This window comes from Oryctolagus cuniculus, chromosome 8 (assembly GCF_051225735.1).
Source record: "Oryctolagus cuniculus isolate XC-2025 breed Fujian yellow rabbit chromosome 8, ASM5122573v1, whole genome shotgun sequence".
Taxonomy (NCBI): Eukaryota; Metazoa; Chordata; class Mammalia; order Lagomorpha; family Leporidae; genus Oryctolagus; species Oryctolagus cuniculus.
In genome coordinates this window covers 72,082,440-72,651,760 of record NC_142874.1, presented here as the reverse complement: position 1 = coordinate 72,651,760, position 569,321 = coordinate 72,082,440, and the positions used below count along the sequence as shown (strand labels likewise).

The 569,321-nt window shown below is 43.0% G+C and overlaps 2 protein-coding genes, 2 long non-coding RNA genes and 1 other non-coding gene across 28 annotated transcripts; 3 read left to right on the top strand and 2 right to left on the bottom strand.

Moving 5' to 3' along the window:
- Positions 1 to 34,593: 34,593 nt before the first annotated feature.
- On the top strand, positions 34,594 to 44,692 carry LOC103350841 (uncharacterized). The gene is made up of 3 exons (XR_016212017.1): positions 34,594 to 34,780; positions 37,160 to 37,252; positions 44,541 to 44,692. It is a non-coding gene; the product is annotated as an uncharacterized LOC103350841 (transcript).
- A 158,657-nt stretch (positions 44,693 to 203,349) lies between these two features.
- Positions 203,350 to 239,375, bottom strand: LOC149125051 (uncharacterized). Of its 9 annotated transcripts, XR_016212003.1 has the most exons (4): positions 238,829 to 239,375; positions 237,245 to 237,311; positions 230,557 to 230,611; positions 224,713 to 225,816 (listed from the first exon to the last, which is right to left on the bottom strand). It is a non-coding gene; the product is annotated as an uncharacterized LOC149125051 (long non-coding RNA). The 9 variants fall into 9 exon arrangements; XR_016212001.1 differs by lacking the exons at positions 224,713 to 225,816; positions 230,557 to 230,611 and adding an exon at positions 203,350 to 203,577 and having other exon boundaries at positions 238,829 to 239,369; XR_016212008.1 differs by lacking the exons at positions 224,713 to 225,816; positions 230,557 to 230,611 and adding an exon at positions 203,802 to 203,916 and having other exon boundaries at positions 238,829 to 239,374.
- Positions 239,376 to 268,331: 28,956 nt separating this feature from the next.
- Positions 268,332 to 284,355, top strand: LOC149125050 (uncharacterized). 3 transcript variants are annotated; one of them, XM_089302542.1, is made up of 6 exons: positions 268,333 to 268,500; positions 268,610 to 269,933; positions 270,813 to 271,552; positions 273,851 to 273,959; positions 282,352 to 282,536; positions 283,268 to 284,355. In XM_089302542.1, the coding sequence occupies exons 3-5, from the start codon at positions 271,342 to 271,344 to the stop codon at positions 282,446 to 282,448; spliced, it is 417 nt and encodes a 138-aa protein (XP_089158668.1). In that variant the 5' UTR covers positions 268,333 to 268,500; positions 268,610 to 269,933; positions 270,813 to 271,341; the 3' UTR covers positions 282,449 to 282,536; positions 283,268 to 284,355. The 3 variants fall into 3 exon arrangements, 1 of the variants encoding a protein (XP_089158668.1); XR_016212000.1 differs by lacking the exon at positions 270,813 to 271,552 and having other exon boundaries at positions 268,332 to 268,500; XR_016211999.1 differs by lacking the exons at positions 270,813 to 271,552; positions 282,352 to 282,536; positions 283,268 to 284,355 and having other exon boundaries at positions 273,851 to 273,990.
- Positions 284,356 to 287,658: 3,303 nt separating this feature from the next.
- TRPC3 (transient receptor potential cation channel subfamily C member 3) lies at positions 287,659 to 462,950 on the bottom strand. Of its 11 annotated transcripts, none has more exons than XR_016212012.1 (13): positions 377,429 to 378,186; positions 352,694 to 353,465; positions 345,568 to 345,756; positions 330,946 to 331,110; positions 325,401 to 325,617; positions 322,915 to 323,148; positions 318,823 to 319,087; positions 315,535 to 315,730; positions 313,465 to 313,674; positions 310,190 to 310,273; positions 299,072 to 299,282; positions 292,449 to 292,524; positions 287,659 to 289,305 (listed from the first exon to the last, which is right to left on the bottom strand). XR_016212012.1 is itself a non-coding variant. In XM_089302565.1 (13 exons), coding segments are annotated over exons 1-13 (2,601 nt in total). In that variant the 5' UTR covers positions 462,826 to 462,950; the 3' UTR covers positions 287,659 to 289,162. The 11 variants fall into 11 exon arrangements, 9 of the variants coding, with proteins under 9 accessions (XP_089158691.1, XP_017203043.1, XP_089158688.1 ...); XM_089302565.1 differs by lacking the exons at positions 299,072 to 299,282; positions 377,429 to 378,186 and adding exons at positions 312,090 to 312,137; positions 462,824 to 462,950; XM_017347554.4 differs by lacking the exon at positions 299,072 to 299,282 and adding an exon at positions 312,090 to 312,137.
- LOC149125049 (uncharacterized) lies at positions 402,390 to 519,797 on the top strand. Of its 4 annotated transcripts, XR_016212014.1 has the most exons (6): positions 402,390 to 402,499; positions 404,794 to 404,834; positions 416,462 to 416,575; positions 420,019 to 420,091; positions 518,747 to 518,969; positions 519,570 to 519,797. It is a non-coding gene; the product is annotated as an uncharacterized LOC149125049 (long non-coding RNA). The 4 variants fall into 4 exon arrangements; XR_016212015.1 differs by lacking the exons at positions 518,747 to 518,969; positions 519,570 to 519,797 and adding an exon at positions 454,559 to 454,791; XR_016212016.1 differs by lacking the exons at positions 518,747 to 518,969; positions 519,570 to 519,797 and adding an exon at positions 426,926 to 426,992.
- Positions 519,798 to 569,321: the final 49,524 nt, after the last annotated feature.

Here is a 569,321-nt window from a genome sequence, read left to right as displayed (position 1 = left end):
CAGGAGCCCGGAACTCCATTAGGGTCTCTCACGTGGGTGACAGGGCGTCAAGCACTTCATCCATCTTCCACTGCTTTCCCAAGCCTGTTAGCAGGGAGCTGAATCAGAAGTGGAGTAGCTGGCATGCTAGTGCTCATTCGGGATGCTGGCTTCAGAAGCGATGCCTTAACTTGCTGGACCACAATGCCTGCCCCTCAGGACTCATTTTTAACTGCAAGCACAAACTCAGCTTGCCCAGAATTGAAGCCTGGCCTCTTACTACCTGAGTGACCTTGGCTAGTCAACTACCTCCTGAGCCATAGGGTTTTTTTTGTTTGTTGGTTGGTTGGTTTTTGGTGAAATAGGAGTAATAAGAGTACCTACTCAGAGTTGTGAAAATTGAAAGAATAAATGGCATCTGGCATGATGTGTGTTATATATACCTCATGATCTCATTTTTTTTAAGATTTTATTTGTTTATTTGAGAGATAGAGTTACAGTTTGAGGGAAAGAGAAAGAGAAGGGTCTTCCATCCACTGTTCACTCCCCAAACGACTGCAATGGCTGGAGCAGGGTCGATCTGAAACCAGGAGCCAGGAGCTTCTTCCTGGTCTCCCACACGGGTGCAGGGGCCCAAACACTTAGGCCATCTTCTACTGCTTTCCCACGTCGTAGCAGGGAGCTGCATTGGAAGAGAAGTAGCCAGGACTAGAACCAGCGCCCATATGGGATGCCAGTGCTGCAGGTGGAGGATTAGCCTACTGTGCTGTAGCACTGGCCCCCTGATCTGGTTTTGAAAGACAATTTTAAAAGAGGTGTTCTAAAAAATTTCTTGAGTAATGGTGGCAATATTTTTAAAAATTAATTTCCAGGGAGCATATGCCATAATACATTTTTGAAAATATGAGTTAATGTATGTTTCTTTACAGATTGGTGGCACTTTGGCCTCTGGCATAGCAGTTAAGACTCTACCTGGGACATCTGCATCATACATCAGTGTGCTTGATTTGGAATCCCAGCTTCCCTTCTGATTCCAGCTTTCTCCTAATGTGCACCCTGACAGGCAGCTATGATGACTCAAGTAGTGGAGTCCCTGTCAGCCAGGTAGGGGATCTGGATGGAGTTCTGAGAAGCTGACTTCAGCCCGACCCAGCCCTGTCTGTTGTGGACATCTGAAAATTTGTGGGCATCTGTGTATCTGCGTTTCAAAGAAAAATAAATACCCAAAAATCAGTTGGACCTCTTACCTGCTAATTATTTGAGTAGTAAACTGGTTTAAACTATTCAGCAATGATGGTAATGGACATTTGTTTACACAAATCTTTACTGCTATTGAACATTTTATATGACAAGCACCATGTTAGAGCTTAGATCCTAGCAGAAATCAAAGATTAAATAATTCAGTTTTTCTTTATGGAGGTATATTGTGTAAGGAAATTTTTTTTTTTCCTGGTAAGGTACTATTTCAGTTAATTGACTGTGGTCTTTCATTCCAGTACTTCACCTACAGCTGCTGCAAGATGATGGTTGGGCTGGGTGTCTGCAAGCTACATACATTTCACACCTTTCCCTGACAGATGACTTCCAGTAAGATTGTGCCTACAGGAGGAACAGGGAGGAAATCAGAAGGTGGAACAATGGAAAGTATTGTTTTTCTTTACTTTTACTTTGCTTCTGGCATCCAAGGGAATGGCTATGTCCTGTACAAAGCCCACAGTCAGTTAAAGCTGTTGCTCCTTTCCTCAAACCCCCAATGTGGCATCGTAGTAGTGGCCTTGCTTTTGAGCTGACAATACAACCTTCTCTCTTATGTATACCAGCTTTAAGACTGGTAGCCACTTGCAGTTAGGAGTTTCTATTTTAATTTCACTTTCCCCTTTTGCTCTTCTACCCCCATTATCTGTGTAACCATTTCTCTGTAGTAACTGGTGTCTGGTTAAAATACTTTGAATGATTTCTGTTTTCCCACATGGGAATCTGACTGATTAAAGATGCAGATGTGTACTACCTTACAGTATTTACAAAGCCACTGGAATCCTTCAGAAAGTTTTTGCAGTTTTTACAAAAATGGGAATATAATTCTAAAACCTATCTCTCCACCAGTGAGATTTTAAAACACCAGAGCACAGTAGAGTAGTATATGTGCCTACAACTAATGTGTTTTCATCATGGCAACATCAGAGCCACCAGAGAGTCTGTGTCATAGTAGGAGGAAAGAGAATAAATTGAGGAAGTTCCTACATGATTCTTCTTTGAAGAAGCAGTTTAACTTACATGCACTTATATTAGAAAGGTAAAAAGAGATCCACATTACAATGGATACATTTCTCCCTAGCTCCTTGACAATGACTCCTCTGAACGTATATGTCCAACTGCATTTTATGAGAATGACCTCCACAATCTCTGCTATGGTTGGAATGTTTTTGTCCTCTACAAAAAGTAATGTTCAAAGTTTATCCTCAATCCTTCCTGAATGAGGTTAGGTGCCCTTGTTACAGGGCTTGGTGAGGGCAAGGATTGGGGCACAGCTGGCTAAGCAACTTGTTATGATGCTGGAATCCCCTAACAGAGTGCTGACTGGAGTCCTGCCTGCTATGCTTCAGATTCAGCTCTCTGAATATTTCCCAATAAGAGCCCTCACAGCAGCCCTATGAAGCTGCCTTCCAAGACCCCCACCAAGGTGGTGCCCCGGCCTGGGGCCTCCCTGGCCGCCAAGGAGCCCAAAGCCTGACAAGGGCAAGGGCCCGCCTTGGACAGACTGCAAGCGGTGGCAGCGGCGGTGGCACAGCCCCGGCATCAGACTCCGCTGACCCCGGCCAGGGCCCGAGGTGCCGGCCCCACACTCGGCCATTGAGGAGAAGGTGATGAAAGGTATCGAGGAGAACGTGTTACAGCTCCAGGGCCAAGACCGGGCCCCGGGCCCTGAGGTCAAGCATCACAACACCAGCAGCATCTCCAGCTGGTTCGGCCTGAAGAAGAGCAAACTGCCGGCCCTGAACCGCCGCACAGAGGCCCCCAAGGGCAAGGAGGGGGCCGGCGGGTCTCCCCGTTCCGCAAGGAGGTTAAGATGGAAGTGCGGGAGCTGGAAGCCGAGAGTCTCAACATCCCCACCCTGGTAGCCAAGGCCGAAGACCTGCGGCGGGCGCTGGAGGAGGAGAAAGTCTACCTGAGTAGCAGGGCCCACCCGCGGCCCTGGGGCCCAGCCTGGGGCCCCACGCCGGGCCGCCAAAGAGCTGGCAGGACCCCAGGCCTGAGTACAATTTCCAGCCCTGGTGACCTCCAACCCCAAGAACCCCTGGCTGGCCTGCAGGCCCCGCAATGGCCTTGTGGGCCCACTCCAGGGCTGCGGGAAACCTCCCGGGAAGCCAAGCAGCGAGCCGGGGCGGCCGGGAGACCCCCTAGCAGGACAGCCTGGCCGAGGCAGTGCCCGCCTCACACTTCACAGCCTGTGGTTCCTTGACCGGAACCTTGGCCAGTGGCATCGGCACCTTCCCACCCCCAGACCATGGCAGCTGCGGGACGCCCAGCAAGAATCTTCCCAAGACCAAGCCTCCACGGCTGGAGCTGGAGCTCCCTCCCGGGGTGCCCCCAGCCCGGCCCCCGCCCTCACCAGAGTCCCGCGCCCTGCCCACACCCTGGAGCGGGAGGTGCCGGCCTAGAGGAGCTCCTGGTGAGTGGGCGGCACCCCAGCTTGCCTGCCTTCCCGGCGCTGCTCCTGGCCGCCCCGAGCCACCGTGGCCATCTGAAGGGTCCCGAGGATCCCTGTGAAGACCCAGGCCCAACACCCCCCCCCCCCCCCCCCCCCGTGCAGCTGGCCAAGAACTGGACTTTCCCCAACACCAAGGCAGCGGGCAGCTCTGCCGACCCTTTCCTGTGCTCGCCTCGACAGCTGGAGGGGCTGCCCAGGACCCCCCTGGCCCTGCCCGTGGAACCCCCTGGTCCTGCCCGTGGACTGGAAGCGGAGCCTGGAGCCCAGCCGCCGGTCCCCCAGCCTTCGGGGCAGCCGCACCCCTAGCACGTCTGCGTGGTCAAGGAAGGCAGGGCGGCCAGTGGGGGCCTTCCGGCTTGGAGGCCTCGGAGTGTCTCAGTGACTCACTGTATGATTCACTCTCCTCCCGCGGGAGTCAGGGCTGAGAGCCGGCCCCCTGCGCTCTCCGTGCTGCCCAGAGACGCCGCAAGGCGGCAGGTGCATCAGAAGAAGCTGGCGGGGTCCCCGGCACAGCCCACCGCCCAGGCTCAGCTCAGGGAGAGACCCCCCCCCCACCAGCCGCGGCCCCTTCTCACCCAGAGTAAGGCTCTTTCTGCAGCGTCCAGGGGCTCCCACGGCCGCCATGGTCCAGTCCCCAGCCCCCAGCCCCCACATCGGGCTGAGCCATCTTGTGGTGCTGGGCTTCCGGCCCACCAGCTGTGCCATCTCTGCCCAACCTGGCTGCTCCCTGCCCTGAAGGCCCCGTGGGGTCGTCCCAGGACCCCGCACTGGTGGGGTGTGGGGTGCGGGGGACAAGTTGCCTTCTGCCTCGCCCTGGCCCTCCCTGCTGTCTGGATGGTGCTGCCCCCACCGCCACACACACACTGCCCCATGTCCTTGGGGTTGATTTGTCTGTCTGGTGTGTGTGTATATATATATATATGCACCTGGCTCGGTCCCCCCCCCTCCCCCAGCACCGCACTGCAGTTAATTTATCTGTCGTTACAAAACGTGGCTGCTCTGCTTCCAGCCTCATTGCATTTTGTAAGCAGAACTTTTCAGGAAGGCAGATACGATAATATTAGTGTCTGAATCTGCTGGTTGTTTCTGCTTTCTCCCTATACTTTGTAAAGAACTGACACTCAGTAGATCTGGAGGACGACCCTGTTGATTTGAGTACTACTCTCTACCGAGTTTTGTTGGAAAAAATGCTTCCTATTTTTTTTATATTCAGATTTACTTTTTTGAAAGGCAGAGTTACAGAGGGAGCTGGTCCAGGCCAAAGCCAAGAGCCCAGAATTCCATGTGAGAGGCATGGGCCGTTTTCTGCTGCCTTCCAGGGTACGTTAGCAGAGAGTTGGACTGGAAGTGGAGCCGCCAGGACTGGAATTTGCACTCTGATTATCAGATGCCTGTGTGGCAGGCAGCAGTTTCACCTGAAAGTCCTTAAAACACTAATCCTGCAACCATCTCAAAAATCTGTGGGATTTGGCCGGCGCCGCTGCTCACTAGGCTAATCCTCCGCCTAGCGGCGCCGGCACACCGGGTTCTAGTCCTGGTTGGGGCGCCGGATTCTGTCCCGGTTGCCCCTCTTCCAGGCCAGCTCTCTGCTGTGGCCAGGGAGTGCAGTGGAGGATGGCCCAGCTGCTTGGGCCCTGCACCCCATGGGAGACCAGGAAAAGCACCTGGCTCCTGGCTCCTGCCATCGGATCAGCGCGGTGCGCTGGCTGCAGCATGCTGGCCTCGGCGGCCATTGGAGGGTGAACCAATGGCAAAAGGAAGACCTTTCTCTCTGTCTCTCTCTCTCACTGTCCACTCTGTCTGTTAAAAAAAAAAAATCTGTGGGATTCAAGAGTTAATGTGATGAAACATTCCTTTAGAATAAAAATAATTTAGGGGCCAGTGCCGTGGCTCATTTGGCTAATCCTCCGCCCGTGGCACCGGCATCCCATATGGGTGCTGGGTTTTAGTCCCGGTTGCTCTTCTTCCAGTCCAGCTCTCTGCTGTAGCCTGGGAGGGCAGTGGAAGATGGCGCAAGTGCTTGGGTCCCTGCACCTGCATGGGAGACCAGGAAGAAGCACCTGGCTCCTGGCTTCGGATTGGCGTAGCTCCGGCTGTAGCGGCCATTTGGGGGGTGAACCAACAGAAGCAAGACCTTTCTCTCTGTCTCTCCCTCTCACTGTCTGTAACTCTACCTGTCAAATAAATAAAATTTAAAGAAAAACCAATTTATTCCTAATTTATCTGCTTTGTAAGTTGTTTCCTCCCTGTATGCTGTAGTTGTATGTGTCCCACAAAAACCATGTGTTGGCAATTGCATCCATTAACACAACAGTGTTGGGATGAGGGGCCTAATGCATGCTGATTAGGCCATGAATTCTAGAGTGGATTATCAAAGTAGTGGGGTTGTGACTGTGGAAACCTAAAGGATGTGGTGGTCTCTTTCTTTCTTGCTCTCATTCCCAATCTCTCACCTGCTCTTACCCCCCCCCCCCACTTTCTGGCATGGGAAGATGCAGAAAGAAGGCCATTTGCAAATGGCAGCCCCTTGTCTTGATCTTCTGCTGGCCAGCCTCCAGAACCTGTGCCAATAAATTATGTTCATGACAAATTACCCAGTCGCAGTAGTCTGTTAAAACAATAGGGAGTAAACATTCTGTACATATACCTCTGCATGACAGAAAAATATTGAGTTAAAAACGTGTCACAATAGTGGAGATATCGACTGGCGCCATGGCTCACTTGGCTAATCCTCCGCCTGCAGCGCTGGCACCCCAGGTTCTAGTCCCGGTTGGGGCACCAGATTCTGTCCCTGCTGCTCCTCTTCCAGTCCAGCTCTCTGCTGTGGCCCGGGAGTGCAGTGGAAGATGGCCCAAGTGCTTGGGCCCTGCACCCACATGGGAGACCAGGCAGAAGCACCTGGCTCCTGGCTTCGGATTTGTGGGGAGCAACTCGGACTAGACTAAGTTACTGGAATTAAGACTTATTCTATGCATCTGCTCTCCCACAATATGGCGCTGAGAGAAAGAGACCAAACAACTTCTACGCAGCTGCCTCTCGCCAACTTGACTGGTAAGCTGCAGGAGCTGATCCTGCTCCTGATTGGAGGAGAGCAGCGTGCTCGGCGTGTGGGTGGCAGAGTTGGGATCGGTGGAAGAGGACTATAAAGGAGGAGAGAGACAACATGCACCAGGGACATCCGGATAACATCTGAGCAGCCCCCAAGAGAGCTGGCCGGCGGTGTGCCACTCCTCCGCAGAAGTGGGGAAAGTGGCAGGGGGAGCCGCCCCTCCACGGAGGTGGAGGGGTCGGCAGCCAACCCGGGAAGGACTAGCAGCAAACCCAGGAAGGGACGAGCAGACGAAAGAACAGCGCAGGGTCCTGTGTCGTTCCTCCGCGAATGGGGGAGCGACAGGATTGGCGCAGCGCGCTGGCTGCAGCATGCAGGCCGTATTGGCCATTAGGGGGGTGAACCAACGGAAAGGAAGACCTTTCTCTCTGTCTCTCTCTCTCTCACTGTCTCTGCCTGTCAAAAAAAAAATAGTGGAGATATCTGTATGTATCTCTTGCATGTAGCAAGTCCTCTGAGAAATGAAATTGTTTATGAAACAAAAGCTTCTTGGGGTTTACTCTGTGGTGTTTCAAGAACAGGAAATTCTGTGCTGTAGTTATTCAAACTAATAAATTTTACACCTCAACATGGTTTTAAATTTTGTTTTTACACGTTAATTCTTTAAAGCTGAGTATCCAAGTTGGGTCCAAAGTGCCGACTGCGCTCCTGTAAAGTCAGGGTCTCTACCCAGTAACAGGATCAGAGACCTACCTCAAAAGCAAAGGAGCTGGGGGCAGGCATTGTTGAAAGGCTAAAGAAAGGGGAAATGCAGTAAGGAAGAGAGGTCAGCCCCAGGTCAAGCTTCGTGCCCAGGCCTGGGGTCCCGGGATCCTCCTCCTACCTGGTGGCTCTTGTGACAAAGTAGGAGGAGATCAAGTCCCAGTGATCCTCTGTCCAGACATGCGGTCGCCCGGAGCTGCCACAGGCCCATCCCAGGGTCCCCACCATGGCTCGCTGGCCAGGGTCTCCCAGGCCGGCTAGGGTCCCTCAGTCTGAGGTGCAGCTCCCTTCCGTGAGACCCTCCCTCTTCACCTTCAGCGAAGCTGCTTGGGCACTGGCTCCAAGGGCTGATGGGACAGGCGGGTGCTGCCGTCCATGCTCTCCCCGGGGGTCTTGCAGATTCCGGTGCTGTGGGTCCCAGGCGGCCACGAAGGTGACCCACAAGCTCTGCGGAAGCCAAGTGGCCACAACTAGAAGGAAGGCAGGTGGCTGCTGCGGTGCGCTGTGTGCCGGGCTGTGGGTGTGTTCGCGTATCCTCCTCCCGGGAGGGGAGAGATGACCCGGTCCCAAGCCCAGAAGGCAGCAGTTAGGGGTAGATTTCCCCAAAGGGGAGAGACCGTGCTACCCTGGGCACTTTCCCTGGGGCCTGGGAATACAAGCAGGGTCCCAATTTACTTTTCTCCAGCTTGGATTGGTTGTCAAAGTTGGTTGCAGGGCAAGGGGGCGTCCTGTCAACCTCCAGCCTGTCAGTGATTGCCCCGCCAACAGATCCTCCCTTTTCTGGGATGAACTAGACTCATTCTGTGCTTTGTGGCCCAGCCCTTGCCATGGCTGATTTGTCCTTGCTTGACATTGGACCCACACTCCACCCAATGGGATTAACTCCATCGATTCTGAATGGGGACGAGGAGACCTAGAGCAGAAGCCTGGAGGCTGGGTCTGATGACACGGCTGGGGTGCAGGTCTTTAGAGAAGCATGCGCCTTTCCCTTCCACGGGCTCCTGTTGTGTAATTTTTCATCACAACCCTCCCTTTTAGCAGCCTTTTCTTGTAAGGTCCTTAAATGTGGTTCCTGTGGCTACTGAAAGTGGTCTGTGGCCTGGCTGCGTGTCTCCATCCCCAAGCCAGCCCTAGATGGCCTCTCCAGCCAAGGACCTGGCTACTATGGTCCTGGCACTGCCTGCATTCCTCCATCGCCCTGAAGGGGCAGATGGTGAGAGGCCTGGCCAAGTGCTTGTGTGACCTCAGCCAGGGCAGTGGACTCCCTGCCTCCCTCCAAGGGCCCTTCTGCTAAGCTCAGCTTTCAGAAAGGGGCAGCAGGAATCAGAGAAGGGCAGGGGCTGGCATCCATCCTCTCTGCTTCACTGTCACCAGCCTGCTCAGGACACATGTGCATCCCTTTGTAGAGGACAAGGGAGGCTCACCGTCAGGGAAGGACTCATTGGAGGCAATCCTGGAGCCAGGACTGGACTCTGTGCATCTTCATCTCACTGCCAAAGCCATGGGTCACATGCCTGAGTCTGCTGCCATCTCCATAGGTAGGGTCCAACGACCCCTCCCTTCTCCAAATCTCAAGTGGAGTCTGGGGCTCATAGTCAGTGTGGGGACTCAGAGCTCCTGTCTCTAGGAGCCAAACACAACCATTATTCAGAAATGGCAGGGTAACCCATGCTCAAAGCAGCAGCAGCAGCCAATGGACAACAGTGCAGTCTGGAGAAGCCCCATGGCCTTCCCCTAAGCTCTAAGTGTCCTCCTGGGGTGACTATGGCTGGGCACTTGGGCTCAGGGAGCTTGGACCTGCGCGGAGTACTCCTGCCAAGGGAACAGCCCTGCAGTCTTCTGAAAATTGTCCGATTGGATTGATTTTGGTCAATGCATCGCTTTCAGCGGGGCCCTGGCTGAACCCTGGAGTTTCCTCCCCAGGCTCGGGTTCTGGTTGATAACGGTAAGGGCCGACTTTCCCAGTGCTGAGCCTTCCACACACACGTTTCACAGCCGTGGTCCTGGAGTAGATATCTGTTGCATGTAACCCAAGAATCCAAGTAGATGATTGAAATAAATATTTAAGATATTAAATTGTTGTCCGTGAGGATTTTGTATTTGTGTAAGCATACTTCATACAGACCTAGGGAGATCCTGCCATCTTTTTATTGTAAAATCCATGCTACTGGTTTGACAGCTGACTGGAAGGAGTCAGGAATTCTTTAAGATGAGCGCCGAGGGCGGGGCTAGCCGCAGCGGCGGGTAAGATGGCAGTTGGGCTGCCGGCCTCCCGCGTCTGCGCCCAGCCTCCCAGGGCCTCCCTCCAGCTGCGGGTCCCCTTCTGACTCCAGCGTCCTGCTCCTGCTCACCCTGGGAAGCAGCAGGTGACAGCCAGCAGTGACGCGGATAAAAACCCGAGTAAGGAGACGCCCATAAAAACCCGAGTAAGGAGACACCCTTGCGCCCCGTGAAGGGCCGCACCCTCTGCTGTTCCATGGGGCCCCACAGGCACTGGCCTTTCACGTTTCTCCCTTCAGGCTCTGGTAGTCACCTTAGGCGGCCTGCAGCTTTGCAGTGGAAAGAGTAGGGGTTTCTTGTGATGTCTAAGCGGTGAGTCATTCAGGTTAACTCGGCCGCTTGAAGTAGGTCTGCAATGTCCTCGCGAATGTCCATCGTTTCTTTCAGCGAACTGAAAACAGTTTGAGGTGCTGGGAATTCCAAGCACCCCTTTGACTCCTGCTCGGACCACATAGGTTGTGGTATTTAGCCCCCGTTCGCTTTCCCCGCTGCTTCCTACGTCACCACAGGTGCCCTTCAAATATACCATGCACTTCCTTATCCCTGTGCCTTTCATGATGCTGTGCAAACTCAATCTGATCCACTTCCCCCGCTAAATCTCTTTGCAAAGAAATCTCATATTCACCCCTTCAAGGCCTTCCGTGAATATCCTCACCCATGGGAAATTATCTCCATGCATCTTGTGTTCATATCTCTGAGCAAACTCATCTTTATTTCCAATTTAGTTTTCATCATATGCCTTAGTAAATACTTCTGGTAGCTGACGTTATCCATGAGTCCCTCTAGGCAAAGACCCTTTCTTGTTCATAATTGTGTCTTCCTGGGGCCGGTGCGATGGTGCAGTAGGTTAATCCTCCACCTGCTGCACCAGCATCTGATATGGGCACCGGTTCTAGTCTCGGCTGCTCCCCTTCCCGTCCAGCTCTCTGCTGTGGCCTGGTATAGCAGTGGAGGATGGTCCAGGTCCCTGGGCCCCTGCACTTGCATGGGAGACCAGGAGGAAGCTCCTGGCTCCTGGCTTCAGAGCAACACAGCTCCATTGTGGCCATTTGGAGAGTGAACCAATGGAAGGAAGATCTTTCTCTCTGCTTCTCTCTCTCTCACTGCCTGTAATTCCACCTGTCAAATAAATAAATAAAATCTTAAAAAAGATTGCTTCTTCCTGGCACATTAGACAGTTCTTTATTGATCAGTGACATTCAGGAAACATTTGTGACTGTAAACAAGAAATTTTAGTGCAGAAAATGTGAGTTGCTCCTAGAGTAAGAATTTTTGAGAATTATCAAAACATTTGTTAGCTGCACAATTGGGATCTTCTTGGGTTAGAGATATGCATATTTTTCAAAGGGCAGATTTCCTGGAATTTGCTATGACATTTTCAAAGTGGTTGCATCAGTTTCTACTGCTAGTGGCGGTGTTATGAGACTTGCAGTTGCTCCATATTGCTGCTAACACTCAGTATATTCGCACTAACATGTCTAAATGCATATAGCTTGACTTGGTGTGTGGGTGATGTTTCTAAGTGTCAACTGATTTCTGTCCTTCATTGGAGCATTTCATCCATTTTAATTTCTTTGTGAGGAAAGAGATCTTTCACTCCCTAAATGACCTCAACAGCCAGGGCTGGGCCAGGCAGAAACCAGGATCCCAGAACTCCATCTGGGTCTCCCAAAAAGGTGGAAAGGGCCCAAGGACTTGAGCCATCATCCACTGCCCTTGCCCTGCCCCCAGGATGTATTAGCAGGAAGCTGGATCAGAGGCAGAGTAGCATGGATTTCAGTAGGCACTCAGACATGGGATGTGTCTGTCTCAAGTGGTTACTTAACCTGCTGTGGCACCACCCCACTGCTCTGCTCTACTAATACTCATATTTGCACAGTATATATAAAAATATTCCAAAGATTACTCTAGTACTACCTTAGCACCATGGCACAAGTGTTGAAATGTGGAATTTTCATCACTGTTCATTTGTATTCTGACTTGTATTAAGTGTTCCCATATAACTTGAGAATCATTTCAAAGTATGGTCTTTAAGTTCTAATATGTAGACTTTGGGAGATGATTTTATTGCCTCTGCTCAGAGAATGACCTTTGCATCATATTCATTACCTTTCCATTGTTGAGCACTGCTTTAAGGACAGATACAGGTACCTCTGAAGTGAATGTGCTCTCTCTTTGTTGGCTCCTGTATGTGCCCATGAGAGCAGGCTTACTAATTGATTAAATTCATTTATTTTTTTATTTGCTTAGTCTATAAATATCCAAGAAAGGCATATTAAAATCCCTCTGTATAATTGAGAATGGATCCATTTCCTGGTTTTCTACCATTTTTCTTTTTTTTTAACTTTTATTTAATTAATATAAATTTCCAAAGTACAGAATATGGATTACAATGGCTTCCCCCCCATAAAGTCCCTCCCACCCGCAACCCTCCCCTTTCCCACTCCCTCTCCCCTTCCATTCACATCAAGATTCATTTTCGTTTCTCTTTATATACAGAAGATCAGTTTAGCATACATTAAGTAAAGATTTCAACAGTTTGCTCCCACACAGAAACATAAAGTGAAAAATACTGTTTGAGTACTAGTTATAGCATTAAATCTCAATGTACAGCACACTAAGGACAAAGATCCTACATGAGGAGTAAGTGCACAGTGACTCCTGTTGTTGACTTAACAAATTGACACTCTTGTTTATGGCATCAGTAATCACCCTAGACTCTTGTCATGAGCTGTCAAGGCTATGGAAGCCCCCTGAGTTCACTGACTCTGATAATTTTTAGACAAGGCCATGGTCAAAATGGAAGTTCTTTCCTCCCTTCAGAGAAAGGTACCTCCTTCTTTGATGACCCCTTCTACCATTTTTCTTTTAAGTGTCACAGCTATATTTCAAATTGATACAGGTTCAATACTGGATATATGTACATATATGTGTATATATATTATAATTAGAAATGGGCCCAGATTTATTATTAGTTGACAGACATTTTATGTTTATGGCATACAAGATAATATTTTGGTGTGTATTTTGTGACTGCACATATTTTTTTCTTTTTTTGTAGTAAAACACTGAAACTCTACTCTTGCAGTATCAAAGCATACAATATATTGTTATTCACTATCGTTACATGCATTCCATACAATGAATGTCTTGACTTTAGTCTTCTTGTCTCATTGAAATTTTGGACACTTTGAGTGACATTTCTCTAATTCCTCTACTCCACAGCCTCAGATAGCCTCCATTTTATTTTACTCTTTTTCTATGAGTTTAATTTTTAAGGTCCCACATCTAAGTGAGATCATGGAGTATTGCTTTTTCTGCACCTGTGTTATTTCACTTAACTTCTCCAGGTTTATCCATGTTGTTGCAGATTAGAGTATTTCCTTCTTTAATAATCCTGAACAGGATTCCAGCATGTACAGTATATACACTCTTTTTTCATCCACTAAGCAATTGATAGATACTCAATTTGACTCAATCTTGCATATTGTAAATCATGCTGCAATGAACATGGCAGTGCAGACATCTTTGATCCACAGATTTCATTTCCTTTAGATAGAGTTCTGGTAGTTGTATTGCTTGATCATATGGTATTTCTATTTTGAATATTTTGAGGGGCAGCCATCCTGTCTTGTATAATGGTGGCATTAATTTACATTCTAACCTACAATGTGTTAGTGTTTCAACTCAGGGGAAGCATTTAGTGCAGGAGGTAAGATGTCACTTGGCATGCACACATCTCAGGATTAGTTGGGTTGAAATCCCAGCTGTTTTCCAATTCAAGCTTCCTGCTCCTGTGTATTCTGGGAGGATGGCTCAAGTGTTTGGGTCCTGCCATCCCTGTGTGAGACTCAGATTGAGTTCTGGGCACCTAGCTTTTCCCAGAACTTCTTAAAGAGGGCATTTGCAGATTGAACCAGGCCATGAGAATCTCTTCTGTCTCTCTGTTTTTCAAATAACTAATAAATCAATGAATACAGAAGGGTCTCATTTCTCTACATCCTCACTAACACTTGATTATCTTTCTTCTATTTGAGAATAGCTATCCTGGGGTAGATGTTTGGCTCAGCCTTGAAGATGCGTCTTGGGATGCCCACATCCAATATTGCAGTCCTAGGGTTTGAGTCCCAAGTCTGCCTTGGATCCAGCCTCCTGCAGATGTGCATCCTGGGAGACAACAGGTAATGACAAGTAGTTGTGTGCTGCCACCTACATGGAAGACCCACATTGAGTTCCAGGTTCCTGGCCATAGCCCAGCCCTACTGGTCATCAGCATTTAGAGAGTGCAACAGCAGATGGAACACCTCTCTCTCTCTCCCTCTCTCCCCCCTTCTCTCTCTCTCTCTCACACACACACACACACACACACACACACATTTGTCTCTGTTTTTCTGTCTTTCCAATACAGTAAAACCAAACAAAAATGTAAAGATAATAGCTATTTTAGCAGTTGTGAGGTGATTTTTTTTAAAAAAATATTTATTTATTTAAAAGGCAGAGTTGCAGAGAGACGGGGGGGGGGGAGAGTGAGAAGGAAGGAGGGAGGGAGGAAGGAGGGAGAAGGGAGAGGGAGGTCTTCCATCCACTGCTTCACTCCCCAGATGGCTGCAACCGGCTGGAGTGGTGCTGATCTGAAGCCAGAACCCAGGGGCTTCCTCTGGGTCTCTCTTGCAGGTGCTTTTCCAAGCTATAGCAGAGAGCAGGATCAGAAGTGGAGCAGTAGGGACTCAAACTGCAGATGGCAGATTTACCTGCCATTCCACAGTTCCAGTCTTGAGAGGTGATTTTAATTGTAGTGTTAATGTGACTTTATCTCATGATTAGAGATGTTAAGCAACCTTTCATATATACCTGATTTCCATTTGTGTATCTTTTGAGAAATATTGGTTCAAGTTATTTACCTTTTTTATCTGATTGTTTTCTCACTATTGAGTTGTTTCAGTTTCTTATATATTTTATATATTCGTTTCTTATCATTTATATGGTTTTAAAATATTTTCTCCATTCCATAGGTTGCCTCTTCTGTGAATTGTTTCCTTTCCTGTCCAGAAGCTTTTTAGTTTGACATAAACACAGTGTCTGTTTTTGCTTACCTTTGGGGTCATAGCCAAGAAATCATTGCCCAGACCAATGTGATGGAGCTTGGAGCTTTTTCTGCTTTCTTCTAGTACTTTGGCTGTTTCAGGTACTATGTTTTAGTCTTCAGGGTATTTTGAATTGATTTTTGCATGTGCTAGGAAATGCAAATCCAAATTTACTCTTCTGCATGTGGATATCCAGTTTTTCCAACATCACTTATAGAATAAACTTGCTATCCACATTGAATGGTCTTGGAACCTCTGTCAGCAATCAATTTATGATAAATACATGACACTGAACTTGCTTATTTACACAAATTCTGATACTAACACACCCACCTAAGTTCATGTGTCACTGGCAACAGCTTAACATCTAGTTTTTCACATTACTTGTACTTGTTGGTGCCCTCATGTGTTAGGCATCTCCTTTGTGAACAGAGCTATGGCTAGAGTCTTCACATTCATTTGGAAAGGCTTTGGTAGTCTCTTTTAACGTGAGACATATTTTATTTATATTAATTAAAAATTGTCATAATTTGTTTCCACCTTTTGTTGGATAATTTATATGTATGATGGCTTTTGCTTCTTTTTTACTAGCCCACCATAACATTGTATTAGATTGGGCAATTTTTATTGATTTCCTTTTATCTCTTTCTTCTTTAAAATATATATTTCTTTTTTCTATGGTTGAGTTTTGTGGAGATTGGTTATTACTACAAACCACAATATCCAAACTATATATAAATTAATTCAGGCTGCATCCCAAGTGGCAGTCATTTCCATTGAACTCATTATAGGAGCCATGATAAACCAATAGAAATCTCTGGCAGAGGTGATTTAATGAGTAGAGCTGCAGGTATTATTGAGTTCAAGGTTCTACTTTTGTTCATGGCTTTGTTTTGTTTTGATTTTACTTGGTGCACAGCCAACACAGGTTCATCATGGATTTCAAAAAAGATTGAAAATTGTTGTAATGGCTGAACATTTGACAAGTAATGTCATTGATAGAGATCAGAGAATTTGTGTTTCTTTCTTTCTTTCTTTTTTTTTTTTTTTTTGATGTATCTAAATCTCATTGGAGGCCGGCACCGCAGCTCAATAGGCTAATCCTCTGCCTGCGGCACCAGCACCATGAGTTCTAGTCCTGGTTGGGGCACTGGATTCTGTCCTGGTTGCTCCTCTTCCAGTCCAGCTCTCTGCTGTGGCCAGGGAGTGCAGTGGAGGATGGCCCAAGTGCTTGGGCCTTGCACCTGCATGGGAGACCAGGAGGAAGTACCTGGCTCCTGGCTTCAGATTGCCACAATGCACCGGCCATGGTGGCTACTTGGGGGGTGAACCAATGGAAAAAGGAAGACCTTTCTCTCTCTCTCTCTCACTAACTCTGTCTGTCAAAAATAAATAAATAAAAAAATAGATCTCATTGGAAAGAAGAGCTTTTTCAATTGTTAACTGCTATGAATCTGTATTTCTGTATATCCCTTTGACCTGCTACAAATTATATTTGACAGCATATGGAAGCTCTTGCATATTTGCAGTTGGAAAATGTCCTTATCTCTCATTGTGAATTTATAATATTTTCTTTATATTCTTGGGTATGTAATTAAGTTTTGTAGATTAATAATTATCAGGTATTTTAAAATTGAGGTCAATTATGTTTGGTTGACGGGAAACAAGAAGTGACCACAAAAACAAAAAACTCTGGGAATGGATTAACCAGTCTCCATCACTCCTTTAGAATTTTTTTTCTCATTCTATGCAGCCATTGGGACAAGTTGAAGTTCTACATAATGATAATGACATTTAAGAACATATGAATGATATATTCCTATGTATTGTGCTTATTTTCTGTGATTAAAACTGAAGTAATTAGATTCAGATCAGGAAAATAAAATTAGGTTTAACCAGGAAACTAAACTTCAAAGAAGGAAAACAAATCATCACTAAACAACAGAAAAGCCATTGTAGTTTTTTGTTTGTAAGCTGGGTCCCTTTTTGTTTTTGAAATCCTTCTTGTGATTCAGCTCGCCTTTTCTTTTTTTATTTTAAGTGTTTTATTTTATTTTTAGTTAGTCTTAACAGATTCAATATAAATACAATTCTTGGGAATAATAGAGGAAGGAGGAGAAAGGATGGGAGAGTGGATGGGAAGAAGGGTAGGGTGGGAAGTATCACTATGTTCCTAAATCTGTACAAGTGAAATACATGAATTCTATTTACCTTAAATAAAATCTAGTAAAAATGTTTAGTGAACATGTGTCATGTATTTAATATATATGCAGACTTAGGAGCATAGTAATATTTCTTCCTGGTCTCCCACATGGGCATAGGGGCCAAAAAACCTGGGCCATTCTCTTGCTTTCCAAAGCACATTAGGAAGGTGCTGGATCAGAAGTGGAACAACTGCTACTCGAACCAGTACTCATATGGGATGCCAGTGCTGCAAGTGGCAGCTTAACTCCATATACCACAAAGCCAGGCCCAGTTCCCCTTTCATAACAGCTGTCACAATTATAATTTTACATTTTTAGTAGGGTGATTGCATGAATGACCATCTCCTGTGCTCTTCTCTAGCATCAGGGTGTTCATAATGCACTCTATCCAGTATTTTGTATGGTATGAATACTCTGAATTTTTTAGAAAGATTGTATTTAATGAATACAAATTTCATAGGTACAGCTCCAGGAAAATAGCAGTTCTTCTCCCCATACCCACCCCCCAACCCCCAATCTCATCCCACCTCCTGCTCCCTCTCCCATGCCATTCTTCATTAATATCCATTTTTACTTATCTTTAAATACAGAAGACCAACTCTATATTAAGTAAAGATTTCAACAGTTTATACCCACTCACACACACAAAGTAAAAAGTACTGTTTGAAGACAAGTTTTACAGTTAATTCTCATAGTACAACTCATTAAAAACAGAGGTCCTACATGAAGAGTAAGTGCACAGTGAATCCTCTAATGTTGATTTAACAATTGGCACTCTTATTTATGATGTCAGTGATCACCCAAGGCTCTTGACATGAGCCGCCAAGGCTATGGAAGCATTTTGAGTCCATGAACTCTGTCAGTATTTAGACAAGGTCATAATCAAGGCAGAAGTTCTCTCCTCCCTTCAAAGAAAAGCACATCCTTCTTTGATAGCCTCTTCTTTACCCTAGAATCTCATTCACAGACATCCTTCACATAGATAATTATTTTTGCCACAGTGTCTTGGCTTTCCATGCCTGAAATTCTCTCATGGGCCTTTCAGCCAGGTCCAGAAACCTTAAGGGCTGATTCTAGGGCAGAGCACTGTTTAGGGCATTTGTCATTATATGAGTCTGCTATGTGGACTGCTTCCCACATTGTATCTTTCTCTCCTTTTTAATTCTTTCTATTATTAGCAGACATTTGGTCTTATTTATGTGATTCCTTTGACAATCTTATCTATATGATCAGTTACACACTTAATATGATCACTTTGACTAGTAAGATGGCATTAGTGGCCGGCACCGTGGCTCAATAGGCTAATCCTCTGCCTGCAGCGCTGGCACACCGGGTTCTAGTCCTGGTCAGGGTGCCGGATTCTGTCCCAGTTGTCCCTCTTCCAGGCAGCTCTCTGCTGTGGCCCGGGAGTGCAGTGGAGGATGGCCCAAGTGCTTGGGCCCTGCATCCACATGGGAGACCAGGAGACCAGGAGAAGCACCTGGCTCCTGGCTTCGGATCAGTGCAGTGCGCTGGCTGCAGCGTGCTGGCCACAGCAGCCATTGGAGGGTGAACCAACAGTTAAAGAAAGACCTTTCTCTCTGTCTCTCTCACAGTCCACTCTGCCTGAAAAAAAAAAAAGATGGCATTAGTACCACCCAGCTTAATGTGATTTGGAGTCCCATGGCAAGTTTTTAGTTTTATCCTTTGGGGGTAAATCCATGGGAACTTTTTGCTGAACTGTACATCTCTTCCCTTTCTTATTTTTTTTTACTGGGATCTATATTCAAATGGATTTAAACATCTATGACTAATTCTATGTTAAGTAAAGAGCTCAACCAATGGTATTAAGTAGAAAAAGAAAATAGTAAAAACAATAAGATCATAAACTGTTTCTCGAAAGTCAAGACAAGGGCTATTCAAGTCATTGCTCCTCTTTGTGTCAATTTCACTTCCAGAGGTTTCCTTTTAGGTGTTCTTTTAGTTATGACAGATCAGGGAGAATGAGATATTTGTCCCTTTTGGACTAGCTTATTTCACTAAGTATGATGCTTTCTAGATTCATTCATTTGGTTGCAAATGATAGTTTTTTTTTTTTTTTACCACAATGTAGTATTCCATAGAGTACACATCCCATAATTTCTTTATACAGTCTTCCATTGATTGGCATTTAGATTGATTCCATGTCTTAGCTATTCTGAACTGAGCTGCAATAAACATGGAGATACAGGTAGCTCTTTTATTTGATGATTTCATTTCCCTTGGGTAACTTCCGAGGAGTGGGATGGCTGGGTCATATGGTAGGAATATATTCAGATTCCTGAGGTATCTCCAAATTGTCTTCCATAGTAGTTTTACCAGTTTGCATTGTCACCAACAGTGGATTAGGGTACCTTTCCCCCCACATCCTCACCAGCATTTGTTGTTTGCTGATTTCTGTATGAAAGCCATTCTAACTGGGGCGAGGTGAAACCTCATTGTGGTTTTGATTTGCAGTTCCCTGATGGCTAGTGATCCTGAAAATCTTTTCATGTGTCTGTTGGCCATTTGGATTGCTTCTTTTGAAAAATGTCTAAGTCCTTGGCCTGTTTCTTAACTGTTGTGTGTGTGTGTGTGTGTGTGTGTGTGTGTGGAGTTCCTTGATCTCTGTAGATTCTGGTTGTTAATCCTTTATTAGATGTATTGTTTGCAAATAATTTCTCGCATTCTTATGGTTGCCTCTACACTTTCCTGACTATTTCTTTTGCAGTGCAGAAACTTCTCAAATTGAAGTAATCTCATTTTTAATTTTGGCTTTGCCTTCCTGTGCATATGGGGTCTTTTCCAAGAACTCTTTGCCTGTGCTAATGTCTTGCAGGGTTTTTCAATGTTCTCTAATAATTTGATGGCATTGGGTCATAGATTTAGGTCTCTAATCCATGTTGAGTGGATTTTTGTGTAAGGGGGTAAGATGGGGTCTTGCTTCATACTTCTGCATGTGAAAATCCAGTTTTCCCAGCACCATTTCAGGAAGAAACTGTCCTTGCATCAGGGATTGGCTTTAGCTCCTTGATCAAATATAAGTTGGCCCTAGATATTTGGATTGATTACTGGTATTTCTAATCTGTTCCATTGTTCTATCCATCTGTTTTTGTACCAGTACCAGACTGTTTTGATTATAACTGCGTTGTAGTATGTCTCGAAAACTGGTATTGTGATGCCTCTGGCTTTATTTTTGTTGTATAAGATGACTTGAGCTATTTGAGGTCTCCTGTGCCTTCATATGAATTTCAGCATCATTTTTTCTAGATCTGAGAAGAATGTCTATGGTGTTTTGATCAGTATTGCATTGAATCTGTAAATTGATTTCAGTAGAATGGATATTTTGATGATTTTGACTCTTCCAATCCATGAGCATGGAAGGTTTTCCCATTTTTTGGTATCTTCTTCTATTTATTTCTGTAATGTTTTGTTATTATCATTGTAGAGATCTTTGATATCCTTGATTAAATTTGTTCCAAAGTATTTGACTTTTTGTAGCTATTGTGAATGGGTTCATTCTGAGATGTTCTTTCTCAGCTGGCATTGTCTGTGTATACAAAGGCTGTTGAATTTTGTGTGTTGAATTTATATCCTGCTACTTTACCAAATTCTCCTCTAAGTTCCAATAGAGTCTTAGTGGCATTTTTTGGATCCCCTATATATAGAATCATGTCATCTGTAGCTAGGGAATTTTGACTTCCTCTTTCCTAATTGGTATCCCTTTAATTTCTTTTTCTTGCCTAAAGCTCTGGCTGAAACTTCCAGGACTATATTGAGAAGCAGTGGTGAGAGTGGCCATCCCTGTCTGTTACTGGATCTCAGTGGGAATGCTTCCAAGTTTTCCCCAATTCACTTAGAGTTTTCATCATGAAAGGCTGCTGTATTTTATCAAATGCTTGCTCTGCATTTATCTATTGAGATAATCATATGGTTTTTGTCAGCATTTTACTAATGTGATGTATTGCATGGTTTGATTTGTGAATGTTGAGCCATCCCTGAATACCAGGGATAAATCCCAGTTGGCCTGGGTGAGTGATCTTTCTGATGTGCTGTTGGATTCAATTGGCTAGAATTTGTTGAGGATTTTTGCATGTTTGTTCTTCAGGGAAATTGGTCTGTAATTCTCTTCCTCTGTTGCATTTTTTCAGGTTTAAGTGTTAAGGTGGTAATGGCTTTGTAGAATGAATTTGACAGGATTCCCTCTCAATTGTTTTGAATAGCTTAAGAAGAATTGGAGTTAGTTCTTTAAATGTCTGGTAGAATTCAGCAGTAAAGCCATCCAGTCCTGGGCTTTTCTTTGTGGGGAGGGCCTTTATTAATGATTCAATTTCTGTCTTGGTTATGGGTCTGTTTAAGTTTTCTATGTCTTCATGCCTCAATTTAGGTAGCTTATATGTGTCTAGGAATTTCTTCTACATTTTCCAGTTTGTTGGTATAGAGCTCTTTATAGTCATTTCTGATGATTTTTTTTTATTTTGTGGTATGTGTTGTATATTTCCTTTTTCATCTCTAATTTTATTGAATTGGGTCTTCTCTTTCCATTTTTTTGGGTTAGTTGGGCAATGGTGTATTAATTTTGTTTATTTTTTCAAAAAACTAGCTCTTCATTTTGCTAATCTTTTGTATTATTTTATTCAATTTTGTTGATTTCTCCTCTAATTTTTTCTTTTCTCCTACTAGTTTTGGGTTTGGTTTACTGTTGTTTTTTCCAGATCCTTGAGATACACATAGCTCATTTATTTGATGCTTTTCCAGTTTTGTGATGTAGGCAGCTATTGCTATATACTTTATTTTTAACACTGCTTTTGCTATATCCCATAAGTTTTGATATGTTATGTTGTTGTCTTCATTTGTTTCCAGAAATTTTTTGATTTCTTCTTTGACCCACTGTTCATTCAGGAAGATGTTGTTCAGTCTCCATGTTTGCATATGCTCTAGAGATTCTTGAGTTGCTGATTTCCAGCTTCATTCCATTGTGGTCTGAGAAGATGCATGGTATGATTTTGATTTTTTTGAATTTGCTAAAACTTCATTTATGGCCTCATATGTGGTCAATCCTAGAGAAAGTTCCATGCACCGCTGATAAATATGTATTCTGTGAATGTAGGGTGAAAAATTTTATAGATCTCTGTTAGGTCCATTTGGTCTATAGCGTCGATTAAATCTGCTGTTTCCTTGTTGATTTTCTTTCTGGTTGATCTGTCCATTGCTAAAAGTGGAGTACTTAAGCTTCCCATTACTATTGCATTGGAGTCTAAGTTTCCCTTTAAAGCCTTTAACATTTTTTTAAATAGCCTGTTGCCCTGTATTTAGGTGCATATATGTTTATAGTAGTTACATGATCCTGTTTAATTGATCCCTTAATCATTACATAGTGCCCTTCTTTGTCTCTCTCTCTTTTAAAGATTTATTTATTTGATAAAAGAGCGGTCTGTACTCAATGTTTATTTTTAAAAAAAGATAAAAAAAAAGATTGATTTGAAAGTCAGAGTTACACAGAGAGAGGAGAGGGGAAGAGAGGAGAGGAGAGGAGGGAAGAGGAGAGGAGAGAAAGGTCTTCCATCTGCTGGTTCACTCCCCAATTGGCTGCAATGGCTGGAGCTGCACTGATCTGAAGCTAGGAGCCAGGAGCTTCCTCCAGGTCTCCCACAAAGGTGCATGGGCCCAAGGACTTGGGCCATCTTTCTACTGCTTTCTCAGGCTATAGCAGAGAGCTGTATTGAAAGTGGAGCAGCAAGGTCTCAAACCGGTGCCTATATGGGATGCTGGCACTTCAGGCCAGGGTGTTAACCTGCTCTGCCACAGCACCAGCCCCCTTCTTTGTCTCTTTTAACAGTTTTGTGTTAAAGTCTATTTTGTCTGATATTGGGATGGCTACAACAACTACTTTTGGTTTCTGTTGGCATGGCATATCTTTTTCTACCTTTATACTTTCAGTTTGCATGCATCTTTCTTGATGAGATGTGATTCTTGTGGACAGCAAATAGATTTTTTTAATCCATTCAGCCAGTCTGTGTCTTTTAATGGGAGAGTTGAGGCCATTTACATTCAAGGTGACTATTGATATGTAATGACTTTTTCCTGCCATTTTTCCAAAAATATTCCCATTTTTTACTTCGAATTTTCTTTGAACTTTTACTGATCCATTTTATTCCTTCACCTTTCATAGTGATGACAGTGTTTCTGTGTTTCTATGTGCAACTCATCCTTAAGGATTTTTTGTAGGGGTGGACAGGTGGCAACAGATTGTTTTAATTTCTCTTTGTTATGGAAGGTCATTATTTCACCTTCATTCATAAATGAGAGCTTTGCAGGGTATAATATTCTGGGATGACAGTTTTTTTCTCTTAAGACTTGGACTATATCTCACCATTCTGTCCTAGCCTACAAGGTTCTGATGAGATATCTGCTGTGAGTCTAATTGGAGATTCTCTGAAAGAAATCTGGCATTTCTCTCAAGCACATTTTAGAATCTTCTCTTTATGTTTTACTGTGGTGATTTTGATTACAATGTGTCATGGTGAGGATATTTTCTGGTGATGTCTATTAGGTTTTCTGTATGTTCCCTGTACTTGGATGTCTTTTTATTTCTCCAAACTAGGGAGGTTTTCTGTTGTTATTTCACTAAAAAGGCTTTCTAATCCTCTCTCTCTCCATGCCTTCAGGAACTCCTAGAACCCAAATGTTGAATTTTTTTTTTTAGTATCCTGTAGATTTCCAACAGTGTTTTTTAGGTTTGTAATTTCCTCTTGCCTTTGGTTTGACTTTATACTTTCCCGTGCTTTGTCTTCTAAGTCTTATATTCTTTCTTCTGCTTCACCGATTCTGTTGATAAGGCTCTCTGCTGCATTTTTGAATTTGTTCTATTGAATTCTTAATTTCATTTTGATTTCTTTTTAAGATCTCAATTTCATAGGAGAAATTTCCTTTCATATCCTGTACAGATTTCAGTAGTTTGTGCATTTGATTCTGATTATTTCTATATAATCTTTTTTTTTTTTGACAGACAGAGTGGACCATGAGAGAGAGAGAGAGAGAGACAGAGAGAAAGGTCTTCCTTTGCCATTGGTTCACCCCCCAATGGCTGCTGCGGCTGGCATGCTGCAGCCAGCGCACAAAAGCAGGAGCTGATCCAAAAGCAGGAGCCATGTGCTTCTCCTGGTCTTCCATGGGGTGCAGGGCCTAAGGACTTGGGCCATCCTCCACTGCATTCTTGGACCATAGCAGAGAGCTGGCCTGGAAGAGGGGCAACCGAGTCAGAATCCGGCGCCCCGACCGGAACTAGAACCTGGGGTGCCGGCGCTGCTAGGTGGAGGATTACCTGTTGAGCCACGGCACCGGCCCCTATGTAATCTTATGATCAATTTTTTGAGCTTGATTTCTCACATTTCTTCCATCTCATCATCTTCACAATCTAGTATGGAAGTGTTGTGTTCTTTTAGGGACTTCATGTTGTGTTCCTCATTCTTGTTTCTTGAATTGCTGCATTTGTTGTTTGGCATTTGTGGAGCTACTCATTTCTTTTTCTTTTTTTTTCTTTCTTTTTTCTTTTCTTTTTTTTTTTGCTCTGGTGGCTTTTATATTTGTACTACGACTCTGTAGATAAGTGCAATGTTGCTTTTGAATCTCTAGAGGCTTGTAGTGGGTGTGGTCAGAGAACTCTGTTCAGCTCTCCAGGGTTAAGGGCTTGCCTATGTTGACACACCCAGGTTTGGCATGATAAATCTCTCTCTTTTTATCATAAGGAAAATTTATTCTGCTCAGCAGAACTCCTCTCCTCAATGGAGACCAGTGCCTGAGAGCTAGCCCCGGTGACTATAATATCCATCCACTCTGTCCCAAGGAGCACACAAAGGATCTATGCAGTCCTCAGTGTAAGTTCAGATTCCCCAGCAATGACTCTCACCAGGTAACCAGGCAGCCCTGAGCATGTAGTCTCCCACTGTGAGTGCCCAAAGTCCCAGCCACACTCCCTTCCACACAGTTTTTTTCACAGTCCCAGTACAGAAGCCTCACATAGTCACAAGCTCCTATCCCCCTGTTAGTTCTCCCCACCAGTCAGGGTCTCCATTTGGCTGGTTGCTGGCCACAGACATGAGCTGGCACAGCTGTTACATATGTTTAAAATGGTCTCTGCTCTATCAGCTTGTTACAGGATGCCATTGTAAAGTGATTGTCCTTTTTTTATTTCCCTCCTCTAGTTTGGCTGGTACACTATCCCCCATGGGGTTCCAAGCTGGGTTCCCTCTAGGCTCTTCTTGCAACTGTTTTTGCTAGTGGCTTGGGCTTCTGCAGTCTGGTTTCACTCCCCTTTCCAATGTTGGTGTGTAGGTTCTTCTGCTGGAGTCCTGAGCCCTGGGCACCCACACCCTCTATGTAGGTCCACCATGTCCCTTTAATTTTGATAGAGTTTGCTGCTTTCTCTCTAACTCTTCTCTGAGACTACACTCTCTCCACTTTTTAAAAACTATCTTCTTCTGGGCAAGAGCAATAGGCTCCCTCCCTACTCCACCATCTTGGAACCCAAGACCAAATACTGTGAATTTAAAAACCAGAGTTTGACCATGTATGGGGCAAGTTTTCTTGCCTTTGAAAGGAGATGCAATATAACAGTGGTGGAAATGTGTTAATGGTAGAATGTGGGACATGAGAAGAGTGTTGCTTTGAAATAAAGAGCTCCACAAAAGGTGTTTTGGGGCAGGCATTTGGTGCAGCTGCCTTTTGGAAGCCTGCATCCCATAGCAGAGTACCTGTGTTCAGTCCTGCCTCTGCCTCCACTTCTAACCCAGTTTGCTGCTAATGCACATTCTAAGAGGCATCCATTGTTGATTCAAATACTTGGACTCTGCCACCCTCCTGGGAGACTTGGCTGGAGATCCAGGCTTCTGAACTTGGCCAAGTGTAGCCACAGCTGCTGTGGGCATTTGGAGAATAATCCTTCAGATGGAAAACCACTTTCTTTCCCTATAGATTTCAAAAAAGTAGAGATAATTGAACAATGTAAAGTAATATCTTGCTGTGTGTTACAGATTGCTTATCAAAGTGGCTCAGGAACTAGTGGCAGTCACCTCATATATTAAAAGTGGTTGGGGTCCTTGAAAGATGGCACTTTGATATTGAGTGTGACAAGACTATGATGATGACAGGTTTAGCAGGAATAAGATTATCTTACTTTGGTAATTTCTCCCTAAATTTCCTTTTATTACCACACAAGTCCTAATTAGTTGGAATTAGATTCATATGAAGTGCCATTTGTTTCTCAGGTATGTTTTACAAGATACGTTCAGTCTCCTATGGAAAAGAATTGTCCTCTCCTTGCTCAAATTTTTAAAACAAATTCTGAAATGATTTGATTCACATAGCTCATTTCTATCCCTTATGCTTTATATATCTAAAGAGGTAAAAAATATTGGCATCTATTTGTTTAGCACTATGAGATGAAAGAATGCAAGAAATTTCCCTCTATTCTCAAAAAGTATACAATTGGATCAGAACTATCATCTTGGTGAGATGCATAATTACAAACAAAACCAAAGTATGCATAATTAAATGAACCAGTTTGTTTACCTCATGATCCTCTGTCATGTATGTTCCTCTTTTCAGATTTCAAGCTCCAGAGAGGCTAGGACCTTGTTGCAGTCATTCTGGCACTTGGCACACAGTATTCTGCACATTTAGAGATGCTCAACAAGTGATTTTTGATGATTCTCAATAAGTAAATTTTGATTAGTGCAAGCAGGCTAGCCAGAAATATGCATCTTGATAATCCTTATACTATATGTTTGAAAATGGAACAAATTTGTCTCAAGCAAATACTCTTTTCTCCAAGGTCTTCCCCAGCCTTCCCTCCCTCCCCAGTTCTTGTGATTTCTGGCTATAGGCACTCTCCCCTCTAGCCTGGCTTGGCCATCTACCCTGTAAGTGTAGTCAACTTCATTTCCTTTCAGCAGATTTCATCACCAGTTTTTATCAGTATTACTCATGTGCTCACCAATCAAAATGACACTGTGGTAGAGATCTGAAAGGTAAGTGTGGTGCAGGTGAGCATTCAGGACTCTTCTTTGTAATTTGCAGCAAATTACTCAAATATTCCACTCTTTTGTTCATCTGTGAATATTTGAGAAATGAATTTTCTTCTGTAAACATTCTTTGTCTCCTTTAGACTGGCAGAGGACAGTGGAGCAGCCAACACACAAAACTACAATTTGCACATGGCTAAAGTCCGTGGTTATCTTACAGCATCCTGGGCACTTGATATCCATGAAGTAGGAATTGGGTCTCTGCAGCAGGTGCTTCTTCTTGCATTTGCTGTTCATTTCTGTAGAGAGATGGAGAAGCTCCTTTGCTTGAGGTGAGTTCACATGGAGAGGTCATCATGGCTGGAAAGGCTAGTTAGTCTGTCATTTATTTATATAGATAGGATACTTTTAACATAATTGATTTTAGTCTATATCATTGGATTTTGAACTTAAATATTCATAGTGGTACATATGAAACTACTCATGGTATACTAGATGGCCCATTTAATCAATTGTTTAGACACATTTTTAACTATAAAGGATGATTCCAGATGCTTTCCTAGATTGACATGTATCATGATACTCATACTTCATTTAAATGTATGAAATTCCCAATATACTGTGTAAACTTCTGAAGGTCTCAGTCTCCCTAGGCGGAAAATGCTTATGGTTCTATGAGCATTATACTGTTGAGAATCATTCTAGACATACTTTCCTATGAAATCAGAGCATTTCTCTTAATTACTTTGGGAGTCTTTGAATAACTCCGAAGATACTTTCAATTGATTAGGTAAGTGTTAATTTACATCCCCCTTCCTCTCCTAACAATAGTCTTAAAGTATGCATTATTTTGAAATAAAAAATATTATTTGGGTTTTGTTTAGGTTAGCAAATGTTGGATTGCAGTACCATTATATACCATGCTTAATGCATTGCCTTCATCAATAGTGTCATAAGGTGTATTCTTTCTGTTATCACCTATTTTTTCCAAGGTCACTTTAAAATATATTTTAGAATGTTTATTCTAATCTCTACTCTAAATCTTATCTATTTTATAGTATTTCACTATATTAATATCTTAATAATAGATGTTGTCCTAAGCTCTTCCTATATGTAACTCATTTAATCTTCACCTTTATTAAGCAAATGCACATAGTCTTCAGCCATTCATCAAAAATTACTTATTGGGCATCTGTGAATGTGCAGATTACTGTGTGCCAAGTGCCAGGATGAATTCAGCAAGGTCCTGGCCTCTCTGGAGCTTGAGATCTGAAAAGTGGAAAATATGTGACTGAGGATCATGCAGAAAGGAAACTGGTTCATTTAATTATGCATATTTTTTCTGTTTGTAATTATGCATCTCACCAAGGTTATGATTCTGATCCAATTGTGTGCCTTTTAAGAATAGGGGGAAATCTTTTGCATTCTTTCATCTCATAGTGCTAAACAAGTAGATATCTGTTGCTGTGGATTCATTTCTGAGAGGAAGAGCATGGTGGAAGAGTGGGGCAGGTGTGGCTGGGGCCCCTTCTCTGGAGAGGCTTCCCTGGTGCAGTCTGGGATGTGAAGGTCACTAACTTAGTCTTCACTCCGGCCATGCCACATGGCTGCTTAGGGAGTTGTGGGTCCTAGAACCAGAAAGCCTGTGCAGCCTTCCCAGCGCCTGACTCTGTTGGCAACAGGGTGTGACCTTTTCTATAGTGGATTTGGCAGCTGGTGTCAATGTGATTTTTGAAGAAGGGCTGTTCCCCTTAGTAATTTGTATAGCAGTCTAATCTCTGCAGGTTTTAGGGAAAGGAAAGGCTTCAGCCAATTGATTTGGCCACGTAGTTGCTGAAGTTCATTAAATGAGTATTTATGCTTGACTTTTGGGTTTGGGCCCATTGGAGATATATAGGAGGAGATTTGATAACCCAAGAATTGAAAGGGAGGAAAATGTTGTACCTTTTCTGTGGCAATAGACAAACCCAGGAATTGTAAATTTCTTACTGTCTCACTTAGACAGGCCTTCAGAGTTGCTGCATTCTCGTGAGCAAGTAAGATATCATCCACATAATGTATGACCAAGCACTGATCTTTAAGTGTGCTGGTCGCATGAGAAACGTATCTTTGGCAAATGGCAGGGCTATTTTTCATGCCTTGTGCGAGTACTGTCCACTGAAGTCTTTTTGTGGGGAGCTGGAAATTGGGCTCCCATACTGTAAAGGCAAAGTAGGCCTTATCCTGATCTGCAATGGGAATGGAAAAGAAGCAATCTTTGATATCAATGGTAACTATGTGGTATCCGTTAGGAATGGCCCCTGGATAGGGAATGCCAGCCTGGAATGTTCCCATCTTTTTTATGATTTTGTTGATGGCTCTCAAATCTTGTAGAGGCCTATATTTTCCCTGTTTCTTTGGTATCACAAATATGGGTGTGTTGTGAGGGCTAGTGGAGGGTTCTATATGTGCCTTTTCCAACTGTTCCTGTGCAAATTCTCTAAGGATGCCAAGTTTGGGTTGTAACATTGGCCACTGCTCTACCCAGATGTTTCCTGTTTTTTCCCATTCAATGGGGATTGGGTCTGGCTTTTGTATGAGGTGAGCAGTGGCCCCTAGAATTGGGGGTGAATCTTACTTGTAGGCTCTCCATTAAAGCTGTTGGCTTGTGGAGATTTGTGATCCATAGTAAGGACCACTTGCATTTGTGAGAGCACATCTCTCCCCCATAAGGTCATGGAAACCTCAGCAATTAGTGGAAAGATGGTTCCTGTGTCTCCATTGTCATCTCACCACGTTACAGGTGTGATGACCTGATCAGCCAATTTTAATCCTCCAACAGTTTGGAGGTTGGACCCAGGCGCTGTCTTCCAATGTTGCATTTTTCTTGTGTCCCTAGATTTTAAGACAGTGGCATCTGGTCCCATATCAATTAAACCTACAAAGGAAATGTCATCTAAATATAGGGTCAATTTTGGCCTCAGATTGAAGATAGGCATCGACCAGTTAATAGTGGTGGGATTCCCTCTTACTGGGCTGAGGGCCACCCTGCTGGGAGTTTAAAGGCTTGGTCTTGCAATCTCTTGCCCAATGAAAACCTTTTTTTACATCTGGGACACAGCCTTTTGGGCTTGCCCCATCTGTCAGCATTTGGGCAGTTTCGCCGTAGGTGTCCCATTTCCTGACATCCCCAACAGACTGGATGGTCATTAGGCTTCCTTGTGTTCAGTTTGTTAATGGCTGCAGTTAGAGCTTGTATGGGTGTATCAGCAGGGTTTACCTCCTTTGTAGCTACTATCCATTTAGAAATGTCTTCATTATGGTCTGGGGTGATTGCAGCTTTTGCCTCTTTGGTAGCACCTTCCCAAGCTAATTGTTTGACCAAATTGTCTTGATCGGGGCCAGGCAGTAATCTTTTCTCTACTGCCTCCAAGACTCTGGCAAGGAAATAGGAGAACCATTCACCTTGGCCTTGAACTAGGTTTCTAAAGAGCTGACTATAATTAGGAGGATTTATATTTTTTAAGGCTCTAAGTGCTAAATCTCTGACCTGATCAAAATAGGCAACTACTCCAATGCGGGCCTGTTCACAAGGATGTATGTAGGTGCTGCAGCTTGTAAGCATATCGAAGGTTACTGCAATTCCATAGGCAGCATTATTCCTCACCATGGTTTCAGCCTCTTCTTCATAGGAGGCTTTCCACTGTAAGAACTGTGGTCTTGACAAACATGCTTTGAGCAGTGTAACCCAGTCAAAAAGAGTTTGAAGGTTCACTGCCCATTGTATGAGCACCTGTTCAAAGCAGGGAGAGTTGGGGCCTGACTCTTGAGAAGCCTTTTTTAGCATAGTAAGGTCATTTATGGGTGTTGGAATCCAGGGCCTGAATTCTGCATCAGCTCCTACATTAATGGCAAACATACTGGTGGGATGGGGTCTAGTGGCTGCCCTAAGAGCCTGAGGTACCCAAGGACTGCCACAAATGTGGGGATCCTCACTGGGTGCAGATGGGATGACCTCACATGGGTTATTGCCTCGAGGTCATCTAAGTTCATCACATGAGTATTTAGGGGGTGGCTGACCAGGCATTGCCACATTGTCTGCTGTCATGTCATTTTCACTGTCAGAGCTCTCTCTCCCTAAGTCATCAACTGTTGTCTATGAGGCAGGGACCTGGAGTGTCAGGCTCTTAACACTCACAGATTCATTATGTTTGGTAATCTGCACGGGATTCTGAGAGGGGGGGTATCTTTCTCATGTTTGAGTGCTTAAGAGCGGCATGCTATGCCAACTCTAGCCAAAGGAAAGACACATACAGCACTGCTGCCATAACAAAGCAAATTCCTAGCACCTCAGCAGCTGATGGCATTATGCAGGGGGTTCCCTATGTTAGATGAACAGATAGTGGTGGTCAGATCATATGTATGTCCTGTGCTTAGTGGGGGACTTCCTTGATTTGTTAGGTCAAGGCTATATGCCCACATGGTGTCTCCAGAGCATCACCTCTCTCAAGTGAGGGAAGACGATTTGGTTCTGAATTCTGGAATGATCAGTCCCTTATGTGAATTTGCCAGGCAAACTGAAAGTAAAAGGAGGAGCCGAGAAATGGTGTTACACTTCTGGATGGTGTGTGCCTAACCTGGGGTCACTTAGACCGAGGACAAGGATAAGGAAAGGGGCTTAGGAGGGGGGTTCTGTGCTCACCCTCACAGAACCAAACAGCACACAAAACACCGAGGGGCACTTGCCGAAATCCAGGGGGGACCTTGCCGAGTCTGACACACTGTTTCTCTCTCAGTCATGTTGGTGCACCACATGTTGCTGTTGATTTCTTCTGAGAGGAAGAGCGTGGTGGGGGAAGAGGCGTGGAGTCAGCACACAGACCCTGGGAGTCAGGTGAAAGCAGGCCTGAGGCAAGCAGCCTGCAGACTCATTTATTTCAGTTGCTACAGCAGCTTATATAGCCAAGGTAGCCAATCCGGTCAAGGGGCGGTCTATGCCCTAACCAATCACACCCTGTTGCCAGGCAGTTTCAGAAGCCATACAATCACAGCCTGTTTCCAGGCAGTTTCTGTTGCTAGTGACCATCTTGGCATGACCTTCTCATTCCACCACAGATATCAATATTTAATGATGGTTACAGGAATGCTTTTATGAAACACCATAAACTGAGAGTTGTTGGAATTACCTAATGGGATTTCAGGGGGCTAGAAAAGATCACCCAACAAATGGATTTTGATAATAAGGAAAGTAATCATGCACAATGGAAATAGTGTTGATTAGGTGCACTCAGACATCTAGGTTTCCAAATAGCCTCAGTGATCCCTGTTAAGACTCAAACATTCAGTTGAACTCTAGGGCTATTCAGTACCTCTAACACTTGAAATATGGATTCACCATCAAGGTGGCCTGTACCAATGCCATCTCACTAGTCCAAGTGATCAATTTCAGTTCATAATTGATCATAATGAAAGGACTAAGAGTCAAAGGGAGTACATAAACAAGTCTAGTACTAACCGATAGAATAAATAAAGGGGAGAGTGATCCAACATGGGAAGTGAGATACTCAGCAGACTCATAGAATGGTGGATGTCCTAAACAGCACTCTGGCCTCAGAATCAGCCCTAAAAGCATTCCAATCTGGCTGAAAAGTCCATGAGAGTATTTCAGGCATGGAAAGCCAAGACACTCTGGCAAAAACAAAACAAAACAAAACAAAAACAAAAACAAAAAAAACCAAACAAAACCACACCTAAATGAAAGATCTCCGCGAGTGAGATCCCAGTGTAAAGAACAGGTCTTCAAAGAAGGAGGTACCTTTCTCTGAAGGGAGGAGAGAACCTCCACTTTGACTATGACCTTGTCTAAACAAGATAAGAGTCAGAGAACTCAAGGGGCTTCCATAGCCTTGGAAACTCATGACTGGTGCATAGGGAGATTACTGATGCCATAAACAGGAGTGTCAATTTGTAAAGTCAACAACAGGAGTCACTGTGCACTTACTCCTCATGTAGGATCTCTGTCCTTAATGTGCTGTACATTGAGACTTAATGCTATAACGAGTACTCAAACAGTATATTTCACTTTGTGTTTCTACGGGGGTGCAAACTGTTGAAATCTTTACTTAATGTATACTAAACTGATCTTCTGTAAAAAAAAAAAAAAAGAAGAAATTATCAATTCCCAACTTGACTCTCACTGGGATTAAACATGACAATAGGTCTGACCTGATTTCATCATTTAAAAAATAAAAAAAAAAGAAATATGGATTCAAAAGGAAAGCAGGAATAGCGTTTTAGTAAAACATGGAGATAATAATTCTGGTAGTCTTTTAATGAAATATGTTAAAAATTCTTATAGAAAGCAGAGACTGCTTGCAACATTATATGTCAATTTGGTAAACAATGGCAATAATGAAATTTTCCCCAAAACACTCCATGATACTTTAATGTCAGTCTTTCTATATTTGGCAAACAAATGATCTTATAGTGCATCTAGGAGTGAAGTCCAGAAAGTAAGGCCCTAGAATGAAATGTTGGTCTCAGTAGTAGGAGATACCAACCAGTCTATTGCTTACAGCTCCCTCTATAGCACCAGTTTTGCTTTAGCTGGGGCCTTTAACCTTTAAAACAGCCCAAACTGGGTTCAGAAAGGTAGCAAAGGGAATGATAGGAAAGGCTGAAAACCTGAGAGCAAGGGCAGCTTCTGGGTTCTCATTGCAAATGTGTAGACCCTGAAAATCTTTATGAAGTAAGGGAGATATTGGCATTAGTGAGCTTGATCATTTCAGGAAAAGTGGCAATGAAAGCTCTGTTTGCATTTTCACATATGAGATGTATGACTAGGCATTCTGTGAAATGACATTTCTAAAGGTTGGTGTGACATGCATTTTGTTCATTCCCTGTCAGCTAGGATTTTTAGCACAAATTCTTAGATCTTTATATCATCTATGTGTTGCTGTTCACTCTTGTGGGGTTTTTAATGTCCTATTTTATTTATTTAGTTGAAATTTAGAGTGATTAAAGACAGAGGGAGAGAGAGGGATGGAGAGATAGAAAGAGAGAGAGAGAGAGAGAGAGAGAGAGAGATATGTATACCTCAAAACCAGTGGTTCACTACCCAAATATCTATAATAGACAGTACTGGACCAGGTCAGATCAAGATCCTAGAACTACAGCTGGGCCTCCCACATAAGTAGCAAGGTGCCCAAATCCTTGTTCCAAAATCCATTGCTTTTCTAGGTTCTCTCTAGTAAGGAGCCAGATAGAAGGGCAGCTGGATCTCAAATCAGCATTCCAGTATGGAGTATGGCATCACAAGTGGTGGTGGACTAATCCACTGCAACATCAAGCAAACCTGTCTCAACATCCTATGCTGGGAGGCTTACCTTATGTAGAAGACATTTAAACCAACAGCTGAGGAGTCACGACTGACTTCCACACATTGCTCTACACAGAAAATGCAGCATTCTAAGTGTGATGGGTCACTGCTCTGGATTAGCTATCACTCAGTTTTTCTTGTCATAGGTAGAGGAATGAAAACCTGTTGCAGTTGAGCCCTTCACAGTCAGAAGTTGAGACTTAAAACACATCTGAACTTTGAGTGAGATCCTTTTCCTAGTGTTGTCAATCTGAGAAGCCAGCCTCTATGGGAAAGCTTAAGCAGAGTATACTCACCCATGAAATTTGGATTTTGCTGCATTCAGAGAATATCAACAGTAAGTATTTTTTGTTCTATTTACTTTTTGAAAGTATGAGTGATGCACATACACATACATATACATATATATATATATGCACACACATATGCACACACACAGTGGGAATAGAGAAAGAGAGGTAGATAGATAGATAGGTAGATAGATAGATAGATAGATCAAAATCTGTTCACTCCTCCAAATGCCTGCAACAGCTAGGTCTGGGCCAGGCTGAAAAAAGGATCATGGATCTACGTCTGTGTCTCCCACATGGGTAGCAATGAGCCCAAGTGCTTGAGGCATGATGTGCCAGTCTTACAGGTAAGTTTGCAGGGAGCTGGATTGGAAGCAGAGCAGCTGGGACTTGTACCACCATTTTGACTTGGGCATCACAAGTGGTGGCTTAACCCACTGTGAAACCAGGCTGGCTCAATCAGTGTTTTGTTTCTCATGCAAATCTATAGATAGCTAGAGTGGGTCTGTTTCACAGGTCTCATTCTGACATTCTGACATTGGCTAGTGGCTAATCTTGATCCTTAAGATTAACTCAGAATCATTCACACTGCCTTTTGCCAACATTTCAACATTTGCCATGTCTCATTGCCAAGCCAGAGAGTACAGTTGTCTCTCTGGTCTTTGAGGATCAGTTCCACTCACCTGTGGATACTAAATTTTTTTTTTTGACAGGCAGAGTGGACAGTGAGAGAGAGAGAGAGAGAGAGAGACAGAGAGAAAGGTCTTCCTTTTCTGTTGGTTCACCCCACAGTGGCCACTGTGGCCGGCACACCACACTGATCCAAAGCCAGAAGCCAGGTGCTTCTCCTGGTCTCCCATGCAGGTGTGAGGCCCAAGGACTTGGGCCATCCTCCACTGCCTTCCCAGGCCACAGCAGAGAGCTGGACTGGAAGAGGAGCAACTGGGACAGAATCCAGTGCCCTGACTGGGACTAGAACCTGGTGTGCCGGCGCCACAGGTGGAGGATTAGCCTATTGAGCCGTGGAGCCGGCCAGATACTAAATTCTAAAGATACTCATATTCCTTGCATATAGTGGTATATTACTTCCATTTCATCTGCTCATATATTCCTGCATACTCTAAACCAACTCTGGATAACATTATAATATCTAGAACAGTGTAAATAGTTATACTACTTTGGGGGGAGGACTGAAAGGAAAAAGAATCTTTACATGTTCAGTTGTCTTTCACTTTACTTGAGTAGCCTGAAACTTTACATTGTAGCCTGAAACTGTCAGAGACAATATTGTGTGAGTGAATGACCATGGGTAACATTAAGTATTTGACCTGTTTTTGACTCAGTAGTTGTCATTTGCCAGCCTTGTAACAGATCACAATTTACTTTTGGGCACTACTATTCAAAACTCCCCTAGCTCAGAGAGCTGTTGATTTCTTTCAAGTTTAAGCTCTCTTGAACAACATCATTATTTGTTTTCATCCATACTACCTCAAATTGGAGATTCCTCCAAATTTATGTCAATTCCATATTCTTCTAAACCACAGCTTGCCATTTCTTTGAGGTATTATCTGGGAGAATTTTGATGTGAAAACTCGGGCAGGAAGGTTTTTAAAAATTGTTATTTTGCTTAGAGTATATAAAAAGTCTCATAGTAGAACAAGGGTTCCATGCCTGTCTTGTTAATCATTTTCTCCCTATACAACATGCATGCTGAACAGAAGCTGCCTTTATAATTAGAATGTAATGAAGCTTCTTATGTTCATTATCACCCCTGCTTTAAAATATAGGCTCAGAGACCATTAGCATCATAGGATACATATACCCACAGAGACATTTTTCACTTCCTGCTTTCATTTGATATTTCATTTCAATTCTAGTGTTTAATATTTTTCCCATGTATTGCTTATGAAAAATCAGAATGGTGGTAGAATGCTACACTGTAACTCCTAAACTCCCAACAAGACGTCACTAATGCTGTCAGGTTTAAATTAAGAGGAATTTCTTTAAGCTCATTAAGAGTGTGATATTCAGCTTTTCTAGTAGGAAGCTAACATGGGGGATTTCTCAATTCAAGAATATTAACACACTGAGTAAAAAGACACATGCTTTGTTGTTTCTAGGTTCTTTATTTGAGTAATTTCATTTAATCTCATGCATTACTGAGGAAGCTGAACTGTGGGCTCGATGGGTATCCCAGTTGTGCTGTTGTTTGACATTTACATGGTCCCTTCCTTCATTCCCCAGCCAAGGAAGTTCATCCTGTGGCTTCCCAATAAGCACATCCAATAAAGTGTTTCTGAAATATTTTCTTTTCACCTTTTGCATCCTTTTAGCAATTGAGTATCCAGGACACAGGGGATTTCCTTCACATGCTTTCAAAATTTACCCATGTCTGATTGTGTGATTTCTATTTACACTTTTCTCAGGTATTCCACTATTAGATGATTGACTAAAGAATGGAAGGAAACAGAAGACAGAAGCCTTTATCTTAATCTTTCTTTGCTTAAAGAATCCATCAGGTAAGATCTTTGACTGGTGTGAGACTTAGTTTTCTATCTACTCAGAAAAGTATTCAAATGAACATCAGATCCAGAGAGTCCTTGAGGAATTCTGTTTTGTATTACTTGTAAATAATCTTATTCTTGTTTGTGAAATATGTGAAATTTATTTCAAGTAATTTTGTTCATTATCACCATAATAAATGTTTATGTTGGAATAACTGTAGAATGGATACTCTCCTCTCTCTTTCAAATTTTTTATTTATATTTTATAACATTAGAACAGTAGGGATCCTTCCATTCTACATGATTGTATCTTTGAAAGCCAGCAGTATTTGCTGGTGCCTATTTATAAAGTATACATAGAAAAGCTACCTTATATCTATTAGTGTTGAAAATTGTGTTCCAATCTGGCCAAAACCTTGTGACCCAGCAATAAGACCATTATACAACATCTAGATAGAAAATGAGTTGACCTTCTGATAACCCAAGTCAACTTACGTTACCATGTTACCTATTTTTATCCTCTATCATTGGATCTATTTTTTATATAAGAGAAACACAATGTATTTTCAGTTATTTGTATGAAATACATTTTCATCTGTTTATTTGTGTCCTTTGCTATGCAACTTGTTTCCACAAAGGGACTTACATCAGATCAAAATCTTTTTTTTCAATTGTCATTCATCTTCTGTGTTTGAAAGACAGAGAGGGTAAAAATAGAGTTCTTCCATTTGCTGGTTCTTTTCTCAAATTCCTGGAGTAGTGAGGGGGTAGATCAGGCTGATGCCAGGTTTAAAGAACTCAGCTGAGGTCTCCCACATTGGTGGCAGGGATCCAGGCACTTGAGCCAGCAGTCCTGCCTCCTAGAAGGAGTATATGTAGTAATGTGGAATTGGCAGTTGTTGATCTGGGACTTGATACTGGCACTGTAGTAAAAGATGTTGGCATCTTAACTGCTGAGCCAAATATCCATTCTGAATCTATGTTGTCTTGGAATATTATCTGTGCACCCAAAACCCTCCAAGTATAAACTGGATAACTCCTAATCTAAGTCCATGCAAGAATACTATCTCAAACACCCTTGAAAACTGTCCACATATGGATATTCCTGCTGGAAGCCAAGAGGTACCTGTGTATTTCTTTGTGATAGAGCAGCTCTTCTGATACCCAGCGAGCCCCAGATGGGGAACCATCCAGCAGAGCAACAGAGAAACCCTATCTAGACACTGAGAGAATACTTCCAGGGTTTCTGGAGTGCTATTTGTGGGTCAGGCAGGCATCAGGGATTGAATTATCTTATTCCATGCTTTATCTCACACTTCATCACAACACTTTGAAAGTTTTTATCTTCTTTTTACAGATATAAGAGCTGAGATGCAGAAATATTAAATAGTTTGCCAAAACTCAAACATCCATAATCTATCTCCAGTCCCAATTCCAAAGACCCTATTATTTTACCACCTGCCCTTACCTCTAAGAGGTGAGGTGAAAGGAGAGGGTCCCCTGCTCCAGCACACAAGCTTAGCTGCAAGAATAGAATGCTATGTACATCTCATTCCAAGTTGGAGAAGTGAAGACCAGGGAATTACAATATTTGAGTATCCAATTGCCAGTCTACTCTATGAAGACATAAGGAATGGAATAACTAACACCCTGCTCCCACAGCACTGTTTCAATAGGCAGTGTTCTAAAAAAATCCTTTTTATAAGAAGTTGCCTTGAGTAGCTTATTAGCCTAGGGTATTATAGTCATAGCATCATTACATTTCTTCCATCATGATTTTCTTCTCTCATTCCTTTATGCACTTTTGTAGCCAAATTGTGTGTTTAATTTGTGTTTACCATATTATCCTATCCCCCTCTACTGTTTCAATCAACTTGAGAAATAGACATGGGAAATAGGAGATCTGACTTAATGTGTATATTATCATCAACATTATTAGTTTCTTTAGGAAGGTTGAGTAGGCCATGTTTTTATCGCTTTATCCTCCATTTTGTGATTTCTTTTTCTCATTTCTATAAACTATGGGAATGATTATTAATATTGCGAGCCTGATTTTCCACTGTGATGTTGAAACTCTGCCTTGAATGAAAAGATAGATGACAGATGCAGCTATAGGCAGCATTTCAGGGTGCACTTAGATATTTTACAATGGCTTTGATTTGTTCAAAAATGTTCTCAAATATTGTTCATTTTATGTACTTAGTTTTTGTGATAGCACTTCCAATCTGGCGTTCCAGAATTCACTCGAAGTACCTGCCTTGTGCCAAGGTCCTGAGAAGTAAAATATGACTTCCAATTCCTGCCAGTAGAGGGCAGCAAAGAACACTGGAGCAGGTGCTTGATATCAGCTACTGAGGATGTTTCCCTTGGTGGAGGCAAAGATGAGGGTGTTCAGAGGACCAACATGAGAAAGGATAATTACATGGATCCAGGAGGGAGACCAGAACATATGGGGAGTGTGAGGGTTCTCCCAAGGGCTCATAACTGCCAGCACAAGTAGACATCTGGAGAGTCATTGATTATAACCTTTTCTTGGTATTGACTGCTATTTCCAGCTTGTCTGATGCCAAGGTCTGGCTGCCTAAGGTAACAGGCAACTAAAAGAATATCTGGGCACTAATACAAACTGGCTGGCTGAGAGTTATCAACAAGCTTCCCACAGAGGCTGGGGGGTCCAGAAGCAGCCCTGTGAGGGAGAAGAATGAATGGGTGTGAGGGCTCACCAAATCCAGCTGCAGATGATACTGAGGCCCCCAGTACATGCCAGGAAGATGATTCTGATATATATATATATATATATATATATATATATATATATATATATATATCACACACACACACACACCCCAAGGATATTTTCCCCTTGTCTGGGGGGGGGGTGCTGCTTAGCTATGGAAACACTGTGTGCTTTAGGACTTAGAGAGTTCTCACTTTACCAACTGTTATATATCTGGCCCCCAGTCACACAACTTCACTGAGCTTCAGTTTCTCCACCTGTAAAAATGGAATTAATAATTCTTATCTCAGAAGCTGATGTTGAGGCAAGGAGATGCTATATATAGACTACCTTGCAAGAAGCTTGATGTTTTGTAGCTGCTCAATGGATTTGATTGTGTGGCATATTCTCCCTCTTTCTCTGTGGCCATGGACAAACATCCATGATACTGTTCACTATTTTGGAAAATAATGTCTCCCTGTCTTTTCTAAGCATCCTTGGTATTAAGCAAGAATTACTATATTGGTTAGCTTGCTAAATTTTCTATACTGTTATCCCATTTTATAGTTGTCACAATCCTTTGAGGTGCACTATCACCTCTGTTGTGCAGTTCGAGACACTGAGACTCTTCTAGAATAACTCTTTTTTTTTCATTTTCAATTATCTTTATATACAGAAGATTGATTTAGTATATATTAAGTAAAGATTTCATCAGCTTACACCCACACAGAACATAAAGTGTAAAATACTGTTTAAGTACTGGTTATAACATTAATTCACATTGGACAACACATTAAGGACAGAGATCCCACATGTGGAGTAAGTACACAGTGACTCCTGTTGTTGACTTAACAATTTGACACTCTTGTTTATGGCGTCAGTGATTTCCCTAGGCTCTAGTCATGAGTTGCCAAAGCTGTGGAGCCTTTTGAGTTTGCTGACTTTGATCTTATTTAGACAAGGTCATAGACAAAGTGGAAGTTCTCTCCTCCCTTCAGAGAAAGGTACCTCCTTCTTTGATGGCCCATTCTTTCTACTGGGATCTCACTCACAGAGATCTTTCATTTAGGTCCTCTTTTTTTATTTGCCAGAGTGTCTCAACTTTCCCTGCCTAAAATACTCTCATAGGCTCTCAGCCAGACCTGAATGCCTTAAAGGCTGATTCTGAGGCCAGAGTTCTGTTTAGAACATCTGCCATAGAATAACTCCTTTTACAAGCACTCTATACATGGCGAATGCTGAAGGGGGGTTCAAAAACTACATAGTTTGGTTGTAGCCCTCCTGCCAATGTTACTACAAAACCTTCTTTCCTATGTAGATAGTTCATAACCCATTTACTTTTTTTGAGGTTTAATTTATATATATATATGTATGTATATATATTTGAGAAAATTAACTTTGAAGAACCCAAGAATAGTGCATCCTTTGTGAGCACTTTGACATTACTATAGCTTATGAGACATAGATAATATCCTCCACTTAATACATTAAAATGAAGTAAATCTTTGCAAACAAGTTTTATTATGAACTCTCATAATCCAACAATTTGAGGACAGAGGTCCTGCATAGGAAGTTAATGCACAGTGACTCCTGTTGTTAATTTAACAATTAACACCCTTATGTGTGATGTCAGAGAACACATGAGGCTCTTGACAAGAGCTGCCATCACCCATTTAAACACTTAAGGGGGAAAATTGAATAAAAGAATTTTGTGTTGTGATATGTTAAAATAACATTTTAATTGACACAGCATCACATTGATACTATCTCTTCATTTGGTATTTAGGGCTGAAAGGTCAGTGTTCAATGACAGAAATGAAAATAGACTGCAATGGTCAGAGTTCTCCCCCCCCCACCCAATTCTCCTGTTGAAGCCCTTACCTCTTTCTCTTTCTGTGCCATGCAAGGACACAGTGTGAAGATGGCTGTCTATAAGCCAGGAAAAGAGGCTGAGTGAATGGGGTCCCATGCTCTTGGACTTTCAACCTCCAAAACTGTTAGACAAGTAAACTTTCTTTGACACATTACCTAGCCTAAGGGGTTCTGCTACAAGAACAGAAAATGGGTGAAACATGTATTTATTTTAATGTTGTACATACTATTTTTGTATAAAATATTATATAATTATACTAAAATATGAAAAGAAAAATATTACACTATAGCTCTGAAATATATTGCCGCTTGGGCAAACTGGAGGAAAGATTGCTGAAATCTCTCTGTGTTTCTTACAACTGCATGCAAATGAACCATCATCTCAGTTTAATTTTGAAGAATTGAATGATGGTGCCAAAATCTAGAAAACCAATATATCAGTTAGAGAGTTTGTCAGTTATGGCATGAGCCTTAGAACCTTGACATCAGAATGCTGGGTGATCTTGACTACTACGGAACACACAGTCTTCAGGGACTTGTTCATAGTCTCTGTTGAAGAGTATAGACAGAGCCAAATATTTTGAAAAATGGGAGAAATAGAATTGTTTTCAGGATATGATAATGATGTCAGACCTTCTGGAAGTCATCTGCCAGTCCCCAGTGCAAGGTAGCCTTTTCCTATACTACTTGTGATCATTTAAACAGACTGGTAGCCCCAGGAAGAGTTCTGTCCTGTTTTCCCTAAAACAGAGGAAGTAATTCCTGCCTTTGGTGCTGGTTTCATGAGAATCTACTTTTGTTCTTTGATTTAGTGCTACTGAGCACAAAGAGCAGGATTTGTACTGTCAGGGGAGACATTTCCTTGGCTTCATGGCAAATAGTTTTCTCTGGAAAGATCTCGAAGAGGCTGTCCTGTTTATGAAAGAGTTTTATGTTCTGCTCAGTCTAACTGATTTTACCTACTATGGCCACAGAGTCCCATTGGTACATGGTCCTAACTCAACAAGTTATATCTAAGCTTTTCTGATGTTAAGAAATGTTTGTGGATGTTTCCAGTATTATTTCATGTTGTTTAACACTTCTCTCCCCTCGCCTCCCAATTTGAACACTAATTTAGATAAGATGGGAAGCATTTTACTAAGTGGGAATCAATGTATCCCTATTATGTAAATTATCATGCTAAAAAGGGACCATGTTACAATGACTTCTTTACCAATTGCTTTATCATTTTGTTTTACATGTGATAGGCTAAAAATATGCCTTTTATTCTCTCTTCTGAAACCATATTTTAAGAGCTTGGTGAGTGACAGCTGTGGTGTCCATCTTAGTGTTCCTTACAGAGGGCAGTGTGGTAGTTGAATGGAAATACTCTCTTTAGGGATGTAAACTGCTTTAGGATATCAGGGGTATGTGATTTAATTTTCCTTTGAAAAGGCAGAAGACACTTTTCTCAGAGGTCATGCCTGTTGCTTTTACTTAGAATGAATTAGCAGCAAATATGTATGGAGAACTTCACAGTTGAAGATTGCTTTTGATATTTTACTTTAACTTGCACTAAAACCAGGCAGATTGATATTACTTTTCCAGATTACATGTTCTCTTTTATGATATATGCTCCCTTTCATACACAGCCAGTTAGAAACAAACTCTGAAATTTTCAATAATCTTCAGTACTTTCTTTTTTATTCTTAAAATTTATTTATTAAGAAATACAAATTTTCAGAAATGCAACTTTAGGAATATAGTTATTCTTCTCACTATATCAGCCCTCCCATACACACTCCCATGCCTCCTCTCCTCCCTCCTCTAAGCCTGGTCCAGGTGTTGGAAGATAGCTCTGTGCTAGGATCTGCTTCTGAGCTAATTCAGAACATTGGCTGAATTCCCTTACTTGTATTTGAAGTACATTCCTCCTCCAGCTGTCACCTGGGGGCTGGTGTTTGCTCCTGGGAGCTGACTATTCTCATGTTTCTATGTAGCTCCTGCCCATATTATAGATTCGTTCTCCCTTGCCCTTCAACTCTCTCTGGCTTCCCCTTCCCCTTCCCCCATGTCCTGAGTCAATGTAGATGATATTCTCTGATTTGGGGACCTCTTGGGGGTTAGTTTAAGCCTCCTAAACTAGGGAATGCAATCTCCCTATTTGAAGGTTCATCACATTCATTCTGTCTTCACAGTCTCTTTTTGCAAATAGCACAGTCATAGGTTGCAATCATTAGGGTGTGAGTCTTTTGAGTGGGTTGCTTTAGAACCCTCTGTGTACCACAGACTTCCTGGAAAGCATCCCTTCCATCATTCCACCAGCAACTGTCCAGGGTTACCAAGACCTCCATGTTAGTAAGTCAAATGATCAGTCCTCAGTAATCACCTGCCTTACCTTCCATAGCATTTGATGTGAATGACGGCTCCCTTCTTGTTATCCTCTCAGTTCTCCACTTACCTGACACCTCTTGGTTGGAGTTGCTGTCTTCTTTTCCATGCCTGTAAGATGCTACTTGCCCCAGGTTCTCCCTTGCATGTGTCCCCTGTCCAACTCTCTAAGTGCCATCTGCTCTTTGAGACCTGTAAAACCTGAAACCCCATTGGCATCCATAGTTGGAGATCCTTGTCTGAGGAATTGAGATGACAGTTTTATCATGTGTCACTCCTAATGACTGGCATCAAACTATTCTGCAACCATTGACTAGCTACTCTTTGGTGTTTGATGTTGAGCAGGGACGGTGATGTTCAGGAGGCCATCATCTCAGGAGATGAAAATACTTCCCAGGAACATGCCGAAAAGCCACTCCTGGTGCACGGTCCGATAAAGTTAAGAACGGGTAATAAGAAGACAAAGCATCAGGCTTTCTTATATGAGGATGAATTGAAAATCTCTAACATTGGGTAGGTACATACGCTGCATGCTATCCTGATCATCGTGAAATATATTGTCTCTTACAAACTTCATTTTCATGCACTCTTTCTCAGTAAGTAGCATGTTTTTACTTTGTTTTTGCCAATGGTTTGATTCTTCACTTATTAAACAAGTATTCGTGGAAGTATTATTCTGTATTGTGCCCCTGTAGACAATGCAATCAAGAATGGGAGAGGCAGGGTTCTTCTCTCTCTCTCTCTCTCTTTTTTTTTTTTTGTATTTTTTTTAACTTTTATTTAATGAATATAAATTTCCAAAGTACGACTTATGGATTACAATGGCTTCCCCCCCATACCGTCCCTCCCACCCACAACCCTCCCCTTTCCCACTCCCTCTCCCCTTCCATTCACATCAAGATTCATTTTTGATTATCTTAATATACAGAAGATCAGCTTAGTGTACATTAAGTAAGGATTTCAACAGTTTGCTCCCACACAGAAACATAAAGTGAAAAATAATAGATGATTTTTTTAAATGATGATGAAATCAGATCAGACCTATTGTCATGTTTAATCCCAGTGTCTCTCTCTCTCTTTTTGAACATTTATTTATTTATTTGAAAGGAAGAGTTAGAGAGAGGCAGAGGAAGTGAGAGAAAGAGAAGGAAGAGGGGGAGGAGAGAGAGAGACAGACAGACAGAGAGAGAGAGAGAGAGAGAGAAAGAGAGACAAAGACAGAGACAGAGAAAGTCTTCCATCCACTGGTTCACTGTCCAGATGGCAGCAACTGCCAAAGTTGTGCCAATTTGAAGCCAGGATCCAGGATCCAGGAACTTCTTCTAGATCTCCCACATGGGTACAGGGGCCCAAGGACCTGGGTCATCTTCTAATGCTTTCCCAGGCCATACCAGAGAGCTGTATTGGATGTTGAACAGCCAGGACTTGAACTGGCACCCACATGGCATGCTGGCACTGCAGGCAGTGGCTCTACCTGCTACATCCCAGCACTGGTCCCAGGGTTCCTCTTTCTTGAGACTTTCCTAGAGATGATAAAAATAAGAAAGATATAATTGAAGACTGTAATAATATGCATCTGATAAAGGAAATAAATAGTGCCATGTGGAGAGTGTCAGAGAAGAGTCCCACTTGGATGCCTATGTGAGATGCAACATTGAAACCATACCTCTGGTGTAAGAAGCAGCCACCTGTTCTAGACTGGATGCCCCAACTTGCCTGGCTGAGGGGACTGCAGGCCCTAGTGTATGCAGCTTGACCCTTTGGGAGCAGAGCTTTAGCAAGGCTGATGTTTCTGGAGCTCACTGTAATTGACCAGGTCAGAGATGAGACTGAATAAGTGCTCAGGGTTCTGGTCACACAGGATCTTGGCAGATCCCAGTAAGGGGTTAAGGAATTCCTTTGAAGGGGTTTCCTTATGGAAATGACCATATCAGGTAAATATTGTAGTATATCACTGTGACTGCTGGGAGATAATGGATTGGAGGGCTGGCAACAATATAGGAGGGAGACTATGTATTGGAGGTGATAACCCAGATCACTGATACCAAGGACCCCAACTTGGGAGGGACAGTAAAAGCAAAAGATACAGGCAGAAGATTTGGCATGCCAGTTTGCGATAGACACAACTGGCTACTCCTACTGTCAGCCTTGAACACAAATGCAACCAATACATAGCCTGGAAAATGGCAACTGCTTAATACATGTGTGCAGGGAAAGAGTAGGAAGGAATAGACTGATCTGGACATCTGCTTATCTGCTCCATCTGTGTTTTCATGATTTACAAAATATTATATAAGACAAAGAATAGTTCAGGCCGGAGCCGCGGCTCAATAGGCTAATCCTCCATCTGTGGCACCGGCACCCTGGGTTCTAGTCCTGGTTGGGGTGCCAGATTCTGTCCTGGTCACCCCTCTTCCAGGCCAGCTCTCTGCTGTGGCCCGGGAGTGTAGTGGAGGATGGCCCAAGTGCTTGGGCCCTGCACCCCATGGGAGACCAGGATAAGCACCTGGCTCCTGGCTTTGGATCAGCGTGGTGTGCTGGCCGAAGTGTGCCGGCCATGGCGGCCATTGGAGGGTGAACCAATGGCAAAGGAAGACCTTTCTCTCTGTCTCTCTCTCTCACTGTCCACTCTGCCTGTCAAAAAAAAAAAAAAAAAGAATAGTTCAACAAACAAAATCTTACCAAGAAACTTTGCAGTGAGTAAAGAGAAATAAAAGTTGCCAGTGCTGCCCTCCCCTTGGTTTCCAGTCCTGCCCTCTCCTAGAGAAGATAAACAAGACTCAGGCCCAGTTTTATAAAATGTAGTCTCATCTTAGTGAAAATAATATGAGGTGTGTTGGGTCGGGGGTGCGTTAAGTGCAATATGGTATGTTAAGGATATCTTGTACCTCTTCTTGCCTAATCCTTGCCTTCATTATCTGAGATGGTCCTCCATTCTGGTTTTCCAACAGGCTCTGATGCTAAGAGAGCCCCAGTAGCTGCCTCAAGGTCACCACAGTAGTAGTGGGTCCATTTTTAAAATATTTATTTTATTTATGTGAAAGAGTTACAGAGAGAGGTAGAGACAGAGAGAGGTCTTCCTTCCATTGGTTCACTCCCCAGATGGCTGCAACAGCCAGAGCTGTGCCAATCCAAAGCCAGGAGCCAGGAGCTTCTTCTGGGTCTCCCACACAGGTTCAGGGGCCCAAGGACTTGGGCCATCCTCTACTGCTTTCCCAGGCCATAGCAGAGAGTTGGATGGGAAGAGGAGCAGCCGGGAGAACTGGCACCCATATGGGATGCCAGTGCTTCAGGCCAGGGCTTTAACCCACTGCACCACAGTGCTTGAGTCCTTGTTTAAAACTAGGTCTTTATTATTGTACAGGCTCTCACCCAGCTGCCACAACACTTTCTATTCTTTTGGATCCCATGGCAGATTTTATGACAATTTCATTTCTCCCTCACCATGTGATTCATATTCCTTGTTGTGAGCAAAGGAGACAGCATCCTGTGTGCTGAATATCTGATAAAAGTGGAGCACAACACACAGTGAACACAGAGTAAATGAGGAGTCCAGATGTCATGACACATAAAAAATGATTTACTGATTGAGTTCAAAGGCAGAGTGAGCTATAGGAACACACATACACACACACACACACACACAGAGAGAGAGAGAGAGAGAGAGAGAGAGAGAGAAAATCATTCATCCTCTAGTTCATTCCCAAAATGGTTACAACAGCCATATCTGGGCCATGCTGAAGCCAAGAGTCAGGATCTCCAGCCTGAAGTACAAGTATAAGTACACGTGCTTATCTGCTGCAGAGGGAGCTTGACCAGAAGTGGAGTAGCCAGGACTTTAAGCGCCACTTTGGATTGGGATGTGAGCTTCACGCACAGCTGCTTAACCCACTGTGCCAGGACTCCTGCCCCAGAATGTTAGCTTCAACCATCCCACAGATGAATGGAGTCAGGAACATTTCCACATGAGGCCTTTTGTGCTCTTGTGAATAGTGTTGTACCCATCAATAGCTTTAAATCATAGGGAGTCCTGTGCCCAAATCCCTGAACATCCTCCTTAAGGGTTATAGCTCTTCACATCTACCACTCACCTGAGAGTTAGATTTGTAAATGAACAAAGCAACATGCCAGAGGGTGAAAGTGAGTTGGACCGAACCAGTACTGAGCAATATCACTGCTGAAGCTGTGATATTGTCATCTTGTGACCCTCTGCAGAAAAAAATGGGAGGTATTTTCTTCCCTTATGCATAAGACATTGAGCATTTGGACTAAGGTACATTTTCTTTTGTGCTTTTAATTTGGCTGCAGTCTATAGGCCACAATATTTTTTTTTTTTTTTTGACAGGCAGAGTGGACAGTGAGAGAGAGACAGAGAGAGAAAGGTCTTCCTTTGCCGTTGGTTCACCCTCCAATGGCCGCCGCTGCAGCCGGCGCACCGCGCTGATCCTGGCAGGAGCCAGGAGCCAGGTGCTTTTTCCTGGTCTCCCATGGGGTGCAGGGCCCAAGCACCTGGGCCATCCTCCACTGCACTCCCTGGCCATAGCAGAGAGCTGGCCTGGAAGAGGGGCAACCGGGACAGAATCCGGCGCCCCAACCGGGACTAGAACCCAGTGTGCCGGCGCCGCAAGGTGGAGGATTAGCCTATTGAGCCACGGCGCCGGCTCGGCCACAATATTTTTTAAGCCAGAATCTGTGGAGCAAATGATCTGAACCAAATCTTAAGAAGGGAAATTTGAAATAAGCTGTCTTTAGAGAAGGAGTGGAGAATTTTTTCTGCCAAGGTCAAAATAAATATTTATAGCATCTTTCACAGGCTGGAGAAAATCCTCAACTTAAAAATTTAGCCTGCTATGGATTTATTGAATTTTGAATCCAGCTTGCAGTTAGTTGCCTTGGCAGTGCCAGCCTAAATGACTTCACAGGCTTTGTACAGTCCAGGGACCAGACATTCACCATCCCAGCTTTCGAGATGCAAAATTTGTATAAGAATTAAGATTCAAATGTATTTGTAATATCTCCAAACTAAGGTTATTCTGAGATTATATATGTTTAGTCTGTCTCTGTTAAGAAGAAAATTTTATAAATAATTCATCCATGATTTAAACTTTGTTGAACCCCTCACTCTTTTGAAGTCAATCAGATGTACATAAGCAGGGAATGAGTGATTCTCTTAAAATATAACACCTTTAAAATATAGAGTATGGTCTCAACCCCATAGTCAGCATTCAGAAAGAGACCAGTCCATCTGTCATCACTGGCTGCCATTAATCCTGTGTGTTTGGGCCCCTCATGGGCCAGCCTTCACTGAGCACATGCTTTGTCAAGGTCCACCTGACTCTTGCCTGTGCTGTGCACTGAGAGGGAATAGATGGAAGTGAGGTGTTCTTGGTTATGGAACATGGAGAACTGGGGTTTGCTCAGGAGAAGATGTGCTCCCATTACATTTAAGAAAAAAAAATCTCACTTGATGATATTTTTAGGTACAGCAAAAATATTTACTCCAAATATGTAATCCCTGTCAATGAAATATGGATTTACAAGTGCACCGTTCGGGAAGGTGATACCAGTGCCTCCAGGTGTCTGCATCTTGGCTGGCCAATGATGAATTTCAGGGCCAAGTTCTTGTAAGTATCACTGCTGAGTCTTGTAATTTTACTTTGATATGGAAGGTTACAACCCTTATTGCCTTTTCTAACAAAGATAGAGAAATGCAACTTTTTAATTTTCCTCCCAAACTTGTTTTTTTTTTTTTTTGAGAAAATGGTAAGCATTTTAATTTGACCCTGTAATAATCCACTGCCTCACACTTTGACTTCCAGCCATGGCACTTGTATGACTTATATTTTCCCCAAGAGGTTTTGATGTGCCAATATGTGTGGAGAGAATGCAATAATGGGAACTGTTGGAATTATTTGCTTTGGTTTGGAGCAATGATTTTCCAAGGGCTCCATGAGCTACTTGAGGAGTGGGTATTTTGGGTTAATAAAAACAGATTTGAGAGAGCAAGGCTCTGGGGCCCCTCTCCAATAACCTCCAGCATCTCAGTCTAGGCTTTTGTGTGTTTCAACTAGTAGAGTAGATCAATTCAGCTTGAAAAAGTCCTTTTATTCTCCCAAAGTAACACTCTAAAGAAATACTTGACTATACAAATTAAATTATATCCTGGGTTGCTAGAATTGCTATTTGGGGTCTTCAGTGATATGGCCATCTGAAACAAAGATTTGATTCTTGGGGTGTGGGTGAGTTTTCCAAAGCCCATTTTGAGGCTGGTATGAGGGAAGGAAATGGGGCTACATTTCTTGGACATCTTGTGTCTATGTTCTTGTGTACACAGGTACCTTGTAACCCATACCTGCTGCTCTGAACAGGCACATACGATATGTCCTGTGTGTTTTACACATAGACAGTTGATCACAGGCATTTAATGCCTTTTTTTCCTCTCCTCTCATCACTCCCTCAGAGTAAGATCATATTGAAGTTGATACAATGTTGATATATCCAAACTGTTAATTAACTCAGTTCTGTGATGGAGCTGCTTGCAAATATTACTGAGAAGAAAGACATGCTTGTACCATTGTCTGCATGTCTTCTTTTTTGCGAAAAATATTCTCCCTAGGTTCTCAGATTCTATTGCTTAATGTCATCTTAATCTTGCAGGTGAAAGGAAGCTACGTATTTGGCAATATGTGGTACCTTTGATGAGGAGTTTCACTAGAGAGTTTTTTGAATGGGGGTTGGCATGAGGTGGACATATGCTATATTGGCTATGAAGCTGTGTGAACACATCCAACACATTTACAACGATGCCCAATACCCAGTACATTTGCTGTTGGCTATTATCACTCTTATGCAAATTGGCATGAGTAACCAGAAGTGGTGTTCATGTCCATATGAAGGTTGAAAGCCAAGGAAGTGTCCACTTTGCTGTTGAACCATGTCCTGAGAAGGCATAGAAATGCAGAGTGGAGGAGCTCTTGCTGGTAGAAATAGGAAATGTGGCAGCCCTGCAGAAAAACCTGTTGCTTCCATGAGTTCAATGTAGGACGACCACAGGACTGAGCAACTCCACTCTGGAATATAGGTCCAAGAAAAGTGTAAACATACATACACTCTATGTTCCTAACTCTGACTTTTGGGCACAAATGTTCCTAGCAGCATTGTTCATTAGAGCCAGAAGTTAGCAACAAATCACATGTTCATGGCCTGATGAATGGATAGTTATGATGTGGTGTAGGATCTGGGGGTGGTGGAGAATAGGGTGTGGCTGTTTACTGAGTGCAGAGTTTGCTCTTGGGATAATGAAAATATTCATGAACAAGGTATTACAGATGCTGGCACAGGACTCAGTCATATAAATGGTCAGTTTTATTTTCCATGTAGTTAATCACTCCCCAACTGTTTTGAATACTAGTAAATTATAATCCCATGTATGTTTGAGACTTAAAATCTTTTTCACTTTAGATTTTAAATACATTAATAATGTAGCAGAAAGGATATAAAACATTAGTCACCAAACAGTAGGTGCTTTGACATCCTTTAGCACATCATAGCACTGAAATTATTTTCTAGGTGTTTATTTGACATCTGACAACTCTGCAGCCTCTGTGAAGTACAGTGGTACAGATTTCCCCCCTAAAATGATGCTCTTGTTTCTGAGCCCAGAGCATTCCATTCACATGCCCGATCTTTTCAGTATGACCTAATCTGATCATAATACTTTTTACATTGGAATAGCACTTCAAGCTACAAGAGTACTCTGAGGTTTAATGACCTCCACTTTCAATGGTGGATACTGAGACTTATGTCAGTTCAGTGACTCCTGTGATCACTGAGCTAGCATCCCATAGTTGCAATCCAGGGTTTCATTTCAAATCAGCTTCTCCTTCCCTTTAAGAACTCTTTCCCATCACTGTAATGTTGCTGTACAAGAGCAGACTCCACCCAGAGCCCTTGTATGAGGGGGGGCACTACTTACACCTGAGCTCCCATCACCCACAATTGCCTGCTGGTGTGTTTATCTGCAATGGTAGTCTTAATCAGATGGAAGTAGTCTTTTATGTAGCTTACTATTTTCTCTGACTTCTCTGCTTGCAGCTCCAGTACATTTATGAGAAAATGGGAACATTTGCTGGACAGGTATTTCTCTAGCATACACATTTTGAATCTTTAGTTTGTGATAGGAGGCATAAATCTCTGCAAGCAGTGCCCCTACACGATTCCCACTTAAAAATGCTCTTCCCACTTAAAAACACTGTTAGATGATCTTGCAATCATTGGTTCCTCTACATGTGCTGTAAGTCATATTCCCTCATTCACATGAATGTTCTATTCATTGTTGAAGAAGTTCAAGATGTATCTTTCATCTTTCCCTCCATACAACCTATGGATCAGAGCTAACAATATTCCCAATATGCATTAAATGTCCATAAATGTAGGTTACTCTACTGAGTGAGTCTGAAAGCACCTGTTGCTTCCTACACTTTAAGCCATGAAGGTGGTGTCAGGTCCTCCAGTCCAGATAGGAAAACTTTGAGGAGTGGATCTGCTGCCCAAACCACACATCAAGGCACTCCCTGTTATTTTCCAGGCCATGCTGTCTTTCCCAGAATTATTTTCCTACTCATCTGGTTTTGTTGTTGTTCTTATTTTGGCTTTGTAAAGATCTATTTATTTATCTGTTTGAGAGGTAGAGTTACAGAAAGAAGGAAAGGTGGAGGGTAAGCTCTTCCATCCACTGGTTCACTCTGCAGGTGGCCACAATGGCTGGAGCTGGGCTGATCTGAAGCTAGGAGCCAGGAGCTTTTCCTGGTCTACCATGGAGCTACAGGGGCCCAGGCCTTGGGCCATCTTCTACTGCTTTCCAAGGCCATAGCCAAGAGCTGGATTGGAAGAGGAGCAGCTAGGAGTGGAACTGGTGCCCATATGGGATGCCAGCACCACAGGCAGTGATGTTACCTTGTATGTCACAGCGATGCCTCTCCTCATCCTTTGACCTTGCTGAGAAGTTCTACAAATATAAATATAAATAATATAAAAGTTATAGATAAATATAAATATTTATATCCTATAATTATGCTATAGATCTCTGTGCACAGAAATACATATGTATGCCTCTGTATCAGTATATGTATTAGCTAACTCAAACAAGAGTTTGAGTTATGAGAAATATAAGTTTTGAGTTATGAGAAATATATAGAAAATTTTTGCAACATGAATTGATTTGAAGAGAAACATTAGCTAATTCACTAATTTTGGTTTCTTAATGACTTTGATTAGGTGTATAACTCAGTCAAAAGAGAAAGATGAAAAGCAGACCTTACTTCTCCAAGTAGATTCAGAAACCGTTAACAACATTACTTATGTAAGTGTGTTTTGGATTCAACATTTTAAACTCCAATTTCCTGACTTTGACTGGAAGAGAGATATAGACAATGGGGATAGAGGTTTTAGGTAGAGAAACAGATAGAGATCAAGAAGTATGGGAAGAGGAACAATATAATGGAACAGAGGAGAGGAGAGAGGAGGGGATCAGAAGAAGAGGGAGGAGAGAGTGATATTGAGTGACAGAGAGAGATGGGAGAGTGAGAGTATTCAGAAGGGAACATGTAGAACTGTATCTTCACCTATGCATGCAATTTTTTGTGTACATAAAAAGTAAATGTTAGGTTATATGAAGCATTAGGAATCCATGACAACTCAACGCTTATGCTTAGAAAGAATATTTCCTGTTAAATATCCACAAAGTTTCATGTTTTCATAAAGTGTTTTTCCCAAGCCAGTGTTCTGGGAATGAGAAACAGTGACTTGATCAGCGCTTGTCCTGAATGTTGATGAGCAACTTAATACTTTATCCCTTTTAGTACTTTTTTTGTTCTACTTAATACTATTTGTTGAACTCTGTAATTAACACACAATTATTCTTAGGTGTTTAAATTTAACTGAAAAGTGATCTCTGTTAAATATAAGAGTGGGAATAAGAGAGTGAGGAGATGTACAATTTGGGACATGCTCAATCTGACTTGCCCCAAATGGTAGCGTTAGAAACGTGCCAGGGGATTCCAATTCAATCCCATCAAGGTGGCATGTACCAATGCCATCTCACTAGTCAAAGTGATCAGTTTCAGTTCATAATTCATCATAATGATAGGACTAAGAGTCAAAGGTATCACATAAACAAGACTAGTGTCTGCAAATACTAACTGATAGAATTAAAAAGGAGAAAACAATCCAATATGGGAAGTGGGATACACAGTAGACTCACAGAATGGCAGATGTCCTAAACAGCACTCTGGCCTCAGAATCAGCCCTTAAGGCATTTGGATATGGCTGAAGAGCCCATGAGAGTATTTCAGGCATGGAAAGCCAAGACACTCTGGAAAAAAAATGACCTAAATGAAAGATCTCTGTGAGTGAGATCCCAGTGGAAAGAACGGGCCATCAAAGAAGGAGGTACTTTTCTCTGAAGGGAGGAGAGAACTTCCACTTTGACTATTGTCTAAATAAGATCAGAGTTGGTGAACTCAAAAGGCTTCCATAGCCTTGGCAACTCATGACAAGAGCCTAGGGTGATTACTGGTGCCATAAACAAGAGTGTCAATTGGTTAAGTCAACAACAGGAGTCACTGTGCACTTACTCCTCATGTAGGATCTCTGTCCTTAATGTGTTGTCCAATGTGAATTAATGCTATAACTAGTACTCAGACAGTACTTTACACTTTGTGTTTCTGTGTGGGTGGAAATTGTTGATATTTTTACTTAGTATATACTAAATTGATCTTCTGTATATAAAGAGAATTGAAAATGAATCTTGGTGTGAATGGAATGGGAGAGGAAGCAGGAGAGGGGAGGGTTGCAGGTGGGAGGGAAGTTATGGGGGGAAAAAGCCATTGTAATCCATAAGCTGTAGTTTGGAAATTTATATTTATTAAATAAAAGCAAAAAAAAAATAAAAAAAAATTTCTCTTCATTTGTCACTCCTTTCAAACAGTGGTTTTGTTTGTTTCCAGTTTTTCAATATTTATTTCATGTTAAAATATTTTTATTTATTTGGAAGGAATTTTAAAACCCTGAAATGTATGAAAGGGTGATAGGAATATCACATCCAAATGTGCTGATTTGATAACATCTTGCCTTATTTGTTCCATAATTTATTTTCCCTGTCTCTCTCTTGATATGTGTCTGGATATGCTTCTTTCTGAAGGCAGTTACATATACTGCATCCCTTTATCTTTGAATACCTGTGTATTCTCAAGATCAAGATATATTCTTAGATAAATACCATAAAGTCCTCACCTGGAAATTGGACATTGGTATAAATAATATTGTCACCTATTGTTCATTTCATGTTCCAATTGATTGTTTGCTCTATAATGCTCTCTTTATGGGACAGAATCCACTCTTTGAGTAAGGTATTGCATTGAGCTGGTTACGATCCAATACCTAAGTCTGTCAGGATTGGCTTAAACTTGAATTCGTGAACCTTTTGATAGATCGGTGTGTGACTTCCTCATTTTTGTATGCTGTTGGGAAGAATAGCTTCAGTTGGATCACATTTGATTTCTAAAATTATGACACACTAGCCAAGATCTTCATAGTGGTGACCATGATAACATTGATACACTATGTGACTTTTTTCTTTACAGCAGCTTCAGATCACAAAACATGATATTCGCATGGAAAAAGCCTAGTCCAACAAAGCTATTTCCAAGCAGCTATTCAGAGCCAGGGTCTTTTATGAGCTGTTTTCCATAACCAGAGGAATTGCTTGAAGAAGTTGAGAATGGAGTTCTCCTGTAGGGAGGAGCACTCTTGTCTTAACCTGCTTTGGTTTTAGTTGTGGCAAATCCTGGAATTTTTCAAAATCAATTTTATTCATGTATGGCTTTTGCAAAATAACCATACCTAATGCTATTCATTCATACTTGAAAATCTGAGTTTTTCTCTAATGCTCTTTGATTTTATCTTACAGAATCTTGCCATTTCCTGTAGTAAAGCTCTGGTGCCAACCAATTTTCTAATTTTCTTTCATCTGAAAATGTGTAGATATCAGCTTCATTCTTATTTTTAAAAAAGATTTATTTATTTATTTGAAAATCAGACTTACACAAAGAGAGGAGAGGCAGAGAGAGAGAGAGAGGTCTTCCATCTGGTGGTTCACTCTCCAATTAGCTACAATGGCCAGAGCTACACTGATCCAAAGCCAGAAGTCAGCAACTATTTCCAGGTCTCCCACATTGATGCAGGGCCCTAAGGACTTGGGCCATCCCACTGCTTTCCCAGCCACAGCAGAGAGCTGGACTGCAAGTGGAGCAGCCAGGTCTTGAACCAGCACTTATATGGGATGCCAGCACTTCAGGCCAGGGCGTTCACCCACTGCACCACAGTGCCAGCCCCTCAGCTTCACTCTTGAAAGGTACTTTTGCTGAACCTGGAAAGAATGTCCTAGTTAATATTTCCCTTTCTACGTCTTGCATATATTCCACTGTGTTCTGATCAAGATGCTTTCTGATAGCTTGAGTGATCCATGTTGACTGTCTTATGTGCCTATTTTTGTTTCCCTGCTTTCAGGATCTATGCTCCCTCTCTGACCACAATGTGTCAAAATATGGTTTTCTTTGAATCTATTTGTTTGATATTTTCTGAGTTCCTTTAATTTGTAACATTTTCAAAAAGATTTATTTATTTACTTGAAAGTCAGAGTTACACAGAGAGAGAAGGAGAGGCAGAGAGAGAGAGAGAGAGAGAGAGAGAGAGGTCTTCCATCCACTAGTTCACTCCCAGATGGCCGCAATGGCTGGAGGCACTCTGATTCGAGGTCAGGAGCCAGGAGCCAGGAGCTTCCTCTGGGTCTCCCACGTGGGTCCAGGGGCCCAAGGACTTGGGCCATCTTCTACTGTTTTCCCAGGCCACAGCAGAGAGCTGGATAGGAAGTGGAGCAGCTGGGACTTGAACTGGCACCCATATGGGATGCTGGCATGCAGGCAGCAGCCTTACCTGCTATGCCACAGCACTAGCCCCTAATTTGTAACTTTTTATTTTTGCCGAATTTGGGGAAATTACACTGTGACTGCAAACATTTTTTCCTCTTGTAGGCAGCAAATAGATGGGTTTTGTTTTTAATCCATTCAGCCAGTCTGTGCCTTTTAACTGGGGATTTGAGGGCATTTACATTCAAGGTGACTATTAATAAGTGACTACTTTGTCCTGTCATTTTCCCAAAAATATTCCTATTTTTTACATTGAATTTCCATTGAACTTTTACTGAGAGATTTTCTTCCTTTTCCTTCTTTTGTAGTGATGACCATGTTTCTGTGTGCAACACATCCTTAAGCATCTTTTGTAGAGCTGGATGGGTGGTGATAAATTCTTTGAATTTGTTTGTTATGGAAGGTCCTTGTTTCACCTTCATTCATAAATGAGAGCTTTGCAGGTATAATACTGTTGGATGACATTTTTTTTTCTTTTGAGCCTTGGACTATATCTTGCCATTCTCTCCTAGCTTGTAGGGTTTCTGATGAGAAGTCTGCTGTGAGTATAATTGGAGATCCTCTAAAAGTACTGTGGCATTTCTCACATGCACATTTTAGAATCTTCTCTTTATGTTTTAGTGTGGTGAGTTTGATTATAATGTGTCATGGTGAGGATATTTGTTGGTTATGTCTATTAGGAGGAGTTTTGTGTGCTTCCTGTACTTGGATGTTGCTTTCTTTCTCCAAATTAGGGAAGTTTTAGGTTATTATTTCATTAACAAGGCCTTCTAATCTTTTCTCTCTTTCCATGCCTTCAGGAACTTCTAGAACCTGTATTTTGGGTCATTTTATAGTGTCTTTTAGATTTCCAACAGTGTTTTTTAGGTTTCTAATTTCCTCTTTTTGTCTTTAGTTTGACTGTATACTTTCCTGTGCTTTGTCTTCTAAGTCTTATATTCTTTCTTCTTCTTCACTGATTCTGTTAAGGCTCCCCACTGCATTTTTAATTCATTTTATTGAATTCTTCATTTCATTTTGATTTCTCCTTAAGATCTCAATTTCATGGAGGAAATTTTATTTCATGCCCTGTACAGATTTCAGTAGTTTGTGCATTTGCTTCTGATTACTTCTATGTAATCTTGTGATCAATTTTTAAAATTCCATTTCTTGCATTTCTTCTGCCTCAATGTATTCACAATCTAGTATTGAAAGGTTTTGCTATTTTCAGGGTGTCATGTTGTGTTCCTTATTCTTGTTTCTTGAATTGGTGGATTTGTTGTTTGGCATTTGTGGAGATACTCATTGGTTTCTTCCTTTTTTTCTCCTTTTTTTTTTTTTTGGTCTAGTGGATTTTATCTTTGTACTGTGGCTCTGTAGAAAAGTGGAATGTCTACTTTCAGTGAATATCTAACTTGTAGTGGGTGTGGTCAGGGAGCTCTGTTCAGTTCTCCAGGGTTAAGGGCATGTCTGAGGTGATACACCCAGGTTTGGCACAGTAAATCTTCTCTCTCTTTTTAATCAGAAGAGAAATTTATTCTCCTCAGCTGAGCTCCTCTCCTCAAAGGAGACCAGTGCCTGAGCACTAGCCCCAGTGGGTATAATATTCATCTACTCTGTCCCAAGGAGCACACAAAGGATCTGTGCAGTCTTCAGTGTAAGTTCAGATTCCCCAGCGATGTCTCTCACCAGGTAACCAGGAAGCCCTGAGCATGTGGAGTCTTCCACTGTGAGTGCCCAAAGTCCCAGCCTCACTGTGGATCCTGCCTCACACCCTCAGTTCTTTTCAGTTCCAGTACAGAAGCCTTACACAGTCACAAGCTCCTATCCCCCTGTTAGTTCTTCCCACCAGTCAGGAGTATCCACTCAACTAGTTGCTGGGCATGGACACGAGCTGGCACAGCTGTTACATATGTCCAAAATGGCACCTGCTCTATTGGCTTGTTACAGGATGACATTGTAAAGTGATTGAGGAGAGAGAAATTGTGTCCATACTTTTTTTTTCTCTTCTAGTTTGGAAGGTACACATTCCCCAGTGGGGCTCCAAGCCACATTTCCTCTAGGCTCTCCTTGCAGCTTAATCACCAGTGCCTTGGACTACTGCAGTCTGGTCTCACCTCACTTTCCAATGCCAGTGCATAGGCTCTTGGCTGCTGGGCAGGTTCTCGGCTACTGGAGTCCCAAGTTGTGGGCGTCCATGCCATCCATGGAAGGTCTACCATGTCCCTCTAATTTTGGTAGGGTTTCCTCTGGCATTTTCTCCCTAACTCTTCTCTGAGACTACACTCTCTCCACTTTTTAAAAACTATCTTCTCCTGGACTAGAGCAGTAAGCTCTAATTTTTTCAATCATACCTTTCTTCCTTTTTCAGACTGGCTGTTTCCAATTCATGTATTTTCAAATTCGGTGTCTTCCATTTGTCGTCTCCCTTTTGCTTTTTAGTCCAACCACTGTGTTGTTTTTTCAGATATTTTTCACAGCTAAAGTTTCCATTTTTAAATATCTTTTGTTTTTGTGCTGGGCCAGCCTATACTTTTTTTCATTTTCAGCACATTTGTTTTAATGTCTTGGAGCACATAGCTGCTTTTGTTTCATAATTTTAATATGAAATTCTTAGAGATCTGGTCACATTTCCCTGGGCCACTATATATCAAGTAACGTCTCATGTGGAAAAGAAATGAAACTCATTTCCATATTTTCTAGTTATTGAATAGTTTATTTAAGTTACATGCTTACAAACAGCTCCATTTACTGGAATTTATTTTGTTCATAGAGAGAACAAGATCAGAAAAAAAGGCACATATCCTTGTACTGATTATTTTGAATTTAATGATTTCCATATACCACAAAAATCCATTATGTTACAAACCAGATAAATTGGAAAAAGATGAGTAATCCTTCAAAAGAGTTTTTTCCCTTAAGAAAACTCTGTAAAAGGGTTCATGTAGAGTTTTTAAATTCTATGGGTATCTCAGAAATGAACTCAAATGTCTAAAATTTTCAGTCTCAAATTCTGGGTTCATGGTCTCAGTACATTTTGACAATGAAAATCTAAAAAGGGTATTCTGACTAGGAGAAGGTATTCCCTACATAGTGGTTTATGAAGCAAGAATGCCTGTGAGAGCCAGTTCTTACTCTCATTTGACTAGGACTGAACATATGGTATGCAAAGAAATCTGAACAGAAAAACACAACTCATCAAGAGAAGGAGAGAGACCAACTCCTTGTGAACTATTCCCTGCATGATGGAAAAGAGTCTTTGGGTGCTGGGCTGTTTCTGAATTGAGGTTCTTTCTCTTTGGGCCCAAGCAGTTATATTTTTAATATTACAACTCCTCTATTAGAAATATGTATTTAATTGAAATTCTTTCTTCTGGCTTTGTGTTATGTAAAGTAATAAAAATCAGTTATCATTAAGGTTTAGTGCTTTATATGTATTTTGCTTTGGCATTACTCAAACTTCACCCTGAAAATCTGGCCAAGAGTTTCATAATTATGTAATCATATACTTTAACATTCTTCTGTATCAGCAGTTTTTTTTCTTTCCCTTTCACAGTCTGGAATTATAACAGTTACCAATTTAGACACAGTGAATGACGTTATCCATATGGCACTACCAGTGCTAGGATTAAGTGTAAGTAATCCAAAAGATACTTTTAGTTAAATAACAACTTTGGTTTTTGAGGTGAGTATATTTTCCCCTTGAGACAGATACATGCACACATGCTTACAGTGTATATTTGTAAAATACAGTTCCATGCAAAGATACCAATTGTATACAGCAATATATTTTGTTTCCAGAACCATGTGCACATGTGGGAATGGAAAACATCAGATATATCTGTCTATGTATGGGTATTACTTTTCTGTTCTGATTTTAAATTTAATATGAACTGAAAGCCATAACTTAATGAAATTGGGGTATAATTTCAGATTGCTATTGTCATGTATTTTAATTTCATACACACACACACACACACACACACAAATATCTTACATGCTTCCTAATACAGAGGTTATAACCTTGTCTTTTGCATTGCTATTTCTGTATATTCTGGTTTCTCTAATCCCACACCTGTCAGCTTAGTGTACATAAACCTAATAGACATGTCTAGTGGAATTTTTTTTTTAATTTTTGAGAGGCAAAGAGGACAGAGATAGCAAGAGAAACAAAGACAGAGAGACACACAGAGAGAAAGACACAGAGAGAAATATATAGAGAGGGTGCTCCCCTCTGTTGATTCAATCTCTAGATGCCCACAGTGCCCAAGGGTGGTCTGAAGCTAAGGTCTGGATCTAGGAGTATAATTCAGGTAGCCCACCTGCATGGCAGGAACCCAATTACTTGAGAATTCATAGCTGCTTCCCAGAATGAATATTAGCAGGACCTAACTTGGATTGGAACCCAGTGATTGTGATGTGAGTCTCAGGCATTTTAAACCCACCATGCTAAAACCCCACCCCTTGTAAGTTTTGACATGAAGAACACCTGCATAAAAGCCTTATTCCTTAGATGGTGATTCAGGGAATGATGGATCTGGTGCCTCTAATAAATTATTAAAGAGCAAGATAAGATTTGAATAAAAGCTTGCTGTTTGGGGAATGTGTGTGCACACCACATACATGTCTTTTTTAAAAACTTCTTTTATTTGAGAGACATAGACACACAGCAGAGTTTATGTCTATGTTTTCACTCCACAAGTGCCTACAGCAGTGATAGAACTGATGACTGGAGCTGAGAACTTAATCCATGTCTCTTGTGTAGATGATAGAAAGCTAGCTAAATCCAGTAAAGCACAGCATTCTTTTTTTTTTTTTTTTGACAGGCAGAGTTAGACAGTGAGAGAGAGACAGACAGAGAGAAAGGTCTTCCTTCCATTGGTTCACCCCCCAAGTGGCTGCTATGGCCAGCGTGCAGTGCCGATCTGAAGCCAGGCGCCAGGTGCTTCCTCCTGGTCTCCCATGCGGGTGTATGGCCCAAGCACTTGGGCCATCCTCCACTGCCTTCCCAGGCCACAGCAGAGAGCTGGAGTGGAAGAGGAACAATCAGGACAGAATCCGGCACCCCTTAGGGTGCCGGCACTGCAGGCATAGGATTAGCCTAGTGAGCCATGGTGCCAGCCTAAAGTGCAGCATTCTTCAAAGTGACTGGAGATAGCTGAGAGTGGAATGATCAGGATCAGACTTATCTTCACTAGTGAAGTGGCATAAATATGTTTCCTTATTCCTTAGGTCACTTGGGATAATAGCATTGTGATACTATGGATCCATGACTTGTCAAAAGTCACATGGCATGAATCTGGGGTGTAGTCTTAGAGGCTCAGAGAGGGACAGAAGTTATTTTGGTTAGTCCTGTTAACTCGAATAGCATTGGCACTGGTCCCAATTATTTTATTCTTTGGAAATGTAGAAATGCTGAAGAAAAATATCCTTGATCTGACTAAAAAGCCCATCAGAGTTTTTCAGGCATGGAAAGCCAAGACACTGTGGCAAAAAAATGATGTAAATCAAAGATCTCTGTGAGTTCCCAGTGGAAAAAAATGGGCCATCAAAGAAGGAGGTACCTTTCTCTGAAGAAAGGAGAGAACTTCCACTTTGACTAGGGCCTTGTCTAAATAAGGCCAGAGTTTGTGAACTCAAGAGGCTTCCATAGCCTTGGCAGCTCATGACAAGAGCCTCGGGTGATTACTGACATCATAAATAAGAGTGTCAATTGTTAAATCAACAACAGGAGTCACTGTGCACTTACTCCTCATGTAGGATCTCTATCCTTAATGTGTTGTACTATGCAAATTAATGGTAAGACTAATCTTCAAACAGTACTTTATGTTTTGTGTTTCTGTGTGGGTACAAAGTGTTGAAATCTTTACTTAGTATATACTAAGTTGATCTTCTGTATATAAAGATAATTAAAAATGAATCTTAATGAAGAGAGGGGTGGGAGAGGGAGTAGGAGATGGGATGGTTTGTGGGTGTGAGGGTGGTTATGGGGGGGGGACCGCTATAATCCAAAAGATGTACTTTCAAAATTTATATTTATTAAATAAAAGTTTTCTAAAAAAAGAAATACATCCTTGAAGTATGCCCTGACAAAGACTTGTGATGCTTAGTTCTTTTTGTCTCTAAGGGCTCATATATGGACTACCAGGCGTGGGTCTATACAAACCAGAAAAAAGCCTCTTGCCCACTCATTGGTAAGTGTCCAGCAAAATAAAAAAAATGAAATTTATTGCTTCAAAATGGTAACTATTAATTTCCAGACTCTTCATTGTTTGTTCTTAAGCTTAAATATCTTTACATGGAAGGAAACAACCTCATGTAGTCAACACTCATTTATAAAAGGAATTCCCAAGTGTGTACTCTACCCCAGGTGCCTGACAACATACCTTCATACAGCAATTTAAGTTGTAATTGTAGAAGAAACTGCAGTTTTATTCTCTGCTTTTCCATGTGGATAATACAACTTTCTTGGAATAGTCCTTTTTTTATAATGAAATGAAAATGGAGTCAAATTTCATCTCTCCAAACATTTGATTGATGCCCATACACTGGTTTGTATTCCCCTTTTCCATTTCTTGTCTCATAGGTAACCTCTATTTTTAAGTCTTCCAAAATCTGTCATGTCTGTGTCCAAGTATACCACTCTCCCTCCTCCTTCCTTTCTTATTCTTTCTTTTAAGTTTTATAATAACATACTTTCAGTTTACTTTAAAACTATATGCTTAACCCTCCACTAAGTAAAAATTTTACCAATAGTAAGAAAAAAAACAACACTGTTCTAAATAATAGAAGAACAGATTATTATTTACAGACAAGGGCTCTAAACAATAATCACATCTCAAAGTGTGAATTTTACTCATATACATTACATTTTTTGTACTCTATTTGGAACCACAGATCAAGGAAAGCATATGATATTTGTCTTTTTGGGACTGGCTTATTTAACTAAATATAATGGCTTTCAGATGCATCCATTTTATTGCAAAAGACAGAATGTTGTCCTTTTTTGTGGTTGAATAGTATTCCATAGTATGTATATAGCACATTTTCTTTATCCAGTCATTGGTTGATGGACAGTTGGGTTGATTATATATCCTAGCTATTGTGAATTGATGCTTCCAGTTTTGTTTTTGTTGTTAAACATTGTTTGAGTGTGTTGGACTCTCTTGTGTTTCTATATGAATTTTAGCATCATATTCTCTCAATCTGAGGAGAATGCCTTTGGTATTTTCATTGGATCACATTGAATCTGTAAATTTTTTCAATCATATGGACATTATGATGACAATGTCTTCTGATCCATGAACATGGAAGATTTTTCCATTTTTCTCTGTCTTCTATTTCTTTCTTTAATGTTCAATAATTTTCATTGTAGAGATCTTTCACCTTCTTGGTTCAATTTATTTCAAGGTGTTGACATTTATGTAGCTATTGTGAATGAGACTGATCTTACAAGTTCTTTGTCAGGCATGGCATTGTCTGGGTACACAAAGTCTAATACTTTTTTGCATTGATTTTATATCCTGCAACTTTACCAAGCTCTCTTATGAGTTCCAGTAGTCTTTTAGTGGAGTTTTTGGTTCCCCTGTGTTTATGAATGTGTGCGTATATGTGTGTGTGTGTGTGTGTGTGTGTGTGTGTGTGTATGCATGCATGCCATCTGCAAACACATATACATTTATTGTGAAATTAAGCCAAGAAGTTATTTGAGCATGATTAAAAATTAAGATAATTACATTCAACCTCCTAAAAGGTTTTCTGATTAACAAACATGTACAGTTCAACCATTCTTTTTGTTGAAATTTTTAGCACTTGATCTTGAGGTTGTTGATAAAAACATTATACCTCTCCTAAAATAGTTGTTGAATTAACCTATATAAAGAAGAAACTATTCATGAATCATCATATGTTTCAATGTCTTTCACAGAAACAAGCTCTGGAAAGGAAAGGAGGCATACCATTTGTCATAGACTTTGTAATATAATGCTGGTGATTTCTGTGAAAATCATACAGTATTACTTACCTGGGCAATCTTCTTTCAACAGTCATGTAAAGAAATTAATGTGTAATGTATAATGTTTTCAAGTCACAAAATTTAAAAAAAAATACAGTTTCTGCTTTTTTGGAATGTACTTTGTCAGTCTCAAAATTCAGGAATCTCTAAATACATCTGAGGACAAAAACCAACCAGCTGTTTTATGATGTTTCACCTTAATTTTGACATCTTTGTAAAAAGATAGCAATAGAGTTAGTGTGAAAATCAAATACTATAAATGAATTTATTGAATAGATGACATTTGTTTATATAAAATTTTTTTCTGGAGGATGACTTGGACCCAACAAATATCATACATGGTGACTGTCTCTAAGAAATCCTAAGAGTGTATCTGTTGTTGGTGACCCTTTAGCAGCCATTATGGATGTGTTTTTTAATATGCTCTCAATTCCTGATCATCTTTTCTGTCCTGGTTATGCCGATGGTTTGGTTTTATTAATGTTGCAGTGATAGAAGCTTCTTTTACCATGAAAGAGACAAGTTGCTATAATTCTTGCTGTGAACAGAGTATTACTGCCCCATGAAATGGAAAATTTAACTGATATGTCAGAAATTGAAGAAAGGGAGCTTTCACTTTGTTGTTGAAAAGAAAATCCATCTGAAAGCAGATAATCGTGAAAACATGTTCTAAGTTTAGTTTTTGAGAGGCAAAAATAGAAACAGAATGTTAAACTGCTAGTTCTATCCTTAAAGGTCCACAAAGATTGGAGGTGTTCTAGGGCAAGGGCCAGGAGCGAGGAGCCAGGAGCCAGAAGCCAGGTCATCAATCCAGTCTGCCACATGAGTGGCAGGAACATCAGTATTCAAAACAACAGCTCTGCATCTTAGGGTCTGATCTGCATTTGCAGAGAGCTTCAATCAGGATCCATGATCAAGGACCAAACCAGGCGGTCCAATGTGGGATGCAGGTGTCTTCATGGACATCTAAATTGCTAATACCCACCAGTAGCAGAGGATCTTTGAGAATTTCTTGGGTTACCAGCAATTTAAAAATGAGAGAGGAAAGCAATGACTTTACATGTACTCTGTGAACATCAGTTGGTAGGATGGCTCTGGGTCTCCAACACTCCACAGCACTCCCTCAGCTAGTTAGCTGTGAGGGGCTCCTGAGAGGGCCAAAGTAGGAGGGAAGTGTAACAGCAGACCATGGCCTAGTGCTCTTGAGACTCACTGGCTATGAAACTGACAGAGAAATGAAGTCTCTTTTCAAGATCTAACATTGTGGGAGAGAGATTCTAGATAATAGCAACTCATGACATATATGACCCAATCATTTAAAAAATGCAGACCACTGATGTTTACTCATATGGGAAGGTAAGTATGGAAAGGGATGAAATCTAGTTGAAAGTGATTACCTCTTTTTTTGTGAGGTGTAAAAATCTAGTTGGAGTCAATGCAGATTTTAGGAGGCCTTATACTTTACAGTGGATATAACAGAAGTCATCAGTGTGCAGTGCACTGAGAGGTCTTTGTTTTCTAAGCTAGGCAATGGGTTACTATTTCTGTTTGTGTTGGAAAGGTCCTCTGCCTGGATACCTGCTTTATGCAGTGCCTCTCCAGAGAGAGCACACCTGATGCTCACTCCCAAGACACAGATATCTTCCTTGCAGAAGCCCCAGGAGAACTTGAGCTGCCCCCAGTGCAGTACCCACACTGACAACAAGGTATGTTTGATCATACCTGTTACCATCAGCCTGCTGTATATTAACATTTTTCTCTGCCTAGGGCATGAATGTCCATATTCTATTCAAGCAAGCTACCATCGAGCTGCCCTTCTTAATCATGAACCAGGGAAGTCCACCTCTGCTCTGAGAATGGAGGATCCCATTCTGGAGGTCTTGTCTGATATAGGACTAAAATTCATTCTGAAGCCCAGGCACAAGTTTAGAAACCAGCGCAGATGTGGTAAGTCCTTTCATTTCTAGCAGGGTTCTGCTCTCTGCTCATCCATGCGTTCCTGAAAAAAAATTCATGACAGAGAGCTGTTCTCTATGAGGGAGGAGGTGTGAATAGATACAGGGACCCAATAAACTGTTTAAAGTCAAAACCCATCTCACTTCCAGGAGGATTATGGTTATTCTTCTACATTAGAACTTTTGTTTCCCATGGATACCCTGAGCATTTGCTTCATAAAATAATGCATGCACAAACCTATATGTCTCTAGAGAAGGGTTTCTGAGGGCCTGGCATCATGGTACGGTGGATTAAGCTGCATCCTGAAATCCACATCAGAGCAGGTTTGAGTCCTAGCTATCCCAGTTCTGATAAAGTTCCCTGGCAATGTGCCCAGGAAGGCAACAGAAAATGGCCCAAATACCTGGGTCCTTTGTCTCCCATGTGGAGATCTGTCGCTCCCCGTCTTCGTGGAGGAATGACACAGGACCCTGCGCTGTTCTTTTGTCTGCTCGGCCCTCCCCGGGTTTGCTGCTGGTTCTTCCCGGGTTGGCTACCGACCCTTCCACCTCCGTGGAAGGGCGGTTCCCCTAGCCACTTTCCCCACTTCCATGGGGGAGCGGCACACTGCCGGCTGGCTCTCTCGGGGGCTGCTCAGATGTTCCTGGTGCATGTTGTCTCTCTCCTCCTTTATAGTCCTCTTCCACCAATCCCAACTCTGCTACTCACACGCCGAGTATGCTGCTCTCCTCCAATCAGGAGCAGGTCCTGCTGTTTATTGGTTGAACTGGAGGCAGCTGTGTAGAAGCTGTTTCCTCCTCTCCCAGTGCCATATTGTGGGAGAGCAGATGCATAGAATAAGTCTTAATTCCAGTAACTTAGTCTAGTCCAAGTTGCTCCCCACAGAGATCCAGATGGAGTTCTAATCTCCAGCCCTATCCCTGGATGTTGTGGCCATTTGGGAAGAGAATAAACTGATGAAAGATGTCTTTGCGTGTTATTCTGCATTACAAATAACTCTTTACAATGAAGAGCATCATGTCTGAAGGCCTGGAAATGAAGACTAATCATTCTAGAGGTTAACTCTGAATCTGGAGTGAGAGCAGGAAGTAATCAACTTACTGCATGCCTTAGATTTACCTTATATGGAAGATCTCCAGGATGGTGAGAAACTGTGGCATTGAATTTGGATCTCTTCTGGCTTGGGATGAAGTGGCTGGGGGGTTACTTCCTGAATTGATTTCTTCATTATGTCCATGGCATGCTGACTTTCTCCATGTTTCAGATGCATATCTAGACCAGACATGGACTGAACATTTACGATCAGGGATGTTTCAGCTTCTTGCTTTCCATCCTCTCCCTACTTTCAGTATTCTTTTGAGAGACTTTTCTCTGAAGAACAGTTTTTAGTAAGGTGGGGAATATTGTGGCAAGAATATAATAATTTCCACTGTGAATGATTTTCACACTATTTTTGTTGTGAGGATTGTGGGGAGCAACTCGGACTAGACTAAGTTACTGGAATTAAGACTTATTCTATGCATCTGCTCTCCCACAATATGGCGCTGGGAGAGGAGGAAACAGCTTCTACCCAGCTGCCTCTCACCAACTTGACAAGCTGCAGGAGCTGCTCCTGATTGGAGGAGAGCAGTGTACTCGGCGTGTGGGCAGCCGAGTTGGGATTGGTGGATGAGGACTATAAAGGAGGAGAGAGACAACATGCACCAGGAACATCTAAGGGGAAGATCTATCTGAAGGAACACCTGTGCAGCCCCCGAGAGAGCCAGCTGGCAGTGTGCCGCTCCCCCACGGAAGTGGGGAAAAGTGGCAGGGGGCACTGCCCTTCCACGGAGGTGGAAGTGTCAGTAGCCAACCCGGGAAGAACCAGCAGCAAACCCGGGAAGGGCCGAGCAGATAAAAGAACAGCGCAGGGTCCTGTGTCATTCCTCCACGAAGACGGGGAGCGACATAATGGTGCCGTGACTCGGATATGAAGCCTAGGCAGGGTTTAGTGTCATTCCTCCATGAAGAGGGGGAGCGACATAATGGTGCCGTGACTCAGATAGGAAACCTAGAAGGGAAGAAACGGGAAGAAGTGGGAAAATACCAGAGAGAGAGACTAGCAAAGAGCCTAGGGAAAAGCTGGACGGAAAAGGTGCCGGAAGAAGCTATTGAAAGCCTAGGCATAGACTCGGATATGGACTGTGGGAAAGAAGTTAGGATTGAAAGCGAAAGTGAAAGCTTTCATAGACTTGGATGCGGACTATGGCGGGGAAGCTAGGAGATTGAAAGCGAAAGTGAAACCTGGAGGAGGCTTGGACTCGGATGCGGACTGTGGGGAGAAACCGGGAGAAATGAGAGGGGAATATTGTTGTTGGAAGAAAAGTTAGGGAAACATACTGGGTAGAGAAAAATGTTAGGGAAATTGAAGCCGCTGGGGCAGGCCGAGGCGGAGACGTAAGCCAGCTTGGAATTCTTCAAGTCAGCCCGGGGAGCAAAAGGCGAAAATCTGGAACCAGAGGCAGAGACGTGGGCCGCCAGGTTGGAATTCGCCAGGTTAGCCCGGGGAACTTGGACTGAATGCTGGTGGCGGAAACGTGAGCTATGCTGTGTGACTCGCGAAGGCCGCCACATGCAGAGAGAGCACGGGGCGCAAATAGATAGGGAACATGGGGCTGGCGCGGAGGCCGTGGTGTGGGTGTGAAGGGGTGCAGAGCCGGGAACCCGTCGCGGGGCGGGCGCCGGGAAGCCGCGCAGATGAGAGAAGCGCGGGCTGAAGCGGCGCAAAGCCAGGAAGCCGACGCGGGGCGGCGAGGCGCCGAGAAGCAGCCTCGGGGCGGGCGCCGGGATGCCACAGGGATAAGAGAAACAGAAGTTTAGAAGTAAAATGAGAGAAATAGGAATGCTGGCAGATAGAAGTAAAATAGGAGAGATAGGAATGCCCGGAGGTAGGGAAACAGAGAAAAATAAGGCCTCCCCTCAACATGGCAATGAGAAGGCTTGGATTCGGTCTGCCTGATTAGTAAGGTGATAAGCACCAGCAGGCAGCTCGACCAGAGTATGAGCTGCAGGTCACCGAAGATAGGCACGAATCAACACCAATAAGTCTCCCCACAATACGGCAATGAGAAGGCTTGGATTCGGTTTGCCTGATAGGGCTTGTAAGCACCTGCAGGCAGTTCTAGCAGAGCAGAGCATGCGCTGCAGGGCACCGAACTCAGGCACGCATCAGCGCCTAAAAACCTCCTCACAACATGGCGAAGAGAGGACCCGGATTCGGTTTGCCTGATTGGTAGGGCTTGTAAGCACCTGTGGGCAACTCTAGCAAGCAGAGCAGAGTGTGTGCCATGGGGCACCAAAGACAGGCGCGTATCAACGCCAAAAATAAAAAGAAAGGTGGATCTGTGGGGAGCAACTCGGACTAGACTAAGTTACTGGAATTAAGACTTATTCTATGCATCTGCTCTCCCACAATATGGCGCTGGGAGAGGAGGAAACAGCTTCTACCCAGCTGCCTCTCACCAACTTGACAAGCTGCAGGAGCTGCTCCTGATTGGAGGAGAGCAGCGTACTCAGCATGTGGGCAGCCGAGTTGGGATTGGTGGATGAGGACTATAAAGGAGGAGAGAGACAACATGCACCAGGAACATCTAAGGGGAAGATCTATCTGAAGGAACACCTGTGCAGCCCCCAAGAGAGCCGGCCGGCGGTGTGCTGCTCCCCCGCGGAAGTGGGGAAAAGTGGCAGGGGGCACTGCCCTTCCACGGAGGTGGAAGTGTCAGTAGCCAACCCGGGAAGAACCAGCAGCAAACCCGGGAAGGGCCGAGCAGATAAAAGAACAGCGCAGGGTCCTGTGTCGTTCCTCCACGAAGATGGGGAGCGACATAATGGTGCCGTGACTCGGATATGAAGCCTAGGCAGGGTTTAGTGTCGTTCCTCCATGAAGAGGGGGAGCGACAAGGATATTCTATGGGTTATATAACGTATAAATATGTTTTGTTGTTATTTGTGAGAATATAGCAATATTCTATAAATGTTGCTCCTATACAACATTTTAAATCTTAACTTTTTAAACATCCACAACCCTCATTTGGGCAAGGTAATACCTCCACTAGAAGTATTGTCAGGACTGTCAGGGAGGCTCAGTCTTTTTGAAGTGAGCTTGTTGAATTATGCAACATTTCTCATGGAAAATGGGTGCTTTTTCTATTGGTCACAGAAGGAACATGCACTCTCACTAAATATTCTACCTTATGAAAGCCTCAGCTAAGCACTGAAAGTATTTTTGTTTGAGAAAGCACAGATTGTAATGGTACTCATCTCTCTTTGTTCCCATTTGTTCTGGATATATAGATTCATATCAAGGCATAGAACATGATGCTTAATTGCTTACCTATATGACAACTAAGCAATAGATCATGTCCCAATAGTTTTTTGAATAATGAAATTGGGTGAGTCTTAGGTGCACCAAGTTGCACACAAGTTAAACCATGTAGTCTTGCCTGTTTTAAACAAAAAGTTTGACATGGTAGCATGTGGGAGCAGGCTCCTGCATTTGAGATGGCATTTGCTTTTTTCTTGTTTCCTTTTAAGGTGGTGGAATTATGGATGCTTGGTGTTGGATTTCTTTGTGACCGCATGCTATCTGGAGAGTACTAAACCAGAAAGAGAATGGAGATAGAGTTTACTTTAGGGTGAGGAAACTGATGTGTAGGATCCCTTATACCACTTGATTATAGAAGAAAATAATTTTCTTCAGGGTTGTGATGACTTGTGTGTTATGCTGAGTAATACATTATATTAGTATGATGAGGTGTAGACAGTATCATTCTTATACAAGTTGAGTCAAAGGAAAGTCCAAAGAATTGAGTAACTGGGCTGGCTGATGAAGTGGCACAACTTGGAGCCTATCCTGGCTTCCTCAATGACACAGCACCGTGAGGATTGCCCTCCTGTGTTTGTCTGATGGTGATGCATTCAGTGGCCCAGAAATGCTAAGAAGATGGCTGATGAAAGATATTTGGGGAGGGGACTGGTGCTGTGGCACAGCGGGTTAAAGCCCTGGCCTGAAGTGTAGGCATCCCATATGGGTGGTGGTTCTAGTCCCAGCTGCTCTTCTTCTGATCCAGCTCTCTGCTAGGACCTGGGAAAGCAGTAGAAGATGACCCAAGTCCTTGGGCCCCTGCATCCATGTGGGAGATCCAGAAAAAGTTCCTGGCTCCTGGCTTCAGTTTGCGCAGCTCCAGCCATTGAGGCCATCTAGGGAGTGGACCAGTGGATGGAAGACCTCTCTCTCTGTCTCTACCTCTCTCTGTAACTGTCTTTCAAATAAATAAAATAAATCTTAAAAGAACCAGATATTTGGGGAAATGTCATCCATCTGTCCATCACACTGCACCTTGACTCCTCTGGTGCCTTTTATGATATTCAGCATAATTGGGTCATTTAAGAAAAAAAGTTTAGGTGCCATCTTAAGAAAACATGCACAGCTGAGCAGTAGATATTCCAAACTCATGTTTTCCTTGGTGATCCTCTTGTCTGGAAAATTCTTCTTCAGCATTCACCTGGCAGAGCTTGATGGGTAGCTAAAATCTAGTCTGTATAACTTGGCAGGGTGGCACAAGGAACAAGGCCTCATGGGATCTTGCCACTCATCTGGGAACCAAGTGAAGAAGGTGGAATCAGATCACCTGGGGAACAGGCTAAGCTTTGTAACCCTGAAGAGTGATGGAGGCAGAGGCCAATTGAGTGAGATCAGGGAGCTTATGTCATGAAGTGTAGATCTCTTTGATGGGAGTGAGTTGCTGGTGGTTGGGCATTCAGATTAAGACTACCAAACAGGAAATCTCATAAGGAAAGGTGACTTAGCATGAAGTAGATTATGCGACTCCACTTGGTTTGAATGTCAACTGTTTTTATAGCTTTTCAAATGAGTTCTGACACCTGAATCCACTGGTCAAACTTAAGAGGATGTGTATAACTCAATGTGAGGTATCTCATAATGAAAAAAAAAAAAGCAAAGCAAAAATATAGGTAGCACTGCCAGAATTCAACCTAAGCAGCCTCCTCAAGTCTCTATATTTCATTTCTGGTTGATTAACTGTTTATTTGATTTGAGAGACCATCACACACATGAAGGGGGCAGTGTTTCCTATCCTCTGATTCACTCCCTAAATGTCAGCAGTGGCCATGGGCCAGGGACAGAACTGGAATCTGGTATTTATATCATGTCTCCCTTATGAGAGGCAGGGCTAGAGCTGGATGGGAACTTATTCCATGTTGTGCTTGTTAGAGGTAGGAACCCAAATTTGTTAGCCATGCATACTGCCTCAGAGGGCCTGCATTTGCAAGAAGCTGGAATTGAGAGCCAAAGATGGACATCAGGCCCAGATACTCTGATATGAGCCTTGGGCATCTTAACAATTAGGCTAACTACCTGATTCTAACTATCAGCTTATAGGAAATTGGGAAGAAAAGTTCATGAATGTCACATGGATGGAACTAGCCAATTTCAGATCGTAAGCTCCTGTACACCACAAATGGATCAGTTTCTCTCCTTTCTAAGGGTGGAAACAATCATCTGTCAAATGGAAAGGGTGGAAACAGAATCTGTCATTGATCCTCTACATCTAATGGTCTCATTTTCTCCTCAGGCTTTCCCACAAACTGGCTTTCTTGCTGGGGCATTACCAGAAGCCATAACAACCTGCTCCAGGACTCCTCTCCTGCTATTTCAGTAACAACACTCCTGAGTGTGTCTGGAGTTGAGGACCTGACCGTACCACTTTTGGTAGGTATCATTTTGATCTTCTGAAGCCCTCCTAAGGACTGAGCATTCTGAGGGGTTGATGTCATCATCCAAATGTGTTTCAAATGAGGCCATCATTTGTCAGTCCCTGGCTTTGGCTGACATGCCTTCTTAATGTGACTTCAAAGAAGAACAGTCAGATTAGTTATTGTGGTCCTACTTCAAACACAACAGGAAAAGCAACCATTCTGTTTATTGTGCTGGTTTCAGTGATGTTACGCAGTCACCTGCTCACACACAGCAGAAAGGAATGTTTCTGAATCTCCGAGTTGACATCCCCCCATGTTCCCCATTTTAGCCTCTTCCTTGAAGTGTTCCTTCATTTTCTTTTTGTCTAGATGACTCAAACTTATAGCTCAATGTCCCTCATGTGGGTGTGGTTTGTATTTCAGATGATTAGATGGATCATCTGCCATTTATTTATCCTTCTATCATAAAAGAATGTGTCAGAGGAAAGCCACAGAATGTGGCCTATGTTATTTCCCGGGAGGACATTTAAGAGTTGGCACACTGATGGTCCAGCAAATCTACACACACTATACTAGATGTAGGGAATTTTATGCTAGGTGGGGAGGAATTTATCAAGGAATTTATCAAGTTAGTTCCATGCTAGATGGTGCCACAGAACTTGCAGCATTCACAAGTTGAAGGAGTTGCTAGGATCCTCATCATTGTGGCATCATTAATGAATAAAAGGAAAGCATGAGTAAGGTAATGTACTATGCCTAAGGTCTCATGTAAAGTAAGGGACCTAATAGATGACAAATTCCTTGAGATACTGGACTATGGCACTCCTATTCCCCTCTTGACATGAAGATGGGGCAGAAGGACATGAAAGTCGGGTGGGAAGGGCATGCAATTAAAGAAGGCATCCTGGAGTACCTGGACTTTGACCTTGATTTTAAATGAGTATAGGGACCCACAAGAAATTGGAATGCAGTCCCATGGTCATTTACAGCAGGATGGGATGATGGCAACAAGTGTGGCAATGAGATTTTCCTAGTTGGGAAAGATCATCAGTACTAGGAAATAATGACAACAGCATTAAAACAGGAGAGAGTGATTCACTAAAAGCTTGAAGCAGAGAAGTTTGGTTTAAAAGTTTCACTCCCTGAAAAGGAAAATAGGTTAAAGCCAGCATTCAAAACAATTTAGTGGGTGGATACAGATCAGATGGATGGGTCAAAAATATATTTAGAGACAGTGAAACAAATTTTCTTCCCCCACTTCAGCTCCTGCTGTATTAGTTCACATACTCTTCTCAACAGGGGCTAGCTTTTGTTCTGGGCTTGTGGATATGAAATGTCCTTTAATTAGCTTTCCTTTTTTTTCCCACAGGAAATGATTCACATTATCAAACAGAAAGGTCCAAAGACTGAGGGAATTTTTCAAAAAGTTGGTGACATAAAGTCATTTATAGCCCTAAAGGAAAAATTTAAGGCAGGAGATACAGTCGACTGGGGCAACGAATCCCCTCTTGTGTTAGCAACTCTTTTAAAGGTAGGGGGATTCTGGCATCATCTATGCACAATATGAAGCTGTGTGATGGGTTTCATTCCTCATGACATCTCAAGAAGAGTAATAGGTCTAATCAGTTAAGCATCTGAGAAACTGAAAAACACATCAGAAACTCCAGGTTGTAGGCAGCTACTCCCTTCATTGGACAGGCTCTGCTTGTTAGATAGCTTTCCCCAGTGTTCAGACTCCACGATTGCTCTTCTCATCTGAATACTCCATGCAGAATTGCATTATCATAGTTCATAATAATTGCCCAAGCATCTTCCAAATAAACCCTGATTATTCATATAGAATTTTAACCAATGCAAATCTCTTGAATTTGCCAAATTTGACAGTGTCTGATTTGAAACTTTTGAAAACCATTCTAAGGGCTGGCCCTGTGGCACAGTAGGTTAATCCTCTGTGTGCAGTGCTGGCATCCCATATGGGTGCCAGTGCTAGTCCCGGCTGCTCCTCTTCTGATCCAGCTCTCTGCTGTGGCCTGGGAAAGCAATAGAAGATGGCCCAAGACCTTGGGCCCCTGCACTCACATAGGAGACCAGGAAGAAGCACCTGGCTCCTGGCTTCAGATCAGTGCAGCTCTGGCCATTGTGGCCATTGGGGAGTGAACCAACAGACAGAGGACCTTTCTCTGTTTCTCCCTCTCACTGTCTGTAACTCTACCTCTCAAATAAATAAATAAAAATATTTGCAAAAAAAGAAAAGAAAACCATTCTAGGTGTTGTCCACAATAAGCAATATTGATATGAAAACAAATTAAAAATACATGTAGATGCCAAGAAAATTCCATTCATTTCATTGTCATTCTTTCCCCTGTCTCTTAAGCCTTTGCTTCAAAAGTGGTGTCAGGGCTCTGCTATTTAGAGCTGCTTTCATTTTGACTACTGTTGGCATTTTATGTTCATTTTGATTGTACTTAAGCCAATATTCATAGTTATATTTACATAGTTACAAGCCCCAGCACAAAGCTCAGCTTGTAAATCTGACTTTGAAAGTGTTGCAGCAGGCAAAGCTAGGTTAGAATTTTTAAAATGTTGGGCCTGTGTTGTGGCATAGCAGGGTATGCTGGGGATTTGATTGCTGGCATCATATATCAGTGCACCAATTCAAGTCCTGGCTGCTGTGCTGCGGATCCAGCATCCTGTTAATGCATCTGGGAAGGCAGTGGAAAATGGCCAAGGTACTGAGGTTCTTTGTACTTGAGGTAAGGATGGTGCTCTTGGCTTCAACCAGGGCCTGAACTGTATTTTGCAGCAATTTGTTTGTGTAGGATCTCTCTGTGTCTCTTTCTCATTTATGTTCTCTCTTTGTGTGTGTGTGTGTTTGTGTGTGTGTCTCCCTCTCTGTGCCTCTGCCCATTGAGCAAAGAATTCTAAAAACCCAAGTGATGCAAAATACACATATATTTAAAAATTATATGGTAAAATCACAAGTATCCAGGTACATTTCTACAAGGGAAATTGAATTGTTGGTATTTTTAACAGCTGTGAAGCAAAAATCTGGTAATGCCATAATCACTACCAGAAAAATCCTTACATTCTTTGAAACTCTCATTACACTTGCTCTTTCCTTACCCTCCATTAATGCTTGGCCATGTGTTAAATGGTAACACTTATGTAATGGCTTATAGGCCATACATACATCACTCACATCATAAAAATATACACTAGGTTAGACATTCACACGTTTGTGTTGTTTATGTTGCCCTCTGTAAGGAAAGTACATGAAATTGATGTCATTTTTCAACAAGATGTAGGGTTTACCCATCTGAGAAATTTGGAGTGTGATTCTTGATAAATACCATGTGAATCACCTGGAGAGTTGGTCTAGGCTAAAAATAAATACACGCATCAAGTTGAATTTGCCATTGAGCTACCTAGAAGCAGAAGTACACAGCAAATCTTCTTTGCATATTCTCCTTGGCTCACAGTGTGGCTTCCACAACATGCCCTGTCTATTAGTCCTGCAGCACAGGGAAAGCCAAGAAAGGACACATGCCCCACATGTATGGAAGTAAGTACTCAACAGACAAAGCTACTCCTGAAGCATCCCAGACTTCCACATCGTTCAGAGCTCCACACATATTGGACACACTCCTTGGGAAACAGTCAATGGCTTTAACTACAATGGGGGAGTATTGGACACCAATGACATAGTCAAGTTGTAAGAGGACTTGGATTTTGTCCAGTTTCTTCACTGTTCTATTCCCAGTAGTCCAAACTAGATATGACATAAATGACCACTCAAGAAATACTAGAATGAGTGAACAATGTCTGGATTATGAACACAACACTTATACTCATTGCTACTAAAAAGTATCATGGGCCGTATAGTGAGACCAGTAGAAAGAAAGCTAGCAAGTTGATAGGAACTGGACATATAAATACCACCATCTTCTGGTTATATTTGAAAAGAGTTGATTAATGAGATAGTGAAAAGGGAAGTGGAATGAAGCTATTAGGAGAATGTTTTGCCCCAAGGAACATAAATAGTCAAAATGTCCAGTCCTTATTTCCTATTTTATGTGAGTATATATGTGTATGTTTAGTTCATTTGGTTCAAAGCCTTTGCTGCTAAGACTTAAAAGGATTAGGGCTGAAATCAACATGTGAAGTATGTATGTTTACATGTTCTCAGTGCATAATACGATTTAGGATGACCCATAAGGAAATCTGTCAATTTGTACTATTAGGCTAAACTATAGGCAAAGAAGACTATATATGTTTAGATTTGTTTTATATATTTGAAAGGCAGAGTAATAGAAGGGGACACATATGGGGCTGGCAATGTAGTGTAGTGCATTAACCTGCTGCCTGCAACATAGGCAACCCATATGTGTACTTATTTGAGTCCTAGCTGCTTGCTTCTGGTTCAACTTGCCACTTATGGACATTGGAAGACAGCAAAAGATGGCCCAAATACTCTGGTCCCTGTCATTCACATAGCAGAGCTGGAATGGAGTTCCTGGCTTCTGGCTTTAATGTGGACATTTGCAGAGTAAATCCATATATGGAAGATTTCTCTCTGTCTCTGTCTTTCTCAGTCTGTCAACTCCATCTTTCACATAAAAAACTTACAAGAACACAAACACACACACATGCTCACAGAGAGATCAGTTTTCTATGTGTTGGTTCACTCCCTATTTTTCTGCAATGGCCTCTGTTGGGCTGGGCCAACCTGAAGCCAGGAACCCAACTCCTTTCAGGTCTCTGAAGTAGGGCAGAGCCACGAGTACTTGGGCAATTACCCACTGCTTTCTCAGGCACTTTGGCAGGGTGCTGGATCAGAAGTAGAATTCTCAGGAATTGAAGTGACCCTCTGATATGGGTCACTTCATTTGATATGATATTCAATTGATATTCAAATGATATGCCTTAATGGCATCCTTGGCAGCAGATTAATCCACTATACCACAATAACTACCCCAAAGAAGACAATTGAGACAATAAGATGAGGTTTTTCTTCCATCCCAAAATTGCTCAGACTGTTTATATACCTCTAGTTTTAGTCAGAAGAAATTGAAGCACTTGTTTCTGCATGTACACGATGGTGGGAATTAGAGGCCAAACTCTATGGACGTCAGTTTGAATCTAGAGAAAAAGCAGAGATTAAATGAAATATTGCAATTAAATGTTTTCTTTGTAATGTCTCCAATCTATATTTGCCATCAAATTGATATGACTTCTTTTTTGATCTCTATAAGGATTGCCTTCGCACTGTTCCAGGAACAGTATTTTCAGCCGACCTCTATGATCAGTGGCTCACTGTTCTTGATAAGGGGAATGACGAGGAGGCCAGAGACATCCAGAGGTGATTCTATAATTGATACTCTACTCTAGACATGCCTCAAAAAGCAACCAACATAGTCTGAGAAAAATACTCTCTCTGTTACAGAGCATTAACCACTAGAAGAATGCACATTGTGAAGAGGGTTCTTGTAGTCACACACATCACGGCCAGAACAGAAGACATGTAGACTTTACCATTGTCATTGAGTTCTTATTTCTCCCCAAATAGTGTCATTATGGAGTTGTTGACTATTGTACACATTCTGAATGTATGACATTGGTGGGGAGGAAGCCCACTGGTGTCAGAGACATGCTACAAGAACAGTTGACCACTGGTCTGACCGTCATATTGTCAGAGGCAACTAAGTGGAGATCTCTATGTGTGCTTACAAAATTGAAGTCAATCAAGCACTTTTGTATGCATTCATGCCTGGGATGTGTTTGTTCTGTCACTATTTTAGACTCTTGGCTTGAGGCAGCATTTCTGTACTATTACCTTTCAAAGAAGGGCAGTGCTTTCAATTAATTGCTGTTGAATTTCCTCAGTAAGCTCTCACCTCAGCACATTTTGGAACACAACATCTCTTTTTAATATACTTGTGTTCAATTAGATATTTACAAAGCCATCCCAAGTGAAAATGCATTGTGACTTCAGCAAAAAAAAAAAAAATCATAGGAAGTATTTTTAAGACTGATAGTTCTTTTTTTCTCTATTTTCATTGGATTATGTCAATGGCTATAAAAATACTCTATTCCCTTTTTCTCTATCTACAACTTGCTGAGGAAAATGACTTGTGATAAGACTGCATTTTTTTGTGTTTAGGCTCTTAGACCATCTGCCCAGAGCGAATATAGTTGTCATAAGACACCTGTTTGCCTCATTACATGAAATATCGTATTGTTCCACATTAAACAAAATGACGTCATCAAAGTTAGCCTTGAGCATCACCCCAAGCCTTCTATTTGTCTGGCGATCTACTTCAAAAAGCCTGGAACTCGAAGGTGAATTGAGGAAAAAGGTAATGAGGTACCCCATTTGTATGTGCTGATGAGCATAGACCCCTTGGGAAAGTGAAAGTCAGGATGTGCATTCTGATGAGCCATTTTTTACCATGAAGACTTCTATTATATGCCCTCTGCAGTGTCGAGATCACTTATTCTATATTGGGAGCTGTGGAAGGGTGGGTGTGGGGAGCAACTCGGACTAGACTAAGTTACTGGAATTAAGACTTATTCTATGCATCTGCTCTCCCACAATATGGCGCTGGGAGAGGAGTAAACAGCTTTTACACAGCTGCCTCCAGTTCAACCAATAAACTCTAAGACCTGCTCCTGATTGGAGGAGAGCAGCGTACTCGGTGTGTGGGTAGCAGAGCTGGGATTGGTGGAAGAGGACTATAAAGGAGGAGAGAGACAACATGCACCAGGAACATCTATCTGAAGGAACACCTGAGCAGCCCCCGAGAGAGCCGGCCGGCAGTGTGCCGCTCCCCCGCGGAAGTGGGGAAAGTGGCAGGGGGAACCGCCCTTCCACGGAGGTGGAAGGGACGGTAGCCAACCTGGGAAGAACCAGCAGCAAACCCGGGGAGGGCCGAGCAGACAAAAGAACAGCGCAGGGTCCTGTGTCGTTCCTCCACAAAGAGGGGGAGTGACATAATGGTGCCGTGACTCGAATATGAAGCTTAGGAGGCATAATGGTGCCGTGACTCGGATATGAAGCCTAGGCAGGGTTTAGTGTCGTTCCTCCGTGATGAGGGGGAGCGACAGGTGGGGTGTTAAGCAGGAAATTGATACCAGTGAGTTGCTTCTTTCCTATGTAGGAAACAAAAGAATGATATCACTTAAACATGGAGAGAAAAGAAACTCATGTAACATGATAGAAGGAAACCAAGTTTTGGTAGTTGGAAAATCTAAGGTGCACCTCTGTCTTTGTCACTGAAAGCCATGCAAACTTGAATCAAGTTTCTTCATCATGGCTTCCTGAGCCGAGCAATGGCAGTGGTGGTACTAGTCAACTCTTTTGGTCAATAGTGACACTGCCTTGTTTGCTTGGGCAAGATGAGCACACTTATTCTCCCATGCAGTGACCTTCATCTACCTGCTGTGGCTCATTTAGAGAAATGTTTGTCTATAATTTCACCTCAGCTACTGGAATGTGAAGATGAATCAAGGTTTCCAGAGTATTCTAATTGACCCATAACATCTCCAATATAATCACAGCTCTTCTCAAGTTCATGCAGAATGTAATGCTGGGTTGAGGCAGAGCAGTGCTGGTGGAGAGACTTTCTTTAACCAAGCAGTTTTTTTGCACTGACTCCTTTCACGTCAAAGGATCCACAAAGAAACTCTGCTTCTCAAGCTTAAGATAATTCACTTGAGAAGCACATTGCACATGGTTTCTTCTATTGAATACTTTACATATTTTAGTGTGGAACTATTACATCTTCACTTCAAACATCCTGCATAGGTTAATTGACAATTATCCTATTTTTGCCAAAGAAGCTAGTGATAGCAAAATATTAGCCATTCAACTAGGCCACAAAATATGTTGGTCTTTTGATGAGAAGTGTTTTAGGACAAGTTACATAGTATTCTTGAAAGTGTAACTGTCAGTTATGAGATAAAACTGATTCATATGTGTTAATGTCAAGTGCAAATTTTTGTTAGAATCCAGAATTTCACATTTTTGTGATGTTCAAGGTTCACATACAACTTGTGACTCCTAAATATGCCAAGTGGAAAAGAGCACCCCATGTTCATCCTTTTGTGTCGCAGATTTCGCTGGTGGAGTTCCTTATTGACCATTACCCCAGAATATTTGGAGATGACCAGACATCTATGGAGAGCTGTATAAATTCTAACAGAAACTTTGGAGACAGTACCATCATGGGGCAGAGTGCTGCCACCCCAGGTGAGAGCTTCCTGAGGTGGGATCACAGGGCAAGCATGTCAGGTTCTCTGCTTTTCTAAGAAACAGACCACAAGCCTGCCACGTGTCATGGGAGAAGCTCGAGTAATGTCTTGTAGCTTAGGGCTAAACCCAAGAATAATGCTGCCCCTCCCATGACTCCACTTGCTCTGTCTTCACAAGGGAAGCACAGAACAGGAGGTTTCACAGTGTCCTGAGACCAAAGGACAGATAAGGTGATGTACTTGACTTACAACGCCACTCTTGCAAATTATGTCTGCATCAGAGATATCATGTGTTGATATAGTCTAAGGAACCATTTTCTAACCAAATTTAAGTGTAACCCTTACAAATGAGAGTGCCTCATGTGCTGAGGAAACGTGGAATTAAAGTAGTATGTGACTTTGCTGCTAAACATACTCAGATGAATGCACACTTTTTTTCATAATAGGTATTTTTTTTTTGACAGAGTGGACAGTGAGAGAGAGAGACAGAGAGAAAGGTCTTCCTTTGCCGTTGATTCACCCTCAAATGGCCGCCGTGGCCGGTGCACCACGCTGATCCGATGGCAGGAGCCAGGTGCTTATCCTGGTCTCCCATGGGGTGCAGGGCCCAAGAACTTGGGCCATCCTCCACTGCACTCCCTGGCCAGAGCAGAGAGCTGGCCTGGAAGAGGGGCAACCGGGACAGAATCCGGCGCCCCGACCGGGACTAGAACCCGGTGTGCCGGTGCCGCAAGGCAGAGGATTAGCCTAGTGAGCTGAGGCGCTGGCCCATAATAGGTATTTATGATACAACTAGAAACAGTGTGTGCACAGGCAAGTTCATTCTTTGGAATTCATTTCGACATACACTGTCCTTGGATATCATTTTGAAGTGTAAGCTTCCTTCCAGAAAATATAAGCATAAGAAAAATAAAGGGGGGGGGTGCTGTGCAGCAATGGGTAAAACTACCACCTGTGGTGCCAGCATCCCATATAGGTGCCAGTTCGAGTCCTGGCTGCTCTACTTATGACCCAGCTCTCTATGGCTATGGCCTGGGAAAGCAGTAGAAGAAAAATAAAGGGAAAGGATCTGGTAACTTGGAAACTGCATACTCAGTGTTCCTGTGGAAGCCAAGTCAAGAAAAATATAAAGTCAAAACCATTGCCTTAGTTTAGTGGTCACACTGGTAATTCTCTAGCAAGAGAGTTATTAATGGAGGAGTTCAATTACAGTTAGGAAAATTATATGTTTTGGCAAGTTGGTTTGTAGCAGAAGGTTCAAGGCAGTGCAAGGAAGATTCAGTACATGCTTAGGAATCATGCCAGCTGTTCTCTTCAGTAACTCAGAAGACAAGGTTCAGAAGACATGGATAGGCCTAGCCTCTTTGCCAAGTGGAGGATTTTGTTCAGTCACACTCTTTGGCATTGGGTCAGATTCCCAGGTTGGTTTTATTGATTCCACTGCAGAAAAATCTAAAGCTGTTTTAGAACGTGTTCAGAAAACAGACTCATCTCAGTATAAGATAGAAATAAAATCAACTCTGAAACCTCAGCTTCATGTACTCATAAAGGGGGTTTTCCTAAGGTTTCTGAGACCTCATGAAGAAAAGAAAAGAAAACACAGTAGGGGCAGCCAAAATAGCTCAATTGGGAGAGTTAGACTGGAGAAAAGGAAAATATATGCCGAGAACCCAATGCACAAATTGAATCCTTTTTTAGAATTATTATTAATATAAAGAGAACAGATTTCATGTATTTCACAGGTACAATTCTAAGAAGGGAATCATAATTCCCCTCTCCCCCTCTCACTCTCTCAACCCCCCTTTTCTTCCTTACTTTAACTTTTACAAAGCTTTCAATCCACTCGATAATCACAGGCTTAATTTATCACTAACCATATATTCAACAAGTAAAAAAGTAGAAAGACCACAGTTTCACAGGCGTATAAACAAGACCTAAAAAGAACAATCATATCACAAAGTATCTGCTTTATTCCTAAGTATTGTTTGTATTCTATATCACCTGCCACATATCAGAGAAAATATATTTGTCTTTTAGGGACTGGCTTGTATCATTAGGCTTAATGGTTCACACTTGCATCCATTTTTGTGCGAAAGACAGGATTTCATTTTTTTCTTTTTATGGCTGAGTATTCCATAGTGTGTATATACTACATTTTCTTAATTCCATTATCAGTTGATGGATATCTGGGTTGACTGCATATCTTAGCTGTTGTGAATTCAGCTGCATTAAACATGGGGGTACCGATGACTCTTTATATGCTCATTTCATTTTGGGTTAATTCCCAGGAGTGGAATGGCTCAGTCATATGGTAGCTCTATTTTCAGATTTCTGAGGAATCTCCACACTGTCTTCCATAACAGTTCTACTAGCTTACAGTCCCACAAGCAGTGGGTTAGGGTACCTTTTCCCCCACATCATCACCAGCATTTACTGATTTTTGATTTTTGGATGATAGCCATTCTAACTGAGGTGAAGTGAAAAATCACTGTGGTTTTGATTTGCATTTCCCTGCAGGCTAGTGATTCTGAGCATTTGTGCTCCTGTATATTGGTCATTTGAATATTTTGAGCAACAAAATTCCTTTCTAAATTCATTTCAGGTGTGTTATTTTTATTCAAATTCCACTTATGTACAAAACATTAGAATTACCTTAAGAGGTACAAAAAGGATAAGGACAGAGATACTGAAAATCTATCTTGAAAACCAATGACTGAATTTTGCAACTATGAGACAATTATAGAATAACTGAATTCAAAATGTTTGTCTTAGGGTAGGTGCTCTATGGGCAATTTTCTACCAAGGAATTCTATCCTTCCAGGAAAGAAACTGAAGATTTCAAGCAAATTGATAACAGTGGTGCAAACCTTTTATAAACTATCCTTTAGTGTTAGGTGAAAGAAATTTTAGGGAACAGAAAGGAAATTTAAAGGAAGCATGCTATTGGTACTCTTCAGTAACTCAGATTGCAAGGACAGAAGACACAGGTGGTCCCTTTACAAGCTCAGGCTTAACTTCTTTTTCCACTGGAAAGTTTTGGCCAGACACCATACCTTTAATTGGTTCAGACTCCGATGACAGTGTTATATTTTCTGTTGAAGAGAAAACAAAAGTAGTGATAGTATATTTTCAGTCACTTTTCAATATCTGATTGCAGAAGAATTTGTTTGAAATGTAAATATCATTTGCTTCTAATCTGGGTTTCATAAGTTCTGAGACATCATAAAACTAAGTATATTGAAGCATGTCTCTGAGAAAATGGTGCACAGGTTGAATAATTATTGATTATTTGATTTATTTTTAATCCTTGATTAATCATATTAATTAATTAATCATATTAACAATGGGAAAATGAAAGATCTTGTACTTTGGAAAGTACCCATCAGTTTTCCACAGGGAGCCAAGGATAGAATAGCATCATTGACTCATAACAGAGATTGTCATGCAGTTTCTGAGACATCATGAAGACCAGTTTATGAAAGAACGATTAATGAAAAAATGATTTATAGATTTAATACTTTCTTGAGCAAAACCAATCCCTATCCTATATTCATTCTGAGGTTTTTATTTTTATCTTTGAATACTATTTATATACACAACATACAAAGATTACATGTTGGTACATGAAGACACAGAATTTGGAACACTGGGAAGAAGCCTGTATGGCATGAAGTCTTTTTTGTTCACCCCTAACACTGTTCCCTTTCAAAGAGTTTCAAAGAGCACTGGGACTTGGAATTGTGAGCTACCACAGAGTACCAAGGGAAGAGAAAGACAACTGGTAATGTTGCTAGCCTCACTAGAATTTAGAATGGGAATCTTTTTTCGTAAGCAAAAGTAAGTTCACATACCATTTTCCCATAATGCATGCTTGCATGTATCTACTTCCATGTGCTTGTATCATATTTGGATTCAGAATAACTTCATTACCAGCTGTCTGATATTGAAAAGGGTCTGCTGTTGGAAAATATACTCAGATATGTTTTGTTTTTCCTTCAACACAAAATTTCATACTTCAATTGGAGTGTGGCACAGTGTAAGATATGGTGACTGAACAAAATCTTCCACTGGCAAATAATGGCAAGCCTGAGCTGGCCAGGGCCCACATCTGTCTTTTGATCTCTGCATTCTGAATATTGGATGTGTTCATTTAGTAAAATTACTTAGGATTTCATTTTATGCTCTCTACCAATCTTTTAATGTAACATTAAGAGCTTCTTTTTCACAAATGTTTGAAGTGTGTTTCCTAACTAGCTTGACATCTTCAGTTTCTGCCTTGGAAGGGTAGATTCCCTTGAAAGAAAATTGCTAATGAGGCACAAACACTGAGATGACCATTTGCTTCTGCTGGCATTGTGACTCCTTCACAGTCATACACCAAATCAGCACTTTCCAATTTGCCAAGATTCTCATTTTCTGTATTCTCACTCTTGCTACCTCAAATGGTAACTCCAATGTTTTGTAGAATAGTGCTACTCAAATAAAAATAATATATCTGCAATGAATTTAGAAAATCTCTTGTTTGGCTCAAAAAGAATTCCATCTTTGCATCTTGTACTCATGATATATATTTCCCTTTCCTTTTCTTCATGAGGTTTCAGAAACCTCAAGAAAATCTCCATTATGATTGCCTAATGCTGGGATGTCAAATCATTGACTTGACCTCTGATAAGGTCTGTTTTCCAAACCTATCCTAAGACAACTATAGCTTTTTCTTCAATGGAAGAAATAAAATCTACCTGGGAATTGGACCCACTGTCAGGGAGTGTGACTGGCACAAATACTTCACTGGGCAAGGATGCCAAGACTAAGCATGGAATGAGTCCACCCATGTCTTTTATTTTTTTTTTTTTGACAGGCAGAGTGGACAGTGAGAGAGAGAGAGACAGAGAGAAAGGTCTTCCTTTTGCCATTGGTTCACCCTCAAATGGCTGCCATGGCCAGCACGCTGCGGCTGGCACACTGCACTGATCTGAAGGCAGGAGCCAGGTGCTTATCCTGGTCTCCCATGGGGTGCAGGGCCCAAGGCACTTGGGCCATCCTCCACTGCACTCCCCGGCCACAGCAGAGAGCTGCCCTGGAAGAGGGGCAACCAGGACAGAATCCGGTGCCCCGACCGGGACTAGAACCCAGTGTGATGGTGCCGCAAGGCAGAGGATTAGCCTATTGAGCCACAGTGCCGGCTGTCTTTTGTTTTTAACTTTTATTTAGTGAATATAAATTACCAAGGTACAGTTTATGGGTTACAATGGCTTTTTCTTCCCCCATAACTTCCCTCCCACCTGCAACCCTCCCCTTTCCCACTCCCTCCCCCCTTCCATTCACATCAAGATTCATTTTCAATTCCCTTTATATACAGAAGATCAATTTAGTATATATTAAGTAAAGATTTCAACAGTTTGCACCCACACAGAAACACAAAGTGAAAAATACTGTTTGAGTACTAGTTATAGCATTAAATCACAATGTACAGCACATTAAGGACAGAGATCCTACATGAGGAGTAAGTGCACAGTGACTCCTGTTGTTGACTTAACAAATTGACACTCTTGTTTATGGCCCCTAGGCTCTTGTCATGAGTTGCCAAGGCTATGGAGGCCTTTTGAGTTTGCTGAATCTGATCATATTTAGACAAGGTCATAGTCAAAGTGGAAGTTCTCTCCTCCCTTCAGAGAAAGGCACCTCCTTCTTTGAAGACCTGTTCTTTCCACTGGGATCTCACAGAGATCTTTCATTTAGGTCATTTTTTTTTTTTTTTGCCAGAGTGTCTTGGCTTTCCATGCCTGAAATACTCTCATGGGCTTTTTAGCCAGATCCACATGCCTTTAGGGCTGATTCTGAGGCCAGAGTGCTGTTTAAGACATCCGCCATTCTATGAGTCGGCTGTGTATCCCACTTCCCATGTTGGATCTTTCTCTCCCTTTTTTTATTCTATCAGTTAGTATTTTCAGACAGAAATCTTGTTTATGTTATCCCTTTGGCTCTTAGTCCTATCATTATGATCAATTGTAAACAGAAATTGATCACTTGGACTAGTGAGATGGCATTGGTACATGCTACCTTGTTGGGATTGAATTGGAATCCCCTGGTATGTTTCTAACTCTACCATTTGGGGCAAGTCCAATTGAGCATGTCCCAAATTGTACATCTCTTCCCTCTCTTATTCCCACTCTTATATTTAACAGGGATCACTTTCCAGTTAAGTTTCAACACTTAAGAATAACTGTGTATTAATTACAGAATTCATCCAACAGTATTAAGTAGAACAACCAAAAAAATACTAAAAGGGATAAAGTATTAAGTTGTTCATCAACAGTCAGGGCAAGGGTTGATCAAGTCACCATTTCTCGTAGTGTCCATTTCATTTTAACAGGTTTCCTTTTTGGTGCTCAGTTAGTTGTCACCAATCAGGGAGAATATATGATATTTGTCCCTTTGGGATTGATTTATTTCACTCAGCATCATGTGTTCCATATTCCTCCATTTTGTTGCAAATGACTGGATGTCATTGTTTTTAATGCTGTATAGTACTCTATAGAGTACATATCACAAAATTTCTTTATCCAGTCTACTGTTGATGGGTGTTTAGGTTTTTCCAGGTCTTAGCTATTGTGAATTGAGCTGCAATAAACATTAAGGTGCAGACTGCTTTTTTGTTTGCCATTTTAATTTCCTTTGGGTAAATCCAAGGAGTGGGATGGCTGGGTTGTATGGTAGGGTTATCTTCAGGTTTCTGAGGAATCTCCAGACTCACTTCCATAGTGGCTTGACCAGTTTGCATTCCCACCAACAGTGGGTTAGTGTCCCCTTTCCAGCACATCCTCTCCAGCATCTGTTGTAGGTAGATTTCTGTATGTGAGCCATTCTAACCAGGGTGAGGTGAAACCTCATTGTTCCACCCATGTCTTTTGCCCTCTCTGGCTTCTGAGTCAGTGAAAATAACAGTTGTCAGGGTTCTTTAGGATTTTATCCCATCTTCCCTAAAATTTCTTGAAACCTCCACCAAGAACTAACTTGCCAAAATGGTTGAGCAGCTTTCCTAACTTGGATTGAAGTAATCCATTGTTGTCCTGGAGGAATAAAATTCCTTGATAGTGATTAACCCTTGTTGTCTCTATGCCAAGATGTGGATTAGCATCGTATCACTTTTTCCTTGGCTCTCACTGGAAAACTGGTCACTTCCCTAATTACTGGATCTTTTCATTTCATCTATGTCTATCTTATTTTTGTAAAAGGGGAAGGGCAATTCTTAGCACAGAAATGACTTGATGAAGAGCCCTTCTGTATCACAAAGTTATAGAGTCACAGAAATTGGTTCCATAATCACTGGGATCATCAAGGCTTGCCAGTAGGTCAAGAGGAAGGCCAACTTTGTCTCTCTCAGCACCAAGATCAAGGTCCTGGCTGTCACACTCTCTGGGGAGATTGAAACTGAACTCTTGGTGCAGCAAAGATATACAACCAAAGAAACCCATATTCAGCTCAAGCCCAACTTCCATCCTTATGAACTGCAGCAGACTATACTCTGTGACACTTCTAGACACAGTTAACATTGATGAACACAAAAGAAATCACTAAGAGACTAGACTCCTAGAGTAGCTTAATTCTAACACAAAGCAAAAATTCAAGTGATAATGCTGCATTTGGCTAAACCATGAACTCTTTTCAACAAAAAGTGATTCATAAAGAAGAGAAATGAAGAAACATTTCTATGCCCAGACATGCTTTCTGTCCTCTTTCTATTGAAATACTGAATTAAAGAGATGGCATGGTTGTTTTGTATTTTAACCTTTCGTCCCTAAATGCTTGGAGCCATCTGCCATATACTGAATTTACTAAATATGTGAGGGCAAGGCTAATGTCAATTGAAGTTTTCAGTTGCTATGCAGGAAGGAAAATTTAATTCAACATGACCCCTACTAAGAGAGTGAATTAGGCATTACATTGTACTTTCTTGGCTCCCTAGCACAACAAATAGACAAATGACAACAGAAACTTTTGTCCCACTGCACCTGATGGCCCAGTGTGCAAAGGTTAGGGGATGCCTGGCCTGAGTTTGGCCTGGGCCCAGACAGGCCTTCTGAACTGTGTCCTCTGAGCTACCAAGAAGTGTAGTGGCATGCTGCTCTAGAAGTCCTCTTTCTTTACCCCGTGTTGCCCTTCACCTTACACCCAGAGCCAACATGCACCCATGTTTGCATGAGGGTCTCCACCTCATGCAAATCCATGTGACCTTGTGTGAGAAGGATGGGATTCCTTGGTGGGAAATAACTGGGATGGCCAATGGATCAACAAAGCCACTTTGGCTGCCCGTAACTGTAGCCATTGCTGCCTGAGGAACCTCCATTACATCACCTCTACCCCACCATGTCCCTTTCTTGCATCTTTCTGTTGGCCTCGGCTTTCTGGAAGGGTCACAGTGATTCAGTGGACACTAAGCATACCCATGGATAGAAAGGAAACACTGAAGAAAGGATGAAACCCAGGGAATGGCTTTGATCCTGGTCAGTGACATCAATATGCCATTTTCTCTTAGTAGGTGTTGACTTGTACTGCAGGATGAGTCTGAGAAGTCAGGAAAATGCAGCATGTGAGTGCCTGTGTGGTCCTTGGGCTTCAGGACATTGCTTTGGCTTCTTTGTGATGTGGCATTGGGGTGTTGTGGGAACATCCTTTGAGACAGGTTGTGTTTTCTCTTCATAGCCCTACTGACTCTTCCATGGGATTGCAATCTCAAGGAAGGTATGCTGACTGACTGACCCAAATGGGGCCCATTGCTGCTAAGCCTGAGCTGGCCATGGGCCCAGCTTCATTCTCGCCTCTGCACTCTGGCACTTGATGTGTTCTCATATCACCCTTGCAGAACCGTGTCTTGGTTGGTCTTCTTCACCAGTGTTTGAGCCACCTGGAGCACTGCTTTTTCAAGGGCTTCTACCTTTGGGTTCCTGAACCTGGCTCAAGACTTTGTTTTTTGTCCTGGCTGGGTAGAGTTTCTCAGTGCCATGGTTTCCACTGTGACAGCCATTTTCTTGACAGGGCTCCTTCATGATCAGATGGCAGTGCACTCAAAGGGCCCTTTCCCGGGAGCCAAGGTTTCCGGTTTCACTCTCCTTTCCAGTGGATAGTGTGGTCATTCCAATGCTTTGTCCACAAGGGCTGACCCCAAACTTGCAGCGCCTCTGAAGGGAACTTGGACAGAAGCATGGTTGGCTCTGCAAGGATCTTCCCTTTGCATGTTGTTCTCCTGAGACATACTTTCCTTTTTTTGGCTTTGGCTGGTCTCAGAACTCCTGGGAAAGTATCCATGAAGCAAGGCTGTTCCCTGAAGTCAAGTCATCGATTTGACCTCTGATGCTGGCATGAGTATGTTCTCGAACTGTGACCTAAGATACCTGGAGATTTGTCTGCCAGTATTCTGTCAAACCAACGTGAGAATCTGACCCAATATTTTGAGTGGGTCAGGCCCCAATCCTCCACTTGTGGACAAGACCAGACCTGAGCTGGTGTGTGTTGCTGTCTATCCTCTGTCATCTGAGTGAGCAAACATGAGAGATGGCGTGGTTGCTTTTGATTTTCTCCCACCTTCCCCACATGCCGGGAGCATCCACCAGACACTGACTTGACTAAGCATGTGCTAACATGGTTCTCAGTTGCTTTCCTGGAGGGGCTAGAGAATTCCTAGAGGTGTACCCAGGTGGCCCATCACCTGAAGCAGTAGGCTCGGTGAAGTTAGGTTCTTTCTGGGCTCCCACTGAGACATGGAGATGTCAGATGCCTAGTTCCTAGATCCTTTCACTTCTCCTGCCTCGTCACCTTCCCTTGAGGAAGGGAAGAGCTGATCTCAAACAGTGAGCCATAGACAAGGAAGGGAACCCACTTGTAAGAGTGGGGTAAAGGCTGGCACCATGGCTCAATAGGCTAATCCTCCACCTGTGTCACCGGCACACCAGGTTCTAGTCTCGGTCAGGGTGCCAGATTCTGTCCTGGTTGCTCCTCTTCCTGTCCAGCTCTCTGCTGTGGCCCGGGAGTGCAGGGGAAGATGGCCCAAGTGCTTGGGCCCTGCACCTACAAGGGAGACCAGGAGAAGCACCTGGCTCATGACTTTGGATCGGCGCAGTGTGCTGGCCGCAGTGGCCATTGGGAGTGAAAAAACAGAAAAGGAAGACATTTCTCTCTCTCTCTCTCTCTCCCATTGTACACTCTGCCAGTGGGGGGAAAAAAAAGAGTGGGGTGAAACCAAGAAATTTGTGGCCTAACAGGAGGACTGCCAACCCCAAGCGTGGTACCACCCCCAACCATGCCAGGTTTCCTTCCTCGGGATTTTATTTCGTAGAAAACCCCCACAATGTCTCTGAACTGACATAAGCACCCACAATAGGAGTTTGTAATGAGGGAGTGGGAGAACATTTCTCTGCTTGGTTTCAGAGGCAGAGACAGTCTGTCATCTGAAAAGAGACTCAGACCAAATGTGTTTCTTCTTCTTCCATAGGCACTAGCACCCAAGAGTCTCAGGTGTGCTCTCCTATGCTGGATGTGCCAGACCAACCGGCGACTGATGAATCTGAGACTGACCATGGTAGGGGCCCTGTGTCTTGTGTCCTATGGCCTGGGTGACCCCTGGGTTGACAGAGCTCATTTTCTGAGACCAGGCTTCATGTTCCCTGTGGGACTGGGAAGCTGCTGCAAAGGGATTCCTTGTCCCAAAAAATGTGCCTGTGCTCTTGAGCTGTGGTGGAATCCTCAGCTATCTGCCCAGAAAGGATGTACTTCCTGGGTAGAGAAGTGTCAGAGTGCGAGTCAGGTTCACCAAGACACCGCATGTCCTCCAGGATTCTCTCATTGGCTGCACACTGCCTGGGCCTTTCTGCAAGTTCTCAGAGTCTTCTCGTTGTGTCTCCTTACTCGTTGGTGAGGGGGTTATGGATCCTGGTACCCATGTCTGCTACTGCCATGAATCCATCTGGTGCCAAAGCTGCCAAGCTAACATGCATTGCTTCTTCAACAGACGGTGCACGTGCAGAGCCCTGATTGGCCTCAGTGTTGAGTGTCCTAGCTGCACCACATGGCCCAGTGTGTGGAGGTTCGGGGATGCCTGGCCTGAGCTCGGCCTGGGCCCAGACGTGAATTCTGAACTGTGCTCCCTGAGCTCCTGAGAAATGCAGTGGCATGCTGCTCCAGGAATCCTCCTTCTTTCCCCTGTGTTCTCGTTCACCTTACACCCAGAGCCAATAGGCACCAATGCTTGCATGAGGGATAAACTTGGCTTAAAGCTTTAGAACCCATGGGGCAAGATGGACTCTTGGTGGGAAATGGCTGGGGAGTCCTAGGACTAACACAGCCACTTTGGCTGCCATGACAGTATCCATGGCTGCCCAAGTGACACCCATTGCATCACCTCTACCCCACCATGTCCCTTGCTTGCATCTTCCTGTTGGTCTTGGCTTTCTTAAGGGTCATGGCAATTCAGTGGACACTAAGCATACCCATGGATAGAAAGGAAACATCTAAGAAAGGATGAAACACAAGGGATCATTTTTTTCCCACTCAGTGACATCCATGCACCATTTTCTCTTAGTAGGTGTGGCTCATTAACCAGGATGTTAACACGAAGTAAGGAATATCCAGCATGTGCGTGCATGTGGTCTTTTGGCTTCAGAATGTTGCTCTTCCTTAACTGGGATGTGGTGTTGGGGTGTTGTGGGAACATCCTTTGAGACATGTTGTGTTTTCCTTTCATTGGAGTCCGATCTCGAGGAAGGTATGCTGCATGACTAAAATGGGTCCCATTGCTGCCAGGCCTGAGCTAACCGTGGGCCCTGCTGATAACATTATCTGCAAACTAACCCTTGATGTGTACTTGTAACAAAATTACAGACACATGTCTTTGTTGGTCTCCAGCAATGTTTGAGACAACTGGAGCACTGCTTTTTCAAGTGCTTCTGCCTTCAGGTTTCATAACCTTGCTTGAAGGATTTTTTTGTCCCAGATGTTGAGAGTTTCTTGGTGAAACAGTGTCCAGAGTGACAGCCACTTTCTTGCCGGGTTTCTACCAACCTGAGGGCAGCACACTAGTGGGTATTTTCTAAGGTGCCAAAGTTTCTAGTTTCACTCAGCTTTCCACCAGGTATGTGGTCACTTCAATACATGGCCCAAAGAGCTGGCCCTGAACTCGCAGTGTCGCTGATGGGGAAACAGTAAAAAAATTGCTTGCCTACAGAAGATCTTCTCTTTGCCAGTTCTCCAGAGACATAACCTTCCATTGTTTGACTTTGGCTGATTCAGAACACCAGGGAGTGTGCCTCAAGCATGGCTATTGCCCAAGGTCAAGTCATCGATTTGACCTCTGATGCTGGCACGAGTGTGTTCTCCAAACCTGCCCTAAGGCACCTTGAGATTTGTCTGCCGTGGAGTCTGTGCACTCTACATGAGAATCTGACCCAGTGTCCTGGAGTGGGGCAGGCCACGATCCTGTGCTGGGGGGGAAGAGCAGACCCGAGCTGGTACGTGGCCACGCTTGCCGTCTGTTCGCTGTGCGCTTTCCTCTGTTCACTGTCCTCTGAATGAGCACACATGAGAGATGTCGTGGTGGCTTCAAATTTTCTCCCAACTCCCCCATGTGCCAGGAGCTGTCCACTGGGGACTGACTCGACAAAGCATGTGCAGGACATGAGCTGGCTCATGGGAATTGAGGCTCTCAGTTGCTGTGCTGCTGGACAGGGAATTCCTAGAGCTGTACCCACCTGACCCCCCACGGACATTAGGCTCATTCTGGTCTCCCACTGGAACACGGAGTGAGCACTTACCCTCGTTCCCAGATCCTTTCCCTTCACATGCCTCGTCGCCTCTCCCTGTGGAAGGGAAGGGCTGATCTTAACACTTGAGCGGCAGACAGGGATGGAAACCTACTTTCCAGAGTGTGGTTAAACCAAGAAATTGTGTGGCCCAACATTTGAGGACTGTCCCCCTGACACCCAGCCCAGGCCCCAACCAACCCAGTTTCTCTCCCTCTGGAGTGTTTTCATAGACACGACCCCATGAGGCCTCCGAACTGAAATAAGCACCCACAATAGGAGTTTGTGATGTGGGGGTGGGAGAACATTTCTCTGCCTGGTTTCAGAGGCGGAGGCAGTCTGTCATCAGAAACGAGACTCAGACCAAATTTGTTTCTTCTTCTTCCAAAGGCACTAGCACACAAGAGAATCGAGTGTGCTCTCCTAAGCTGGACTTGCCAGACCAACCGGTGACTGATGAATCTGAGACTGACCATGGTAGGGGCCTTGTGTCTTGTGTCCTATGCCCCTGGGTGACCACTGGGTTGACAGAGCTCATTTTCTGAGAACCGGCTTCATGTTCCCTATGGGACTGGGAAGCTGTCGCAAAGTGATTCCTTGTCCCAAAAAATGTGCCTGTGCTCTTGAGCTGTGGTGGAATCCTCAGCTATCTGCCCAGAAAGGATGTACTTCCTGGGTAGAGAAGTGTCAGGGTGCGAGTCATGTTCACCGAGACCGCCGCATGTCCTCCAGGATTCTCTCATTGGCTGCACACTGCCTGGGCCTTTCTGCAAGTTCTCAGAGTCTTCTCGTTGTGTCTCCTTACTCGTTGGTGAGGGGGTTATGGATCCTGGTACCCATGTCTGCTACTGCCATGAAGCCATCTGGTGCAAAACCTGCCAAGCTAGCACGCGTTGATTCTTCAACAGACGGTGCACATGCAGAGCCCTGATTGGCCTCAGCATCGAGTGTCCTAGCTGCACCTCGTGGCCCAGTGTGCGGAGGTTCGGGGATGCCTGGCCTGAGCCCAGCCTGGGCCCAGACGTGAATTTTGAACTGTGCACGCTGGGCTCCCGGGAAATGCAGTGGCATGCTGCCCCAGGAGTCCTCCTTCTTTCCCCTGTGTTCCCCTTCTGCTTACACCCAGAGCCAACATGCACCCAAGCTTACATGAAGATCCCTTTGCCTTTAGACTCTGTCTGGGCAGCATGGGACTCCTTGATGGGCAATGGCCAGGGTGGGCCCTGGACTAACACAGCCACTTTGGCTGCCCGTGACAGTATCCGTGGCTGCCCAAGGGACACCCATTGCACCATCTCTACCCCACCATGTCCCTTGCCTTCATCTTTCTGTTGGCCTCAGCTTTCTGGAAGGGTCACGGCAATTCAGTGGACACTAAGCTTACCCACGGATGGAAAGGAAACATCTAAGAAAGGATGGAAAACAGGGGATCGTTTTGTTCCCGCTCAGTTATGTCCATGCGCCATTTTCTCTGAGTAGGAGTTGACTCGTTCTGCAGGATGAGACCTCAAAGTCAGCACAATCCAGCGTATGCGTGCGTGCGGTCCTTGGGCTTCAGAACGTTGCTCCTCCTCCTTTGGGACGTGGTGTTGGGGTGTTGTGGGGACATCCTTTGAGACAGGCTGTGTTTTCTCTTCACAGACCTCCCGGTGCTCCCTCGGGAGGCTGACCTTGACGAAGGTATGTTGACTGACCGACTCCAACTCCAATGGGGCCCGTTGCTGCCAGGCCTGAGCTGGCTGTAGGCCCAGCTCCATGCAAGCCTCTGCACCCTGGCACTTGGTGTGTTCTCCTAACACATGTGCAGACACGCGCCTTTGAAGGCGTCCACAAATATCGGAACCACCTGGAGCGCTGCTTGTTCAAGTGCCTCTGCCTTTGGGGTTCCTAACCTTGCTTGAAGGCTGCGTGTTTTGTCCCGGATGGGGAGAGTTTCTCGGTGCCACAGTGTCCACTGCGACAGCCATTTTCTTGCGGGGTTCAACCATGATCTGACGGCAGCACGCTCCATGGGCACTTTCCCAGAAGCCAAGGTTTCCAGCCTGACTCTGTTTTCCGCCGGGTGCTGTGGTCACTCCAATGCTTGGCTCAGGAGTGCCAACTCGCAGCGCCTCTGAGGGAACTTAGGAAGGAAAACCTTTGGCCCCGGCAGGATCTTCTCTTTGCCTGCTGTTCTCCTGAAACTTCACTTTCCTTGTTTGGCTTTGGCTGGTTCCGAACCTCCGGGAAAGCGTGCCTGAAGCATGGCTGTTGCCCGAGGTCAAGTCATCGATTTGACCTCTGATGCTGGCACGAGTGTGTTCTCCAAACCTGCCCTAAGGCACCTTGAGATTTGTCTGCCATGGAGTCTGTGCACTCTACATGAGAATCTGACCCAGTGTCCTGGAGTGGGGCAGGCCACGATCCTGCGCTGGGGGAGAAGAGCAGACCCAAGCTGGTGCATGGCCACGCTTGCCTTCTATCCGCTGTCCTCTGTCCTCTGTCCTCTGTCCTCTGAGGGAGCACACATGAGAAATGTCCTGGCGGCTTTGTATTTTCTCCCAACTCCCCCACGTGCCGGGAGCTGTCCACCGGGGACTGACTCGACCAAGCATGTGCAGGACATGAGCTAGCTCATGTGAATTGAGGCTCTCAGTTGCTGTGCTGCTGGACAGGGAATTCCTAGAGCTGTACCCACCTGACCCCTCACGGACATTAGGCTCATTCTGGTCTCCCACTGGAACACGGAGTGAGCACTTGCCCTAGTTCCTGGATCCTTTCACTTCACATGCCTCGTCACCTTCCCTTGTGGAAGGGAAGAGCCACAGACAAGGAGGGGAACCCACTTGTAAGAGTGGGGTGAAACCAAGAGATTGTGTGGCCCGACTGGAGGACTGCCCGCCCCCAGGCCTGGCCCCACCCCCAACCATTCCAGGTTCCCTTCCTCAGGTTTTTATTTCCTAGAAAACCCCCACAATGTCTCTGAACTGACATAAGCACCCACAATAGGAGTTTGTGATGAGGCGGTGGGAGAACATTTCTCGTCCTGGCTTCAGAGGCGGAGGCGGTCTGTCATCTGAAAAGAGTCTCAGACCAAATTTGTTTCTTCTTCCTCCACAGACACTAGCACCCGAGAGTCTCGGGTGTGCTCTCCTGAGCGGGACTTGCCGGACCAAATGACGACTGATGAATCCGAGACTGACCATGGTAGGGGCCCTGTGTCTTGTGTCCTATGCCCCTGGGTGACCACTGGGTTGACAGAGCTCATTTTCTGAGAACCGGCTTCATGTTCCCTATGGGACTGGGAAGCTGTCGCAAAGTGATTCCTTGTCCCAAAACATGTGCCTGTGCTCTTGAGCTGTGGTGGAATCCTCAGCTATCTGCCCAGAAAGGATGTACTTCCTGGGTAGAGAAGTGTCAGGGTGCGAGTCATGTTCACCGAGACCGCCGCATGTCCTCCAGGATTCTCTCATTGGCTGCACACTGCCTGGGCCTTTCTGCAAGTTCTCAGAGTCTTCTCGTTGTGTCTCCTTACTCGTTGGTGAGGGGGTTATGGATCCTGGTACCCATGTCTGCTACTGCCATGAAGCCGTCTGGTGCAAAACCTGCCAAGCTAGCACGCGTTGATTCTTCAACAGACGGTGCACATGCAGAGCCCTGATTGGCCTCAGCATCGAGTGTCCTAGCTGCACCTCGTGGCCCAGTGTGCAGAGGTTCGGGGATGCCTGGCCTGAGCCCAGCCTGGGCCCAGACGTGAATTTTGAACTGTGCACGCTGGGCTCCCGAGAAATGCAGTGGCATGCTGCCCCAGGAGTCCTCCTTCTTTCCCCTGTGTTCCCCTTCTGCTTACACCCAGAGCCAACATGCACCCAAGCTTACATGAAGATCCCTTTGCCTTGGACCCTTTAGACTCTGTCTGGGCAGCATGGGACTCCTTGATGGGCAATGGCCAGGGTGGGCCCTGGACTAACACAGCCACTTTGGCTGCCCGTGACAGTATCCGTGGCTGCCCAAGGGACACCCATTGCACCATCTCTACCCCACCATGTCCCTTGCCTTCATCTTTCTGTTGGCCTCGGCTTTCTGGAAGGGTCACGGCAATTCAGTGGACACTAAGCTTACCCACGGATGGAAAGGAAACATCTAAGAAAGGATGGAAAACAGGGGATCGTTTTGTTCCCGCTCAGTTATGTCCATGCGCCATTTTCTCTGAGTAGGAGTTGACTCGTTCTGCAGGATGAGACCTCAAAGTCAGCACAATCCAGCGTATGCGTGCGTGCGGTCCTTGGGCTTCAGAACGTTGCTCCTCCTCCTTTGGGACGTGGTGTTGGGGTGTTGTGGGGACATCCTTTGAGACAGGCTGTGTTTTCTCTTCACAGACCTCCCGGTGCTCCCTCGGGAGGCTGACCTTGACGAAGGTATGTTGACTGACCGACTCCAACTCCAATGGGGCCCGTTGCTGCCAGGCCTGAGCTGGCTGTAGGCCCAGCTCCATGCAAGCCTCTGCACCCTGGCACTTGGTGTGTTCTCCTAACACATGTGCAGACACGCGCCTTTGAAGGCGTCCACAAATATCGGAGCCACCTGGAGCGCTGCTTGTTCAAGTGCCTCTGCCTTTGGGGTTCCTAACCTTGCTTGAAGGCTGCGTGTTTTGTCCCGGATGGGGAGAGTTTCTCGGTGCCACAGTGTCCACTGCGACAGCCATTTTCTTGCGGGGTTCAACCATGATCTGACGGCAGCACGCTCCATGGGCACTTTCCCAGAAGCCAAGGTTTCCAGCCTGACTCTGTTTTCCGCCGGGTGCTGTGGTCACTCCAATGCTTGGCTCAGGAGTGCCAACTCGCAGCGCCTCTGAGGGAACTTAAGAAGGAAAACCTTTGGCCCCGGCAGGATCTTCTCTTTGCTTGCTGTTCTCCTGAAACTTCACTTTCCTTGTTTGGCTTTGGCTGGTTCCGAACCTCCGGGAAAGCGTGCCTGAAGCATGGCTGTTGCCCGAGGTCAAGTCATCGATTTGACCTCTGATGCTGGCACGAGTGTGTTCTCCAAACCTGCCCTAAGGCACCTTGAGATTTGTCTGCCGTGGAGTCTGTGCACTCTACATGAGAATCTGACCCAGTGTCCTGGAGTGGGGCAGGCCACGATCCTGCGCTGGGGGAGAAGAGCAGACCCAAGCTGGTGCATGGCCACGCTTGCCTTCTGTCCGCTGTGCGCTGTCCTCTGTCCTCTGAGGGAGCGCACGTGAGAGATGTCGTGGCGGCTTTGTATTTTCTCCCAACTCCCCCACGTGCCGGGAGCTGTCCACCGGGGACTGACTCGACCAAGCATGTGCAGGACATGAGCTAGCTCATGTGAATTGAGGCTCTCAGTTGCTGTGCTGCTGGACAGGGAATTCCTAGAGCTGTACCCACCTGACCCCTCACGGACATTAGGCTCATTCTGGTCTCCCACTGGAACACGGAGTGAGCACTTGCCCTAGTTCCCGGATCCTTTCACTTCACATGCCTCGTCACCTTCCCTTGTGGAAGGGAAGAGCCACAGACAAGGAGGGGAACCCACTTGTAAGAGTGGGGTGAAACCAAGAGATTGTGTGGCCCGACTGGAGGACTGCCCGCCCCCAGGCCTGGCCCCACCCCCAACCATTCCAGGTTCCCTTCCTCAGGTTTTTATTTCCTAGAAAACCCCCACAATGTCTCTGAACTGACATAAGCACCCACAATAGGAGTTTGTGATGAGGCGGTGGGAGAACATTTCTCGTCCTGGCTTCAGAGGCGGAGGCGGTCTGTCATCTGAAAAGAGTCTCAGACCAAATTTGTTTCTTCTTCCTCCACAGACACTAGCACCCGAGAGTCTCGGGTGTGCTCTCCTGAGCGGGACTTGCCGGACCAAATGACGACTGATGAATCCGAGACTGACCATGGTAGGGGCCCTGTGTCTTGTGTCCTATGCCCCTGGGTGACCACTGGGTTGACAGAGCTCATTTTCTGAGAACCGGCTTCATGTTCCCTATGGGACTGGGAAGCTGTCGCAAAGTGATTCCTTGTCCCAAAAAATGTGCCTGTGCTCTTGAGCTGTGGTGGAATCCTCAGCTATCTGCCCAGAAAGGATGTACTTCCTGGGTAGAGAAGTGTCAGGGTGCGAGTCATGTTCACCGAGACCGCCGCATGTCCTCCAGGATTCTCTCATTGGCTGCACACTGCCTGGGCCTTTCTGCAAGTTCTCAGAGTCTTCTCGTTGTGTCTCCTTACTCGTTGGTGAGGGGGTTATGGATCCTGGTACCCATGTCTGCTACTGCCATGAAGCCGTCTGGTGCAAAACCTGCCAAGCTAGCACGCGTTGATTCTTCAACAGACGGTGCACATGCAGAGCCCTGATTGGCCTCAGCATCGAGTGTCCTAGCTGCACCTCGTGGCCCAGTGTGCGGAGGTTCGGGGATGCCTGGCCTGAGCCCAGCCTGGGCCCAGACGTGAATTTTGAACTGTGCACGCTGGGCTCCCGAGAAATGCAGTGGCATGCTGCCCCAGGAGTCCTCCTTCTTTCCCCTGTGTTCCCCTTCTGCTTACACCCAGAGCCAACATGCACCCAAGCTTACATGAAGATCCCTTTGCCTTGGACCCTTTAGACTCTGTCTGGGCAGCATGGGACTCCTTGATGGGCAATGGCCAGGGTGGGCCCTGGACTAACACAGCCACTTTGGCTGCCCGTGACAGTATCCGTGGCTGCCCAAGGGACACCCATTGCACCATCTCTACCCCACCATGTCCCTTGCCTTCATCTTTCTGTTGGCCTCGGCTTTCTGGAAGGGTCACGGCAATTCAGTGGACACTAAGCTTACCCACGGATGGAAAGGAAACATCTAAGAAAGGATGGAAAACAGGGGATCGTTTTGTTCCCGCTCAGTTATGTCCATGCGCCATTTTCTCTGAGTAGGAGTTGACTCGTTCTGCAGGATGAGACCTCAAAGTCAGCACAATCCAGCGTATGCGTGCGTGCGGTCCTTGGGCTTCAGAACGTTGCTCCTCCTCCTTTGGGACGTGGTGTTGGGGTGTTGTGGGGACATCCTTTGAGACAGGCTGTGTTTTCTCTTCACAGACCTCCCGGTGCTCCCTCGGGAGGCTGACCTTGACGAAGGTATGTTGACTGACCGACTCCAACTCCAATGGGGCCCGTTGCTGCCAGGCCTGAGCTGGCTGTAGGCCCAGCTCCATGCAAGCCTCTGCACCCTGGCACTTGGTGTGTTCTCCTAACACATGTGCAGACACGCGCCTTTGAAGGCGTCCACAAATATCGGAGCCACCTGGAGCGCTGCTTGTTCAAGTGCCTCTGCCTTTGGGGTTCCTAACCTTGCTTGAAGGCTGCGTGTTTTGTCCCGGATGGGGAGAGTTTCTCGGTGCCACAGTGTCCACTGCGACAGCCATTTTCTTGCGGGGTTCAACCATGATCTGACGGCAGCACGCTCCATGGGCACTTTCCCAGAAGCCAAGGTTTCCAGCCTGACTCTGTTTTCCGCCGGGTGCTGTGGTCACTCCAATGCTTGGCTCAGGAGTGCCAACTCGCAGCGCCTCTGAGGGAACTTAAGAAGGAAAACCTTTGGCCCCGGCAGGATCTTCTCTTTGCTTGCTGTTCTCCTGAAACTTCACTTTCCTTGTTTGGCTTTGGCTGGTTCCGAACCTCCGGGAAAGCGTGCCTGAAGCATGGCTGTTGCCCGAGGTCAAGTCATCGATTTGACCTCTGATGCTGGCACGAGTGTGTTCTCCAAACCTGCCCTAAGGCACCTTGAGATTTGTCTGCCGTGGAGTCTGTGCACTCTACATGAGAATCTGACCCAGTGTCCTGGAGTGGGGCAGGCCACGATCCTGCGCTGGGGGAGAAGAGCAGACCCAAGCTGGTGCATGGCCACGCTTGCCTTCTGTCCGCTGTGCGCTGTCCTCTGTCCTCTGAGGGAGCGCACGTGAGAGATGTCGTGGCGGCTTTGTATTTTCTCCCAACTCCCCCACGTGCCGGGAGCTGTCCACCGGGGACTGACTCGACCAAGCATGTGCAGGACATGAGCTAGCTCATGTGAATTGAGGCTCTCAGTTGCTGTGCTGCTGGACAGGGAATTCCTAGAGCTGTACCCACCTGACCCCTCACGGACATTAGGCTCATTCTGGTCTCCCACTGGAACACGGAGTGAGCACTTGCCCTAGTTCCCGGATCCTTTCACTTCACATGCCTCGTCACCTTCCCTTGTGGAAGGGAAGAGCCACAGACAAGGAGGGGAACCCACTTGTAAGAGTGGGGTGAAACCAAGAGATTGTGTGGCCCGACTGGAGGACTGCCCGCCCCCAGGCCTGGCCCCACCCCCAACCATTCCAGGTTCCCTTCCTCAGGTTTTTATTTCCTAGAAAACCCCCACAATGTCTCTGAACTGACATAAGCACCCACAATAGGAGTTTGTGATGAGGCGGTGGGAGAACATTTCTCGTCCTGGCTTCAGAGGCGGAGGCGGTCTGTCATCTGAAAAGAGTCTCAGACCAAATTTGTTTCTTCTTCCTCCACAGACACTAGCACCCGAGAGTCTCGGGTGTGCTCTCCTGAGCGGGACTTGCCGGACCAAATGACGACTGATGAATCCGAGACTGACCATGGTAGGGGCCCTGTGTCTTGTGTCCTATGCCCCTGGGTGACCACTGGGTTGACAGAGCTCATTTTCTGAGAACCGGCTTCATGTTCCCTATGGGACTGGGAAGCTGTCGCAAAGTGATTCCTTGTCCCAAAAAATGTGCCTGTGCTCTTGAGCTGTGGTGGAATCCTCAGCTATCTGCCCAGAAAGGATGTACTTCCTGGGTAGAGAAGTGTCAGGGTGCGAGTCATGTTCACCGAGACCGCCGCATGTCCTCCAGGATTCTCTCATTGGCTGCACACTGCCTGGGCCTTTCTGCAAGTTCTCAGAGTCTTCTCGTTGTGTCTCCTTACTCGTTGGTGAGGGGGTTATGGATCCTGGTACCCATGTCTGCTACTGCCATGAAGCCGTCTGGTGCAAAACCTGCCAAGCTAGCACGCGTTGATTCTTCAACAGACGGTGCACATGCAGAGCCCTGATTGGCCTCAGCATCGAGTGTCCTAGCTGCACCTCGTGGCCCAGTGTGCGGAGGTTCGGGGATGCCTGGCCTGAGCCCAGCCTGGGCCCAGACGTGAATTTTGAACTGTGCACGCTGGGCTCCCGAGAAATGCAGTGGCATGCTGCCCCAGGAGTCCTCCTTCTTTCCCCTGTGTTCCCCTTCTGCTTACACCCAGAGCCAACATGCACCCAAGCTTACATGAAGATCCCTTTGCCTTGGACCCTTTAGACTCTGTCTGGGCAGCATGGGACTCCTTGATGGGCAATGGCCAGGGTGGGCCCTGGACTAACACAGCCACTTTGGCTGCCCGTGACAGTATCCGTGGCTGCCCAAGGGACACCCATTGCACCATCTCTACCCCACCATGTCCCTTGCCTTCATCTTTCTGTTGGCCTCGGCTTTCTGGAAGGGTCACGGCAATTCAGTGGACACTAAGCTTACCCACGGATGGAAAGGAAACATCTAAGAAAGGATGGAAAACAGGGGATCGTTTTGTTCCCGCTCAGTTATGTCCATGCGCCATTTTCTCTGAGTAGGAGTTGACTCGTTCTGCAGGATGAGACCTCAAAGTCAGCACAATCCAGCGTATGCGTGCGTGCGGTCCTTGGGCTTCAGAACGTTGCTCCTCCTCCTTTGGGACGTGGTGTTGGGGTGTTGTGGGGACATCCTTTGAGACAGGCTGTGTTTTCTCTTCACAGACCTCCCGGTGCTCCCTCGGGAGGCTGACCTTGACGAAGGTATGTTGACTGACCGACTCCAACTCCAATGGGGCCCGTTGCTGCCAGGCCTGAGCTGGCTGTAGGCCCAGCTCCATGCAAGCCTCTGCACCCTGGCACTTGGTGTGTTCTCCTAACACATGTGCAGACACGCGCCTTTGAAGGCGTCCACAAATATCGGAGCCACCTGGAGCGCTGCTTGTTCAAGTGCCTCTGCCTTTGGGGTTCCTAACCTTGCTTGAAGGCTGCGTGTTTTGTCCCGGATGGGGAGAGTTTCTCGGTGCCACAGTGTCCACTGCGACAGCCATTTTCTTGCGGGGTTCAACCATGATCTGACGGCAGCACGCTCCATGGGCACTTTCCCAGAAGCCAAGGTTTCCAGCCTGACTCTGTTTTCCGCCGGGTGCTGTGGTCACTCCAATGCTTGGCTCAGGAGTGCCAACTCGCAGCGCCTCTGAGGGAACTTAAGAAGGAAAACCTTTGGCCCCGGCAGGATCTTCTCTTTGCCTGCTGTTCTCCTGAAACTTCACTTTCCTTGTTTGGCTTTGGCTGGTTCCGAACCTCCGGGAAAGCGTGCCTGAAGCATGGCTGTTGCCCGAGGTCAAGTCATCGATTTGACCTCTGATGCTGGCACGAGTGTGTTCTCCAAACCTGCCCTAAGGCACCTTGAGATTTGTCTGCCGTGGAGTCTGTGCACTCTACATGAGAATCTGACCCAGTGTCCTGGAGTGGGGCAGGCCACGATCCTGCGCTGGGGGAGAAGAGCAGACCCAAGCTGGTGCATGGCCACGCTTGCCTTCTGTCCGCTGTGCGCTGTCCTCTGTCCTCTGAGGGAGCGCACGTGAGAGATGTCGTGGCGGCTTTGTATTTTCTCCCAACTCCCCCACGTGCCGGGAGCTGTCCACCGGGGACTGACTCGACCAAGCATGTGCAGGACATGAGCTAGCTCATGTGAATTGAGGCTCTCAGTTGCTGTGCTGCTGGACAGGGAATTCCTAGAGCTGTACCCACCTGACCCCTCACGGACATTAGGCTCATTCTGGTCTCCCACTGGAACACGGAGTGAGCACTTGCCCTAGTTCCCGGATCCTTTCACTTCACATGCCTCGTCACCTTCCCTTGTGGAAGGGAAGAGCCACAGACAAGGAGGGGAACCCACTTGTAAGAGTGGGGTGAAACCAAGAGATTGTGTGGCCCGACTGGAGGACTGCCCGCCCCCAGGCCTGGCCCCACCCCCAACCATTCCAGGTTCCCTTCCTCAGGTTTTTATTTCCTAGAAAACCCCCACAATGTCTCTGAACTGACATAAGCACCCACAATAGGAGTTTGTGATGAGGCGGTGGGAGAACATTTCTCTGCCTGGCTTCAGAGGCGGAGGCGGTCTGTCATCTGAAAAGAGTCTCAGACCAAATTTGTTTCTTCTTCCTCCACAGACACTAGCACCCGAGAGTCTCGGGTGTGCTCTCCTGAGCGGGACTTGCCGGACCAAATGACGACTGATGAATCCGAGACTGACCATGGTAGGGGCTCTGTGTCTTGTGTCCTATGCCCCTGGGTGACCACTGGGTTGACAGAGCTCATTTTCTGAGAACCGGCTTCATGTTCCCTATGGGACTGGGAAGCTGTCGCAAAGTGATTCCTTGTCCCAAAAAATGTGCCTGTGCTCTTGAGCTGTGGTGGAATCCTCAGCTATCTGCCCAGAAAGGATGTACTTCCTGGGTAGAGAAGTGTCAGGGTGCGAGTCATGTTCACCGAGACCGCCGCATGTCCTCCAGGATTCTCTCATTGGCTGCACACTGCCTGGGCCTTTCTGCAAGTTCTCAGAGTCTTCTCGTTGTGTCTCCTTACTCGTTGGTGAGGGGGTTATGGATCCTGGTACCCATGTCTGCTACTGCCATGAAGCCGTCTGGTGCAAAACCTGCCAAGCTAGCACGCGTTGATTCTTCAACAGACGGTGCACATGCAGAGCCCTGATTGGCCTCAGCATCGAGTGTCCTAGCTGCACCTCGTGGCCCAGTGTGCGGAGGTTCGGGGATGCCTGGCCTGAGCCCAGCCTGGGCCCAGACGTGAATTTTGAACTGTGCACGCTGGGCTCCCGAGAAATGCAGTGGCATGCTGCCCCAGGAGTCCTCCTTCTTTCCCCTGTGTTCCCCTTCTGCTTACACCCAGAGCCAACATGCACCCAAGCTTACATGAAGATCCCTTTGCCTTGGACCCTTTAGACTCTGTCTGGGCAGCATGGGACTCCTTGATGGGCAATGGCCAGGGTGGGCCCTGGACTAACACAGCCACTTTGGCTGCCCGTGACAGTATCCGTGGCTGCCCAAGGGACACCCATTGCACCATCTCTACCCCACCATGTCCCTTGCCTTCATCTTTCTGTTGGCCTCGGCTTTCTGGAAGGGTCACGGCAATTCAGTGGACACTAAGCTTACCCACGGATGGAAAGGAAACATCTAAGAAAGGATGGAAAACAGGGGATCGTTTTGTTCCCGCTCAGTTATGTCCATGCGCCATTTTCTCTGAGTAGGAGTTGACTCGTTCTGCAGGATGAGACCTCAAAGTCAGCACAATCCAGCGTATGCGTGCGTGCGGTCCTTGGGCTTCAGAACGTTGCTCCTCCTCCTTTGGGACGTGGTGTTGGGGTGTTGTGGGGACATCCTTTGAGACAGGCTGTGTTTTCTCTTCACAGACCTCCCGGTGCTCCCTCGGGAGGCTGACCTTGACGAAGGTATGTTGACTGACCGACTCCAACTCCAATGGGGCCCGTTGCTGCCAGGCCTGAGCTGGCTGTAGGCCCAGCTCCATGCAAGCCTCTGCACCCTGGCACTTGGTGTGTTCTCCTAACACATGTGCAGACACGCGCCTTTGAAGGCGTCCACAAATATCGGAGCCACCTGGAGCGCTGCTTGTTCAAGTGCCTCTGCCTTTGGGGTTCCTAACCTTGCTTGAAGGCTGCGTGTTTTGTCCCGGATGGGGAGAGTTTCTCGGTGCCACAGTGTCCACTGCGACAGCCATTTTCTTGCGGGGTTCAACCATGATCTGACGGCAGCACGCTCCATGGGCACTTTCCCAGAAGCCAAGGTTTCCAGCCTGACTCTGTTTTCCGCCGGGTGCTGTGGTCACTCCAATGCTTGGCTCAGGAGTGCCAACTCGCAGCGCCTCTGAGGGAACTTAGGAAGGAAAACCTTTGGCCCCGGCAGGATCTTCTCTTTGCCTGCTGTTCTCCTGAAACTTCACTTTCCTTGTTTGGCTTTGGCTGGTTCCGAACCTCCGGGAAAGCGTGCCTGAAGCATGGCTGTTGCCCGAGGTCAAGTCATCGATTTGACCTCTGATGCTGGCACGAGTGTGTTCTCCAAACCTGCCCTAAGGCACCTTGAGATTTGTCTGCCGTGGAGTCTGTGCACTCTACATGAGAATCTGACCCAGTGTCCTGGAGTGGGGCAGGCCACGATCCTGCGCTGGGGGAGAAGAGCAGACCCAAGCTGGTGCATGGCCACGCTTGCCTTCTGTCCGCTGTCCGCTGTCCTCTGTCCTCTGAGGGAGCGCACATGAGAGATGTTGTGGCGGCTTTGGATTTTCTCCCAACTCCCCCACGTGCCGGGAGCTGTCCACCGGGGACTGACTCGACCAAGCATGTGCAGGACATGAGCTAGCTCATGTGAATTGAGGCTCTCAGTTGCTGTGCTGCTGGACAGGGAATTCCTAGAGCTGTACCCACCTGACCCCTCACGGACATTAGGCTCATTCTGGTCTCCCACTGGAACACGGAGTGAGCACTTGCCCTAGTTCCCGGATCCTTTCACTTCACATGCCTCGTCACCTTCCCTTGTGGAAGGGAAGAGCCACAGACAAGGAGGGGAACCCACTTGTAAGAGTGGGGTGAAACCAAGAGATTGTGTGGCCCGACTGGAGGACTGCCCGCCCCCAGGCCTGGCCCCACCCCCAACCATTCCAGGTTCCCTTCCTCAGGTTTTTATTTCCTAGAAAACCCCCACAATGTCTCTGAACTGACATAAGCACCCACAATAGGAGTTTGTGATGAGGCGGTGGGAGAACATTTCTCGTCCTGGCTTCAGAGGCGGAGGCGGTCTGTCATCTGAAAAGAGTCTCAGACCAAATTTGTTTCTTCTTCCTCCACAGACACTAGCACCCGAGAGTCTCGGGTGTGCTCTCCTGAGCGGGACTTGCCGGACCAAATGACGACTGATGAATCCGAGACTGACCATGGTAGGGGCCCTGTGTCTTGTGTCCTATGCCCCTGGGTGACCACTGGGTTGACAGAGCTCATTTTCTGAGAACCGGCTTCATGTTCCCTATGGGACTGGGAAGCTGTCGCAAAGTGATTCCTTGTCCCAAAAAATGTGCCTGTGCTCTTGAGCTGTGGTGGAATCCTCAGCTATCTGCCCAGAAAGGATGTACTTCCTGGGTAGAGAAGTGTCAGGGTGCGAGTCATGTTCACCGAGACCGCCGCATGTCCTCCAGGATTCTCTCATTGGCTGCACACTGCCTGGGCCTTTCTGCAAGTTCTCAGAGTCTTCTCGTTGTGTCTCCTTACTCGTTGGTGAGGGGGTTATGGATCCTGGTACCCATGTCTGCTACTGCCATGAAGCCGTCTGGTGCAAAACCTGCCAAGCTAGCACGCGTTGATTCTTCAACAGACGGTGCACATGCAGAGCCCTGATTGGCCTCAGCATCGAGTGTCCTAGCTGCACCTCGTGGCCCAGTGTGCGGAGGTTCGGGGATGCCTGGCCTGAGCCCAGCCTGGGCCCAGACGTGAATTTTGAACTGTGCACGCTGGGCTCCCGAGAAATGCAGTGGCATGCTGCCCCAGGAGTCCTCCTTCTTTCCCCTGTGTTCCCCTTCTGCTTACACCCAGAGCCAACATGCACCCAAGCTTACATGAAGATCCCTTTGCCTTGGACCCTTTAGACTCTGTCTGGGCAGCATGGGACTCCTTGATGGGCAATGGCCAGGGTGGGCCCTGGACTAACACAGCCACTTTGGCTGCCCGTGACAGTATCCGTGGCTGCCCAAGGGACACCCATTGCACCATCTCTACCCCACCATGTCCCTTGCCTTCATCTTTCTGTTGGCCTCGGCTTTCTGGAAGGGTCACGGCAATTCAGTGGACACTAAGCTTACCCACGGATGGAAAGGAAACATCTAAGAAAGGATGGAAAACAGGGGATCCTTTTGTTCCCACTCAGTTATGTCCATGCGCCATTTTCTCTGAGTAGGAGTTGACTCGTTCTGCAGGATGAGACCTCAAAGTCAGCACAATCCAGCGTATGCGTGCGTGCGGTCCTTGGGCTTCAGAACGTTGCTCCTCCTCCTTTGGGACGTGGTGTTGGGGTGTTGTGGGGACATCCTTTGAGACAGGCTGTGTTTTCTCTTCACAGACCTCCCGGTGCTCCCTCGGGAGGCTGACCTTGACGAAGGTATGTTGACTGACCGACTCCAACTCCAATGGGGCCCGTTGCTGCCAGGCCTGAGCTGGCTGTAGGCCCAGCTCCATGCAAGCCTCTGCACCCTGGCACTTGGTGTGTTCTCCTAACACATGTGCAGACACGCGCCTTTGAAGGTGTCCACAAATATCGGAGCCACCTGGAGCGCTGCTTGTTCAAGTGCCTCTGCCTTTGGGGTTCCTAACCTTGCTTGAAGGCTGCGTGTTTTGTCCCGGATGGGGAGAGTTTCTCGGTGCCACAGTGTCCACTGCGACAGCCATTTTCTTGCGGGGTTCAACCATGATCTGACGGCAGCACGCTCCATGGCACTTTCCCAGAAGCCAAGGTTTCCAGCCTGACTCTGTTTTCCGCCGGGTGCTGTGGTCACTCCAATGCTTGGCTCATGAGTGCCAACTCGCAGCGCCTCTGAGGGAACTTAGGAAGGAAAACCTTTGGCCCCAGCAGGATCTTCTCTTTGCCTGCTGTTCTCCTGAAACTTCACTTTCCTTGTTTGGCTTTGGCTGGTTCCGAACCTCCGGGAAAGCGTGCCTGAAGCATGGCTGTTGCCCGAGGTCAAGTCATCGATTTGACCTCTGATGCTGGCACGAGTGTGTTCTCCAAACCTGCCCTAAGGCACCTTGAGATTTGTCTGCCGTGGAGTCTGTGCACTCTACATGAGAATCTGACCCAGTGTCCTGGAGTGGGGCAGGCCACGATCCTGCGCTGGGGGAGAAGAGCAGACCCAAGCTGGTGCATGGCCACGCTTGCCTTCTGTCCGCTGTCCGCTGTCCTCTGTCCTCTGAGGGAGCGCACGTGAGAGATGTTGTGGCGGCTTTGGATTTTCTCCCAACTCCCCCACGTGCCGGGAGCTGTCCACCGGGGACTGACTCGACCAAGCATGTGCAGGACATGAGCTAGCTCATGTGAATTGAGGCTCTCAGTTGCTGTGCTGCTGGACAGGGAATTCCTAGAGCTGTACCCACCTGACCCCTCACGGACATTAGGCTCATTCTGGTCTCCCACTGGAACACGGAGTGAGCACTTGCCCTAGTTCCCGGATCCTTTCACTTCACATGCCTCGTCACCTTCCCTTGTGGAAGGGAAGAGCCACAGACAAGGAGGGGAACCCACTTGTAAGAGTGGGGTGAAACCAAGAGATTGTGTGGCCCGACTGGAGGACTGCCCGCCCCCAGGCCTGGCCCCACCCCCAACCATTCCAGGTTCCCTTCCTCAGGTTTTTATTTCCTAGAAAACCCCCACAATGTCTCTGAACTGACATAAGCACCCACAATAGGAGTTTGTGATGAGGCGGTGGGAGAACATTTCTCGTCCTGGCTTCAGAGGCGGAGGCGGTCTGTCATCTGAAAAGAGTCTCAGACCAAATTTGTTTCTTCTTCCTCCACAGACACTAGCACCCCCGAGTCTCGGGTGTGCTCTCCTGAGCGGGACTTGCCGGACCAAATGACGACTGATGAATCCGAGACTGACCATGGTAGGGGCCCTGTGTCTTGTGTCCTATGCCCCTGGGTGACCACTGGGTTGACAGAGCTCATTTTCTGAGAACCGGCTTCATGTTCCCTATGGGACTGGGAAGCTGTCGCAAAGTGATTCCTTGTCCCAAAAAATGTGCCTGTGCTCTTGAGCTGTGGTGGAATCCTCAGCTATCTGCCCAGAAAGGATGTACTTCCTGGGTAGAGAAGTGTCAGGGTGCGAGTCATGTTCACCGAGACCGCCGCATGTCCTCCAGGATTCTCTCATTGGCTGCACACTGCCTGGGCCTTTCTGCAAGTTCTCAGAGTCTTCTCGTTGTGTCTCCTTACTCGTTGGTGAGGGGGTTATGGATCCTGGTACCCATGTCTGCTACTGCCATGAAGCCGTCTGGTGCAAAACCTGCCAAGCTAGCACGCGTTGATTCTTCAACAGACGGTGCACATGCAGAGCCCTGATTGGCCTCAGCATCGAGTGTCCTAGCTGCACCTCGTGGCCCAGTGTGCGGAGGTTCGGGGATGCCTGGCCTGAGCCCAGCCTGGGCCCAGACGTGAATTTTGAACTGTGCACGCTGGGCTCCCGAGAAATGCAGTGGCATGCTGCCCCAGGAGTCCTCCTTCTTTCCCCTGTGTTCCCCTTCTGCTTACACCCAGAGCCAACATGCACCCAAGCTTACATGAAGATCCCTTTGCCTTGGACCCTTTAGACTCTGTCTGGGCAGCATGGGACTCCTTGATGGGCAATGGCCAGGGTGGGCCCTGGACTAACACAGCCACTTTGGCTGCCCGTGACAGTATCCGTGGCTGCCCAAGGGACACCCATTGCACCATCTCTACCCCACCATGTCCCTTGCCTTCATCTTTCTGTTGGCCTCGGCTTTCTGGAAGGGTCACGGCAATTCAGTGGACACTAAGCTTACCCACGGATGGAAAGGAAACATCTAAGAAAGGATGGAAAACAGGGGATCCTTTTGTTCCCACTCAGTTATGTCCATGCGCCATTTTCTCTGAGTAGGAGTTGACTCGTTCTGCAGGATGAGACCTCAAAGTCAGCACAATCCAGCGTATGCGTGCGTGCGGTCCTTGGGCTTCAGAACGTTGCTCCTCCTCCTTTGGGACGTGGTGTTGGGGTGTTGTGGGGACATCCTTTGAGACAGGCTGTGTTTTCTCTTCACAGACCTCCCGGTGCTCCCTCGGGAGGCTGACCTTGACGAAGGTATGTTGACTGACCGACTCCAACTCCAATGGGGCCCGTTGCTGCCAGGCCTGAGCTGGCTGTAGGCCCAGCTCCATGCAAGCCTCTGCACCCTGGCACTTGGTGTGTTCTCCTAACACATGTGCAGACACGCGCCTTTGAAGGCGTCCACAAATATCGGAGCCACCTGGAGCGCTGCTTGTTCAAGTGCCTCTGCCTTTGGGGTTCCTAACCTTGCTTGAAGGCTGCGTGTTTTGTCCCGGATGGGGAGAGTTTCTCGGTGCCACAGTGTCCACTGCGACAGCCATTTTCTTGCGGGGTTCAACCATGATCTGACGGCAGCACGCTCCATGGCACTTTCCCAGAAGCCAAGGTTTCCAGCCTGACTCTGTTTTCCGCCGGGTGCTGTGGTCACTCCAATGCTTGGCTCATGAGTGCCAACTCGCAGCGCCTCTGAGGGAACTTAGGAAGGAAAACCTTTGGCCCCAGCAGGATCTTCTCTTTGCCTGCTGTTCTCCTGAAACTTCACTTTCCTTGTTTGGCTTTGGCTGGTTCCGAACCTCCGGGAAAGCGTGCCTGAAGCATGGCTGTTGCCCGAGGTCAAGTCATCGATTTGACCTCTGATGCTGGCACGAGTGTGTTCTCCAAACCTGCCCTAAGGCACCTTGAGATTTGTCTGCCGTGGAGTCTGTGCACTCTACATGAGAATCTGACCCAGTGTCCTGGAGTGGGGCAGGCCACGATCCTGCGCTGGGGGAGAAGAGCAGACCCAAGCTGGTGCATGGCCACGCTTGCCTTCTGTCCGCTGTCCGCTGTCCTCTGTCCTCTGAGGGAGCGCACATGAGAGATGTTGTGGCGGCTTTGGATTTTCTCCCAACTCCCCCACGTGCCGGGAGCTGTCCACCGGGGACTGACTCGACCAAGCATGTGCAGGACATGAGCTAGCTCATGTGAATTGAGGCTCTCAGTTGCTGTGCTGCTGGACAGGGAATTCCTAGAGCTGTACCCACCTGACCCCTCACGGACATTAGGCTCATTCTGGTCTCCCACTGGAACACGGAGTGAGCACTTGCCCTAGTTCCCGGATCCTTTCACTTCACATGCCTCGTCACCTTCCCTTGTGGAAGGGAAGAGCCACAGACAAGGAGGGGAACCCACTTGTAAGAGTGGGGTGAAACCAAGAGATTGTGTGGCCCGACTGGAGGACTGCCCGCCCCCAGGCCTGGCCCCACCCCCAACCATTCCAGGTTCCCTTCCTCAGGTTTTTATTTCCTAGAAAACCCCCACAATGTCTCTGAACTGACATAAGCACCCACAATAGGAGTTTGTGATGAGGCGGTGGGAGAACATTTCTCGTCCTGGCTTCAGAGGCGGAGGCGGTCTGTCATCTGAAAAGAGTCTCAGACCAAATTTGTTTCTTCTTCCTCCACAGACACTAGCACCCCCGAGTCTCGGGTGTGCTCTCCTGAGCGGGACTTGCCGGACCAAATGACGACTGATGAATCCGAGACTGACCATGGTAGGGGCCCTGTGTCTTGTGTCCTATGCCCCTGGGTGACCACTGGGTTGACAGAGCTCATTTTCTGAGAACCGGCTTCATGTTCCCTATGGGACTGGGAAGCTGTCGCAAAGTGATTCCTTGTCCCAAAACATGTGCCTGTGCTCTTGAGCTGTGGTGGAATCCTCAGCTATCTGCCCAGAAAGGATGTACTTCCTGGGTAGAGAAGTGTCAGGGTGCGAGTCATGTTCACCGAGACCGCCGCATGTCCTCCAGGATTCTCTCATTGGCTGCACACTGCCTGGGCCTTTCTGCAAGTTCTCAGAGTCTTCTCGTTGTGTCTCCTTACTCGTTGGTGAGGGGGTTATGGATCCTGGTACCCATGTCTGCTACTGCCATGAAGCCGTCTGGTGCAAAACCTGCCAAGCTAGCACGCGTTGATTCTTCAACAGACGGTGCACATGCAGAGCCCTGATTGGCCTCAGCATCGAGTGTCCTAGCTGCACCTTGTGGCCCAGTGTGCAGAGGTTCGGGGATGCCTGGCCTGAGCCCAGCCTGGGCCCAGACGTGAATTTTGAACTGTGCACGCTGGGCTCCCGAGAAATGCAGTGGCATGCTGCCCCAGGAGTCCTCCTTCTTTCCCCTGTGTTCCCCTTCTGCTTACACCCAGAGCCAACATGCACCCAAGCTTACATGAAGATCCCTTTGCCTTGGACCCTTTAGACTCTGTCTGGGCAGCATGGGACTCCTTGATGGGCAATGGCCAGGGTGGGCCCTGGACTAACACAGCCACTTTGGCTGCCCGTGACAGTATCCGTGGCTGCCCAAGGGACACCCATTGCACCATCTCTACCCCACCATGTCCCTTGCCTTCATCTTTCTGTTGGCCTCGGCTTTCTGGAAGGGTCACGGCAATTCAGTGGACACTAAGCTTACCCACGGATGGAAAGGAAACATCTAAGAAAGGATGGAAAACAGGGGATCCTTTTGTTCCCACTCAGTTATGTCCATGCGCCATTTTCTCTGAGTAGGAGTTGACTCGTTCTGCAGGATGAGACCTCAAAGTCAGCACAATCCAGCGTATGCGTGCGTGCGGTCCTTGGGCTTCAGAACGTTGCTCCTCCTCCTTTGGGACGTGGTGTTGGGGTGTTGTGGGGACATCCTTTGAGACAGGCTGTGTTTTCTCTTCACAGACCTCCCGGTGCTCCCTCGGGAGGCTGACCTTGACGAAGGTATGTTGACTGACCGACTCCAACTCCAATGGGGCCCGTTGCTGCCAGGCCTGAGCTGGCTGTAGGCCCAGCTCCATGCAAGCCTCTGCACCCTGGCACTTGGTGTGTTCTCCTAACACATGTGCAGACACGCGCCTTTGAAGGCGTCCACAAATATCGGAGCCACCTGGAGCGCTGCTTGTTCAAGTGCCTCTGCCTTTGGGGTTCCTAACCTTGCTTGAAGGCTGCGTGTTTTGTCCCGGATGGGGAGAGTTTCTCGGTGCCACAGTGTCCACTGCGACAGCCATTTTCTTGCGGGGTTCAACCATGATCTGACGGCAGCACGCTCCATGGGCACTTTCCCAGAAGCCAAGGTTTCCAGCCTGACTCTGTTTTCCGCCGGGTGCTGTGGTCACTCCAATGCTTGGCTCAGGAGTGCCAACTCGCAGCGCCTCTGAGGGAACTTAGGAAGGAAAACCTTTGGCCCCGGCAGGATCTTCTCTTTGCCTGCTGTTCTCCTGAAACTTCACTTTCCTTGTTTGGCTTTGGCTGGTTCCGAACCTCCGGGAAAGCGTGCCTGAAGCATGGCTGTTGCCCGAGGTCAAGTCATCGATTTGACCTCTGATGCTGGCACGAGTGTGTTCTCCAAACCTGCCCTAAGGCACCTTGAGATTTGTCTGCCGTGGAGTCTGTGCACTCTACATGAGAATCTGACCCAGTGTCCTGGAGTGGGGCAGGCCACGATCCTGCGCTGGGGGAGAAGAGCAGACCCAAGCTGGTGCATGGCCACGCTTGCCTTCTGTCCGCTGTCCGCTGTCCTCTGTCCTCTGAGGGAGCGCACATGAGAGATGTTGTGGCGGCTTTGGATTTTCTCCCAACTCCCCCACGTGCCGGGAGCTGTCCACCGGGGACTGACTCGACCAAGCATGTGCAGGACATGAGCTAGCTCATGTGAATTGAGGCTCTCAGTTGCTGTGCTGCTGGACAGGGAATTCCTAGAGCTGTACCCACCTGACCCCTCACGGACATTAGGCTCATTCTGGTCTCCCACTGGAACACGGAGTGAGCACTTGCCCTAGTTCCCGGATCCTTTCACTTCACATGCCTCGTCACCTTCCCTTGTGGAAGGGAAGAGCCACAGACAAGGAGGGGAACCCACTTGTAAGAGTGGGGTGAAACCAAGAGATTGTGTGGCCCGACTGGAGGACTGCCCGCCCCCAGGCCTGGCCCCACCCCCAACCATTCCAGGTTCCCTTCCTCAGGTTTTTATTTCCTAGAAAACCCCCACAATGTCTCTGAACTGACATAAGCACCCACAATAGGAGTTTGTGATGAGGCGGTGGGAGAACATTTCTCGTCCTGGCTTCAGAGGCGGAGGCGGTCTGTCATCTGAAAAGAGTCTCAGACCAAATTTGTTTCTTCTTCCTCCACAGACACTAGCACCCCCGAGTCTCGGGTGTGCTCTCCTGAGCGGGACTTGCCGGACCAAATGACGACTGATGAATCCGAGACTGACCATGGTAGGGGCCCTGTGTCTTGTGTCCTATGCCCCTGGGTGACCACTGGGTTGACAGAGCTCATTTTCTGAGAACCGGCTTCATGTTCCCTATGGGACTGGGAAGCTGTCGCAAAGTGATTCCTTGTCCCAAAACATGTGCCTGTGCTCTTGAGCTGTGGTGGAATCCTCAGCTATCTGCCCAGAAAGGATGTACTTCCTGGGTAGAGAAGTGTCAGGGTGCGAGTCATGTTCACCGAGACCGCCGCATGTCCTCCAGGATTCTCTCATTGGCTGCACACTGCCTGGGCCTTTCTGCAAGTTCTCAGAGTCTTCTCGTTGTGTCTCCTTACTCGTTGGTGAGGGGGTTATGGATCCTGGTACCCATGTCTGCTACTGCCATGAAGCCGTCTGGTGCAAAACCTGCCAAGCTAGCACGCGTTGATTCTTCAACAGACGGTGCACATGCAGAGCCCTGATTGGCCTCAGCATCGAGTGTCCTAGCTGCACCTTGTGGCCCAGTGTGCAGAGGTTCGGGGATGCCTGGCCTGAGCCCAGCCTGGGCCCAGACGTGAATTTTGAACTGTGCACGCTGGGCTCCCGAGAAATGCAGTGGCATGCTGCCCCAGGAGTCCTCCTTCTTTCCCCTGTGTTCCCCTTCTGCTTACACCCAGAGCCAACATGCACCCAAGCTTACATGAAGATCCCTTTGCCTTGGACCCTTTAGACTCTGTCTGGGCAGCATGGGACTCCTTGATGGGCAATGGCCAGGGTGGGCCCTGGACTAACACAGCCACTTTGGCTGCCCGTGACAGTATCCGTGGCTGCCCAAGGGACACCCATTGCACCATCTCTACCCCACCATGTCCCTTGCCTTCATCTTTCTGTTGGCCTCGGCTTTCTGGAAGGGTCACGGCAATTCAGTGGACACTAAGCTTACCCACGGATGGAAAGGAAACATCTAAGAAAGGATGGAAAACAGGGGATCCTTTTGTTCCCACTCAGTTATGTCCATGCGCCATTTTCTCTGAGTAGGAGTTGACTCGTTCTGCAGGATGAGACCTCAAAGTCAGCACAATCCAGCGTATGCGTGCGTGCGGTCCTTGGGCTTCAGAACGTTGCTCCTCCTCCTTTGGGACGTGGTGTTGGGGTGTTGTGGGGACATCCTTTGAGACAGGCTGTGTTTTCTCTTCACAGACCTCCCGGTGCTCCCTCGGGAGGCTGACCTTGACGAAGGTATGTTGACTGACCGACTCCAACTCCAATGGGGCCCGTTGCTGCCAGGCCTGAGCTGGCTGTAGGCCCAGCTCCATGCAAGCCTCTGCACCCTGGCACTTGGTGTGTTCTCCTAACACATGTGCAGACACGCGCCTTTGAAGGCGTCCACAAATATCGGAGCCACCTGGAGCGCTGCTTGTTCAAGTGCCTCTGCCTTTGGGGTTCCTAACCTTGCTTGAAGGCTGCGTGTTTTGTCCCGGATGGGGAGAGTTTCTCGGTGCCACAGTGTCCACTGCGACAGCCATTTTCTTGCGGGGTTCAACCATGATCTGACGGCAGCACGCTCCATGGGCACTTTCCCAGAAGCCAAGGTTTCCAGCCTGACTCTGTTTTCCGCCGGGTGCTGTGGTCACTCCAATGCTTGGCTCAGGAGTGCCAACTCGCAGCGCCTCTGAGGGAACTTAGGAAGGAAAACCTTTGGCCCCGGCAGGATCTTCTCTTTGCCTGCTGTTCTCCTGAAACTTCACTTTCCTTGTTTGGCTTTGGCTGGTTCCGAACCTCCGGGAAAGCGTGCCTGAAGCATGGCTGTTGCCCGAGGTCAAGTCATCGATTTGACCTCTGATGCTGGCACGAGTGTGTTCTCCAAACCTGCCCTAAGGCACCTTGAGATTTGTCTGCCGTGGAGTCTGTGCACTCTACATGAGAATCTGACCCAGTGTCCTGGAGTGGGGCAGGCCACGATCCTGCGCTGGGGGAGAAGAGCAGACCCAAGCTGGTGCATGGCCACGCTTGCCTTCTGTCCGCTGTCCGCTGTCCTCTGTCCTCTGAGGGAGCGCACATGAGAGATGTTGTGGCGGCTTTGGATTTTCTCCCAACTCCCCCACGTGCCGGGAGCTGTCCACCGGGGACTGACTCGACCAAGCATGTGCAGGACATGAGCTAGCTCATGTGAATTGAGGCTCTCAGTTGCTGTGCTGCTGGACAGGGAATTCCTAGAGCTGTACCCACCTGACCCCTCACGGACATTAGGCTCATTCTGGTCTCCCACTGGAACACGGAGTGAGCACTTGCCCTAGTTCCCGGATCCTTTCACTTCACATGCCTCGTCACCTTCCCTTGTGGAAGGGAAGAGCCACAGACAAGGAGGGGAACCCACTTGTAAGAGTGGGGTGAAACCAAGAGATTGTGTGGCCCGACTGGAGGACTGCCCGCCCCCAGGCCTGGCCCCACCCCCAACCATTCCAGGTTCCCTTCCTCAGGTTTTTATTTCCTAGAAAACCCCCACAATGTCTCTGAACTGACATAAGCACCCACAATAGGAGTTTGTGATGAGGCGGTGGGAGAACATTTCTCGTCCTGGCTTCAGAGGCGGAGGCGGTCTGTCATCTGAAAAGAGTCTCAGACCAAATTTGTTTCTTCTTCCTCCACAGACACTAGCACCCGAGAGTCTCGGGTGTGCTCTCCTGAGCGGGACTTGCCGGACCAAATGACGACTGATGAATCCGAGACTGACCATGGTAGGGGCCCTGTGTCTTGTGTCCTATGCCCCTGGGTGACCACTGGGTTGACAGAGCTCATTTTCTGAGAACCGGCTTCATGTTCCCTATGGGACTGGGAAGCTGTCGCAAAGTGATTCCTTGTCCCAAAACATGTGCCTGTGCTCTTGAGCTGTGGTGGAATCCTCAGCTATCTGCCCAGAAAGGATGTACTTCCTGGGTAGAGAAGTGTCAGGGTGCGAGTCATGTTCACCGAGACCGCCGCATGTCCTCCAGGATTCTCTCATTGGCTGCACACTGCCTGGGCCTTTCTGCAAGTTCTCAGAGTCTTCTCGTTGTGTCTCCTTACTCGTTGGTGAGGGGGTTTTGGATCCTGGTACCCATGTCTGCTACTGCCATGAAGCCGTCTGGTGCAAAACCTGCCAAGCTAGCACGCGTTGATTCTTCAACAGACAGTGCACATGAAGAGCCCTGATTGGCCTCAGCATCGAGTGTCCTAGCTGCACCTCGTGGCCCAGTGTGCAGAGGTTCGGGGATGCCTGGCCTGAGCCCAGCCTGGGCCCAGACGTGAATTTTGAACTGTGCACGCTGGGCTCCCGAGAAATGCAGTGGCATGCTGCCCCAGGAGTCCTCCTTCTTTCCCCTGTGTTCCCCTTCTGCTTACACCCAGAGCCAACATGCACCCAAGCTTACATGAAGATCCCTTTGCCTTTAGACTCTGTCTGGGCAGCATGGGACTCCTTGATGGGCAATGGCCAGGGTGGGCCCTGGACTAACACAGCCACTTTGGCTGCCCGTGACAGTATCCGTGGCTGCCCAAGGGACACCCATTGCACCATCTCTACCCCACCATGTCCCTTGCCTTCATCTTTCTGTTGGCCTCGGCTTTCTGGAAGGGTCACGGCAATTCAGTGGACACTAAGCTTACCCACGGATGGAAAGGAAACATCTAAGAAAGGATGGAAAACAGGGGATCCTTTTGTTCCCACTCAGTTATGTCCATGCGCCATTTTCTCTGAGTAGGAGTTGACTCGTTCTGCAGGATGAGACCTCAAAGTCAGCACAATCCAGCGTATGCGTGCGTGCGGTCCTTGGGCTTCAGAACGTTGCTCCTCCTCCTTTGGGACGTGGTGTTGGGGTGTTGTGGGGACATCCTTTGAGACAGGCTGTGTTTTCTCTTCACAGACCTCCCGGTGCTCCCTCGGGAGGCTGACCTTGACGAAGGTATGTTGACTGACCGACTCCAACTCCAATGGGGCCCGTTGCTGCCAGGCCTGAGCTGGCTGTAGGCCCAGCTCCATGCAAGCCTCTGCACCCTGGCACTTGGTGTGTTCTCCTAACACATGTGCAGACACGCGCCTTTGAAGGCGTCCACAAATATCGGAGCCACCTGGAGCGCTGCTTGTTCAAGTGCCTCTGCCTTTGGGGTTCCCAACCTTGCTTGAAGGCTGCGTGTTTTGTCCCGGATGGGGAGAGTTTCTCGGTGCCACAGTGTCCACTGCGACAGCCATTTTCTTGCGGGGTTCAACCATGATCTGACGGCAGCACGCTCCATGGGCACTTTCCCAGAAGCCAAGGTTTCCAGCCTGACTCTGTTTTCCGCCGGGTGCTGTGGTCACTCCAATGCTTGGCTCAGGAGTGCCAACTCGCAGCGCCTCTGAGGGAACTTAGGAAGGAAAACCTTTGGCCCCGGCAGGATCTTCTCTTTGCCTGCTGTTCTCCTGAAACTTCACTTTCCTTGTTTGGCTTTGGCTGGTTCCGAACCTCCGGGAAAGCGTGCCTGAAGCATGGCTGTTGCCCGAGGTCAAGTCATCGATTTGACCTCTGATGCTGGCACGAGTGTGTTCTCCAAACCTGCCCTAAGGCACCTTGAGATTTGTCTGCCGTGGAGTCTGTGCACTCTACATGAGAATCTGACCCAGTGTCCTGGAGTGGGGCAGGCCACGATCCTGCGCTGGGGGAGAAGAGCAGACCCAAGCTGGTGCATGGCCACGCTTGCCTTCTGTCCGCTGTCCGCTGTCCGCTGTCCTCTGTCCTCTGAGGGAGCGCACATGAGAGATGTCGTGGCGGCTTTGTATTTTCTCCCAACTCCCCCACGTGCCGGGAGCTGTCCACCGGGGACTGACTCGACCAAGCATGTGCAGGACATGAGCTAGCTCATGTGAATTGAGGCTCTCAGTTGCTGTGCTGCTGGACAGGGAATTCCTAGAGCTGTACCCACCTGACCCCTCACGGACATTAGGCTCATTCTGGTCTCCCACTGGAACACGGAGTGAGCACTTGCCCTAGTTCCCGGATCCTTTCACTTCACATGCCTCGTCACCTTCCCTTGTGGAAGGGAAGAGCCACAGACAAGGAGGGGAACCCACTTGTAAGAGTGGGGTGAAACCAAGAGATTGTGTGGCCCGACTGGAGGACTGCCCGCCCCCAGGCCTGGCCCCACCCCCAACCATTCCAGGTTCCCTTCCTCAGGTTTTTATTTCCTAGAAAACCCCCACAATGTCTCTGAACTGACATAAGCACCCACAATAGGAGTTTGTGATGAGGCGGTGGGAGAACATTTCTCTGCCTGGCTTCAGAGGCGGAGGCGGTCTGTCATCTGAAAAGAGTCTCAGACCAAATTTGTTTCTTCTTCCTCCACAGACACTAGCACCCCCGAGTCTCGGGTGTGCTCTCCTGAGCGGGACTTGCCGGACCAAATGACGACTGATGAATCCGAGACTGACCATGGTAGGGGCCCTGTGTCTTGTGTCCTATGCCCCTGGGTGACCACTGGGTTGACAGAGCTCATTTTCTGAGAACCGGCTTCATGTTCCCTATGGGACTGGGACTGGGAAGCTGTCGCAAAGTGATTCCTTGTCCCAAAAAATGTGCCTGTGCTCTTGAGCTGTGGTGGAATCCTCAGCTATCTGCCCAGAAAGGATGTACTTCCTGGGTAGAGAAGTGTCAGGGTGCGAGTCATGTTCACCGAGACCGCCGCATGTCCTCCAGGATTCTCTCATTGGCTGCACACTGCCTGGGCCTTTCTGCAAGTTCTCAGAGTCTTCTCGTTGTGTCTCCTTACTCGTTGGTGAGGGGGTTATGGATCCTGGTACCCATGTCTGCTACTGCCATGAATCCGTCTGGTGCAAAACCTGCCAAGCTAGCACGCGTTGATTCTTCAACAGACTGTGCACATGCAGAGCCCTGATTGGCCTCAGCATTGAGTGTCCTAGCTGCACCTCGTGGCCCAGTGTGCGGAGGTTCGGGGATGCCTGGCCTGAGCCCAGCCTGGGCCCAGACGTGAATTTTGAACTGTGCACGCTGGGCTCCCGAGAAATGCAGTGGCATGCTGCCCCAGGAGTCCTCCTTCTTTCCCCTGTGTTCCCCTTCTGCTTACACCCAGAGCCAACATGCACCCAAGCTTACATGAAGATCCCTTTGCCTTGGACCCTTTAGACTCTGTCTGGGCAGCATGGGACTCCTTGATGGGCAATGGCCAGGGTGGGCCCTGGACTAACACAGCCACTTTGGCTGCCCGTGACAGTATCCGTGGCTGCCCAAGGGACACCCATTGCACCATCTCTACCCCACCATGTCCCTTGCCTTCATCTTTCTGTTGGCCTCGGCTTTCTGGAAGGGTCACGGCAATTCAGTGGACACTAAGCTTACCCACGGATGGAAAGGAAACATCTAAGAAAGGATGGAAAACAGGGGATCGTTTTGTTCCCGCTCAGTTATGTCCATGCGCCATTTTCTCTGAGTAGGAGTTGACTCGTTCTGCAGGATGAGACCTCAAAGTCAGCACAATCCAGCGTATGCGTGCGTGCGGTCCTTGGGCTTCAGAACGTTGCTCCTCCTCCTTTGGGACGTGGTGTTGAGGTGTTGTGGGGACATCCTTTGAGACAGGCTGTGTTTTCTCTTCACAGACCTCCCGGTGCTCCCTCAGGAGGCTGACCTTGACGAAGGTATGTTGACTGACCGACTCCAACTCCAATGGGGCCCGTTGCTGCCAGGCCTGAGCTGGCTGTAGGCCCAGCTCCATGCAAGCCTCTGCACCCTGGCACTTGGTGTGTTCTCCTAACACATGTGCAGACACGCGCCTTTGAAGGTGTCCACAAATATCGGAGCCACCTGGAGCGCTGCTTGTTCAAGTGCCTCTGCCTTTGGGGTTCCTAACCTTGCTTGAAGGCTGCGTGTTTTGTCCCGGATGGGGAGAGTTTCTCGGTGCCACAGTGTCCACTGCGACAGCCATTTTCTTGCGGGGTTCAACCATGATCTGACGGCAGCACGCTCCATGGCACTTTCCCAGAAGCCAAGGTTTCCAGCCTGACTCTGTTTTCCGCCGGGTGCTGTGGTCACTCCAATGCTTGGCTCATGAGTGCCAACTCGCAGCGCCTCTGAGGGAACTTAGGAAGGAAAACCTTTGGCCCCAGCAGGATCTTCTCTTTGCCTGCTGTTCTCCTGAAACTTCACTTTCCTTGTTTGGCTTTGGCTGGTTCCGAACCTCCGGGAAAGCGTGCCTGAAGCATGGCTGTTGCCCGAGGTCAAGTCATCGATTTGACCTCTGATGCTGGCACGAGTGTGTTCTCCAAACCTGCCCTAAGGCACCTTGAGATTTGTCTGCCGTGGAGTCTGTGCACTCTACATGAGAATCTGACCCAGTGTCCTGGAGTGGGGCAGGCCACGATCCTGCGCTGGGGGAGAAGAGCAGACCCAAGCTGGTGCATGGCCACGCTTGCCTTCTGTCCGCTGTCCGCTGTCCGCTGTCCTCTGTCCTCTGAGGGAGCGCACATGAGAGATGTCGTGGCGGCTTTGGATTTTCTCCCAACTGCCCCACGTGCCGGGAGCTGTCCACCGGGGACTGACTCGACCAAGCATGTGCAGGACATGAGCTAGCTCATGTGAATTGAGGCTCTCAGTTGCTGTGCTGCTGGACAGGGAATTCCTAGAGCTGTACCCACCTGACCCCTCACGGACATTAGGCTCATTCTGGTCTCCCACTGGAACACGGAGTGAGCACTTGCCCTAGTTCCCGGATCCTTTCACTTCACATGCCTCGTCACCTTCCCTTGTGGAAGGGAAGAGCCACAGACAAGGAGGGGAACCCACTTGTAAGAGTGGGGTGAAACCAAGAGATTGTGTGGCCCGACTGGAGGACTGCCCGCCCCCAGGCCTGGCCCCACCCCCAACCATTCCAGGTTCCCTTCCTCAGGTTTTTATTTCCTAGAAAACCCCCACAATGTCTCTGAACTGACATAAGCACCCACAATAGGAGTTTGTGATGAGGGGGTGGGAGAACATTTCTCTGCCTGGCTTCAGAGGCGGAGGCGGTCTGTCATCTGAAAAGAGTCTCAGACCAAATTTGTTTCTTCTTCCTCCACAGACACTAGCACCCCCGAGTCTCGGGTGTGCTCTCCTGAGCGGGACTTGCCGGACCAAATGACGACTGATGAATCCGAGACTGACCATGGTAGGGGCCCTGTGTCTTGTGTCCTATGCCCCTGGGTGACCACTGGGTTGACAGAGCTCATTTTCTGAGAACCGGCTTCATGTTCCCTATGGGACTGGGAAGCTGTCGCAAAGTGATTCCTTGTCCCAAAACATGTGCCTGTGCTCTTGAGCTGTGGTGGAATCCTCAGCTATCTGCCCAGAAAGGATGTACTTCCTGGGTAGAGAAGTGTCAGGGTGCGAGTCATGTTCACCGAGACCGCCGCATGTCCTCCAGGATTCTCTCATTGGCTGCACACTGCCTGGGCCTTTCTGCAAGTTCTCAGAGTCTTCTCGTTGTGTCTCCTTACTCGTTGGTGAGGGGGTTATGGATCCTGGTACCCATGTCTGCTACTGCCATGAAGCCGTCTGGTGCAAAACCTGCCAAGCTAGCACGCGTTGATTCTTCAACAGACGGTGCACATGCAGAGCCCTGATTGGCCTCAGCATCGAGTGTCCTAGCTGCACCTCGTGGCCCAGTGTGCAGAGGTTCGGGGATGCCTGGCCTGAGCCCAGCCTGGGCCCAGACGTGAATTTTGAACTGTGCACGCTGGGCTCCCGGGAAATTCAGTGGCATGCTGCCCCAGGAGTCCTCCTTCTTTCCCCTGTGTTCCCCTTCTGCTTACACCCAGAGCCAACATGCACCCAAGCTTACATGAAGATCCCTTTGCCTTGGACCCTTTAGACTCTGTCTGGGCAGCATGGGACTCCTTGATGGGCAATGGCCAGGGTGGGCCCTGGACTAACACAGCCACTTTGGCTGCCCGTGACAGTATCCGTGGCTGCCCAAGGGACACCCATTGCACCATCTCTACCCCACCATGTCCCTTGCCTTCATCTTTCTGTTGGCCTCGGCTTTCTGGAAGGGTCACGGCAATTCAGTGGACACTAAGCTTACCCACGGATGGAAAGGAAACATCTAAGAAAGGATGGAAAACAGGGGATCGTTTTGTTCCCGCTCAGTTATGTCCATGCGCCATTTTCTCTGAGTAGGAGTTGACTCGTTCTGCAGGATGAGACCTCAAAGTCAGCACAATCCAGCGTATGCGTGCGTGCGGTCCTTGGGCTTCAGAACGTTGCTCCTCCTCCTTTGGGACGTGGTGTTGAGGTGTTGTGGGGACATCCTTTGAGACAGGCTGTGTTTTCTCTTCACAGACCTCCCGGTGCTCCCTCGGGAGGCTGACCTTGACGAAGGTATGTTGACTGACCGACTCCAACTCCAATGGGGCCCGTTGCTGCCAGGCCTGAGCTGGCTGTAGGCCCAGCTCCATGCAAGCCTCTGCACCCTGGCACTTGGTGTGTTCTCCTAACACATGTGCAGACACGCGCCTTTGAAGGTGTCCACAAATATCGGAGCCACCTGGAGCGCTGCTTGTTCAAGTGCCTCTGCCTTTGGGGTTCCTAACCTTGCTTGAAGGCTGCGTGTTTTGTCCCGGATGGGGAGAGTTTCTCGGTGCCACAGTGTCCACTGCGACAGCCATTTTCTTGCGGGGTTCAACCATGATCTGACGGCAGCACGCTCCATGGCACTTTCCCAGAAGCCAAGGTTTCCAGCCTGACTCTGTTTTCCGCCGGGTGCTGTGGTCACTCCAATGCTTGGCTCATGAGTGCCAACTCGCAGCGCCTCTGAGGGAACTTAGGAAGGAAAACCTTTGGCCCCAGCAGGATCTTCTCTTTGCCTGCTGTTCTCCTGAAACTTCACTTTCCTTGTTTGGCTTTGGCTGGTTCCGAACCTCCGGGAAAGCGTGCCTGAAGCATGGCTGTTGCCCGAGGTCAAGTCATCGATTTGACCTCTGATGCTGGCACGAGTGTGTTCTCCAAACCTGCCCTAAGGCACCTTGAGATTTGTCTGCCGTGGAGTCTGTGCACTCTACATGAGAATCTGACCCAGTGTCCTGGAGTGGGGCAGGCCACGATCCTGCGCTGGGGGAGAAGAGCAGACCCAAGCTGGTGCATGGCCACGCTTGCCTTCTGTCCGCTGTCCGCTGTCCGCTGTCCTCTGTCCTCTGAGGGAGCGCACATGAGAGATGTCGTGGCGGCTTTGGATTTTCTCCCAACTGCCCCACGTGCCGGGAGCTGTCCACCGGGGACTGACTCGACCAAGCATGTGCAGGACATGAGCTAGCTCATGTGAATTGAGGCTCTCAGTTGCTGTGCTGCTGGACAGGGAATTCCTAGAGCTGTACCCACCTGACCCCTCACGGACATTAGGCTCATTCTGGTCTCCCACTGGAACACGGAGTGAGCACTTGCCCTAGTTCCCGGATCCTTTCACTTCACATGCCTCGTCACCTTCCCTTGTGGAAGGGAAGAGCCACAGACAAGGAGGGGAACCCACTTGTAAGAGTGGGGTGAAACCAAGAGATTGTGTGGCCCGACTGGAGGACTGCCCGCCCCCAGGCCTGGCCCCACCCCCAACCATTCCAGGTTCCCTTCCTCAGGTTTTTATTTCCTAGAAAACCCCCACAATGTCTCTGAACTGACATAAGCACCCACAATAGGAGTTTGTGATGAGGGGGTGGGAGAACATTTCTCTGCCTGGCTTCAGAGGCGGAGGCGGTCTGTCATCTGAAAAGAGTCTCAGACCAAATTTGTTTCTTCTTCCTCCACAGACACTAGCACCCCCGAGTCTCGGGTGTGCTCTCCTGAGCGGGACTTGCCGGACCAAATGACGACTGATGAATCCGAGACTGACCATGGTAGGGGCCCTGTGTCTTGTGTCCTATGCCCCTGGGTGACCACTGGGTTGACAGAGCTCATTTTCTGAGAACCGGCTTCATGTTCCCTATGGGACTGGGAAGCTGTCGCAAAGTGATTCCTTGTCCCAAAACATGTGCCTGTGCTCTTGAGCTGTGGTGGAATCCTCAGCTATCTGCCCAGAAAGGATGTACTTCCTGGGTAGAGAAGTGTCAGGGTGCGAGTCATGTTCACCGAGACCGCCGCATGTCCTCCAGGATTCTCTCATTGGCTGCACACTGCCTGGGCCTTTCTGCAAGTTCTCAGAGTCTTCTCGTTGTGTCTCCTTACTCGTTGGTGAGGGGGTTATGGATCCTGGTACCCATGTCTGCTACTGCCATGAAGCCGTCTGGTGCAAAACCTGCCAAGCTAGCACGCGTTGATTCTTCAACAGACGGTGCACATGCAGAGCCCTGATTGGCCTCAGCATCGAGTGTCCTAGCTGCACCTCGTGGCCCAGTGTGCAGAGGTTCGGGGATGCCTGGCCTGAGCCCAGCCTGGGCCCAGACGTGAATTTTGAACTGTGCACGCTGGGCTCCCGGGAAATTCAGTGGCATGCTGCCCCAGGAGTCCTCCTTCTTTCCCCTGTGTTCCCCTTCTGCTTACACCCAGAGCCAACATGCACCCAAGCTTACATGAAGATCCCTTTGCCTTGGACCCTTTAGACTCTGTCTGGGCAGCATGGGACTCCTTGATGGGCAATGGCCAGGGTGGGCCCTGGACTAACACAGCCACTTTGGCTGCCCGTGACAGTATCCGTGGCTGCCCAAGGGACACCCATTGCACCATCTCTACCCCACCATGTCCCTTGCCTTCATCTTTCTGTTGGCCTCGGCTTTCTGGAAGGGTCACGGCAATTCAGTGGACACTAAGCTTACCCACGGATGGAAAGGAAACATCTAAGAAAGGATGGAAAACAGGGGATCGTTTTGTTCCCGCTCAGTTATGTCCATGCGCCATTTTCTCTGAGTAGGAGTTGACTCGTTCTGCAGGATGAGACCTCAAAGTCAGCACAATCCAGCGTATGCGTGCGTGCGGTCCTTGGGCTTCAGAACGTTGCTCCTCCTCCTTTGGGACGTGGTGTTGGGGTGCTGTGGGGACATCCTTTGAGACAGGCTGTGTTTTCTCTTCACAGACCTCCCGGTGCTCCCTCGGGAGGCTGACCTTGACGAAGGTATGTTGACTGACCGACTCCAACTCCAATGGGGCCCGTTGCTGCCAGGCCTGAGCTGGCTGTAGGCCCAGCTCCATGCAAGCCTCTGCACCCTGGCACTTGGTGTGTTCTCCTAACACATGTGCAGACACGCACCTTTGAAGGCGTCCACAAATATCGGAGCCACCTGGAGCGCTGCTTGTTCAAGTGCCTCTGCCTTTGGGGTTCCTAACCTTGCTTGAAGGCTGCGTGTTTTGTCCCGGATGGGGAGAGTTTCTCGGTGCCACAGTGTCCACTGCGACAGCCATTTTCTTGCGGGGTTCAACCATGATCTGACGGCAGCACGCTCCATGGGCACTTTCCCAGAAGCCAAGGTTTCCAGCCTGACTCTGTTTTCCGCCGGGTGCTGTGGTCACTCCAATGCTTGGCTCAGGAGTGCCAACTCGCAGCGCCTCTGAGGGAACTTAGGAAGGAAAACCTTTGGCCCCGGCAGGATCTTCTCTTTGCCTGCTGTTCTCCTGAAACTTCACTTTCCTTGTTTGGCTTTGGCTGGTTCCGAACCTCCGGGAAAGCGTGCCTGAAGCATGGCTGTTGCCCGAGGTCAAGTCATCGATTTGACCTCTGATGCTGGCACGAGTGTGTTCTCCAAACCTGCCCTAAGGCACCTTGAGATTTGTCTGCCGTGGAGTCTGTGCACTCTACATGAGAATCTGACCCAGTGTCCTGGAGTGGGGCAGGCCACGATCCTGCGCTGGGGGAGAAGAGCAGACCCAAGCTGGTGCATGGCCACGCTTGCCTTCTGTCCGCTGTCCGTTGTCCGCTGTCCTCTGTCCTCTGAGGGAGCGCACATGAGAAATGTCGTGGCGGCTTTGTATTTTCTCCCAACTCCCCCACGTGCCGGGAGCTGTCCACCGGGGACTGACTCGACCAAGCATGTGCAGGACATGAGCTAGCTCATGTGAATTGAGGCTCTCAGTTGCTGTGCTGCTGGACAGGGAATTCCTAGAGCTGTACCCACCTGACCCCTCACGGACATTAGGCTCATTCTGGTCTCCCACTGGAACACGGAGTGAGCACTTGCCCTAGTTCCCGGATCCTTTCACTTCACATGCCTCGTCACCTTCCCTTGTGGAAGGGAAGAGCCACAGACAAGGAGGGGAACCCACTTGTAAGAGTGGGGTGAAACCAAGAGATTGTGTGGCCCGACTGGAGGACTGCCCGCCCCCAGGCCTGGCCCCACCCCCAACCATTCCAGGTTCCCTTCCTCAGGTTTTTATTTCCTAGAAAACCCCCACAATGTCTCTGAACTGACATAAGCACCCACAATAGGAGTTTGTGATGAGGCGGTGGGAGAACATTACTCTGCCTGGCTTCAGAGGCGGAGGCGGTCTGTCATCTGAAAAGAGTCTCAGACCAAATTTGTTTCTTCTTCCTCCACAGACACTAGCACCCCCGAGTCTCGGGTGTGCTCTCCTAAGCGGGACTTGCCGGACCAAATGACGACTGATGAATCCGAGACTGACCATGGTAGGGGCCCTGTGTCTTGTGTCCTATGCCCCTGGGTGACCACTGGGTTGACAGAGCTCATTTTCTGAGAACCGGCTTCATGTTCCCTATGGGACTGGGAAGCTGTCGCAAAGTGATTCCTTGTCCCAAAACATGTGCCTGTGCTCTTGAGCTGTGGTGGAATCCTCAGCTATCTGCCCAGAAAGGATGTACTTCCTGGGTAGAGAAGTGTCAGGGTGCGAGTCATGTTCACCGAGACCGCCGCATGTCCTCCAGGATTCTCTCATTGGCTGCACACTGCCTGGGCCTTTCTGCAAGTTCTCAGAGTCTTCTCGTTGTGTCTCCTTACTCGTTGGTGAGGGGGTTATGGATCCTGGTACCCATGTCTGCTACTGCCATGAAGCCGTCTGGTGCAAAACCTGCCAAGCTAGCACGCGTTGATTCTTCAACAGACGGTGCACATGCAGAGCCCTGATTGGCCTCAGCATCGAGTGTCCTAGCTGCACCTCGTGGCCCAGTGTGCAGAGGTTCGGGGATGCCTGGCCTGAGCCCAGCCTGGGCCCAGACGTGAATTTTGAACTGTGCACGCTGGGCTCCCGAGAAATGCAGTGGCATGCTGCCCCAGGAGTCCTCCTTCTTTCCCCTGTGTTCCCCTTCTGCTTACACCCAGAGCCAACATGCACCCAAGCTTACATGAAGATCCCTTTGCCTTGGACCCTTTAGACTCTGTCTGGGCAGCATGGGACTCCTTGATGGGCAATGGCCAGGGTGGGCCCTGGACTAACACAGCCACTTTGGCTGCCCGTGACAGTATCCGTGGCTGCCCAAGGGACACCCATTGCACCATCTCTACCCCACCATGTCCCTTGCCTTCATCTTTCTGTTGGCCTCGGCTTTCTGGAAGGGTCACGGCAATTCAGTGGACACTAAGCTTACCCACGGATGGAAAGGAAACATCTAAGAAAGGATGGAAAACAGGGGATCGTTTTGTTCCCGCTCAGTTATGTCCATGCGCCATTTTCTCTGAGTAGGAGTTGACTCGTTCTGCAGGATGAGACCTCAAAGTCAGCACAATCCAGCGTATGCGTGCGTGCGGTCCTTGGGCTTCAGAACGTTGCTCCTCCTCCTTTGGGACGTGGTGTTGGGGTGTTGTGGGGACATCCTTTGAGACAGGCTGTGTTTTCTCTTCACAGACCTCCCGGTGCTCCCTCGGGAGGCTGACCTTGACGAAGGTATGTTGACTGACCGACTCCAACTCCAATGGGGCCCGTTGCTGCCAGGCCTGAGCTGGCTGTAGGCCCAGCTCCATGCAAGCCTCTGCACCCTGGCACTTGGTGTGTTCTCCTAACACATGTGCAGACACGCGCCTTTGAAGGCGTCCACAAATATTGGAACCACCTGGAGCGCTGCTTGTTCAAGTGCCTCTGCCTTTGGGGTTCCTAACCTTGCTTGAAGGCTGCGTGTTTTGTCCCGGATGGGGAGAGTTTCTCGGTGCCACAGTGTCCACTGTGACAGCCATTTTCTTGCGGGGTTCAACCATGATCTGACGGCAGCACGCTCCATGGCACTTTCCCAGAAGCCAAGGTTTCCAGCCTGACTCTGTTTTCCGCCGGGTGCTGTGGTCACTCCAATGCTTGGCTCAGGAGTGCCAACTCGCAGCGCCTCTGAGGGAACTTAGGAAGGAAAACCTTTGGCCCCGGCAGGATCTTCTCTTTGCCTGCTGTTCTCCTGAAACTTCACTTTCCTTGTTTGGCTTTGGCTGGTTCCGAACCTCCGGGAAAGCGTGCCTGAAGCATGGCTGTTGCCCGAGGTCAAGTCATCGATTTGACCTCTGATGCTGGCACGAGTGTGTTCTCCAAACCTGCCCTAAGGCACCTTGAGATTTGTCTGCCGTGGAGTCTGTGCACTCTACATGAGAATCTGACCTAGTGTCCTGTAGTGGGGCAGGCCACGATCCTGCGCTGGGGGAGAAGAGCAGACCCAAGCTGGTGCATGGCCACGCTTGCCTTCTGTCCGCTGTCCGCTGTCCTCTGTCCTCTGAGGGAGCGCACATGAGAGATGTCGTGGCGGCTTTGGATTTTCTCCCAACTCCCCCACGTGCCGGGAGCTGTCCACCGGGGACTGACTCGACCAAGCATGTGCAGGACATGAGCTAGCTCATGTGAATTGAGGCTCTCAGTTGCTGTGCTGCTGGACAGGGAATTCCTAGAGCTGTACCCACCTGACCCCTCACGGACATTAGGCTCATTCTGGTCTCCCACTGGAACACGGAGTGAGCACTTGCCCTAGTTCCCGGATCCTTTCACTTCACATGCCTCGTCACCTTCCCTTGTGGAAGGGAAGAGCCACAGACAAGGAGGGGAACCCACTTGTAAGAGTGGGGTGAAACCAAGAGATTGTGTGGCCCGACTGGAGGACTGCCCGCCCCCAGGCCTGGCCTCACCCCCAACCATTCCAGGTTCCCTTCCTCAGGTTTTTATTTCCTAGAAAACCCCCACAATGTCTCTGAACTGACATAAGCACCCACAATAGGAGTTTGTGATGAGGCGGTGGGAGAACATTTCTCTGCCTGGCTTCAGAGGCGGAGGCGGTCTGTCATCTGAAAAGAGTCTCAGACCAAATTTGTTTCTTCTTCCTCCACAGACACTAGCACCCCCGAGTCTCGGGTGTGCTCTCCTAAGCGGGACTTGCCGGACCAAATGACGACTGATGAATCCGAGACTGACCACGGTAGGGGCCCTGTGTCTTGTGTCCTATGCCCCTGGGTGACCACTGGGTTGACAGAGCTCATTTTCTGAGAACCGGCTTCATGTTCCCTATGGGACTGGGAAGCTGTCGCAAAGTGATTCCTTGTCCCAAAACATGTGCCTGTGCTCTTGAGCTGTGGTGGAATCCTCAGCTATCTGCCCAGAAAGGATGTACTTCCTGGGTAGAGAAGTGTCAGGGTGCGAGTCATGTTCACCGAGACCGCCGCATGTCCTCCAGGATTCTCTCATTGGCTGCACACTGCCTGGGCCTTTCTGCAAGTTCTCAGAGTCTTCTCGTTGTGTCTCCTTACTCGTTGGTGAGGGGGTTATGGATCCTGGTACCCATGTCTGCTACTGCCATGAAGCCGTCTGGTGCAAAACCTGCCAAGCTAGCACGCGTTGATTCTTCAACAGACGGTGCACATGCAGAGCCCTGATTGGCCTCAGCATCGAGTGTCCTAGCTGCACCTCGTGGCCCAGTGTGCAGAGGTTCGGGGATGCCTGGCCTGAGCCCAGCCTGGGCCCAGACGTGAATTTTGAACTGTGCACGCTGGGCTCCCGGGAAATTCAGTGGCATGCTGCCCCAGGAGTCCTCCTTCTTTCCCCTGTGTTCCCCTTCTGCTTACACCCAGAGCCAACATGCACCCAAGCTTACATGAAGATCCCTTTGCCTTGGACCCTTTAGACTCTGTCTGGGCAGCATGGGACTCCTTGATGGGCAATGGCCAGGGTGGGCCCTGGACTAACACAGCCACTTTGGCTGCCCGTGACAGTATCCGTGGCTGCCCAAGGGACACCCATTGCACCATCTCTACCCCACCATGTCCCTTGCCTTCATCTTTCTGTTGGCCTCGGCTTTCTGGAAGGGTCACGGCAATTCAGTGGACACTAAGCTTACCCACGGATGGAAAGGAAACATCTAAGAAAGGATGGAAAACAGGGGATCGTTTTGTTCCCGCTCAGTTATGTCCATGCGCCATTTTCTCTGAGTAGGAGTTGACTCGTTCTGCAGGATGAGACCTCAAAGTCAGCACAATCCAGCGTATGCGTGCGTGCGGTCCTTGGGCTTCAGAACGTTGCTCCTCCTCCTTTGGGACGTGGTGTTGAGGTGTTGTGGGGACATCCTTTGAGACAGGCTGTGTTTTCTCTTCACAGACCTCCCGGTGCTCCCTCGGGAGGCTGACCTTGACGAAGGTATGTTGACTGACCGACTCCAACTCCAATGGGGCCCGTTGCTGCCAGGCCTGAGCTGGCTGTAGGCCCAGCTCCATGCAAGCCTCTGCACCCTGGCACTTGGTGTGTTCTCCTAACACATGTGCAGACACGCGCCTTTGAAGGTGTCCACAAATATCGGAGCCACCTGGAGCGCTGCTTGTTCAAGTGCCTCTGCCTTTGGGGTTCCTAACCTTGCTTGAAGGCTGCGTGTTTTGTCCCGGATGGGGAGAGTTTCTCGGTGCCACAGTGTCCACTGCGACAGCCATTTTCTTGCGGGGTTCAACCATGATCTGACGGCAGCACGCTCCATGGCACTTTCCCAGAAGCCAAGGTTTCCAGCCTGACTCTGTTTTCCGCCGGGTGCTGTGGTCACTCCAATGCTTGGCTCATGAGTGCCAACTCGCAGCGCCTCTGAGGGAACTTAGGAAGGAAAACCTTTGGCCCCAGCAGGATCTTCTCTTTGCCTGCTGTTCTCCTGAAACTTCACTTTCCTTGTTTGGCTTTGGCTGGTTCCGAACCTCCGGGAAAGCGTGCCTGAAGCATGGCTGTTGCCCGAGGTCAAGTCATCGATTTGACCTCTGATGCTGGCACGAGTGTGTTCTCCAAACCTGCCCTAAGGCACCTTGAGATTTGTCTGCCGTGGAGTCTGTGCACTCTACATGAGAATCTGACCCAGTGTCCTGGAGTGGGGCAGGCCACGATCCTGCGCTGGGGGAGAAGAGCAGACCCAAGCTGGTGCATGGCCACGCTTGCCTTCTGTCCGCTGTCCGCTGTCCTCTGTCCTCTGAGGGAGCACACATGAGAAATGTCCTGGCGGCTTTGGATTTTCTCCCAACTCCCCCACGTGCCGGGAGCTGTCCACCGGGGACTGACTCGACCAAGCATGTGCAGGACATGAGCTAGCTCATGTGAATTGAGGCTCTCAGTTGCTGTGCTGCTGGACAGGGAATTCCTAGAGCTGTACCCACCTGACCCCTCACGGACATTAGGCTCATTCTGGTCTCCCACTGGAACACGGAGTGAGCACTTGCCCTAGTTCCCGGATCCTTTCACTTCACATGCCTCGTCACCTTCCCTTGTGGAAGGGAAGAGCCACAGACAAGGAGGGGAATCCACTTGTAAGAGTGGGGTGAAACCAAGAGATTGTGTGGCCCGACTGGAGGACTGCCCGCCCCCAGGCCTGGCCCCACCCCCAACCATTCCAGGTTCCCTTCCTCAGGTTTTTATTTCCTAGAAAACCCCCACAATGTCTCTGAACTGACATAAGCACCCACAATAGGAGTTTGTGATGAGGGGGTGGGAGAACATTTCTCTGCCTGGCTTCAGAGGCGGAGGCGGTCTGTCATCTGAAAAGAGTCTCAGACCAAATTTGTTTCTTCTTCCTCCACAGACACTAGCACCCCCGAGTCTCGGGTGTGCTCTCCTAAGCGGGACTTGCCGGACCAAATGACGACTGATGAATCCGAGACTGACCATGGTAGGGGCCCTGTGTCTTGTGTCCTATGCCCCTGGGTGACCACTGGGTTGACAGAGCTCATTTTCTGAGAACCGGCTTCATGTTCCCTATGGGACTGGGAAGCTGTCGCAAAGTGATTCCTTGTCCCAAAACATGTGCCTGTGCTCTTGAGCTGTGGTGGAATCCTCAGCTATCTGCCCAGAAAGGATGTACTTCCTGGGTAGAGAAGTGTCAGGGTGCGAGTCATGTTCACCGAGACCGCCGCATGTCCTCCAGGATTCTCTCATTGGCTGCACACTGCCTGGGCCTTTCTGCAAGTTCTCAGAGTCTTCTCGTTGTGTCTCCTTACTCGTTGGTGAGGGGGTTATGGATCCTGGTACCCATGTCTGCTACTGCCATGAAGCCGTCTGGTGCAAAACCTGCCAAGCTAGCACGCGTTGATTCTTCAACAGACGGTGCACATGCAGAGCCCTGATTGGCCTCAGCATCGAGTGTCCTAGCTGCACCTCGTGGCCCAGTGTGCAGAGGTTCGGGGATGCCTGGCCTGAGCCCAGCCTGGGCCCAGACGTGAATTTTGAACTGTGCACGCTGGGCTCCCGGGAAATGCAGTGGCATGCTGCCCCAGGAGTCCTCCTTCTTTCCCCTGTGTTCCCCTTCTGCTTACACCCAGAGCCAACATGCACCCAAGCTTACATGAAGATCCCTTTGCCTTGGACCCTTTAGACTCTGTCTGGGCAGCATGGGACTCCTTGATGGGCAATGGCCAGGGTGGGCCCTGGACTAACACAGCCACTTTGGCTGCCCATGACAGTATCCGTGGCTGCCCAAGGGCCACCCATTGCACCATCTCTAACCCACCATGTCCCTTGCCTTCATCTTTCTGTTGGCCTCGGCTTTCTGGAAGGGTCACGGCAATTCAGTGGACACTAAGCATACCCATGGATGGAAAGGAAACACTGAAGATTGGATTAAACCCAGGGAATGGCTTTGTTCCTGGTCAGTGACATCAATATGCCATTTTCTCTTAGTAGGTGTTGACTTGTACTGCAGGATGATTCTGAGAAGTCAGGAAAATGCAGCATGTGAGTGCCTGTGTGGTCCTTGGGCTTCAGGACATTGCTTTGGCTTCTTTGTGATGTGGCATTGGGGTGTTGTGGGAACATCCTTAGAGATAGGTTGTGTTTTCTCTTCATGGCCCTACTGACTCTTCCATGGGATTGCAATCTCAAGGAAGTTATGCTGACTGACTGACCCAAATGGGGCCCATTGCTGCTAAGCCTGAGCTGGCCATGGGCCCAGCTCCATTCTCGCCTCTGCACTCTGGCACTTGATGTGTTCTCATATCACCCTTGCAGAACCGTGTCTTGGTTGGTCTTCTTCACCAGTATTTGAGCCACCTGGAGCACTGCTTTTTCAAGGGCTTCTACCTTTGGGTTCCTGAACCTGGCTCAAGACTTTGTTTTTTGTCCTGGCTGGGTAGAGTTTCTCAGTGCCATGGTTTCCACTGTGACAGCCATTTTCTTGACAGGGCTCCTTCATGATCAGATGGCAGTGCACTCAAAGGGCCCTTTCCCGGGAGCCAAGGTTTCCGGTTTCACTCTCCTTTCCAGTGGATAGTGTGGTCATTCCAATGCTTTGTCCACAAGGGCTGACCCCAAACTTGCAGCGCCTCTGAAGGGAACTTGGACAGAAGCATGGTTGGCTCTGCAAGGATCTTCCCTTTGCATGTTGTTCTCCTGAGACATACTTTCCTTTCTTTGGCTTCGGCTGGTCTCAGAACTCCTGGGAAAGTATCCATGAAGCAAGGCTGTTCCCTGAAGTCAAGTCATCGATTTGACCTCTGATGCTGGCATGAGTATGTTCTCGAACTGTGACCTAAGATACCTGGAGATTTGTCTGCCAGTATTCTGTCAAACCAACGTGAGAATCTGACCCAATATTTTGAGTGGGTCAGGCCCCAATCCTCCACTTGTGGACAAGACCAGACCTGAGCTGGTGTGTGTTGCTGTCTATCCTCTGTCATCTGAGTGAGCAAACATGAGAGATGGCGTGGTTCCTTTTGATTTTCTCCCACCTTCCCCACATGCCAGGAGCATCCACCAGACACTGACTTGACTAAGCATGTGCTAACATGGTTCTCAGTTGCTTTCCTGGAGGGGCTAGAGAATTCCTAGAGGTGTACCCAGGTGGCCCATCAACTGAAGCAGTAGGCTCGGTGAAGTTAGGTTCTTTCTGGGCTCCCACTGAGACACGGAGATGTCAGATGCCTAGTTCCTAGATCCTTTCACTTCTCCTGCCTCGTCACCTTCCCTTGAGGAAGGGAAGAGCTGATCTCAAACAGTGAGCCATAGACAAGGAAGGGAACCCACTTGTAAGAGTGGGGTAAAGGCTGGCACCATGGCTCAATAGACTAATCCTCCGCCTGCGTCACCGGCACACCAGGTTCTAGTCTTGGACAGGGTGCCAAATTCTGTCCTGGTTGCTCCTCTTCCTGTCCAGCTCTCTGCTGTGGCCCGGGAGTGCAGGGGAAGATGGCCCAAGTACTTGGGCCCTGCACCTACAAGAGAGACCAGGAGAAGCACCTGGCTCATTACTTTGGATCGGCGCAGTGTGCTGGCTGCAGTGGCCATTGGGGGTGAAAAACAGGAAAGGAAGACATTTCTCTCTCTCTCTCTCTCTCCCATTGTACACTCTGCCAGTGGGGAGAAATAAAAGAGTGGGGTGAAACCAAGAAATTTGTGGCCTAACAGAAAGACTGCCAACCCCAAGTGTGGTACCACTCCCAACCATTCCAGGTTTCCTTCCTGGGGATTTTATTTCGTAGAAAACCCCCACAATGTCTCTGAACTGACATAAGCACCCACAATAGGAGTTTGTAATGAGGGAGTGGGAGAAAATTTCTCTGCTTGGTTTCAGAGGCAGAGGCAGTCTTTCATCAGAAAAGAGACTCAGACCAAATGTGTTTCTTCTTCTTCCATAGGCACTAGCACCCAAGAGTCTCAGGTGTGCTCTCCTATGCTGGATGTGCCAGACCAACCGGCGACTGATGAATCCGAGACTGACCATGGTAGGGGCCCTGTGTCTTGTGTCCTATGCCCCTGGGTGACCACTGGGTTGACAGAGCTCATTTTCTGAGACCTGGCTTCATGTTCCCTGTGGGACTGGGAAGCTGTTGCAAAGTGATTCCTTGTCCCCACAAAAGTGCCTGTGCCCTTGAGCTGTGGTGGAATCCTCAGCTATCTGCCCAGAAAGGATGTACTTCCTGGGTACAGAAGTGTCAGAGTACGAGTCAGGTTCGCCGAGACGCCGCATGTCCTCCAGGATTCTCTCATTGGCTGCACACTGCCTGGGCCTTTCTGCAAGTTCTCAGAGTCTTCTCATTGTTGTCTCCTTACTTGGTGAGGGAATTATGGATCCTGGTACCCATGCCTGCTACTGCCATGAATCCGTCTCGGGCAAAAGCTGCCAAGCTAGCATGCATTGCTTCTTCAACAGATGGTGCACATGCAGAGCCCTGATTGGCCTCAGCGTCGAGTGTCCTAGCTGCACCTCATGGCCCAGTGTGCGGGGGCTCAGGGATGCCTGGCCTGAGCCCAGCCTGGGCCCAGACATGAATTTTGAACTGTGCGCCCTGAGCTCCCGAGAAATGCAGTGGCATGCTGCCCCAGGAGTCCTCCTTCTTTCCCCTGTGTTCCCCTTCTGCTTACACCCAGAGCCAACATGCACCCAAGCTTACATGAAGATCCCTTTGCCTTGGACCCTTTAGACTCTGTCTGGGCAGCATGGGACTCCTTGATGGGCAATGGCCAGGGTGGGCCCTGGACTAACACAGCCACTTTGGCTGCCCGTGACAGTATCCGTGGCTGCCCAAGGGACACCCATTGCACCACCTCTACCCCGCCATGTCCCTTGCCTGCATCTTTTTGTTGGCCTCGGCTTTCTGGAAGGGTCACGGCAATTCAGAGGACACCAAGCATACCCACGGATGGAAAGGAAACATCTAAGAAAGGAGGACACACAGGGGATCGCTGTGTTACCCCTCAGTGATCTTTGTGCCATTTTTCTTAGGAACTGTTGACTCGTGCTACCCGATGAGCATCCAACCTTCTTGAGCAATGTGCACTTTCTATTTTCCCAAGATATTTTATTTTCTCTCCTGATACTTTTTCCACTGGGTAGAGTCACTGCAATAATTCCCACGCCATGATAGCCCAGCTGTAATGACACCTATGAAAGGAAAGTAGAAATCTATTTGCTTGTCTCCAGAGCATCCCATCTTTGCAGCTTGTTCTCCCTATACCTAATATCCCTTCTTTTACTTCAGATGGTCCCAGAACCCTCCATAAAGTGTCCAGGATGTCTTCCTGTCACTGGCCTATCATGTCATCAGTTTGGCTTCTGATGCTGGCAGGAGTGTGTTCTACAAGCCTAGCCTAAGATACTTTGGTTTTTGCTTGCAATGGAGTCAGTGAATCCAAGATGAGTCTCTGACCCAGTGTTGGAGTGTGACTTGACCCATTCCTCCACTGGGGGAGAAGGCCATGGCTGAGCTGGACTGTGCCCATGCTTTCCATCTGTTCCCATTCTACTGAGTTACTGTAGGCAAGAGATGGAATGGTTGCTTTGGATTTTCTCCCATCTTCCCTACACACCTGGAGAAGTCCATGTGGGGCTGACTTGACTAAATATTTGTAGCACTTTTCTAAGCTGAATGGAGGTCTTCATTTGCTGTCTGGGAGGGACCAGGTTCCCATGCAGAGAAGTATCCACATGGTGTAAAAGCATAGATAATGGGTTGGCCATCGTATTGTTCTTTCTTGGCTCCCATTGGCATAATGAGTGGGCACTTGCCGAGTTATCAGATCTGCTGCACTTCAAATGCCTTATTGCCTTATCTTCTCAGAGGACATTGGTAGATGTTAACATGTAAGCCATAGACAAGGCTGGAAACCCATTCCAAGGAATGGGTTTAAACAAAGAATATGTGTAGCTCCAAACATGAGGACACCCTGCTACCCCAACACCACCCATTTCTCATTCTTGGTAGTTTCATAGACATATTCTTGTGATGTTTCAGAATGCCATGAGGAGTCTATGATGTGTGGGTGGGAGGACATTTCTCTTCATGCTTTCAGATATGGACTTGGGTCTGTTGTCTGCACTTAGATGAATCTTGTTTTTTCTCCCACAGCAACCATCAAATTCTCATTGGAGCCCGAGCCATTTAAACGTAGGATCACCATATTAAACCTCACCCTGAACAACGAGAACAAGCCTGAGCATGGTAGGGGTCCATTTTTCTTGAGTCCTGGGCCGTGTGAGTGACCTCAGTGTTGACATAGTTCAAAATCTGAGAACTGGCTTTTAAGTTCCCTACCATTCTACGATGCGGTTATCGCTAAGGGCTACCTTATTGAGAAAGTGTGCCTGCACTCTGTGTGTTTTTGAATCCTTGTCTTTCTACACAGGAAGGATGGTTTTCCCAGGTAGAGAACTGCTTGAGTGTCACGTCCACCGAGACCACCATTCGGCCTCACGTATTATTTTATTGGCTGAAAGCTTGCACACTGAATGGGTGCTTTGCAAGTTACCAGGGCCCTTCAGTTTTTCTCTCCTTACACTTTTGTTAAAAAGTTCTTTCTGCTATCTCTGTCTCATACCAGAGTAATCTGTCTTCTGGAAATCCTCTAAGCCAGCACACCTTGTTTCTTCAATAGATGAAACAACAGCAGAAGCTAGCTCGGACACAGGGTCAGGTGTTCTAGCTGAAACTAATGATCCATTGTGCTAAGCTGTGGTGATGCCATGCCTGAATCCAGCATTGGTCCATGCATGGCTTCTGACCCATGTCCTCTGTTCCCAAGAACTCAATGGCATTCTCATCTATGAGTTTCCCTTCTATTCCTTGCATTTTCTTTCATCTTACACTCAGAGCTAACTTGCCCCAGTGACTGAGGTTCCCAGCTTGGCTTGGACTCTTTAGATTCTGTGTGGGAAGGATAGGAATCTGTGGTGAGAAATTGCTAGGGAGGCCCCTAAACTAGTAAACACATTTGGCTTCCCATAACTGTATCCATGCTGCCAGAGGGACAGCAGTTACACAATTTCTATGTTACTAGACCCTTTCATTGTATGTCTCTCTGAGCTTTGGCTTTTGGGAATGGTCATTGATATCAGCAGAAACAAGGACTAACGCTGAACAGAAAAAAAATAGCTAAGAAAGGTTGGGACACTGGGAATGGTTTTGTTCCAGCTTGTTGAAATCCAGGCACCATTTTCCCTTAGTGCTTTTTTGCATTTACTGGGGGATGAGTCAGTATGTCATGAAAATCAGTTGCATGGGTGGACTTCGGGTTTCAGAAACATTTCATCACTGGCCATCTGGTGTGGATTTGGGTGTGTTGTTGGAAAATCTACTAGGACACATTGTAGTTTTCTTAAAAGAAAAACTGATGCTTCCATGGGTGTCCAACCATGAGGAAAGTATGCTGACTGACCCAACTCAAATTGTGTCCACAGCTGCCAGAACTGAGTTGGCTGTGGGCACACCTTTGTTCTAACCTCTACACTCTGGGCACTTGATGTGTTCATGTTGCAGAATCACAAGTTGCTTTGATGTTCTCTACCCATCCTGTACCTCCCTGGGAGAGCTACTTCTTTAAGAATGTTTGCCTCTTGTTCCCTAAAGTTGCTTGAAGCCCTTGTTTTGGCCTTGGAAGGATAGAGTTTCCTAGTATAACAATGCCCCAGGACACATACACTGAGAGAGCCATTTTGCTTTCTGTGGCTCCAGGATGATTTCATAGTTGCATGCTAAATGGACACTTTCTGAGATGCCAAGATTTTCACTTTCTCTCTTATTCCCCTTTTGCCACTGGGTGTGGTCACTCTGAAGATTTGTACACCAACACAAACAACATCTCTGAAAGGAACATAGAATGTAATTTGCTTGGCTTCAGAAGGATTCTATCTTTTCATCTTGTCCTCCTGATAATTAGTTCCCTTTTTTGGGGGAGGAGGAGGTGGTCTCAGAACCTTCCAGAAAGTGTCCATGATGCATGGCTGCTATTGGAATCAAGCCATCAATTTGCCCTCTAATGCTGACATGAAAATGTTCTCTAACACACATTTAGATTTGTCTTCAATTGAGCTAATCCAACCAACATGAGAATCTTACGCAGTGTCCTGGGCAGTGTTTGGTTCCAAACCTCCTCTGAGAGAAAAGGGTAGACCTAAGCTCGTCTGTGTCCATGATTGCCACATATCCTCTCTCTGAAGAGTTACTTCAGACAGAGATTGCATGGTTGCTTCAGATTATCTTGCATTGTCCCTACATGCTGAGAGCCATACACTAGGGTCTGACTTGACTAACAATGTGCGGGACTTGACTAATGTTAATTTAGGTCTCAGTTGCTGTCCAGGAGGGACCAGCTAACTTCCTAGATGTGTGCCCCTGTTGCCCTTCACCCAAGACAATGGACAGGGTGATGTAAGCTACTTTCTTGGCCCCCACAGGAACACTGAGTAGGCACTTGTCTGTTTGCAGGATCCTTTCACTTCACGTTTTGTCCCCTTACTGTGTGGAAGGGAACAGTTGATCTTAACATGCAAGCAATAGATAAGGATGGAAACCCATTTCTAAGAGTGGGTTGCCAGGGGATTCCAATTGAATCCCATCAAGGTGGCATGTACCAATGCCATCTCACTAGTCCCAGTGATCCATTTCTGTTCACAATTAATCATAATGATAGGACTAAGAGCCAAAGGGATTACATAAACAAGACTAGTGTCTGCAAATACTAACTGATAGAATAAAAAAGGGAGAGAACGATCCAACATGGGAAACAGGATACACAGCAGACTCATAGAATGGCAGATGTCCTAAACAGCACTCTGGCCTCAGAATCAGCCCTAAAGGCATTCCGATCTGGCTGAAAAGCCCATGAGAGTATTTCAAGCATGGAAAGCCAAGACACTCTGGCAAAAAAAAAAAAAAAAAAAAAAAAAAAAAAAAAACACCTAAATGAAAGATCTCTGTGAGTGAGATCCCAGTGGAAAGAACAGGTCTTCAAAGAAGGAGGTACCTTTCTCTGAAGGGAGGAGAGAACTTCCATTCTGACTATGACCTTGTCTAAATGTGATCAGAGTTGGTGAACTCAAAAGGCTTCCATAGCCTTGGCAACTCATGACTAGAGCCTAGGGTGATTACTGATGCCATAAACAAGAGTGTCAATTTGTTAAGTCAACAACAGGAGTCACCGTGCACTTACTCCTCATGTAGGATCTTTGTCCTTAATGTGCTGTACATTGAGATTTAATGCTATAACTAGTACTCAAACAGTAAATTTCACTTTGTGTTTCTGTGTGGGTGCAAACTGTTGAAATTTTTACTTAATATGTACTAAATTGGTCTTCTATATATAAAGAGAATTGAAAATGAATCTTGATGTGAATGGAAGGGGAGAGAGAGTGGGAAAGGGGAGGGTTGTGGGTGGGAGGGAAGTCATTGGGTGGGGGGAAGCCATTGTAATCCATAAGCTGTACTTTGGAAATTTATATTCATTAAAGAAAAGTTTTAAAAAAAGGGGGAAAAAGACAAAAAAATAAGATTGAGTTGCAACCATGCTTTTCTGTGATCAAACACATGAGGACACCCCACCTCCCAACACTGACCCTGCACCAGACAAAACCAGTTTCCATACCTTGGGATTTTTTGCATGGACTAAATGCCACAGTGTCTGAGAAATGACAAAGCAGCCACATTATGACTTAGGGATGTGTGAATACAACATTCCTCCACACGGTTTCAGATATGAAGGCAGGTTTGTTGTCTGAAAATAAAATCAAAGTTTATTTTTCTTCCACAGAAAATATGCTGTTACCAATGGATCCTCTGCCTGAGATAAATATCATGACTAACCTGAACTGTACCATGGCCAATGATAACAAGCCTGATCCTGGTAGGGACCTATTTGTCTTGTATCCTCTGCCCATGGCTAACCACAGGGTAGCCATAGCTCATTTTCTTAGAACTAGCTTTCTTATTCTCCAATGTTCTACAATGTTATTTCACTAAGTGTTTCCTTATTTGAAATATGTGCCTTCGCTCTCAACCTGCTTTTGAATCTTTTTACTTGTGCCCAGAAAGGATGTGATCCTGGGCAAAGAAGTGCCAGTGTGATTTGTCCACCCAAAATGCTCAAGGGGCACTTTCGGTGATCCCAAGATTTTTTACTTTCTTGCCTTACACTTTTAACATTGGGTAGAGTCACTGCAATGATTTCCAAACCATGCTCTAATGACACCTATGAAAGGAAAGTAGAAATCTATTTGCTTGTCTCCAGAGCATCCCATCTTTGCAGCTTGTTCTCCCTATACCTAATATCCCTTCTTTTACTTCAGATGGTCCCAGAACCCTCCATAAAGTGTCCAGGATGTCTTCCTGTCACTGGCCTATCATGTCATCAGTTTGGCTTCTGATGCTGGCAGGAGTGTGTTCTACAAGCCTAGCCTAAGATACTTTGGTTTTTGCTTGCAATGGAGTCAGTGAATCCAAGATGAGTCTCTGACCCAGTGTTGGAGTGTGACTTGACCCATTCCTCCACTGGGGGAGAAGGCCATGGCTGAGCTGGACTGTGCCCATGCTTTCCATCTGTTCCCATTCTACTGAGTTACTGTAGGCAAGAGATGGAATGGTTGCTTTGGATTTTCTCCCATCTTCCCTACACACCTGGAGAAGTCCATGTGGGGCTGACTTGACTAAATATTTGTAGCACTTTTCTAAGCTGAATGGAGGTCTTCATTTGCTGTCTGGGAGGGACCAGGTTCCCATGCAGAGAAGTATCCACATGGTGTAAAAGCATAGATAATGGGTTGGCCATCGTATTGTTCTTTCTTGGCTCCCATTGGCATAATGAGTGGGCACTTGCCGAGTTATCAGATCTGCTGCACTTCAAATGCCTTATTGCCTTATCTTCTCAGAGGACATTGGTAGATGTTAACATGTAAGCCATAGACAAGGCTGGAAACCCATTCCAAGGAATGGGTTTAAACAAAGAATATGTGTAGCTCCAAACATGAGGACACCCTGCTACCCCAACACCACCCATTTCTCATTCTTGGTAGTTTCATAGACATATTCTTGTGATGTTTCAGAATGCCATGAGGAGTCTATGATGTGTGGGTGGGAGGACATTTCTCTTCATGCTTTCAGATATGGACTTGGGTCTGTTGTCTGCACTTAGATGAATCTTGTTTTTTTCTCCCACAGCAACCATCAAATTCTCATTGGAGCCCGAGCCATTTAAACGTAGGATCACCATATTAAACCTCACCCTGAACAACGAGAACAAGCCTGAGCATGGTAGGGGTCCATTTTTCTTGAGTCCTGGGCCGTGTGAGTGACCTCAGTGTTGACATAGTTCAAAATCTGAGAACTGGCTTTTAAGTTCCCTACCATTCTACGATGCGGTTATCGCTAAGGGCTACCTTATTGAGAAAGTGTGCCTGCACTCTGTGTGTTTTTGAATCCTTGTCTTTCTACACAGGAAGGATGGTTTTCCCAGGTAGAGAACTGCTTGAGTGTCACGTCCACCGAGACCACCATTCGGCCTCACGTATTATTTTATTGGCTGAAAGCTTGCACACTGAATGGGTGCTTTGCAAGTTACCAGGGCCCTTCAGTTTTTCTCTCCTTACACTTTTGTTAAAAAGTTCTTTCTGCTATCTCTGTCTCATACCAGAGTAATCTGTCTTCTGGAAATCCTCTAAGCCAGCACACCTTGTTTCTTCAATAGATGAAACAACAGCAGAAGCTAGCTCGGACACAGGGTCAGGTGTTCTAGCTGAAACTAATGATCCATTGTGCTAAGCTGTGGTGATGCCATGCCTGAATCCAGCATTGGTCCATGCATGGCTTCTGACCCATGTCCTCTGTTCCCAAGAACTCAATGGCATTCTCATCTATGAGTTTCCCTTCTATTCCTTGCATTTTCTTTCATCTTACACTCAGAGCTAACTTGCCCCAGTGACTGAGGTTCCCAGCTTGGCTTGGACTCTTTAGATTCTGTGTGGGAAGGATAGGAATCTGTGGTGAGAAATTGCTAGGGAGGCCCCTAAACTAGTAAACACATTTGGCTTCCCATAACTGTATCCATGCTGCCAGAGGGACAGCAGTTACACAATTTCTATGTTACTAGACCCTTTCATTGTATGTCTCTCTGAGCTTTGGCTTTTGGGAATGGTCATTGATATCAGCAGAAACAAGGACTAACGCTGAACAGAAAAAAAATAGCTAAGAAAGGTTGGGACACTGGGAATGGTTTTGTTCCAGCTTGTTGAAATCCAGGCACCATTTTCCCTTAGTGCTTTTTTGCATTTACTGGGGGATGAGTCAGTATGTCATGAAAATCAGTTGCATGGGTGGACTTCGGGTTTCAGAAACATTTCATCACTGGCCATCTGGTGTGGATTTGGGTGTGTTGTTGGAAAATCTACTAGGACACATTGTAGTTTTCTTAAAAGAAAAACTGATGCTTCCATGGGTGTCCAACCATGAGGAAAGTATGCTGACTGACCCAACTCAAATTGTGTCCACAGCTGCCAGAACTGAGTTGGCTGTGGGCACACCTTTGTTCTAACCTCTACACTCTGGGCACTTGATGTGTTCATGTTGCAGAATCACAAGTTGCTTTGATGTTCTCTACCCATCCTGTACCTCCCTGGGAGAGCTACTTCTTTAAGAATGTTTGCCTCTTGTTCCCTAAAGTTGCTTGAAGCCCTTGTTTTGGCCTTGGAAGGATAGAGTTTCCTAGTATAACAATGCCCCAGGACACATACACTGAGAGAGCCATTTTGCTTTCTGTGGCTCCAGGATGATTTCATAGTTGCATGCTAAATGGACACTTTCTGAGATACCAAGATTTTCACTCTCTCATTCCCCTTTTGCCACTGGGTGTGGTCACTTTGAAGATTTGTACACCAACACAAACAACATCTCTGAAAGGAACATAGAATGTAATTTGCTTGGCTTCAGAAGGATTCTATCTTTTCATCTTGTCCTCCTGATAATTAGTTCCCTTTTTTGGGGGAGGAGGAGGTGGTCTCAGAACCTTCCAGAAAGTGTCCATGATGCATGGCCCCTGGACTACCACAGCCACTTTGGCTGCCTGGGACTGTATCCATGGGTGCCAGCGGGATAACCATTGCACAAACTCTACCTCCCCATGTCCCTTCATATCAGCTGTTTGCCTTTTCCTTTTTGAAGGTTCATGGCACAGCAGTGGACATCAGAGATATTCATGGATAGACAGGAACTGTCTAGGGGCTGGCATTGTGGTGTAGCAGGTAAAGCTGCCACTTGCAGTGCCGGCATCCCATATGGGCACGGGTTCTAGTCCTGGCAGTTCCACTTCCAATCCAGCTCTCTGATATGGCTGGGGCAAGCAGAAGAGGATGGCCCAAATGCTGGGCCCCTACTCCTGCCTGGGAGATCTGGAAGAAGCTCCTGGCTCCTGGCTTTGTATCGGCCAAGGTTCGGCTGTTCCAGTCATTTTGGGGAGTGAACCAGCAGATGGAAGACCTTTCAGAGTAACTCTGACCTCCAAATAAATACATACACCTTTAAACAAAAGAGAAAAAAGAAAGGAAACATCCAAGAAAGGATGAAACACTGGGAACTGTTTGCTCCCATGCTCAGCGACATCCATACACCATTTGCTCGTTTGGCACATGTCCATTGTTGTTTCAAAAAATATTGTTTTGCTCCTTTCCACCCTGTCTTTATGGGTTTTGGTATTCTATTATTAGGTGCTTCCTTATCCCCAAAAGTTGCCTGCACCCTCAACATGTTGTGGAATTCTTTTTCTTCTCCTTAGGATGAATGTGTTTTCCTTTGCTAAAGTCCTCTTGTGGGTATCATATCCCTCTAGACTGCTGTTTTTCCTCACAAATTCTATCATTGCCTCCACAGAGGTATACACTGATTGGTCATTTTTGAATGTTTTCTGAGCCTTTCAGTTTTTCCTCCTTACCCTTTGGTTTCGAAGTTAATTTTGTTACTCTATTTGATGTTGAATGGAGTCTGTCTTCTCTTAATCACTCAAGTCAGCATGCCTTGATTCTTTAATGAATGAAATTATAGCAGAACTGTAATCAGACTTAGTGTCAAGTGTTCTCACTAAACTAAATACTCCAGTGTCTAGAGTAGCCAACTTGTTCAGGTATTTACATGTTGTTCCATTTTTGTTTTTTCCTTAGAACATTTGGAGGTACAGTAGAAAATTTGTTCAAAAATTGCCTGAGGAGCTGCCAAACTAACATACAGGCTTTGACAGTGACTTTGTCTCCCAGTGAGACACCATTTGTGAAATTTGTACATTACCAGATCTTTCCTTACATTTTTCTCTATTCTTTGGCTGTCTGGAATTGTCTTTGCCATTAGGAGTATCAATATATGTCCCAGGCCAGAAAGGAAACCTTTAAGAATTAGTGGAACACAGGAATTGATTTCGCTCCAGCTCTGTGAAATCCAGGAGCCATTTCCCATAATGCATGTTTGCATGTACTGGAGCAGGAGTCAGAATTGTCAGGAGCATCCACTCTGAGCCTGTATGGTCTTTGGGTTTCAGAAATAGTGATTTTATTCCTCTCTGATGTGGAGATGAGTGTGCTGTCTGAAAATCAACTAAGAATTACTTTGTTTCTCTTACCCAAAGACCTGATATTTACACAGGAATCTGATACTGAGAATGACTGATGTTGAGGTGACTGATCAAACTCAAACTGTGTCCAATGATGCTAGGGCCAATCTTCCTTTGGGTGCACCTTTGTTCTAACCTCTGTCCTCTTGAGCACTTGATGTGCTCACATATCATAATTCCTTATAAGTCCCTTTGGTATTCTCTGCTGATCCTTTCTCTGAACATGAGGAGTTGCTTTTTCAAGTTTTTGCTTTGTGTTTCTTATGTTGCTTGAAACCTTTGCTTTTCTGTCCTGGAAGGATAGAGTTCTAATTTATAACATTGCCCCTGGGACACTTTCACTGAGACAGCCAGTTTGCTTCCTGCGGCACTCCCAGGTGCACACTCAGTGGGCACTTCCCAAGTTACCAGACCTTTGATTTTATCATTTTCCTTTTGTATTCTGAAAGGGTAACTGCAATTGTTAAGATACAAATAATACTCAAGGATAAAGGGAAAAGCAACTAAGAATGAATTTAAACAAGAATTTTGTTTTGCTCTAAAATTATTAAACATGAACATTTTTGTTATCTATATTTTAAGATACTGATTTTAATGATGTATGTGGAAACTCATGAAAATCCACAATAGGAGCCAATTTGCTTGGATTTCAGATTTCTTTTGCTGCCATCAGATGTTGAGATGGGTCTGTTGCCTGAAATATCCTGACAACTTTTGTTTGTCCTTCTACAGGTCATCTGATGCTACCACTACTGTTGACACAATCCCAGGTAGGGTGAATGACCAAAATCTCAAAATGGCAAAGGATGCCATGCCTCAGCCTATATGGGTCCACCTATGTTTTCTGTTCTCTGCATTTCTTTTCTCTACACTTTATTGAACATGAGACTAAGGACTACTTTTTCAAAAAATTTTTAACTTTGCTTGAAATATCTTCAGTTTCTTCCCCTGGTGTGTGAAATTCCTTGGTAGAGAATTGCCCACGTGGCCCATAAACTAAGACTATCTATTCTTCATGTTTTTCTAGCACTTGTTTGCAGTAGAACAGTGAATTCACATTGTCCAAGCTATAGGTTTGTTTTATTTTTTTCTTTTCCTTCACTGAAAGTAATTTTAATGCTGAGACACAACTTGGTATTCAAAGACAAAAACTACAATATAAGAATCAAGGTACAATAGGAAGTTGTTTTGGTCCAACAAAGCATTTAATCTAAGTATCATTTGCTCATCAATTGTATTTTTTTTATAAGATTATCTGTAAGCTGTCTCAGAAACTTCATGAAATCCACACCATGAGTGTATTATGCTTTGATCTAAAATTTCTTTTCCTGCTCCTGGTGTTTCTTCAGCAGAACAAGTTACCCCAGCACTGCACACCAGACCAGTTGTCCATTATAATGACTGAGCAAATTTTCCAGCAGGAGAGGATGCCAAACCTAAGTTTGGTATGGACCCACCCAGTCTACTGTTCTCTGTCTTCTGAATTACTGAAGAGCACAGTTGATGTGATTCCTTAGGATTTTTTTTCCCATGCACTTCATTTAATCACACAATAAAAACTGCTTTTTCTAGAATGCTTGCACAAGTTTTCTAATTTTGCTGGACATGTTCAGTTTCTGTCCATGAAGATTGGATGGAATTCCTGGGTGGAGAATTGCCCAAGAGGCACCTACACCAAGACAACCATTTTGCATCAAGTGATTCCATGTTTGTTTCACAGTTAAACACTGAATGGTCACTTTCCAAGTTTCCAGATCCTTTCAGTTTATCTACCCTTATTTTTTTGCTATATCATAGGCAATGCTTTGTGCACAAAGAATATTCAAAGATAAAAGTAAATCTAAAAATGAAGTGTGAGTAGGAATGTGTTGAGTTCAGAAAGTATAAAATCTATTGTTTTTTTCATAATACATATTTTCCTTAAATTTTCTGCAAGAAGTCTCGGAAACCTCATGAAAATCCTCCTTATAAATGAATAATACATGGATTTAAAATAATTTTTTGCCACTCTTTGATACCGAGTCTATTTTATGAAAATGTCCTAGGAAAACTTAGGTTTTATCTTCAGTGAAATAAATAATACCACTCCTGGAATCTGACCCGGTGTCAATATGGTGACTGACCAGAATCCTACACTGGAAGAGGATTCCAAGACTCAGCTGTGTCATCTCCTCTGTCCTCTCTGTTACTCAAGAGTTCCATTGCTATGATTCCCTAGAGCTTTCTCTTAATTTCTCCACACTAGTACCAGCAAGCACTCTTTAAACCTAGGTTATTATTGGCAACAGGCAATTTTTTAACAGGGTGGAGTTTAGGTTCATAACCCGGAGACATGGGGCATCAGTCCCTTCTCATGTGTCTCTTTTTTGGTTTAATGGCATTCACCTCATTTCTAAGGGGAAATCTTTAGGGGCAGTCCTTAAATCAGGAATTGGGATGTTTCCAGAATCTGAGAATATTATTTAATTTTTTTCTTCAACAGGGACAATGGAACCATCTCATCATATCTGGTGCTTTAGAATCACAGTAACTGACCCTGTGGAGCAAAACTGCAAATCTCACATCCAGTATGGGGCCACCCAGCTCTCCTATATTTATTATGTTGTGTCATTCAGTGTGAGCACACTCAGTAGTACATGACTAATTTTCCTACACTCTAACATTAGGCTTAGAGTGCTTGAAAAAAATTTCCAAATGTTCCTTTCTGTCCAGAAATAAAATTTATTCATAACTGACTTCATTGGAGTCATGTTAACCAACTGTGTGCAAATCATGTTATACACTTCAGATTTCACAAACTTATTAAAATGGAACATATAATGATCTGCTTCCAAAATATCAGCTCAACCTATTTCATTCTTTAATTTCTAATTTCATTGTTCAAGGGGACATCCAACAGTTACTATAAAATCAGTATTTAAAGATACAATGAAATGTATCAAAATAGAATTTAAAATATGAGCTGATTTTGGCACAAAAATTTAAATCTGCATATAGCTTCCTTCATGGCAGCATTTTAATAAACTTTTTCATCATGAAGTCACAGAAAGTTCATGAAAACTCTTTATTCTAAGATGTCATAAAAATTTGATGAAGATACATACCATAAAAGCCTTGGAATGGGTTTAAAATTGTGTCCATACCAAATCATATTTTTATTCTATCTCTTTTTTTTAAGTTTTATGTTCTCATTTTTTGTTTTGAGGAGAGTTTGTTCTTTTTTATCTCTTTATTTTTTGTTTTCTTATTTTTAATTTGTTTTTCCTATTTTGACTTTTATGTTTTTATACCATTTATGCACTGGTTGATGTTCCCTGGACAAATGACTGTTTTAAATATTCTGGAAACTCTGAATATGATGTTAATTATACCATATATTACTTTTATGAGAATCTTTGGAAAATCATATGCTGCCAATAATTAAATATTATAACTTGAAGCCATAAAGAAAATGAGTGACTCCCAATTCCCATCCACTTTTAAAAAAACAAGCTCAGAGCCGGCGCCGTGGCTCAATAGGCTAATCCTCCACCTTGCGGCGCCGGCACACCGGGTTCTAGTCCCGGTTGGGGCGCCGGATTCTGTCCCGGTTGCCCCTCTTCCAGGCCAGCTCTCTGCTATGGCCAGGGAGTGCAGTGGAGGATGGCCCAGGTGCTTGGGCCCTGCACCCCATGGGAGACCAGGAAAAGCACCTGGCTCCTGGCTCCTGCCAGGATCAGCGCGGTGCGCCGGCTGCAGCGGCGGCCATTGGAGGGTGAACCAACGGCAAAGGAAGACCTTTCTCTCTGTCTCTCTCTCACTATCCACTCTGCCTGTCTGTCAAAAAAAAAAAAAAAAAAAAAAAAAAAACAAGCTCAGTTATTTGAGTGACTGTACAGTGACATGATAAAACTTCACTAATTTGTTTATGTAGGAAAATTTAGCATTATATTGTGTCCAGAGCAAAAAGTCAACCATAGCATCTTTCCATATGTGTCTTCTAGATTTTAATTCCTATCTTATTTTCATCAATGAGAAGTCATTTAGGAAAAAGATCAGTAATGCAGTCCTTTGAATTATGTCCATAAACATTCAATATGCAAATCACATTCCAAAACTCAACAGAGATTTTCAAAACATCTGAACTACATCAACGATTTCACAAGTGAAATCATTTTAAAATATTTTTAAATCACCATAAATTCTCTCTTGTGATTGTAAATGCAACAACAAAGTCACCATTCTATACACTTACAGGTTTCAAACAGCTGAATAATGCAGCAATGGTACCGTATTTATTGAAATAGGGTACTCTTCACTTACACCTATTTTGACCTAATTAGATAAAGGATTTAAGAGCAAACATAACAACTATACAACTGAATTACAGTTCATCTTAAAACCTTCGTATATCTCACTCCAGTATTATGAATTACAAAAATAATCTCAACATGAAACAGATCTTTAGTAGAGGAAGGCAGATTTTAGCAGAAGTGCCATTTCATGTATCCTACAGCTACTTTAAATATCCAGCATATTTATGCAACAGACAACTTTTGTAAATCTCTATTTTTAGAATCATTTTACTGATGACCCATATCAGTGAATCTGTAAATCCAGGGAGTGATGTGAAAACTTTTTCTCATAGAGTACATTACTTTCCTTAGTATATCAAAGACATGCCCAGTGATCCATCCACTTCTATCTGTATTCACATAAAAAAATTACTCAATGACTTATTGGATTCAATAGTCATTTCCTTTGTGCATGATTATGGTTTTTCTGGAGGCCCAGCTCAGTTGGGTAGTTCTTCTGGTCTCACTGGGTCACTCAGGGGCCAGAAGACAACTGTGTACTTCTCAACTTCCTTTGATCCCTACATAGCCATATATCAGGGAGGAGGTTGGAATTTTTTTCTCACACAAATTTCATCAAGTTTTCCTAACTATGGCAGCTCCAACTGATTATTCTTTATTAAACACTTGGACCCGCTAGACTTGGCTCTTATACTTTTTCCACAACCAGGAATTATACTGGTACTTTCAGTATTGTCTGGAAAATTTAAAATTCTGTGGCAAATGATCATGTTTTGTGGTAGTCATGAAGTGCAGTCAGCTCTTCATATCCTGTGGTTTCAACCAACTCCAGAAAGAGAACATAAGATGCGAATTTTCTCATTATCATTATTCTCTGAAGTATAAGTTACATTCCTTACAGAGCATTTCATTTGTAGGAGGTAGTATAGGAGATGAAGAGGTCACTTAAAGGGATATGAGAGATTTCTTTTTGGCCTTTTGGCTAAGATCAGGTGTAAAAGGATATGTGAGGATGGCATAAGTTATATGCAAATACATTTCTACTTGATATTGGGGTAGGAGTATCTACAGATTTTGTTATCTTTTGGGTTCATGGGATCAATTCCCCACAGATACTGAGGGACAACTATCTATGTGGGAATGAAGATGTACATATTTCTTGAAATAGAAGGATTTCATATGTCTTTACATTTGAAAATTGGAGAGGTAGAAGGACACATATGGAATTTCAGAGGGCAGCAGTAAGACATCAACTTGATTAGTGATGTTTTAGATGACTTGCAGCATTATTTTGAAGTTCTGAAAAATATGAACCATTTTCATTCATTATGCTAAAAAGGAGGATACAAATGGGATGTCCTCTCATTAGAGATAACTGCATGTTTGTGTGAAAAATCTTTTAGACATCAACAATTGCAGGATCAAAGAGACAAAAATATATGCCTTCACAATGCATCTGAGTTTTTGAATAAAGAAAGAAGTACCTTAAAGTCAATCCTTCCAGTTGCAAACAAAGAGACAGAAAAGAAGGTAAAGAAAATCTGAGATTCAAAGAGTTTGTCAATTGCAACTCATGGGCAAGATTCTTGCCATAGGGAAATAGTTAATAGTTTTCTCTCAGAACACTCACACAGCAGCAACTTGGAAAAAGTAACTTACATCTTCATTTTAATGAAAGATCCTAGGGCCTGATCAACTATAAAAGGGCACACCTCTTGAACTGACTTATAATGACGAGAAGGCAATGAGACTTTCAGATTATCAGCTTTAGGGTAGCTGTGAGAAAGATAGTATAATCATCAGTCTATACTTAGTGATGTTAAAAGATTAAACATTTCCATCAACAAAATAAAGGTCCTTGGGTGAATTACGTTATTCCAGAAAAAAAAAAAAACACATCCATGCTACCCAGTACCAAAATTATGAGTCCATGTATACAAGGTTTACTAATGAACATGTGTCTTTTAAAAAAACTGTGCATGGATTTCAACATTACTTGCCCCAAGGCAAATGTATCTTTTAATTCATTCCCATGAGCTTTTTGAAGTACTCTTGTATTTACACATACACATTCATTCACTTTTTACTCCACAAAAGCAACATGTTAGAATTTGGGGAATGGATGATATATTAATGAAAAAAACAACTTCTTTACAAAGCAGTGAGCGATGTCTTGGATATTTTTCTGCAATTCCTTCCATGCTAGGCAAATAAGCCAGTATTCTGAAGATCTGTAGTAGATAGTGACCCTCTTTTCTATTTTTTTGTTTTGTGTTTTATTTGTCTGCAGCCCAAGTGATGGTAGGAAGAAACTGATTTTGTTTGGCTCTAGGCCATGGTGTCAATTCTTAGTTTGGCTGGCTTAGGCCTTTGAAAGAATGAAAACATTCCTTGTACACTACTAGAAAACTGCAAGATTTGTAATTTTCATCATGGAAAATGAGATTATGAATATCTTGCACAAATAGTAAAAGTATAAAGCTAGTTGAGAGAAAAATAGCAATGACTTTGGATAATAGTTGCTTCTGTGGAGGGAAGAAAGGGAATGGAATACAGTAATATTGAAATCTCAGGCATATGCACACTATTTAAAGGTAAATTTTAAAATATTAACATTATGCTATATGCATCATTTATTTTTATCAAATAAAATATTGTAGGTAATGAAATAAATACCCACAAATTCTTTTGCATGTATTTAAGTGTATATGTGACATGGAGATAATGCATGTATATATGTACACATGCATGTATACCAAAAAATGCATGGGAGGGCCCAGCATTGTGCTGCAGCAGGTTAGGCTGTCATCTGTGAAGCTGGCATCCATACGGGCACAGATTCCTATCCAGGCTGCTCCAGTTCTGATCCAGCTCCCTGCTGCTGCACCTGGGAAAGCAGCAGCAGGTGACCAATCTACCTGGCCCCTGCCACATGAGTGGGAGACACGGATGAAGCTCCTAGCTTTGGCCCCGCCCACTCCTGGCTGTTGCTGCCATTTAGGGAGTGAACCAGAAGATGGACGATCTCTCTGACTCTCCCTCTCTCTGATTTTCAAATAAGGAAATAAATCTTTTGAACATGCATAGAAAATGGAATTATAAGAAAAATTTATTAGATCCAGCATTGTGGCTCAGTGGGTTAAGCTGCCACCTGAGATGCCAGCATATAATATGGCAGCACACGTTTGAATCCCAGATGCTCTGCTTCTGGTCCAGCTCCTTCCTATATACCTGGAAAAACAGCAGAAGATGACTCAAGTATTCGGGACCTTGTAACCCACTGTGGGGGAACTGGAAGGAGTTTCAGGGTCTTGGCTTTGGCCTTATCCAGCTCTAACCATAGTGGCCATTTAAGGAGCGCTTCAGCAGGTAGAAGATCTCTTTTCCTGTCTCTTCTTCCATTATTGTGCCTTTCAAGCAAATAAAATAAATCTTTAAAAAATGATATTTATTTTGGTAGACACTTTTTGAAAATCCATCAAGGTCTTTCATCATACGTGATTCCCATGTACTGATTGAAGACTTCCTGAATCAATGTATAAAATATTATTCATTACTTACTGAACAAATAGAGGAATTCCAATCATTCAGCAATGTTGGCATTTTCTATGACATATATTTATGTGAGTTCTCCATATTGACATGTGATCTTGGTGAACTCAGTGGTTTTGATATATAGCAGTGTTCCATGCTATGAGTAGTTCATTATTCTCACATCTACCTATCCATCTAAGCCAAAATTCCTAGAAGCTTTAGGTTTCAAAGGAACGGTTTATTAGCTTCCATGGGAATGGACTTTTCAGAATCAACTCCATTCATTTTTTTTGTATGGCTTATTTGAATTCCATTTTTATAGTTTTTGCATTAACATTTTAAAAATATATTTATTTTACTTGAAAGTTACAGTTACACAGAGACAGAAGGAGAAGCAGAGAGAGAGCAAGAGACAGAGAGAGTGAGAGTGTGTGTGTGTGTGTGTGTGAGAGAGAGAGAGAGAGAGAGGTCCTCCATCCACTGGTTTACTCCCCAAATGGCCAGAACTGCAGGAGCTGAGCTGATCTGAATCCAGGCACCACGATCCTCCTCCAATCTCCCATGAGGGTGCAGGGGCCCAAGGACTTGGGCCATCTTCCACTGCCTTCCCAGGCCATAGCAGAGAACTGGATTGGAAATGGAGCAGCCAGGACACAAACCGGCACCCCCATGGTATGCCAGCACAGCACCAGCCCCTGCTTTAACATTTTAATGTCCACTTGAGTTCAGCTTCCAGTACTAAGTGGTTAACACATCAACATTTTTTAAAGATTTATTTATTTGAAAGTCAGAGCTTCAGAGGTGAGGTGCGGAGAGATATTTTCTATCTACTGGTCTCTCCCCAGATGGCTGCAATAGCCAGGGTTGGGCCAGGCAGGAGCCAAGAGCCAGAAGCTTCATTTGGGTCTCCTGTGTGGGCAATAGGGACCTAAGCACTTGGGCCATCTTCTGCTGCTTTCCCAGGCTATTTATAAGGAGCTAGGTCAGAAGTGGAGCAGCCAGGACTCACACTGGCACCCAAATGGGATACCCGCCTTGCAGACAGTGACTTTACCTAGTATGCCATACCATCAGCCTCATTTATGTTTGATGTGTATATTTAGAATGAGAAATTTCAGGTACTTTAGCTGCATCTCACACATTTTAGTATTTTAGTATTTTGACAGTCACCTATTACATGTGATTAGCATTCTGTCATTTCAGGCTCTTCTGAAGAGGGAACTTTTTCAAAGTCTCTTCCCTCTGTGTATTTAACCTTTAGGGTTTGTGGTTTTCAACTGCTTTTATTTAGTGTCTCAGGCTACCACAATAAAGCAATGAGTTCAGATAGGTAGGGAAGAGCTTCATTCTGCATGAAGAATGAGATACCCCAGTGTCACTGACAGCACTTTAAGACCAAGGTCCCTCCCTGCCTTGTCATTCACTCCCCTAGCAATCTGTTGGCTTTTGGGCTTCTTCCCTGCTTGCTTATAGCATCTAAGGATTTCTGCACTACAAATCCTGGAGCACAGCTCTATGCCAGGAGGTCACAGCTTGTGAGTGACACACAGGCATCATTAGGGGACCATGTCAACTGTGTCTATCTTCTGTATTATGCTGCATGAGCTACCTGGGGCCTTGCTGAGCTGGGAGGGCCTCCCTCTCCCATGCTTACCCAATTCCTAGATATAATATGCAAATTTCTCAGGAGCACACCTTTTGAATGCAAAACAACCAACCAGCTCCCACAGCCCCAGTCACCATTTTAACCTCAGGCATTCCCACTTCAGGTCACTGTCTCCCTTGCCTAATCACCCCCCAGAAAGATTACTAGGCAGCTAAGGACAGGCCCTATGCCCAATGGGTCTGCTGCAATTATTCAGACTTCCTAATCCTACCCAAGTCTCCCCACTCCTTCTCCCTCCAGGCTATTCCTGGCTACTCAGTGATTTGCCTGCATCTTTCTTCCAGGGGTTCATGAATCTAGCATACTTCTTCCTGACAGTCCCCTCCTAGTCTGCCTGAGCAAAACAAACCCCAGGCAGCCTTAGAATGGTGTCATACTACTTGAATAACAGCACAATGTAGGGACTTAGAGCAGTGGAAATGTGTCTGTGTACTTGCTTAACTTCAGTCCACTAATGTCATCATAGTTAAAATAGTTGGCCTTTTGAGAAGAGGTGATTTTTTATGATATTAGGAACCCAATGGTTGGAGTCAATATTGGATTATTGCTTGGTTAATGGAATTACATTAACCATGCCTGGTTTAAATATTATATCCATAGGCGATATCACAAGGGACTTTTCTGATTACGGGAAGAAAAGGAGAGTATTGAGCATATAGCTGAGCCATGCAAATACCCGATCCCACATTGAAGTACCTAGGTGTGATTCCTTGATCCCTCCCCTGACTCCAGCTTCTCACCAGTGTACACCAAGGGAGGCACGGGGATGGCTCTATGATTGGATTCCTGTCACTCATGTGGGAGACCTGTTTTGTTCATGTTTCCCAGCCATGGTCAAGCCATGGAAATTGCTGGCACTTGTGGTGTGAAGCCAGTAGATGAGCTCTCTCACGCCCGTCCTCCCCTCCCTCCCTCTCAAGTAGTGAAATTCCAAAAAATATTCCCCTCCCTCCCTCTCAAGTAGTGAAATTCCAAAAAATAAGATTTTAAAACAAAAAAAGAAATTGCTCTCTCCCTCTCTCCTTCCTATATCAAAACACACTTCCTCATTTTAGATTTAACCATGAATGCTGAATAAGTCAAGGGTAGTTCTAAGGCTGTGTGGACAAAGATGATCACCACAGGCATGCATCCTGCCAATAGCAATGTTTCTCAGTCCATCCAAATCTTATCTCAGCACCTCACATGCTAGGCTCATCATTGGGAATACAAGGATGAATAAAAGGAGAAAGGAAGGGGGCGCTCAGCCCTCTGCCTCTCTGCTGAGCTGCCTACCTGGCCTGGTCAGGTGTAATCTCTCTACTCAACCATGTAACCTCGCTCCTTGCCCCCTGCCCCAGTCTCTCAGGCTCTGTCTGGAGAGGTGCCCATCCATCCTTACGGATTTCCCTTCCCTAATAAACCTTGCTATTTTACCTCCCACTACTCTGTCTCACGCCTGAATTCTTTCTTGCACGAAGACAAGAACCCTGCAATTTCTCCGGTAACATTTTTGGTGACCATGAAGGGACTTTGAGAAGACATCGGAGGTCAGTATTCCTTCCCTCAAGTGGGACCAGATCTGTGGAAGTGACCATTGAATGTCCGGCACCCCACAGCTCTCCGAGAACATGGAGTCCCCCAGGCCACGGCTTAGTTACAGCCAAAACTCCAGAGGGATTGTAAGGAATGGGAGGGAAATTAGGAAGGGCAGTTGGCTGAGAGCCTGGAGACCCCCTGAGCTTGCTTTGCCTTCCTGGCAGCTGGACTGCGACCCAAGGACCAGGTCTCTCTCTTGGAGGGACGCCTGGTCACACTGCCTACTGCTACGTGAGCAGGGCTTAGCTCCAGTCAAGGCTAATATTGGCCCTCCAGGTAAACTCAGACAACTAGGTAGTGGGCAATCTTGAATGATAGGAGATTTCAAACCCCACTCAGCCCCCCGGCATCAGGGCCTTTCCCTATGCTCTCCTCCAACTGAGATTCGTAGGGGAAGGTGAGGGCAGTCGCTCATGTCTTGTCCTCTGTAGCTTTCCACCTTCTTCCTCCTCCCAGGGCTCCCTCCCCCACTCTTTTGCTCTCCTCCTCTCCATTCCTATACTGCTGGCTTGGAGAAAGGGAGAGGGAAATTCCACAGGTCTCTCCACCTAAAGGAAAAAGCTATTACCAGTTAACCCTTTCCAACCTGGTAGAAGGTTTTCTGTCTTTGCAACTTATGGTAGCCCTGGTGCGTCTTGAAGTTTTTGTGCGCTGTCACTATTGCTAAGCTTTGATTGTCTGAGGATTGAATCTGGAAAGGAGCTAAAGTTAACTATCTGTTTTAATTGACTGAGTGATTGTAGTAGTCCTGATTAGATCTGATTTTGGTTGAAGTATTCGAGCAATGTGGATTAAGATCTCACCTTGATGGCTGTTTTGATTATTCTAGATAGTTTGAACTTCTTTGTTGCATTATAAGGTTTTGCTAGCTTATATTGTGCCTACCAAGGGTCTGGTTCCTTATGTGCTGTTAATGGGATGCAGCTTCAGAGTTGACCTCATTGCCTCGTGGGTTTTTGTGTCAGGTCTGGCTTGCTCTGTGTGTTGAATTGTGTGACAGCAAGGGCAGTGGGAAGCGTGTGCCCTTCCTCCTTCTGGTGTCTGACCAGGGCCCAGTTGGCACCAGGACAGGGAGCTGGCTACCTCTTCCTGCTTTACTTCTGTCTTTACTCTCGGCCCTCCCCTGTTCCCCCTAGGCATAGGTCTGGAGAGGGAGCCATCTGATAGACTTTGCTATCGGGCCGCACCCTTCCAAGTAAAAAGAGCACTTTAGTATAGTCCAAGCAGTTTTGCAGGCCCGGATTCTGTTGTTTCAGAAGAGGGGCTGACTGGCTTAGCCAAAGTAACATTAAAAATAGCCAGAGGCCATCAGGCCAAGTCTGACTAAGGGATAGTACTGAGAACAGGATCCCAGAAGGGAGAGATTTAGAGACGTTTTGAGGTGGTTATGTGGCAGATACCAGATTACTGGGTTCCAGGAACCCCAAGAGTATTGCAGGTTACACGGTAATACTAGTTAAGCCTGGCAACCCAGGCCCATAACCCACTGGCTACATAGCAAGCCAAGGAGTGATTTGGAGGTTTGTGGGGATGCCTGCTCCCTCCCTAGCACAGCAGATACCTCTGCCATGATTTCTCCTCTATTCTCTTTCAGATGGGAAACTAGCTCTCCTTACCACCATGTGACTCACCACTAGGATGCATTCTCAGGAATTGGTCTTGGTTCGACCCAAGGGTCTTAAAGAAGAAATTGCTAGTTTCTCTCTGTAACAACATGTGGCCACAATACAAACTAAATGATCAGAGAGTGGCCAAGAAACGGGACTTTAGATTCTAATACCATTTCTTGTTTATACCTATACTGCCGTGAGCACGGTAAATGGACAGAAATCCCTTATGAATAGGTCTTTATGGCACTCAGGAAAGATCAGGAGCTCTGTCAAAGTTGCAGACTGGACTCAGCAATGTTAACTTCATTTGAGTTATTATCAGGAGTCCACTGTAAAGCTAAGCCAAAGGAGCCACCATCTAGTGCTCCCCTTGATGCCCCAGAGCCATCATGCCCTCAGCCTCCTGTGGAGCCAACAGCCCCACCTTGCCTAGAGGTTCCTGGGAGTCCTAGTCTGAGGCCGAGGCCTAGCTGGCACCCCAGTCTGAGACCAAGCCCAAGGCCAAGCCAGAGCCCTAGCCCAAGGCTGAGCATAAGTGGGAGCCTGAGCACAGGCGTGAGCTCGGGCGCTAGGGCAGAGGGTGCAGGAAAGTTTCCCTTACGGGAAGTGATAGGACCCAATGGCCCCACCAAAATATGGGTCCCCTTTAAAATGCAGGATTTAAATGAGATGAAAGCAGAAATGGGAAGCTTCACTGAGGACCCCAACAGGTGGCTAGAGGGATGGTATAAGATTACCGGCATGTTTGAGCTTACTTGGCAGCATGTAGTATTCCTTCTAAACACTACCCTAACTCATGGGGAAAAGCAAATGGTGTCCCAGCATGCCAATGATTATGCAAATGCCTTGCATAGGCAGGATGAGGGACACCCAATCACAGAGGCAGCGATACCAATTAAGGAACCTTCATGGAACTATAATACTCCTGAGGGAAGAAAAAGCAAGGACCATATGCTGGCTTGTCTTTTAGCAGGTCTAAGGGCAGCCAATAAGGCAAGACCAAAGAACTTTTTTTTTAACTTTTATTTAATGAATATAGATTTCCATAGTACAGCTTATGGATTACAATGGCTTCCCCCCACCCAATGACTTCCCTCCCACCCACAACCTTCCCCTTTCCTGCTATCTCTCCCCTTCCATTCTTATCAAGATTCATTTTCAATTTTCTTTATATACAGAAGATCAGTTTAGTATACATTAAGTAAAGATTTCAACAGTTTGCACACACATAGAAACACAAAGTGAAATATACTGTTTGAGTACTCATTATAGCATTAAGCCTCAGTGTACAGCACATTAAGGACAGAGATCCTACATGAGGAGTAAATGCACAGTGATTCCTGTTGTTCACTTTAAAAATTGACACTCCTGTTTATGGCATCAGTAATCTCCCTATGCTCCAGTCATGAGTTGCCAAGGCTATGGAATCCTTTTGAGTTCTCCAACTCTTATCTTGTTTAGACAAGGTCATAGTCAAAGTGGAAGTTCTCTCCACCCTTCAGAGAAAGGTACCTCCTTCTTTGAAGACCTGTTCTTTCCACTGGGATCTCACTCACAGAAATCTTTAATTTAGGTTTTTTTTTTTTTATTTGCCAGAGTGTCTTGGCTTTCCATGCTTGAAATACTCTCATGGGCTTTTCAGCCAGATCCGAATGCCTTTAGGGCTGATTCTGAGGCCAGAGTGCTGTTTAGGACATCTGCCATTCTATGAGTCTGCTGTGTATCTCGCTTCCCATGTTGGATCACTCTCCCCTTTATTTATTCTATCGGTTAGTGTTAGCAGGTACTAGACTTGTTTATGTGCTCCCTTTGACTCTTAGTCCTTTCATTATGATCAATTGTGAACAGAAATTGAACACTTGGAATAGTGAGATGGCATTGGCACATGCCACCTTGATGGGATTGAATTGGAATCCCCTGGTATGTTTCTAACTCTACCATTTGGGGCAAGTCAGCTTGAGCATGTCCCAAATTATACATCTCTTCCCTCTCTTATTCCCACTCTTATATTTAACAGGGATCACATTTCAGTTAAATTTCAACACTTAAGAATAACTGTGTATTAATTACAGAATTAAACCAGTCATATTAAGTAGAACAAACAAAAAAAATACTAAGAGGGATAATGTATTAAGTTGTCCATTAGCAGTCAGGGCTATGCTGATCAAGTCACCATTTCTCATAGTGTCCATTTCACTTCAGGAGGTTTCCTTTTTGGTGTTCAGTCAGTTGTCACCGATCAGGGAGAACATATGGTATTTGTCCCTCTGGGACTGGCTTATTTCACTCAGCATGATGTGTTCCAGATTCTTCCATTTTGTTGCAAATGACCAGATTTCATTGTTTTTTTACTGCGGTATAGTATTCTAAAGAGTACATATCCCATAATTTCTTTATCCAGTCTATCGTTGATGGGCATTTAGGTTGGTTCCAGGTCTTAGCTATTGTGAATTGAGCTGCAATAAACATTAGGGTGCAGACCGCTTTTTTGTTTGCCAATTTAAATTCCTTTGGGTAAATTCCAAGCAGTGGGATGGCTGGGTCGAACGGTAGGGTTATCTTCAGGTTTCTGAGGAATCTCCAGACTGACTTCCATAGTGGCTTGACCAGTTTGCATTCCCACCAACAGTGGGTTAGTGTCCCTTTTTCCCCACATCCTCGCCAGCATCTGTTGTTGGTAGATTTCTGAATGTGAGCCATTCTAACCGGGGTGAGGTGGAACCTCATTGTGGTTTTGATTTGCATTTCCCTAATTGCTAGTGATCTTGAACATTTTTTCATGTGCCTGTTGGCCCTTTGGATTTCCTCTTTTGAAAAATGTCTATTGAAGTCCTTGGCCCATCTCTTAAGTGGGTTGTTTGTTTTGTTTTTGTGGAGTTTCTTGATTTCTTTGTAGATTCTGGTTATTAACCCTTTATCTGTTGCATAGCTTGCAAATATTTTTTCCCATTCTGTCGGTTCTCTCTTCACTTTCCTGACTGTTTCTTTTGCAGTACAGAAACTTCTCAATTTGATGCAATCCCAATAGTTGATTTTGGCTTTGACTGCCTGTGCCTCCCGGGTCTTTTCCAGAAACTCTTTGCCTGTGCCAATATCTTGAAGGAAGACCAAAGAACTTTAATAAGCTATCAATGATAGAACAGGGACCACAGGAAAATCCAGCTGCCTTTCTAGAAAGGCTCAAAGAGGGTCTTGATAAGTATACTGATTTAGATCCTGACTCTGCTATAGGAAATGCCATATTAGGGGATAGGTTCCTAACTCAAGCCGCCCCCTGATATTAGAAGAAAGCTTCAGAAATCAGGGTTGGGTTGAGCACCCCCTTGACTGACATCATAGAGGCTGCCTCCTTGCTCTACTTTATTATTAGTGACCAGGAGAATGAGGAGCAAGCTAGCAGCAGAGGATAGGCAACAGGCCAATCAATGGCTGCTTTACACGGTGATCTGCCATCAGGGAGACCCAGCAAGGCCAGTGCACCCCAAACCTGCTGATATAAGGAGCCAGGGCATTGGGCAAGCAGCTGTCATGACAGTAACTGCCTTCTGTCAGCTCTGCCAAGAGCAAGGCCACTGGACACGGAACTGCCCTGGGTGTCAAAGGACTCCTAGTTCAGAACTGCAGACCTTGTGGCCCTGAGCCTTTGGCTCTGCCCAGCCTCTCCCCAGCTTCCAGCTCCAGCCACTGCTATTGAGGGGACGGCCTAGGGTCAGTGAAAGGCAAGTTGCGTATTTCTATCAGCCTCCTATTCAGCTCTCCTCCTAGTCCAGCCATGTAATGCAGTCAACACGGTGCCTCCCTTAAAGGAGATTTGCATCTCTTTCAATTCTCTTCCAGCACCCCATGGATAGGTCTGGGCCTCACACACCCAGCCAGGCCTTAAAAGTCTATCCAATAGTATTAAGCTTAGAAAGCCCTCCCTGCAAGTTCCTAAAAACAGGGCTTTTAGTAACAGCTAACTCAGATAGTCCTGCACCTATTTGGACAGGTCCTCACTGAGGACTTAAATGGCCTATCTCTTGAGGGGGGTGCACAATAATCCATAATGTAGATGGTTAAATGTGAATGATTTGTTAGTCTGTCTCCTTTCCTAGCCTGAGACTCTAGTCTTGTAGATTGGCTTAACTTCCTAGCAATACTAGCTACTGGGTATCCAGAGGAAAACAAAGCATTGCTAGTCCATTCGACTGTTGATTATTTAATCCTTACCCTCAACCCTGGGGAGAGAAAACTTGCCCCAGAGAGGATATGGGCCATGCAGCAGATTCCTACTTCTGCAAACTTCAGGCCATCCCAGTTTTCTCTATCAGGTTCCTAGAAACAGGGAAATAGTACAGTTCCTAAACCAGGCTCTCAACAGGCAGCCAAAGCAGAGCCCCTTCCTTTGGGGGAAAGAGCAAACCACAGCCTTTGCTCAGCTAAAGGATGCTATGACTAAAGCCCCTGTGCTAGGACTGCCACACCCAGAGAGATCCTCCCAGCTGTACTTCACTGGGAGGCAAGGAGTCACCTTAGGAGTGTCAACTCAGGATGTGGGACCTGTTAAGCAACCTGTGGGCTACTTTTCTAAAACCTTAGACATGGTTGCACAAGGATGGCCTCACTGCCTAAGGATGATAGCAGCAGCTGCCTTGCTGACAGAGGAGGTATCTAAAATTACATTGGGGCAAAATATCACCCTTTATACCTCACATCAAATAAATTCTCTATTAGAGCAAAAGGGCTCTCACTGGCTCACAGATAGTAGAATACTAAAATATCAGGTCCTCCTTCTAGAAAACCCTCAGGTAAAAATAAGACATTGCTCTACTGTAAACCCAGCTACTTTAATGCCAGTTCCAGGGGAAAGTGGTCCCCTCCACTCCTGTACTGAGACTATAGACTTGATCTATGCCAGCAGAAGGGACCTAAAAGACAGCCCCCTGACTAACGCAGGTGAGGTTTGGTTCACAGACAGAAACAGTTTTGTCAGACAAGCAGAGTCTTAGCTATGCTTTTGTAAAAAACAAAATGATGGGCAAAATCGTGGATAAAAAATCTTGAATAAAGGTTTGACAAATACACTCCTTGGTTCCTAATATCAATACTTTTATGCACTTCTTCATGAGGTAATATCAGATCTTTCACTAGGGTTGGGGAAAAAACCCAGTAAGGTGACTCACAAAAATTTTTAAAAGATGGATTATTTCAAGCCAGTAGTGGGGAATTCACTTAACAGTAAACATTTAAGTTGTGTTCAAGATTTCTTCAGGGCACAGTATACTGTGGGCAGGATTCATCCCCCAATGAGGAAACCCAGTCATGACAGAAAGTGAAATAGTAGCTTCTTTGTGGGCTTCCTTCTCATTGTTTCAGTTAGTGGCATAGTGATGCCCACTCTGTCCTGTCAATACAGCTCCCACCAACTCTCCACTTGAACATACCAACTTCCTCATTTCTCTCAATGTATCCAAATGCATGATTTTAGCCGGCGGTTTATTTTATCAAGGGGAGACTTCGTCACTATAAGTTGTCCTTTCCTGTTACCCAGATTTTTGTAAAATAAAGGAAAACTTTTAAGCTTCCCGGGTCTTTTCCAGAAACTCTTTGCCTGTGCCATTATCTTGAAGGGTTTCTCCAAGGTTCTCTGATAACTTGATGGTGTCAGGTCATAGATTTAGGTCTTTAATCCATGTTGAGTGGATTTTTGTGTAAGGTGTAAGGTAGGGGTCTTGCTTCATGCTTCTGCACATGGAAATCCAGTTTTCCCAGCACCATTTATTAAATAGACTGTCCTTGCTCCAGGAATTGGATTTAGATCCTTGATCAAATCTAAGTTGGCTGTAGATGTTTGGGTTGATTTCTGGTGTTTCAGTTCTGTTCCATTGGTCTATCCATCTGATTCTGTGCCAGTACCATGCTGTTTTGATTACAACTGCCCTGTAGTATGTCCTGAAATCTGGTATTGTGATGCCTCCGGCTTTGTTTTTGTTGTACAAGATTGCTTTAGCTATTCGAGGTCTCTTGTGCCTCCATATGAATTTCAGCATCATTTCTTCTAGATCTGAGAAGAATGTCTTTGGTATCTTGATTGGGATTGTATTGAATCTATAAATTGCTTTTGGGAGAATGGACATTTTGATGATGTTGATTCTTCCAATCCATGAGCATGGAAGATTTTTCCATTTTTTGGTATCCTCTTCTATTTCTTTCTTTAAGATTTTGTAATTCTCATCGTAGAGATCTTTAACGTCCTTGGTTAAGTTTATTCCAAGGTATTTGATTGTTTTTGTAGCTATTGTGAATGGGATTGATCTTAGCAGTTCTTCCTCAGCCATGGCATTGCTTGTGTATACAAAGGCTGTTGATTTTTGTGCATTGATTTTATATCCTGCCACTTTGCCAAACTCCTCTATGAGTTCCAATAGTCTCTTAGTAGAGTTCTTTGGATCCTCTAAGTACAGAATCATATCGTCTGCAAAGAGGGATAGTTTGACTTCTTCCTTCTCGATTTGTATTCCTTTGATTTCTTTTTCTTGTCTGATGGCTCTGGCTAAAACTTCCAGAACTATGTTAAATAGCAGTGGTGAGAGTGGACATCCCTGCCTGGTGCCAGATTTCAGTGGAAATGCTTCCAACTTTTCCCCATTCAATAGGATGCTGGCCATGGGTTTTTCATAAATTGCTTTGATTATATTGAGGAATGTTCCTTCTATACCCAATTTGCTTAGAGTTTTCATCATGAAAGGGTGTTGAATTTTATCAAATGCTTTCTCTGCATCAATTGAGATAATCATATGGTTTTTCTTTTGCAGTCTGTTAATGTGGTGAATCACATTGATTGATTTGCAAATGTGGAACCATCCCTGCATACCAGGGATGAATCCCACTTGGTCTGGGTGGATGATTTTCCTGATGTGTAGTTGTACTCTATTGGCCAGAATTTTATTGAGGATTTTTGCGTCTATGTTCATCAGGGATATTGGTCTGTAATTTTCTTTCAGTGCTGCATCTTTCTCTGGCTTAGGGATTAAGGTGATGCTGGCTTCATAGAAAGAATTTGGGAGGATTCCCTCTTTTTCGATTGTTCTGAATAGTTTGAGAAGAATTGGAATTAGTTCTTCTTAAATGTCTGGTAGAATTTAGCAGTGAATCCATCTGGTCCTGGGCTTTTCTTTGTTGGGAGGGCCTTTATTACTGTTTTAATTTCTGTTTCAGTTATGGGTCTATTTAGGTTTTCTATGTCTTCATGGTTCAATTTTGGTAGATTGCATGTGTCGAGGAACCTATCCATTTCTGATAGGTTTTCCTATTTGCTGGCATACAAGTCCTTGTAGTAATTTCTGATGATTCTTTTTATTTCTGTGGTGTCTGTTGTTACGTTTCCTTTTTCATCTCTGATTTTATTGATTTGGGTCTTTTCTCTTCCTTTTTTAGTTAGTTGGGCCAATGGGGTGTCAATTTTGTTTATTTTTTCAAAAAACCATTTCTTCGCTTGGCTGATTTTTTGTAGTGTTTTTCTTGATTCAATCCTGTTGATTTCTTCTCTGATTTTAATTATTTCTCTTCTCCTACTAGATTTGGGTCTGGTTTTCTGCTGTTTTTCTAGGTCCTTGAGATGCGCTGAAAGCTCATTTATTTGGTGCCTTTCCAATTTCTTGATATAGGCCCCTATTGCTATAAACTTGCCTCTCAATACTGCTTTTGCCGTATCCCATAAGTTTTGATATGTTGTGTTGTTATCCTCATTTACTTCCAGAAAGTTTCTGATTTCTCTTTTGATTTCTTGAATGACCCAGTGTTCATTCAGGAGCATGTTGTTCAGTCTCCATGTGTTTGCATACTTTCTGGGGTTTCCTGAGTTGCTAATTTCCAGCTTCATTCCGCTGTGGTCTGAGAAGCTGCATGGTATGATTCTAATTTTTTTAAATTTGCTGAGACTTGCTTTATGACCTAGTATGTGATCAATCCTAGAGAAGGTTCCATGCACTGTTGAGAAGAATGTGAAGTCTTTAGATGTAGGATTGAAAGTTCTGTAGATATCTGTTAGATCCATTTGGGCAATAGTGTCGATTAAATCTGCTGTTTCCTTGTTGATCTTCTGTCTGGATGATCTGTCTATTTCTGAGAGTGGAGTATTGAAGTCCCCCAGTACTATTGTATTGGAATCTAAGTCTCCCTTTAAATTCCTTAACATATCTTTTAAATAGACCGGTGCCCTGTAATTAGGTGCATATACATTTATAATAGTTACATCTTCCTGTTGAATTGAACCCTTAATCATTATATAGTGCCCCTCTTTGTCTCTCTTAACAGTTTTTGTATTAAAGTTTAATTTGTCTGATATTAATATGGCTACACCTGCTTTTTTTGGTTTTTGTTGGCATGGAATATCTTTTTCCAACCTTTCACTTTCAGTCTGCATGCATCTTTGTTAGAGAGATGTGTTTCTTGTAGGCAACAAATAGTTGGGGTTTGTTCCTTGAGCCAATCAGCCAATGGGTGTCTTTTAACTGAAGAGTTAAGTCCATTAACGTTTAATGTGACTATTGATACATAGTGACTTTGCCCTACCATTTTCCCGGAGATACTTTCTAGTATATGCTTTGAGCTTCTCATGCTCTTTTACTGGTAGGTGTTCTTCCTTTACCTTCTTTCATATTGATGGCCATGTTTCTGTGTTTCTGAGTGTAGCACATCTTTAAGTATCTTTTGCAGGACCAGACGAGTGGCCACAAAGTCTTTCAATTTCTGTTTGCTATGAAAGGTCTTTATTTCACCTTCATTCACAAATGAGAGCTTAGCAGGACATAATATTCTGGGCTGGCAATTTTTCTCTCTTAGCACCTGTGCTATGTCTCGCCTTTCCCTCCTAGCCTGTAGTGTTTCTGATGAGAAGTCTGCTATGAGTCTAACTGGAGATCCTCTGAGAGTAATATGATGTTTCTCTCTTGCACATTTTAGGATCTTTTCTTTATGTTTCACTGTGGTGAGTTTAATTACCACGTGTCGTGGTGAGGATCTCTTTTGGTCATGTTTACTGGGGGTTCTATGAGCTTCCTGTACTAGGATGTCTCTGTCCTTCTCCAAACCTGGAAAGTTCTCTGCTAGTATCTCACTAAAAAGGCCTTCTAATCCCTTCTCTCTCTCCATGCCTTCAGGAACTCCTAGAACCCTAATGTTGGTTTTTTTTTTAATAGTATCCTGTAGATTCCCAACAATATTTTTTAGATTTCTAATTTCCTCTTCTTTTCTTTGGTTTGACTGTATGTTTTCCTGTGCTCTATCTTCTAAGTCCGATATTCTCTCTTCTGCTTCACGCATTCTGTTTTTAAGGCTTTCTAGTGTGTTTGCCATTCGATCTATTGAGCTCTTCATTTCATTTTGATTTCTCTTCACTATCACACTTTCCTGTTCTACTAGTTTCTGCGTTTCATTTTGATTCTTCCTTAAAATTTCATTTTCACGAGAGAGATTTTCAATCCTGTCCACTAAGGATTTCTGTAGTTCAAGGATTTGCTTTTGAAAACTTCTAATGATCTTATCATAAATTTTTTGAAATCCGTATCTTGCATTTCTTCTATCTCATCATCTTCATAATCTTGGCTTGGGGTGTTTTGTTTATTTGGAGGCGTCGTAGTGTCAGGGTTGATCTTGTTCCCTCGATTTCCATGTTTATTATTTGGCATGGTTAATTCTGTTTCCCTCACTGTGAGATTTTTTTTTTATTTTATACTATGTCCGTGTTAAGTGGACTGCCTGCTGTTGGAGGAGCCTTGGAGGCTTGAGATGGGTGTGGCCTGAGAGCTCTGCTTGGTTCTTCTGGGTTACGGGTGTGCAAAGATGACACCCTCAGGTTATGAGTGGTAAATCTCTCTTTTTATTTATTTATTTATTTGTTTGTTTGTTTGTTTATTCAGGAGGTAAGTAATACCACACTGCACGGCTGTGCAGAATTGATGGTATTTAGCTTCCTATCTCTGGCTTCTACCCAAAGAGTCTGTGCAGGCTCTGTTTCTCCTCTGGACTCCCACTGGGTTGCCTAGGCTACTGAATTGTAGTGACTCAGTTCCTTAGCTCTCCCCTGTTGTTATGTTTATCTAGAGTGCGGCCTGCTCTTTGTCTCTCGCTGGCCTTTGCAAGGTTGGCGGAAAGAGAAACTAGAGAGAAACTCGTCTGTACCAGTACCCCCCCCCACCTTTTTTTCCTTCTCTCCTGTAGTCAGTCTGGTGAACTTTCCTGCTCCCCTCTAGATTCTGACCACCGTTTCCCCGCCAATGTCTCAGGTTACTGAGCTCACCTCCCCTTCCAGTACCGATGTGTGGACTCGGAGCCCTGGGCGCCCCTGCTCTCCCCGCTGGTGTCTGTGTGACATCCACTCCCCTTCCTGCTCTGGCGCGCAGACCCTGCGGCTCCCACGGCTTGCTTCCGCGCAGTGGGTGACCTTGTTCTCCCAGTAGGTCCTCCAAATCACAGCCACTAGATCCGGAAGTGTTTCCTCTGCAATTTTTTCCTGATCCTTTTTCTGAGGCTACCGTAACTCCACTTTTATTAAACTAAATTTTCTCGGACTATCGGTGCATGCCCTCACTATTCCGCCATCTTGGCTCCGCCTCTCGAGTTTCTTGATTTCTTTGTAGATTCTGTTATTAATCCTTTATCAGTTGCATAGTTTGCAAATAATTTCTCCCATTCTGATGGTTGCCTCTTCACTTTCCTAATTGTCTATTTTGCAGTACAGAAATTTCTCAATTTGATGTAATCCCATTTGTTAATTTTTGCCTTGACTGTCTATACCTCTGGGTTTTTTTTTTTCCAAGAAGTCTTTGCCTATGCCAATTTCTTGCAGAGTTTTCCCCCAATGATCTCTAATAATATGATGGATACATTTAGATTTTTTTTAAAAGAATTCATTTATTTATTTCAGAGGTAGAGTTACAGACAATGATAGGGAGAGAGAGGAAAAAAAATCTTCCATCCACTGCTTCTCTCCCAGATGGCTGCAATGGTCAGAGCTAAGTTGATCTGAAGACAGAAGCCAGACACTTCCTCCGGGTCTCCCATGCAGGTGCAGGGGCCCAAGTGCTTGGGCCATCTTTAACTGCTTTTCCAGGCCACAGCAGAGTTGGATCAGAAGTAGACCAGCTGGGACTAGAACCAGCACCCATATGGGATGCCAGTGATGCACGTAGAGGATTAACCTACTGTGCCACAGCAATGGCCCGGAGAATTAGATCTTTAATCTTTTTTGAGTGGATTTCTGTGTAAGGTATAGCTTATGGGTCTTGGTTCATACTTCTGCATGTGGAAATCCAGTTCTGCCATCACCATTTTTTTAAAGAGATCTACCTTGCTCCAGGGATTGGTGTTAGCTCCTTGGTCAAATATAACTTGGTTGTAGATGCTTGGATTGGTTTCTGGTGATTCTATTCTATTTCATTGGTCTACCCATCTGTTTTTGTACCAGTACTAGGATGTTTTGATTATAACTGACTTGTAGTATAAAGTGATTTAATTAAGACTTTTCTCCTGATTTCTGGGTTTCTTTTCTTCCTCAAGCTATCCTTTTATGGTGCTAGTGTTGTGGCTCTGCAGGCTAAACCGCTGCCTGGATCCAATAGGTGTGCTAGTTTAGTCCCAGCTGCTCCACTTCTGATCCAGCTTCCTGCTAATGCATCTGGGAAAGCAGAATATGGTCAAAATATTTGGGCCTTTGTACCAATGTGGGAGGCCAGGATAAAGCTTCTGGATTCAGCCTAGCCCAGCCCTGCTCATTGCACCCATTTGGGCAGTGAACCAACAGATGGAAGTTTTCTCTACCTCTTCTCTCTCTGTATCTCTGCCTTCGGAATAAATCAATCTTAAAAAAATCCTCTAAGGATAAAATAATATGTTCCTATTATTTCAATCCAGTAGATTTTCAATGTACTTTCCTTATTTCTCTCTCTGACTCACTCATCATGCACTCTCTAATATTTAGGTGTCTAGATTTCATTTCTGTTTCTGTTGTGTATTCTCTATTTGTCCCAGTTTTCTTTAAACCTAATTGGCTCAATGCATTGCATCCATAGAAAATTTCATGAAAAATAATTTTTCTGATGATTATCTCAGGACAAAGTTCCAGGAAGATTGATAACCTGCCCTTCTTTACAGCCTTCTTTCCTGGCTTCCCCATCATGTGCATCAGTCACCCTGTCTCCTCTAGTTCTCCTCTGTTCTCTGAATCTCAGGGTGAGCTTAGTCAATTGATATATTTCCTTTCATTATTCTTTCTTCTAGAGCAGGGGTCTGCAATTTTTTTCTGTAAAAGACCAGCAAGTAAATAGATTAGACTCAGTAACTACTCCATTGTGCTGCTGTAGCATGAAAACAGCCATAGATAATTACTTGAGAAAGAGTATGGCTTTGTTCCAATAAAGCTTTATTTCTGTACAGTGAAATTTGATTTTATTTTTCTCATGTCCCAAATTATGATCAGGCTTTGATTTTCTTTTCTCAACTATTCATAAACCAGAAGAATCGCTCTTGGCTAATACATCATGTAAAAATAGGTAGCGCCTGTGATTTGGGACTGCCAGTCATAGTTGCTGACATCAAGAATCAAGGGCTGCTTTCCTCCCTCCTGAGATCTTCCTTTAAAAAGGAGCCATTGTTCTCAGGCACAAAAACCTGAGCAGGTCCCTTCTCTGAACTGCTATTAGTGTATCAAATTAATACATCTCAAACAACAAATTTTAGTTACTCAACTAACCTACCCCTCAAGTTCTGGGAATTACTTGCAGCGTCTGCATGAATTTTGTATTTAGTTTTCTGTGAGTGTTAAGAAGCTTCCTTAATTTAGCCTGTTATATTAATATCTTATTTTATATTCCTTTGGGAAAGAATATCTTTTCCACTAGGCATAATCTTTAAGACATGTCCATTTTGTCATAGGTGTATAAGCTATTACTGTAAGATCATTGAATTTAAAAAATATTTTTCTAGTGACATCAATGTTTTCTTGGTAAAATGTTTTTTTGATATGCAATTAAAATTCCATTCCTATGCAATCAAAAAGCTACTTTTAGTTTTTTGTACAATCTCCACAATTTACAGGAAATGTCAGAGGAAGCACTGAAAAACTATTGAGCAAATTAACATTTAAAATAAATTGGGGCTGATGCCACGGCTCAATAGGCTAATCCTCCACCTGTGGCACCAGCACACCAGGCTCTAGTCCCAGTCGGGGCACCAGATTCTGTCTCGGTTACCCCTCTTCCAGTCCAGCTCTCTGCTATGGCCCAGGAGTGCAGTGGAGGATGGCCCTAGTGCTTGGGCCTTGCGCCCACATGGGAGACCAGGAAGAAGCACCTGGCTCCCAGCTTCAGATCAGCCTGGTGCACCGCCCACAGTGGCCATTGGACAGTGAACCAATGGAAAAGGAAGACCTCTCTCTCTGTCTCTCTCTCTCATTGTCCACTCTGCCTGTCAAAAAGTAAATAAATAAAAATAAATAAATTGGACTTCCAGCAAAAGGATTTGCATGAGGACATAAATTTTTTCCAGAAAAAAGTCCATCAGAATCAATTTGAGTTCTAGATGTAGTTTAGATTTTGAAGTAATTTATCAGATGTTTAATGTTGTTGTAGGCCATGACAGAGTTCTACTAATGGTTGGATTGCAGATAGATTCTTGCCTAAATCAGAATATCACACAGAAGTCCTGATTCAGAGCAATGGCTGTGGCCATTGTGTCAATATATTACACAGCCCTGGTAGAGGGCTGATGTCCCTCTACCAGTGTGATGTCACTGAAGCTAATGCTCAAATCACTGTACGGGACTCTCACCAGACATGATGGATGAAGTAAGAGCATGAGTCTGTTAATAGTGAGGGAAAGAGAAAATGATGAGTTTTGAGCATTTTCTTTAATGTTCATCTAATTTACATGGCTTTTAATATATAGAACTTAATTTTTAACATGGCTGTGCTTAATGAGTAAGTTACTAATGTCCTAATTGTGAAACACCCTGTTTTGGGAAACCAACACAAGTGGAGTCCCACACAGTATCTTGAAGTAAGATTGGCCACTGTTGATGTTGTGATTTCAAACTAGAAGGTTAAGTATGGGGTTGTTCATTATGTTTGTGCCAGGAAGCACTGACCTCAGCCACAGAGGGCTCCTGCCCCTGGCTGAAGAGTGGCCCCTGCAGCCCCTAGCATGGTCTGCCTCATAGCAGTGTCTCTGCTCACTCGGTGCAGTGGGACTGGACAGTCTGACAACACTGTTCATGATGGGGGCTTTGGGCCACACAGTGCCCCTCTAGCCTGGGAGAACCAGAGATGAGAAGCAAAAACAGGAGTAGGATTCACCACTTGGGCTTCAGACTGTGCCCAGGACTCCCCCAGTACTGTCTTTATAATTTTAAAATTTCTATAATACAAAGTTTTTTTGTCTTAGCTTTTCTATCTTTATTTTCATTTTATTTGAAAGAGAGAAACAGAAAGACCGAGACCAACATCCCCTGGTTCACTCAACACCCACAGCAGCCTTCACCTTCTATCTCCCAGGGTGCACATGAGCAGGAATCTGGAATCAGAAGCAGCGCTGGGACTGAAACCCAAGCACTCCCATATGAGATGCTGGCATCCCAAACAGCATCGTCACAGCCATGCCAAACACCCTTGAGCTAGCTACCCTAAAGAAGAAAAGGAGCCACAGGCACTCCCAAAGCTGTAAGACCAAACCCTCCTCTTTTTCCCTATTTCAAGTCTCTAGGAGAGACTATAAACAAGCAACCCCCACCAAAATAAACAAATAAATAGCAACACCTCCAACCCCTAGAGCTGCTGGGTTCTGATATCAGCAGCACATGTGTGACAGAGCTTATAAACAATGAAGCGGGGCACTAACAGAGCTTTAGAAAAGAGAGCATGAATTATGAGGAAAGTCAAAAAGTCTGCTCACTGGGGGTAAATTATTTTTATAGCCATCAATATTTAATATTTTATGTCCTGTGCTGTACAGTAATACTCTGTATTCAAGTGTTTAATGCTGCACTTATTTCTTTTATTGAACTATCAGATGATTCTGTTAAAGGGAGTTCCTTCCTCACAGCAGGTCACTCTGCCCCATCCCCATCTGTTAGCATATTCAGCTATGTAATTTCTGGACCCAATGAGAAATTAAAGTGAACAGCTCCTTGTCCCCAAATTATCAAGAATATCCAGAGGATGATAGCAAAGTATAAACCATAAAAGGTGTCCTTCCCAGCATTGGGCTCCTCTATGCACAGGGCCCTTTGTGAGAGCATAGGTAGTGTGTCCTATGCTGCAACCTCTCCAGCTGGTTGTGCACTCTTGGGAATCAGTGCTCTTGGCACAGCCAGAATGAATGGGCTCAAGGTACAAGGGATCCAGAAAAATATCTGCCATCAGTCAATGTCTTTCACCCCCTTTTATGAAGGAAACTGGAGAATTGACCATGTTAGGTTTTCATGGCCAAGAAACAGAGATTGTACCTGGAGCTAAGCTGTTGCCTGTTAGAAATAATAAAGATAATTGAAAATGAATCGTGATGAAGAATGGGATGGGAGAGAGAGTGGGAGATGGGATGGTTGCGGGTGGGAGAGAGGTTATGGGGGGAAAAGCCGCTATAATTCAAAAGTTGTACTTTGGAAATTTATATTGATTAAATAAGTTGAAAAAAAATAAAAAAGAAATAATGAGCTTGCATCTTTTCTCACTGAGATATGAGGCCTTCTTTCTTGTCCTGTTGTTCCATTTGTGAGCTAACATAAAGGGACAAAAGTGAGTCTTCTCAGACCCCTTGATAGCTTGCAAACAAAAAGAAACATCTTCTGGCTTTTGTTGCAGGCCATGTTACTGAAAATGAAGTAGCCAGTGTAGTGTTGTCACAGTCATGGTGGAGTTGATGGCACTGAGATGCTTCAAAGACTTTGCTCATTCAATCTTGGCTAAAGCTGAAGGCTGTGGCCTTTCCAGTTACACATAAGACAGAGTGCAAACAGGTTCTTGCCTCACAGTGTGTGCTGCATCCTCTGTCTCTTTCATTTCCCTTTGCACTGCAATGGCATTCTTTCTGGGTGATGTAGTCCAAAAGATTAGAATAGCACTTTATCTACCTGACCACCTGTTTCCAGACAATGAGCATCATACCTGCTTAAGAAGCAGACTTTTCCGGTAATGCTGTCACTGCTGAACAACTTGGATTTACTGGAGCAATCAGATGTTAATTTTTCTCTTTATACTTGGTCCATTTACCAAGTTGTACTTGATAAGTTACCAAGAGGTGGTTTCTGGAGTGACAGTGGTGGCAAACCCTGGGCATGCCATAAATGTGCTTGTTTGCAACATCCATAAAAAATGTGACCAATCAACTATGATAGCCTCACATGTGCACTCTAAGTTATTTATTTATTTTTAGAGACAGAGATATCTCTTCTATTGATTGGTTCACTCCCCTAAATGGTAATGATGGCCACACCTAGGCCAGGCCAAAGCCAGGAGCTCCATGTTGTTCTCCCACATAGGTAGCAGGGACCCAAGTACTTGGGCCAACCTTCTTGGCCTTCCCAGGCACATCAACAGGGAACTGGATCAGAAGCAGAGCAGCTGTGACTTGAACCAGTGCTCAGCTAAGGGATGATAGTATTGAAAGTGACGGCTTAACCTGTTGTGCTACAACACCAGCCCCTGAAACTTAATCTTTGCTCCGTCTGTAGTAACATGAAGGTAGGAGAGAGTGAAATCTCCCTGTAGTTCTCTCTGGAGGCAACTAGGAATGTTACAGGCATGATAAAATGTTAGAGGGACTCTCCTTGCTGTAAGAGAAGACCCAGTAATTCCAATCAATTCTTCTTCCAAAACAACAACAGGGATACAGCAGTTAAGAAAGCACTTAGCATGCCCACATCTTTCACCAGTCTGGCTTTGAGTCTGCACTTTGCTTCTGATGCAGCTTCCAGCCAATGTGCATCCTGGGAGGCAACAGGTGATGGCTCAAGTACCCAAAGCCCATGCCATCAGTGTGTGAGTTCCACATGGAATTCCTGGCTCCTGGCTTTAGCACGTCCAGGCCCATCTGAAGCAGCAATTTGGGGAATGAGCCAGAGATAGAGGTTCTCCTCTCTCTGCTTCCCAAAGAAAATTAAATTTAATAAAGCCACATTTGTCTCATTAACTGATTTTTTTTAGTTTTGTAAATATTTATCTTTTTTTTTGGACAGGCAGAGTTAGACAGTGAGAGAGAGAGAGACAAACAGAGAGAAAGGTCTTCTTTTTTTCCGTTGGTTCACCCCTCAAGTGGCTGCTACAACGTGCCGGCGCACTGCACCAATCCGAAGCCAGGAGCCAGGTGCTTCCTCCTGGTCTCCCATGTGGGTGCAGGGCCCAAGGACCTGGGCCATCCTCCACTGCCCTCCTGGGCCACAGCAGAGAGCTGGACTGGAAGAGGAACAACCGGGACAGAATCTGGCACCCCAACTGGGACTAGAACCCCGGGATGCCAGCGCCGCAGGTGGAGGATTAGCCTAGTGAGCCACAACACCGGCAAATATTTATTGTTATGTAAGTCCTACAGATTTCATAAATTTCAGAGACAGAGTGGAGCTTGCCCTCCCTCCTGCCCACATTCTCACCTCCCCCCCCCCAACCTTGGATTCCCATTCTTAATTTTTACAGTGATCTATTACCAGATTCGTTAGTGATCTTATAGCTAGCAATACTCTAATTAGAAGAGCTGAACAAATAGTATGAAGATAAAGAAAAAAAATAACAAATAACAAAATAAAACTAAAGATTGTTCCTCAGTGGACGTGACAAGGGCTATCAACAATCATCCATTATCCAAAAGACTATTTCACTCGATTACATTACATTTCAGGTATTAGTTGCATTGGATCAGGGAAAACATGATATTTTCCTTTTGGGGACTGGTTTATTTTACTAAGTATAATGGATTCCAGGTATGACCATCTTGCTGCAAAATAAAGGATTTGGGTTTTGTTTTGTTTACACATGAGTAGTACTCCATAGTGTATATATCCCAAAATTTCTTTTATCTAGTACTAGTTGATAGACAGCTGGGTTATTTCACATCTTTTCTATTGTGAATTGTGCTGTAATGATCATGGGGGTACAGATACCTCTTTCATGTACTGTTCTCTTTTGGTTTGGGTATATTCCCAGGAGTGGGAAAACTGGATCATGTAGTAGATCTATATTCAGGTTTCTCAGGTATCTCCATACTGTCTCCCACAGTGGTTGTACCAGTTTACATTACCACCAGTAGTGGACCAGAGCACCTTTTTCCCCACATTCTTGCCACCATTTGTTGTTTGCTGATTTCTGTATGAAGGTCATTCTAAATGCAGAGAGGTGGAACCTTTTTGTGGTTTGATTTTCATATCCCTGATTGCTAGGAATCCTGAGCATTTTCACAAGTATCTGTTGGCCATTTGAATTTCCTCTCTTAAAAAAATGTCTGTTTAAGTTCTTCCTCATGTCTTTACTGGATTGTTTGTTGTTGAAATTCATGAGCTCTCTATAGATCCTAGATGTTAACCCTTTATCAGTTCTGTAGTTTGCAAATAGTTTCTCACATTCTGTCAGTTGCCTTTTTGTTTTTCTGAGTTTTTCTTTTGCAGTGCAGAAGCATCTCAGCTTGTTGTACTCCCATTTATCAATTTTGGCTTTGATTGCCTGTTCTTCTGGGCTCTATTCCAAGATGTCTTTGTCTATGCCAATGTCTTGAAGAGTTTCCCCCATGTTCTCTAATAATTTGATGGTGTCGGGTTGTAGATTTATGTCTTTGATGCATTTTGAGTGGATTGTTGTGCAGGCTGTAAGGAAGGAGTCTAATTTCATACTTCTGCATGTGGAGATCCAGTTTTTCCAGCACCATTTGTTAGACACTGTCTCTGCTCCATGGATTAATTTCCTCCCCTTTATAAAATATAAGTTGATTGTAGATGCATGGATTGGTTTCTGGAGATTCTATTCTATTCCATTGGCCTATAAGTCTAGTTTTGTGTCAGTACCAGGCTGTTTTGATTATAACTGCCCTGTAGTATTGTCTTGAAATCAGGTATTGAATGCCTCCAGCTTTGTTTTATTTTTAAACTTTTCTTTAATGAATATAAATTTCCAAAGTACAGCTTATGGATTACAATGGCTTCCCCCCCCCATAACTTCCCTCCCACCCGCCACCCTCCCCTTTCCCACTCCCTCTCCCCTTCCATTCACATCGAGATTCATTTTCGATTCTCTTTATATACAGAAGATCAGTTTAGCATACATTAAGTAAAGATTTCAACAGTTTTCTCCCACACAGAAACACAAAGTGAAAAATACTGTTTGATTACTAGTTATAACATTAAATCAATGTATAGCACACTAAGGACAAAGATCCTACATGAGGAGTAAGTGCACAGTGACTCCTGTTGTTGACTTAACAAATTGACACTCTTGTTTATGGCATCAGTAATCACCCTAGGCTCTTGTCATGAGCTGCCTTTGTTTTTGTAGAATAATATTGCTTTAGCTATTTGGGAACTCCTGTGTTTCCATTTGAATTTCAGCATAGTTTTCACTAGATCTGCCAAGAAGGTCATTGTTATTTTGATTGGGATCACACTGAATCTGTAAATTTCTTTTGGTAGTATGGATGTTGATGATGTTGATTCTTCCAATCCATGAACATGGAAAATTATAGAGATCTTTGACATCCTTGGTTAAATTTATTCCAAGGTATCTGATTCTTTTTGGAGCTGCTGTGAATGGTACTGATCTCACAAGTTCTTTCCTGGCCATGGCACTGTCTGTGTATATAAAGGCTATTGACTTTTCTAGTTTAATTGTATATTCTGCCATTTTATAAAACCCTTTTATGAGTTCCAGTAGTCTCTCAGTGGAGTGTTTGGGATCTTGCATATATATGATCATGCCATCTGCAGATAAGGATAGTTTGAGTTCCTCATTTCTAATTTGTACCCCTTTGATTTCTTTTTCTTGCCTAATGGCTCTAGCTAAAACTTCCAGGACTGTATTAAATAGCAATGATGATACTGGGCATCCTTGTCTGGTTCTGGATCTTAGGAAGTATGATGCCAGCTTTTCTCTATTTAATAGGATGTTTTCTGTGAGCTTGTCATATATTGCCTTGGTTTTGTTGAGGAATGTTCCTTCTATACCCAGTTTCCTTAAGGTTTTCTTCATGAAAGAATGTTATATTGTATCAAATGCTTTCTCTGCATCTATTGAGATAATAATATGATTTTTTTCTTAGTTTGTTAAGGTGGTATATCACATATCACAGGATTTGTGAATCCTGAAGCATTCTTGCATTCTGGTGATAAATCCGACTTGGTCAGGGTAGATGATCTTTCTGATGTGCTGTTGCATTCTATTAGCTAATATTTTGTTGAGGATTTTTACATCTGTGTTCATCAGGAATATTGGTCTATGGTATTCTTTCTCTGTTGCATCTTTTCCAGGTTTGGATATTAAAGTGATGCAGGCCTCACAGAAAGAGTTTGGGAGGATTCCCTCCTTTTCAGTTGTTTTCAATTGCTTGAGAAGAATTGGAATTATTCTTTAAATGTCTGGTAGAATTCAGTAGTAAAGCCATCCATTCCTGGGGTTTTCTTTGTGGGAGGGTCTTTATTACTGATTCAATCTCATCTTGGTTATTGGTCCATTTAGGTTTTCTATATCTTAATGAATTAATTTTGGCAGATTCAATCTTTCTAGAATCTATCCAGTTCTTCTAGGTATCCTAGTTTGTTGGCATACAACTGTTTGTAAAAATTTCTGATGATTGTTTTTATTTCTGTGGTATATGTTACATTTCCTTTTTCATCCCTGTTTTTATTAATTTGTGTCTTTTTTTCTGGCTTAGGTGCACCAATGCTGTATCAGTTTTGTTTATTTTTTCAAAATCTAGCTTTTCATTATATTGATATATTGTACTTTTTTGTTTCAATTTTGATGATTTTTTCTCTAATATTATTTCTTTCCTCCTACTAGTTTTGGGTTTGGTTTGTTGTTGATATTCTAGGTCCTTGAGATGCATTAATAGCTCTTTATTTAGTACCTTTCCAGCTTCTTCATGTAGGCATCAATTGCTACAAACTTTTTCTTAACTCTGCTTTTGCTGTATCCCATAGGTTTTGTTTTTTTTTTCCTTTTATTGTGCTTTATTTGTTATACGTTATAGATCTTTATGTACTTCATAGGTCTTTTTTTTGTATCAAAAGCTAGTATTTATTAATAACAAACACTTTATTTATTCTCATAACATTGAAAGCTAACACCTATTGAATAGGTTTCCTTACAAAACCTTTGCATGCCTGGCTTTTTTTTTTATCTTTTATTTAATGAATATAAATTTCCAAAGTACGACTCATGGGTTACAATGGCTTCCCCCCCCATACCGTCCCTCCCACCCACAACCCTCCCCTTTCCCACTCCCTCTCCCCTTCCATTCACATCAAGATTCATTTTCGATTATCTTAATATACAGAAGATCAGCTTAGTATAACTTAAGTAAGGATTTCAACAGTTTGCTCCCACACAGAAACATAAAGTGAAAAATAATAGATGATTTTTTTAAATGATGATGAAATCAGATCAGACCTATTGTCATGTTTAATCCCAGTGAGAGTCAAGTTGGGAATTGATAATTTTTTTTTTTTTACAGAAGATCAGTTTAGTGTACATTAAGTAAAGATTTCAATTGTTTGCACCCCCATAGAAACACAAAGTGAAATATACTGTTTGAGTACTCATTATAGCATTAAGCCTCAGTGTACAGCACATTAAGGACAGAGATCCTACATGAGGAGTAAGTGCACAGTGACTCCTGTTGTTGACTTTACAAATTGACACTCCTGTTTATGGCATCAGTAATCTCCCTATGCTCCAGTCATGAGTTTCCAAGGCTATGGAAGCCCCTTGAGTTCTCCGACTCTTATCTTGTTTAGACACGGTCATAGTCAAAGTGGAGGTTCTCTCCTCCCTTCAGAGAAAGGCACCTCCCTCTTTGAAGACCTGTTCTTTCCACTGGGATCTCACTCACAGAGATCTTTTTGCCAGAGTGTCTTGGCTTTCCATGCCTGAAATGCTCTCATGGGCTTTTCAGCCAGATCCGAGTGCCTTTAGGGCTGATTCTGAGGCCAGAGTGCTATTTAGGACATCCGCCATTCTATGAGTCTGCTGAGTATCTCACTTCCCATGTTGGATCACTCTCCCCTTTATTTATTCTATCGGTTAGTGTTAGCAGATACTAGACTTGTTTATGTGCTCCCTTTGATTCTTAGTCCTTTCATTATGATCAATTGTGAACAGAAATTGATCACTTGGAATAGTGAGATGGCATTGGCACATGCCACCTTGATGGGATTGAATTGGAATCCCCTGGTATGTTTCCAACTCTACCAATTGGGGCAAGTCAGCCCGAGCATGCCCCAAATTATACATCTCTTCCCTCTCTTATTCCCACTCTTATGTTTAACAGGGATCACATTTCAGTTAATTTTCAACACTTAAGAATAACTGTGTATTAATTACAGAATTAAACCAGTCATATTAAGTAGAACAGACAAAAAAAAAAAATACTAAGAGGGATAATGTATTAAGTTGTCCATTAGCAGTCAGGGCTATGCTGATCAAGTCACCATTTCTCATAGTGTCCATTTCACTTCAGGAGGTTTCCTTTTTGGTGTTCAGTCAGTTGTCACCGATCAGGGAGAACATATGGTATTTGTCCCTTTGGGACTGGCTTACTTCACTCAGCATGATGTGTTCCAGATTCCTCCATTTTGTTGCAAATGACTGGATTTCGTTGTTTCTTACTGCGGTATAGTATTCTAAAGAATACATATCCCATAATTTCTTTATCCAGTCTACCATTGATGGGCATTTAGGTTGGTTCCAGGTCTTGGCTATTGTGAATTGTGCTGCAATAAACATTAGGGTGCAGACCGCTTTTTTGTTTATCAATTTAAACTCCTTTGGGTAAATTCCAAGGAGTGGGATGGCTGGGTTGAATGGTAGGGTTATCTTCAGGTTTCTGAGGAATCTCCAGACTGACTTCCATAGTGGCTTGACCAGTTTGCATTCCCACCAACAGTGGGTTAGTGTCCCTTTTTCCCCACATCCTCGCCAGCATCTGTTGTTGGTAGATTTCTGTATGTGAGCCATTCTAACCAGGGTGAGGTGAAACCTCATTGTGGTTTTGATTTGCATTTCCCTAATTGCTAGTGACCTTGAACTTTTTTTCATGTGCCTGTTGGCCCTTTGGATTTCCTCTTTTGAAAAATGTCTATTGAAGTCCTTGGCCCATCTCTTAAGTGGGTTATTGGTTTTGTTTTTGTGGAGTTTCTTGAGCTCTTTGTAGATTCTGGTTATTAACCCTTTATCTGTTGCATAGTTTGCAAATATTTTTTCAGGTAGCGCATCAGTCCCATAGGTTTTGATATGATGGACTGCCATCTTCATTTGTTTCCAGAAATTTTTGATGAACTGTGGTGTTCCCTTGCTGATCTTCTGTCTGGATGATGTGTCTATTGCTGAAAATGGGGTATTGAAATTCCCCATTACTATTGTCTCCATTCAGGTCCATCAGTATTTTTAAGTAGCCAGGTACCCAATAATTGAGTATATCTACTTTTACTATACCCACATCTTCCTGTTGGATTGATCCCTTAAGCATTACATAGTGCTCTTCTTTGTCTCTTTTAACAGTTGTTATATTAAAGGCTATTTTTTCTTGTATTAGAATGGCAATACCTAGGATTGAATCTGGCTGTTCAATGACATTTATTCCTATCATTGGAAAATGAGTATATGCTAATTAATTGAGTTATCATTCATTAAAGTATTTAAAAATATTTACTATTGCTAATGGTAAAAGGTGAATTGCTGGCCAGTGCTGTGGCTCACTTGGCTAATCCTCCACCTGCAGCACTGGCACCCTGGGTTCTAGTATCGGTTGGGGCGCCGGATTCTGTCCTGGTTGATCCTCTTCCAGTCCAGCTCTCTGCTTGGCTTGGGAAGGCAGTGGAGGATGGCCCAAGTGCTTGGGCCCTGCACCCACATGGGAGACCAGGAGGAAGCACCTGGCTCCTGGCTTCAGATCAACACAGCACACTGGCCGTAGCAGCCATCTGGGGGGTGAACCAAAGGAAAGAAGACCTTTCTCTCTGTCTCTCTGTCTCACTGTCTAACTCTGCCTGACATAAATAAATAAATAAATAAATGTGAATTGCCATCTTATTTCTCTCATTTCTTTTAAAATAATTTTAATCTCCTGTATCTTCATTGAAGTTCTCTCCATGTTGTGTAGGAGAAATTCTGTCACCATGATTAAATGAGCAAATTGTATGCTGCCTTACCCACCTCACCTATTTGTACTTGTTATTACTGCAGATGTAGAACATACACATCTTTGAGATGTTTTGGAATGTTTGGATTCAGATGCATTATTTCTGCCTTAAAATATCATTTAGTAATCATAAAAGTAACATTAATCTATGACTCCTATACAGTTTTGGTTAAAGTATATTATAATTTTTTGACTTACAGTTATTATAAATTTGCCTTTAAGAGAGATCACTCTTTTTTCCTCACATACTCACCTCCTCCTTTTTGGAAAAGAATGGTCTTCAGTTAAGTTAGTATCCTGAAAAGCTCAGGAAATAGAAATGACCTCATAGCATTGCAAATGTGTGACAATACAGATCATAACAAAAATAATTTGGGGCCAACCAATTGGCATAGCCAGTAGAGAAACTGCCTGCAGTGCCAGGATCACATATGGATGCCAGCACGTGTTCTGGCTTCTCCACTTCTTTTTTTTATAGAAATATTTTGTTTAAGAAATATAAATTTCATAGGTACAACTTCTGAATTATAGCTGTTCTTCCTCCTATACCTGCCCTCCCACCCCCAAAACATTTCACCACCTACTCCCTCTCCCATCCCATTCTTATTAAGATTCATTTTTAATTATTTTCATATACAGAAAGTCAACTCTATACTTAGTAAATATTTCAACAGTTTACAGCCACACAGACACACAAAAAATAAAGTAGTGTTTGAAGACTAATTTTAGCGTTAATTCTTTTTTTAAAAAATGATTCTTTTTATTTATTTGACAGGTAGACAGTAAGAGAGAGACAGAAAGAAAGGACTTCCTTCTGTTGGTTCACCCCGCAAAGGGCCGCTACAGCTGGAGCTATGCCGATCCAAAGCCAGGAGCCAGGTGCTTCCTCCTCATCTCCCATGCGGGTGCAGGAGCCCAGGCACTTGGGCCATCCTCCACTGCCCTCCCGGGCCACAGCAGAGAGCTGCACTGGAACAGGAACTTGAACCCAGCGCCCATATGGGATGCCAGCACCATAGGCAAAGGATTAACCAAGTGAGCCATGGCACTGGCACCAGCATTAATTCTCATGGTACAACTCATTAAGGACAGAAGTGCTACATGGGGAGCAAGTGCACAGTGACTCCTATTATTGATTTAACAATTGACACTCTTATTAATGATATCAGTAATCACCCGAGGCTCTTGTCATGAGCTGCCAAGGCTATGGAAGCCTCTTGACTCCACAAACTCCAACATTATTTAGACAAGACCATACTCAAAGTGGAAGATCTCTCCTCCCTTCAGAGAAAGGTACCTCCTTCTCTGATGGCCCCTTCTTTCCACTGGGATCTCACTCACAGAGATCTTTCATTTAGGTCATTTTTTGCCACAGTGTCTTGGCTTTCCATGCCTGAGATACTCTCATGGGCTTTTTAGCCAGATCTGTATGCCTTAAGGGCTGGTTCTGAGGCCAGAGTGCTGTTTAGGGCATTTGTCATTCTATGAGTCTGCTGTGTGGCCTGTTTATAATGTTGGATTGTTCTCTCCTTTTAATTCTATTATTATTAACAGACACTTTTCTTATTTATATGATCCCTTTGAGACTTATTCATATTTTTATGATCCATTATGAACTTAAATAGGTCACCTTAACAAGTAAGATGACATTGGTACCTGCCAACATAATGGGATTTGGAATCCCATGCATGTTTTTAGCTTTACTGTTAGGGGTAAGTCCAAGGGAACATGTGCCAAACTGTACATCTCCTCTCTCTTATATTCACACTCTTTTTTTTTTTGGACAGGCAGAGTGGACAGTGAGAGAGAGAGAGAGAGAAAGGTCTTCATTTTTCCGTAGGTTCACCCCCCAATGACTGCTGTGGCCAACACACTGTGGCCGGCGCACCATGCTGATCCAAAGCCAGGAGCCAGGTGCTTCCTCCTGGTCTCCCATGTGGGTGCAGGGCCCAAGCACTTGGGCCATTCTCCACTTCTTTCCTGGGCCACAGCAGAGAGCTGGACTGGAAGAGGATCAACCAGGACAGAATCCGGCACCCAGACCAAAACTAGAACCCAGGGTGCCAGTGCTCCAGGTTGAGGATTAGCCTATTGAACCACGGCGTTGGCCTTTCCCACTCTTATTTTTAACAGAGATCAATTTTCAATTGGATTTAAACATCTAAGGATAATTCCGTATTAAGTAAAGAGTTCAACCATTGGTATTAAGTAGAAAAAGAAAATACTAAAATAGATAAGATAGTAAGCTCTTCCTCAACAGGCAGGACCAAGGCTGATCAAGTTAGTGCTTCTCATAGTGTCAGCTTAACTTCTACAGGTTTCCTTTTAGGTGCTCAGTTAGTTGTCAAAGATCAGGGAGAACATATGCTATTTGACCCTTTGGACTGGCTTATTTCACTCAGCATGATGTGTTCCAAATTCTTCCATTTTGTTGCAAATGACTGGATTTCATTTTTTCACCACTGAGTAGATTTCCATAGAGTACATTCCCCATAATTTTTTTATCCAGTCTTCTGTTGATGGGCATTTAGGTTGATTCCTTGTCTTAGCTATTGTGAATCGAGCTGCAATAAACATGGAGGTGCAGATAGCTCTTTTATTTGCCGATTTCATTTCCTTTGCTTGAATTCCAAGGGGAAGGGTGGCCGAGTCCTGTGGTAGGGCTGTATTCAGATTTCCTACAATCTGTCTTCCGGAGTGGCTTTACCAGTTTGTATTCCTGCTAACAGTACCTTATTGTGCCTTTTCCCCAAAAATCCTTGTTAGCATTTGTTGTTTGTTAATTTCTGTATGAAAGCCATTCTAACTGGGGTAAGGTGAAACCTCACTGTGGTTTGATTTGTATTTCCCTGATGGCTAGTGATACTGCATGTTTTTTTCATGTATCTGTTGGCCATTTGGATTTCCTCTTTTGCCTATCTTTTAAGTGGGTTTTTTGTCTAGTTTCTGTGGAGTTTTTTGATCTCTCTGTAGATTCTGGTTATTAATCCTTCATCAGTTGCATAATTTGCACATAATTTCTCCTAATCTGTTGCCTCTTCACTTTCCTGATTGTTTTGTATTACAGAATCTTCCCAATTTGATGTAATCCCAGTTGTTAATTTTGCCTTTGGCAGTCTGTGCCTCTGGGGTCTTGTCCAGGAAGCCTTTGCCTTTGCCTGTGCCAGTGTCTTGCAGGGTTTCTCCAATATTCTCTAACAAATTGATGGTGTCAGTTCATAGATTTAGATCTTAAATCCATGTTGGGTGGATTTTTGTGTAAGGTGTAAGATAGGGGTCTTGCTTCACACTTCTGCATGTGGAAATCCAGCTTTCCCAGCACCGTTTTTGTTGAACAGACTGTCCTTTCTCCAGGAATTGGTTTTAGCTCCTTGATCAAATATAAGTTGGTTGTAGATGTGTAGATTGATTTCTGGTGTTTCTAGTTTGTTTCATTCATCTATCCATCAGTTTGTGTACCAGTACCGGGCTGTTTATTTATTTATTTTTTTTTGACAGGCAGAGTGGACAGTGAGAGAGAGAGAGAAAGAGAGAAAGGTCTTCCTTTGCCATTGGTTCACCCTCCAATGGCCACCGTTGCCGGCGCGCTGCAGCCGGCGCACTACGCTGATCCGATGGCAGGAGCCAGGAGCCAGGTGCTTTTCCTGGTCTCCCATGGGGTGCAGGGCCCAAGCACCCGGGCCATCCTCCACTGCACTCCCTGGCCACAGCAGAGAGCTGGCCTGGAAGAGGGGCAACCGGGACAGAATCCGGCGCCCCAACCGGGACTAGAACCCGGTGTGCCGGCGCCGCTAGGCGGAGGATTAGCCTAGTGAGCCGCGGCGCTGGCCCCGGGCTGTTTTGATTATAACTGCCTTGTAGTATGTCTTGAAATCTGGTATTGTGATCCTCTCACTTTGATTTTGTTGTATAAGGTTGCTTTAGCTATTTGAGGTCTCCTGTGCCTCCATATGAATTTCAGCATCATTTTTACCTTATCTGAGAAGAATGTCTTTGGTATTTTGATTGGTATCACATTGAATCTGTAAATAGCTTTTGGAAGAAATTATTTCGATGATACTGATTCTTCCAAATCCATGAACATGGAATATTTTTCCATTTTTTGTATCTTCTACTTCTTTCTTTAATGTTTTGTAATTCTAATTGCAGAGATCTTTGAAATCTTTGGTTGAGTTTATTCAAATGTATTTGATTTTTTGTTGTTGTTGCTATTGTGAATGGGATTGACCTTAAAAGTGCTGTCTCAGTCTGTGGGATTGTCTGTGTATACAAAGGCTTTTGATTTTTCTGTATTCATTTTTTTTCTTTTCAAATTCTATTTAATAAATATAAATTTCCAAAGTACAACTTTTGAATTATAGCACCTTTTCCCCCCATAACCTCCTTCCCACCTACAGCCATCCCATATCCCACTCCCTCTCCCATCCCATTTTTCATCATGATTCATTTTCTTTTTTTTCTTTTTTTTTAACTTATATTTAATGAATATAGATTTCCAAAGTACAGCTTATGGATTACATTGGCTTCTCCCAACCCCCCATGACTTCCCTCCAACCCGCAACCCTCCCCTTTCCCGCTCTCTCTCCCCTTCCATTCATATCAAGATTCATTTTCAGTTTTCTATATATACAGAAGATCAGTTTAGTATACATTAAGTAAAGATTTCAACAGTTTGCACACACATAGAAACACAAAGTGAAATTTACTGTTTGAGTACTCGTTATAGCATTAAATCTCAATGTACAGCACACTAAGGACAGAGATCCTACATGAGGAGTAAGTGCACAGTGACTCCTGTTGTTGACTTTAAAAATTGACACTCCTGTTTATGGCATCAGTAATCTCCCTATGCTCCAGTCATGAGTTTCCAAGGCTATGGAATCCTTTTGAGTTCACTGACTCTTATCTTATTTAGACAAGGCCATGGTCAAAGTGGAAGTTCTCTCCTCCCTTCAGAGAAAGGTACCTCCTTCTTTGAAGACCTATTCTTTCCACTGGGATCTCACTCACAGAGATCTTTCATTTAGGGTTTTTTTTTTTTTTGCCAGAGTGTCTTGGCTTTCCATGCCTGAAATACTCTCATGGGCTTTTCAGCCAGATCCAAATGTCTTTAGGGCTGATTCTGAGGCCAGAGTGCTGTTTAGGACATCTGCCGTTCTATGAGTCTGCTGTGTATCTCGCTTCCAATGTTGGATCGCTCTCCCCTTTATTTATTCTATCAGTTAGTATTTGCAGGTACTAGACTTGTTTATGTGCTCCCTTTGATTCTTAGTCCTTTCATTATGATCAATTGTAAACTGAAATTGATCACTGGGACTAGTGAGATGGCACTGGTATATGCCACCTTGATGGGATTGAATTGGAATCCTCTGGTATGTTTCCAACTCTACCATTTGGGGCAAGTCAGCTTGAGCATGTCCCAAATTGTACATCTCTTCCCTCTCTTATTCCCACTCTTATGTTTAACAGGAATCACATTTCAGTTAAATTTCAACACTTAAGAATAACTGTGTATTAATTACAGAATTAAACCAGTCATATTAAGTAGAACAAACAAAAAAAATACTAAGAGGGATAATGTATTAAGTTGTCCATTAGCAGTCAGGGCTATGCTGATCAAGTCACCATTTCTCATAGTGTCCATTTCACTTCAACAGGTTTCCTTTTTGGTGTTCAGTCAATTGTCACCGATCAGGGAGAACATAGGATATTTGTCCCTTTGGGACTGGCTTATTTCACTCAGCATGATGTGTTCCAGATTCCTCATTTTGTTGCAAATGACCAGATTTCATTGTTTCTTACTGTGGTATAGTATTCTAAAGAGTACATATCCCATGATTTCTTTATCAAGTCTACCGTTGATGGGCATTTAGGTTGGTTCCAGGTCTTAGCTATTGTGAATTGAGCTGCAATAAATGTTAGCGTGCAGACCGCTTTTTTGTTTGCCAATTTAAATTCCTTTGGGTAAATTCCAAGCAGTGGGATGGCTGGGTTGAATGGTAGGGTTATCTTCAGGTTTCTGAGGAATCTCCAGACTGACTTCCATAGTGGCTTGACCAGTTTGCATTCCCACCAACAGTGGGTTAGTGTCCCTTTTTCCCCACATCCTCGCCAGCATCTGTTGTTGGTAGATTTCTGTATGTGAGCCATTCTAACCAGGGTGAGGTGAAACCTCATTGTGGTTTTGATTTGCATTTCCCTAATTGCTAGTGATCTTGAACATTTTTTCATGTGCCTGTTGGCCCTTTGGATTTCCTCTTTTGAAAAATGTCTATTGAGGTCCTTGGCCCATCTCTTAAGTGGGTTGTTGGTTTTGTTTTTGTGGAGTTTCTTGATCTCTTTGTAGATTCTGGTTATTAACCCTTTATCTGTTGCATAGTGTGGAAATATTTTTTCCCATTCTGTTGGTTCTCCCTTCACTTTCCTGACTGTTTCTTTTGCAGTACAGAAACTTCTCAATTTGATGCAATTCAAATGTTAATTTTGGCTTTGACTCCCTGTGCTTCTGGGGTATTTTCCAAGAAGTCATTGCCGGTACCTATATCTTGCAGGGTTTTTCCAATGCTCTCTAATAATTTCATGGTGTCAGGTCATAGATTTAAGTCTTTGATCCATGTTGAGTGAATTTTTATGTAAGGTGAAAGGTAGTGGTCTTGCTTCATGCTTCTGCATGTGGAAATCCAGTTTTCCCAGCACCATTTATTGAATAGACTGTCCTTGCTCCAGGAATTGGTTTTAGATCCTTATCAAATATAAGTTGGCTGTAGATGTTTGGGTTGATTTCTGGTGTTTCAGTTCTGTTCCATTGGTCTATCCATCTGTTTCTGTACCAGTACCATGCTGTTTTGATTACAACTGCCCTGTAGTATGTCCTGAAATCTGGTATTGTGATGCCTCCGGCTTTGTTTTTGTTGTACAAGATTGCTTTAGCTATTCGAGGTCTCTTGTGCCTCCATATGAATTTCAGCATCATTTCTTCTAGATCTGAGAAGAATGTCTTTGGTATCTTGATTGGGATTGTATTGAATCTATAAATTGCTTTTGGGAGAATGGACATTTTGATGATGTTGATTCTTCCAATCCATGAGCATGGAAGATTTTTCCATTTTTTGGTATCCTCTTCTATTTCTTTCTTTAAGATTTTGTAATTCTCATCGTAGAGATCTTTAACGTCCTTGGTTAAGTTTATTCCAAGGTATTTGATTGTTTTTGTAGCTATTGTGAATGGGATTGATCTTAGCAGTTCTTCCTCAGCCATGGCATTGCTTGTGTATACAAAGGCTGTTGATTTTTGTGCATTGATTTTATATCCTGCCACTTTGCCAAACTCCTCTATGAGTTCCAATAGTCTCTTAGTAGAGTTCTTTGGATCCTCTAAGTACAGAATCATATCGTCTGCAAAGAGGGATAGTTTGACTTCTTCCTTCTCGATTTGTATTCCTTTGATTTCTTTTTCTTGTCTGATGGCTCTGGCTAAAACTTCCAGAACTATGTTAAATAGCAGTGGTGAGAGTTGGCATCCCTGCCTGGTGCCAGATTTCAGTGGAAATGCTTCCAACTTTTCCCCATTCAATAGGATGCTGGCTGTGGTTTTTTTATAAATTGCTTTGATTATATTGAGGAATGTTCCTTCTATACCCAATTTGCTTAGAGTTTTCATCATGAAGGGGTGTTGAATTTTATCAAATGCTTTCTCTGCATCAATTGAGATAATCATATGGTTTTTCTTTTACAGTCTGTTAATGTGGTGAATCACATTGATTGATTTGCAAATGTGGAACCATCCCTGCATACCAGGGATGAATCCCACTTGGTCTGGGTGGATGATTTTCCTGATGTGTAGTTGTACTCTATTGGCCAGAATTTTATTGAGGATTTTTGCGTCTATGTTCATCAGGGATATTGGTCTGTAATTTTCTTTCAGTGCTGCATCTTTCTCTGGCTTAGGGATTAAGGTGATGCTGGCTTCATAGAAAGAATTTGGGAGGATTCCCTCTTTTTCGATTGTTCTGAATAGTTTGAGAAGAAATGGGATTAGTTCTTCTTTAAATGTCTGGTAGAATTCAGCAGTGAATCCATCTGGTCCTGGGCTTTTCTTTGTTGGGAGGGCCTTAATTACTGTTTCAATTTCTGTTTCAGTTATGGGTCTATTTAGGTTTTCTATGTCTTCATGGTTCAATTTTGGTAGATTGCATGTGTCCAGGAATCTATCCATTTCTGATAGGTTTTCCTGTTTGCTGGCATACAGGTCCTTGTAGTATTTTCTGATGATTCTTTTTATTTCTGTGGTGTCTGTTGTTACATTTCCTTTTTCATCTCTGATTTTATTGATTTGGGTCTTTTCTCTTCCTTTTTTAGTTAGTTGGGCCAATGGGGTGTCAATTTTGTTTATTTTTTCAAAAAACCAGCTCTTCACTTGGCTGATTTTTTGTAATTTTTTTTTGATTCAATCCTGTTGATTTCTTCTCTGATTTTAATTATTTCTCTTCTCCTACTAGATTTGGGTCTGGTTTGCTGCAGTTTTTCTAGGTCCTTGAAATGTGCTGAAAGCTCATTTATTTGGTACCTTTCCAATTTCTTGATATAGGCCCCTATTGCTATAAACTTGCCTCTCAATACTGCTTTTGCCGTATCCCATAAGTTTTGATATGTTGTGTTGTTATCCTCATTTACTTCCAGAAAGTTTCTGATTTCTCTTTTGATTTCTTGAATGACACAGTGTTCATTCAGGAGCATGTTGTTCAGTCTCCATGTGTTTGCATACTTTCTGGGGTTTCCTGAGTTGCTAATTTCCAGCTTCATTCCGCTGTGGTCTGAGAAGCTGCATGGTATGATTCTAATTCTTTTAAATTTGCTGAGACTTGCTTTATGGCCTAGCATGTGATCATTCCTAGAGAAGGTTCCATGCACTGCATGTGTTTCTTGTAGGCAACAAATAGTTGGGGTTTGTTCCTTGAGCCAATCAGCCAATTGGTGTCTTTTATCTGAAGAGTTAAGTCCATTAATGTTTAATGTGACTATTCATACATAGTGACTTTGGCCTGCCATTTTCCTGGAGATATTTTCTAGTATATGCTTTGAACTTCCCATGCTCTTTTACTGGTAGGTGTTCTTCCTTTACCTTCTTTCATATTGATGGCCATGTTTCTGTGTTTCTGAGTGTAGCACATCTTTAAGTATCTTTTGCAGGGCCGGATGAGTGGCCGCAAAGTCTTTCATTTCTGTTTGCTAGGAAAGGTTTTTATTTCACCTTCATTCACAAATGAGAGCTTATCAGGATATAATATTCTGGGCTGGCAATTTTCTCTCTTAGCACCTGTGCTATGTCTCACCATTCCCTTTTAGCCTGTAGTGTTTCTGATGAGAAGTCTGCTGTGAGTCTAATTGGAGATCCTCTGAGAGTAATCTGACATTACTCTCTTGCACATTTTAGGATCTTTTCTTTATGTTTCACTGTGGAGAGTTTAATTACAACGTGTCATGGTGAGGATCTCTTTTGGTCATGTTTACTGGGGGTTCTATGAGCTTCCTGTACTAGGATTTCTCTGTCCTTCTCCAAACCCGGAAAGTTCTCTGCTAGTATCTCACTAAAAAGGCCTTCTAGTCCTTTCTCTCTCTCCATGCCTTCAGGAACTCCTAGAACCCAAATGTTGGGTTTTTTAATAGTATCCTGAAGATTCCCAACAATATTTTTTAGATTTCTAATTTCCTCTTCTTTTCTTTGGTTTGACTGTATGTTTTCCTGTGTTCTATCTTCTAAGTCCGATATTCTCTCTTCTGCTTCACCCATTCTGTTTTTAAGGCTCTCTAATGTGTTTGTCATTTGATCTATTGAGCTCTTCATTTCATTTTGATTTCTCTTCACTATCACACTTTCCTGTTCTACTAGTTTCTATGTTTCATTTTGATTCTTCCTTAAAATTTCATTTTCACGAGAGAGATTTTCAATCCTGTCCAATAAGGATTTCTGTAGTTCAAGAATTTGCTTTTGAAAACCTCTAAATGTTCTTATCATAAATTTTTTGAAATCTGTATCTTGCATTTCTTCTATCTCATCATCTTCATAATCTTGGCTTGGGGTGTTTTGTTTATTTGGAGTTGTCATAGAGTCAGCGTTGATCTTGTTCCCTTGATTTTTGTGTTTGTTGCTTGGCATAGTTAATTCTTCTTCCTGCACTGTGAGTTTTTTTGTTTTTTTTTGTTTTGTTTTGTTTTTTTTTATACTATGTCCGTGTTAAGTGGACTGCCTGCTGTTGGAGGAGCCTTGGAGGCTTGAGATGGGTGTGGCCTGAGAGCTCTGCTTGGTTCTTTGGGGTTACGGGTGCGCAAAGGTGACACCCTCAGGTTATAAGTGGTAAATCTCTATTTATTTATTTTATTTTATTTTATTTTATTTTATTTTTTATTCAGGAGGTAAGTAATACTGCACAGCTGAGCAGAATTGATGGTATTTAGCTTCTGATCTCTGGCTTCCACCCAAAGAGTCTGTGCAGGCTCCGTTTCTCCTGCAGACTCCCACTGAGTTGCCTAGGCTACTGAATTATAGCCTTAGCTCTCCCCTTTTATTATGTATATCCCAAGTGGGGCTTGCTCTTTGTCTCTTGCTCGCCTTTGCAAGGTTGGCAGAGAGAGAAACTTGTCTGTACCAGTACCCCCCCACCTTTTTTTTTTTTTCCTTCTCTCCCTAGTCAGTCTGGTGAACTTGCCTGCTTCAAAACCCGCTTCCCTCTAAATTCTGTCTGCCGTTTCCCTGACAATGTCTCCAGTTACTGAGCTCACCTCCCCTTCCAGCGCCGATGTGTGTACTTGGAGGCCTGGGCAACCCTCCTCTCCCCTCTGGTGTCTGTGTCACATCCACTCCCCTTCCCGCACTGGCATGCCCATCATGATTCATTTTCAATTATCTTTATATACAGAAGATCAACTTAGTATATACTAAGAAAACATTTCAACAGACTGCACCTACAAAGACACACAAAGTATAGAATACTGTTTGAATATTGGTTTTACCATTAATTCTCATAGTACAACGCATTAAGGGCAGAGGCCCTATATGGAGTGCAGGTGCACAGTGATTCCCATGGTTGATTTAACAGTTGACATTCTTATTTATGGTGTCAGTAATCACCCGAGGCTCTTGTCATGAGCTGCTAAAGCTATGGAAGCCTCTTGAGTTCGCCAACTCTGATCTTATTTAGACAAGACCATATTCAAAGCTGAAGTTCTCTCATCCCTTAAGAGAAAGGTACCTCCTTCTTTGATGGCCCGTTATTTCCACTGGGATCTCACTCACAGAGATCTTTCATTTAGGTCATATTTTTTTTTTTTTTTTTGCCACAGTGTCTTGGCTTTCCATGCCTGCAAAACTCTCATGGGTTTTTAGCCAGATCCGAATGCCTTAAGGGCTGATTCTGAGGCCAGAGTGCTGTTTACAGCTTTTGCCATTTTATGAGTCTGCTGTGTATCCTGCTTCCCATGTAGGATCATTCTCTCCTTTTTAATTCTAGCAATTATTTGCAGACACTGGTCTTATTTATGTAATCCCTTTGACACTTAATCCTTTCATTATGATCAATTATGAACGTAAACTGATCACTTTAACAAGTAAGAGAGCATTGGTATGTGCCACCTTGATGGGATTGAATTGGAACCCCTTGGCACGTATCTCGCTCTACCAGTAGGGGTAAGTCCGGGTAAGCATGTGCCGAACTGTTTGTGTGTTGATTTTATATCCTGCTACTTTACCCAACTCTTTTATGAGATCCAATAGTCTCTCAGTGGAGTTTTGGATCCCCTATATAAAGAATCATGTAGTCTGCAAATAAGGATAGTTTAACTTCTGCCTTCTCAATTTATATCCCTTTGATTTTTTTTTCTTGCCTAATGGTTCTGGCTAAAACTTCCAGTACCATATTGAATAGCATTGGTGAGAGTAGGCATCTCTGGCTGGTACCAAATATGAGTAGGAATGCTTCCAACTTTTCCCCATTCAATATGATGCTGGCCATGGGTTTGTCATAAATTGCCTTGACTGTGTTGAAGAATGTTCATACCTATATTCATACCTATACCCAATTTGCTTTGAGTTTTCATCATATAATGTGTGTAGTATTTTATCAAATGCTTTCTTTGAGATAATCTATTGATTGAGATAACCTATTGAGATAATCATATGATTTTTGTTCAGAAGTCTGTCAATGTGGTGTATCACATTGATTTCCGAATGTAGAACCACTCCTGCATAACACGGATAAATCTCACTTTGTCTGAGTGGATGATCTGTTATTACGCGTTGTTGGATTCTACCAGCTATGATTTTGTTGATGATTTTTGTGTCTATGTTCATCAGGGAAATTGGTATGTAATTCTTTTTCTCTGCTGCACCTTTTTCAGATTTAGGAATTAAGGTGATGCTGGCTTTGTAGAAAGTATTTGGGAGGATTCTGTCTCTTTCACTTGTTTTGAATAGCTTGAGAAGAATTAGAGTTTTTCTTCTTTAAAAGCCTGATAGAATTCAGGAGTGAATCCATTCAGTCTTGGGCTTTTCTTTCTGGGGAAGGCCTTTATTAATGATTGAATTTCTGTCCTGGTTATGGGTCTGTTTAGGTTTTCTATGTCTTCATGGCTCAATTTAGGTAGGTTGTATATGTTCAGGAATCTATACATTTCTGCTAGATTCCCCAGTTTACTGGCATACAATTCTTTATGGTAATTTCTGATGATTCTTTTGATTTCTGTAGTGTCTGATGTTACATTTCCTGTTTCATCTCTAATTTTATTGATTTTGGTCACCTCTCTCCTTTTTTCATTAGTTCGGCCATTAGTTGCATTAGTTGTGGCAATTTTTTTTTTTTCAAAAAACCAGCTCTTCTTTTGCTGATCTTTTATAATTTTTTGGACTCAGTTTTGTTGATTTATTCTCCAATTTTAATTATTTCTTTTCTCCTATTAGTTTTTGGTTTGGTTTGCTCTAGTTTTTCTAGATCCTTGAGATGCATTAATAGCTCCTTATTAGGTACTTTTCTAATTTCTTGATGTAGGCACCTATTGCTATAAACTTTCCTCTTACCGCTGCTTTTGATGTTTTCATATGTTGTGTTTTAACTTCACTTGGTTCCAGAAATTTTTTGATTTCTCTTTTGATTTCTTCTATGACCCAATGTTCATTCAGGAGCATGTTGTTCAGTTTCCATGTATTTGCATATGCTCTAGAGAATCCTGAGTTACTGATTTCTGGCTTCATTCCATTGTGGTTTGAGAATATGCATGGTATGATTTTGATTTCTTTTCTTTTCTTTTTTTTTTTTTTTTTTGGACAGGTAGAGTTAGTGAGAGAGAGAGACAGACAGAGAGAAAAGTCTTCCTTCCATTGGTTCACCCCTCAAATGGCCACTATGGCCGGTGCACTGCGCTGATCCAAAGCCAGGAGCCAGGTTCTTCCTCCTGGTCTCCCATGCAGTGCAGGGCCCAAGCACTTGGGCCATCCTCCACTACCTTCCTGGGCCACAGCAGAGAGCTGGACTGGAAGAGGAGCAACCAGGACAGAATCCAGCGCCCCAGCCAGGACTAGAACCTGGGGTGCTGGTGCCACAGGCAGAGGATTAGCCAAGTGAGCCATGGTGCCGGCCATGATTTTGATTTCTTTGAATCCACTGAGACTTGCTTTATGGCCTAGTATGTGGTCAATCCTAGAGAAAGTTCCATGCACTGCAGAGAAGAATGTGTATTCTGCAATTGTAGGATGACAAGTTCTGTAGATATTTGTTAGATCCATTTGGAATATAATGTTGATTTAATCTGCTGTTCCCTTTTTGATTTCCTGCTGGGTTGATTTGTCCACTGATGAAAGTGGAGTATTGAAGTTGCCCAATACTACTGTATTGGAGTCTAAGTCTCCCTTTAAGTTCCTTAACATTTCTTTTAAATAGCCAGGTGCCCTGTAATTAAATGCATATACATTGATAATTGATACATCCTCCTTTTGAATTGATCTTGTTCATACCATAGTGCCCTTCTTTGTCTCTTTTAACAGTTTTTGTGTTAAGGTCTACTTTGTCTGACATTAAGATGGCTAAGCCAGCTCTTTTTTGGTTTCTGTTGACCTTTTCTTTCCATCCTTTCACTTTCAGTCTGTGTGCATCTTTGTTGGTGAGATGTGTTTCTTGTAGGCAGCAAATAGATAGGTTTTTTTTTATCCATTCAGCCAGTCTGCCTTTTAACTGGAGAGTTGAGGCCATTTACATTCAATGTAACTATTGATAAGTAATCATTTTGCCCTGCCATCTTTCCAAAGATATTCCTAATTTATATTTTGAACTTTCTGTGATCTTTTACTGAGAGATTTTCTCCCTTTACTTTCTTTCATATTGATGACCGTGTTTCTGTGTTTCTGTGTGTAACAAATCTTTAAGTATCTTTTGCAGGGCTGGACGAGTGGTGACAAATTCTTTCCATTTCTGTTTGCTATGAAAGGTCTTTATTTCACCTTCATTCACAAATGAGAGCTTTGCAGGGTATAATATTAAGGGATGAGTTTTTTTCTCTTAGTACTTGGGCTATATCTCACCATTCCCTCCTACTCTGCATGGTTTCTGTTGAGAAGTCTGCTGTGAGTCCAATTGGAGATCCTCTGAAAGTAATCTGGCATTTCTCTCTTGCACATTTTAGTATCTTCTCTTTATGCTTCTCTGTGGTGAGTTTGATTACAATGTGTCATGGCAAGGATCTTTTCTGGTCATGTCTATTGGCAGCTCTGTGTGCTTCCTGTACTTGGACACTCCTATCTTTCTCCAAACCCAGGAAGTTTCCTACTAGTTTTTCACAAAATAGGCACTCTGATCCTTTCTCTCTCTCCATGCCTTCAGGAACTCCTAGAACCCGAACATTGTTTTTTTATATATATATATATATATTTTATCCTCTAGATTTCCAACAGTCGTTTTCAGTTTTCTAATTTCTTCTTCTTGCCTTTGATTTCACTGTATACTTTCCTGTGATTTGTCTTCTAAGACCGATATTCTCTCTTCTGTCTCTGCATTTTAATTTGTTCTATCGAATTCTTCATTTCATTTTGATTCCTCTTTAGGTTCTGAATTTCATGGTACAGATTTTCTTTCATGTCCTACATGGATTTCAGTAGTTCTTGCATTCACTTTTGATTACTTTTATGTAATCTTGGGATCTGTTTTTTGAGTTCCTTGAATTTCTTGCATTTCTTCTATCTCTTCATCTTCATAATCTAGTATTGAATTGTCATGTTCTTTTGGGAGCATCATGTTGTCTTCCTTATTCTCATTTCTTGGATTGTTGCATTTGTTCAGCATTTGTGGAGATACCTATTGGTTTCTTCTTCTTCTTCTTTTTCCCCACTGTGGCAACTTTTATCATAGATAAGTGGAATGTCTGTTTTCAGTGAATCTCTAGAGGCTTCTAGTAGTTGTGGCCAGAGATCTCTGTTCATTTTTCCAGGGTTAAGGGTTTGCCTAAGGTGACACACTCAGGTTTGGTCTGGTAAATCTCTTTTTCCTTTAATCAGAAGGGAAGTATATTCTGCTCAGCTGAGCTCTTCTCAATGGAAACCAGTGCCTGAGCATGAGCTCCAGTGGGTATAAAATCTTCTTCTCTGTCCCAAGGACCACTAAAGGATCTGTGCAGTGTAAGTTCAGATTCCACAGCAGTGTTTCTCACCAGTTAACCAGGAACCCCTGAGCTTTTGGTGTGTATCACTGAGACTGCTCAAAGTCCCAGCCACGGCATTATTCCTCCCCCACACCTCAGGTTTTTTTCACAGTCCCGGTTCATTAGCACAACAAAGTTTGTGTCAAATTCATTAAAAGTTATCCTACCACTTGCTTTAACAGTGACAATGATATAGTATTTAATAAAAATGCAAATTACCACAAAAAGTCTCAATCCCATTATATCTCTTGATACAAGACATATTGATATTTACATGAGGTATATTTGTACACATATACAGCTGTATGCATATATGTATGTATAATATGTATTGTATATCACATTGTTTATATGCATCTGTGTATCAGGGTCTTTAAATTGTTCATTGAAAGTGCAATATGAAAAATCTATGTATGATTTTCTTGGATTATGCAAACTGCTACTTTGGTTCTGCAATTAGTTTTCATGTTAGATTTCAAATATTTCTTTTGAAGATATTTTCATGTAAGAGAACAAATTTCATGTATTAAATTCAGCTCTAAGATGATAACCATATTACCCCTCCATCTCTCTCTCCCTCAATCCCTCACCTTCAAGCTTTTGAAAAAATATAATTTCAATCCACTCTATTATCTTAATGCACCATGAACCATAATATTCAACAAGTAAAACTAACTTCATATTAGCGCAGTTCTGGCCATTGCAGCAATTTGGGGAGTGAACCGACATATGGAAGTCCTCTCCTCTAGGTCTCACTTTCTGCCACTCTGTAAATCTGCCTTTCAAATAAATTTTTTAAAAAAAAGAAACCTTACCTATTAAAGGAGGACAGGACACTTTGGCATCATATTTTTCAATTTTTTAAAAGATTTATTTATTTGAAAGAGTTACACAAGGGAGAGGGAGAGGGAGAGGGAGAGAGAGAGGGAGGTCTTCAATCTACTGCTTCACTCACTAATTGGCTGAAATGCCCAGAGCTGCACCAATTTGAAGCCAAGAGCTTCTTCCAGATCTTCCCACGTGGGTGCAGGGGTCCAAGGTACATCCAATGCCATCTCACTAGTCCAAGTGATCAAGGCTTTCCCAGGCCATAGCAGAGAGCTGGATGGGAAGAGAAGCAGTTGGGACTAGAACCAGCGCCCATATGGAATGCCGGCACCACAGGAGAAGGATTAACCTACTGCACCATGGTGCTGGCTCCAAATCTATGTATTTAAAAAAATTGTACACCAAAATAAAAATATCTTTTAAGATTTATTTATTTGAGAGGTAGAGTTATAGACAGACAGAAAGACAGATATCTTTCATCCACTTGTTCACTCGCAGAATGGGCACCATGGCTGGACCTGAGCTGATCCAAAGCCAGGAGTCTCTTCTGGGTCTCCCACATGGGTGCAGGGGCTGAAGCAATTGGGCTATCATCCACTGTGTTTCCAGGTCCTAAGCAGAGATCTCAATTGAAAAAGCAGCCAGGACATGAACCGGTGCCCCTATGGGATGCCAGCGCCTCAGTAAGAGGCTTAACATACTTTGCCACACAGTGCTGGCCACAATAAAATTATCATTAATTACATTTTCCCAAGAAAGACTATACAGTCTTCTAAATATGCATCAGAAAATATGCCATGGTTGCTGTTTATTTTACACAGTAATCACAATCTGTATTCAATGATAAATTTCAGATGTTAGGCATTATAAATATATCTGTAATTTACTCATCTTTTAAACATGCCTAACTGGCAGAATGTGTTTTTAGCTGGTAAACATGATAGTGATTTGATTGTTGAGTAAAGCACACTATTAAAGAAACCCTGTTAATTTTGTTAAGCTCAGTTTTTATACTATTCCAAATTTTAGCATACCTGTCAAGATATGTCATGTATTCTAAGGTCATGTCTCAGTGTGTGTGTGTATACTTACATGTTTGGAGGTAGAAGAAACAAATGGATTGGCATCCCAAATCCATTGTTTCTATGGTAAAATAACCTAGAGACAAAAATTGCCTAAGACTTATTTATTTGAAAGTGTTACAGAGAGTTCTTTGATCCTCTGTTTCAATCCCCAAATAGCCACAATAGTCAGACTGAGCCAGGCCGAAGCCAGGATCTTCTTCTGGGCCTTCCACCTCGCTGTGGGACCCCAAGCACTTGAACAATCCTCTGTACTTTCCCACACACACTAGCAGAAAGATGGACCAGAACTGGAGCCGTCAGCAGTTGAACCTGCACCCATATGGGATGCTAGCACCACAGGCAGCATCTTGACCCACTATGCCACAGTGCAAGCCCCTGTAATTTCTCTGTAAATCTTTAACAAAAGCCAAAAAATAACATCTTAGGACCTCTGAAATACTGAATTTGTATTCTTACCGACACATTTCCATATTTGCTTTTATCAGCAAAATAACACATTTCTGCATATTAGAAAGAGATAATGTACGCCAGACTTTAAGCCAGAGCACTTCATATTCCGAGCATGCACCCCTTGCTCCTCCTAATGATAACCTGAGAGTGCTGCTCTGATGGTTGGATAAGGTAACTGTGTCAGAGTGACTTGCAGACAGTAAAGTATTGGGTTACTAAGTCATCCTTTTGCTAACAGACTTCTATTTTAAGATTTATTTACTTTTTTGAAAAGCAGATTTAGAGAGGGAGAAATGGAGATTTTACATCTGCTGGCTCATTCCCCAAATGCTTGCAATGTTAGTGCTGAAAACAGGGGCCAGAAACTCCATCCAGGTCTCTGATGTGGGAGACAGTGACCCCAGATTTTAGGGCATCTTCAGCTTTCCCTGGTACATTAGCAGGGAGCTGCATCAGAAGCAAAGCAGCCAATGCTTGAAACAATGTTTCTATAGAATGCCAGCAGTATAGGCAGTGGCTTAACCCACTATTGTACAACACTGGCCCCTAGACTTCCGTTTTCTTGAAAAGATCCCTGAGAGTCATAAGACATACGCCATTTATCCAAACTTATGTTTCATTGAGGGTACTTTGAATCACTTTGGATGGAAAGAATTATTTAAAAGTAGATTTAAAAGCAAAGTTTAGTGGTTAGTGCTGCGGTGCAGTGGGTTAAGCCACTCTGCAGTGCCTGCATCCCATCTGGGTGCCAGCTGAAGTAGTGCCAGATGCTCCACTTCTGATCCAGCTCCCTGCTTATGTGCCTGGGAAAGCAGCAGAGGATGGACCATTCACTTGGGCCTCTGCACCTATTTGGGAGTCCCTAAAGTTCCTGGCTGCTGGCTTTGGCCTGGCCCATCCTTAGCCCCTAGCCATTGAATCCATTTGGAAGTGAACCAGTGGATGAACAATACTCCTGTCTCTCCCCACATCACCTCTAACTCTGCCTTTCAAATAAATAAATCTCTTACAAAGACAAAGTATATTATGTCATGTGTCTTCCTGGAAGCTCTTTATGGCGTTGCCTGGAAATTAATTATTCATTGAGTTAATCAGTTTTAAATTCAGACCTATTTTATCCATAAAAGAACAAAAATGAGACATGTACCCCAGGTTCTATAATTCATGACTGCCTAAGGAAGAATAATGAATTGGCCTGATTGTTGATTGTTCTTTAAGCAAAATAGCTTTATTTGTCTTCCTATTTCAATCTATTTTCATTTGCAGTTAAAAAGTTGATTTGCCAGTTATTACTTTTGTATAGTACCCATATTTGTACATTTTATGAATCATATTTATACTTCTAAATTATCTATATTTTATAAGCTTTTAGAATAATATTTATATTAGATTTTATTGAAGGTATAAAAATTGTGTGTATTTCATGTATACAGACACAGGAACAGAGTGATACTTTTCCCTCCCTACTGCACATGCTTCAACCCTTCTTCCTCCTCCATCTCCTCTTCCCATTCTTTTTTTTTTTTAACAAAGATTTATTTTTAGTTAACTTTATACTCATAACATTAACTCTACTTCTTCCTTTTGAGAAGTAATTTATTTAAAACGCAGGGCAGGGGGAGACAGAGGTACAGAGGATATGTGCCCATCTGCTGGTTCACTTTCCAAATGCCTGCAATGGCTGGGGTTCTGTGGGCCAAAAGCTGGGAGCTGATAACTCCACCTAGGTCTTCTATGTGGGTGGCAGAAGCCCCATTACTTGAGTTATCACCTTCTGTCATAGAGGAAGCTGGAGTCAGGAACCACAATTGGTATCAAACCCAGGAACACTGATACGGGGTTTGGATATCTTAGCTGGCATAACTGATAGTACAAATGACCCTCGCTGTCTTGCTTTTTAAATGTAGATGACCAGTATTGCCCAGACTAAGGGATCAAAGTGATGGAAAAGTTCCAAAAACTATGAATGAAATATTCTTATGTCTTCAGAATGAATGCAATAACCTCAGGCCATTGAGCACAGGTATAATATCCTCTGGGGATTTTCAAATGAGACGGACCACAGGAGCCTCCATATGGAGAGTGTGCCTCTGGATAGCTCACAGCCAGCACTTTTCATTAGAGGGTACCAGCAAGTCTACAAGCTGGTAAGCATGTAGGCACAGTTGTACATTACTTTATGGTGGGAATGTGGCAAAGGAATCCCGTATGGTGATCCATGACAGGGACAGAATGGTGGCATATATCTTTACAGATAGATCCATTCAAAAGCTAACAAAAGTACACAAGTTTCCAAAAACACCAGGCATCAATTAAAGCCCTTTAGCCCCTGCTGCCTCTGTGGCGCATTCCTTTGTAGTAGGTGTGCCTATCCCTGGCCTGCTGGTGCCAAAGACAGGACTGCCACAATACCTCTTAATTTCAGGGGAGTGTGCTCCCCTGAGAAGCGCTTAGGCAGTGTCCTCTACAATATGTGTTCAATAGAAGACCTGGAAAGGTGGCCTGAATGTGGTGCTATTTGTTTTGCCTTTTTTTTTTTTAAGTGTATTTGATGAGTTTGTGTCTCCTCCTTAATTTGGAGGTGGTCAGTGACCTTCCAGGTGGGTAAAGTTGCCATGAGGGTCTCTTGGAACTGTATTCCAGGGCACAGTGGTGTACTGACTGATAATGGCTGGGCTGAGCTGAATACAGCTCAACAGCTGGGATTAAGTAGGCCCCATTGACATGAGGGTGGTATATACATTATATACTGAAGTGTTTTATTCTGTGATCCCTAAATAAAATCTCTACAATATAAAAACCATATTCTCTATAATCTCCTTGCCTGTCTGCATCTGTACCCACCTACATATCTATGGGAATACAGTAAAAAATGGTAATTTCTATGAAAATGAATAACCAGCTCTTGTTATTTATCACTTTGCACTTTCCCAACACCATCATCCTTCTTCTTGAGTAACTTTGGTTGAAGCCAGTGTGACTTCTACACCCTTTTGTGTTTAAGACTTTGAGTGCTTGATTTCATTCTGACATATCACTGCTGTTTGATTCTAGTTTTAACATCACTGTATCTAAAATTGTAGAGAATGCAGTGTCCAAGAGTTTGGTAGTGCATTATTCCCATTTGCTAAAGTGATGACTGTCACTTTTCTCATGAGATAACCCTTAGAAATTACTTACTTAAAAATCCATCATACTTGGAGCAGTATGTTACTTGTCACATACATGATGCATTCAGAATAGGAACTTGAGCAAATGGTGCTTCTGCATTACAAATCTGAAGCCCAAGAATACCCATTCTTTTTTGCTTGCCATATTTCCATGTCACTGAAGGTTTTTCTCTCATCTGTGAAAAATTGCTAAAATTAGCTCATTTCAGATTCAGATAGAGCTAACTGTAAACACTTCTGAAAGATTCAAAAATACCTTCATTCAAGCTAAGCAAGTTTTCTTACTTTTTTATTTATACAAAGTGAACAAATCACATGTATTTCATATAAACAGATTTAGGAGCATAGTGATGCTTCCCACTCTACCCTTCTTTCGTTTCAATCTTTACATACTGTGTTTATTTTGTAATCATAGGATTAACCCTCCCTTAAGTAAAGAATTCAACATGCAGTAAGCATTAAATAAAACTGTTCCTCAACAATAGAGACAAGGGCTATAACAATAATTCTCGAATGTCAATTTTGCTCATAAACAGTACAGTTTTTGTACTCAAATAGTTACCACAGACCAGAGAAAACATAAATGTCTTTTGGAGATGAGGTTATTTCACTAAGTATACTGGTTTCCAGTTGTATCCATTTTGCTGTCAAAGACAGAATTCCATTCTTTTTACAGCTGAGTAGTATTCCATAGTGTCGCTCCCCCTCTTCGTGGCGGAGCGACACTGAACCCTGCCTAGGCTTCATATCCGAGTCACGGCACCATTATGTCGCTCCCCGTCTTCGTGGAGGAACGACACAGAACCCTGCGTTGTTCTTTTGTCTGCTCGGCCCTCCCCGGGTTTGCTGCTGGTTCTTCCCGGGTTGGCTACCGACCCTTCCACCTCCGTGGAAGGGCGGTTCCCCCTAGCCACTTTCCCCACTTCCGCGGGGGAGCGGCACACCACCGGCCGGCTCTCTCGGGGGCTGCACAGGTGTTCCTTCAGATAGATGTTTCCCTTAGATGTTCCTGGTGCATATTGTCTCTCTCCTCCTTTATAGTCCTCTTCCACCAATCCCAACTCTGCTACCCACATGCCGAGTACGCTGCTCTCCTCCAATCAGGAGCAAGATCAGCTCCTGCAGCTCAGTCAATCAAATTGGCGAGAGGCAGCTGCGTAGAAGTTGTTTCTCCCTTCTCAGCGCCATATTGTGGGAGAGCAGATGCATAGAATAAGTCTTAATTCCAGTAACTTAGTCTAGTCCGGGTTGCTCCCCACACATAGTATATATAAACTACATTTTCTTTACTAGTCATCAGAAGGACATACAGGTAGATTCCATATCTTAGCTATTGTAAAATGAGCTGCAATACTCATGGCGTATAAATAACACTTTGATATGCTGGTTCATTTCCTTTGGATAAATTACCAGGAGGGGGAATGGGTGGGGTATATGGTATCTATTTTCAGCTTTCTGCAGGATTTCCATATGGTTTTCCACAATGCTTATACTAGTTTGCCTTCCACCAACAGTGGATTAGGGACCCTTTTCCCTCACATCCTTGCCAGCATTTGTTGTTTGATGATTTCTGAATGAGAGCCACTCAAACTGGGGTGAGGTGAAACCTCATTGTGGTTTTGATTTGTCATGCAGAAGCTTCTCAGCTTGATGTAATCCCATTTGTCAACTTTTACTTTGCTTGCCTGTGCTTCTGGGCTCTTGTCCAAGAATTCCTTGCCTATTCCAATGTCTTGCAGAATTTCCTCAATGTTGTGCTGTAGTAATTTGATGGTAACAGGTCATAGAATTAGGTTCTTGATCCACGTGGTGTTGATTTTTGTATAAATGTGTAAGATGGGGTTTTGTTTCATACCTCTGCATGCAGAGATCCAATTTTCCCAGTGTCATTTGTTGAAGACACTGACCTTTTTCTAGTTACTGATGTTTCTTCTACATACATCTTGAACTGTATGCTGTCTGGGAAGGATTAACATCATCACTCTGTGCCAGCAAGCAGAAGCCCAAATAATTACATTGCAAACAGATAATGACCACATTCCATTCACAGAGTAAGTTTCTTTTTCTTGACCTTAGTCAAGTACCAGTATCAAGACCAGTACCAGGCTGTCTTGATTATAACTGCCCTTATAGTATATCTTGAAATCTGGTATTGCAATACTTCCGGCCTTGTTTTTGTTAAGATGGCTTTAGGTATTCAGGGTCTCTAATGTTTCCATATGAATTTTAGCATCATTTCGTCTAGATCTTAGAAGAATGTCATGGTGTTTTGATTGAGATCACATTGAATCTGTAAATTGCTTTTGGTAGTACAAACATTTTGATGATACTAATTCTTCCACTCCACAAACATGGAGGATTCTTCTCTGTTTTGTGTCTTCTATTTCTTTCTTTAATGTTTGTAATTTTCATCAGATATCTTTGACATCCTTGTTTATGTTTCTTCCAAGGTATTTGCTTATTTTTTTTTTGGTAGCTATTACGAGTGGACTGACCTCAGATGTTCTTTCTGAGTCTGCTGTGTCTTGTGTGTTTTTGTATCCTGAAACTTTACCAAACTCTCAAATGAGGTCTAATAGTCTCTTAGTGAGTCTTTTGGTAGCCCTTACATATAGAATCATGTCATCTGCAACTGGGGCTAATTTGACTTCCTCCTTTCCAATTTCTATGCCCTTGATTTCCTTTTCTTACCTAGTGGCTCTGGCAAAAATTTCCAGGAATATATTGAATAGCCATGGTGAAAGTGGGCATCCTTGTATGTTCCAGATTCTACTGAAAATGCATCCAAATTTTCTCCATCCAGTAAGATCTTGGCTAAGGATTTTCTGTATATTGCCTCGACTGTATTGGCGAATGCTCCTTCTATACTCAATTTGCTGAAGGTTTTTATCATGACAGGATGTTGTGTTTTATGAAAAGCTTTCTCTGCATCTATTGAGATAATCAGATGGATTTTATTCCTCTATTTGTTAATGTGATATATCACATTTATTGATTTGCTTGTGATGAACCATCCCTGCCTATCAGGGATAAATCCCACTTGGTCTAGATGAATGATCTGTCTGATGTGTTGTTGGATTTGATTAGCTGGTATTTTGTTGAGGATTTTTGCATCTATGTTCATAAGGGACACTGGTCTGTAATTCTCTTTGATGTATCTTTTTCTGGTTTGGGAGTTAAGGTATTGGTGGCATACTAGGAGTTTGGGAGTATTCCCTTCCTTTCAATTGTTTTGAATCATTAAAGAATAATTGGAATTGGTTCTTCTGTAGTCTGGTAAAATTCAGCAATGAAGCCATCTGGTCCTTGGGAAGCCATTATTACTGGTTGTTTCTCTCTTGGTTATTGGACTATTTTGGTTGTCTCTATCTTCATGACTCAATTTTCATAGACTGTATATGTTCAGAACATTTTTTCTAGATTTTCCGATTAATTGGCATAGTAATTCCTGGTGATTTTTTTTTTGCACTATGCATTTTAACATCTCCTTTTTCATCTCTGATTTTATTAATTTGGATTTCCCCCCATTTTGTTAGTTGGGCCTGTTTTGTATGCTTTATATTTTGAAAAAAAAAACTAGCTCTTTATTACACTCATTTTTATATCTTCCTTGGTTTCAATTTTCTTGATTTCTTATTTTAATTATTTCTTTCCTCTTCTAATTTGTGATTTGGTTTGTTCACTTTTTAAGATTCATCTATTTTATTTGAAAGGCAGAGTTACAGAGAGGAAGAGGCAGGGAGAGGAGAGAGTGTCTTCCATCTACTGGTTCACTCCCAAAACGGCCCCCATGGCTGAAGCTGAGCCAATCTGAAGCCAGCAGTATGCAGGGCTACAAGGACTTGGGCCATCTTCTGCTGCTTTTCCCAGGCCATTAGCAGGGAATTGGTTCAGAAGTGGCACAGCTTAGACTCAAATCAGGATCTATATGGAATGCCAGAATTGCAGGCAATGGCTTTACCCAATGCACCACAACACTGTCCCCAGCCTTTCCAACTTCTTTCTGTAGGCATTAATTGTTATAAATTTTCCTCTGAACACTGCTGTTCCTCTGCCCTGTAAGTTGATATGTTGTATTTGCATCTTCATTCATTTCTAGGAGTTTATTTCCCTTTTGATTTCTTCTATGATCCACTGTTCATTCAGGAATGTGTTGTTCCATCTCCATGTTTTTGTATGTCTTCTAGAGATTACTGAATTGTTAATTTCCAATTCCATTCCATTGCAGTCAGAGAAAATACATGGTATGATTTAACTATTTTGGAATTTGTTGAGACTTGCTTTTTGGCCTAGCATTTGGTCTAACCTAGACAAAGCCCCATGCACAGATGAAAAGAATTTGTATTCTGTAGCTATGTGATTAAATACTTGTAGATATCAATTAGGTCCATTTGTTCTATGCTGTACATGTCCTGTTAGTTTTTGTCTAGTTTATCTGTGCATTGTTGAAAGTGAGGTGTTCAAAAAGGAAACCTGTTAAAGTGAAATGAGCACTATGAGAAATGGTGACTTGATCAGCCCTTGCCCTGACTGTTGATGAACAACATAATACATTATCCCTCTTAGTATTTTTTGTTTGTTTCTTCTACTTAATACTATTGGTTGAATACTGTAACCAATACAAAGTTATTCTTAAGTGTTGAAACTTAACTGAAAAGTGATTGCTGTTAAATATAAGAGTGGGAATAAGAGAGGGAGAAGATATACAATTTGGGACATACTCAAGCTGACTTGCCCCAAGCGGTAGAGTTAGAAACAAAGCAGGGGATTCCAATTCAATCCCATCAAGGTGGCATATACCAATGCCATCTCACTAGTCCCAGTGATCAATTTCTGTTCACAATTGATCATAATGATAGGACTAAGAGCCAAAGGGAGCACATAAACAAGACTAGTGTCTGCAAATACTAATTGATAGCATAAAAAAGGGAGAGAATGATCCAACATGGGAAGTGAGATACACAGCAGACTCATAGAATGGCAGATGTCCTAAACAGCACTCTGGCCTCAGAATCAGCCCTTAAGGCATGTGGATCCAGCTGAAAAGCCCATGAGAGCATTTCAGGCATGGAAAGCCAAAACACTGTGGCAAAAAAAAAAAAAAAGACCTAAATGAAGGATCTCCATGGTGAGATCCCAGTGGAAAGAACAGGTCATCAGAGAAGGAGGTACCTTTCTCTGAAGGGAGGAGAGAAATTCCACTCTGACTACAACCTTGTCTAAATATGATCAGAGTCGGTGAACTCAAAAGGTCTCCATAGCCTTGGCAACTCATGACAAGAGCCTAGGGTGATTACTGATGCCATAAACAAGAGTGTCAATTTGTTGGGTCAACAACAGGAGTCACTGTGCACTTACTCCTCATGTAGGATCTCTGTCCTTAATGTGCTGTACAATGTGATTTAATGCTATAACTAGGACTCAAACAGTATATTTCACTTTGTGTTTCTGTGTGGGTACAAACTGTTGAAATCTTTACTTAATATATGCTAAACTGATCTTCTGTATACAGAGAGAATTGAAAATGAATCTTGATGTGAATGGAAGGGGAGAGGGAGCAGGAAAGGGGAGGGTTGTGGGTGGGAGGGACGTTATGGTGGGGGGGAAGCCATTGTAATCCATAAGCTGTACTTTGGATATTTATATTCATTAAATAAAAGTTAAAAAAAATAAAGTGAGGTGTTGACATCCTCCCCAATATTATGGTACTAGAGCCTGTCTCATTGATCCATTAACACTTGTTTTGAATGGACTGGCCCCATGAATTCGGTCCAAGTATATTTCTTTTTTTATTTTTTATTTTTATTTATTTATTTATTTGGACAGGCAGAGTGGACAGTGAGAGAAAGAGACAGAGAGAAAGGTCTTCCTTTTGCCGTTGGTTCACCCTCCAATGGCCACTGCGGCTGGCGCACCATGCTGATCCGAAGCCAGGAGCCAGGTGCTTATCCTGGTCTCCCATGGGGTGCAGGGCCCAAGCACTTGGGCCATCCTCCACTGCACTCCCTGGCCACAGCAGAGAGCTGGCCTGGAAGAGGGGCAACCGGGACAGAATCTGGCGCCCCAACTGGGACTAGAACCTGGTGTGCCGGTGCTGCTAGGTGGAGGATTAGCCTGTTGAGCCACAGCGCCGGCCCCAAATATATTTCTTACAGTTTCAACTTCCTGTTGAATTGATCCCTTAATCATCACATAATGCCATTCTTCATCTCTTTAAGAGTTTGTGTGTTAAAGTCTATTTTGTCTTACCTTAGGATGCCTACTCCTGCTCATTTTCGCTTTCTGTTAGGATGGAAAATGGTAGTCCATGCTATCATTTTGAGTCTGTGTCTTTGGGGTGAAGTGTGTCTTGCAGGCAGCAAATAAATGGGTCTTGTTTATATCTTGTTTACATATAGCCTGTCTATATCATTTAATTGGAAAATTTAAGGCATCAACCTTCAAGGTTACTATTGATAAGTAGATTTGGTCAAGCCATTTTTCCATATGCAGTCCTTGTTTATATTTTGGATTTCCTTTGTGCTTTTACTAGATTTTTTGCCTTCCCATTCTTTCATGATGGAGACTGTCTCCATTTCTGTGGGTAACTCATTCTTAAGCATCCTTTGTAAGGCTGCATGAGTGGTAACAAATTCTTTGAATTTGTTTTGGAAGGTCTTTATATCACCTTCATTTATAAATGAGAGCTTTGCTGGATACAGTATTGCATGTTGACAGTTTTGTTCTTTTAGGACTATTTCTCTCCATTCTCTTCTAGTCCATAGGGTTTCTAATGAGATGTCAGCTGTCAGTCTAATTGGAGATCCTCTGAAGGTAATCTGGCATTGTCTCCTGCATATTTTAGCATCTTTCATGTTTTACTCTTGGAAGTTTGACTACAATATGTCCTAGTAAAGACATTTGCTAATCATGTCAATGAGGAGTTCTATATGCTTTCTGTGCTTGTATATCCCTGTCTTTGTCCAAATTAGGGAAGACATCTGCTAGTATTTGACTAAATGGGTGTTATAATGTATTTCATACCTTCAGGAACTCCTAAGACCGGTATGTTTCACTGTTCAATAGCATCCAATAAATCTCAAACACTTCGATTTTACTAACTTTTTGCTTTTGTCTGAGATATTTGCAAGATTTGCCTGCTCGCTCAGATACTATTTTGTCTGCCTAAGTAATGGACATCTTGAATTGAGAAGGGAACTCTCAGGAACACACTTCAATCTGAGCTATTCTAATCTCGCATGACAGGGTTCTGGATATATGTCTGAAATCTTATGAAAGATAACAGATTTTATATAGTATAAACAATGGTGACCTTTTCTAGCATTTTGGAAGTGGAAGTGTGGCATCCTCAGAGACAGAAAAATACTCATGGGCTAACTGAGAGGGCCAATCATTAAACAATAACAAAATGATGGGTAGATAGAACTAAAGCCAATCACCTACATAGAAATAACACGAAATAGCACAAAATAAATTTTTTAATTTTATTTTCTCCCCAAAGAAACCATTTATTTAAGGAATGCAGACTTCATGCATTTCATAAGTGCAACATTAGGAATATAGTGATTCTTCTTATGCTACCAACTTTCCTTTTCCTCCTCCCTCTCCCATTCTCAATCGCATTCTCCACTAACATCCATTTTCGATTAACATGACCAACTGAATACTAAGTAAAGAGTTCAACAATTTGCATGGGAAACAAAACAAAACAAAACAAAACAAAAAAATCATGTTCCTCAACAGTCAAAGACTTTTCAATGTCATTCCATTATGAACTTAAAGAAAAACCCAAAAATGATAAATCTTTTGTGAGCACTATGACATAATAATAATACAATTCTGAGGACAGAGGACCTGCATGTGAAGTTACTACACAGTGATTCCTGTTGTTAGTTTAACAGTTAACACTCTTATGAATGATGTCAGTGATCACCTGAAGTTCTTGACATAAGCTGCCAAGGCTAGGGCAGCCTTTTGAATCTGCAATCTCCATCAGTATTTAGGTAAGGCTTTAAGCAAAGTGGAAGTTCTTTCCTCCTTCAGAAAAAAAGTACCTCTTTCTTTGATGACCTCTTCTTTCCACGGGGTCTCACCCATGGAGGTCCTTCATGTAGGACATTTTTTTGCCACATTGGCTTGGCTTTCCATGCCTGAAATACTTTCATTGGCTCATCAGCCACATCCAAATGCTTTAAAGGCTGATTCTGAAGTCAGAGTGCTACTTAAAGCAATTGTCATTCTATGTCTGCTGGGTGTACTGCTTCTCATGTTGGAGCATTCACTCCCTCTTAATTCTATTATTATTATTACCAGACACCTAATCCTATCCATAGGATCACTTAAACACTGAAGACAGTATGTTTACCACTCGGCTTAAGAGGATTTGAGGTCCCATGGTAACTTTAACTGTACCCTTAGAAGTCCATAGGGATATATGCAGAATTATACAGCTTTACAAACTTCATAATTACAACTTTAGGAATATGGTGATTCTCCCCACTGTGCCCAGTCTCTCACTTACACTCCCAACTGCTCTTCCTCATCCCTCTCTTATTCCCACTCTTATTTTTCACTGAGATCTATTAACATAGTTAACCGTATGTGCATAGAGTTCAACAAATGTTTCTCAACAGTCAAGACAAAGGTTGTTCAAGTCATTGCTTCTCAAAGTGTCAATTTCACTTCTACAAATTGCCTTTTAGGTGCTGTATTAGTTATCATGGGTCAGAGAGAATGAGTGGTATTTGTCCCTTTGGGACTGCCTTATTTCATTAAGTATTATGTTTTCCAGATTCAACCATTTTTTTGTAAATGATTTTTTTTTACCACTGTGTAGTATTCCATAGTGAACATATCCCATAATTTCTTTATCCAGTCTTCAGTTGACAGGAATTTGGGTTGATTCTGTGTTTTAGCTATTGGGAATTGAGTTGCACATGAGGGTGCAGATAAATATTTCATATGCTGATTTCATTTCCTTTGGGTAAATTCCCAGGAATAGGAAGGCTGGGTCATATGGTAGGTCTACATTTAGAGTTCTGAGGTATCTCCATACTGTCTTCCATAGTGGCTTTACCAGTTTACATGCCCACTAACAGTGGATTAGGGTACATTTTCCCCGACATCCTCATCACCATTTGTTGTTTGTTGATTTCTGTATGAAAGCCATTCTAACCAGTGTGAGGTGAAACTTCATTGTGGTTTTGATTTGAATTTCTCTGACAGCTAGTTATCCTGAGCAGTTTTTTATAGGTCTGTTGGCCATTTGATTTTCTCTTTGGAAAATATCCATTTACGTCCTTTGCCCCTTTCTTCACTGAGTTGTTTGTTGTTGTTGAGTTTCTTGATTTCTTTATACATTTTGGTTGTTAATTGCTATCTGTTGAATAGTTTGCAAATAATTTCCCCCATTCTGTCAGTTGCCTCTTCACTCTCCTACTTTCTTTTGCAGTACAGAAGCTTCTAAATTTGATATAATCCTATTTGTGAATATTGGCTTTGAATACTCGTGCCTCTGGGGTTTTTTTCCAAGAAGTCTTTGCTTATGCCAATGTCTTGCAGAGTTTCCCTACTTTTCTCTAACAATTTGATGGTATTGGGTCAGAGAGTAAAGTCTTTAATCCATTTTGAGTGGATTTTTGTGTACTATGTAAGGTAGGGGTCTTGCTTCATACTTCTACATACTGAAATCCAGTTTTCCCAGCACCATTCCTTGAAGAGACAGTCCTTGCTCTAGGGATTGATTTTAGCTCCTTTGTCAAATATAAGTTACCTGTATATGCTAGGATTGATTTCTCATGTTTCTATTCTGTTCTATTGGTTTGTGCATCTGTTTTGGTACCTATACCTGTACCAGGCTGTTATAATTATAAATTCCTTGTAGGACTTCTTGAAATCTGGTATTGTGATGCCTCTGGATTTGCTTTTGTTGTATAAGATTTTTTAGCTATCTGGTGTCTCCTGTGTTTCCATATGAACTTTCAACATAATTTTTCTTTATCTAAGAATATCCGAAAGTCAGATTATCTGGGGCAGGCAAGATGGTGGAATAGGAAGGGAGCACACTGATAGTCCGGGGAGAGACAGTTTAATAAAAGTGGAGATACTGCAGGTTCAAGGAAGAGTAGGGGAGGAAACATCAGAAAAAACTCTTCTGGAATGAGTGATTCACAGTGGACCTGCGTGGAGAGCATGGGAGCCCACAGTTCGGGACACTAGCGGCAGACTCAACACACCAGCGCTGGAACGTGAGGTGAGCCGAACCTCAATAGCCCGAGAGACACCGGTAGGCAAGCGGAAAGAGGAGACTAGAGGGAACGACCCCGGGGGGAAAAGTTCACCAGGCTAACTAGAAGAGAGAGAGAAGAAAAAAAAAAAGTGACCGATACGGACATGGGTTTCTCTCTCTCCGCTCACCTCTCAAAGGCTAGCAAGACAAAGAGCAGGCGCCATCTTGGACATATGTCATAAGCAGAGTGACCTCAGGTCTGCACGGGCCCTGAGCCTAGCAGAAAAACCTGACTCTGGGCGGGGCAAATTAACAGGAGATTAGGACCTAGTGAATTTGTGGTGCTACTGAACTGAGACTATGAAAAAAGAGACAGTGGGGGATAGAACTCACAGAATTCACGTGAGTGCTCTCCAGAGACACTACAATTCTGTAACTTTGGCAACCCAGTGGGAGACTGAAGGAGAATTTGAGCCCACTCTGAGGGCAGAACAGATTCCCTGTGTGGTCCTTGGGAAAGAGCTTCCAATCTCTGGCTCCTGTGGGTATATCATTTGCCTGCTAACTACCTCCAACTTCATTCAGCTGTGTGGAATTACTTCCCGTTTGAATCAAAAAAAGAAAGAAAGAGAGAGAGAGAGAGATCTACCACGCCTAACCTGGGAGTGCCACTTTTAGCACACTAAACAGAGCTCTCAGGCCACACCCATCTCAAGCCTCTAAGGCTCCATAAAAGACAGACAGCCCACTTAATCTAGAGTCATAGTATAACAAGAAAAAGCACCACAGTGAAGAAACCAAATATCTCCAATATGCCAAATAACAAATGCAAAAACTGAGGTAATAAAAACAAGAAAGTCACTATGATGCCCCAAATGAAAAAGATACCCCAATTCAAGATTATGAAGATGATGAGATAGAAGAAATGCAAGAAGCATATCTCAAAAAATTGATAAGAACATTAAGAAGTTCTTAAAAACAAATTCTTGAACTACAGAAATCCTTAATGGACAAGATAGAAAATCTCTCTCGTGAAAATGAAATATTAAGGAGGAATCAAAATGAAATGAAACAACTAGTACAACAGGAAACTGTGATAGTGACGAGAAATCATAATGAAGTGAAGAATTCAATAGATCAAATGAAAAATACAATAGAGAGCCTTACAAACAGAATGGGTGAAGCAGAAGAGAGAATCTCAGACTTAGAAGGCAGAGAACAGGAAAGGATACAGTCAGACCAAAGAAAAGAAGAGGAAATTAGAAATCTAAAACATATTGTCGGGAATCTTCAGGATACTATTAAAAAACCCAACATTCGGGTTCTAGGAGTTCCTGAAGGCATGGAGAGGGAGAAAGGATTAGAAGGCCTTTTTAGTGAGATATTAGCAGAAAATTTCCCAGGTTTGGAGAAGGACAGAGAAATCCTAGTACAGGAAGCTCACAGAACCCCTAATAAACACGACCAAAAGAGATCCTCACCATGGCACGTTGTAATTAAACTCTCCACAGTGAAACATAAAGAAAAGATCCTAAAATGTGCAAGAGAGAAACGTCAGATTACTCTCAGAGGATCTCCAATCAGACTCACAGCTGACTTCTCATCAGAAACCCTACAAGCTAGGAGGGAATGGCGAGATACAGCACAGGTACTAAGAGAGAAAAACTGCCAGCCCAGAATATTATATCCTGCAAAGCTATCATTTGTGAATGAAAGTGAAATAAAGGCTTTTCATAGCAAACAGAAATTGAAAGAATTTGTTGCCACTCATCCAGCCCTGCAAAAGATGCTTAAAGATGTGTTGCACACATATTCGGGACATGCTCAAGCTGACTTACCTCAAACGGTAGATTTAGAAACATACCAGGGGATTCCAATTCAATCCCATCAAGGTGGGCTTCCATAGCCTTGGCAGCTCATGACAAGAGCCTAGGTTGATTACTGATGACATAAACAAGAGTGTCAATTTGTTTTTTTTTTTATTTTTAAACTTTTATTTAATGAATATAAATTTCCAAAGTACAGCTTATGGATTACAATGGCTTCCCCCCCATAACGTCCCTCCCACTCGCAACCCTCCCCTTTCCCACTCCCTCTCCCCTTCCATTCACATCTAGATTCATTTTTGATTCTCTTGACACTCTTGTTTATGGCATCAGTAATCACCCTAGGCTCTTGTCATGAGCTGCCAAGGTTATTTCAAATAAATATTAGTTCTAAATGCTTTAAAATAGTTTTTTTTAAATCTTTTTATGTCTGTGGCATTACTTACATTATATTGTTCTTTACTGCTTTTTATTGTTGCTAAACTCATGATTGTAACGTTACTAAAGCTTTTTTTTTAAACTTTTATTTCTGGCATGGAAAGCGAAGACACTCTGGGAAAAAAAAAAAAAAAGAAAACCTAAATGAAAGATCTCCGCGTGTGAGATCCCAGTGGAAAGAATGGGCCAAAGAAGGAGGTACCTTTCTCTGAAGGGAGGAGAGAACTTCCACTTTGACCATGGCCTTGTCTAAATATGATCAGAGTCAGTGAACTCAGGGGGCTTCCATAGCCTTGGCAGCTCATGACAAGAGCCTAGGGTGATTGCTGATGCCACAAACAAGAGTGTCAATTTGTTAAGTCAACAACAGGAGTCACTGTGCACTTCCTCCTCATGTAGGATCTCTGTCCTTAATGTGCTGTACATTGAGATTTAATGCTATAACTAGTACTCAAACAGTATTTTTCACTTTATGTTTCTGTGTGGGAGCAAACTGTTGAAATCTTTACTTAATGTATGCTAAACTGATCTTCTGTATATAATCGAAAATGAATCTTGATGTGAATGGAAGGGGAGAGGGAGTGGGAAAAGGGAGGGTTGCAGGTGGGAGGGACGTTATGGGGGGAAGCCATTGTAATCCATAAGCTGTACTTTGGAAATTTATATTCATTAAATAAAAGTTAAAAAATTTTAAAAAAGAATATCCTTGGTATTCTCATTGGTACTGCATTGATTCTGTAAATTTCTTCGGGCAATATGGATATTTTGATGATATTTATTTTTCCTATTCAGATTCATGGAAGATTTTTCCTTTTTTTTTGTATCTTCCTCTATTTCTTTAATGTTTTGTAATTCTCATCATAGAGATCTTTGACATACTTCCTTCATTAAATTTATTCTTAGGTATTTGATATATTTTGTAGCTATTGTGAATGGGATTTTTTAACTTTTAATTAATGAATATAAATTTCTGAGGTACAGCTTATGGATTACAATGGCTTTTCCCTCCCCATATTCCTTCCCAACTGTAACCCTCCCCTCTCCCACTCCCTCTTCCCCTTCCATTCACATCAAGATTCATTTTCAATTCTCTCTGTATACAGAAGATCAGTTTAGCATATATTAAGTAAAGATTTCAACAGTTTGCTCCCACACAGAAACACAAAGTGAACAATACTGTTTGAGTACTAGTTATAGCATTAAATCACAATGTACAGCACATTAAGGACAGAGATCCTACATGAGGAGGAAGTGCACAGTGACTCCTGTTGTTGACCCAACAAATTGACACTCTTGTTTATGGCATCCGTAATCACCCTAGCTCTTTTCATGAGTTGCCAAGGCTATGGAAGCCTTTTGAGTTCACTGACTCTGATCATATTTAGACAAGGCCATAGTCAGAGTGGAAGTTCTCTCCTCCCTTCAGAGAAAGGTACCTCCTTCTCTGATGACCTGTTCTTTCCACTGGGATCACAATTGCAGAGATCTTTCATATTTTTTTTTTTTTTGCCAGAGTGTCTTGGCTTTCCATGCCTAAGATACTCTCATGGGCACTTCAGCAAGATCCAAATGCCTTAAGGGCTGATTCTGAGGCCAGAGTGCTGTTTAGGACATCTGCCATTCTATGAGTCTGCTGTGTATCTCACTTCCCATGTTGGATCGTTCTCTCCCTTTTTAATTCTATCAATTAGTATTTGCAGACACTAGTCTTGTTTGTGTGATTCCTTTGGCTCTTAGTCCTATCATTATGATTAGTTGTGAAGAGAAATTGTTCACTGGGACTAGTGAGATGGCATTGGTACATGCCACCTTGATGGGATTGAATTGGAAACCTCTGGTATGTTTCTAACTCTACCATTTGGGGCAAGTCTGACTGAGCATGTCCCAAATTGTACATCTTCTCCCTCTCTTATTCCTCACTGTTATATTTAACAGGGATCACTTTTCAGTTAAATTTAAACACCTAAGAATAATTGTGTGTTTATTACAAGTTCAACCAATAGTATTTAGTAGAACAAAAGAAAAATACCACAAGGGATATAAAGTATTAAGTTGTTCATCAACAGTCAAGGCAAGGGCTGATCAAGGAACTGTTTCTCGAAGTGTCCATTTCACTTCAACAGGTTTCCTTTTCGGTGCTCGGTTAGTTGTCACTTATCAGGGAGAACATATGAACATATGTCCCTTGAATGGGATTGATCTTAGAAGATCTTTCTCAGCTATGGCATTGTTTCTGTATAAAAAGGCTGTTGATTTTTGGAAATTGATTCTGTATCTGACGACTTTATCAAGCTCTTCTGTGAGTTCCAGTAGTCCCTTGGTGGAGGATTTTAGATCCTCTATATATAGAATCCTGTCATCTGCAAATAGGGATAGTTTGACTTCCTCCTTCCCAATTTGTATCACTTTGATTTCTTTTTCTTTCCTAAAGACTCTGGCTAACATTTCCAGGACTATATTGAATAGCAATGGTGGGAGTGGGCATCCTTGTGTGGTTCTCAAACTCAGTGGAAATGCTTTTAATTTTCCCCATTCAGCAGGACACTGACCACTGGTTGGAAATAAATTGCCTTGATTGTATAGGGCAATGTTCCCTCTAAACCCAATTTGTTTAGAATTTTCTTCATGAAAGGCTGTTGTATTTTTGTCAAACACTTTCTCTGCATCTGCCTACGTGTCAGCAGGTTCCAACCCACTAAATAACTTGGGTCCTTACCCAGTTGGGAGACCCAGATGGAGTTCTAAGATCCTGGCTTTGGGTTGGTCTAGCCCTGGATGTGGTAAGCATTTGAGAAGTATGCCAGTGGAAGGGAGAGATAATCATTCTCTCTTTCAGATAAATCAAAATCTTAACCTGTATTTGGGGAAATTACAGTGAGCCTACCTTGACTAGTGAAATGATTCCAGATTCTTAACCTAGGTCAACATTTTCTTACTAATTTTCATACAGATTAGTCATATTATCTGTTCATCTATTCAAAATTTATCTTGGGAGCATGTTTCTATAAATGAATATAAAGAATTCTAAAAACTTGTTTTTCTAATGGGTTCTTCTATGTATGTGGGCTGTCTGGAGATGCTTTTTTCTAGGGTGATTTTTTTTTTACTTTTTTCATTTTATTTCAAAGGGAAAAACACAAACATCAGTCTTCCTGCTGCTAGCTGACTCCTCAAATCCCTACAGTGGTTGGGGCTGCACCAGGCTGAAGCCAGGAGCTCACTGGGGTCTCCAGCATGGGTGACATGGATATAATTACTAGAGCACTCACCTCTACCTCCCAGGGTATGCACCAACAGGAAGCTGAAATTGGAAGCAGGGCCAGGACCCAGCCCAGCCACTCTGATAGCAGGTGCTGTTCTAAGTGGCATCCCAATCACTACACCAAATGCCTAGCTCGTGTGGTCTCTTACATATTTTAGGCAATTTCACAATTTGGTTTATGATCTTAGCTAGCAAAATGAAAGTTTCAAAACTGAATCTCTAGGTGAATTATCACAATCATGTCTACTTTGATAAAAGAGCATCTTTTGACTTTTCAGTAGTCCACTTATCATTAAGCCTAGTTTGGTGCCTCAGAGAAACATAATCCCAGAGCCACATAGCCCCACTTTGTCTTATGATTTTAGATTCCATACCTGAATTCAGGAGGTATCTCCACATGTTTGTAACAAAAAACTTACCTCCAGAGGGAAAAGCACCATATGATGATGCTCAACTAACATCATTTGCACATAAGACTAGATTGTCTATTCTCTGAGGTATCAAAAAGTAGAAGTCGGTTAAGCATCAAATTAAGATTTTGCCTTCAGTTAATCAAGAAAGCAATGTTTCTGGAATTTTAAAGGAAGTTTTATCCCTTTCAAACAGGATATGCAGAATGGCTACAGAGTCTTTATGCAACAGACTAAGACAAAAGTTTCCATTCCAGAAACAGCCAGACCTAAAATCAGAATTATTTCTAATTTGCAATCATTAACTTGAAATCAAGAATATGAAGTTAGTGCATATACACATTTTAAGCATATGCAAATATCATTTTGTACATGACAGTGTATTCTAATGAGAAAATTATGATTTAAATTGTTATATTATCTCCATAATATTAAGAACTGTCTAAAGAAATTAATTGCAATATAATTATACTAATATATGCAGTTTCTAACTACAGTGGATTTACACATAAACAGGAGTTGAATGCAAAGGATTTTTGACAAAAGGTTTATCCACTTATTTTTATTGTATTTGAAAAGCAAAGTGACAGAGAGAAAGGAGCATTCTATCAGTAGCTCACTCCCCCAAATGCCTATAATGGCCAGAGCTGGGCCAGTCTGAAGCCAAGAGTTTTGAATTCAAGCCACATTTATAATGGGAGTGGCAGGGACCCAAGTAATTGAGCCATCACTTGCTGCCTCCCATCCTAAACATTTAGCGTGAAGCTGGAATCAGAAGCACTGCCTGAACTCAAACCAGGCACCCTGGATGTGCGCTACATACATCCCAGTGTCTTAACCCCTATGCCAGAAGCCTTCCTTGGCCATGATTTCCTGAGCTGAACCATATCCAAAGGAATCTGGAATTTCAACACAATACTTTTATTTTTAAGTTTTTGAGTTTAGAAATGAGCATTTTAGTTTAGACTTCCATTTTGGCTCATTAAAAAACCTTGGAGGTGGCATTGTGGCATAGCAGTTAAGCCAACAGTGATGCCAGCATCCCATATGGATGTCAGTTCAAGTCCTGGCAGTCCCACTTCTGATCCAACGCCCTGCTGAGGCCCTGAGAAAAGTACTTGACCATCTCCTTCTAACATGGGAGACCCAGATGAAGCTCTTGGCTTTGGCTGGCCCAGCCCTGGATGTTGCAGCCATCTGGGGAGTAAAAGGTTCAAATTTAATGATAGGCAATCTTCTTAGAACATATCATTTAACATTTTTTCTCACTTTTAAAGAAGAGTCTTGCTCTTATTCTATAAGATTTATTTGAAAGCAGTTACAGGGAGGGAGGGAGGGAGGGAGGGGGAGAGATGGAGAGGATGGAGAGGAGGAAGAGGAGGAGGAGGTCTTCCATCTGCTGGTTCACTCCCCAGAGGGCCACAACAGCTGGAGCCAGGAGCTTCTTCGAGGTCTCCCACATGGGTTCAGGGGCCCAGGGACTTGGGCCATCTTCAACTGCTTTCTCAGGCCATAGCAGAGAGCTGGATCAGAAGTGGAGCAGCCAGGTCTCAAACTGGTGTCCATATGCGATGCAGGTGCTGCAAGTGGCCACCTTACTTGATAGGCCACAGCACCGGCCCCTAGGATTCTTTCCACTGAAACTGAAAGGAAAGTATTCAGAGAACAGGGTAAAATCTAAAAACAGGTTTGTTTTTTTTTTTGGTTTTTTTTTTTTTTTTTGACAGGCAGAGTTAGACAGTAGAGAGAGAGAGACAGACAGAGCAAAAGGTCTTCCTTTTTTCATTGGTTCACCTCCCAAATGGCAAATAGAGCCAAACAGAGCAGGCACCATTTTGGATATATGTAACAGCTAACAGCTGCACCAGCTTGGGGCTGTGCCCGCCCTCAACAAAACAGAAAAACCCGACTCTGGTGGGGAGAAATAACAGGAGTGTGGGAGAATTCACGGTGTGGCGGAGATGGGAGTAGTCTCATTGTGAGACAGCACAAACTCCGTAGCCTTGGCTACCCAGTGAGAGACATCACTGGGGAATCTGAGCTTACACTGAGGACTGAACAGATCCTTTGTGTGGTCCTTGGGACAGAGCAAATGAATACTATACCCACTGGGGATAGCGCTCAGTCACTGATTGCCAGCAAGGAGAAGAGCTCAGCTGAGCGTAATTACTTCCCTTCTGAAAAAAAAAAAAAAAAAAAGAGGGAGAGAAGATTTACCATGCCAAACCTGGGTGTGTCATCTTAACCCTGAAAAACTGAGCAGAGCTCTCTGGCCACACCCACCACAGGCCTCTAGAGATTCACCAAAAGCAGACCGTCCACTTAACCTAGAGTCATAGTATAATGAGAAAAGCCACCACAGCAAAAAAGAAAGAAGAAGAAACTTAAGAATATCTCCACAATGCCAAACCACAAAGGAAAAACCAAGGAAAACATCATGATGCTCCCAAATGAACATGACACTCCAATACAAGATATGAAGATGATGAGATAGAAGAAATGCAAGCTACGGAGTTCAAAATATTTATGACAAAAACATTAAGAAGTTGTCAAAAACAAATGCATGAAATACAGAAATCCATATAGAACAGGACAGAAAATCTCTCTCATGAAAATGAAATCTTAAGGAAGAATCAAAATGAAATGAAGAATTTAGTAGAACATGAAATTGAGACATTGAAGAAAAACCAAAATGAAATGAAGACTTCAATTGGGAAGGAAGAAGTCAAACAACCGCAAAGTAGCAGGATATAAAATCAATGCACAAAAATCAACAGCCTTTGTATACACAAGCAATGCCATGGCTGAGAAAGAACTGCTAAGATCAATCCCATTCACAATAGCTACAAAAACATTCAAATACCTTGGAGTAAATTTAACCAAGGATGTCAAAGATCTCTACGATGAGAATTACAAAACCTTAAAGAAATAAATAGAAGAGGATACCAAAAAATGGAAAAATCTTCCATGCTCATGGATTGGAAGAATTAACATCATCAAAATGTCCATTCTCCCAAACACAATTTATAGATTCAATGCAATACCAATCAAAATACCAGAGACATTCTTCTCAGATCTGCAAAAATTGATGCTGAAATTCATATGGAGACACAGGAGACCTCGAATAGCTAAAGCAATCTTGTACAACAAAAACAAAGATGGAGGCATTACAATACAACATTTCAGGACATACTACAGGGCAGTTGTAATCAAAACAGCATGGTACTGGTACAGAAACAGATGGATAGACCAATGGAACAGAATTGAAACACCAGAAATCAGTTCCAACATCTACAGCCAATTTATATTCAATCAAGGATCTAAAACCAATTACTGGAGCAAGGACAGTCTATTCAATAAATGGTACTGGGAAAACTGGATTTCCATGTGCAGAAGCATGAAGCAAGACCCCTACCTTTCACCTTACACAAAAATCCACTCAACATGGATTAAAGATCTAAAACTATGACTCGACACCACCAAATTATTAGAGAACATTGGAGAAACCCTGCAAGATATAGGCACAGGCAAAGACTTCCTGGAAAAGACCCCAGCGGCACAGGCAAAGTCAAAATTAACATTTGGGATTGCATCAAATTGAGAAGTTTCTGTACTGCAAAAGAAACAGTCAGGAAAGGGAAGAGGCAACCAACAGAAAGGGAAAAATATTTGCAAACTACCCAACAGATAAAGGATTAATAACCAGAATCTACAAAGAGATCAAGAAACTCCACAAAAACAAAACCAACAACCCACTTAAGAGATGGGCCAAGGACCTCAATAGACATTTTTTAAAAGAGGAAATCCAAATGGCCAACAGGCACATGAAAAAATGTTCAAGGTCATTAGCAATCAGGGAAATGCAAATCAAAACCACAATGAGGTTTCACCTCACCCCAGTTAGAATGGCTCACATACAGAAATCTACCTACAACAGATGCTGGAGAGGATGTGGGGGAAAAGGGACACTAACCCACTGTAGTTGGGAATGCAAACTGGTCAAGCCACTATGGAAGTCAGTCTGGAGATTCCTCAGAAACCTGAATATAACCCTACCATTCAACCCAGCCATCCCACTGCTTGGAATTTACCCAAAGGAAATTAAATTGGCAAATAAAAGAGCAGTCTGCACCTCAATGTTTATTGCAGCTCAATTCACAATAGCTAAGACCTGGAATCAACCTAAATGCCCATCAATGGTAGACTGGATAAAGTAATTATGGGATGTGTACTCTATAGAATACTATACAGCAGTAAAAAAAAATGAAATCCGGTCATTTGCAACAAAATGGAGGAATCTGGAAAACATCATGCTGAGTGAAATAAGCCAGTCCCAAAGGGACAAATATCCTATGTTCTCCCTGATACGTGACAACTAACCGAGCACCAAAAAGGAAACCTGTTGAAGTGAAATGGATTCTTTCTGAAACAGTTACTTGATCAGCCCATGCCTTGACTGTTGATGAACAACTTAATACTTTATCCCTTGTAGTATTTTTCTTTTGTTCTACTAAATACTATTGGTTGAACTCTGTAATCAACACACAATTATTCTTAGGTGTTTAAATTTAACTGAAAAGTGTTCCCTGTTAAATATGAGTGGGAATAAGGGAGGAGATGTACAGTTTGGCACATGCTCAGTCGGACTTGCCCCAAATGGTAGAGTTAGAAACATACCAGGGGATTCCAATTCAATCCCATCAAGGTGGCATGTACCAATGCCATCTCAGTAATCCAAGTGATCAATTTCTGTTCATAATTGATCATAATGATAGGACTAAGAGTCAAAGGGATCACATAAACAAGACTAGTGTCTGCTAATACTATCTGATAGAATTAAAAAGGAGAGAACTATCCAACATGGGAAACAGGATACACAGCAGACTCATAGAATGGCAGATGTCCTAAATAGCACTCTAGCCTCAAAATCAGCCCTTAAGGCATTCAGATTTGCCTGAAGAGCCCATGAGAGCATTTCAGGCATGGAAAGCCAAGACACTCTGGAAAAAAAAACCTAAATCAAAGATCTCTGCAAGTGTGATCCCAGTGGAAAGAACGGGTCATCAAAGAAGGAGGTGCTTTTCTCTGAAGGGAGGAGAGAACGTCCACTTTGACTATGACCTTGTCTAAACAAGATTGGAGTTGGCGAACTCAAAAGGCTTCCATAGCCTTGGCAACTCATGACAAGAGCTAGGGTGATTGCTGATGCCATAAACAAGAGTGTCAATTGTTAAGTCAACAACAGGAGTCACTGTGCACTTACTCCTCATGTAGAATCTCTGCCCTTAATATGTTGTACAATGTGAATTAATGCTATAACTAGTACTCAAACAGTATTGTTCACATTGTGTTTCTGTGTGGGTGCAAACTGTTGAAATCTTTACTTAATATGTACAGAAGATCAATTTAGCATATAAAGATAATTGAAAATGAATCTTGATGTGAATGGAATGGGGGAGGGAGCAGGAGATGGGAGGGTTGCGGGGGTGGGGGAAGTTATAGGGTTGGGGGGAAAGCCATGGTATTCCTAAAGCTGTACTTTGGAAATTTATATTTATTAAATAAAAGTTGAAAAGTTTAAAAAAAATTCAAAGAGTGAATAGGAAAGAAGGAGGAGGGTGGATGTGGAAGCCAGAGTGGAAGGGAGGGTAGGGTGAGAAGCACTGTTTGCTCCTAAATCTGTATGAAGTACATGGAATTTGTTCACCTTGAGAAAATAAATAAAAATAGAGGCAAGCTCTGTAGCATAGCAGGCTAAGTCTCCGCCTGCAGCACCAGCATCCCATATGGGCACCAGTTTGTCCTGACTGCCCCTCTTCTATCCAGATCTCTGCTTACAGCCTGGGAAAGGAGTGGAAGATGGTCCAAGTGCTTGGACCTGCATGGAGACCCAAAAGATGCTCCTGGCTCCTGTCTTCAGATCAGCCCAGCTCAAGCTGTTGCAGCTATTTGGGGAGTAAACCAGAGGGTGAAAGATGTTTCTGTTTCTGCCTCTGTCTGCAACTTTGTCTCAAAAATTATGCAAAATATTTAAGAATAAAGGTAAAAATAATTTTAAAAACTTCCAGATGCCTAACATACATAGCAATGCTGAGGCACACTGTCAGGCTTGCTACCTAAATGCCTGGGAAACTGGTAGTGTATCTGTAGTGTCTAGCAGGTAAATTTAGGGGATACAGTTTGCTAGTGACATATAATAGTTTACAGTAGCTTTCATTGCCACTGATGATTCCTTAAGTCTTTATTGCTTGGTCTCCTTTCCTACCTTTGCTGCTTTACTAATAACTGACTTCTCTCAGCAGATAAGCAACTAGGTAAAAGAGAAAAGTCACTTTGTATACCTTGAAGTCCACAGTAAAAGAATTCATAATGAAGAAACTTACATTGTTCACCAAAGCTCAACATCTTGGACACTTGCTGCCTCATTCTGTTTGTGTCCTAAAAGACAATTACAGAAGGTGCTTCACTCAGCTATCTTGCATCAGCTGGTTCACTCTCCAAATATCCACAATTCCTTGGGCAGGACCAAGGAAAAGCCAGGAGCCTGGAACCTAATCCAAATCTCACACGAAGGGGCAGAGAACCAAGCACTTAGGCCACCATCTACTGCTTTGCATGGTGTACATTAGCAGGAGGCTTTATTAGAAGGCAAGGGGTCAGTACTCAAACCCAGGCTCTGATGTTGGATGCAGGCATCCCAAATGACATTCCAACTGCCTCACCAAATCCCTGCCCCATTGCCTTTAAAAAAAATCGTAATTGATATTACTCAGTTACATAGAAATTAGAAGCACAGCAGTTTATTATGACCCCAAGAGGCTACTTGTACCTAAACATTCTTCAAATGAGCTAAAGAATCTAACACTGCAGATTTTATAGCTTCCTCTTAAATAATTTCCAGCTCTGGGAAGATCAAAACTATTAGGTTAAGAGAGAGAAGAGTGTAACTCGATAATTGGTTCCTTAATAACTTACAGTAAGAAGACCTAAGAAATAAGGATACTCCTTCAAGAGGCAATTTGTCTTCAGTTTGTTCAACAACGGGACATTTTGCCAGCAGTAAGTACTGGATCACCTAACTGGTTCATCCAAATGGCTGTGCTCATTGGGAGTTACTAGGATTTAACTCGCATGCTAGGAGGTACTAGGATGTCACATTCGTAGTGTTTTACCTCACAAGAGAAATGCCTGCTTTCTCATTTTAAAAAGTGTTTTTTAATTTGTCTTCCTTCTGCCAACTGTTTGATTATTCCTTACCTTATGTAACAGAAAATCTACACATTATTATCCCCTTTCTTGATACACTTTGTAATCTGTTATGCAAAAATGGTGCAGCAAAGGAAAAAACATAATAGGAAGAAATGTAGGCTTTCTGTGATAAATGCACACCAGCAAGTTAATTTAAAGGTTTTTCTTAAACAAGAGAATGGAGTGCAAAATCTTGAAAAAAGCTATTGTTAACAATGATTTCCACCCCAAACTGAGAAGATGTCACAAAAATCCATCCCCAGGGGCTGTACCACTCACATTATAAATGAGAGGTACTTCTGCTTGCCTATATTAACTTGTACCTTGTATACAATCATTTGCCTAGACTCAGAGGCATACAGGAATCTCTCAAGTTCTCTAGAGTGACTTTTTCTCTAAACTATGCAAGTAGATGAAATAGCTGTGCTAAAAATAGTTAACACACAATGTATGGGAGCCAGGTCTAATGGTCCCATTTTATACCCCAGTAAATCAACCTAAATCTCACTGTTTTCAGGAGATCTTTCCTATCTACAACACCCTTCTCCATAACAGATGTCTTTTTTTTCCAGCTGGGGTACCACTACGTGTAGACCAAGTCTCAGCCTACCTTTATCTACCCATAAATTCTTGCAAAGTCAAAAGCCAAGAGACTATGAAAGTCAGCTTTTTATTCCTTGTTGTTACATTTTAAAAATTTCACAATTAATACAAAGATAACAGGATGCATGTCGTTCATACATACAATTCTAAGAAGGACACTGCCATTCCCTACTCCTCTTTCTTAATTTTTGTGACAGTTTTAATTTACTTTATAGTCATGGGCTTAATGCTCTACTAAATAAATAGCTCAACAAGTAAAAAGTAGAAACATCATTCATAAAGCCAGACTTTCCTCTACTATGAATTTTAAGAGAATTATACATTTGTCTTTTTCCACCCATAGAAGAGAAAAATATCCATACTGTTTACAAAGTGAAAACTGTTTACAAAGTGTAAAGTTATACTATTGTTCTAAGCGGTACTTGTCACACCTGTAAATTCCTGCAATTAAAAAAAATCATCCATCCTCATTGATATGAAGCACCACCAGTGCAGATACCAAGTTGGCCTTGAACATCAGCACTTTCCTAGTATCTATATTAAAGTATTGGGCATATGGTAGGTTCTTCAGATCAATGGGAAAATTGACAAATGTGCTACAAGATCATTATTGTATATCACTCCTTTTCTGGTGATATGAAGCTAGTATCTCTGAAAGTCATTCTTGGAAATGGCCTGCCCAAGATTGTATGACAAGTGAATGACAAAGCCAGGATCAGAATATTGGATTCTTTAGTTTCATTTCTATTCTCTGTCCATTACACAACAGAGGGTCTTACATCAGGTACCCTGGACAGCAACATGACTCCTAAGTGTGATACAGCAAGCTTTGTTGTTTAAACTCCATTTGGTTTGGTGCCTGGTTCCCAGCATTCTGTATCCGTTGTAACAAAAACTCTTCCGGAAATATGCCTGGTTTATGCATACTTAATGTAGGACTGCAAGAACAGAAGCCAAAACAGAATTCTACAGCCATAGCAGAGTGTCATTTTACTGTTTCATGTGAGAGTCAATTTTTTACATAAGCCAAACCACCAATGCCAATGCAATTTCCATGGGGCAGCTACTGCTAAACCAAGTATTCTGCTATACAGCACTTCTATTTTTATGGGTTTCCTGAAAGCAGATTCATTTTAAAGTAGACCTTTTCCTGGGCACATTAAAAAAATAAAGTGTGAATTATGAGGGGTGACACAGATGATTCAAAACTAGGTTGTGGTGACAGTTGCCCAACTATAGGTTTATGTAAAATGGGTTAATATTTAAAAACATATTCCAAAAAAGCTGCTAAAACCTGCTAAAAGTCTGAAAATCAGGTGAATATTTGAACTACTTCTTTTGTAAACATCTCCTACAAAAACTGTAAAGGTATTCTTTACTATCCCCATGCTACTTCAATCATGGTTTACTTAAAAGGTCACACAATTTCCCACACAGGGGCCAGCTCTGTGGTGCAGCAGGTTAACATCCTGGGCTGCAGCACCAGCATCCCATACGGATACTGGTTTGAGTCTCGGTTGCTCTACTTCCAATCCAGCTCTCTGCCATGGCCCGGGAAAGCAGTAGAGGATGGTACAAGTGCTTGGGCCCCCTGCATCCATCTGGGAGACCCAGAGGATGCTCCTGGCTCAGCTCTGGCCATTGTAGCCATCTGGGGAGTGAACCAGCAGGTGGAAGGTATCTCTACCTCTCTACCTACCTCTCTATGTGACACTGTCTGTCAAATAAATAAAATCAACTCTTAAAATTTCCCATGCAATTTCAGTAAAGATCATTTAGAGGCTAACCAAAATATCTATAAAGAACCAAATTTCTTCTCGGTATCGAAGGAGTGACAGAGTCTATACCCACATTTTCCATGACCAGTCCTGGGACTTGGATTGAAGGGGTTGAAAAAAATAAAAAAGAGAAAAAGAACCAAATTTAACTGAGATAGAAGTAAGAGATATTGACATGTATGATTATCTGCACAAATGAGCTACAGATTTTAATTTTACTAGGCATAGTGTTTTAGTTCAAAACCTGCCACTAATTGGCAACCACTGGATTTTGAACAAGTTCTAGAACACACCCCCCCCCAGTTTCCCCATCTATACTATTTGTCTATGTGAACCAGATTTGAATGAAATAGCACACAGATCAATTGTTATCTGATGAATAGCCACTAACATGCTAGAATGTCTTAGTAATGATCATCCTATTAGCCATTTTTGCAGATAAAACTGGAACATAGTGAAATTCAGTAGTTCAACCAAGATGGCACACAGTTAGTGGCAGATACAGAAATCCAATCTAGAATTACCCAGCTCCAAAAACCTAGATGCTCACCCTATATTCTCCATCAGGCTTTGGGCTTTTGCGTTTGTTACATACGGGTATGAATCCTGACCTTGTCTTTAGTATCTCTTCCTCTGATGACAGACTTCCTCATCTGTGAAATATCGCCCGTTCCTCACCCTCTGGGAGGTTGGGAAGATTAGAGAGTGTAACTCCTATAATCAGAATCTATTCACTAAGTTGTCTTTCTCATCCCTCTGCAGCACAGCTCCCTTCCTATGTAGATTTTTATTAAGTCTGTTATTTCCTGATAGTTTACCTGGATGAACTTCATTGGAACCAACTTCTATCCAAATCAATTATAATGAATGAAAGCAAAACAGCGCTATTTCTTCAGACTCCGGCTCTGTGGTGAAGACTGTGAACAAGAGTGTCAACTTCAAGGGGTGCTCATGTGCCCACCTGAACTGAGCTAAGGTCACAGACCTGTCTCTGCCCTACAGACGTCTAAATGACAACTCTTGGTCACTACAAACCAGAGTTGCAGCCAAACCAGGTGGGAAGTGTTTATCTCCTTTCTATTCCTCTTAGCCAGCTATTCATTCTCTAATACCTCATTGACCATAATGCAAAATAACAGATTTTCCCCAGGATACTAATTTCAATGCAATGCCTTTATTTTCATGATGTCTGATAATTCTAGAGGCCAAAGGAAATGTTTCTGTAATAGAGGTTTGTCAGCAAAAAACCTGTTTGATTCTGTGTCATGGAATAACACACCTTCCAAATGTTACCTCCCAAGTTACCAGATAAGCCCTAATGCAATGTGACACTTTAGTTGTGGCAAGGAAATAGAGCAGGTGCTAGTGAAAGCCAACACAAAAAGCCAAGAAAACCATCACTCAAGTTAACATGAGATGAAAAATAGTCCAAAACAGTCTAAGATAGTGTAAAGTCTAAATGTAACAGTTTTCTTCCACATTACAAGTTAGACTTCAGTAAGTAGTCTAACAAACATTATGCAACAGCTATGTCTTTTCAGAGCATTATTCTACTTTATACCAAATTCACTTAGAATCATAGTAATTAAACACTAGCTACTTTTCACAAAGCTAGCAGAAGTACTGTATTCAAAAATACTGAACTCTAAATTTGTGTGATTAGTGAAGTTCTCTACCAACTGTCCTGGGAATTTAATTAGTCCCTACAGGCTGATGAGGCTTCGTGCACCAGTAAAGTATCTTCCTTGATCATCTACTTCTTTCACAATTTATAAGCAACTAAGAAAGAAACCTACAATGTCATATGCTCACTCTGTTTTCTATTGTCTGATGTGTAGGTCTTCTGCGTCAAAAACTTCATTTAAAAAGTCCAATTCTGGCCTGCGCCGCAGCTCACTAGGCTAATCCTCCGCCTGCAGCGCCAGCACCCCAGGGTTCTAGTCCCTGTTGGGGCACCAGATTCTGTCCCGGTTGCTCCTCTTCCAGTCCAGCTCTCTGCTGTGGCCCAGGAAGACAGTGGAGGATGGCCCAATTCCTTGGGCCCTGCACCTATATGGGAGACCAGGAGGAAGCACCTGGGTCCTGGCTTTGGATTGGCTCAGCGCGCCGGCCATAGTGGCCATTTGAGGGGTGAACCAACGGAAGGAAGACCTTTCTCTCTGTCTCTCTCTCACTGTCCAATTCTGCCGGTCAAAAAAAAGTCGAATTCCATTGTGACTAAAACTGATGTAAAATAGCAAAAAATTATGATGTACAACACGGGGTTGTCAATTAAAATTCCTAAACCTTGTGCTTGGTATAGCTATGTCTAAACAAGTTAAGAAATAAGACAACTGCAAAACATGAAAAAACACGTAAACTAGCCTTTCCAGGCCCAGCCACGCATGGCTTAATGACGGGAATATATTCTGAGAATTTTGTTAAGCATTGTTGGGAGAACTTCAAAGTATGCTTACACAAGCAAGGATGGCTACAACGTCACTAGGAAATATCTTACTGTTCCATGGAATATGTGGTCTGTCATTTACTAAAGCAACATCATATAATTTGTGACTATATGAATAGCTATTATGTTCTTGAACATTAAAGAAACACTTTGTGTCTAATAAAACTAAATTGTTCATAAATGTACTACAATGCTTGTCTGAAATGAACATCCCAAGACATCCTGTGAGAGATTTGAAGGATTTTATCAATTGACCCCAATGGCCAGATTCCAAGGTTTTATCCTTATAGCCATATTCCAATGTACCATTGACAGATAACCACCAAGCCTCAGAGGTCTCTGAACAAAGATTTCATGGGTTTTATTTATTGATGCATGTCTTCTTTCTCTTATGCTGTCACTAACATAGTTCCCCAAAGTGGCACAGAAAAAAATGGTCAACACACAACATTTTCTGAGAAGCCACTGTGCTGCAATGATTAATAAGGAGAAGCTCCCAATTAAATCTTTTTCCTTTTAGTCCTTACCTTTAATTGTAGGATAGAAAATCTTTTTGCTGGAATAGAAAATGTGCCCCAAAAAAGTGGTTTCCTAACACACTCAAATGCCCATCAGAACAGAAAAGAAACCCACACCTAATGTACAACATTAGCCACCAAAGCATGCAGGTCCTTTTTACTGCAGACATTAAAATAAGTTAGCAAAAATCAATGAATACATTTTAATTTATGATCAAATGGCTTTATATACATCATCTTGACTATGTTTTTCCTGTTGGTAATTTGTCTCCTTTGCTTTACCGTAACAATCTTAGCACATTATTAAAATAACATTTGAGGCTCTATTTGTCATCCTTTTGTCTGAGACATGTTGATTTTATTAAAGTTCAGTCTGCATTCTTTCTTTACTTTTGTTACAGCTAGACCTGATGGACACAGACCTTTGTTATAAAATGCTCTGCTATAGAGAAAACCTTATTAAGTAAGATCCATTTACCTGCTGGGCAGTTGCATTCTGAAGGTGCTTTTCTCGCAATTCCTTTAGCCATATGTCCGTAGGATTTCTGTAGGAACAGAAATATTACGAATCATTTGACAGAATTAGGTACTCTCTGGTCACATGTCCAATTTACCAACATTTCATAGCCTGGACAACATTTACATGTGCACTTGGACTTGGGTCAAAAGCTAACAGCACCCAGGATCTCAAAAAAGAAAACAGCCATTGACATGGTGTCAGGATTGCTGGATATTTCTAACATTTTCCCCTATTCTTCAACCATTAACACCCTCTCCCTTGTCTCAAGCATACATACTCATTGCACAAACCTGGCACTAACACACTGCAGCTCCAGGTAAGCTGTAGCTTATCAGGAACAGCCAGTACTTTAAACATGAAGGTTAACTGTATTAGGATATGCAGCAACCACTGCCAAAAATCTACCTCTAAAGCCATCCTTAATCACAACATAGGTTCCTTTCAACTCTCAACTGCAATGATTCTGAACTCATGAGTACCTCTGGCTATGCATCCTTCACCAAAAAATGAAGCTAAAAAAAGTTTAAGCCCTTATTACGAAAAAGTTCAATGGCAAAATTGTTCTAATCACTAACACCTAGAATCTTAAACTTGTTAACACGTGAAGGCTATCACAGATGTTATCTAGACAAGGAATAGTCTTTGTACAATTTGTAACGAATCACATTAGACTACAAAACTAGAACCTGTTGCCTCTTTTAGACCTCCACAAATGTTTAGCAAACACTAAGGCAGAGTGAGTGAAGATGACACAGAGGCTGTCTTATCAAGGGATGTGCAAACACAAGCTCCAATGAGCGCAGATGGACACCTAACCCTGCGCACACAGCCAAGCACACAGCGAGGGTAGCGCCTGGTCGCGCACAGAATGACGCCTTTGCAAGATCATACTCACGTTCAAAAAACCTCTGCCTCTGACATCTGAGCCAGAAGGCGCTCCACTTTCTATGGCACCTTTCTTGAACTAATCCTGGTCCCTTTGGCGGATTCCGGTGCAGCGATGCGAGCCTGGAAGTTCTTAGTTTGCACCCGAGGTGCAGACAAGGCAGGACGGCCACCACTGACTGGAGGGCCGCCAGGGACCTGCACTGGGGTACCGGCCCAGCGCAGCGCTGCCCGGAGAGGCTCCTGGCCTCCTCCTTCAGTGTGTGCTTCTTTCCCTCATTGTGCGGGGCCGGCTGCCTCGGTTTCACCTTCCCCCCTCGACTTCCTCCAATCATCGCAAAAGGAAAAAGACGGGCCGAGTCCTCCACAGTTCAGTATAGGTGGCCTCGCAACTAACTGGCGGCGCGGAGGCAGGCGCGAAGAGGGACCTGGGCGTGCCTTAGCGTCCAAAGGGACGGGCGAGGAGCATCCTCCACCTTCCTTCCCCATCCCAGAAAGGCGTGAAAAGCACCCTGCGTCGGGGGACTGGGTGGCCACAGCGTGAAAGCCGAAAGGAAATCCACCGGGCCCCTCCTCCGAGGTCCCCGGGAGCGGCAGCTCGGGGTCCGAGGGACAGCCGGTGAGGGTCTGCCGCTCGCCCCGCCGCGGAGCGCGGACCTGTTGCATCCTCGCCACTTGGCCTTTTTTCCACGTTGATTCGTTGTCTTCCTGCACGCTGGCTTGCTTCCCACCTGGACTCCTCTGGAGGCAGGCAGGCCAACAGACCAGGAGAGCGCGGCACCAGGGGACCACAAGATCGAAAAGGCCGAGCCGCAGCTATCTGAAGCTTCTCCGCGGCCCCGTGCCTGCAAGCCTTAAGTAGCCTTCGGACTGGCCACGTGTGAGTGCGAGCACCGGTTGGACTCCGCCCGCCCAGCCGCTCTGGCTGCGGAGGGAGCGCCCCTTGCTGGAGACCGGCTTATTACCATAATCACTTTCACCAGGTCTGCAGCGCAGCCCAAAATAGGAGCATAATGTGTGCAAATAGCGAGAGCGGCCACCGAGATTGGATGAGAGCCTGGGGACCCCACCCCCTCCACAAAGTAACCTCAGTATCCCCGACAACAGTTCGGGGACCCACGTTTGGTCAGTCCAGGGCCCCGGGCTCAAGTGAAGTCGGAGGTGCAGAGGCTCCCACCACTCAGCCCTGCGCACCACCTTTATCCCGCTGAGAAATGGAGAAATGGCCTCTGGGAGGGGCGCCGTGAAACGGAACGTACCAGCCCGCCTGCCCTACCGCCTGCACTCAGGCACTGCATTTCCTGTCCTCCCTCACCTCCCCGCACGCCCCGAGGCAAAGCTCTGTCTTCATCTGGAGGGTCCACGTCCCCACTTCTCTTCTCCCCCCACGGCTCTGCCGTGCACCCCAACCCCTGCCTGTGTCCAGGGGGCTGAGTCTGCCCCAGCCCTGCGTTCCCGCTCAGTACTTGGGTGCTGATGGGTTTTCCTGAGGCTGTTTTGTGGGACTGAAAAAAGGAAATGTTCAGGCACCCACGTTTGTCAAGATTTATGCAGGGACTGAAACACGAGGTCAGTTTTTCCTCTTTGATTCTTATGCAGTTCACCTTACTCAAATTACAAGGTCGATAATGGGACCTTGGTTGCAAGCAACATTTTACTTTGAATTGACTTTCAGGGCAAGTAGGAGCGCGGAATCGCTCCTATTACCCCAAAGAGCTCTCCCTCAGCTCCTTTCCCCGGAGAAATAACACACTGTTGCTCTCTAAGCAGGCTGCCCTCAGGCGGTTGCTCACTGCTGCACTAAGTGGATTCTTCACAAGGGTCAAAGGATGACTGCAGGTAAGCAGCAGGGTGACAGCATCATTAGAGGACGAGACACACATCACATTGAAGGGAAGCAGGGACTTTTGCTTTCAAGTCAAAACAGAAATTCTGTACATTTGTGTTACCTAGTTGTGCTCACAGGTAACATCAGCATCACCTGAGACACAAAAATCCAAATGCCAGGATCCCAGCACAGATCTTCTAAATCAGAAACTACAATAACGAAGTAGAACCAAAAAAAAAAAAAAAAGGCAAAACAAAACAAAACTTGTGTTGACATGCCCTTCAAATGATTCCATGTACGTTAAAGTTTGAGAACCACTGGTGGCAGACTTCACAAAATGGCAAACAGATTTTTTTTTTCATTTGAATATCAGAACCCTGTGTTGCTATGGTCCCGATTTTATATGACAAGAAACAACATTCAAGGCACCTTTAACTGTGATTAAACAGGTTTCCAAAACCAGGATCCAAGCCATAGCTACAGATAAATTTTTTTGAGATTTATTTATCTGAAGGCAGAGTTAGGGGGAGAGAATGAGAATGAATATTTTAGATCCACTGGTTCACTCCCCAAGTGGCTGCAACAGCCAGAGCTGGGCCAATCCAAAGCTGGGAGCTAGGAGCTTCTTGTGGGTGTCCCACATAGGTGCAGGGAACCAAGGACTTTAACCATTTTCTACTGCTTTCACGGGCACATTAGCAGGGAGCTGGATCAGAAGTGGAGCAGCCAGGACTCCAACAGGTGCCCATATGGGATGCCAGCACTGCAGGAGGCAATTTTACCCTCTATGCCACAGTGCCAACCCCTACAGATTATTTTTGTTGGTGGTGTCACCTTTTTCTGATTTTCCAGTCACCTCTTTAATTATTTTTTAGTCTCCCTTGCAAGCTTTTCCTTTGCCTGTGCTCCTTGCGTCTCTGTCTTATGTGGCCTTCTCTTTGAACTCTGTATACTCTGACCAGTGGAGTTGACAACTACCACACTTAAACTTATGGGACAACAATCCATATAGCAAGACAAACCTCAGTTCCCTCTTTGCCATCTCCAGTTGGATATTCTGCTAGTAATTTTTTTTCCAACTTCATCTGCATCTCCCCTCCATGCTACGCTTGTTCTGGTTTCCCATCTCAGTAACTGAAGCTACCATTCATCCAATGTCCCCAAGCCAAAATACCCAGCAATAAACTCTTACTTTTCTCTTGCTCGCTTGTCCCTGAATTCTCTCTGAATCCTTTCAAGTTCTTTCCCACTGTGCTTAGTCTTATGTTGTACAAATCTCCATTTGCCATCTCACCAGCGCATTCTTCTCACACTCTCAACACTGGTTCCTATAAAGTATGGTGACAAGGCACCACTCAGTAGAAATGCCATTCTCTGCCTTGACTGAATCTGGCAGTCAGTTACACATTCAGTGTGAATGATGCAGTGTTCTTATATCATGCTTTGTGTAAATTGGAACATCAACAACTCTTGCAACTCTCAGAACCACCAGATCTTACTAGGGAGATTAGGGATTTTGTGGATTTGGAGCCTCTATTCAGAAGATTATATTTACCGTATGTCTTTGGAGGGCACAATACCTCAGAAATGTACCAGCTGTTACTACTAAGATGTCAAAACTCATTGTATTCTCTGAATCAAGCACAAAGAATGCATGGACCAACAAAGCCCAAAGTGTTTGAAACCGTGTTGTTCTACAGATTCATCAGTACACAGTTGTTATTTGGGTTCCTATGGGGAGAAGGATTCAAAAAAAGTAAAAATAGCACTCAAATTGCTATAGTCCAGCTGACACCAGTTTGCCTAAAACTGATACCGATAGAAGTAAAAGACAGCAGTTGGTCATAGAATAGTTTTGTGGGAAGAAAAATGGGCACCGGAAGATGTGCACATTCTAATCTCTAAAACCCATGCATATGCTATATTCCATGACAAGACAGATTGGCAAATGTAATTATCTTGAGATGGGGAGATTTTCTTCAATTATGTGAGAGTGATCAATTCTGTCAGCCAGCTTTCTATCACTATAACAAAACCTGAGCAGGCTAACTTTACAAAGAGGTTTATTTTGGCTCATGGTTCTGGAGGTTCAAAGTCAAAGACCAAGAAGAGCCTGCACTGGTTCGGCCTCTGGCCATGGCCTCCTTCTGACGGAGACATGAGATGACACAGGGCAGCACATGGCAAGAAACAGGGAGCATGTGTGTCCATATCTGTCTCTTTATCCTTAAAAAGCCACCAGGAGTCAATCATGGGGGCTCCACCCTAACAGCCTAATGACCCAACATCCTTACTTTTCAACCTCTCAGCCCCATAATTAGATTGAGCTTCTTCCTTCTTAGTGTCATAAACATAAGACTTAGGGTTATATAAGTTCAGGGGCCAAATCATGTTCAAACCACAGCACCAATGTAAGCACAATGGTCTTTATATGGAAGGCACAACCTCAAAGTGAAAGGAGATGTGACCACAGAAGCAGAAGTCAAAGAGATGTGAACTCTGGCTTTGATGATGGCAGCGAGCCTGAAACCAAGGAATACAGGCAGCCTCTAGAAGTTGGAAATCATGAAGAATGAATCCTCCACTGAAACTTCCAGAAGGAAAGAAGCCCTGACCACATCTTGATTTTAGGACTTTTGAATATCAGACCTGTAATTAATAAGTTTGTATTATTTTAAGCCACTAAGTTTGTGGGCATTCATTATAATAGCCAAAGGAAAATTAATACAATCACTGTCATAAGAAAACAGTGTTCACCTTTTAGAGCATTGTAAATGGTATTGAAACCACTATAATGCCCCTAAAGCCCCACAAAGCCCTATACTAAGTCCTATGTCTCAAATGTTTAGAGATTTCTATTTCAGTGACATATGCAGTGTGAAATAATTTGGGAGACATGTTTTCTTCCTTGTCATCTAAAAGTAGGATGCCCTCTACAGAGGCATGATAAGCCAAATAAAATGTATTCTACTTCTTCCCTGCCTCCACCTGGTACAACTCAAAAGCAATAAAACAGGCAAGCGGCACATCCACCCTCACATCTCCTCCTTCTAGAGCAAGCCTAGCCAAGACCCCTACTGAGCACTTAGTCTAATGACTAGTACTTCTGGTACCAACCACTAGATCACTGAGAAAACTAAGCAAAGACTTCTGACAGAGAGATAAGGCTGGAAGTTAAAACGAGAAAGAAGGTGCTTGGGAGAAAAGCAAAAAGAAGAAAGATAAACAAAAATGAGATGCTAGAGGAAACAAGATTTTTAAATGAGAAGAGTTAAATTTTTTAAAAGGCATAATTTCTAAAAGCACAGAGGGGATCAACTGAAAACCTATTTGGAATTTTGATGTTTTACATGCATTTAGAAAGACTGACCAAAGGAAGTGGCTGGAAGAATCATGCTGTATTCACACTTAACTACAGAAAAATACTCCAACCCACATAGAAAATATCTTTTAGCATCATTAATTTTTTTTTGACAGGCAGAGTGGACAGTGAGAGAGAGAGACAGAGAAGAAGGTCTTCCTTTTTTCCGTTGGTTCACCCTCCAATGGCCGCTACGGCCGGAGCACTGTGCTGATCCGAAGGCAGGAGCCAGGTGCTTATCTTAGTCTCCCATGGGGTGCAGGGCCCAAGCACTTGGGCCATCCTCCACTGCACTCCCGGGCCACAGCAGAGAGCTGGCCTGGAAGAGGGGCAACTGGGACAGAATCTGGCGCCCCAACCGGGACTAGAACCCAGTGTGCCAGCGCTGCTAGGCAGAGGATTAGCCTATTGAGCCACGGCGCCAGCCTAGCATCATTAATTTTTGAGGCTAATTGATTTCCTAACACCACAATTTTAACCAAAATTCACCAAGAAAATTACCAAAGAGCAGCAGATGTATGAGGAGACTTGTGGCCATCTTTGTAATGCACAACCACCTGTGGATTGTGTTCACTAAGTACCTTAATAAAGAAAATGGGGCAGGTGGTATTTAGCATAGCAGTAAAGATATCTGTTAGGATACTCATGTTGCACATCACTGTGCCTGGGTTTAATACTTGGCTTATACTTCTGATTCTAGATTCCTGCTAAGGCAGACTGTGGGATACAGCAGTGATGACTCAAGTAATTGGGTCTCTGCCACCCAAGTAGGAGATCTGAATTGAGTCCCTGGCCCCTGCTTTCAGCCTTGCCCAACCACAGCAAATGAGAGTGCTCTGGGAGTGAATCAGTAGATGGGAACTTTTTCTATCTGTGTCACTTTGCCTCTGGAATAAATAATTTTTAGTAGCCTAATAAATTGTGTATGGTATTAAGCATGCCACTTGACAAATTTCAATGAATGAAATTTCACAGAAACCTCTCTTAAGAGGACAATTTCCCAGAGTATGAAATGGGCAAAAAAGAGTTAAGTGAACTGAAGTTTTAAGATGCTCACAGGCCAGCGCCATGACTCAATAGGCTAATCCTCCACCTGTGGCGCCGGCACACTGGGTTCTAGTCCTGGTCAGGGCACCAGATTCTGTCCCAGTTGCCCCTCTTCCAGTCCAGCTCTCTGCTATGGCCTGGGAAGGCAGTGGAGGACGGCCCAAGTCCTTGGGCCCTGCACTTGCATGGGAGACTAGGAGAAGCACCTGGCTCCTGGCTTCGGATCAGCGCTGTGCACCAGCCGCAGTGCACCAGCCACAGTGGCCATTGGAGGGTGAACCAATGGTAAAAGAAAACCTTTCTCTCTGTCTCTCTCTCTCTCTCAATGTCCACTCTGCCTGTAAGAAAAAAAAAAAAAAAGATGCTCACAGTCAGGCTTCAATGAATCTGAAACAAATTATAAGTCTCTTTCAGAGTAGAAGAGCAGAAAAGAAGGATTTGACTCTTAGTGACAAGATGAAAAATTCTCTCTGAGTTCAAAAAATTGATCCCACTTACTCAAGTTTGATTAAGCAGGGGTCTTAGGGGCTTAGAACTGTATGAATCTGGCCGGCGCCAGGGCTCACTAGGCTAATCCTCCACCTTGCGGCGCCGGCACACTGGGTTCTAGTCCTGGTCGGGGCACCAGATTCTGTCCTGGTTGCCCCTCTTCCAGGCCAGCTCTCTGCTGTGTCCGGGAGTGCAGTGGAGGATGGCCCAAGTCCTTGGGCCCTGCACCCCATGGGAGACCAGGAGAAGTACCTGGCTCCTGCCATCCGATCAGCGTGGTGCGCCAGCCGCAGCGCGCAGGCCGCGGCGGCCATTGGAGGGTGAACCAACAGCAAAAGGAAGACCTTTCTCTCTGTCTCTCTCTCTCACTGTCCACTCTGCCTGTCAAAAAAAAATTTTTTTAAAAAAAGAACTGTATGAATCTAAGAATCTGGATAATAGGAGCCCTCCAAAATTTGGAGAGAAGTGGTGAATTTTTCCCCTCAAATCTTAAATAACAAGGTAATAAGCCCACCTAACAGGATTTCTTTCCCAAACTTTCCAGTTATATTGCTAATTCAAACAAGTGGTAATTGTTCTTTGAACTTCTAAATCAGTTTTTCATGTAATGCTAAGGAGAGAGAGCATGCTTGTATCACTAGGTCAGCTCATGGTGAAGAACGGACAGGAATCAGGCTGAGGAAGCCATGGAGCTACAGCACAGGAGATGTTTTATAGAAAGGAAGAACTCAGAGCACAGAAAAGAACAAGCAAACAAAAAGATCAGAGAACAGAGCCAAGAGCCACCAAAAATAATTCCCAGGAAGGAGTAAGCCTTAATCCTATTCAAAGAACTTCCAACACTGGCCCAGCTGAATTTCAGAAGTTCTATGGACTAGGTGAATACTGTATTCTTTTCCCCCAACTTTTAAGCAGCAACAACTATAACAATTATCCTACATTTGTCGAAAAATGTATGCTGGGAAAATGTTAAGCAGATAACTTATCTCTTTAGTTCCACAAGTCTTCAGGTGGAGAGCAACAGTTCTCAAGAAGAGGAAGTTGAGGTTCCTAATCAAGGAACCATAGGTGAAGAGCCTCATTCACAGCTGGATCTGATTAAAGGATGAATTATTTGACTTCATAGTGTGCTCTAAGAGACCTATCGTGGTTATAAGATTAGTGACATCAATAAGGCCTACTCACAATGAGGCCTACTCACAGGGCTGACACTACATGTCACCTAGCACATGATGCAAACTGACTTGGGGATTTCCAACCATGATCCAGAGATTTCAGGGGTTAAGGACAGGGAAGCTAAATAAAAAATAGACATGAGAAGAATGGAATAATTAGCTGTGTGGACACTGAAATCAGGGAAAACATGAAAGTAATAGTAATAAAATGGTAAGTACCAAACTAAAAGACCCAAGGAATGAGGATGAGTAACTCCAGGATTCCAGGCTGTTTAAGAGTGATAGTATCACTAGGAGGAAATGTAGATATATAGCAGAGCAGTGTATTTGTGGGAAAATTTTTCAACATTTTGGAAGAAACAACTTAAGATGTGATAGCAAGGAAAACTGGATCTCCTCATGCAAAAGCATAAATTTATATCCTAATTTATACCATATAAAAATCAACCCCAAATAATCAAAGACCTAAATGTAAAAGCTAAGATTATAAAGCCCTTAGGAAAAAATAGTGGTAAATATACATGTATTTGTTTATGATTGGCAATGATTTCTTAGATGCAACACCAATAGCATAAGAAACAAAATATATATGAATCAAGCTTTTTCCAAATTAAAAATAATTTTCATGTCTCAAAGATCACCATCAAGGATGTGAAAAGATAACGCAAAATGGGAGAATCTTTTGTAGCTTAAATACATGATAAGGAACTTACAGCTAGAAAACAGACTTTTACACCTCAATAATAAAAAGACAACAATTTAAAAATAAGCAAAGGATATGAATACACGTTTTCACTAAAGAAGTTATACCATTGGGCAAAAAGTTCATGAACAAACATCAGTAACTGTCAGAGAAATGTAAATCAAGACTTCAACATACCTCTTTGTACCCTCTAAGATGGCAAGATGGCTGTGATATGGGGCCAGCAATGCGGCATAGTAGGTTAAGCCTATGCCTGTGATGCAGGCATCCCATATGGGTGCAAGTTCATGTTCTGGATGCTCCTCTTCTGATCTAGTTCTCAGCTAGCGTGCCTGGGAAAGCAGTGGAAGATGACCCTAGTGTTTGCTCCCCTGAACCCAAGTAGGATACCCAGAGCAGGCTCCTGGCTCTTGCCTTCAGATCGGCCCAGCTCTAGCCACTGTGAACATTTGGGGAGTGAACCAGTGGATGGAAAACTTCTCTGTCTCTCCCTCTCTCTGTCTGTAACTCTACCTCTCAAATTAATAAAAAAAATTAAGTTGATAAATGTTATCAATTTTCTTTCTTTTTTTTTTTTTTTTTTTTTTTTTTTTTGACAGGCAGAGTTAGACAGTGAGAGAGACAGAAAGGTCTTCCTTTTTCCATTGGTTCACCCCCCACATGGCCACTACGGCTGGCATGCTGCACTGATGCGAAGCCAGGACCCAGGTGCTTCCTCCTGGTCTCCCATGTGGTGTAAGGCCCAGGCACTTGGGCCATCCTCCACTACCTTCCTGGGCCACAGCAGAGAGCTGGACTGGAAGAGGAGTAACTGGAACAGAATCCAGTGCCCCAACCGGGACTAGAACCCGGGGTGCCAACGCCGCAGGTGGAGGATTAGCCAAGTGAGCCACAGCGCCGGCCATGTTATCAATTTTCTTAGTGTGCTTGTGCCTCTATAACAATATACCATGGTTTGAGTGGTTTATAAACAAAAGTTCCTCAAGATGGCCATCTTCTACTGTAACTTTATGGGGCAGAAGGGATGAGGGCTCTGTTTGAGGTCTCTTTTATAAGGACACCAGTCCAATCATGAGGTTCTATTCTCAGGATATAATTATCTCCTCCAAAGCCCACCTCCTAACACAATCACCTTGAGCAATTCTTCAAAAGATTAAGCCTGGAGTTATTATATGACCCAGCAATTCCCTTCCTGTGTATATGTCCAAGAGAATCATTGCACAAAAAGTTGCATACATGTGTTTATTCCAGCAGTATTCACAATAAGCATTAAGCATAAATAGCCAAAATGGTCATCAAGTTAAGAATGGAAAAGCTGGGGCGGCACTGTGGCATAGTGGATAAAGCCACCTGCAGTGCCGGCATCCCACACAGGCACTGGTTCGAGTCCCGGCTGCTCCACCTCTGATCCAGCTCTCTGCTATAGGCTGGGAAAGCAGTAGAAGATGGTCCAAGTCCTTGGGCCCCTGCACCCACATGGGAGACCTGGAAAAAGCTCCTGTTTCTTGGCTTCGGATCAGTGCAGCTGCAGCCGTTGCTGCCAACTGGGGAGTGAACAAGCATCTAGAAGACTCTCTCTCTCTCTCTCTCTCTCTGCCTCTCCTTTTCTCTCTTTGTAACTCTGACTTTCAAAAAATAAATAAATCTTTTAAAAATGGAAAAGTAGGAAAGGGTAAATACATTCAAGGAAATGTTGAGCCATAAAAAGGAGTGAAGTATTTCACACATGCTTCAGCATGGATGTACCTGAAAACACTATGCTAATTAAAGCAAGCCATTCACAAAAAATACACATGTCATGTTATTTTATTTATATTAAATACCCCCAAATAAGCAAATCTGTACATACAGAAAGTAGATTAGTGGTTGTGTAGACTTGGAGATGAGTGGGACAGGAAGTGGCCATTGAAGAGTACAGCATTTTTTCTGAGGATAAAATCATTCCAAATTGATTGTATTGGTTGTGACACTTTGTGAATATAGTAGAAATAAATTAATAGTTCACTGTCAAGTGGTGAATATTATGGCATTTGAATTATATTACAATAGAAACCATTACAAGATAAGACACAGTATGTTGTTTAAAACTCAAAGATAATCAGAGTATACAAAAAGTCAGTTTTATATTGTGGCAGTTGCACAAAAAGTTAAATGGAGAATTATTGTTGGGGCCAGAGCTGTGGCATAGCGAGTAAAGCTGCCAGCTGCAGTGCTGGCATCCCATATGGGCACCAGTTTGAGTCCCGGCTGCTCCACTTCCTATCCAGCTCCCTGCTAAAGAATGTGGGAAGCGAGCAGATGATGGCCAAAGTGCTTAGGACCCTGCCATCCATGTGGGTGAGATAGATTGAGTTCCTGACTCCTGGCTTCAGCCTGGTCCAGGCCCAGCTGTTTCAACCATTTGGGGTGTGAATCAGCAGATGAAAAATACATCTCAAAGTCTCTCCCTCTCACTATGCTACTTTACCTTTTTATAAATAAATGAATCTTTAAAAAAAAAAAAAGATAATATGTCCACATACAAATTTGCACACAAGTGTTCACTGCAGCATTATTTATATTAGCTAAAGAGGAAAACAATCCAAGTGCCCATCAATTGAGAACTAGGTAAACAAATTGTAATGATACATAAAATGGAGCATAATTCAGCCAAAAAATGAACTTAGGTGAAGGATTCCAAGATGGTAGATTAGGGAACAACATCCTGTTCTAGGCTAGGGATAAACAGTCAAGAAAAGGGTGTGGGAAGTGCACTCTCGGGGGTGAATTGGAGAGAAAACTGCACAGGAAATCCTACAAGAGGAGGAGAAATGCTGTGTACCCATGTGGAGGGTGTACACTTGCAGCACGAACAGTAACACAACTTACAATTGCAGCAGCCAAGAGCCAGAACGGTTGGCAGCTTGGAGATGGAGGTGAGACTAGACTGCAGCAACCCATGGTGAGAGCATGGCATCAGTCCAGACTGGAGCTCTACTGGCTAGCAGTTGCCCGCAGACTGAGTGGAAATGGAGGGGCAGGGTTATCTCTCCCCAACTGTCCCATAACAGCACTCACTGCCCAGCTGAGAAAGGGCAGGTGTCATTTTCAGTTTGGGTGGGAGCTGTGGAAAACTGTGTACACACAGTAATTGGCTGAGATGGGATGCCATCTTCTTGGCAGTACTGGTGGCAGTGGCAGGGAGAGAGCAACATTCAGCCAGTGGTTCTCATGTATGCAAGTGATCCAGAGATTCTAGCAGAGGGAAAATCCACAGTCCTCACTGACTTTGAGCCTGGCTGGGAGGTGGCTGAGCAACCATGTAAAACAGTGAGGTGCCCACAGCCTCCCAAGATCAAGACACCTATGCAGAACTGTCTTGGGAAATATCTGCCTCTCAGGCTGGCAGAACACAGAGAAACCTCTGCACCCAGCAACTATGGGAGACTTGTGTGCTGAGACCATGGAGAATTAGTGGTTATGTGAGAAGGTGCAGGGTGTAGCCGGGTCTTTGGGAAATCACTGGGCGTGACTTCCTATGCTCATAGATCCTTGGCTGCCTAGAGCAGGTCATTGTAGCAGGAACTGTGCTCACAGTGAGGAAGGTGCAGATCATTTGTGCAGCTCATATGGTGGCACAGAACACACTAGGGGCAAAACTGGGGTGCTACCCTGGATACTTGTCCCACCTTGGAGCACTGAACAGAGCTCTCTGGCCACACCCACCACGCACCCTCTTGGTAGTCAGTGAAAGTGAAAACATTCCATTAAGCCAAAGAGGCATACCTCAAAGATAAAAGCCATCAAAGGAAAGAAACAATAATCAACTCCACAAAGGCCTAAAAACAAATGCAGAAATTCAAGAAACAAGAATAAGGAAGACACCATAACACCCCCAAAAGGAACAAAACAATATTTCAATATGAGAATGAGAAGATGAAGAGATTGAGGAAATGCTATAAATGGAAATGAAAATGTTAATCATAGGATAACTAAAAATCAATAAGAATAAAATCCACAAGCTAAAGAAAATCATACATGACATGAATTAAAATTTGTATCATGAAATTAAGATTGTAAGGATAAATCAAAATTAAATATTAGAAATGAAGAATTCAATAGATCAAATAAAAGATGCAGTAAAACGCCTTAACACCAGACCTGCTGAGGCAGAAGAAAGAATATATGAACTAGAAAACAAATCTTTGGAAATATTACAGTCAGACCAAAAAAAAAAAAAAAAAGAGGAGCAGGAGAAGAAGAAAGAAGAAAAAAGAATAAAGAAGAAGAAATTAGAAAACTTAAAAACATTGTTGGAGCCAGCGCCGCGGCTCACTAGGCTAATCCTCCGCCTTGCGGCGCCGGCACACCGGGTTCTAGTCCCGGTCAGAGCGCCGGATTCTGTCCCGGTTGCCCCTCTTCCAGGCCAGCTCTCTGCTGTGGCCAGGGAGTGCAGTGGAGGATGGCCCAAGTGCTTGGGTCCTGCACCCCATGGGAGACCAGGAGAAGTACCTGGCTCCTGCCATCGGATCAGCGCGGTGCGCCAGCCGCAGTGCGCTGGCCGCGGCGGCCATTGGAGGGTGAACCAACGGCAAAGGAAGACCTTTCTCTCTGTCTCTCTGTCTCTCTCTCTCTCTCTCTCTCACTATCCACTCTGCCTGCCAAAAAAAAAAAAAAAATTGTTGGAGATTTGTGGAATACTATCAAATGACCCAACATATGGATCTTAGGAGTTCCTGAAGTGTAAAAACAGAGGGTGGATTAGAAGGCCTACTTAGTGAAATAATTACAGAAAAATTCCCTAATTTGTAGAAAGAAAGGGATGTCCAAGTACAGGAAGCACACAGAACTCCTAAAAGGCATGATCAGAAAAGATCTTCATGATACACTCTAGTCAAACTTTGCACAGTAAAACATAAAGATTCTAAAATGTGCATGAAAGAAATTCAAGATTACTTACAGAGGATTTCCAATTAAACTCACACGTGAATTCTCATGAGAAATCCTGCGGGATAGAAGGGAATGGCAAGATGTAGTCCAAGTCCAAAAAGAAGAAACTGTCAACCCAGAATACTGTTTCTGCTAAACTCTCATTTGTGAATGAAGGTGAAATAAAGACCTTCCATAACAAATAGGATTGCATCAAGCTGACAAGCTTATGCACTGCAAAAGAAACACTTAGCAAAGTGAAGAGGCAATGAGAAAATATTTGCAAACTACACAATGGATAAAGGGTTAACATACAGATTCTATAAAGAGCACAAGAAATTCAACAACAACAAAATAAACAGGTAACTTTTCAAGAGGGGAAATTCAAATAAAGAACAGACACATGAGAAAACGTTCAGGATCACTAGCCATCAGGGAAATACAAAATGGGCAGGTATCACCTCAGTCCACTTAGAAAGTCTCTTATACAGAAATCAACAAATGACAAATGCTGGTGAGGATGTGGGGGAAAACATACCCTCATCCACTGCCCCTGGGAATGTAAACTATAGTGATGCACCCACTATAGAAGAGGAGATTTTTTAAAAAGTCTCTTCCCTCTCTTTATTTAACCTTGTGGCTTCATGGTTTTCAGCTGCTTTTATTTAGTGCCTCAGGCTTCTACAACAAAGCAATGAGTTCAGACTGGTAGGGGAGAGCTTCATTCTGCATGAAGAATGGGATACCACAGTGTCACTGCCAGCACCTCAAGGCCAAGGTCCCTCCCTGCCTTGTCATTCATCCGCCTAGCAGCATGTTGCCTTTTGGGCCTCTTCCCTGCTTGTGTATGGCATCTGCGGATTTCTGCACTACAAAGCCTGGAGCACACCTCTATGCCAGGAGGTCACAGTTCCTGAGTGACACATACACATCATTAGGAATTGTGTCAACCATGTCCAGCTTCTATATTATGCTGCATGAGCTACCTGGGGCCTTGTTGAGTTGGGAGGGCCTGCTTCTCCCAGGCTTACCCAGTTCCTAGATACAATATGCAACTGTCTCAGGAGCACTCCTTTCAAATGCAAAACAACCAACCAGCTTCCACAGCCTCAGCCACCTCATTAACCTCAGGCATTCCCACTTTAGGTCACTATCTCCCTGGCCTAATAACCCTTAGATAGATCACTAGTCAGCTGAGGACAGGCCCTTTGCTCAGGGGTCTGCTGCAATTATTCAAACTACCTAATTCTACTCCTTTCCCCACTCCTCCTGCTTCCACACCACTACTAGAACTTCCTCTCATATCCCCCCTCACACACACACACACACACACACACACACACACACACACATTCTGCCTACCTCCTGCTTCCAGGGATTGGTGAATCTAACACACTTCATCCTGTCACTTCCCAGTCTGCCTGAGCAAAACAAACCCCAGGCATTAGAACGGTGTCATACTATTTGAATGACAGGAAAATGAAGTACTGGTAGCAGTGGAAATGTGTCTCTTTACTTGCTTACTTTACTTGCTTAGTAGTTCACTTAGTCCATTAACATCATCACAGCTAAAATCACTGAGAAGAGGTGATTTTATGATATTAGGAACCCAATGGTCAGAGTCAACATTGGATTATTTCTTGGTTTATGTAATTTCATTAACAATTAATGGTTTGAATGTGATATCCATAGGAGAAGATATCACAGGGGACTTTTCTGACTACAGAAAGAAAAGGGGAGGAGTGGGCATGTAGCTGAACCATTTAAATCCGTGATCCCGCATCAGAGTACCTAGGTTTGATTCCTTGCTCCTTCCTCTGACTCCCACTTCCCACCATTGTACACCAAGAAAGGCATGGGGATGGCTGTGGTCACTGGATTCCTGCCACTCATATGAGAGACTTATTTTGCTCATACATCCAAGCCCTGGAAATTGCTGACACCTGTGCAGTGAACAGCAATGAGATCTCTCCTTTCCTTGTCTTCTTCCTTCCCAAACAAGGAGATTCCAAAAAGTAAGCTTTTAAAACATAGAAAAGAAGTTTGTATCTCCGTCTCTTCTTCCAATCGCAAGCCAAACTTCCTAATTTTATATTTCAGCATGAGTGCCCAATTTGCCAAGGACAGTTCTAAATTCTGAGTGGACAATGATGATCAACACCAGCATGTGTCTTGTCAACAATGCTTCTCAGTCCATCCAAATCTATCTAACTCCTCACAAACTAGGCTCTTCATTCTACACTGGCCAGTTTCCCCAAATCAGTTTCAGTCATTCCTGCACTAGCCCTTCTGCTTGTACAATTGCCATTGCAGATGACTCCCTCCTGTCCCTCCCTATCTAATTCATCCTACAGGGTATCATCATCTCAGACATATGGCTAAATTTCTTGAGCCACCTGGCTTTCTTCCTTCTGCATCTCTATGACCTTGTAATTGTTTTCATTTAATTGTTGTAAAGTTTTAAGAAATTATTTTAAACGATGTTATTCACCTTAAAGTTTCTGAAATTCAAGACTCTCTCTTCCTCTCTCTCGGTCTTCACACACACGGTTGTTTTTATGGGAAAACATACTCATCCTTGGATTCCTGAGGAAGAAATGCTTTCTTGGAATCCTTCCTGTGTCACCTAAGCTCCTCCTGTTCAAACTGTGCTTGTAGTAGCAGTACAGGCTTCTGAGACGCAGCTGGAAATAAGGAATCTCGGGCCCACCCCAGACCACCTGGTTCTTACCCCAGTTGGTTTCAATGGATGGGAAAGAGAAAGCAGCAGTGAGCTGGACCAGAGCTACTCCCAACAGCACAGCTGCAACAGCAGCACCAGAGAGCTCTTTGGGAGTGAGAAGCACAATGTGGGGAAAGACTGCCACCCAGAGGATCTGAAGGGCTCTCATATCTCCATGACAATATACAAATTCTTCTGGTGTGCAAAGATGCAAACACAGGCTTCACTATGGATGTGCCAAATGGCAAGTGAGTGCAAGGAGAGATGCTGGGCCTACTCATGGTTCAGAGAAATGTCTCTGAGATTGTACTCCCTGTCAGAGTGGATACAACAGAAAATCTGGACAAATCCCCAGTGAGGCTAGCAGGAATTGGAGGTAACTACTCTTACACATTGCTGGGAGGAATGCGAGATAATACAGCTATTTTGGAAAGCAGTGTGTCACTTAATCTTAAAAATGCACTTAATTTGTGGTCCAGCAACTTCACTGCTCACTGTTCTTTAAAATTTATTTTAAAGAAAGAGAGGCAGAGAGAAAAACACAGAAAGCGGGGTTCCACCTAGTAGTTCACTCCTCAAATGCATGCAGCAGATGGGACTGGGCCAGGCCAAAGCTGTGAACCAAGGACTCAAACCAGGTCTCACACATGAGTGGCGGAAATCCAATTATGTGAGCCATTACCACTGCCTCCCCTTGTCTGAATCAGCAGGGATTTGGAGTCCGGAGCCAGAGCTGGGTATAGATGACTGGCAGTTTGACATGGGACATGGGATTCTAAACCGGCACCTTCTCCATTAGGCCAAGCTCACACCACGAAGCCTCAGAATTGACATAAGTGAAATAAAAATTTATGTTCAGACAGGTGTACATAAATGGTGGTGGCAGCTTAATTTATCACCTACAAAACCTCAAAACCTAAATGCCTTGAACCGGTGAATGAATAATCCTTCTCCGTGTCATTCCACACAGTAGAAACCTCCTTTACAGTACAAAGGGATGGAATATGCATGTTGTGGGAACACAGAGAAACTGTGATGTATTCTGCTAAGTCTAAGAAGCCAAACTCCAAAGGTTACCTACTGAGCAATCCCATTTATAGGACACTAGAAAGGGCCAAGCCTCAGAGGGATGGAGAAGAGGTCCAGGGATTCCACAGCCTAGTGGTCTGGGGAAAAATGAACTGCAAAGGATCATGGGAGACATGAGTGGTACTGGAAGTGTTCTCCATCCTGCATGTGGTTATGGAGCCGTTCCATGCCTCTGCATCTGTGCACCACAAAGGGTGAATTTTAATTCATGTCATTTAGCCTTCATAGGAGAAAGGGAAAGGTTTTATGACGTGAAGTCCAAAATATATACTGTATTTCACACATTCCAAGATATCGAGGTTTTCACATTGGAACAACTGTGAATCATCTTGTCCTCAAGGGCATCTAAGATCATGTTGTGTTCACAATGGGCAGTGTTTCCTCACAGGGTACCTCACAGTCACGATGTCATAGGCTTGAAGACCTACAGTGTGCACAGACACACTTTCTACTTAAGGAACACAAGCTTAAGTTAAAAACCTGCAGAATCCAATTGTCAAAGAGGAAAAAATAGCCACTAATTCTAGACATTCAAGTTGTACTGATTTTACACCACTGTATTTTATTGTCTCTCAACTCTACAGGTGCAACTATGCTTGTAATGTAAAACATTTGCACATTTTTAAAGCTACCTGGCTTTGAATGCCACTGCTACCACAGAGTTACTGAGGACACACTGGGGCCCCTCCCTTACCTCTCTAGCTGCCTCAGTTTACTCAGATGACACCTGGATTGGCCTTCCTGGCCACTATTCTCCATATCTCCAAGTTTGCTTACTTGGGCCCTAATTGCTTTTAAAACAATATACTTCCTCACAGGTTTCTTAGTGAATTTCAAATGTTCCATCCTAACTTGGGTGCAGTTTCTCCAGTATGGAGAAGAAAACAATGACTTACCTTTTTAAATGTGTCCACTGGAAATTTAACATCAGAAATATGTGAAGCTGCAATTTAAAAATACACAATCAGTTGTTAATTATGAAAAGTGATATATTTACATGACCATGCACTGCCATCCCACAGAATTAATTTTTATACTTGAAAACCTTCTATTCCCACCTATGCCTCTTTTGCCATATGCCAAATGAGTAAATGTATTAAAGCTTCCAGTGAGTTGTTATTCATAACTATTATTAGCCCATAAATCACAAGAGCATGTAGTTTAAGCTTTTCGGTACTCACTAAGTTTAGAAGTACAGACAGGATTCAGCAGGCATTTGCGAGGCAGCCTGAGGGCACGACCATTGGAGCAGCCCCTGCCCAACGTGGTTCCCAGATGGCGCAGAACCAAAGTCCGGCAATCTCAGGGACTCCAGGAAGTACAAAAAGGGCTTGAGGCAGGCAAGGTTCCTCCAGTAGAGAGCAGCCGCTCCCTGGCGACTCCCTGGTGCCACTGGCGGCGCCCACCTAGGACACAGCGGCACAGACCACTTGTTCTTGTCTTCAGCGGCAGGGCAAGCAGACCGCGCAGGGCAAAGCAGCTCCCTCCGGTCCCTCCAACCAGCGCAGGCCCGTGGACGTCGGCTGCTTGGAGCGTCCTGTCCCCTCGTCATGTGTCCCAGGTGCCATCCCCTCTTGCGCAGGAGCAGCTGTTAACTTGGGCTAGAGACCGTGGCCACAGCAGCCCACGGAGTCTGGCCGCAGCACTGTTGTCCCATCACCCTGCATCGCCTGCCGTCAGAGGAGCACGAGATGGTAGGAACCTGGAGCTAGGAGCGCAGGGCTCTGGGTGAGCTGGGGGGTACCCAACAGGCGCGCCATCCCGGCGCTCCCAGCACCCTGGTACTTTCCCAGGGACTCTCAGATTGCAACGGATCCAGAGCCCGCCATGGAGATGCGCATGGAGGGAGGGGCCCACCACACTCGCCCGCCTGTCCTTCTGTCTTTGGAGGGTACACTGTCTCGGGGTGGGGTCAAAGGGAAGACAGGGCTGCAGCCACCAGAGGAAATGTCTGACTCTCACAGCCAGCCCCAGGTCCCTGCCAACCCTCCACCCCCACACCACCTCACACCTCCCTGGACCGCCTCCGCCAAACCCCAGCGAGGACATTGAGGGGCCAATGAGGATGTATGGCTCCCACTATCCTAGTCTCTTTCCTTTCTCCTCCCCACTTGGCTGTGGGGACCCAGGTGTGGCCAGGCTGCACAGACCTCTGCAAGCGCCACTCAGGAGGTGTGGAGGGCACCATTCCTGGTCTGAGGCACACCTGATGCACGGCATATTGGCCACTCACCGGCCCAGACCTCGGTCTCACCAACATGGCCAGGAATTCCAGGTGGCTTGGACATCGCTGTTCCACGCCAAGGGCAGTCTCCGGGGAGCAACATGCGGGCGTCACCAGCTGATGCACCGCGGGACGTGGGTCACCGGAGACACACAGGTGGGCCACGGAACACGGAGGAACTCAGTGCCAGCAGAGGGCTTTTTCCCTAGTTCCGGTGTAAGCTGGCAATGGGGCTGCTATAGAGACGGGAGAGATGCGAGAGGACAAAGCAGCGCTGAGTCAATGAAATGCTGATAAGGGAGGCTGGGTTTGGAGAGCTACATCTCTCTTCTGTGCCCAGAACAAAAGGTTTGTACAGCTTCTCAGACGCTGCAGTGTCAACTTAATGAAAACTGAGTGTCATTGTTGTTTTGCTGTGTGTGTGTGTGTGTGTGTATGTATGTTAGTGTGTAGGAATTTTCCGATATACCAAGACTGCTGACAAATACACCCATGAGTACTCACACAGTGTTGAGGCCAAAAGACTCATTTATTTGTAAGTTTGGTTGGATGTTCACGTTAGAAATGGCCTCAGCATCCACAAAATGACTTCAAAGTCACACCACCAGTTTGAAACCTCACCCAAGCCAGGAAATCCCAACATGCTTGTCACCAGGACAGGTTGGGAAATGATCAGGAAAAGTGTCTCTGTGAAAGGCTTTGGATGCTTCACTGTGGGGATCAACAAGGACAGTGACACTAACACATCACTGTCCTCTTCCTCACTCTTGTCCTACACCACACAACAGACACACACATTCACGCCCAATGTCCAGTAGGAACCAGATCTCTACAGTCCTTCAGGTCTCTGGATGGAGACCCCTGCGCCTACACTTGTCAAGATTTGAGCATGCATACTCACAGACACACAAGCTGACTCCTGAACAGTCATTCAGCAAACAGTCTAACAGACTCCAGCATTCCAGGATTAACCATTTTCTAAAGACCCTGCTAGAACCCAAGCTCAACTGTCTCCCAAGAAACACGCTCAACTACACCCATTATGACAAAGTCCCTGCTCTGGAAATCTATTTCAAAATTGTTAGTTAATGATGTTTCCATCTTTTGCATCTTAGAGATGTTAAACATAGTTTTATTGAAGCAGTGTCTTCAGTCCCTCTTTAGTGTACTTGCATAAAACTGATAAAAATAAGCAGAGCTGTCTTCTGGCAAATGGATACTCGAAACATAAAATATAAGCCCATTTAAATGATGTAATTTATTTAAGTGAAAGAGAAACAAATTCCACTTGAGTTAGTTGTTTTGACCTCTTCCACCTACAACATCATCTTTTAGAGAACTGCTGAAAATAGTAAAGAAAGACTTGGGGTGCAGAACCCTTAATTGCACCTGATCTGGCAGTAGAATTGGTTAAAATCATTCTAATATTCAGTGGCAGGAAATCAAAGGAACAAAAGAAAAACAATGATAAAATAACAACTCCACAGGCTGTATCACCAATCCACAAATGACTACAAATTAGTTATGCATGAGTGAATTTTTCTTTCTCCAATTATCAGGTAGAGAAAAGTGGCTTTATAAAATAATGTGAAATGTGATTGAATGGCATTGCTCTCAAAACTCTTAAGTCTTCTTTATTCCTTGTTTCAGTAATTAGAATTTCAGCACTTTAATATAAACAAATTACTTTAATATGATAAAAGCATAATAAAATAAAATAAAATTCATAATACATGTTTTGAGAGAACAACCTATCATCTACAAAACAATTCAAATATGTGCTCTTTTCCTTTTTTGACCTACATTTAATTCCATTAACATTGAAGTGGTCAACAAGTAATTTCTGAGTACATATTATATGCCAGCTATTTACATTTTCACAATGCCAGATGCTATATCTAATTCCCTTTTCAAAGAAAGATTATGAAATATATGGGGATTAATAGAGAGAGTCAAGGATTTCCTGTAGAAACAAAACAGAGAGAGAATTCAGAGATCTAGCAAGGACCCAAGGCGTGGTGGTAAATGGTCATCAAGTGGTTTTCCAGATCAAAAAGTTCTGACTCATGGCATTTGCCAGTTTACTTAGCATGAATAGGAACACTGGGTGTGATTTGAAGCCACCAACTGGACGCTACTGAATGTGGAGTTGCCAACCACCAATTCTCCTGAGTCATTATGAGCCTCTAGCATGTCAGTTAAGTCCCCACCAAACAATGACTTTCTAGTGAGTGAGAATGCTCTCTAGATCAGCTAAGACCAAAAACAGCAAGCATAAAGTGCACTAATCAATGGTTGAAAACCTTAACCAAAACCCCAAGGGAAACAACCATTATATATAACAGTTATATTTATTATTATTATTATTATTATATATAACTGTTTGACTGTTATACCACTAAATTAGGGTAGGTAAATGTCATGCCAGCTACTATGTTCATGTGATTAACCCAAATGTAATGCATGTTTTAGATAATACAAAAATAAACTTTAAGCTGTAAAAAGCAATAGTTCAAATAAAAGTGAACTCTAAAAGTGATTTTAGTGAATTTTGAACACACAACAGCTAAGACACAAACTGGGATTAGATATCCCACTGTACTTATCCATAAACCCAAACACAGAATTAACAAAATTATTCACAAAGTACCATCAACAAGAGCCTAAAACTCAAAGGACTTGATGATGCTTTTTATTCCTCTAGAAGCCCCTACTCTATGATCAATAAGTGTGGGGAGCAACCCGGACTGGACTGAGTTACTGGAATTAAGACTTATTCTATGCATCTGCTCTCCCACAATATGGCGCTGGGAGAGGAGGCAACAGCTTCTACCCAGCTGCCTCTCACCAACTTGACAAGCTGCAGGACCTGCTCCTGATTGGAGGAGAGCAGCGTACTCGGCGTGTGGGCAGCCGAGTTAGGATTGGTGGAAGAGGACTATAAAGGAGGAGAGAGACGGCATGCATGAGGAACATCTAAGGGGAACACCTGTGCAGCCCCCGAGAGAGCCGGCCGGCGGTATGCCGCTCCCCCGCGGAAGTGGGTGAAAGTGGCTAGGGGGAACTGCCCTTCCACGGAGGTGGAAGGGTCGGTAGCCAACCCGGGAAGAACCAGCAGCAAACCCGGGAAGGGCCGAGCAGACGAAAGAACAGCGCAGGGTCCTGTGTCGTTCCTCCACGAAGACGGGGAGCGACATAATGGTGCCGTGACTCGGATATGAAGCCTAGGCAGGACTTAGTGTCGTTCCTCCATGAAGAGGGGGAGCGACAAATAAGCCCCTGAGAAATCTCATCATCTCTTGCCAAATCAGCCAATAGGCCATAATCTTCAGCAAACCTTAAAAAACATTTAAAGTGTTCCAACAACATTTAACATATTAAATCTTTTTTTTTTTTAAACAAGCAGAGTGGACAGTGAGAGAGAGAGACAGAGAGAAAGGTCTTCCTTTGCCGTTGGTTCACCCTCCAATTGCCGCCGTGGCCGGCGCGCTGCGGCCAGCGCACCGTGCTGATCTGAAGGCAGGAGCCAGGTGCTTATCCTGGTCTCCCATGGGGTGCAGGGCCCAAGGACTTGGGCCATCCTCCACTGCCTTCCCAGGCCACAGCAGAGAGCTGGCCTGGAAGAGGGGCAACCGGGACAGGATCCGGTGCCCCAACTGGGACTAGAACCCAGCGTGCCAGTGCTGCTAGGCAGAGGATTAGCCTATTGAGCCGCGGAGCTGGCTTAACATATTAAATCTTAAAATCGCATATAAGAGAAGATAAGCGATAAGGTAAGTCTACTGGAAACAATGCTTGGATAAATCAAAGTGTAGCTTAATCATAAAGTATCTGGGGCTTATACCCACAAGATTTCATATAAATGGCCACTTTGAGCTAACACTAGCCCTCATCACCTCACATCAAAATTATAAACTAATTCATATATAATCTAATTGTATAGAGATAGATATTATTTATTTGGTGATGTAGAAATAGTACATTAAGGGAAAGGTGAAAGAACTGATTACAATGTTAAAAGCAAATTTTAACACTTACACTTTTCTTTTAAAAGATTATTTATTTGAAAGGCAGAGTTTAGAAAGGCAGAGGCAGAGAGAGAGAGAGCAAGAGAGAGAGAGAGAGAGAGAGGTGTCTTCCATTCACTGGTCCACTCCCAAGATGGCTGCAATGGCCAGAGCTGTGCTATTCCAAAGGCAGGAGCCAGAAGCTTCTTCCGGGTCTCCCATGTGGGTGAAAGAGCCCAAGGACTTGGGCCATCTTCTACTGTTTTCCTGGGCACACTAGCAGAGAGCTGCATCATAAGTGGAGCAGCCAGGACTCGAACCGGCGCCCATATGGGATGCCAACACTACAGGTGGAGGAGGTTTTTTTTTTTTTTTTTTTTTTTTTTTTACCAGCTATGCTACAGGGGTGAACCAATGGAAAAGGAAGACAAAGGAAGACCTTTCTCTCTGTCTCTCTCACTGTCCACTCTGCCTGTCAAAAAAAAAAAATCAAGCTCAATAATAAATATAACCTAATCAAAGGCACAACAATAAACTCCTAACCCCTGCTGAAGTGTTTACAAATATAAGTATCAAGAATCCTATGCTTTTTGCGTTAGTCTATATCAGACCAAATATTCACTGATCATTAATGAAGTTAATAAGCAAATAATGAAATAAATTAAAAATTATTAACCCAACACAAGTATGCAACTAAGGAAAACATCTTAAAAGTAAAAGGAACTTGACAAACACAAACTCCTCCTATTTACCAAAAGCCTCATCTCTAACATATCTAGTATTTGAGACACTGCCTGCCCAGTGACATATATAATGTACGCAGTGTCCTAACTGTGCAAAAGCAGCACAATCAGTTGTTCCTTACATGGAATTCATACAAACAATCACATGAGGAATTAACTGTCCCTTACTTCCACTCGGTTAAGGTGAGAATACTCTACAGTGCTTAAATTTACTTACCCACAAAAATTTATCTAAAATTCTACAGAGAAATAACAATGTAACTACTATATTACAAATTTGGTTGGGTTTGTACTCAGAGTACAAAATAACTTCTAAATGAATTTAACCTAAATTCAATCAAAGTACTTTAGTCATCAGCTAACCCAATAATTTGATCAATCGAACAGAACAGGTTACCCTAGGGATAACCACAATCTTATTTTACAGTCTTATTTTACAGTCCATATTGACATTAGAGTTTATTTCCTTGATGTTGGATCAGGGCATCCAATGGTGTAACTATTAATGATTATTATTAAAGTTCTGTGTGATCTGAGTTTGGACCAGAGTTATTGAGATCAGTTTCTATTTGTATTTGCCCAAGAAGGGACAAGAGAAATAGTATACTGAACTAGTGCTGTCAGTATAATAGATAAGATTATCTCATTCTAGTATATGGGCCTATGCCCTGTCCAAGAATAGGGCTTGTTAAGGTGCCAGAGCCTGGTAATTGAAAAAAAAAAAAAAAAAAAAAAAAAAAAAACAAACAAACCCACAACTTAAGACCTTACACTCAGAGGTTCAAATTCTCTTCTCATCAACATGTGTCTAGTTAATCTCCTGTTACTTATTCTCCCAGTCCCTTAGCTACAGCATTCCTAACCTTAGCTCATGAGTGAGGAATGTTTGGCCCAAAGGCAATATAAGGTCTGTGAAATCATTTGATCTGGCCCTGCCAAGGCAACTGTGGGGAGCAACCCGGACTAGACTGTTACTGGAATTAAGACTTATTCTATGCATCTGCTCCCCCACAATATGGCGCTGGGAGAGGAGAAAAACAGCTTCTACACAGCTGCCTCCAGTTCAACCAATAAACTGTAGGACTTGCTCCTGATTGGAGGAGAGCAGCATACTCGGCGTGTGGGTAGCAGAGTTGGGATTGGCGGAGGAGGACTATAAAGGAGGAGAGAGACGGCATGCACCAGGAACATCTAAGGGGAACATCTGAGGGAACACCTGTGCAGCCCCCGAGAGAGCCGGCCGGCGGTGTGCCACTCCCCTGCGGAAGTGGGGAATGTGGCCAGGGGGAACCGCCCTTCCACGGAGGTAGAAGGGACAGTAGCCAACCCGGGAAGAACCAGCAGTAAACCCGGGGAGGGCCGAGCAGACGATAGAACAGCGCAGGGTCCTGTGTTGCTCCTCCACGAAGAGGGGGAGCGACAGCAACCTCAGTTGGAAATCAAATTTCCATAAATCGATAACAGTCTAATTTTTAACTTGTCAATTTTGTATGTCCTGCAAATGACATTATAAATAGCTAAATGGCCCTTGACTGAAAAAATGTTCTCCTACCCTGCCCTACCTGAATGAACAATCTTAGCTTCTACAAAACTCTGAAAAGAACATTACATTTTAGGAGCTGGCACTGTGGCATAGTGGGTAAAGCCACCTGCAGTGCCAGCATCCCATATGGGTGCCGATTTGATTCCTGGCTGCTCCTCATATGATCCAGCTCTCTGCTATGGCCTGAGAAAGCAGTAGAAGATGACCCAAGTCCTTGGGCTCCTGCATGCATGTGGGAGATCTGGAAGAAGCTCCTGGCTTCAGATCAGCTCAGCTCTGGCCATTTGGCCATTTGGGGCATGAACAAGCTCTGGCCATTTGGCCATTTGGGGAGTGAACCAGCAGATGGAAGAACTCTCTCTCTCTCTCTGCCTCTCCTCTCTCAGTGTAACTCTGACTTTCAAATAAATAAATAAATCTTAAAAAAATTTTAAAAACAATGTAAATTTTTAAAGCGTTATTTATTTATTTGAAAGGCAGTTACAGAGAAAGGGTCAGAGAGAGAGAGAGAGAGAGAGAGAGTCTTCTAACTATTGGTTCAGTCCCCAAATGACTGTAACAGCAAGAGCAGGGGGGTCAGGCTGAAGCCAGGAACCAGGAGCTTCATCTGGGTCTCCCAAATGGGTACAGGAGCCCAAGCACCTGGGCCATCTTCTGCTGCTTTCCCAGTAGGGAACTGTATCAGAAGTGGAGCAGCTAGGAAGCAAACGGGCACCCATATGGGATGCCAGCATCACAGGAGGTGGCTTAACCCAATACACCATAATGTGAGCCCCAGTACTATGTAGACTTTTTTTAATAACTTATTACAGAGCTCAGCCATTATCAAACTCTTGATCCAATAGCCTTTAAGGATTAGCACGCATAATACCATTCATAGTAAAACATACCCTTGTATGGTCTTCACCAGGAGCACATATAAAAGCTCTGATTAGTAGTTCTTGTAGCTGTGTTATTAAAGCTAAGAGACTGCAGCATAACAAGAATACTGTAATCTTAAGTATCCTAACAGGTTAAAGAACCTAGCCATTCCCTGTACTGTTGCTATGAAGAATAACCATAACAAGCTCAATTTGCCTATGCCAAACAGACCAAAAGTTGCTAATCACTTACTCATTGATAAGCCACATGGCATTTTAGTAACTCTAGGTATCCTTATTCAAACCCTGTGAATTATGTTTTTAGCTATTACTTTTCCATAAAGGAATTGTTAATATTTTATGCATAGAAATAATGCATTCTCTGATTTCCTCATCTTCCATGTCCAATTCATTCATAAGTCCTCTAACCACAACCTCCAACACATAACCTAAATATGTCTTTTATTAAAGATTTATTTTATTTATTTGAAAGACAGAGTTACAGAGAAAGGTAGAGACAGAGAGAGAGGTCTTCTATTCACTGGTTCACTCCCCAGATGGCTGCAGCGACTGGAGCTGCACCGATCTAAAGCCAAGAGCCAGGAGCTTCCTCCAGGTCTCCCATGTGGGTGCAGGGGCCCAAGGATTTGGGCCATCTTCCACTGCTATCCCAGGCCATAGCAGAGAGCTGGATTAGAAGAGGAGCAGCTGGGACTAGAACCAGTGCCCATAAAGGATTTTGGCACTTCAGTCCAGGGCTTTAACCCACTGTGCCACAGTGCCAGCCCCTAAATATGTCTTTATATCTCTATTTTATAGCTATCATGGAGGTTCAGCCCACCACCATCCTTCACCTAATTTGCCTCCCTTCATTTTTATATCAGATAGCTTCTTAAAATCCTTCAATGGTTTCTCATCATGGAATAAAATCCAAACTCGACCACAGCCTACAAGACGACGTCCTCTGGACTGCCTAACTATCCCTGACCTTGCCTTGCACACTAACCTCAGATCTCCCTGTACCTCTAGTGCACTCCTATAATCGTCTTTTCTGTTTTGTCTCTTAAACACAACAAGCTCACTCTCACTTTGTATTCTTGTATTTGCTGCTCTTCCCCCCAGGATTTGAAGGCCAGCTTCTTAGCCAGGATTCTATTCAAATGTCAACTGTACAAAGATGGTGTCACTGACTATACTATTTAAAGTTGCCCACATTTCTCTCATCACTTTGCATTATTACTGTTTTATTGTTTATGGCACTTTGCTAGCTGAAGCTGTTTATTTGTTCACTGCCTGTCCCCACTCCAATGTAATCTATCAGAGCAGTGACCTCGCCTGCCACGTTCATCATTGCATTTAAATACACAGCACATAGGGCTCACTAGATATTTATTAAATGGTGAGAACTTCACTTTCTTTTTCAAAATTCAGATTTCCTTTGAGTATTCAGGTACTGATAGATTCAATATGTCCTCCAAAGACTATTTATAATGTTAATCAAAGGAACAAAGAAAAGTGAATTCTGGCTTCTGATAATTTAACTCATGCCAGTTAGTTTTGTGATTTTTTTTTCTTGTTGCCAACAGTACACAAGCATAATTTAGGACAAAATGTACCTCGAAATATCTTGATTTCCAACTCCAAGAAAAGATGCTATTACTATGTTGTCACAAGCTCCAAAAGCCATGTAAATTCATATCCTCAGTAACATCAGTAATTCCATGACTTATGCTAGGCAAGTCTTGACTGGTCTTTGCAACTTAGTTTCTTGTTCAGTTTAAGAATATGACAAAAGTTTACCTTATCAAGACACTATGCAGGGCCGGCGCCGCGGCTCACTAGGCTAATCCTCCGCCTAGCGGCGCCGGCACACCGGGTTCTAGTCCCGGTCGGGGCGCCGGATTCTGTCCCGGTTGCCCCTCTTCCAGGCCAGCCCTCTGCTGTGGCCAGGGAGTGCAGTGGAGGATGGCCCAGGTGCTTGGGCCCTGCACCCCATGGGAGACCAGGAAAAGCACCTGGCTCCTGGCTCCTGCCATCGGATCAGCGCGCTGCGCTGGCCGCAGCGCGCCAGCCGCGGCGGCCATTGGAGGGTGAACCAACGGCAAAGGAAGACCTTTCTCTCTGTCTCTCTCTCTCACTGTCCACTCTGCCTGTCAAAAAAAAAAAAAAAAAGACACTATGCAAAACAGTTTCCATTTATTGTGAGTACTGTATGATTTTTGTGTCTATGTTGGTACAATAACAACACATTAATCCCATGACAACATCAAAAGACTCTGTGCCATAAAGGCTGCCACATTCTTAGAGACAGGTTAAGGATTATATGTCATATGTCAAGTTAATTTGGAAGATTCTGTTGCAGTTGAGTCTAAAGATAAATTTGGAATTTATCTAGATGGAAAGAAAACTCATTCAACAGAAATTCAGTTTTGTCAACAAAGAATAATTAGTGCAATTCATTATAGTCATGTACCACTTAAGGATGGATGTATGTTCTGAGAAATGTGTTACTAGGTAATTTTGTCGTTATGCAAATATCAGAGTGCACTTGCACAATCCTACATGTTATAGGTCAATCATTAGATGTGGCTCTTGTTGTAGTCAATAAATCCTATAAACAAAATAGTAGCTATTGGCATAGGATGACACACTAGTTTAGGTCAAATTTGTTTTATATAATGAGTAGAAGTGTACTTTCTAAAATAGCAACAAAGTACCATATAATAATTGTATAAACCAGTAACAAAATTGTCTATTATCTAGTATTATGTACCATACATAATTTATGTACTATACTTTCATATGATGCAATAAGTAGGATTATTTACAATAACATCACCACAAACATGTGAACAATGTGTTGCACTACAACATTATGATGGCTACAATGTCAGTCACATGAAATTTTTAGTTCTCTTATAGTCTTATAGGTTCACTGTCATATACATTGTCATTGATGTAAACATCAATATATAGTGCATGACTAGATTTATCTCTCTCTCTCTCTATATATATATATATAATTCCCATATCTGTCTTTCTTTTCATAAAACCCAAGTTTATTCAAAAAAATCTATCCAGAAAGTCTGGAAAGGATAATAAATATCTGTACAGTGGCCGCCCGACACATGAAGTAGGGAGTGGGACACAGGACGGTCTTTACCGCGACTGTGGAGCTCGTGGCGAGTGCTGGCAGGAGCAGCGGGCGGAGATGCGGGTTTCAGAGCCGTGCTCGCCACGCTCCCAGCGTGGCCCGACACTGGCGCCGTGGGGGGAGCGAGGGTAACAAGACCCTCGACACTCGGGGAAGCTGGTCAGCTGTGCCGCTCTGGGCTCACAGCACTGGCTAACGTGAGGCCCGGCCAGCACTTGCAGACACGAGCACACGCACATTCCAGGGTCACGCGCAAACCTGCCCCACGCCCTCCTGGGGGGGGGGGGGGGTGGAGCCCTGCAGTGCAGGCTCTCCCATGGTGGGGCCGGGCTGGGCTTTCTCTCCAGCAGTGAGCGGCCCGCGCAGGGACCACGCAGCGCTGTTAGAGAACCCACAGACCTGATGGTCTCTCAGTCCTGCTTGGTGCTGGCGAGGGGGTGTCTACAATACCATGCGTGCATGGCCCGCGTGTGCAGGTGCGCAGTGCCCGCGGGCTGAAAACCGCACGCTGCCACCACTCACACGCCACAGGCTGCTTTGCACAGGGCTTCCGAACTTGACAGAATTGTGGCTTCTCTTCCGCAGGCTGACTCTGCTGACCGACGCCAGGTGGCCTGTTCCGGGTGGCGGCAGGGGCGACAGGTATCTGACAGTCTGCGCCCAGCCTGGCTGTGCCAGAGTCGTCCTCCGATACCCGCGGGACCCACGAAGGGACAGGGTTCCGGGTGCGGGGACTCGGGTTCCTCTGTGAGCTTGGTGTCTGGAAAGTAAGGCCGTTCGGGCGGGCGTAGGGGCAGCAGAGGCGCAAGCACACATGGAGGGAGCCGGGCCCGGTCACTCACTCCACTGCTTCTCTCTCCCTCCCTAAGAGCGAGCCGGCTTGAAGCCGAAACACACATGCGTACGCGTGCACATACTTGTGCATGCACACACACAGAGGAGCCCGGGGCCGAAGACTCCTGCAGTGGGTAGGCGAGGGACTCGCGAGCTCAGGACGACCCACTTTCCCCCAGGTTTTCCGAGACCTCAGGCCCAGAATGGCGGGGGTGGCCCCGGCCAGGGTCAGCTTCCCAGTTGCTAAAGTTTTGGTTGTCTGAGGGGAGAACAGCCCCTTGCGGAATCATTAAAGCTTCGGAGACACAGTCATAGTTAAGATCTGGAGACAGTGAGACCACGCTAAGGAATTTTTTTTTTTTTTTTTTTTTTTGAGTGAGGTACTGGAGTGGGTGGAGCTGTAGGGAAAAGAACCCAGGAAACAGGCGGGCGCCACGGCTCACTAGGCTAATCCGCCGTCTTGCGGCGCCAGCACACAGGGTTCTAGTCCCAGTCGGGGCGCCGGATTCTGTCCCAGTTGCGTCTCTTCCAGGCCAGCTCTCTGCTGTGGCCAGGGAGTGCAGTGGAGGATGGCCCTGCACCCGCATGGGAGACCAGGATAAGCACCTGGCTCCTGCCATCGGATCAGCGCGATGCGCCGGCCGCAGCGTGCTGGCCGCGGCGGCCATTGGAGGGTGAACCAACGGCAAAAGGAATACCTTTCTCTCTGTCTCTCTCTCTCTCACTGTCCACTCTGCCTGTCAAAAAAAAATTAAAAAGAAAAAAAAAAAAGAATCCAGGAAATAAATACGCGGCTTCTCAGTGCAATCCCGGCTGCCACAGACAGGAGCGAGCAAGTCCTGGGGTGGGGTGGGGGGGGCTAGGAGAGCGCCCCCTGCCCAGCCAGGCCGGGCTGCTTGGAGGATGGCCCCAGCCTCCAGAACGGGCACAGCACAGCACTGCCAGGACCCCGTCCAGGGGAAAACACCCACGCGGCGGACACGGCACACAGGCTCGGCTTCGGCATGGCACATGGCTGTGGCTGGCCGTGGAGCAGGAGTCGCGGCAGCCACGGTTTTCCTGAAGGCGAGCAGAGGTGAGTGCAGCCAACCCTGGCTATGGGCAGGTGGGAGGAGGGGTCCGAGCCCTCTGGAGCCTCCAGGCACCTCGTGGCCACCGAGGGGCCCTCACCTCAGCACAGCGGCCCCACCTCCTCAGGGCAGCCATCACGCCCTTCACCAGGTGCACCTCTTGTCTGCTGAGCTGGCTTTGGGACAGGTATACTATGCACAAATACTTAAGTGGGTATTTCTGAGGGTAATATCCTAGCATTATTTGTGTTGGCAAGGTATCAGAGTCAGCCTTAATATTCATCCTCAGGGAAATGGCTAATCAGAATGTGTGGTGTGTACATCCAATGGCATTATATATAGCGGTGAGTAAATAATGATTTTTTATACAGCAATGTGGATGAATCTTGAAATATAAGAAGAATGAATTCCACAAGACAAAGCAATTTATATACATTTAAACCACTCACACAAAGAGAACACAACAATATGTTGTATCTCATGGTCATATTTTCAGATACCTAGGTATCTATGTTGTATATATTAGTGTGAACATCACTGACAGGAAGGATGATGTAAATGAGAATAAATAGGACAAAGAGGAAAGAGCAAAAAATAATGAGAAGGGCATTGTGTGGGCTCAGTGATAGAAGAGTCTAAAATATTTGTAATTGAGGGCCATATGACTCATGGGTAATGTTTTGTGTCCTAATTTGGGTAAGAAATATTTAAAAATATCCAGGAAAAGGATACACAGGCTATAACAAACTCTGGGAGGATTTGTATGGCTTTATGAAAAAGACAATGTCTATTTGAGCAACACAAATTCTACCTGAAATATACTCCATCATTAAAAAGTACTACAAATTAATCTGAAATGAATTTGTCTCCAAAAATCATTCTAGGTGAGGAGCTGAAATTTGAAAATACGGCCATTTAATTTTTAAGGGAATTATCCTGTAAGTTTGAGAAATACAAAGCTACACCGTCAAAAGACTGTCTTTGCTGCGTGTCACGTAATCAGTCTGGAGAGTTTAAAAAGCACTAGCTTGTTCTGGTGTTAATTTCGAGAAAGCTTCTGGCTGCACCGGCCCTGCTTTCGCCGCAGGGGGGCGCCCAGGCCTCAGTGGAGGCTCAGGCCGCTGCCCAGCCCATGGTCATCCTGCCAGGACCCTCCGAGCTGCGGCATCGCTGGCCTCTACAAGGCACTAGGGGCCGCACTGCTCAGGGACGTCCCTGTCTCCTTCGTATACTGCGCTGTCTTTGCCATTCTGACCTAACGAGGACGTTAGGCGCCGAGGAAAAGTCGCCCTTCTGGGTGGCACTGCTGGCCGGCCGTGGCGGGCAGTGCAGCCGCGGGGGCCGGGAAGCCCTGTGACGTGGTGAAGTCTTGTCGATGACGGCAGCTGCTCGGAGTTTCTGAACTGCGCAGGAATGACCTGGCAGCGCGCTGGCCTCTGGACATATGGATGGGCGCCTCCTGCGGCACCCCGTCATCGCCCCTCTCTGCTCAACATCGCACAGGCGCTCTACACCCTGGGCATCGCGAATCCCGCCTGGAAGGGACTCCAGCACCCTCAAGGCCTGCTGGGTGCGATCAGAGCAGGGCAGTCAGCCCAGGACCATCCCTACCCTGTGCCCTCTGGTGAGCCCTGCAATCCCCACCCACTCCAGAGTAGGGTTCAGGTACTGTGAGGGGAGTGTGCATGTGTGTGTGCATTTTGCAGAGCAGCTTGTGCCCACCAGTCCTTAGCTGACCTGGCTCCTTGCAGATACAAGAGGCTGCTGGCCGTCTCCATGTTCCCAGGCACTAAGCAAGCTGGTGAGCTGTCTGCACCCAGACTCTCTGCTGACCTGTCCAGATGTCCTTCTCCAGCCTGGCCCTTCTTGCAGCATCTTATGCACACTGCTCTGCTGAGATCCCACCCTTGCTCTGGGATTGGCCAAGCCAGAGGGCAGGCATGAAGGCCAGTGTGGAGACTAGGGACCCCTGTTTTGCTCCAGGAGGCCAGGCATGTCCTCCCAGGGCCAACCCCGTTCTCTGGGCTCTGCTTAAAGGCCCTGATGACGCTGAAAGCTCTACCCCTGCAGACTCCTCCATGCCGTGAATTGAGGCAGACTCTGCCTGCTGTGTCCATGCCATGTGATCCTGGTGATGATTGTGTCCCCAAAACCAGGCCCCAGGTCAGAGGCCCACCCAGGTGTGCTCAGGCCTGGACCTTCTAGTTCACAGGGGTTCCTGGGAGCTGCCCGAGCCTGTCCCATTGTACCTTGAAACTGCTGCTACTCCTAGAGAATTGCTTGTTTTTCTTTTGAGGAGTTTTAGGAAGTTGTGACTTTTTGCATCTCATCACATAACAAAATAAGTAAATATTCTGTGTAGAAAAAAATAAACATGTAAGTTAAAATTATGCTTTGAATCATGGTTTAATACATTTAGTAAAATGTTTTAGGACTCACTAAATATGTTTCTTGTCACGATTTTGTCATTTCTTTATTCAGTATAGTTCTGGACATATCATCCCTTACCTTTTCAACATTTTTCATGCTCTGGAAACATAAAATGTGGCAATGCTTCTAAGGCACCCTGAGCAAACTGGGTGCAGTTGCTTGTAGCCAGAGGCGACTGCCCCCACCATGGTCCTGCTCTACCCCTAAGGGCTGGAGAGCATGCTGTCTCCAAACTCTTACAACCATGTGTGTCCCAGTACCCTGATTAGCAAACTGGACGAATGCTTTGGAATTTTTCAAAAGAAAGAGATTCCTTTCCAGCCTCTAGTGTTGAAACTCACTAGAATATGATGAGACGTCCTGTTTTATAAAGAATTTAAAAGTAATAAGAGATAGTGGAGTACTACTCACCATGAAAGAGTGGCAGAGATTCAACGACGATCAAGATTTTCTCATGATACAATTGTTATTACCATTCTTATTAAGAATCATTTATATTTGGAATCAGGAAATGAGTGTCTGGGTTTATTAATACTTAAGAGTTGCTACTAGGGAGGTATAGAGAGATGGACACGCAGACAAAAATAACAATGGGGTGAGCATAGGAGACTAAAGTAGAGGTAAAACCAGAGAATATTCCAGAGTAATAAGTCACAAACTGTTAAGACATACACTCTATAAAAAACTAGAACAGAGGAACTGGCAGGTGCTAAGCACAAAGCAAAAAAGAAAAAAAGGGTGTGTGTGTGTGTGTGTGTGGAAAACCTGACTGTCTGGTTTGATCAGTTTACATTGTGTATATGTGTTGAAATATTACACTCTACCCCACAAAATTGTATAAGAGTTACGTGTTAATCAAAAATTAAATAAAAATAAAGATGCCTTACCAAATTGTTTCTTAAAAAGGAATAAAGGCTGTTCAGATAACCTTTCAGTGTCCAGAGTAACTGGTGGAGGTGCTGAGGCGATACTGCTGGGACTATCCATTTCCCACACTGTACTCTGCACCACATCGCTGTGAGACAGGCGTAAGTTTGGGGACAGAAAGAAAGAAATCCTTTATCAAATAAATCTTAGAAATTTTGAAATTAAAAATTATACTTGATGCTTGATTTCTCAGCCTTTAATGTACTGATATTCTTTGTGTTTCCAGACACCATAATATACACCTTTATCAAATGAATTATTGGTGAGCTTTTCACAATATTTAGTAAATTTGATGGAATTCAGTGCTATGGTTTATCTGTGGTTTGTCCTCTGAAAGTTCACTTGTCCCTCAGGGTGGTGTTGTGGAGGTGGCATCAGGTGGGAGATGATTAGGTCATTGGGGACATTGCCCTCAGAAAGGATTAATGTAGTTCTGTGGGACCTCAGTTAATTCTCAAGAGAATGAGTTGTTATAAATTAGTGAGTCTAACTCCTAGATATCTCTCTCTCTCTCTCTCTCTCTCTTTCTCTGGCTTATGTCTTGCCATGTTCTCTCTCCCCCTAGAATATGCTGCTGTGAGGTCACCCACCATGATGCAACACCACCAAGGGATTCCACAACAGAAGCTGAACCGATGGAGCCACCTGATCTTGGATTTTCAGGCTCAAAAATTGTGAGCTAAATAAACTTCTTTTTGTAAAGTACCCAGCTTCAGGTGTGTTGTGATAGCAACAGAAAACAGCAATAGAGTCAGTGACCCAACTGTGTATTTTAATTTCATTTTTTTACATGTTATAGTTTTTCTAATTTTTCTGTAATAAAAATATGTCATTTTTACTGTGAAAAAGGAGGGCTTGTTACATTTTTCTATATGACTTTGTATGAAACATACAGTCCCAAAAACTAGAAGGAAATATACAAATTGTAACCATGATTATCCTGGAGTAGTGAGGCATTACTTTTTTCTATTTTTGTATTTTTTCTATGATGAACATGGGGAAAACCTTAATAATGTATACATCTCTTGGATAGATAGGAGAAAACTACCCTTTTTTTTTTTAACTTTTATTTAATGAATATAAGTTTCCAAAGTACGAATAATGGATTACTATGGCTTCCCCCCCATACCGTCCCTCCCACCCACAACCCTCCCCTTTCCCACTCCCTCTCCCCTTCCATTCACATCAAGATTCATTTTCGATTATCGAAAACTACCCTTTCTAAGGTGTGCTCTTTAAGTGAACTGCTGTCAAGTCGGTGTTTAGGTAAGCCTTGCTGTTTATACATCTTAGCCTACTCCTAGGAAAATCAAAAGCCTTCATATATCTTAAATTGAGGGACTGAAAGGAGGCCATGGAGACTGATCATCAAAAGAAAATCTTAAAAAGTATTAATATGAAGATTTCAAAATTGCATTACATAATTTACAGCAAAGCTGTCACCTCCCTGGTGTGGACCCCGGCAAGGACTGGGTCACTCCCTTTCAAGGGAAGATGGGCAGCTTTAGAAGGGACAGTGATTTCTCTTTAATATAATGTTGCTCCCTAAAACCCAGAGCTACCAAAGACAATTAAAGAATATGAACCTAAATATCCTGAGGATGTTTTCTCTATTGCCTGATCAAGAATCACAACTGAAGCAAGTTATAAATACTATAAAGTTTTGAAAGAAAACAACACTTTAGCAGCCAATCAATTCTGTGTTGAGTCTAGGTTAAACTTAGTTTCTGATTAATAAAATACTTTAGTCAATTTTATTTTCCAGAAAACTTAAGATATGTTAGTTAATAAGTTGCTCTACATCTAAAATATTATCAATACATAGGTAAAAATAAAAAAGAGAATAATAAACATACATGGCTTTAATGCTTTCAGTGAGGTTTGTTTCAAAAGAGAGGAACTGCTTTCCTCTCTTTGTGAAGCCTCTAATCTCAGATCCAGCAGCAACAAAAATCTTCTCCTGAGGTGTGTTCAGAACCCCTCCTAGTTCCAGCCTCTCGATCTTCAGGCCTGGTAAAGTCTTGAACACAGTCTGCAAACATCATTCATGGAACAAACGGTAAGACACAAGTTTCTTTATTGTAAGCATTTTCCTTTACCATAAAATACACTATGATTTTAAATTTATAAAATATTAGAGTTCTAATACATAGAAACAACCATAGATAAGAACCTATTCAGGGGGCCAATGCTGTGGTGCATGTTAATCCTCTGCCTGCAGTGCCAGCATCCCATGTGGGTGCTGGTTTGAGTCCCAGCTGCACCACTTCCGATCTAGCTCTTTGCTTTGGCCTGGGAAAGCAGTAGAAGATGGCCCAAGTGCTTGGGCCCTGCACCCATGTGGAGATCCAGAAGAAGCTCCTGGCTCCTGGCTTTGGATCAGCTCCGCTCTGAATGTTGCGGACATTTTGGGGGGTGAACCAGCAGATGGAAAACCTTTCTGTCTCTCCCTCTCACTGTCTGTAACTCTACCCCTCAAATAAATAAATAAAATCTTTAAAAAAAAAAGTAAAAATCTATTCAGGTCTTCAGGGGGTTGTTTTGGAAAATATTTCTACATACATAATAATGACCTAATTGAAGTCTATACTCTTATATTTCTAAGCAGGGTTCACTAATCATCACTGTTAACAGCACTAAATTTTTTAAGATTTATTTTATTCTTTGAAAGACAGAGTTACAGAGAGGGGTAGAGCCAGAGAGAGGGAGAAAGTCCTCCATTACCCGTTCACTCCCCAAATAACTGCAACAGCCAGAGCTTAGCTGATCTGAAGCCAGGAGCCAGGAGTTTCTTCTGGGTCTCCCATGTGGGTGCAGGGGCCCAAGGACTTGGGCCATCTTCTATTGCTTTCCCAGGCCACAGCAGAGAGGTGGATTGGAGGTAAAACAGCTGGGACTTGAACCCATGTCCACATGGGATGCTGGCGCTGCAGGCCAGGGCTTCAACCTGCTGCACCACAGCACCAGCCCCAACATCACTAAATTTATGAAAATACAGAATCTCAGGTCCAACACCAGATCTACCAAATGGGAATCAGCATTTTAACAAGATTTCCCAGCTGGGTCCTATACACATTAAAGTTTGAGAAGCACTGTTTTAAGCAATATTCTTATCCACAGGAAAGCCTAAGTATCAAAATCTTTAATTAGGTCCACCAGATACCATTTTCACATTTTAATCATTTTTTTTTTCATTTTTGACAGACAGGGTGGACAGTGAGAGAGAGACAGAGAGAAAGATCTTCCTTTTTGCCATTGGTTCACCCTCCAATGGCCGCTGCGGACGGCGCACCGCGCTGATCTGAAGGCAGGAGCCAGGTGCTTCCCTTGGTCTCCCATGGGGTGCAGGGCCCAAGCACTTGGGCCATCCTCCACTGCACTCCCTGGCCACAGCAGAGAGCTGGCCTGGAAGAGGGGCAACCAAGACAGAATCCGGTGCCCCGACTGGGACTAGAACCCGGTGTGCCGGCGCCGCAAGGCAGAGGATTAGCCTATTGAGCCACGGCACTGGCCTAATCATCTTTATTTAAAAAAAGATTTTTCCTTATTTGAAAGGCACAGTCACAGGGAAAGAGAGGGGAAAGACACAGAGAGAGATCTTTCATCCACTGTTTCACTCCCCAGATGGCCACAACAGCCAGGGCTGGACCAGACAGATGGCAGGAACCAGGAGCTTCTTCTGGGTCTCCCATATGGGTGGGCCATCTTCTGCTGCTTTCCCAGGCACATTAGCAGGGAGCTGGATAGCAGAAGTAGAGCAGCTGGGACTCAAACAGGCACCATTATGAGATGCCAACATCACAGGGGGCAGCTTTACCTGCTACACCACAAGGCTGGTCCCTAATCATCTCTTTGAAATTAATCTCTTGGGGCAGGTGCTGTGGTGAAACAGGTAAAACTGCCCCTGCAGTGCCAGCATCCCACATGGGTACCGGTTTGAGTCCCAGCTGCTCCACTTCCAATCCTGCTCTGTGCTATGGCCTGGGAAAGCAGTAGAAGATGGCCTAAGTCCTTGGGCCCTTGCACCCATGTGGGCCTTCACAACCCCTTCTCCCTTGTCTGTATTTTAGAAAAATTTTTAACCTAGGAGTATTCAACAAGTAGTACATTTCATTTAGAAAAGTTTGTTGGGGGCTAGTCTTATGGCGTAGCAGGTTAAGTTGCCTCCTGGAACACCAGTGTTTCCTGAGGGCACCAGTTTGAGTGCCAGCCCCTCTACTTCTGACCCAGCACCCTGATTATGCACCTGGGAAAGCAGCAGAAGACAGCCCAAGTCCCTGGGTCCCTGAACCCATGTAGGAAAACCAGATGAAGCTTCTGGCTCCTGGCTTCAGGCTGGCCCATCCAGAGCCATTGCAGCCACTTGGCGAGTAAATCAACAGATGGAACATATCTCTCCCTCTCTCTATAACTGCCTTTCAATAAGTAAATATTTTTAAAGATTTATTTATTTATTTGAAAGGCAGAGTTACAGAGAGGTAGAGAGAGGACTTTCACACACTGGTCCACTCCCCAGATGGTTGCAACGGCCGAAGCTGTGCCAATCTGAAGCCAGGAGCCAGGAGCCAGGAGCTTCTTCCAGGTCACCAATGTGGATCCAGGGGCCCAAGTCTTCTACTGCTTTCCTAGGCCATAGCAGAGAGCTGGATCAAATATAGAGCAGTCGAGACTTGAACCAGTGCCCATAAGGGATGCCAGCACTGCAAGTGGTAGCTTTACCCACTATGCCACAGCACTGGCCCCCAGTAAAATAAATGTAAAAAGAAGAGAAAGAAAAGCTTTTCTCACTTGCATTGAAGCTACACTTACCACTGTTTCTCCTTTCTTCATGCCAAAGCACATAACTACCCCATCATTGTCTCCAATAACCACCTGTAATAGATTGAAGAGAATCCAAAATTATTATAACTATGTCCTTTATGAGAAAAGCAAGATTCTCAATAAATAAATTATGACTTTAAAAATAGATCAGAAGCTGGTGCTCTGTTATAGTGGGTAAAGCCGCTACCTGCAATGCCAGCATCCCATATGGGCACTATCAGTTTGAGTCTCGGCTGCTTGACTTCCTTTCTTTTTTTTTTTATAGATTTATTTATCTATTTGAAAGTCAGAGTTAAACAGAGAGAGAAGGAGAGGCAGAGAGAGAGAGAGAGAGGTCTTCCATCCACTGGTTCACTCCCCATTTGGCTGCAATGGCCAGAGCTGCACCAATCCAAAACCAGGAGCCAGGAGCTTCTTCCGGGTCTCCCACATGGGTGCAGGGGCCCAAGGACTTGGGCCATCTTCTACTGCTTTCCCAGGCCATAGCAGAGAGCTGTATCGGATGTAGAGTAGCCAGGACTTGAACCGGCACCCATGTGGGATGCTGGCACTGTAAACAGCAACCTTATCCACTACACCACAGCACCAGTCCCTTGGCTACTCTACTTCCCATCTAGCTCTCTGCCATGGCCTGGAAAAGTGGTGGAAGAGGGTCCAAGTCCTTGGGCCCCAGCAGATGGAAGACCTGTCTCTCTGCCTCTGCCTCTCTGTAACTTTGCCTTTCAAATAAATAAATAAATCTTAAAAAAAAAAAAAAAAGTAGAGAGGTAAGAATATCTATGAAAACAACTCCCACAAAAACTAACCCTCCATGGAGCCAGAGCTGTGGCATAGTAGGTTAAGCCTCTGTCTGCAGCACCAGCATCCCATATGGGCACTGCTTCATGTCCCAGATGCTCTTCTTTATGATCCAGCTCTCTGCTTGTGTCCTGGCAAAGCAGTGGAAGACGGCTCAAGTGCTTGGGCCCTGCACCCACATGGAAGATCCAGAATGAAGTTCCTGGCTCCTGGCTTCAGATCAGCTCAACTATGGCCATCGCAGCCATCTGGGGAGTGAACCAGCAGGTGAAAGACCTCTCTGTCTCTCCCTCTCTGTCTGTAACTCTACCTCTCAAATAATAATAATTTAAAAAAATCTTTAAAACTATTCCTCTGAAGAGTAAGAAAGGGCTAAAAGAGAAAACTATGAAGAATCAATATGAAAGTTATTGGCAACTTCAAATTCACGGAAAATAGAATTAGAAAATAACATTTATTTCAGTGCAAATTTTTTGAAATTTATGCATATGCGAGTTCATGAAAAATGTATATTATGAGAAAATTATGCATGGATTTCAAAACTTTCTGCACCAAAATTAACTTTTCTTGAATGTATTTATTTATTACTTGACAGGTAGAGTTATAGACAGTGAGAGAGAGAGATAGAAAGGTCTTCCTTCCGTTGGTTCACCCCCCAAATGGCCACTATGGCCGGCGCTACGCCGATCCAAAGCCAGAAGCTAGGTGCTTCCTCCTGGTCTCCCATGTGGGTGCAGACTATCAAATAAGGTTGTGATCAAACTGCTTAATAATCTCTAAAACCTTTTTAATGGGAAATGTTGAGCAAATGAATAAGTACACAAAACATCATTCAACAATTACTAACACATGGCCAGTGGATTATTTTGAAATAAACATAGAGCGAAATTTTAGCACTTTTTTCTCAGAGACAGATAATCAAGCAGACAAAAGATATTACAGAAACAATTACCTTTTACCTAATATACATGTGTCTATGTTTCTATGTGTGCATGTACAGTTGAGGGACCCTCAAAAAGTTCATGGAAAATGCATGTTACAAAAACATTATGCATAGATTTCATATTTTGCTTCAAAATAAACCTTTTATAAATTGTCTGAATAGGATCCAGTTAGAAAGGATCCTCTTCAGCACAGTGCCGGCCATGGAGGCCATTTGGGGAGTGAATTTGGGGAGTGAACCAACGGAAGGAAGACCTTTCTCTCTGTCTCTCTCTCACTGTCTAACTCTGTCAAATAAAAAAAAAAAGGATCTTCTATCACAGAAAAATGAATTCTGCTAAACTAAAGCAAAAACATCAAATTTATGATGAAGCTCATGTGGAAGAATGGTGAAATCGTTGTTTTACAAAAATGTATGGGAACAATGCCACAAAGAAATCAACAATCTGCAAATGGATAATTTAAGAAGGGACCAGATAACACTGAATATGAAACACCTAGCAGACCATTCAATATGGGATGAAAAATTAATCTTGTTGGTGCCCAAATTGAAGAAGATTAACAATTAACATCAGAAATTGTAGCCAACATAATAGATCCTCAACTGGTTCAGCTTATTGAGTCCTGGCTAAAAATTAAACTGCAGCAAACATTCTGATGAACAAGTGGCCAAACTGTTATATCTAGATCAGCTGCAGTCAAGAGCAGAGCTTTTAAAATAAAAGATTTCTTCAAAGAACTAGACCAAGAGTTGAAGCATTGTTTTACCAGTACAATCCTGAAGACAAAGCAAAATCAAAGCAATGGCTACCAGGATGAGGTGAAAGTAGTCCAATAACAGCAAAAGTGGACTGGTGATGAGCAAAATCATGGGAACAATTTTTTGGGAAGCTCAAGGAATTTTGTTTGTTGGCTTCTTGGAAGACCAAAAAATGAATACTTATTAACAGAGTGTTCTGATAAAGCTAACCAAAGTTTAGCATAAACTTCTTTTTGTTTAGCTCAGAAAAGCTTCACCAGAGAAATCAGAACAATGTTCCTACTTATTCCTTTCATCAAACAATTTTTCTGAGTTGTTAATGGGAAATAATTAGGAATCCACCTCACATTCTTGACTTGGATCCTTTTGACTTCTTTTTATTTCCTAATCTAAATATATATATATATATATATGTGTGTGTGTGTGTGTGTGTGTGTATATATATATATGTACTGGCACTATGGTGTAGCCAGTAAAGTTGCTACCTGCAGGACCAGCATCCCATATGGGTGCCAGTTCAGGTCCCAGCTGCTCCACTTCTGATCCAGCTCCCTGCTAATGTATCTGGGAAAGCAGAAGATGGCCCAAATCCTTAGGCTCCTGCACACACACAGAAGACCTGGATGAAGCTCCTGGCTTCTGGCTTCAGCCTGATCCAGCCCCAGCCACTGTGGCCATTTGGAGAGTAAACCAGTGGATGGAAGCTCTCTCTCCCTTTCTCTTTTTTTTCTCTCTCTGCCTCTGCCTCCGCCTCACATTCTATGTAACTCTTTCAAATAAGTAAATAAATCTTTAAAATATATCTTTAAAGGGTACCCATTTCCTTCAGTTAATAATAGTAATAAAAAAGATTGCTTTGACATGATTAAACTTCCAGGACCCTCCATTCTTTCAGGTGGAACTAAATGGCTGTAATATTGCTTACAAAAGTAGCTTGAACTTGATGGAGCTTATGTTGAGAACTACAGGTTATATTTTTACCTTTTAATTCTGTTTTCTGTTAACTGTTTTTTTTTTTTAGATTTATTTATTTAATTTGAAAGTCAGAGTTACACACAGAGAGATGGAGAGGCACAGAGAGAGAGGTCTTCCATCTGCTGGTTCACTCCCCAGTTGGCCACAATGACCGGAGCTGTACCATTTCGAAGCCAGGAGCCAGGAGCTTCTTCTGGGTCTCCCATGCTGGTGCAGGGGCCCAAGCACTTGGGCCATCTTCCACTGCTTTCCCAGGCCACAAGCAGAGACCTGGATCGGAAGTGGAGCAGCAGGAACTTGAACTGGCACCCATATGGGATGCGATATAAGGCATGGCAAGCGGCAGCTTTACCTGCTACACCACAGCGCCAGCCCCTGTTAACTGTTTTTTAAGATTTTTTTAATTTATTTGAAAGGCAGAGTTAGAGAGATGAAGAGGCAGACAGAGATATCTTCCATTCACTGGTTCACTCCCCAAATGGCTGCAACAGGGGAGCTGGGTGCCATAGGCTGCAGCTTTACTCACTATGCCACAGCACCAGCCTCTCCTTTAACTTTTTGAAGTCTCCTCATGTATTTAATGGGAACTGTGTTCCTATATAGATCTTTCAGAAAAATCTGTTTTGGAAAGTTGTCAAATTCTCCCTGCATCCTCACATGGTCTTCTGCCTGTATCTGTGTCTCATCTCCTCCTCTTTTTATGTGGACATCAGTCATATTGGATTGGGGTCCAATCTAATGACTTCATTTTAAATCCTTTACCTCTTTAGAGACTGTCTCCAGCTACATCTGAGATACTCCAGGTTAGAACTTCAGCATCTGTGCTGGGTCACACAGTTCAGCCCACAGCAGAAGGGAACCGTCTGATCTCAAAAGGTCAGAAGAAATTAAAGAGGAAAGAAGAGACATAAAAAGGAAGATTACACATTCGGATGTGTCACAAAGATGTCTAAAGGTAAGCCAAAAGGGGAAAAATATGTGCAAAGAATTAACCTTTGAAAACTTTATAGAAATTAATGATTAAAAGAAATACAGTAATTCCAATAACAAATACAAAACATACATAATTCATAAAGAAAATAGATATTGAATAATCATTGAAATCTATTACCTTGTAATCAGTAATATTAAAGCATAATACTTTTTATTTTGCCTTTCAAATTAGAAAAAATGTAAATGATGACACAATATTGTGTAAAGGAAACTTGTGCTCAACTGTGATATTTTAAACCATAATAAGATACTTTTCAAAAGCAGCTTAGCCATATGTATCCATACCTATGAATGTCTGGCTATATTTTCACCCTGTAGTCCCGATGGGAATACTTAGTCTATGGAAACAAGATAAAGTAGGTAAGAGGTCATTTGAAGCATTATTTAAAATAGGGACCTAACTGTCCAAAAATAGGAAATGGTGGATCCATCCACTTTGTGGACTATTACATAGCCATTGAAAGGGAATACAATGAAGACTATATAACAATTTAGAAAGCATTCAGAAAATAGCCAAAGAGGACATAAAGCAGGGGATTATATGATTACAATTATGTGAAAGGGGTATTAAGAAATGCATCAAAAATTGTTTGGGGCCGGTGTTGTGGCTCAGTGGGTTAATGCCCTGGCCTGAAGCACCAGCATCCCATATGGGTGCTGGTTTGAGACCCGGCTGTTCTACTTCCAATCCAGCTCTCTGCTATGGCCTGGGAAAGCAGTAGAAGATGGCCGAATCCTTGGGTCCCTGCCCTTTCGTGGGAGACCTGGAAGAGGCTCCTGGCTCCTGGCTCCTGGCTTCGGATTGCAAGGTACTGATAAAGGCTGGGCTATGTCAGCGGGCACCAGCTCCTCCCATGGATGATTTTTCTGTGTCCCTTCTCAGGCCCTGACAATGCATGCTAACAACTTAGGGAAAGTGGTATGGATATCATTTTTACTACTTTTTTATTTTCATTTTAACAAACAATCAAAATAACAAAAGCTGGATTAAGTGGAAATTATTTTTTAGAAAACAACCTTTTGAGGGGAATATGAAGCGTATTCTACGGCTGGATCAGATTTTAGGAACCGTCAATGTTTTCCCACTTGGATTCACAAACCCCTTTCATGGCACTTTATTTTTTCTTTTTTAAGATTTACTTATTTATTTGTAAGTCACAAAGAGAGAGGGAGAGACAGAGAGAGGGATCTTCCATCCACTGGTTCACTCCCCAGATAGCTGCAATGGCCAGGGCTGGGCCAGGAACTTCATCCAGGTCTTTCACATAGGTGCTGGGGCTCAAGCACGTGGGCCATCTTCGGCATTTTCCCGGGTGCATTCACAGGGAGCTGGATCAAAAGTGGAGAGCCAGAACACAAACTGGTGCCCATATGTGACTCCAGAGTCAAAGGTGGCAGCCTTACCCACTATGCCACAACAACAGCCCTTCATGCCACTGTATAATATTTCCAAGTACTATATAATCTTTAGAAGTCCTTAGGGGTTTTAATAATTGTCTCATTTTTCATTTTATATGATTGAAAGGTAATTTTTAAAGAAAAGCTGTTTTACTTTAAATTGCTATAGTATTTAAGATAGTATTATGAAATTCATCTTTATGTGATCTTTACAATGTTTGTAACAAAGACAAATACTGGCAATTCTTAGTTTCTATTTAACAAGTGATGCCCACTGTTTAAATTAATTGTGCAAAAGAATTTATTTTGAAATCACATTATTTTGAAACACTAAAATAAGGCCATGACATTGCCTCAAAAATAGATTAAAAGAGTTTGCAAAATGATATTTGAAATTTTGTCATTTTTCATATAAAAAAACAAGTACTTTATTCTGTATGTTCTGTCTTGGTTCTAAAAGATCAGCAAAGGTTTCAAACTACTAATGTTAAACATGTCTCAAAAAATCATCAGGTGGGAAGTTTTCATTCATAATACAGGAATGCCAAGTTATACAAAATGGCCACTGTATATTTTCTTTGTAAACATGCTTTAAGGTCCTAGAGACAACTTGGTGTTTTACCTGAAAACCAACAGATGATTTCTTCTTGGCCATGATAAAGATCACCTTGAGATAAAGTTGCAGAATTTTGTATGCACCTCATTAATCTATAGCCTTGTGTTGTGGTATTAAAGCCATAAATATGAGTAAAAAATTAAAATGATTAAAAATACAAGCAATTTAAGGGGCTAGCACTGTTGTACAACGGGTTAAACCCTTGCAGTGCCAGCATCCCATATGGGCGCCGATTCGAGTCCCACCTGTTCCACTTCCCTACTAATGGCCTTGGAAAGCAGTGGAGGACAGCCTAAGCGCTTTGTCCTCTGCACCCACATAGGAGACAGAGGAAACTCCTGGCTCCTGGCTTTGACCTGACTCAGTGCCAGTCACTGCAGCCATTTGGGAAATGAACCAATGGATGGAAGACCTCTCTCTCTCTCTCTTTCTCTACCTCTCTCTGTAACTCTGCCTTTCAAATAAATAAAAACAAAAATATCTCTTAAAAAAAGCAATTTAAATTGCATTTAAGTCAAAACTATCAACACAATTAGTGGTGATCTGCTGAGTGTCTGAGTCATAAGCATACACACTAGTTTTCACTAACACATAGAACAAATTTGGAAACTCTGAAACTCTTGTTTTAAAGGAAAATAATTTATAGAAGCCCATATAAGGTGGATTTTTTTTTTTTGATAGGCAGAGTGCACAGTGAGAGAGAGAGACAGAGAGAAAGGTCTTCCTTTTTTCCGCCAGTTCACCCACCCCCCAATGGCCACTGTGGCCACTGCACCGCGCTGATCCGAAGCCAGGAGCCAGGTGCTTCTCCTGGTCTACCATGTGGGTGCAGGCCCCAAGGACTTGGGGCATCCTCCACTGCACTCCCGGGCCACAGCAGAGAGCTGGACTGGAAGAGGAGCAACCAAGACAGAATCCAGTGCCCCAACTGGGACTAGAACCCGGGGTGCCGGTGTCACAGGCGGAGGATTAGCCTATTGAGCCGCGGCGCCAGCTGGTTGATCTGTTTTTTTAAAAAAATAGAGACAGTAATGCCAATCATTACCATCTTGAATGATGGTATCAACTCCCTGAACCACCTCTATGACCTCCCACCCCTGACCCAGAAACCAGGAACCCTGCATGTAGGGTTCCCAACCTGTTGGACTTAACTAGTTAGGAAGACAGGAGAAGTGAAGTGAATTGTCCCAGGCCACAATTCATTACTATAGCTTCAGTTCTCTGTAGCAATTCCATCAGGCAATTTACCTTCCTGTTTATAAAAACTGCTTTTATTTGACTGACACATTTGGAATATAAAAATATTGGCGATGGTTGGACAATTCAGTTATCCTAAATTGAACTAGTTTTCTTGTAATAACCACAACATACTTAGGCCATTTCTAAGTTCTTAGAGTGCACAGAACTCTTTGAAGACACTGGATACCACTTTTCACAGTACCCACTTTTATTTTGAGTCTATGAATCCAAGCTTTTCAACAGACCATGAATTACATAAAAGCAAGAGTACTCAGTAAGTGTAATGCAGCAGGCACTTTATAAAGTGCCAAACTTGTTCCTTTACCTTATCTGTAACAGAGAAAAGAAGTGAGAATAGCAAACAGCCAAAAAGTACATCTCTGTACAAGGAAAGAAAAATCACAGGGCTTTGACAATCTTCTAATTAACTGGAAGCACCTTGACATCCTTTTCTAGGTAAGGTGCTTTGGTCCTGTTAAAATGCTCCCTTCTCCATGCTGTCCCACCTTCTCTGAGCTCTGCTTTCCCGACAGACCTGTTACAATGAGTAAAGCAAGGACTTGCTGACCCTGAGCTATCTTTAATCTTAAAAGTATTAAGCCTCACCTTGCCCTATGGTGCCACATTAATGCCTTACCACTTAACAACAACTAACAAGATTTGAATGCAGTGATTCATTGAAGGAATGAATGCCCTCAGGAAAAAGAGAAGGAGAGCAGGAAAAGGTGGGGAATGAAGCAACAGAGATACCATTTCAGCCTGAATCTGGCCTCAGCCTAATGCTTTCATGGGCTCTAAAGCAGGAATTACATGGAAAGGTTGGCTCAGCCTTGAGTCAAGGGAACCAGCTTTGGGCTGGGATTGCAGCACGGAGTGTTAAGCCACCACCAGTGATGTCAGCATTCCATAGGAGTGCAGGTTCGAGCCCCACCTGCTATACTTCCTATCCAGTTCCCTGCTAATGTATCTGGGAAAGCAGTGGAGGATGGCCCAAGTGTGTGGGCCCTGGCAACCACGTGGGAGATCTGGAAGAAGCTCCTGGCTGCTGGCTTCAGCCTGGCCCAGCCCTCACCATTGTTGCCACATGGGGCTGGACCAGCAGCTGGAAACTCTCTCTTCCTCCCTCTCTCTAACTCTGTCTTTCAAATAAATAATCTTAAAAAAGAAGGGGGAGGGTGGCAGTTTTTTATGCCCTACCCCAGTCTGACTGGCTCTGGGGAGCAGGAGGTGTAGAACCCAAGACAAGTTTGCTTCTTTTCCTTTCAGTTGAGGGCAACTCCCTGGGGAAGCGATTAGCTGCTGAGGAGTAGCTGGGAGACAACAGGTGCATTGGCCCAGTAGAAGGGAGCTGGGCAGACCATCAGTATCATCAACGGCACCTACTACACTTTGTTATATCTTTCTTCCTATTATCTGGAAACCGTGGAGAAGAAGAAAGGTGAAATATCTCAAATATGTCAGCTGCATATAGTTTAGTAAATAAAACCCCTGTGTTAACAGCGCTACAGTTGTGGGAGGCATGGACCAAAAAAAAAAAAAAAAAAAAAAAAAGCCACCTATGTACACCCATGGTGTGGATGCCATAAATTTCATCTTCATACCTCTCTGATCTCCAAATTCCAAGGATCTCTGGCTAATTGTCCCCACTCAAATCTGCCACTTTTTCACTGAGCATTTTTTCCAACCTCAAATATGAAAATTACTTATTCTGTTCCCTAGCTACAAGCAAAAACTCCCACACATGGAATCCTAAACTATACTACAAAACTCAAAGTATCATCTATTACAGAAACTTCATATCTTCACCATTTTAATAGAAAGTATAGTAACATAACAATGGAAAAATTCAATATTTTATTCAGTTCAGAGGCATAACATGAAATACATTAAATTTGAAAAGTGTTTCAAATAGTATTAGCATAGCACAAAAGCTAATGAAATATTTTATAATGGTAGCAAAAGATGTATAAAGTTTTAAATTTTTGACTCTCAAAAAATTAGAGATTCAGAAGTAATTTTTAAAGAACTTTATGTAGTTCCATTTAACATTCAATTTTACCTTTGAAATATCTGGAAAGCCTTCCTGGTGTGAACCTAACTATTTTGAAGTATCACGGTTTTTAAGACTGCTAAAGCTCTTTACAGTGTTAAAGTCCTTTCCTATTAACATCATGAGGTGTTGTAGTTACCAGTATTCAGTTCAGTCATGTAGTCAGTCAAATTCAGACACAGTACAGACCACTCTGTGCAGAAAGTGGAATTGGAACCCTTTTATAAGAAAAAAGATGTCAGTAATTATCTTTGATGATGGCGAGAGAGGCCTCAAAAGGAAGCAGAACAGACCTGGTGTTGCCTGGCCATGTCTTTCTAGACAGTCACTGCTCTTTTCTACTTCTTCCCATGAGCAAATCCTCAAAACTCTTGCCCAAAACTAATGGGCAAGATATGAAGTCAGTCTTTTCTCTTATTTTGTTTATTAAAATATCAGAGGCAGATGTTAGGAGGTTATTACAGAATACAACTTTGCATAACACCCAACTTAAAAAAACCCTCACCACCCACTGACAAAATTTACATTACTCAAAAACAACAAAACAACAAATGGAAGTCTAACACAGAAAGCAAACAGTATATATTTTAGAAAAAATTTTAATGTGTTGTTTTGAATAATTCTATGAAACTTAAATATGTCATTATATTTTCTAATTCATTTCTTGTTAAATTCTTTACTTGGCTCATTGGTTCTAGGATTATCATTGATGCTAAAATTCCAAGAAAATCTCACCTAGTTGTGGCTGGTTGTAAAATTTCTTCAGTTTCTATATTAAAAAAAAAAATCTTTCAGCACTTGGACAAGGGAAGATATGCTACATAGTGATGACTCTTTATTTTTATTTATATTTTATTGGCAGTTCAGTTGGTTTCAACAACATTTATTGAGCACCTACTATGTACCAGGCACTGTCCTAGATGCTGGAGACACAAAGATGAATAAGACATGGTCCCTGTCCCAAGGACTTTATAGTCTCTTGGAGGCAAACAGGTAGTGCAAAGAATTACATGATATCTAAAATGAACAAAAACATCAGAGATGTAGGCAATATTGGGCTTTTAAATACAATGGTATGGCATTGTTTGCAATGTCAAGGCAGACAATTAAATGCATTTTCATGTGATAAAACAAGAAAATCATTAAGACCTAACTTTTAAAGATTCACATGATAAAGGTAGTTAACGCTAAAACTTTACACCATCGTTTTTCAAGTATTTCATACTTAGAAATATTATTGCCAACATTTGTGCTATAGTCAAAGCCATGATTCCAGGTGGGTGCATCATTCACATCTCAGCATGCTGGGATTCAGTTTCTCACTGAGTTTATGAATGAGAATGGCTAATTCCTCAGTTGCTTGGCTCTTGTCTTCCAAAAGTTCATAACGCAGGCTGGAGATATCTTGCTTGATTTCTTTCAATTCACCTAGAGTATTTGTATTAAAAATAAACATATTTAGTTGATAATTTGCTCTTTGGACTTAGAAAACAGTGAAATTCATATATATGAATACAGTTATTTCAAAAAGTCTCCAAGTTAACATTTTCAATTTCTTTTTTTTTTTTTTTTACAATTTTTTTTTTTTTTTGACAGGCAGAGTGGACAGTGAGAGAGAGAGACAGAGAGAGAAAGGTCTTCCTTTGCCGTTGGTTCACCCTCCAATGACCGCCGCTGCAGCCGGCGCACCGCGCTGATCCGATGGCAGGAGCCAGGATCCAGGTGCTTTTCCTGGTCTCCCATGGGGTGCAGGGCCCAAGCACCTGGGCCATCCTCCACTGCACTCCCTGGCCATAGCAGAGAGCTGGCCTGGAAGAGGGGCAACCGGGACAGAATCCGGCGCCCCGACCGGGACTAGAACCCGGTGTGCCGGCGCCGCAAGGTGGAGGATTAGCCTATTGAGCCACGGCACCGGCCCATTTTCAATTTCTTTCCTTTAAAATGTTTTACATATAGTCCAACTATATTTTTAATAATAAAATTCAGCATTAAGTAGTATCCTTTGGCTCACTCAACTGTTCACACAGCATGAGTCTCTGATAACTGCTCTACAACCAAGGTATCTCCTTTCTGTCTATAAGGAGTACCCTTGTCTCCTTCAAGCATAGGGTTTGACACCTTCATCGAGCTCCCCCTGTTACTAGGCTCAAAGGGAATCCCAGCAAAACTAAACTACATCAAAAATCAAATCAGTCTATTTTACAGGCACTACCCACACAGAGGAAGTAAATATTGAAGGGAGGAAAGGAAAGGAGAAAGATTAGGGGTGTTTATTAGGAAGGCAATAATAACGAATATGGGGTCAAGGAACACATGGTTTGTGTGACACAGAGAATCGGTGCATAAGGAAATAACACACAACAGTGACACTAGGGGGTGTATATGTGAACCTTCTGGCCATGCACACACTCCATACTCTCTGGAGAGAACAGGGGAGCTTTGCCTATTGAAACACAAATGCACCCATAATTCAGTCTGGCAGTATTTTGAGCATAGTTAGATTGCAATTAAAACTGGATTCTCTTGTGAGGGACTGTAATGCAGATAAGCTAATGACCTTGAAAATAAAGTTGGGCAGGAAATTATCTTAAATCTCAGAAATTATTCTTTAACTCATTGGTACTTTGACTTAGCTTTTCATAGTATAATAGAATGCAAAAGGCATCTTTAAGGACATTTCCTGTATCTTTATGATGCATTAAAGTACAATTTCTTTGTTCTACTATATAGAAAGCAGAACCTTTTAATTTTAAGTAATTTTAAGTATCCCTCAAGCATACACATAAGGGCCAGCATTGTGGTGCAGCAGGTTAGGCCACCACCTGCAATGCCAGCATCCTGTAGGAGTGCTGGTTCAAGTCCTAGCTGCTTCACTTTTTTTTTGGGAGGGGGTGCTCCACTTCTGATCCAGCTCCCTGTTAATGAGCCTGGGCAAACAGTGGAAGATGGCTTAAGTGCTTGGACTCCTGCCACACATGTGAGAGACCCAGATGGAGTTCCAAGCTCCTGCCTTCAGCCTGGCCCAGCCTGGGGCAGGCTGGGCCATGGTTGCTATTTGGGGAGTGAACCAGCAAATGGAAGGTTTCTTTCTCTCTGTCTCAGTCTCTCTTTCAGTCATTCTGGCTGTCAAATAAATAAATAAATCTTAAGAAGAAAAAAAGCTCATCAACAATTTTACCGCAAAAATTTAGCCCTTCTCTCGCCAGTCAGACAGATCTGATGGCATCTCATTGGAACAGTTTCCATTTTTAGGACAACGTATTGCTCCCAAGTTGATTTCTTTCCAACTCTGGGACTGAACTTTGGCTCTACCCTTCAGTCTTCAATGAAAAAACTTTTGTAGTCCACATAGATGCCCTGCCTCGGATCTGCCTTGAATAATAGGCATGCTTGGATGACGAGCCATGGAGAAGAGTCACATTCAAAAACAGTTTGAGTATTTGTATCTGGACACCAAGCAGAGGGTCTTCTGGAGACTGTGAATTCTGAATCAAGTGTTCTTTTACCTATGTCACTGGAAAGATGTTCACACTAACACAAAGTCACTAAAAAAACTGATTACTACTGACTACCTATGTAAGGATTTAAAAACCCTAAAAACATGGCAGCCTTTACATTCTAAGCATCAGTTGGAGAACTCTAAGATAAATTTCCTCTGATCAACATTTTTAATAACTGTTTCTTTAGAAAGATGGAATTTTCAAAATGTACCATAATATTCTGCTGTCAATCTTAGGAACCCTAATGGCAAACTGAGATTGGGTGGTTTTGTTTTTGTTGTTTTTTTTTTTTTTTTTTTAAGAACTAATTTATTGGCCGGCGCCGCGGCTCAATAGGATAATCCTCCACCTAGCGGCACCAGCACACCGGGTTCTAGTGCCCGACGGGGTGCCGGATTCTGTTCCAGTTGCCCCTCTTCCAGGCCAGCTCTCTGCTATAGCCCAGGAAGGCAGTGGAGGATGGCCCAAGTCCTTGGGGCCTGCACCCACATGGTAGACCAGAAGAAGCACCTGGCTCCTGCCTTCGGATCAGCGCGGTGCACCGGCCACAGCATGCCAGCCGTGGCGGCCATTGGAGGGTGAACCAACAGCAAAAGGAAGACCTTTCTCTCTGTCTCTCTCTCACTATCCACTCTGCCTGTCAAAAAAAAAATCATTTATTTGAAAAGCAGAGTTACACAGAGAGAGGGAGAGACAGAGAGAGATCTTCCATCCTCTGATTCATTCCCCAAATGGCCACAATGGTCAGGGCTGGGCCAGGCCAAAGCCAGGAGCCAGGAACCAGGAGCTACATCCAGGTCTCCCAAGTAGGTGGCAGGAGCCCAAGTACTTGGGCCATCTTCTGCTGCTTTTACCAGGCCATTAACAGGGAGCTGGATTGGAAATAGAGCAGCAGGGATTTGAACCAGCACCCATACGGAATGCCAGTATTGCAGGTGGCAGCCTAACCCGGTAGGCCACAATGCTGGCTCCAACCAAGAGATTGAGTTTTTAAAGTATGCTTCAATATGATGTTTTCCAAGATCATTAAGTTCATTACTAAAGGACATTTCTCATCTTGGAGATGCTTACCTTCATTAACTTCATCATTTTCTTTGTCTACTTGTGCTTTCAAAACATATCGTTTTATAAGTCTTTTCATTATCTGCTGTTGGGCAAAAAGAGATGGTCATATCACCAATGATACACATAAGGACCCTGAATCTCATTCTCCAAAGAACCTTAAATACCTGTAAAACAAACAACTTAGGGGAGAAGAATTGTATGTCACTATTTACAGGAGAATTACCCAGGATTTAAAACTTAATCTTTTTCACCTGCTGAGACATTGCATAATCCACAAACAGCCTCTTCTCCCCACCCCAGGAATAGAAGCTTTCAAAACAAAGTTAAGCTGGAAAATTTCAACTTACAGTTTCTCTTTCAACTAATGGTTTCTCTTTAAGGCACACTGATCCTACATTATGACCTATGCACACAACCTGCCTTATTGTTTTCCATTTAAAAGCAAATACGAATACAGAGAATTTGGAGATATAGAGAACAAAAGGAATAAAACCATTGATAACTACAATATCTATCTAAAGATATTAACTTTTTTTGTGTATATCTTTCTAGTATCTTTAAGTTCTGTATAAATACCAGAGAGTGACTCTTTTTCAATCTAAATAAATGCTCTGACAGGAGAATTATCCTACAGGAAATTATTTATACATATGGAAAAAATTAAACTGGAACCCTATCTCATATACCATGAATAAAAAATTAGTTCCACATGCCTTTTAAGTATGAAAGACAAAGTTTCTGAATCCTTTAAAAGGAAATATAAGGGAATATATTTCAAGGTAAAGCTAGATTTTTTTAAAAAAACAAAATAAATTTTAATCATAATACAAAATACTAATAAATTCAATTTCAATCAAATTTTTAAAATATCATAAAGGAAGTAACAATGCAAGCTACAAACTGTGAGAAAATGCTGTAAATAATTATAACTGACAAATAATTTGGATCCAAATATATAAAGAACTTTACTTGAATGACAAGACCTGAACCAAATTTTAAAATGGACAAAAGAGTCATTTCCCTGAAGCAAAAATGTGAATGCTCAATAAGTTTAGGAAGCTTTTTGCTTGTGGAAATACAAATTATGACTAAAAGCAGATAAAAATTTGCCTCTCATAAAGGGAAAATAAATTTGATAATGCCAAGTGTTGGAGAGTATATGAATCAATGAGAATGTTCATACTTCACTGGCATGAGTATAAGTAGACCGATCACTTTGAATATAATTTGTTATTATCTTTTCAAGTTGAACATATGCAAACCCTTTCTTCAAAAAGCCCATCCTTTGGTATAGAACCTAGAGAAGCTTTGCACACATAAACCCAGAAACATAACAGTGATACTTACAGCAACCCTATTCCAAAGAGCAAAAACTGGAAACAATCTAAACACACACCAACACAAGAATAGACCAAAAATTGTAGTAGAGCACACAGTGTAATGTCATTTGTTCATTAACAAAATTAATGAACCACAGCCACAGACACAGTGTGGATGAGCCTTAGAAGCACCATGCTGATTGAAAAATTCCAGTTGCAGAAGACTGCATGGAGTATGACACTATTCTTATGAAGCTCAACGACAAATACATCTGTGTGATACATTTTTAGGATTATCTACTTATGTAATAAATATATTTGAAAAGAATGCCGTAACAAGAGGATAAGAAATCCCCACTTCAGGACAGTGATTTCCTCTTCAGTGAAGGCACAGGGATGTGACAGAGCATAACATGTAAGTAGAAAACAGCAATAAGCAATGTTATCTTTGTCAGGTAAAGTGGTGGTTTCATAGGTGTGCATCTGCTCATGCTTCATAGTTTATTACGTGTACCATACATTCTTGTGCATGTATAAAATATCACATTTAAAATATAATAAAGGAAAGGGGGAAAAGGGCCTGAATGAGAAATCAAGTACAGTAAGAACAGAATATACACCTTAGTTTTAAGGAAGTAGAAATTATAACCTTAGTTGTCCCACTAGATGCCAAGGACAAGTGAAATAGAAGAATATAGGACGATTCAAAATCTGTTTTAGAAAATAACAACAGGAGAGACCCCTATTGAGTAGGAAAAGTGCATTTTACTAGTTAAACCATAAAACCTGTTGAGTTGTGTGGAATCTGGACCTCAAGACAGATTCACAGATGGGTGGCTCTTAAACTGGACTCATTCACTCATTCAGCAAATATTTACTGAGAGCCAATCCCGTGTCAGGGACTGTATTAGCTGCCAGGGACACAGCACTGAATGCAGTCCCTAGATCAGTGAAATTTCTTATCTGCACAGACAATTCATTATGATGGGTAAACACAGCAGAGATCTCATCAAATAAAGGGGACAGTGAAGACAGATTCCTTTAGAAAGAAAATACAAAGCTATGCATATTAGTTAAACCAGTTTGAAAGTTAGTAATATAAATCGGGGGTGGGGGAGACTATTCAATAAATAAAGCTCAAACAATGGGCTAACCTTATGGGAAAGTTAAAATTAGATGTCAACTTCACACCATGCACCAAAAAAGAGAGCCAATTGGATTAAATAATTTTAAAGAAAAAGGTCAATATTGAATATGTAAAAGGACAAGCCATGAGGAGACTGATAAATCTATATTCATATAATTTTTAAACTTTAATACAATAAAGGATAGCAATGAAATGTAACCTAATGTAAGAGAAATTGCTATGGTTTGAATATCTGTCCCTCCCCTAAACTCAGCAGTTTAGTTCCCAAAGGTGGAAATTTGACTTAGATTAGATCAGAATTGACTCTTGGTGGCTTTATAAGGAGAGAGGGGGAGTGAGAGAGAGAATACAAGACAGACAGATGCACTCACCTTCCTGTCTCTTGCCATGTGATTTGTTTTGCACTGCCTCAAGACTCTTAGCAAGAAGGCCACTGCCAGACAAGGCCCCCAAACCTGGCACCTCCAGAAATGTGAGCTACAATAAGCTTCTTTTCTTTAGAAAGTACCCTGCCTCTAGTAGTTCTTTACAGTGATGGAAATCTAACAGGGATTTTTCCAATCCTTCTGGGATTTCTGATAAGCCCTAACCCAATGACAAAGCATGCTACTTACCTATGGAATAAGATCAAGTTGCCATTAGCAGCTGGAAATGGCCACTTCCCCTCAGGGTTTACTGAGATCATCAGACCAGAACTGAGCTGACAACCCACTTCCTCCCACCCCCACAAGGAAAAGGACTGAGAATGGAAGGGATCCTGGGCCTTACAGGAAGAGGGGCAATTCCCTCCCTTTGCTCTCCATCCTGGTAAAGAAAAGAATAAGAGAATCTAAGGTGGTCACTCATAAAAGATGAGAGTATCTGAAAGAAAGGAAGCCCTGCATGCTGTACTCAATTGAGTGTCTACTCTGGCAGACTTTCTGGCTTCCTCCTGGCCGTTAAATCAGGGAGAAAAAAGAAACAAGAGGAGCTGGCACTGTGGCATAGCGGGTTAAGCTGCTGCCTGTGACACCGGCATCCCATATGGGTGCCACTTGGAGTCCCAGCTGCTTCACTTCCAATCCAGCTCCCTGCTAACGGCCTGGGAAAGGCAGGGGAGGGTGGCCCAGGTGCTTGGGCCCCTGCTACCCACATGGGAGACTCAGATGAAGCTCCGGGCTCCCAGCTTCAGTTTGCCCAAGTCTCAGCCCCAGACATCGTGGCCATCTGGGAAGTGAACAAGCTGATGGAAGATCTCTGTCTCTCTCTAACTCTGCCTTTCAAATAAATTAATTTTTAAAAAATAACTAGACAAGAGAGGCAGCAATCTAAATTTCCACTGGAAATTTCCATTGGGTTGGTGGGAGGCAGTAATACCCATCAGTGGGAAAGCATCATTGTCTATTCAGCAAATGGGGCTAGAACAAAGAGTTATCCTCAAGGAACAAGTTCCAATTAGACTGACACCTCATGTCAGAGTCAGCCATTGAGCCCTCCAAACACATCTCACCCACGTGGACACAGAGGATATCAAAGTTTGGTCACTGTTAGTGACACACTGTTGAAATGAAGAAAAAAAAAAATATATATATATATATAGAACTAGCGGATGCTGAATATCAATTGCTTTTTGCTTCTGTACTGCGCTGCTTGCTCAATGACTTAATGCCGGATGTCCAGAGTAAGAAAAGTGGGGGGGGGGGGGGGGATAATTGTACCGCCATGACAGGCTTCACAAACTCCAGGAAGACGGGAAGGCCCAATTCTTAGAAAATGAAACTTAGTAAATACTTCCTGAAATTAATGGTCTCCTACTTCCTTGTGTGACCACTTCCTTCTGAGACATATAGTCCTGGACTGCTGAGATGCACCAATAAAATACTCAAATTTAGGTAATTAACATATGAAGAATAAGAAACTAATATATGTGTGTGATGACAGATGTACTTGTTTACTCAAGCATATAAAAACGCTGAGAAGGAGAGAGGCGGGGCTTCTCACTCCCCACTGCCTATGTTGTATGTGTGGTGGGAGCCCCAGCTCCTGGCAATAAAACAATAAATCCTCTTGCCCTTGCATCTGTGACTGTCTTTTGTGGGTTAATTGGGAAAGGTCTCAGATCCCATAATTCAACAACACAACTAGGAAAACCTTGCATGCTGTGGCTAACTCAGGTGAAAAGATGCTTGCCCTGTGTTGCCTTCTGCATGCTCATAAGACAGGAGATGAGCACCAGGAAGGTCTACGCCAGGTTGACCACAGTCTCCTCACATCTACACCCCAAGAACCACAGAAGACTTCAGCAGGGGACAGGTGGGTGAAAGGAGAAAACCTTCAGATTTGATTTGGAGACACGTTTCAAAACAAATACCACTGCCTAGTTTTAAAATGAGTTTTCTTTTATCCACTGATAAAAGGTGCATTCCCTAAAAGGCAGCAATGACTGGGGCTGGGCCAGGTGAAAGTCAGGAGCAAGGAGCTTCATCCAGCTCTCCCACTTGGGTGCAGGGGCCCAAGCACTTGGGCCATCTTCTGCTGCTTCCCCAGGCCATAGCAGAGAGCTGGATGGAAAGTGGAACAGCCAGGACTTGAACTGGCAAAGTGGCAAACTGGTGCCCAAATGGGATGCTGGCGCTACAGGAGATGGCTTTAATCAGCTGTGCCACAGCAACAGACCCTCTCTAAAACATTTATATAATATTCTCTGAAAAAAACAAAGTTTACATAGGGGCGAGTGTTTTACCCAAAAGTTAAACTGTCTGTGTCCCCTACTGTAGTGCCTGAGTTGCAGTCCCCATTCCAACTTCTTGCTAATTCTAACCCTGGAAGGCAGTGGCTCAAATAGTTGTGTTCCTGCCACTCACTTGGGAGACCTAGATTGAGTTCCCAGCTTCAGCCTGACCTAGCCCTCTCCACTTCCCACACTGTTGCAGGCCTTTGAAGAGTGAAGCAGTGGATAAGAGCTCTCTCTGTCTGCCTCTCAAATAAGTAAAAAATATAGAAAAGAAAAAGTCTATGTGAACTTATATTTACTGCCAGAAGCAAATATGATACAAAAATAAAATATTTTTAAAGTGTATGTAGAGTTTAGGTTCCCTACAAACACTCTGAACAAAGCTACATGCCAAATCCCCTCACTGAAGAGAAAATATTCACTTTCATTTCGTCTTTAACTTATAGGGAAAATTATGGTCACATTAAATTTTTCCCTTTTAAACTTTGGCATGTTGTAGCCTTGCCACGTCGCCATAAAATTTTTCACCTTAATATTTACAGTTAAAATATACTTATTCACCACTGCTCTAAGGTGGAGCTTCTGTAAAAGGCATGAAGATACTTGATATTGGATTGAAACCATTTTCCCCAGAGATGCACCAGCTAGTAATAATCTATCCTTTTGTTCATGTTGGAAAAATAATTCATGTGAATTGCAAAATGACCTTCAGCTCAGAGAAGGGGGCATAGATTAGCAATTTCCATTCAGTCCGGAAGCTTTGGCAAAGACAGTCTCCTTAAGGTCTCCTTCCCCTATTGCAATAGCTCCTGAATAAAATCTGTTTTTACCATTTTACTGTCCAGCTCTTTCTTTAACATAATTAAGAACATGAGTGGCAAGTACAAATTGCCTGGATTTGAATTGTGACAATCATTTAGAAGCTATGGAATCTTGCTGCCTTAACCTATAATGGAAATACTGGAAAGAGATAGTACATGTAAATTACTCAGTTAACATAACTATTATTCTATGTTTATCATCTTGCCCTCTGTAAAGCAAACCTTTTTTCAAATGTTAACTTACTTATTTTCAACTACTTGAAAAGCAGAGTGACAGAGAGAGACAGAGAGAGAAAGAGATGAGAGAGACGTTTTCCATCCACTGGTTCACACCCACACAACTAGGGTGGGGCCAAGCCAAAGACAGGAGCCTGGAACTCCATGGGATCTTCCCTGTAGGTGGCAGGGGGCCAAGCACTTGAGCCATAATCTGCTGCCTCTAGGAAGCATTAGCAGGAACCTGGATTGGAAGCAGCCAGCACTCTGATCTGGGAGGCAAGTGTCACTAGCCGAACAATGCTTCCCCTCCCCCAAGCAAATCTTGATTCACTCACCTTAATAACAATACTGTAAGCAAGGACCATGAAAGTCAGAGTAGTCAAAAATACAATTGTAAACATTATGTTTACCTAAATTTCTCTCTTCAAAGCCAGTTCCAAAAATTAAACTGACCCATAACAGCTTCATCTTTTTTTCTCTCTCAGCCACCTTGCTTAATACCACAATAGAAGTCTGCTCCACATTCCACAAACCTCCAGGAATAGGCTAGATTTGATGAGGCTGTGAGTCACTCTTTAAAGAGTAGATGATAGATTTTGTTTCTGTCCAGGGTATGGAAGCCTAGAGAGAAAGTCCAAAACTGTAACTGAGTGGCACCGTAACAGCAGAACCAGTTTAAACCATCAATAACAGGATGCCAAGCCACCTTTCAAATACAACAGAGCCCAAATCGCAGGGCAGGTAACCTGGGTATGCGCAGGGGAGGAAGCCTTTAGCCTTAAGGAACATCTCGGAACCAGTATTTCCTTCCCACATAAGCAGGGAGCATTACCGGAACCTGAACGCCAGAAACCTTTCGGGATTAAGGGCTCATTTGACCTGGAAGATACTGTGCAGAGCTCCATCTCACTTATGCCTTACCATAAATGGCCTGGTTCAAAACCCTCCACCCCCAATTAAAGATTGCCTAGCCAGTGCTTCCGCATACCGGCTTGTCTTCCCCATACCACCCGCCCGGACCCGAGAACAGGGAGACTGATTTGAGCCCAATTCCAGCTTCTTTGCTAGCTGACCCCCACTAAAAAGCCATTCTTTGTTCAAAAGCTGGTGCAGCAGTATTGGCTTCTATGCATATCAGACCTCGCTCCACAGCAGTAGCCAGGTGAAGACACCAGGTAGTAGTTACAGAAGACATTTCTTCTTGCAAGCAAAACTCAAGTTGACTTTTAAACCGGGAGAAAGAATTAAGATAAAAGTGGTTGGAGATTTTCCTGCCAAGAGGAGTCAAAGCTTTTCTTTTTACTTATTCAGTTAAACTAGCAATTACTAAGCACTCTATCACGTACTTTCCTATCCATTCTCTCATTTAATTCTACATGTCATCAGTAGATTTTGTGATATGAATTTGAGAAACCTAAAAAGTGCTAATCAAAGTAATTTGGACAAAGAACTCAGAAGTACAGAGTAAAGTTTTAACAGGGAAGGGACCTTTAAAGTCATCGTTTTTTCATATTTTCATTATTAGACTCCTGACAGATCACCTTACACAATCCCTGTATAAACATCTGTGATTCAGAGTCTGGTACTTTTTCCAAACAGCTAGTTTAATCCATTTTTGGGCAACTGTAGCTGTTAGCAAACAATCCCTGTGTACTGGGAACAAATCTGCTTTACTGTACCTTCTAGCCACTGGTCCAAGTGCTGTTCCTTGGAACAAGAAAATATATTTGCTGTTGCTACCGCTTGATTGACTTTCAAATATTTCCTCTTTTGGGTCCCCTACCATTTCATTTAACTGTAGTTAGATTTATTTACATTTCATATAGAGGCATACCTACACTACAAAGTCTTATTACAGTGTTGCGTGAATGTTGGCCTACATTTTTCTTTCCTTTCCTTCTTCCTCACCTCAACATTGCTCTTTTACTCCAGTGGAGAGATTTTTGAAGTCATGGACTGTATCTTAAAGCCTAACACCATGCACAGTAGGGCTTATCCTAAACACGCCAGGAAGCTCACTGCGACTGAAGCGCCATGCGAATGCTTTATTTTGTCCACTTTGACAGAGAAAGGACATAGGCCTCAGCCATTCTAGCTGCTTGTCTGAAAGCAGATACAACCCATCCCACCTCACTCCCAGGACTCCTCTGCCCCTGCATTCTTTCTCAAAGCAGCTCAATCCCACACCCTGCATTGTCCCCTACCCCACCCTCTGCATTCTTTTCCAGCCAACTGGTCCCAGCAGAGAGGAAGGCCTATAGAGTTTTGAGAAAAACCTGTACCAACTAGCTCAGCTCCACCCACCGTCCTCCCCTCTGGACCCTTAGTCTACCTTAGTCTACCGGATTTATATAAGATCCAGCCTGCCTCGTGCTCGCTCTGTGTGCATGCCAGCAGTTGATCACCCCTGTGAACTTACTGCCCTTGAAAGAAATTTGCTTTGCCTGTGAGTTCATATCCTATCGCTTCTCTGTTCTGCCTCTCTTTCCTTACACCCTTTAGAGACAGACTGCAAGTGTTTCCGGTAAAGCAGTGATCCCCTTCTCTTAGAGCACTACCTGGGCTTAAGGTATTCCCCAACCAAAGCTGGTTGTTAAAGCAGAGCTGCTTAGCCGGCGCCGTGGCTCAATAGGCTAATCCTCCACCATGCGGCGCCGGCACACCAGGTTCTAGTCCCGGTTGGGGCGCCGGATTCTGTCCCGGTTGCCCCTCTTCCAGGCCAGCTCTCTGCTATGGCCAGGGAGTGCAGTGGAGGATGGCCCAGGTGCTTGGGCCCTGCACCCCATGGGAGACCAGGAAAAGCACCTGGATCCTGGCTCCTGCCATCGGATCAGTGCGGTGCGCCGGCTGCAGCGGCGGCCATTGGAGGGTGATCCAATGGCAAAGGAAGACCTTTCTCTCTCTGTCTCTCTCTCTCACTGTCCACTCTGCCTGTCAAAAAGAAAAAAAGACAAAAAAAAGGCAGAGCTGCTGCAAGAGGAACCACAGACAGAGTAAGACAGAGCCTAGTTCTCAATACACCTTAACACATCTGTCTGCTTTCAACTTGAAATAATGAAAGTAGCACAGGTACTCAAGAAAACATCACTAAAATTGGCAAAAATTCAATCATAATCATCCTTCCAAGTCCTTATATTGTCAAGAAAAGTCACCCCCAGTTTTTAAAAAGGATTTTTACACACATAAAAGATTTTAGCGTGCTATTAATAATTAATTTTAATATAAATCCTGCCATTGATCAAAGCAATTTTGAAACTTTGTTGGCCCTAGAGGCACATTCTATTTTCTGTCTCTAAAGAAATATTTTGTAGAGGAAACACTCATTTGCATATAAAACACTTAAAGTGATGACACTATTGGTTAAGGCCATGTGTTTTTTGAAGGTGAATATGATTATTTTTTTAAAATAACCTTATTATTTTTCAAAAAAATTATTAATATGGATAATTAACTGAATTTAGTAACCATAAAATAATGAAAATGAAATATTTTTGTTTGCTTAAAACTACAGAAGTATTTTTAGGCGTGCCATTTAATTCAACTTATATAAACTTTTTTCTTTTAGTTTTTATTTATTTATTTGAAAGGTAGAGAGAGAGGCAGAGAAGGAAAGAGATTGTCCACCCGTTGGTTTACTCCCGAAATACTCTCGATAGCTGGGACTGGCCCTGGCTAAAGCCAGGATCTGTAAACAATCCAGCTCTCCCTCATGGGTGGCAGGAACCTAACTACTTAAGTCTGCTGCCTCCCAGAGCACACATTAGTAGGAAGCTAAAACTGGAGGCACAGGCATCCGAAGTGTCATCTTAGCCTCTGAGCCACAGGTTCACCCTTGTAACAGTGATTATTTAAAATGTTCTAAAAACGTTCTGAGTTGTGATAGTACCACTAGAATTAGTGAATTCCAGGTGTTACCCTTTTGAGAGAAAAATTCCCATTCAGCAGACTTAGTCCTAGAATATTTTAAAGGTAAGTCTTATCTATGGTAATCATAGTTCATGAAACAAAATTCCATAAAAATGAAACAACTGCTGTTATTACTCATGGATTGAATTTTTTTAAGATTTAAGAGGATTATTTACTAATTTGTATTTTATCTGAAAGACAGAGACACACAGAAACAGACAAAAATTTTCACCTCCTGGTTCATTCCCCAAATGGCCTGCAAAAGCCAGGGGTGAGCCAGGTCCAAGCCAGGAGCCAGGTCCAAGCCAGGAGTCAGGAACTCCATCCAGGTATCCGAGTGAGTAGCAGGGACCCCCATATCTAAGCCATCGCTGCTGCCTTCCAGGGAGCACCTAAGCAGGACGTTGGCATAGGAAATGGAGCTGGGGCCCAAACCCAGGTACCACGATAGGGGATGAGGGCATTCCAAGTGGCATCTTAACCACCAGACCAAATGCCCACCCACTCCCAGAGTTGTTTTATTTTTTTTAATCCCCAAATCACATGTCAAAATCCTAAATGCAAATATGAAGGGATTAGGAGGTGATACAATCATGAGGGTAGAGCCTTCATGAATGGGATTAGTATTTTAATAAAGGACCCCCATAGCTTTCTTGCCCCTACTCCACTTTTTTGTTTTGTTTTGGTTTTGGGCACAGAAACACTCTGATAGCTTTGGGATCCACAGGGAAGGAAGGCCTACACTTCCGGGAATGGAAAGTCCTTGTCAAGGTCCCTGCGGGTGCCTAAAGGTCAACCAATGAGAATCAGACCCACCTCAACCTTTAACTCCCATGCCCTGAATCTATAAAAGGAGCTCTCCCAATCTCTGAGGCGCGACTTTCCCACCCCCCACCCCCACCCCCCACCCACTCTCTGTTGCTCTGTTGGGACCAGGGAACCTCGCCCGGGAGCGGAACCCCAATAAAAGCCTGTGAATTAATCGATTCGTCTGCCTGGGAAGATCCATTACGCACCGGACACCTTATACACTCGTGAGAGATGGCTATCTATGATCCAAGGAGCAGGTACCCACCTGGCAGCTGGATCTTGACTTCCAGCTTCAGAACTATGAAAAGTAACAAAATACCTCCAGAACCATGAGAAAGCTAACAAATACACTGTTAAAGAACAGATGAAAACATATACTATGGTTTGAACAAGATCTGGCTTCTAGACACATGTGATTGTTCAACCCCAAAGTCGTGTAAGTTAATGGTACAAAGTGGGTGGAAACCCAATTATGGTGACTGGGGTTGGGGTCTCATACAAAGATTGTCATTGGGGGTATGCCATCAGAAACCTGAGTCAGGTTTCACCACTCTCTCTGCTTCCTGGCTCACCATGCAATTGTTCATCCTCATATGCTCCCATGTTGCCATCTTCTGGTCTCACCAGATGGCCCAACTGATAGGGCCCACCCAATCTTGGATTGTTTACTTCTGAAACCCTGAGCTAAAAACAAACCTTCCTGAGTACTTTGTCATGGTTCTGAAAGGCTGAGCAAGTCAACATAAAACCATTATTTAAACCATAATACTATCTTTAACATATGAAGCAAAAAAATGTCTTTGAAGTAAGACCACAAAGAGGTCAAAGAGAACAGGACCTTATAGCAAAGTGACTTAAGCCACCACCTGCGGTGGGATGCAGGCATCCCACATGGGAGTGCCTGGGGTCTAGTCCTGCTTTTGCTTTCCATCCAGCTCCCTGGTAATACACTTGGGAACAGCAGATGATGACCCAAGTACTTGGATTCCTTCCACCCACATGGAAGACTTGGACGGATTTCTGGGTTCCTGACTTCAGCCTGGCCCAACTCTGGCTATTGGCAGGCATTTGGGGAGAGAACTAGCAGACAAAAGATCACTTTCTGTCTCTCAAATAAATAAAAATGAACAAATACAAATTTTTAAAAAAGGGATCAAGGAAAACATGGTGAGCAAAAAAAAAAAAAAGAGGAAAAAGTTATATAAGCTGGCATATTTCAAGAAAAGAAGAGGGAAAAAAAATCAAAGAAATAAAAGGCAAATTAGAAGCAGCACAAATGAAGATAGAAATAAAATACAATCTGAGAAAAAAGGAGTAAAAGTAGAATGGATGAAAAATTCAAAGGGAACAATGACAAAATGGTAGTTTTGGGAGACACCAAAGAAAATTCAGCAGGCATCCAACTGGTGTCTTTGAGGAAGAGACCAAGAATAATGGATCAGAAAAAATATTTCAAGATAAAAATTTTCAGAAACAAGCAAAAGCTAAATGTACAGATTAAAAGGCCATGCTGTATGCCAGGAAAAATTAATGCAGTTCCACCTACAGAGCAATCACTTGCAAGTTACTGAATTTAAAAGATAAAGAAAACTTAGGGTAGTCAAATCAAAACCTCAGGTCAATTATATGAGGAAAACAGACTGACCTCAAACTCTACCATGTCGACATTCCATTCCAGCTAGACAGCTTAGCACTGTCTGCAAACATGTTTTTAGAATAAAGTGTCACCTATGGATTTCATAGCTATTATATTCACATAATATGCAGAACACAGAAACTAGTTCAGAAATAGCTCCAAGAACAAAGTTCCAGTGAACTCTTCTTGAAGAACCTACAAGATGACAAACTTTTTTTTTTTTTGGACAGGTAGAGTTATAGACAGTGGGAAAGAGAGACAGAGAGAAAGGTCTTCCTTCTGTTGGTTTACCCCCCCAAATGGCCACTACGGCTGGTGCTGCGCCAATCCAAAGCCAGAAGCCAGGTGCTTCTTCCTGGTCTCCCATGCGGGTGCAGGGCCCAAGCACTTGGGCCATCCTCCACTGCCATCTGGGCCGCAGCAGAGAGCTGGACTGGAAGAGGAGCAACCGGGACTAGAACCCGGTTCCCATATGGGATGCCAGTGCCGCAGGCTGAGTGTTAACCAAGTGAGCCATGGCGCTGGCCCCAGAAGACAAACTAAACTCACAAAGAGATTAGTGGAAAATTATGGCAAAAAGACTGGCGGTGAGTACTGATTCTGTTTAACTGTGGGACTTAAGCTAAAACAAATGTGAGTTATAATCCTAACAACATGGTCAAGGGATCAGAACACGCCATCATAAAATATGCCACTTCGGCATAAAGATTATTTTGATCTTAGCACAACTGAGAAGCAGCAAACACAGAAAGAATTCTTTGCCCTCCCCGACTCCCTAAAAGTAGAACACAAATTTCCCTCTATGAAGGACTTCTCCCTCTCTCACACCAGGTGGAGGAAAACAACCCCAGTGAAAACTGGGGAAGAAAGCTGGCACCATGATGGGTCTGCACTTACTAAGATAACTCTTCTCTTCCATTAATTTCTCCCATATATTTACCTTCTCACAATTTATTGCTCCTAGGGACCCCAATTCATTTTCCTTTGTCCTCTTCCTTCTCCACAACTTTATCTCCCTTTGTTAAGTCTGTGTACAGGCCTCAAATTATAATCATCACTGAGTTCTCCCAAACATATGTGCATTTGCATACATAGACTCTGCTCTTTCCCTCCTGTTACATTCTGTCTTGTTATTTTTTTTTTTAAAGATTATTTCAAATGCAGAGTAACAGAGAGAAAAGGCAAAACAGAGACAGCCCCTCTTTTGTTATTTTAATTTGCAAGTCCCAGGTACTAAACTAAGAGTAGAGGAAAAGAATTTTCCTCCTTCCTTAAAGTTTCAATGATTTAACTAGCAGGACCTGAGACAGGAAGGGGAACAATGGTGAATGATAAAATAAGCACTTTGAGTTTCTAATAGTTTAGAGCAGGAGGGTCAGAAGATAAAACTGGGAACAAACAATTCAAGTTAGAAAGATATAACTATACTTAAGGCATTAAGATAAGCACCACAAAAACTGTTAAACTCTTTACTTAGTATAGAGTTGATCTTCTGTATATAAAGATAATTAAAAACGAATCTTAATGAAGAATGGGATGAGAGAGGGAGTAGGAGGTGGAATGGTTTTGGGGGTGGGAAGGTGGGTATGGGGGGGAAGAACCAAAAATATATTCCAAAAGCTATACCTATGAAATTTATATTTATTAACTAAAAGCTTGCTAAAAAAAAAAAAAAGGATAAGCACCAAGACAAATAATACAATCTACTTTAGCAGAGACCAACATTTCTCTTCCCCAGTTTTTTGGTCTGGCATATGGCTAACTGAAATTAGAACTTTTTTCCCAGCCTCCATGCAACTTTAGAGATAATTTTTAATTAATTAATTAATTTTATTTGTTTGCATGCCTTTCATAATTACAACTTTAAGAACACAGTAATTCTTCCCACAATTCTCGCCCTCCCACCCACATTCCCACCCCTCTTTCTCCTCCCTCTCCTATTCCCAGTCTTATTTTTTACTATGATCCATTTTCAATTAACTTTATACACCGAAGATTAACTCTATTCTAGGTAAAGAGTTCAACATAGTCCAGAAGAGCCATAGCCCCAGGAGTTTTAGTGGGTCACAAGACAATGTCACGCTGAACCACCCTCATGAGACTAATACAGAAAAGGCCTAGGTCTTTGACATAGGTCAGTATCCTACTAGGAGCTCTGGAATGACCACCTCCTATCTTTGTAACATAAGACAGAAATCAGTTTGTTTCCCTTTAGCCACTTAGTGGTTTTGTGTGTGTTACACCAAATTAATCCTAATTAATATGAGCAATACAAAGACTACTTTAAAATGAAATGAGTAGACAAAAGAGGACCTGAATAAATGGAAGCGTATCCTGTTCTTAAAAAGGAAAACATAACATCATAAAGATACCAATTCTGCGTAAATTAACAGACATAATAAAAATACCGAAACAGTGCATTTTGTAAACTAGACAAGCTGACTCTAAAATTGACATAGATAAAATACAGAAGCCAGGAAAATTCTGTAAAACAGGCATCCTGAAGTAAGGAGGTGCGTGTGTGTGTGTTTGTGTGTTTTTGTTCATTTTTTTGTTTGTTTTAAACTATAATCATCAAAATAACATGGTTCTACAGGATGAATAGATTGATCAGTGGAACAGAACGGAAAGCTTAGAAGTAAACTACATACAGGAATTTATTAAGTGATAAAGGTGATATTTCAAAACAATGAAAAAAGCAAATTATTCAACATAGCTAACTGTATAATCATCTGGAAGAAAAGATAAAATTTTCCCACATTACTTTAAGCTATCTTCTGTATGGATCAGAGGAGGATGGCCTAAGTCCTTGGGTCCCTACACACACATGGGAGACCCAAATGAAGTTTCTGGGTCCTGGCTTCGGCTTGACCCAGCCCAAGCAGCTGCAGCCATTTGGGGATGAACCAGAGGATGAAGATCTTCCTGTTTCTCCTTCTCTCTCTATTACTCTGCCTTTCAAACAAATACATAAAAATCCTTTTTAAAAAAAAGTTGATTACACAAAAATAAAAAGCTCTGGGTGGGAACAAACCACCCAAAATATAAAAATAAGATGTATAACAAATTGATGAAAAAATTCTCAATTCATATCACAACAGATGAAAGATTCCTCTTTTTTTTTTTTTTTTTTTTTTTTTTTTTGACAGGCAGAGTGGATAGTGAGAGAGAGAGACAGGGAGAAAGGTCTTCCTTTGCGGTTGGTTCACTCTCCAATGGCCGCCACGGCTTGGCGCGCTGCGGCCGGCGCACCACGCTGATCTGAAGGCAGGAGCCAGGTGCTTCTCCTGGTCTCCCATGGGGTGCAGGACCCAAGCACTTGGGCCATCCTCCACTGCCTTCCCGGGCCACAGCAGAGAGCTGGCCTGAAAGAGGGGCAACAGGAACAGAATCCAGCGTCCCGACCGGGACTAGAACCCGGTGTGCTGGCGCCGCTAGGTGGAGGATTAGCCTATTGAGCTGCAGCGCCGGCCGAAAGATTCCTCTTAATTGGTAACAAACAGCCATCAATAAAAGCAAACATACAAGTATATTAGGCCATGAGAATATAGAATATTAAAAAGAAAGAAGGTCAAGTTTATCCATGATTTAAAAAAAGAAACAAAAACACAAGGCCAGTGCTGTGGCATCCCATATGGGCGCGGGTTCAAGTCCTGACTGCTCCACTTCTGATCCAGCTCTCTGCTATGACCTGGGAAAGCAGTAGAAGATGGCCCAAGTCCTTGGGTCCCTGCACCCGTGTGGGAGACTCAGAAGAAGCTCCTGGCTATTGGCTTCAGCCTGGCCCAGCCCTGGCCATGGGTGCCATTTGGGGAGTGAACAAGTGGATGGAAGATCTCTCTCTTTGTATCTCTTTCAAATGAATAAATAAATCTTAAAAAAAAAAAAAAAAAAGTAAAGCTTCATCCAGATGCAAGGAAAAAACTCCTTAACGTCCTTGCCCTTTCTGTCCATAGGATTATGGCAGTCAAGCCCAAACAGAGGAACACAGGGGAAAAAACCATGGAGGGAGTTGTTTGCAACTTAGAAATAACCTTGTAAACAGTGAACAGCCTAAAATTTGAGATTACTTAAGAGGTGTTGGAAAATATTCCATACCACGCTCACCTAGTTGAGGACACCTTTAGAAGTTTATAGAATAGAAAATAAAGCCAGTCAGTGACTATTCAAAACCAAACAGACAAATAAATAAAACTAATGGTTGTGCTTTGAAAATCAATGTGTTAAACAATTTTAGAGCATTTGCTACTTCCAAGAAAACTGTACAAAGAAGACTATATCTATCAATTGACATCATCATGCATTATAAATTCTTTGATCTTCATTCTTGTGACCTTATATACATTAGAAATCTAAAGGTCTGATGATCAAAAATGATCAACCAGGTAATAAAGGACGATAACTTCGAGTTGGAGAATAGTATGTCACACTCAATAACAAAGTGCGCAAGATATTTTAATGTACTGATGACACAGTATAGTCAGATAATCATTTCAAATGTGGATCAACTGAAAGAAAAATATGGAGAAGGGTTTCAAACTGTCATAGCATTATTTGTTCTAATCTACTGCTTTCTCCAGTTCAAAGTACATGAAACATTTCTTTGGAAATTGTACCAACAGTTTGCTTTCAATATTGCAAAAGAAACTCTTCTCCCTCAGTTTAGAAAAAAGAAAAAAACAACTAAGGACTTGGACTCTGATTTCTTTTTCTGTTTTAAATATTTATTTATTTATTTGAAAGGCAGATTTACAGAGAGGCAGGAGACAGAGAAGTCTTCTATACACTGGTTCTCTCCCCAAATGGCTGCAATGGTTGCAGCTGGGCTGATCCAGTCTCCCACACGGATGCAGGGGCCCAAGCACTTGGGCCATCTTCTACCGCTTTTCCAGGCCAAGACAGAGAGCTGGAATTGTAAGAGGAGCAGCTGGGACTCAAACCAGTGCCCATATGAGATGCCAGCATTGCAGACAGTGGCTTTGCCCACTGTGCCACAGTGCCGGTCCTGGACTCTGATTTCTAAAGTCTCCTCCAACTAACATACTATTTTCTCTGTTCTATAATAGCCTTGTAGTACATTTGAATGATACAATTTTACTTACTACGCACATACACGCACACAAAGACATATATGGAATCTCATACAGAGAAAAAGGTATGTCTAATGAATGCTTACCTGATAACGTGTTGGCTGGTTGAGAATGCTGTTAAAACTGTGTGATTCAAAAACTCTTGAGTTAGACTGAGTGAAGAGGTTTAACTAGGAAAGAATACAATTAACCTAGTAAATTAGAATACATTTATTTGGAATAAAAAATATAATCTATTTTATTTGCCTTGATAACATTTCTGGAGTCAACATTTCCAAGAAACATTTTGTGGAAGTTGGGTTTCCTAAGTGAGTTAATGTATTTTTGAAGGTAAAAATTAATGTGAGCAACATGCCCTCATTCATCAAAATGTTGGCAAGATGTACTGTAACAGAACTGTTTAACTGAAAGCATGTTTTAAAATGTTGGTTCATACTAGACGTAATTTTCTCTGAGGGCCTTGTATACTTTATAAAAATGTGCTCATGGCATTTAGAAGGCAAAGTTCCATAAAAGCATTAGGGTAGTTCCTGAGGCCAAGAGCCTCCCTTAAATTTGAACAGACACATATTACATTTCAGATGATATTATTTAGTGTTTTGCAGCCTTAAAATGTTAGCCAAAATAACACATCTTCCCAAGCATCTTGGCCTGATTTTGAGTCAAGTTCACAGCTTTGGTGAGAATTGGGCTAAGGAAATTTCATTTCGGTTTTTACTTTCTTTTTCTTATTAATGGTTTAGCATTTAAATGGGCAGGAATGTAAAGCAAGAGAAGCCCAAAGGTATTGGCTATGCTTCAAGTAGATGTATGAGTAAGACTTGCAAGTAAGACCAGGCAAACTGCCATCTGCAAGGTGTTACTCCAAGGCAGGAGCCCACACCCCAAAAGGTGTATTCACTCTGCCACCTGACTCCCCACCGTTACAATTGAGGAAGGTATGGGATGCTAGGGAGGAAGAGAGTGGCACTGGTAGGCATGGACCCTCCTAATTTTGCTCTTGTTCTCCAAAACCCTGGCTAACTGAGCAAATTCTCCCATTTGCCACTGGAGGTCAGTGCTGGCTGCTGACTCCCAGTTAGTATAGGTTAGCAGGGAAGATTTCTTGAGGCTCCTTTCTCTTTTCTAAAAAAGAAAAACAGAAAAAATGTAATTTCTCCAAATTTTCACCACATTCAGTCTACATAGAGTGGTTCTATGAATATGAATAACATTAAAAAGACTTTAATAGCTCTATGTACAATTTTATTAAAAAAATAAAATGGCAATTTCTAACCAGGACCCAAGGAGCACACTCCTGGGAGGCCCATGCTCAACTTCCATTGTTAGTATCATCTCTGAGAAATGCTATTCCTCCGGGTCAAGGGTGTGACACAAGCGCCAGGGGGCACCCAACACGGAACACCTCTAACAGAATCTCCCTATTGCTCTGGCAAACAAGCTGTGTTCCCTCTAGAGGGCGCTAGGTAGCCACAAGCCACCTGGATGTGCTCATCCCAGCTGGAGTTTTAGTGTCTCCTACCTAATGTCCCCTTCTACCTCTGCTCCCTGCAGGAAGAAAATTCTGGGTGTATTCCATGAAGTGCAAGAACTGAAAACCCCCACATTGGAGAAGCTTCCTTTTTAATACTAAAGCCTCAGTTAAGAAATCCAAGAACAGAATCCTTTCTGGAAAAAAAAAAAAAAAAGAAGAAGAAAAGAAAAATTAATTTCCCATTAGCAGGAGCTGCCCAGGATGATAATTACAACCTGGTCCCTTAAAGAGGCTAGGTACCTGGTTGGGAGGAAAGGGGCAGGAACCAAGCCTAGACTAAGTCAGCTGAACAGGCAGCCAACTTCCATAGAGACAGCTGGGAATCTGAGGCCAAAACTTGACTTCCACACCCACCCTAACACACTAGTTAGCTCATGAGACCCCACATAAATGAGTTCTTTAAATGGCTTCAGTCACTTTACCTATAAAATGGGAAGAATGGTCATACCTACCTCACAGTGTTGCATGAGGTTCAAATGAACAGCAAAGCACTTTGTAAACTGTGAATAAGGAAGGGTACTGATATTTGTTGAGGTTGGAACTTTGACATCTCATATAATCCTCACAATAACCTGCAAAGTTTTCTTTTTTAGCTCAATTAAAGCTCAGAGTGGTGAATGATTTACCTGCAATACTTGCTTTTGAGTTTTATGAAGCAGAGTTCAAATCCAGGTCTAACACAAAGACTCTTCCTTATATTATACTGCTTCTCACTGTATACATATGTTAAATCACAGGATGTCACAGCCAGTCACTGCCTTGTAACTGAATAGCATTAAGGGCCCACATCCAGGTCAAATACTTTTTTAAAAAAGATTTGAAAGTTCACTTTCATAAAGGATAAATGTCCAGGGTTATCACAAATATTGGAAGCTCATATATATATATATATATAGGTGTATATATATATATGTGTGTGTGTGTGTGTGTGTGTATATATATATATAAAGAAATTAAATTGAACTCAGCCCTTTCCTCCAGCTTCAACCAAGAAAAAACATCCACCTGTGCTCAGGAGATCCTGTATTTTATGGAGAAACATTGACGTTTTGTGGGCTCCTAGGGTACTGCAGCTACAGACCATTTCCTCAAGTTTAGGCAAAAACCATTTGCTCCTGTCTGCCTGCTTTGTACCTTAAGATGTGCGGTTTACCCGTAATTTAGGCTTTTCTGCCAATTCTATCTCTGAAAATTAACTGCATGGAATTAGAGTGCCATGCTGAAACTTATCTTCTTTGTTAAACTACGATTCAACTTGGACAACTCAAGGGCAAACCATTTGAGCTAAAAATGAGGTACTTATGATTACTTGAAGATGCTCTCGGGCTTATATCTATTCTATGATACTAAAGTAAAAAATATTACTTAGCACAGCAAAGGATCTCTACAAAAAAAAAAAAAAAAAAGAACATGGTGGTGGTGGACACATATACCAAGAGGAAATCTGAGGTTAAAGCAATTTAACCTCAGAATAACAGTTGAGAAGCATGGAACACACAAAGATGAAGTGTTTACTGATGATAATTTTTTTTTTACTTTTAAAACGTTAAAAGAGGTTTTTTTTTTTGTTTGTTTTGTTTTTTTTTTTTTTTTTTTTTTCCAACCAGGTACTTTACAAGAAGTTCTGACCAGAAGCTGGGCATAGACTAAGTGACTTTTTGAAACGTTATGCAGTTATCAAGTATTAGTCTATGAAAGGCTATGGAATGGATGGTTACTTTCAGCATCTTCTAGGTTCACACATAAAAATTATTGAACAAAATCTAAAAACAAGGAGAAAGAGAAAAAATATCTATTTTAAGGTCTTGGTAAGTTTCTGATACCTACCCTGGATTTGGAGTTACCGATTCCCATTTCTAGATCCTTCTGTAGCCTTCTCCTTCTGCATTTAGAAAAGTTAATGATTCGCATGATGAAATAAACAAATGATTTTGGACTAGGAACTAGACTGAAAGGTGGAGGTAATGTTTTCCCATCATCAAAATAAGACAACCAAAGTTTTGAACGGGCAAACTTCCATTCTACGTCACTGTCATCCTAAATCACAAAAAGAGAAAAGATTTAACTATTTTAAATTAAAAATTAAATATTCCAGAAACTGATAACATAGGTTATTACAATGTATCTAAATTTGTTTTTGAAATAGGTGATTCTAGTAAAACACATTAAGTTTCATAGTAAAACACATTAATGTGTTTTACTATGAAACTTAAAAACAACACTACTAGTTGAACAATACCCTATACCTTGTGCAGCTGTGTGAGTGCAGCCTGTTGAAATCCTTGCTTAGTATATACTAAGTCGATCTTCAGTATATGAAGGTAATTGAAAATGAAACTCGATGAAGGGCAGGATGGAAGAGGGAGTGGGAGAGGGGAGGGCCACGGGAGGGAAGGAGGTTGGGGGGGGGAGCCACAACAATACAAAAGTTGCACTTTGTAAATTCACATTTATTAAATAAAAAAATAACTATATAACAAACAAAAAAAAGAACTTAATACTTTACTCTTTTAGTATTTTTTATGTTCTACTTAAAACTATTCTTAGGTGTTTAATTAATGCTATAACTAGTACTCAAATACTATTTTACACTTTGTGTTTCTGTGTGAGTGCAAACTGTTGAAATCTTTACTTAATATATGCTAAATTGATCTTCTGTATATAAAGAGAATTGAAAATGAATCTTGATGTGAATGGTAGGGGAGAGGGAGTGGGAGAGGGGAGTGTTGTGGGTGGGAGGGAAGTTATGGGGGGGAAGTTATTGTAATCCATAAGCTGTACTTCGGAAATTTATGTTCATTAAATAAAAGTTAAAAAAAAGAGAAATAGGTGATTCTGTACCCACTGAAATTTAACCAGATTTTCCTGTCCCCCGACCAAAAACAAAGCAAAAAGACAAGAAAAATTCAGGGCCAAGATAGGATGAAGAGGTTTATTCCCCTCTCATCCCCAACTCCGACAATTCTGTATATTCAGTTATGGTTCCACACTCCACCCACCCTCCCTCCTCCCAGGACCCTTCCAAGTCAGGCTGCAGATACAGTGTAGGACACTTCAAGGGCAAAGGAAAGAAAGATGAATGGCTTTTTGAAGTTTATGTGTCTGCCACGTGTCCTCAAATTGTCACATGAATCCCTCAGTAGCCTGGAGCTGTCCCATATCTCCTTCCATTCTTAGTGTAGCCGTGTGGTTATGGGCATGGCCATCCTAAACAATAGGAGAAATTGGGGGTGGGGGGGGTGGTCTCCAAGTGGTGGAAGCTGGCTCACTCAGGTCACACAGCCCAGACCACCATTACCACCCCTAGCAGCCTTCAGAGTACCGGAGTTCTCATGCGTGGAGGAACTAACTTGTGCTTTGAGAGCACTGAGTTTCTAAAACACTCATACAGATTGGATGGAGTTAACAAACAGCAATGCACTAAGAAGGCATCGCACACTAAACTGGAGGAGATAAAATATATACACAGTGATGAAGAATAGCATCAAACTAAGCCCACAAAACCAAAAGGAAAGTGATTGCTAGAACACTAAAAATTCTGACTTGTTAAAGAACATTCTCAATGTGTGCCAGGTATCTAGAGATTCTTTCACCGGGAAGAATGGTGGGCGCTAACCTAGGAGAGAATAATTTCCCAGTGGCCCATACTTCTAGCTAATAAGTTCAAAACTTCTGAACACACCCTGGAGGAAGGCAGAGTGGTGGCAAATTCATGAGACCTCTGCTATGTTGCTAGAAGACACTGGAAAGTGTGTGACTGCTGCAGGTGGAAAACACGGGCAGGGTCCAAGCTGCTTAGAGTGGAGCCCATTTGTTACGTGGGCCAGAGCTCTGCCACAGGGCACCGAGGTAGACACGGCATGCGATCAGAATGGGTTGTCAAGGAGACAGGCTTACCTCAATTTCTTGATAGGAGCTATTAATCATAGCAATTAGCATGTTGAGTAAAACAACCACCATAGTTACATTGTATATTCCATAAAGAACATATCCGATATTCTCTATGAATTTGTGATCGTATTTGAGCACAACAGAAGTCACTTCAGACAACCCAAATATTGACCAAAACAACGTCTTAAAACTTTCTTCCACACTGTTGAAAAAATAAGGTACGCAGTAAGTCATTAAAAAGTCACAAGTAAAAGCAAGTTAGAATCTGATATTATACAGATATAAAATGCCATCACAGTAAACTCTAAAGGTAGAATTATCTTGTTATGATATTTAACAGAAGTTAATTCTCCCAGGTTTTCAGGAACTGGTGATGAAATGGGACCAATGCCCAGCTTTTCTGATGTTATCATCAAGTGAAAATTTTCTGAACTCGGCAGGAGAAAGCTGAAGTCATGTCACAATACTCATTCCTTTCATCTAAGATGCAAGTATGTGGTTTGATTTTTGTAGGTGGCTTACAAACTGAAATCTGGCTCTCTGGAGTAGATTAGGGTTGGAATTAAAGTTATATATTCACTTTAAAGAAGTATGTATTTCTTGTAGTACATATTTCTTGTAGCACCAGTTGCAGTGAAATTATTTGTAAATAGAATGAAAACAATGTAGAGAGCCATCAGTAGGAAGCAGCTAGATAATTCTGGTACATCCATACTATAGGATGCTATGCAACCATTGAGGGCGGAGACAGGGGGTGTGGATGAAACAGACCAATCTTCAGGAGTTTTTATAAAATGAAATACAAGATTAAGTAAAAATATAAGATATAGTATGCACGAAATATTCTACCACTTCAACAAAAAAGGGGTACACAAATCCTTACATTCTGTTTATGTAAAAAAAAATGCCCCTGAGAGTACACAAAAAAAGCCATTTTCTCTGGGGACAGATGAGAACTAAGAGACTGGGGACCATGTGTAGGGAGGGGCACAGGCTCTGTGCTGTAGCTACCTCTCTATTGGAATTTTTGGTCACAAGAATAGATAGTCATCCCTTGGTCAGTCACCCCTGGCTGACCCTGGACTTCTAAGACTCCCACAGATACCAAAATACACAGTGCTCAAGTCCCTTGCGTAACATAGCACAAAATTTGCATACAAAGTATGCACATCCTCTTGCATACTTTGAGTCATCTCTAGGTTACTTATAATACTTAATACAACGCAATTGCTATGCATTATTATTTTTGGGGGAATAATGACAAGAAAAAAGTTGATACATACCCAATACAGATGCAATTTTTTTTTACCCAATATTTTTGATCCACAGTTGGCTGAATAGCAAATGTGAATACAGACACTGAGGGTCAGTTATGTTATCTACTTAAAATAACTCTGAGCTTAATTGGTACTGAAAAGCAGACAACAGAATGGAAGATTGCTATCATTTCCCCTTGATTTATGTAGTCTACTTATTACTCCACCTTAATAATCAAGCACTTGGGCCCTCACCAGACTTTTGTCCCTTAAATAATTTTTGGCACCATGTATTTACTAAATTTTGTCATACAACTGAGTTGTCATCACTGATCTGTGCCTGACTGAACAGTCCCTAAACTAAACAGTTATACATGTAGCATTTTATGAAGGGTTCAAAAATAACTCCTTTATCTAGAAAAAGATGTATGGAAAAGACTGTTTTTGACTTCTCATCATAGATTCCAAACAACAAAATTCTTTAGATTTATTGGTTTAAGTACTAGTTTACTTATTCATTCATCCATTCAACACATATTTATAGAGTATCTGGTATGTTCTAGAAACATTGCCAGACCCCGGGAGAAGAGAATTGAATAGAAAAGTTTCCATTCCTATCATTACTATTATGGAACATCTAATTGTATGATGTAATACTCGCAGCATAGATGCTGATGGGAGACTATGAAAAATTACAACCTCCTGGTTCCTGTCATTTATTTAACCCTGTCACAAAACTTCTGCTCCTTCCCCTTGTTCGTCTACAGATCGTCCTGCCCCTAACCTCTGTTCACACCTACATGGAGTGGCTGTGTAGGGAAGGGGATAGGAGAACAGAAGAGACACTGGCAGTTCTGAGCCCCACTGTGGGCCCAAGGCTTTATATAACTTGCCTTACATAATCCTCACGATGACCTTATTTAAACCTTGTTGTGCTTATTTTAAAAATAAGGAAACCGACACGGAGAAATGTTCAGTAACTTAACCAAAGGCCTGAACTGGAAAACCGTGCAGATTGAATTCAAATCCAGGTTTGCCTGCTTTCTGGACCTATGTTCTTTCTACTACATCAGGTTGCCACATCCCCAGTTAAAACGGTGAAGAAACCATAATGGTTAACACGAGTTATAGAGTTAAAGGAGGAAAGGCAGGGGTGGCAGAGTGTTCAGGATGTCTGTCTTTTTCCACCTGGGTTCAAACAGATTTTTTTTTTTTTTCGCAACAATAAAGAGAGTTTCAGGTCTCTTTTACTTCTAAGACTTGTTCTATATTAAGTATTTAAAAAATTCACTTCAGAACAATTTAGGTGCCAGCCAAGGCTTGATATGCTGCTTGAGTCTTATTGAATGTGTCACTTGTTTCCAGTTGTGGCATTACAGGCGACAAGGGGAGAGTAACCAAGGGATGCTTTACAACACCCACACCTGGAAGGACTGAGGGAGGGCCCCATCGTCAGGACAACCAAACATCACTGGGTGAGGAAGGACCTCACAGTCTGCACATCTCCAGGCTGAGGACCCGGGAAGGGACAACCATGTACGGAGTCTAACTGGAGAATACTTTGTGGAGGAGGTGAGCCTTCAGTGCAGAAACCACCATGACCAGATGGAGGAAATGTTATCACCTTTCTAGGGGACTGCGAAACAGTTAACTATATGCAGTACTGTATTCTGCATCCTGTACTGGTGAGTGAATACCTGGAAATAAAAGCCGATGTTTCCTTTTAGAAATAGTAGTACTGGTTACAAAATGATGAAACTGCATTTAATGTTATATACACGATAAGATTTAGAAATCTGCATTCCCATTCTCTTAAAGTAGCCCGTCTGATCTGATTTTTCCAAATTCTGATCCATTTTGAGGGCAAACTCTAAGCAGAATGAGATGGGCCTTCAGGGTAACACAGTCACACAGAAGCACTGTTTCTAGTGAGTTCTTTCTGCTCTTAAAAAATCTATATTACAATCATTGACATTTTTCATCTAAACTTATTAGAATTTCTCTTCATCACACCTTTTTAATAAGATATTTTACTTACGTGGTAAAAGCAGGATTTACTTTAGCCCCAAGGTAGTAAGAATAAAGTATGAACATGCCAATCATAAAAGCCAGAAACACCATAATAAAGAGGACCATGAACTTAAATATGTCCTTCACAGTCCTTCCGAGAGAGATCTGTAAGGGGCCAAAGCTCTCATTTGCAGGGAGGATGTATGCGATCCGAGAGAAGCTGAGCACAACAGCTATGGCATAAAGGCCTTCAGAAATGATCTGAGGGTCAGAAGGGAGCCATTTATCTCTAGCTAGAAAAGAGAGAGAAAAAGATTAAAAATGGAACCTTCTATTCATTGCCAACTATGCAAAGTAAATAGCTTAAATAGGATCTGTCTTGTAGGTAGCTGGTTATTATCAATCGACATTACTCTAGATTTAATGAACTGTCCAAACATTATTTTTCATGTTCAACCAGAAACGTAAATCTTGTATTACTCTCAATGAAGGAAACCCTGCTTCACAGGTACCAAGCTGACTCCATGTTGAGCAGAAACAGAATAAAATACAAAAGATAAGATAGAGGTTAAAACACTTCATTAAACACAGGCCATATCCAGGATGACAAAGAGCTGACTGGACTGATTTATTCTCTCACTTATTAGATTTATCCACCAATTATTTTGTCATCCTACAGGCACAGCTTCAGTAGAACTTCTCTTCCACATCATGTAGGGAAATTCGTTCATCAAATAGTTTATGCAAGTAAAATGTCAAATGATGAGGAGTGAAAATGTAACTGATCACAGCAGTGCTGACCATGTGATATCTGAGTACCATAACTTGTTCCTGGAAGATGGAAAATGCCACTTAATTATAAAAATTTTGGACATTAATTCTGAACAAGCAACCCTAACAACCTTTTTAAGGTCACTTACAAAGTGTGCAGCAGACCCATTTCTCTGGCAGACCAGTGAAATGGTAGGTGGTTAACTTTGAACAAACCGGTCATTCCTGAAAGAATGGATGTATTATAGATATTTGCAACAACAACAAAAATGAACATTTACTGCATGTCTAAGATGTGTCGGACACTACTTCCAATGACACTATGGAGTCTGTGTGTTATTATCGTCTTTTTGGAGATGTTGAATCCAAGACTCAGGAAAGTTAAAACTTGATCCAAACTTCACATCTAGGAAGCAGGGATACCTGAACTCATATATTCCCCACTAGAAAACAGTCACTCAATGCACATGAATAAATTCAAATTTATATAATATATCACTATACATATATATCACAATCTAAGAGATACATCACAACCTAAGCTAACTTTTCATTGCAAATGCTGATCATTTTCTCATTCAGATGAATCTCCTGGTATATACAAACCTTTGCTTGCTGACAAGAAGAGGTAATGTGCTTAAATTTCAGAATGTACAAAACTTACATCTTATATTTTGGAGCGGAAGCCAAGTCTTATACTAGAATGTCAGCATGCCGTGTATACTCATCATAAGCCCTAATTACAATTACAGGGATTCTTCACAACCAGACACCTTTCAACTCTGTGCCTTAGTATTCTAACCTGTAAAATAAGGCTTAGAGAATAATTTCTGATGTCTTTTCCAGATTTAAGATTTTACAGGCCGGCACCATGGCTCACTAGGCTAATCCTCCACCTTGCGGTGCCGGCACACCGGGTTCTAGTCCCAGTCGGGGCGCCGGATTCTGTTCCGGTTGCTCCTCTTCCAGGCCAGCTCTCTGCTGTGGCCAGGGAGTGCAGTGGAGGATGGCCCAAGTGCTTGGGCCCTGCACCCCATGGGAGACCAGGAGAAGCACCTGGCTCCTGCCATCGGATCAGCGCGGTGCGCCGGCCGCAGCGCACCGGCAGCGGCAGCCATTGGAGGGTGAACCAACGGCAAAAGGAAGAACTTTCTCTCTGTCTCTCTCTCTCACTGTCCACTCTGCTTGTAAAAAAAAAAAATTTACAACTATGTGAACATTTCTAATTGCAAGTTCTCAATTTGTCCTCAAGGAAAGGGAAATTGATAATACTTAACACTGGTTTGTTCTGGGCACACTGCCTCCATTCACACTGATGTCAGTCATGTCTCCCTGCCCTTCATGATCTGGAAGAGTTTGGTATGAACCTCATTGCATGCCATGTGAAAAGCACAACATTCTCCCCAGTGCTTCTGTTCTCTAAAGCTCACATTCTCAAGGTCATTTTAGTGCCTACTTCCTGTCTCTATTGAATTAATGTTCACTTAGCCTGCAGAGCAGGTTAGGACCTTCATTATCTTTTCTCTTCAAACCCTCACTCTTAGGGACTCACCTTCACATTAAGCAGTTTATCAAGCTATTTTTTCTCCCTAATTAAGACAGTCTCCTGCCCTAAGAGTAATTATGTTGTTAGTCTTAAAGATAATTTTCTCCAAATTTGCACTGTCTTTTTATAGACACAAAAACTAAGGCACACAGAAGCAAATTACTTGAAAAAAGGTACATATCATAGTTTAGATATGAGCCAGTTTGGTAGAGCTCTGAAGCTCATTCTCTATCTACTGTTCATAAGCATTCAACACTACTTTCACACTAAACACACAACAATCCCACCTTACCTGCAGGTACACTTTCCACAGTCAGCCATGATCTGAAAATATTAAATGGAAAATTCCAGAAGTAAACAATTCCTACATTTTAAACTATGTGCTATTCTGGGTTGTGTGATGAAATCCCATGCCTTAGAACTCCATCCTTCCTGGGGTGTGAATCATGCCTTTCTCCAGTATAACCACACTGTCTGTATATGCTACCCTCCTGTTAGTTACTTGGTATCTTGGTTATCAGAACAATGCTGCAGTATCACAGTGCCTGTGTTCAAGTAACCCTTATTTTATTTAATAATGGCTAATGGCTCCAAAGCACAAGAGCAGTGATGCTAGGGCTGACATAGTGATGCACTCAGTTAAGGCACTGCTTGCAATGTTGGCATCCCATATGGGCACTGGCTTGAGTCCTAGCTGCTCCACTTTTTTTTTTTTTTTTTTAAGATTTATTTATTTGAAAGTCGGTTACACAGAGAGGCAGAGAGAGAGAGAGGTCCTCCATCCAATGGTTCACTCCCCAACTGGCTGCAATGGCCAGAGCTGTGCCGATCTGAAGCCAGGAACCAGGAGCCTCTTCCGGGTTTCTCACATGGGTGCAGGGGCCCAAGGACTTGGACCATCCTCTACTGCCCTTCCAGGCCATAGCAGAGAGCTGGATCGGAAGAGGAGCAGCCGGGACTACAACTGGCGCCCATATGGGATGCCGGCGCTTCAGGCCAGGGTGTTAACTCCTTGCGCCACAGCGGGGCCAGCGCTCCACTTTTGATCCAGCTCCCTGTTTATGTGCCTGGGAAAGCAGCAGAAGATGGCCTCAGTGTTTGGGCCCCTGAACCCATGTGGGAGACCTGGATGAAGCTCCTGGCTTCTGCTTTTGCCCTGGCCCAACCATGGCCACTGTGGTCATTTTGGAAGTGGACTAATGGGTGGAAGATATCTCTCTCCATCTCTGTCTCTTCCTCTTTTGCTCTGTAACTCTACCTTTCAAATAGTGCAGTGGAGGATGGCCCAAGTCCTTGGGCCCTGAACCCGCATGGGAGACCAGGAGAGGCACCTGGCTCCTGGCTTTGGATCAGCGTGGTGTGCCTGCTGCAGCACGCCGACCACAGCAGCCATTGGGGGTGAACAAATGGAAAAAAGGAAGACCTTTCTCCCTGTCTCTCTCTCTCACTGTCCACTCTGCCTGTCCAAAAAAAAAAAAAAAAGGAAAAGAAAATAGTAGTGATGCTGGCACTTTTATTACTGTACACTGCTATACTTAATTTATTATTGGTTAGGACTATTAATTTCTTACTATACCTAATTTAAACATTAAACTTCATCATAGGTGTGTATGCCTAGGAAACAACATAGTACATTCAGTTTGGTACCATCCACAGTTTCAGGCATCCGCTGGCGGTCTTGGATCCTATCCTCTGCAGTATGCAGTAGGGAGAGACTACATTGATCTTAACTGCATTTCCTCCAAAAACATGGCACCAAGACCCTTCCAGAAACATAAGCAAACCCTGCAGCCAGCAACTTACCATAGGTGAAATACTGTATCTCTGGCGGGAGGGTAACTTCACTGAGGTCGCTCTCCTGGACGTAGCTGTCCACATACTGCTGTGCTTTTGTCGCCTGAAGGAAAGCTAGAAACCTGGCCGTGAATGCAGCAATGAAAATGGAGAGCATCCCAAAGTCGAGCACGTTCCACAACTGCAAAATGTACTCCCTCGGTCCTTCCAGCCACAGCTCTTTGCACTCAGACCACATCATCCCTGTTGCGACACACACCGAGGGTGCCGGTGAGACCTCACAGCCCAGACTGAGATGCTTTTACTTAGCCCACCATCAGGACACGTCTATAAAATGCCCCACAGGGCTGTACTAGACACTGGCTGACTGTGGGGTCATGGAGGCATGGGCAGTTAAATGGAAGACGACAGGGTGAAAAGAGAGAGACAAGGAGGACAATAAGAAGATAGAGAGAAAGAGGAGAAATGGAAGAAGCTCCCACCGGGGGAATGATTCACCCACTAAATTAAAATTAGGAGAAACCCACTTAGGGGACTAGAAACCTCATTCATTGGGGTACAGGGGGTGAGGTGTGTTGGGGGCAGGAGAGAAGGAAGGAATTAAGCAAGGAAGGCTCTTCAGGTCAAAGGATTTTTTTCCCCATAAGACTTTTAGAGCCGGCGCCGCGGCTCAATAGGCTAATCCTCCGCCTTGCGGTGCTGGCACACCAGGTTCTAGTCTCGATCAGGGCGCCAGATTCTGTCCCGGTTGCCCCTCTTCCAGGCCAGCTCTCTGCTATGGCCCCGGGGGTGCAGTGGAGGATGGCCCAAGTCCTTGGGCCCTGCACCCCATGGGAGACCAGGAGAAGCACCTGGCTCCTGCCTTCAGATCAGCGCGGTGCGCTGGCTGTGGTGGCCATTGGAGGGTGAACCAACGGCAAAGGAAGACCTTTCTCTCTGTCTCTCTCTCTCTCTGTCCACTCTGCCTGTCCAAAAAAAAAAAAAAAAGACTTTCAGAGCAGAGGAGATTAGGTGTCCTCCCAAAATCACAAAGGTTAATTATCAGGCGCTGGTAATTCTTAGAGATACATGCTGCCAAGTGACACCCTGACTGTATAGTAAGAATCGCTTCCCACTCATCCGGAAGCACTCCCATCATTTGCTGCCCTCTCTCCTCATTTCCGCTTCCTGTGGGGAGGTGAGGCACATCATTCGGGAAAGAGGAAACCTTTAACTAGGAGGTTCTGGAGCATTAGGAAGAAACTGGAAACAGAAAATGCCATTCTGGGGGCCAGCGCTGTGATGTGGTAGGCTAAGCCTCCACCTGTGGCGCCGGCATCCCATACAGGAGCCCATTCAAGTCCCAGCTGCCCCACTTCCAATCCAGTTCTCTGCTAATAGCCTGGGAAAGCGGTGGAAAATGGTCCAAGTGCTTGGGCCCTTGCATCTACATGGGAGACCTGGAGGAAGCTCCTGGCTCTTCGCTTTGGATTAGCCCAGCTCTGGCTATTGCAGCCATTTGGGGAGTGAAGCAGTGGATGGACTATCTCTCTCTCTCTCTCTCTCTCTCTCTGAGTCTCTCACTCTCCCTGTCTGTAACTCGCCTCTCAAATAACAATAAATAAATCTTTTTTAAAAAAGTGTCTGCATTCCTTGGTTGCTCTTTGGGATGAGAACCTCAGTACCTTCCAGAGGTCTGGAGAAAAATGGAAAAAAAAAGGAAATGCAATTCTGGAAAAAGAGGAGAAAACACTCCAGTTTAACAAACTGTCCTGCCTGTATGGTGGAATTTTTTTTAAAGAAATGGTCTAAAATAAAATTTGTAATATAATTGCTTGACCTAGGTTGAAACCACAGGAGTAAAAGAAGAGGAGAGCTAATGCATAGATTGCAGAAATGAACACATGCCAGGAAACACATTGGATGAAACAATCAGAAAATGATATTGGATTAGTAACCAAAAGACAAACGAGTTCCACTTCCACTTATGAGGATGCAGCAAAAAATAAGTTTTGTTTTTCTCACATTGACTTAAAATGCTTACTTTAACACAGCTATTCAAGAGAGGTTATTGTGAGGTGAAGTAGCATGGAAATGGAACTCTGGAACCTCCCCCCACCCTCCACACACACATACACAAAAAACAACTCTCCAAAAATCTCTGAAAACAAAGCAAGATAAGAGTTCTTCATGTACCGGTTAACAGCCACTAGGTTATTTCACAAGCATTTCAATTAAATCATCTATCATCAAAGAGAGTCACATTTAAAAACTTACATTTTGTTCAGTCACTGAAATTTAGGTTCGTGTTACTCATAAAAGTTGTATTTAGTGTTAAGAGATACCATTTAGCATTATCTAGCTATCAAATTATTAGCTTTGCTTACTGAAACAAAATCAATTTGGTCATATCTTCCAGTAGTGATGTTGTCACCATATAAGGTGTAACAATACTTTTCACAGACAATATGATCATTTATATAATTATTTCTGGTCACTTAGAAGAGCGAGCTTACCAAGAACCCAGACCATAATGAGCATTTCAGTCCATGTGAACTGGGTGGTTTTTACCCGGAAGATCTGTTTGGGGTAGTCAATGACGGTGATATTTGGCAGCGTGGTGATGCCTTCAAACCTGTCTGAGGCATTGAACACAAGCAGGCCCAGGAAGATGATGAAAGAAGCAGCATGTGCCACAAACTTCATAAAAGGGCTTCGCAGAATTTTCCCCAGCTATAATGAGACAAAGAAAGAAAGAGGCAAATTCTGCTTTCAGGAATCTGTCTTCTATTTATGACCATTATGATAAAGGGTTAAAATAACAATAACAATCCTAATACTAACTAAGAGTGGGTAATTGGCACAGTGGTGAAGATGCTGCTTCATCCCCACCCCATATCAGAGTGGATTGGAGTCCTGGCTCCACTTCGGATCCAACTTCCTGCTACTGTACATCCCGGGAGGCAGCAGGTGACAGCCCAAGTGTCTGGGTCTTTGTCACCCACATGGGAGACCCAGACTGGTCTGGGTTCCTCACTTCTGCCTGGGCTGGTCCTGGCTATTGCAGGCCTTTGTGAATGAGCCACTGGGTGGGTGATCTCTCTCTCTCATTATGTCCCTCTATCTTAAATAAGTTGGAAGTAATAAAAAATAAATACATTTAAGTAGATGAAATGAGAACACTTTCAAAATTCTACTTCTGTTTCTGAAGAGCTATAGATTGTGAAAACTAGTTTTTTAGGGGGTAAATTGTCATTAAAAATAACAGTACGTTTTCAGAATTAATTGTTTCTAAACATCAATTTTGCTTTAGGGTTTACTGCATTCACAGATACAATTCTGGAAGGATATATACTGATTCTTTTTTTTTTTTAAGGTTTATTTTATTTATTTGAAAGAGAGTTACAGAGAGAGGTAGAAACAGAGAAAGAGAAGTCATCCACCACTGGTTCACTCCCCAAATGGCTGCAACAGCCAGAGCTGAGCCAATCTGAAGTCAGGAGCCAGGAGCTTCTTCTAGGTCCCCCAGGTAGGTGTAGGGGCCAAGAACCCGGACTATCCTCTGCCGCCTTCCCAGGCACACTAGCAGGGGGCTGGATCAGAAGTGGAGGAGCCAGGACTCGAATCAGCATCCATATAGGATGCTGGCACCACAGGCTGGGTCTCTAACCCACTGTGCCACAGCACCAGCCCCTGATTCTTGCTCGATACGAAAAACTACACAAAGTCAATGTTTTCAAGGTCCAGGAAAATTAATTTAATATTTCTTTATTGTTTTGTAATTTAAATGTTACAATGAGTTGTAAAATCATAAACATTAAAAGCTCCTTTAAAGTTAAAAAATAAATGACCATCATAGAAGTATAATTACTTCTATGGTAAAATAGAAGTAATTACCATAGAAGTAATTATACTTCTATGATGGTAATTTTACCATAGAAGTAAACTTTAGTTTTCATTTTTTAGAAATGCTTTATTTATTTATTTGAAAGGCAGAGTTAGAGAGAGAGGTATCTTCGATCCACTGGTTCATTCTCCAAATGGCTGCAATGGCTGAAGCTGGGTCAATTCGAAGCCAGAAACCAGGAGCTTCTTTTGGGTCCCCTAGGTGACTGCAGGGACCCAAGGACTTCGGCCATCTTCTGCTGCTTTCCCAGGTGCATTAGCAGGGAGCTGGATCAGAAGTAGAACAGTTGGGACTAGGCACCCATATGGGATGCTGGCTTTACCCGCTATACCACGGCACCAGTCCCTAGTTTTCTTTTTCCTTTATTTTTTTTTTTTAAAGATTTATTCATTTATTTGAAAGGCAGAGTTACAGAGAAGCAAAGGCAGAGATAGACGGAGGTCTTTCATTCGCTGGTTCACTCCCCAGATGGCTGCAATGGCCAGAGCTGTGCTGATCCGAAGCCAAGAGCCAGGAGCCAGGAGCCTGGAGCTTCCTCCAGGTCTCGATGCAGGTGCAGGGACCCAAGGACTTGGACCATCTTCTACTGCTTTCCCAGGCCATAGCAGAGAGCTGGATTGGAAGTGGAGAAGCTGGGACTTGAACCAGTGCCTGTATGGGATGATGGTGCCGCAGACAGTGGCTCTACCCACAACACCACAGAGCCAGCCCAGTCCCTAGTTTTCATTTCTAAATATTAAAAAATCAAATCGTGGGCCGGTGCCATGGCTCACGAGGCTAATCCTCCACCTGTGGAGCTGGCACTCCAGGTTCTAGTCCCAGTTGGGGCGCCGGATTCTGTCCCAGTTGCTCCTCTTCCAGTCCATCTCCCTGCTGAGGCCCGGGAAGGCTGAACCAACAGAAAGAAGATCTTTCACTCACTCTGTCTCTCTCTCTCACTGCCTAACTCTGCCTGTCAAAAAAAAAAAAAAAAAAAAAACAAAAAAACAAAAAAAAACACACAAAAAAACCTCATGATATAAAAAGGAAAAAATAATACAATCAAGATAAATATTTTATCTATTAGTACTACAATAATAAGAAATACACAATAATTAAAACCTTTAAGTAGGCTAACAAAAGTCATCTCGGAGATGGGAAAATCATGTAAATAATGCAAAACTTCTTCTTCTTCTTCTTTTTTTTTTTTTTTTTTTTTGACAGGCACAGTGGACAGTGAGAGAGAGAGAGAGATAGAGAGAAAGGTCTTCCTTTTGCCATTGGTCCACCCTCAAATGGCTGCTGCGGCTGGCGTGCTGCGGCCAGTGCATCACGCTGATCCAAAGCCAGGAACCAGGTGCTTCTCCTGGTCTCCCATGCGGGTGCAGGGCCCAAGGACTTGGGCCATCCTCCACTGCACTCCTGGGCCTTAGCAGAGAGCTGGACTGGAAGAGGGGCAACCGGGACAGAATCTGGCACCCCGACTGGGACTAGAACCCGGTGTGCCGGTCCCGGAAGGCAGAGGATTAGCCTATTGAGCCGCGGCGCCAGCCAGCAAAACTTCTTATAAGTTCAGTTTATAATTATTTTAAGGTGATTCCTTAAAAATCCCCATGATACAACATCCTTAAAATTTTCATGTTCTAGTAGAAATAAAAAACAAGTTCTCCTCTCCCAAGGGCTTCTACAGGCCAAGAATTAAGCATGTTTGGCAGATTTATCCACCAAGTTCTCTACACATTCAGACCTGGCTTTTGAATTCATCTGTGAACTTAAAAAGTGCAGAAGTTCACATTTAAGAGATTATAATGTCAAACGTGATTTCGTATGTCCAGAACCTTAACTGGATGTCAACAAATGATCCAAGAATATCAAGTATTTCTGGGATAGAACATGAATACACACAGACAAATGTCACATTTTTCAATTATACGTAGAAAAGTAACAACCTATTTACATATCACTCTGCTGTTACACAGCTGCACACAGGATGCCTGTGGGTAGCCTGTCCTTTGCCCACAGTTCTTTCTTAGGTTTTATCTAAAGGTTGCTCTTTTAAAACTTTAGATAACATGAAAAAAGAGCAGCACACCTATCTCACAAGTGGGACATGAGAAGTAGTCTTATCACGCTGCTATTCACTGTACTGAGACCAATTACCTAGAAAGTAGAGGCAGGACTCAGCTTCTCCCCTGCCTCTCTTACCACAAGATGTCCTTGCCTATTCTTTACTGAAAGGAATTCACTGAATTAAGGGAGTGGTGCAACTGGCCCTTCAAGGTTCTAATCATCAGGCTCAAGAAGTCATTTGCTTTTCCAGTAGATAAACTGTCGGCTAATACCGTCCAGAGGGGTTTGTGTTGCGAAATTCCAGATCCAGGCAGGAAAATCCAGGACTAGAACTTACATGTAACCCCAACCGTGTCCCCCTCCCCCAACTGAAGCCCATCTGGCCATATAAAAATTCCCTAAAGAACACGGCATGACTGACTAAAGAAAGGTCGCAAGCACAACTGAGCAACCAGGAACTTGGACATGAGCTGAACATACACATCTCAACCCCAATTTCAGTCTATAAGAACTTTCACTCCTAACCCCTCAGGGAGCCCAGGAATTCACAGCTCCTTGCTCTGTGCTTTGCAAATAAATACCTACTTATTTCTAGCACCTCAATGTCAGTGATTGGCTTTCTGTACGTTGAACAAACAAGACCCAAGTTTGGGGGTTCTAGAGCAACACCTCCAACTAGTTTGGGGTTTTTATGCAACAGTAGGGCAGGTGCTGTACGGCAGCTTTAAACATGAGCTCTAGAAATGGCCCAATGCCCAGGCTTCCCTTCTCCTCTCAGCACAGATCACCATGCTGTTAGCTGCACTTTTACAAATGAAAAAGGGAGTGGACCCAAAGATGCCTACTTTGAACCTGATGCAATGTTTTAACTGATTGAGCTGCCCTGAAAGACAAACATTTAGGAGCTGTAACTTTTCAATGTATTTCCTCCATAAAGGAAAACTGCTTGGGTGGGATATGATCTTTGCTTTATTGCATGATCTTTCATATTATTTATAGTTCTATAGTCTTTGGTGTTTATAGACTTCAAGAATTTTAAAGTAGTTTTCTATGATACATAACAAAAGAACTTGGTCAAGTCATCAAACTTGATCAAAATGACAAACTCTCTGCCTTAAATTGCACCAGGCAAATCAACAACAAAGCAAGATGAATGAATATTCTCATACATATATGGTGCCTGTGGGGGGCATGGGAAGGGGGTGCCGAGCCGGAGAGCTGACTGATTTCCAGGGTCATGTGTAGGTGACCTTGGCTCATTTTGCCTGAAACAGCCTGATTTAAATAAAACTGGATTCTGGAATATAAAAACAGGATTAAGGGATCTCAGAACAGCTCCTTCTCCCTGGCAGTGCCCTGTATCAACCCAACACAGACTCTGTTAGCATGCCTTGTCTTCTTTTCCACATCTTGCTTGGGGGATCTCTTAGGCACAAGGAAATTGATTACACTGCCAACTTGAGAGGAGAATTAAGGTTGAGAACAAAATGATCCAAGAGAAACTAAATAACCAATATAAAATATCCAAACCCCTCAAACCCCAATTCTACATTTTGTAGAACTTTCTAAAGGAACAAAGGGCTAGAGGAAGCTGAAGTGCCTTTTCTTGAAGTCTTTGGATAATACTTCTGTTCTCAAATGCAACTTAATACACTCAGCCTTAGATTGCTTCTGACAGGTTCAAATGAGTTGCCCCTAAATTCCAGCTTAACTATTTCTTGGTACCACCGCAGTAGGGCTATCTGTTCCTCTTCCCTGCCATAGGCCAGCCTGGCTGACATTCTCCTTATTAAGCTGTCAATGGAACTGGCATAAAAGCCACTTAATTCAAACAGCTTTTCCTCCTCTCTGTCTACCATGGGGATTTTATCTTACAAGCCTAAGCATTTTATGCCTGCAAATGTGATCTATCCCACTGGTACCAAATCCCTTTTCATCTCTTGTATGAGTTGACCCAGTCATTAGAAAGCAGAATCTGTGTTCTTGAGTCAATTAACATTCAGGGTGAAACTGATAAGAGCCTTGACTACAAAGCTCTTTCTTTTTTCATCCCAGAGGGACAGGCTGCAGCAAACCCAGAGCAAACATGTGTGGAAAGCCGGTACCCTGCTGCAAGGTGCGATCCAGTAGCCGATGGCGAGGAACGGGAGGCCCAAGGCTACAACCAGCACAACCAGACACTTGATGGCCACGGTCTGCTCCCGCAGGCCCGACAGGTTCTCATACCAGATGGTCAGAAGCTGCTGCTGGCAGTTGGGGTGAGCCACAAACTGTTGGGAGGGGGGTAGACACAGAGAGAGAGGGGTGGGGAGGGGGGAGAGAGAGAGAGATTACCATACCATTATCAACATTCAGACTACTGAATGCTTGGGCATCTTAAAGATATCAACACATCTTCTTCCAGAATAGAGGCACTGGAAATTCTAGTAATACACTACTTTGCCTTCTTTCCATTTTTCAAAACTGCTTCCTAACTATGAGGGGAACTGAAGTGCAAACCAGAGGATAAAAGTGATGCTGTTCTTGGGGGGGTGGGGGGAGCTATTGTAATCCATAAGCTGTACTTTGGAAATTTATGTTCATTAAATAAAATAAAATATAAATATAAAAAAGTGATGCTGTTCTTAATCATAGTCCTTTCTAACAGAAACCTTCTGTAGGTCACCAATTCTTCTGTGGAATCAGGTGATTCCTGGTCTCTGTTGTGAAAATGCGCCCTCTGTTGCCATCTGCTGGCTTATTTTCATTCAGTTCCAAGTGGAAAAGAACAAAGTCAATTGGTTTATTGTAGACTATAGCTGAAAGAGAAATGTTTCATGAGTAACCCCTAAAATGCTACATGTATGAAAAATACATATGAGCTGTGCCCTGTGTATGCATGTATGATTACTGCAAACCTGTAGAAGATCTGCAAAAAAAGTATAAATAAATGAACCTGTGGCTATTATGCTGGGTTCACAGAGGCCCCGCGTGCAGAAACTGGCATCAAATGCTGTTTTCCTCCTATTTCAGGAATCTGTCCTCTGCTTTATTGCTTCCTCTATCACAGCCAAAAGAAAACAAACATTTACCACTAGTAGGTCTTTTATAACTGCAAGTCTAATCAGGAAAAATGAAAAAGTTATACTTATTTCAGCCCTGCTGTTTGATTTTTTCCCATGTGACTTTCCTAAGTCATTTATTTGCCTGCATCATTTAGAGAGACTGGGATTTCCTTACTGCCCTGTCCTTGTTCAGGTAGGAGAATGTATTCATGGTCAAGCTCATGAAAAGTTTCCTACGCCTAAAAGGTGCCCATCTGCAGCTAGACATGCCTTTCTTTGGCCATATGCACTTTACCTAAGCTTGGGAATTATTAAGCATCACTCAAAAATCAACTATGAGTAACGACATATTTTTAAAAAACTTTCAGCAAGACAGGGACATCAGAGAAGGAGGTACCTTTCTCTGAAGGGAGGCGAGAACTTCCACTTTGATTATGGCCTTGTCTAAATAATGTCAGAGTTTGTGGACTCAAGAGGCTTCCATAGCCTTGGCAGCTCATGACAGGAGCCTCGGGTGATCACTGACATCATAAATAAGAGTGTCAATTGTTAAATCAACAACAGGAGTCACTGTGCACTTGCTCCCCATGTAGGACCTCTGTCCTTATTGTGTAGTACTATGAGAATTAATGGTAAAACTAGTCTTCAAACAGTACTTTATACTTTGTGTGTGTGGGTGCAAACTGTTGAAATCTTTACTTGGTATAGAGTTGATCTTCTGTATATAAAGGTAATTAAAAATGAATTTTAATGAAGAATGGGATAGGAGGGAGAGTAGGATGTGGGATGGTTTGTGGGTGGGAGGGTGGTTATGGGGGGAAGAACCACTATAATCCAAAATTTGTACTTTTGAAATTTATATTTATTAAATAAAAGTTTTCTATTAAAAAACTGTTTCAGCAACACAGAAGTTAAGGTATCGCTGTCTTATGAAAAGCAAAATCAACAGTAACAATGAGCCTGTTAGAAAGTGCCCATGAAACGTTTTGGGGAACTCTGAAAAGCAAAGAGGGCAGCCGGAGTTCCCACTTGGCAAAGGGTTCTTCTTTCCTCAAGTGCTGATGATCCTAATGATTCCTAGTAACCCCAGGCCATGCTTCAAGTTATCTGGCAACGCATCAATAGTGCTTCTACTAGGCAATGAACAGGCTTCCACTTACTGGTGCAGACTTTCCCAACAGAGATTTTAATTTAAACGGGGGGTGGGAAAGACTCTTCTCTCTCAGGGTAGGCAGTGGAAGCACAGTTTCTCCTAAATCCCTGCTCCTGCCCACAGTGTACACTCATCCTAGGAAAGGTCCACTGCTGACCTCTTTGGCAGCTGTGGCTGTGCCACTGGGCAGGAGGACTCAGCTACCCGGTGACAGAGGTGATGAGAAAGCATGATGCATTTACAAATATGAGACAGGAAACACACTGAATACCTTCTGGATGCCTGAATTCTTTGCAATAACACTAACCAGTAGTGTGTGGGAGACTTAAAGTCCTACAAAGATGCTCTCTCTTACTGCTTGATGCATCAATGTGAAAAAGCACAGTGCCACAGGCGAATGTTTGTGTCCCCCCATCCACAGATGCCTCTGTTGAAATCCTTACCGCCGATGTGACAGTGTAAGGTGGAGCTTCAGGGAGGTAATTAGGTCATGAGGGTGGAGCCCTGATCAGTAGGATCAATGTCCTTATAAAAGGAAGCCCAGAGAGCCGTCTAGCTCTCTGCCACATGAGCGTACCATGAGAAGCTGGCAGTCTACAACCCCAGAAGATGGTTCTCACTGGAAGTCAACAATGCTGGCCCCTCCAGAGCTGTGAGAAACACATTCTGTTTTTACAAACCACCTAGGATATGGTACTTTGTTATAGCAGTCTGGACTAAGACACACTATTTTATAAGCGTCTTTTAATTCAATTAGGAAAATCTTAGGTCCTGAGGTTCACCAGTTATTTCTAGCTGCTAAGTATGTGTCAGATCTTTCCAAACTCAAGCTGCAGTTACTCTTTTAAGGTTCTGATTTGTAAACAGTATTTCACAGACAAATGCAGTCATTATTTGCACTTATGATAAAATTTATGAACATAATCAAAGGTGAAGGTTCCTGGATTCCATATGAAGATCCTAGGATTCTTGTTGAGAACTTTCCCGAATTTCCAGTTCTATTCTTGTACTATAATTGTATTATTTCCTTCCTGCTTCATTCCTACCTCTGCAGTTCCTATATCAATCTCATTCATTCATTTATTAAAATGCCCTAAGCCCCTATTGGCCAAGCACTGTGCTGGGCATTTGATACAAGATAAAAATAGGAATATCAGTGTTACACTGAATAATCACTGTTCTGGGGGCACACAGTAAATTCCCAGTAAATGCAAAAATAAGCTATTAGAATAGAGACTTGAATTCTGAATACTTGTCAAGATGAGAATTTTAAATAGAGAAATAAGAATTTAATTATTTATTAGTATTTAATTAATTTCTGTATTTATTAAACTTACTCATCTAACTTATTTAATTTTTTATAGAAAGATTTTATTTAATAAATATAAATTTCAAAAGTACAAATTTTGGATTATAGTGGTTCTTCCCCCCATAACCACCCTCTCACCCCCAAACCATCCCATCTCCTACTCCCTCTCCCATCCCATTCTTCATTAAAATTCATTTTTAACTACCTTTATATACAGAAGATCAACTCTATACCAAGTAAAGATTTCAACAGTTTGCACCCACACACACAAAGTATAAAGTACTGTTTGAAGACTAGTTTTACCATTAATTCTCATAGTACTACATAATAAGGACAGAGGTCCTACATGGGGAGCAAGTGCACAGTGATTCCTGTTGTTGATTTTTTTTTTTTTAATAGGCAGAGTGGACAGTGAGAGAGAGAGAGAGAGAGAGAGAGAAAGGTCTTCCTTTGCCGTTGGTTCACCCTCAAATGGCCACCGCAGCCAGCGTTCTGCAGCCGGCGCACCGCGCTGATCCGAAGGCAGGAGCCAGGTGCTTCTCCTGGTCTCCCATGCAGGTGCAGGACCCAAGCACTTGGGCCATCCTCCACTGCACTCCCGGGCCACAGCAGAGAGCTGGACTGGAAGAGGGGCAACCGGGACAGAATCCGGCACCCCGACTGGGACTAGAACCCGGTGTGCCGGAGCCGCAAGGCGGAGGATTAGCCTAGTGAGCCGCGGCGCCAGCCCCTGTTGTTGATTTAACCATTGACACTCTTATTTATGATGTCAGTGATCACCCGAGGCTCTTGTCATGAGCTGCCAAGGCTATGGAAGGAAGCCTCTTGAGTCCACAAACTCTGACATTATTTAGACAAGGCCATAATCAAAGTGGAAGTTCTCTCCTCCCTTCAGAGAAAGGTACCTCCTTCTTTGACGGCCCTTTCTTTCCGCCGGGACCTCACTCACAGAGATCTTTCATGTAGGTCATTTTTTGCCAGAGTATCTTGGCTTTCCATGCCTGAAATGCTCTCATAGGCTTTTTTAGCCAGATCCGGATGCCTCAAGAGCTGATTCTGAGGCAAAAGTGCTGTTTAGGGCATTTGCCATTCTATGAGTCTGTTGTGTGCCCTGCTTCCCATGTTGGATCATTCGCTCCTTTTTAATTTTATCTATTATTATTAGTAGACATTTGGTCTTATTTATGTGATCCCTTTAACACTTAATCCTATCTTTATGATCAGTTAGGAACTTAAACTGATCACTTTAACTAGTAAGATGGCATTGGTACCTGCCAACTTAATCAGATTTGGAGTCCCATGGCAAGTTTTTAACTTTACCCTTAGGGTAAGTCCAAGAGAACGTGTGCCGAACTGTACATCTCCTCTCTCTCTTATTCTCACTCTTATTTTTAATAGGGATCAATTTTCAATTGGATTTAAACATATAAGAATAATTCTGTGTTAAGAGTTGAACCAATGGTATTAAGTAAAAAAAGAAAATATTATTAAAAAGAATAAAATAGTAAGCTGTTCCTCGACAGTCAGGACAAAGGCTGATCAAGTCATTGTTTCTCATAGTGTCAGTTTCACTTCTACAGGTTTCCTTTTAGGTGTTCAGTTAGTTGTTACAGATCAGGGAGGTTCCTTTGGGCATGGCTTATTTCACTCAGCATGTTTTCCAGATTCCTCCATTTTGGTGCAAATGACAGGATTTCATTTTTTTTAACCACTGTGTAGTATTCCATAGAGTACATATCCCATAATTTCTTTATCCAGTCTTCTATTGATGGGCATTTAGGTTGATCCATGTCTTAGCTATTGTGAATAGAGCTGCAATGAACATTGAGGTACAGATAGCTCTTTTAATTTGCCAATTTAATTTCCCCTGGGTAAATTCTGAGTGGGATGGCTGGGCCATATGGTAGGGCTATATTCAGATTTCTGAGGTATCTCCAAACTGTCTCCTATAGTGGCTTTACCAGTTTGCATTCCCAGCAACAGTGGATTAGTTTGTCTTTTCCCCCACATCCTCACCAGCATCTGTTGTCATCTAATATTTAATTTTAACTAAATTATCTAATAATACTCTAGAATAACAAGAATTAAATCATTTATTAAATAAAACAATAAGAATTTAAAATAGAGTAGTCTGTATTTGAACGTTGGTCCAAATATCTAGTTTTAGGGGGATCCACATTTATGAGGAGTTGGACACATGCAAAGAAAAGGCAGCCCAGGTGACTCCAGCTACACTAGAGTTAGGATATGGAATGGTACATTCAAGGAAAGCTACAGGTGGAACATGCAATGTCATCAGATCAGAAAATTGGGAAGTCAACTAAGCATTTTTTAATAGGTCAAGGGTATCTGGGAAACACAAAATCCCCATTAAGTTAAGAGATAGGTGAAAGTGAGTGTATATGGATTGGTGGACAACTTTCCTTTTTGAGATTGGCTGGTTACTGTGGCTTGAGGTGTTGCCTCCAAAAATCAGTTGTTTAAGATAGCGTTAAGATAGTTTACGATATTCATAGGTGGCATCTTTAAAAGGTGAATGGGCCATGAGGGCTGCTCACTTGTTAATGGGATTAAAGCCCTTACAAAGCCAGCATCACAAAGCATTTGGCTAGCTGCTCTTTCACTCTTTTGCTAGGACTAGGGACCCAGAGTCCCTCCCCTCCAGAGAAGATAGCCTCCACCAGATAACCTAACCTCTCACTGCCTTGATACCAGATGCCCCAGTCTCCAAAAGTGTAAGAAAATTAGTTTCTTACCCAGTCTCAAGTATTCTGTAATAGCAGCACAGATGGACTGAGACACCAGTCTTAGGTTTTAAACATTTGAAGACAAATGTTAATGCTGTAGTATGGCTCCCATTTCCCTCTTCTTGAGCTAATCTTTAAATCTGAAGACATGCTTTATGGCATTGATTATACCTAAACTAAGGTTGCACAACTTCAAAGACTTGTGGAAGTTGTTCTTTTCCATATGGCATGCATGTGATGATCAATCTGATTCACTGTGTGTTTTTTTTTTAAAGATTTATTTTATTTATTGAAAGACAGAGTTACAGAGAGAGGTAGAGACAGAGAGAGAGGTCTTCCATCCACTGGTTCACTCCCCAGATGGCCGCAACAGCCAGAACTGCGCCGATCCGAAGCCAGGAGCCAGGAGCCTCTTCCAGGTCTCCCACGCGGGTGTAGGGGCCCAAGGACTTGGGCCATCTTCTACTGCTTTCCAGAAAGCTGGATCGGAAGAGGAGCAGCCAGGACTACAACTGGCGCCCATATAGGATGCCGGCGCTTCAGGCCAGGGCTTTAATCCGCTACGCTACAGCGCCAGCCCCTCTCTGTGATTTCTACAATACAGTGTAAACATTTTCTATATGCTGAATAGTAGCCGAAATCATGGTGTTTGCATCTTACCTGTTACACTTTAAAATGTCACTTAACAGGAACATTCCCTATACTACTAATTCTATTCTCTCATTTGAGATAACAATACCTGACCATATAACAACTGCTGATTTCTTTTAAAGCATACAGATTTTCCTCCAGTGATTTAAAATTCTAATACAAGTACATAAGGGGCATTTTAAAAAAGAAAATAAAACCAGGACAATATTACCAAGTGAGGGGAAAACAAACTAATCATTCTACGAGATTAATTTTTTCTCTTTTTGATGACTTTAGATTAGTGTAGAGACCTTTGCTCTTAAAACTATTTTACTTCCTAAAAAAAAAAAAAAAAAAAAAAAAAATCTCCAGCTGCCACACCAGTCATAGCCAGCTGGATAAAATTTGTATGCTGTTTTCCAACTTCAGTGGACCAGCAAATTGAAGTCATTACAAAAATAATACCCTATTTGAGGTTTTCTGATTTAAAGTGAGAATGCTTGACACACAAGAAAATCTCAATCTTTCAATGGAACAAAATTATCACAGCATTCAGAACAAACATATTTTTCCTATCCAATGACTAATAAATCACAAACTGAACCAACCATAAGGGCAAGCTGTAGAAAACAAATGATTTTCAACTCAAAAATTGTATGTTATAGGGGAAGGGAGGACTACTTATATGAACTATATTGAATCTGTTAAAAAATGAATTAAAACACATTTAAAAATTTTATGCTACAGGATCTTTTCATCAAATCAGGCTTTAAAAGAACTGTCGTCAGGGGAATACTGTTATGCAAAAACTGCTAATAACAGTTCTTTTTTTTAAGATTTATTTTTATTTATTTGAAAGAGTTAGAGAGGGGGAGAGACAGAGATCTTCTACCTGCTGATTCACTCCCCAAATTGCCACAACAGCTGGGGCTGGGCCAGGTGGAAGCCAGGAGCCAGGAGCTTTTTCCGGGTCTCCCATGTGGGTTGGAACAGAAGTAAAGCATCCAGGACTTGAACCTGTACCCCTATGGCACTGCAGGTGGCACTTAACCAGCTATGCCACAATGCCAGTCCCACTCTGTTTTCAATGACGGTGTCACATATACAATTCATACAGTTTAAAAGAAAATATTCTTGTGAATAAAAACTAGCTAATTCAATTTCTTTTTAAAGTTCATTGAACTGTGAAATATAAAACAAAACTTATATTGTACAGATTTTCCAGACTGTTAAACTCACTGAGTGCAAAATACTCTGTTATCTCTTGGTGCCTGAGCTCCAAGCAGGACAGGAGTCTACAGAGTGCAGTACTCAGGTCTGTGCTGGCCAGCAATGGTCCCTTACAGTCTTTACAGTATATGAGGGGTCTTCAGAAGGTCATAGAAAATTCTCTATTACAAAAAAACAAAAAAGGATTTCATGGATTTTTTTTTTCTCTGAAATAAACCTCTTCCATTTTTCCATCAACTTTTTGAAGTGTCCTTGTATTCACCACTTTCATTGTTTTTCTCAAGTTCAGGGCTTTCCCAGCACACGTTCTGCAGAGAAAGTGGATGCACTATGGAGAATTAGATGTGGTTATATTGCTGGATGTAGCTTTTTTAGATTTTCCTATGTGGGGAGCAACTCGGACTAGACTGTTACTGGAATTAAGACTTATTCTATGCATCTGCTCTCCCACAATATGGCGCTGGGAGAGGAGTGAACAGCTTCTACACAGCTGCCTCCAGTTCAACCAATAAACTGTAGGACCTGCTCCTGATTGGAGGAGAGCAGCGTACTCGGCGTGTGGGTAGCAGAGTTGGGATTGGTGGAAGAGGACTATAAAGGAGGAGAGAGACAACATGCACCAGGAACATCTATCTGAAGGAACACCTGAAGGAACACCTGAGCAGCCCCCAGAGAGCTGGCCGGCGGTGTGCCGCTCCCCCGCGGAAGTGGGGAAAGTGGCAGGGGGAACCGCCCTTCCACGGAGGTGGAAGGGTCGGTAGCCAACCCGGGAAGAACCAGCAGCAAACCCGGGAAGGGCCGAGCAGACGAAAGAACAGCGCAGGGTCCTGTGTCGTTCCTCCACGGAGAGGGGGAGCGACATAATGGTGCCGTGACTCGGATATGAAGCCTAGGCAGGGTTTAGTGTCGTTCCGCCACGAAGAGGGGAAGCGACATTCCTACACTTAAAAAAAAAAAAAAAAAAAACTCTTCCCAAAATATAGCAGGTATGTTCTCCTCCTTCTCCAAAGCCCAATTTCCCAGATTCAGTGGTCTAACAAGTTCTAGTATCATTTATTTAGAGAGATATTTCACTGCGAAGCACGTAGAACTCGTTATTTCTATGCTGGGAGGTGAGGACTGATTTTCAGCTTCACATCACAGAGCATGATGGAGGCACAGTGAGAATTAGAACTCAAGGATTTGGGGCACAGGGAAAAATAGTACATTCTTCTAAATGGACAAAATTAGTGTGTCCACCTAAAAGTTAATTTTCTTGTAACTATTTCAGAAAATTCAATTTCCCCTCCCATTGTTCCATTCTTCTTTTATAGGTTAATGTGGTTATCTCTATAAACAGTAATAGTGTTTAATATCCTTAGAGTTTAATAATTTCACTTAGAGACCATTCAGAAATGATTCTAGGATGACTAATCTTCAAAATGCACTCTCTGATAGAAAAGACACAGGCATAAGATGGCCTGTTACACCAACAGCATTGAGAGCTGCAATGTTTTATTCATTGATGCTTTGAGAGAGGGAAAATAGTATTTTTATATAAATATACATCTCCTTCCTCCCTCCCTCCCCCCCCCCTTTCTCTCTGTCTCTGTCTCTCTTGCTGTAACTCTGCCTTTCAAATAAATAAATTTAAAAAGAAAAAGAATATCAGTTTGTTTCATGTAGCAGTTAAGACACTGGTAGAACGCCTGCATCCCACATCAGATTGCTTGGTTTCAAGTCCCAGCTGTGCTTCTGCTTCCAGCTTCCTGGAAATTAGTTTGTTTTTTAAAGATTTATATTATTTGAAAGTCAGATTTACAGAGAGAAAGGGAGAGGCACAGAGAGAGAGAGAGAGAGAATCTTCCATCTGATGGTTCACTCCCCAACTGGCTGCAATGGCCAGAGCTGTGCTGATCTGAAGCCAGGAGCCAGGAGCTTCCTGCGGGTCTCCCACGTGGGTGCAGGGGCCCAGTGACTTTGGCTGTCTTCTACTGCTTTCCCAGGCCATAGCAGAGAGCTGGATGGGATGTGGTGCAGCCAAGACACGAACCAGCACCCATATGGGATGCCAGCACTGCAGGCAGCAGCTTTACTCGCTATGCCACAGCGCCTGCCCCTCCAGCTTCCTGTTAATGCTTACCCTGGGAGGCAGCAAGTGGTGGCTCAAAGTGGTTCTCTGTTACACACGAGGGAGGTGGTGACTGAGTTGTCTGCTCAGCCCTATTTCTTTCTTTCTGTCTCTCTTTCTAGAAAGAGTATCAATACTTTGTAACTTATAATTGAGAAAACCATTTTTTCCAGTTTGCGCTTCACATCTTTGTTTATGATCTTTCTGATATACGGAGGCTTTAAGTTGTATGTCATCAAAATACTTAGATTTTTATTTTGATATTTCTTCTACTATTTTTACATTTGAAGTCCTTTCCCACATGAAATTAAACTCATGGTGAAACATCTCCTATTTTGGTCTATCATGTTTTCATTTTCTACATTAACTATAATCAAGCTCTAAATGGCATTGGGCTGAACTCATTTGACTCCAAGGGAATAGCTGAGCTCTGGGAACTCTGAGCTCAGCCAGAAGCCAATAGACTTCAGTTGGGAGTAGATCTTGGGCAGGTGGCAGAAGAAAGACTTCTTGAGTCTCTTATGGGATCCAAACAGCTCAAAATTACATAAAACTGGTTTCCCTTGGTAGAATGATGGGTTGATTTGAATAAATATGAGTTCCTTATGTTATCAGGTGGAAAAAAAGTCCATATCCTATCAAGTTATTTTGAAATCCCAATAGCTTATGTATAATTACACAGTGAGTGGGGTTTGTGTATCACTACCACCCAAAGTAGTTTTGTTTGGGGCTGGAAATGAGATGGTGGGAAAATGAAGCTGCAGGAGAAGGTGGGACTGGTATTTTTCCTCCTTGTTAGAGTAGAAGTGGGTGAGTAAAAATGAAGAAAACCTGAAGAGGAAGAAAGAAAGAAGGAATTGGGGCTTGGGGGCTTTCCAGAATAGAGTTCTTATATACATTTACTGATTGAAGATGCCAAATCAAAGACTTTAATGAATATTCTTTTTATAGCATCAAACAAAACCAGAAGGGCTTGCCAAGCCCTAAATCTCCTTCCAGTTATAAATACTTTTTTTAAAAAAATTCCTGCTTGTTGACTGATAGCAGATTTATTATTAATGACACCATACAATGCAACCTACACACTGATTTACTTAAAATTAACATGCTGGAAACATTCACTCTGCAAGACAGTTTGGTTAACAGAAGCACATCTGTACATGAGCTGTCTCTGCTAATATGACACTTTCAAAGCAATGATAAAAAACCTGTGACAACTGAAATCAATTTTCTCCTCTCAGGTGCCAAAGAGAAGAGATATGTAGTGCAAGATCTGTGAATATATGCCCAGACAGCTTTCTAAAAATAGTTTCCAATCAATCTTGTTGAAAAATTATATCCCCTCCCCCAAACAGCAAAATCTCAACTAGCAAGAATGCTCTGAAAGAAGGGCAGTCTAGACAATTTAATTATCTTGTAACCGATAATTTCCTTAAAAAGTCAATTTACTGAGAATCTTCAAATTTGACTGTCTTATTACAGCAGGGGAGATATGTCATTAACGGCTGACCACACAGTGGGGAGGAAGGGGAGATTTCCGTGCTCACCCAAACACTGGCTTGAGTTCCACTCACTGGTCAGAGGTATGTGCAGGCCTCTGATTTGGAAGAGGCCAGATGATAACAGACTCAGGGCATCCACTCTTCTGCAGGTGCAGGAGCTGGCCAGCTACCGTAGAAGCAGAATTGTTCTGTTTGGGCCACACAAACTCCCTTACTAGGTCAGTTCTGGGCCTGATTCTGGGTGAGCCTTCTGGAAGCCCAGTTTAGATAAAACTTTTACTTTTCCTATGACTCTGTGAACTTCCTAACATCCTTTACAGAATTCCCTCCTATCTACATAGGGTATAGTCTGCTACTGAGGATCAAAGTAGTACAAGGGACACAGAATCTGTCTTTGAGGACTGAACTTGTTTGGGAGTCATCATTCTTTATGTGTATTTTCATAATGTAGAAATGCTTTTAGCTAATACTTGTTGAGCAATCACCAAGTATCAGCCTGTGCTAATTACATGTATTATCTTATGCAATCTTCAAACAACTAATACGCAGGTACTATCACGCCCCCCTGTGCTTTACTGATGAATGGATCAGGGTTTGGATGCGTACAGGCATTGCCCATGATTGCACTGATGCTAACATCAGGAGGGAACTCTTGCAGGCTGGCTCTGGTGCCCGTCCTCTTAAGCGCCATATCACACGGCAGCAAGACAGAAGACTCGGCTGTTCACAGACTGACCAGTTTGTAAAACCTTATCTGCTCCTGCTAATAGCTTACTTCCTTGTCATGTACTGGCTTCTCTCAAAGTACAAGAGCCTCCCTGATCTGATGTGTATAAATTCTTGTATTCTGAATAACAGATTTTTATTATCGTGAAACATCATAACTACAATTTTCATGAATTATTTAAAAGCCTCATACAATCTGACAAGTAGACATACATAAGAGTTTTTCTGCAGTAGACAGAAACAATAATTTTGTTTCTGGCACCTGCTTGACTAACTGACCTTAGACATGTCATTGAAGCTTGACGAGTTATGGTTTCATTATAGAACAAAAATGTCATCATCAGTCTTACCAATTTTATAAGTGAAATGAATAATAACATAGGCTTGCTGCAAGGATTAACATGAGAAAGAATGTGACAGCGCCTTACAAAAAGTATACAAGTAAGGGATAGTATTATTAATTGTACTGTAATTAACAATTCACAGAATAGTTTTGTGCATCTTAATCCATTTAAATCCCACCAAAATCCTGAGGTAGAGAAATGATCCTGCCTTTATGGGAGAAAACTAAAATTTAAAGATCTCTGACTGGGGCCTACACTGTGGTGTAAGGGGTTCAGCTGCTGCCTGCAACACTGGCATCCCATACAGGCACCAGTTCAAGACTCGGCTCCTTCACATGAGATGTAGCTCCCGGCTAATGGCCTGGGAAAGCAGTGGAAGATGGCCCAAGTGCTTGGACTCCTGCCTTCATATGGAGACCCAGAAGAAGCTCCTGGCTCCTGGCTTTGGCCTGACCCAATACCAGCCATGGTGGCCACTGGGGAGTGAACCAGCAGATGGAAGATCTCTCTCTCTCTCTGCCTCTGTCTCTCCTCCTCTCTCTGTAACTGTGCCTTTCATATAAATAAAAAAATAAATCTTAAAAAAAGATTTATGACTTAGCCAAGGTCTCACAGTGGGTGAAAAGGAGTTTCTAAATATTTAACTCTCAACACTTATATTGATTCTTAATCTCTTTTTTATGAAGAAAAGTTTTACTGATGGATGGCCTCTATTCTTTTTTTACCTTAATATTTTATTTATTATTTTTGATATAGCATTTTAAATTTACATTATACTCAAAGGTTTAATGGCTCTACTAAATAGAGTTCAACAAATGAAACTAAAAAGACCACAGTCCAGAGGCTGGCATTGTGGTGTAGCAGGTAAAGCCGCTGCCTGTGACACCAGCATCCCATGAGTACCAGTTCATGTCTCAGCTGCTCCATTTTTGATCCAGCTCCCTGCTAACAGCCTGGGAAAAGCAGCAGAAAATGCCCAAGTGTTTGGACCCCTGCCACCCACATGGGAGACACAGACAAGGCTCCTAGCTCCTGGCTTCAGCCTGAGCCAACCATGGCCATTGCAGCCATATGGGGAGGAACCAGTGGATGAAAGATCTCATTCTCATTCTCTCTCTCTCTCTCTCTCTATATATATATATATATATATACACACACACATAACTCTGATTTTCAAATAAATAAAAATATTTAAAAAAATTAGTCCAGGAGGAAAACAGGCAAGGGTTATGCAAAATAATCCAAGGAAAAGATATTCATCTTCACTCATATGAAGTAAATTTTATAATCACAAAATCATTAAAACTAGAATAGTTGCCGGCACCCCGGGTTTTAGCCCCAGTTAGGGCGCCAGATTCTGTCCCAGTTGCTCCTCTTCCTGTCCAGCTCTCTGCTGTGGCCCAGGAAGGCAGTGGAGGATGGCCCAGGTGCTAGGCCCTGAACCTGCATGGGAGACCAGGAGGAAGCACCTGGCTCCTGGCTTTGGATTGGCGCTGTGCGCTGGCTGTAGGAACCATTTGAGGGGTGAACCAACGGAAGGAAGACCTTTCTCTCTGTCTCTCTCTCTCACTGTCTAACTTTGCCTGTCAAAAAAAAAAAAAAAAAACAAACAAAAAACTATAACAGTATATAACTCCTATCAATTTGACAAATATTTAAAATAAAGTTTGTTAGAACACTGTATTTGCAAAAAACTTATACAGATGGACAGTCTCTATTCTTCTTTTCTTTTTTTTTTTTTTTTTAAGAATCCCAAATCTGCATATGCAGTTCAGATTGGAAAAGATACATTTCACAAACCCCCTATCAAGTTCCTCTTGCTGGATGTGATAGCCTCTATTCTTATTTTTAAAAATGGCATCATGGCATAGGTGGTATTATATGTTTATTCTAACATGGTGCTTGATGCTGGATGAACATGGGCCCACTCACCTTTTTGACTTCATACTTAATGGCAAGTTTGACACGACTCAATGAAGCTTTATGCCTGTGCACCTCCAGAGGTTCTGCCGATTCCAGATCTCCATTCAGAATGGCTTCAACCTCTTCTGAGTCTCGGCAGAGATCCAGCACGCCCACCACAAAGTCTTTGCATTGCATGGAGAGCTTCCGGTAGTCATTCTACAACAAGAGGGTTTCTGGTCAATCCAGAGAATTTGCTTTAGCTCGACAGAAAGTGTTTAGGGTCCCTTTCTGGATAGGAAGCTTAGACCCCAGCCAGATACAAGGCTTGTTGAGTTACTTACAGGCTGCATTTGTCTCCATTCACTCCCTTAGTCAGGTGCCCTTTGAGCACCTGCCCAGCCACGTGAGACAGCTCTGACAGTGGTACGCCCAGGATCTCTGCTGGTATGTAGAATCTAAAGAAGTCAAGCTCGTGGAAGTAAAGAACCGAATGCTGGTTACCAGGGGTTGGGGAGGGAACTGGGAGATAGCGGCCAAAGAGTACAAGGTTCCGGGTAGACAGAGGAATGTTTTTGAGATCTGTTCCAAGGCATGAAGATTATGGTTTTAACAATGCACTGTAGGCCGACGCCGCGGCTCAATAGGCTGATCCTCCGCCTAGCAGCGCCGGCACACCGGGTTCTAGTCCCAGTCAGAGTGCCGGATTCTGTCCTGGTTGCCCCTCTTCCAGGCCAGCTCTCTGCTGTGGCCAGGGAGTGCAGTGGAGGATGGCCCAAGTGCTCGGGCCCTGCACCCACATGGGAGACCAGGAGGAAGCACCTGGCTCCTGCCTTCAAATCAGCGCGGTGCGCTGGCCGCAGCGCGCCGGCCGTGGCAGCCATTGGAGGGTGAACCAACGGCAAAGGAAGACCTTTCTCTCTGTCTCTGTCTCTCTCTCACTGTCCATTCTGCCTGTCAAAAAAAAAAAATGCACTGTATGTTTCAAAATTGCTAACAGTACATTTCAAATGTCTCACAAAAAAAAAAGATAAATAGTTTTAGCTTGGTCCAATCATCCAGTATACATATATCAAAATATCATATTTTACCCCATAAATAAAGACAGGTACAATTATTTGTCAATCACAAATTTGCTCCAAAAAATAGTAAGCACATATTAAGTGATGTTAGCCAAATGTCAATGCTGAAAGACCAAAGAATCAAAAAGAATTTTTTCTCTTTAGTTCTTTTAAAGCCAAAACAAGATCTTGATATAAGGGGCCACTTTTTCTTAAAATGGCAGATCTGGTACGTGTGAAAACAACTTCTCCACTTTACTACCTCCTGCCTTGTTGGAGACAATGCTTCTCTAGGAGCAGTCCTCATACCAGGAGTGTCAACAGCACCTGGGAAAGTGTTGGAAATCCTCAGACTCTGCCCTAGAGGTACTGATTTAGAAACTGAGGAAGGCCTGAACAATCTGCAATTTAACACTCCTTCAGGTGATTCCAACCCAAGTGCACTCAAGTGGACCTTTAAGAATGGGAACAGGTGGCTAGGTATACAGAAGGTTGTTTGCTTTGTTGTTCCCCTTTGTCTGAAGGGCATATTAGCATGCCCTGCAGAACTGCAAAGAGAGGACTCTCTGATTATATGTAATTGAATTCCCAAGGGTTACAGAATATCAATACCTGAGAGAAAAATTTCCAGGCCACTGGAACTAACACCTTCCTAAAAATAACCTGTGAATCTTTCATTTCATTTGCATATTTACATAGTGCCCTGGACTTTGGGTAGCACTCCCTGTTACCTTCTGAATGGAGCTCTATTTCTGGCCCACTGGTTCCAGGCAGGGTGTCAGGGACTGTCCCTTGGGAAAGAGTTTCACTTTCAGAAGCCCCAGTTCCAGTTCCTAAAACTCCAGCTCATTAGGAGAGTTAACCAGGTAAGAATTGCATGTGGCACACGAGGAAAACAGAGTTCCTCATTTCAGCCCATTCTGAGATGCTGAATGTGTTGATATAACTAAGTAATACTTAGCAGAACACAGTTCTGGGCTTCCATGAAAAAAAAAAAAAAAACACAAAACTTAAGATACAAAGAACTCCATTTTCTCTCTTAAAGAATTAATTTGGTTTGATGGGCAAAACTACATCACCCATTAAAATAAATAAGAAGAGGTTGTTTAAAGGCTACACAGACTAGAATAGTTTCCATTTCAGATATCAAAAATCCAGATAAAGAACAGTTACAGTTAATCCTTTTCCCCTCATAAGGGAACAGATAAAATGAATAAAACTTCAATCTTTGGTTTCCATTCAAGCTGGTACCATGCAACTGATAAAATTAATAAAATGTTCAGTCTCTGGTTTCTATGCAGAGTGTCAGTTAAATATCCATCTGCCTTCCAATCCTGAAAGACTAATGAAATGTTTTATTATAGCATCCAGAAGAAGTATTAAATCCATGTTCGTTTCCATGGAAAGGTCCTCTTTGAATACCGTTTTTTAGATGAAATTTCCTCACATTATTGTTTAGTTCAGACTGTTCTGTGCGATCTGGTATGACACAGGATGCCCATTTCCCCACGGATCTGAAACAAAAGAGGCTACTGTGCATGTTCTGAAGAGACCTCAGTACCTGCTTCTGCATACCTGCATAATCTGCAGACTGTCCATTTTTACAGAAAACTGTATTTTTTCACATCCACTGAAAGATTGGTCAAGAAACAAGAAATCAGTAATCAGGAAAGCTGTGAGGACAACACTTTCACAACAATCTAAACATTTCCTGCTGCACCAAGTCTGATACCCAAGCCCGGGGAACAATGAGAGCTGGAGATAATGGTGATTTTTTTCTTTTATTGCAGCCATGAGATGCCATCTTTTAAACACACTAGGGTACTTCAGAAGTTTGTGGGAAAATGAAATTAAAAGGTAAATTTATTTTGGGGCAGAAAAGTTTTGAAATCCATGCATAGTTTTTTCATAATATGCATTTTCCATGAATTTTATGAAGACCCACATATGCATGGATTTCAAAATTCTTGCTCCAAAATAAACATATCTTTTAATTCAATTTCCTTTTTTTAATCAAAAAGTTTTTATTTACAAGATATTTATTTGAAAGGCAGAGTTACAGAGGGTAGGGGAAGGCAAAGGGAGAGAGATCTTTCAAGCACTGGTTCTCTTCCCAAACAGCCACAGTAGCCGGGGCTGGGCCAGGCCAAAGCTAAGGGCCTGGAACTCTATTTGTATCTCCAATGTGGGTCGCACGGGCCCAGATGCATGGACCATCTTCTGCTTTGCTAGGCTGATGCTCTTGTGGGATGCCAGGGTTTCAGGCTTTGGCTCAACCTGCTGAGTCACAGTGCTGAACCTTTTTAATTCCATTTTTTCCAAGAGCTTTCTGAAGTACCCCTGTATGCAGGGCTCCCAGGGAAAGATAGAGAGCTCCAGGCTAGAGACAGCCTTTTCTCAGCTGCTAGAGTAATTGTGAAGTCTGCATTGAGCCTGTTAGCTCCACCAAGAGATACTCACTCACATTGCTTCACGGCTTAGACACTTGGTCTGACCTACATCATTTTCTAATAATCGTCTCGTAGTTTGGTTTTGCTAATCATCTTCACCGTACTGCTCTTCCATTACCATGGCCTTGCACGGTTAGCAGGTGGACCTACTGCACACATTATAGGCAGGAGCTTAAAACCTCACAACCTGCTCAGGGCAGAGGAAGAACAGTGAAGCTCAGCGTCCATCACAGCCCGTCTACAGGTTTCCACATACTGCCTTTGATGTGCATGGTTTAATCCCCACGGCAATCCCTTTAAAACCATTAGAAGAAAACTGAAATTCAACTCTGGGTGGCTTAAGTCAGGGGCTCTTTCTCTCATAGTAAAATAGGCAGTATAGTATAGTGAGTGGTTAAAAGCACTGAATCTGAAGGCAGACGTCCTGAGCTCCAATGCTGCTTCTACCACTCACTAGCTGTGTAAACTTGTGGAGTTTACTTAATCTCCCTGATGAGAATAATCCTAATAGGGGTATTGTGAGAATTATGCTTGGTACACGTTAAATACTTTAAAAGTGCTTCAGTAACGCCAGGTACCTTAGACTAGATGTACAACCTAGGACTGGGACCCTTAGACACTCAAATCCAGGCTTAAACAATGGGACCTGGGCTACAGCCTTTGTTTTCTCATTTGCAAAACGAGAGGACTACATGACCAGATGATTCCTAGAGAACCTTCATGCTAATGGAATGCTATCTTGCTTTTGGAGTCTATTCGATTTCTACTTCCTTATAGCTCTACTGTGATATAAGTTGAAATTCTTTTTCTACTTTGAGGAGAGAAAAATTGAAGCACAGGGAAGGTAAATGGCTTTTTTGGGGGGGGGTTAAAAAAAGTGTTGTTTTTTTTTTTTAACCGAAAAAAAAAAAGTGCATCATTGACTTAGTAAGAATTAGAGAATTTCAATTTGAGTTCCTAGAGTTTAATAAATGACTGGCTTCCTTGCCACTGACATTTGGATGATTAGACCTAGAGTCCATCCTGTCCAATATTCTATTTCTCAGAATAGTTTCAGACAGCATTTGCACATCCAAAATATTTCTTTAATAACCTGTCACTGAGCTGTCCTCCACTAATTTATCTAAATCTATATCCTAGAATGTTCAACCTCTTAGGGTAATGACCTTCAGGTATTTTCAGCTCCATGCCTATTGTATTCCTCAAGGAACTTAGAAAACTGCATGGGGGCTGAGGGTCTTTTCTGGAGCACCCAAGCCATGGTAATTTGAGGGGTGAGATACTGGGCATTCCAGGGCGTTGATGAGATAAAATAGGAATAAGAATAGGTGTTTGACAAGGAGGAAAGATCACCTCTTTTTCACTAGGGAACATATTATCTATTTTTTCATTTCAAGGCTAGTACTTTGAGCTCCAAGTCCCTCTGGACAGAATCTAGTGAACGCTGTGGAACAGGGCAAATTAGGTTACCTGGCTGTCTCAGAGATGAGTTTCACTTCCATGGCCCTTCCAGGGCTCAGAGTCCCTGGGTCAGTGCTAAGGACACTATTTTCTCTGTCTGTCGATGCCTTCAGATGGACAGGAGCATGAGACGAGAGGGCAAAGAAGAGAAAGGAAGGACATAAGAAAGGAATAGCAAGGACAGTTAAGAATGGGCAAGAAAAAGCACATTTGGTTCGGAGGAGAGAGACTTGAGGGACTGAAACTTCTGAAGTACTGTCCTAATTTTGGTTCAGAGAGGTTTAGGCTGCTCAGTGCTGGCTAGATAATCCAGAAAAGGGAACTGAGAGTTCATGACACCTTTTGCATCTCCTTGGGTATTTGGCAGTTTTATGGATGTCCTTCACACCCCACTTGTATTTTCTCATCTTTTTTCCTCTTATGATAATTCCTCACCTTTGAAAGTTATCAGAGTTGACTCTCTGTCAGAGCGAAGGAGATTCTAAGCATTACTAATATGGTTTCAGCCAACTTCAGGGGAAACTATGAATAACAAATTCTCTTACCATCACTTCACTGAGATGATTTCGGGCAGAACTGCAAACATCACCATCTTTAGCAAATTATTAAATATAATCTTAGAAAATATTCCTTTTATAGAATCTCTTGTAGACTTCCAATATAAGTAAAATGCACAAAAACAAAGTTCGTGTGATATTTTTAATAGTGGCAAGTAAACAAACTTTAGAATTATCTTTATGACTACCTCAAAATAAGGGAGTGATATTTATAATTATTTTACTTGAATGATTTTCTAGTGTCTCTCAGCAGAAGTTGAAGTTTTCAGCTTGTTTTACCTGAATTCTATCCTTAATTCCATTTTGGGTTCAAATATGTAAGTCTTTTCAAATACTATATAATGAATCTCTTCAATGGGAACAGATACTTGTTATTTGTATTTTCCCCAAAATCTTACTATAAATATGTAGCCTTTTTCCAAAAAAAAAAGTACAATGAGTTAATAAATAAAATTACACCAAGGCCAGTTCTCCACCAGGACAAGATAAAGGTTTACAAACACCTAGAAAATTTCAAATTTGGAAGACGGTGGGGTACTTCCCCACTATTTTCTTTGAACCTTAGGGTAAGGTAGATTTTCCTTCATCTGAATTAATTACTAGTTGCATTTGTGTAAATCTCACCTGAGTATGAAAAAACACATTAAAAAGTGAAAGACTCTGTGATCTGAAACCACAACCCTATTAGCTCAGTATCCAGAAAATAATTCAAGGAATAGGCGAATAGGTTTCACAATCATGTTTTAGATGGAATTTGAGAGGCAAGAATTTGCTAGGGCGTCTGATTGCTTTTTACCGCAACAATGAAACACCCTTTTGCCCCAGATTTAATAGCTAGAACCATTCAAAATGCATAAGAGGATGTAGCAATAGAGTAAAAATTAAAAGCGGGCTATCATTAACATATAATTTTTATAAAAATACTTCTGATTAATGAACCTAAAATTCAGGGGGGAAAATTTTATTCATTGTTTTAAAAATTCATAAAGGCAAACCACCTTGCTGTCCTTGTATTTCTAAGTTGACCTGACGCTGAAGACTCACCCCTTTGAATATACAGATGTAGAATTCTGGGAGAGGCATTTTGCCATATTAAAGAAATGACTTTAATAGTATCTTACACTGGTCTTCTGACTTTGTTTTTGATCCGATGTAAGAATGCTTGGACCAGTGAAGAGAGCACTCCCGCCTGATACAGCTGCAGAGGCAGAGCCGGGGCTGGCTCTGTGCACCCCTGCACAGACCGGCCATCGGGGTGCCTCCAGGTACTGTGCACCCCCTCAAAGGAGCAAAAAACTCTATCTTCTACCACTTCTAACTTCGGAACAGTAGGACTAACTAAATCTCTCCTTTCAACAAAAGTGAAAGAAGTCTCGAGTTTTCTTTAACACATACCCAGGACACAGAGCAGTGCCTGAGTTACAGTTCTGTGGTTAGGGCACACGCAGCTCAAAATGAATTGATCACAGCACCGTTATTGGGGTGGGGTGGGGGGGTCGCCAGATCGCCTCTGAACCATACTCCCAGTCCCTGGCGACTTCCCCTCCACCGGGCCAAGCCGGGGAGCGGAGCAGCCGCCGGGGAACGGGTGAGTGCGCGGGGCGCCGGAGAGCAGCGCGGGGCTTACCTTGAACTCCTTCTCGATGTTGGCCAGTTTGGCCAGCTCATTGCTGAGCTCCAGGGCCGTGAGCACCGGGTCCTCGCTGGACAAGGACAAGTAGGCCGGGCTGGCCAGCCCCTTGTAGGCGTTGATCCTGGAGCGCGAGTGGCTGAAGGAGTCATGCCTCTGCTTCTCGGTGCAGTCCCCGCACTTGCAGAAGTAATCGTGCGGCCGCTCGATCCTGGCGCCCTTGAGCAGCAGCATGTGCACCACCTCGTACTTCTGGCAGTGCGCCGCCAGGATGATGGGCGTGATGTCGGGCGAGAAGCGCGTGCCGTCCTCGTCGTACGCGTAGAAGTCGTCGTCCTGCAGCTCCTGCTCGCAGGGGCTCAGCGTCAGGCGCTTGCTGGCCGCGAAGCCGGGGTGGTTGAGGATGGCCTCTACGATGCGCACGTAGCCCTTGCTGATGGCGAGCAGCAGGGCGTCGCCGATGCGCGCCAGGTTCTCCTTCTTGAGTAGCAGCTCGGTCACCTCCAGATGCTCGTTGCCCACGGCCAGCTGCAGCGCGTTCTGGCCCATGTAGTCCACGCAGTTGACGTTCAGCGTCTTGGACTCCTCCAGCATCTTGCGCACCACCGGGATGTTGCCATACTCGGCCGCGTCGAGGAAGCGCTCCTCCTCGGCCGTGAGGCTGGTACCGCGGTCGTTGAACATGAAGGCCGGGCCCCGCACGGCCTGGCGCCGGCCCTTCTCCCGCATCACCGTCATGCGCCTCAGGGATGGGCTTCCCTCCATGGACCTAGGCAAGCAGCGAAGACAACTGTAGGATGTCGGGGCACACTGCTTCCTCCCACACACTGGGGACCCTTCCAGGACCACACAGGACCCACCACAGACCTGAGGCTCCGGGGCAGCCGGATCAGGAGCAAAAGGCTCGCTGGAAATTTGCTCCTGTGGCTAACAAGAGCTGCTTGACCCCAGAGAAGGGTTGGGGAGGTCCCTTTGGAACAAGAGCCCTTTTCTCTAGCAAACCGCACTCGGATGGAATCCTGCTAATAAGAGCCATCTCCACACACCCCTGCCGCCCTTGCGACACCTGTTCAGAAGGGACTCACTGTACCTTGTGGCCTGACAGGTCTCCCGCTCTCAGGGAAACAGAAGCCAGCAGTCGCCTGGCACCAAAAACAGGGGGCTGGAAGGCTAAATGAAGCGAATGTTTTCAAGAACACAGATCTCAAAATCAGGGCTTACTGTAGCTAAAGGAAACAATGATCCCCTCCCCACAGCCACCCAGACAAAAGCCTACAACTTCAGACAAGAATCATCTTGCAAGATCTTATTTTTTTTTCCTCTCCAGGGGACTCCTGACTTGTCTTTCTCCAACCCTACTCTCAATTACAAGAATTTCTATTTTCAGTAACTGAGACAAGATTAAGCAGTTACAGAACATGAGCATCAATTAGATTCATCTTGTTAAAAATAACTATGCCTTTGTAATAAGAACTGCTTAATACCAATATTATACCTTTATCTTTTTTAACTGAGACGATGTGGTTTGTTTATGGTTTTAAAAAATCCCAAGCATTGTTGTGAATGAAGGAACTGGGCACTGAGTGCATATCCAGAACACTGTACAGTGAAACCCCAACCCCAAGCACATCACTGAAATTTAGTTGTTACCATGAAATTCATACCATTCATTTACATGTTCAGTGATTTGAATTCACACTGTGGTTTCCATAAGGTTGGGCAAATAATTTCATTTCCATATGTAAAAATGGGAATTGCTAAAGTTCTTCAGATTTCCCCCATGAGCTCATGATGAAAAGCTTTTTCAGAAATATAATCTCTGAAAGATAATGCTAAACAACGTAATTTTAACATGTTCAGTGCCAGTAGTATTTCAGTGATCTGCAGAATAGCTCAGTGGATGCTGAACTACTGTCCACACCTGCACCTCTGCCTGTACCCAGTTCCAACATTCATACTGATTGAAAAGCTCAAAATCACTTCCTTTTAAACATCCATTTTTTTTTTTTTTGTATAAGCTGCACCTAAAGGTACCAGATAGAGCTTTTTCTACATTACTGACTTTTGAAGCAAATCAGTTAAAGATAAAAGTGAGCGGCTGGGGAGCCGGTTCTGTGGCATAGTGGGTAAAGCCGCTGCCTGCGGTGCTGGCATTCCTTATGGGCACTGGTTCAAGTTGCTCCACTCCAATCCAGCTCTCTGCTATGGCCCGGGAAAGCAGTAGAAGACAGCCCAAGTCCTCAGGCCTCTGCACCCACATGGGAGACCAGGAAGGAACTCCTGGTTTCTGGCTTCAGATCAGCTCAGCTCCTACCGTTGTGGCCAACTGGGGGGTGAACCAATGGATGGAAGACACCTCTCTCTCTTTTTCTGACTCTGCATTTCAAACAAATAAATTAAAAAAAAAAATTTTTGACAGGTGGAGTTAGACAGAGAGAGAGACAGAGAGAAAGGTCTTCCTGTCCGTTGGTTCACCCCCAAATGGATGCTACAGCCCGCATGCTGCGCCGATCTGAAGCCAGGAGCCAGGTGCCTCCTCCTGGTCTCCCATGTGGGTGCAGGGTCCAAGCACTTGGGCCATCCTCCACTGCCTCCCCAGGCCACAGCAGAGAGCTGGACTGGAAGAGGAGCAACCAGGACAGAATCCAGCGCCCCTACCAGAACTAGAACCCGGGGTGCCGGCTCCACAGGTGGAGGATCAGCCAAGTGAGCTGCAACGCTGGCCCTAAATAAATATTTTTAAAAAGTGAGTAGCTAGGAAAGAAAATGCTTTATTTATTTAAATTATTTCTTTTCTTTCTTTTCTTTTTTTTTTTTTTTTTTTTTTTTTGACAAACAGAATTAGACAGTGAGAGAGAGAGAGACAGAGAGAGAAAGGTCTTTCTTCCGTTGGTTCACCCCCCAAATGGCCGCCAAGGCCGGCACTGCGCAGATCTGAAGCCAGGAGCCAGGTGCTGCCTCCTGGTCTCCCATGTGGGGGCAGGGCCCAAGCTCTTGGGCCATCCTCCATTGCCTTCCCAGGCCACAGCAGAGACTGGACAGGAAGAGGAGCAACCGGGACAGAACTGGCACCCCAACCGGGACTAGAACCCCGGGGTGCTGGCGCCGCAGGTGGAGGATTAGCCAAGTGAGCCGTGGCGCCGGTGAAAAATGCTTTATTTCTATAATATATATATTCCAGAAATACCTCCTATCACAGAGAAAATTTCATGGATACAAGTCAGGGGTTGAAGATGAATTAGAGAGGAAACTGGCCTCATTCGAGGGAGATGGACAACTAAATTAGGGAGCTGGTCCAGTGGGAGGAATCAGGTGGCCATCAGTCCCCATGAACAGGGAGGAGCACAGATGCTGCTGCCAGGTTTCCAGGATAGAGACCAAGGCAAATGTGTCAGGCACACCTGAGTCTGCAGAGGCAAGGAACCAAAGAGCACCCCAACGAGCAGAGAGTACTATGAGTGGCACCCCAATCGAACGCCCAGTTAGTGTCAGGCGATTGACTTTTAAATATTAAATGCATATATTTATGTATACATACATATATGGACACACACATGCATATATATACATACATGTGTTTATAGCGATTTCTAGACAGCACCACAAGAAGCTTCCCATGGCAGTGATACCTGGGCACAGGGGGCTGGCTGTGAAGAGCCTTGGAAAAGGAAGACTTTTACTTTTCACTTAAACCCTTTCCTGCACATCTTGAGTGGTTTTCATCACAGCTTGTATGTTTTTATTAAAATCAGCATTTTTAATTTTTATTATTTTAATCCCTTAGTTGACAAAGATTTAAAAATACAGATGCTAGTTGACCACCACCTCATCAAATTCCTTTTGAAGGTTAATAAATGCCCTACATTTGGCTGTTATCAGTGGGATATGGATGTGTGTTGTGTAAGGGAGTATGTGGAGTGGAGTGTGTGGGTGCAAGGCTGGGTGTGTGTGTATGTGTTGGTATAATGATTATAATGATGATTTTTAGGTGCACTGGGAAATATCATTCACTGAACTGTATAAAAAAGAAATTTGTTAAGACCAAACTCCAGGATAAGGATTTCAAACAAACCTTATAAATATTATTGTAATGAGTATGTTTCATGACCATTAATGGTCCTGACTTCATTGAGTTTCAATGTTATTATTAAGCTATAAACTGTTTCCCTCCAAATGGCCAGAATTTCAATGTTGTATAAAAGATTAATTTTGTTCCTACCATTAATAATAATATATTGACATTAGCTATGACTATAGAATACATCAATAAAGAGAATTTATATGAGTATACATGCTTGCAGAATCCCAATCTATACTTAGATTTAGATTCATCTTATTGAAAATAACTATGCCTTTGTACTAAGAAAATAAATGGGGAAAATAAACTCTTATTAAAGTATCACATGTAAATGGAAGGATTTTTAAATTTAATGATGGCTACCTACAAAGAAAACAACTTACAAAAACCCAACATTTCTCGCAAAATTTCTTGCAAAAGAGACTGAATTGGGCCGGTGCCATGGCTCACTTGGTTAATCCTCCGCCTGCTGCACCGGCATCCCATATGGGCGCCGGTTCTAGTCCCAGCTGCTCTTCTTCCAGTTCAGCTCTCTGCTGTGGCCTGGAGGGCAGTGGAGGATGGCCCAAGTGCTTGGGCCCCTGCACCTGCATGGGAGACCAGGAGGGAGCACCTGGCTCCTGGCTTCGGATTGGCTCAGCGCTGGCTGTTGTGGCCATGTGGGGAGTGAACCAACAGAAGAAAGACCTTTCTTTTTGTTTCTCTCACTGTCTATAACTCTACCTGTCAAATTAAAAAAAAAAAAAAAGAGATTGACTTGACAGTATTAGGAAATTATTCTTTCACTATTTTTTCTTTGCATTTCTTAGTATATAAAAAAATAACATGAAGCTATGGGATACATATAGACAGTATAAAATTCACTATAGTGAAACATAAATATAGCCATCCTTTTGAATAGTTACCAATTATTTTTGTTTTCGTGGCAAAAGTAGCTATCATCTACTCATTTAGCCTGAATCTCACATACAGTACAATTTTATTACCTATGATCCTAATGTACATTAAATTTCTTAGCATTTTACATTTTTCTTCACATTTTTCTACTTTCATATAGTATATGTGAACTGAAACCTGTGAATTTAGTACTACACAAGTCACATGAATCATTCTAATTCTCTCTTAAAGTGATTCTAACACTGAGTTAAGTGTGAAATCAGGTTTCTCAATTAGAACAAATTACACTGCTATTTCAGAATAAACGCGCTGACTTAACACTACTAATCTTCATGGTGAATCGACAATAGGAAGTTATCTTTTTTAAAAAAACGCACAGTTTTCCTTACAGTGCTAAGACAAGCTTAACTGATCTGGACTGACAGAATGGTTGGAGTCAATAAGCAATGCACCAGCCTGAGAAACAAGGGAGGAATGAGAGCGAAGGGGTGCAGCAATGCTGACAAGACTATGTTTCCAGGGCTCGTCCTACCTTCAGATCCCCACCCCACGTGGGGACTCATTCAGCACCAGGAGCATGCATTCTGCAGGAGCTTCTTTCTGATCGGAGTTCTGGAGAGCTAGTCTAAAACCAGAGGCTCTCCAAGGGCCCTAAGTCCCTTCACTAGGACTGAGGCAGCCGGCCAGTGACATGACTGCTATGGCCTGAATACTGTGTGGCCCTTGACCCCAATCCATGTTAAAGCCCTAACACCTAATGTGAGAGTATTTGCAGATGGGGTCTTTGAGAAATCATTAGACTCAGAAGAGGTCATCAGTTAGGGCTGTCATAGTGGAATCAGGGTCCTTATAAGAAAAGACAGGCCGGCGCCGCAGCTCACTAGGCTAATCCTCCACCTGTGGCGCCGGCACTCCAGGTTCTAGTCCCGGTTGGGGCGCCGGATTCTGTCTCGGTTGCTCCTCTTCCTGTCCAGCTCTCTGCTGTGGCCTGGGAAGGCAGTGGAGGATGGCCCAAGTGCTTGGGCCCTGCACCCATGTGGGAGACCAGGAGGCAGCACCCGGCTCCTGGCTTCAGATTGGCGCAGCGCACCGGCCGTAGCAGCCATTTGGGGGTGAACCAATGGAAGGAAGACCTTTCTCTCTGTCTCTCTCTCTCTCTCTCACTAACTCTGCCTGTCAAAAAAAAAAAAAAAAAAAGAGAGAGAGAGAGAGAGACAGATATCTTGCCCTTTGCTCCCTCCCCCTCCTACCTCAGAAGGCAGCTGTCTGCAGGCCAGGGCTGGCGAGGAGAAAAGCTCTCACTAGAATCTGAACACTTGGGTCTCAGACTTGCAGCCTCCACATCTGTAAAAATACAAATATCTGCATCTGGGCCCCCAGTCTATGGCATTTTGTGAAAGCAACCCACGTCAAAATACTGAATATACATTTTGAGGCCCTCCCCCAACCAAAAAACTTTTTTTTTCGTGCTTTCTGAAGTTTTAGTATTTGTCTAAACAGTTAAGCAGACTGAAAGTTCTTTTTGAGAAATATTTTGGTGTCTCCATGGAAAATTCTCTGCTCCACTCTATTCAAAGGCAAAATTACAAACAACACTGCTGTTTTCATAACCTGGCTTCCAACTCATCTGACCTCTAAGCGTGCTTCTCTGCCTCGGGCTCACCTGAGAGACTGTTAAAAGGCAGAGGTCTGTGTCCCATCCAGAGGACACGAATCCAGATATTTCCGGGGCAGGGTCCTGGAATACGACCTTAAAAGGGCATCCCCCATCATTCTGATGCACACTACACTTCAGGAATCTCCAAGATAACAATCACAGCACGATTCTGGTCAAAGACCCCCCATTATCGGCCCTTTAAGCATTTGTCACACTGCCCCCACCAGCAGTGAAGTTGAAATAACATATTTGAACAGTGTAGGTGAAGGGACAAGCAGACTTACATTCATTTAGGTTTCCTATGCTTTATTACTGTTTGAAATGTGATCTGCAGGAAGCTGAACTTGTGTGCCGTGGTAAATAAGCACCCAGAGAAGTGCCTTTGTTATTGACTAACTTCATACTCTTGCTCTTATCAAGGAATTCTATTTTTTTTAAGATTACTGTGTCTTCTTGAAATTGCAATTAAAGACTATCCTTTATGGAATTCACTGTACCTTTTACAAGGATAAATTACTAAACTCAACCAAGAATTGTGTCTCAAGGAGCCTCTCTCTCTAAACGAGTTTTTGTCTTTTAATAAAAACAAACTACATGGTATCAGCCTCACTTTTTTTGAGGGGGTTCAGTGTATTCAGGAATTTAGTTTAGATCTCAAAGTGCTCACTTACCATTTATTATCATCTTAGCCAAGATTTCTGATATAGTCTTTCTCATTCTGAGTGATTTCTTGCATAAGTTTTATACCAATTATCTTTTTTTTTTTTTTTGACAGGCAAAGTGGACAGTGAGAGAGAGAGACAGAGAGAGAAGTCTTCCTTTTGCCGTTGGTTCACCCTCCAATGGCCGCCGCGGCCGTCGCACGGCACTGATCTGATGGCAGGAGCCAGGTACTTATCCTGGTCTCCCATGGGGTGCAGGGCCCCAAGCACTTGGGCCATCCTCCACTGCCTTCCCGGGCCACAGCAGAGAGCTGGCCTGGAAGAGGGGCAACCGGGACAGAATCCGGAGCCCCGACCGGTGTGCCGGCACCGCAAGGCAGAGGATTAGCCTAGTGAGCCGCGGCACCGGCCTACCAATTACCTTATACTTCATGTATTTTAAACCTATTTTTTATATGTCATTTCTTTAAAATACCAGAATATTGATAAATACCCTATCATATGTGCCACTACTACACACATTCTTGGATATGCAGACCACGTCATATTCATCACTGCCCACAGGGTCCAACCTAGTGTGTCAAAGAAAGTAGACTCAAAAAATATCTGTTTGATTGTGTTCCCAAATCCTCATTTTCTCAACTACTCTCAGATCCCACCAGGAAGACTATCTGTCCGCTGGTCACTCTGAAAAACAACAAATCACCTTTTCCATTAAACCAGTCCCCTCCTAACATTTGTATCTGAAGCCTAGAAATTTCAAGGTCACCTATGAGTCGCTGTCCTGTCATAGATCCTGTCAATCACAAAGTTTCTTTTTCCTTTGGTTTTTAATTGACATGTAAAAATTGTACATGTTCGTCATACTGGACCCTTCCTTCTGGTTCTCATTGCCAGCACCACCTCCAGATCCTTATCAAATCAGAGCTGACTGTTCTAAGAGCTCTTCAGCAGAGAGGGCAGGGGGAAGGCAACTAAACTATACTGAGTATCCGGTGTACATGGAGTGTTCTCAATGCACTACTGCATTTAATTCTCATATCAATGCTACGAAGCAGGCATTATTTTCTCTGTTTCATAAATAAGGAAGCAGAGCTTAAAGGGAATTGTGCAAGGTAGCACAGACAGCAAAAGGCAGAACTGGGAAGCAACCCAGACCCTGTGTGACTCCAGTTTTTTCCAATACTTTACACTGTTTCTGATTCTCTTCCTTATACCCACAACCAGCCCAGAATCTTGCTCTTCTTAAGCCTTACTTTTACCATGTCACATTTTTCTTAAAAACCAACCAACCAATCCAACCAAACAAACAAAAAACTGGTAGCCTCCCTGCTGCTTATTTCGTGGAGTCCAGACTCCTCTGGCTGACTTGAGGGATGCTCACACCTGCCTCACCCTGCCCAGAAAATCTTTTTCCCCTTGTTCCAAAGCTTCATCCTTCACTGTCCTGTAAACATATGATTCTGCTTATGCTGTACTATCAAGGGTATTCCTGCACTATCAAGGATATTTTTTGAAAATATATTGAGGTGCTCTTGTCTTCTGCCTTTCCAAATACAACATCTTTGCCCTGGTTGACTTGAGACATCTCTCTGCCTTGGGAGCTGGGGGCTGCAGTTCTAACAGAGTTGGGTGGGTGTGTTTAGGGGGAAATGAAAAAGATAAATTGTAAAGCAGATATGCAAAGAAAAAGGTTAAGATAATGTTCATACCTTTGCAAGAAAAATGGGATTTTGCAAGTAGAATTTAGGGAAAGGGATGTTGTCTTAAGAAAGGATTTGCGGGGCCGGCACTGTGGCTTAGTGGGTAAAGCCACCACCTGCAATGCCAGCATCGAATATGGGCACCGGTTCAAGTCCCAGCTGATCCACTTCCAATCCAGCTCTCTGCTATGGCATGGGATAGCAGTAGAAGATGGCCCAAGTCCTTGGCCCCCTGCACCCACGTGGGAGACCTGGAAGAAGCTCCTGGCTCCTGGCTTTGGATCAGCACAGGTCCGGCCATTGCAGCCAACTGGGGAGTGAACCAGCTGTGCCACAGCACCGGCCCCATAAAATAAATCTTAAAAAAAAAAAAAAGAAAGAAAGGATTTGCTCAACTCCTTTATTTCTCAGATTCCTTCTGAAGGAAGCTGATCATAGAGTGCTCTCATCATGCAGGCAAGACAGTTGTCTCACTTTTGACAGTAAAGCCATGAAGCTTACTGTCTTAGGAGAGGAAAGAAATAACAGAACAGAAGTAAAAGCCAAGATGTGGACTCAATAGGGAAAGCACGTGTTGAGGGTAGGCGGCTCATGCCAGGCATATTTTATTAGAGTCCTGGGATAGCCTCATCTGATTAAGTAGTGGCGTGATGTGAGCCAAGAGCTTGCTCAAGGCACCGTCAGTACCCACGTGGTATGGACCCCATGACAACAGCCAAGGGGCCTGTGCCACAGCTAGGGACAGAGCTAACAAAGCCAAGACCACATTACTTCCACTGACAAGTAGCACCCAAGTAGGCAAGGAACATGGCCCAGACACCAGAAGCATCAGAGGACCCCAAGCTTCCTCCCTGCAGGCACTCATAAGCTTCCAATGCTCAGAGACCAAAAGAGGAAGGGGTGGCTTCCCAAGAGCCAGAGCAAGTTTATCCAAACAAGAGAGTATTTCTTTAAAAAGATGACTTTATAGAATCAAATTAAAATAACTATGATGAGCCACCCAGCACCTTTCTGGAATGATGATGGTGGATGGGGGACTCTGATCTCTTTTGGAGATGGGGGGAGTGGAGAAGAGTAAGCAAGCAAAAGTCCCTCATGTGCTGGTTCAAGGCACACAGTGACATCAGTTGACCAAATCCTTTCCATAATGTAGAGCAAGCCTTCCCTCTTCATCAACTCACATAATTGCTTAGTTGTTTAATTAACTTAATTACTTAATTTATTGACCGCTTAATTCACTTGCTTCTTTTTTTGAGATATATTTTATTTACTTGAAAGCAGAGTTATAGAGACAGAGAGAGAAGAAGAAGAGAGAGAGAGAGAGAGAGAGAGAGAGAGAATCTTCCACCTGTTGATTCACTCCCCAAATGGCCACAATGGCCAGGTTGGGTCAGGCTGAAGCCAGGATCCAGGATCTTCATCTGCATCTCCTATGTGGGTGCAAGGGTCCAAGTACTTGGACTATCTTCTGCTGCTTTCCCAGGAGCATTAGCAGATAGCTTGATTGTAAGCACAGCAGCCAGGAGTTGAACCAGTGCCAATTTGGGATACTGGTGTTGCAAGATGTGGCTTAACCTGGCCCCATTAATTCACTTGTTGAATAAGTGTGTGTTGGGGCTAGTGCTGTGGCGTAGTGAGTAAAGCTGCTGCTGCAGTGCCACTTGGGTACCGGTTTAAATTCTGGCTGCTTTACTTCTGATCTAGCTCTCTGCTATAGCCCAGGAAAGCAGCAGCAGATGTCTCAACTCCTTGGGCCTCTGAGCCTGTGTGGGAGACCCAGAAGAAGCTCCTGGCTCCTGGTTCCAGATTGGCCCAGCTCTAGCCATCTGGAGAGTGACCCAGCAGATGGAAGACTTCTCTCTCTCTCTCTCTGCCTCTGCCTCTTTGTAACTCTGCCTTTCAAATAAATAGATAAGTCATTTTTTTAAAGAATTTATGTGTAGTAAGCAAAAAGAAAAACAAAATTTGAAAAAAACAGCTGCAAATTGAACATTTGGTTAATCTTTCTCTCCTGATCAGCAGGTAGAGAGCTCAAGAGAAAGACTTCTGTCAGACAGATCACAGGATCACATGTTACTGATCATCCAAGTTGTGAGTGATTTCTTGACTCTGCTGCACCTGCCTCTTAGAAGCTCCTCTTGTTTCCATCCCTGAACATATGACTGTGTCTGCCTTCACCAGTTCACATCCTTCTTAGGTTCTGTGGTCCAGCTTCCATTGCACCTCTGTAAAACAGGCCAAGTTTCCCTGGGTGAGGCCTGGAAGACTTGCAGGATTCTGCTCACTCTGAAATGTGAAGCCTTTGGGTCTTTTCTGAAGCTGTTCCTGCTCCCTTTAGCCTCTGGTTTTATAACACTGCTACTGTGCTCACAAATCTAGATACTTAATTTGATTTCTGTCTCCTCAGTTATTCTCTCTGGTGACAAACATGTCCTCAAGTTCACTGAGTATAAGTGTTTCATGATTACCTTTTTTTTTTTAATATTCCTTATGTCATGTCTATAGTACTAACATACGGCAGTAAATTTTAAAATATTTGCTGCTTAGTACTAATTTTGCAGATTAAAAAACCCTCATTAGAATGGTAAGCACAGTCACACACTGCTCAATGACATTTCCATCAAGGACAACAGCATGTACAACAGTGGTCCCATAAGATTATAAAGTAGCCGAAAAATTCCTACCACCTACAGATGCTATAGCCATGGTAACAGTAGCACACACGTTACTCAAGTGTTTGTGGTGATGTTGTTATAAACCTACCCACTGTGTTGCCTGTCATATAAAAGTATGACACATTCAATTATCTGCAGAACCTAAGACTTGACAATGCTAATAAAGAAACATTATCATTTTATATCTTTGCTACGCTCTACTTTTGATTGCTATTTTGCAGTGTTCTTCTTCTACTTGTAAAAAATTAATTGTAAAACAATCTGCCATGTTAGGCCTGCAGCAACCGCCTACGTCTCACGCTTACAAAGTTTCTTGATTGCCTAATTTTTTTCCTCCTGCTTGATTTCATCTTGTGTTTTCTTCATCATGCCCCCTAAGTACATGAAATCCACCACCAGTAGGAAGGTCATATAAGCTAGGTGTGAGATGGATCTAGCCATCCAGGTTTGTGTAAGTACACTCTATGATATTCACATAGGAAGAAATTGCCCTACAAAGCACTGCTCAGAAAGCACCTCCATGTTAAGCGACACATGATTGATTTCCTTAAGGTCTCAGAGGGGTAGAGAATTAAAAGCTCAGAGCTCAGAGGTCATCTCCCAGACCATCCCCACTTTACCAAGCTGTCTACAGGAAATAAGAAATGAACTGGCTGGTGCCGCAGCTCAATAGGCTAATCCTCCGCCTTGCGGCGCCGGCATACCAGGTTCTAGTCCTGGTCAGGGCACCGGATTCTGTCCCGGTTGCCCCTCTTCCAGGCCAGCCCTCTGCTAGGGCCCTGGAGTGCAGTGGAGGATGGCCCAAGTCCTTGGGCCCTGCACCCGCATGGGAGACCAGGAGAAGCACATGGCTCCTGGCCTCAGATCAGCGCGCTGTGCAGCGCGCTGGCCGTGGCCATTGGAGGGTGAACCAACGGCAAAGGAAGACCTTTCTCTCTGTCTCTCCCTCTCTCACTGTCCACTCTGCCTGTAAAAAAAAAAAAAAAAAAGAACTCTTTCAAATAAATAAATCTTTTAAAAAAAAAAGCCATCTCGACCCCTTTATTTATTTATTTATTTATTTATTTATTTAGATTTACTTATTTATTTGAAAGGCAGAGTTACAGAGAGAGGTAGAGACAGAGAGAGAGGTCTTCCATCTGCTGGTTCACTCCTCAGATGGCCGCAATGGTCGGAGCTGTACCGATCCAAAGCCAGGAGCTTCTTCCAGGTCTCCCACGTGGGTGCAGGGGCCCAAGGACTTGGACCATCTTCTACTGCTATCCCAGGCCATAGCAGAGAACTGGATCAGAAGAGGAGCAGCTGGAACCAAAACCGGTGCCCATATGAGATGCCAGCACTGCAGGCCAGGGCATTAACCCACTGCGCCACAGCGCCGGCCCCAGTCGGCCCCTTTATTGGAATGAGATGAAGAATTAGCTAACTAGTCAATCCATGTAGCAAGCAAGTGAAGTAATAACACCCTCGGTGTGGGCAGAGCCAGGGCGGAAACACCCCCGACGTTTGGCCAGATCAGTTCACCATCCTGAAGGGTGACTGAGCCAACTGGCCAGGACCCAGCCTGTCATGTTGTGAAGGGCAAGAAGGACAGAAGGAACCACTGAAGATCAGTAATGAGAAAAGCGCAGAGGAGAGGAGGAAAGTGTGAGAGACCAACCACCATGTCAGTCCCAGAACTGGAGATGGTGATAATTGGAAGTGGCAATGAGGGTGGCAAGCAGCAGGAACTGACAGAGGACAGAAAGGTCAGAGATGCAATGTCCAAAAATAGAAAACCCTACAGTTTTCGGCCCCTCCCCAGCAGGCAGCTGTCAGTCAATGCAGCTGCCTCTGGAGACACCCGACATACACACGGTGTGCCCGGGTGTGCAGCTGGCAGGAAGAGAAGAAATCTGACAAACAGCCTGGATAACGCCATTAACCCCACCCATTTTGAAAATTTCTTAATATGTGTATTTGAAGTGAGGAAGAAGTGAAACGGGTGCCATACTGCACTCCAGTAGCCCCTAAGCATGCCAGCATACAAAGCTAGAGAAAGGCAACCCGTCAGTGCACTGCCCAGTACCGAGGGTGCAGGGGTGCACCACCACCCCTCCCCAGCCCACATCCACCTACACGGCGTCCAGCTCGGTAACGCACCACCACGGAAGCAGTGCAGCGGCTTCAGAAGGTGCTCCGCTTGAAAAAGAGGAAAGCACCGCTCTCTTTTCTAGAGCCCCAGCTCACAAAAACATCAGGAGGTAGAGAGAGCTTCCAGCACTCACAACCTAGAGATATCTGGGTCTCTGCATTGCAAATTCCCTGAGAGTGTGTGCTGGCCCGTGTTCTATTCAGAATTCTTCATGCATCAAGCTGGTCGATCAGATGTATGCTAATTTTGGTATCTGTCCCGATGACAATCAGAGGCGGAAGCTGCTGTGTATCTAAGGAGGGAAGCCCTGGTCTCCCCTGTCCATCGCTCTCCCTTTATCCTTCTCACGAGAGCACAACTCTCTTTTTGCCAGACGCCTCAGTGTCAAACAACAGAAATGCTCACATGGAGAAGGAGGACCCTAAGCCACTGCCTGCATGACTCCAGGGTAACACTTCTTAAACATAAGTGCCCATGAAGACACTCACACGAATGCCTTCTAGAAAGCACTCACACAGATGTCTTCTGGAAGCCAGATGTTTATGCTTCCAGGAACTGAGTGACATGTGTAACTCCATAAAACAAACTAGTGCATTGCTTTGTAATTGCCTGCTTCAAGTCTGTCTCCTCAACGACACTGTAACATCCAAGAGCCAGGGCTGCCTTTTCTTTTCTCCACATGGCTGGCTTTTAGTACGTGGCTGATGAGGCTCTGTTAGAGGGATGGATACACACTGCATGGATTTCTGACAATTTCCCCTCCAGATTAAGGAATACCCTTGGTCATATAAGATAACGTGTGGAAATAGTGGTGGAGGAGAGTTAGAGTAAATCATCTATTTTAAAAAGCCCTGAGTTAGGGCCGGTGCTGTGCAGTAGCAGGTAAAGCCACTGCCTGCAGTCCCAGCATCCCAAATGGGCATCGGGTCAAGTCCTGCCTGCTACACTTCTGATCCAGCTCCCAGCTATTGCGCCTGGGAAAGCAGTAGAGGACGGCCCAAGTCCTTGAGTCCCTGCACCCACATGTGAGACCAGGAAGAAGCTCCTGGCTCCTGGCTTTGGATTGGCTTAGCTCTGGCTATTGGGGCTATTTGGAGATTGAACCAGTGGATGGACGATCTCTCTCTGTCTCTCCTTCTCTCTCTGTAACTCTGCCTTTCGAATAAATAAATAAATCTTTTTTTAAAAAAAAAAGTTCGAGTACTTTAACATAAGTAATCAGAAATTAAAGGCATGTAAACAATGATTCTTTCTTCAATCAAAAACTCAACTACAGATCTCTGGTTAATCACATTCAATTATTCATTACATTACAAAAGTACTTGAGGAATTATACATCTCCTGATTTTGATCTTCCATGTTTTGTAAGGATAATCTGAGAACAAATGAGGTATAAATCTAATAATTAATAACTCTTAATAATTAATAGTTAAGATTGTCTGCTAAATAACCTAATTTCACAACACTTTTAAAAACTAATCTTTATTATTTCAGAAAGGTTGGAGACAATGAAAGTAAAAGTCATATGAGAACCGGGCATTGTAGTTCAGCAGGTTAAACTAATGCATTCTGAGGGGCAGCAGATGATGGCTCAAGTGTTTGGGCCCCTGCCATCCACATGGGAGGCCCATGGGGGTTCTGAGCTCCTGGCTTTGCCTGGTGCAGCCCTGGCTGTAGAGGGCATATGGGGACTGAACCAGTGTATGGAAGAGATCTCTCTCTCTTTCTGTCTCAGTCTCTCTTTTTCTCTGTCACTCTGTCTTTCAAGTAGATACAGTGGATATATAAAAATTTAAACTATACAAATAAAGTTCACAAAAACTCATTCTATAGAAGGATAAGAATTGAGAAAAAATAAACTCAAGTAATAAAAAAACTTCTGATGCTAGACAAAGTCATATTTGGCTATTTGAATATATTAGTCACTATCAGTTATAAATATTTTTAAGCTCTAATGTTATAAGAAGCAAAAGGATCTGGTTTTCTTCCATTCTTATCTATATCTCAAGTCAAAAGTCAGGTTTTTAAATGTTCATACCCATCTCATCACCCTGAGACCCACATTTCAATAGAGAATCTACATCAGTCTTACTTGACAAAATGCACTTAGAGATGCAAAACTGCTATAAAATGTTAGCAGTGTCAAGCTCTTTTCTTCACAGGTCACACATTTGTGGGCAGTTAAATCTAATTTTTTAAAAAGGTCTAGAACTAATTCCATATTATCATCTATTATTTGAGTAGTGCAAAGAAAATAGGAGGGTTTTTTTTAGATAGACAGAAGAATTTTTTGTCTAGATAATTATAGGCAAATATCCCTGACCTCAATGCCAAATTAAAGGCAGAATGCTAAAACCACTCTAATTATCCATCTAGTCAGTGCTCAGTCCCTAAGCATGAAGTGAGCCTCCCTACAGTCCACAACGCCAGACCCTCCGTCCAGGGCCAGATTCCTAAGTGCTCATCTGCACAGGCTCCTCTCCCAGAGCCACACTGCACAATGTGAGGGCAGTGTGGGGAGAGGCCTGGTCTTGCACAGAGACTCGCCCCCTTGGAAGGCTGCTCGGCTGGTCGGGGCTACTCACTGTTACTTGCACACGCTCCCTGATAGAGGTGATCTCAACCCCAAGCCAGGAAATTCAAAGCATTTCTTCTTACCAAGGGCACAGCTTCTTTCTCCCATTGTGGTTCCCTTGTTGTTTGATAGCCTAGTGTCACCTGGGGACAAAGGTTTATGGGATATTGTTGTGGGCAAAAGAAAAGCTCGATGATTAAGAATAATTTTGAAAGAGATAGACAGACAGAGACAGACATTTGCTATCCTAGTACAGGACTGAGAAATCCTTAGAATTCTAACTCAGTCCTCAGATGATGGTCCAGTACTGCACTGGGATCCTCTTACCTCTTTGATATTTAAAAAGGCAAAAAAATAAAAGGATGATCCTAAGTGATTTGGCAAGGGCCAGCCACACCTGGAGACAGGCTTTTCTTCTTTTTCTCTTTTTTCTGAGTCCTCCTGCTTAGCTTGCAAACTTTCTCAAGTTGCTCTGCCATCAGCAACCAAATTGAAATGATGAATTAATTGGATCACATAAATAAATTAATACTAATTAATAGTTAATTAATAGTTTCCTGGGTTGCTCCTCCCAGGAGTAAATGTATTTAAACTTTTTTTTTTTTTTTTTTTGAAGAAAGAAATGCTTAACCAAAAGAGGCCACAGTATGCAGAGCCCTGGGAACTTGGAGGTTTTAGATGGCCTATGGTTGCTATGCAATACGTGTCATCCTTCGTCCTTAATTTGTAAAACAAGAGCTCAGACTAGACTAGACTAGCCCAATGCAAACCATCTATTATTCTTCAAAATATTCTATTTTAGTTAAATTTAGAAATTACGATGTTAAAATGATTTTAAGTGGGGACCTCAGGTGACCTTCTTATCACCCTACATAGGTTATTATCTGTTTATTCTATTTGCCTAGTGAGATCACTAGCGAGTAAGAATATTCTTTCTTCTGCAATAGTGGTTCTGTTAAAGAATGCAGTCATCATTAGGGCTTAAATAAACAGTTAAAACAGAATTGTAGGGATATTTTATTTCAAGATGGTGGAATAAAATCCTTCTTAACCTCCTCTCTCCAAAATTACCCCCTAAACAAGAGAACAAAGAAAAGCAATATAAATTTCACCTTCCATGAAACCAAGAGACATTTGCCACCCCAAGCCACAATACATAAAAACGGCAAGGAGACAAAACTGAAGAACAGCGAATGATTCAGTGGAGGAAGGGAGGTAGAACCAGAGTGCCTGTAGCAGGAAGGGAGCTCTACACTGTTCAATGCCAGACAAAGCACAGAAATTGAAGACAAAAGAAATCCCAGAAAGAAGAGATGAGGACAGAGCTTAACATGAGGGATCTGACTGAAAATATCTGCACCAGAAGTAGATAGGAACTCTCCCTCTAGATCCCTAACCCACAAGTGATATGGTCAAGTGACAACTCTCCTGTACCCCTATAAAAGAGATAGGGTATGGAATCTCTGGAGACACAGAACAGAGGAGCTACAGATGTGAGGACATCAGTCTCAGGAAAAGGCAGAAACTAAGTACGGAGAACCCCTGTCCAGTTCCACAGCATCCACAGCCAGGCTTATTACTTCTCAATGTCTCCTTCCCTGATAAGCTAAAAACAAAACAGAAAAACAAAAAGTCTGCATCTCTGAAGTAAGAAGGAATGCTACAAAGAAAGGAAAACTTACAAGACAAAGACAGATCTCTTAAAGATTAAAAATATAACAACTGAAGCAGAAAAAATAGTCAATGAAAGAGTTGGGAGATACAGTCAAAGGAACAACTGAAAAAGAACTCAAAAGATAAGCACTGGGGAATCAGTCTAGAAGTCCAACATCCAAATAATAGGCATTCCGGAGAGAAGAATGAAAATAGTGGTCAGCAAATAATACAAGAAAACTTGACAGAAGTAAAGGACATAATCTCCAGTTTGAAAGGGCATACCAAGCATGTAGCTCAAGTAACAACAACAGCAACAAAAAACCTATACCCTAGTCCCGGTCGGGGCACCGGATTCTTTCCCGGTTGCCCCTCTTCCAGGCCAGCTCTCTGCTGTGGCCCGGGAGTGCAGTGGAGGATGGCCCAAGTGCTTGGGCCCTGCACCCCATGGGAGACCAGGAGAAGCACCTGGCTCCTGCTTTTGGATCAGCACGGTGCGCCGGCTGCAGCGCGCCAGCCATGGCAGCCATTGGAGGGTGAACCAATGGCAAAAGGAAGACCTTTCTCTCTGTCTCTCTCTCTCACTGTCCACTCTGCCTGTCAAAAAAAAAAAAACTATACCAAGGCACATCTTAGCATTAAACCTCCCTGAAGAAGAAAAGGATTAAAGAACACATACAAAGGAATTCTGAGGGTTTCAGTAAAACATACAATTTGGAGACTGTAGAAGATTTAGTTAAAGGGGTAAGGACAAGATGCAACAAATATCTACTCCAAGAAAAAAAGGTGACTATAAAAGAAAAGAAATGTAATCATACTATATTACTTGGCTTATCAGTGAGCAATGGTTACATGGCAATAATAACAAAGACCTTAAATAAGATATTAACCAGAAATGCCAGCATTGTGGCACTTTGGGACTGCTTGTGAAACTGGCATTCCATATCAGAGTGAAAGTTCAAGTCCTAGCTTCTCTGCTTCTGATCCAGCTTCCTGCTAACATGCCTGAGAAGGCAGTGGAGGATGACCCAAGTATTTGGGCCCTTGCCACCCACACAAGAGACCAGAATGGAGCTGCTGACTCCTGGCTTTGACCTGACCTAGACCTTTCAGTTGAGTCAACAAGTAGATAGAAGATTCTCTATCTCTCTTTCTCTCTCCCTCTCACTCCCCTACTCCTTCCTGCCATTTTGCCTTTGAAATAATAAATAAGTACATCTCTCTCTGTTTTTAAGGTTTATTTTATTTATTTGAAAGGCAGAGTGACAGTAACAGAGAGAGGGTGAGATAGCGAAAGAGATCTTTCATCTGCTGGTTCACTCTCCAAATGGCCACAATGGCCAGTGCTGGGCCAAGCAGAAACCAAGTGCCTAGACATCCATCTGGGTCTCCTATGTAAATGGCAGGGGCCCAAGCACTTGGGTCATCCTCCATTGCCTTCCCAGGTATATTAGCTGGAAGCTGGATCAGAAGCACAGCAGCTAGAATTTGAACTGGCACTCTGACATGGGATGAAGTGGTGACTTAACCTGCTGTACCACAACACCGGCCCCAAAAGTACATCTAAAAAAATATATATATAGTAACCAGAAATTGTGACAAACTATGTTGCAGAGGATAGGTAGAGAATAAGTGGTCTACACGAAGAAGAATTCTCAGCTGTGAATATTAGTAACACTGAAAATGTATGAGTAACAAGTCAGCAGTATATGAAGGAGTTAAAAGTGGAGTGAAACAGAGGAGACCCTGAGGACTACTGGGGACTTGTTGATTCTTAGAAACCATTTAGCACTATCTAACTCAAAACTATACTCATGTGTTCCTTTGCTATTATATAAAAATAATTTAAAAATAAAACTTGACAAAAAATGCCTACTCTATATTGTATATAGTGAACTCATTCACCCAGGACATACAGTGATAATACGATGAAGGTTTTCAGATTATTACAGGCCTCAAGACTGATGCCATGTTGTGCTGCTGTTGAGGAGTACCTGCTCCTACAGAGAAGCCTGCCTCTTCCTTAATGCACCAGTCTGACTCAGTCCTCAGAGTCCAGACTCCTTCCCCATGGGAAATATTCTGACTTCTGTGCCAGAGGTGGAAGAAGATGCTGCTTCCTGATGCCTAAGCCAGCATACACCACACTGCTCTTCAGCCCACAACCAAGCTCAGCCAAGACTCCAACATTCATAAAAGGCAGGTGCCACAGAAGCTAACATCCAGCTAGATAAGCTGGGATATAAGTCACCCTGAACTCACCTGTCACTCCCCTGTCATAGAGAGCTGAGCGTTAGATGCTCTGAAACAAGTCCCCCTTCAAAAAGTTCATGGAAAATGCAATTAAAATATAAATTTTGGACCTGTGTTGTGGTGCAGCAGGTTAAGCAGCCACGATGCCTGTATCCCATCCTGGAATGCAGGTTCATGTCCTGTCTCCTTTGCTATCAAGCTTCCTGCTAGTGTACCCTGGGAGGCAGCAGAAGATGGCCCAAGTGCTCTGGCACCGGCCACGCACATGGAAGACATGGGTGGAGTTCTAGGCTCCTGGGTTTGGCCTGGCCCAGCCCTTTCTTTTGTGGGCATTTGGAGGGAGTGAACCAGTAAGTGGAAGACATCTCTCCTGCTCTCTTTCAATTAGATGAAAACCAATATTTTTTAAAGCCTGCTTTAAAGACATGTGGTTCACTTTCACAAGTATAAACAACAGTATGAAGTATTATGTAAACACAATTCTTGCTCTTATTATGACTAACCTTTAGCAGCACTTCCTCTGAAGAAAACATAAACGTAATTCTCTTTTCTAGGAATCTTCCTCCGTTAAATATAGCATTTGTGGAGAAATCTAATGATCCTGTGCAGATATGGTAGCATATACAAAGACTGAGTCTTCTTACTAAAAGTAGATTCATAAATTTCTCTCCTGCTTTCCTGAGGTCTGTGTTTCAGTTCTTCCCGTTTCTTCAAACTCTTCTCTAGAAAGCCTGGCCTGGATAACAGCCTGATCCTCTGTGCCTTCTGTGTCCTTTGCTGGCTGCTCCTTTTCACTGCCCTCCAGACAAAAATGTTTCCCCCAGAAAGCTAGCGTGGGCTCCCTTTGTTGCTCTCTGCTTACTCCTTCTTTCAATCATTTCACATAGGTGCACAACAACTCCTATCAGAAAGCAAACTCACAAACTCTCTCAAGCTTTAAATTTGATTTTCATCTTTCTGTCTGACACCTTTATCAGAATTTTCTGGAAAAGTCAGATCCTTTTCTTGTTCTTTCCAACAATGACATCAACAACCTTGTTAGGCATGTCAGAATCATCTCATCATGCACAATCCTGCTTTCTCTGTAAATCCCTCATGGGCAGGGAGGTGCGAGATCCCAGAGATTCTCTTTGTGTGTGTATTCTTTTTCCAATCTCTTTCCTTTCCAAGCCGCTGATACTACACACTACACAACAAATCCAAATCTCACTCTGGAAAGCTACAATAGCCTCCTAATTTTGTTTCTTCACATTCTGTCAATTGCAACTTCAATCCATCCTGCTCTCAGCATGGCTTTGATCAGATTGTTCCTGGTTTGCAACGATCAATGGCTCCCTGTTGTCCTGTCCTGGCACGGGAGACCTTCCACATGGATGCTTCAAATCAGCAAACCTCACTGCTCCCTTATATATACTCTATGACTACACTCAACTAACATTCCAAGATATGCCTGACTTTGCCAGGTGGGAAAAGAAGGAGGGGGCTTGGATAATTAACCAGCTTGTCTCTGCCTCTCACCCCGTGTAGCCTTCAAGGCCCACGAAGCTTTCCTTGATTTCTCCACAACCATCCAATGTTCTTCTCTCCTTTACAACTGACCCTTCACAGCCCCATCTGTATATTTACATTTACATATTTTTGCTACATATTTTACTCTAATTGACAGCATAGTTGCTCATGTCCTGACTCATTCTCACCTCTTCCTCATAAGATTTTAAGCTCAAGTGCAGGAAAGCTGTCAAACTCATCTTTGGAGTTACTGCACCAGCCTCCACTTTGCACATGTACAAGCTAGAGAAATGAATGGAAACTCATGAATACTGCATTCAAATGCCTTTTTGAAGTTCATCAGATACACTGAATAACTTGAAAAATGAGGTAATCTCTATGATGACATATTACTTGGTCATAGGTTTGTAAACAATTAAGATAAAGAAAGTCTTGATTTGACTCAACTTCCATCAAAGAATTTTAAAAAATCTTGTTAATGACATAACAGTAACCAATTCCTCTAAAGTCTGCCTGAAATTCCCACATGGAATACTGAAACATGGAACAGTTGAAAAGAACAACAGTGTTTTCCCTGAGGGATTATTATTATCAATATCATCATTTGGTACAAGTGGGATTCTAGCCTCAGTATCCTATAGAATTTTAAATTCAGGGGCCGGAACTGTGCCGTAGCAGGTTAAGCCTCTGCCTGTGAAGCCAGCATCCCAAAAGGACATCGATTTGTGTGCTGGCTGCTCGTCTTCTGATCCAGCTCTCTGCTATGGCCTGGGAAAGCAGTAGAAGATGGCCCAAGTCCTTGGGTCCCTGCATCCACATGGGAGATTCAGAAGAAGCTCCTGGCTTCTGGCTTCGGATAGGCCCAGCCTTGGCCGTTGCTGCCATTTGAGGAATGAACGAGTGGATGGAAGACCTTTCTCTCTGCCTCTCCTTCTTTTTGTCTGTAACTCTAAATAAATAAATAAATAAAATCTTTAAAAAATTTTAAATTCAGCTGTGCTATTTTGTCGACTAAAAACGCCTCTAGACTTTGACAGCCCAGGGCATCCTGTTCTGAGTCCAGCCTAAGGCCACTGTGTTTGTTCTTAAACAGCAATAAATAAATGCCGTTTACTACACAACAGTGGCCATATTCTATTTGAAAGTGGAACACAGAACTGATCTCTGTGACAGATGTCAAGCTGGTCTGATGTTACCAAGTAACAGGCCCCAACTAAACAGCAAGGGCCTGTCGCCCTCCCTTGGACAGATACGTTTATCAGAGTGGAACTCCCACGAGTGACTGGGAGCCCCTCGACTAGGACCTGTTGAATTATTAAAGTCCGTTGACACCCTGCAAAGACGGTCTACTAGCAGTTAGCAACAGCACCTGCCCCAGAGCTTTGCGTGACTGACCTCAAACTTCCAACGTGCGCACAGCAATAGCTGCTCCGCCCTACTTTCCCAGATAAGTAAGTGTTCAGGCGTCCCATTTAGTCTGGGTTAAGGTGGAAGAGAAACGATTTTTAAACAAATTGAGTTAGGTTATGAAAATCAACCTGGCAAAAGGAAAAACGGACAACTCTCAATCTTAGGCAGGCAGGAAAACGAGTTGATGGCGGTTTCATCCCAAAGAATATGCCTTCCCGTCCTTTCCCGAGCTGTTTCCACAACACACTAATCTTCAGTAATAACTGAACCACATTCGCACGCAGTGCTCATTTTAAAGCAGAATCATTCCCTGCGGGATCTGCTCCCAGCCACTGATTTCTGTTTCTGTGTTCTACAGACCAGTTCAGCCAGGCCGGGCGCCAGCTCTGAGCCAGCCACGCACCGCCAAAGTGGGCGCTGTGGTGCGTCCCGGTGTCGCCCCGGAGGCCTCGGACCCGGGCAGCGGGCAGCCCGCGGGCAGTAGGGGGCGCTCCAGAACCTCGGTCCCCTCTCTGGTCGAACCCGGCTCTCCGCCCCGCCACCCTGTGTGTCCAAGTTCTGTACCTGGGTCGGTGTACTAAACTTCCCCCAAGACAGAAAATTCGGTGACACGCCTAAGGGACACACCAGAGGAACACAGAGCACCTCACCCCTGACAAGTTGATATCATTCTGTATCATCTCTGCGTCTCCCAACTGATCAAAGGCTGTCACCAAGGCTGGAAACTAAGCAAAGCCGCTTTTTCACACGCCACAGCGCCTACAGCTCTATCGCTTAAAAAAAAAAAAAAAAAGAAACGAAAAAAGAAAAAAGAAAGGGAGCAGCCACCGAACCCTGGGAACCGCAGCCAAAGTTAGCACTGAGGCGGCCCAGCGGCCGCCGCGCGCCCACTCGTTCTGCAGGAGACATGCGACGGCTTCGGTTCTGAGTCCCCTCCACCTGCGAACGGAACGCAGCGAGACCAGGCGCCCGGGCAGACCTTCGGCCCACACGCTGTGTCCCAATCCGTTCCCCCCGCTCCACCCCACTTCTCTGCCCCCGTCCCGACACGGGACCCAAGCTCCCAAGGCCGCTCCACGCCGGGACGCTGGCAGGAGTTCGAGGTTCAAGTGAGCGCCCGGGTGCGCGCGCGCCTCCCCTGCCTTGGCCCCCGGGCTCAGCTCGCGGACCCCACGTGCGTTTTTCCTCTGCCCCCCATGACGGCCGCGCGCGCGCGCCCCACGTCTGGCTGAGGGAGCGCCTGCCCGCCGGGGTGCGTGTCAGGTGTGTGTGTGTGCGCCCGTCTGCGGGGCTATCCCGGACGGCACCCCCGCCACGCCGTCGACGCCCCCCAAGTCCCTTCACAGAGCAGGAGCCTAGGGACGACCGCGGCCCGAGGTCTGCGCTCTCGAAGTAGCCCCAAGTCGCACTCACCGCGCCGAGCTCAGTGGGCTTGGGCACGTGGCAAAGCGACCCCAGACGAGCCTTCCCGCCCCCGCCCCAGGCGCCGCCCAGCCGAGGCGCGGACCCCGGCCCCGCGGGGTACTCACAGGTCCGGCCCGGGGGAGAAAGGCGGCGGGCAGAAGCCATGCGGCTCGCGCCGCAAGGGCGCCGAGCGCGGCTCCAGCCCCCCGTTGACGCCTCTCCAACCCCGGCGACGACGCTGCGGCTCCGCGCCTTCGTCCTCGCCCTCTTCCTCCTCCTCCTCCGGAGCTGGGAAGGTCACCCTCGCTTGCTCCTTGCACTTCCTGACCTTGGTGGACATCGCGCCGGCTGTGGTCCGAGCGCGGGGATGCCGGCCGCCGGCCTCCGCCACCGCCGCGGCCGCGCGGTCTCCGGGCAGCGCCCCTTCCCCACCTCCCGCAGCTCCAGGCAGCGCAGGGCGGGAAGGCAGGAGGCGAGGGCGGCGCGGCCGGAGATGGAGCAGTTAGAGGCGAGAGACGAAGCCGAGCCGCCGCCGCCCACCATCAACCCCTGGGAGCAGCCGCGGTGGCCGTGGCTGCGAGGAAGAAGCCCGGGGCGGAGCGGGGCGCGGGCGCGGGCGCGGGCGCTGGGAAGGACGCCCCGGCCCCGCGGTGGCGGCGGTGCCTCCTGCGCGCCGGTCTCCAGTCTCCGACAGCATCACTCGCTAGGACAGCATCGTTACTCGGGGCGAAGGAGAGCGAGGGTGGGGGAGAAGCAGTTCCTTATCAGACAGAGCTGCAGAGGGAATCCGGCCGGCAGGTGGGGAGGGAAGGCATTGGAGAACCCGCCCCGCCCGGCTTGCTGTCGCCTCCAGAGGACCCAGCGCCCCTTTGCATCTGCAGAGACAAGTTTCCCAAGAAAGGGAAGAGGAATCAACTGGCTTGTGAATTTTCCTGAAGTCGTATGACTCCGTTCAACTCTTCGGATTTGTTTCCAGAAGCATCGCTCATTGGTTGTGTTGCTCACTGCAAGACGTGGTTGAATCTACAGAGGTTTAAGGTTATTTCCCTGAACATCTTTGTACCCCAGAATAGCACTGCTTTAAACGCGCACGAGGCGTCGTTTGTTTTAGTGAATCTCCAAAGCGTCTGACAAGTTCGGTAAACTTTCCAAGAAATCGATTTCAGCAAAATTTAAAATCTTCTTTTTAAAACTTAAAAAGAAAAAAATGTGTCTTACGACCTAAGAGCAGTCGTTCTTCACGGAAGGAAAGTCTTAGGGATAATAAATGAATCCCTCTCTCCTTTTAGAAATGAGAAGGCAGAGGCCTAGCCAGCCTGAGTCAACTTGTCCAGTACTCAAGGTAGGTAGTGAGAAAGCTCAGATTAGTTCCAGGTGCCTGTGTTCTCCAAGATTTCCTATTGCCTCAAATAGGACTTTCCAAGTCCAACTTGGAGGGATCACAAAAATGCCAGACTTGCTAGGATGACATATAATAACATTTACCTATTTTTAACTGCATCCAGTTATACTGTACTTTTTTGAGGAACAATCCTCCCAATGTAAGCAAAACACAAGAAAGGAAATGTAGCTCGCTTACTCTCGCGTGCTCTCTCTCTCTCTCTCTTCTTCCCTCCCACCCCAACCCCCTTAAATAGAGATGTATTATTTATTTGAAAGGCAGAGTTACAGAGAGAGGGAGAAAGATCTCCATCTGGATCTCCCATGTGGGTGGCAGGGGCCCAAGCACTTGGGCCATCTGCTGCTGCTTTCCTAGGTGTGTTAGCAGGGAACTGAATCAGAAGTGGAGCAGCCAGGACACCAACTGGCACCCATATGGAATGCTGGTATCACAACGGGTGGCTTAACCCGTTGCTGTGCCACAGTGCCAGCCCCAAATGTAGCTCTTTTGAAATTAATTCTTAAAAAGTAAATAAGATCATCAGTATTTTGTTAAATAGATAATAATTCTGTATGTTTAAGGGAGCAATGATACTCATTTACACATTGATACAGGGGAAAATAGAATGACTCCTGTCCAGTACCACGCAGTTGGCAGCCTTTTGCTGTTTGCACCTGTGAACGTGTTGCAATGCTCACAGTGTAACCTGACAGTCCCCTTCGACCCCACCTCTGAACACCAGGGACTCTAAAGCAGCAGTGCCCTTCTCCCCCCAGCACCCTCACCTTCGTTCAGGTCCCTGTGGTCCTCTATGCCCCCTGCTTTCTCTGCAGCCTTCCTGTCTCAATGCCACTTGATTCTCTGCACACCAGAGACACCATGCTCAGAGCAAGTGTGATCAGGACTTTTCCTTTTGAAAATCTCTGGCGATGCCCCCACTGCTTTCAGATTTAAATCCAAACTTTTTTTTTAATATTTATTTTTTTTTGCTCAAGAGGCAGAGTTACAGACAGAGGGAGAGGCAGAGAGAGAGGCCCTCCATCTGCTGGTTCACTCCCCCATTGAATGGCTGCAACAGCAGAAGCAGGGTCAATCCAAAGCGAAGAGTCAGGAGCTTCTTCCGAGTTTCCCATGCGGGTGCTGGACCCCAAGCACTTGGGCCACTTTCCACTGCTTTCCCAGGCCATCAGCATGGAGCTGAATGGGAAGTGGAGCAGCCGAGACTCGAACTGTCACCCATATGGGATGCCGGAGCTACAGGCAGAGGCCCAACCTACCACACCACAGCACTGGCCCCTAATCCAAATTTGGCATGCCCCACTGACTCTAATTCTTCAGTCTCTGCTCTATCCTCCCTCTTTACACATTCTGAGTGCCGTTAGCCTGCACGTCTCATTCATTACCTGACGTTCTGGACATTTCCCTGCTTCCCTGCCTCTGTCACTGGTATCCAGGTCACTGACAATGTCTGTCTGTCTTGTCTCATCCACCTGGCAAACTCCCACTCTGCCCCAAAGACTTGGTTAGATGTGCCCCTCAATTTGGCAGCCCCCCTACATCCCAGTGGAGTTCCCACAGTCCTCAGTGCTTAGCTATTCTGTGCAGACCACAGTCTCACTGATCACAGCATATTGAACTGAACTCTGTATGTGGCTGTCTCCTCTTCCAATTGTGAATTCCTTGAGGGTGATTAGGGATCTTATTTGAGATACTTGCGTGATCATATTTTTGTGTTTGTTTTTTAAAGATTTATTTATTTTATAGGCAGAGTTAGAGAGAGAGAGGGAGGCAGAGAAATCTTCCGTCTGCTGGTTTACTCCCCAGTGGCTGCAATGACAAGGACTTAGCTAAGCCAACATCAGGAACCAGGAACTCCATCCTCATCTCCTACATGGGTAGCAAAGACCTAAGCCCTTGGACTATCATCTGCTGCCTTTGTGGGCCCATTAGCAGGGAGCTGGATCAGAAGCTGAGCAGTGGGGACTTGAACCAGTTCTCCCATACAGGATACCGTCATTGCAGGCAGCAGCTTAACCCTCTGCACCACAGCGCCACCCCTGGGGGCTCATCTTTCTGTCCTTGCCATTCATAGCTCAGTACTTAATGTACAGGATAAACTCAATACATGTTCTGTTGAGTGAACTCATGAAGCCTTCAGGTTGTTTATAACGATATTGACAAGCTCAGGAACCTGTCTTTACAGGGCTCTGGATAGAAGCTCTTTGGGAATGTTGGAGTCACTAGGTCTTACTATTAGAACATGCGTTATTTTCCTCAGGCTGTCATAACACAGAATCAAGGACTGGGTGACTTAAACAACATTTATATTTTCACAGTTCTCAGGGTTAGACATCTGAGTTCAAAGTGTCAGCAGGGCTGCTTTCTCCCAGGTCCTCTCTCCTTGGCTGGCAGATGGCTGTCTTCTCTCTCTGTGTCTTCAAATGGCCTTCCCTGTATGCCTATGTCCTAGCCTTCCCTTCTAAGGATGCTGGTCATCAGAATAGGGCCCACCCTAATCACTTCATTCTGCCTTCATTAGCTCTCTCAAGGCCAACAGCCATCACGGGGAGTTGGACCTTCAACATGTGAGTTGGGGTAGGGTTGTGGTTCAGCCCCTGACACTCACAACAACCCTTCTGCATGCAGGGAGCTGCTCCAGCCCAAGCCTGGTGCATTTATAGCCTTAAGAAGCAAGGCCCTGGAAGTTATGAAAACCCAGAGAGAAAACTAAAAGAAGCTCATTTTTAGATCAGAGGAAATTGTCAACTTTGTCCTATTTATTTATTTATTTATTTATCTATCAAAGACGGTTATTACTGCATATGCAAGTGTGTGGTCAGCTGTCCGTGTATTCATTAAATAAATGTTTGCTTAACTTACATTCAAAACTCAATTCTTATTTGGGGAACAAAAAAAAATTCAGTGTTCAAAGTATCCAGCTTTTCAAATGGGTTATTTTTCAAGAAGAGGTAGCCACTGAGGCGTTAGTGAGGCATAACTTCTGTGATAAGTCCAAGTAAAGTAAGAGATCTGTAAAAGCAACCTGGTAGGAGAGAATGGTCTCCAAATTTCCTCCTAAATCTGAGAAAATGCCATCCCTTCTGTGGAATCGGTTTCACAAACAGTGGCAAACCCTTTCTCCCCTTTGCCTGCCCGTCTTTATCCAGGGCTGTCTAATGAGAAGACAGTGTTGAGTAGTACTTCTTGCACTACAGCATGAAGGTTATGTCTTAGTGATTTTCTCAAGGGAGCAAGAGCATGGAGCAGGTATAATGTTCTAAACAGTGCATTGCTTCCCTACTTTTAATAACTGAAGTTCTCTCGGGGCCAGTGCCATGGCTCACTTGGTTGATCCTCCGCCTGCGGCACCAGTATCTCATATGGGAGCCAGGTTCTAGTCCCGGCTGCTCCTCTTCCAGTCCAGCTCTCTGCTGTGGCCCGGGGAAGGCAGTGGAGGATGGCCCAAGTGCTTGGGCGCCTGCACCCACATGGGAGACCAGGAAGAGGCACCTGGCTCCTGGCTTTGGATCGGCTCAGCTCTGGCTGTGGTGGCCATTTGGGGAGTGAACCAGTGGAGGGAAGACCTTTCTCTCTGTCTCTCTCTCTCACTGTCTGTAACTTTGCCTGTCAAATAAATAAATAAAAATAAAAAAGCCAAATGTTAAATTAAAAAAAAAACCTGAAGTTCTCTTATAAGTGGGTTTTGTTTTTGCTTTCTTAAAGTAACCTTACATCATGAATTTTGTTAACAACAAAAGAAAATACAGTGTCTCTGAACAATTGAAGCCCCAAGGGTGGCATCTTTGACCTTATCACTAGCGTTATCAATATTATTAATATTATAGTACATTTTACCCAGAATTTACAGTGTCCAGTAAGCCATTTATCATGATATGTGTACTTCTCTTACTGGACAAGGAAGCCCCAGGCAGTTCCCTAACTTAAAATACATGTTATGAAAATTTCTCCATGAGTCTGAACTTTGGCACTCAAAATTTATTTTATCATCAAAATAGTTATAAATGATGGTGGTATTTCTAAGATGGTTAATAAACTTGTTTCAGTGATGGAATACAGAGATACTTAAGAACAAATACTCTAGGCCAGAGACCTGCAATCAAGTCTCCCCTCACTGCTCCCAAGCTCCATGACCTTGGGGAACTTACTCAACCTCGTGGAGCCTCTAAAACATGAAGATATCATCACAGTACCTATTTCACAGGACTGCTATAAGTATTTTATATCAATGGCACTTAACACTATGCCTGGGAGCTAACATGGCAAAGTGGGTTAAACAACCACCTGTGATGCCAGCATCCCATATGAGTGCTGGTTTGAGTCCTAACTGCTCCTCTTTTGATCCAGCTCCCTGCTAATGCACCTGATCCAGCAGTGGGAGATGGCACTGGGAGACCTGGATGAATTTCTGACCGTTGGCTTTGGCTTGGCCTCACCCTGACCATTGTGGCCATTTGGGGAATGAACCACCAATGTAAGGTCTCTCTCTTTCTCTCTCTCTCTGTCTGTCTCTTCCTCTTTCTCTCTCCGTAATTCTGCCTTTCAAATAAATAAATAAATGAGTAAATAAATAAACCTGGAAAACAGAACTGTGCCCAGCATAGTAGGTGCTATGTGTCAGCTATCATCAGTTCAGTCTTGTGCATTATAGAGTTAATGATAACAGTCTGAAGTCTAGGTCCTAGAACTAGCATCTCTCCTGTCTGATCTTGAAGCCACTCCATCATAGCCTTTGCCAGATTGTAAGACAGTTGACTTGTCTGTCTCCACTGGGCTTTGAGTTCTTCTAGGGGCAGGAACAATGTCTTATTTGACCTTGTCACACAGGCATAATCATAAAGCTGGAGATATAGCGAGTGCTCAGTACATGGAAACTGATAATCATAGCAGTGGCGGTTGCAACAGCAGACATTAGATAAATGTTTGTGAATATTTGAAATCCAGGAGAGGGAGAAGGAAGAAGAGACGGTTCTTCCTCTGCTTTGGGTACCCTGCCAACTCCAGGGAAAATCTGAGAATGGGCAAAGCTTCTCTTTGGCATCTCACTGCTCTCTCTCCATCTTTTTCTACACTAGTATGATACACAGCCTCCCTGGCACCTATGGACTCAGTGATGTTGTAATCCTCCCAACAATGTTATCTCTTAGGCTAGCTGTACCCCAGATGCTCTGTGGTTCACATTTACCCTTCTATTTCCTGCCAGGCAAATTGCTCTTCCTTCAGGGCAGCCAGTGCACATAACTGTTAAAGGGGAAGTGTCTTCTACAAAGTCACACAAATGTGCATGAACACCTAGCAGTCAATGCTGCAAGGGATTTACATTTTTAAAAAACCTCCAGTAACAGGAGGTTACTATCCACTTGGTGGATACTAGCTGTGTGTTAAATTGAAGAGAAAGGAAGATGCTTTGAGGGGAGGCAAAAAAGGTGAAGGTGCCCAGTAGCAAGCCAGACTTGAGTCAACTCCTCTGTAGAGGTTCTGACTTTTGTTTTCTCAGCTACTGAGGTTTTAATTCCAACCAACTTAAATTTTCCCCTTCTCCACCCCATCAATATCTGCCAACAACATTTTCAAGAAAGGTTCCCAAGTTGAGGAGGGAATGGAAAATAGGATAAAAGACAGAGCTGGGTATCTAATGTGAGTAAAGTCTCAATCTTGAGAAAATAGAGATAGAAACTTAGGATACTTGGGAGACAATTCTCCTTGAGGATCTCACATTTCTCTACATCTCATGAGCAGAACAATGTCTACCTTTGTTCTGAAATATCTTTCCAAGGACTTATGTTTTTTATGATGATGATGAACAGTCTTGGAAGAGAAAGAGTTCCTCTTTGGAGAAGAGAGCAAATATGTTTACTCTCTGCTGTAATAAGGATAGTGCTTTCCCTGCAGGCAAAGGGAAAACAGGCTTATCAGGCCATTATAGGAGATTCAGGTTACCTGACCATGGCTTTCCTCTGTTGCAGTGCAACCCACTGCATATGCAGGTGTCCTCTGGCCCTCTTCCTGGCCCTCTGTGGGCATTTAGAGAAGGGGAACTGGCACAAATGCTGACACTCTGGCTACAACTACTGCTATGTGTAATCAACTGTTCTTTGTCTTGTGCCTAGGAGTTTTATGCCTCCTGCCAGCATCCATGAAACCATGACTGACTACCTTGTTAATTCACAAGTAGGGTAAAATCTCAGACCTTTCATAGTTCTTGACAATTATTGCATTTCACAGATGAAGAATTCATGACTTTCCCCAGAGCAGAAAACTCCAAGAGTAAATTAGATTCTTAAAGAGGTTGTAATAACTTTCCCACGTGACTAAATGCATTATTAATCAATTTTTCTGTGCCCCAGTATTCTTTTGCATGCCTGCTAATACAATCTTTTGGTGAAATCAGTACCAGAGAGAATCAATGCTCTCTACCTAGCAAGATATGGACTTGGTAAGCACTTAGGGCTTTTTATTGACAATCTTAAGAGTGACTAGACTCTAAGTCTGCTACTCAAGGCTTAAAACACTGTTGTGTTTGGGGATTTGAGAAAAAGTGGGGTGGATGCTTAGTGTTCATTTCCTCAACCTCTCTGTGTGAACACACAGAAATCAAATCTGTCCAGCCTCTATTTTTGGCAAGGTTAAGAACAACTCTACTTCTTCCTAATCCTTGTGATCCCTGCCAACCCTCTTCCGAAAACTATTTAAAGATGTGTTCCTCAAAGTTATATTTGTCCTTCCTTGAGGGAGAAGAATACCAATCACGTTTAAATGGGATACTGACAGCGATGGGTCATATAAATTATACATCAGAAAGGAAGGTAGGGAAAATAGTATGGTTTAATCTTTCCACTCATTGTACTTTTTTTAAAACTTTTATTTAATGAATATAAATTTCCAAAGTACAGCTTATAGATTACAATGGCCTTTTCCCCCCATAACTTCCCTCCCACCCGCAACCCTCCCCTCTCCCGCTCCCTCTCTCCTTCCGTTCACATCAAGATTCATTTTCAATTATCTTTATATACAGAAGATCAATTTAGCATATATTAAGTAAAGATTTCAACAGTTTGCCCCCACACAGAAACACAAAGTGTAAAATACTGTTTGAGTACTAGTTATAGCATTAAATCACAATGTACAGCACATTAAGGACAGAGATCCTACATGAAGAGTAAGTGCACAGTGACTCCGGTTGTTGACTTAACAAATTGACACTCTTGTTTATGGTGTCAGTAATCACCCTAGGCTCTTGTCATGAGTTGCCAAGGCTATGGAGGCCTTTTGAGTTTGCCGACTCTCATCATATTTAGACAAGGTCGTAGTCAAAGTGGAAGTTCTCTCCTCCCTTCAGAGAAAGGTACCTCCTTCTTTGATGACCTATTCTTTCCAGTGGGATCTCACTCGCAGAGATCTTTCATTTAGGTCATTTTTTTTTTTTTTTTTTTTTTGCCACAGTGTCTTGGCTTTCCATACTCATTGTACTTTTACCTTCAATGAGATGAGATAAAGTTGTTTCTTATTTGTGTTAATTCTACTGGGGCAGAATCCTTAGGACATATTTTAAAGTGCCGATTAAAGCCTAAGTGCAGTTCTCTTTATTTTGCCAGCTCACAGAGCCCTTTATGTCAAATTCATTCCGTGGTACAGACACATCTCATAGGTTTCGAATGTAACCCATCCCAAAGTTTGAATTGCTTGGTAATAGACTTAGGATAGGTCTGTTAGTCTCCCTATTCCTGGGTCAGTGATTAACCACTTTGCCTTCTTTTGTTTTGTTTAGAAGCACTACTATCTTCTCACCACCAGTGGATGCAGTGAGACCTGCTCTACTGATGCCCCAAGTCCAACCAGAGAGGAATTAAGAGGAGGGAAAGTGAAGCTCACTTACACTTTCTGGATACATAAAAGACAATGTTTCTCCATAGCTTTAAGCCATGTACTTTCTGTCTCCCCATCTCCCATTAGATGTCTCTAATCTTCAAATGTAACTCCTTCATCCTTTAACAGTTAATATTATGCAACTGTGCTCAGGTAAAACCAAAGGAAAGAGAAACAGGAGAAAAGACTTCAAATGTTCTCTGCTCTTCTCTGTATTTACCTGGAATAACTTACCTTAAAAATGTATGAAATACTTATACAGGATGCGCAATGGTGTTATTTTAATGCAAATTTTGATTAAAAGTTAAAATATAATATATTCACACAGAACATAGAAATATGTAACTCAACTATTAAGACTTCTGACCAGACATTATAATCATGCCTGCAAAGATTTTAGGGCTAAAGGAAAGAGAAGAGATTATACTATCCAAAAAATCATGAACCACATAGAGTTGAAACATGTTTTCAAGGAGACCTTATAATGCTTGACTCCCCCTGCACTGTCCTGGTCAAACTTTCATGCATATACATGACTCTGTCTTCATTACATAAGCACTTTTAAAAAACGCAATCCACTTGCCTCTATAGATTTTTTTAATGCAATAAATCCTTCCACAGAAGAGGTTTAGATGCCAAGAAGAAAATTTCATGGTAAGGCCTACATCTTAATCAATGAGCCAAGTCCTGGAGTAACTGCCCTTATAAAGAAGGTTGTTGCACATCTCAGTGATGGAATAAGCACTGAAAGAACATTAAGTGATGTCTCTGAGGGTTTCAGGAAAGCACTGATGTCCAATGCACCAATATCTTCAAGGATTAGAAAAGTCCAACTAACCATGTAAAAACCCAACTCAGTAAGCAATTGAATTCTTATTGAAAATGTGTGCTTTTGAATACAAGCCTTGAATGGAGTTATAATTGTGAGTTGAGGGGGCCAGTATTGTGGCACAGCAGGTTAAGTCCATATGGGAGCACCAGTTTGAGTCCCAGATATTCTACTTCTGATACAGATCACTGCTAATGCACAGAAGAGGGCCCCAGTGTTTGGGCTCCTGCCACCCAAATGGAAGATCCAAATAGTGTTTCTGGTTCCTAGTTTCAGCCTTGCCCAGCCCCAGCCATTATGGCCATTTGGTGAGTGAACCAGTGGGTGGAAGATCTCTGTGTGTCTCTCCCTCTCAATCACTTTACCTTTTCAATAATAAAATAAATCTTAAAAAAAATTTGTGAGTTGAGGATGAGATTATAGGATAAGAATCTATGTTAATAAGGATATGTTAATAAGGATCTATGTTATTTTATTGCAAACCAAAAAGGAGACAGGTTATATATTTTTGTATGCAAAAGCAGGAGAATGGTATAAAGTATAACTGCAAAGTGTCAACTTTGAATCTTGATTCAGTCATTTCTCCTGGAAAAGGAGCTTTGTCCAATGGACTTTGTTGGCATCATATGAAAGTAATATTTTTTGCATAGCCCAAGAACAGCAATCAAAGACTTTTATCTGCATCAAACAATTCCTACACACCAAAGTCTTTCTTATAAAAGTTCTACTTTAGTCATCGCAACTGAGCAACAAAAAGGAGTCATTTCCTTGGGATCCTTTGTTTGTTTTATGTGGACTTTCCTCAATCAACTGTTCAGCTAGCAGCTTGAAATTCCAAAATCCCCAGGGAAAGAGAGGTTTCTTGCACGCCAGAAGGAGGATGGCAGGCTCCCAAACCATAAATGGCTCCAATTTTCATGTAAAATCAGCTTAGTGAATCACAGGTGGATTTTTACCAAAAATGCATTGACGGGCTTAAATAATCTGCTCAACCTTGGCTAGAAATATGATGTACACTGAAGCCAAATACATTAAAATGCCCACAAAGACACTTCTGGAGATAATTCAGCCAAAACCTAATATCCAGAAATGAATTGACTTCAGGAAGAATAATAAAAGCTCATAATGAGCACTGAGAGACACTAAGGATTTATGTATCAGAACTGTTATGGGAAGGAAAATGGAATATTCCAGCTAGAATAACTTTGGGGGAGAACATATAAGAAGATTGTACTCATAGTTTAGATCTGCTTTCAAGGATTACTTTTATATAAATGCAAACTTTAAAATAAAGTTCAAAGTAGAGAAAAAAACCCAGCAGTACCTTAGAGAATTTAAGATCCTAAAGTAGTCATGTGGTCATTAATGAAATGATTTTAAATACACAAAATCTAAGCCAGATGTATCATTTGAGACAGTCATGACCAGAGTCTACATGTTTTCTCCAGAATCTCAAATCATCATCATCATCATCATCATCATCATCATCATCATTAGTAGAAGCATCAGTTATTTTTTTCCTACAATTTCACACTGTTTGGAATGGAGTAAGCACCTGTAGGATGATGCTGTGGAGACCTAAAATGAACTCATAGACAGAAGCTCTGTGACTTTCAGTGGAGTTACATTCTCATGAACCTATTATTAAGTTGGAAATAACCTATGTTGAAAACGCATTCAATAGATGTAACACACCGAACACCATAGCTATGCATAGACTACACTAACAATGCCCAGAACACTTACGTTAACCTACAGCTTGGCAAAATCCTCTAACACATAGCCTATTTTGTAATAAAATGTTGACTCACGTGATTTGTTGAGTATAGTACACAGTGGAGCACAGTCCTGGTGGCTTCCCCTCACATTCCCTAGGTTGCAGGACTGACTGGGGTCTGTGGCTCACTGCCTAACAACACAATGGCATATCATACCAAATATTGCTACCATAGGAAAAAGCTGTAAAAACCCAAAATTCAAAGTGCAGTTTCTACTGATGCATGTATCACTTCTACACCATCATAAAGAGGAAAGATCTTACATCCAACCATCACAAGTCGGGGGCTCTATATAAAATTCAAGTTTGAGTTATCAGCCTTACCTCCCATTACCTCTCCTTTGAAATGCTGTGTGTGTTCCCTCTGCCTGTGCCCTTCTCTAGATGTCTGCCCGGCAAACTCTTCATCCTTCAAGTCTCAAAAATCTCTACTTCCTTGAAATTCCCTTCTTCAAGGTAAGGTCATCATTACCCTTTTGCTCTTGAAATAAAACCACCACCATATCTTGGTCAAAAACTGGATGCAGACTGTGACCATACTGAAATTCTTTAAATGAAGGAAACAAGCAAAACCAGCCACACCAAATCAGAATTGAATAGGTGAATCCATTCTAATTGTTAAATGTTTAAATAAACTTAAAGTAGAGTAAAATCTACAGATCCTTCTCATCCTCCACTCCCCTCAATCCTACTCCGGTCCTCAGAAATAACTGCACTACAGAGTTTGGGCTTATTGCTTCAGGCTTTTTTCCTACATAATCAAATACCTTGCTTCCACAGCATTGAAGAGCATGACATTGGAGACAGGCTGCTTAGTCATCATATACTATAAGGTGTTTGAAAGTTATCTGATTGCCACATGAGAGCCTTTTACTGGAAGATTCCTAAAAATTTTCAGTCAAAGTGTGTAGCTTAGTCCTTTGATATCTGTGCAGGATTGGTTCCAGGACCCCTGGCAGGTACTGAAATTCACAGATGCTCAAGTCCCTTGTATAAATGGCATAGGCTTTGCCTACAACCTAAGGACATCCTCCCATATACTTTAAATTATATCCAGATTACTTATAATGCCTAACATAATGTAAATGTATTGTAAGTAGTTTTACTGGGGGCTGGTGCTGTGGTGTAGCAAGTAAAGCTGCTGCCTGAGATGCTGGTATCCAATGTGGGCACCAGTTCAAGTCCTGGATGTTCCACTTCCAATCCAGCTCTCTGCTAATGGCCTGGGAGAGTAGTGGGGGATGGCCCAAGTGCTTGGGTACCTGTTACCCAGTGGGAGACCCAGATGAAACTCCTTGTTTGAACCTTGCTCAGCCTTGACAGTTGCAGCCATCTGGGGAGGTAAACCAGCAGATGGAAGACTTCTCCTTCTCTGTTTCTCTCTCTCTATTTGAGTCTGACTTTATAATAGGTAAATAAATCTCAAAAGAAATAGTTATACTGTATTTTTTAGGGAATAATGATAAGGGAAAAAAGTCTGTACATATGCAGTGCAGATTCAACCATCATAGGCCTAACTACATAGCACACATCAGCAACAAAACTTTTTTTAAAATTTTCAACCCACAGTTGATTGAATCAGCAGACACTGGGGCTGAATATATATGTTTTGTGTTTGTTTATATGCTTACAAATTACCCTCTACTGAGGATGTGATAATACAAATTCCCACCCAGAGAGAGTCAAGACAGTACAGCACACACTGAAGGAGACACATCTACATGGGTCGCATCCCCTGGTCAGCAGGGTCAAGAAGCCTCTGAGGCAGCGCTTCTCCTGGGCTCCTCACCTAACCCCTGAGGCCACAATGAAGCTCTGAGTATCCTCTCTTCTTTCCCTGCTGCACCCTAGCCACTCAGGCTTCCCAACGGCACCAGGTCTGCCTAAGTCTGCTGAGACCACGCTAACTGGGCCTTTCACCTATTTGTGTACATCACTCCTCACAGCAGCTCCAGACTCCAGGGCACCCTCTCCCCTCACCTCTGCCTTCCAGCCCTGTTTCCCATAGATTCTTTACCAACTTCCCAAGTCCCTTCCATTGCTTCTTCTGGAACTCAAACTCCATCATCAGCAAAATCTGCTGCATTTTCAACCTCTTTTCTGAGATCTCCCCTCACCTTCTTGCTCAACAGAAAAGCTGGAGGTCTCCTGAGGGTGGTTCTCCCCCTCCAGCCTCATGGTCCATTTCTGTTTAGGGTCTTAAATAGGTCTTTTTAAAATTTTATTTATTTATTTTAAACTTTTATTTAATAAATATAGATTTCCAAAGTACAGCTTTTGCATTACAGTGGCTTTTTCACCCCATAACTTCCCTCCCACCCGCAACCCTCCCATCTCCTGCTCCCTCTCCCATCCCATTCACATCAAGATTCATTTTCAATTATCTTTATATACAGAAGATCAATTTAGCATATATTAAGTAAAGATTTCAACAGTTTGCACCCACACAGAAACACAAAGTGTAAAGTACTGTTTGAGTACTGGTTATAGCATTAAATCACAATGTACAGCACATTAAGGACAGAGATCCTACATGAGGAGTAAGTGCACAGTGACTACTGTTGTTGACTTAACAATTTGACACTCTTGTTTATGACGTCAGTAATCACCTGAGGCTCTTGTCATGAGTTGCCAAGGCTATGGAAGCCTTTTGAGTTCACCAACTCCGATCTTATTTAGACAAGGTCATAGTCAAAGTGGAAGTTCTCTCCTCCCTTCAGAGAAAGGTACCTCCTTCTTAAATCGGTCTTTTTGCTCTTTTTGTTCTTGCTCTAGACTTTTCCCTTCCCTCCTCTCCAAATTTGAATCCAATATCACAAATGATATTATCAACTAACCTTCATTGTTGCAATCATCTATCCATGAGCCACTCCTAATTTCTCTATGGTATGAACCCCTGGTTCATTGTCACCCTCTCCATTACATCTCCTATATTAATTTTTGAAGGTTTGGTACATAGGTAGATGATTTTTGCAACAGCCTGGCCTCTCAGTTTCTTGAATTCCTTTCATGTATCTCATCTTACAGCCTACCTTAGTCCCCACTCTGTGATCATACCTTTGAATTTGTCAGGACCACTCTCTAAACCCCCCACTAATCTCAATTTCCTGTATTTCATTCTCTGACCTCACACCCCCTTTAGATGCGGCTCATTCTCCCAAGTCTAGCAATCCTTCAGTCTTCGCAGAACCTCCAACACAGTGATCCTGCCCTTTTTTCTATCACACATAGCCCTTAACCCAGCTTATATCCATGATCATTCCTTGCATGATGCTCTCAAGTCTTGCCTCAATTCACTGCCTTATATTCTCTTGGAAATACCAACTCTGCTATGCCACGCCACTACTTGTACAGCCAAATGACTTGGAGGAAAACACACAATGGGCAAACCAAGAATATCAAGTGCAGGCTCATAGTGCCTGACCATTGTAATGGGAAGGCAGTAGGAGATGGAAGCAAGTAGAAGAGTTATTCTTTTTTTGGGGGGGGGGGGGAGGATTATAACGTGTGTTAACTCTATAGAGTGGCAGAAAAACATATACTTAAATATGCAATATTTGTGAGCAATTACTATTGCTTTTACAAATCATCTTACCTTTAGGATGCTACTCTTGAGGATAAGGACTGTCACTCAATAAATTACTCAGGAATTTAATTTTGACCAGAACATTCATTAGCTATAGCAAATTATGTGAACTGCCAAGGATGTAGGATAAGTAGGGCAGGGTGTGACCCTGGTGGAATGGAAACAAGTACTTCTTAAATACGGTTTATTTAAACATTACCTTCTCTCAACCTCCACAGTCTTTATGTTTTTGTTAAGCAGTAACTGCTTAAATGTATAGGGCTAGATTAAAGTGTTTACTGCTGCGAATATTTGTAACTTCTTCAGAGCAAAATTCTTAGATTCTTTATGAATGTTACTGTCCCATGGCCTGAATGCCTTTAGTTTTTTATCTTATTGTTACTTTCTTTTATTACTCATATTTGTTAAGCCACACTTAACATTTACAGTATAAAGCTACCTTGGGAGCAAAGGACCAAGTTGGATAAGAGGTAGGTAATCTTAGCAGTAATTCTTTCCCCTTAAACCTTACTTTATCAAAGTATTTTCTCCTATAAAGTTTTAGGATTGAAAAAAAGATCACCAGCTACTGGAATGCCTAACTGATGCAAAAGAGTCAAAATAATTAGTCCATGAACGGATGCCTTTAAATGGTATGTCTGAGTTATTTTTGAGTGTTCTTCATCATTTGTGTTAGTGATGGAATTATTAAAATACATTGATGCTGCCATGTGACAGATAGCCCCAGTCTCATACTTTACAATTAAGTAAGTAATCATAATCCAGAATTTTATGGTTTAAAAAAGCCACACATTTGTTGCCTGTGACAGAAGAATGAAATTGATCAATGATCACCTATCAAGGTATTGAAGCATTTATGCAGTTAATTTAGAATGCACTTGTCTTCAAAGTTTCCTGAATTAGCAAATATTTTTTCTGATATTTCCTTTTTTATTTTTTTGACAGGCAGAGTTAGACAGTGAGAGAGAGAGAGAGACAGAGAGAAAGGTCTTCCTTTTTCCGTTGGTTCACCCCCCAAATGGCCACCACAGCCGCGGCACTGTGCCAATCCGAAGCCAAGAGCCGGGTGCTTCCTCCTGGTCTCCCATGCGAGTGCAGGGCCCAAGCACTTGGGCCATCCTCCACTGCCTTCCCGGGCCACAGCAGAAAGCTGGACTGGAAGAGGAGCAACCGGGACAGAACCGGCGCCCTAAGCGGGACTAGAACCTGGGGTGCCGGCACCACAGGCAGAGGATTAGCCTAGTGAGCCGCGGCACCAGCCCTCATATTTCCTTTTAGTAACTCACTGGGATATGGTAAGTTGTGTGGAAAATAAATACTGTATTTTGTTTGCCACATTGTTAAATAATGCAAGGTTTTGATTTTCTGTAATCATTTTATACTCTAAAGAAGAAGTTAGTTTATTAAGACAGACTTCTTTTTGTAAAATCTCAGCATCTTCTTACACTTCAGATCTCAAGAGACTAGCAATTTCTCTGTGTGAAAATGTCAAGTATGCAATAGATGATATATAAACCCATTTAATTCTGTTCTTTCTCTCGTGTTCATGAGACATCTGATTAATTATGGTGATGTGTAATTGACATGATATGAACATGGATATTCACAGAATACTTTATAATAGAAAAAAATTAAAAGTGAAACAATATTGATGTTAAACAGGATTCCTGATGTTACAATGCTCTGAAGACTGAACTACCACAGAAGTCATGTTATGGAAGAACATTCATTGACATGGAAAAGTTCATAATACCCAGTTAGTAAAAATTGTCAATATGCATAATTTTATGCCATTAACCCCATTACAAACCAACACAGCAAAAAGACTCCAAGAATTCACACCTATCTTTAGGGGCAGGAAAGGAGGAGAGCTGCTTAGAATTTTAAATTGTCCTTTATTTTCTGTGTTTTTAATGTTTCTCCACTGACCAGCTACATCTTCTTTAAGCAGGAAAGAAATTTTAATCTAACTGTTCAATTTAGTTTAATTGCATTTTCCAAATCAATCAAAATTTATTAAATATTAATTGAGTGCAAGACATTGTCAGAAGATATTTTAAAAAAAATTTCTCCTACAGTAAGGGAACATCTAGCCATCTTTTGAATAATTGGATGTAAAGATATAAAATGTTAAAAAAAAATCAGTTAGGGTTGAACAGCAAGTCAGACCAGGCATAGAGGGTTGACAAACACATGATTAATTAAATGGACAGTTATTGCTAAGGAATCACTTGTCTGCTTTACATTTCTTTGTTTCATCTGACACAATATGAATCTAACCAAGTCACACTTTTTTCTTTCCTAGTTATACATAAACCTGGTTGTGTTTCACTGATGACATCATTATTTGTGAATAATCCCATTCTTGAGTTCACTTTCTGTGCCGTTTAGTAGAGTGTGGAACCTCTTAATTCCTTACCTGCAAGCCATTCAGTAGCATGTAAGAACTTCCCAGTGCATACTGAACATTTCAATTTGTCTGAGACTCTAATTTACATACAGGCTATAAACTTTTCTTCCATCTCTAAGTCCTGATACGGGTTAAGAGACAAGGGAAGTCCAGTAAGCTAATTAGTCATTGAGTCAATGTATATTTCTCTCTCTTTTCTTTTTTAGATTTATTTATTTAGAAGAAAATGCAACAGATAGAGACAAGGAGAGAGAGAAAGAGAGAGAGAGAGAGTGAGAGAGAGAGAGAGAATGAGAGACAAAGAGAGATATGTTTCATCTCAAATGGCTGCAATGACCAGGGGTGGACCAGGCCAGAGCCAGGAACCTCATGGGTGGAGGGCCCAAGTACTAGGACCATCTTCCACTGTTTTTCCAGGTGCATTAGCAGGGAGGTCGATCAGAAATGGAGCAACCCAAACTCAAACCAGCACCCATAGAGGATGCAGGCTTTGCAAAGTGGAAGCTTAACCCACTGTGCCACAACACTAAACAGTTATTTCTTGAGAGGTATAGAGGAGGCATGAAGACACAAGGCAGCATTCAGCCTCCGAGGCAGAGAACTAAAGCTGACTGAATGGAGGGACTTAAATGGAAATTAAGGACCCTGTCATTGGTTGTTTCCCCCTCAGCATTTAGCCATGTTTGCTAGTTTCTTCCCATAAGAAAGACTAAGAATGAATTATTGTCAGTCCTTGGAGCTAATTCCACTGCAAAGCAATACACTACTTAGAACCAATTGAAAAAAAACACCATTTTTATCTAGAAAACCAGAAACTAATGGTTTAAATTTCACTTAATGTTACCTATGGGGTAGATAACACAAATAATTATCAAATCATACTTTTCTGTTAATTGTATAGATTTTCACAGAACTCCTTTCATAGTGATTTTCAAAAACCATGTGTGAGAATTATGAGTGTGTCTTTCCTCCCAGAGGGGACTCACAGAAGATAAATTTAAAAGGCAGTACAGTGGAAGTGGTAACAGCGTCTTAATGACATTTCTTCATGCGTGATAAGTGAGAATGATACAGGGACAAACATTTCCCCACAACACCATGGATTACATTTTTCTAAGAAAATTTAATTTTTTCCACCTTATTAGGGAAACCTTCCTGCTGCCTTCCTTTTCTGCCTCCCTCCCTTCCTTCTGTCCTTTCTCCCTTCTTCTTTTTTTCTTTCTTTTCTTCCAACAAACTGCATACACACGTTTGAAACAAGATGTCTACAGTTAGTGCTGAAGAATGAGCATGTCTTTTTTCCACTGATTTAACAAATAAAAGGTGTATAAATTGTGTTCTCTGGAGACAAAAGAAATACAGTTGATCAAAGGAAAACAACAGTAGTCTCCCTATTGAAACAGAAACTTGGGGTTGGAATGTTTGGCGCAGTTGTTAAGACAATGCCTACATCCCTTCTCAGAGTACCTGGGCTCAAGTCCTGGTTCCTCTTCTGATACCAGCATTCCTACTATTGTGCACCCTGAGGGGCAAAAGTGATGGCTCAAGTGCTTGGTTCTTGCTACCCTTGTGGGAAAGGCAGGTTGAGTTCCTGATTCCTAGCTTTGGGCTACCCCAGCCCAAGCAGTTGCAGGCATTTGGGGGAGTAAACCGGTGAATGGAAGATCTCTGTGTCTGTCTTTCTGCCTTTCAAATAAATAAGAATAGGTAGGCCAAAAACAGGTTGAAACAGAAGTCTTCAACAGCTCCTTTGAAAACTAAAAATAACTTTTTGAAACTAAATATAGTTTAGCCAATGCATACTTTATTCAGGTAACACATTTTGTGTAAAAAATGAGATCACTGTTTTCCCATAATACTGGGAAAATATTTCTCTGAAATAAAAATCTTTCTTAAAGGATGACTTTCTAACATCACATTCACTCTTGCTCAGTTCTACACTTATTAAAACACCCAAATAATACATCTAATGAATACATTATTATTTGCATAAAATAATATTTATCAAGCAACTTTCTATGCCTGAAGTTAGAAATTCCATTATGCAAAAGTTGTGCCAAAGCAGGTTAAGTTCCTGCTGGAAACACTGGCATCTCTTATCAGAGCACTGGCTCGAATCCAGGCTGTTCCACTTGCAATCCAGCTTTCTATTGCTGCACGTGGGAAGGCAGTGAATGATGACCCAAGTGCTTGGATCCTGCTACCCACATGGGAGACCTGGACAGAGTTCCAGCCTCCTGGCTTCAGCTGGCCCAGCCTTGGCTGGCTATTGTTTCCATCTGGGGAATGAACCAGTGGATGGGAAATCTCTCTCTTTCTATATATATATCTGTTGCTCTGCCTTTGAAATAAATTACTCTTCTGAAAAATTTTGCTAATCAAATAACTGATGGGATATAGATAAGCATTCTCCCAAGTAGTTTGCCCCAGAGTCACCAGTCATTACTTATATTATTCTGAAGTAAATTTAGGATTTTTCTTTAATAAATGAGTTGCTTTTTCCCTGCTAACTTTTGTGAACTGAACATTCTTGTTATATTCTTACCTGAAAAATTAATAAAGTCCTGAATAATTTCGTGAGCTCTAAATTTCAAGAGAACAAGAGGAAAAAAAAAAAAAGAAGTTATGATCTTTTCAAGGGTACTCCCTGGCTCTAGAGACATGAGAAATAGGTGCAGGTGTGTGTATTGAGGGCGTGGGAGGAAAAGCACTCTGTGGCAAAGGCCCAGGACATCAGAACCCAGGTGTTAGGAGCACCTTGCCCAACACCATCATTTTACATGGGAGAAGCAGAATGAGATGGCCATAGGCAGAAGCCAAGTGACTTCTTCTGGGTCACAGGGTTGGTTGCTCTTCTCTGTCTCTTTCTGTTTCATTATCTTTTGAGAGAGGAGGTAAGTCACCCTGACCTCCTCTCTGTCCTCTGTCCCCCACATGCTCTCCAGCTCTCATCAATGGTACCTCTGAAACATCTCTTGGCTCTTGGCTCTTCTTTCTGCCTCCTGCATTTCCAGTCCACACCATGGCAGTACTTTCCTTATTATCCTTCATCGTCCTCCTGGCGTCCAATGTCCATGTCTCCCCTCCTCCTCAGGAGAGGAGTCCTCTGCTGAGTCCTCTACTGTACCCAGGCCAGAGGCCATCTCGCTCTTAGAACCCATGATGAGCTCCTGTTGTTCACTGGATACACTCAATTTTATTTTCTCTCTCATTTTTAACAATTTATTTATTTATTTATTTTGACAGGCAGAATTAGACAGTGAGAGAGGGAGACAGAGAGGAAGGTCTTCCTTCCGTTGGTTCACCCCTAAATGGCCACTACGTCCGGCGCTGCGCCGATCCGAAGCCAGGGGCCGGGTGCTTCCTCCTGGTCTCCCATGCGGGTGCAGGGCCCAAGCAACTGGGCCATCCTCCACTGCCTTCCCAGGCCACAGCAGAGAGCTGGACTGAAAGAGGAGCAACTGGGACTAGTACCTGGTGCCCCAACTGGGACTAGAACCCAGTGTGCCGGTGCCGCAGGTGGAGGATTAGCCAAGTGAGCTGTAGTACTGGCCTCTCTCTCATTTTTAACCTTTCAATTCAAATAAGCATGTGATTCAATATTTATGATAGGTAATTCGAAAGAATACAAAGCTGCTTTTCCCAAAGACTTTACTACTTTATCAAGAAAAAATATGCAAATATTAAAAATAATAATTTTTATGGTTGAAATTATTCCACATTTATTATTCTCATTTGAGCTTTACTTGAAGGGTCTTATGTTCATGGGCCGGCACTGAGGCTCACTAGGCTAATCCTCCGCCTGCAGTGCTAGCATCCCGGGTTCTAGTCCCGGTTGCTCCTCTTCCAGTCCAGCTCTCTGCTGTGGCCCGGGAAGGCAGTGGAGGATGGCCCAGTTGCTTGGGCCCTGCACCCGCATGGGAGACCAGGAGGAAGCACCTGGCTCCTGGCTTTGGATCGGGGCAGTGCACTGGCCGTAGTGACCATTTGGGGGGTGAACCAATGGAAGGAAGATCTTTCTCTCTGTATCTCTCTCTCTCTCTCTCTCTCTCTCACTGTCTAACTCTGCTTGTCAAAAACAAAGTGTTCATGGAAAATGCATATTATGGGGGCCAGCACTGTGGCCTATTGGGTAAAGCCACAGCCTACAGTGCTGGCATCTCATAAGGATGCCAATTTGACTCCTGGCTGCTCCAATTCCAATACAGCTCCCTGCTAATGTGCCTGGGAATGCAGGGAAAGATGGCCCAAGTCCTTGGGCCTCTGCACACACATGGAATAACTGGATGAGGCTCCTGGCTTCGATTTGGCCCAGCTCTGACCATTATGGCTATCTAGAGAGTAAACCAGCAGATCGAAGATCTCCCCCCACCCCGCCTCTGCTTCTCTTTCTCTGTAACTCTTTCAAATCAACAAATTAATCTTTTAAAAATCCATATTATGAAAAAACCATGCATGGATTGCAAAAAGAAGCTTATCTTTAAATTCCATTTTCCACAAATTGTTTGAAGTATGTGCTTCTGTATACCCCAAACCTGCAAAAATTAAGGCCAAGGACTTTTTTCTTTATGTGATATTTGATATGAAAACACAGACATACATAATGTATAAGTAACTTAGGAAACATCATAAAATATGAAACTTTATGTACTTGCTTGTAGTCAGGTTTTCCAGAGAAACAGAACCTGTGGGATATCTAAGAAGAAATCCATGATGATAAATTGGCTCATGCCCAACTCATGGAGCTGGGAATCCCACTGTTGGCTGCCTGCAAGCTGGAGACTCAGGAAACCCAATGGTGCTGTTCCATCTGAGCTCAAGGCCTGAGTGTCAGTCTGGGCGCAGGGAAGATGAGATGAAGTGTACCAGATTAAGCCAGCAGGCAGCAAGCAAAAAGGGCTGGGTCCTGCTTCTTCTACCTTTGGTTCTTTTCATGCCCTCGGTGAACTGGGGGACGCCATCCACAGTGGAGGGGATAGTTAATATTACTGAGTTCACAAAGTCAAATACTAATCTTACCCAGAAACACTTTCACAGACACACCTAAAACAAAGTTTAATTAGAGCACCCTGTGTCTGGTCACACTGACACATAAATTGATCCTTCTTATGCTCACGTGCCAGACATGAGCAACTGTTGAAGTCCTGTCAGGTTTTCCTCCCGACCTGAAGCCCCAGGGTTCTCACTCTACCCTGAAACAGCCACTGTCTTGAAAACCTTGTTTCTCATTTCCTTGCCATTGAACGAAGGTTTCATAGCATATGTATATTTCCTTAATCTGTATGTATCTTTCACTTAATAAGTTTTTTTATTTTTATTTTTTATTTAGTAAATATAAATTTTCAAAGTACAGTTAATGGGTTACAATGGCTTCCCCCCCATAATTTCCCTCCCACTCACACCCCTCCCATCTCCCTCTCCCATTCCATTCACATCAAGATTCATTTTCAATTCTCTTTATATACAGAAGATCAATTCAGTATATATTAAGTAAAGATTTCATCAGTTTGCACCCACACAGAAACACAAAGTGTAAAATACTGTTTCAGTACTAGTTATAGCATTACTTTACATTGGACAACACACTAAGGACAGATCCCACATGAGAAGTAAGTACACAGTGACTCCTGTTGTTGACTTAACAATTTGACACTCTTGTTTATGGCGTCAGTAATCTCCCTAGGCTCTAGTCATGAGTTGCCAAGGCTATGGAAGCCTTTTGAGTTCGCCGACTTCGATCTTATTCCGACAAGGTCATAGTCAAAGTGGAAGTTCTCTCCTCCCTTCAGAGAAAGTTACCTCCTTCTTTAAGTTTTATTAAAGTGGCATCATCTTCTGTAATTCACCTTTTCTCACTCAGCATTTACAATAAATAAATAATGCATTACTGACGCCCAGAGGGAAAGCTACCATATAGCAACAAATATTGAGATCCTCAAAACTGTCAATACTGGGGGCCAACATTTGCCCTAGTGGTTAAGAAACCCACATCCCACATCAGAGTACCTCAATTCCACTCCTGCCCCCAGCTCCTGACTCCAGCTTTCTATAATGCAGGCCCTGGGAGTCAGCAGGGATGGCCCAGATGATTAGATTCCTGCCTTACATGTGAGACACTGGGATTGAGTTCCTGGTGCCTGGCTTCAGCCCCAGCTGGGTGTCATTGAGGGCATTTGGGGAGTGAACCAAATCCATCCGTTATTTTAATGTAGCAGGTCTTTTGTCTTTATTATTGTATAATATCCAATTTGGTCAACATACTGATTTTTCTATTTTCTTACAGGAAATAAAGAAAATACAATGGAATCTGATGCAGTCTTTTTCCTGGTACAAATATTGCTGTTGGAAACATTTTGTACAGATCACCTCATGCACTCATTCGTGAGCAGCCTTCAGACTGCTTCGTGTAACTCTGGGGAACACAGGGTCCTTGGGCACATATAGATTTAAGGAATCAGTTTTTAGAGCCTCAACTTCCTCGTGTACTTTTTCTTAAAACTGATCGCCTTAAGAGGCTGCTGGTTCTGGAATTCTAATCAGGCGTTTGTTAAACCTTTCTCATTCTGTTCTCTGTACCCCTTAATACCTCCTTCATATTTTTCATTTCTTCTAATCTCTTTGATGCATTCTGGACAGTTACAGTCATCTATATAACAAATATTTATTTAGCACCTGTTAGGCAGAAAGGACTGTTTTAGGCACTTGGAAGGATGTCTTCGTGAACACAATAAATACTTCCTAGCCCAGGAGGAGATTGCATTTAATGAGAAAAATGGGGAAATAGGGAATAAGTGAAAGACACAATAAGTGAGGAGAGTATATAGAATATGGAAAATGATAAATGCCATAAATTACTCTAGTAAGTTAATTATTGCTCTGTTTTTATGGGCCACATAACTCATCAATTAAGTTTTTATCATATGTAATTATTTTTTTAATTTCTCAATGTTCTATTGGATTATTTTTCAAGCCTGTGTGGTGATTTCTGAAAATTTATGTTTCTTGTTCATTTTTGAAATTCCACCTTTTACTTGTAAAACTATCTCCCACAGTTATTTTATACTCTGTAATCACTGCTTACAATGTTAAAAGTTGTTTTTTGTTTCATTTATTTATTTGAGTGAACAGAGTGTGAGAGGCAGATCTACAAAGAGCTTTCCCCAAATGTCCTCAATGACACCCAGCTGGCACTGAAGCAGGGCACCAGGAACTCAATCCCAGTGTCTCACAGGTGAGCAGGAACCTAGTTATCTGAGCCACCCCTGCTGACTCCAGGGCCTGCATTACAGAAAGCTGGAGTCAGGAGCTGGGGGCAGGAATGGAATCAAGGTACTCTGATGTGGGATGTGGGTTTCTTAACCACTAGGGCAAATGCTGGCCCCCAAAACTGAGTTTTGAGGGTCTATATTTGTTACTATATGGTGGCTTTCCCTTTGGATGTCAGTAATGTATTATTTATTTATTTATTTTCATTATAAGCATATATTAGATTGAGTATAGTCTTTGAGGCTAAGGTGGGATTACTTTTCAGAGAAAAGTACAAAGATTTGCATTTTTTTTTTTCTGATGGAGGCCAGGAGGCTCTACTGATATGGGAGGTTGTCTAACCATTCTGGGGATCCAGTTTTAGATGTTGAAATTGCAAGTTAAACTCTTCTCTGGGAGCTGGGGTTGGAATGAGAACTAGGTTTAGTATTCTGATCCCGGTGCTGGTACAAGCTTCAATTGTAACGTCAGATTAGTGAAGGTGTTCTCACCATTTCCATTTCAACTCATTGTTTTTGTTTCTGGAGGACAACAGCTTAGCCATAGGTTATTTCTCTTGATTTCTTATGAACTGAACAATTCTTTGAAACACAGGATTTTTTATGATTTACTGAGATGTTGGGGGCATTTTAATGGAGAGCCAATCGGAGTATGTAGGCTGCTGTAATTCTCAAATTGAACTCAGCCCTAAGTAACTATTCCAATTCCTGCCCTGCTCCTTCTCATGAATTCATCATCCTCTCCTTACCATACCCTGTCTCTGAATCTGGTCAACATGCATTTGACACACCTAGAGTCTACTTGCCTTTGTGCTATAGGCTTCACACTGATATGCCCCTCATTCCAAAAAATAATAATCCCCACTCTCTTTCCTGCCTGGAGAAATCCCATGTGTCCTTCAAGCCCAGTTGAAAGTCACCCACCATGAAAGCCTTCCCTAACCATACTGCCTTACCTCTCCCAGGGCAGAATTAACTACTCTCCCCTTTATACATTAATATCCCTGATGGTAGAGCACTGGGTTTACTTGAGATCAGTCAGCCAACTTGGTGCTGAAGGGCTATATCTTATTCGTCTGTGTCTCCCTAATTCATAATGTGGCGTTCAATGCATTTATTGAGAACTGAATCTAATTGTGGAAGGTCTGATGGCAGTTTCAGCTGCCCAACTCCCAGTTCACTCCTCATAGGCATTCACTGCTCCAGGGCATTGCTGGTATTGCCCAGAGATTTTTTGGTTTTCCATGTGAGAACTTGTGTGTGTCATTGGTCTTTTGCATGTATAGGGACTATTCTAATAGAGATATTTTCTTTGTCATGCTCCCTTCTTGCTATAAGGTTTAAACTCTTGAAAAATAGGAATTTCAACATGAAATATTGTTATAAGGAATGGTTGTAAAACATGCAATTTATTTTATTGCAGAGTTCATTAGATATAGTCATTACTGAGCTACATAAATTTTCAGAATGATTTAATTCATTTATTTATTTATTTATTTTTTATTTTTTTGACAGGCAGAGTGGACAGTGAGAGAGAGAGACAGAGAGGAAGGTCTTCCTTTGCCATTGGTTCACCCTCCAATGGCTGCCAGGGCAGGCGCGCTGCAGCCGGTGCACTGTGCTGATCCAAAGCCAGGAGCCAGGTGCTTCCCCTGGTCTCCCATGGGGTGCAGGGCCCAAGCACTTGGGCCATCCTCCACTGCACTCCCTGGCCACAGCAGAGAGCTGGCCTGGAAGAGGGGCAACCGGGACAGAATCCGGTGCCCCGACCGGGACTAGAACCCGGTGTGCCAGCGCCGCAAGGTGGAAGATTAGCCTAGTGAGCCACTGCGCCAGCCGATTTAATTCTTTTTTTTTTTTTAAGATTTATTTATTTATTTGAAAGTCAGAGTTACACAGACAGAGGAGAGGCAGAGACAGAGACAGAGGTCTTCCATCCAATAGTTCACTCCCCAATTGGTGGCAACGGTCGGAGCTGCGCCAATCCGAAGCCAGGAGCCTGGAGCTTTTTCCAGGTCTCCCACGCGGGTACAGGGGCCCAAGGACTTGGGCCATCTTATACTGCTTTCCCAGGCCATAGCAGAGAGCTGGATTGGAAGTGGAGCAGCCGGGTCTCGAACCAGCGCCCATATGGGATGCTGGTGCTTCAGGCCAGGGTGTTAACCTACTGCGCTACAACACCCGCCCCAGAATGATTTAATTCTTATGAACTTTGAAAGCTAGGAAAATGGTATTCTTTATTTTTCAAGAATTACTTATGAATATGTGAAGACATTTTAACTGTAAAAAAATTTATTCTGACAATACGAAAGTATTTTAAGTAAAGTAAAATCTGATTTTCACCACCTTTTCCCACAGCTCCACTTCCTCCCTATGGGGTCCACTGCTAACCACTTAAGGTATGTCTTTCAAACATGGATATACATAGAATTCTTAGGTTACAATGTCATTGCCTTTACTAAGGAGAAAAGAGTAAGATCACATGAAGTCTCTTGGTTTTTCTGTCACTGAGTGTTCATTTGATGTCAGTAATAGAAAAACAAGCAAATTTACATCAACTGCAGTACCAGGACATTGGATGCTAATGTACTAGCAATGTCATTTTTATTCTGGATTGGGACACATCAAGAAAGAATAAGTTTGTGAGGCTCATAGGAGTTAGGAAAGAAGAGGTAATTAACAGTGACTCTAATGACAAAAAATAGCAATCCATTATGCTTAAGTATTTCTGTAAAGTCATTATGTCAAGTGGGGTAGTTTTTTTCTATGGATATTTTATGGAAATTACTTATATTATTGCTTTATAACATATAGAGGTCTGGATTTTAAAAGCCTGTAGATCCCTAATTACCATTAAAGTAATTTTTTTCCTGTAAAATGTGGAAAGGAATATCTGAAAGCCCAACCTCCTCTTATTTATAAAAAAAATAACAAAAGCAGAACATAACTTATCACGAAGAATTTGCAAAAGAAGTGTTTTAGAAACATACTTTTTCATTCGCTCTCTGGAGGAAGGATTTGTGTCCTAATTATAGTATGGAATCTTGGGAGGAACTAGAAAGGACCTTGGATACCACAGGGGCAAATCCTTCACCTTACAGATGAGGGAGATCAGCCTCCCAGGAAGTGGCGCTTTCAGTCCTTCCTGGCCCACCACAGGAAGGGTTTGCAGCAAGGTCTCAGAGTCTGGGGTTTGAAGCTCAGCTCTGCTATTCCCAACTCCCTCTTAAACTGGGATAAGAATAGCTATAGCATGGGGATGTATTCAATGAGATTATTAAGTAGTGTAAAATGGAAGCATCTGCCTCCCCTGTCCTAAACAGGAAACAGCATTTTTCCTCTTCTGCACTGCACCTTGACTAAGGATGCAGCTCAAGACTGTAGGAAAAGGGGGCGCAGATGGACATAATCTCACTTGCAGGACCATTACCTTCCCACCAATCCTTTTCAGCTAAGCCATGATGCTTGTCAATTTCTTGGTGGATGCTTTTTCCAGTCTTAGACACACAGAGGTCCCTTTATTATAGGTGCCAACTATGTTCTTATCTGACGATGGATCTTGATGATGGCCCCCTCCATGACTTCCCTTTGTCCTGAGGACAAAACCCACCTCCTTGATAGCTCTTCCTTCTACATTTACTCTTCTGAAACAGACACAGCCATACCCAGCTATTCTTGGTGCTCTCTTGTCTTTGTGTTTATCCCTGACCAAGCCAACTTACACTCAAACAATTTGTTCCAGTTTACATGTCAGCCTTTCTGGGAAGTCTTACCTGACCTTGGGTTTTGATGTTCCCCATCAAAAGGCAAGTCCTAACACTGTATAATAATGGATTATTGATTTATGTGACCCTTGCTCAGCTATAAATTCCTTAAATCCTGACAGGTGTGTATTATGTATCTTGGTCTGTAGCAGTTTACACAATACTTTACACTAATTTTTTCATTTTAAACTTTTAAAAATAAGTTTTATTTATTTATTTATTAGAGAGAGAGAACATGTGGCAGAGAGACAAAGTGCTCCTATCCGTGGGATCGTTCCCCAAATACCCACAACAGCCAGGGCTGGGTCAGGCTGAATCAGGGATCCAGGAACTCAATCCATGTCTCCCACATGGCTGGCAGGGGCCCAACCACGTGAGCTATCATCCACTACCTCTCAGGATGCACAGTAGCGGGAAGCTGTAACCAGGCGTTCCAATATGGAATGCAGGCATCCCAACAAGCATCTTAATCACTAGGCAAAATGCCCATCCATCTTTAACTTTTAAATTGAAGCAGAACATACATTTTACAAGCATATAAACCATCTATGTACATCTATTCTCCCAGAATCCCTCTTCATACCCCTTTCCAGTCATTATCCCCTTATTTCTGTAACAGCAGTGTTTTTGAACTTTATATAAAAGAAATTATACAGTACATATCCTCTTTTGTGTCTGCCTTCTTTTGCTCAATATTGTGCTTGTAAGATTCAAAAAGCTTTTTCTTTAAAAAAATGAGTAATATTGCAGTATCTAAGATTTTAATCAGTGTACATGAGACGTTCTCCACATCACCAGTTCAGAAAGAAGGCAGCTATTGTACAGCACTAGCGACCTCCCTCTCTAGTAAAGCAGACAGTGGCCTGCTCGACACTCTTTCCTGCCTGCTCGACACTTTCCTGCTGTTCCTGCCAATTCAGTTTTGTTCAGGTGTCCACCGCTCCCTGTGGTGCCCATGTGACCCCCCGGTGGGGGTTCTGATTGGTGGTCTTGGTTCCCCTGTCAGAGATTGGCCTGGGAATGGAAGTTTCCATTTCAACTAATGGTATTGAAACGGAGCTTCTGGTAAGCTTTGCTGGGATTTATGGAACATTTTTTGCCTACTACTCCAGGCCACTTGCAGAAGCAGCCTGGTCATATGTGGGTGTAAAGCTCAGATTTATAAGTTTACCAGCCTTACGGGTGAGGTCAGTACGAAAAGGAAGACAGAGCAGAGGATTACAAAGAACTGGGTCCATCTACTGGATTAAGTCATCCTCAAAACTGTTTTATCTCAGTTTCTAGTTATGTCATCCTGCAGATTCCTTTGTTGTTTGGATGTTTTTTTAATACTTACAACTAAAGGCACTTTAGTTGTAAGGATTTGAATAATTACCTGGAAGGCACATGTAACTGAAGGGAGGGTGATGCAAAGCTTTGGTCGTGGAAGTGGGATGCAAGTCAGGTGGCATGGGATGGACAGCTCTGTCTACAGTGTAAGGCTAAGTTGTAAGGCCCTCATGTGTGAGCTATTCTGGCACTGCCTGCAGTAACTTGGGTTACAGAAGCTCTCTGTGTACTGTGCTATTGACATGAGGAACCAAGGAACTGAAGAGCAGCTCCATTAGCAATGATGGAGGCTTGGGGTTGGCTCTGTGGCATAGTGGGTAAAGCTGCCACTTGCAGTGCTGGCAGCCCATTTGGGCATTGGTTCGAGTCCTGACTGCTCCACTTCCAATCCAGCTCTCTGCAATGGCCTGGGAAGGCAACAGAAGATGGCCTATGTTCTTGGGCCCCTGCACCCATGTGGGAGACCTGGAAGAAGCTCCAGGCTCCTGGTTTCAGTTCAGCCCAGCTCTGGCCATTAAGGCCATTTGGGGAGCGAATCAGCAGATGGAAGACTTCTCTCTCTCTCTCTCTCTCTCTCTCTGCCTCTGTCTCTTTGTAACTCTGACTTTCAAATAAATAAATAAATATTAAAAAAAAAGGAGTGATGGGGGCTGAAGGCAACCTCACATGCCTGTGGGTAGAGGGGCTTTTCCTTCTGCTCCTCTAGGTGGGGAAACTGTTCAGTAGTATAACCTCCAGGGGCTCAAGGGCATTTCTTTAGAGGATCAGCATTGTACCTGCTGGTCGGTTATGGTTTTGGTGCAGGATGATGGTGGTTCTTGAGCAATGGCTGTGAGGTGCAGCATAGGAATAACCAGATTCAAGGGTTTTCCCCCAAACTACAGTGTGATAATGAGAGTGGCAGGGAAGCATCCCTTCGCTGATGGAGCAGGTTTTCTATTTCTTTTTCCTCCTGCGGATAAGAGTAATTACATGGCCAGCTGCTTGGGGCTGCTGGAGTTACCTTGGGGGGAGAGTTCTCTGGGGGAAAGGATGCTCTGCAGTTATGTGAGGTGGAGCTCAGGGTGATTTAAGCTGGATTTATGAAGACAATGGTTCTTTCTGCAACCTATGCTGTGGAAGTGGGATTCAGTGATGTTTACGTGGGGATATCAGAGAGACGCTGGGAATAAGGTGGCATCTGGTTTAACCTGTGAATAATGGTTAGAATTCATACTTAAAGGATTGGGAAGGATGTCTCTGTTCAAGGGAAGTGAAAGTTCTAAGGCAGAAGGGCAAAGAAGTACAGATGGATAGACAAAGAATTGATAGGTCATTTTCCTGCTGCCACAGGCTGCGAGAGGGTGGGATGGTAAGTGACTGACCTCAGAGAAAGAAGTGTATCTGGACAGTGTTGTGAGCACCATGGAAGGGGTTCGCATCTTGTCATGTAAATAACAGAGGACAACTAACAGATTTTAAGTAAGTCAGTGTTTAGATTGATGTTGGTCTTGGGGCAAGTGTTTGGTGCAGTAAAGTTGTCTCTTGGTACGTGTGCTTCCCATTTTAAGAACGTCTGGATTCAAGTCCTGGCTCCACTTCTGATTCCAACTTTCTGCTAATGAACACCCTGGGAGGTAGCAGACAATGACTTAAGTACTTGGGTCCCTGCCATCTATGTAGAAGACTGGGCTTGAGTTCCAGTCCCTGCCTTTGGACTGACTCAGCCTTTATTTGAGAAGAGTACCAGCAATGGAAAATCTCTCTCTGTCTTGTCTCTATCTCACCGCCTTTCAAATAAAATGAATATAAAAGTTAAAGTAAGATTGAAGTTGGCCTCAAAATGATTAAGGTAAAAATAGGATTGAGAAAGACAGGAAAAGGGGAAATCAAGTTAGAGCCAAAAGCCATAGAGCAGAGGAGAGGAAGTGAGGCCTGAAATAGGATTGTGGTGATAGACTGTGCAGAAACGAGAATTTCTGGAGGTGAGCCTGGAGTAAGCTGATATCTAGTTGGGTGTTAGTATAGCATGATTAAGAGGAATTGCATCGTTGTCATAAAATCTAGTCCCAATGGTTGGAACTTTTTTCACATCGTGTTACATTTTCCACATAACCATCTTGCCTGTGAAATAATTCCCAATTTGCAGGCTGTTTGGGGAGTATATTTGTAGCAAATTGAAATAAAAAGCAAAGTGTTACATGTGAAAAGCATTTGCTGAAACAGACCCCGTTCTCTCATGGGAATAACAGTAGTACTGCTTTTGACCAAGTGAAATTGTGCATCTCTATGGTAGGAAAGAAAAGAGAGTTGTGCTTGGAACTCCTTGAAACTTCCTAGTCCTCCCAACTCACGATCAGAACCTGCCAGAGTCAAGTCAGATCCAAGAAGCTGACTCCAAAAATGTAGTTCTCTTTTTTATGAAAGAGAGGAGATTATGAATGTGGTCGTTACAGAACAGATGCCAAAATGCTTCTGGTGATACTAAAAGAATCACTTCCACAGGCCCATAGACTCTGCTACAGGGCCTCTGTCATAATCATAACAGTTGTTCCATAAATATGTGTGAGGTCAATATTGTGAGAAGAGCTCAACAAAAATTAAAAATCTAAGATGGGAAAAACCCAGGCAGTGATATAATGTTAAAGTTGTAGTGCCAGGAGAACCCACTTTCAGAACCTTACTTTCAGTTAATTGGGGGGAAAATAGATTTTCAGAGAAAAAATAAAGAGAAAGATAGCTACTGCTGGGGGCTTTTTGTTCACTTGCTTAGGATTTAACTCAAGAGGTGGGAGTAAGGTTAGAGGGAAATCTCAATTTTAGAGATTTTAAGAATATTTTAAATTATTCATCCTTTCAATGATGTTGGGTTCAATGACATCACTGGGATCTCATAAAGGATGCCCAAAGCCCATAACTTCTTCCTCAATAAGCAGCTGGAGCTCACAATGACTTCTCAATTATGATTCTGGCTGTTTAATAGACTGTTTCTTTTCCTGGATTTACGTTGCTCCATGTAATCTAAACTAGAGGTCCAGTTTTTATGGCACATAATCATTAAAATGACCAGTTAATTATCAAAGGATAATCTGGAATGTCTGAGTTGTGTTTTACTTTATGGCAAATCATGCACAGCGCCAGACAATGAACAGGGACATTTAATGCAAAGTGTTACTAACACATAATGAAAATGGAAGGCATTAAGTAGTAATGAGATGGTGCATACCGAATCATCCTTCCAATGCCATAATTTAATCATATAGGGAATGCCAGATGTTTTCCAAAAGGAAGTAAATATAAGAAGTTCATTTTTATTACACAACAAGGAAGAAAAGGTCTCAACTGCTGTTAGACTAAGCTTGGGGCAGGTGGATTTTGAACCAGAAGATGAAGGTAATATTGTGCCTCTGAAAATTCAGTGTCTCCACTGTGATTTAAAGTGTTGTAGCCTATAGACAGCATCTTGCCAAAAGAAAAAAGAAAAAAAATAAAAAAATTGATAAGAAGCCTGAGTAAGTATCATGAGTCCATATTTCAGGATGTGGGTAAGGAAAAAAAAGGTAGAAATTGGATAAAATTCTCCTTCAGTCCAGTTGTCTTTTTAAATGCATCAAGGCATTCTTAAGAAATAATTTGATGAAGAGAAAAGCAGTCAAGTACCACCAGCCTGCGTATGACGTGAAAATCAATAATGAATGCTCTTGTAGAGTAGCAATTTCATTACTTACTTCCCTTTGTTACCATTCAGAAATTGAATACTGAACTGTAAGTAACCTGAAACAGAAATTATCATGTTTAAACTGAGGTAATTGATTGAGGATTTTCATAGACTTGTTAGCTGTAACAATTAGCCATTGTTACATATCAAACTACCTCAGAATATAATGGTTTAAAACAACCATTTGTTTATCTCATGATACTGCACATCAAGTCAGCAATTTAGTCTGGTGGGACCTGGGCGGATGTGTCTGCCCACAACCACTGCGAAGTCCAGGAAACTCTGCCTCCGGGGCATGGCTGGTTGTCAGCTGGGACCTCTTAGATCTGCTCCAAGGGATTTTTGCTTCCAAGAAAGAGAATGGAAGCATGCAAGGGTTCTCAAAGTCTGTGCTTAAAGCTGGCAAGAGTTCACTTCTGTTGTATTCTGTCTGCTACAGCCAGTAACAAGGCCAGCCCAGAGTCAAGTGGTGGGAAATAGATTTTACTTCCAGATGGGAGGAGACACAAAGTGACAAGGAAAAAGGAATTATACAGGGATGCCATTCTTTGGAACCATCAAGTTGTCCATCTCTCATACTAAAAACTCTTCTAACAATGTGAATCATTCAATAAAGATATACATTTTTTATTCCATTTTATCAAGACTTTTAATTTAGGAATGGACATTGGATGTTATTAAATGCCCTTTTAAATTTTCGTATGTGTTGAGATGATCACAGATTGAGATTTTTCTCCTGAACCATTATCTTAATATGTTTTTTAAAAGATTTATTTATTTATTTGAAAGGCAGAGTTAAGGAGAAGAAGTACTGGTTCATTCCCCAGATGGTTACAACAGCTGAGACTAGGCCAAGCAGAAGGCAGGAGCATCATTCAAGTCTCCTACAGGAGCACAAGTACTTGGGCCATCTTCCACTGCTTCTCCAGGCCATTAGCAGGGAGCTGAATCAGAAGTGGAGCAGCCAGGACAGGAACCAGCACCAATATGGAATGTGGCATCACAGGCAGCAACTTAACTCACTGCACCACAGGGGCAGCCCCTGTTAATAGATTTTCTAACCTTGAACCTGTCGCTCCCCCATTCGCGGAGGAACGACACAGGACCCTGCGCTGTTCTTTTGTCTGCTCGGCCCTCCCCGGGTTTGCTGCTGGTTCTTCCCGGGTTGGCTGCCGATCCTTCCACCTCCGTGGAAGGGCGGTTCCTCCTGCCACTTTCCCCACTTCTGTGGGGGAGCGGCACACCGCCGGCCGGCTCTCTCGGGGGCTGCTCAGATGTTATCCGGATGTTCCCTTTAGATGTTCCCCGGTGCATGTTGTCTCTCTCCTCCTTTATAGTCCTCTTCCACCAATCCCAACTCTGCTACCCACATGCCGAGTACGCTGCTCTCCTCCAATCAGGAGCAGGATCAGCTCCTGCAGGTTATTGGTCGAACTGGAGGCAGCTGTGTAGAAGTTGTTTACTCCTCTCCCAGCGCCATATTGTGGGAGAGCAGATGCATAGATAAGTCTTAATTCCAGTAACTTAGTCTAGTCCGAGTTGCTCCCCACAGAACCTTTCTGGTATACTTGGAAAGAACCACGCATCACTGTGGTTATTGTTCTTTTACTGCACTGATTAATCTCTTTGCTAGTATTACAATTTTACCTCTTTCTGAATGGTCTGAAGTTTTCTTTCTTGTACTACATTTGTCAGATTTTGATATTGGAGTTGTAACTCTGTCAGAGTAAAAGTTCCAACAAAGTTTGCCGAAAAAGCATTATACCTCAGATTGTTAAAATCTGGCTGAGTTTTTAATTCTACTCTGCAATCCCTTTATTCCTTGCTAGATGATCCACCCATTCTCCAGTTTCCCCAACCTCTGAACACACATTAGCATGGCTCATGCACAGTGTGACAGGCAGTTTCTGACACAATCCCCGTGACCCCCCTCCCCTAGCACTTACACCCTTGGATAATCCTCTCACCTTGACAGTGGGCAGGACCTGGGACTTCTTGCCAACTACAATGACAAAAGTAATGGGAGGGATGTCACTTCCACAATAAGGTCACTTAGGAGAGTGACATCTGTCTTGCCAACAACTCTTCCTGACAAGCTTAGAAGAAGCATGATGCCATGTGGCAGGGGCCACGTGGCAAGGAAATGACGGTGGCCCATGGCCAACAGCCAGCTTGGGACTGAGCCTTCAGTTCAACAGCCATCAGAGAACTGAAATTCTGGCAGCGATCAGATCCTTCCCTGGGTATTATTTACTTCCACAGAGTCAGTTTAGTTCTTTTTTTGTCTGCCTTTGAAGTCTTTGCAGCTCTGTTTATTGTTTCTGTTGATTCTTGCTTAAGTCAAGTTTCCTTTTGTTCCTGTTTTTTCTTTGTGTGTAGAACCATGTATTTGAAAAATCATCCATGAAAATAACTTAAGGACTACAGTCGAAGGCCTGCTGATCTTCAGGGAGAATTTCTGTTTGCTTCTGCTAGACTTCTGAGGGCCCTTCTACCTTAAAGCAAGTTTAAGTATTGAGGCAGCAATTATACCAGGGGATTCCATTTATCCCGGGCTGCTCCTCTTCCAGTTCTCGCCTTTCCTGTATGTATAGTGCTGCAGAGTGAACTTCTGTTTATGAGGGGAGGGTCTTCTACCTGATTCTCCATTTTGTGCTATCCTCCTTGTTCAAAAAAGCTGTCACCACACAGCTTCTGATTTACCCAAACTGGCAAATGCTTTCAGAGCAAAGGCAGTCTCTGCGCCTACTTCCCCCTTACCTAGTGTCCATTTAGAGTTCTTCTCTTTTAATTAATTAATTTATTAGAAAGGCAAAGGGTGTGTAGGGGGGAGGTGTAGAAGATCTTCTATCCATTGGTTAACTCCCCAAATAGCTTCAATGGCTGGGGCTGTGCCAGTCTGAAGCCAGGAGCTTGGAACATCTTCTGGGTCTCCCCTGTGGATGCAGGAACTCAAGCATTTGGGCCGTCTTCCACTGCTTTCCTAAGTACTTGAATTCTGGCACTCGGGTGGGAGACACAGATTGAGCTTCAGGCTCCTGGCTTTGGCCTGGACCTGCCCTGGCGGTTGTGGGTGTTTGGGGAGTGAACTCGCAGAAGGATCTCTCTTGATCTGTCTCTTTCTTTCTCTCTCTACCTCTCACCATTCCTCCCTCTCTCTTTGCCTTTCAAGTAAATTTTTAAAATTTTAAATCACATTAAAAATGTTTAATTATACTAGTATTGCCATGCCACCTTATTGATTCCTTATAGCCCACTTACTACTTTCAAACATTGTCTTGTTTAATTTTTTAATGTTGTTGTCCCTTCCAGTAGAACATTAGCGCCATACTTTCTTAATTACCAATTTAAACAATATTAGCTTAATGAATTTTTTAGTTTTTTGGTGTAAAGGCATCAGTTTTTACTCAATCCCAATAACTTCCAAATTGAAATTAGACCAGTTTATGTGAAAAAGAAAAAAAACTATCTGAAGTTTATTCTACATAACATTGTTTTTTAAAGAATTGATTAATTAATTTAAAAGGTTGAGTGACAGATTGAGAGAGAGAGAGAGAAAGAGATCTTCCATCCATGGTTCACTGCCCACAATAGCCAGGTCTAGGCCAGGCCAAGGCTAGGAGCCCATAAATGATTTTGAATTTCCCATGTGGGTGGCAGGAACCCGAGCACTTGGATCACCATCTGTTGCTTCCCAGGTACATTAATGGGAAGATGGACCAGAAGCAGAGTAGTCAGGATTCAAACTGGTACTCAAGATGGGCTGTGAGCATACCAAGCGGTGGCTTAACCTGCTGTGCCACAACACCTAATTCCATGTTCTTTTTTTAAAGGGATAAATTAAAAATACAATTTAGTCTATGAAAAGTGAAAGAGTAATCAGACCAGATTTTATTTAATGCCTAAATTACTTGGGTGTGTAGCACTTTATGTCTATGTTTCCATGAACATTCCCCTCTTCCTATTTTAAAAAACAAGATAGAAGTTTAAGCATATATATATTTTTAAATTTATTTATTTAAAGACAGACTTACAGGGAGAGAAAGGAAGGCAGAGAGAGATCTTCCATCCTCTGGTTCATTTCTCAAATGATGGCAACAGCCAGAACTGGGCCAGGCTCAAACCAGGAGTCTGGAACCCCATTCAGGTCTTCCTCTACTGCTTTCCCAGCAGGGAGCTGGATCAGAAGTGGAGCAGCTGGGACTCATATGGGATGCTGGCATTACACAGGGTGACTTAACCTGTTATGCAACAGCACCAGTCCCAGTTCAAGTGTATTTTAAAATTTACATATATACTAATCTTCCAAATATCTCAATTTTTCCATCAGTTTTCATAGTTCTAGCTCATTCATAGAGCCATTGCTCCATTTAGAGGATTCAAGGGTATTGAACATATAATTGACACTAAAACCCTTTGATAAAACTATTGCATTATGCATTCTGTTCGGTGCCAGGGAAAAGAATGAACTATATAAACATGTCTGATTGGGAGTGCCTCATTGTGGGTGGAGATACCATTTGGCTTGTCACTTGTAGCTGAAACTCCCCTATCATCTCTGTCTTGTCTTGCTTAGTCTCAGAAGAATATTGGGCTTCTCTTATATTTGATTTTAGCCAAAATGCTGAGAATCAATTGGACTTCTCTCTTTTTTTAAGATTTATTTTTTATTTAAAATTCAGAGTTACAGAGAGAGGGGGAGACAGAGAGAGAGAGAAAGAGAGAGAGAGTGAGAGAGAGAGAGGGAGAGAGAGAGAGAATATCTTCTATCTGCTAGTTCACTCGCCCAGATGGGGGAATGCAATGGCCAGGGCTGAGCCAGGCTGGAGCCAGGAGCTTCATTTGGGTCTCCCACATGGTTGGTAGGAGCCCTAGCATTTGTGCCATCTTTGGCTGCTTTCCCCCGGCCATTAGCACGGAGCTGAATCCGAAGTAGAATAGCCAGAAGACAAATCAGTGCACATATGGGATGCCTGTATCATAGTTGGCAGCTTTACCTGCTATACCACAGCGTGGGCTTCTCTTAAGAAATGCTGCTTGTTTTCTGACTCAGACACAGCATCTCTTTTCTGTCTTCAGTGGGCAGATCAGGACACGATTTCCTCTGCACAGAGAGGCAAAGCAATCCTCTCCTCAAGGAAGCTCACCTCAAGCTCTCCTTAATTGCTTTCCAACAGGCACTAGACTCTTGCTCTAGTTAGTATATGGAGTTAATCTTTTTTTTTTTTTTTTCCAGTACAAGCGGCCTTTATTGGTTACCACGAAAAGGGGAACAGAGCACGGGGTTTGACAGCTCCTGCTCCAGGGAAGGCATCTGCAGACCCGCTCAGCGTGTGTGGAAAAGACCAAAGTAATCTTAACATGAAACTTTTATATTCTTTCTATTCGTAGAACATAAAGACTTTTGCAAAAAAATTCTGAATACAAATATGTATTTCTAGAGCATTCTTAACTTTATGCTATATATTTCTTGTTAAAAGTTGTATGGATACAGATTTTTATAAATTAAATAATAATCAAGCAAACAAAGGAATCTTTGTGTTAAAAAAGAAAAAACACCAAAAAACCCTGTGGTGCCAGTTTGTTCTAGCAGTGAAGTTTGTGATTGGGACACCCTATTCCATAATGGAGTGTCTAGGTTCAAATCTCGTCTGTTACTGGTGTCAGTTCCCTAATAATGTGTACCCTGAAGACAGCTCAAGCATTGTCCCCGTGTCTCTGATGTGGGAGAACTGGATTTGATTTCTTGGCTCCCAGCTTTGGACTGGCCTTGCCCCAGATGTTGTGGGTATTTAGGGTGCTCTGTCTGTCTCCCTCTGTGTCACTATCCTTCTCTCTGTCTCTCAACCAGTTAAATAAAAAAATAGAAATTAAAAAGGAATCAAAAACCTGAAATTATTTTTTGGAGGGGGATGGGAAGTATAGAATAAAGAGAAGGAATAGGAGGAGATGCAGTCTATGGGTGGAAAATCCAAATTGTGAAGAGAATTACATGAAATAATGAGTTCCATGTGAACTGTCACTGGGCCAGCCCTGGTATATAACGCAGGACCTGGTTGGGGGTGTTCTGTGGGTTCTTTTTACATCCTTGCTGATTGAGCATCAGTCCATAGAAAATAATGAAGTTGCAAAACTGAGAAACCAAATGCAAAAATCCAATTTCTTCTAGGGAAACACAGTGTTAAAGTCTTAAGTAAAACAATTGAGCTACAAAAAGCCATCTTTTAAGACAAGCTGCTTTTAAGTGAGAAGGTTGCCAAGAAGCCATGGGGGGTATAAAGTCAAGATGATGCTGGCCTTTCCTATTCAAGCACTTTCCCTTCATTACTGATGGAGTATGATCGATTGTCTGGCAGCATGGGAGTAGTGTGATAAGATTTTGTTTTATGAAGATAATTCTGAGAGCCAATCATGCGGAGAGGTGGAAAGAAAATTGATTAGAGACACAGAGACACAGAATCCCATTGTAGAGTTATTGCAGTAGTTAGAGCAAGAGAAAATGATGAGAATCCAGGGTGGGAGAACAGACGGGAGAGTTATTTGGGAGGTTGTATTGATAGGAGAAGGATGTCAGTGGAATTCAGATTTCTGAATTACAATCCAGATGGAACATGGTGTCATTCACCAAAATAGGGACTGTAGGATGAGGGTAGTTTGGCTGCAAAGGGTGTGGAAAGGACTTAGGGTATAAAGAAGTTCAGTTACATCTAGGACATTTTGGAAGTGGAACCTGAGAATACTCAGGTGGATCTGTCTGTTTAGGTTTCGGTTTGAATGCCAATGTGTATGTAGGTGTGAGTCAAGGCGAGGGGGGATGGATGTGATGGCTCAGGGAGATCAGTGAAGGGAAAAGAGAAAAGGAGAGAAAGCAGAACCGTAGAGGCTGGGAAGAAAGGGGTGGTTGGAGGGAAAGAAAGATAAGCAGGAGGAGGTCAGTTTCTAGAACTTGGGGTTGGGGCAGAAGTGCCAAAGGAAAAGAGTGTTTCTGAAAAGAGAGATCGTCAGCAATATCAGCAGTCCAGGGACATCTACTGTAACTAAGTTCTGAAAGGTTTTCACTGGATTTGACAAGTAGAAGGTCACTGTTGACTTTGCCAGAGTGCTGAAGTAGTGAATTCAAAATGAGACTCCTATTCCCTCTTCTCTCCCTACTCCCTCCCACCTGCTCAGGACTCCAAACACGCCCTGCCTCACCCTACCCTGCTTTTCTGTTGTCTGGGGATGGGTTTCTTAGCACTAAAAGTTCACTGCACAATTTCCTACTTAGAGCAGAAAAAGAGCTTTGTGTTTAGAGAAGGTGAAAAGGGAAGGGAATCAGATTACAGCCATATTTCAAGCCGTGGTGAAGCCAGGGTTCCAAGGGTCCCAGCTGAAACCACAGACCAAGCTTGTGAAGTAAAGGAGACAGTGTTAGAGAGAAGGCAGATTGCAACCTCCAGAGAGAAGATAGGGAGTTTCAGCAGGCTGCATCGGGAGTTTTCCAATTCTCTTTTATGGTCCAAAGGGTGGGCGAGGCTGGCCAGAATTGGGCTGTAAATTGTAGAAATGGTGATTGTGCATAAAAATAAATTTTTTTTATTTGACAAGTAGAGATACAGAGGGAGAAAGAGAGAGAGAGAGAGAGAGAGAAAGGTCTTCCTTCCATTGGTTCTCCCCCTAAATGGCCACTACAGCCAGTGCTGCGCTGATTCGAAGCCAGGAGCCAGGTGCTTCCTCCTGGTCTCCCATGCGGGTGCAGGGCCCAAGCACTTGGGCCATCCTCCACTGCCTTCCCGGGCCACAGCAGAGAGCTGGCCTGGAAGAGGGGCAACCAGGACTAGAACCCAGTGCCCATATGGGATGCCGGTGCCGCAGGCGGAAGATTAGCCAATTGAGCCACGCGCTGGCCCAAAAAGAGAATTTTTAAGTTTGTCTATTAAAGAAAAAAAAAGAATGAGGGTTTGTATCCATCTGGCATTTGTAAAATAAAGCATGCACAAAGATGATTTGTTTCTTAAATTTAGGACTCATTACACAATTGAAATGCTGAAATCTAGGATTAACACAAGGTATGGAATCTATAAATATATTTGTCCTTCAAAAAGTCTGTAGTTAATGAGGCTAATTGCCAGGAAACAAGAGCAGGTGAAATGGAGAGCTACGTACAGTCCTACAGGGAGAACATTTTCTTTTTCTAAAGTTGCCTCCTCATCTAGATTTTTTTTCATAATCTAGTTATAAATCTGTTTCTTTTCCCATCTCCATTGCATGAAATAATTCCTGCCATGTACATAAACATTTTGGGGTGTAGTCTTCTTTTCAACTGATCTGTGTTGTTTACAAAGTGTCACATCAATTTCTACTGCACTATCTCCCCAAGTTCTGCTAACAATCGGTCTCCCCCAGTAACTGATGACCAGACCCTGCTCAGTTCTGATTGGCAGAATCCTCTGAGTCTGATTGTCCTGACCAGTCAGAGGGCACATTCCCAAGGGAAGGTCATGTTTACTGTTATGACTGCGAGTATTTATGCAGTTGGAAAGATAACAAATGAACTTTCTTTGAGAACATGTCTTTTTCTAAAAAAAGTAGCTAAAAATACAAATATCTTGTCTAGTGGTTGCAACGATATGAATCAAGTCAGATGTCCTTGAATTAAATTGACTGAATTAAACTATATTAAATTTAAAAGGGAAGTTGTTAGTTCTCATAACAATGTCTGGCTGAGAGTTCAGACTCACCCGACCTCAAATGTTCAAATGCTGTCACTCAAAATTTATCTCTCTACCTCTAAACTCAGTTTCTTCTTTTTAGGCTCTGATCAAGTCATGAGAAAAGCGTCAACCAGCAGTTTATCTTTCATCAGTTGTTTGAACTCCAGAAAACAGTGAGTACCTCATTCCCCATTGTCCGGAGAGATATGTTGGGATTTAAGTTTTATTTAAGAAGCAGCTGAGGAAGATTTCCAGTCCTAAAGTAATTGCTGGGTCCAAGAGACTGGATGACAGGGTGGACCAGGCTTATTGCTTATTCTGTGTGCTTGCTTCTGGAAATGGGGTTGACTGTGGTGTGTGTGTATGTGTGTGTGACCACATGAACGGCAACAGCCAATCAGTGTGCTGCATTCCTGGGTTAGGGCAGAGGGTTTTGTTCTCACAGGGGTAGGTGGACCCCTTGTTGCCTAACAGTAGAACCTATTCTTGAAAAGCAGAGAGAGACAATAATTGCAATAAGGAAAGCAGCTCTCAAACAGGAACACTGGAGAGACAGCAGAAAAAAGGAATAGTTTTCAGAAAGGGAGTGGGGGTGGGGAGAGAATATGATAGAGATTAAAATAAACCAAAATAACTGTAAGCAAATATAAGGATCATTAAACAGCTATGAAGTTATTCATGACATTTCCCTAGACCAATTCTTCTATGGAATAGATTCTCCATTGGTGTCAACCCCCTGAGAGTGAGCTGTTAACCTGTTTGAGTATCAGGGTGTGATGCTTGGTTCTAGCTCATGACTCCAGCTTTCTGATAATGCAGACCCTGAGAGGCAGCAGTGATGGCTCCAGTGATTGGGTTCTTGCCACCCATGTTCTAGATGAGACTGTGTTCTCAGCTCCTAACTTCACCTGACCTGGCCCCAACCATTGCATGCATTTGAAGCATGAACCAGCAACAGGAGATCTCTCTGTCCATCTCTGTCTCTCTGCCTTTCCAATTATAAGAAACAGTTTTTAAAAGAAAAGAGGCACAACTCTTTTTTTCTAGACATCATCATCTGTGCAATAGTGCCTGGCATTTCTTGCTAAATGAGGGACACTTTCCTGAAGACAGAAAAGTAGAAAAGAGAAGGAACCCATCAATTAGTTGTTGAATTAACTAGCTATGAAGTTTCACATATGTGAAAAAATAAATTTTTCTTACTGTTTAAGTTGATGGAGTTGGGCTTCTCTGCTTATAACCCAAGATAGCACAAAAGAATAGACATAAAATGATAATAACGTAAATCATGGTGTGATCAGGGCTTCTGTCTCCTAAAAGTGGCCCTTCTCATACCACCCACTTCCCTTCTCTCTCATGAGGTGTTAAGCAGACAGGAGGAAAGCTCAGAAACAAGAAGAAAAGCAACAAAACACATTCAGTCAAATATAGACCCAGATTTCAAAACAGTTCTGAGAATAGAAACTTTGACTTACAAATCAATAAGATTTCCTGACAGTAATGTGTGTGTAAGAGCCACCAACCCACACAGACGAGAAACACCTGAATGTGCTTTTTTTGGGGGGGTCACCTTTGAAATTACTGCCATAAGTGACTTATATCCAGCTTCAAGAACTTAGTAGTGGAATAGAAATTAACGAGAAATCTTTCTTGAGATACTACCAAATAAGTGTGTTCTGGAGCTATTTGTTATGGTCAGGACTCTGTCTGTTCTAAGTAATAGGAAAACCAACTCAAGCTGACTTAAGCTTACATTATCAGAGACTCCAGTGTAGACTGGATTGCAGGCCAATTAGATCTGTGCTCAGAGTAATGAAGGTTCTTTCCATCTCCTGACTCTGCCCATTGCAAGAGATACAATGCTCTGATTGGGCAGGTCTTCTCTTATGCCCTGCACTGGCACCAGGAGTTCACCCATCCCAGCCACCTAGACTGAACATGCAGGAGGAGTAATTTTTTTTCTTTTCTTTATTTTTTTTTTCAAGTCAGAGTTACAGAGAGAGAGGGAGAGACAGAAGAAAGAGATCTTCCATCTACTGGTTCACTCCCCAGGCTGCAGACGCTGGGACTTGGCCAGACTGAAGCCAGGAACCAGGAGTTTCTTCCAGGTCTCTCATGTGAATGTAGAGGCCTAAACACTTGAGCCATCCTCTACTGCTTTCCCATGTCATTAGCAGGGGGCTGGATTAGAAGTGGAGCAGCCAGGACTGGAAGCAGCACCCATATGGGATGCCAGCATCGCAGACAGTGGCTTTATCCATTACACCACAGCCCCAGGAATAATTTCTTAAGGAGAATGTGAGTTTTGTCTTAAAATAGAGGGAGGATTCTAGGTAGACACATACACGTAACTACATTAAAATTATTGTGCAATGAATTAATGTTGGAAATTTAGCTTATTAATAGCAAGTGATTCAGGGAAAGGCAAATACTTTTCAGAAGTCAAAGAAATCTGAATCCAGTCTAATTTATTTTGAAGGTAGATATTTTTTCTTAATATAGCAGTTAAGTTTTTTTTTTTTGGAGTTAAGTTTTGAGAATTGGGTTATGCTTTTAGTCTTTTGTCTAATCATCCCCAAAGCTTGTTTTCTTTCTAAATTGAAGGGGATCTGTACATTCAACATGTATAACCTCAAACATAAATTGGAAAGGAATGAAACTGAACCCAGAGACGTTATACATATTACCAAATCAAAGTGATGACAGATGAGAGACAACAAAGCAAGATTCTATGTAACATGTTCCAACAAAGTGGCAATTAAAGAGCCTGGGTGTGAAGTCCTATAACTTTGATTGGGTTCATACCAACATTTCTGATTGCTCACCAGCAAAGTCAATTTCCTTGTGGAGTTGACATCACATATGAGAGAGCAATAGCATGTTTCATCCTTTCTCTTAAATAGCTTGTATTGAAATCTTCAAGTCATAAGACGCTGAACATGCTGAGTTATAGGCAAAATTCCAGAAAGGAGGTTCTGTAAAATGGAAGGCATGTTTCAGATTTCTAACTGCACTTTTTGTTTAATGTAAATTTGGGGATTCACCTCTTTAAGAACCAGATCTACATGAATTTGAGATTGCCTCATTTTCATTGGCATAAAGACAAAGACATTAGTTTCTTGTCCCAAAATAACAAGACATCCTTTATTTCAAATAGAGGTAACTTGAAAACACTGGGATAATTTATAGATACTATGTAATGGTGAGACACCATGTTATTCCAAGGGCTGAAGAAAAATTAGCTATTTAGGAGGTGGTTTATCTGAGTCAAAATTATGGCATTGCTTTGCAAGGAGTTTTCTTGTATCTCATGCAAACCAGACTCCTTTTTAAGTTATCAGCTGATGAGTTGCTCAATGTTACAGTCAGTGCAGATGGCAAGTGCTGGGATGGGAGTGAAGCCCTTGACCAAATGAAGAGAGATGTAAAACAAAAACAGAACCCAAGTCACACAATATAATCTTTTTTCATCTTACTAAGCAGACGCATCCATCATCACAATGAACAATAATAATATGTGACTAAGAGGGAAAAAAGTATCTAAAACTAAAATTGACTGTAGATGATTTTCCCTTATAAGGAAGAAGTGACATAACTCATTTAAGTGGAGAAATAAATCTCTCTACTGCTCCTTTATCCACACAGAGACTATGAAGGAGGCAAAAAGTGAGTGAGACCTGGCAGAGATCCATCTTTCCTGGAGTCTTTGGTCGCTGAAGAGGGGCTTGATACTGGATTGGAAGATTGAGATCAGAGAGAGCAGCAGCAGCACTCTCTCCAGTCCCATCCACAATGGGAAGAACCATTGTTATTATTGTTTCAGTTGTTGCAGCTATAAAAGAGGGAGGCGGGGCAAAGGTTAAGCAACTTGATGGGAGCAGAGAGCTGGTGAAACAGCCAAGGGTCCTCAAAAGAATGGTTGGCTTTGTAGAACAGTCCTCCTTATCCAAGGGGGAAATGTTCAAAGACCTCAGGGTGGGCCTGAAACCGCATCTAGCCCTATAGTCAAGCACTGTAACACCTGGCCTGATAGACAAGCTGGCTACTGGATGACAAAGGGGCAGAGGGCCAACAGTGTAGATACAACTGGACAAAGAAATTATTTACATGCCAGGCAAGGCAGAGTGGGAAAGGGCAGGACACCATCATACTCCTGAAAATGCCTCAAAATTTAAAACTTAGGAATTTCTTATTTGTGGAAGCTTCTATTTAATATTTTGGAGTGTGGATGACAATGGGTGACTGGTATCTCCTAAGTGAAATCGTATATAAGGGGACTACTGTATTTTAAGTTGTCTGCCCTAGAAATCTTGCATTCATCAAATCTTTAGTAAAATTTTTGCTACACATTGAAATTCATTGTGTAGTTTCTTAAGGATTATGGTGTGTTTGGAATTTAAAAAAAAAACACATCTCAATTCCACATATAGGATAGTATGAATCAGAGAAATGGAAATGTGGCATCAGTGAGACAGGAGCTCTGTGCAACAGGCATCCAGAGTCACAAATATATAACAAGTTTGGCCAAGAAATTCTTGTGAGGAACTGTATGGGGCTTTGAGTTGATATCAGGATTATCATTATCAAAATAATTGTAAACATATTGAAAGATATGTCATATACCAGACCTGGAAACAGAATTTATATGTATTCCCTTGTGCATTCCCCACAGCAATTTCCATATGGTTTTGTCAGTTTCCCTCTTTGGGATGAAGAAATTGATATGTGGACACATTAAATAACTCACCTAAGGCCATAGATGCTGAAGGTAAAGGGTGAATGGAGAGTTGCACAACACAAAAAGCCCATGTTACCAATCGTTAGCTTGGACGGCTGTCCCTCAGTTTCAGTGGGGGGTTGGTTCCAGGACTCCCTGTGGATACAAACTCCAAGGATGTGCCAATCCCTTATGTAAAATAGTATGGTGTTTGCAAATAACCCATGAACATCCTCCTGTGTACTTTAAATCCTCTCTAGATGTGGATGCCATGTAAGTAGTTGCTCCACAGTACTGTTTAGGGAATAATGACAAGAAAAAAGTCTGTGCACATTCAAAATAGTTGCAATTTTCTTTTCAGAATATATTTTAAATTTGGTTTATTTATTTTTAGAATTCATTTGAAAACAGAGATACAAAGAGAAGAGCAGAGAGAGAGAGATCGTTCATTCATCCACTGGTTCACACTCCAAATGGCCCCAATGGCCAAGACTGGGCCAGGCCAGAGCCAGAAGCCAGGAGCTTCATCCAGGTCTCCCACGTAGCAGGGGCCCAGGCACTTGGGCCATCTTCTGCTGCTTTCCCAGGCACATTAGCTGGGAGCTGGATTGGAAGAGGAGCAGCTAGGACTTGAACTGGCACCCATATGGGATATCAACACTGCAGGCAGAGCTTAACCTTCTATGCCACAGTGCGGCCCCCAGAATATTTTAAATTCTTGTTTGGCTGAATCCACAGACATGGAACTCACAGATGCACAACTGTCCCACTTTTCCAGGACTCCTATCTGCTAGTTCTTCAGTATTAGATGCCACTCTATACTCCTTTCTTTTCATTTAGATAGTTAAGAGCCAACTTTAATGCTGCTCCAAATCCCTACTTTTTTTTTAGTTTAAAGAAGTCACTGGGCTGGTGCTGTGGTGCAGTAGGATAAAAAGCCCTGGCCTGAAGCACCGACATCCCATATGGGTGCCAGTTCTAGTCCCGGATGCTCCACTTCCCATCCAGCTCTCTGTTATAGCCTGGGAAAGCAGTAGAAGATGGCCCAAGTCCTTGGGCCCCTGCACCTGCATGGGAGACCCGGAAGAAGCTCCTAGCTCCTGGCTTTGGATCAGCACAGTTCCGGTCATTGAGGCCATCTGGGGAGTGGAAAAAAAAAAAGAAGTCACTGATATCTTTTTTTTTTTGATTTATTTATTTATTTGAAAGTCAGAGTTATACAGAGAGAAAAGGAGAGGCGCAGAGAGAGAGGTGTCTTCCATCCACTGGTTCACTCCCCAAATGGCCACAATGGTCGGAGCTGTGCCGATCCAAAGCCAGGAGCCAGGAGCTTCTTCCGGGTCCCCCATATGAGTGTAGGGGCCCAAGGACGTGGGCCATCTTCTACTGTTTTCCTAGATTAGCAGAGAGCAAGAATGGAAGTGGAGCAGCTGGGGCTCGAACCAGTGTCCATAAGGGATTCCAGCACTGCAGGCAGTAGCTTTACCTGCTACATCATAGCACCGGCCCCAGAAGTCACTACTATTAATACCAGTTATTGGTTACCTACTTAGTCCACATAGAAGAAAAAAAGATAATTTCCCAATTACCAGGCTTATGAGAATTAAAATGAAATTGAAGAGACATGATAAGTATTAAAATAGAAATAAAAACAGGGTCAGCACTCTGGCATAATGGGCTAAGCCTCTGCCTGCAGCACCAGCATCCCATATGGATGCCAATCCATGTCCCAGCTACTCTTCTTCCTATCCAGCTCTCTGCTATGGCCTGGGAAAGCAGTGGAACTTGGCCCAAGTATTTGGGCCCCTGCACCCATGTGGGAGACCCAGAAGAAGCTCCTGGCTCCTGACTTTGGATCAGCCCAGCTCTGGCAGTTGTAGCCATTTGGGGAGTGAATCAGTGGATAGAAGACCTTTTTTTCTGTCCTCCCTTTCTCTGTCTGTAACTCTACTTCTCAAATAAATAAATAAAATATTTTTTAAAAAGAGAAACAATAAAAAGAAATAAAATAATGAGATTGCAAACTAAAAGTCAAAAGGCTCATCTAACGTGGGGTGGCGTAAATCTCTGGCAGGAGAATGATGGGATCCCCGCTGCAGTTCCCTGGAAGTTGTGCGGGTACCAGCAAGTGATGCAAACCACATCGGTCTCAGCTGCTTCCCTGGCAACATGGGGATGGGGAGAGCTCTTGCTTTACTGTGATAGCTGCTTTTCTGAGTCTTAAGCGAGATGACTAGTGGAAGATTGCTTTGTAAACTGCAGTTATAGAAACTCCAATTATTTATTCCAGAATCCCCCTGCAAGCATGATGGTCCTTCAGATGTATCAGAATGGCCCATCCTGCTTCCAAGGTCGAATACCAGAAGGGAAGACCATAGTGAGTATGTTCAAACCAGGCACCTATCATTCTGAAGCACCACTTTTATCCTGTCACTGATCTGCTCCTGTTGGCAGGATTTTGGGCAGGAGAGCAGGAGGAGTGTTGCTACCAGCAAGGAAGAAAGGGAAAGCACAGTTAACCCAGACCCTGTCCTCTCCCTTACACCACGCCCTCCTCTTCGGGATATGGAGCCTGTGACTCCCCGGCTATTTCTGAAGTACACCCTTTTCTTTGTGCTATCACTACTGCCTTACTTCAAGCTCTCTTTGCCTTTTGCCTGGATGTTGCAACAGCTGAGAAATCCATTTCCCACACCATAACTGAGGGTTCTTTCTAAAGGGCAAGCATGATCCTGCTTCTCCTGCTTGAGTCCTGAATGTCTCCTGAGTACCTGGAGAGACAGGGTGGCTTCAGCTCACCAGAACCCTGTGTCACCACCCTACCTGTTTGTGGTTCTCCAGGTGTACCCTCCTGTCCAGCCTCACTCTATGTCTTAGAGCTCTTCAATGCCTTGATCAACCTCACTGCCTCACTTTGCACTTGCCTTCCCCTATGTGTTCTTCTGATGACTTTTACCCATCTTCAAAGTCTCAGCACTGGGCAGCTCCCTCTTCACAAGCTGCTACCATATTATACCCTGTCGTAAACATAGGGGTTCTCTTTGACCCATTAACACATTATGTATGCTCTTCCTACAACATTTTCTATAGATAGTTACATATTTTTCTATCTTTCCCGATAGTCCGTAAATTCACTGAAAGTAGGGATTTCCTTAAATTTGAATCCAGAGCACTTACTACAGCTCCTTAGTAAACACTAAAAGGATGGAGATATTAACATTGACTTAAAATTTCCCCATATTAATGCAGTTTTTAAAATGACTGAGTTAGCAATGTATTATAGAAGCACAGCCTGCTTGTAATTTTCTGTCTTGTGTACTCAGCATGGAAATTTTTTCAATCAGGATAACTGAAGTTGTAATCATTTAAAAGAGGTGTTGCTAGCTAAATGGATTCTTGGGTTCAGAAAAAGCGTAAGAGTGCAGTGATTAACAGAATTCTACCCAGACATTTCCTTATCCTCATTTTCATGTCAAATTCCCTTCTCTTAGAATCTGCAGTATAATCGTGACTCCGTTAATTATGACATTACTGGCTGTTGCCATCAGCACAGTGACAATGTCAAAAACATGTAACTGTGCAAACCAGCAGGGGTAGAAGGAGTGTGGAAAATGCAATGTTTCAGTATGAGAAACTCTTTAAAGGAAGAAATCCAGTGCTCAGAGGCCATGATATGGTAAAAATATTTCTCAACTGTGGGTATCAGCCAAAAAACTTCATTTACAGTGGGCAGGGTAGATGAGGTCAGCTCAGGACATAACTATTTGAGCTGCTTTTCCTGTGGAATGGAAAAAAAAATCAGAGGGTTCTATAGAAAATGAGTGAATGCATTCAATGCATTCATTAGGAACTCACCCCCTGGGAAACCTCAATTTGCACCAGACAAAGTGATAATATAGAAGGGCACAACACCAGCATTGGCCTGGCTTTCTTTATCAGTGGGATTTGTTTTGTTGAAAGGGAAGTTGGTAGCCTTTTCTCCATCTCAGTTTTTTTTAGAGGCTCCCCATACTATTTATACATCATATTGATAGAAAAACAAAGAGGGAAAATAATTAAATAACTTTAGAGCACAATGCTCCAACTGTGTACCCAAATCATGATACAATCCAAAATAAAAAGAACTGTAAAGAAAAAAAAATTATGAGCAACACCTTGCTTTCTGGTGAAGGCTGGGATGATTGCTGTTTTTTGAAAGGACAAAGAGAAACTGGATGAAAGGTCAGGGAAGCGAGACATTTCTTCTTTTCAACTCTTCCAGTCCTCTGGCCTATGCCCGTGCCATGCTTCAACAGATCATTGCGGCTGCTTCAGACAGCCCCCATCATTTCAGCCCCCTCTCCCCGGCCCTGTTGCTGCAGCTTTTACCTAGTGTTTCAGCTCTGCCCAGGATAACCTTACAGCTTTTGGAAAATGGTGCCCAAAGCATCTCTCACATAATGCTCAGGGACTTCCCAGATGCCTAGCTGGCGATGGATGCCTAGGGAGCCTGGCAAACCTTTTGCTTGCAGCCTCAAAGTGTGTGTGCCCTGGAGCAGTGGAACAAAACGCTCCTCTCAAACTGGATATCCACAGAGAGAAGAAAGAAACTAGACCCCCGTCTTTCATCACATGCAAAATGAACTCAAAATGGATCAAAGATTTAATTTAAGACCTGAATCTTTGAAACTACTAGAGGAAACCATAGGAGGAAATGCTTCAAGAATTAGTCTGAGCAATGATTTTTTTGAATGTGATCACAAAAGCAGAGGCAACAAAAACAAAAATGACATGGAATTGTAGCAAATTAAAAGGCTTCTGCCCAGCAAAGGAAACAATCAATAGGATGAAGAGATAACCTATGGGATGGGCAAGAATATTTGCAAACTATGAATTCAACAAGGGATTAATATCCAGAATATGCAAGGATCTCAAACAATAAGAAAACAAATTATCTGATTCAAATATGGGTGAAATACTTGAGAATACATTTCTTGAAAGGAGATATGCAAAGGGTCAAAGTAAAAATGTTCAGCATCACTAATCTTCAGATAAATACATATCAAAATGACAATGAGTTATCATCTCAATCCAGTCATCAAGAAGACAAAAATTGACAGATGCTGGGCTGAAGTTGTAACACAGTAGGTTAAACTAGCATTTGGAACTCCCATATCCAGTGTCAGAATGCTGGTTCAGGTCCTGGCTTCTCAGCTTCTGATACAGCTTCTTGCTAATGCGCCTGGGAAGGCAGCAGATGATGGCCCATGTACTTGAGTCCCTGCCACCCTGGATAAAATTCTATGCTCCTGGATTTGGCCTGGCCCATCCCCCACTGATGTGGGCATTTGGGAAGTAAACTAGCAGGTGGAAGATCTATCCCTCTCTGTCCCTCCCTCTTTCTGTGTCACTCTGCCATTCAAATAACTAAATAAATCTTTAAAAATATAACAGATGTTGGGAAGCATGTGGAGAAAAGTGAAAACTTATACACTTTCCATGAAAATTTAACTTAATACAACTATCACAGAAAACAGTATAGAAGTTCCTCAAAAAACCATATGATCCAACAATCCTACTACTGGATATATGTTCAAAGGAAATGAAATTGTATGTCAAAGAGATACCTGCCCTCACTTGTTTATTGTAGCACTATTCACAATAGCCAAGATATGGAGTCAGGGTGGTTCATTTTGTGTAATGCTTAAGTTGCAGCTGTGTCACCCACATCCCATATTGGAGTCCCAGCTGCTCCCCTTCTGATCTAGCGCCTGCTAATACACACCGTTGGAGGCATCAGGTGAGGGCCCAAGTTTTTGGGTCCCTGCCATCCATTTGAGGGATGTGGATTGAGTTCCAGGCTTCTGACTTTGGCCTGGTCCAGCACTGGCTCTTGCAGTCATTTGGGGGAGTGAACCAGTGAATGGAAGATCTCTCTTTCTCTGTTCATCTCTGTCTATCTGCCTTTCAGATGAACTGAAAAAAAAAGAATGGAGTCAGTTTAGATGATGGATAAAAGAAAATGTGACAAATACATATATATATATAAAATAGAATATTATTCTGCCATAAAAGAGTAAATTTTGTCATTTGCAACAATACGGATGGAACTGGAGGGCATTAGGTTAAATGAAGTTAACTAGGCACGGATAGACAAATGCTATATGTTCTCACTCATATCTGGAAGTTAGAAAGTTGGCCTCATAGTAGCAAAGAATGAGAGTGGTTACCAGAACCTGGGAATGGTGTGCGTGAGGGAGGGATGGAGAGAAGATGCTGAATGAGGATAGGGGCGCAGTTGGGTAGGAGGAATAACTTCTATCTTATGGTAGGATAACTAGGATTGACAATGACCAAATGAATATTCCAAAATAACTTGAAGAAGGGGATTCTAAATGTTCCCAATACAAAGAAATGAAAAGTGTCTCAGGTGATAGATATGCCCATTACCCTGATCTGATCATTACAGGTTGTATACAAGTGTTGAAATGTCACACTGTACCCCATAAACATGTGCGATTGCTATGTTACTATGTGTCAATTAAGAGACTTTTTTTTTTTTTTAACAAATGCCCTTCTCTTGCATCCCTTGGGTGAATAGATCTGAGGTTCATTCTATATGGTCTGCAGATGGTGCCATCGGTATGAACCCCCAGTTGCTCACAGTGGGGAGAGATGAGTAGCACATTTCCGTGTTGGCTTTCCTCCCTCCTAGTTTCACCTGCATAGTTTCCCACACTTGTTCACTGAGCTCACTTCTCAAAATGAACTACCTGCATGCAAGCCTTGTCTCAGGGCTCTGTTTCCTAGGGACACCCAGGCTGAGCCAGCCTCTTATGGTCTGTTACAGATGCACTTTTTCAGTGTACATTTGAGTTCAGTTTGTGTGTGTATGTGTGTGTGTTTGCAATAATGAGGGTCAAATTTCCACCCTTGCTTTGCAATTAGGGGTCGGGGGAGCACTTAGTCCATTTATGGTAACTCAGATTCTTCTGGTTGTAAGACCCTCTTCCAATTGTGCTAGTTCCTTTAGCATTTAAGGTTTTCATTCTGGATTCTCCCCCTTCTCCCTGGAGGATGTTTAAGTTCTCAGACGCTGACATATCATTCTGGCATCTTTCTCCCTTCCTAGGTGGTTTCTGTCTCCCTGTTCCCCAGGGCAATCATCCAGAATCTCATTGTCTAGTAATACTAAAAGAAAGTAGGGGAAGAAATATGAAAAAGAAAATATGGCTAACAGTAGAACATGGATATTATTTCTTTTCAGGTCTCTTGCTTCTTTCTAATCAGTCTTCATACTGTAATTGACTTAGCATCATTTTTACCATGTTAGTTATCTACAAAGGCTTCCAACTTACTACCTGTGATAACTAGTCTGAACTTCCAGCTATGTGTAAAGGCAGCATCAGTACCCCTTGAACCAAAGGAGGTGCATGCAGTAGAGAAACTGGAGCAACGTTAGGAGGAAGGAAGGAGAAATGGGTACTGGAGAGGTGGCCAGCAATAACCATTGAGGTTTGCCAATGTGACATCCTCTTCTTACTGTCCCTCACATGATCTCCTACACCAAAACCAACACTTAGTTCAACAATGTAAGTTCACTCACAGACACGCAGATGAACTACATTTCCCAAGTTCCTTACAGTTGGGTCAGGCAGCTGACTGTGCTCTGACAGTGGAATGTGAGCAGAAGTGATTTCCACGACTGTGAGGTTTGGCCTATGGGAACCTCCTGTGCACAATCCGCACTCACTCGCTTCCTTCTATGGTAACCTTGGAAGCCCCACATGGAATATGAAGGGCCTCATCCAAAGATGGAATGGCCTAGGATTCTGAATGATGTGGTGGAGGTAAATTCCTTATTCTCCTCCAACTCTCACTCCCACCTCATCAGATTGGGATGTGAGTGAATAATAAGGACTTACTGTGTTAAGCCACTCAGGTTTGAAGAGTTTTAACAGCACTTACATATTTGAGAGACAGACAGGGAGAGCTCCCATCCTATGGTTCATGCCCCCAGATCCTGCAATGGCTGGGGTTGGGGCTGGGTCAGGCTGAAGCTGTGAGATAGGTACTCAAACCAGATCTCCCATATAGGCAGCAGGGACCCAACTACTTGAGTCATCACCTGCTGCTGCTCAGGGTGTGCATTAGCAGGAAGCTGGACACTCGAGCCAAGCTGGGACTCAAACCTGGTATTCCAACATGTGACGTGGGCACCCCAAGCAGTGTCTTAAGGTCTAGGCCAAGTGCCTGACCCAAATGTGGGGCACTGTGCATGGAAGTCCTCTTGCCTAAACTGGTACTTTCTTCTCCTTACTTTTCTTCCGAATCAATATCTTACTGATACTTAAATATCCAACTCAAGTCCCACCTGAACCATGCACTTTTCAGTAACTCCTACATCTCATGATGAAATCTCTCTTCTCCCAATCTGAGGGTACTTGTATGTCCTACTCATACCTTAAATCTGTACTGCTTCACTTTATTTGACTTTGTGAGTGTGTGTGTGTGTGCTTTCCCAACTAGATTATAAATTCCCAACTGGAAGAGACTATTACTGACTATTACTATTATTATTATTAATCCACAAAGCAATTACCACCAACCTGTGTAGGTGGCATACCAGGAATGAAAAGTTGGAAGTCATAGAAGACTTATAAATATCCTAGTATGATTCTAGCAAGCACTAAATATAAGAATTCAACTGCAGTCATTCTGGCTCACGGGTACAACAAGGAATTCTCTGCAGATAAGATTAATTCCTATATATAAATGAGCTGTTCAGAAATACATTCAATTTGCTTCACTCCTCAAGGGCTAATTAATGTTAGCATTCTCCCCTACTTCTCCCCTAAATGCATGCTGAACAATTTCCCAGATTGTGAAAAGGAGGACTAGAATGTGGGAACTCTTTGCAGTTCCCCACACTATTGATTTTCTCTCACCCATATTTAGTGCTGCATCTGAAATGGTAGTAGGTTTAGTACAATTGCTGTGGAATATTGAGTTGACTTTTTAAATAACCACAAACACTTCTTCACATTCCTGAATTTCCCCTTTCTGGTCCTAGATGTTAAACAGAACAAGTTGCCAGTGAGTAGGGAATCTTTAGGGACTCATGCTTCATTTTGTAGTTGAGCAATGTTTGGGAAAAACTGTTTCAAATGTAAAGATTAAGAACTATGACGATATTTGAAATAAGCACATGTTCTAATATTCTTATACAGGTTACTGTTTGAAGATGCTGGAAATAGTTTTAAGCTAAAAAAGATTTATTGTAACTTAAAAAAATTATTTATTTGAAAGGCAAAGTAACAGACAGAGGGAAAGACAGAGAAATAGTGAGATCTTCCACGACTGGTTTACTCTAAATGGTTTCAATGGCTGGGGCTGGGCCAGGCCAAAGACAGGAGACAGGAAATCCATCCAAGTCTCCCACATGGGTGGCAGGGGTCATCTTCTGGTGCTTTCCCAGGCGCATTAGCAGGGAGCTGGACTGGAAGTGGAGCAGCTGGGACTCCAACCAGTACCAATGTAGGATGCCAGCATTGCAGGTGGCAGCTTTACCAGCTTTGCCACAACTCTGGACCCCAGCAGGCCCAGCAGCCTAGCAGTTTTGCTTGTTATATGTTTTGCTGGGTTTCTCCATAAAATGTGTATCTCAAAATCTCGAGTGTGTGGCACTCAAGTGTACTTGCAGAAGCAGATCAAGGTGGTCCTGTTTGTCGGTCACAGGCAGAGTGGCTTGTCTGTCTTGCCAGTGCTTTCACAGACCAGCTTGGCCTCCCTGTCCCATAAAACTTGCCTCAACCACCAGGATCCAGAGGCAGATTTCAGCTTTACCTCCCATCTCCTTGCCAATTAACTTTGCAATAAAGCCTTTCTTTTCTCAAAAGCCAGCACATAGCACTGGCTTCTATGCGCATGGGGCAGCAAACCCTTAGTGGCAATCAGGAGGAACACAAGGGCCTTGCAAACTCAATCAAGGGTACTCTGACCTGTAGGGACTTTGCTGGGGTCAGTCCCTCTGAGTCTTCCAGAGCTGCCTTGGAGCCTGCCAACCAGCAATTTAGCAAGACCCTAACAATCCTTCTACTTCCACATGCATTTATTTTTGCACTGTTCCTCCCTACTCCATTCTGGAACAGACTCTAGACTGCCTTCCGGCAGCTCTCCTTAAAGCTTAGCTCCTCACTGTCTCTTAGGATGTAGGTTTCTCTTCTTGCGGGGGCTTTAGTGGCTCCTTTATATTCTATGCCTCTCTATCCAGTGCCTGTACTCCATGTTTTCTGTTTTGTGGTCCTGATATCCCTCCCAGTGTGTTTCTGAATATGTAGTGAGTTACCTCAGCAATATATGAGAGCACATAGGCCTCCATTGTCTAGAGTCAGGAACACCTGTCAGAAGGGAGAAGGTAGAGAGGGCTAGAAACAAGGGCATCAGGATTGTGATGTGTGGCACACAGACTTCGAGGCAGGCAAGTGTCAGAAAAGGAACTGGAAGAGGCACAGAATTGAGACACAGAGGAATTTAGGACAAAGTGCCACAATTGTGAGACAATGATTTTGAGGTAAGGGCTGGTTTGTGTAGGGGCTTAGTGTGTAATTTCTGCAGAACAAGGACAGCTGGTGCCATCCAAATAAAACGATCTGTATTTTTATCCAAATTGTATTAGGCCTTCATCTAGATGTCCCATCATCTCACAAATGCAATAGTGACAATAAGACCATCTTGATATGTTTTTGACTCATAATATTATCTCTTGTTTCTTAGTGTTTACTCTATGGCCTTTGTATGAAAGTGCTTTGAGTAAAAGAACTAAGCCCAAAGATGCTAAATAACTTGGCCAAGACCAGACAGCAAATAAGTGAGAAAGTTGGCATTTGAACCCATGGGTGTCTTCTCAGAGCACAAATTCTCCGTTACTCAGCATCTTTCCATTAAACACCATTAGATTTGACTGTGCTCTCAAAACACAAACAGCTATGTCTTCCAACTCCACCTGGAATAAGGAAGTGTTCAGTAACTTGTTGAATGAATGAGTGCAAAGGGGACAGTTAGCTCAGTTGTCACAGGAACCAGTGTTAACCCACAACTGTACAGCTCTCCTCTGGGAAGTGCCCTTTCCTATATGCAAACCTTATACAAAGAGGAGCTACCATTCACTTAGAGATCCTCTCTCATGCTTGCCCTGATTGGCCCAGCTAATGGTAGTAAATCATGCCCTGCTTACAGCTGATTGGAACAGGTTTGAGCCCAGCTAGGATGGACATGAGAGAGGCCAATCAAGAGTTCTCCCCTCTGATATTAAAACTAGGGACCAGAGTCTAGTCTCAGTCTCCCTCTGGTGGTGAGACTGAGAGATGTTTAGTATAATAGTGGGTGGTGGTCACATTTCAACGGGAATGTATGAGAATATAAAGCTGACCTGTAGACAGAAACCAAGAGATTGAGTGGTAGGAACTAGAAGGAGAGATAGAAACTGAGAATGGCGGGTTTTGGAGCCTGGTATCAAGTTGTTTTCAAGTTCCAGCTCCACCTTTGCCCTTGCAAGGCCTTAACCAATGCAAGTTGGGTTTAGTAACTTCCAATCAAAACAGTTCTGACAGTAGGCTTATAAAAATTCTCTCCAGGAAGAACATTGAGCCTGGGGATTAAGACACTATGTGGGACCCTCATATCCCATATGGGAATTCCTGAGTTCATGTGTCGGCTCCACTCCAGAGTCCAGCTGCCTGTTAATAATGTATACCATGGGAGGCAGCTGCTGAGGCTTCAAGGGTATTGTGTCTCTGCCTCCCATGTGGGAGACCCGAACTGAATTCTCTGCTCCAAGTTTTGGCTTGGCCTGGCCCAGACTATTTCAGGCAAGTGGGGAGTGACCCAGTGGATGGGATTTTCTCCCTGTGTCTCTCTCAAATAAATAAATAAATTTAAAGAAAAATGTCTAACACATTAAGTCCATGTTCCTACTGAGAGAAAGGAGAAAACACTTCTGTCTTCTATCTCAGCCCATGGCAAAAGGTTCTGCATCTCTAAACTGGGACTGAGCAGCCCTGGAAGGGAGGGTATTGGTGAGGACTGACAGAGCAGAGAAACAAATTTTGGGGGATAACTTGTCAATGACCGTTCTGTTTTATTTATTTATATAGACTTTTATATTGCAAGGAAATTTTCCTGACCATTAAGTATCAAGAAATAAATTTGTTATGATATCACACATTTCTGCAGGCTGGTTGATTAAATACAGCTTTTATTCTGAGGAACTCTGGAGCACATAGAATGAGGTTCTTTGTCATTCTAGACTTGAAGAAATAAACTGAGCTGAATTTAATCCACCACAAAATTATTTTATAGTAAATAATTACTACATTGATTATTTGTAGAAAAGCTCAATTAGTAGACAATTCTTCATTTTGCAAAACATACATCATATAAATGCTGCAAGCATTTAGTTTCAGAATATATGACACTATCCTGACAGTTTACAAAACCTCCCCAAGGGAGAAATCAAAAGTCATAGTGAGACCACGTGTATTCAGTTTATGTATAACTCATTCAAAAACAGATTTATTCCATGACACCAGGCTACTAAGAACAGGTGTGCAGTTTGCCCACTGACACCTGAGCTGGGGCACAAGTGGGAACCTAACTCCGGCCTTGGCTTTCCTCCTAAGCTGTGTGCTCGTGAAGCTGGCTTCATGGTCTAGAGGCACCGCATAGGCCGGTGGTGGCCCTACTGTATACCAGGCAGACCTGCCTGGAATCTAATACTCCTTGGAAACAAGGGGCTTTCTTCTGAAACACAAAATAGAAAAATAACAGAAGGGACACAGTCTTTATAAAACTTAGCCAGTTAAGTATCCAATAAGTGCTTATTGAATTAAGTAAATATGGAGGTATTGATTCTTATTGAATTAAGAGGTATTGATTCTTGTTGAATTAAGAGGTATTGATTCTCTGGATAACCTGCCAAAAGGGAAGTGATAGCACACGCCTTGAACAGCACTCTGCTATTTTCTGTGGAGACTTGTTCCTTCTTAGTTGTTGCTTTTGCCCACCCCATTCTACAGCATTCGAATTGGTGACATCTTTTTGTGTTTCTTCGCTTTTCAAATAGGGACATCAGAAGAATAAGACATTTCTTTTTAACTTTTAAGATGTTTCTTTACTAGCAATGCATCCCACTTCCATTTCTACCCTGATGACGGCCTTGAAGCACCTTGTGCATCTAAGACCATTGGGGAAATAGCCCCATAAAGTCACATACTCACGTCCCCATCACTCGGGATTCAGTTTATCAACATCAACAATAAATTCCTCTCTATGGTTCACTATAGTTTGCTTTTTTAAAACAGCAGAAAGGTCCTGGGCACGCGTACGTTGCTTTCTATAAATAACAGCTACACATTCCAGCTTTCAAAGGAGCACATTCTGCTAAACATAGACTGTAGAGACAAGTAATCCCTGTTTTTCTTGCTGTACATCATGGATGCTAATTCAGGCTGAGTTTTCCTGATTTCATCTCAGCATGCCCTTGTTTATTTTGGGTCTTTTTTGCAAAGGTCACCATATTGCTTCTACTGCCTCGTAGTCAGGCCCCAGCCCTGTTTTGGAATTCTGGAGTCACAGCTGTAATCACCATTAACTGGAAGGACTGCAGTGTTCACAGTCTCATGGATATTCTAATCCAAAAACCACAGGTTTGGGGATATCTTGTAAATGTAAGAGCCATAAGCCACTTCAAAGTTGAAGTCAGTATTACTGACCTAGAACTTCCCCAAACTAAGCAGGAAAACAGGCAAGCTGGCATGAGTAGCTAGGCTAGCCAAACAGCTCCATGGAATATGTGACTAATACAGAAAGGTTAATGATGATAGCTTAGTCCTCCTAATCAATGCCAATCTGTAGGATAATCTGGATAGTATAGGACTTGATTTGGTCAGATCTTCTCTTGGTTTGTGCTTATACATTTTCACTTTTACCTTTCTTCAAACCCCTTGGTCTTGTATTCAAATGTAATGCTGGCACATGCCATTTAGCACCAGAAATATGAAATATAAGTCTTTTGAGTTACTTATTATTAGTTCATTATTTGGGATACATTATTTATTTTAAACCTTTGTCCCTTCCTGTCTATAACCTGCCATTTGCTTTTTTTTTTTTTTTTTTTTTTTTTTGACAGGCAGAGTGGACAGTGAGAGAGAGAGACAGAGAGAAAGGTCTTCCTTTGCCGTTGGTTCACCCTCCAATGGCTGCCGCGGCCGGTGCGGCCAGCGCACTGCGCTGATCTGATGGCAGGAGCCAGGCACTTCTCCTGGTCTCTCATGGGGTGCAGGGCCCAAGCACCTGGGCCATCCTCCACTGCACTCCCTGGCCACAGCAGAGAGCTGGCCTGGAAGAGGGGCAACTGGGACAGAATCCGGTGCCCCGACCGGGACTAGAACCCGGTGTGCCGGCGCCGCAAGGCGGAGGATTAGCCTAGTGAGCTGTGGCGCCAGCCCTCTAGTCTTGCATTGTAACTCCATCCCTTACCTGGCAATCAGTATGTCCATTTTCCCCATGATGCACCTGTATCTCATTCAAGAAGGGGAAGGAGAAGACAGCATTCCAGCCACAAGGAAGTTAAGCTCCATGTCTAGGCATCATGAAACTCCCAGAAAGCCTCATGCACACTAAACCCTGTTCAGACTCCACCCCACTTGTATAATCAATTGGGACACCACCCCCATCTCATAAAAGTGACATACCTGGGAGCTTTTTGATTTTTTGGGTCCTTCTCTCACTTCCTCCCCTGTTCTCTCCTCAAAGGCAGCTCTCTGGCCCCCTCATCACTGCTATCTCTCTGTGTGGGGTTGCCCACACTCCTGTGTGAATGTATATTCATTCTCTCACTTTAAATACATCCTGCTCTCACTTGTGCACTGTATTTTGGCCTTTGCTTTGATTTCTGATCTCTCTGGGGTTAAAAACCTGGATTAAAAATTGAAAGTTATTTTTAAAATGTGCCTGTAACAGTACTTATAAATTTACAATTAGACATCACATTCTTCTGTTATTGATCTCCCTAACAAGGCTATGGTGTGAATTGTTATTCACATCTCATAATCGAGGACACATCACGGACTGATGATGTGACTGGTCCACAGAGGAGGTCTAGAACCAAAACTCTAGTCTCATGCTCTTCCCATTTAAACTGGAGTATCTTTTGTCTTTAGATCTGCTGTTACAGCACTCTGGCCTCAGAATCAGCCCTAAAGGCATTCGGATCCGGCTGAAAAGCCCATGAGAGTATTTCAGGCATGGAAAGCCAAGACACTCTGGCAAAAAAAAAAAAAAAAAAAAAAAAGCCAACACAAAACACCTAAATGAAAGATCTCTATGAGTGAGATCCCAGTGGAAAGAACAGGTCTTCAAAGAAGGAGGTACCTTTCTCTGAAGGGAGGAGAGAACTTCCACTTTGACTATGACCTTGTCTAAATAAGATAAGAGTTGGAGAACTCAAAAGGCTTCCATAGCCTTGACAACTCATGACTGGAGCATAGGGAGATTACTGATGCCATAAACAGGAGTGTTAATTTGTAAAGTCAACAACAGGAGTCACTGTGCACTTACTCCTCATGTAGGATCTCTGTCCTTAATGTGCTGTACATTGAGACTTAATGCTATAACGAGTACTCAAACAGTATTTTTCACTTTGTGTTTCTATGTGGGTGCAAACTGTTGAAATCTTTACTTAATATATGCTAAACTGATCTTCTGTATATATAGAAAATTGAAAATGAATCGTGATATGAATGGAAGGGGAGAAAGAGCGGGAAAGGGGAGGGTTGCGGGTGGGAGGGAAGTCATCAGGGGGTGGGGAGAAGCCAATGTAGTCCATAAGCTGTACTTTGGAAATCTATATTCATTAAATAAAAGTTAAAAAAAAAAAGATCTGCTGTTACTATGCATGCCACTTGGGGCACAGGATCTGGGCACCAGATCTTCTGGTAAGAGGCCCCTGCCAGCCACATGGACTTACAATGGTTGCTTAATGTCTCAGATTCTATATCTGTCCTTAAAATGAAATACCTTGTGCCTACCATGTTCTATATCAAACGATAAACAAATGGGCCCAGTAAGAGTCTTTCTTTTTGCCATGTGCAATAAAAGTATGATATGCAAATTTTACATGCAAAAGAAAAAACAGAAAACCTGTTAATTTTTTCCTTGTTTACACTACTTTCTCACTGCCTTCTTTTCTCTTTATTCCCCTGAACACCCTGTTTCTCCTTTTTTCAATTTTTATTAATTATTTTTAGTTTTAACACATTCATTATAGTTCATAGGTACAATTCCTCATTCTTTTACCCTTCCCTATGTCTGCTGCCTTTGATGGTAATTTTTTTAAAGATTTATTTACTTATTTAGAAAGGCAGAATTAGAGAGAGACAGAGGCAGAGAGATCTTCCATCTACTAATTGACTCCCCAAATGGCCACAATGGCCATAGCTGCACAGATCTTAAGCCAGAAGCCAGGAACTTCTTCTGGGTCTCCCACATGGGTGCAAGGACCCAACCACTTGGGCCATTTTCTACCACTTTTCCAGGCTGTAACAGAGAGCTGGATTGGAAGTGGAGCAGCTGGGACTCAAACCAGCACCCATATGGGATGCCGGCACTGCAGGTGGCGGCTTAACCCACCCTACAGTGCCAGTCCCTGATGATTATTTATTGCCATTCTAGTTCTCAGTTTTATCAGCTGCTAAGTGAAGAAAACAGTGCTGCTTTCATGATTTTACTGAGACAGCTTCTTCCCCACTAAATAAGTCTTAAAACAGCATGTTCAGGCAACACGCTGTAGTTTTATGGAGAGTTCGGTTGGATTTTTTTTGCTTTGATTTTATATTCTTACAGTGTTTTTGTTTTGTTGATTTCTATGTTTATGTTGAGATAGAGGTACCAAGATTGTTTACTTTTTAAACCTGAACTCTAATCTTGCCTGTGCATGTTAAACCAGTACTTGCTAAAAACACAAATGGAGAAAAAGAAGACTTCCTTGGGTGATTCTCACCTATGGCAATAGATTTGCCATAGATCAGAAGTTTTTAAGATTTATATTTACTGGAAAGCAGGGTTACAGAGAGAAAGAGATCTTCCATCCACTGGTTCACTCCCCAAATGGCTGTGATGGCTGGGGTTGGACCAGGCTGAAGCCAGGAGCCTAGAATTCCATCCAGGTCTCCCATGTGGATGGCAGGAGCCGAAGGACTTGGACCATTTTTCTGCTGCTTTTCCCAGGCACATTAGCAGGGAGCTGAATCAGAAGTGGAGCAGCCAAGACTCAAACCAGCGTCCATATGGGATGCCAGCTTCACAGGCAGTGGCTTAACCTACTACACCACAACACTGGTCCCAGATCAGATGTTCTCAAAGTGCGGTGCCTAGACCAAGAGCATCAGCATCACTGGAAATAGCTTAGAAAGACCAAATTTTCCAGCCCCTCCCAAGACCTGCTGACTTAGAAACTGGGGTTGTGGGCTGGCACCGTGGCTTACTTGATTAATCCTCTGTCTTGCGGCACCGGCATCCCATATGGGAGCCGGGTTCTAGTCCCAATTGCTCCTCTTCCAGTCCAGCTCTCCGCTGTGGCCCGGGAGGGCAGTGGAGGATGGCCCAAGTGCTTGGGCCCTGCACCTGCATGGGAGACCAGGAAGAAGTACCTGGCTCCTGGCTTCTGATGGGCGCAGCTCTGGCCGTGGTGGCCATTTGGGGGGTGAGCCAACAGAAGGAAGACCTTTCTTTCTGTCTCTCTCTCTCACACACACTGTCTATAACTCTACCTATCAAATAAAAAAGAAAAAGAAAAAGAAACTGGGGTTGTGTTTTCACAAGCCCTCTGCCTGCTTCAGATGCACACTGGAGTTTGAGAACTACTGAGCTCCATTACTGTCTTATTAGTATGTGTTTTTCACTCTAAACTTCCCGGCATGGCTCTGTAGGAGAAAGACCATTTGAAATATCTGTTATGGAAAGAAACTTTATGGGGACAGTAAGGCATAGCTGTAATAGAGAATAATGATTAGCTGTGTTGTAACATTCCATTACCTTTTTGATTATTTCAATGCTATCTTGGCCATCTTTGTGTATTTTAAAGATGTACTCAAGCTTAGTCTATCAATTCATATCAACACAACATATAAAATCCACAAAGAGGATTCCTAAAATACTTGTGCCAAACAACCTACATTTAGACCTAACTAACTTTCCCTGGGGAGCACTACTTTTCTGTAATGACTCCAGAGGGTTTTTCACTACTCCCTAAATCCAATTTGACTTCTTAGTGTTTGAGTGATCCTGAGCCTATGGGAGCTGTTCTGCTAAGTGTTTCTCCACGTTGCCAGCTTGTGTGAGATACAATTTTCTGAGAGATCAAGCCTGATTACCCAAGGAAAAAGTGCTCTCCCTAAGGCACTAGAGCTGGTTTGTTAATTCAGTTAATAGCAGAGTCTTTTTTGGGAGAAGTCATTTTCTATTTTGATCAGTAGTTTAATTTCCTAGTTTAGAAGTCACAAGCTTCCCAAATGTGGAGGACCAGCCTTAACCCACTGCATACATATTATTCATTTTAGGATGGTAAGACTGGGTTGCGTGATCTTAAATAGCTGTGTGATTTCAAGCAAGTTACTGTAACCCATGAGAACCTTAATTTTCTCATCAGTTAAAAAGGGGTATTGCTTCTGCCATGAGTCTCAAGGCCAGGATTCAGAATCTTGAGGGAAATTTAAATTTTGTTTATTTTAAATGCAACCCCGTGCTTCCTCACCCCCCAAGTCTTATTCCTTGAGGGGAAAGAAACCTATGGGCTTTCCTTACCCATTTGTCATTGGAAGACAGCAGAACTTCAATGTCTCTCTTGCAGACTTGGGTGCGATTCCGAAACTTTAGCATTTACAAATCAGATAACTGGGTAATTTACTTAACCTCTTTTAGGTTTAGCTTTCTAATCTATGAAATGAAGTAATGATAGTACATTTCTTAGAGCACTGGAGAGATAAATGTTTAGATGCTTGGCTTGGAGCACAGTGCTATCATTACAATTATCGTTACTACCTCTCTTTCTCAGCATCTCTTGAGCGTGGTGCTGCCTCCTTGTTTGGACCAGGATAGTCATAGTTGTTTTTTATTGTTATCACAATATGCAATTTCCTTCACTTTATTTCCTTTATTAAGCTCAGTGTAAAGTGGTATCTGACTGCTGCCCACCCTGGACTTCTGAACTGATGATTGGCTCTGAACTCTGAAGCTGGATGATTTGTTCATGGAGAGATGACCGAGGACTTTTTCTTGTGGCTTGTAGAGTTGTAGCTTCCAGCCACGTCCATGCACACAACTGGTTTTTCCCAGAACAGAAAGTATGGGCCACTGGACAGCCAGCCACGAAATTCCTTTGGCTTTCATTGAGAGAGAAATTCTCCTCCCCTCTACTTTTTGTAAAAAGAAAGCAAACAAGCATGGTTTCTCAACCAAGGGGTTGTAAACAGGGCCTTTGCTAAAGATCCAGGGTCTCCCCTGTTCCAAGTATGCAGTCTGGATCTGGAAGATGGCACACATACCTGAGCTTAAAAACAATAGGTAATACCTGTGATGTGTTCATCCCATCTCTCATCGCTAAAAGGAAAAGTCTTCATATGTCAGTAGCAGAAGCTCTTAGACCGCTTGTTCAGGATTTTCCTGACAGCATTTTGGTCATAATTCTCTCAAGCTTGTTTTGAAAATAATTATATGCATGTAGGTAATACTTTGAAAGTGCTAGTTACCTTCTCTATATAATTCAGAGTGCTCCAACAGGGCAATTGAGGAGAATTTAGTGAAAGGACTCTATAAAAGTATAGGCTGGGTATAGGGAGAACTACAGGGGATGGGGGAGAAGACTATGGCAACAGAAGGGCTCAGTACCACTGTTAGGCCTAGGAGGAGGGAGCAGTTAAAAGACCTGGAGAAAGAGCAATAGCCTTTGGTGAAGCAATGCAGCAGCTGCCTGCATAGCTGTCACTCTTCCACCCTCCGAGGTACCATGCCTCCTATTGCTACCTCCCACTGGCCCATGGATGCCTTCTACAGAGGTCAAGTGTACTTGTTTCCTTGGGCTGCTATAGCAAAGTTGCGCAAATGAGAAGTCTTCTGACAACAGACCTTGTCTGTTTCATGATTCTTGAGCTTGAAGTCCAAAGTCAAGGTATCAGCAGAGCCATGCTATCTCTTAAAACTGAAGAAGGTGTGGTGTCTTTCTTTATGTCTTCCTAGATTCTGGTGGTCTTCCAGAAATCTTTGGCATTCTTTGGTTTGTATAGGTATTAATTAAATCTTTTCATCTTCATAGTGTTCATTCTTTCTGTGTGTCTGTCTTCACATGGCCATGTTCTGATAATAAAATCAATTGTATTAGATTAGGAGTGCAGCCTACTCCAATATGACCTCACCTTAACTAGATACACCTGCAATGGCCCTAGTTCCAAGTAACATCACATTCTAGGTGATTGGGACTTCAACATAACTTTTTTTTTGAAGAGCCACAGTTGAACCAAAGTTGCCTTCTGTGCCCAGGCAGGCTGAGAAGGGTGAAGAGCATATGGATAGGAACAAGCAGAGGAGAATCAGCTCCCTCTCCTTTCATCTCGTCCTCCTTGATTTACACCCCACAGTGTCCCATGTGTTAGGCCTCTCATCCTGAGCTCTACTTTACTTTTTATTGAAGTGTAAGGTATATACAGAACAGTACATAAATCAATAAATAAATAAATAAATCAATAGCTTGGGGAATTTTACAAACTCAATATATGTGTGTCAATAGCAACTGACTAAAGAAACAATATTTATAATACTACTGAACCCTCTCCCCCCATACTCCCTTCTAGTCACTGCCGCTACTCACCCCAGTCAAACTATCTCTCTGGATCCAAAACCACAGAGTCACATCATTCATTTTTCATCTTCATAAATGGAATTAGCTGGTATGCACTACTTTCTGTCTGACTTTTGTCAAACAACATTGTATTTCTAAGGGCCATCTATATTGTTATATATACCTGCAATTCAATCATTCTCAGTCATTATGTGATATATTCAAATTTATTTTGCTGTTGATGACACTTGAATAGATTCAAACTTGGGAATTTAATGATTATGTTGTTGTGAATGTGCCTGTACATATCATTGGTTGGAAAGTAGCCAATGGTGTTCATGTTTATGACTTCTTTTTTTTTAACTTTTATTTAATGAATATAGATTTCCAAAATACAGCTTATGGATTACAATGAATTCCCCCCCCATAACTTCCCTCCCACCCACAACCCTCCCCTTTCCCGCTCCCTCTCCCCTTCCATTCACATCAAGATTCATTTTTAATTCTCTTTATATACAGAAGATCAGGTTTGCATATATTAAGTAAAGATTTCAAAAGTTGCACCCACATAGAAACACAAAGTGAAAAATACTGTTTGAGTACTAGTTATAGCATTAAATCACAATGTACAGCACATTAAGTGACTCCTGTTGTTGACTTAACAAATTGACACTCTTGTTTATGGCATCAGTAATCACCCTAGGCTCTTGTCATGAGTTGCCAAGGCTATGGAAGCCTTCTGAGTTCACCAACTCTGATCATATTTAGACAAGGTCATAGTCAAAGTGGAAGTTCTCTCCTCCCTTCAGAGAAAGGTACCTCCTTCTTTGAAGACCTGTTCTTTCCACTGGGATCTCACTCGCAGAGATCTTTCATTTAGGGTTTATGACTTCTTGACAAACATTCTCCAAGAAGTCTTGTTCATTCCCTTGTTAGAATTTTCTGTGCCTTCCTTGGCATTTTCATTTTCTTTTTTTTTTTTTTTTTTTTTTTTTTTTGACAGGCAGAGTGGACAGTGAGAGAGAGAGACAGAGAGAAAGGTCTTCCTTTTGCCGTTGGTTCACCCTCCAATGGCCGCCGCGGCTGGCGCACTGCGGCCGGTGCACCGCGCTGATCCAAAGGCAGGACAGGTGCTTCTCCTGGTCTCCCATAGGGTGCAGGGCCCAAGCACTTGGGCCATCCTCCACTGCACTCCCTGGCCACAGTAGAGAGCTGGCCTGGAAGAGGGGCAACCGGGACAGAATCCGGTGCCCTGACCGGGACTAGAACCCGGTGTGCCAGTGCTGCTAGGCGGAGGATTAGCCTAGTGAGCCATGGTGCCGGCCTTCCTTGGCATTTTCAAGGTGAGCACAGACCATGTGGTTCCTCAGAGCATGAGTCATGGACATATCTGTTTCCTACCCACTAACACCTCCATGGGTCTTTGAGCTTTTCAGAGGCAAAAATCCCACTTTACTATCTTCACAGCCCAGCATGTGCCTGCTAGACACTAGATACCTAATTAGTTGGTAGAATGAGTGAATGGATGAATGTCTGAGTGGGGAGGATAGACACCAGGAGTCAACATCACAGGATGGAGTAGCTCACCTTCCAAAGACTGATACATGGGAACCAGCATCTGACATCTAGTCATCTTCTAGCTTCCACCTGCTTCCCCTCAGGGTCCTCTCACGCCTCACCCCCTCCCTGCTCCCAGGTCCCTCTAGGATTAGGCACCTCTGCAGAGCTCCTTTTCTCCTTTTCATGATGACTACATTGAGTGGATTCTCCTGATCATGGCTTCATGCGCACTGAAAATCCATTCTTATTCTCTAATATTTTAAAGTGTTTTTCCTTTTGATATTTTGACATGGCACAACTCGTCCTTACTATGAAATATTGTCTGATTTTCTAAATCAATGATTTCCATATTTCACTTCCATTCCATCTGCCCTACCAATCTGCAGCTCTTTCAGAATTCTCCATGAACGCCAAGGCCTCCACATCCTCCTGGGACTCTAGGCTTCCAACCTTCAAATTTATCTTAGTACTGCTTCAGTATCCTGTTCTCATCTTGTTTTCTTTACTCAGTCAGCTGCCTCACCTCCCTCAATAATTGCCCTTTAGTGTCTTACTGATTCTACAGTCACCACATAAAATCAATGACCTATTCACCTCACACTTATGTCCATAACAGCCTCTTATAGCTGGTCTTCTTAATTCCACTCTTCCCCATTTTAGTTTATCCTTCACACACATCATAGTTTTTACCACTTTCTCATGAAATGAGAGAGGCCTCCAATTGCCAACCAGGTTTAGTCTGATTATGCCCAATCATATTTCTCTTTACTTGGCATCATAACCATATCCACCAGGGTAGAACTGGCTTCCCACATCTTTCCAGCTGTGGTCATCATGTATTTGATCATTTTTCATTTGACAAGAGCTCTGAATTCCTAGAGCTTTCCAAAGACAAGGTAGTGATTATCTCAAAACACAAGACAGGAAGTGTGTTTTGATACCATTTGTTCATTTTTTAAAATGATTATTTGTATGGCAGATTGAGAGAGAGAGGGAGAGAGAGAGAGAGAGAAAGAGCCAGCTTCCATCTACTGGTTTACTCTCCAAATGGCCCAGGCTGGACCAGACCAAAACCAGGACCCAGGAAATCCAACTTAGTCTTCCCCATGGGTGGCAGGGGCACATGCACTTAGGCCATCCTCTGCAGCTTTCCTAGGCACACAAGCAGGGAGCTGAATTGGAAGCAGAGCAACTGGGTCTTGAACCAGTGCTACATTATGGGATATTGGCACCAGCCCCACCATTTGCTATATTGATTAGTGGTATCATCCGTAACTTACAGGACTTCCAAAACTTAGGATTCATTACTTGAGCTGTCGTTTTGCAATGGGAAATAAATAGTATGTCCCATGATAACAAACTTTGCTTCATATGTGGACACATTACCACAAGTAGATCATGAGTTAAGTTTGAATCACATAGTTATTTACAAATGATCTGGACTAACATATGACTAATAACCTTTATCACTAAGTGAAGAAGCATATTCAAAATTAAGTCATTTAACAGTGTCCACATGGTAATCATTTGGTATTAAACTCATGGCTAGCTTAACAACTATACAAATTAAAATATTACTCATATTTTTGCAAAATGACTTCAGCATTAAAAATCAAATAAGAAGAACTCAAAGTCTCCTCATTTGTCATGAATACATTTTAATTTTTACAGCAGAAACAAGAGACTACTTTTATAATACTATTTATGGTAGTCAATTATCTCTTTGGAAAAAGAGGTTTCATGTAACCTATTTTAGGAAAAACTGTTACAAGGCTATTTTCGTTTTCAGTGTCCAGAGATTTTGCTTCTTTATTTTATATCATGGTTATATATTATAATCAGAGTAGAGTTTTTATGCATGCTTTGAGTCCGAGAAAGTTACTATAATTCAGAGGGGATATTAATCTCTGCCAGTTACTAGCATGAATATAGCTCAAGATTGGCCAGTGATTCCTTGTGCTGCTTCCAGGAATAGATTACAGTCAAGGGTATCTCAGGGACATGGCTTTATTCATGTATGCTAGAGGAGAAATTCAGTATATGCACTTGTTATTACTTGACTTTGTAGTCAGACATTGCTTTGGGTTTTTTGGTCTTATCAGTGAAGCTGAAGATGCTGCAGTTTTTGTTGATACTATCCATTGGTTCCTCAACTTATCAAAGTGTCATTCTAATCATCTCCCTCCTTCTTTGATCTCCTCTAAGTGAATTCTTCCTGAATTTACCATCCTTTGTTCTAGGAGAGGCTATTGTGGAGTTGCAGTACAGTAGTGGTAAAGACATAGGCACCTGCTGAACCTGCTTTGGCAAAAGGGAGCTTGGGCTCTCTGAGTGTCAATTTGGCCTCTTACACATTCTCAAATCAACCAAATTTCCACATGTGAATGGATAATAAGTTGAAATTTTAGCTAAAGAAATATTCTTCTGGGGCTGGCGCTATGGTGCAGCAGGTTAAACCACAGGCCTCCCCTGTGGGCACTGGTTTGAGTCCCTGCTGCTCCACTTCTAATCCATCTCTCTGCTGTGGCCTGGGGAAACAGTGGAAGATGGCCCAAGTCCTTGGGCCCCTGTACCTGCGTGGGAGCCCAGATGAAACTCTTAGCTCCTGGCTTTGGCCTGGCCCAGACCTGGTCATTGTGGCCATTGAGGGAGTGAATCAGCAGATGGACGATCTCTCCTCTCTCTCTGTCTCTCCCTCTCTCATTGTAACTCTGGCCTTCAAGTAAAATAAATAAATCTTAAAAAAATAACAGCCCTAAATTAAAATTATTCTTCTACACTGTTGTACAAAATTCTCCCTTCTCATTAAAAACAACCCACTGCAGTGCAACTGGCTCATGACATTATCAATAGAAATAGCAGTGTGTAATATTTTATAAGCAGTTTATTACCATAAAAATAAGAATTATTATTATAACCCTTAACAAGTGGAAGCCTTGTAGCAACTGGTGCTGATATAGTGAGACAAAAGTTCCTGTAAAGGATCACAGCTACATAAGCACACAAAAAGCCCAGCAGTGTACCGCAATATTCCTAGATGAAAGACAGAACATACAAACGGAATCCTGGGCCTTCACAGTTATTTATAAATCCTGAATGGGATCATGATAAAGATACTGCACTGCTTGAGTTTGAATCCCTCAAGGCTTGTCCTTTTATTGATCACTGGCATCATAAATGGTGTGTTCTCATGTGGATGCTTTACATTGGGGCTCCAGTGGCACCCAAAATATTTCAGAAATATCATTGTCTATTTGTATTCTGTGGAAGTTATTCAAAGTAAGCAAGGACATGGTTCACAATCTCCATCTTTCATAGACCAATGCACTGAATATCAATGCTGTGAAAGACAAAATACAATTCATTGAATGGCCAGTTTGCCCAAATATACTGATTTAGAAAAAATCATTTTAATATTTCAACAGAAATGTTCTATTTTAGTTACAAGGGTAAAACATACAAAATTAATATTGATATAACATTTATAGAATTGATAAGAAAAAATGTCCAAGAAAATGCTTAAAGTTTGAAGAAATAGAAAATGGCATCCAAAAAGTATTCAAAACAGTCCTGGCACATGTGGAATGCTGATTTGGTTTCAAACAAAGGAGAAACGGGGGCTGGGGTTATGGCACACAAGGTTAAGTCACTACCTGTGACACTGGCATTTCATGTGGGTGCTTGTTCCAGTCCTGGCTACTCTACTTCCAGCCCAGCTCCCTTGTTAAAGTGCCTGGGAAAGCAGCAGAAAATGACCAAAGTGTTTGGGCCTCTGTCACTCATGTAGGAGACCTGGATGTAGTTCTAGGCTCCTGTCTTTGGCCTGGCCCAACCCTGGCTGTTGTGGCCATGTGCGGAGCGAACTAGTGAATGGAGGATCTCTCTGCATTTCTCCTCCCTCTGTAACTCTGCCTTTCAAATAAATAAACAAATCCTTGAAGAAACAAATGAAGGGGAATTGGAGTGTAGATTTACTGGCAATTTGTTGACATGAAAGCATTATGGGGGCCGGCGCCGCGGCTCACTAGGCTAATCCTCCGCCTTCCGGCACCGGCACACCGGGTTCTAGTCCCGGTCGGGGCACCAGATTCTGTCCCGGTTGCCCCTCTTCCAGGCCAGCTCTCTGCTGTGGCCAGGGAGTGCAGTGGAGGATGGCCCAGGTGCTTGGGCCCTGCACCCCATGGGAGACCAGGAAAAGCACCTGTCTCCTGCCATCGGATCAGCGCGGTGCGCCGGCTGCAGCGCACCTGCTGCGGTGGCCATTAGAGGGTGAACCAATGGCTAAGGAAGACCTTCCTCTCTGTCTCTCTCTCTCACTGTCCACTCTGCCTGTAAAAAAAAAGAAAGGAAGGAAGGAAGGAAGGGAGGGAGGGAGGGAGGCAGGAAGGAAGGAAGGCAGGAAGGAAGGAAGGAAGGAGAAAAAGAAAAAGAAAAAGAAAAAGAAAAAGAAAAAGAAAAAGAAAAAGAAAAAGAAAAAGAAAAAGGAAAAGGAAAAGGAAAAGGAAAAGGAAAAGGAAAAGGAAAAGAAAAAGAAAGCATTATGGAGCATCAGAAGAGCCAGGAGGAAATGGCCCATGTGACTCATGTAGGTGGAAAATCAAATGTCAGGGCCTGGTTTTTGGGAACATGTCAAAGGTTGATAAGCTGAAAAAATGGCAAAATATTTCTAGAATCACTATATGATTAGGGAACTATGAAATGCCATGAAACGGGATTTATAGTTACTTTATTGATTTTCCACCAAAACTTTGAAGCGTTTGCCCTGTGCTGGGAATTATGAGTTGTTCTTGTTTTCCTGCACATTGCTACAGACTTAGCATAACTTGGCAGCCAGCACATGTCCTTTGGTATCTATGTTGTGAACTGATATATTCAATAAGTAGTGGAATGGATATTTGTGCTCCAATGTAGATATTTCTCTTTAGATGTGACTATCCTAGAACCTCATTTACCCAGTTCTGGCTTCTTGATGTTGTCAATAAATTCCCATAGGGCTGGATGACTTGATGATACCAGCTACCACAATCCCTAGTGCCACTCTTCTTAGCTATTACCAATAGGATTTATTGTTGGTGTATTGTTGAAAGCAGTTCAATCTGTTAGGCAAACAATAATGGAAATGTATTGGCAGCAATCTGGATGCCTAGTCCATTTATTCTAGAAATAGTTTATGGAAAATTGGGCTTCCCTGAGCATGATGTGACTGTCCCAGTGAGCAATGAAACTTGAAACTAAGAAACAGGAAGAAACTGAAAGGGTGAAAGCTTAAGTGGCAGCCACAGGACATGGATTGAAAATATTTTCAAATACAGGGCAGTGGGAAGCTGTGAGTAGTTTTGAACTCTATCCTCACACTGGAGCCAGGATCTAAGTTACTTTGTTACAATGAACCAGCACTATGCAGATATACCCAGACCCTTGTTAGGAGAAATTCTTCTGTTCTGCCGATTTGTTTGTTTTATCAAAAATTATGACATTATAGCTATGAGTGAAGTTCACTATGTATGTGGTCTTTATAGCTAGTTCTTTCCGTATTTCTTTGCACATTTTCCATACCAGCAAACTTTCAGCAACAGATGGGTGTGCTTCCAATGCCACAGGGGGGATGGAATGCCAAGCTGTTTAAGAAAGGTTATACAGATTCTCGATAACTTCCAGTATATTCTCTCAAGTCACATGAGCACTAGAGCTTGGGTGTTTGAACTCACACCTGCTTTTGCAACTTTACCTTCTGGACCACATATGCCTGCTGATGCACTCTCCTATATCTCTTTTCACCACTTTCGTGTTCCTGGGGTAAGTGCCGTGTGAGCAGAGGTTAATATAGACAAAAATCCAGTGACACTGCAATTACAATATCACCAGTAGCACATTTCAGAGCTTATCCTAAGAATCAAAGCAGGATGGTCAAATTTGGGATAAGATAAAATGTCAAGATTTGTTGGGTTTCTACCTAATGCTTTCATTACAATTTGTAGGTTGTCTGTACCACTTTGGAGGATAGAAAGCAAGATAGAATCGTGAGCATAGTCACACATGACACTTCAATGTAGAATTATACAGAACATTGTAATTTGGTTAATGCCTTCTGAGATTCAGACGAACCTAAGCAAACATCTCAGCAGAAGATATGGCAAGTTACCACACTGCCAGGAAACTACATCAAATGAAATACCAAAATGCTTGTTGGAAGAGTATGCATAGCATTTCACATGCAAATTAATATATCACATTGATAATTTTTCTTTTTAAACTTTGCAACATTTTTAGGGTTCTTATTCCAAATCTCTCAGATAGTATTAGTTAATATTTAAAAGATAACCAGAGAGGAGGGGAGATAGAGGGTAGTTGGATAATGGGTCCCCAAACACAGTTAGATGAGAGGAGTAAATGGTCCACAGCCTAGTAGGGTTGACTGTTGTTTACCATAATTTGCTATTTATGTTGTGAGGAAAGAGAAGGGAGAGCTCAACAGCTCCAAATATAATGAAATGGTAAGGAGATGGAAATGCTACTTACCCAGATGTGATCAGTACACATTGTATACATGTATTAAATATCACACTGGACTCCCGAAATATGCACAATTATTTCAGGTTAATTAAAATGAAAAAATTTAACTAAAACAGTAACCCAAATGGAATAACATCATTTGCCAAAATTAGTCATTACCCTATAGTTGCTAAGGCTGTTAGAACCATAATTGTAAAATTGTCCCACTTCTAAGTGTGTCAGTCTTGTTTTCTGTATTCACAGATGACACAACACGTAAAGTGAAGGTTGATACTTAGTGCAGGGCCTGGCGTATAGTAACCATCCAGTAAACATTTACTGAACTAAATATTGAAATAAACGTGGCTTGGGTACCATTGATGGGACTGGCTGATTCTGCAAATTTCTTTTCCCCCTTAGTGGAAGTTTCCCTTCTGCAGCCTCCATCATTCTCAGAACTACTCATCTGACTCCCCTAGCCCTCATCTGTCACACAGGTCTGAATCAGGCTACAGAATGTTCAATTTTTTTTCCCTGAGAGGTTCCTTGGCCTGTGTATAAAATCAATGGCTCAGAAAGATGGATCTTGCTTGCTCCCTGCATTTCAGTGGAACAATGAAAGCTTGTTACAGGCAGGTCAGTGGAGCGGGGATGAACTTCAGTTTCTATACAATAGCCAATAAGAAAAGTTCGAGTCTTGCTACAAGTTAGGTTTGTGATTTATGTAGAGTCAGGCAGCTAGTAGGGCCTGACGGGGCCAGAGAAAGCTAGAAGTGTGCGCCGTTGGCTATCTTCACAGAGCCTAGGGTCTGAAAACCAAGGGTGTCCTGGGGACCAGTGAAGCTACCTGGGGTGCAGCTGGGCATTGAGGGGTCCATTTTTCTTACCTGTCATGAACACAACAAGAAAGGAATCACTGCTGCAAAGTCTTTTCAGAGAATTTGAAGGCATTTAACAAGCCAAATGGGAATATAAATTGATTGCCTTTCTTTCCTGCCCTAGGATTGAGAGTTTACCAAAGGCCACTGGAAAGGGCAAAGAGCAGGAAATGAATTTGAGGGAACTCTTCAGCCAGATGGTCTGGATGTTGGGAATTCTGGCAGGACAGATAACGGAAGAGGATGTTGATTCACAGACCAACAAAACATAAGCTGAAGTAAATAATCATTTCACAAAGCATAAAGCACCTTCCACTTCCTCCTCTTTCCCCAATACAGTTGATGGAAACGAAAACTAGTGACTAATTTTCATTAAAAATCCTCGATACAGAATATATTCATAATGTTCTATTTTTATTTTCTTAGAATAAAGGAGTTAAAGAATTTTATAAAGTTAAAAAATGGGTAAAGTAGGACAGGTGTTAATCTAACACATAAGATGCTGCTTGTGATGCCTACATCCCTTAATAGTGTACAGGGTTTGATAACTGGCTCAGACTCCTGACTCCTGCTTCCCACTGATGTAGACCAGGGTGGGCAGCAGGGATGGTTAAAGTTGTTGGCCTCTTACCAACCACATGAGAAACCTGGATTGAGTTCCTAGCTTCTGGATTTGTCCTGGTCCAGTGCTACCCATGGAAAGTATGTGGGGAGTGAATCAGTGGATAGGAAATCTCTTTCTCTCTTATCATCATCATCAACATCATCAATAAATAAAGACTAAAAACAGATAAGAGTTATTAGATGCTGCAGTGGTTTAGTGAGAAGAGAGACCCAACAAGAGAAAATTTCAGTTATCTTTGATCTGTTAAAGAAGCCCTGAGGCAGGACACACTGTAGCTGCTCAGCACCATACCCCAGATCTGTCACAATCTTTGCCCTTGCATAAGCATCATAAGGAGTGCTGATCATAGCCTGCAAATAAGACAACAGCAAAGCATCATTCTTCCAAAAGGGCTTTGCTGTTTAATTGGAGAGTGAGAAAATGAAGACATAAAAGGGCCAGGACTCTGGGAAACTGGTAGATGATTGTTACTGACAACATCCAAATCCAATCCACTCTGATAGATCCTGCTGTCCTTGCTAGGGACCCTTGACTGATCTAGAAGCAAGGTCCCACACCCATCCCTCCCCTCCTCAAGAACCCTAGGAACAAAATAGCGCCAAGGTAGGCCTCTAAAAGATACTTGCTGGATGCTGTTGAGTGTGCAGTGAGTGCAACTGACAAAGAGATTGAGCTGGTGCTTTGTGCCATGGAATTTGGCAGTGCCGGGAGTGCAAGAGACTAGGGAGACTATCATTTACTGGGATGTGTCCTTCTGGGCTGCAAGTGCTTGATATATGAATGTTTATGAAATTACCTCAGAGGGAGGGAGAAAGCAGTTATCTCTCATAGTAATTTCAAACAACAACATTTTAAAGTTCAAGCTAACAAAAGCATAAGGCAAAGTATATGACACTAAAAAATCACTATGGCAAGAGGAGAAATGAACGCACTCTTTTAAAGTGGTCAGAAAGTATTTAAGAAATGTCTCCTTACGTGACAAACACTTTGGAAATTAAGCAATTACATCCCAAAAGGCAATTGCAGAGATTATATTTAAGACTTGTCCATCAAAACATTTAGGGGTAATGTGCTAGGCATGTTGATGAGTGAGTGGGTTTCTATGCAATTGTGTGCTGGTAAGTCAGCTCTCCCAAAGAAACAAAACAACAACAAGTCCTCATTTGTAGTGTTTGCAAGGTTCTGTGGTGTAAATACTCCCACCGTGAGGATCACTGAATGCAGTGTTGGAAAGAGAGGCGCGCAGTTAAGGCTCACAAATCAGCACAAACCAGCTCCTGCACATGGTAATAAGTGTCCTAGATGTATGCACTGCAGAAGCCAGCCAGTCACGCTGCCCTTAGGAAGGCCTTCCTGTGGGAAGCTAGGATTGGACCAGGGGAGGATCATCCTATGCTGAGCTCTTAAAAGGCAAGCTGCCTGGTATATTCTCCCCACCTCTCCACACGCTAGCACAGCCAGTGTGTAGAGTACACATCTAATACAAAAATGTTTGTTGAGTCACAAAATCAACTGATTAGGATAAAAGGAATAGGAAGGTTTCTCTGAGCAAAAATTTGTTCTTGAAAAAGAAAAGCAAAAGTGGTGAGACCAAAGTAAGCATGAGCAGGTGCTGTTGTCTAGCAGGGCTGGTGGGAAGAGGCACGCATTCAGCTATACATATTTCATGTTCTGTTGTCTTCCATATATTGGAAGTATGTCCTAATAAGAAATTACTTTAATTTTTTTTAAATTAAGAGGAAGAGGGAGTTGTGGGAACAAAGGCACAGAAGTAGGAATGAATGCAATCTGGTGCCTTTGATCTGATTTCATCAGATCAGCATGAGTGTGGCAGGGAACAGCAGAAAAAAAGGAGGTCAGCTGTAATAACGATTGGGACTCTCAGCCCAGTTCTCTGCCGCCTTTCACACTTCTTTTCAAGCGGTGCTAAAGAGCTTCATCTGGTCTTTCTCCTTAGAATGAGAATTCATTTGTTAAATTTTGAATTCATGTATTGGTGGGGAGAATTGTTAACATTAATTAAAATTAAGTGGAGGAGAGAAACATTTAATTGTAGTTCATAGTGAAATGGGCAGCTGAAACATAAATACTTTTATTGTGAAGTGAAATCAGTGACAGCAAGTAATGTTTATTAATGCAGCTGCCTCCGTGTTGAATACACTCTGAGTTCTCTGTTCCCCTTTCCCTGCTTTAAACACAGCACGTCTGGGACAACCTAAAACTGTGTCCAGTTGGACAAATACACAGAGTGGCAGAGGGACCCTTGAGTTATATTTCAGTTTTCCATTCATTACATGTGTTGGAAGTCTGTTGTTGTTATTAGGGGAAAGGACAAAATGTCATAATCACAGAAAGCTACCATTCAAGGCACTGGGAAGAACACAGAGAAGGAAATTCTCTACTCTCCTTTATACAGTTCACATAATTGTATTAGCATTTTGCACTATTAACTAATACTTGGAAAATAACTGAGAGCACCAAAGCTCTCAGAAGACATGCACCTTATCTTTAGTGCACTCTACATAATGCATTACCTTACAGACCTGCCCCTGAGCCGCCGTCATAGAAACACAACAAATGCTTGCCAGAAACGCTGGTTTTCTAGAGTTGAGGATGGGGCTTTATTCTTTCAGACTCTTAGGTAAAGCTTTTTGTTTGGATTAACTACAGTAGAACCTATGTTAAAATACAAGGCACAAGAATGGCTATCTGTTGAGCAAACAGCTACACAAATCAATCATCAGAAATAATTTTCTTAAAGGAGATGATAAAAAGCGTACCAACTGATACACAGTCAAAATACATCTGGTGCATCTTTTACTGACAGTCATCTGGGGCTCATGGCCCTTTACCCCTGCATTTTCCCACAGACACCTAAATCTGAGCTGAACCCTGTTACATACTCTCTAGTTCTCATCAGTATCTTTATGTACAGTCACTTTCCTCTCGTAGGCTTTCTGAGTTTACCTTGATGAGATTCTTAGAACCTCTCAAGAAATAAAATGTCTCCCAGTTGCCATGGATTTATCCATTCAGATACTTTTCCTCTTACCAAAATTAAATAATAAAATTTTTAAAGAATATTTTCTTTTTTTCCATCCTCCCTTACTTACCAAGTATGGATATTTTCCAGCCAACATCTACTCATATTTGCTTCTTCCTTGTATTTACAACTTTGAGAGATATGCATGAATGAGCCCTAGTAAATTTATCCCAGCTAATGTTATTTAAACCTGATATCCTTTAAGCTATCATGTGTTTTTCTCTAAATTTTTTTCTGCGTCTATGACTTTAAAGCACCTGCTTTTAGCATTAAAATAAAAATAATGGAATGTATTTCTAAGAACTTTGGACTGCATGTTTAAATGTAGCTTCCAGAAATATGGATCTAAGTGCAGTATTCCAGATGTGATGTGATAGGTCACGTGACCTGACATGCGTGTTTCCCCAGTTGCTAGAATGGATGTCAAGTACTCAGTGAAGTAGGTCACCAAACTTTTCCCAATGATCTCGCCTTCTTCAATCCCAGGCTCTCTTCAGCCTGTTCTGTGGTGGCAGATCCTTATTTTAAAAGATACTTCTTTAAACACATAACCTGCATTTTCAGATCTTGTCTTTCACTTATACTTTTCTAGTGTTTGTACATGCTGTCTTTTTATCTCTTTGTTAGGTTCCTAAGTCCCTCCCCTTCTTTTTAACAACTCTATTATTCATTAAGATAATATTTAGTTAGACATTTTGCTAATTTTAGCACCACTAAGGTTCAGATTTTGGTGCATTCTATGAGTCCTGGATAGGAGATAATCTAGAAATTACATACGTTTAAATGAAATAACATTCCTAGATTAAGACATAGAATTTGGGATTTCATTCTAAGGCACATTTTCCAATGTACTATGTTTGTGCTATGTTTGTTTATATATCCTCATCTTTAAACAATGGGATGATGCCCGAGTTTTGAGATTATTTTAGATGTGGGAATAGTCAAACAATATATTTTCAAACAAAACAAGACCTTTAAAATCAGACTTCTCAGAAATCTGACATTTTTAGCATTCAATTTTTTAGATAAGCTTTCTCTCATTGATGCTGTAATGAGTATATTTTTATATAACGTTGGTAGAAATCATTAATCCATTTAATTACTAGAGTTGGTATGCCACATTAAAAATTCTAGCTTGAGAGGGAGTTTGAGATAGTATATATTTTATAATATGGAATCAAAAATCATTTTTATTAATTTTTGAAAGGTTTATTTATTTATTTGAAAGGCAGAGTGATAATAAGGTGACACAGTGAGAGAGAGAGAATTTTTCAACTGCTGGTTCACTCCTCAAATGGCTGCAATGCCTGGGGCAGGCATGGCAATGCTGGGTGGCAAGGGCCCAGGTGCTTAGGGCATCATCTGCTGCTTCCAGGTGTATTATCAGGGAGATGGATCTGAAGCAGAGCAGCCAGGACTCCAAGAGGTACATTGATGTGGGATACCAGTGTCACAAGCTTCAGTGCAACCTGCTGTGCCACAACACCAGCCCACCAAAGTAATTTTTAAATCGTCATATAGTAGCATTTAAATGTTAAAATTCATGATAGTTAAAAGGAGAAACAACATGAATGCCCATTAACAGATTATGGATAAGCAAATTGAGATATATCCCAAGGACTGAATATGACTCATCAATCAAAGGCATTATTGATGTATGTAACAACATGGATGAATTCCATAAATATGTGGAGTGAAAGAAGCCAAACATTAAAAAAAGTACATACTGTAAGATTCTATTTATATGAAGTTGGCAAAAATGATATACAAAGTGACAGAAAGCAGATCGCTGTGTTTCTGAGACTGGGAAGGTGTCATTGGGACTGGAAGAGGGCATGAGAAAACTTTCTGGTGTGATGGAAATAGCCATATCTTGATTTTCATGCTTGTTATAAATGCACATTCATTTGTCAAAGCTTATCAAACTGTGTACTTCAAGTGGATATGTTTTACTCTATGTAAACCACACTGTGTTTAAATACTTTTTTTTTTTTTTAAAGATCTCAGAAATGAAAGGACAAATCTGGTCATGTCACCCTTCTGTTTAAAATATTTCAAAGGCTTCCTACAAATTTTAGAATAAACACCAACATCTTCAAAGCTGGTGATGCCTGTCTCTCTGGTCCCATCTAGTGCCGTGATCCCCGCACTGTCTGTGATCCAACCTCCCCCACCCCCTGGCCTTTTAAAATATTCTTTCTGGCTTCTTCTTTGCATCTCACATCTCCAGGCTCTTGAAAATGTGTCTCCAACTGCCTAAAATGCTCCGTTGCCTCAGTTCTTCACAGTAAGGTGACCCTTCAGACAGAAGTGCAACTGCTGCTCCTCAGGGAAGCTTCCTTGGCCCCCAGATTGCATCCCGTGTGCCTGTTAGACACTTTCATTGCATATCCTATGCAATAGATGTGGCTTTACAGCACTCATTACGACCTATACCTCTATTTGTAGGAAATTCTGACTACTGTCTACCTTTAAGCACCACAAGGTTCACATTGTATCTGTTTTTCTCACTATTGCATTCCCAGTACTTTACACAGTAAAAATAAGACTCAATAAATATCTGTTAGTTGGTTGAAATCCCACTTACAAGTGACAAACAATGTTCTTCCACTACAAAGAAGGACATCCCAATCAATAGATCTATGCAGTCTTGTTATTTAGATTCAAATTGACTAGTTAAGAATTTCAATTTCCAAATACTTTTGCCCCTGTGAAAATGGCATTACCTTTTATTTTTTTCATTGAAGCCAGGGAAGTCATTTAGCTACCTGGTTGTTCCATTGATCACCAGAAAATTTAAAATGTTTAAAATAAGTCATAAAATATAATTCAAAAATACACATTATCATTACTTTGTTAATCTTTTTTAGAACTTGAATCATTAAGTAAAACATCTATTTCTACTACTATAATACACTGAGGTTTATTTTGCCAGTATTGTCTCAGTTGATCCTACTTGATAAAAATTGAAATATGTTCTTATGATTCATAGCTCACAATTTTAATAAACAGGAAATAGCACAGTCATCCAATGGCTACCTCAGCCAAACCATTACATCCTATTAGGAAACCATCTGATGAAAGCTTGTATTGACAACAAGCGTGGGAGCCCTTTTGAACACATTACAATTTACAGTCATAAAATATTTCCTTGTGGTTTTTTTGTTTATGTTTAACTGTGAGCCGGTCTCAGAAAAGCAGAACATTTTTTTCTTTATGGATTTGCCAACTATCAGAATAATGAAAAGCAAGATATTTTAGACCAATAATAAAAGGATGTAATCTCAAATCCTTTGGACTTGTAAGCGATCCAGCTAATTACTCTACAAAACACAATAAAGCTCACTACCTCTACTATACATGATGGCAGTTGGCCATGGTCTCTTATCAAAATGCTTGATATGGCAAAAATAAGTTCCTCTCATGCTGGTAAAGGTGACACCTGTGAGTTACTCATAATTAATAGAAGTTATGTTCAAGAAAAAAAATGTGGCCACTGCTGATGAACATACATGCTTCCTTTTTCTCAGGAAAACAACCAGAATAACAAGAAGTAATCAATGTCCATTTCTCATCTTAACTGCCAGAAAACTAGAGCCAAATTCAAGTTCCAAGTTCCCTGCTATCCTCAGGTGCCCAGGGGCATTTATTCTTCTGGGTCACTTTTATTTTTTGATGTTAGCTCCATGTTAGAAATCTAATTATCTGTTCTTAGATAGACATGATTAACTTCTAAGTAAGATTTCATCCATCACTGACTTAGCAAAACAATATGAATTAGTGAGTTAGGTATACTTTTGATAATTTGCAAGTTATCAATGCTGGCTCTCAAGACCACCTGGAAGACAGGGACTACCATCCCTGCTCTTGGGCTTGTACACACCAAGAGACCAACCGAGCACACCCACTGGCTGCAGGAGAGCCTCAGTCATCGTTAGCCAAAATAAGTGCGATTGTGGAAGAAAATCCTGAATGATTTTGTAACCTCTCTGTCTCTAGTTTGGAGCCAAACCAAGCCATCATCTGTACCACACTTGTGCTTTCTGATTTAGCTAACAAATCCAGGTGGAAGCTAAATGTTTGAGAAAGTAATTGGCCTCAACAGAAGGAAAACAAAAAATGATTTTCAGAACTTGAAATTGACTGCTTTACTGTAACTGAGTTGGGGATCAGGGCCCCAGAAAGACCTGCTGTAGTGACTGGGGATTTGTTATACATTTTGAAATCCAGACAGCATGCTACCTGCTGAAGTTCAAAATCAGGCAGCCACATTACAGCAACATGTCCCTGATTTTTATGCAGTGAACTGTTTGAACTCCTTTTACTAAACATTGACCCTAATCACAAGTATCCAAGGATAGAACATTCATATGCTTAGCAATGAAATTTTACAACTTGGGCCCATGGTAAAATGGGTACTGACTCCACTGGTGAGACTCATAACTGGCCAAATGCCTTTTTTATTTACTAACAATTGTCAGTAATTGCCTACTTTTACTAATTTCTTACCTCGTAATTACTTGCCTGATTATAGTGTAACTTCAGTTTGTGGAATCATTAAAACATATGTTAACTCATCATTCAATCATAAATTCCCACTCTCCCCTCCCCATGTTTAGTTCTGACTTGAGAGCCAAGGCCTCTCTTTCGATTATATACAAAGAATAAAGCCATTTCCTAGACCTACAAAATCTTAGACGCAGATTTAGCCTTGTACTTACATGCAGTTCACTCCTGTAGATTAGCAGTCACAGTCAGGCAAGAGTTAACAGGCGGCAAGACATGTTCTTCCGTTTTTCCAACATTTCTGGGGAGAGATGGATTTTTCAGATTACAAATTTATATGACAGTGAAGTCAGGATGATTCTCTCTCTCTCTCACTCTCAGTGTTAATTATTCATCGAAAAGCTTTTTAAAGACACAGTTCAATATTTCTTTACTGACTCACTGTTAATAAAATTCCAAGTAGTAATTGGAGTCTTTGATTCCTTGTTATGGCGCTGTTTTAGTCCTCAATCACCTTAAAGTGATAAAACAATTTTCTATAAACACGAAATGCTTTTCTTTGTATACTAAGGTGTCATCACTACCAACCATCAGCAGGATTTGTCCAAGTCATTAATCTTGTACTTTTGCCCAGTTGACAATGATCTCCCTCTGTCACGTCAGTATCTATATAGATTTAGGCAGGGATTACACATGGAATTATAAAGCATGCAGGGATATTTGGTCCAGAATTTGAGGCTGAAATGGGTCCCTGACCGTCCTGGTTTTCCTGAGTGTGAAGCTTGTATACAGGAGAGAAACCGTATAGAAAACAGTCACATTTGATGACAGAGGAGTCCTCACGTATAGCAAGTCTAAAATTTCATTAAGTGCTGTTTGGGATGTTGTTAATGTTATTACTGTAATACAAACATCAAAGGAAATCAGATCATACTCTCAGGGAAATCGTTCCCTGCTGGAAATCCTGTTAGCTGCCTTCAATTAGGCTGTGCTTTTGCTCATTCAGAAGGCTGTGTCAGCCTCATTATCTGATCTCTAAATCGCCTGCTTAATGAAAGTGCATGCATTTGAAACTCATCAAATTAAAGAAAAGAAAATTTGAATCGTGTGCTTGTTTGGGTTCAGAGCATAGCAATATCAAAATGATTCTGATTGCCCAAATAATATTCAGGTTTGCCAAATTGTCCTAAAAAAGTCCTTTAGAGCTGATTTTTCAAGCCAGGAAATTAATTCTTAAAATCACAGGTTCAACTTTAGCTTATATGTATTTGTGACTATCTATATATTTTAAGGACTTACAATTACCCATTGTTTTTAACATGTGGCCAGAGAAAGAAATTCACCTCATAATATTTTAGGCATTCTTTTTCATTTTTCAAGATTTATTTGTTTATTTCGAAAGGCAGAGTTACAGGGAGAGAGGGAGAAATAGAGAGAGGGAAAGAGGGGGGGGGGAGGGAGGGAGAGAGAGAGAGAGAGAGAATATAAATCTTCCACACCCTGGTTCAGCAATGACCAGCGTTGAACTAGGCTGAAGCCAGGATGCAGGAACTTCTTCCAGGTCTCCCATGTGGATGGCAGAGGCCCAAGCACTTCCGCTGGTTTCCCAGGCTATTAGCAGGGAGCTGTGTCAGAACTGGAGCCACCTGGACACAAACTGGTGCCCATATAGGATGCTGGCATCACAGGCATTCCTCTTTACGTCACAATGCTGGCCCTTAGGCATTCTTAAATTGTCTGTATCCAACATTTCCTAGCAATTTATTCAAAAAGACTTTGTCCCCTTTATTTTACTTTCTATAATACTATTATAAGAAGCCAAGGATTGGGTCTGGTACTGAGTTGTAGCAGGTAAAGCCACTGCCTGCGATGCCTGAATCCCATATGGACCCTGGCTCGAGTCCTAGCTGCTCCACTTCCAATCCAGCTCCCTGTTAATGGCCTGGAAAAGCAGCAGAAGAAGGACCAAGTGTTTGGGCCCCTGCACCCGCATGGGAGACCTGGAAGAAGCTCCTGGCTCCTGGCTTTGGATAAGCTCATCTCTGGCTGTTGCAGCCACTTGGGGAGTGAACTGGAGGATGGAAGATGTTTCTCTGTCTCTCCCTCCCTCTCTCTCTGCAACTCTGCCTTTCAAATAAATAAATTAAATCTTTAAAACAAACAAACAAAACAGAAGCCAGATGCCAGCAAAAATGCACTCTAGACAAACAAGAAAACTTAAATGGCTTGAATGTTCCAACATAAAAACCAACCCATATCATTCTAACATTTGAGAGTGTTGCTGCAGAATGTTGATGATGAAAGTGGCTTGATTAACTCAGCAAGTCTTGTAGGGCCCACTGATTTCATTGGCAGGTAGAGAAAGGAGCTATGAATAACACACACAAACAGCTTCTCTGGTTTTCACAGAGAAATCAGCAGAGCCTCAGTTCTGTGGAGCACACATCCATGCCTCTTGCCAAGCAGGACTGGGTAGGGAGAAAATAGAGTATCACACAACAGGCTGTGCCTCCTGACTTCAGAACATGAGAATGTAGATAGATTACTAGGCTGAGGAGTCCAGACATATTGTCCCCCCCCACCTCCCTGTAGCATGCCTGTCACAGGAGCGGGGGCATCTGCTCCACAAGGCAGGCCTAGGAACATGCTAGGCCAGGGGCATCTCTCATCCACAATAACCAGTTCCTCATTGTTGATCTCTCCCACTTGTACCAATAGTTCTATATCCTCCATGCAAATATATACATATGAAACAAGATTCTGCAATATACAAATTGTGGTTTTAGCTAGTGGGATCTTTGATCTATCAGTGATAATACAGTTATGATATTGGTGATAATTTGGGAAAAGAAGGAATGACTGTTAATTTATGCAAAATAAATATTTCCTCCAGAAAAGTTATTTGAGTTTTAAATTGTTATTATATAAGGAAATTCTGCTCTGGGATTGTCCTGTGAGATGATCCAGCAAGGAAGTCAACATTTGTGAAAGAATTAAGAAAGTAGAGAGAACACCAAGGATATAGATGGGAATAATTTTACAATACTGAGTAATGTAAATAACATGTGAACATTGCGTTGCAAACAATAATTTTTTTTTTAGGAAAAAAAAGGTGCTCCTTATTAATCACAGCAAATGGTGTTGGATCACAAACCTTTTTAATGGCCTTGAATCCTTCTGTTTGGTCTAAAAGAAATTCTCAGTTCAATGCTAAATGTCTTTAACATCAAATATTTTACAGCCTGCATTTTTAATAAGCTCAAAGCAATAGGCATCAATGGTTTTTAACTAGAATTTAGAAATATCATTTTGCCTCAGACTTGTGTTTATGGTTACATTCTATTAACAGAAAATAATACTATTTTTCTATTTCTGGTAACAACATAAAGTTTCTGTTTTTAAGGTAAGAATTGATTCAAAGATAAATGTCAAGTAAATATTAGTGCAGCTGGAGCATAACTGTGACAGGAATCATGAAGTGGCCGAGGGATGCCTGAAGCTTGGGCAGTGCTCACCTGGGAAGTTTGTTAAATGAGAGTGGTAGAGAAGGTGCACAGGGCTGGCATTGTGGTGCAGTGCCTGCGATGCCGGCATCCCATAAGGGTGCTAGTTCAAGTCCAAGCTGCCCCACTTCTAATCCAGCACATTGCTAGTGCTTCTGGGAAAGCAGTGGAAGATGGCCCAAGTACTTGGGACCCTGCTACCCACGTGGGAGATCCAGATGGATTTCCAGACTCCTGGATTCAGCCTGGCCCAGCCCTTACCATTGTGGCCATTTGGGAAGTAAGTCAGCAGATGAAAAATAACATTCCCCGCCCATCTCTGTCATTCAAATAAAGTAAATCTTTTTAAAAAGGAGAGAGAAGGTGCGGAAGCTGTGGGTACATCCTGACCATCTGGCTGAAATGTTGCTTTCCAATGAGAGTATTTACAGGGACCTGCTTGACCTTTCCATCCCAGCTGGGTTTTCCAAGATGAATTTGTTCCAAATAAGGCATTTCCAACACCTCCATTGCGCTTCCACAGCTGGATCCTTATCATGGCCAACTGGATCAATCTCTCTGGATGTTGATGCCTCCGTGATGGAGAATTGGGGTGTCTTGCTTTTATCTGGGCTTTTGTTAGGACTAGCACCTTTCCTCATTCCCTAGTCTACCCTCCACCCAGTTCAAAGGTTTGTTCATTCCAGATCTTTGCTAATTCCAATCCCTTTGAAAGAAATGTGCCCCACTAATCCAACCCTACCCATCCAAGTCCTTCAACGACCAGCTCAAAAGCCACTTTCTGTGTGAAGTCTTCTCAGATCTCCCTGCAGTAGGATTGACTCCTTTTTCCCACAGGTTCTTCCAAAGCCCTGGGGAGGGCATGGGTCACAACCTGCTTTATGAGTTGAGTAGACAGGGAACTCCTTGAGAATGAGGGGTTTGTTTCAATGACTGTCATCTGATTAAAAATGCCTGGACAGTATTTGTTAAATTGCATTGACCCATCGTAAGTTTAATTTATTTTTAAATAATCTGGTGTCTATTTTTATTTTAAGATGTATTGTTATTTTGGTAATAGTTAATGTCCATTTTTCTTTATGTTCGGGTTTCTTGAAAAATTAGATGTCCAGCAAGGTAAAGGATTTTGAGGCATTACACCACAATAAAAAGATAACATTTTATCCATCCAAGGGTGAATGTATCCCGTTTTGGAAGGCATCCAGAAGATGTTGAGTTTTCTTCCTGAGAAACCCACTCCAAATTTTATATCTGTACATACGGGAAGTTTTTCCTCACATTGAACCTAAACCACTGCAATCTTCAGTTTAATTTGTTTCTTATTATTCTAGTCTCATAATATCCATAAGAAGCAGCTGGTTAGCATCAAACTTCAAAGGCTTCCATCACTATAAAAGCCAGTTTATCTAAACATGAGGGCACATCAAAAAGTTTGTGGAAAATGGCATTAAAAGATTAAGTATAGTGACTGACATTTAGCCTAGCAGTTAAGATTCTGATTAAAATGACTATATCCCATATCAGAGTGTGTGGGTTCAATACTTGGCTCTGGCTTCTGACTCAAGCTTTCTGTCAGTGTAGACCCTGGAAGGCAGTGATGATCTTGGCTCAAGTAATTGGGTTCCTGCCACCTATGTGAAAGAGATGGATTGAATTTCCAGACCTTGTGAACATTTGAGCAGTGAACCAGTGAGTGAGCTCTCTCTGTCTCTCTTTGTGCCTTTCAAATATTTTTAAAAGGTAAAAAAGACAAAAAAATTGAAATCTATGAACAGTTTCTTCATAATACTCATTTTCCATGAATTTTTGAAGACCCCCTCGTATTCTTTGGAAAGCACACAGATTGTTACTTTTTAATCAAGAGTCAGTAGTTCTTTTGTACTGACAGAGTAGGTTTTCTTTTTGGATGAGCATGGTGAACTCCTTTAAACTGAGAGATCCTAATATTACTACTGAGAGAAGAGTATTTATCAGAGGAGAAATTCAGAAAAAGAATCCAGTATAATATATTGTGAGGAGGGAAAATGGATCAAAGTTAGTTTGTAGAAAAAGAATGTCAACTTAGTGATTTCTAAGGAATGTTCACATATCACCAATAGGTTGTGGAAAAACAGATGCGTAGAGAGAAGTTGTAGAAAGAACATTCTCACGATCTTGGGAATATCCACGTGGAGTTTGGTCAAGGAACAGGGTTCTGCTAAAGCTAACCCAGGCAAGCACCATTCCTTGGCACGCTGCCAGCAGGACTCCCAAGGTGGTGCCATCCTACTGCATGCAAATGAAGTAAGTAGTAATTAGAGGTGGAGCTATACATAGTCTGCTTTGGAGAAAGATTAGGGAGGAGTTGGGAGGGAATTAGAAGAGAGAAAGGATGAGTTCAATTGCTGTCTTACTCGGTTTGCTGCCACTGAACACCACAGACCGAGTCACTGGGTGAGGGCTTCATGCTGTTTTGTAACATGGCAGCAGCCATCACATGGCTAGATGGAACAAGCATGGCTCAGACCCTTTTTCTCTTCTTTTTTTTTTTTTTTAAGATTTATTATTTGAGGCCGGTGCCACAGCTCACTTGGCTAATCCTCCACCTGCGGCACCAGCACCCCAGGTTCTAGTCCTGGTTGGGGTGCCGGATTCTGTCCCGGTTGCTCCTCTTCCAGTCCAGCTCTCTGCTGTGGCCTGGGAAGGCAGTGGAGGATGGCCCAAGTGCTTGGGCCCTGCGCCCACATGGGAGACCAGGAAGAAGCACCTGGCTTCTGGCTTGGGATCGGCGCAGTGTGCCGGCAGCAGCACACTGACCGAAGTGGCCATTTTGGGGGGTGAACCAATGGCAAAAGGAAGACCTTTCTCTCTGTCTCTCTCTCTCACTTTCTAACTCTGCCTGTCAAAAAAATTTATTATTTGAAAGTCAGAGTTACACAGAGAGAAGGAGAGACAGAGAGAGAGGTCTTCCATCTGCTGATTCACTCCCCAGTTGGCTGCAATGGTTGGAGCTGCACTAATCCAAAGCCAGGAGCCAGGAGCTTCTTCCAGGTCTCCCATGTGGGTGCAGGGGCCCAAGGACTTGGGCCATCTTCTGCTGCTTTCCCAGGCCATAGCACAGAGCTGGGTCAGAAGTGGAGCAGCTGGGACTTGAACCAGCACCATATGGGATGCCAGCACTGCAGGTGGCGGCTTTGCCCACTATGGCACAGCACTGGCCCTCTTCCTCTTCTTAGAAAGCCCCCAGTGCCATCATGGAAGTCTCACCTTCGTGACCTCATCTCATTCTGACCACCTCCCAGAGGTACCACCTTCTAGATAACACTAACAACTGAATTTGAAGATTAAGTTTCCAACACATGAAGTCTGGGGGGGTACATTCCATCCATTGTGTCAGTAGAAATGGAGGCTGAGTGACATATAAGACATTTAAATTACAAATGAACACTCAGGAGAATGCAGTTAAGTCATTTTTATTACTGCTCCCACTGATTGGTTGAAACTTGCATAGCTTCCTTCTCTTTTCTAACTGGTGACAGCACTGACCAGAATGAACTTCTAACAGAAAAGTGGAGAAGCTTGACCTCCTTCTGATTGCTGTAATTTTATTTGAGTTTAATGCAATTGAAACAGTTTATAGCTTAAACTATTTTACCAGTCTAGGAAAGTTGGATCCTCCTAGAAAAAGAACAAAGAAAGCAGAAATGAGAATCAAAACATACCAATAGTTAAAAGTATACTGACAGGTTATACATTTGGCGCAACATAAGTCACCATTTGGGATGCCTGTTTCCAATATCCAGTGTCTGGAATCAAGTCTCAGCTGTGCTTCTGATCCAGGTCCTGTTAATGTGCATCCTGGGATGCAGCAGGGAAGGGCTCAAGTCTTTGGGCCCCTGCCACCTACATGAGGGACCCAGATGTAGCTCCAGCCTCCTGGCTTCAGAGTGGCCTAGCCCTGGCTATTGCAGGCATTTGGAGAGTGAAACAGCAGATGAAGGGACTCTCTCTCTCTTTCTCTCTCTCTCGGTGTCTCCCTGCCTTTCAACAAAAATGAAAATTCTTTTTAAAAATTTAAAGTGTGCTGACAAAAAGGAATAAGATTGTGATTTATTACGTGTTACCAACAAAGTCATAGAGTTGAACAGGTTTAAAAATTTACTAGAATAATTTAATAGATTTCTTCATATCTTTTACCTGAACATTGTAGGTAAACAATTCTTATGGTTTATATTTGATCTTCTAAAAAATTTTACTGAGGAGCAGACCTGCGTGGAGAGCGTGGGAGCCCACAGTTCGGGACATCAGCGGCAGACTCAACACACCAGCGCTGGAACGCGAGGTGAGCCGAACCTCAATAACCCGAGACACCGGCAGGCAAGCGGAGAGAGGAGACTAGAGGGAACGACCCCCGGGGCGGGGGGGACTTCACCAAGCTAACTGGAAGAGAGAGAGAGGGAAAAAAAAAAGGTGACTGGTATGGACACGGGTTTCTCTCTCTCCGCTCACCTCTCAAGGGCGAGCAAGACAAAGAGCAGGCGCCATCTTGGACATACGTCATAAGCAGAGCGACCTCAGGTCTGCACCGGCCCTGAGACTAGCAGTAAAACCTGACTCTGGGTGGGGCGAATTAACAGGAGATTAGGACTTAGTAAATTTATGGTGCTACTGAACTGAGACTGTGAAAAAAGAGACGGTGGGGGAGAGAACTCACGGAATTCACGTGAGCACTCTCCAGAGACGCTACAATTCCGTAACTTTGGCAACCCAGTGGGAGACTGAAGGAGAATTTGAGCCCACTCTAAGGGCCGAACAGATTCCCTGTGTGGTCCTTGGGAAAGAGCTTCTGATCTCTGGCTCCTGTGGGTATATCATTTGCCTGCTAACTACCTCCAACTTTGTTCAGCTGTGCAGAATAACTTCCCTGTTGAATCAAAAAAAGAGAGAGAGAGAGAGAGAGAGGTTTACCACGCCTAACCTGGGAGTGTCACCTTTGGCACACCAAACAGAGCTCTCAGGCCACACCCATCTCAAGCCCTAAGGCTCCATCAAAAACAGATAGTCCACTTAATCTAGAGTCATAGTATAACAAGAAAAAGCACCACAGTGAAGAAACCAAATATCTCCAATATGACAAATAACAAACGCAAAAACCAAGGTAATAAAAACAAGGAAGTCACCATGAAGCCCTCAAATGAAAAAGACACCCCAATTCAAGATTATGAGGATGATGACATAGAAGAAATGCAAGAAGCAGATCTCAAAAAATTGATAAGAACATTAAGAAGTTCTCAAAAACAAATTCTTGAACTACAGAAATCCTTAATGGACAAGATAGAAAATCTCTCTCGTGAAAATGAAATATTAAGGAGGAATCAAAATGAAACGAAACAACTAGTACAACAGGAAACTGGGATAGTGACTGAAGTGAAGAATTCAATAGATCAAATGAAAAACACAATAGAGAGCCTTACAAACAGAATGGGAGAAGCAGAAGAGAGAATATCGGACTTAGAAGACAGAGAACAGGAAAGGATACAGTCAGACCAAAGAAAAGAAGAGGAAATTAGGAATCTAAAACATATTGTCGGGAATCTTCAGGATACTATTAAAAAACCCAACATTCGGGTTCTAGGAGTTCCTGAAGGCATGGAGAGGGAGAAAGGATTAGAAGGCCTTTTTAGTGAGATATTAGCAGAAAATTTCCCAGGTTTGGAGAAGGACAGAGAAATCCTAGTACAGGAAGCTCACAGAACCCCTAATAAACACGACCAAAAGAGACCCTCACCACGGCACGTTGTAATTAAACTCTCCACAGTGAAACATAAAGAAAAGATCCTAAAATGTGCAAGAGAGAAACGTCAGATTACTCTCAGAGGATCTCCAATCAGACTCACAGCTGACTTCTCATCAGAAACTCTACAAGCTAGGAGGGAATGGCAAGATATAGCCCAGGTACTAAGAGAGAACAACTGCCAGCCCAGAATATTATATCCTGCAAAGCTATCATTTATGAATGAAGGTGAAATAAAGACTTTTCATAACAAACAGAAATTGAAAGAATTTGTTGCCACTCGTCCAGCCCTGCAAAAGATGCTTAAAGATGTGTTACACACAGAAACAAAGAAACACGGGCATCAATATGAAAGAAGGTAAAGGAAGGAAACCAAGGAAGGAAAGCTCACAGCAAAAGATCACAGGGAATTCAAAGCATATATTAGAACTTATCTTAGGCAAATGGCAGGGCAAAGTTACCACTTATCATTAGTCACATTGAACGTGAATGGCCTGAACTGTCCAGTTAAAAGACACCGTTTGGCTGATTGGGTTAAAAAACAAAACCCATCTATTTGCTGCTTACAAGAAACACATCTTTCCAACAAAGATCCATACAGACTGAAAGTGAAAGGCTGGAAAAAGATATACCATGCCAACAGAAATGAAAAAAGAGCAGGCGTAGCCATCTTAATATCAGACACCATAAACTTTACCACAAAAACCATTAAGAGAGACAAAGAGGGACACTACATAATGATTAAGGGATCAATTCAACAGGAAGATATAACAATTATCAATGTATATGCACCTAACTACAGGGCACCGGTTTATCTAAAAGATTTGTTAACGGACTTAAAGGGAGACTTAGACCCCAATACAATAGTACTGGGGGACTTCAATACTCCACTCTCAGAAATAGACAGATCAATAGGACAGAAGATCAACAAGGATACAGTAGATTTAAACGACACTATAGCCCAAATGGATCTAACAGATATATACAGAACTTTCAATCCTACAGCTAAAGATTATACATTCTTCTCAGCAGTACATGGAACCTTCTCTAGGATTGACCACATACTAGGCCATAAAGCAAGTCTCAGCAAATTCAAAAGAATTAGAATCATACCATGCAGCTTCTCAGACCATAAAGGAATGAAGTTGGAAATGAACAACTCAGGAATCCCTAGAGCATACGCAAACACATGGAGATTGAACAACATGCTCCTGAATGAACAATGGGTCATAGAAGAAATCAAAAGAGAAATCAAAAACTTTCTGGAAGTAAATGAGGATAACAGCACAACATACCAAAACTTATGGGACGCAGCAAAAGCAGTGTTAAGAGGAAAGTTTATATCAATAGGTGCCTACATCAAGAAATTGGAAAGGCACCAAATAGATGAGCTTTCTATTCACCTCAAGGATCTAGAAAACCTACAGCAAACCAGACCCAAATCTAGTAGGAGAAGAGAAATAATTAAAATCAGAGAAGAAATCAACAGGATTGAATCAAGAAAAACATTACAAAAAATCAGCCAAACGAGGAGCTGGTTTTTTGAAAAAATAAACAAAATTGACACCCCATTGGCCCAACTAACTAAAAAAAGAAGAGAAAAGACCCAAATCAATAAAATCAGAGATGAAAAAGGAAACGTAACAACAGACACCACAGAAATAAAAAGAATCATCAGAAATTACTACAAGGACTTGTATGCCAGCAAACAGGGAAACCTATCAGAAATGGATAGATTCCTGGACACATGCAACCTACCTAAATTGAAGACATCGAAAACCTAAACAGACCCATAACTGAGACAGAAATTGAAACAGTAATAAAGGCCCTCCCAACAAAGAAAAGCCCAGGACCAGATGGATTCACTGCTGAATTCTACCAGACATTTAAAGAAGAACTAACTCCAATTCTTCTCAAACTATTCAGAACAATTGAAGAAGAGGGAATCCTCCCAAATTCTTTCTATGAAGCCAGCATCACCTTAATTCCTAAGCCGGGAAAAGATGCAGCACTGAAAGAGAATTACAGACCAATATCCCTGATGAACATAGATGCAAAAATCCTCAATAAAATTCTCACTAATAGAATGCAACAACACATCAGAAAGATCATCCACCCAGACCAAGTGGGATTTATCCCTGGTATGCAGGGATGGTTTAATGTGCGCAAGACAATCAATGTGATACACCACATTAACAGACTGCAGAAGAAAAACCATATGATTCTCTCAATAGATGCCGAGAAAGCATTTGATAAAATACAACACCCGTTCATGATGAAAACTCTAAGCAAACTGGGTTTGGAAGGAACATTCCTCAATACAATCAAAGCAATCTATGAAAAACCCACAGCCAACATCCTATTGAATGGGGAAAAGTTGGAAGCATTTCCACTGAGATCTGGGACCAGACAGGGATGTCCACTCTCACCACTGCTATTCAATATAGTTCTGGAGGTTCTAGCCAGAGCTATTAGGCAAGAAAAAGAAATTAAAGGGATACAAATTGGGAAGGAAGAACTCAAACTATCCCTCTTTGCAGATGACATGATTCTTTATTTAGGGGACCCAAAGAACTCTACCAAGAGACTATTGGAACTCATAGAAGAGTTTGGCAAAGTAGCAGGGTATAAAATCAATGCACAAAAATCAACAGCCTTTGTATACACAGACAATGCCATGGCTGAGGAAGAAATTCTAAGATCAATCCCATTCACAATAGCTACCAAAACAATCAAATACCTTGGAATAAACTTAACCAAGGACGTTAAAGATCTCTACGATGAAAATTACAAAACCTTAAAGAAAGAAATAGAAGAGGATACCAAGAAATGGAAAAATCTTCCATGCTCATGGATTGGAAGAATCAATATCATCAAAATGTCCATTCTCCCAAAAGCAATTTATAGATTCAATGCAATACCAATCAAGATACCGAAGACCTTCTTCTCAGATCTGGAAAAACTGGTGCTGAAATTTATATGGAGGCACAAGAGACCTCGAATAGCTAAAGCAATCTTGTACAACAAAAACAAAGCCGGAGGCATCACAATACCAGATTTCAGGACATACTACAGGGCAGTTGTAATCAAAACAGCATGGTACTGGTACAGAAACAGAAGGATAGACCAATGGAACAGAATTGAAATACCAGAAATCAACCCAAACATCTACAGCCAACTTATATTTGATCAAGGATCTAAAACTAATTCCTTGAGCAAGGACAGTCTATTCAATAAATGGTGCTGGGAAAATTGGATTTCCACGTGCAGAATCATGAAGCAAGACCCCTACCTTACACCTTACACAAAAATCCACTCAACATGGATTAAAGACCTAAATCTACGACCTGACACCATCAAGTTACTAGAGAACATTGGAGAAACCCTTCAAGATATTGGCACAGGCAAAGAGTTTCTGGAAAAGACCCGGGAGGCACAGGCAGTCAAAGCCAAAATTAACTATTGGGACTGCATCAAATTGAGAAGTTTCTGTACTGCAAAAGAAACAGTCAGGAGAGTGAAGAGACAACCGTCAGAATGGGAAAAAATATTTGCAAACTATGCAACAGATAAAGGGTTAATAACCAGAATCTACAAAGAGATCAAGAAACTCCACAAAAACAAAACCAACAACCCAATTAAGAGATGGGCCAAGGACCTCAATAGACATTTTTCAAAAGAGGAAATCCAAATGGCCAACAGGCACATGAAAAAATGTTCAAGGTCATTAGCAATCAGAGAAATGCAAATCAAAACCACAATGAGGTTCCACCTCACCCCGGTTAGAATGGCTCACATTCAGAAATCTACCAACAACAGATGCTGGCGAGGATGTGGGGAAAAAGGGACACTAACCCACTGTTGGTGGGAATGCAAACTGGTCAAGCCACTTTGGAAATCAGTCTGGAGATACCTCAGAAACCTGAAGATAACCCTACCGTTCGACCCAGCCATCCCACTCCTTGGAATTTACCCAAAGGAATTTAAATTGGCAAACAAAAAAGCGGTCTGCAGCCTAATGTTTATTGCAGCACAATTCACAATAGCTAAGACCTGGAACCAACCTAAATGCCCATCAACGGTAGACTGGATAAAGAAATTATGGGATATGTACTCTTTAGAATACTATACTGCAGTAAGAAACAACGAAATCCAGTCATTTGCAACAAAATGGAGGAATCTGGAACACATCATGCTGAGTGAAATAAGCCAGTCCCAAAGGGACAAATACCATATGTTCTCCCTGATCGGTGACAACTGACTGAACACCAAAAAGGAAACTTGTTGAAGTGAAAGGGACACTATGGGAAACGGTGACTTGATCAGCATAGCCCTGACTGTTAATGAACAACTTAATACATTATCCCTCTTAGTAGTTTTTTTTGTCTGTTCTACTTAATATGACTGATTTAATTCTGTAATTAATACACAGTTATTCTTAAGTGTTGAAATTTAACTGAAATGTGATCCCTGTTAAACATAAGAGTAGGAATAAGAGAGGGAAGAGATATATAATTTGGGACATGCTCAAGCTGACTTGCCCCAAATGGTAGAGTTAGAAACATACCAGGGGACTCCAATTTAATCCCATCAAGGTGGCATGTACCAATGCCATCTCACTAGTCCAAGTGATCAATTTCAGTTCGCAATTGATCATAATGAAAGGACTAAGAGTCAAAGGGAGCACATAAGCAAGTCTAGTACCTGCTAACACTAACCGATAGAATAAATAAAGGGGAGAGTGATCCAACATGGGAAGTGAGATACTCAGCAGACTCATAGAATGGCAGATGCCCTAAATAGCACTCTGGCCTCAGAATCAGCCCTAAAGGCATTCAGATCTGGCTGAAAAGCCCATGAGAGTATTTCAGGCATGGAAAGCCAAGACACTCTGGCAAAAGATCTCTGTGAGTGAGATCTCAGTGGAAAGAACAGGTCTTCAAAGAAGGAGGTACCTTTCTCTGAAGGGAGGAGAGAACCTCCACTTTGACTATGACCTTGTCTAAACAAGATAAGAGTCGGAGAACTCAAGGGGCTTCCATAGCCTTGGAAACTCATGACTGGAGCATAGGGAGATTACTGATGCCATAGACAGGAGTGTCAATTGGTAAAGTCAACAACAGGAGTCACTGTGCACTTACTCCTCATGTAGGATCTCTGTCCTTAACGTGCTGTGTATTGAGATTTAATGCTATAACGAGTACTCAAACAATATATTTCACTTTGTGTTTCTATGGGGGTGCAAACTGTTGAAATCTTTACTTAATGCATACTAAACTGATCCTCTGTAAAAAAAAAAAAAAAAAAAAAAAAAAAAAAAAAAAAAAGAAAAGAAACTATCAACTCCCAACTTGACTCTCACTGGGATTAAACATGACAATAGGTCTGATCTGATTTCATCATCATTAAAAAAAATCATCTATTATTTTTCACTTTATGTTTCTGTGTGGGAGCAAACTGTTGAAATCCTTACTTAATGTATACTAAGCTGATCTTCTGTATATTAAGATAATCGAAAATGAATCTTGATGTGAATGGAAGGGGAGAGGGAATGGGAAAGGGGAGGGTTGTGGGTGGGAGGGACGGTATGGGGGGGAAGCCATAGTAATCCATTATTCGTACTTTGGAAACGTATATTCATTAAATAAAAGTTAAAAAAAAAATTTTACTGAGCACCTCTTATTAGAAGAATTTATAGATACAACACACTAGAACAATGTCTGACACATAGATCAGATAAGCTTAGGCATTAGTCTTGCTAGCTCTCTCCAAATCTTGCTAACATGGGGCTAGTTGCTAAAGGATATAGACAAAGGACAAACACTTAGGCTCCATGGAAGGCAATTCTATAACTTCCATAATCACATTGTACTAGAATATCTCCCAAAGCATTGAGCTTAGCATCTGTGCATTTTCTCTCTATCATTCATAACTCTGAAAACCCAAAGGGTTTCCTAGGAGAGAGGAGAACACAGGCTGCAATTATTTCCATCCTTTTCCTCAGTGCCTTTCCTGTAAGACACACACACACACACACACACACACGCACATGCATGCACACACAGGGCCTTCCATGCTACTGTTAACACACCTTTGGGAAGACGAAAATATTTTTGTCTTGAACTGTACTTATTTTTTTTTTGTGCAGTATTTGAATGATGTAAATATAAGTTAAGGGAAAATGCTTAAATCTTTTAGCACCACAGAAACAGCCTGATTTCCACAGTACTACCTACTCCCTTATCTATGGATTCACCTGTCGCTCCCCCTCTTCGTGGAGGAACGACACAGGACCCTGCGCTGTTCTTTTGTCTGCTTGGCCCTCCCCGGGTTTGCTGCTGGTTCTTCCCGGGTTGGCTACCAACCCTTCCACCTCCGTGGAAGGGCGGTTCCCCCTGCCACTTTCCCCACTTCCGCGGGGGAGCGGCACACCCACACCGCCGGCCGGCTCTCTCGGGGGCTGCACAGGTGTTCCCTCAGATGTTCCTGGTGCATGCCGTCTCTCTCCTCCTTTATAGTCCTCTTCCACCAATCCCAACTCTGCTACCCACACGCCGAGTATGCTGCTCTCCTCCAATCAGGAGCGGGATCAGCTCCTGCAGGTTACTGGTTGAACTGGAGGCAGCTGCGTAGAAGTTGTTACTCCCTTCTCAGCGCCATATTGTGGGAGAGCAGATGCATAGAATAAGTCTTAATTCCAGTAACAGTCTAGTCCGAGTTGCCCCCCACATTCACCTTCTGTGGTTTCAGTCACCTATGATCAACAATGGCCCAAACACATGAAATGGAAAATTCCAGAAAATAAAGGTTGGTAAGTTTCAAATTATCCACCATTCAGAGTAGCTTGAAATCTTGCACAGTCCCACTCCATCCTTCCCAGGACATGAGTTCATTATTCTAGTGTTTACAAACAGTAGACTGACCACCATGGTATCACAGTGCTTGTGTTTCAAGTGGTCCTTATTTTGCTTAATAGTTGCCCCAAAGCAGAAGAGGAGTGATGCTGGTGATTCATATAAGCCAGAAAGTGCTTCCTTTATGTGAAAAAAGTGAAGGTGTAGGATATCTTGTGAGAGGCCACAGACACATAACTTTCATTACATTATATTATTATAACTGTCCTATTTTATTATTAGTTATTGTTCATCTCTTATTATGCCTAAATTATAAACTAAACTGTTTTTATAGGTTTGTATGTATAGGAATAAACATAGTATATATAGGGTTTGTTAGTATCCACTCTCAGGTATCCACAGCAGGTCTTAGAACATATCCCCAGTGGATAAAGGGGATTACTATACCTCAGATTCTCAAAGGATAGCACCAAGTCACTTTCCTCTCTAAAATGGATCCTAGTTTTTCCAGAATGGCTGAGGTTAATATTCTGAGAAACCATTCCCCTTACAGCACACTATAAAGTACTAAAAATTTCAACTTCTCTGAGCTAAAGGATTTAGGAATGCAGTTAGTTTATGGTTTTCATAAACCATAGTTAACGTCACTATATTAGTTTTCAATGTGTAACACACCCAGACAGAAATAAATTTTGTTAGGCACAATCTTGATGTGATAGTTAATTTTAGATGTCAACTTAAGTAACCTAACTGTATTTTAGAGAAAGCATTGTTTCGGATGTGTCTGTGAGAGTTTCCTGAGATTAGTATGTGAGTCTGATAAGGAGCGACCTACCCTCAACATGAGTGGGTACCAAACAAAAACAGGGGACAGTGAGTGCTTCTCTCTCTCTCTCTCTCTTCCCCCTTTCTCCATCTCTCTCCCTCCCTCCCTTCCCCCACTCCCTCTCTGTTGGTCTCATTCTTGCCCCCCCTCTGGGTGCAGGGACACACTCTCCTCCTGTCCTTGACCATCCTAAGGGGTCCAGGACTAACACTAATGGATTCCTGGGGTTTTAGGCCTTTGGCTTCAGACTGAGGTTTAAACCATCACTTGCCTGATTCTTAGGCCTTCCAACTTGGATCAAGCCATGCAACTGGCATTCTAGGGTCTCCAACTTGTAGACAAGCTGTTGGAGAGCTTTTTGATCTTCATGATCATTTGAGCCAATTCCCCTGATGAACCATCTCTCATCTATCTGTACATATATCCCATTGGTCCCGTCTCTCTGGAGAGCCTCAACTAGAGGTTCAATAACACAGGTGGCACTTGTCCAAACTGCTGATTAATGGCACTATCAGAAGAGGTTCAGATGTTTGTGAGGATTACAAAATGGCTGTTGCCAATGAATGAACTCAAACTCTGGAATGAGAGCCAGGTAGGTTTTACTATAGTTAATTCATATCCAAACACTTACAATGAATATGAATACCATTCAATGGAGTTCTATGGCTTGAGTTCCTCTGAAAGCAAAGCCCAAGACAAATACCCTAGTTCAAGGGCTGGTGCATCCCATATGAGAGTGTGGTTTGAGTCTCAAGTGCTCTGCTTCCAAACCAGTTTCCTACTAATGCACTTGGGAAGGTGACAAATGGTGGCCCAAATGCTTGTGATCAAGATAGAGTTCCAAGCTCTGGGCTCTGGATTCCAGGCTCCTGGCTTTGGCCTGACCCAACCCAGGCTGTTGTGACCATTTGAGGAGTGAACTAGCAGATGGAAGATCCTCTGTTTCTACCTTTCTCTCTCTCTGTCACTCTTCCTTCATGTAAATAAAGATAAGAGGGACCTCTAATTCAGGTGATTAATTACAGTGGTGGTCTCAAGAAGCAGGAGTGAGGAGAAAGAGTACAAGATAGGAAAGAAGGAAAACCCAATACAAATAGCACAATACAGAGGTTACTGCTGTGAGCAGCGTGAGACTTGATGCCACCGGAAAGTCTGCAGAATGTCTTCCAGAATTGTTTACTTGCAGACGGGAGGCCAGAACATTTCTTGACTGGCTGTATCCCTATTGTTTGCAAGTGCCCTCTGGGGTCACAATGCTTATACTTATGCCTGAATGCAGGCAGAGGAAGCCATTTCCTCCAGGCAGTGTCCCAGAGCAGAACGTGGCAGGGGGAGGGAACTGCCCAACACAACTGCTGCCTGACATCACAGGCAGGTCAAGGAAATGGGCCACAAGCACCATGAAGGCCAGCTACAGGGGTCCTGCCTGCCATGGCTGGCTCCTCCTTACTAAGCAATAGGTGATGGCCAATAGATACTGGAGCTGAAACTGGAGCCTCACTTCCCTTCCAGCACTTGCTCCTTTTCTTTGGATGCCTACAGGATCCACAGTGACACCCTCACCTCTTTCTTCAGGCCTTTGCGCTCAATCTTTGCTTATGCTCTTGCTCAAAGTGGGGCCTTTGGGTTCTTTCTGACTGAATGTTCACCGATGTCAGCAGAAATCTTTAGTTTCTTTGAAAATGCTCTGTGAAGTGAGAGTTTCCTACTTCAATAATGGCTAAATAATGTGCAGAACTCCATATCTAGCTCTCAAATCTGCGAATATCCTCTGACTGCGAGTCGGCTGTATTATTTTAGCTCCAAAAAGCATACTTCACGTAGTGAGAAGTACATGTGTATAGGAGTGGAGTTTTAAATCCCTTTGGGTGAGGAGGTTCATTTTCTTGTGGGGATCTAAGCTGAGAATGGACTTTTTTCTCTGAGAAGCACCAGAAAAATGCTTTATGCCCTAGTAAGCTACAGTGCAGAGGTGCTACCATTTAATTATTTCATGTCATCATTGTGTGGGCAGCAGATGCATGAAACCTAAAGTGAGCAATTTCTAGTAGCAAAGACTTCTACGAACCTCATTAGAGTTATATTGACACCATCCTTAGACTCCAGTTATCTTGAAATAAGGCCAGAACAGTTTTTTAGATAATGTCTAGTCCACTGGCTCTCAATGGGGCAAATTTGGCTCCCCTTTCCAAGGGGAATTTAAGAATGTCTGGAGATGTGTTTCCATTTTTTTTGTTTATTTTCATTTTATTTGAAAGGCAGTTACACACACACACACACACATCTGTCTGCTAGTTCACTCCGCAAATGTCCTCAACAGCTAAGGCAAGATCAGGCAAAAGCCAGTCTCCCACAATTCAGTGTAGGTCTTCCACATGGGTAGCAGGGATCCACATACTTGAGACATTATCTCCTACCTTCCAGGGTGGACATTAGCTGGAAACTGAAATCAGCAGCAGAGCTAGAACTCAAACCCAACTGTTTGAATATGGGATGTGGTTGTCCCAAGCAACACCTTAACCACTGCACTGAAATGCATGCCCTGTTTTTATTTATTTAAGGGACAGACATATGGATCTCCAACCTACTGGTTCATTTCCCAAATGTCTGCAATGGCTGGGACCATGTCGGGCTGAAGATGGAAGCCCAATCCAGGTCTCCTACATGGGTGGCAGGAGACCAATTACTGTAGGCATCACCTTGCCTCCCAGGGTCCATATTAACAGGAAGCTGGAATCAGGAGCTGGAGTCAGGCATTGAACCCAGGTACCGTGATATGGGATGTATGTATTTCAACCACCAGGTTCTATGCCAACCCAATCTATTACAAATGGAGACAATTTTGTGAGAATTCTACTGGCATCTAGTGAGTAGGGGCCATGGAATCTGCTAAACATTCTATAATGCACAGAACAGTTCCCCACGACAAAGAATTATCAGGTCCAAAATATCAATATTGTTAATGATGAGAAACCCAGATCTAGAGTCTTTGAAATGTTCCTTCTATTGACTTTGGGGAGATTTACACAAATATCTTTTGTAACCTTACATAAGCCATTTCCTTTCCTTTTCTCTATGCCAGGGAGGATATTGGACAAGACAATCTCTAACTCCACTTCCAACTCTAATATTATATAATTCTATTCTGCTCCTTCCATTGCTACATCATTCTCTTAAATTTCTGGTGCATTAAGGTTAGTCTATTATTGGAAAAGTTGAATGTAAGTAAGAATTGATTCTTTAACACTCTCAGCAGTAAAAAGATTAATTATTGAGTTGTTGAGAGAGCAATATCCCTGATTTAACCCTGCTAGATGATGAGTTTTAATATAGGTAAAAGATGAAAACCCCAGCACATTGAAGATCAGGAAGACATACTTTTTTTTTAACCAACCTCCTTACCTTTTCCCTGTGAATGCCACAAGACAGATTCAGAAGGTGCCAGCTTAGAACAGACACAGGCTTGGGAGAGGATTGCTCTTAGATCTTACTGATTATACTGGTTGTCTATATGCACAGTGGTATATTTAGTGAGAGACCCAGACATTGTTCAAGAGATTCTTTTCCTTCTACTTTAAAAAATGTATGTTCTTCAAAAGGAAAAAGAAAGGGCCAGCTGTGTGGAATAGTAGGTTAAGACTCTGCCCGTGGTGCCGGCATCCTTGTTCATGTCCCAGAAGCTCCTGACTCCAGGCCATTGTGGCCATTAGGGGAGTGAACCAGTGGATGGAACACCTTTCTCTCTGTTTCTCCTCTCTTTGTCTGTAACTCTCTCTCTCAAATAAATAAATAAGATCTTCAAAAAAAGAAAAAGGAAAAAGGAAACCTGTCCCAGGAGTACATTATGATAACTATGCACCAAAATAAATGAAGAGATTAATACCTTATGTTAGAAAATCCTGAAAATTAACAAGATCACCTATAAGAATGTCCTTATAGTGTTAATTGATAAGATCTAGAATATAAAGACATAGACAAGCCTCTCTACTATTGTAAATGAACTCAACATAAATGAAAATTAAGAAATAGACCAAAGGGCAGATGTTTAGCCTAGCAATTAAGACAGCAGTTAAGATACCTGCATCCTACATCAGAGTACCTTGTTCAAGTTCAGGCTTCACTCCCAATTCTTTCTTCTTGTTAGTGTTCACCCTGGGAGGCATCAAGTGTTGGCTCAAGCAGTTGGATCCTTGCCACCCATTTGGATTAAGTTCCCAATTCCTGGCTTCAGCCAGCCCCAGCTTTGGCCATTGGGGGTATTAAAGGAGTAAACCAGTGGATGGGAGTACTCTCTGTATGTATGTGTGTCTCTTGCTTTCTCTGTCTCTCTAATTAAGTAATAATTATTTTTCAAAAATGAATAAATGGCGATTTAAACTGTCTAGCATGGGGTAGCTTCTTTTAACAACTGAATTTCTTATCATAACATTTACCAGGCATCTTTGAAAGAAACATAGACTAGGTTACACACTGCCTTTCCTTTATCCAAATCACCATTTTCCTGCTTCTGTTAAAGCTCTTGAAAATGATTTATGCTGTTGTGGTACTCCTGGTTTTCACTTTGATTCTTTGCATCAGTCCTAGCATTGCACCAGTCCATAAGGAAATGTCCCTTCTGGATTAACCCAGCCCTGGAGGAACATCTTCACCTGTGCTGTTCCCTCTTTTACTCGTTTTAGTTTCATGAGGCCCATGGACACACTTAAAATTCTCAGCTCTACAGTGTCATGAAATTCTGAGGTCCAAAAAATTTTGGCAGAGCATAATTCCAGCCTAAACTGTTAACATAAAATTTAACTGTAACATCCTTCGTTTAGGATTAAAATGAAAATTCTGAACACTTGCAGGATGGAGGTTTTATATAGATATATAGATATATAAATTCATGTAATGAACAGCCTAGAGGTGTTAGTAGCTTTAAGTATTAACTTGACCAAAATATGATAATATTGATTAAAACCCATGTATTAGGCTTTATAAATAGAAAAACAGTACCCATCCTGGTCCTCCTGCTCAAATTCACATCTATTTAAGAATTCCCATTTTAAGAATGAATAAAATGGAAAAAGGTGAAGAGAATTGTCAGGTTACTGGGGATGTTTGTCCTATAAGGTAGGTGGCCATAGTGGGGTGTGGCACCTGTGTCCCTTTAGTAGACCCTTCCAGACTGACACTTGGAAGGGGAGGAGCCAATTTGGTTTTGCTTCAGAGAGCAGAGCTCTAGAAGCTGTAGGGGGCAGAAGACTTTGCCTTAAATGATGACTTTTATAACAAGCGAAAATTCCCCAACTATATACTTAAGTACTTCCTGGAGTTGAAATTTCTGGTTGCTGGACAGAATAAGCAGAAACAGTAGGGCCACAAATTAGGGATAATAAACACAAGGCTCATATAGGTAACAATTCTAACATCCATTCTAACCTGAAGAAATACAATGAGTATTACTCACCTGTAATTATGACTGCTTAACTTGGAGAACTAGTAATAGCAGTGATTTGCACAGACACTGGAATCAGACTATAGTTTCAACTTCCACAAGCCCTCATTGTTAATAATTAGATGACCTTGAACAAAGGTACTTTGATTCCTCTGAACTTTGATTTCCTCAGACTCAAAGTACTTATCATATAGGGTGACTTGAAGATTGATTTAGTTAATTACTGTAAAGCACATGGAGCAATGCCTGACACATTGTAATGCTTAATAAGAGAAATGATTAGGACACATGACCGAAGTCCCAAAGATAAGCAGATAATTTGTTTAATCACTTCCACATGGAGTATCTCTTACCAGTTTTCAGACTGACTTAGAAGCTCAACTTGCATCTTCATCTGTTTTCCACGGCATGCAGATGGCATTTAGATGGAATTCAATTTTCTCTGAGCCAAATTGTAAAATGTGTTTTGAATGTTTGCTTGCCCAACTAAGTTAAACACAAATTTACTGCCTTCTTGACAGTCAAATCCTTGAAGGATACAAAAGCTGCTTAAAGTTATGTGTTTTCTGCAAAGTTACCTGGTCTCAGGATCATTGACTGGTGGCCACCAGTTCTGTCTCTTGTGAGGGCTAACTCTGTTCAGGGTGTGAAGATATTTCTTTCTTTTTTTTTTTAATTTTTTGACAGGCAGAGTGGACAGTGAGAGAGAGAGACAGAGAGAGAAAGGTCTTCCCTCCACCGTTGGTTCATCCTCCAATGGCTGCCGTGGCCGGCGCAATGTGGCCGGCACACCACGCTGATCTGAGGCCAGGAGCCAGGTACTTATCCTGGTCTCCCATGGGGTGCAGGGCCCAAGCACTTGGGCCATCCTCCACTACACTCCCTGGCCACAGCAGAGAGCTGGCCTGGGAGAGGGGCAACCGGGACAGAATCCGGCGCCCCGACCGGGACTAGAACCCGGTGTGCCGGCGCCGCAAGGCGGAGGATTAGCCTAGTGAGCCGCGGAGCTGGCCGAAGATATTTCTAAAATGTTTTGGAAAATGGGGTTAAAAGTCCATTGTGATGCAAAAACTTGAAATTCCTGCATAGTTTTTGTTTGTTTGTTTGTTTGTTTGTTTTTTACTTATTGTATTTATTTGAAAGACAGTTACAGTTACGGAGAAACAGAGAGAGAGAGAGAGAGAGAGAGAGAGGTCTATCCATTGGTTCACCACCCAATTGCCTGCAACAGCAGAGCTGAGCCTATTTCAAGTCATGAGCCAGGATCTTCTTCCAGGTCTCCCACGTGGGTGCAGGGGTGCAAGGACCATCTTCTGCTGCCCTTCCAGGTGCATTAGCAAGGACCTGGATCAGGAAGTAGAGCAGCCGGATCTTGAATTGGCACCCATATTGGATGCTGGCGCTTCAGACCAGGGCTTTAACCTACTGCACCACAGCACCTGCACCGCTGCATAGTTTTTGATACTATGCATTTTCCACAGACTTTTGAAGACTCCTTATGATAAGATTTCAGAATTGTTTGTACCAAAGTAAATTTATCTTTAAACTCCATGTTCCATGAGCTTTTTGAGGTTTCCTCACACAATGAAACTTGAATTTATAAATCTAGATACTTTTTCTTTTTTTTAAAGATTATTTATTTATTTATTTGAAAGTCAGAGTTACACATAGAGGCAGAGAGAAAGAGGTCATCCACCCACTGGTTCACTCCCCAGTTGGCTGCAACGGCCAGAGCCGCTCTGATTGGAAGCCAGGAGCCAGGAGCTTCTTCCGGGTCTCCCATGTGAATGCAGGGACCCAAGGACTTGAGCCATTTTCTACTGCTTTCCAAGGCCATAGCAGAGAGCAGGATAGGAAGTGGAACAGCCAGGACTCAAACTGGCACTCATATGGGATGCTGGCACTGCAGGCAGCAGCTTTACTCACTACGCCACTGCGCCGGCCCTTAGATACTCTTTCAAAATTGGATAAAACTGCATGAAATCACACAGGCTAAGGGTAAAGTCCCCATTTTGCAATTAGATGATTAAAAGTGATTGCAATTATAAAGAAGTAATGGACTTACAAACAGTTAAAGATATCTTGTCTGCCAGCAAACCATGAACCAATTCCTGTAAGAGCCAATTAAAGCTCATTTTTAATTTGTAGGGACCCCAACTGACATTTTTAATCACTTAAGTCTTCTGTTTGTTGGGTCAGCTGTTTTTCTTTACGGCACAGATTTTTCATGAATTATTCTACTCCTTTATTCTGCTAACTCAATAATATTAAAGTTGCGTATATCACAAAGTGCCTGCCTCCTCCCTCCTGGAATACCCAAGTACAGAGGCTGTGAGGCAGCTATTCCATCATCTCTCCCTATGAGGTGTTATTGACACTTCATTTGGGCCCTGCTAGTAAAGGCCCCCACGCACATGATGGATGACTAAGAGCTGCTGAGTCGAGAGGCTGCTGTGAAGCAGGTTGCCAAACGTGTCAGGCCTTGTTGCAGTCAGCTCCAAAGACGGTGCGAGTAGCGGTGGTGGCCAGGAATGGGACTGTTCACGGGCTTTCTATGCCGTTTTCATACACATTAGCCAGTGTCACCTCCTTGATATCTGTGAATCCTTGTGAGTCCAAAGTAATCCTGAAGTGAAAAATCAGTGACTGTCATCTGGCATTTTGTCCGTATTTATCATTAACTTTATCACTTGGAATTTCAAGATCATTTTACAAAAGGAGAATATATGCTAAATTGGAAAAACTAGTTGCAGTTCCAATTGTTTGCTGGTGACTACAGTTGCACTGTCATCATAACGGCGATGATGTGTGTGTGTGTGTGATTGCTTTTCATGTACCTTCTCCCCGTTTGTTGTGTCACCATAAATTATTTCTTGTTATATGAAAAATGAAGCCCCTTTATTTAGGCAAACACCACTTCAGGAAAATCCAAGACAGAAAATTAAACTTAAATAGATTTGAGGGTGATTCTTTTCTTTACAAAATGTATTCACTTTCATTGACCTGGTTATTTATCTAGCTTGCTTATTACTTGTGCCTATTGAACATGAAAATATGTCAGACACTATATTGTGCTAAGAAGAGTGGAAAATGAGGAAAAAAGTTTCCTGCCTTTTATTTGTTTATTTTTAAATATTTTATTCATTTACTTGAAAGAGTTATAGAGGCGGGGCGGGGGGTCTTCTATCTGCTGCTTCTACTATCCAGATGGCCACAATGAACAGAGCTGCATTGATTTGAAGCCAGGAGCCAGGAGCCTCTTCCAAGTCTTCCAAGCGGGTGCAAGCGCCTAAGGACTTGGGCCACCCTCTACTGCTCTCTCAGGCCATAGCAGAGAGCTGGATCAGAAATGGAGCAGCCGGGACTCGAACCGTGCCCATTTGGGATGCCGGCACTACAGGCAGCGGCTCTACCCACTGCGCCACAGTGCCAAACCCTCCTGTCTTTTTAAAAATATTATTTATTTATTTATTTATTTGAAAGGCAGAACTACAGAGCTACAGAGATGCAGAGGCAGAGAAAGAGGTCTTAAATCTGCTGGTTCACTCCCCAAATGGCCACAACGGCCGGAGCTGGGCTGATCCAAAGCCAGGAGCCAGGAGCTTCTTCTGGGTCTCTCATATGGATACAGGACCCAAGTACTTGGTCCATCCTCTACTGCCTTCCCAGGCACACCATCAGAGGGCTAGACTGGAAGTGGGGCAGCTGGGACTCAAACCTATATAGGATGCCGGCACTGCAGGTGGCAGCTTTTACCCTCCAGGCCACAGTGCCAGCCCCTTCCTGTCATTTTTTTAAAAATGTGCAACATACTATACAACCTTTGTGTGCATTTAAAATAGAACTCAAAGGGAAACTATTTCAAGAATACATTTATTGAAAAAAAAAATCAAGCACACAAAACAGTTGGTGTTAGCCTCAGGCCACAAATTTCATGGTACAAGAATTTAAACTATATTTAATTTTGACTATTCAATTATGTTGTATTTTAATTCTAATTCCAGGTGGATAGCAGCACCTTAACCTGGCAGTTTACTGCTGCACAGGACTGGGTCTCAGCTGGCGCAGAGCCAATGCTCGAGGAGCAGTACAGCGTGGTCCGTGCAGCTGGCCCCTGACACGCATTTCAAGGCCACTGGAAGTGGCATCTTGCTGGATCATGTTAAGGACACAGAAACGTTTCTAGCACTGTATTGACCGTGATACAAAGCTGCTTGTGGCTTTTGTACTTAGAAGCCCAAGCACTCATTCCCTTTCTGCATCTTTGTCCTCCTGCTGTGGGACTCTGCCCATGAGTAAAGACGATTTTTGCTTTTTCTTTTTGGGCATCTTCCTATTCTGCAGTAATATTCTGCCTCCTGCCCCCCTCACCAAACACACACATTCACACACCTGGTATTATAAAATGGATCTCCTTGAAGTAGACAGAATATCTTGAAAAGATGTCACAACCTATTATCCCATATATATTATCTCTGCACATATAGTAGTGTCTGTGATGAAATTTTTGTGAAACAAAATGCTTCTATAAGTTTACAAAGTGAACTGCATAACCGGGAACATAAAAAGAAATGTGCAAGGGCCAGTGCTGTGGCATAGCAGGTAAGGCCACTGCCTGCAGTGCCAGCATCTCATATGGGCACCTGTTTGAAATCAGCTGCTCCATTTCCAATCCAGCTCCCTTCTAATGTGCTGGGAAAGCCAGCAGAAGATGGCCCAAGTGCTTGGCCCTGCCCTCATGTGGGAGACCCAAATGAAGTTCCTGGCTCCTGGTTTCAGCCTGGCCCAGTCCTGGCTGCTGTGGCCATTTGGAGAAGTGAATCAGCAAATGGAAGATCTCTCTCTGCCCTTGCCTCTTCCTGTCTGTAACTCTGCCTTTCAAACAAATAAATATTTTTACTTGCAATAAATTGACATCTTTGTAACTTTCCATCACTGCCCTACCACTTGAAAATAATAAAATTATTTCAGCATTGAGGAATTAAACGCTTATGGAGAACTAGGATGGGGTGGGCCATAGTGGCACACAGGGTGAAGCCAGGGCTTGAGATCCCTGTATCCCACATCAAAGGACCTGATTTCAAGTCCTGGCTCTGCTCCCAATTCTACTTTCCTGCTAATGCAAACCCTGAGAGGCAGCAGGTGATGGTTCAACTAGGGTCCCTGATACCGATGTGGGAGACCCGGATGGAATTCTGGGTCCTGGCTTCAGATTGGTTCAGACCCAGCTGTCGCAGATGTTTAAAGAGTGAACCAGTGTATGGAGGATTTCTCTCTCTCTTTCTCTCTGTCTCTCTCTCTCATGCTGCCTCTCAAATGGATAAACTTTACTTAAAAGAAAAAAAAAACTGAGATAAAATATAATCTCAAAAAAAAAAAAACCCAGAAGATCAAAACAAAATTGAAAATTCCCTCCTCTCCCAAATGAATCTTAAATAATAATAATTAAAAAAAACCCAGAAAACAAAGTTTAAAAATGTCAGTGTTAAAAAAAAAGACAAAAACAAAAGCAACAATCAGGAAGACAGAACTGCAAATGTGGCTCTGTGGGAGTTATCAATGCCACCTCGTTCCCATGAGCTGCCACCAGTGATTTTTTTTTTCATGTAACCAAAAGGTCTATGTAGGGCCTTTATTTGATTCTAAATATATTCACAACTCAGAAGCAAAACCTTTCTAAAAATGGTTTCAACCCCAGAGAAAAGGTACAGAAGATTTTTTTTTAAAGCTTTTTAGCCATATTGCTGTAATAGACCGTGATCCTGGCCAATGCCTGAGCTGAGAACACGGGACTAGACCCCAAGGCCAAGGACGTCTCAGCGGTCTCTGGAGTGCTGTGAGTAAAAACCAGAATCTGATCTATTTTATAGGACTCTGAGGCCTCAGCCACTGCCTTTTATATTCCTCAGAGTTCACCCTGTCACCATCAATCTACTCCAGTCCAGCAAAATGCAACTAACTGCACACGTTCTGAACAGAACCACGCTCAATAATTGGGGAATAAACAAGACAGCATTACCATAGTTGTACTAGGAGAATGTTTGTAAACATGAGGTTAAAGAAGGAAAATTGAATTCCACAAAATGGCAAGTGTGGGGGTGGGCAGGTTGCAAACTGGACATTTGAGTTTCTGTCCAGGGAAATGAAATATTGAACATGCAAGATAAACACCTGGTTGGTAAAATTAAGAAATTCTTAGTGACTTTAAAGGCCTGCTCCTTACAATCAGGCTCTCTTGTAAATGGAATCTGGAACAAAACAGTTTTTGGAAAATGGTCTGACATTCCCTCCTCCAGTCCCCCGGCTTGGAGACCATCTGCGTCTTCAGGTGGGACCCTGGTTTCAGGATGGGGTGGGCTCCTTGGGGCCTTAGCTTGGTCTCATTGATGGAGTCCAGTGATGTGGGTGCTCCATGTTGCTGTGGGGTACTCCTGAGAGGTGCAGCCTGTGCACCAGGCTCTGAGCCTGCAAGTGCTACAGAGGCTGGGGAGGGGAGAGGCCTTGCTTTACAAAAAACAGGTTTTCAGCATTTATCCATGGGACTCACTCCCCTTCCGAGCCCCCGGTGCGAGTCAAGCACTTGGGGGAGGGCTTTGGCACCTGGGACTGGAAACCCCAGGCAGTTATTCAGGATGAGTGCAAGGTCAAGGAAGACTCTCACCTCACCCCATTTTGCCCCGGCTTCCGTGGAAATGGCACTTCTCCTATCCCCCACTAACAAGGATGCCCAGGTCTCTTGGTCCTTCTGGACCTCTTAGGAAGTCCCCTTCTCCCATGCTTTTAGAACCTTTTGCTTCCTTGTGCACACAGGATGAAGAAAAGAAAGGAAAATCCCCACGGTTATAGGTGCTGCTATTCATTGAGTGCCGCAGACCTGGCATACTCCGGGCTGCAGGCCTTGTGGCTCAGCTCCTTTACTCCTCACAGTATCCCTCCTCAAGGGCTAGGATGGTCACTATCCTGTCTCCAGTTCACAGAGGAAAAAAATAAGGGCTCACAGAAGGAGTAGGTCTCTTCCCCTAGGTCACACAGCTGGCCGGTGGTTGCCTATGACGTGGGCCAGGATGGTGGCCCCAAAGCTGTCCTTCCCGTCACACAGCCGGCCACTGATGTCTCATTTGCAGAAATGAAGAGGGAGAAAGGTGGTCCCGAAATCTGTGATTGCTGGGGATGTTTTAAGACCTTCTCCATTTTCTCTTTCACTGAGCAGTTTAAGTTCACAGCAATTACTGAACTTTAGGGAGACACCATGCTAGACTGGGGGGTATGGAAACTGATTTATCTATGTGTGAATATAAAATGCTTTTTTATTTCCTCCCCCAAATCTTTTACTTAAGAAATACAAACTTCATATATTTCATAATCATAACTTAAGGAACATGGTAATTCTTCCCATCATACCCATATTCCCACACACTCTCCCACCCCTCTTCTTTCTTCCTCTACTATTCCCTTTCTTATTTCTTATTAAGATCTATTATCAACTAACTTTATACACATATGATTAACTCTATGTTAAATAAAGAGTTCAAAAAACAGTATGGAAAAAAGAACTGTTCCTCAACAGTTAAGACAAGGGCTATTCAAAGTCTTTGCTTTTCAAGTGTGTCAATTTCAATTCTATAGATTGCCTTTTAGGTGCTCTATTAGTTATCACAGATCAGGGAGAACATTTGGTATTTTGGGACTGACTTTTTTCACTAAGTATGATATTTTCCAGTTTCATCCATTTGTTGCAACTTCAGGATTCTTTTTTTTACCACTGTGTAATATTCCATGATGAATAGATCCCAAGATTTCTTTATCCAGTCTTCAGCTGATGGGCATTTGGGTTGATTCCATATCTTAGTTATTGTGAATTGAGCTGCAATAAACATGGGAGTACAGAAAACTCTTTCATATGCTGACTTCATTTCTCTTGGGTAAATTCCCAGGAGTGGGATGGCTGGTTTGTATGGTAGGTTTATATTCAGATTTCTGAGGTATCTCCATACTGTCTTCCATAGTGGCTTTACCAGTTTATATTCCCACCAACAGTGGATTAGGGTACCTTTTCCCCCACATCCTCTCCAGCCTTTGCTGATTGTTGATTTCTGTATGAAAGCCATTCTAACCGGGGTGAGGTGAAACTTCATTGTGGGTTTGACTTGCATTTCCCTGATACTTCGTGATCCTGAGCATTTTTTCATGTGTCTTTTGGCCATTTGGATTTCTTCTCTTGAAAAATGTCTGTTTAAGTCCTTTGCCCATCTCTTTAGTGGGTTGTTTGTTTTGTTGTTGTTGTTTCTTGATATCTTTATTTTGATTATTAATCCTTTATCAGTTGCATAATTTACAAATAATTTCTCCCATTCTGTCGGCTCCCTCTTCACTTTCCTGAGTGTTTCTTTTGCTGAACAGAAGCTTCTCAATTTGATGTAATATCATTTGTTAATTTTGGCTTTGATTGCCTGTGCCTCTGGGGTCTTTTACAAGAACTCTTTGCCTGTGCCAATGTCTTGCAGGATTTCCCCAATGTTCTCTAATAATTTGATGGTATCAGGTTACAGATTTAGGTCTTTAATCCATTTTGGGAGGATATTTGTGTAAGGTGTAAGGTAGGGGTCTTGCTTCACGTACATGCTTGCATGTGGAGATCCAGTTTTCCCAGCACCATGAATTGAAGAGGCTGTCCTTGCTCCAGACATTGATTTTAGGTCCTTTGTCAAAGATAAATTGGTTGTAGATCCATGGGTTGATTTCTGGTGTTTCTATTCTGTTCCATTGGTCTATCCATCTGTCTTTGTAGCAGTACCAGGCTGTTCTGATTATAACTACCCTGTACTATGTCTTGAAATCTGGTATTATTATGCCTCCAGCTTTGTTTTGGTTGTATAAGATTGTTTTAGATATTCAGGATCTCTGTGTTTCCATATGAACTTCAACATTATTTTTTGTACATTTGAGAAGAATGTCCTTGGTATTTTGATTCGTATTGCATTGGATCTGTAAATTGCTTTCAGTAGTATGGACTTTGTGATGATGTTGATTATTCCAACCGATGAACATGGAAGATTTTTCCATTTTTTGTATCTTCTTCTATTTCTTTCTGTAATGTTTTGTAATTCTCATCGTAGAGATCTTTGACATCCTTGGTTAAATCTATTCCAAGGTATTTGATTATTTTTGGAGCTATTGTAAATGGGATTGATCTCAGATGTTCTTTCTCAGCTGTGGCATTGGCTGTGTATACAAAGGCTATTGAGTTTTGTGCATTGATTTTATACCCTTCCACTTTCCCAAACTCTTCTATCAGTTCCAATAGTCTCTTAAATAGTCTCTTAGTAGAGTTTTTTTCATCCCCTATATATAGGATCATGTCATCTGCAAATAGGGATAGTTTGACATCTTCCTTTCCAATTTGTATCCCTTTGATTTCTTTTTCTTACCTAATGATTCTGTCTAAAACTTCCAGGACTATACTGAACAGCAATTGTCTGGTTACAGGTCTCAATGGGACTGCTTCTAACTTCTCCACATTCAATAGGATTCTGGCCGTGGGTTTGTAATAAATTGACTTGATTATATTGAGGAATGTTCCTTCTATAGCCAATTTGCTTAGAATTTTCATCATGAAAGGGTGTTGTATTTTATCAAGTGCTTTCTCTGTATCTATTGAGATAATCTTATGGTGTTCTTCAGTTGTTAATGTGATGTATCACATTGATTGATTTGTGAATGTTGAACCATTTCTGCATACAAGTCCCACTTGGTCCGGGTGAATGATCTTTCTGATGTATTGTTGGATTTGATTGGCCAGAATTTTGTTGAGAATTTTTGTGTCTATGTTCATCAGGGAAATTAATCTGTAGTTCTCTTTCTCTGTTGCATCTTTTTCAGGTTTAGGTATTAAGGTGATGCTTGGTTCAAAGAAAGAATTTGGGAGGATTCTCTCCCTTTTAACTGTTTTGAATAGCTTGAGGAGGATTGGAGTTAGTTCTTTTTTTAAATGTCTGGTAGAATTCAGCAGTAAAGTCATCGGACCCTGGGCTTTTCTTTGCTAGGAGGGTCTTTATTACTGATTCAATTTCTGTCTTGCTTATGGGTCTGTTTACTGAGGTATTGAAGTCCCCCATTACTAATTTTTTAAAGCAATATCTTTTCTTTTTTCTTCCTTTTTAAAAAGATTTATTTATTTATTTGAAAGTCAGAGTTACACAGAGATAGGAGAAGCAGAGAGAGAGAGGTGTCTTCCATCTGCTGGTTCACTCCCCAGTTGGCCACAATGGCTGGAACTGTGCTAATCTGAAGCCAGGAGCCAAGAGCTTCTTCTGGGTCTCCCACATGGGTGCAGGGGCCCAAGGACTTGGGCCATCTTCTACTGCTTTCCCAGGTCATAGCAGAGAGCTGGATCAGAAGAGGAGCAGCCGGGTCTTGAACCAGTGCCCATATGGGATGCTGACACTTCAGGCCAGGGCATTAACCCGCTTTGTCACAGCACTGCCCCCCTCCCATTACTATTGTATTTGAGTCTATGTCTCCCTTTAGATCCCTTAACATTTCTATAATTAAGTGCATATGCATTGATAATAGTTACATCTTCTAGGGCCACCACCGTGGTGCAGTAGGTTAATCCTCTGCCTGCAATCCTGGCATCCCATATGAGTGCCGGTTCTAGTCCCGGCTGCCCCTCTTCCAATCCAGCCCTCTGCTATGGCCTCGGAAAGCAATAGAGGATGTCCTGGGTGCTTGGGCCCCTGCACCTGCATGGGAGACCAGGAATAAGTACCTGGCTCCTGGCTTTGGATTGGTGCAGCTCTGGTCATTGCAGCCATCTGGGGAGTGAACCAACAGAAGGAAGACATTTCTCTCTGTCTCTCCCTCTTACTGTAACTGTACCTCTCAAATACATACATAAAATCTAAAAAAAGTTACATCTTCCTGTTGAATTGATCCCTTAATCATTACATAGTGCCCTTCTTAATCTCTTATAAGAGTTTTTGTGTTAAAGTCTATTTTGTCTGTTATAAGGATGGCTACACCAGCTCTTTTTTGGATTGTGTAAGCATGGAATATCTTTTTCCATCCTTTCAGTTTCAGGCTGCATGTATATTCATTGATGAGATGTGTTTTTTACAGGAAATATTTAGATGGGTTTTGTTTTTTAATCCTTCTGGCCAGTCTATATCTTAACTGAAGTGTTAAGGCCATTTACATTCAAGGTACTATTGAAAAATAATGACTTGGTCCTCCTATTTTTTTCCATAAGTATTCCTATTGTTTACTTTGGATTACCTTTGTACTTTTACTGGGAGATTTTCTGCCTTCACTTTCTTTCAAAGTGATTCAATGTTCTGTGTAGCATATTCTTAATCATCTTTTGTAAGGCTGGATGAGTGGTTATAAATTCTTTCAATTTCTGTTTCTTATGTAAGGTCTTTATTTCACCTTCATTCATAAATGACAGCTTTACAGCGTACAGTATTCTGGGTTGACAGTTTTTCCTCTTAAGACTTAGAATATATCTTGCCAATCTCTCTTAGCCTGTAGGGTTTCTGATGACAAGTCTGCTGTGAGTATAATTGGAGATCCCCTGAAAGTAATCTGTTTCTCTTGTGCACATTTTAGAATCTTTTTTTATGTTTTACTGTGGAGAGTTTGACTACAATGTCTCATGGTGAAGATCTTTTCTCGTTATATCTATTAGGAGTTTTATGTGCTTCCTGTACTTGGATGTCCCTTTCTCCAAATTAAGGAAGTTTTCTGTAATTATTTCACTAAAAAGGCCTTCTAATTTATTCTCTCTTTCCATGCCTTCAGGAACTCCTAACACCTGTATTTTGGTTCATTTGATAGTATCCCATAAATCTCCAACACTTTTTTTAGTTTTCTAATTATTATTATTTTTTGGTCTGATTGTAAATTTCCAGAGATTTGTCTTCTTTTTTTATTTAAACTTTTATTTAGTAAATATAATTTCCAAAGTACAGTTTATGGATTACAATGGCTTCCCCCCCATAACTTCTCTCCCACCCGCAACCCTCCCATCTCCTACTCCCTCTACCATTCCATTCACATCAAGATTCATTTTCAATTATCTTTATATACAGAACATCGATTTAGTATGTATTAAGTAAAGATTTCATCAGTTTGCATCCACACAGAACATAAAGTGTAAAATACTATTTGAGTACTACTTATAGCATTAATTCACATTTTACAACACATTAAGGACAGAGATCTCACATGAGGAGTAAGTACACAGTGACTCTTGTTGTTGATTTAACAATTTGACACTCTTGTTTATGGTGTAAGAAATCTCCCTAGGCTCTAGTCATGAGTTTCCAAGGCTATGGAAGCCTCTTGAGTTCGCTGACTTCGGTCTTATTTAGACAAGGTCATAGTCAAAGTGGAAGTTCTCTCCTCCCTTCAGAGAAGGGTACCTCCATCAAAGAAGGAGGTACCCTCACAGAGATCTTTCATTTAGGTGTTGTTGTTGTTGTTGTTGTTGTTTGCCAGAATGTCATGGCTTTCCATGCCTAAAATACTCTCATGGGCTCTTCAGCCATATCCGAATGCCTTAAGGGCTGATTCTGAGGCCAGAGTGCTGTTTAGCACATCTGCCATTCTATGAGTCTGCTGTGTATCCCGCTTCCCATGTTGGATCATTCTCTCCCTTTTTGATTATATCAGTTAGTGTTTGCGGACACTAGTCTTGTTTGTGTGATCCCTTTGACTCCAAGACCTATCAGTGTGATCAATTGTGAACTGAAATTGATCACTTGGACTAGTGAGATGGCATTGGTACATGCAATCTTGATGGGATTGTATTGGAATCCCCTGGCACATTTCTAACCCCACCATTTGGGGCAAGTCCGATTGAGCATGTCCCAAATTGTATATCTCCTCCCTCTCTTTTTCCCACTCTTACATTTAACAGGGATCACTTTTCCGTTAAAATTTAAACGCCTAAGAATAATTGTGTGTTAATTACAGAGTTCAACCAATAGTAATAACTAGAACAAAAAAAATACTAAAAGGATAATGTATTAAGTTGTTCCTCGACAGTCATGACAAGGGCTGATCAAGTCACTGTTTCTCATAGTGTCCCTTTCACTTCAACAGATTTCCTTTTTTGTGGTTGGTTAGTTGTCACCAATCAGGGAGAACGTATGATATTTGTCCCTTTGGGACTGGATTAATTCACTCAGCATGATGTTTTCCAGATTCCTCCATCTTGTTGCAAATGACCGGATTTCATTGTTTTTGACTGCTGTATAGTATTCTATAGAGTACATATCCCATAATTTCTTTATCTAGTCTGCTGTTGATGGGCATTTGGGTTGGTTCCAGGTCTTAGCTATTGTGAATTGAGCTGCAATAAACATTAATGTGCAGACAGCTTGTTTGTTTGCCAATTTAATTTCCTTTGGGTAAATTCCAAGGAGTGGGATGGCTGGGTTGTATGGCAGGGTTATATTCCGGTTTCTGAGGAATCTCCAGACTGACTTCCATGGTGGCTTTACCAGTTTGCATTCCCACCAACAGTGGGTTAGTGTCCCTTTTTTCCCATATCCTCGCCAGCATCTGTTGTTGGTAGATTTCTGAATGTGAGCCATTCTAACCAGGGTGAGGTAAAACCTCATTGTGGTTTTGATTTGCATTTCCCTGATTGCTAGTGATCCTGAACATTTTTTCATGTGCCTGTTGGCCATTTGGATTTCCTCTTTTGAAAAATGTCTATTGAGGTCCTTGGCCCATCTCTTAAGTGGGTTGCTTGTTTTGATGTTGTGGAGTTTCTTGATCTCTTTGTAGATTCTGGTTATTAACCTTTTATCTGTTGCATAGTTTGCAAATATTTTTTCCCATTCTGTCGGTTGCCTCTTCACTCTCCTGACTATTTCTTTTGCAGTACAGAAACTTCTCAATTTGATGCAATCCCGATAGTTGATATTGGCTTTGACTGCCTATGCTTCTGGGGTCTTTTCCAAGAAGTCTTTGCCGGTACCTATATCTTGCAGGGTTTCTCCAATGTTCTCTAATAATTTGATGGTGTTGGGTTGTAGATTTAAGTCTTTAATCCATGTTGAGTGAATTTTTGTGTAAGGTGTAAGGTAGGGGTCTTGCTTCATGCTTCTGCACGTGGAAATCCAATTTTCTCAGCACCATTTATTGAATAGACTGTCCTTACTCCAGGGATTGGTTTTGGATCCTTGATCAAATATAAGTTGGCTGTAGATGTTTAGATTGATTTCTGGTGTTTCTATTCTGTTCCATTGGTCTATCCATCTGTTTCTGTACCAGTACCATGCTGTTTTGATTACAACTGCCCTGTAGTATGTCCTGAAATCTGGTTATGTGATGCCTCCGGCTTTGTTTTTGTTGTAGAAGATTACTTTAGCTATTCGAGGTCTCCTGTGTCTCCATATGAATTTCAGCATCATTTTTTCCAGATCTGAGAAGAATGTCTTTGGTACTTTGATTGGTAACGCATTGAATCTATAAATTGCTTTTGGTGATATTGATTCTTCCAATCCATGAGCATTGAAGATTTTTCCATTTTTGGTATCCTCTTCTATTTCTTTCTTTAAGAAAGAAAATGGCACCTGCCCTCTCTCAACTAGTGACAAGACACTGGTGGGTAGTCAGGGAGAGAGAAATGTGCTCCTATTTTATTTTCCCTCTAAGTTGGCAGGTACACTGTCCCCACAAGGATACAAGCCAGACTCATGCCAGACTCTTCCTGCAGCTGTATCACCAGTGGCTTGGGCTGCTGCAGACTGATCTCACCTCACTCTCCAACGCTGGCACAGAGGCTCTCAGCTGCTGGGGTCCTTAGTTGTGCAGGTCCACACCTTCCATATGGGTCCACAGTGTCCCTCTAATTTGTGTGGAGTTTCTTCTGCTGTTTTCTACCTAACTCTTCCCTGAGACTGAACTCTGTCTGCTTTTTTTTAAGCTATCTTCCCCTAGCTCCCTCCCTATTCTGCCCTCTTGAAAACCTCCCACATTGCTTCTTATACCCCAATTGTTTTTCCCTTCCCATTTCCTTTTTTTCAAAAGATGTACTTATTTATTTATTTGAAAGGTGGAGTGACAGAGAGAAAGAGAAATTTTCCACCCACTGATTCATTCCTTAAGTGGCCAAAACAGCCAGGGATGGGCCAGGCTGAAGCCAGGAACCATAAAATTCATCCTGGTCTCCCACATGGGTAACAGGAACTTAACGACTTGAGTTTTCATCTGCTGCCTTCCAGGCACATAAGCAAGGAGCTGGATTGGAGATGGAGTAATATGTGACATGGGTGTCCCAGGCAGCAACTCAGCCTGCTGTACCACAATGCCTGCGCCTTCACGTTTTTTCCTTCCTGGAGGACCTAATGTAGTAATTCTCTCAGGAAGGTTCTGCAAATACACTTTTACTTTATCTTTGTATGTCTGCAAATATTATTATTGAGTATGGAATGGGGTCAATGTCATTTATTTCAGACTCATTTAAAAATTATTTTATTTATTTATGTACTATTTCATATATTTTTTCTTTTGTACATAGGTGTGAGTGTGCAGAAGAAAATAATATGTGTAATATTTAATTTTTAGTAAAATGCCAAATAGTCAAAAGTATATTGATAAATTAAGACAGTAAAGTTAAAAGTATAAGAACAAGAACATATAAAAAAGTGCTAAATTATGAATAACCACTCATGAACATTTAGAACTAGAATATTATCCATAATATTGAAGCTGTCCATGTGTTGCTACGTTGTCTCCTCAGTATTATTCTCCTCCCACCATCACTACCTACCAAAAATAGCCCAGAACTTTGTGTTCACTGTTCCATTTCATTTTCCCATAGTCTTACCATAAACATGTACATCTGCAAACAACGTACTTGATTTTATTGGTTTCTGGACTTTAGAAAAACAGAGCCTTCAGGACAGGAGCTGATCAAGTCACTGTTTCTCATAGTGTCCATTTCACTTCAACAAGTTTCCCCTTTGGTGCTCAGTTAGTTGTCGCCAGCTCTTGTCCTGACGGTTGATGTACAATGTAATACTTTATCCATTTTAGTATTTTTTTTGTTCTAGTACCATTGGTTTAACTCTTTAATTAACACACAATTATTCTTAGATGTTTAAATTTTAACTGAAAAGTGATCCCTGTTAGGAATTTGGAAAACATTATGTTGAGTGAAATAAGCCAATCCCAAAGGGACAAATACCACTTGTTCTCCTTGATAGGTGACAACTAACTGAGCACCAAAAAGGAAACCTGTTAAAGTGAAATGAACACTATGAGAAACGGTGACTTGATCAGCCCTCACCCTGACTGTTGATGAGCAACTTGATATGTTATCCCTCTTAGTATCTTTTTTGTTTGTTCTACTTAATACTTTTGGTTGAATACTGTAATCAATACACAATTCTTCTTAAGTGCTGAAACTTAACTGAAAAGTGATCACTGTTAAATATAAGAGTGGGAATAAGAGAGGGAAGAGATGTGCAATTCGGGACATGCTCAAGCTGACTTACCTCAAACGGTAGAGTTAGAAACATACCAGGGGATTCCAATTCAATCCCATTGAGGTGACATGTACCAATGCCATCTCACTAGTCCCAGTGATCAATTTCTGTTCACAATTGATCATCATGATAGGACTAAGAACCAAAGGGATCACATAAACAAGACTAGTGTCTGCAAATACTAGCTGATAGAATCAAAAAGGGAGAGAATGATCCAACATGGGAAGTGAGATACACAGCAGACCCATAGAATGGCAAATGTCCTAACAGCACTCTGGGCTCAGAATCAGCCCTTAAGGCATGTGGATCTTGCTGAAATGCCCATGAGAGTATTTCAGGCATGGAAAGCCAAGACACTCTGGGCGGGGGGGGAACCTAAATGAAAGATCTCCACAAGTGAGATCCCAGTGGAAAGAATGGGTCATCAAAGAAGGAGGTACCTTTCTCTGAAGGGAGGAGAGAACTTCCGCTTTGACCTTGGCCTTGTCTAAATATGATCAGAGTCAGTGAACTCAGGGGGCTTCCATAGCCTTGGCAGCTCATGATAAGAGCCTAGGGTGATTACTGATGCCATAAACAAGAGTGTCAATTTGTTAAGTCAACAACAGGAGTCACTGTGCACTTACTCCTCATGTAGGATCTCTGTCCTTAGTGTGCTGTACATTGAGATTTAATGCTATAACGAGTACTCAAACAGTATTTTTCACTTTATGTTTCTGTGTGGGAGAAAACTGTTGAAATCTTTACTTAATGTATGCTAAACTGATCTTCTGTATATAAAGAGAATCGAAAATGAATCTTGATGTGAATGGAAGGGGAGAGGGAGTGGGAAAGGGGAGGGTTGCGGGTGGGAGGGACGTTATGGGGGGGAAGCCATTGTAATCCATATTCTGTACTTTGGAAATTTATATTCATTAAATAAAAGTTAAAAAAAAAAAAGAAAATAAATGTGTGTACTTTTAAGCCAAAAAAAAAAAAAAAAGAAAAACACAGCCTTGACCTATGTAGTTTTTTGACACTTGTTTTTTCACCAAAATGTTTTTCAAAAAGGTGCAGTTTATCCAACTTTTTTTTAACCCTAAAATACACAGTTATCTAGGTACATCTCACTTTATTTGCACACATTCTCTTCTATCACTGGATATGTGTGTTATTTCTCTCTCTCTCTCTCTCTCACTCTCACTGTAATTAACAATGATGCTATGGTCATATTGCCCTCTAAGGAATGTACCTATTACTCACATTTTTGACTCATGAGGTCTGCCTATGTGCAACCTTATCGGATAACACCAGCTTGTTTTGAAAGCCTATTAAATAAAACCCACTTGTATTGTAAGAAGTTGTAGTCATTTTTTTTTTAAAGATAAAGACAAAGAGACAGGTAGAAAGAGATCTTCCATCTACTGGTTCACTCCTGAAACAAAAGTCAAGCCAAAAATAGGAACCCAGAACACAATCTGCGTCTTCCACTTGGTGGCAGAAACCCAAGTGCTTGAGCCATCATCTGCTTTCTCCTAGGGTATGCTTTAGCAGGAATGTAGATCAGAAGCAGAGTAGCCAGGCCTCAAACCAGGCATTCTGATATGGGACACAGGTGTCTCAGGCAGCAGCTTAACAGTTGCACCAAATACCTGCCCCAGGCTGTACTAATTTAAAATCCTACAATAGTGTGTGAAAGTTCTATTATTCTTCATTTTTCTCCAACATTGATGATACCACTGGAATTAACCAACCACACTTAATTTCTCCTAGTCTGTAGGATATGAAATGTGTCAGTTATGGCATGGATTCTCCTTTTGGTTGAATGGTATTTACTTATGGCTTTTTGCATATGTGTTCATAAATTTGATTGTCTTTTTTTTTCGTTTTTCATGATTTTCTTTTTTTGTGTGTCATGATTATAGTAGTTTCACAAAATATTCTATAATGATAAGAAATCTGGTATCAGTCTTCTTATAGTCCCTCTTTAAGATTTTCTCTCTGGAAGTTAGGATTTTCTCTTAACTTTTGGTGCTCTACCATTTATTATAATTGTGTATGTATATAAGTATATATATATATATGTGTGTGTGTGTGTGTGTGTGTGTATCTCAGGGTTTTGTTCTTGGTGTTGGTGCTTTGTGTTACTTTTGGAATAAAAAACTTATACTTGTTACTTGGTGGGTTCTTTTAGCCAGACAATACATGTCTTCCTTTACTCTAGGAACTCTCTTCTAATGTTTCTTTGGTTTTGCTTCCCTCTTTTGTACTTTTGGAATTCCAACTAGACCAATGGTGGAACATTTGCAGCTTGGCTACATATAGGAAGCACCCATTCCCCATACAGAGATGTGACAATATCAGACCATACAGAGATGTGACAATATCAGAAAGGATTTTCAACTGTTTTCTTTTTCTTCAGATTTAACATCTTTTCCCTTTGCTGCTTTCTGGGAAAATTTTTGCCTGTGGTCTTCAGCTCACTAATTCATTCTTCAACTGTTTCTATTTTGCTATTCAAGTTATCTATTGCTATTTTCTGTTTTAATAATCAAGATTTTAAAATATGTGTTATCTGGCCGGCGCCGCAGCTCACTTGGCTACTCCTCTGCCTGCGGCGCCGGCACAGTCCAGGCGCCAGATTCTGTCCCGGTTGCCCCTCTTCCAGTCCAGCTCTCTGCTGTGACCCGGGAGTGCAGTGGAGGATGGCCCAAGTGCTTGGGCCCTGCACCCCATGGGAGACCAGGAGAAGCACCTGGCTCCTGCCTTCGGATCAGTGCGGTGCACCTCCACAGTGTGCCAGCCGCAGAAAAAGGAAGACCTTTCTCTCTGTCTCTCTCTCTCTCTCACTGTCCACTCTACCTGTCAAAAAAAAAAAAGTGTTATCTAATTAATTCTTATAGATGTGGTATAGTTTCAGATATTTCTGATAATTTCAATCTTTTGAAGTAAACATGTTGGATGCAACAAAACTAAAGTAATTCAATAAGAAGAAAGAAAAGTGGAGGGGAACAACTAAAAAATATGTTGAGTAGAAAGCAAGGAATGACCTTTACATAGTGGCAGTATTGTAGCCAATGAGGTTTATTGAAGCATGATTGTTGCCAATTGAAAGCAAGGACTAAAACTGGAGAAATGGGGCTGATGTTGTGGCACAGCGGGTGGAGCCACTGCCCTCAATGCCAGCCGGCATCCCTTATGGGCGCTGGTTTGTGTAAGGGCTGCTTCTCTTCCAATCTAACTTCCTGTTGGTGGCCTAGAAAAAGTGGCCCGAGTGTTTAGGCCCCTGCTACTCATGTGGGAGACCCAGATGAAGCTCCTGGCTCCTGACTTCAGCCTGGCCTGCCCCTGACTACTGTGTCCATCTGGACAGTGAATCAGCAGATAGAAAATTTCTCTCTGTCTCTCTGTAACTCCAATATTCAAATAAATAAATAGTTTTTTTAATTGAAGAAATGATTCTCAACATACTCAATAAATCACAATATAAACATAACCAGTTTACAAAAAGAAAGAGGCTCTCAGACCTTATGAAATGAATCCAGCCATGAGCTATTTACAAGAGATATATTTTCACATTAAATCAGGAAGTTTGAAAATAAAGGTATAAAATAGATATCACAAGCTGTGAAACTAGAAAATTAAAATTCTTATTTATTGTTTCTTCATCTCTGATTAAAATTAAGTGACACCAGAGACCACAAGTCTCAAATGGCAATTTAATGAAGAATCTTGAAAGTAAGGGAGACTATTAATATAGCTGCTAAGAAAATGAATGCAAAGTGCTTAAACGAGCCATGACCTCCTGTAATATGAATAAATATAAAACTGAAAATATTTACACAACATTTGAGGACACTAAGAAAATAAATATTCATCAAGCTAAGGGAGAGATTCTTGCCTGTCAGGTTTATACTTATTGTATATCTTGCCAACATGAAACTGAGGTTCTGCCTAACTCTATTTACAACAAATGGCAAAGAGCTTTCTGGCAATGGTAAACAGCTTCTTTTAATCATCCCAAAGATGATTGACCTGTGACTTTGAACCATGAGTCTATTGTAGAAATACTTTGCTATAGGAACAGATTTGTTAGAGTGTTTGTCATAGAAAACCATGCATGCTCACCTAATACTGTAAATCCTGGTTTAGAAATAAGCTTTAGTTGCCAAACTTGTGATAAATAATTCATTACTGGTGTCTCATTGTTGCTGTTAGGACCAACTCAACATAATTATATAGACTGTAATGATTTTCCTAGGCTTGAAAAAATAGATTAAGACAATCCTTTCTCTTCAAATTTTCAAAACAAGTGAAAACCTATTTTTACAAATAAATAGGCCAAGCAGGTTAACTTCTAAAATATTTTATTAATTTTAAGCTGGTTAATAGAAAATGCATATACAAGGTTCTACTTTTCTTAGTTCTGTATAAGGATGTATGGAGGTTTTCCTGGGGCCTCACACTTCAGTAAACACATGTTTTGGCTTTAGTGTGTTCCTCCATATTGTGGAGGCTGAGAAATTAAACAGCTACTTCAATGTTATTTATTTATTTATTTATTTATTACCCTGGAGAGGATTCTGAAATTGGTGTGAATCATAAAGCAAAAGCTAAAATAAGATGGAAATCAGGGGAAATGTTATTATTTTGAAAGCTAATATTGTTGTTCTACATTTATAGATTCTGTGTCTAACAATAAAATTTTCTGAAATGAACACATTAAAAATAAAAGAGAATAAGCGAGGGAAATGAGCTGAAGTCTGTATTCAGACAGTGGAGTTGCTTCACCACCACTGCTGATCAAACCATTAACTACGGTACTTGACAAAACAACTCCTTATTTTAGTTACTAATAAGAAAGAAGGCAAAATTAATAGTATAGGTGCAATAGCAGCATCAGCAAGAACTAACATAGCCTGATCTGGCTAAAAAAAATGCTCTAACTGCCACACTAACTTCAGTTGGAAGAATGAAACTATTTAGTATTTTCAGTATCCAGTATAATTTCCTGTTGCAGCTAACAGTGCAGAAAAAGAATGATTGTCTCTGGACCATAATGTCAGACTTTTAAACTGTGACTAATAAATTTTAATAATAAAATTATAATTATAACCCAAAATTTATATTCATGGTCACATAGATTCTTGTGTATCAATTTGCAATGGTGACATTTGCCTGTGGACTTCAGCTTAGCCAGTTGATTTTTAATATCCAACACTGGAGCAAAATGTGCATCAAATACATATCTAGTTTCCTATATATTCCTCTGGTATTTCTTTATACAAATATAAGCAAATTACAATATATATGAGTATTCTTAGATTTTCTTTTGAACATGACAGGTAACATGCACACCATTCTGGATTTTGATACATTAACTGCAAAATACAACACAGAATATCAATTTTTTCATGACAAAGGCAAATACTGATGATAAAATCTGTAATATGTAAGTTTATGGACACAAAACCAGCTATGACTTGGTATATTATAAATACTTAATAAGTGGTATTTGTTACTAATATTATGTACATAGGAAGTAATACATTTCTAAGTAACTTTGTTATTTGAATAAATGAACCCTGTTAACTAACATGGAAAACTATCATCCCTGTAACTGTAGAGAATGATAGAGTGAAGAGCCTTAAAGATGATTAAGAACAAATTTTTATTATATAGTCCAGCTTTAATTGCTTGATGGTGAATTCTAGGATGTTATGTTAATGACTCAGATGACAAATCTTCATTTATCAGATAACAGTACCTACTTGATAGATTATACACACTATGGGCATTAGTGTGAGAAATATACATTTCCTATCACTGTGTTTCCTATCACTGATTTCATTAAACCAATTGATTTTTACAGTTGAGGATCTAAAAGCAAGGAGATCAGAATATTTTTATAGTTCTAACAGTAAGTTAATATCAAAGTCAAGATTAAAACCCAGAGTTTCTAATTTCCAGTGTCATGTTTATTTCTTTAAGATTTATTTTCATAGGGCCTGCGCTGTGGAGCAGCGCCAGCATCACACATGGGCACTGGTTCAAGTCCCAGCCGCTCCACTTCCAATCCCTCTCCATGCTAATGCACCTGGGAGGGCAGCGGAAGATGGCCCAAGTCCTTGGGCCCCTGCATCCACATGGGAGACCCAGAGGAAGCTCCTTCCTGGCTCCTGGCTTCAAACCAGCTCAGCACTGGCCCTTGTGGCAATTTGGGGAGTGAACCAGTGGACTGAAGACCTCTCTCTCTCTCTCTCTCTCTCTCCCTCTCTCTCCCTCTCTCTCTCTCTGTCTCTACCCCTCTCCATAACTTTGTCAAATAAATAAAAATAAATCTTTAAAAAAAGTTTTATTTGGGGGCCAGCACTGTGGCATATCAGGTAAAGCCGCTGCCTGTAGTGCTGGCATCCTATATGGGCGCTGATTCAAGTCACAGCTGTTTTGCTTCTGATCCAGCTGTCTGCTATGGCCTAGAAAAGTAGTGGAAGATGGCCCAAGTCCTTGGGCCCCTGCGCCTGCATAGGAGACCCAGAAGAAGCTCCTGGATCCTACTTTGGATCAGCACAGCTCCGGCTATTGTGGCCATCTGGGGAGTGAACCAGAAGATGGAAGACCTCTCCCACTCTCTCTGCCTCTCCTTCTCTCTCTGTGTAACTCTGACTTTCAAATAAAAAAAAAAAGATTTATTTTCATTTATTTGAAAGGTACAGTTATGGGGGGGGGCAGAGAGAGAGAGAGAGAGATATCTTTCATCCACTGGTTCACTCCTCAGATGGCTACAATGGCCAGGTGTGGGCTAAACTGAAGCCAGGAGCCAGGAGTTTCTTCCAGGTCTCCTATGTGTGTGCAGGGGCCCAATCCCTTGGGCCATCTTCCACTGCTTTCCCAGGGAATTAGCAAGAAGCTGGATCAGAAGTGGAGCACCCAGGACTCAAACTGATGTATATTTGGAATGCTGGTGTTGCAGGAGGCGGCTTTACCTACTACATCACAATGCAGGCCACATTTTTTTTTCTATTATACCATTGCATATATACTCATGTTATACCTCTCTGCCTGTCTTTGTGTCTCTCTGTCTCTGTCTCTGCCTCTGTGTCTATCTCTCATTCACTTACATGCACATTTGCACATGCAAACACACACTCATACCCTTATCCTAGCCAAATGGAGCATATGGATATTTAATATTATCCAAAAATTTGTTGCTGTTACTAAGTGGCCAACTTGGGGAGTTATTCCAAGCATATTTAAAAAGAATTGTGTGTTCTTTGTTAAAAGTTTTTCATCTGGAACTTGCATTGTGGTGCAGCAGGTTCAGTTGAAGCTTGTGATGCCTGCCTCCATATCAGAGAGTTGATTTGAGTCCCTGCTGCTCTACTTCTGATACAGCTCCCTGTAAATGCACCTTGAAAGGCAGTGGAAGATGGCCCAGGTATTTAGGCCCCTGCCACTCACATGGGAGACGCAGATGGAGCTCCAGGCTCCTGGCTTCAACTTTGCTCAACTTCACACATTGTGGCTGTTTAGGGAGTAAAGCAGATGGAAGACTTTCTCTCTCTCTTTCTCTCTCTCTCTCTCTCTTCTCTCTCTTTCTCTCACTCTCTCCATCTGGCATTCTGCCTTTTGAATAACTAAATCTTTTTAAAAATCTTTAAAATATTTCATTTATTCAAGAAGGAGAGTGAGTGAAGCATCTACTGCTTCACTCCCCAAGCCCAAAGCCAGCAATTAGGGTCACAATCCAGGTTTCCCACATGGTGGTAAGAATCCAATTACTTGAGCCATCATCATTTTTTCCCAAGATGTGCCTGAGCAGGCAGCTGAAATCAGGGACAGAGCCAGGATTCAAACCCAGGTACTCCAATGTGGGAGTCAGGTGTCTTATCCAGCATTTTAATCAATAGACCAAACGCCTGCTAAACACCTGCCATACACATGGATTTTGTATCTGTAAAATTTAGGCTACAGATTATTTTGTGGTATTTTAGTTGTAAAAACAATAGTATTTGCATAGCGGTGACCCTTCTATGTTCCTACACCATTTTTACTCACAAATTCAGTTCCTTTTCCTGGAGGGAAGGTAAACCTTAGCATCAAAGAAGCAGAAAGAGTTCTCCAGTTCGGGTCTGGCTGACATAATGTGATTGAAAAACTGAAGGGTAAACAGTCTCTCTGATCATTGCTGGCATCATAATTATAGGTCACTGAAACACTTTCTCTGTTCATTTTTGCTTTTCCAAAGTGTAAGGTCTATTAGTCAGCAGAGGAAGCATCCACTATTCACAGCATGAAGAACCACACAGTGGGGAGGTAAAGGGTTAATCAAGAACAGTCCAGCAGCAGAGACAGAGGGTGAAAAACAAAATGACAAGCATTCCTACAAAGCAATACATCGAGTGCAAATTAATACACAGTTACGCCTTATCAAGCCATCACGTATCTAATGATCTCAACTCTGGAACACAGCCTTAAATCCTGAATATGCAAAACAGCTTCTGAGTTAGAAAGTGTATGCACATTACCAGAACCATCTTACACAGTTACAATTCTGAATATTCTAAGGACGATGGCTTTTATTCTAAGAAGGCATTGGCAGGGTTTTGAACAGAGGATTCTGAAAGCATCATTTTGCCTGCCATGTTGAGAACAGACTGTAGGGGAGGGGGCAAAGGTGGAAGCTGGGACATTGCTTTGGAGGTTATTGCAATAATCCAGGCAAGATATGATAGGGGCTGAGACCCAAATGATAAGTTGCAATTTGTAAGAACTGGTCAGATTCTGCATATATGTTGCAGGTAGAGCCAACAGAATTTACTATTGGATTGATACAGGGAGTGATACAATGGGAGAGGTGAAGGGTGATTTCCCCTCTATTTTCTGAGCAACTACAGTCATGCTATTGTTAATGTTTTTAATGATGGTGCCTTGACATTAAGAAAAAATTGCATTCAATAGACTTGGTTATATTTTTAAAAGACAGAACAAATGGCTGATATAATTTATCTTTGAAAACTATTCAGGTGACTAACCTTTGACAATGCAAGAACTAAGCTGAAGTCTTTAAATTTTTCCTTGTATAGAACAGAGAAATCCCTTGAGAAGTCAGAAAAATGAAGTGTATATGTTTTCATTACCAAGAACCAAGGGGACACAAAGTGAAGAAATAATCAAATTTAATTGGGCTAAGTCAGGGAAAGTCTTTGGGAGTAACGAAGTTTAATGCAGAAGAAAGGTGTCCAGGAAGAAAGAGAGGCAAGAGAATGGACCTGTTGGCTCCTGCCAGGAACCTTGGAAACGGAGTCACTGTTCCTTTTGGAGAATTTGAGAATCTTCCAGCTAAACACCAAGTCTATTGGATAGGCTAGGATAGTCTGAGGGAAGGAGGTCAGTTGAACCAAGGAGCCACAAAGTAAGAAAAAGAATAGATTATCAAGCATCAAGAGGTCTGAGGCTCCACAGACTCATTGGGCAACTGTTCATTTCTTTTCCAGAGGGGTTGGCCAAATTGTGTCAAAGACACCTTTCTGCCCCAATTAAAATTCTATAACTTATTATTCAGAAAATATTAACCAACTGCTCATCACCTACAATAAAGACTGGATGTGAGGAAAAAGAGGGATAGGCTAATTCTAACAGAATTTATTACTTGTTATTAAATCTCAGAATGAGGTCTGGAGAACAATCTGCCTCCAGATTAATCCTCTTAAGCAACACTTTGAGTGTGTCACTGGCCTTTGCCAAACTCCTATGGCTTTTTGTTGCTACCAACTCAAGTCTCACCTGCTCAGACCTCTGTGGTCTGGCCCTAGTGTGTCTGGGAATCTTATGCCCCCCCCCCCCCGACCTCCTGTCCACACACCTAAAGGTCAACCATCTGGCTGCCCATCCATTTTCAAATATATGGCACTCATGGGGATACCACCACTCCTGGAACGTCTCCCATTCTGCTCTCCCCCCAACTCTGCTCAAGACCTAATAATGCCTTTTGAGATCACCTCAGGCGAACTGATGGATTTATTCTCCTGTTTATCTTGCATTTGTATCCTGTCATATGCTTCATTATCTCTATATATTCATTGATCATCTCTGGTGCACTTAATGCACCAAACTCAGTTCTTAACAGCTTAGTGGCTATGAACAAATGAATGGGTATTCTCTTGACCCTTTTAGGAAATGGCAGAACGGTTGCCTACAAATTGGGAATGGTATAAAACCCTGATTATGAAGCAAGGAAAGATTAAAAATACTATTCCCAATTAAGATTCACCAGTTTGCAGTTTGCTAAGTATGCTCACTCTTCTTCTTGGGAATCTAAGGTTTTGAGTTGGTTAATTCCAGAAAGTGATTTTGATGGAGGCTGTTTTTGTTTATTGTATGGAAAAATTAGCAAAAATTGAAGGGAAAAAACCTAGAAGCATAAAACCACGTTTTCAAGCTCTGTATAAATTCTGGTCATCCAAAATGACTATATACCCTCCAAAAGATCATATGTATTATTAAATCAGCTGAAATTGGGATCTGAGAACAAGAAGAAAGAAAGGAGAGAGGAAAGACAGGATGTAGAGTGTGGGGAGAGCAGTAGGAAGCTCCCTGGCAGGCGTAAGGGAAATGATTTAATGCCAGATGGTGAACTGGATTGGAAAGTTACTACTTTACAAATTGTGATTCAAAATACGAATATATTCTGCAACTTAAAAACCAGCTCAATTACACCTTGAAAAAGTGCTGTTATTTCACTCTTAAAGGAAAAAAAAAAAAAAAGAAAGAAAAAGATGGGGCCCTTGGAGTGGCAATGAAGCTATATATCATTCGTGATAGTCATGAGATACAGACGCAAAATTTCAAATTCCATAGACAAAGTGATCCTGTTTATTTATTGTAGCAATATATGCCTAACTCTGCGTGGCAGGGATGTATATTAGATTCCATTAGCCTGTGATTTGAGATCCCTACCCCAAAAGATTTCTAATCTCTAGCCACATTTCACATTGCCCCAGTGCAAATGTTTTATAGATCTCTGTGCTCACTGTGGTCATTTACTTTTGTATTTCATTTATGATAATTCTCTCAGAATGGATGGCCACTGGTAAAATCATCTTGCTGGAGAAAAACACTGGCATTAATAACCCGATTCAGTGTTGGGATAAACAATGCCATCATAAACTCACATCGGCGTTCCTCTCTTCTCACTAACTTGAATTCCTCACTCTCAACGTGACTCAGATCCTAGATTTAACAAGGGAAAAAGAAAAGAGCGGAAAATCACTTACATGTGACAGTTGTTTTAAGAATTGTGAATTTCTAGTTTCTCCTTCCCGAAACAAATCCAAAATATGCTCATCATTTAGTCAAAACCTCTGCTTAAGTAAAAGGCTCCATTCTTCTTGCACTTCCCAGAAGTTCAATCCCTTAAATTAACTACTTAACAAAAATGCAAAGTTTTATGGAGAAATAATAATAGCAACAGTGATGAATGGAGGAAAGAACCTAAAATATTCCAATGCAAATCACCAAATGTACCTTCTATATAGTCATTCTTCTTATTTTTTTGTAAGATTCATTTATTTATTTGAAAGTCAGAGTTAGAGAGAAAAGGGGAGGCGGAGGGTGGCGTGGGTCTTCCATCCATTGGTTCATTCCTCAGTTGGCCACAACATCCAGAGCTGGACCAATCCGAAGCCAGAAGCCAGGATCTTCTTCCAGGTCTCTCACATGGGTGCAGGGGCCCAAGGACCTGGGCCATCTTCTACTGATTTCCCAGGCTATAGCAGAGAGTTGGATTGGAAGTGGAGCAGCTGGGACTAGAATTGGTGCCCATATGGGATGCTGGCACTGCAGGCAGCGGCTTTACCCACTATGCCATAGTGCCGGCCCAATAGTCGTTCTTCTTGTGTGGATTTTGGTCCTTAAGAGAGATTATGAGAACAGGTGGATATATGTATTTTTCAATTGATTTTGAGTTGTTGAAGTTGCTGTTTAATCTGCAACCTAAATGATTCTCCTTGTTATCGGCTGGGATAATGATAGAACTAACTATCTAATGGCTAAACACAGTAGATTTTATACAAATTTAAATGATTGAGTGTCAGCTCTTTCTATCAGAATTGGCCTTTCCTCAGACACATTCTCCCAGCACTGGGGTGCCAGATGGCCTCATTACCCAGTAATTCGGAAGGGCCTGGGAATGGTGTGGAATCCCTCTGGTAAGGAAACCAAACAGCCCCTCAGCCCAGAGAAGTAGAGCTGGGCTGGGAGTTGGAGGAGATCTGGGTTGAGAGATGGTTCCCTAAAAAGCAGCTAAGAAGAAATTATGGATAGAAATGTTTACTTAGCCACAGCAGCTGTCAGAGGCCATGCCAATTAAAAAGGTCCAGCAAAACTACTTACATAAAGCGGGAAAGACCAATAGAGGGCATCACTGTTTATAGGAAAGCTCAGCAAATAAGAAAGAAGAAATGGTAACAATGAGAAGCAGATTTCTCCTGTGTGTTTAAGGGGTGCGCATTAGCTGGGCCAATGAAAGCCAAAACAGATGTGCATTAATTAGTGTTAATTTCGTAAATAAGAACAATGTAGTTAAATGATGAAAGAAATTCCTAGGGCCTTTGGCTCTTTAGATTATTTTCATTTTAAATTGTCACGTACACAGATTTTGTAGTTTTGGAAGAATCAACTTAGAAAACTTCTGTGTCCCACACATTTAAAGCCAGATATTTATAAGACTGCATTAGCTTGGTTGAGATCCCTGAATTAGTAACTTTGACTATTTGGTCCCCTCAGAGCAATGTGTCCCCTTGAACTATTGATTCTTGGTTGGAGTTAGGATGCTGGAACCTGGAGGGGATCTTCTCTAAGGTCAGTTTTCTAAATGTCTGTGCCTGGGCCCCATGAACTTGCTCTGTCTAGGGAGATTCCTGCAGGTGCCCTGTTTGTTACTAATTTTTGCTTCTTTACCTAAACTTTAATTAATAGAGTGAACACCTCCTCCCCAGTAAGAGGGGTCATCCTCACAAGTAAAACTCTAATTGCCTTTCTCTTAGGGAAGATTTAATGTATGTTGTATTACATCCCAGCCGGGACAGAAAAATTAAGAGGAACAGGATGGGCCAGAAGGAGAAATACTGCAAGATGGAAATTAAGAACTCAAGCTGCAGATAGGGAAGCAGATCCAACTTCCCTTGGCAGGAAAGTCAGCCAAGGGAGGGTGCACGGGATGCAGGGAGCATCTGGAGTATTTCATTTCTTATCAAAGAAGAAAGATCTGATGTGAACTCAGAGAAATGCGAATATTTGTTAAATGGGGCTGGTGGAACACCGCAAAGCATATGGATATAGGAAACCAGTGCTTCTCAAGATGTGGTCTCCAGACCAGCAGCCCCAGCGGTAGCCTCACCTTGGAAATTTTTCAGAAATGCCAGTTCTCAGGACTCACCGCAGACCTACTGACCAGAACACACCAACATCTATTTGCAAAAGCCTGATTGATGACTCTGGTGCACACTGCAGTTGGAGAACCGTGGTGGTAAACTTTGAGAACCCCTGTAACATTCTCTGTACAGTTGGCTCTCAATCTCCATGGGTTCTGGGTGCCAGTTCAGCCAGTCATGAATGGAAAACAATCAAAAGAAAAATTGCATCTGTATTGTGTTCAGACTTTTTCTTCCTATCATTCTTCCCTGAACAATATAATATGACAGCTAGTGATACAGCATTTACATTGCATTCGATACATTACATTTACAGAGGAGGTGCATAAGTTACATGCAAATACTAGGTCATTTATATAAGGGACTGGAGCATACCAGGCTTTTAGTAGCTGTGGGGGCCCTGGAACCAATTCCCCAAGGACACCAAGGAACAACTGTACCTTTCTACATATTGTTTTAAATAATTGTAGTGGTGACAGGGACATCTTTTTTTAAAAAAAAGATTTATTTATTTATTTGAAAGGTAAAGTTACAGAAAAGCGGGGGGTGGGGGGGTCTTGCATCTGCTGGTTCACACCCCAAATGGCCACAATGGCCAGAGCTGGACTGATCCAAAGCCAGGAGCCAGGAGCTTCTTCCATGACTCCCATGCAGGTGCAAGAGCCCAAGGACTTGGGCCCTTTTCTAGTGCTTTCCCAGGCCATAGCAGAGAGCTGGATTTGAAGCAGCTGGGACTTGAACCGGCATCCATATGGGATGCCGGCACTGCAGGTGGCGGCTTTACCTGCTGTGCCACAGCTCTGGCCCAACAGGAGTGTAGGTGGAGGGCAGCTATGGGAGAGGTTTGTTGGTCTGGCTATCTGAAAGAGTTACAGAAAGAGAAACTTGGTTCTCTGCAGAACGGGCATGAAGTGGGCAAGGGTGGGTTAAAACAAACAAATGGGAGCCAGCTCTGCAGCGTAGCAGGTAATGCAGTGTAGCAGGGATGCAGCACTGGCATCCCATTTGGAAGCTGGTTCAAGTCCCAGCTGCTCCACCTCCAATAATGTGCCTGGGAAAGCAACAGAAGATGGCCCACATGGGAGACCTGGAAGAAGTTCCTTGCTCCTGGCTTGAGATTGGCCCAGCTCTGCCCACTGGGGCCATTTGGAAAGTGAACCAGCAGATGGAAGATTTCTGTCTCTCCCTCTCTTTCTCTGTCTCTGCAACTTTACCTTTCAAATAAAGAAATCTAAAAAAAAAAAAAAAAAAAAAAAAAAAAAAAGAACAAACAAGTGAAAGACACGACTGCCATCTAGAAAGAACTGCAGGTTAAACAAGATTAAGTCCCAGGTAAGGGTAATAAGACAAGGACCTCGCTAGTAAAGGATTCAGAGGGCTGCTGTTACCAAACAGATGCCCAGTCCAGCACTGGACTGATGGCTACAGCAAGACTGGCTTGGAGCGGAAATGCCTGAGCTACTGAACTCCAGGTCTTCCCTGCCTCCTTCCCTTCCCACCCAGTGCAAACCATAGGTGAAACTGCAGATGGGGCTCAAAGACCATTGCAACAGTTGGAGGGCTGGCCTGACCAGCAGTAACACAGGTTAATACCTTTAGACAGAACTTCTCCTTGTAACAAAACTACCCCCTCCTCGTCTCCTTAGCTATTAGGCACAGCTTCAACTGTGTAAAACATAATATAGACTTTTAAATGCACAGAGTAAAAATGTTTTCCCAATGGTCATGACCAAGAATTAAAGTTCACCAAGCCTCTAAGTCTTCAGATTTGACCCGAATTAACCTTGAGCTTCTCTCATGTTGCTCTGCTCCTGTGTACTTGCTCTTCCACCCTAGAAAGTTCTTAAAGTTCCTGGAGTTTAAATGTGCTGACCTTAAAGCTCCCTGCAAAGACATTAATACTAATGGCCCTGGCTGAAGAGGTTGCTGTATTAAGACATCAGTGCTTGATGCTTGAGTCACATTTATCTTGCTCAAGGGTCCCTTATTATTTTGTCTCAGACAGTGGATGCTGAGAGGGACAAAATAATGCAGGGAGCCTGAAATCTCACTCTTGTTGTTCTTTGAGTCAACACCTTTCTTTATTTTATTTAATCTTATTTTTAAATCTATTTGAGAGTCAGAAAGACAGACAAATACAGAGTTGCCATCCTCAGGTACACTCCTCAAATACTGGCAACTCAAGCCAGGTCTGTTATGTAAGTGGCAGGGACCCACCTATCTGAACCATCACCATTGCCTGCCAGAGTGTGCATTAGCAGGGAGCTGGAACTGGAAGTAGAGCCAGGACTCATCCCTGGACACTGAAGTGATGACTGTAATTGGATTCTACACGGGCTGTATATGATCTTATTTCCACACTGATGGAGCCAGGACATCAAAGGAAAACTGCTTCTCTACCCACAACACATCTGACACCCAAATCTATGTTTTCCACATCAAGCAATTCTCAAATTCTCTGTGGACACCAACTGGCTGTCCTAGAATTTAATTAACTTAGACACCATCTATCCCAAGTTAGTGCAGATGCCACAAATTCAGGACTCACTTTCACAGGACTGCTCCCCACTTCAGATGCCAGCTACAAGAAGTGGGTCCACAGGTTATCTATACTTCTGTCAGACTTTGTCACAAGCTAAAAGTTCCCACAATTCCCTCCTCATGTTGGATAGTTTTTTATAATGGTTCAGAGATCTCAGGACCAAACTGCTATTAGGTAAAGAGAGGACCTGGCCTCTCCTCTGTCTCTGTTAGCCCAAGGTGTCCTCACCTGCCCTTTGTCAAAAGGAATTCACGATTTGAGGAAGTGACAGAGCTGGCCCCACAAGGTTCTAATCACTGGACTCAAGAAGTCATTTGCTTCTCCAGTAGATAAAACCCTGAGGGCCAGTATTGTCCAGTGTAGCAGGGATGGGGTTTGGGGACTGTTTAGGGGAATTCCAGCTCAAGGCAGTGAAATTCCAGGTGGGGAAGAAGGTAACTACCACTTACATGTAACTCCCTTCCCCCCTCAAAACCAGCTAAAGCCCACCGGGCCATCACAAAAACTCCCTAAAGAACACAGTATCACTGACCAATCAAAGGAAGGTCACAGCAGCACCACCAATCAACCAGTATCTTGGACACGAGTTGAACATGCAACTCAGCCCCAGTTTCAGTCTACAAGAATCTTCACCCCTAACTCCTCAGGGAACCTGGGAATTAAGCCATAGCTGCACGGCCCCTTGCTCTGTGCTTTGCAAATAAACCCCTACTTTCTTCCAGCACCCCAATGTCAGTATTGGCTTTCTGTGCATCTGGCAAGTGGATCCAGGTTTGGAGGTTCTATAGTAATACCTCCCACACATTTGGGGGGCGGCTCTATGAAGTCTCAGGGCAGCACTTTACTTGCATTTCCCAGTTAATTATAAAGGGTACAAATGAGCAGCCAGATAAAGAGGTCTTGAGCACAAGGTGTGAGGAAGGATTGTGGAGCTTCAGGCAGGTAGGTCCCCCTCTCAGCAACGCCATGGCTCAGCAACCTAGAAGCTCATCCAACCTTGTTGTCAGGAGCTGTTCCAGACCTTAATCTCCAGTCCCCTCTTCCCTTCCTGGAGTCCGTGTGTGGGGCTGCCATTCCTGCCATCCATCACTTGGCCTCTCTGGTGACCAATGTCAGGTTGAGGCTACTCAGGGGATTCCTCTGCATCACCTCACAGGTAAACTCAAGTGTGAGCACAGGAACTCCTTAGGAATAACAAAAGACACTCTTTCCTGTCACTTGGGAAATTCCAAAGCTTTTGGAGCCCTGGTCAGGGATAAAGTCATGATATGTTTCTTATTCTACCACAGGGCACTTCTGGGATGCATCTATTTTTTTTTTCTTGTGGGACAATCATTATAACTGAGAAGTTGCAGTTCGAACTTCACCTAGCTGGCTCAGCTCTCCTCTCCCCCAGAATTTTTGTTTGAAGCAGAAGATTCAAGGCAAGAGCTGGAGAGGAGAAGCTGGCCAGTGTGACTCAAAGATCCTTCATCTGCACCCAGCAAGGTACCAGCCAGATGAGTTTCCAAAGTAAGTCTTAAAAAATAAGATTCTGACTGTTGCACTCTTTCGCAGAAGCCAAGTGTATTAGTGTCTTGTTGCTGCCATCACAAATTGCCACAAACTTACTAGCTTAAGACAACACAAGCGATCTTGCAGTTTTAGAGTTCAGAAGGCTTTTTACTTGAGCTACGATCACATTCCTCTTGGAGGTGTCAGGGGAGAATCCATTCCCTTGCCTCTTCAAGCTTCTAGGGCTGCCTGTCTTCCTTGGCTCCGAGTCCCCAGACATCTTCAAAACCAGCAGCCTCAGGACAGGTCGTCATGCTGTTGGTTCTTGCTCTTCTACCTGGCCTTGCCTCCTCAATCCCTTTGTAAGGATCCCAGTGATTACACTGAGCCCACCTGCGTAACCTTGGGTAATTTCCCTATTTTAAAGTCTGCTTTTTATTTTTTAAATATTTATTATTTACCTGAAAGGTAGCGTTACACAGTCACGCAGAGAGAGGGGTAGACAAAGAGAGGTCTGCCGGAGCTAGACCAGTCCAAAGCCAGAAGCCAGGAGCTTCTGGGTCTCCCACATAGATGCAAGGGTACAAGGACTTGGACCGTCTTCTGCTGTTTTCACAGGTGTGTTAGCAGGGAGCTGGATCGGATGTGGAGCAGCCAGGACTCCAACGATTGCCCATATGGGATGCAGCACCTCACACAGTGGTCCTACCCGTTATGCCACAGAGATGGCCCTTCTGCTTGTTATAAACAACCTTCATTCTTCTTTTTGTGTAACCTAATCTATTCATGGGTTTTGGGCATCTGGATATGGCCATCTTTTCAAGAACATTTGTCTGCCTACCTCACTTATTAAATAATTTTTATGACTATAAAATTGGAATCTTCATTTTGGGGAGTCTTCAGTTCCCTTGGATCCTTAAACTTCATGTGGCATGCTGCCTGATAATTTTTACTGCTATAAGAAAGGGAAGATAGGAAATGAATACCTTGGTTATAATTCAAATACAACATAATTATAGTCATTTGTTTTCTTGTAGATCTTTTTTTTTTTCAAAGAAAAGATTTATTTATTTGAAAGTCAGAGTTACACAGAGGGAGGAGGAGAGACAGAGAGAGAGAGGTTTTCCATCCACTGGTTCGTTCCCCAGTTGGCTGCAACAACCAGAGCTGCACTGATGCAAAGCCAGGAGCCAGGAGCTTCTTCTGGGCTCCCATGCAGGTGCAGGGGCCCAAGGAACTGGGCCATCTTGTACTGCCTCCCCAGGCCATAGCAGAGAGCTGGATCAGAAGAGGAGCAGGGCCAGCGCCGTGGCTCACTAGGCTAATCCTCCACCTTGTGGCGCCGTCGCAGCGGGTTCTAGTCCCGGTTGCCCCTCTTCCAGGCCAGCTCTCTGCTCTGGCCAGGGAGTGCAGTGGAGGATGTCCCAAGTCCTTGGGCCCTGCACCCGCGTGGGAGACCAGGAAAAGCACCTGGCTCCTGCCATCAGATCAGCGCAATGCGCTGGCCACAGCGCGCCGGCCACAGTGGCCATTGCAGCGCGGCAGCCATTGGAGGGTGAACCAATGGCAAATAGGAAGACCTTTCTCTCTCACTGTCCACTCTGCCTGTCAAAAATAAAAAAAATAAAAATAAATAAATAAATAAATAAATAAATAAAAAAGGAAGAGGAGCAGCCAGGCAGAAGCTTTACCTGCTATGCCACAACGCTGGCCCCGTTTTGTAGATCTTAAAGATTTTGGACATCCCCATGAGGAAATACTATGTTATCCCTGCACTTCACTAAATGACAGAACTGCATCCCTCTTCAAGGCAATAAAACAATTCAAATAGTTTCTACAAACTTCAGTATGCAGAAAAGGTGAGTTGTGCCATTGGTACTGAATTCTACAGCAATATTAAATGGCTAGAGTTCAGGAACAGGTGTTACTCTAGCGGTTAAGATCTCTGTGTTCCACAGCAGAGTACCTAGGTCCCTCTCACTCCAGCTCCTGACTCCAGCTTCCTGATGATGCAGACCCTGCGAGGCAGCTCTGATGGCTCCAGTGATTGCATTCCTGTACTCACATAGTCAATCTTGATTGAGTTCCTAGCTCCTGCTTTTGCCATGGCTTAATGCCTATCATTATGGGTATTTAGACAGTGAAAAAGTGTACAGAAGTGCACTCTCTCTTCCTCTCTCCCTCTCTCAAAACAAAATAAGCCTCAAAAGCTTAAAACCTGTATGTTGCTTTGTTCTAAAGAGAGAATTTTGGACATTCTGCTCCATTTCACTCTTTTCTGAAGGGCCTGTATTAGAAAACATTTTCTCATCTTGCTTTATAACTCATCAAACTTGGGGTTAAATGCCATCCTGCATTGTGTGGGTTAAATGCCATCCTGCATTGTGACCCAGGGGTGGGGTGTCTCCCTACAGAGAGCGCACTGGGCTCTAGGAGCCACCCCCATGATTCCACTTCTGCAAATTTCTCAATGTCACATCTACTGAGCTCACTGAAGAATGAATAAATAAATGGAATAAATCAATGGGTGAAGACGCTGGCTCCTTGCTGTTTGCCTTGATGGACTTCACTTTCAGCACACCCCAGCTAGGAAGTGGAAAAATACAGTAACTGTGTGACACCCAATTCCTGCCTAATTTGCATTCCTCTAGCCATGTTTTTCCTGCCATATGGAGAAGATAAAGTTGCCTTATTAGAAAAACTTGAAATATCACCTTGACAAATATTCTCATACTAATGAGATGAAGTAGAAAGCACATACAATCCTTCAGAGTCTAGACATCTGAAATCCCATTAACATTTCTAAAGAATAATAAGAATAGGGGCAAAAATTCAACCAAATAAAAGTGAGTTTCTTGGGGCCAGCACTGTGGCGTAGTGAGTAAAGCTGCCGCCTGCAGTTCCGGCATCCCTTTTGGGCACTAGTTCAAGTCCCGGCTGCTCCACTTCCAATCCAGGTCTCTGCTATGGCCTGGGAAGGCAGTAGAAGATGGCCCAAGTCCTTGGGCCCCTACGCCCATGTGGGAGACCCAGAAGAAGTTCCTGTCTCCTGGCTTCAGATCAGCGCAGCTCTGGCTGTTGCACCCAATTGCGGAGTGAACCAGCGGACGGAAGACCTCTCTCTCTCTCTCTGCATCTCCTTCTCTCTCTATGCACCTCTGACTTTCAAGTAAATAAATAAATCTTTTTTTAAAAAGTGAGTTTTCACTTCAGACTGAGTTGTACAAGCATGAAAAACTGAGTCAAATAATCTGCAGGCATCATCCTTGCATCCTCCCATTTCTTGTCTTGCTAACTAATTTTCCACTTAATCTTCTATTCGTACAATTATCCACGTTCAGGATGTTGACTCATGTGTCACAAGTTTCTCATAATGTTCTTTTGTTTGAATGAATTGAGATTGTCTATCTAAATGCAGTGATAGCATGGATGAGTTAATTAATCTTTTTTCATTTTACTTCCCCCATCATGAAACCAATATTCCATCAGAGCTTGACCTTGATGGAATATCAGAAATAATAATGAGAGAATAAAGCAGAGAACTGGTTTTCAGATATTAAGTACTGAAGACTTGTGTTTCTTCCCCTGAAGGACTAGAGGTTTTAAATAATTTTAAGTTAAAACATTTCTTAAATAAAATGTAAGTATTCTTCAAATATGCCTAACCACATATAGTATAACAATATCTCTTTGATCAGCTTAAGATCACTCAATTATCTTACAAAGTAGCACAGCCTTGGGGGAAGAATTCATCTATTTTTCCCTACCCTGAAAGTTAGGGCCAAGTTGAATAAAATCATATATTTCCTACTTTCCATTTCCCATGGTGCTGGGATATTACCCAGGAAATAAACATAATGAAGCCTGTTTGTTTCCTAAAACCATGAGAAAAATGTGGACTGCTCAGAAATTTATACCCAAGGGAAAAGGCCCATGCTGAGATCACTGATGTTGTGAATGTGTTTGGTTAGTTTTCTCAAGGGTCCTCTTCTCATCACTGGACTCAGAAGCCTGCAGCCCATGGAGAACAGCTTCCTGTCCAAGGTCAACAAAGTTGGGAAAAAGGGCTAAACTGAAGAGATATTTTCAATGCCCAAACATTGGCTGTGGCAGAAACATTACACTCAACCTTCTGCCCCTGTCATCTCCTTTGAAGGGCGTGAATTTAATATCTCAAATATAATTTACTAGATGCCTTCCAACCCAATCAAAAATCTAAATTAATTTCTCTCTCCTCCCCATGCTGCCTTTGTTTACAGCCGTGGCCTCAGCTCTTGCAGAGTTAGTTCTTTGTTTAGCTTGCTTGGTGTCTAGTTCATAAATAAAGTGGCAGGCCATCAAGGATGTTTTAGACAATTGCCATCGCGAGAATAAAGAGTTGACAGAGAGAGAAAAGAGAAATCTCTGCTGTATAGCAGGCAGAGCAGAAAAAGAATAAGAGGAGGGGGCACCAGCATTATGGTGTAGTGGGTTAAGCTCTGCCTGTAATGCCAACATCACCCATGGGTGCTGGTTCAATTCCCTGCTCTCCTACTTCCCATCCAGCTCCCTGGGAAAGCAGCAGAAGATGGCCCAAGTTCTTGGGCCTCTATACCCATGTGGGAGACCCAGATGAAGCTCCTGGCTCCTGGCTTTGGCCTGGCCAAACCCTGTCACTGTAGTCATTTGGAGAGTGAACCTGTGGATGCAAGATCTCTCTCTCTCTCTCTCTCTCTCTCTCTCTCTCTCTCTCTCCTTCTGTCTCTCTGTAACTCTGACTTTCAAATAAATATATAAATATTTGAACAAAAAGAATGGGAAGAGGGAAGCCCTGAAGGAAACAGGAGGAGAGTGGAAGAGGAGAGTTCATGGTCTGAGAAGTGTGCTGGGGGAGCATGGAAAACACAAAACAGGTTAAGGAAGTCAACAACCCAGACGTCAGGATGCAGATCATTTGCAAGGCACAGTGGAAGAGGCAGGGTACCAAGTCTGGTCCTTTTATGAAAATAGCTCCTATGACCAAAATGTTTGGTGGCTCAGAAGGCAGAACCTATAGAAGATAATGAAATTTCAAATGAGACCTATGCTTTACATGAGGGTACTTCAAAAAGTCCATGGAAAATGTATATTATGAAAAAACTATGCATGGATTTCAAAATTATTTCCACCAAAATAGACTTAGGGCTTGATTCAATTTTCTATGAACTTCTTGAAATTCTCTCGTATTGGTATAGATGCTATAAACTGTGAAATTAAAACCTAGTGACAACATAAGGGGTTAAAAAGAATACTTCAGATATTTTCTCAAAAAAAAAAAAAAAGAAAGAAAGAAAATTCTACAATCTCCCTTCTCTTAAGATGGCTGTGCTAGCTCCTTCATTCCAGTTTCCTTGCTCTTCACAATGCACAGCGTTCTGAGTTTGGCTTTGCCGGTAAAGAGCTTTCCAACTTGTGGCTGAGATGTGTTAGCTCTCTGGGGTCCATGCCCTTTTTATTGTACATTTCACACCTCATCTCATATCTCCCTGTCTTCCTGTTCAAGTGCACTGTTCCTGCTATTGGCTTTTCATCTATAGGAAATCTCAATGAATAAAGCAAAGTCATGGCAATTCATATCCACTTAACTGTTCATAAGGTTACAATAGCTCTAGAGTTCAATTTAGGGATCCTCCTGTAATGAATTAATTCCCCATAATAACTGTTGAAAATGCTGAAGACCTCAACCTCATCTTCTTTTCTATCATTATCTAGAGTTCTTTTTAAATTTTAATAAAACACAGGTAAAGGGGTCCAGAATGTAACACTGTGGCATAAAACTTATTTGTAGTTCAAGGCATTCATAAGAGGTTTTTCCTGAACTCTCTTATCTTCCTAAAAGCAGAGTCTCCCAAAGGAACTCAATTGTCTTACATCCCCTCCTAGGGCATTTCACAATTAGGGATGATGGACTCTTATCCCCAGTGACCTGAACAGACATTATCACAAATCCATCCTATCTCACACCTGCTCTCCTTAAGAGCCCATTTATTGTTCCTAAAGCCCATTCATTTTGCTGAAAGTACCCTTTCTCATCCACCCTTTCCCCTATTAAAATGGTATGTAAGCCCCAAATCTAACCTTTTCTTTGAGTTTCATTTTTCTTTGAATTCTTGTGTGTATTGTGATTAAATTTTTGTCTCTTACTATCCTGTATTTAGATTTTTTTGATATTTTAACAATTCTTTTTGTTTATTGTTTCAACCAACTTTTATTACAGAATATAAATCTCTTCAAAAAGATACATTCCTTCATTTAATCAATGGTAAAAAGCCTTATTAAAAGAAATAAAGCCTAACCTATGTTTAAACAGAAATGCAGATCATTAAGTGTATGAACACAGAACACAAAACGTTTTTGCTTAAGCAGTTACATGAATGAGGCTGCTTTGAAGTTTCTCCCTTGACAACCCCAATTTTTTAAAAAAAGATTTATTTATTTATTTGAAAATAAGAGTTACACCGAGAGGAGAGGCAGAGAGAGAGAGAGATCTTCCATCTGCTGGTTCACTTCCCAATTGGCCGCAATGGCCAGAGCTGAGCCGATCCGAAGCCAAGAGTCAGAAGCTTCCTTCGGGTCTCACACATGGGTGCAGGGGCCCAAGCACTTGGGCCCTCCTTCACTGCTTTCCCAGGCCACAGCAGAGAGCTGGATGGGAAGTGGAGCAGCCAGGGCTCGAACCAGCGCCCATATGGGATGCTGGCACTGCAGATGGTGGCTTTACCCGCTGCGCCATGGTGCTAGCCCTGTCCATCCCATTTTAACCATTGAACAAATTGTAATTAAATTAACAGTAGTAAAAATCTAAAAATTGTAATTTAAAGATGAAAATTTGGAACAACAACAAAAGAACATGAAGCATCTTCATTACCAAAGAGACTAACAAATTCCCAGACACTCAGATACTTTCTGAAGCATGTCAAAACACCTACATCAAGGGTTGCATTCATTTGAAAAGTGTCGATACATGCTCAGTGCTGAGACTATTTGTAGCACTTACAGTTTATACAAAAAAGCATTAGCCTACTATGGTTCACATTTGAGAAACACAGATTTAGTTTCATGCTACAACTTGCCAATTTAATATTATAGCTAACACGGTGACAATTACTCATTTCATATTTTTTATTCTGAAATTCAATAAGCAAGTTATCATTTAAGCACATGGAGTAATGCCATGTCTTCTTTATAATAGTAAATTTTAAAATCCAAATACTTGTATCATGGAAACTTTTCCTAGCTGTACAGAGGCTCCCAAATACAGTACAGTCATAAAGTTTCTTCTTTGTAAATTCCATTAATTTACAGTTATTTTAGTACACATAAATGCAGGACACTACTCCAGATTATTGGGCAACAGAAATGTCAGTGTGTCACTGCCTGTATTTAAGTATGAGCACACCACAACCACAGCCATGGCAAGTAAATGCCCTCACATGTCCTCCACTGCTTCCGGGGATACCATCGAGTCTCAATCTATCTCTGAAAATTCCTTTATTAAAATTTTTGAAATTTAATGGAACATCTATAGTCTCAACAAGCTAGTTTTTTCTTACTCTTCACTAACTAGTTCAAATACAATATGTAATGTTTTAAATTTTTATAGATATCATATTAAAATGATTAAAGATATCTATTATACCTTAAGTGGGTAAAATAATAACCAAAAACAAATGCCACTAAGAGTATTTTTGAGACTACTTTTTTGCTAACTAGAAAAGCTATGGGATTCATAATGAACACAGATACAATTACACTTTAACCCCATTGTTTTACAACATCAATAATAAGAGTAAATGCATGAAGCACAGAAAAGCAGGATTTCACGAGAAAAATGTAGTGAACACTTGAATTTTGAAAGCCTCAAATACAAACGGGCTCACAGTGCTTATAAGCACTATCATTATTTTCATCCTTTGAATAGTTAAAATCTTTATTTCCTTTCTAATTTATCCAGAAATAAAAACCTAATTCATTACATAATGTATCTTATCAGTTTCAGTTTTCAAGTATCCAAGCAATGCAAACCCAAGTATTTGCTTTTGTGGCAACAACACACTTACGGACCGAGCTTCAAAGACTGGGAAAAATTCATTTAAAATAACTGATACACTCTTCTACCCAAAGACATAACTAAGACTTAAAACAGTAGTCACACAAACAGTATGTGATAAGAGAAAGAAAAACAAAAAAAAGATGGTGCAATATAATCAATGTCTTCTTTTTAAAAAGATTCAAAAACAGATTGCCTTAATGTGTGGCTAGATTCCCAGCAACAGGATATTCTGAAATCTAAGAAACTACAGAAGAAAAGCCAGCGTAAGTTCAATTTCCTTGCCATTTTCCATAAATGTTCCTATTGTTTACTTTGGATTTCCTTTATACTTTTACTGGGAGATTTTCTGCCTTCATCTTATTTTAAAGTGATGACCATATTTCTGTGTGTAGCACATCCTTAAGCATCTTTTGTAAGGCTGGATGAATGGCGACAAATTCTTTCAATTTCTGTTTGTTATGGAAGGTCTTTGTTTCACCTTCATTCATAAATGAGAGCTTTGCAGGGTACAGTATTCTGGGTCAACAGTCTTTTTCTCTTAGGACTTGGAATATATCTCACCACGCTCTCTTAGCCTGTAGGGTTTCTGATGACAAGTTTGCTTTGAGTCTAATTGAGATCCTCTGAAAGTCGTCTGGTGTTTCTCTTGTGCACATTTTAGAATCTTTTCCTTTTGTCTTACTGTGGAGAGTTTGACTTCAATGTGTGATGATGAGGATCTTTTCTGGTCATGTCTATTAGGAGTTGTATGTGCTTCCTGTACTTGGATGTCCCTTTCTTTCTCCAAATTAGGGAAATTTTCTGTAATAATTTCACCAAAAAAGCCTTCTAATCTATTCTATCTTTCCACACCTTCAGGAATTCCTAAGACCTATATGTTGGGTCATTTGATAGTATCCCATAAATCTCTGACACTGTTTTTTTCTTCTTCTTTTTTTTTTTTTTTTTTTTTTTTTTTTTTTTTTTTTTTTGGTCTGACTGTAAAATTTGCAGATATCTGTTTTCTAACTTAGATATTCTTTCTTCTGCCCCACTGAGTCTGTTGTTAAGGCTTTTCACCACATTTTTTATTTGATTTATTAACTCTTAATTTCTAGTATTTCATTTTGATTCCTCTTTAAAAATCTCAATTTCATGGGAAAAATGGATTTCTTTAATTCGTGGATTTGCTTCTGATGATTTCTAAGTAATCCTATGATCAATTTTTTGAATTCCATTTTTGGCATTTCTTCAATCTCCTCATTTGCCCATTCCAGTATTGAAGTATTATTGAATTCCTTTGTAGGTGTCATGTTGTCTTCCTTATTATTGTTTCTTGAGTTGCTGCATTTATTTTTCGGCATTTGTGTAGCTACTTGTTGTTTTTTTCCCCCTGTGATAATTTTTGTCTTTGGACTATGCCTCTGTGGATTAATGTAGTGTCTGCTTTTTCAGTGAATACCCTAGGCATGTGCTGGGTGTGGCCAGGGGGCTCTGTTCAGTGCTCCAGGGGGAAAGCAGTGTCCAAGGTGACACCTGAACGGGGCATGGTAAATCTCTTCTTATTATTTTTTTTTTAATCAGAAGGGAGGCTTAATCTGTTCTGTTGACATAGTCTTGGCATCAACTCTTCTCCAAGAAGACCAATGCCTGGTCGCTAGCCCCTGTGGGTATAACATTCATTCACACTGCCACAAGGACCACACAAAGGATCTGTGCAGTCCTCAGTGTGAGTACAGACCCCACAGCAATGACCCTTATCAGGAAATCAGGGAGTCCTGAGCATGTGGGGCCGCTCACAGTGACTACCCAAAGACCCAGCCACAGCCTGTGCCCTCACACACAACCACAGTGTTTTTACAGTCTCAGCACACAAGCCTCCCACAGTCACAAGTGCTCAGCCCCCTGCCAGTTCTCCCAACCAGACTCAAGTGTCTCTGCTTGGCTGATTGCTGAGTGCATGAACATGAGCTGGCTGGCTTAGCTGTTATGGATGTCCTAAATCCACCTGCTCTTACAGGACGCTGGTGCCGGGTGACCAGGGAGAGAGAATCATGCCCCCATTTTATTTTCCTTTAGGTTGGCAGGTACACTGTCCCCCACAGGGATTCAGACAAGATTCATGTCAGGCTCTTCCTGCCGCTGTATCACCAGTGGCTTGGGCTGCCGTAGTCTGGTCTCACCTCACTCCAAAGCTGGTGCTAAGGCTCTTGGTTGCTGGGGTCCTGAGTTGTGTGGTCCACATCCTCCACTTAGATCCACAGTGTCTCTCTCATTTGTGTGGAGTTTCCTCTGCTGTTTTTCTCCCTAACTCTTCCCTGAAATTTCACTCTCTCCATTTTTTAAAACTATCTTCCCATATACTAGAGCAGTAAGTTCCCTCCGTATTCTGCCATCTTGGTGTCTCCACTATCCTGTATTTTGTCAGTTTAATCTGCAGACCCTCAAACACTAAACTTTACATGGTAAAAGAGAAACTTCTCTTCCAATACATTGCACTCAGTATTAACACTGATGTCCAACCACCACACATCCTGTATATTTGCCCACCCACTACTCTATTGTGCCTTGGTCCTTGTGATAGGCCTCCCCATCCACTTGTCAACCTCTGTTTAGGAAATATCTAAGATCTAGTCCTGGTTTTTCTGTTTTTCCCTGTATGGTATTAGCAAGCTCTAACAATGAGAACAGCTAACGTCTTATTGAGCTCTTAAATTTACCATTCCCTGCAGTGCTCCTAGCACTTTCCACTGAGATTAAATAATTTGCCAGAGGTCACATAGCCAAATGGCTGGACAGGGATTCCAATGCAGGCAGTTGGGGCCAGAGCCCACTCTCAGTTATATTTTCTCTTTTGCCTTTAGGTCAATATTTTAATCAGATCAGGCATAGGATAATAGGAAATTATATGATCTGTGATTTATCAGAAAGGTCACACCCTACAAAAGGCATTCAAATTTAAATTTAGAAGCATTTTTGCAAAACTATCAGCCTATAAAGGAATTAAGACTACTGGGCAGGCTGCCTGCCTGTGGCCCCTGCCCCACAGTTAAATGTCACTTAAATAAACTATATAAAACCTATGGCTTCATATTCTAATTCTCTTCAGACACTAAATGCCCAAGAATGGGTGGATGTTCTTCTGATATTTCAAAATCAAAATGGTTAAAATGAACGAAATCCTGTACTCCCCCATAATGAGTTGCACCCTCCTCAGGATGAGCTGTCTTTTTGGAGTTTCTGTTTCCATTCTGCAATTTATCTGTGTTCAAATCATTAAGCTATTTTTGACTCTTTCATTCCCTCTTATCCCAAATCCCATTGCTGGTGAAATCAAATTTCTTTTTAATGTATCTCAAGTCTTTTCCTCTCTTGAAATTGTAATAAACAAAGATCTAGTCCAGGTCTTATTCTTCACACCTAAACTAATCTTTTAAATAGCAACTCTGCCTCCAATCTCTCTTTTTCTATAATCCAGTTTGTTCAATTGCATTGGCTAATCCTACTTCTCTGCTTTGAAACTTCAATTGTTCCTCTGCTAAATAATGTTCTGGAAGGCTCTCTTTTGGCAGCATCTCATAAAGGAAATGTGTGTGGGAATCCAGAAAAGAACACATGAACAAAGTCCATTAGGAACACAGGCAATTGTTAAGAGTGAGCTTGTCTCTTCTGTTCTTTTGCCTCTGGCTTCTCTGTTTCTTTCCTTTGTTAAACCAAAACTCTTGAGATCAAGGAATCTCTGAAATGAAGGTTTATTGAGCAATTACAGATGCCAGCTAGATAAAGACAGGGCCAGGTGCTGGGACATGTAACTGCAACTTCCAGCCCTAAGACTAGGTAGCAGTTGTAAAATTTCTGCAGGAACTAGAGCTAAGAGTGTTTCTATAAAATTTGGGTAGGAAAGCGTAAATTATTTACACTGAAATCACATTGCCTATAGATAAGAGTGGCATAGCATGAATTGGAGAAGGCCTGGGAAAGGAAGACAGTCCACAAAGAGAGAGTTGCTATTTCTGGGTAGGTTGGGGTTACCAGTGAGAAAGTTTATACATAAACCAGACACCTTGGTTTTGGTGGATATAATAGGATTTTTTTTCTTAATTTTTTTATGACTCTACCCATCTGGGAAGAGAAGCTTTTTTTTTTTTTAATTTTATAGGTAGAATTATAGACAGTGAGAGAGAGAAAGAGAGAAAGAGAGAGAGAGAGAGAGAGAGAGAGAGAGAGAGGTCTTCCTTCCGCTGGTTCATTCCCCAAATGGCTGCCCAGCACTGCGCTGATCTGAAGCCAGGAGCCAGGTGCTTCTTCCTGGTCTTGCATGCAGGTGTATCTTCCCCACTCCATCCTCAGCCTGCCTTTTAAATTAATATTTGGACATCTGAGAAGTTTTCTTTCATCACTTTATATCAGCCTCATTGTTCTCGCTCTCCAATAGCTGGTTTATTTTGCTCGTTCATTCACAGTGTAAGTCAGAACCAACTCTATGTAACTTGCCAGGTTCTGGGGTCCTCACAGTCTGGAACAATGTTCCAGTTCTACAATCTGAAAGCCCCTGAGAAACAAGCCAAATCACCTGTTCATCATTTCTCATCCAGCAATGGGGAGGAAACAGTTATGTTCCCCTTGTTAAGCTTCCACAGGACCAGCCATCATTCGTCTCCCTGCTGTGTGAGTACAGAGGTGGAGACATAACAGCTTTCCTCTAGTCTTTAACCATCTCTTGTCGTGGGAGGTCCAATGTCTCATCTCATTGGTGAGACAATAAGCACCGTTGCTTCTTCGGGCTATCTTGTCAATGGGAAAGTATCGTGCTATCCAGACTGTATGCTCATTTTCTCCATCTCTCCCTCACCCCCCCCACCTTCTTCTTCTTCTCTCTTCTTTGTCTTCATCCCTTTCTTTCTCCCTTCTCCCTTTTTTTCTTCTCATTGTTCCCCTCACCTGTACTTGGGCAGGTAGTCCCACCTTGTGTATCCAGTCTCCATGGAGTAGACAAACCAATATACTTAGCTGGATGTGCACTTTTTGGTTCCATCTTTCTGCCTGAGCACATCAGATTGATTCTTTCTTAGAATATTTTAATCTTGCCGGCACCGCGGCTCACTAGGCTAATCCTCCACCTAGCGGCGCTGGCACACCGGGTTCTAGTCCCGGTCAGGGCGCCAGATTCTGTCCCGGTTGCCCCTCTTCCAGGCCAGCTCTCTGCTGTGGCCAGGGAGTGCAGTGGAGGATGGCCCAAGTACTTGGGCCCTGCACCCCAAGGGAGACCAGGATAAGTACCCGGCTCCTGCCATCAGATCAGCACGGTGCGCCTGCCGCGTTGGCCATTGGAGGGTGAACCAACGGCGGAGGGAAGACCTTTCTCTCTGTCTCTCTCTCTCACTGTCCACTCTGCCTGTCAAAAAAAAAAAAAAAAGAATATTTTAATCTTCAGTACTGAGGAAGATTGCATTTAGTTTCAGATGCAAGGAGTTCTAATCCAGCATTACCAGGACACCTTGTACCTGAGACCTTTACAATAAAACTTGATCTCCATTGTATCTATTGCTAATTCATTAGATTGCACAGCAGGGAAAGAATATTATTTTTCATATGTTGGCCTCTAAAACAGACACTAGACCAGCTTTTGCTTGAGGTGGTCTTGAATCAAGTGTAAGCAGGAGTCTTGGTCAGGCAGTATCGTTGCCGGGGTAGAGCTACCACCTGGTTTGCCAGGAAAAGCCAGGGTCAGGCCCAGTTTACAACTCATGAGCCTACATATTTATAATTATAGCCCTCTTTCTCTCAAAACACTGTGCAATGAGGACAACAAATTATATAGTCAACCCATATTTTGCCCACTTCACAAGGACTATTCATCAGATTCCCTCAGAAGGGAATATTTAGCTATTACATAAAATATGCCTTGTATAGGCTACATTTTTCTTTTTTATATATTTTTAATACACGGGCATACTTTTTTAAAAAAAAGAAAACTTTATTTCTGACATACACACACACACACATAGGTGGAGGTGGGGAGAGAAGGATTATCTTTCTTCTGCTATTTCACTCCTCTAAATGCCTGCAACAACTATTTCTGGGCCACTTCATAGCAAGGAGCTGAGAATGCAGTCCCTTGAGCTGGGACCCAACCACTTGAGTCATCACTGCTGCCTCCCAGGTATGTGTGTGTATATATATATACATATATATATATACCCTGCCTCCCAGGGTATGCATCAGTACAAGCTGGACTTGAGGCAGAGTCAGGACTTGAACCCAGGCACTCTGATATGGGTTTCAGACACCCCAAGCAGAATTTTTAATGCTATGCCAAATGTCTGCCATCAATTAGTAAGATACCAGTGTTCATTCATTTAAGCATTTTCCAGGGTTATTTTCATACTACAGTAGCATAGTTGAGTAGTTGCACCAGAGACTCTAAATCCTGAAAAGCAAACGTGTTTGACACCTGGCTCTTCACAGAGAGTGTTTACTGGCCTCTGCTCTGAGAGGTTGATGACTTGCTCCAAATCACGCAGCTTGTAGGGCAAGACTTTTCAATTTGAATCCAGAATCCTTGGCTATCTCAAAAAAGAGACTCCCTGACTAGATGTCTCTGCTTTGTAGACTCATGTACACAGAGCAATGTTTTTATGCTTCTGAGCCATTTTGGGGGCTGCCAAGCTTCTTAGCATCAATTTCAACTGTGAAAAGCTTCAATTATGGAAACACGGTGAGTGCAAACTCTGCAGATGCAGCCTCTTGAGTGCAGCTGTAGCAAGCACCTTATCCTCGCCTCTAATCAGACAGCTCCACTCCTCTGCCCAATTCCTCAGAGCTGAAGTGTGTCACCTGCAGGAAACTCATCCCTCCCAACAGCACCATGATGGGACTTATTCTTAGCCTGACCCCAGCCACAATACTTATCAAGAGCATTACACCCCTCGGTGCTAAGGACAATCAAAATAATATGTTATCAGATGGAGAACAAAAATATCACCCTGACCTCATACCTTAATAGTGCCTTCTCCCTAGGGGAAAAAAAGTATTTTTAACTTTTACTGACAATATCTGTTCTTCATACTGTGTGTACAAAGAATGTTTTGGAAACTCAAAGGTGGACCTCCTCTGTTACAAAGCAGGTACCCAAGCAACACCTATGTGTTTTCAACAGGAAGTAAGTTGCCCATACAGGAGCAAGGTGGCAATGTGGGCAGTTTCCCAAAGATTCCTGTGTTGGCCATGGTCTCCATTATTTTTATTTCTTTACAAGTCCTCACAAAAATAATCATGTTCATATCCAAATATAAATATATGCAAAATTTTTAAAAATCACCTAATTTCTGGGGCTCCTAAATTTTGTTAGTGTGATAGCCAAGAATTTAATCAACTACTTAAATGTCAAAAATATGGTATACAATATCTTTCTCAAATATTATGTGGAATACTAAGAAATTTAGGCCTTTATGTGCTGTAATATCTCATGTATGTTACTTTTCTTAATGCATTTGTTAACAAGGCTATATATATATATACTACAATTAGAAAATCTCTAAGAGATACAGCCATCAGCTGGTTTATTTCATCATCATTATTGTTACTAAGAAAAGCCTTTGGAAATATGTTGGGCTTGATTGTCTAGCAAGCTGTCAGAGGACACTCTAACAACGTGGTAATTAATCAGGAGTAGAGAGAAGGAATTCAATAGAAAATACTTAGCCTGCTGTAGTTAAAATGTGCACAAGGTCATGGAGCCCTCCTCATTCTCTACAAAGCAGGTTATAGTGAATCCCGCCACTGCAGTTATTATCTTTTTTTATTTTGAAATGATTTAAGATCGACAAAAGAAATGTAAAGATTTCCATACACCCTTCATCCAGATTCCCCAGAAGTTAACGTTTTACCTGTGCTGTGACATTTTTTGTATAGATAGATAGATTTGATTATGTTTTTATATCACTTGAGAGTAGGTTAGAGATGTGATGCTCTTTTACCATGCAATAAATCAATGTGTACTTCCTAAAACTAAGGGCATTACTTTACATAACTACAGAACAATAATCAAAATCAGGAAATTAACTCTGATACAGTTAAATCAGGAAAGTAACTTTGATCTGCAGATCTCATTCAAATTTTGTTAATTGTCTCACAAATTTCCTTATAGGAAAAGAAAAAATTCTGGCCTGATATTCCACTTAGGAGAGCATATTGCATCTATTTTTTTCTCTGTTTAGTCTCCTTTGCTATGGAATCTCCAGTCTGATGACCTTGACAGTTTTGGAGGGTGCAGCCTGTTTATTTTGAATACTTCCCAATTTGTAGATTCTGATATTTCTTCCTGGTGCTAATCAGACTGTGTGTTTGGGAAGAAATACCACAGGGTGATGCCTGGCCTTTTCTCAGTGCATCCCACCTGATGTATGTTAAATCTATCTGCCCAATTACAAGTGACATTCACCTTGCACTCTTGGTTAAGGTAATATCTTGGGTTTCCGTATTGTACATTTTCTATAAGTTTTTCTCTTTGTCACTAATAAACACCTTGTATGATTACATTGGTACTATATAATATGTCCTTTCTCATCAAAGTTGCAACCAGTAATTATTTCATACACTGGTGGTTCTTGCATGAAAAAAATCATTACTATGAAAGTTGCCATGGGTGATTTTCTAATTTCATCAGTCCTTCCACATTTATCACTCTGTAAAGGAATTCATTCCTTCTTGTCCATTTATTTATGTCAGAATGGATTCATGGATTGTTATTTTATTCCATTCATTACAAACTAGTACAATCATTGTTTATTTTGATGTGCCAGTAGTTGCAGTTTTGGTTTTGGGAAGCCTGCTGCAAATTTCTGAGGTGGGCAGTAAGATCACCTGAGCTGCATTTCATGGTGATCCTTTTCAAGGCACTTTAGAAACATGAGCAACAGGAGATTGGGAAAGCAATCAGAGCTGAGGAGAATAAGCTCTGGGTATACAAAGAATAGAATGGATTCTAGTGACTCTGAGGCATAATCAGTAGGAACTGAATACCAAGGGTAGAGGTAAAGGGAGAATAGGTCTTAGTCTAAGTAACTGGGAAGGGAGTAGTGCCACAGACAGAAGCAAATGGTCTAGAAGCAGGGGTGAGACTGCAAATGAAAGCAAGAAGTTTTGTTTCAGACTTTTTGAGCACTGGTCTCCAAATTTATATCTATGTGGAAATAGCCAGCATTTGAAGAGACCTGCAGCTTAGAAAGGAAGTAGCAGTGAAAGACTAGATTCGAGAATTGCTAATGGTTGAGGCTTTAGAAGTAAATGAGTTCATTGGCAGGGAGTGTGAAGTCAAAATCAAGAAGACCAAATGTAGGGAATGCCTACAATTATGTGAGTGGGACTGGCGCTGTGACATAGCAGGTAAAGCTGCCACCAGCAGTACTAGCATCCCATGTGGGCGCCAGTTCAAGTCTCAGCTGCTCCACTTCCCATCTAGCTGTTTGCTATGGCCTGTGAAAGCAGTACAAGATGGCCCAAGTCCTTGGGCCCCTACACCCGCGTGGGATGACCCAGAGGAAGCTTTTGGCTCCTGGCTTCTGATCAGTGCAGCTCCCGCCTTTGCAGCTAATTGGGGCATGAACCTGTGGATGGAAGACCTCTCTGCCTCTCCTCTCTCTGTGTAACCCTGACTTTCAAATAAATAAATAAATCTTCACACACACACACACAAAATGTGACTGGTGGAGTAAGGGAAAACACTTTAGAAAGTGAGAATATTAAAAAGTTTTTGTATGTGTTATCAAAATCTAGATAAAAGGAAGATAATTTCAAGAAGGAAGAGGTAGATAGAGCCACATTCTGCAGTTGAATAGAATAAAGGATGAGATGAAGTAGGAGACTATCATCCAGGAGACAATGCAGACAGATACCAATTTACAAAGGAGCAAGGTGAGGTAGGAAGTGATAAGGGTGAATAAATTCTATGTTGTAGGAAGTTTGGCAATGAAAGGAGGGTAGAAAGTGCCTTGGATGGAAAAGAGCAAGCAGGTTTTTCCTAGAATGGGCGGGCCTAACCATTGCTTTAGGCTAAAGAACATAAAAGGGCACAGGATGATGATTGAGGAGATTAACTTTGGGAAGCAGGAAGGCTCATCCTACCTGAATACAGGTGAGAAGACTGGGTGAAAATATAGAGGAGTCAAGGTAAAGAGGAAAGCTGTTGAGGAAAGCTGACATTTGGCTAAATAACTCTGATTTTCTCCCTGTAGTCAGAGTGAAGGACAAAGAACGTGTTCCAAGATTTTTGAAGTGTAAAATGATTTTTGAACACAGACCAAAAGAAATGAAATATACCTAAGGATAATATGGTAGCATTCTTGTGTATATGAAAACCTGATTGCATATACAGCATGTTAATGATGGTTGAGCACACTAGCACTTCCAGTTCTTTATAGATTAGAATAGAGAGACAAAGGTGAATGGGTATCTCATGCATGCAAGGCTCCTTCAAACAGAAGATGCCAACCCAGGATGAACCATACAAGAGATTTATTGGGAGAAATTCTGAATGCTTGTGACGGATAGAAGGGAGGGAGTCTGAGGAAACAAGAAAGCCTTCAGCCTCTGCTGCAGGCCTGACCTCTGTGAAGGAGAGAAGGAAGTAAGGAAGCTTTAATTAATTGGAATAGACTCAGACCAGGCTGAAATTCCAGGAAGTTTGCCCAAGCCAATGAGAAACTCTTTTTTTTTTTATATGGTGAAAAAACATATATTTAGAATTAGCCAGCTGGACTCCGTTCAGATGATCCCAATTTTGTTGGCAACGTCCAGAGCATCATAGTCCGGAGCCAGCCGTCAGGGCTGATCAGGGTGTTGACTTTGGCCACATCAATGTCATAGAGTTTCTTCACAGCTTGTTTGATCTGGTGCTTGTTGGCCTTGACATCCACAATGAACACCAGTGTGTTGTTGTCTTCTGTCTTCTTCATGGCCGACTCCGTGGTCAGGGGGAACTTGATGGCATAGTGGTCCAGCTTGTTTCTCCTGGGGGCACTCTTCCGAGGGTATTTGGGCTGCTGTCGGAGGCGTAGCGTCTTGGGCCGCTGGAAGGTGGGGGACGTGCGGATCTTCTTCTTCTTGTGGCTGTGGACGCCTTTCAGCACTGCCTTCTTGGCCTTCAAGGCCTTCGCTTTGGCTTCGACTTTAGGAGGGGCAGGAGCTTCCTTCTTCGCCTTCGGCGCCATCTTGGTGAAAAAAAGCGCCAATGAGAAACTCTTAAGCCAACAACCTCTGTTCATGGATGCTTCCATCTTTGCAATGAAGGGCTGGCGTTGGTAGGCACACCATGTCAATAACTGACTGGGAGCAGCCTGCAGGAAGCAGGGAGTGGATCTGAGGGTGGATCCAAAAGGAAGGCAGCACATTCTTGCTCTGCCATGATCCTGTGGCTGCTGACTCTATAGTGAATTATAAGACCAGTTTCCTGGGGAAAAGATAATAGCTGAAAGAATCCCCAGTGCATGCTCCAAAGATGGGCCAAGCTGAACACCTTAACTTTGAAGGATTTGTTAATTTGTAACCTATTGAGACAGGGGACAGCATTTGGTGTAGTGGCTTAAGTTGCTACTTGGGACACCCACATCCACTGCTTCCAGTCCAATTAATGTGCATCCTGGGGAGACAGCAGGTGATGGTTCAAGTACTTGGGTCCCTGCCACCCATGTGGGAAACCTGGATTAAGTTATAGGCTTGGCTTTGGCCCGGCCCAGCGCTGGTTTTTGTGGGCATTTGGGAGTAAACCAGCAGATGAAAGAGCTCTGTCTCTTTCCCTCTGTCTTGCTACCTTCCAAATGAAATGAAAATCATTAAAAAAAATTTTGATCTATTGTAACACAGGGCTGGAAATTGGACTGAAGTGGGTGAGCTCAGGGGACTACAGAAAGTTTGAACTGCTGCATCAAAGAAAGTAGATGACCTCTAGGCAAGTCAGCTTAGAGCAACTAAAGATCACCAGATTTGAATTGGCAGGCAGGGAGTTAAGAAGGAAGAAAGCCATGCAATGGTGCTAATTTAATAGGAGTGGCAGTGCTGCTGCATTGGGATGAGAGAATGTGGGGCTCAGTAAAATCTTTCCTCTTTCCCCGGAAACTTCAAGATAAAAAATAAAAACCTGTGCATTGCAAAACCCTTTCTCGCATTTCCAACAGGGCTGAAATTGGGATGAGGTGAATAAGGCAGGGTTGTGCAAGTATAGGGTTAGAGCCTGTCTTTATTTAAAATGTTGATACTTTGTTCATCACGGAGTTTTTGTACTAATTTTTTCAGTATTGTGTCAAAGTATTTATCTTGGATAGTGAGGTTGTGGTATCCCCTTAAGTTGTATACCTGAGTTGAGTGTCCTACCTATCTCATCCTAGCGCCAGTGCTGTTTTCAATTTTATTATAATCATCTCTTTCTGGTTTTGGTGCTGGCATTATGTGCCTCATGTGTTGGCATTAAAGGGAGAAAACACCATCCCATCCACTGTTTACTACCCAAATGGCCATAACAGTCAGGGCTGGGCCAGGTCAAAACCAGGAGCCAAGAGCTTCTTCCCAGACTCCCACGTGGATGCTGGGGCCCAAGCACTTGGGGCATCTTCTGCTGATTTCCCAGGCACATTAGACTGGATCAGAAGTAGAGCAGCCAGGATTCAAACTGGTGTCCACATGGGATGCAGGCAGCAGCTTTATTTGCTATGCCACAACGCCAGCCCACAGAATTTTAAATGGCACCAAATGGCATAATTATAAAAATCTTGCTAGAAAGTAGAGGATTAGCAAGCAAGAGTCACAGAGAAGAACCAGGGGGAAAGTAACCTTGGAAGTTAGTCATAGCTTCCATTTCTCCCCTTTGTTCTTCCAGATAGCCCTTGCTAATGCTTAATTTAGGGTTAACCTCAAATAATTTTCTTTCTTTTCTTTACTGACATGTTCCTGAACAATTCTGCTGAGATGTATACCTAGAATATTGCCTGGAATGTAGTAGGCACCCCATAAGCATGTGCCAAATAAGTGAAAATGGGTGCACTGAGATTTTGTATGAAATATCAAAGGTCATTTTGGAGGATAAAAAAGAAAGTCAGGAAGTCAAACACTTTTCCTCTTGGCTATTCCAACTACTAGAAATAACAGGTCATCTTCATTAGTCTGTCCCTTCTAGTAGGCATGTTTTTTATCTCCAAGTGTCCTCTCTCTTCCATTATATACAATAGTTTATGGCTGTCTCCACTTTGGAAATTTCTAATTGAGAAGTCTGAGAACATACAATACTGTGAATACAATATTTAATTAAATTTAGGGTACTTCCTTAGGCCATTCTATGAAGATTATATTCAGCTAAATCTCAACTTTCAGAATTACAAGATTGCCTAAATGTGAACAATAATAAAGGTAACATTGTTGAAAAAGAGACCACTTTTCATTTTTAAAAAGTTTTATTTACATATTTGAAAGGCAGAGCAACAAAGAGAGAGGAAGGATGAGGGAGAGAGAGTGACAGGCACTCCCCCAAATGGCCTCTACAGCCAGGAGCCAGAAACACTATCTGTATCCCTGGGTGGAAGTGGCCCAAGCACATGGGCCATCTTTAACTCCCTTCTGAGGTGCATTAGCAGGAAACTGGGTCAGAAGAAGAGCATCCAGGGGTTGGCGCTGTGGCAGAGCAGGTAAAGCCACCGCCTGCAGTGCCAGCATCTCATGTGGGTACCGGTTCGGGTCCTGGCTGCTCCACTTCCAATCCAGCTCTGTGCTATGGCCTGGGAAAGCAGTGGAGGATGGCCCAGGACCTTAGGCCCCTGCACCCACGTGGGAAGACTTGGAGAAAGCTCCTGGTTCCTGGCTTCAGGTCGGCGCAGCTCCAGCTCTGTTGTGGTCATCTGGGGAGTAAGCCATTGGATGGAGAACCTCTCTCTCTGCCTCTCCTTTCTCTGTGTAACTCTTTCAAATAAATAAATAAATCTTTTAAAAAGAAGAAGAAGAAGAGCAGCCAAAACTCAAGCTGACACTCCAGTAGGGGACGCTGGTGTCACAAGTGGCTGCTTCATCCACTGTGCCACAATATTAGACCTCCACTTCCCATTTTAATACCAAGTATCTGTAATGTTTGTACAGACACCAAGTGATGTATCTTTTTCAAAACTTTGCAAAATGATCTCTTTCAAAAAGGAGTTCTTACTCAATGTTTTTTTCAAACATCACCTTTGCTTTGATGGCACAGATCAATTAAAAGTAATTTTAAAATAAATGCTACAGTTAGGTATCATTGGATATAATCATTTTAGCCTCTTAAAATGACCCCAAAATCTTGTGTCCTGAGGAAAGGTTTATCTCTGCCATATTCTTTTCATTTTCCCATGTTTGCTGAATTATTTCTATCTTTGATCTGAGAATCTGCAGCAATATTTTTGAGGCCACTTGTCCATTTTGTGAAGACTAGTCAAAGCTGTATCTTTTAAGCTATGCAGATATATAAAACTGAACTTTGCATGTGTGGGCAACAGGCAAGTTAACCCCTCCAGCTAATCCTACACTTTCCTCAGAATATTTCCTATACCAGGCCTGATGAGACCATCTCCCAGGCACATGGCATTAGAGTCCCAGAATCAATGACCAAATTAAATAGTACCTTGGCTTACGTTTCCATGCTCTCTCTTGGGATTTCAGCTCCATTGATCTAACCCAGTGAAGTAATTCCAACAATGAATCATGGCAGAGAGATTTGGGTCCTTCAGAATCTTCTGAGTGAAGCAACAGCAAGGCAAGCAAATGTTTCTCTTCCCAGTATTGATCTCTTTTCTTAACAGAGGTTTGGGGTTTTGCTTTGCTACTAGAGCCTCTGTCTCCTTAGTCAGCCTTACTCTGTATGCTCCCTCTAGGTAGAAGTGGATGATAGGAAATAAGAATTCACGGAAAATGATAGGAAATTCTGGACTATCTCAATATCAGGGTCTAGCATTTAGGATGTGTTACATGTTAAGTTGTCACAGTGATGTGCTCTTGATCATTTCTTGTGATCCTATTGGATGTTGGTTCCCACTTGATCTGTGGCATGCATAGAACCATACTTAGCCTGCAAGGCCCCTCTAGTGCTGCCATTTCATGGTGCTATGGACCCAAGTCCTGGGCGAGATCTGCCGGCATTGGCTGGCCATGCCTTTCTTCCGTGATATGCATATGTCCAAGTCCTCGTTTGCCCCCATGTGAACATGCCTCACTCCCTCTTTGGTGGAACACAGTGATCGCTTCAAAAGATGAGACTGCAAAGGGATATTCGTGAGAATTAGAAACAAATCACTGCAGGAAACTAACAACATAAAAATGCCTCAAACTGAGAGGAATGGAAGCAACAGTTCCTGTTGTGATGTACACAATGAACACAGCATGTGGGCAGCTATAAAAAACACTGGAGGAAGAAGTGTGTCTATGAAAAACAACTGAAAAAAAAAAAAAACACTGAGGGCTCAGCTTCCTCATGTGCAGAAAATGTAACTACCACAGAAAAGTCTCTGGGGTCAGGAGTGTGAATCTGCAGCACAAGTTTGAAGTTCGAATCTCATACTACGTCTTCGTCAGGCCTCATGGTGCTCACAAATAGGATCTCAATGCTGCCAAAGGTCCTCCTGCTCCCACCAACCCCCAAGAACTGCATGACCAAGGGAGTTGGGCGAGTTTACCGTGCCCGTTCCAAAATCAATACATAAAATTGCATGAGGAAGACGAGAAATCAAGATTGAGCTCCCAATAGAAAGTATGGTGTTTCTCCCTAATTTAGTGGTTTAACACAGCTCAGAGTCACAACTTGTGACTATTGTGCGTATGTGTGAATAATAAAGCATATTAAATCACCTGCAGATTACTTTTTTAATGTTTATTTTATTATTATTGTGTACTTACAGGTAGAGACAGTTTATTTCCCCAAAAATGCCTACAAAAACCAGGTCAAGGCCAGGCAGCAACAGGAACCAGAATACCAGTTGGGTCTCCAGTGTGGGTAGCAGGGGCCCGAGCACTTGAATCATCATCTGCTGCCTCCCAGGATGTCTTAGCAGGACACTGGATTGCAAGCAGAACACCTGGGACTTGAAATGGCACTCCAATATGCAGGCCAGGTGGTGACTTTCCTCCCTGTGCCACAATGCCTGCCCCTTGTTACCGTTGAAACATAAACCTACCCTAGCATTTCAAGGCAAGACTACTCTGAATTAAGCAATGAGTAAAAATAAAAGTATAAGCCCTCTATCATCATCATCATCATTTAATATCATGAGCACCCTAAAGGGATTATTTTACATAAGAGTCACCTTCCCGGCCGGTGCTGTGGCACAGCGGGTTAAAGCCCTGGCCTGAAGCGCCAGCATCCCATATGGGCACCGGTTCTAGTCCCGGCTGCTCCTCTTCCAATCCGGTTCTCTACTGTGGCCTGGAAAAACAGTGGAGGATGGCCCAAATCCTTGGGCCCCTGAACCTGCGTGGGAGACCCAGAGGAGGCTCCTGGCTCCTGGCTTCAGATCAGCGCAGCTCTGGTTGTTGCGGCCATCTGGGGAGTGAACCAGTGGATGGAGAACCTCTCTCTCTCTGTCTCTACCTCTCTCTGTAACTCTGTCTTTCAAATAAATTAAAATAATTTTTTTTTAAAGAATCACCTTCCTTTGGAAAAACAATAATTTTAAGAAAATATTTTTTAACAGATAGATTTAGCCCACAGGGACCCAGAACTCCTCTTTGATATTGAAGGAATACTTTTTCGTTTTGGGTAACTAATGAGCAGTTTATTGCACTCAATCTGTTTTATAGTCATTATCTTCAGATTGTAAAATCCTAGAGAGCAATGACTGCACATTTTGTTCAGTGATTTAAGGACATTCCCCAGCTGTTATAGTATTAAATAACTAGGAAATGTTTGTACTATTTAGGATGCTTGCAGCTGGAATTAACAGAAAATTCATTTTAGCTGCTCAAGCAATTTGGAATATGTATCATCTCAAATTGTTATTTCATATAACAAGTAGTCCAGAGTTAGGAGAAATTATTAAGTGGCTCAGTTCAAAGTTCGACCTGGGCATGGTGTCCCAGCAGGCTAAGCTGCTGCTTTGGGACACCTTTACCCCATATCCGAGTGCCTGTTTGAGTTCCATCTGTTTAGCTTCTGATCCATTGTCCTGAGAATGCATCCAGGGAGGCTGCAGATGATGGTTCAAGTGCTTAGGCTCCTGCCGTCCTCACGGGAGACCCGAACAGAGTTCCAGGGTCTTGGCTTCCAGCTGGCCCAGTCCTGCCTCTTGCAGACATTTGAGGAGTGAATCAACAGACGGAAGATCTCTTTCTCTCTCTGATACTCTCTGACTCTCTTTCTGTCTCTCTCCTTTCAAATAAATAAAAAAAAATAAAGGCCCCAGCTGCCTTATTTTTTCATTATTCTACCATTGGAAGCTCAGCATTTGCTGAGACCAGCTCCCCTCATAGTTGAAAGATGGCTATCAGTTGCTAGGCGTTGCATGCAGACACCTGAAAGTCTGGTGGATTATGTGGCCATTTCCGCCCACTCATTCTTAAAGAAAGAAATATTTTTCCAGGAGTCTTCTGCATTCCTTTCTTTAGGCACTGTGTTACAAGTGCTATTAACCATCACTGGCATGCCAAATATAGCCCAATGATTAGTTTAGGCCAATCAGGATGTAATCCTCATGGGGTCATGAGGCAAAGATGAACAACTGTATCAGTTCAGAGTAGGTTAATCATGTGTGACACAAACCCGAAATAATTGCAACTTAAATTAGAAAGACAATTATCTACATGAAAATGTTATTGTATTTAGATATTGCCACCTAGTGTCTTAAAACAAGAAACCTTGATTTAGTTTATGAACCCGAGGGCCACCTGAGTGGTTCTTTTGTCTTGATGGCACTTGTCCTGCACATCGCACAGTCTGTAGCTTGGTCAGCTACAGGTTGGACTTACTGGTTATGGAAGAGTTTCATCTTATGTCTGGAAACTCTAATGGGAGAAGTAGGCTGACTCAGCGCCACTCCACATTGTCTGTCAACATGAAGTTGTTCATGCTTGTTCCCACAGTGGAGGCAAGGGACCAGAAATACACAGAGCTTCCTGTTATTGCATAACAAGCCTCCCCCAAAACTTCTTGGCTTTTAAGCTTGTAAGTCAGTAATTTGTGGAGGTCTCTCCTGAGTGCTTCCTCTGGTCTGCAGCTGTGTTGTAACTATGTAACCATGCTCTGGGGCTTGGCTGGCTGTCAGCAGAGAGTCCTCAGCTCCCCTCCACATATTTCTTATCTACCAGCAGGCTACCCAGAGCTTGTTCTCACCATGGAAGCAGGGGTCCAAGAGAGAAAGTAAAATCATGCAAGGGTGGTTGAGATCAAGGCATGAAACTGGCTCCTGGCCATTTCTGCTGCCTTCTGTTGGCCGAAGCCCAGATGCAAGGTGTGAAGCAAGATTCCACTTCTTGGTGAGCGTAACTGCAAAGTCAAGCTGCCAAGGGTCATGCATCTGGACAGGGGAATCACTGGGGCCATTTTTGCAAACCAAAGTATCACAGCAATATTCCACTCATTTCCGTTTATTGCTCTGTTATATTTAGAGTGCAATCCTTGTCCTCCTTGTCCCAGATAATAGCTATTGCATCTGCATTCCAGGATGCAGATTGAGTAAATGAATAAAGAAAATGGGTGAACAGCATTCTGGGTATCTTCTAAGAAACATTTTCAGAGGCTGCTAAGTACTCCTTTCTATCCAGTTGGCCAGAGTCTACTCACATGGCTTTCAAAGGAGTCTGGGAAATGCAGTCTTTGTTATTAGTGGCCAAGGGCACTGGAAAAAGCTCATTCCTACAAAAGAAGTAGATAGATGTTATTGCATAACTATCCATCTGCCACAACACCCAAAATCTATTAAGCAGGGAAGATTGGAAACAGGTAGCCCAACCAACAGTGTCTGATAGAGTTTCCTGTAAAAGTTTTTAACTTATAAAAAGCCCTGAAATAGAAAGAGTTTTCTCCCGAAAAACAAACAAAAACTACCACCATGATTAGGAAAAAAATCTGACGGTGGGCATTGTGGTATATCTGGTTGGGAGTGTCAATTCGAGTCCTGAGTCCTGGCTACCCTGCTTCTGATCCAGCTTTCTGCTAATTCATCCTGGGAGGGAGCAGAAGATGCCAAAGTGCTGGTGCCCCTGCCTCTCACGTGAGAGCCTCTGATGGAGTTCCAGGCTCCTGGATTTGGCCTGGCCCAGACCTGGGTACTGCAATTACTTGGAGAGTGAACCAGTGAATAGAAGATATTCATTCTCTCTCTCACCCTCTTTCTCTCTCTTAAGCAGATTAAAAAAAAAAACTTTTTTAAAAAGCCACATTGATTCTGTGACTGCATTTTTCTTTCTCCACAGAGGTGGTCCTGCCTTGCACTGACCCAGGCACAGTAGAGAATCCTTTTCTACTCTGTCCCCATCCTAGTTTACATCTGGATGGATTGCAGAATGTCCCAGACACTGCTAGTAGCCTACCTTGGACAAGAGTTTTCTTAGATTATTTCTAAAGACATTTGATGAAACTCTTGTCAAGAATCAAAGCATCAGAATTTCTTCTTATATTTTCTCTGCATAGCTTCCTAGAGTATTGACCCACAATGTGTCTTGGAGAGACAGAAAGAAGCTCTGAAATTATAAGATGTACTTATCTTGATTTTTTCGTTGCATCAGAAATCAACCCTGGTTAATTTATTTTTTAAAGATTTATTTATTTATTTGAAAGGCAAAACTACAGAGAGGCAGAGGCAGAGAGGGAGAGAGAGAGGGTAGGAGAGAGAGAAAGAGAGAGAGAGAGAGAGATCTTCCATCTTCTGCTTCACTCCCCAGATGGCTACAATGGCAGGAGCTGAGCTGATCCAAAGCCATGAGCCAGGAACTTCCTCTAGGTCTCCTGCATGGGTGCAGGGGCCCAAGGAATTGGGCCATTTTCTACTGCTTTCCCAGGCCACAGCAGAGAGCTGGACCAGGAGTGGAGCTGCCAGGTCTCAAACTGGCACCGATATGGGATGTTGGCACTGCAGGCAGCGGCTTTACCTACTATACCATAGTGCCAGCCCCTGGCCTGATAAATTTAAACAATGAAAGAAATTTGTGAAAAGGGGGTAAATGTTTCATGTAAAACTGGCGAAAAGCCTGGAAAAAAGTGCTGGGCAGAACCCAAAGGTGACAGGTAAGGCAAAACTGGTATGAGCTTCAACCACAGTAGCTTAAAACTTGACCTGTGATGCTGCAGTCTCTGGGCTCTTTCCACTCCATCACAGGCTTCTAGATTCCAATGGCCACCTGAAAGTCCTCTTGCCAACCCCGTCCCTTCCATTCAGTTCTTTAAGATCCAAATTTCCAGGCAGAGCATCTGATGGGCCACTTTCACGGCAGGTATATCTGTGCTATGGTTGCTGGGGCTACAGAAGACAAATATTGGCCCCTCTCTCAGCTTTTATATAACGAATTTCAGCTTTTTCCTACCTGCCTTTAAATTCTCCCTAAATAAGTATAACGTTAGGAAGTCAGCCGAAACCATACCCACTTCAGAGGCCATTGGTGGGTGCTGGAGAAGAGCAGGGTCACTTTACTAGGTCACACAGGATGTTGGGACAGAGTAGAGATGGAGTGAGCTGACATGGTGGGGGGGGCAAGGAGAAAATTCATTTTATGTAAATCAGCTCAGATGATTTAAATATTTTGTCTTTCTATACTGGAAACAGATGTTTAATCCCATGAGCAATTCAAACATTATTATCTTTATATTTAGATACTGTAGGTATATTTGGGTGAAATAGGAGATATTTTATCTTGTTAAGATTTATTTATTTATTTAAACAGCAGAAAAAGTGGGGAAGGGGGAGAGAGAAAGAATTTTCCATTGGCAGGCTCACTGGTTCACTCCCCCAATGCCTGCAACCCCTGAGACGGGGCCAGGCAGCCAGCAGTCCAGAACTCAATCCAGGTCTTCCATGTGGGTGGCAGGGACAAGTATTTGAGTCATCCCAATCTTCTGCTTCCCAGGCAGAGTAGCAGGGAGCTGGAGCGGAAGTGACATAGCTGGTACTCTAACTCTCACTCTGATATGAGATGTGGGCATTCCAATCTGCAGCTTAATGCTTGCCCTAGAAGAGATTTTAAATTGAGGGCCACTCGCCAGTAGAAGTTAGGCATAAGATTAATTTAGAAATTTTCAGACTGCAAGATCTCAAAAAAGGGCTCAGGTCCAGGAGCTCCGTGAGTAGGGGAAATACACACATGTAAACCTATGTGGGTAAGGTGAGAAATGAATTAATTATTGCCATAGGGGAAATAAACAGTTGTTATAGGACTAGGGTCCCTTGCTGTTGTATTCCAGATTCTTCCCTGTGTGAGCTAACAATTCAAAGCAAAGACATGGATGAAGTGCAAGAATGGGAGCAGGACTTATTTAAAGAGAGAGGAGGGAGCACACACTCAGACATGCATGCAGGCTGTTGCTCCCAGCCCAGTTCAGTGGTCTCCCTTATTGTACAGGGGGTGGTGCCCTCGCTGAATATACAAAGGAGGTGGAGTCTAGGCCGGGTTCAATGCACTGGGTGATGTTCTCTGGGAAGGTGTCATGGCATCTCTATGTGACACTCAGAATAAATACATTCTCTTCATGGCATCCTCTTCATGCTGGAGGAGACTCATTGCGTCACAGGAAAGTGAGTTGCTGAATTGGCATGCAAGTTGTGGAATTAGGATACAAGTCTAGAGTTAGAAACTATGGGAAATCTTCCAGCTCTTGTTCCATGACCCCCTGCCTATCCCTCATCAAAATTACATAAGAAATGAAATGTAATCACAGTCTACTACATAGCTCAGTTGCAAATAACACACAGAATAAAACAAACACTTAGTCTAGTAAGAAATTAGCATAAAAACCATGTTTTAAATGTCTGAATTTGCTTCAAAATAGTATGAGCTGGTGGGGGAAGGGGCCAGAGTATAAATGGGGCAAGATTAGCCATAGGTTCACAGTCATTGTGGCTGGGAAATGGGTACATGAGGGCTCATTACGTATCTTTTCTGTGGGCATGTTCCCCATAATAAAATGCTCTCAAAAATGATGCTGTAAGTATATTGCATTAGGATGAGAATGGGTTCATGAGGGGTGAGATAAGGGTGAAAACGGATTGGAGCCAAGGGCATGAGTTAATTCTCATCTTCCACAGCCAGAAGCCCATAGATAATGTTTGAAAGTACTCACTTTGGCTCACTTTTGGCTCACTTGGTTAATCCTCCGCCTGCAGTGCCAGCATCCCATATGGGTGCTGGGTTTTAGTTCCAGTTGCTCCTCTTCCAGTCCAGCTCTCTGCTGTGGCCCGGGAAGGCAGTGGAGGATGGCCCAAGTGCTTGGGTCCCTGCACCTTCATGGGAGACCAGGAGGAAGCACCTGGCTCCTGGCTTTGGATCGGGGTAGCTCCGGCCGTAACGGCCATTTGGGGGGTGAACCAACCAATGGAAGGAAGACCTTTCTCTCTGTCTCTCTCTCTCTCTCACTGTCTAACTCTATCTTTCAAATAAAAAAAATGTACAAGCTGAGGAAGTAGCTGGTTATGCACAGTACTTGGAAAAGTAGACATAAATACCAAATGGCATGGCTAAGACATAAGATCAGGTGCCATGGGAAACAGAATGAAGGATGAGGAGAATGAACCTGCTGTTTTAGTTATTGGTCTTTTAATGCTATGTGTCTGTTCATCTTTAAAAATTAAAATATTAACATTCAAATAACATAGCTTCTTTTTTTAAAAAGATTTATTATGGCTGCAACAGTCAGAGTTGAGCCAATCCGAAGCCAGGAGCCAGGAGCTTCTGCTGGGTCTCCCACATGGGTGCAGGGTCCCAAGGACTTGGGCCATCTTCTACTGCTTTCCCAGGCCATAGCAGAGAGATGGATCAGAAGTGGAGCAGCCAGGAATTGAACCGGTACCTATATGGTATGCAGGCGCTGCAGGCTGGGGCTTTAACCTGCTGTGCCACAGCGCTGGCCCCATAACATAACTTCTCAAAAGAAAGAAAAAGAAAACAGATGAGCAAGACTGAAAAAGACATAGCTTGCTGTGTACCATAGACAGATCCACTATAAACTGGAAAACCAGGATACCTGGAGGGAGACAAGGGCAAGGCCAAAATCAGACATGAGCCAATCTCAGTCCAGAGTGAGCATCCCCATCACCACTCAGAGCACCCATTCCAGATAACAGCAAGAGATTACAAATGTACCACCTGGACATCACAAACAGGCCAGCAATGAGAAGCTAAATTGCTAGCTTTGAAAATATGAGAATCTCTAACTATTCCCGAGGTCCTCTCAATGCTTTTTTTCTGTGACCCAAAGAAGGCAGTTCATGCTGACGTTGCTATTCTTTCAGCAGCACATCTTTGGGCTTTGCCTGTGTTTGTACTTGTGACCTCCATTTGCTGACTCTTTAGTTATTAAACCTGTTTAATAATGAATACAGCATATACCTAGGTCACTTGAAAGGCAGCCCAGCCACAATGCATGAACGGGGTCTTTAGTCTACCTTCCAGATCAGGCATTCATCCCTTGGTTGCTGATTGTAGAGAGATCCTAAGTACCTCACAGAAGGTCACAGAAAGGCTCAGGGTCATGCAAGAGGCAACAGATAAGTACCAACTCTTACCAACAAAATTCAGTATTTCTAACAAACTTTGGTTGTTGTATCAAGACCAGCTGAATATCAGCTATGCCAGGATTGCCAGTGCTTAGCAGCTGAACTCAGATGGTGACAACCACGTGTAGTTCAGATCTGAATCATCCAACCTTTGGATCAGCTTGAGAGCAGCACCAGGGATTCTGGCACATCAAGACTCAGTTGTGGGAAAACAGGATCACAAGTTCTGTTTGCTTAGCAAAAGCTTGCTAATGTTTACTAAGCAGTTGAAAGGTACAATATCCTTTTGGTTTTCACTAGATCACTATTTTTCTCCAGCTTGCTATCTTTTTAATGCCTGTCATTCACCTATTGGCCACCACCCAGTTGTCTTTGCTGAATCCCCATTGCCTGGAATACTGCCAGGCAAGTAGGTAGCAGGCACACAATGAATGAATCAATGGCTTCTAGAAAAGATGGAAATCATCTTGTGCTGAGGGAAGATGTGAAAGGAAATCTGAAGGAAATGACAAGAACGCTGGTACCATCCTGAGACAGGGCGCTCAGTGGGTGCACACTGCTGGAGGACAGCAGCCCGGGCTTCCTGTTCTCTTCCCAAATGGCTCCAGTGCACAAGTCACAGAGAATCTTGGCCACATGGGTTAGGAAAGGGCAGTGGGTGATTAATGCTTTTGCCTACTCCCAGTCCTATCAGCCAGTAGCAGTCAGTTCGTTTTGGCAGGGAAAGGAAATTGCTCTGCTCCAAGATAAGCACGGGCTGCCTTGTTCTTGCCCCTTGCTGCTTCCTTAAACCCTGCCCAATGCAAATGAGAAACACTCCTCCACAATTCTTACATCTGCTTCTTTTGCTCCACCCTCTTCAAATTTGTCTTTGGCTTTACAACGTGTTGAATCATGCATTGATTTAATGCTTTCTGTCAGTTCGATGTCCACATTCGACTGTCTAATTTTCCCAATTCCAGAAAGCAGGGAACGAATCTATGTAACTGTCATATTAAGCTGTTAGGCAAAGCACCAGGTGCAATAAGGCACCTCATACACTTTTTTTTTAAAGATTTTATTTATTCATTTGACAAGTAGAGTTAGAGACAGTGAGAGGGAGAGACAGAGAGAAAGTGGTCTTCCTTCCATTGGTTCACTCCCCAAATGGCCACAATGGCTGGAGCTGCACCAATCCGAAGCCAGGAGCCGGGAGCTTCCTCTGCATCTCCCGTGTGGGTGCAGGGGTCCAAAGACTTGGGCCATCTTCCACTGCTTTCCCAGGCCATAGCAGAGAGCTGGATTGGAAGTGGAGCAGCCGGGACTAGAACCGGCGCCCATATGGGATGCCAGTGCAGCAGGTGGAGGATTAACCTACTATGCCACGGCGCCAGCCCCACACCTCATACACTTCTAAAATATAATCATAGGGGTAGGCATTTGGCATAGTAGTTAAAACACTAGTTTAGATGCCTGAATCCCATGTTCAAAGTACCCTATTAGAGTTCCAGACTCCTGGCTTCAGCTGCCCCAGTCCTGGCTGTTGCCAACATTTGGGGTGGGAACCAGAGGAAGGAAGATCTCTCTGTCTGTGTCTCTATCTCTGTCACTCTACCTTTCAAATAGAATGAAAAAAAAAATTCTGGAGAGGGACCCTGACATCTGAAATACAAGGTCATAATAAAAATTACTTCTACAGATTCTTTATATGGAGTTCATAAACTTGGGTGGGGAAAAAGTTCCTTTTTTTACTACCTTCAACTGAAAGCTTAGTAATTTATTGATTATTAATGCAGGTAACAAGTCACAGAAGTATTAACTATGCATATAAACTTGTTACCAACAAATAGAAATCACAGACACTTTCTTTTATTTTTTTAAAGATTTATTTATTTACTTGAAAGTCAGAGTTACACAGAGAAAGGAGAGGCAGAGATAGAGAGGGAGAGAGAGGTCTTCTATTCAACTGGTTCACTCCCCAAATGGCCACAATGGCTGGAGCTGTGCAGATCTGTAACCAGGAGCCAGAGCTTCTTCTGGGTCTTCCCAAATGGGTGCAGGGGCCCAAGGACTTGGGCCATCTTCTACTGCTTTCCCAGGCCAGAGCAGAGCTGGATCAGAAGTGGAGCAGCTGGTACTCGAACTGGCGCCCATATGGGATGCTGGCACTGAGGCGGTGGCTTTACCCGCTACACCACAGCGCCGCCCCACAGATACTTTCCTATTGCATTACAGTTGCTGTAGATAGCTCAAAACAATGTTTGCACTCATCATTACTTTAAAATTACAGTAGAATGCATACCGTACTGCAGAAAGTTACAATAGATGTTAGACTTGCCACTCTTTCTCGCCTTTTGATGTGTTAATAAAGGAGCACATATATTATAAATTTGTTTTTGAAATCTTTGCTGACAACTAGTTTAATATATTTTCTCTGAAATTCTCATATTTTATATTTTTAAAACATTCTGAAAATTGACAAGCTCAGATTATCAAAGGGGTCTATGGCACACAAACAAAAAGTGAGTACCCTCTTTTCTATGCAAAGATTTTATCATAAAAGCAATTATTAAAATAACCCTGTAGCTAAGGCATTGTTTCTCACATGATCCTGAGCCTTAGAGAGATTAGTAATGAGCCCTCAGATCACACACCTGAAAGATGGCAAAGTTAGAAATAGTTAGTCTCATGCCCGGCACTGTGGCACAGTGGGTTAAGCTGCTGCCTGCCATGCCAGCATACCATAGTATTAAGTCCCAGCTGCCCCACTTCTCCTTTTTTTTTTTTTAAGATTTATTTATTTATTTGAAAGTCAGAGTTACACAAAGAGAGAAAATGAGGCAGAGAGAGAGAGAGAGAGAGAGAGGTCTTCCATCTGCTGGTTCACTCCCCAGTTGGCAGCTTCGGCTGGAGATTTGCTGATCCGAAGCCAGGAGTCAGGAGCTTCCTCCAGGTCTCCCATGCAGATGTAGGGGCCCAAGGACCTGGGCCATCCTTCATTGCTTTCCCAGGCCACAGCAGAGAGCTGAATCAGAAGTAGAGCAGCCCGGACTTGAACCAGCACTCCAGGTGGCAGCCTTACCTGCTACGCCACAGCACCAGCCCCTGCTCCACTTCTGATCTAGCTCCCTGCTAATGCACCTGCCAAAGCAGGAGAGGATGGCCCAAGTCCTTACGCCCCTGCTTCTGTGTGGGAGACCCAGAAAATTCTCCTGGCTCCTGGCTTCAGAACAACACAGCTCTACCCATTGTGGCCATCTGGGGAGTAAATCAGTGGATGAAAGATTTCAATCTCTCTCCCTCTGACTCTGCCTTTCAAAACAAAACAAAGCAAAAGGAATAGTTGTTCTGACTTTAAAGCCAATGCCTTAATCATGTAACACAGCACATCTTCTAGTTGTTATAAGAATTGTGCATAAATTATTACTGTATGCACTATGATAGATTAATTTATGGTGTGCCATAAGAGTTTAAAAATATTTTTTGTTTTTGTATAAAAATAATTCTAATTCTTACTAAGACTTAATTATATTTTCTGTCTACTGAGGTAATACAGGGATAAAGTGGAAGAAGGAAGCAGAATCAATGAATCTCCTCCCTCCTACAGGTAACGAAATGTTTTAAAAATTAATTAAAAGGGGGCCGGCGCCGTGGCTCACTTGGTTAATCCTCCGCCTGCGGTGCCAACATCCCATATGGGTACCGGATTCTAGTTCCTGTTGCTCCTCTTCCAGTCCAGCTCTCTGCTGTGGCCTGGGAGGGCAGTGGAGGATGGCCCAAGTGCTTGGGCTCCTGCACCCACATGGGAGACCAGGAGGAGGCACCTGGCTCCTGGCTTTGGATTGGCATAGCTCCATCCGTAGCAGCCATTTGGGGGGGGGGGGTGAACCAATGGAAGGAAGACCTCTCTCTCTCTCTCTACCTGTCAAATACAAAAAATTAATTAAAATATCAGGCAGAACAAATTAATCTCCCCTGATGCAACCAGTGCTTTTGTAGGTGCCAGGTCAGCAGTGAAACCATCAAGTCCCAGTTCTTATTTAACACCAGCTCTGAATTTGCTCAGAAGCAACCCAATGTGGGTTGTTACAGCCTAATTGAACAAACATGCTGTCTAGGAAAGAAGATCCTGCCATAAGGAAGAGCAGTTAGATTCAAAACCTCCTGGAAGCACACTTAGCACAGAAGACAGGAAGGAAACCCTGAGATTTCTTCTTCAAAGGGCCTGCAAGGTTGAGAAGGCAGATCTCACAAGAAAAAGACTTCGTGAGTTTAGCTCCTCCATGCCACCAGGGGGCGTCTGCAAACACCAGTCTCAGCACCAGGGTTTGTCCCAGTTACAGGGCACTTGTTCCCTGGCAAGTAGCGGTGATGGTTCAAGTCACTGGATTCCTGCCAACTGATGGGAGATCTGGATTGAATTCCTGGCATCTGGTTTCAGCCCTGGCCCAGTTTTGGTGATTGCGGACATTTGGGGGAGTGAATCAGTAGATGGGATCTCTATCTCACTTTCTAGAAAATAAAACAAAACAAAATGAGTTGGTGGATTCAGTGTTGAATTCAACAAATGTTTAAAAATACAGAACTGAATGATAACAGGAAGTTATTTGTTCTAGGATCAGAGAGCACAGATTTTAGGCAGAGGAAACAGGAAGTGCAAGAGCAAATTTGGAGAGTGTGATGGTTAGTTTATATGTCAGCCTGGTTAGGCTGTGGTACCAACTCATGCAATCTAGTAGTCTGAAAATTGCATTTTGAAGATATATGTGATTCACATCTACGATCAGCTGGCTTTAAGTATATTACCCTTTATAATGTGAGTGTGCCTCATCCAGCTGGCTGGAGGGCTTTAAGAACAAAAATCAGGTTTCCCAGAAAAGGAGAAATGCTGCCTCCAGACAGCAGCATTAAGTTTGCTGCTTAAGTTTCCAGTTTGCCAGCCCGCCTCGGGCTTGAGCTTGGAGGGAGTGTGTGTGTGTGTGTGTGTGTGCTTATTTTTGTAAAAATGAAAATTAATGCAGAAACAAAAAGTGGTAACTAATAAAATGGTTTTCTGTGAAGTGTAAGGATGATGATGGAAATGAAACTTCCTTGACTATCCAGGCTTTTTTTTTTTTTACATCGTTTTGACTTTAGATTCTGTAAGTTTTTTTAAGTTTCATGTATTGCATATTTCCAGATTTAGGAACATAGTGATAGTTCCCACCCTCTCTCCCTCCAGATCCCTCCAGATTCTGTAAGTTTTAAAAATAACCCCCAAAATAAAATTAAAACAAGGTGGTACTGAAATGTTCCACCCAGGTCCTCTTTCAAGGAAGCACCCAGTGCGTGACCATGGGGAACGCAGACACCAGAGAGCCTGTGGCTATCAGACACCAGAGAGCCTGTGGCTGTCACATCTTTTAGGGCCCCTTCAGCAGCAAACTGCCTCATTCAAAGTCATCACTCACAGTAGCAATCACATCCTGTGACTGAGCAAGGGAGTGGCATAAGGCCCAGTGCAAGATGATGCTGTTGGACGATAGTCCAGACATCTCTGCCAGGTTGGACAAGGCTGTGGTATTATTTGCATCACAGTTGTCTTCTTCCTTTCCCTATATCCTATTTCTACTTCCTTTTCTTTCCAGATGTTAATCTCTTAATTTTGCACCCCAAACTCCATCTCAGTATCAGCTTCTGAAGGACTTGACAGTATTACCCACTTGGCTGGCAATAAGGTCCCTTTCCCTGGTGGAAGGTAGAGCCCAGGCAGCCCCCACACTAGATGGTGATCACGGGGGATGAGTTGGATGGGTGCACCAGCGAAAGGAGACACACTAAAGGGTGCTGCTTATCTCCTGTCTTAGGGACATTGAGGAAATAGTAGCTCTAAGGATAACAGTATGAGGTGGCTTCAAAAATTTTGTGGAAAATGCATATTTTGAATGAAACTGCACATGAATTTCAAAAAATTTTTGTACCAGAAATTTTAGTTCTACTTTTTCATGAACTTTTTGAAATCCCCTCATTTTGGGAGGCTATTGTCAATTGCCATTGATGCCGTGCAGAAAGCCAGTGACAGACAATTCAAAAGGCCTTTAGAGATCAAAAAGCATTTTGTTTACAAGAATGTTGGGGGCCAAGTTTAGGAGTTAATAATGTGAGTGGATGAATTTCAAAGAAAGCTAATATACTATATTGTCAGGGTTGTTATAGTGAGGTCAGTGTTCTGTTAGGGAAAGCTTGTGCAATTGACCTTGAAATGTTGACATGTGGGCATATATATGTGTGTGTGTTACCAATGTTATATTTATTATATGTGGGCATATATTATAAATTATGTATACTATGTACATGAGAAGAAAGACCCTGAAGCACCATGGCTAGTAAATGTGACAGTTTCCCAAATCCTTCCCTAAAGAAACTTATTGTCATTTATTTGGGTAACAATGCACTAAGACAGGAAATGTCCAGACATGTTAAGTGATTGGGCTAGGCTGACACTGATTTCTGGAGAGGTAAAGCATCATCATGGTCCTATGTTAGAAGGAGAACAAATTAGGGCACCTGATCAAGACCAGGCTTACACTGGTTTCTCTCATTCCATATTCACACTCAGTGGTCCTTTCTCCATTCCCAGAAGTGGAACTGATATGCTTCACAGTTAGCATGACATTCACATGGACTTCTTGGTCTGTGGAATAAGAGTGGTGGTGACCAAGCAGAAATAAAAACATTATCTCTTGCTAAGATAATAGATATAAAACACATAATTGCTTCCCAAGACCAGAAGAAATTAGTGCTGCCTTTAGGAATCCAAAGGATGCAGTGGTGGTGATCCCTGTACATTTAATTCACCAGTTTAGCACATGCAGAAATTGGATGGATGCTAGGGGATGACTTAATTGCCACCAGCTTAAGCAACTAGGTCCCTGATCACAGCCCCAACACCAGATGTGACATCTTTTCCAGAGAAGAGTAATACGGTTTAATATATATGGTAGATTGCCATTGGTTTAGTGAATATTCCTTCTGGTTCAAGTCAGGATCTGTCGGAACAGCTTTGCCCCAGAACTCTCATAACTTTCCCATCCTCTGTTACAAAATAGTTCAAAGAGATCTGGATCGTGTAGATACTATCCCACAGAACACCACATTAATCCATTACATTGATTGCATTGTGTTGAAAAAGCTGCCTAAATGGGAAGTGACTGGCACTCTGAGGCCCTAAGGAGACATGTGTGTCCCAAAGGTGGCATATAAACTCTGTGGAGTTTCAGAAGCTGTCTACATGGGTAAAATGGTTTAAGTCTCCGTGATTAGAGTTGTGTTGAGACATCCCCTCTAAAGTAAAAGGTAAATCATGGCCTCTTGGACATTCTTCCTCTCAGTTGGTAGATTGTGGATTCTGGAGGTAGTATATCTAGGGGTACTTCTCACTCCATCTACTGAGTGATGAATGCTATCCGCTTTTAACATAGACCAGAGCAAGAAGGGCCCCGCAGCAAGTCCAAGTCACTGTGCAGACAGCTCTGCCACTGAGACCACCTGAACTGAAGATCCTATGGTGTGGGAATATCAGTAGTGGAAAAGGTTGCTGTATGGAGTTCATAGCAAGCCCCAGGAAGAAAATCACAGAGTGCCCTAGGGTTCTGGAACAATGCCATGCCATCTGCAGCATAACCTTATGTATCAGGTCAGACTGTGCATCTGGAATTACTTTTCTTAAGCACTGAACCAAACTCAAACTTGAAAACTAACAAAATTGAGCAGGCCAGCAACAGTCGCTCATAAGACAGAAGTGGCACACTAGAATTGGGCATGATTAGCTTGCACATGCAGATAACCCAGATTCCCACAGCACCCACAACTGTTGCAGTAGGATCCCATACTCTCACAAAGCAGGAGGAAAAAGCCCTGTTCTTGGCTTATGGATGGAGTAGCTCTGTGTTTGTAGAAGGTGAGATGGAGGGCAGCTGCAGGGTAGTCTCATTCACAGATGGCCTTGACAGCATTAAAGGACAGAGGCCTCCATGGGATAGAGGCATGTGGATGGACATATGGAAGTGCATACAAGGTGTGAAAATGTTTGCATCACAACTTAATGTCCAGAGGACAGCATCCACTAAGGAAGAAAACCAAGGAAAATGACTGGAGCAGAACACATCCAGTGTCTTTTCTCACTGGCCACTGAAGTTGTGGTACAGAAGGCACAACTATCAGGGTGAAGTAATGACGTAGAAGTATGTTTATTTTCTGTTTCTAGTCACTGGCATGGTTACATTCCAGTTGTTGAAATGAAAAAAAAATATATATATATATATCTAGAACTAGCGGATGCTGAATATCAACTGCTTTTTGCTTCTGTACTGCACTGCTTGCTCAAAGACTTAATGCGGGATGTCCAGAGTAAGAAAAAGGGAGGGGGGGGGGGATAGTTGTACCGCCAAGACAGGTTTCACAAACTCCAGGAAGACGGGAAGGCCCAATTCTCAGAAAACAAAACTTAGTAAATACTTCCTGAAATTAATGGTCTCCTACTTCCTTGTGTGACCACTTCCTTCTGAGACGCGTAGTCCCCGACTGCTGAGATGCACCAATAAAATGCTCAAATTTAGGTAATTAACATATGAAAAATAAGAAACTAATATACGTGTGTGATGACGGATGTACTTGTTTACTCAAGCATATAAAAACGCTGAGAAGGAGAGAGGCGGGGCTTCTCACTCCCCACTGCCTATGTTGTATGTGTGGTGGGAGCCCCAGCTCCTGGCAATAAAACAATAAATCCTCTTGCCCTTGCATCTGTGACTGTCTTTTGTGGGTTAATTGGGAAAGGTCTCAGATCCCATAATTCAACACAGTAAAATGAGCACATCTAGGTCCTAGATCTTGATTTTCAAAACACCAGTCTTCATTAAAAGGAAACAGGTCTTAGGATAAATGGTTGATTCCAGGTCTGGAATATATAAAGTATAAGAAGAGCCTAGAACCCAGTTATACAGCAAAAAAAAGCATGAAAGTGCTCCAGAGCTCACTTTACCTGCTTGGAGGAGTTTCCACTGACTAAACTTGGGACAATTTGAATGTCCTGGTGAATAATTTTGTAAATAAATTATAGCACATTGAATAAACAGCTATAAGTTTACAGTGTTCTTTAAAAAAAAATGGGGGCAAGTGGAGAAAAGAAAAACCTTTACCTACAAAAAAGGATATGAGCTAATAGATACAGTAAAAATGATAAATAATTCTTGACAGAGATTGGTGCTGTGGGCTTGCATGTTTAGCCATTACCTGCAACAATGGCATCTCTTATCCGAGTGCTGGTTTGAGTCCCCACTGCTTTGCTTCTAATCCAGTTCCCTTCTAATGCATCCAGGAAAGCACTCAAAGTTGGCCCAAGTACTTGGTCCCTTGCATCTACGTGGGAGATGCAGATGGTGTTCTTGGCTCCTGGCTTTGGTCTAGTCCAGCCTTTGATATTGTGGGTATTTAGGGGAGTGAACCAACAGATGGAAGATGGATCTCTTTCTCTCTTCCTCCCTCTGCCCCTCCCTACCTCTCTCCCTCTTTCTGTCACTCTGCCTTTCAAATAAACAAATAATTTTTTAAAAAAAAGACTATTGGGGCCAGTGTTGTGGCATAGCGGGTAAAGTCACCACCTGCAGTGCTGGCATCCTATATGGGCATCGGTTTGAGTCCTGGAAGCTCCACATCTGATATAGCTCTCTGCTATGGCCTGGGAAAGCAGTAGAAGACTGCCCAAGTCCTTGGTTCCCTGCAACCATGTGGGTGACCCAAAGTAAGATCCTGGCCCCTGACTTCAGATCGGCACAGCTCCGGCCATTGCAGCCAGTTGGGGAGTGAACCTCTCTCTCTCTCTGCCTTTCCTTCTTTTTGTAACTCTGACTTTCAGGTAAATAAATAAACCTTAAAAAAATAAATAGACCCCCCCCTTAAAAAAAGACATGATTTTGCAACCATCAACTGAGACAGGTGAGACTCACTAATGGAGGCTAAAACCAATGGTTAAAAAGTTACTGGGGAATGGGCTATTCATACAGTTTCCAAGTATCACCCTACAGGTGATTTATTAATGACAAAGAAGGGAATAAAGATGTACTTTCATAATGGAGGCATCTGGGGGACACAATCATAACCAAGAGATCAAACTTCACCTCATCAATTACAGAGATGACATTTTTCACTGTGATGTCCTCACAAGTATACAATATTACTTATATGCTATTATTACACAAAATGAAGCAAGTGTCAAAGAAATAAATTAAGAATAATGCACATTAGAGACAAAGCTGAAAAATAAATGACTGGCATGGAGGAAAAGCTTACAATAGTCCCAGTAAATGCAGGACAGAAAGACAAAGAGGTTAACAGTGAGAAGCTGGAAATGTAGTTCAGTATTTCTGCAGCTAAATAAAGTTTTGTGCAGAAATGGTTTTAATAAGATTCCCTCTAGAGGAGATGTACAGTTTGGCACATGCTCAATCGGACTTGCCCCAAACGGTAGAGTTAGAAACGTGCCAGGGGATTCCAATTCAATCCTATCGAGGTGGCATGTACCAATGCTATCTCACTAGTCAAAGTGATCAGTTTCAATTCACAACTGATCATAATGATAGGATTAAGAGTCAAAGGGATCACATAAACAAGACTAGTGTCTGCTAATACTAACTGATAGAATTAAAAAGGAGAGAACGATCCAACATGGGATACACAGCAGACTCATAGAATGGCAGATGTCCTAAACAGCACTCTGGCCTCAGAATCAGCCCTTAAGGCATGCAGATCTGGCTGAAGAGCCCATGAGAGTATTTTAGGCATGGAAAGCCAAGACCCTCTGGCAAAAAAAAAAAAAAAAAAACCACTTAAATGAAAGATCTCTGTGAGTGAGATCCCAGTGGAAAGAACAGGCCATCAAAGAAGGAGGTACCTTTCTCTGAAGGGAGGAGAGAACTTCCACTTTGGTTATTACCTTGTCTAAATAAGATTGGAGTTGGTGAACTCAAAAGGCTTCCATAGCCTTGGCAACTCATGACAAGAGCCTAGGGTGATTACTGACACCATAATCAAGAGTGTCAATTTGTTAAGTCAACGACAGGAGTCACTGAGCACTTGCTCCCCATGTAGGATCTCTGTCCTTAATGTGTTGTAAAATGTGAATTAATGCTATAACTAGTACTCAAACAGTACTTTACACTTTATGTTTCTGTGTGGGTGCAAACTGTTGAAATGTTTACTTAACATATACTAAATTGATCTTCTGTATATAAAGATAATTGAAAATGAATCTTGATGTGAATTGAATTGGAGAGGGGGCGGGAGATGGGAGGGTTGTGGGTGGGAGGGAAGTTACAGGGGGGAAAAGCCACTGTAATCCAAAAGCTGTACTTATGAAATTTATATTTATTAAATAAAAGTTAAAAAAAATAAGATTCCCTCTAAAGTTTAAAGCATCTTCCCAGGCAGGGTGAGCTGTTCATGTCAAGAGGATGAGGGCAAAGGCAGGTGAAAGGAAGGACAAGGCAGAAGAAGGAAGTTCTAGGTCATTGTCATTGTCAGAATTTCCGCTTCTGTGCAATCTCTGTGTGAATGCAGAGAAATGATACACAGACACACTCAAATACATAGAACTTCAAAAAGCTCTTGAAAAAGTGGAATTAAAGTTTTTTTGATGCAAAAAATTTTCAGATCTGTGCACAGTTTCTTTCATAACACTCATTTTCCATGAAGCTTTTGAGGACTTCATGAATTGCAAAAGTTTTGCACTAACATCTAAATTTCATTTTTCATGAACTTTTTGAAGCACCCATTTATAAACCCTTTGAACATCCCTGGGTAAGGGACCTGATCCTGATGTCATCTTGGGATCTCAGTTTGTCTCATGGCCTTTTTTTTCCCTTTGATCTGCTGGAGAGGTAGAGAGACAGAGACAAGCCAGACAAAATTCCCGTCTTCTGGTTCATGCCCCCAGATGCCTACAATGGCCACAACTGGACCAGGCTGAATGTGAGACATGGGTGGTCTAACCAGTGTCTTAACTACTAGGCCAAACATCTGCCCCCAGATGGAAGTTTTCTACACAATTCATAGTTCCAATTTAAAAAGGACCAGATGCTGTAGGATCGTTCCTTTTTTCTTTTTTAAGATTTGTTTATTTTATTCGAAAGGCAGAATTACAGAGAGGCAGAGGCAGAGAGAAAGAGAGAGAGAGAGAAGTCTTCCATCCATCTGCTGGATCACTCCCCAGATGGCTGCAATGGCCAGAGCTGGTCCGATCTGAAGCCAGGAGCCAGGAGCGTCTTCTGGGTCTCCCCAGTGGGTTCAGGGGCCCAAGGACTTGGGCCTTCTTCCACTGCTTTCCCAGGCCACAGCACAGAGCTGGATTGGAAGTGGAGCAGCCAGGATTCATATGGGATGAGCCAGCACCTATATGGTATGCCGGCACTACAATCATCTTAACTTTTAGAAATGCTAGTGAGAATACAGAAACAAGACAAGAGTCATGAAAGTTATGCTTTCTTTGCTAAGAATAACCCATGATTGGACAGGAGTGGATTGTTGGAAAATGGGTTTCCTCCAGGTGTTCTTAGGATTGAAAAACAATTCACCAATCTTATCTCACACTTATGTATATTATTATTGCTTTAGTAAACATTTTGTTGCTGTCTAGAGAATCTGACTTGTAAGTATATGTATTATCTCAATCAAAAAAAGGTGGTTTTGAGTCATTTTGTAGTTTGTTTTCTCATTGGAACACAGAGCAATATCACACCAGCTGAAATTCAGAGAGGAAAGGGGAGATTGTAGTGTGTTAGAGTTACAAGGAGCCTTGGAGGTCACTCAGTACAATGCTTATCTTTTTCCTGAAACCCGTATTCAATATCCTCAACTAGGTCAAGGACTGAATTTAAAATACACCCAAGAAAAAAGTGATAGAGCTGCTCGCTTTTCAAAAGCCTTGACATATCCTTACTGTTGAAGGGAAGACTCATTCTTGTAGCAGGTTTATGATTGTAAAATGCAGACTGTATTAAAACACGACCTGTGTCTATGTCTCTCCTTCCATGAGGAACCTTACACTGGATTCTATTTCTTCACTTTTACCCTGGTCAGGATCACCCTTCTAGCTTTCTTTTTACAAGTATTAAAAATATGCCCTTTCACAAAATCAAAATGATATGGAGTCTTGTAGCAACTCCATATTTACATATGCATACATTTAAAGTTTTGCTTTTTTCAGATTTTCTCAAGTCTAACATTTCTTAACTCAAAAAAGAGGGTCTCTCAAGGCATTTTCAGACACAGGCACAGCCTGACTTTAGTCTGTAACCAATATTTGTGTGGGCTGCTAGGACACAATTAGTTTATGTAAACTGAGATGACTCATGGTCTAATTTCTTGGTTTCTGTAAGATTTACTATTATAGTTTTTGGGGAAAAGTGACAGTGGACTGCCCATGATAGCTACTTGACTAGGGCAATAATTCAATTACAGGTTATTGCAGTGAGAGTTTATGGAAAGGAAAATATGATTAGAGTTTGAGAAAAGTGTACATTAGAGGATTATTTCCCTGTGTATGGTAACAAATAAGCAAATTACAATATTTTGTTCTAATGAAGATGCTGGCATTTTGCTGTGTGATTTTGACGTTACATAGTATGCACCATGAAACCTGCTGTTGAGAATTGTTATCTATTGCTGAAATGTTTTAGCAATAATTCAAAGTTTCAACATTTAAACATGATTGGAACTGAGAAAAAAATGTAGCTCCAGAATAATAAAATTGGGAACATGTGTACTAGCTGAAATATATTCTTCCTGTGCCATTTATAAAGAGAAAAGGTTGGGCACCTTTCCTGTTACTTAAGACAGTTTGATTCTGATTAGTTGAAATGATGGAAAATTAAGTCAAGTGCAGAGAATTTATAATTTTAGTTTGCATACTTGTTAACTCATCAAAAATAGAAGCAATGCTTTAGGTTCTTGCACTAGATAAGCTCTCTCCTAAATTCTTCATCTTTAGTACTTATTTAAATTTTAATTTATTTAATTTTTATTCAAAAGGCAGAGATAAACAGAAGGGGGCAAACACAGAGAGATATCTTTCATTCACTGGTTCACTCCCCAAATAGCCACAACAGCCAGGGCTGAATCAGGCCAAAGCCAGGAGCTAGGCGCTCAATCCGATTTCCCATGTGAGTGACAGGGACCTATGTACTTGAGTCATTGCCTGCTGTCTCCCAGGACACCCATTAAGCAGGAAGCTGGATTGAAAGTGCAGATAGGACTTGATCCTAGGCACTCCAATATAGAATGTAGTGCCTTCACCTACTGTACCACAACACCTGCACCTAGCTGATTCTTCTTTCTCAAACACCCTGATTTAAGCTAGAAGGTGGTACAGCTCAGTCTTGAGTCATCTCTTATTTTTTACACTTATTCTCATTTTAAAATGTTATTTTAGGGGCCAGAGCTGTGGCATAATGGGTAAAGCCGCTGTCTGCAGTGCTGGCATTCCATATGGGCGCCGGTTCGAGACCTGGCTGCTCCACTTCTGATCCAACTCTCTGCTATGGCCTGGGAAAGCAGTAGAAGATGGCCAATCCCTTGGGCCCTGCACCCACGTGGGAGACCCAGAAAAAGCTCTTGGCTTCTGGCTTCAGATTGGCACAGCTCTGTCCATTGCGGCCATCCGGAGAGTGAACCAGCAGATGGAAGACCTCTCTCTCTCTCTCTGCCTCTCCTTCTCTCTGTGTACCTCTGACTTTTAAATAAATCTTTAAAAATAAAATTTTATTTTTTTTTATTTGAAAGGCAGAGAGAGACATCTTCCATCTGCTGATTCCCTCCCCAGATGCCCACAAACAGCTGGGGCTGGGATGAAGCCAGGAAGCTGGAACTTCATGGAGCTCTTCTACATGGGTGGCAGGGACACAACTACTTGAGCCATCATCTGCTGTCTCCAGGGTGTGCAGTAGCTGGAAACTGGATGAGAAGCAGAGTAACTAGTACTTAACCCAGACACTCCAATATGGGTTGTGAATATCCCAAGTGGTGTCTCAACTGCCGTACCATAATGGGTTCTCTTATTTGTAGTTGTTTTCCTTTATTTTTATTTATTTATTTTTTAAGATTTTTTTCTTCTTCATTTGAAAGGCAGAGTTACAGAGAGGAGAGATAGGCTGTCCTAGCTATAGCTGAGGTTGGGTTTCTGGACTTGGAGGCAGAGGGTTAGGGCTGCAGTAACAAGGGGTGGGGAAAAATGAGAACCACCAGCTGTCTACGGCAGATCAGGAGCAGGGGTGGGGAGAAGAATTCTGTTCGCTATGTTCGCTGGTTCCTGCGGTCAAGATTCCATCATGTGGCTCTGAAAGGGGCTGTGTTAGAGCAAATTGTGGCTCAAATCTCCCAGCTTCTCCCCAAGATTTGGAGAATGAATGTTTCTTCTTTTGCCATGCGAGGGCACTTCAAAAAGTGTGTGGAGGCCGGCGCCGTGGCTCAATAGGCTAATCCTCCGCCTTGCGGCGCCGGCACACCAGGTTCTAGTCCCGGTCGGGGCGCCGGATTCTGTCCCGGTTGCCCCTCTTCCAGGCCAGCTCTCTGCTGTGGCCAGGGAGTGCAGTGGAGGATGGCTCAGGTGCTTGGGCCCTGCACCCCATAGGAGACCAGGAAAGGCACCTGGGTCCTGGCTCCTGCCATCGGATCAGCGCGGTGCGCCGGCTGCAGCGGCGGCCATTGGAGGGTGAGCCAACGGCAGAGGAAGACCTTTCTCTCTCTGTCTCTCTCTCTCACTGTCCACTCTGCCTATCAAAAATAAAAAAAAATAAAAAAAAATTAAAAAATTTAAAAAAAAATCTTAAAAAAAAAAAGTGTGTGGAAATGTAAAATAAAAATATGGGTGTATTTTGGTGCAAAAAAACTTGAAATCTATAGTTTTTTCTTCTTTTTTAATAGTAAGCATTTTCTATGAGCTTTTTGTAGCTGTCTTGTATGTTGTTTGTTAGTACAATTTCCAGAGACTTTGGATGACTGATTTTTATAATTTTCAGTAGTTAGTTAGGTGGTTGTTTTCTTGGGGGGAGGGGGTGTCTGTTGAACTTCTTACTTCATAATTTGCTTGGGATCCATTTTTTTTTTAAAGATTTATTTTATTTATTTGAAAAACAGTTGCAGAGAGAAGTAGCGACAGAGAGAGGTCTTGCATCCACTGGTTCACTCCCCAGATGGCCACAACAGCTGGAGCTGTGCCAATCCGAAGTCAGGAGCCAGGAGCTCCTTCTGGGCCTCCCATGCGGGTGCAGGGGCCCAAGCACTTGGGCCATCTTCCACTGCTTTCCAAGGCCATAGCAGAGAGCTGGATTGGAAGAGGAGCAGCGGGGACTAGAACCGGTGCACATGTGGAATGCCAGTGCTTCAGGCCAGGGCTTTAACCCACTATGCCACAGTGCCAGCCCCTGGATCCATTGTTTTAACAGGTCAAGGGGTCTGGGGAGGTGAAATGGAATCTGGAGAAATCACACAGCAAAGAATTTGTCCTCACCACCTGCCTGGATGGGGCCAAAGGAAAAAGATCCCAGCTTTCTCCCCTAGATGGGGGGTTCTGAGACACATTTCTTACACTGAGCAATCAAGGAACTGGTGTAGCCAGATCTGTATGTGTTCCAATTCCTTCCCTTCCTGTTCATTCTTGCTTCCTGGTCAAGCACTTGCATTAAACCTCCACTTAAGTTCTGCTTTCCTGAGGCCATAAAAAAAACAAGAACAACAATCACAACAACAAAATAAGACATGCTTTTTTATCGTATATATACAATTTCGGCTCACCATTGCATCACATTATTGTAAAATACATAATAAAAAGATAGCATAAAATCTATTAGTGGGTTTCTAGCTCATTATGAAAATGAAAATCATACTAGACACCATGATTTTGCTCTCAAGGGATTTACTTTCACAGTTGATTTTTCAGTGTATTACCTGTAAAAATATTTACTAACATATTTATTTGAATTGAAAATTAGCATCATTTTTTTCCCCCACAGAAAAAGTCTGTTTTGGCTTACTGGTCTAACAAGAAAGCCTGAATTGGCTAATTAGGTTCAATTTTCATAAATAAGCTTAACTTGTAGCTCTGGTTGAACAAAACTATGGTTAAATCTTATGATGTAAGAAAACATTTTGGGGCCAGCGCTGTGGCTCACTTGGTTAATCCTCCACCTGCGGTGCCAGCATCCCATATGGCCACCAGTTCTAGTCCTGGTTGCTCCTCTTCCAGTCCAGCTCTCTGCTGTGGCCTGGGAAAGCAGTGGAGGATGGCCCAAGTGTTTTGGCCCCTGCACCCACATGGGAGATCAGGAAGAAGCTCCTGGCTTCTGGCTTTGGATCAGCGCACGTTGGGCCATTGCGGCTACTTGGGGAGTGAACCAACGGAAGGAAGACCTCTCTCTCTCTCTCTCCCTCTCACTGTTTGTAATTCTAGCTCTCAAATAAATAAATAAAATCTTTTTTTAAAAAAAGAAAACATTTTATCTAATATACTGTATGGAAAAATATTTCGAATTTCCTAATTCTCTTTTACTACAATGAATTAAACAAAGTTTCTCCTCTAAGTTTTAGAAAATTCCATTTGGAATAAAGGACCAGCTAATAAATCATTTTGCAACAAAAGGTCTTTGATTGCTTTTATAATTTTTAGTTTTATAAAATCTAACAAAAAAACAATTTTTAATAATAGGTCATAATATAATTTTTGGCATGTAGCTGAAGAGGTTCAAAGAATTAATATTGGTGTAATAAATCTGCTTTTACCTATCTCTTTATTTTGCTAACATTTTTCAGAGCCTACATAAGGAGTAATCAGTTCTCTGTCAGTAAAACTGATTCACAGATACACCAAATAATTGAGAAAAAATATTTTTCTCAATAGCAAAGACACAGTTCCAGTATATTTTGTTCCTTGCTTAATGATTTTTAACATTTATACAAAATAGTTGAGTGACTCTCACTTATGGTTAAAATTCAGTTCAGAATAAAAATTAACTATTAGAGTTTTATAGTCACAAGAAATTCATACTTATTTACATATTTTATTGCTAATAAAAAGGCAGGTGATCAACTAAGCATTATGTATTATATTGGGAATGCATCCTATGAAAGAAAAAGAAGTGGTATAAAATTTGAAATGATTAAAGAAAATCTTGTCCATTAGTATTTTTAAGTGAAAGCTAGTGAACATCACTCTAAAATTAGATTACATTGAATAAATTTAAAGTTTGTTTTAAAAATTTTTCAATAGTTATTGTAATCTAGGAAATTGTATCCTTTGTAATGATTTAAACTTATGATGAAAATGAGTGATGTCAATGGGTGAGGGGCTATATTGTTTTTCAAAACCTTTTAGGAATTATAGGAGCAAAATCATTTGAAGATCACTGACCTGAACCTAGCTGACTTAGCAAAGGAAGCTAACCATCTGACGCTAAGTCCCAAAGAGTACATGGGAAAGAAAACAAAACAAAAACAATACCTGCAAGGTGACCTAGAAACTTGAAACAGCCTTCTAATTATACTGGAGGAGCCTGAGAACAGCCTGAACTATAACACAGTGAGCCTCACGGAGAAATAAGGCACAGAACGAAACAA

Excerpts from the sequence above, each read along its gene's own strand:
- LOC149125050 (XM_089302542.1), top strand. The coding sequence starts at position 271,342 with ATGACCTGGCAGCGCGCTGGCCTCTGGACATATGGATGGGCGCCTCCT. Across the intron at positions 271,553-273,850 it reads TCCCTACCCTGTGCCCTCTG|AATATGCTGCTGTGAGGTCA; the intron begins GTGAGCCCTGCA and ends CTCTCCCCCTAG. Across the intron at positions 273,960-282,351 it reads GATTTTCAGGCTCAAAAATT|AGACTGTCTCCAGCTACATC; the intron begins GTGAGCTAAATA and ends TTACCTCTTTAG.
- TRPC3 (XM_017347554.4), bottom strand. The coding sequence starts at position 377,643 with ATGTCCACCAAGGTCAGGAAGTGCAAGGAGCAAGCGAGGGTGACCTTC. Across the intron at positions 313,675-315,534 it reads GCTCCTATCAAGAAATTGAG|GATGACAGTGACGTAGAATG; the intron begins GTAAGCCTGTCT and ends TTTGTGATTTAG. Across the intron at positions 289,306-292,448 it reads AAATGATGAAGTTAATGAAG|GTGAATTGAAAGAAATCAAG; the intron begins GTAAGCATCTCC and ends CAAATACTCTAG.